At 41.0% G+C, this 451,824-nt stretch overlaps 2 protein-coding genes and 1 pseudogene across 17 annotated transcripts; 2 read left to right on the forward strand and 1 right to left on the reverse strand.

Annotated features, from left to right (window-relative positions):
• Nucleotides 1–1,759: 1,759 nt before the first annotated feature.
• On the reverse strand, nt 1,760–7,256 carry LOC131499210 (peptidyl-prolyl cis-trans isomerase A-like; annotated as a pseudogene).
• CMTR2 (cap methyltransferase 2) lies at nt 6,091–13,697 on the forward strand. Of its 5 annotated transcripts, none has more exons than XM_058708224.1 (2): nt 6,091–6,200; nt 10,154–13,697. In XM_058708224.1, the coding sequence occupies exon 2, from the start codon at nt 10,173–10,175 to the stop codon at nt 12,471–12,473; it is 2,301 nt and encodes a 766-aa protein (XP_058564207.1). In that variant the 5' UTR covers nt 6,091–6,200; nt 10,154–10,172; the 3' UTR covers nt 12,474–13,697. The 5 variants fall into 5 exon arrangements, with proteins under 5 accessions (XP_058564207.1, XP_058564206.1, XP_058564208.1 ...); XM_058708223.1 differs by lacking the exon at nt 6,091–6,200 and adding an exon at nt 6,207–6,423; XM_058708225.1 differs by lacking the exon at nt 6,091–6,200 and adding an exon at nt 6,207–6,407.
• HYDIN (HYDIN axonemal central pair apparatus protein) lies at nt 6,115–445,854 on the forward strand. 12 transcript variants are annotated; one of them, XM_058708213.1, is made up of 87 exons: nt 6,115–6,204; nt 21,839–21,958; nt 101,831–101,988; nt 103,685–103,810; nt 113,539–113,658; nt 116,988–117,122; nt 133,122–133,321; nt 149,683–149,807; nt 167,989–168,190; nt 174,804–174,987; nt 188,562–188,661; nt 207,166–207,284; nt 211,833–212,056; nt 219,161–219,228; nt 224,760–224,995; nt 227,848–227,948; nt 230,569–230,704; nt 233,533–233,697; nt 236,140–236,292; nt 265,197–265,435; nt 268,284–268,557; nt 272,931–273,074; nt 277,807–277,950; nt 283,604–283,917; nt 301,063–301,200; nt 301,907–301,988; nt 305,573–305,692; nt 305,960–306,169; nt 308,376–308,513; nt 310,073–310,250; nt 312,183–312,307; nt 320,195–320,322; nt 320,765–320,901; nt 321,153–321,280; nt 321,431–321,622; nt 321,959–322,108; nt 325,277–325,516; nt 330,061–330,229; nt 332,889–333,068; nt 333,548–333,721; nt 335,862–336,035; nt 339,857–340,068; nt 344,659–344,796; nt 346,523–346,706; nt 349,012–349,153; nt 351,573–351,735; nt 353,459–354,082; nt 356,073–356,294; nt 359,059–359,267; nt 359,488–359,670; nt 360,521–360,640; nt 363,294–363,453; nt 363,558–363,730; nt 364,355–364,553; nt 367,101–367,200; nt 375,217–375,316; nt 377,403–377,571; nt 378,035–378,273; nt 380,191–380,302; nt 385,703–385,907; nt 386,519–386,754; nt 388,674–388,825; nt 388,938–389,127; nt 392,615–392,717; nt 392,946–393,224; nt 394,985–395,127; nt 397,503–397,721; nt 400,322–400,482; nt 402,732–402,829; nt 403,611–403,818; nt 404,999–405,211; nt 405,700–405,838; nt 406,987–407,152; nt 409,905–410,052; nt 410,471–410,678; nt 411,268–411,489; nt 415,699–415,868; nt 417,644–417,842; nt 419,598–419,756; nt 421,616–421,893; nt 423,053–423,272; nt 424,903–425,115; nt 426,345–426,508; nt 427,368–427,518; nt 434,201–434,431; nt 443,495–443,719; nt 445,264–445,854. In XM_058708213.1, the coding sequence occupies exons 3-87, from the start codon at nt 101,854–101,856 to the stop codon at nt 445,744–445,746; spliced, it is 15,339 nt and encodes a 5,112-aa protein (XP_058564196.1). In that variant the 5' UTR covers nt 6,115–6,204; nt 21,839–21,958; nt 101,831–101,853; the 3' UTR covers nt 445,747–445,854. The 12 variants fall into 12 exon arrangements, 9 of the variants coding, with proteins under 9 accessions (XP_058564196.1, XP_058564199.1, XP_058564204.1 ...); XM_058708214.1 differs by lacking the exons at nt 6,115–6,204; nt 21,839–21,958 and adding exons at nt 65,264–65,290; nt 65,523–65,588; XM_058708216.1 differs by lacking the exon at nt 101,831–101,988.
• Nucleotides 445,855–451,824: the final 5,970 nt, after the last annotated feature.

Consider the following 451,824-nt stretch of genomic DNA (forward strand, 5'->3'; position numbering starts at 1 on the left):
CTGGAACACTCTGTGGCAAAGAATAGGAACACTTTAGGGGCGCCTGGGTGGCTCAGTCGGTTAAGCATCCGACTTCGGCTCAGGTCATGATCTCGTGGTCCGTGAGTTTGAGCCCTGCGTCAGGCTCTGTGCTGACAGCTCAGAGCCTGGAGCCTCTTTCAGATTCTGTGTCTCCCTCTCTCTCTGACCCTCCCCTGTTCATGCTGTCTCTCCCTGTCTCAAAAATAAAAGAAAACGTTAAAAAAAATTAAAAAACAAAAAAAAGAATAGGAACACTTTAAGATCGTGTAATGGTCAAAACCAAGCCTGAATGGTGTCCACCAAATCAGATACATGGATCAAATGACTGAACCATAAGAACATTGGCCTGGTTGCTGCCAGATCCAATGCTGTTCGCTTAAAGCTCATTCAGAGCTTCTGTTTCCTGTGTTAATGGGAAATACTTTTGCATTTTATTCAGAGCTTCTGTTTCCTGTACTAATGGGAAATACTAGATACTCTTGCATGTATTTTTTTAGTAAGAAGACGTGCCATTCCTACCTTTTATGATGTGAATCTCTGTTTATTTCTCCCACTGTTTTACTATGAAAAAAATTTCACCAGAGGAAAGCTGAAGGAATTAGTGCACAGCCATGCGTCCACCATCTAGATTCTACAGTTGTGAACATCATACTATACTCACTTCACCACCAATCCATCCCTCTGTTTACGATCCATCTTGTGTGTGGTGCACTTCAAAGTAAGATGTCAGTACACTTCTTTCTAAACACTTCAGCCTGCATGTGGGTAACTACAGTTCAATATTTGTTTATGGCTTTTTTTTTAAGGTAACATTTATGTTTAGTGAAATCCTCAAATCTTAATTATACCATTTGATAAATTTTGACAGGTACATATACCTCTTAACCTAAACCTTCTTATCAAGCTATAGAACATTTCCATCATCTCAGACAACTCCCTCTGGGATTTTGGAACCATGATTTATACACTGTCACCTCACAGAATCTGTCTGAAGATGTAATTAGAGACTCAGCAAGTTGATTGGTGATAAATGACCGCAGAAGCAGTTTAGTTTCTGTTTGCTTTGGCAGAGAAGTATAATCAGAGCAGAGGATGGGGAGCTGGTTGTTTTAATTCTTGTATGCTACTTCTATTCTCATTGTCATGCCAGTTGAGTATAAAGAATGCTCAGGAATCGGAAAGAATAACTAATTGTAGCTAGCTTCCACTCAGATAAATACATATATATGTATGTATGTATGTATTTAAAAGTTGCAGGGCTTGGTTAATTTCCTTCAGTTTTTTAAAGTTTCAGATGCCAGTTTCATCCATTTATAACATTTCATCTTTTCCAAAAATTTTTGCAAACCCTCCTGCTTTTAGGATAAAATAAATGAAACTCATCATTTATATATATATATATATATATATATATATATATATACATATATATATATATATATATATGTATGTGTGTATATATATATATATATATATATATTTTTTTTTTTAATGCTTATTTTTGAGAGAGAGAGCATGAGCTGGGGAGAGAGAGAGAGAGGGAAAGAGAGAAGCAGGGACACAGGGCTCAATCCCATGAACTGTGAAATAATGACCTGAGCCAAAATCAAGAGTGACTTAAAAGTGCTTAACTGACTGAGCAATCCAGGTGCCCTAAAACTGATCATTTTTAATAAAATCACTGGCCTCATATAAACATTTCTGGCCATGGATGTGGACAATAAAGTTGTTTTTTAAATTACTGGATGCAGGTTCTAGGAATTCTCTGCAGAACAGACTGGCCTTGGAGTTAGGCACATCTAGGTCCAAACCCTGACTCTGCTACTTGCTGACTCTATGATCTTTAGCAAATTGCTTAATCACTTTGGTCCTTGATTTCTCTGTTTATAAAAGGGGGACAATACACATATCTACTTCATGGAGTTGTTGAGAGGATTAAAGGATTAAAAAAAGGGGAAGTTTTCAGTACTTAGTGCTGAACTCAACAAATGTTAATTTATGTACTCAACAAATGTTAATTTAATTAATTAATTTTTAAAATATAATTTATTGACAAATTGGTTTCCATACAACACCCAGTGCTCATCCCAACAAGTGCCCTCCTCAATGCTCATCTAATGTTGTGATTATTTTAGTAAAGTTCAGTATGTTTTGTTGTTTGGAATATTCCTGATAATATTTATAAACCTCAGGGAACATAGTAATTGTATTTAAGAGACCATATATCCTTCATCTAGTATCTAGTCCCATAAAAGAACAATATCCACAGATCTTCATTTTTAATTAATGTTTGTTAAGAATCAGATGTAAAAAAGCAACCACCTCCCACCAATAGGTAAAATGACAAAGACTCACAACAGCAAAAGTTGGTGAGGATGTGAAGTAACCAGAATTCTTTGTTGTTGTTTAGTTTTTATTTCATAATCATAAACTTAACTCTGCAATCGAACTTGATGTAGAGGAGGATAAGAAAAATATGTGAACCATACAACTGCCCCAAGGAACACAAAGATTATGGGATATTTTGAGGAGATGAGGGTGAAGGGGTGCTCTCCTAAGCTACAGAAGGAATGAGCTGGCGGTTAAGATATGACACAAGTCAAATTTATTAGATTTGTCCACATCAGCAATGTTGATTCTCTCTTTTTTAATTATTTTTTTAACGTTTATTTATTATTGAGAGACAGAGAGACACAGAATGTGAACAGGGGAGGGGTAGAGAGAGGGGCAGACATAGAATCTGAAGTAGGCTCCAGGCTCTGAGATGTCAGCACAGAGCCTGATGCAGGGCTCGAACTCATAAACTGCAAGATCATGACCTGAGCCGAAGTCGGTTGCTTAACCAACTGAGCCACCCAGGCACCCCGGCAGTGTTGATTTTCTTGCTGGTTTTGCCATTCCTGGATCCAAGGTGTTCCACATAGCTTCCACAATACTCATGCCCTGTTTCTCCTTGCCAAAGACCACACGCTTGCTATCCAATCACTCAGATTTGGCAGTGTAGATGAAACACTGGGAACCATTTGTGTTGGGTCCAACATTTGCCAAGGACAAGATGCCAGGATCGATATGCTTCAGGATGAAATTCTCATCAAATTTCTCCCCATAGATGGACTTGCTGCCAGTGCCATTATGGTATTAAGGCACCACAATGGCACATAAATCCCAGAATAATACTGTCCAAGCAGAAAACTTTATAACCAAATCCTTTCTCCCCAGTGCTCAGAGCATGAAAGTTTTCTGCTGTCTTTGGAGCTTTGTCTGCCAACAGCTCAGTGGGGATGCAGCCCAAGGGCTCACCATTCACGGCAATGTCCAAGAACAATGTGGGTTGACCATGGCTGGACCGTGTCTGTAAGGCCCAGAATTCTTAGGTATTGTAGGTAGGGATGCAAAATCGTTCAAGCCCTCTGGGAAAATTTTTTGGAGGTTTCTTCAAAGTTACACATAGATCTGCTTCCGTGATTCTCAAAATGACATTAATGCTGAGTTGAGAAACCCTGATCTACTCTATGACCCAGCCATTCATTCCATGCCTAGGTATTCACCTAAAAGTAAAGAAAACATACACTTACAAAAATGTCTTGTACTAGAATATTCATAGCAGGTTTATTCACAATAGCCTCAATCTGGAAACAGAACTCAAATGTCCATCAATAAGAGAATAGATAACTAAATTGTGGTTTATCCATACAATGGCATACTACTTAGCAATAAAAAGGAATGAACTACAGATACATAAAACAACATGGGTGAATATTGACAGGGTTCAGAACATGCTGCCCCAAAATATGTTGATTGGCATATTAAGTATTTTAAGCTGAAGGAATTTGAGAAATGGCAGGTGTAGGAAGGACTCTCTGACCTTGCCCTGAAGCAGCTCACAAGATCCTCATGGGAGATATGCCCTCCCTATACCTGGAGGAAAGGAATATTCTTATTTCTGAAGTTGGAAGGACTCCAAGAGGAATCTGGATGAACATGCCTTGCCTAAATTTCCCCCAGTGTACTACTCTTAGCTCATACTCATTTGTCACATTTCCCCACAACTTTCCACTCCTCATCAAACTTAGTATGAAAACACTCAGTTTTAATGGTTTATTCAGATCTTCATTTCCTTGTGGAGGCTCCTGGTCACATAAAATACTAGGAAATTCACATGCTTTTCTCTTGTTAATATATCATTTGTTACAGAGCCCCAGCAGAGAACCTAGAAGGGTAGAAGGAAAACATTTTTTCTCCCCTAATTTCATACACACACACACACACACACACACACACACACACACACACACACATATATATATAACATATATAGAGTGATATATTTTGGATACAAGTCCTTTGTCATATGTATATGTTGTAAATATCTTCTCCCACTCTGTATGTTGTCTTTTCACTCCCAATGATATCTTACGGTGAATAGATATTCTTAATTTTAGTATGGTTCAGTTTATATAATTTTCCTTTATGATTAGTGCTTTTTCTGACTTGTTGTATATTTTTGTCTACTTCATGGTCACAAAGCTGTTTTCTTATGTTTTCTGCTAAAATATTTGTTTGACTTTTTAATTTTTTTAAGTTTATTTTTTATTTTGAGAGAGAGAGAGTGCGCGGGCGTGCATGGGGGAGGGGCTTGAGCCACTTGAATCGGGGAGGGAGGATCCCAAGCAGGTTCTGTGCTGTCAGTGCAGAGCCCAACATGGGACTTGATTACGTGAACCATGAGAGCATGACCTGAGCCAAAATAAAGAGTGGGCGCTTAACTGATTGAGCCACCCAGGCACCCTGAGAGTTTTTGACTTTTAAAATATAGATTGTCATCCCAAATGAAATGTATTTTTATAGTGTGAGAATCCAAATAAAATTTTTTCCATATGAATATCCAAATGTCCTAGACTTATTTTTTGAAAAGACAATTTTCTTTATTGATGGACATCCAGGAGGAATTAGAAAATAATGTGTGTGTGTGTATATATATATATTTTACATAATTTACATGAATGGTTCAAACTCTACACACAGCTCTATATTTTTATGCAATAGTGTTGCCACACATAACCTATTATTGGCTGAATGGTATCCCATTATAGGATGTATCACAGATAATTTTTTTTTAATGTTTTATTTATTTTTGAGAGACAGAGTGCAAGCGGGGGAGGGTCAGAGAGAGAAGGAGACACAGAATGGGAAGCAGGCTCCAGGCTCCAGGCTCAGCGCTGTCAGCCCCCGCAGTGGGGGGGCTCGAACTCACAACAGTGAGATTATGACCCGAGCCAAAGTTGGACGCTTAACCGACTCAGCCACCCAGGCACCCCTGTATCACAAAGAATTTAATTAATTCCCTTAAAGTCAACATTTAGAGTTTTTCTTATTGTTGATATTAAGGAGATGAATATTTTGTCCAAAGTGAGGGCTGGTTATGTTGCATGGCCATTTTAAAGTTTGCCATCTGTGAAGTTTATACCAATGTTTACCCCCATGCACAACCGGTATATAAACCGGTTTCTTCTTATTCTCACCAATAGTGGCCATTATGAATCTTTTTAATCTTTGCTAAATCAGGTGAAAATGAAACTTATTTTCATTTCCATGTCTTTCTTTTATAATAGGCTAAAAAGTTTTGTACATCCTTAGTCGCTATTTTACTGGTTTTAGATGGTCTGTTTGAATTTTTGTCTAATTTTCCTTTGAGATTGTTTTTTTCCTTTCTGGTTTATAAACATATATATGTTATAGCAGAGTATTACGTCGCAGTTGGCCTAGTTTGGCTTTTAACCTCATATTGTCTTTCGAGTCTCAGTTTTAACTCAGCCTGTGTACTAGGAACCAACTTCTGCCTAATAACTTTGGAAAACCTTCCCGACTCAGGGTCTGGGTGGACGGAGCCAGAGTGTCTCGGACGGGTTTGCCCCGCCCACATCTCCACCGAAGGGGCGGGGCCAAAGGACGCCCCGCCTCCTCGAGCGGTTTCCGTTGCCATAGACGCCTTTCCTCCTCCGGACTCGGCGAGAAAAGAAACCTATAGAGAGCCTGAGCCCGGGCACTGCTAGAGTTGCCGGCGTACGTAACGTTGACGCGTGACGCTAGCCCCACTCGGCTGTGAAGCGCGTGCGCAATCGTCTCTCAGGACTCTCGGGCCGTCGTCGGCCGGCGACGCGCGGCGGCGCGGCCTGGAGGTGGGTTCCGGGTCCTGTGTCGAGAGGGCGGGTCCGGGCTTCCTTCCTTGTCTTCGGGCGCACCACCTGCCTTCGCTGCGGCGGGGGGCGCCGTATACCCTACGAGCGACCGTTCCGGGAAGCAGCTCCGGGAGCGGAAGTGGAGGATGGTTTCCTGGAGTGGGGAGAGTGAGTGAAGCGCTGCCTCTCTAGACTCGGGGAGCCAAGGTGGGCGTAAGCGAAGGTAATCAGACCTGGCTTCCGAGCTCGGGTCTTCCTTCGACTTTCCAGAGGATGAGGCAAGGATGAGTCAGGGTCTGGGACTGAGGTTCTTCCACGTCAGGAGGGCTCGGGCCGCTTGAATATAGGTTGAGACTCAGTCCCATCAGGTGAAACGAGATCTTGGCTGCCCCTGGCCCAAAGTAAAGCGCTAGATACACTCTATTATTTTCACGGTTGCTGGGAAGAGGAGTTGCCAGAAACACTTGTAAAACTACTTTGTAAGCGTTAATTGAAGAGAGCCTGTTGATAAGATCTTGTGGGGTTTGTGTCAGGCCCACGGATTTTGCAGGTATTTTCCTTTGTGGCTTGGGGCGGGGCGGGGGGGGGGCGGGCATGACTTTCTACTCGAATATGTAAATTAAGAATGGTAATACTGACCCTCAGCAGAATTATGATGCCAGAAAGTTCTAAGCAGTGCTTAATGGAAGGGCCAGAGGAACGTATACTGGAAACTTTTTTCCTGTAGTCTGTAAACCACGTGTTTTGTTGGTTTTTTAATTTTGCTCATGCATTGAAGTGCTGAAGTTATGACTCATATTCGGAACCTAGAGGAGAGCTGTTTGTGCTAAGTATAATATACGTTTGTTTATTAGATACTCACAGAGGGTTTACTGTGTACCTTAAGCACTGTTCTAACCTCGGGGTGATACATGAGTCACCAAAACAAAAGATCCTTGCCCTGTGGAGCTTAGATTCTAGTTTGGGGAAGACAATAATAAACAATAAGCAGATTTATTGTTAGAAAAGAGTGTCACAGAAAGAAAAAAAGTACAGCAAGATCCTTACCTTTACCATTGTTAGTGCAAGATGCAATTAGGATGTCAGGGTAGGTCTCTTAGAAAAATTACACTTGATTAAATACTTGAAGGAGGTGAGGGAGTTAGCTATGCAGGTACTTTGAAGAAAGAGCATTCCAGGCAGAGGGATTGACCAGTGCAAAGGATTTGCAGGTTTCAGTGTGCCTCGTGTTTCAGTGAACAGAAAGTTTATGTGGTTGGAGCAGAATGAATTGGAGGGATAGTAGACAATCAGGTTAGAGATAGGTTGGGGCTGGAAGGCAGAAATCTTCAAGAGCATTGTAGACTACTGTAAGGACTGTGGCATTTATTTGGGAGCCAAAGGAGGCAAAGATAGAAGAGACCAGTTAGAAGGCTATGGCAGTAATCCAGCAGAGAGTTGACACTGTCTACAATCAGGAAGCTGGTATCTGGAGGTGGGTGAGAAGTGGTTGGATTCTGGGAATTTGATAGGAGGAAACAAAGTTCGGGTTATAGACCTGAAAATTCAGTATTTACATATATACATATTTTTAAGATCTATGTGTGTGTGTGTGTGTGTGTATGTGTATATATATTCAAGATATGTATTTTATATATAAATACATAAGACATAATTTTGATTTGCATACCACCGGTGTAGTCAGGAAGAACAATGGAATGTTTGAATCACTTTAGTTTTTCTCATGTGAAAGTATTATGTATTATCTTGGGTGACATTTCAGAGCTTCCTTATGCCATTAATTAATATGTGAAGTAAATGACTAAAGTCAGACTTTTTCCAAAGTAGAATATAGTTGCAATCTAAACATGGTTGTAGTTTCCAGTAAGCACAGTGTAAATTAAGATAGAATAACTTGTAATAAACTTTCATTTGCTTTCATTTAGGATTTTAGTGAATGTATCAATGCCCCATTTTTGCCTTCTTTAAGAAATTTGTCTGAATACAGCGTCTAACAGTGAAAAAAAAGCTTTGAGAAAAAGATATTGATGGACACATGTGACTGTTAGCTGTAATTTACATGTATGGTAAATAGACTGTGGCAAACAAATGACTAAGAAGATACTTGTTACTTCAAGAAGCTTACAAGCTAGTAGAATAGACAAGATTGTAAATAATTTAAACAAAATATAAAAGAACTGCCAAAAGAACAGTACAAAGTAAATGCTAATAGAATACAGTCTTCTGGATATTATTGTATTTATTGTGGCATTAGCTCATCTTTATTTCCCATTTTAATTATCAAACGTTGGCTTTTTGTGGGACAGTGGTTGTGAATTTTTTGTTTGACAAATTTAGATTCTTTTTGAATATGCTGAGAAATGTGGAACTTATGAACTAAAACACCTATTGATTAACATTGAGCTGACAAGTACTATGTAATACTCATAGCTCTCTCTGCTGGAATTTATGACTTTACCCAACACTATGCCATCAGGCCATGTATCTTCCTCTTATATCTCTTTCCTTCTCCATTGGACAAGTGTTTTTGGTTTCTTAGTGTTAGACCACAAGATGTAGGGTGACTATTTGTAATTTGTATATTCATTGCGAATATTTCTTCAATTTAAAGATCTTCTATCAAAGTGTGTTACTTTTCTTGTTTTTTTTTTTTTTTTTTTTTTAAGATTATTTATTTTGAGCGAGAGACAAAGCGTGAGTGAGGAGGGACAAAGAGAGAGGGAGAGAGAAAATCCCAAGCAGGCTCTGCCCTGTCAGTTCAGAGCCTGATGTGGGGCTCAAACTCATGAACCATGAGATCGTGACCTGAGCCAAAGTCGGATGCTTAACTGACTGAGCCACCCAGGCGCCCCAAAGTGTGTTACATGGCAAGAAAAAATATAGTCGAAGTATGGAGCTGTCTGAGCAGATGAGACAAGAATCTAGTTTAGGGACATGCCACGTTGAACTATAGTTCACTTTCAGCATTGAACTGAATAGAGACTGACCAGTCAAGTACACCAGAGTCAACAAGCAGTATGATGATGAGTGTTAGTAGGTGGATTATGAAAGTGATTTGGCACCACCAAAGTGCATGTTTTAGCAAGAGTGTGAGATCTGGATGAAGGATGTATTTGACAGTCCTTATAGGTAAATAAGTGTGTGGTGGCAGAGACATCTGGTAGCAATATTAGTACTGGGTTTAGGTGTAGAATCTTCTCCTGGAAGGAGGTGAGATTCAGAAGGAACTAAAAAACTGGAAGTCTTGGGGCACCTGTGTGGTACAGTTGGTTAAGCATTCAACTCTTGAGCTTGGCTCAGGTCATGATCTCACAGTTTGTGAGTTGGAGCCCCATATTTGGCTCTGTGCTGATGGCATGGAGCCTGCTTGGGATTCTGTCTCTCCTTCTCTGCCTCTCCTCAGCTTGTGTGCATGTTCTCTCTCTCTCTCTCTGTCTCTCAAATAAATAAAAACTTAAACAAACAAACAAAAGCTAAAAGTCGCTTGTTAAAGCTTGATCAAAGGTCGTGTTCAGGGCTGAATCTTAGTCTGAGGGTGTGTTTGGGGCCATGTGGGTAAAGGCAAACTTTGGGAGGAGCTAGATGGATTAATATGGCAATATGAGCTGCCATCACTGATGATTATTCTTCGGTATATGCTTTTTATATGCTAGCATGTTCTATCCTTATCTAAAAAAAGTGATAGCCTAAATAAGAAACAGACTCAAAGATGTAATTTTCCCAAGGCTACTTTGTAGCTCTAAGTTGCAGAGTTGGAAATTGAGCTCAGATCTGTTGGGTATGAAAGCCTTTACTTTTTCTTTATTCCAAATTGTCTCATTATGTAACAGCATGTGCTGACATTAGCTTTCCCATTTTATGCAGTTTGTCATGAGTGTGATCCGATTTGCTGTGGATGAGATTTCACTCTCTAATAAATTTGATTCATTTAATTGTGTGTTTTCTTTTTCTAGATTTTAATTTAATTTGAAAATGAGTAAGTGCAGAAAACCACCCCTGGGTTCAAGTCCTGAGACATTCAGCCCAGATGTTGTTGCTGACATTTTTGAACTCTTTGCCAAGAACTTTTCTTATGGCAAGCCACTTAATAACGAGTGGCAATTACCAGATCCCGGTGAGATTTTCACTTGTGACCACACGGAATTTAATGCATTGCTTGACTTGAAGAACTCCCTAAATGAAGTAAAAAACCTACTGAGTGACAAGAAATTGGATGAGTGGCATGAACACACTGCTTTTACTAATAAAGCTGGAAAAATAATTTCTCATGTGAAAAAATCTGTGAACGCTGAACTTTGTACTCAAGCGTGGTGTAAGTTTCATGAAATTTTGTGCAGCTTTCCACTTATTCCACAGGAAGCTTTTCAGAATGGAAAACTGAATTCCCTACACCTTTGTGAAGCTCCTGGAGCTTTTATAGCTAGTCTCAATCACTACTTAAAATCCCATCGGTTCCCCTGTGATTGGAGTTGGGTAGCTAATACTTTGAATCCATACCATGAAGCAAATGACAATCTTATGATGATTATGGATGACCGACTTATAGCAAATACCTTGCATTGGTGGTACTTTGGTCCAGATAACACCGGTGATATCATGAACTTGAAATATCTGACTGGACTTCAGAATTTCATAAGCAACATGGCTACCATTCACTTGATCACTGCAGATGGGAGTTTTGATTGCCAAGGAAACCCAGGTGAACAAGAAGCTTTAGTCTCTTCTTTGCATTACTGTGAAGTTGTCACTGCTCTGACGACTCTTGGAAATGGTGGCTCTTTTGTTCTGAAGATGTTTACTTTGTTTGAACATTGTTCCATAAACCTGATGTACCTGCTAAACTGTTCTTTTGACCAAGTCCATGTTTTCAAACCTGCTACTAGCAAGGCAGGAAACTCAGAAGTCTATGTGGTATGTCTCCGTTATAAGGGAAGAGAGGCAATCCATCCTCTGTTATCTAAGATGGTGCTGAACTTTGGGACTGAAATGACCCAGAAAGCTCTCTTTCCCCATCATGTGATTCCTGAATCTTTTCTTAAAAGGCATGAAGAATGTTGTATGTTCTTTCATAAATACCAGCTAGAGACTATTTCTGAGAACATTCGTCTGTTTCAGTGCATGGGAAAAGGGGAACAAATAAAACTGAATACTTTAAGGGACTGTGCTGTTCAATATTTTATGGAAAAGTTTCAGTTGAAGCCTCTTTCCAGAAATAATTGGCTAGTGAAAAAATCTAGTATTGGTTGTAGTACAAATACAAAACGGTTTGGGCAGAGGAACAGATATTTTAAAACCTATAATGAAAGGAAAATGCTGGAAACCCTTTCATGGAAAGATAAGGTGGCCAAAGGATACTTTAATAGTTGGGCGGAAGAACATGCTGTGTATCATTCTGGGCAGAGTTCTCTCTTAGAAGGGACAGCTTCCAGTCTTGAGTGTCACTTATGGCATATTTTAGAGGGAAAGAAACTGCCAAAGGTAAAGTGTTCTCCTTTCTGTGATGGTGAAATTTTAAAGGCTCTTAATGAAGCAATTGAAAAGTCATTAGGAGGAGCCTTGAATTTGGATTCCAAGTTCTGGCCCAAACAGCAGGATTATTGTTCTTGTCATATTTTTACTGAAGAACTGATATTTACTGAGTTGTTTAGCCTTACCAAGTGCCTTCAGGATGAGCAGGTCGTAGAACCCAGCAACCGAATAAAGTGCCTGCTTGTGGGCTTTCCAACCCTCAGTGACATCAAAACGCATATACCGTTGGAAGTTCAGTTCTTGGAACCAGCGGAACTCATGACTTGCAGCTGTTCGTTGCTTCATGATGGAGACCCAATTTACCAGCAGCTGTTTTTGGACTGCTTTCTACGTGCGTTGCAGCAGCTTCAGACAGGAGATGCTATGATTTTGCCTGTACTTTCTTGTTTTACGAGATTTATGGCTGGTTTGATTTTTGTACTCCACAATTGTTTTAGATTCATCACATTTTCTTGTCCCACTTCCTCTGAGCCCCTGAAGACCTGTGCAGTCCTGCTGTGTGTGGGTTACCAGGACCTTCCGAATCCAGTTTTCCAGTATCTGCAGAATGTGAATGACTTGTTGAGCTCTTTGCTGAATTCTGATGCACCCCAGCAGGTTTTACAGTTTGTGCCAATGGAGGTGCTCCTTAAGGGGGCACTGCTTGATTTTTTGTGGGATTTGAATGCTGCCATTGCTAAAAGGCATTTGCATGTGATTATTCAAGGAGAGAGAGAAGAAATCATCAGCAGCCTTCAGCTATGAAATTGAAACTTTCTGAGATTTAACTTTATGACTTGTTACAGTTTCCATTGTTATTGTAGTCTTTTGCTATTAATTTAAAACCTTTCATTTGAGGGAAAGGCCAACTTTTGCATCATTGAAAGTCTCATTATTTCTGGAAAACCACCAGCTAGTTCTGATCTCATATATATGCCCATAGGCATAGAGTTTTCCATGTGGTGCAGTCTATGCAGTGATGAAACTCAACCTCAGACGTGAGATGTGTGTGGGTGGATGGGGTAGACACACCCATACTTATTTAAGCAGTTTTGTTGGTCATACTTCTCTGTTTAAGATTTGCACCCATGTGCCTTCATTCAAATTAGATTTTTTCCCAACTGATTTCCTCAGTGGATAATGCTGTTAATAAATTGATAGACATCTTTGATGAAAGGAGGTGGAAACCTCAGCTGCACCGGTTTTCTTTACTCCTGACCACGTCACTTACGGATTCGGGGAACTCCTTTTGCCAGATGCTGAATATGTGCCATTCCTTGCCTTTAGGCCACTGACCCAATTTACTGGTGTGGTTGAAATGAAGCTAGTGTGCTGTTTTATAAATATTTCACTAACCACAGCCATCCAGCTAGTCCATCCAGGACAACTTCAAACCAAAGATCATGTTTAAAACAATGAAAAATCACTGTGGCTAATACACACATGTATCATGAAAAGCTTCATTTAGCAATCTTGTAGTAATTTTTAACTTCCAGGAAATAATCTGTGAACTAAAGGATTTTTTTAGATTGCAAAATAGTGTGTATGGTCTCATATTGGAGATGTATGAATGTGATGAACGTAGTGAACCCTAAAGAAAAATTTTAACACTTCCAGAATGATGATTCAACATTTCAGAATTTTTAATTTTATTTCTTTTTTCAGTATGAAAGTAGCACTTTATTAAAAGATTAACCGTAAGATGGTTATTTTATCAGTTATGTCTGATTGCTTTTAAATTACATGTATTCGACCACGTAAATGAGCTTTTCTGGCAAACTGTATTAAGCAAATCTTCATTACTTTGAAATTACACAAAGTGAAGAGTGTACTCTCACATGTGCATTTTAGATATTTGTGTTAGTTATATAAAAAGTAGATGTATTCTCTCATGTATTTGGTTGATAAATATTAATCTGAATTTTTAGAATGTTCTTTGCTATTTTGAGCTACATTATAGATTCATGAATAAAGTCATTAGCAGAGAGATTTTGTGTTCGTCTTTTTTAAAGAGAATCATGGGGGAAGTTAAAAATATAACTTGGAAACATTTTTTTTTAAGGAAGGTTTGAATGGGAGTTAATGTTCTTTCATTTCCTCTGATATGTATTCATTAAAATTTAGTTCTTAATATTGTAATATTTATGGAATTTCTACTTCGGGAAAGAAACTGAATACTTAGGGAGGAGAAGGGGGTAGATTGAGTTCTTGCCAAGGGGTGTACGGAGGCCTGGAGGGAGATTTCCAAAAGAATTGTAATTTCTTATTGGTAGGTGACTTTATGGAAACGGTTCTAGTTGTATAATGATAAAAATCTGACAGAAAATTGGTTACTAGGAGAGAATTAAAAATCACTCTGGGAAAACCATTTTGTACTTAATAGTCTTTATGCCTTGGTTGGTTTGGTCTAATATAATGGCACAGTTTATTTTTGTTTTTTTTTAACCAGTTCGTTTGAATGAAGTTGAAAGCCTAGGTCCAGGTTCTGGTATTAAAACTTTGTTTTAAGTGTCTCAAATAAGTACTGAATGCTTAGTTGTTGTTGTTGTTGTGTGTGTGTGTTTTGTTTTGTTTTTTTAAACACTAATCACTGTTGGGATGTATAGCATACTTGTGTTTATTAGAATATATTTTGGTATTTAACTTGGCTCTTGGAATCATTTGCTGTTCATCTGATTTGTTGGATTCAGATTTGCTCTATATAGGTGAGATAGGAGTTGAAGGTTCAAACTGAACTGGATGTGGCTGACAGGTACCAATGATTTAGAGGAATTTCTCTTTGAGAAAAAGGGGAGGAAAAATGCTGTCCAAAAAATGAATGACAAGAAGACAGTAAGGTGAGGGATGGTTTGTATATCAAGGTAGTTACTGTTCTTTAAAAAAAAAATTTTTTTTTTGTAGATCTAAACAGCCAGAAAATTTAAAGTTCACAAAATGTGTTTCCTAAAAGACTTAGATGAGAAAGAGGTCTTGTAAATGTAATTTCTTCAGTATTAATTTTTGTCCTCCCTAAGAAAAAAGTCAGTTTTATATTCTAGTGAGGGCTTTTATATATTATCCTAATATTACTTAAATATTTAAATGCATTGAAAATATATTTTCTGGAATAAATTAAAAATCTGAATTTGTATACTTTATTTTATTTAAAAATATTTGTATTAAAGGGGCGCCTGGGTGGCTCAGTTGGTTGGGCATCAGACTTGGGCACAGGTCATGATCTCATGGCTTGTGAGTTTGAACCCCGCTTTGAGCTCTGTGCTGACAGCTCAGAGCCTGGAGCCCGCTTCAGGTTCTTTGTGTCCCTCTCTGCCCCTCCCCTGGTCATGCTCTGTCTCTGTCTCTCTCTCAAAAATAAATAAACATTGAAAAAAATTAAAATTTGTATTCAAATTTTTTCTACTCCAAAAATCTTGGAGTGGAATGAAAGAAGCAAGTTTAAAATATTAGGGAGAGGTGAAAAAAAATGTTGATTGGTGCTTTTGTTGTTTTACTTGTTTTTTTTTATTTTTAATTTTAGCTTTTTTTTTAACGTTTTTTTTTTAATGTTTATTTATTTTTGAGACAGAGACAGAGCATGAACGGGGGAGGGGCAGAGAGAGAGGGAGACACACAATCGGAAGCAGGCTCCAGACTCTGAGCTGTCAGCACAGAGCCCGACGTGGGGCTCGAACCCACAGACCGCGAGATCATGACCTGAGCCGAAGTCGGACACTTAACCGACTGAGCCACCCAGGCACCCCTAGCTTTTTTTTTTTTTTAATGTTTTATTTATTTTTGAGGGAGCACAAGTTGGGGAGGGTCAGAGAGTGAGGGACAGAGCGGACGCTCAACCAACTGAACTACCCAGGCACCCCTTGTTGTTTTACATATTTTTGATGAGAATATACCAGATATTTAAAAATATGTAGGCCTTATTTTTCATTTGCAGTTGAGGTCATTATAATTATATTGCTGTGGTGGACAAATGAAATCAGTTAATCCCTTACATTTTCACATTTTCAGAAATGAAAATGTTTATAAACCCAACCAAAATCTTTTTTCTTTGTTTAAATACTTTTCCATATTTAAATTGATTTGAAAACAAAAGGGTAACACTGATATTTAGTGTATTTTTGCTTTCTAAGGTGAAAGTAAGAAATAGCACATTTTTATTTTTATTTTTTAAAGAATGTTTATTTATTTTGTGTGAGAGTGAGAGAGCTCAAGTAGGGGAGGGGCAGAGAGAGGGAGACAGAATCCCAAGCAGGATCTGCATTGCCAGCTCTGAGCTAGACATGTGGCTTAAATCTATGAACTGTGAGATCATGACCTGAGCTGAGTTTCAGTTTTTAAAATTGTTTTAAGCAATAAATGGTTATTTTTTATAAAAGCCATACATACTTACAAAGATTTTAAAGCATAAGAGGTTTTTTTGTTAATTTTTATGTTCTAAAAAGTAAGAACATTTATTAAACTGGTATAATTAGGCCTTATTTAAATGTCCTTAGTTATCTGTTTAATACATTTTGAACACAACTTAGACTTAATGTAAATATTAACTTCTGTTAAAATGATGACAAATTATTATACATAGATGTGCAAGGCCTGACAGAAAATTTATTTACTGAATAGTTACTATTGAAACTAGAGACTATTATTATTTGATAATAGGTCACCCCACCTTTTCCTTTCTTTTCTTTTTTTTTTTTTTTACTGGATTAAAACTCTTCAGGCTGATCTTAGCAGAACTAACCATAAAACAAACCTTTCAATATTCCCTAATGAATTTCTATTTGGATGGTAAACATTTTTTAGAGCTGGCCTAATGGCCATGTAGCAAGTAAACTAAAAGCTTGATACAACATATAGTAAGTCATGATATGTAGGTATGTTTTAGGGTATGTAATTAAAGCAATAATCCTCGACATTTATAATGAGTTCTTGCTTATTTTGCACTTCTAATCAATGCATTCTTGATATAAAGTAGCAATCTTGGAATAAAGAATTCTGCCTCCCACCCCCAATCTGTTATTTTTGTTTTCTTAGTTTTGGCCAACACAGAAGAAAAAAATAACTTATCTTTGGATAAGGACAAGTGTATACTGGAATGTTTTAGGAAGAGGTGAAGCTGCTTTATGACCACAGATATGGTGAAGATACCAGCTGTTCTTTAGTGGTGAAAATATTTGGAAATTATCTGTCACTGAGCTTAGGTTAGCATTTAATTTTACTCAAGTGAAAATTTTATTTAAAAGTCTAATCTGCTGATGGTGACTTATAGGTTGTATACTCATTTACAAGTTGCACCCATAATACTGTTGATCTTTCTGTCTTTCCAGAGTATCTTTATAGACCCACTAGGTGTAATTCTGTGTTTCTGTATGCCAGGTGCAGCAGCATCAGTGTAGGCTGTTATCAGACATTTAGTATTACGTATCATTTAATATTGCAGCCACATTGTTGATTTGTAGGTTAAATTTGTCACGATATAATTAAGGAAAACATTTGTAGAGATTGTTCTTTTCCTCTAAATTATTCCTGTACCTTCTGCTGAACATTTTATTGAAATGATTCTGTAGATCTTTGTGGGTAAACATATTTTATTTACATGTATATCTACATCTTTTTGCTATTTAAGCTTGTGCTTCATTCAACACCAAATTATTTTACTGGCTAAGACAGATGTGCTTTTACTCTCTAGGCCTTTGAGAATTTCTGTTGTTTCCAGTGAATTTCAGATTGAAAAATTAGTCTTCATACTAGACTGGCTGAGAAGATACAAAAGAAGCATAAACATATCCTAGTGAATTTTTTTTTTAATTGGAGTAAGCATCATTCCTGTAACTATTAAATAACTCAAGTCATATTAATCTCTTCCTACAGTCATTGCGCTTACTGCTTGAATCATTCAATCTGAGCATTACCCTAAACAACCTTACATTGTTCTTTCTTTTTTTCCTCCCTTCTTTCATTTTCCTGCTTGAATTATAAATTTAAGGGCAGGGTGCTATGGCATATACTTATTTTGTATTTCATATTGTCGGTATAGGTGTCTACAGAATACCAGACTACTACTTGATTTTTTAATTATAGGAAACTTTCAAACACACACAAAATTAAAATCAGGTTAACAACCCCTTCACATACCCTGAGCCAGGTTCCATAACTACCAACATTTTGCTGAACTTGAATTATCCTCCTACACTTTTTTTTTTTTTTAGTACTTTAAAACAAATTCATGAAATCTCTCTTAACAGATAAGGACTTTATCACATGTGACAAAATTAATATCACCGAATACTTAGTCCATGTTCAAAATTTTCAGGTTGTCTCAAAAATGCCTTTTACAGTTGGTTCAAATAAGGATCCAAATGAGGTTGACACATTGCATTTGCTTTGTGTGCCTCTGAAGTCTATCTGTTTAAAGTCCCTCACCCCACTCTGCAGTCCAACGTTTTCTTTTCCATGCCATGTTAACTGTCCTGTAGTTTCCACAGGCTGGATTTGGCTATTTCATCTTTTGATTTGTATCTCCAAGCCACATATTTCCTATGAATTGGTACCTAGATCTAGAGGACTGATTACTTTTGGCAAGAAAACATTCTAAGTGGTATTGTGTACTTCCTTTTTTATCACATCACAAAGGACAAAATGGCTAGTCGCCTCCCTCCTTGACATTAAGGTTAATCAGATTCAAATGTCAACCTTATTTATATGCTACTAATTTTCTATTGATCTTTCATTTAATAGTTTTAGCATTTATTGAATATTGATACTTAGCTCTATTAGAGGTTGCAAATTAGTGAATTTTTCTTTTTCTTTTTTTTATTTTTTTGAGAGAGAGAGAGAGAGAGAGAGAGAGAGAGAGGAAGCCCACAAGCCAGGAGTGGGGAGGGGTAAAGGGAGAGAAAGAGATTTAAGCAGGCTCCACCCCCAGCATGGAGCCCCACCTCACAATCCTGAGATTATGACCTGAGTCAAAAACAAGAGTAAGATAATTAGCTGACAGAGCCGCCCAGCCCCCACCATTTAGTGATTTTCTAACCACATTTCTTCAGTATTCATTGGGCTTTATAATATGTACTTGAAGTTATCCACTCTTTGTTTTTCCTGAAATAGGTTATTCAGGGAAAGTGCTTAATGTTTTTTTTTTTTTTCAATTTTTTTTTTCAACGTTTTTTATTTATTTTTGGGACAGAGAGAGACAGAGCATGAACGGGGGAGGGGCAGAGAGAGAGGGAGACACAGAATCGGAAACAGGCTCCAGGCTCCGAGCCATCAGCCCAGAGCCTGACGCGGGGCTCGAACTCACGGACCGCGAGATCGTGACCTGGCTGAAGTCGGACGCTTAACCGACTGTGCCACCCAGGCGCCCCAAAAAAGTGCTTAATGTTTTAAAACATTCTCAGTTTTCAGAACCATAAGGTGATGTTTTAGCAACCTTCAAAGGTGACCAATGGATTTTTTTTTTTTGTAGTTTTTAAACTTACTTCTGTAGTGGTTTTTTTTTTAATTTTTTTTTAACGTTTATTTATTTTTGAGACAGAGAGAGACAGAGCATGAACGGGGGAGGGGCAGAGAGAGAGGGAGACACAGAATCGGAAGCGGGCTCCAGACTCTGAGCCATCAGCCCAGAGCCCGATGCGGGGCTCGAACTCACGGACCGCGAGATCGTGACCTGGCTGAAGTCGGACGCTTAACCGACTGCGCCACCCAGGCGCCCCTACTTCGTCTTCTTTATCCATTTATCCATCACTGGACTCTTAGGCTGTTTCCATGTTTTGGCTATTGTGAGTAATGTAATGCTGCAATGAACATGGCAGTGTATACATCTTTTTTTTTTTTAATTTTTAACGTTTATTATATTATTGAGAGAGAGAGAGAGAGAGAGAGAGAGAGAGAGAGAGAGAGAGAGAGAATATGAGTGCGGGAGGGGCAGAGAAAGAGGGAGACACAGAATCTGAAGCAGGCTTCAGGCTCCGAGCTGTCAGCACAGAGCCCGACACGGGGCTTGAACTCACTGACCGTGTGATCATGACCTGAGTGGAAGTCTGACGCTCAACCGAGTGAGCCACCAGGTGCCCCTCATCATTTCAATTTAGTGTTTTCATTTCCTTCAGGTAAATACTCAAGTGGAATTGCTGAATCATATGGTAGTTCTATTTTTAGTGTTTTGAAGAACTTCCATACTGTTTCAGTGGAGTAAAACATAGAGGCTGCACCAATTTACATCCCCACTAACAGTGCACTAGTGTTCCCTTTCCACATCCTCACCAACACCTATTTCTTGTCTTTTTGATAACAGCCATCCTAACAAGTATGGAGTAATATCTCATTGTGGTTTTGATTTGCGTTTTCCCAATGATAAATGATGTTGAGCATCTTTTCATGTACCCGTTTGCCATCTTTCTGTCTTTGGAAAAATGTCTGTTCAGATCCTCTGCCCATTTTTAATCTTTTATTTAATTTTTATTTATTTTAATACATTTTTTTAAGTTTATTTATTTATTTTGAGAGAGCGTGAGCTTGAGCTGGTGAGTGGTAGCTGGTATCTGTGAGCATGAAAATCTCACTGGCAAAACTGCAGGAGGTCTGCAGGGGCTGTGCTGGCTGTTGGATTCCTCGGTAGCAAAAAGCTGCTGGGGTCCTTTGTGAAGCAGTCTGCTGGAGTCTGTAATGTGACTTGCAGTGGTGAAAGCTGGGGATGGGGTGTGTAGCATCTGCAAGGGCTGTTGAGGTCCTCAGAAGTGAAGATTTTTGTGATGCTCTGCAGAGCAGGCCACTGGGAACCACAGCTGCTCACACTTGTGTGGCTGACACTCGTAGCCCCTGCCCTTGTTCTCTGTTCCTAGCCATTTCTAGATGTCTTAGCTTTGCTGGTCTCTGGGCAGGGTGCAACTGAAGTGGGTTCTTTGTGCAGTGTTCCCAAAGGCTGGGGAAGCTTGTAGCTCACCCTTCCTTCCTTTTACCGGTGAGGGGAATTCTCTTGAGCCCTCTTGGCACGGAACAATGTCAGCCTGGGGCGATGGGTGATGCAGGCAGAATGAAACTTCTTCCTTCCCTTTTTGTATGGTTATTCTCAGGTCTTTTGCTCTATTGTGTTGCTGAAGCTCTTAAGTGGACTTTTAAACTCTCCCAGAGTTATTTTTTGTTCACAGATAGGTGTCTAATTGTTTTTTGGGGGGGGTGGGGTGGGGAATGGAGGCTCCTACTCCTCCATCTTGATGATGTTACTCTCTCATTCAGCCCTTTAAAAATGTCACTCTACTGTCTTCTAGCTTCCCTGGCTTCTAACAAGATGGCTGTTATAATTCTTATATTTATTTCTCTTTAAAAAGTTTTCCCCTTTGCCTGCCTTCAAGATTTTCTCTTTGTTTTTTTGTTTTTAGAAGTTGGATATGATATGTCTGTCTCTGGCTCAGATATTTATCTTGGTAGGTGGTTTGATCTGTAGTTTGATAAATGTCATTAATTTTGAAAATTCTTAGCCGTTATCCCTTCAAGTATTTATTCTACCCAATTCCCTGTCTTTTTTTCCTTCTGGAATTCTAATTGTATATCCATTAGGTCATTTGATGTTGTCCTATATTTCCTGGATGCTATATTCTCTTTTTATTTTTTACTCATTTCTCTCTTTCAGTTTGAATATTTCACGAATTCTTCTACTGATGAACCTGTCAGTGACCATCTTGATCTCTAATACTATGTTTTTCATTTCCTGCATTTTCATTTGATTTTTTCTTACAGTAAGCATCTCTGCTAAAATTACTCATCTGACAATGAATGTTCTCTATTTTTTCCATTGGAGGCTTTGACATATTTTTCATAGTTTTTTTATTAAAAAAATTTTTTTTAAGGTTTTGTTTTTAAGTAGTCTCTATAACCAATGTATGGCTCAAACTCACAACTCTGAAATCAAGAGTCACATGCTCCACAGACTGAGCCAGCCAGGGGCCCCCAAAGTTATTTTAAATTAAATGTTGATAGCTCTGACATCTGTGTTATATATGAGTTTGGTTCTGTTGATTGTTTCGTCTCTTGGCATTAAGAAGTTATTTCTCGTTTTTTGTTTGTTTGTTTTGTTTTTTACACCACATCACCAGTGATTGTTTGTTTGTTTGTTTGTGTTTGTTTTTGTTGTCATAGGGGAGAGAGAGAAGAACGATCCAGGCTGGGCTCCATGGCCTTCCTGCAGCAGCTGCTATTCCTCACCCTGAAGCCTGACCCTGAAGCCTGAGGGATGCTTTCGTGGACTCTTGCCATTGTTTTTTGTGAGTACGTTGGCATTCATAGAGAGAGAAGCCTGCAAGTGGTGTTAACTCCCCTTTATCTGTAGCCTTCAGGGCTCCGTATTGTGCCACCAGCCAATTCTTAGCCTCCACTATTTTGTTAACAATTCTAGATGAATTCTTCCTCCCAGTGTTCAACTGCCCCAAGTAAACAAGTGCTTGTACTCTGTCTCCCTGTAGACACTTGTCTCAACTCAGATGTGGAACTAGTTGGCATTTCCTCAACTTCAACTCTGATGGTTGCAGGAAAAGTTGTTCACTTACAGTTTGCCAACTTTTTTTTTAATTATCAGGATGGGAGGGATACTCTTTCTACCTCTTTTCCAGCTCTCTATACCCATCTAGAAACTAGAAATCAGATCTTCCTGTTTTATTCCTGATATCACTACTGGCAGGGTGACTTTTTGTCCTGGTTTACACTGGTATAAACAGCATCTCCCTTTCACTCCAGAGTTTCTTCGTTTGAATGATAAATGATCATCCTGTCCTCAAAAATATTACATGAATGAGCTTTCACCAGGAGCTTATGTTAAGTTTGGATGGATTTGTTTATCCTGGAGAAAAAATATTGATCATTTTGGTGATATTCTAAAGGATATGGGAGAAAAGGTGTTAGTGAAAGACACATCAACCAAATCCAACGTGTAGACTTTGGATCTTGTTTACACCAGAAGGATTTTTGGTAGGCAATCAGGAACGTTAGAACATGGGCTATATATTAGAAGTGTTAAGGGGGTGCCTAGGTGGCTCAGTCGGTTAAGTGTCTGACTTTGGCTCAGGTCATGATCTCGCGGTTCACGAGTTCAAGCCCGGTGCCGGGCTCTGTGCTAACAGCTCAGAGCCTAGAGTCTGCTCTGGACTTTGTGCCTGCCTCTTACTCTCTGCCTCTCCCCCGCTCATGCTCTGTCTGTCTCTCTCTCTCAAAAATAATAAAATAAACATAAAAAAAAAAGAAGTGTTAAGGACTTATGGGGCACCTAGATGGCTCAGTCGGTTAAGCATCTGACTTTGGCTCAGGGCATGATCTCACAGTTCATGGGTTCGAGCCCTGCGTCGAGCTCTGGGCTTTCAGGCCAGAGCCTCGAGCCTGCTCTTGATTCTGTTGTCTCCCTCTCTTTCTGCCCCTCCCCACTCATGCTCTTCTCTCTCTCTCTCTCTCTCAAAAATAAATAAACATTTAAAAAAGAAGAAGTATTAAAGAATTATTGTGATTTTGTTAAGTAGTATAATGATATTACAGATATATTTTTTAAAATCTTGTTTGTTAGAGATAAATTCTAATGTATTTCAGGGTAAAATGGTATGACAGTGGGAGTTTATTTTAAAATATTTAAAATAAAAAAAAAAGGGTTAAGGGGAAAGAAATGCGTTAAAGACAAAAATGAGAAAATGGTAATTACTGAAGTTAGATGATGTGTATGTGGGGATTAATTATTTTATTATCGTGTCTTTTCTTATTTTTATCAATTTCCATAATCAAAATTTTAAAAAGGTACAAGGGCGATTTCATTTAAAACTAAAAGAACAATATTCAGTTACATACCTGCCACATTTCTTTCAAATATATTCATGGAAATGATGAGGAGAGGATGGTGATTCTCTTCTCCCCTCTAAAAATCCTCCTGCTTAGCTCTGCAAGGAAATCAGAAGACTTTGTCATATCCTGTCCACAAGAAGTTGAAACGACAGGTATCCTTAAAGAAATAGGTGTAATTAATCACGGTGCTGCTTGTTTTGATGAGCATGTAAGAGTGACAAGTTAATAATAAATCTCCAGCTCATCCAGGGAAGGTGGCTAAGGAGGTGCTGTGGTTTAATTTACATCTTTGGAAGCACCGAAGATTTAATAATCTCCCTGCCTCATACATCAAACTAACACCCCTGAGACAGAAAAGCAAAACATTTTTAACTGTTAATCTGAGAAGCAATAAAATCCTGTCTCAGGTTGCAAATAAATTGAGTTTCTGGTGGTCTCAATGGCCCCCTAGTGTGTGATTTATTCAGATTCCAAAGCTATTCAGAACCCCTGGGAACTTTGGCTGCAAAACCAGGCAAACTGGGAATGTGGGGATTGCCAGTGTAATCATAAGGTCTAGACCGAGGGCAGTGACTGATTTTACCTTAGGTCTACTCAATTTATTTCACCTTCTACCTCAACTACAGGTAGATTATGGGATACAAGCATATGTGAATTTGAGATTCAGTTCTAAATGCTTGCTTTTAGCTGGAATTGTAACCATCTATATATATATTTTTAATGTTTTATTTATTTGAGAGAGAGAGAGAGGGAGAGAGACAGAGACAGAGCATGAAGGGGGGAGGGGCAGACAGAGAGGGAGACACAGAATCCGAAGCAGGCTTCAGGCTCCCAGCTGTCAGCACAGAGTCTGAAGCGGGGCTTGAACTCAGGAACCGTGAGATCATGACCTGAGCTGAAGTCAGACACTTAACCGACTGAGCCACCCAGGTGCCCCAAATTGTAACCATCTTTATGCTTATGCAGTGCTTGTTCTTAAAAGATCAAAAGCTGTTTTGAAGTTTTTACTTTCAAAGAGTAGGATTTATATTTTGTATTTTAAAATGTTTATTTCTTTATTTTGTGAGAGAGGGAGAGAGTCTGTGAGTGAGCATGAGCTGGGGAAGGACAGAGAGAGGGAGAGAGAATCCCAAGCACGCTCCATGCCTGTGCCGAGCCCGATGTAGGGCTCAACCTCACGAACCATGAGATCATGACCTGAGCCGAAATCAAGATCCAGTTGCTTTAACTGATTGAGCCACCCAGGCACCCTCAAAGTGTGGGATTTTAACCTGCTGGAGAAACTGGGATGCAGAAGGGGGAAGTAACTCTTTATGGCATGGCGAGCCATCTGCAAAATCTAAGCAGTGTTCAGATTTCCAGCTCTTTATTTCTTGAGCAGCTAAGCTATGAGGTGTATTGAATTTATTAATTTGGAAAACTGTTTCCTTATTGATATCATCTTCCTTTTTTAAAGAATGGGCCATGAGGGTCTCAGAGAAAGAGGAAGGTAGAGTTGGTGCGTTTGCTCCAATTTGTCATGAAATAATTTAGGGAATTAGATTATAAAATGTGATCTCAGCTCATCTTTTTGCTGCGTATAATTTCCACAGCATCATTTGTGATATTTAATGCACTATTATAGGAAATGGAAAAAAGAGCCTAAATTGGTGGCCTAAAAATAGCCAATTCCCCTTCTCTTCCTACCTCCCTCCAGCACCCCCGTGGCTCTAAATCACAGCTGTAAATTGGAATTGCATTTTGTCATGTCTTCCAAGGATACTGACTGACATAGAACGAGCTTCAGATTATTACTAGCACATCCATTCAACTTACCAATTAGGAAAACACATACCACCACAGATGTACCTGGGCGAACCTCCCTCTCCCTGAGGAAGGCTAGACTCTCCCTCTCAGTTCAGATTGGGCCAGATAAGAGACACCCTGGAAGAGACACTCTTTCCCCTTCAGTAATTAGCAAATATCCATGGACTACCTCAGGTCCTGGGGATGTAAAGGCCATAGGAGATTAGAGGCAAAGAGCACCATGTCAGTTCCCTATTGCTACCATTAACAAATTACCACAAACTTAGTGGTTTAAAGCAACACAGATTTATTGTCTCTCTGTTCTGAAGTTCGGAAATCTAAAATCAAGGTATTGGCAGGTCTGTGTTCCTTATTGAGGCTCTAAGGGAGAATGTGTCTTTACCTTTTCCAGCTTCTAAAGGCTGCCTGCTTTCCTTGGCTCATGGTCCCTTCCTTAAATCACTTCAACTCCTGCTTCTGTTGCCACATCTGCTGCTACTCAATATCATCTCCTGCCTCCCTCTTGTAAGGATTCTTGTGATTACATTGAGTCCATTCTGGGTGATTCAGTATAATCACCCTACCTCAAAACCCGTAATTTAATCACACCTATAAAGTCCCATTTTCCATATGCAGTAACATTCACAGGTTCCCGGAATTAGGATGTGGCGTATTTGCGGGGGCCATTATTTAGCCCAGAATTTGGCATTGGCCAGGCCTGCCACACTCAGCTTAACATGACTGTTAAGTTTCTTAACCTTTCTGAATCTCAATCTTTTTATCTGGGAAGAGGAATAAATAATGCCCGTCTCACAGGATCTGTGAAGAGTAGATGCCTGAAAACAGTACCATGTCTGACACATATTACTAGTTCAGTGAATGAGAAGTTTAATGAATTACTGTTCGTAGGTTTCAGTGATGAAAGGGCATAGCCTCACCTTTTTGATGACTTCTGAGTCTAATGGAAAGATAAACAGGTAAACAAATAATTACAAGTCAGTGTGAGGCAGTGTGAAACAGGCTATATTTGTCTCAGGCTTCAGCAATCCTGCAGGCGTGACTTCACCATTATGGGTGGTCACGTGACAATTGAGTTTTGAGGTGAAGGAAGGAAAAATACAGAAGGTCTTCTGAAGCTGTGGCTGCCATGAAATGTCAGGGTCCTGGAAGGTCGTGTGGTGTTTTTGCTTTTGTGTTTGTTTTTTGATGAGGTCATGTTTTTTTTCTTTTTTTTCCTCAAGAAAAAAACTAGTTCCAGGTCTTGAGCTAATATGGTAATTATCCTGGTTTAGGATTTATTCCTTTTTTTTTTAAATTTATTTTTTAATGTTTATTTAATTTTGAGACAGAGAGAGAGCATGAACGGGAGAGGGTCAGAGAGAGGGAGACACAGAATCTGAAACAGGCTCCAGGCTCTGAGCTGTCAGCACAGAGCCCGACGCGGGGCTTGAACTCACAGACTGTGAGATCATGACCTGAGCCGAAGTCGGCTACTTAACCGACTGAGCCACCCAGGCGCCCCAGGGTTTATTCCTTTTAACAATTTAGGGCCTTGGAGGGCTTCAGACCCTATTGTATGGTAAAAGGAGAGACAGTAGTGCAGATCTGTAAGAGAAAGCTGAAAGTCTTTCTGTTCTTTTCATTTCTGCTCTCCTCCTCTTGCTGTTGACCTTCACTCCTTCCCTCCCCCCAAGGTGAAAGAGTGCTGGTCTGATTTGAAAACTTCCAGGGTTCTAGTTGGGCCAAGTTGTCTAGAGACTCTAGAATCCCTGTGTGTGGAAATATTGGCCCTCCACGGGGTGGGGAGGGAGCTTTCATTCGGGTGTCTCTCCCATCTCTGCTGCTGGAGTGGTGAGGACCAAGGTCCACTGTTTTCCTTCTGTGTATGTCCTTTCTTTGTGTATCAGCTGGCCTGAATATGCATGCTGTCCCTACGCTGCCTGTTTTGGGTTCCTTATTCTGTCCTCTGCTTTGTTGACCCTTCAGCAGCCTGTGACACAGACTCCTCATTTGGCTTCTAGAACACTGCTTTCTTCTGTTTTCTTCTCACTTGTGTCCATTCCTTCTCAGTCATCTCTGCTGGATCTTCCTCATTTCCCTGACTTAATATTCAAATATGCTCAAGGTCAGTCCTACGACTTCTCTTTTCTGTCACTAATATCCCACCCTTATGAATGTAAACACTATCTATGTATTGATGATGCTTGCATTAATTTTCCATTGCTACTGTAACAAAGACCACAAATTTAGTGGCTTAAAACAACACTGACTTATTATATTACAGTTCTTTAGGCTAGAGGTTTGACAGTCTCTCTGGGCTAAAATAACGTATACCAGGGCCAATTTCCTTTCTGGAGGCTCTAGTGAACAATCCATTTCTTTGCTTTTGCAGCTTCTAGAAGCCTACTTTCCTTAGCTTCTGGTTTCCTTTGTCTTCAAAGCCATCAATATCTTATCTCTTTGATCTTTTTCTTTCATCACCTCTCTCTGTTTCACCGTTTAATGACCCATCTGAGTCAGTTTGGCTCAATCATATAATCCAGGATAATCACCCCCATCTCAAAGTCTGTACTCTTAATCACATCTGTGAAGATTTTTTTTTTTTTTTTTTGCCATGGTAAGGTAATATATTCATATGTTCTGAAGATTAGGCCATGGCCATTTTGGGGAGGGGAGACATTGTTCTGCCTACCACAATGCCCCAATATATGTCTCCAGCCTAGACCATTCTCCCAAACTCCAGAACCATAAGTTCAATTACCTACTCGACTTCTCCATTTGAATGTTTTATAAACATCTTAAACCTAATTTGTCCAAAACTGAGCTTCTGAACAGCTTCCACCAAACCTGCTTCTCTCAGTCTTCATCATGACATTTGATGGATCAACCTTCTAGTTGCTTAGGTCAAAACCTAAGGATGATTTTTGACTTCACAGGTGTGTTGTCTCTTTCTCACCTATTTCTAGTTCTTCAGGCAAATCCTGGTGGCTTTACCTGTTTTTTGTTTTTTTGTTTTTGGTTTTTTTTGAGAGAGAGAGAAAGCCAGGGCAAGGGAGGGAGAGAAGAGAAGAGAGGGGAGGGGAGGGGAGGGGAGGGGAGGGGAGGAGAGGGGAGGAGAGGAGAGGAGAGGAGAGGAGAGGAGAAGAGAAGAGAAGAGAAGAGAAGAGAAGAGAAGAGAAGAGAAGAGAATCCTAAGCAGGCTCTACACTCAATGTGGAGCCTGACAGAGGACTCAATCCCACAACCCTGGGATCATGACCAGAGCCCAAATCAAGAGTCAGATGTTTAACTAACTGAGCCACCCAGGTGCCCCTGGTGGCTCTACTTTTAAAGCTACCATAATGTGGCCACTTTTTACCTTCCTTCTTGCTATCTCCCTTGTCTTCGTCACCATCATCTCCCGTCTAGGTTATTACAGTAGCTTCCTAACTGGTCTCTCCATGTCTCTATGCTCGCTCCTCCTCATTCTGTACTCAACACAGCAGCCAGAGAAATGCAGTCTTGTTAAAATGCAAGTTGGATAAAGTCATTTCTCTTTCCAAAAAATCACAGATGATTTCCCACATAATGAGTAAAAGCCCAAGTCCTTAAAATGGCCTGTAGTGGTGCTCTGTCCCCTCTGACCTTCACATTACCTCCTTTCTCTCTTCTCTCTTCGCTTTGCTTATTCCTCTCCAGCCACAGTGGCTCCCTTACTATTTCATAAACATTCAAAGCACATTTGTACCTCAGGATTTTCACACAAGCTGTTTCCTCTGCCTGAAATCTCTTCCTCCAGAAAAGCACATGGCTTGTTCTCTTCAAGTGTTTACTCAAATGTCATCCTCTCAGTAGGGTCCACCCTGCAACCGTTTATTTAAAATTGTATCTCCCTCTGTATTGACCTTTCCTGCTTTGTTTTTCTCGTACTCTGTAGTTTACGTATTTATTTTGTTGTGGTTTGTTTCTTCCCACTTGAAAGTAAACTCCACAAAAGCAGGAGTTTATTGCTGTAGTGCTCACTGTTCTCCCATCAGTGCCAAGAACAGTGTTTGGCCCATAGTAGGCACTCAATAAAATTTGTTGCATGGATGTGTGAGCTCCCTCTGGCATTGGTGAGTGGTTTTTGGGTTAGCCTTTCTTACATCAGAAAAAAATAAAATTTGAATGTTAGGAGACTAGAGTGAATGATACTACATTGACAACTCTAGCTTTAGGGTAAGGTGCTTCTAGAAATTGAAGTGCTTATTACTTTTAAATGTTTCTATTAGAGAAATAAACACTTGTGAATAAAACAAGTGGACTCCCAGATCTGTCACTTATCTGTCAATATCATTGTGATATTGTGACATAATAATAAATACATATATTTGATCTGCTCTTGTACCTGGCACAGAGCTCCTAAAATTGGAATTTCCTAAGTGATAGGGGTGACAGGAACATTGATTCTCATTCATAATAAGGCCCTTTCAACCACAGCTGAGTCTATGCTAATTAAAATTAATAAAGGTACATAAGTAAGTATTCTGTCTTTCCTGTAAGAACTGTGTTCAGGAAAAGATAGCTGATGAGGGAAGGTGGTTTTTTGTTTTTTCTTTGTTTCAAGTTTTTATTTAAATTCTAGTGGGGCACCTGGGTGGCTTAGTCGGTTAAGCTTCTGACTTCGGCTCAGGTCATGATCTCATGGTTCGTGAGTTTGAGCCCTGCATCGGGATCTGTGCTGACAGCTCAGAACCTGGAGCCTGTTTCCGATCCTGTGTCTCCCTCCATCTGTGCCCCTCCTCTGCTTGCACTGTTTCTCTCTCTCTTAAAAATAAATAAATGTTAAAAAAATTTTATTTTAGATTCCAGTTAACATATAATGTAATGTTAGTTTTAGGAGTAGAATTTAATGTTTAGGGATTCACCACTTACATATAACATTTGTGCTCATCACAAGTGGCCTACTTGATGCCCATCACCCATTTAGCTCATCCCCCACCCCACCTCCCCTCAGTTTGTTCTCTATAGTTAATAATCTCTTATGGTTTGCACCCCCCTTCTTCTTTCCCCTATGTTCATTTGTTTCTTAAATTCCTCATGAGTGAAATCATTTGGTATTTGTCTTTCTCAGACTAACTTATTTCACTTAGCATAATACACTCTAGCTCCATCCATGTCTTTGCAAATGGCAAGATTTCTTTCTTTTTGATGGCTAAGTAATATTCCACCATGTATATATCCCACATCTTCTTTATCCATTCATCAGTCACTGAATACAAGGGTGGTTCAGTATTCACAAATCAATCAATGTGATATACCACATTAATAAAAGAAAGGATAAGAACCATATGATCCTCTCTATAGATAAGGTATTTTGTTAATTGTATAATTTTTTCTTATTGAAATAATCTCAAACTTACCAGGAATGTCAAGTATAGTACAATGAATTACTTTTTTCAGCCATTTGAGAGGAAGTTACCAAGCTGATGCCCCTTCATCCCTGAATACCGAATACCTGAAATACTTTGCATTTTCCATAAGTAAGGACACTCTCTTAGATAACCACACTACAGTCATCAAATTTCAGAAATTAACATAAATGCTCACTTGTATTAATAACATCCTTTGTAGCAAGAGTCCTTTTGTACCTTTGTGTCAAGTGGTATCTGATTTTTATTTGTCCCATTACTGGTGATGCTCATTTTGATTAGTTTATTCAGGTGGGGTCTATTGGACTTCTTCTTCACTGTGAAGTTACTCTTTTTCCTTTGTAATCATTAAGTATTTTTTGAGGAGGTACTTTGAAAATATGTAAATATCCTGTTCTTCATCCAACATTTATTGTATTTACTTATTTATATCAGCAAATCAATGGATTCTCATTTTATTTAATGGGTTGTAATCTGTTACTATCATTATTTATTTTGAGCCCCATCAATCTGACCTTTGTGCCTGACCCATTATTCTTTGACTACTTCCTTACTTTCTAGCACAAGAGGTCCTGAGAACATCTTATACTTTTCTTGCTCTAACCCTTGGATCAGCCATTTCCCCCTGCTTCCTTTTAGTGGAGAGTAATACTTAGAAACCAAAATCAGGTGTTATTGCTGTTGGATACCATTGCCCCCAGCCTTTCACCCTACTAGCGGATAGAGCTGGGGAGTCTGTGTGTGTGTGTGTGTGTGTGTGTGTGTGTGTGATGCAATGTGTGGACCTTGTTTGTATTTAGATTCAGATGAACTAGTTATAAAAAGACATTTTGAGACAATTGGGGAAACTTTATAGGATCTGGGAATTTAAATGATATAAAGGACTTGTTAACTTTGTTATGTGTGATAAAGACATTGTGATTATGTTAAAAAAAGATCTTTGTCTGAGTCAACTGACATACTCACAGGTGAACTCTACCTTCCTTTATGGTGGTTAAATGAGATAATAATATAGGTAGAAAGGACTATGTAAATAACTTCCTATTCCATGTACTGTGTATGTATATGTATATACTCACATATACATGTACTATATATATATATATATATATACATACATATATACGTGTACATATACACACACATATAAAATAACTTGGTAATTAAGTATCTAGAACCTCAGCCCTTTTATATACAATGTCTGGAGCTCATGTAATCCAAAAGTTCCCTGTTAAAATAAATTTGTATCACAAGCTTTGTTTATGAGACCCAGAAAGGTTTTGAGTATGTCTAGAGGAGAAGACTTATTTCCTGACCATCATTTTGGTGGTATGTATGCATCTTAAACCAAAGATAGAACATGATAATTTGAGAAATCACAACGTATTCTTGGTTTTGGTTCAGTTTTTCTCAAATTAAGAGGTTATTTAGGACCAAATATAAAGCCTGTCCTTTGTAATCTTGTCTGTGAACTGTCACTGGTATAACAGGAAGATTGATACAGACATAAGGACTTCTGCCCTTCATTGAGTAGGATAGCTGGTCTCTAACCCCTGAAATTGTTCCCTGCTGGAATGGTCATAGTTCCTAGGTGCTCTTTGACATCCTCAGCAGCTGTAACAGCAAGTGATTTAGTGCAAAATAATCCATCAATTAATCTCTTTGTTATTGGACACTTCAGACACTTGTATCTTGGTTCATACTATAAATGAAGTGGGAAGTGGCATGACTCTTGATTGTCACAGGCATCTCGCAACATCATCGTTGTCCTGCCTACACGGGCAGTGACCCACGGAGGGCTCCAGAGCCCAGAGAAGAAGCATTGGGAGGTGGTGAGGCATGTATACAACTTTCTCACCATCAGCAGTGACTCTCCCCTTCATCTTCCACTTCAGGAAACATATCAAAATGAATGAGAGGGCTAGCCTGGAACTATGAAATTAAGTAAATTATTCAGGAACTTAAATACTTGGAATCTTGGTAACAAACAGTGTCAGGATATCATGGTTCCAAGCTATAGCTCTAATGGAATAGTTTTAATAAAAAAAAGAAATGTAAAACAATGTCTACACACTTCAGCAGAATTGTCCAGAGGCCTGACTCTTGCCAAAACTGAAAAGTCCCTTGGAAGTCACCAGCTTCACACTTAATTACCACCTTCTTTGGCTGTTTCTCTTTTACTGCTTTTCTCTCCTCTTCCTGTGATTTTCCTTCTTGCTGCCAAACACACTTTCTCTTCCAGATACCATCTGTTTTCAGAATACATTTGCATTTCCTTTTTCCTTCCCCAAATGGCCCTCCTTTGGGGCCCCTCGAGAGTGAACTGTCTCCATGTTACCACATGGACTGGAGGAAAGAAAGCTGTGGCTTATAAAATTGAAATATAACCAGGAACCCGGTAGAGACATTCTTTCCGAACTTGGGTGTGTGCTCTCTGTTCCTAGGGCGCCCATCTTCTTAAAAATCTTGGAGCACAGGGATTAGTTTGGGGTATGTCTTTAAAATACCTTTTGTTTGTTATAAAACTTCAAAGAATTTCAAGGTGTAAAAAGGAGCAAGTGCATACCATTCTCTCCAACACCAGTCATATTCCTCAGGGGGACATGAACCCCTCAGCCACACACACTGACCACTGTCAGTAGTTGTAGTCTTTATGCTATGTGCATATCAAAATGTGTAATATGAACATACAGAAATTGAAAACAGAAATTGGATCATACTCTATATATTATTTGCAATTTATTATTTTACATCCATATCATGGGCATGTTTTCATATCAACACGCATAAAATTTCTCATTATATTTAACAACTGGCATTCCAAAGTATAAATGTACCATGATTTCTTTACTGATCCATATTTTTTCAGATTTCTCATTTTTAACAGTGCCTAACACATTTATCTTTATGCGTCTGCAACTGTATTTGTAGGATGATTGGAATTGCTTCATCAAAGGATATGTGCATTTTAAACATTGATAGATATTCTCCTAAATTTTATATCTAATCACTAAGAGAAGCATAGCATTTTCTCCCCTCAACTATCAGAGATTATAATGAGATGAATGATAATGATTTGTAAAGGATAAAGTATTTTACAAAGTATTTTTATTCTACTTATTTAACACAGATATGCTAGAGGGAAGTAACGATCTCCAATTCACAGATGAAAAAATGAGGGTTCATTGAGATTAAGAGATTTGCCCAAGGTAATACACTTGGAAGTGACTGAGCTGAGCCCAAGTCCCTCTTATCTAGGAGCCTGAAATTCCTGCACTTTGTCCTACACAGCTTTAGCTTTTCATGGGGTAGCACCGAAACTTCCACTGTGATGGATTGACTGAGCCTAGGTTGGGGAGAGGGAGTGTGGGGAGATTAATGGCCAGCCAACTTCATGTTAATGTGGCACACCCACGGACATACAAGACGTTTCTCTCCCTGCCATTACTCCCTTAGTAATCTCATTTGGTCACAGTTTCAAATATCATCTGTGTGTCAGTGACTCCCAAACTTTATTTCATTGTAGAACTCTCTCCTTAACATACCCTATTCCTAACTCTGGCTATTTCTTCCAAAGCCTGCTCTCCCTGCAGCCTCCACCGTCTCAGTTGTAACTACTGCACCCTTTTACTTTTTCAGGCCCGGATCCTTGATTCTTCTTTCACACCCTCATTCACAGGGGCTATTACCAAGGCTTTTGTGTGACTTTCCAACCAGGTTTCAAATTAAAATCCAGTCTCATCTTGTTCTAAACAAACCTGGATTATACTGCGTTATTCTAATTAAAAAAAAATTTTTTTTAAATCTTTATTTATTGTTGAGAGAGAGACAGAGCGTGAGTGGAAGAGGAGCAGAGAAAGAGGGAGGCACAGAATCCGAAGCAGGCTCCAGGCCCTGAACGGTCAGCACAGAGCCCAACGCAGGGCTCGAACTCACAAACCACGAGATCATGACCTGAGCTGAAGTCTGACGCTCAACTGACTGAGCCACTCAGGTGTCCCTACACTGTGTTATTTTAATCCTACTAGCATGAAAGGTGATTCTGATCTGATGCTTGGAACTTGCACTCTAATTTAAGAGACCATGGACCGAGTGAATGTTTGGAGACGAGAGGACATTCATAATATATTTGTTTCTACTGGTTTTTAAGATTAAGAAAAATAGAAAGGCTGAGTTAAATTTATTGAAAAGATAATCAATTTAATCTTAGCTGAGAGATCAGTGGGCCCAAATTTTGCAAGCCCTCAAGTCCTCCTGAGATCAGTGCTTCCTTCTAGCGTGCACATTGGTAAGGAGAAGGAAAACGGGGACAAGTGGAGTCCCAGAAGTGAGCCTCTTGCACTGCTTCTTTTTCTCTCCCTCCCAGAAGTACAGGTGCAAAATGAATATCTTCGAGTGGAAAGGCAGCTGATTTCAAGGGCTTAAACAGGAGCTGAGGCAAAGCTGTGGATCTTCCTTAATGCACAAAGGAAAGCAAGCTCTTAAGTAAACTGTGGTAAAAAACTTAAATTATTGATCAGAAGGGGGATTTAATTTGTCAGGAAGCATTTTTATTTGCTCCTAACCTACTGAGCCACCCAGGTGCCCATATCCATTGTCCTCTTGGTGGAGATTTCAGTTGTTTCCAGTTTGGGGCTTTTACAAGTAGTACTGCTTTGAAATTTCTCATACGTCATCTTTTGGTGAAACTATGGATGCAATTTCTGGGTCAAGTAGAATTTCTCAGGGGATATCAGCTTGAGCAGGCACCACCAACCAGTTTACCAAAGTGGTTGTTCCGAGTTAAATCCCTACTAGCAGTTGCTCCATATCCTCACCAACTCTTGGTGTTTTTGATGTTTTCGTTTTGGCCATTCTAATGGGCTTGTAGCATTATCACATTGTAGTTTGAATTTGTATTTCTCTGGTGACCTAATAAAGTTGAATACCTTATCATGTATACATTAAACACTGTGTCTGGTATATAGAAAGTATGCAATAAATGTTAGCCATATCATTATTATTATTCTCTGGCAACCAAAGAATAACTTTTCAAGTGGGACCACAGACAGATTTCTAGAAGCTTCGAAACAGTTTATACTCTCTTGGCCTACCTTCTGTCTCCCATGTATGCTCTTCCCCACACCTGTCTCTTCTCCGTGTTAACTTCCCTATAAATAAACTCCCTGACTGTCTCTGAGTCTGGACATGCTGAATAAGAACTGAAAGCCAGGTGCGACTTCTGACCTCCACCCCAAACAGGTTCTCACCTTTGCTCAGATGTGCCCATTCCAAGAGGAACAGAAAAGATCCTCACTGAGAGGCTCCAGGTCACCCAGAGTCTCATCCAGCTGACCTGACCTCCCTCTAGCTCTTTCGTGATAAATGGCTTTGACGACTTTCTCATTATTATGGTGTCTGGTCCAAATCAGACTTGAATCTTTAATGCTTCCCATTAGGAAAAATGCATCACTTGACTTTTAAGATGCAGACAAAATTCCCCTTGCAAAGCCAGTTTCTTGAGGGGTTTGTTAATGCATCAAGCCATGTGCCTTTGAGGAAAATTCCATGATGTCCCTAAAACAAGAAGGCAGTTAGTTTAGCCCTTCTTGCTAAACTGTAGGAGAAAAGAACAACAAAAATGTGTAATTGGGGGTTGGCCTGCATCTTATAAGATCTTGGGAAAGAGACAGAAAGAAGACAGACAGCTTAATACTTCCCAAACCAGGTCAAAAATTTTCATCCATGTTTGTGTAAAATATTTATTATGTAATGTAATAGATACAATTTTATTCTCTATGTAGCTAGGCTAAGATTTTCTCTTGATGAGACCCACCTTTGTCAAGAAATTTCTTGGTATATCCCCTGTGGAATAAAATGTGGGACCCCTACCCCTAAGGAGCTTAAGAGACAGAAATAGTCTAGAAAAGACAAGAAAATGAAACTGCTGGCCACAATAGAAGCTGCAGGGAAGAGAAAGAAAGAGGGATGCTAAGCAGGCAAAGAGATGGTTTAAGGCTGTTCAGGGGGACCCCTTAAGTTTTGGGGAGAGCTGCTTAATTCATTAAATACATAGTGCGAGGTGAATGTTTTGTGGAAACCCATGGAGGAACTGAGCTCTGTGTGCGCATCAAGCAGGGATGAAATCGGAAAAGCCTGAATACAGAAGCCACGAGAAGGGGCAGAAGGAACAACCAGCCTGGGATGAACCTGACGTGTGGTGAGGGCTCTTGACTCAGTCGAGCTTGGGGGAACCAACTTGTAACTGTTTAGGCAGAACTTTCCAAAGTTAGTGTCCCAAGGATCCCCTCAGTCGGTTAGGAGCTCAACTCTTGGTTTCTGCTCCCATCATGATCTCACGGTTCGTGAGTTTGAGCCCCATATCGAACTTGGGATTCTCTCTCTCTCTCTCTCTCTCTCTCTCTCTCTCTCTCTCTGCCCCCTCCCACCCCCACTCATGCTGTCTCTGTCTCAAAATAAGTAAATAAACTTAGAAGAGTAGAATGGATCAGTAAATCATAGAATATTCACACGTTGTACTACCGAATAGCAATGAGGATGAATAAACTCTCAACTGCATGCAGTACTGGATGAATCTCATTTATTCACTGTAACTTGATGAGGCGGGTACTTATTATTACTCTCGTTTTGCACACGAGGGAAGTGAGCACAGAGAGGATATGTTATTGCTGGATCCCACAGAACTAGGTAGTGAAGTAGTTGGGATTCAAAACCTTGGCAGTTGAGCTCCATCCTCTGATCCTTGTGTACCACTGCCGCAAGCCTCCAGCCATACCAGCAGCAGGCACTTAGTGTGTGTGCTTCTTTGGTGTAACATACCCAGAGGCACAGGGTGGACCTGGCGCAGGCTGGTCCTGCAAAAGGTGTCTACCAGCCAAGTGCGATGACCGTGTTCCAGGCTGTATACAAGTGCTCCCCCTAAAATATAATGTTTAATCCTCACAGCAGCCCTTTGTAGTGAGTACTGCTGTGCCCATTTTTACAAAAGGGGAAACAGATACGGAGAGGTAAGGTAACTGACTAAAATCTTATTATAGTATGTGACGGAGCCAGGATTCAAAGCCAAATCTGCGTGCTACGGAGTCCATGCCCTTTACCAACCCACCACGTGCCTCTCCTCAGCACCAACCAGGGCAGCGAAGCCACAGGGCGGTAGTCCGGCAGGAACTATTGCTCCTGGTTGCGGAACTTGAGTTCTTTGAGCTGTATCAATTGACAAAAGCAACGAATAAAAAATGAATATGCGACCAAACCCCTGAGGATTCGTGAGGTCAACTGGCTTTTGGGAAAAGTATCTGCCATAGTTTGTCTTCACTCACTTTCAAATGAAGAAGGAGCCTGCATCTCCACTGCCTTGACCACATCTTCGCTAATCTCTGCAGTGTTTGCAGCTCTGCCAAAGTGCGCCCAGCAGGCCGCGAGCATGGCCCCCTTCTAACAGCCAGAGCGGAGACGGCTTGTACTGGGGAGAAGGGAGACTTACTTAGCAGATGGTGGAGGTGCACATGGAATCCCGCAGTGGACTCTGAAACAGGTGAGGGCCTGTGCCCCAGGGTCCTCCAATGAGAGGACGCTCGGACGCTGGCAAACTCTAGCCACTGGCTGCTCGAGAAACAGATGCTAGGCCTTACTGCATTGCCAAGAGCAAAAGTCCTTGGGGACTCAAGGTTCTTTTGCTTGACTGTGTTGGAGGCATGAGAAGACAGGAGAGTTGAGGAATTTTTAATATTTCCTCCTGATTTTCTAGAGTATCATCCTCTCCAGTCTCAATCATTACAGTGGCTTCCTACCTGGTCTCCCTAACTTGAGTCTGTCTCCTCCTGGATTGACCTAAATTCATACCCAAAGCTCTAGCTGCCATTTCCCCAAGCATGCCATGTCACCACGGCATGTATACAAGTGCTTCCCCTAGAATATCATGTTTAATCCCCAAGCGTGGCTGTCACCATGTCATTGCAAATGCTGAATACTCCCTCTTTGCATGACAGGAGACAGCTTATCCTTGACGGCCCAGTTCAAAGCTTTCTCCCTGGTGTTGCCCTTCCTGACCACCTATCCAGAGAGAATTCATTGTTTCCTCCTCAGCACTCCCAAAATATTTTTTTTCTCTTTTTAATATAATATCCGTGCTCTAACAGTGTACTGTAATTATTTGTGATCCTATCTCTAGAGTAGACTGTGAGCTTCTTATGGGCAGGAACTATGGCACATTCATCATATCCCTGGCATCTACAGTACTTTGCTTGTCTAGGTGCTAAATGTACATTTGTTGGATGCACTCCAAAAGCACAGATGTTTGAGGTATATGATCATAGTTTCTTTGCGACTCCGATGTAGCATTGACCAAAAAAAAAAAAAAAAAAAAAAAAAAATGCTTTCCTTAGGCCAACTTTACTGTTGTTACATTGCTTTCTCATATGTGCTCCTTTTTGCCATTTGAACATTAGTACCAGAAACTATTTTTTTGTTTATTTATTTATTTTTAATTTACATCCAAGTTAGTTAGCATACAGTGCAATAATGTTTTTGGGAGTGGATTCCAGTGATTCATCCCCTATGCATAACACCCATTGCTTATCCCGACAAGTGTCTTCCTTAATGCCCCTTGCCCATTTAGCTCATCCCCTCTCCCACACCCCTCCAGCAACCCTTAGTTTGTTCTCTGTATTTAAGAGTCTCATGTTTTGTCCCTCTCCCTGTTTTTATATTATTTTTGCTTCCCTTCCCTTATGTTCATCTGTTTTGTATCTTAAATTCCACGAGTGAAGTCGTATGATATTTGTCTTTCTCTGACTAATTTTTTTTAGCGTAATAGCCTCTAGTTCCATCCACGTAGTTGCAAATGGCAAGATTTTCATTCTTTTTGATTGTCGAGTAATACTCTATTGTGTGTGTGTGTGTGTGTGTATGTGTGTGTGTGTGTGTGTGTGTGTATATATATATATATATATATATATATATATATATATATATATAAAACATCTTCTTTTTCCATTCATCTGTTGATAGACATTTGGGCTTTCTCCATGCTTTGGCTGTTGTCGATAGCTTTGCTATAAACATTGGGGTGCATGTACCCCTTCGAAACAGCACACCTGTACCCCTTGGATAAATACTTAGTAGTGCAATTGCTGGGTCGTAGGGTAGTTCTATTTTTAACTTTTTGAGGAACCTCCATACTGTTTTCCAGAGTGGCTGCACTAGTTTGCATTCCCACCAGCAGTGCATAAGAGATCTTTCTCCGCATCCTCGGCAACGTCTGTTGTTGCCTGACTTGTTAATGTTAGCCATTCTGACAGGTGTGAGGTGGTATCTTATTGTGGTTTTAATTTGTGTTTCCCTGATGATGAGTGATGTTGAGCATTTTTTCATGTGTCTATTAGCCATCTGGATGTCTTCCTTGGAAAAATGTCTATTCATGTTTTTTGCCCATTTCTTCACTAGATTATTTGTTTTTTGAGTGTTGAGTTTGATAAGTTCTTTCTAGATTTTGGATACTAACCTTTTACTGATATGTCGTTTGCAAATATCTTCTCCCATTCCGTTGGTTGCCTTTTAGTTTAGCTGATTGTTTCTTTCGCTGTGCAGAAGCTTTTTGTCTTGATGAGGTCCCAATAATTCATTTTTGCTTTTGTTTCCCTTGCCTCCACAGACATGTTGAGTAAGAAGTTGCTGTGGCTGAGGTCAAAGAAGTTCTTGCCTGCTTTCTCCTCCAGGATTTTGATGGCTTCCTGTCTTACCTTTAGGTCTTTCATCCATTTTGAAGAAACTCTATCTTTTAAGTGTAGGTAGTGAGGTGCTTTCCTCCACCTCAGCTTTCTCATTTGAGTGGGTGTTGGGATGGTGGTGGACTTATCAGTGATGTGGTCTAATATGAAACGGAGTTTTGTAGGTGGGGAACAAAAGCTTCTTTGTTTCCTGTGCCCCACCCTCTCCAGCTCCCAGGAGGGATTAGCAGGTATCAAAAGCTTTATAAGCAGTTTTTGCTGCTTAGTAAAATTAGATTTTATTTTTTTATTTTCTATTATTTTTTAATGTTTGTTTGTTTATTTATTTATTTATTTATTTATTTATTTATTTATTTAGAGAGAACATGCAAGCAGAGGAAGGGGCAGAGAGAGGGAGAGAGAGAATCCCAGGCAGGCTCCTCGCTGTCAGCACAGAGCCTGATGCAGGGCTTGAACCCAGGAACTGTGAGATCATGACCTGAGCCGAAATCAAGAGTCAGATGCTTAATTGATTGAACCACCTGGGCCCTCCCCCCCAAAAACATTGGCTTTTACTTTTTAGAACAGTTAGCTAAAGTTTATCATTTATTCAGATTTCCTTAGCTTTTACCTAATGTCTTTTTCTGTTCCAGGATGCTATCCAGGATAAGACATTACCTTTAGTTTATCGTGTTGAATTAGGTTTCTTTCTGCTGTGACAGTTTCTTAGACTTTCCTTGTTTTGGACCACCTTGACAGTTTCGACAAGTACTGGTCATGTATATTGTAGGATATCCCTCTAATGGAATTTGTCTGCTGTTTTCCTCATCATTAGACTGGAGTTACAGTTTTAGGGGAGTAAGATTACAGGTAAGGTGTCATTTTCATCACATCGTGTCCAAAAAAAAGTGTCAGTATATAATAACTCTTCCCTCTCCTCAAATTTGTGTTCCCTTCTGTATTCCCTATCTTGATTAATGGCATCATCACCCACACAGTCATGAAGGCTACAAATCGCATCTGCTCTTTCTTCTCTATCTTCCATCGAACTAGCCATCAATTAGTAAGATGCTAGTGCCCCGTGGCTTTGTATTTTTCCTCTTCTCTCATTCATGCTGCGTCTGGTTAACTCTGTGTTATTTTTCCTGTGAACTGTTACCATAGCCCCCTACCTGGTCTCTCTGTTTCCACTGCCTTACCTGTCCATGGCATCCCTCCTAATACTCAGGGTTAACTGTTGGTTTAACATCAACTCCACCTTCAGAAATCTCAGAATGGTTCCCCATCACATGCAGAATGTTTTAATTTGTTGGTGTGGAATTCAAGGCTCTTCTAGGGCTGGCTCCAAATAATCTCATATGCACTGCTAAATATTATTTCCTTTATAGTGAATGGTTCTGGGGAATTTATCTCAAAAACAAAAAAATATTTTCTAAAACTAATTTTCCCCTTCATTAGAGTGAGTGAAACGATGTGTGTATGCTGTGCATACTTCATGGGGGATACATACCTGTCCAGGCCACGACTTTTGCTGAGAGAAAGAGCTACCCTTGTCTTAAAGTCTGGTATGAATAGACAGGCCCACTTGCTGCATAGTTCGTATCAAGTTAGAAAAGATGAGAGGGAAGAAGAAGGGAAGGAGGAAATACAGTTGCCCAGGGTGTGAAGAAGAAGGGAAGGAGGAAATACAGTTGCCTGGGGTGTGTGTGTGTGCGCTCAACAAAACCTTTACTCAGTTTCCTTTTTCAGTGGCTAGAACTACAACATCTGTCTATTCTCTCACAGTTTCTGTGGGTCAGGAGTCCTGGCACAGCTTAGCTGGCTCCTCTGGCTCCGGCTTCCCACAAGCAAGGTATAGCTGCTCCGCTGGGTTTTGCAGTTCTGTCACAAACATTTTCTAAAATTCACTGGCTACACCTCAACGACTTCAAACTTCTGTAACTCAGAGACCTTTTGTTACTCTCCACGAATGGTGTTTAAATGTACATTAAATTCCTTCTTGTATCGGATAGCCAGTTGTCTATGTCACAGGTTGTGAAATGAGTTCATTGTGCTTGAGTTTATAATATGGCTGTTCAAAATTTTAATGAGCAAAGGAAATCGGCTTTCAAATTCCATCTGCCAGTTATTCATGTAAGTTCACAGTCTTCAGTATTAAAATTTAAAAGTGCACGAGGAATTTGTGAAAATCTCTTAGGTGTCAGCTGAGGAATGCGTAAGCAGTCTAGACCAGGGATCATTTTTAATGCCCAGCACTAGGCGAAGAGAAAGGCTAACAGAGGCCAGGAACTAAGAGTGGAGAGAGCAGGAACCACGGGTCCAGGAGTGCTCACAGGCAAGAATTTGGGTAAGTCATTGAATTAATTAATCAGGAAGATTAATGCTCTCTTTGCATGCTTATAAATATTGAACTGTTAGCTCGGGGCGCCTGGGTGGCGCAGTCGGTTAAGCGTCCGACTTCAGCCAGGTCACGATCTCGCGGTCCGTGAGTTCGAGCCCCGCGTCGGGCTCTGGGCTGACGGCTCGGAGCCTGGAGCCTGTTTCCGATTCTGTGTCTCCCTCTCTCTCTGCCCCTCCCCCGTTCATGCTCTGTCTCTCTCTGTCCCAAAAATAAATAAAAAACGTTGAAAAAAAAAAAAATTAAAAAAAAAAAATATTGAACTGTTAGCTCATCAAAGCTGTGTTATGGGAAAAGGCAGAGACTATACAGAAGTAGTCACAACTGATTCGCAAACTGTTTTCATTTCCCAAGCTCCTAAATAATGAAACTATTTTCTGAGAGTGGCACAAGAGCTGTTACTCTGGGATGGGGAACATGCACAGATCATCTGGTGAAAGCAGCAACTATAACCAAACCTCTGATGTTTTTATGCTCTGAGAATCCCATTTATCCGTGGTGGAGAATGCTTCCATATTACTCGATTCCTTACACGATTTCTGATAATGCTGTGTTGCCAGCAGCAGAAGTAAAGACTGTTTATTAAGGGTTTACGTGGCAGGGTGCAGACATCAAGAGACCAAGACAGTTGGTCAGAAACAGGAAGAACACATGGACAGAACCACATCATGTAATTCCACTATATCCAAGTGGATTTAGAAACACACACACACACACACACACACACACACACACTCACTCACTTACTACCCATCCATGTATATACCAGCCATGTTCCTCCACTATTTTTCCTCACTGATGCTAAGAATATTTCTTTTTTTTTTTTTAATTTTTTTTTCAACGTTTTTTATTTATTTTTGGGACAGAGAGAGACAGAGCATGAACGGGGGAGGGGCAGAGAGAGAGGGAGACACAGAATCGGAAACAGGCTCCAGGCTCCGAGCCATCAGCCCAGAGCCTGACGCGGGGCTCGAACTCACGGACCACGAGATCGTGACCTGGCTGAAGTCGGACACTTAACCGACTGTGCCACCCAGGTGCCCCAATGCTAAGAATATTTCAAAATACCCACTTTTGATGTATTGTCTATGCTGTGACTACCTTTATTAGTGCAGGCAGGGAATATTTGATTTAATAAACAATCGATGATGCTACTACTACCCTATTTTAATTTTTATTTCTCCTTTCCCCCTCTATTCCTATGGGGGGGTTATTTTTCTTAAATCCTAACATAATTTTAGATTTTCCCTTGCAGTTCATTCCCCACCAAAAGTCATTGCTCTCAAGTTTCAAAGTCATGACCATCTGTATAGGATCAGCAACTAGGACCAAATCATATCAGGGTCATCCCTGGCTGTCATTAACCCGTCTGATACATCCATCTGCTTTTCTAATGACGCCAGGGGCCTGAGGACTGTCCAAAGCCTCAGGGTTGGTCTGATGGGAAGACAAGGGCAATGGGTGCTTTTAAATTTGCTCTCTTGTTTCCTTCTAACATTCAGCCTGGACAGCTTACAGAAGACCACTAGCTCAATGCCTGCCTCTTTCTGGTCCCTTCCCATGGCATTATTATAGAGACTGTACCTTCTGTGTTTAATCTAGCTAGAAAGTAAACAACTGAAAACTTTCCTCTCTTTGTCCCTCATATCTGACACAGCTGATACAGTCCTGAATACCTAGATATCTGAGAACTAGGTGTTTAAATGAATGAGTTGATGAGTTCTTATATATTCCTCTCCATTTCTGTAACAGATATAATCATCAGAGCAAAATTTTTATATGGACTCAAACATTTCCTTCTTCTCTTTTAGGTCATCTAGGCATTTCACAGATCTTTCTTCATTTTTCCAGAAAGAGAATGTGAGATTTGTCTCCCCTCCTTCCCTCCAAAGTCAAAATAGCAGCCCACCTCCATTTTCTCTTTTATGCAAGTGCCCAGCTTTGTCACTCTCCAGTCTGTTATTATCAACCACCTAAGTTTACATTTTATGTTGGAAATTTCCATCTTTACCATGGCTTAGCCCTGATGAACACCCTGTTTACAGGGGTGTTGTAGCCCCCACAACTGGAAACCTCACTCCTCCTATCCCTCTGCTCTCTACGGCTTTGTGTTTTCACAGTGGCATCTCCACTGCCTGGCATGGAGGAAGCACTCACGAATAGCTGTGGAATATGATAATAAAGCTTCAGCCTCCCTTACTCCCACCCCCACCAGTGACTGGCCTATCTGCTCTAAGAGCAAGGACCCAATATACTGTTTGAAGAACCCATCAAAGCACATTGATGAGTGAGTCAAAATTTCAGTAGTCCTTCAATGGCCACTTCAAGTTCAACCTCCTCTGAGGCTTTCCTGACAGCCCCAGCCAGTTTTTCCCTTCTTAACCGCGCTTGCTTGTATTACTGAATCTTTTTATAGACTATTACAGTGCTACTTATTTTGTGATGTATTGTACATCGGTTTTCGTGTGTCTAAGGTGCCTCATCTCCCCTTGATTGAAGGCTTCATCCAGGTACTAATTTTTGTGGAATCTGAAGCTTCTCCACTTTTGGAAGCTCTTTAGTACAAATACAAACTAGATACAAAAGTGAATTTTTTTTTTTAGGATGAGTTGTAACACATTATAACTTTAAAAAAACTGATGAGCACCACACACATCACAAAATAAAGAGATAAGATTTTTATTCATTAGCCGCTTGCCATATTTTTATGATTTTCTTTTATACTTTTGTCTGCCTAACCTTTGATTGCCTCTTCATATAACAATGGTTTAGTAGTATCATTTTCTAGAGAAAATAGGTGTTTCAGTCTTTTATCTCGGATGGTTGATGTAATTTGGTGTTTTTGACTATTGATAGTTTCACATATATCATTGTATGCTACTTCACACCCAGACATAATCACTTTTTTTAGTACTGCTACACTGTGGACCCTACAAACATAGGGATTCTATTTTGTGAAATTTGCTTTTTTCTGTTTTTTATTTTTTTAATGTTTATTTATTTATTTATTTATTTATTTATTTAAATATGAAATTTATTGTCAAATTGGTTTCCATATAACATCAGGTGCTTATCCCAACAGGTGCCCACCTCAATGCCCATCACCCACTTTCCCCTCTCCCCCACCCCCATCAACCCTCAGTTTATTCTCAGTTTTTAAGAGTCTCTTATGGTTTGGCTCCATCCTCTCTCTTTTTTTTTTTTTTTTCCTTCCCCTCCCCCATGGTCTTCTGTTAAGTTTCTCAGGATCCACCTAAGAGTGAAAACATGTGGTATCTGTCTTTCTCTGTATGGCTTATTTCACTTAGCATCACACTCTCCAGTTCCATCCACGTTGCTACAAAGGGCCATATTTCGTTCTTTCTCATTGCCACGTAGTACTCCATTGTGTATATAAACCACAATTTCTTTATCCATTCATCAGTTGATGGACATTTAGGCTCTTTCCATAATTTGGCTATTGTTGAAAGTGCTATAAACATTGGGGTACAAGTGCCCCTATGCATCAGCACGCTTGTATCCCTTGGGTAAATTCCTGGCAGAGCTATTGCTGGGTCATAGGGTACATCTATTTTTAATTTTTTGAGGAACCTCCACACTGTTTTCCAGAGTGGCTGCACCAGTTTGCATTCCCACCAACAGTGCAAGAGGGTTGCCGTTTATCCACATCCTTGTCAGCGTCTATAGTCTCCTCATTTGTTCATTTTAGCCACTCTGACTGGTGTGAGGTGATATCTGAGTGTGGTTTTGATTTGTATTTCCCTGATGAGGAGCAACGTTGGGCATCTTTTCATGTGCCTGTTGGCCATCTGGATGTCTTTAGAGATGTCTTCTTTAGATGAATAGAAGATGTTTTCTATTCATGTTTTCTGCCCATTTCTTCACTGGGTTATTTGTTTTTCGGGTGTGGAGTTTGGTGAGCTCTTTATAGATTTTGGATACTAGCCCTTTGTCCGATAGGTCATTTGCAAATATCTTTTCCCATTTCGTTGGTTGCCTTTCAGTTTTGTTGATTGTTTCCTTGACACTGCAGCAGATTTTTATCTTCATGAGGTCCCAATAGTTCATTTTTGCTTTTAATTCCCTTGCCTTTGGGGATGTGTCAAGTAAGAAATTGCTGCGGCTGAGGTCAGAGAGGTTTTTTCCTGCTTTCTCCTCTAGGGTTTTGATGGTTTCCTGTCTCACATTCAGGTCCTTTATCCATTTTGAGTTTGTTTTTGTGAATGGTGTAAGAAAGGGGTCCAGTTTCATTCTTCTGCATGTTGCTGTCCAGTTCTCCCAGCACCATTTGTTAAAGAGACTGTCTTTTTTCCATTGGATATTCTTTCCTAGTTTGTCAAAGATTAGTTGGCCATACTTTTGTGGGTCTAATTCTGGTGTTTCTATTCTATTCTATTGGTCTATGTGTCTGTTTTTGTGCCAATACCATGCTGTCTTGATGATTACAGCTTTGTAGTAGAGGCTAGAGTCTGGGATTGTGATGCCTCCTGCTTTGGTCTTCTTCAAGATTACTTTGGCTTTTCGGGGCCTTTTGTGGTTCCATACACATTTTAGGACTGCTCGTTCTAGCTTCGAGAAGAATGCTGGTGCAATTTTGATTGGGATTGCATTGAATGTATAGATAGCTTTGGGCAGTATTGACATTTTAACAATATTTATTCTTCCAATCCACGAGCATGGAATGTTTTTCCATTTCTTTATATCTTCTTCAATTTCCTTCCTAAGCTTTCTATAGTTTTCAGCATACAGATCTTTTACATTTTTGGTTAGGTTAATTCCTAGGTATTTTATGCTTCCTGGTGCAATTGTGAATGGGATCAGTTTCTTTATTTGTCTTTCTGTTGCTTCATTATTAGTGTATAAGAATGCAGCTGATTTCTGTACATTACTTTTGTATCCTGTGACTTTGCTGAATTCATGTATCGGTTCTAGGAGACTTTTGGTGGAGTCTATCGGGTTTTCCACGTATAATATCATGTCATCTGCAAAAAGGGATAGCTTGACTTCATCTTTGCCAATTTTGATGCCTTTGATTTCCTTTTTTTGTCTGATTGCTGATGCTAGCACTTCCAACACTATGTTAAACAGCAGCAATGAGAGTGGACGTCCCTGTCGTGTTCCTGATCTCAGGGAAAAAGCTCTGTTTTTCCCCATTAGGATGATGTTAGCTGTGGGCTTTTCATAAATGGCTTTTATGATGTTTAAGTATGTTCCTTCTATCCTGACTTTCTCGAAGGTTTTTATTAAGAGAGGATGCTGAATTCTGTCAAATGTTTTTTCTGCATCGATTGACAGGATCATATGGTTCTTATCTTTTCTTTTATTAATGCGATGTATCACATTGATTGATTTGCGAATGTTGAACCAGCCCTGCATCCCAGGAATGAATCCCACTTGATCATGGTGAATAATTCTTTTTATATGCTGTTGAATTCGATTTGCTAGCATCTTATTGAGAATTTTTGCATCCATATTCATCAGGGATATTGGCCTGTAGTTCTCTTTTTTTGCTGGGTCTCTGTCTGGTTTAGGAGTCAACGTAATGCTGGTTCTTGGAATGAGTCTGTAACTTTTCCTTCCCTTCCTATTTTTTGGAACAGCTTGAGAAGGATAGGTATTATCTCTGCTTTAAATGTGTGGTAGAATTCCCCTGGGAAGCCATCTGGTCCTGGACTCTTATTTGTTGGGAGATTTTTGATAACTGGTTCAATTTCTTCGCTGGTATAGGTCTGTTTTTTCCTGTTTGAGTTTTGGAAGTGTGTGGGTGCTTAGGAATTTGTCCATTTCTTCCAGGTTGTCTAGTTTGTTGGCATATAATGTTTCATAGTATTCCCTGATAATTGCTTGTATTTCTGAGGGATTGGTTGTAGTAATTCCATTTTCATTCATGATTTTATCCATTTGGGTCATCTCCCTTTTCTTTTTGAGAAACCTGGCTAGAGGTTTATCAATTTTGTTTATTTTTTCAAAAAAACAACTCTTGGTTTCATTGATCTGCTCTACAGTTTTATTTAGATTCTATATTGTGTATTTCTGCTCTGATCTTTATTATTTCTCTCCTTCTGCTAGGTTTGGGGTGTCTTTGCTGTTCTGCTTCTATTTCCTTTAGGTGTGCCGTTAGAGTTTGTATTTGGCATTTTTCTTGTTTCTTGAGATAGGCCTGGATTGCAATGTATTTTCCTCTCAGGACTGCCTTCGCTGCATCCCAAAGCATTTGGATTGTTGTATTTTCATTTTCATTTGTTTCCATAGATTTTTAAATTTCTTCTCTAATTGCCTGGTTGACCCATCCATTCTTTAGTAGGGTGTTCTTTAACCTCCATGCTTTTGGAGGTTTTCCAGACTTTTTCCTGTGGTTGATTTCAAGCTTCATAGCATTGTGGTCCGAAAGTGTGCAAGGTATGATCTCAATTCTTGTATACTTATGAAGGGCTGTTTTGTGACCTAGTATGTGATCTATCTTGGAGAATGTTCCATGTGCACTCGAGAAGAAATTATATTCTTTTGCTTTGGGATGCAGAGTTCTAAATATATTTGTCAAGTCCATCTGATCCAATGTATCATTCAGGGCCTTTGTTTCTTTGTTGATCCTGTGTCTAGATGATCTATCCATTGTTGTAAGTGCAGTATTAAAGTCCCCTGCAATGACCACATTCTTATCAATAAGGTTGCTTATGTTTGTGATTGTTTTATATATTTGGGGGCTCCGATATTTGGTGCATAGACATTTATAATTGTTAGCTCTTCCTGATGGATAGACCTTGTAATGATTATATAATGCCCTTCTTCATCTCTTGTTACATCTTTAATTTAAAGTCTAGTTTGTCTGATATAAGTATGGTACTCTAGCTTCCTTTTGACTTCCAGTAGCATGATAGATAGTTCTCCACCCCCTCACTTTGAATCTGAAGGTGTCCTCAGGTCTAAAATGAGTCTCTTATAGACAGCAGATAGATGGGTCTCGTTTTTTTATCCTTTCTGATACCCTGTGTCTTTTGGTTGGAGCATTTAGTCCATTTACATTCAGTGTTATTATGGAAAGATATGGGTTTAGAGTCATTGTGATGTCTGTAGGTTTCATGCTTGTAGTGATGTCTCTGGTACTTTGTGGTCCTTGTAACATTTCACTCACAGAATCCCCCTTAGGATCTCTTGTAGGGCTGGTTTAGTGGTGATGAATTCCTTCAGTTTTTGTTTGTTTGGGAAGACCTTTATGTCTCCTTCTATTCTGAATGACAGACTTGCTGGGTAAAGGATTCTCGACTGCATGGTTTTTCTGTTCATCACATTGAAGATTTCCTGCCATTCCTTTCTGGTCTGCCATGTTTCAGAAGATAGGTCTGCCACTAGTCTTATCAGTCTCCTTTTATATGTTACAGTGTGTTTATCCCTAGCTGCTTTCAGAATTTTCTCTTTATCCTTGTATTTTGCCAGCTTCACAAGGATATGTCGTGCAGAAGATCGATTCAAGTTACGTCTGAAGGGAGTTCTCTGTGCCTCTTGGATTTCAATGCCTTTTTCCTTCCCAGATCAGGGAAGTCTCAGTTATGATTTGTTCAAGTACACCTTCAACCCTTTCTCTCTCTCTTCCTCTTCTGCAATTCCTACTATATGGATGTTCCGTTTGATTGCATCCCTTAGTTCTCCCTTTTTTCCCCTCATACTCCTGGATTTTTTTTTTGTCTCTCTTTTTCTCAGCTTCCTCTTTTTCCATAATTTTATCTTCTAATTCACCTAGTCTCTCCTCTGCCTCTTCATTCTGAGCTGTGGTCACCTCCATTTTATTTTACACCTCATTTATAGCATTTTTTAACTCCTCCTGACTGTTTCTTAGTCCCTTGATCTCTGTAGCAATAGATTCTCTGCTGTCCTCTATACTTTTTTCAAGCCCAGTGATTAATTTTATGACTATTATTCTAAATGCTTGTTGCGTTATATTGCTTAAATCATTTTTGATCAATTCGTTAGCTTTCGCTACTTCCTGGAGTTCGTTTTGAGGAGAGTTCTTCTGTTTCATCATTTTGGGTAGTCCCTGGGGTGGTGTGGAACTACAGGGCCCTTTCCCTGTGCTGTCTGGAGTAACTTGTGCTGGTGGGCATGGCCACAGTCTGACAGATGTCTGTCCCTAGCCCACTGCTGGGGCCACAGTCTGACTGGTGTGTACCTTATCTTCCCCTCTCCCAGGGGCAGGACTCACTGTGGAGTGTTGTGGCCCCTGTCTGGGCTACTTGCACACTGCCAGGCTTGTGGTGCTGCTTCGATGGGATTGACGTATTAGCTGGGGTGGATCCTCAAGGTGCACAGGGACAGGAGGGGCAGACTCAGCTTGCTTTGCCTTCGGTGGTCTGCTTCGGGAGGGGCCTGTGGCACCGAGAGGGAGGCAGACCCGTCGGAGGGATGGATCCACAGAAGCACAGCATTGGGTGTTTGAGTGGTGCAAGCAAGTTCGGTCCCGGGAACTGGTTCCCTTTGGGATTTTGGCTGGGCGATGGGAGAGGGAGATGGTGCTGGCCAACGCCTTTGTTCCCCACCGAGCTGAGCTCTGTCTTCCAGGGCTCAACATCTCTCCCTCCAGGTGTCCTCTCATCCTCCCCCTCTCTGAGCAGAGCTGTTGACTTTTTACATTCCAGATGTTAAGTCCTGCTGGCTGTCAGAACTCATGCAGTCAGGCCCCTCCACTTTTGTAAGCCAGACTCGGGGGGCTATTCCTTGCCAGGTGAGCTGCCCCTCCACCGCCCTGGCTCCCTCCTGCCAGTCCGTGTAGTGCACACCGCCTCTCCGCCCTTCCTGTCCTCTTCCCTGGGCCTCTCGTCTACACTTGGCTCCCGAGAGTATGTTCTGCTAGTCTTCTGATAGTCTTCTGGGTTATTTGGCAGATGTGGGTGGAATCTAAGTGATCAGCAGGGCGAGGTGAGCCCAGCGTCCTCCTACACTGCCATCTTCTCCGTGACTGAATATTTATTTATTTATTTATTTATTTATTAAAAAAAATTTTTTTTTACCATTTATTTATTTTTGAGACAGAGAGAGACAGAGCATGAACAGGGGAGGAGCAGAGAAAGAGGGAGACACAGAATCTGAAACAGGCTCCAGGCTCTGAGCTGTCCGCACAGAGCCCGACACGGGGCTCGAACTCATGGACCGTGAGATCATGACCTGAGCCGAAGTCAGACACTTAACCGACCAAGCCACCCAGGTGCCCCGATGTTTTTGAGAGAGAGAGAGGGCACGAGCAGGGAAGGGGAAGAGAGAGAGGGTGGCACAGAATTTGAAGCAGGCTCCAGGCTCTGAGCTTGTCAGTACAGAGCCCGATGTGGAGCTCGAACTCATGGACCATGAGATTATGACCTGAGCTCAAGTCGGACACTTAACCAACTCAACCATCCAGGTGCTCCTATTCTGTGAGATTTCATCAAAAAGGGGGGAAAAGTGTAGTGCATCTGTAATTGTAGACACTGCTTTATCAAGTATTTGCCTAGCAGAAGACTCTTTTGATTTTGCCTGAGTTTTGGCAAGAATGAAAGCCTCTGCCTAAAACTGTGTATGGCTGATGATTGGCAGAATTTTTCACAGATGAGGTCTGGGTCCCTCCCTTTTAAACTGTAGGTCTTCTCTACCACATGCTTTGGTTCCATATCACAGTTTCATATCATGAATCAATCCTTGATCCTGGGTCCTCACTTATACTACTGTTTAAATTATGACTCATGGCTGCCAGACACAACAAGTGTCTGGTGTCTCCTCATGACAAGTGTTTCTCTCTGGGTCTCCTCTTGACAGTTAATCACTGGCAGTGCAATCCTGTTGGCAGTTTTTGGATTTGCATTTTTAGGAAGTCCAAAACAGAATAAAGTCTGCTTTTAAATTCTCTTCCGACCCAGACATAGTCTGTATTGACTAATCATCAGGACATGAGGCAAGATATATTTCCCCCCTACAAGCAAGACAGTGGGTAATTAAACATGGTGTTGACAGTTTTTATTCCTAGGCCTTTTATAATTAGTCTTTTAATTGTTGCGCTGAGCCCGATGTTCTAGCAAGAGAGATCCAGTTCCTCAAATTGAATAAATAGAAATCACTCATAGGAAAGGGTCAGGCCTAGCAGATGGAGTGTGCACAAGACTAGACAAGGACACAGGTGACATCATCTTGATTAAGGCCCAGACTCAGGTCAGAGAGACCTAATTACTGCCACTGACTGCCTGTGGGATTTTTGAGCAAGTCACTTGTGCTTTCTGAGCCTCAGTTCCTCTTTTGTGAAAGGAAGGGAATAACCCTATGGGGTTGTGAGGATTCGTGTGTGTAGAGCACTCTGTACAGAAGCACAGTGTAAGAACTTCAGAAATGTTAGGTGTCATTTCTTCTAATGTTCCTCTCTTCTAGGTCTGTCTAGATATCTAGCTATCTGATATCTTTGGTTGTTGAAGCTTTTTTCCAGAATCCAGACTCTTCAGCTGTTTTTCAAAACCAACTTTTTTTGACAAGAGGGTTCAGACGTTAGTCATTTTCTGCCTGTAGTGTCTCAAAGCAGCATTTTGCAAATAACAATCCCTCCCATTCATTTCACAATCTACTATTTACAGGGCTCCTGGGTGGCTCGGTCAGTTAAGCATCTGACTTCAGATCAGGTCATGACCTCGCAGTTTGTGAGTTCGAGCCCCCGTTGGGCTTGTTGCTGTCAGTGCAGAGCCCACTTTGCATCCTCTGTCCCCCTCTCTCTCTGCCCACCTCCCACTCACATATGCTCTATCTCTCTCTGAAAAAATAAATAAACCTTAAAAAAAAATCTATTTACAAAGTGTTTTTCTTTTTTTTTTAATTTTTTTTTAACGTTTACTCATTTTTGAGACAGAGAGAGACAGAGCATGAATGGGGGAAGGTCAGAGAGAGAGGGAGACACAGAATCTGAAACGGGCTCCAGGCTCTGAGCTGTCAGCACAGAGCCCGACGCGGGGCTCGAACTCATGGACTGCGAGATTATGACCTGAGCCGAAGTCGGATGCCCAACCGACTGAGCCACCCAGGCGCCCCATGTGTTTTTCTATACTGTATGAGTCAGTCTTCAAAATGACCCTCTCTCTAATGGCAGTGTCACTGAGTTCACCATGCTCCACCCTTCTCTGGCCTCTCACCAGGCTGGTGCCCAGCGAGAATATCATGTTAGCGGCTCCTCCCTTTAGATGCTGGTTGCCCCTGCTTGTCATTCACATCTCACCACGGGGGTCACCTTTTCAGAGGGGCCTCTGGCTCATCCCCTCAGACATTCTCCATCATAGCATCCTATTTTATTATTTCATAGCACTTTGCACGTCTGCTATTTTACTTATTTTTTGTCCAAATTTTCATGCTAGAACATAGGCTTTGTGAAAGCAGAAATGTTTTCTTCTCTGTTTCCATAGGGTGTGTATTCTCAATAGGGGTGATATCCCAAGGGGCAAAAACTGGTTCTAGAGGGGGCAAAATAATCTCACCTTTTAATGTATAGAACACAGATTTATATACATTGCATAGACTGATATACCTTGTATACAGGATTTTAAAATTTGGGAGCCATAATTAGAACAAAAGAGTCTAAAAAGTCTCCTTAGGCGAGCAATAATGAAAGAAAAAAGGTTGAGAACACTGTTTTACAGTATAGAACACTGCTGAGCACAGAGTAGCCTCATAAATAATATTTTTTGAATGACTGAATTGCATCTTTTAGAAGCTGCAGAAACATGTTCAGAGAGGTGAAATAGCTACAGCCTTGGGGCAAAAAGTGGTACATGGGAGAACTGAATCTCCAACCTGGGTTTCCCCGGTCTTGTGCTTTTTCTTTCCAAGCCTCCTGTTAAATGCACAATATTTACTTTTTGAGTTGGCTTGAACGTATTGGACATTTCCACAAGAGGAAGCAAAATGAGCCTATAATTTGTAAGTGACAATAAATGATCTCAGACATTCTATTCAGAAGAGTCCAGCTAGTCTTCTCTGGGGGCATTACTGATGCGTTCTGTGTGGCTCATCTTTGAAATGGGAGTCAATACCCATCTCCTGCTCTTGGGAAAATAGGAGTAAAAAGACGGGCAATATTTTTTAGTGTCTTAGCAATTGCTTCACAGCATCTGTAGGCCAAAAGAAATAGCCAACAATTCCATTTATTAAGTAATCAGGTCCGGATAGCTTAATAAGCACATGCATCCTAATGAGGTACTACTGCCTGTTGATCACTGCACACTTTCTCAGGCCTAGAAACGTATCAGACACCATCGTCCTCATTTCCTGTTCCACATCGATTTCCAAGTGGTGCTTGTTTTCATCACAGCAGTTATTGAAAACCCAGCTGTGAAATGATTTGGTCATTGGAAACAGTATAATAATCTCGTGTTGAAACTGTGGACTGTCTCAAGCTTGTAGTTTCCGACAGAGATCACTGTGATTCCTGTGAAAATTTAAAACATCCAGTTGTCTGCAAATTCACTGTGGTATCCTGAGGTGCCTTGGCACAGTCTGAGAACCGTGGCACTAGACCAAGGCAAGGCCTGATGCTGGCTTGAGGTAGATTCGTGGCAGGAGAGTTGGAAAGGAGTATAGGAGTGAAAAGTTGTGTAGAAGTGAAAAATTGAAGACAGGGAAAACTGGTACAAAAATGATGAGTGAGGGGCGCCTGGCTGGTAGAGCATCCAACTCTTGATCTCAGGGTTGTGAGTTCAAGCCCCACATTGGGTGTAGAGATTACTTAAAGAAAACAAAATAAAACACAAAAATGATGAATGAACAGGATGTGGGGTGGGGGGAAAGAGGTTTAGAAAATCAAATTGGGGGCCTGGATGATTGGAGAACTCCCATGTCATAGATGGCTTTTGGGGACTCGGACTCTCATTTTCTTGGTAACAACAACCATCCTCCATACGGGAGTGGCCCAGCCCCCATCTATCCAGTATGGCTCATCTCTGGCAGGTGATTGAATTAGAGGAATATGTTGCCCTTGTGTCAGCCTAAGCCAGTCGGATTTGCTCTTCCAAGAATTTGGAATTGAAACTTAGCGTGTTCATTTCCTATGACTGCAGCAACAAACATGGCTTCAAACAACAGAAATTTATTCTTTCGCAATTCTGGAGGCCAGAAATTGAGGCATAGTCAGGCCTGCACTCATTTTGGAGGTTCTGGGGAGAATCCTTCCTTGCCTCTTCTAGATTCTGGTGGCTGGTGGTGGTCTTAGGCTTCCTTGGCCATACCACTCTAATCTCTGCTTCTTACATGTCTGTGACTCCTCCCATTCTGCCTTTTACAAGGTCAGTGGATTTAGGGGTCACCTGGGTAATTTGGAATAATCTCTCTCAAGACCCTTAACTTAATTACATGTGCAAAGACCTTTTTTTCCAAATAAGGTAACATTCATAGGGTGTGGGTATTAGGATGTGGACATACCTTTTTCAAAGCCAACATGTAACCCACCATACTTGGAGACTTAGAGATGTTTGTGCACTGAGAGGATAGGTATGTAGGGCACTGGGATGACTCTTTGGGTAGAGAATAGAGAGAGGTCTAAGGTGAAGGAAAAAAGAATGACATAGGTATATCTATGGAGAAGTAGGGGCATTTGGCTCAGGGAGTGATAGGAAGACACAGGGACCAGCCCTGCTTTTGTTCTGCTAAATTTTCCACTTCTTGATTCCTGTCCCCCAGAAAGCCCAGCTGCCCTTAGGTTCTATGATTTAGTTGAATTCTTCAATAAATTCTCCTATTTGCTTAAGTTAGTTGGAGTGGGTTTCTTTGATTTTCAACCTAGAGCCTTGAAGGCAAAATAGCAGAAGGGTAGGGAGATGGGTCTCAATTTTGGCAAAGCTTCAGTCTCCTTCAGGCTGTGATTTATGCTACCCAAACATCAACAGAAAATTTTGGCAGTGGCTACTCACAAAATGAAGCTGATTAGAATTTGTTTTTCATGTAAAACAGGAAAAATGTGGTTCATTTTCCCCACTGTCTCATATGTGAGGAATTAAAATTTTTTTTCTTACAAGACTCCCATTCTACACACACCTCAGAGCACTTGAGAGAACTGTATTTCATTTTGAGCTACCATGAAGGAGGGCATTCTGGGATTTGTCCTACATGGGCAGGATACAAAGGGACTAGAAGTCATGCCATGTGAGAAACTCTTGAAGAGACTCAAGTGGTTTAATCTGAAAAATGGAGGACTTGGAAAACCATGATGGATGGTTTTTAAACTGGAAGGACTGTCACATAAAAGAGAAATATAAGAGTCACATTCTGGGATATTTCAGGAACAAGTTTTCACAAATTTTAGCTGCTCAAAAATGGGGCCTCCTGATGCTTGATCTTAGGTTTGAGAAGATATGAGAAGTAAGCATCCTAAACAAACAAACAAACAAACAAACAAACAAAAGACAGCCCCTTGAGGACAGGGACTGCATCTTATTCACTGAGTATACTCTAAGCTCAGTGCTTAGTGGGTTCTCAGTCAAAGGTTGGTAAAGGGAAGAACAAAGAACAAGAATTTAACCAGAAACTAGGTATCTTAGTTCGTTTGGATTACTGTGACAAAAATACAATAGACTGGATGGGTTAAAGAATAGAAATTTATTTCTTACAGTTCTGGAAGCTGGGAAGTCTAATATCAAGGTGTTGGCAGATTCAGTATCTGGTGAGAGCCCACTTCCTGGTTCATAGCTGCTGTCTTTTTGCTGTAAACTTACATGGTGGACAGCCTCTAGGGAGCTCTCTGGGGTCTATTTTATAAGGGCATTAATCCCGTTCATGAGGGCTCCACCCTCCTAATCTAATCACACCCAAAGGCCCCACTTCTTAAAACCATCACATTGGGGGGTAGTGAATTCTGAATTTTGAATAATGACACCAACATTCAGTTTTGAGCACTGGGCAACTATTTGGAGGTGATGTCAGAGAGAAAACTGGATTGAAGAATGGTGACAGTATTAATAAGAGTCATAGCTTTCCTTCATCAAGCCCTTGGTTTGTGTTATTATCTTATTTAATCTTCAATGATCCTACGTGGTAGTTGCCCCTATTTTACAGATGTGGTAACTTAACTACAGAGTGGTTAAGTAGTGAACTCCACATAGAGATTAAGTTTAGAACTAGAGTCATCTTATAATAGTAAGAAAAATCATTGCTCATGTGTTGAACAACTGCTATGTTCTAAAAGTTTTATACACAGTGATCTCTAAGGCTCTTTATAATGGTGAGCCCATGATTTCTGGGTATCTGCCCCCTAAGTTCTTGACCATGACCCTCCTCTGCCTGGGTCTCATGGACCAGGATTGCTTAGGTAGGCTGGGTGGCTTGAGGCCCCCAGGGCAACTGGCCTACTTAACTAACCACTCTGAAGTCTAAAGAAGTCTCAGTCTTGACTGCTCATTAATCTAATTACCTTAGAAAGAACGGTCCTGGCCTCATCTCTTACCCAGTGCAAGTGTGAGGTTCCTTAGGGGTCATCCAGCTCTAGGATAGAGAAGTCTTCATCCTTCCTATTAACATTCTTTCTTGAAGGTAAATGTAAGTTAACCAAGATCTTCAAATTTGATCTACTTGTTAATACCATAATTAGTTTTCAGTGGGATTTCCATTTCTAGAACCATGGCTTTTATTTTGTTTTGTTTTTGTGTTTGTTTTTTCCTGTGCTGACTGCCCACCCGTCGATCTGGCACTGAGAACAAGCCAGGCTTTCATCCCTGTGCAGCAGCTGCAGATCGGCCCTGAGGGAACAGCGGCTCTCAGAAGCCCCAGAAAGGCCTCTGGGAATGGAGGGGGGTAAATGCTAGTCTTAGGTCTGGCTCTGAGGATGTGACTTTAGATCATCTATTTTTCTCCCTGTAATGATATGTGCTTCAATCCTTAACTTTATACATCTTCTACTGCTCTGTACACTTCAAGAATAACACATGTTTCTGCTTGTATTTATAGCCTGTCTCATATTTCTTCTGTAACCCTGAAGTCAGACAAGCATGACATGTGGCTGCAGTCATAAAGCAACTTAATTTTTGTCTTCTAGTTTCTCTTTAAAATGTCTCTGTGGGACAAATTGTTTCCCTGCCTGTGGCTGAACTCAGTCAGGTGCCAAGACTTTTATGGACCCTCTTGTGTGTCAAAACCCAGCCTCAGTACAGTTGTTAAAAAGTTCTGTCCAAAGTGATATTCAAAACTTTTAAAGTTGTGTCTCCTTTCCTTTTTTTTTTTTTTAAGCTTGGGCTGCTGCAAGTAGGAACCCTTTAGCTGGGGAATGAAAGCAGGGTCACCTTGTTTCCTCTTGTCTTCTACTTGGGTTCATTGCCAGCCCCTACACCTGTGCCCCTAGTTGGGCAACTGTTTTCTGGCCCCGGTGGGATTAGAGCATGAAGAGGTAGGGAAGAAAAAGACGCTAAGAAAATTGTTACTTGTGTGATACTGCCATGATTAAGATGATACTTCTGCTTGTGGGGCACTTTCAAGGGTCTTTCAGAAAGCTTACCCTCATCACTGGGCATCTATCTGTACCCTGCAGTTCTCTTAATGGGGTCAAATGCATCTCTCTTTTGCTTGGTTCTTTGCTTTTCCTTGGCCCCTAGAAACCTAACAATATCCTCAGCTTCCCTTGGCTGAAGTCTCTTTTCCCACCAGATTTTCCTCTTAGAAGGATCCAAAATGACCCTACACATCTTTCTTGAGTGGCCCACGTCTGCTCCATAGAAAATCCTCATGCATTTTTTTACCTTGAGAAATCTTGAGGGAAAGGGACAAGTTGTCCCCAACCCAACAATTCTTCCTTTGCTCTGTTGTCTGCTGACAAGTTCAGCCATCTCTTGCCCTTTAGATTCCAGGTGGGATTCAGACACAAGCACTCTGTGCCCTCTGATATGTTAAACTCATTGGTGGTCCCCGCAAAGCTGCTTTATTTTGACTGGAGGTTTAGGAGGTGGGGCTCACAGCTCAGCCCTCTTTGAAGAAATCCTTCCCAATCGTCTACTCCTGACCCTTTTATACACTCATGTGTGAAAGTCTTAAGAGTTGTCTAACCTATTTTCTTTGTAAGTTCTTGATCTAGTTCCTCTACTTGAAGTTTGCTAGCTATTTTGCTTCAGATGAAATGTCTACTTTAACATCTGTAATAAGATGTCACTTGTTTATTCAACCTGCATTAAACTCCCACTAGACCAGTGCTGTCCAATAGAAATATAATGCAAGCCAGACACATAATTTAACATTTTCTAACAGTTAGATTAAAAAACAAGAAACAAGTGAAAATAATTTTAATGATAATCTTGTTTAACCCAATATATCCAAAATGTTATTATTTCAATATGAAATCAATATTAAAAAAATTTAATGAGATATTTTACAGTCTTGTTTTGAACTAAGTCTTTGAAATCTGGAGTTTATACTTGCTGCACATTCCAATTTGGACCAGCCACATACCAAGTGCTCAGTGGCCCCAAGTATCTGCTGGCTACTGTCATAGACAGCATGGCAGTGGACTGTAAGCTTTCCAGTGAAGACCGGTATTCTTCTTGGTCATTACTATATACCACAGTGCTTGGCATATAGTTAGCACTGGATATTTGTGAAATTGAACAGAAATATAATAGAATGAAGAACTTATCAAGGGAGCTGTTCATCAGCTTTCCACAGCACATATAGTTTAAATCATCCAATTCTGCCTACATTTCATTTGCCCACATAGTTTTTAATTCATTTATTCCACCAAGCATTTACCCTTCGTAAAGGCAGAGGTGTCTTTGTCTTGTCCCCACGATCCATCACTATTCCTAGTATTGTCATATGGAGATTGATGCAGTCAGCAAATATTTATTTGGTGTCCATGCTGGGCCAATTTTTTTAGGTGCTGGGGATCCCGTGTTGAGTAATGTCTCTGTCCTTGGGGAGATCACAGACAGTAAAAAGCCACAAGGGCTATGAAGGAAAGAACTGGGGTAATGTGATAGGGTGTGACTGGGGATGGGGGAGTAAGGGAGTAGGAAGGAGAAGTTGCCAGTCCTTTGAAGAGCTAGGGGAAGGGCAATCTGATTGCATCTTCCCACAGCCCTACAAGCTGTCTCCTTTTCAGTTATATTGGCCTTTCATTTTCTCTAACATTCAAATTCATTGCTTTTAACTTCGTTTCCTGTTCCTGTGTTTCTGTCTTCCTTGCTCTTCTTTAGCTGCTGTCTTCTCACGTCTTGGCTCAAAGGCCATTTCCTCTATGTGAACTGCTCTGACCACCCTGTCTATAGGGCGTGTTACCTTAGACACTTGATGTCATATCACCACATTTTATTTATTATCATAAACTAAAATGACCTTGTTTATTCATCTGTTGTCTCTCACACCATAAGGAAAACTCTAAGAAATTAGGGACTTTGTTTTCATAATTGCTATATTCTAGTGGCTAGAAAGGTGCCTCTCTGACAAATGTATGACCCCATAATTAGTGATCAATAAATACTTATTGAGTGAATGAATGAATGAATTAATGTCAAGAGTTAGTTAAAGTCTTTGGGAGCTGTTCCAAGGCAGGGTTTGAATGAGGCCACGATCTAAAGTCTGGCAAGAACCGCACTATTTAAAAATTTTTTTTAAGTTTATTTATTTATTTTTGAGAGAGAGAGGCAGAGAGAGTGAGCAGGGGAGGGACAGAGAGAGAGGAAGAGAGAATCCCAAGCAGGCACTGCAGTGTCAGCACAGAGCCTGATATGGGGCTCGAACTCATGACCCATGGAGATCATGATCTGAGCCAAAACCAGGAGTCCCACACTTAACCAACTAAACCATGCAGGCGTCCCCCACATTACTTTTAAAAAAGATTTTAGGGGCGCCTGGGTGGCTCAGTCGGTTGAGCATCCGACTTCGGATCAGGTCATGATCTCACAGCCTGTGAGTTCGAGCCCCGCGTCGGGCTCTGTGCTGACAGCGCAGAGCCTGGAGCCTGCTTCGGATTCTGTGTCTCCCTCTCTCTCTGCCCCTCCCCTGCTCATGCTGTGTCTCTCTTTCTCTCTGTGTCAAAAATAAATGAACAGTAAAAAAAATCTATTAAAAAATAAATAAAAATAAAAAGATTTTATTTGTAAGTAATCTCTACACCCAGTGCAGGGCTGGAACCCACAATCCCAAGATCAAGAGCTGGCATGCTCTATGGACTGAGCCAGCCAGGCCCCCCAGAACCGTACTATTTTTATCTGTGGTCTCGGAGAAGAAAGATGGGGTTAATGCATATAGAAGTTATTCTTTTGGACTGTCTTGGGTTCTGGTTCTGCCTCCTTTGAAAATCTAGAGTTATGGACCATCCTACTGAGTAAATGGACATAAACTTTGCATGTAACTTAGGGGAGTTCATGGACATTTTACCTGAAGAGGTAAAATTCACCCCAAGTTAAAAATTTCTGTGGAGGGGCGCCTGGGTGGCTCGTCAGTTGAGCCTCCAACTTCGCTCAGGTCATGATCTGGCAGTTTGTGAGTTCGAGCCCCGTGTCGGGCTCTGTGCTGACAGCTCGGAGCCTGGAGCCTGCTTTGGATTCTATGCCTCCTTCTGTCTCTTCCCATCCCCCGCGTGTGCTCTGTCTCTCTTTGTCTCTCAAAAATAAATAAATAAATGTAAAAAAAAATTTAAAAAAATTTTCTGTGAAAATGAGAACTCTCACAGTAACACAGAGAGACAAATGTTTTAATGAGATACTGCATGAATTACATTTAAAGAGCTAGGACAAGTGCCTGCCGAAGGATGCCTTTAGGGAGAGGTGTCCGAAGAATTCCCGAAAATGAAATTCTTTCCTACCAAGTAGTGTGGCCTGGCAGTTGCTATGGACGCTTGCCTGCTCCAATCATGTTTCGGCTTGCTAGGCCGTGCAGCGCTCTGTCGTTGCTGTGGCAACGGATGGCAACAACTGCGGGAGGAGAGCAGGCTGCTTGGAGCTGGTACGGACGGACTCCTTGGCTGCGGCGTGAGTTGGACGCAGGGTCTTGGAGGAGGAACAGGGCACGGGAAATGACAGGCAGTTGGCGGGGGGAGGGGGGGGTGTTGTTCCAGGGTCCGAAGTCCTTGCAGTGATCATGGGGTCACAGTTCGAAGGACTTGGGGACTGGCTGGGACATCCTCTCCTCGTGTTCCGGCCCTGCATCCCAGGTGTTACTCAAGCTTTCCAGACCCCATTCCTCCTCAGCCTTCCCTCGCCCCTTCTTCTCATTCCCATTAGAATAGCCGATCCTCCCACCTGGGTGTTCACTTTGCTTCTATGTAGATGTGAGGCCTTGGGCAAATCATTTTCCATCGTTTCTCTCCCAAATGGGGTGCCACGCTCCCTCTCCCTTCCTTCCCTCCCCCTTTCCTTCTCAGGAAGACTCTGAGGATCAATTCCTGACCAATATGGTCACATATATGGTCACATTTCATAGCCGTGGTCCTGTGAAGTGATTTTAATGATTAACCTGCCTTTACAGTGGAGCACCTTTGTGCTCAGAAAGTGCCCCATGATGAGGGCTAGTTAGTAGCCGGTTGCTATGACTTAATCACCATCTCTGCTGGATACCAGGTGTGTTGTCCTCTGTGTGTGTTCGCCTGTTTACTTTGGATTTGTTTCTTCCTCCCTTCCTCTGTTGGGTCTTGTCCTTTCCATTTGACAATACTTCATATACTGTGTAATTTATGAAGATGATTCTTCCCCATTCTTCTTTACTCCTTCAAGTAACTGAGGTCCCACCTCCCGTCTAGTACTAAGGTAGGTGTACTGCAGGAAAAAAAAAGGAAAAAAAATATTGTTACTACACGATCTGTGTGCCCTTGATGAGGTTATATGGTGGAGTCACGTTTTACTGTATTAGGTTTAGAAGTGCTAAAGTCAAAGTTGGATGCAGTCAAAAATATCCCTGGACAAACTCTTAAATCACCTGGGAGCAACCCAATTCAGAAATTCAACCATTGAGGGGAGTCTGGCTGGCTCAGTTGGTGGAGCATGCGACTCTTGATCTCAGGGTTGTGAGTTTGAGCCCCATGTTGGGTGTAGAGATTACAGAAATCAAGCCATTGAAAAGCTTTCATTTTGAGAATATTTAAAATTCTGATTTATAGACTTTTCCTATCTGTCACCAAAAATTAGTAGAAGGATAAATTTATGAGTTCCATTATGTCTTTATTCTTCTAAATTTTGCTCTGGCCCTCAATTCATACTTCAGTTTCTTTCTTAACAATGTCAAGGAGGCTGGACCCATTTGAATGGCTATGTGGACATCACTCTTTGATTGTTGGGCTGGTAAATCCTTAGAATCATTCATTCATGCATCCCTTCTGTGGTCTCCCCAGTCTGTATTAGGCAGACACACTGTTCCAGAAGTGATGAAACCACCACGAGCATCTTCAGGACTATCTCACCTTACCCAATAGTCCACTGACTGGAATGGCAAAGACAACCACCCAACTATTTTAAAGGTTATTCTTGTCTTTTAATTTAGCTAAGTATAAACATAGTTGAAATTCCATCATCCCCATTGATGTAAATCTTTTGGGGTCTTATTGTAGAGATTATAGTTGTTCTTTGTAGGCATCAACACTTGGTATTTTCAATATTTGGAAAGTTTGTCTTTCTGATGTGAAAATAATGGTGACCACTCTGTTATAATTTACATTTGTCAGATTACTGGAGAGATTGAGCAGTTTATATCTGTTGACTATTGATAATTGGTCTTCTGTGGATTGCCTGTCTTTATCTTTGCCCAATTTAAATGTCACTGTCCTTTTTGTATTGATTTGTAAGATTACTGTACATATCCTGGATATTGATACCTTTTATGCCATGTTGAGATATAAATTAAATTAATGTTTTCTCCTGGTATATTCTTAGTTATTTTTTAAAGTCAGGTTTATAATATATAAATTATATACTATAAAATTCACTTCTTTTGTGAGTACAGTTCCATGATTTTTGAAAAATACTTTGAAAAATATAGTTGTGTAACCACATTAATCTATAGAATGATTCCATTAGCTCAAAAAGTTCCCTTGTACCTAGTTATAGTCAATCCCCTTTCCCTACCTCCAGCCCCTGGCAACTAATGATCTGATTTCTGTTTCTGCCTTTTCCAGAATATCATAATAGTGGAATCATAAGATACATAGCACTTTTTGTCTGGATTGTTTTATTTAATACATCGCTTTTGAGATTTATCCATGTTGTTGCATGTAACAGTAGTTCATTGTTTATTATTGCTGAGGTCTATTCAGTTGAATGGATATACCACCAGGTGATGGACTTTGGGGTTGCCTTCAGTATTTGGTGATTATGAATAAATAAAGCTGCTATAAGCGTTCACATACAGCTCTTTGTATCCACGTGTTTTGTACATATGTTATACTCCCAGGTAAATACCTGGGAGTAGGATTGCTAGGTTCTATGGTAAGTGTATGTTTAATTTTATAAGAAACTGCCAAACTATTTTCCACGTGACTGTACCATTTTGCACTTCTTCCAGGATAGTGTAAGAGTTTCATTTGCTCTACAGCCTTGCCAGCAGGTAACAATTTTGTTAATTTTAATTATTCTTGTAGATGCGTAGTGGTATCTCATTCTGTTTTTAAGAGATTCACATTTCCTTGATGACTAACATTGTTGAACTGCATGTGCTTCTTTGTTACTCTGTTTTGTTTTTGGTGAGGTTTCTGTGCATATGATTTGCCCATGTCCTGCTCGGTTGCCTTCTTATTGAGTTTTGTTTTGAAGTCACTTTTTTTCTTTTTAATTTTGAGGAAGTCCAGTTTATCACTGTTTTCTTCTATGGATTATCCTACCTAGAACTCTTTGCCTAACCCAAGGTAACACAGATTTTCTTCTGTGTTTTCTTCTGGAAGTTTTATAGATTTGGGTTTTACATTTTATTTCATTTCTGTCATTTAAAAAATTGTTTCATTTTTATCATTTTATTGTTTTGTAATTTCATTTTATTTTATTTGTATATGAGCAAACTCAGATTTATTTGGGCGAAGTCACAGCAATACTTATGTGTGAGAATGATTTTTGCAACCACAAAGTAGAGGGGAAGTTATTGTTATTAATTAGTGGCATAGTTTGATAAACTTCAAAATAGTTTTGAGAATGTTTCTCCATGTTAGCAGCAAAAACATTTAGAACATGAAAACTCTCATCAAGTTTGAAAGACACCCTCATAGCTTGTGAGTATTGAAATCAAGTTTTAACCGATAACGCTTGGGATCTGTGTAAAGTAGAGATTTTGACCTTGGATATGTGGACCTTTAGATGTTATGTTTATGTTCATTTTGGGGGAGATAGTGTTTATAGCTTTTATCCAGTTCCTAGTGGGACTCAGACCTCAAAGGTAAAAGGTCACTGGTTTAAGATGAGCACATTTCAGAGCGCAGGGGATAGTAGTACACTCGATCATGGTTGCTGTCATCGAAAGTAAAGACACAGCCGTTTCCTGCAGGCAGTCTCCTTGTCTCAAATGATGTCTTCCAAGATCTATTTCCTCATTAACACTGCAAAGGCACTTAGCATTTGGCTTCTCTTCATATAAAATGTCTTGCAAGGGGAATGAGGGCTCGAAATAAGGCAAAAAATAATTGTCAGATCATGGCTGGAAGGATTTCAGGTTGGGCAGAGAACGATAATTGAGGAATTGACAAATCACCAGATGCCTCTATTGTGTTTTAATTTGAAAAACTGTGCAGTCTTTTTATTTCTTTGAGGATTTAAAGTGCATAAGTGCTGATTTTTTAAAAGAGTCATATTTACCCCTTACGGTGGTAGGGAAGAGGAGTGGGCTTTTAAAAAATGTTCTTTGCTTGATCGAAAGACTTGTCAGAAAGCATATGATCTTGTTAAAGTAGTGGTCTTCATCTTACAATGAATACCAAAGAGTCAACTTGGTCGACTTTAAAGAAACATTAGTGTTGGGGCGCCTGGGTGGCTCAGTCAATTGAGTGTCCAACTCTTGATTTCGGCTCAGGTCATGGCCTCACAGTCTTGAGATCAAGCCCTGTGTTAGGCTCTGCACTGGGCATGGAGTCTGCTTAAGATCCTCTCTCTCCCTCTGCCCCTCCTGGCTGCTGTGCTTGCATGCTCTCTCTCTGTCAAATAAAGGACGAAAGAAAGAAAGAAAGTTTAGTGTGAAATGACTAAGAAAGAAATCTCTCGTAATATCTTGGTAGTTCATAAATCTGCATTTTATTTGGCATGTTCTTTATAGTCTATCTAAAATGTCCTGAATGTAAGGTTGCTCTAATAACATTATGATCTGACTGCGTCTGTGTCTGTTTTTATTTCTTTAAACTACTATTGTAAGCCCAAGTTAAATAACTTTCCCTAATTCTATGTTCTCTACAACTATGTTGTTGATGCTGGTTTTTATTATAAACAATCCACCCAAGTTTGCAGCAGTGGCTTTGAAAAATCCCCAATTAAAATAAATTTCAAGGTTAAGCTATTTTTATTCTTGCCTGAAAACAATTACCAATACTTGTGGCTTTTAAAATAATAGTGTTGTAAGCATATTTCAGAACCAGGAAGGCAGAAATTTGTGTTTATGAAAGCCAAAAAATTACTCTTGCAATACTTTGGAATGTCCCTATAATTAATTATAGGTGATGTCTATTATATGGAACCTCAAAGATTTTAGCGGGAGGTGGAAAAAAAGGGGCCATATATATTTCATTTCTGATATAATTCCCTTCACTTTCAGAGGGAATTAAAGTTTAATAAAAAGGAATAACAGAGGGATATAATCTAAGAATAGTAATTAATAACTTTAGCTTTACCAGAATGAGATTCCATAATAAACGGTAGGCTGTCATTTGCTAAATCATGAAATATTGCAGAGAGGGAAAAGGCAACATACTCTTTCACAATATGGCTCGTTATGTTAAAACTGTTAGTGGTAGGGGAGTTTTGTACTTGTTAAGCATTTGTGTTTTTACATCGCTGCTTGTAATTATAATTAAACAGATGGTTCCTGAAAAGAGAGTGTGTTCTTAGCAATTAAAACCATGGCAAGTAGCTTTTTTTCTTCTCCAACATACAATTAAACTGAATGGAATCACGCACGCTGTGGGTTCTTGAGAGGAAAGGTTCTGTGCAGATTCAAGTAGATTAGTATTCTGTTCCCAAGCCCTGTCATCTTGCCCCTACAACATACTGAGAGCTTTGCAGCTGCAGAGGACTTCCAAACATGGTTTTTAAGAAGTAGTTACCCCTTCTCTGCTTTCTCCCCAAATCCTCTTCTTGTCATGGGAATACTGATCGATTACATTTTTAAATGGGGTTTTTAGAACAGTCTCTAACAATCATTGGATGTATTGTATTTTACATGGCTTTCTAAATTCTGGTTTTTCAGCTAGCCCATGAAATTCCTCGAGGGCAAAGGAAAATTAGACTTTTATTTTTCCTTCTTAAGACAACTAACATTGGCAATGTTTGCTTTTGAAAATCTTTCATTTCAGAGTTTTCATCGAAAGAGTATAGAATTTACTTTGGGTTCTAGGAAAACCCAATTCTGTTTCATTTACAATTCCTATTGCAGCAAATAAACATTAGGAGAAAACATTTTTTTTCTTTTTTTTTTTTCAATATATGAAATTTATTGTCAAATTGGTTTCCATACAACACCCAGTGCTCATCCCAAAAGGTGCCCTCCTCAATACCCATCACCCACCCTCCCCTCCCTCCCACCCCCCATCAACCCTCAGTTTGTTCTCAGTTTTTAAGAGTCTCTTATGCTTTGGCTCTCTCCCACTCTAACCTCTTTTTTTTTTTTTTTTTTCCTTCCCCTCCTCCATGGGTTTCTGTTAAGTTTCTCAGGATCCACATAAGAGTGAAACCATATGGTATCTGTCTTTCTCTGTATGGCTTATTTCACTTAGCATCACACTCTCCAGTTCCATCCACGTTGCTACAAAGGGCCATATTTCGTTCTTTCTCATTGCCATGTAGTACTCCATTGTGTATATAAACCACAATTTCTTTATCCATTCATCAGTTGATGGACATTTAGGCTCTTTCCATAATTTGGCTATTGTTGAGAGTGCTGCTATAAACATTGGGGGTACAAGTGCCCCTATGCATCAGTACTCCTGTATCCCTTGGGTAAATTCCTAGCAGTGCTATTGCTGGGTCATAGGGTAGGTCTATTTTTAATTTGCTGAGGAACCTCCACACTGCTTTCCAGAGCGGCTGCACCAATTTGCATTCCCACCAACAGTGCAAGAGGGTTCCCGTTTTAGGAGATTTTTTCAACAAGGATTCAGCACCCCATGAAATATTTCACCACCTGAAATACAGCTTTGTGGCCAGTGGTCCCTCCCTTGAACCAGACTGCAGCAGTGTTAATGGGTCTCCCCCAGAGCAGGGCAGTGTGAGCCTGTGGTGCTCTGTTCACAGATGAAACCTTGGAACAAGTGTTTTGTTTGCATGAACAAAAATAGGCCCAAATATACTTTCAATGATTTTAGGTACAGGCTTTTGTGCCCACAAGTAAGCGGTTATTTGCTGGGGTAATTAACCATCTGCACCTTATTAGAAGGGTGCAGCTGGCTAATTATGCCCAGTGCCATAGGGCAGGTTACACTTCTCATCTGCATACGAAGTGGATTTGCAGCAAAGGACACTGACCTTTACAAATGAGTCCCTAAATTTAACCAGTTCAGTTTGAGGTCACCACTCATAGATCTTTGTTTTGTTTTGTTTTGTTCTGTTCAGAAGTGAAATTTATATATGGGTAATGACATTTCTATTTGTAAAGTAATTAATACAGAACCGTAGGATAGACATATTATTACGATCAGGGACAATGAGATCCCTGCTGAGTTCACATTGTTTTGCTTCCTCATGTTGGAAAAGTGGTACATTAGTATGGATGTGCACGTATTCATGAACTTGTATGAATGACAACTGGAAGTACCATGGAGACTTCAAATGGGGGTGAATTTGTGTATTAGCCATTTCAGAATCATTTTCAGCAGTCGTTGGACCTTATTCTTGTATCCATCCTATAGTTGTACGTTATTGGATGATGGATCAGTTTAAGGAAAGGGCAGACTACTGGAGAGCAGAATGTTATAATTCAGTGCAGGTTAAATCAAAATTCATGGACAGTGCTAATTGACTAAGTTTAAGGAGGTTGGCTAGGTTGAACTTCCCATATCTATTTGTCTAAAATTGTCCTTAATTTGCCCTTACTCTTGAAAGATATTTTTGCTGGTTATAGAATTAAAAGATGGCAGTTTTTTCTTTAAACACATTTGAATTCATCATTCTACCATCTTCTGGCTTCCACTGTATTGAGAAATTAGCTCTCATGAAATCATGGCTCTGTTGAAAGTAATCTTTTTTATTGGCTCTTTTAATAATTTTTCCCTTAATTTTTGGTTCCTCACCCTCTCTGAGTCTAGGTATGGATTTTTTTTTCTCCATCTGTGTAACTTGGGATTTGATGGGTTCTTTGAACCTATAGATTGGTCTTTTCCAATGTTTCAGTAGAGTTCTCAGCTATTGGTTTTCAGTTATTGCCTCTAACTCTTCTCTCTTCTTTCACTCATGACTCCACTGACATCACATCTCTGTCCTTCATGTCCCTTGACCTCATTTGTGTATTTTCTATTTCTTTGTCACTCCATGTACTGACCTGCATAATTCTTCTGATCCATTTTCTAGTTCACTCATATATTCTTCAGCTATTTAAAATATGCTTATTATCTATCCAAAAATTTCTAAATTTAATTAGTGTCTTTCTTTGCTAGATGTTCTGTTGGAATCTTTTTTGAATCCACTGTATAACTCCCCCCTACAACATTTTGTTTTTAAAAATATTCAAACCTAAAAAAAACTTGAAGTAACCGTACCTAAGTACTCTTTACTCAGAGTCATCAGTTATTGTTACCATTCTGCCACATTTGCCTTTGTTCTTTCTCTCTCTTTATCTTTTGAATCATTTGAAAGCAAATATATAACATTCTTTTACATAACCATAATGCTGTTATCACAGTCTATAAACTTAAAATTGATATAGTATTTTCTGATAGATACTCCATGTTCATATCTCCCTAGTTTTTCAATAATCTTATAGTGGTTTTTAAAAATGAAGTCCATTCCGATTCTGTGTCTCCCTCTCTCTCTGCCCCTCCCCCGTTCATGCTCTGTCTCTCTCTGTCCCAAAAATAAATAAAAAACGTTGAAAAAAAAAAATTAAAAAGAGACGGGGCGCCTGGGTGGTGCAGTCGGTTAAGCGTCCGACTTCAGCCAGGTCACGATCTCGCGGTCCGTGAGTTCGAGCCCCGCTCTGGGCTGATGGCTCGGAGCCTGGACCCTGTTTCCGATTCTGTGTCTCCCTCTCTCTCTGCCCCTCCCCTGTTCATGCTCTGTCTCTCTCTGTCCCAAAAATAAATAAAAAACGTTGAAAAAAAAAATTAAAAATGAAGTCCAGTGACTTCACAACAAGTGTCCTTCCTTCTGAATACGCAATGCCATCTAGCCCATTGTGCCACATATTAAACTAAAATACAAATAAAATAAATAAAAATAAAAATGAAGTCCAGGACCCAATCAAGGACCATATGCTACATTGCATTGTTAAGCTTTTTAGTCTCCTTTAGTGTAGATCAGTTTCCTTGACATTTGAGGGGGAGGGGACTTGTTGGGTTTTTGTTTTTCAGGACATTGACATTTTTGGAGTCCATTTGTCTTATAGAATTGTTGTAATTTTATTTTATTTTTTTAATTTTAAAATCTGTTTGTTTATTTATTTATTGAGAGAAAGCATGAGTTGGGGAGGGGCAGAGAGAGAGAGGGAGAGAGAGAATTCCAAGCACGTTCTGAGCTGTCAGCACAGAGCTGATGTGGGGTTTGAACTCACAAACCATGAGATCATGACCTGAGCTGAAATCAAGAGACAGACTTAACCCACTGAGCCACCCAGGCACCCCAGAATTGTTGTAATTAAAAAAAAATGATTCACGTGCCCTGAAGATATCTTCGGGTTTATCTGTTAGTAGTTCAAATGGTAAAAACACAGTTGTTTTATGGTCTGTATCTAATAAGTCCCCTATGTGAAGCCTTTGATGGTCTTTCTGATATCTTTAGCTTCTGCTAATTGTGTTCATGGTGTCTAGTTTTCTTGTGTGTTTGCTTATTTCTATTCCTCATTGTCCTAAAATATTATTTGTAGGGATGTTTAGTTTTTGAGGTCTGGCATTGATGGTGCTTTCCTTGACAGGAGAATGATATTTGCTTCTGCCCTGCACCTTAGAATCTGTTAATCTGGGACTGCCCTAGACCTAACTCATGATTTGAAGTTCTCTGGACAGTTTAGTAGTATGGACACGGGCTGCAATTTTGAGTCACAAGTGACCCCAACTTTGGGGATATTTTTTCCTTTATTTTTCTTTTCTTTCTTTGCTTAGCACCTTGGCAAGTTTTACTATGGCTTTTTGGGGATGGTGTTGGAGTGGCCAGTTTTAATTTTGGGTCCCAGTATAAGGTGAAAAAAGAGTTCTCATTATATTTCCCATCTTGAGCAGACTCTAATCATTGACTTCTGTTTCACTGCCCAGCAAGGCCACCAAACAAAGCCCCAGGTTTTCAAGGTTATTGAGTGCCCTGGAGCAAAAGCAGTTATGGAGGTTAGTGCTTTGCTTACTTCTCTGGTGTTTGATTGCATTTAGATTTTGGTCTGGTAATTGCTTACTATATTGATAGCCTTTTAATACTTTTAAGAAGATTGCAGTTTTTTTCACCTAAAGTTTTTAGTAGTGTTCACTTGAATGGTTGGTTCAACCAACTGTTACCTGCCATTATTGGAAATGGAAATCCTCCTTATTTTAGGAGAAAAAATTGTTTTTGTTCTTATTAGAAATGTAGGCTGGATACAGGCATTTTTCATACTATTGTAATAGAAATCGATCTGGCCAAGCTCTGTGGCACCAACACACTAAGAATTTCCTAGTCAATATTTACCAGTGTGATAACTGAGAGAAGAAAAATGGCCCTGTTTTATGCCAGACAGCTCAAGTACAGTTTTATAGTATGTAACTAATCTCTGTCATTGGTTTTCATTACTGAATTCTGTTACGACAGCCATCCAGTATGAATTAAAAGAATTACTTTTGACATTTTAATAAAAAGTAGACATATAGCATTTAACAAGTAGCTGCTAGTGAGGATGTATGAGACACTGATCCCTGTTGAAAGCACTCAGTTTGAGCAGGGTCAAGCAGCTTGCTGTTCACTTGCTTCTGGGAATTACCACATTCCCAATGACTGGTGGAGATTGATGAAAGCACCAGTGCCTTTCTTCATTGATGTTAGTTGGAGCCACAGAAGGGTCAATGAGTAAATCCGGGTTTGCCCTAATATGTATGGCTGGCTTCATGAAAGGGATTCTGAATATTTTCTGTGAAAGGAAGTCTGATTCCCAGGCATTATTTTTGTCAGAGGATTTGATTAACAAATAAGATCACTTAAAAGAATTTTTTTTGACGTTTATTTATTTTTTAGAGAGAAGGTTGGGGGAAAGGCAGAGAGAGGGAGACACAGAATCCGAAGCAGGCTCCAGGATCTGAGCTTTCAGCACAGAGCCTGACATGGGGCTCAAACTCACGAGCCCTGAGATCATGACCTGAGCTGAAGTTGGACACTTAACTGACTGAGCCATCCAGGTGCCCCAGATCACTTTTAAATAATGTTGGCAAATAACTTCACTTTGTTAGTACTTAGAAGAAATGCATGTAAAATGTACCAATTTTCCGTAAAGAATTTTGTCTATAACCCTCTATAGGGTTGTGTCTAGTTATCTTCTGGACTCAGATGACCCAGAATTTTTGGATCCATGTCAACTTCTGCAGAGATGGTGCCATGTGCTAGCTACGTTCAGATATGAACTAATTTGTGTATGGAATTACCTGTCCTGGGTTACTCAATCCAAATATCTAATGACTTTTCATGATTTCCAGATTTTTAGGCATCCTGGATGGTACATTTAATGGTACAAATGACTTAGTCTATGTGTTGTATGTAAGTGCAAAATGTATAAGCTTATTCTCTCCTATTCTAATAGAAATAAGACATTTTCAGTTTGCTTCATAAATAGCAACTTGCTCCATTACATATTAGTTATTTGCAAATCTTCGTTATAAACCCCAGGAATAAATTTTAAGTAAATGTCTGATTCCTAAAAATATAATAATTATCATCAGAGAGTGCTAGGTTTCAAGTAGTAGAAACTTAGTTCAAACTTCAATACAGCTTAATTACAATAAGGAATTTATTAGTCCATTAAGTTAGGACACCATGATGGCTGATAGGATCAAAAGATGAACCACTTGTACCAGAGCCACAAAGTTTAGGATTGCTTTCAATAGCAATACAATGAACTCACATTCATCATTCTTTCCTCCTGTCATCTATCCATCTTGCTCACGTTTCTGCTTTTATCTCCTTGGCTTTTTCTGCAAGAAAGCCTTTTCCCTGGGACGCCTGGGCAACTCAGTTGGTTAAGCGTCTGACTCCTGATTTCACCTCAGGTCACGAACTCATGGTTGTGAGATTGAGTCCTTTGGTCATGCTTCAAGCTGAGCTTGAAGCCAGCTCAGGATTCTCTCTCCCTCTCTCTGCCCCTCCCCTGCTCACTCTTTATTTCACTCTCTCAAAATAAATAAATACATATTAAAAAAAAAAGGCTTTTGCATGTGGTGGGGAAGATGGCTGCCAATAGCTTTAAATTCATTTTCAGCCCAGGAAATCCAAGGAAAAAATATTCTCTTTGTCAAGGTCCAGCTGTCATTCAAGGGGAGGATTCATGCTCACACACAAGACCAGCCAGAACATAGGATAATTGGATACTCTGATTGCCTAGGTCTCTCTACGTTTTCTGGATAGGGCATTGGGTTCTTATAGAAAGAAGGAGAATGGGAGAATGGGTGGGTGTGTGTGTGTGGGGGGGAATTATACTAGACAGCCAAAAGAAATCCTTTATAAAAGTAGATTGTTAAAAGGAGTTAAAAGCGTTGAAGAGTATTCCTAATTGAGCATGCATTCTTGAATCCAAGTAAGATACGTAGATTTGAGAAAATTATTTACTAATCCCATTATAGGCATATGAGAAGATATTTTCTCATGTTAGAAAATTTCATAATTAGAATAATTGATAGAATAATTGATTGAATAATTAGAATAATTAGAATAATTGATAGAATAATTTATTGAATAATTAGAATAATTAGAATAATTGATAGAATAATACAGCACACTAGAGGAAAGGACACTTGAATTAGGGATTGTTGTGTTAGGAAAAGAAATTTACACACCCACTATTTTCCTTTGCTTATATTTCTTCCACAAAGGAGTTGCAAAGAAATGATAGACTGCAGCTTTTTTTAAACAATTATTTTTAATTTTTGCTAAGCCAACAGGAGGGGGCCGTTACATCTGTTGTTGATATTAAAATATGAGTTGATGGTTAATTTGATTGATTGATTTGGTGGTTAAATTCAAAATAAGGAATTTTAGTTATCAATGAATGGTAATTTCAATATCTCTTTTTCATTGTAGCAAATTCATAAATAACTATGTATTTGTTTATGAATTACTGCAATGTAAACAATATGAATTGCCTAGCATTCATAAGAAGCTTATAAAATTGTTCACCTTGAGTGATGTGTGTGTGGTGTGAATTGAAGCAAATTCTTCAAATGAACATTCATCCTGTGTAATGGTTGTAGAAGTCAGAGGCATTCCGTTTGTGTGCTTCTACAAGCCAATTGGTCTGCAGGATCTGGTGCTAACAGAATCAATGGTATATAAAGTAGAAGTTATTATATTTTAATAAAGCAAACATGGATTTAAAATAGCTTGTCTGCCATGTTTATATCAGCATATTTGACAAAATTAACAAGACCATCAAGAACTGCCTTTGCAAACTTTGGTCTAAATGGTTCTCAAGCTATTCATGCCATGGTAACACATTAGAAATAATAGACTGCAATTATTTATAAGGAATTCACTTTGTCAAGAGATCGTGTCCACAGAATATAGCTCAAATGACATTTGTGTCAGAGAACATTAATTGGCTCAGATAACTTAGAAATTCCTGGATGGATCTAAGGATTTAAATGATGTCATCAGAATTCAGTCTCATGGTACAGTGTTCATGTGTGGCTTCATTCTTAACACCCTCTCTCCTCTCAGAGGGGCAAGAGGGCTGCCGACAGCTTCAAGCTCATAACCTAGTTAGCAACCTCAGTGGAAAGAAAGCATGCCTCTTTGGCAGCTGTTCCAATGTAATCAGAATTAAGCCTCATTGGCTCTGACTGGTTTGACTTTAATCACTTGCCATGTCCAGGACCAATCACTGTGGCCAGAGAGATGTGATATTGGGATAAGCCTCTTCTGGACTGGGGTATGGAGTGGGGTGATTCCTTGAGGGAAAATGATTTTGATACCGGAAGCAGGATAAATAGATACAGGGTGGTAAAAAATTATAAATATCTGACAAATGATTCCTTTTATTTTTAATTTTTTTTAATTTTTTTATTTTTTGTTAAAAATTTTTAAATATTTATTATTGAGAGACAGAGAGACACAGAGTGTGAGCAGGGGAGTCATAGAGAAAGGGGGAGACATAGAATCTGAAGTAGGCTCCAGGCTCTGAGTTGTCAGCACAGAGCCCGACACGGGGCTCGAACTCACAAACTGCGAGATCATGACCTGAGCCAAAGTCAGTAGCTTAACCAGCTGAGCCACCCAGGTGCCCCATGATTCCTTTTTTTAAAAAAAAGAAAGCATAAGTGGTTTAGTGATTTGGCTACCTATCCAATCATTCAACAAATATTTATTGACTCCATGTTAGGCATTATTTTAGGCATATATGCCAGTGATGAGGATAATGGTCAAGGTCTCTTATCTCATGGGACTTGCTCTCTGGTGAAGAAGGCAGACGTAGAAATGTAGTTACACAAATTATTTACTCCATGTGTGAAAAGTGAAATTGCTATGAGACTTCAGGAAAGGCTTTCTAGAGGCAGCGATGTTTCAACTGACCCCTATAGGATGAGACTAAGTTAGCATGGGAAACGGGGTGGGGTGGAAGAAGAGAGTTCCAGAGATTTATCTCTAAATAATCTTGTAGTTTGATCAGGGGAAACAGGGTAGCCTGAGAACCTAGACAGAAGGGACCAGAGCATACCAGTAGGGTTAATGGACTTGAAAGGAGAGGCTGGGCATTCCAGAGACAAGAACTATGCATTTTACCTTGTTATCTGAGGGTATCTGTAATAGTGTCTCATAATTCAGATCCATACATGGATCAGGACACTTTCTGAAAGAAGATCTAGCTAAAGCTCAGAGTCTCAATTTTAATATACCTTTTCAAAAAAATATATTGCTTTTTTTTTAGTTCTTCAAATGAGAAGGGGCTTGAAAATATGTCCTTGGTTGCTTGGTGGAGAAATTTAAAATGTTTACTTCTGGCCATTAAAGTTCTGCAAGTAAATTTTCATTGTTAATACACCAAGTTGACAATAATTGTATCTCAACTTGATACCTAAAATAAATCACAATGTCAAGATATCAGCTCTATAGATCTTGGATTAGGTGACATAAATGGATAATCCAGGTTAATTTCAGACATCTGAGGAGTGCTCTAACTTAACTTTTACTAGTCCTGGGCATTGTTTGTATTGTGCTTCATTTTTCGATTTTATCTTCAAATTTTAAACAATGTTCTATTTTTGCAGTGGAAAATTCAATAGACATGAAGTAGGTTTTCTCCCCTTCTACCATCTACACTCGGCAAATGAGGATGTCTGCTTTTTTTTTTTTTTAATGTTTATGTTTTTGAGAGACAGAGAGAGAGAGAGAGAGGCAGAGTGTGAGTGGGGGAGGGGCAGAGAGAGAGGGAGACACAGAATCTGAAGCAGGCTCCAGGCTCTGAGCTGTCAGCACAGAGCCTGATGCGGGGCTCGAACTCACGGACCGTGAGATCATGACCTGGGCTGAAGTTGGACGCTGAACCAACAGCCACCCAGGTGCCTCGAGGATGTCTGCTTCTGAGAAGGGTAGACTAGGTAGTGCAGGTCTGTCCTCCTGCTGAGGACATCTAGGAAACCTGGAAAGATTATAAACAGAAGCCTTCTTCAGGGCACTAGAAGGTGACAAGGTGGTGAAGAATTATCAGGCCAGCTCTAGGGGGTACAGGTACCCAGGGAAGTGAGCCTCAAACTTAGAACCCCTGAGAGCACATGCAAATTCCAAGGAAGAAGCTGAGAGACTAAGAGTTGGGACAGTCTTTGTGCACTAAGGCAACAGGGATTGGTGACTAGGGCCTGCCAAGTATAGAAGACTCCAGGTGAATTCCTGTTGGGGTTTGGACCTCAAAAGGCTGCCTCAAAGGAATAGGGATGAACTGGAAGTTGGCCCATGAAGCCCCTTGAATTGAAAAAACAAGCCATAGAGTGGGCAAAGACATCTACAAAAATATGGAACTGACAAAGTGTTTGCATCCAGAATATTTGAAGGACTTCTACAAATCAAGAAATAAAAGACCACCCAACTGAAAAAGTCAAGAGATTTGAACACTTCACACAACATTTCATAAAAGGGGACATCCAAATGGGCAGTCAACATATGTGAACCTACTCAATCTCATTAGTTATCAGGGAAATGCAAATTAATAGGACAATGAGCTATGATGATACACCATTGGTTAGCTAAAATTTAGGTTGCTAATAGCAAGTGTTAGCAAATTTGGATGGCAACCAGATCTCTCATACACTACTGGTGGGAGCATAGATAGGTACAATGACTTTGGAAAACTGTTTAGCATTATCTACCATAGTTTCAGATACTCTTACCCTACAACCCAGCACTTCCATTCCAAGATATATGGTCTGCTTGGCCTTGTGTGCAGAAAGACATTTATAAGACTGTTCATAACTGTCTTATTCATGTAACCTCAAGCTGGAAACAACTCAAATGTTAACCAGTAGTAGAATGGATTCATAAATAATAGTATACTTCAAATAGTGAACTATTAAACTTAAATGAAAAGAGATTACAGCTATATGCAATAAAATAGGTACATAGAGCAGAACAGAGGAAGCCAGACACAGAAGACTGCCTACTGTATGATTCCATTGTTTCAAATATTAGAAACTGGGCAAAACTATAGTGTTTAGGGATCCATGCTTAGGTAATAAGAGAAAATCGAGGAAGTGATTTCTACAAAAGTGAAGATAGTGATTGCTTTTAGTAGGGAGAAGGGGCTTAGTGATTGAGAAGGGATATGAGGGTCCTTCTGGGGGTGCTGACAGTGTTCTTTTTCTTTACCTGTGTGATCATAACATGGATGTTCATGTGGTAAATTAATTGAGCTGTAATGGATATAACTTTTCTGTATGTATGCAAAATTTCACAGTAAAATTTTTTAAAAGACCATATCACTTTATCTTTTATCCACCTCATTGTAACTAAAAGCAGAATTTATCACATGCTCAATCAAATTGCAACAATGCTTTTCACCTAGAGTTGTGACCAAGGCTGAATGTGGGAAGATATGCAAAATCAAAGTCAAAATCCAGTTAGATTTCTGGGTGCTTGTTACTGTATGCTAGAGGCTATAACACTCAGTTTCTTCTTCACTCTTCAAAACCAATATGATTTTTATTTTTTTTTAATTTAATTTATTTATTTTTAAAGTTTATTGATTTTGAGAGAGAGAAAGTGGGTGTGCATGCAGGCTGGGGAGGGACAGAGAGAGAGGGTGAGAGAGAGAATCCCAAGCAGGGCTTGGACTCATGAATCATGTGGGGCTTGAACTCATGAACCATGAGATCATGCCCTGAACCAAAATCTAGTCAGATGCTCAAGCCACTGAGACACCCACGCGCCTCTGATTTTATTTTTAATTAATATAGTACTTTGCAAGTAGTAGATACTCTATTAAATCGAAAGATAATTGAATTCCATATGAGAAAAGCAATTTATTGTGGAACAGTAATACTTGTAAATTCTTGGTTTAAATCATGAAAATGATGCGAATTGGGGCTCACAAATAATAAATAAGCACTTTCTGCAGCTGTAGCTCTCTCTATTCCTGTCCTTAGTGTTGAAAAAAAAAAAAAAAAAAAAAGAAAAGAAAAAAAGAAACAACAGACCCCACATAGTGTCACTTGTGCTAAGCCCATGTCAGTAAATCAAGACTTACTACCTAATCTGATTGCAGTTTCGGCCTCTCCTAGGAATGTTACCTTTACCCATTCGATCTGGAATTACCTGGTCAGCAGTAGGGAGGTAATCTCCTTGATAGATCCGATCCATCCGCTGTAGAAGGGTGACTGTTGCCTGAAATAATCCATTACTTTTTCTTTTCCCACCCCCATCTGCCTATAAAACCCTTGCATTTAGGGGCGCCTGGGTGGCGCAGTCGGTTAAGCGTCCAACTTCAGCCAGGTCACGATCTCACGGTCCGTGAGTTCGAGCCCCGCGTCAGGCTCTGGGCCGATGGCTCGGAGCCTGGAGCCTGTTTCCGATTCTGTGTCTCCCTCTCTCTCTGCCCCTCCCCCGTTCATGCTCTGTCTCTCTCTGTCCCAAAAATAAATAAAAAACGTTGAAAAAAAAATTAAAAAAAAAAAAAAAAAAAAAAAAAACCCTTGCATTTAGTAGTTTTTGGAGCTCCTTTCTTTTTACTCAATGAGATGCTGCCCTAATCATGAATAATTGAATAAAACCAGCTTGATCTTCAAGTTTACTTAGTTGAATTTTGTTTTTTAACATTACCTTCTTCCCATATGGCCCAGAGTTGGCTGTTTGACTTTACCCCTGACTGTGTCTGGCCTGGTTCTAAGTTTGAACAAGCTTCTAGCACTTGACATTTTTTTTCTCTGAGAAGCAGTTCGTTTTGTAATTTGAAGCCTAGGAAAATTAGTTCTCACCATGCATCTTGTGATATTTGGGTTTATAACACGAAGTATGTATTTGGTTTTCATCATTTCTTTACAGGGCTCCTAAAACCCTTGGAATTTCCTAAGGGAGGAGCAATAAAGGTGTCTTTTGTTATGTTAATGAGATGACTTTTGGACCCCGCCTGAGAATGGGGGGCTGGTTGCCAGAAGAACCAACCATGTGATTCGAGGGTTGGAACTTTCAGTCCCATCCACCTCTGGGGAGGGGAGACTGGAGGAGAGTGGGGCTGGAGGTTGAATCAGTGTTGTTATTCTTTTTTAATTAAAAAAAATTTTAAAATATTTATTTATTTTGAGAGAGAGAGAGTGTGAGCAGGAGAGGGGCAGAGAGAGAGGGAGAGAGAGAATCCCAAGCAGGCTCCACATTCAGTGCAGAGCCGAGAATCAGTTTTTAAAGGCTAATAGTTTGATCAATCATGCCTATGTAGTAAATCCTCCATAAATGCCCAAGAGGACAGGGTTTGGAAAGCTTCCAGGTTGGTGAACATGTAGAGATTTGGGGAGAGGGGAGCTTTGGGAGAAGGCATGGAAGTTCTGTACCCCTTCCCACATGCCTTGTCCTCTGCATCTCTTCTATCTGGCTGTTCCTAAGTTATATGCTTTTATAATAAACCGATGCTCTAGTTAAGTGAAATGTTTCTCTGAGTTCTGGGAGTCACTTTAGCAAATTAGTCAAACCTGAGGAGGGGGTGTTGGGAACCTCTGATTTATCTCTAGTTGCTCGGAAGTACAGGTAATACTCTGGGCTTGTGATGAGCATCTGGTGGTCCTGGGGGAGGGAGTCTTGTAGGAATGAACCCTTAACTTGTGGAATCTGATGCTAGCTCTGGGTTGATAATGTCAGAATTGAGTTGAATTGTAGGACAGCCAACTGGTATCCTGAGAATTGCTTGTTGGTGTGGGGAACACACCCCTCTGCCCTACCCTTCCACCTCCCACATTGCAATTGGTAACCAGAAAAAAATACATCTTCATTTTTCTTTTCTTCAACATGGGTCAAACAAGAGGATTCTTTGTGAAATTTATCTCTCTAATCTACATCAGATATAACAGGTCATACATTCTGCAGAGATAGATTGTTTTCAGGAAGTATTTCAAGGAGAAAGAGAGCAGAGGCCAATGGGAAACCTGTGACATCTAAAGTAATCCAACTTAAAAGAGATAAGACAAATAGAAAACCAGGGAGCATAGCAGCTTAAGAAACAGTAGAAACACGGAAGATGAAGTAAGATTAAAACATTGAAATTAGTCCTTTTATTCTGAGTTCCTGAAGAACCCCTCACTGAGAACAAAAGTCATGTTGCACTTGAGCATTTCCCCTAATTTTTTCTTTGGTATTTTCCTGCTAAAATGGTGTTTGGGGCTAAAGAAAAATTTATCAGTGTTCCAGAGTATAATTGCCCTGCCCTTGCTGTGGCAGTAGCAGAAATTGAAGACATGAACAAATTCATCGCTTTTCTTCTTACACCAAACTTTCTGCTAATGCTAACACTAAGAACAATTATATGCCAGGTACTATACAAAGTAAAGTACTTTATATACACTATCTTCATTTAATCCTCGTACTAAACACGGGGTCAATGTAGTAGCTGGCTTTCAAGATGGCTCCTGGTGAGCCTCCCTTCCTGGTGATCACGTCCTTGTGTGGCTTCTCCCACACTGAATGAGGATGATTGGTGTTGCATAAATGATGGTGTGTGACTTCTGGGTCACAAAGGACATTGCAGCCTCTCCCTTGGTCTCTTGGGTTGCTTGCTCTGAAGGTCATCATGCCATGAGGACACTTAAGCAGCCCTTTAGAGGGACCCATGAGGAGAGGAATTGACGTGTCCCCCCGAGAGCCAGGACCATCTTGCTAGCTGTGTGAGTGAGCCATCTTGGAAGTGCATTTTTCCAACCTTAGGTAAGCCTTCAGATAGCTACAGCCCTTGCTGCCAGCTTTGACTGCAAACTCCTAAGAGAGCCTAAGCCAGAATCACCTACACCAGCGTCTTTCAAATTCTTGAATCACAGAAACTGTGAGAAATGACAAAATGTTTTGTGTTGTTTCTAACTGCTAAGTTTTGGAGCAATTTGTTACATGGTAATAGATAACTTATTAGAGTAGGCTCACTACCGTTATCTCCGTTCTACAGATGAGAAAATAGAGGCTTTGGAAGATTAAAACCCAGGTCTGATGACTCCAAAACCTTTGGCCTTAACAAAAATAGAATACTTCTTCAGGATTTTGGTTTATTACTGCTGACAATACCTTCTGAGAGGAAAAAAATTATTTTTCAAAACTATGGGAAAACATCTTTAGTCTGTCAACCTATATATTTAGTTAAATGTGTTAGAGGCATGTGGGCTACTGCAATGCACGAATAAACATGAAAGACAGTGTTTGGCACAGAAGTTCTTTGAGATTTGTTTTCATCTTACATGTTGCTCACAGGGGAGAAAAGATTTTAACTTGTTCTGAGATTTAAACTGGGAGCCCATATGCCAATTTTTTGTCTGGCTCTCCACAAAGGAGGGACTTGGGGATGGAAGGAGAAGGCAAGAATAAAAATACAAGGCAATAAGTCTTTGAGACATTTAAGATGAAGGGAAAGCAAGAAGAGATGGACGGAAATGAGGAATGGGGGACGGTTATGATGATCATGATGGTTGTTTATGTGGCATGTACATGTCCCCACAGGGCCTGGGGGGCATTCTAATATATGTCATGAAATTCTGCTTTCCCAGACAGCAACCCCTTCGACATTTGAACAATTGTAGACTCAGCTCCCTTATGAGTCCTCAGAGGTGAGCAAAACTCAACTTCGTGCAGAAAATGAATTTTGTGCCTAAGAATATCTATCCTATGGGGCACCTGGGTGGCTCAGTCGGTTAGGCACCCAATTCTTGGTTTCAGCTCAGGTCACAATCTCATGGTTTGTCAGTCGGAGCTCCACATTGGGCTCTGCGCTGACAGTGTGGAGCCTGCTTGGGATTCTCTCTCTCCCTGTCTCTGCCCTGCTCATGCTCTCTCTCCCTCTCAAAACAAACAAACAAACAAACAAACAAACAAACAAACAAACAAACTTTATATATAAAAAAAGAATATCCTGAAACTTTTGTTGTTGTTGTTGTTAGAATCCAAGGCTGAAACTCTATCAGGCAGAGCTTTTTTGCAAACCCCAGCCTGTCTGGTTCTCCCTCCTAGGCATTAGCTGAGAATACCTTTTCTTGTCTTTTCTCTGAAAGAAGATACTGTGACTTAATCTATACTCGAGTACATTGAAACACAGAAGGAGCCCATGGTTAACATTTAAATTAAGGAAAACAAAAGAGGGAAAATAGTTTTTCTGAAAAAATATTTTAGTCTCATGAAAATTTCTCTTTTAATATGTGCTATTTAATATTAAGTTAAATTCAACAAATATTAACTGAGCCTTTTTTCTTTGCGTTTGCACATACTCCCTACAGTCAAGCTTATATTTTGGAGGTAGAAATAGCTTTGTAAGCAAATAACTGGATTACATTCAGTAATAGAGGCATATGCAAAGGACAGAGTGATTGACACTCTTTGTTTGCATTAGGGAAAGACTTACTTTTCAGGACCTTTGCGATGGGTTTTATGGGATAAATAGAAGTTTGCTAGGCAGATGTGGATCGGGAAGTGAGAAGAAAGAATGAGTTTATACAAGCATATAGAGGTATGAAATAGCCAGGCACATTTGGGGACTGTGGAAAGTCATTTATATGGATTAATTAATTAATTTTCGCACATTTATTAAATAAACATATGTATGAGGCAGTGTACTGGACACTGAGAACACAGTGATGGAAAAGACAAAGTTTCTGTTCTTGAGGAACTTATAGTCTATTGGCAGAGGGAGTTGAATAAATAACCATGATAGTGGTGAGCATGAGATCATAAAGAAGGGGTAACCTTGCAGGGTCAGAGAAGGCTTTCTGAAAAAGGTGACATCTGAGTCCAGAAAGAGGAATGGGCGTTAGCAGGGGTGGGGGTGTGGAAGGAAAGGCATTCCAGGTGGCACTATGAGTCTAGAGGTGTGTGAGCATTTGAGATTGCGAACTGTGAGTTGAGCATAAAGCACAAGATGAGCAAGTTCCTGGGATGTTTGTCATGCTAAGGTGCTTACAGAATATTCTGGACTGAAGGTTTTTAGGCTGGGAAATGATATGACTGCATTTTCTGTTTAGATTTTTTAAAAATGTTTATTTATTTTTGACAGAGAGAGAGACAGAGCATGAGCGGGGAAGGGCAGAGAGAGAGGGAGACACAGAATCCAAAGCAGGCTCCAGGCTCTGAGCTGTCAGCACAGAGCCCATGCATTTTCCCTTTAGAAAGGTCACTGTGGCTTCAGTACAGAGAATGGCTAGAAAATGGGGGTATTGTGAGGATATGATGCTGGAGTTAGGGAGGTCAGCTAAGAGGTTGTTCTGGTCACCTGGGCAAGACATGAGGGTTACAATAATAAAGGAGGGCCACTGGGATGGAAAGGAGGAGATGGATTTGTGAGATATCCAGAAGGTCGGGGCAGAATAACCTCATGATTAAGAGTGTGGTGAGGATGTGGAGAAATGGGAACCCTCTTACACTGTTGGTAAGAATGCAAACTGGTGCAGCCGCTCTGGAAAACAGTGTGGAGATTCCTCAAAAAATTAAAAATAGATGTGCCCTATGACCCAGCAGTAGCACTGCTAGGTATTTACCCAAGGGATACAGGAGTGCTGATGCATAGGGGCATTTGCACCCCAATGTTTATAGTAGCACTTTCAACAATAGCCAAATTATGGAAAGAGCCTAAATGTCCATCAACTGATGAATGGATAAAGAAATTGTGGTTTATATACACAATGGAGTACTACGTGGCAATGAGAAAGTATGAAATATGGCCTTTTGTAGCAACATGGATGGAACTGGAAAGTGTGATGCTAAGTGAAATAAGTCATACAGAGAAAGACAGATACCATATGGTTTCACTCTTATGTGGATCCTGAGAAATGTACCAGGAACCCATGGGGGAGGGGAAGGAAAAAAAAAAAAAAAGAGGTTAGAGTGGGAGAGAGCCAAACCATCAGAGACTCTTAAAAACTGAGAACAAACTGAGGGTTGATGGGGGGTGGGAGGGAGGGGAGGGTGGGTGATGGCCATTGAGGAGGGCATCTGTTGGGATGAGCACTGGGTGTTGTATGGAAACTAATTTGACAATAAATTTCATATTTAAAAAAAAAGAGTGTGGACTCTGGAACTAGAGTGAGTGGCTCTCCTCCCAGCTCTAGCCTTTACCAGTATGGAAACGGGAGCAGTTTGTATACCTTCTCTGTGCCTTTGGTTTTGTTTGTGTGTTTGTTTTCTTTGTTTTGTTTTGTTTTTCAATCTGTGATTTGGGGAAAATAATAGCACCTCCACCGACAGTTGTCGTGATTAAATCAACTGATGCATATAATGTTTGGAACACTGGTTCCTAGTATGTGTTCAATAAACAGTTATTATATGATTGATTGGAGGAGATGACACCTGAATTTTTGATGTGGGCAAATGTGTGAATGAATAGTGGTTCCATTCACAGAGGAATGCAGGAGAGAGCAGGTCTCAGGAGCATGTTGGGCTTGAGGTGGCTGAGGACACCCAGGTAGAGACCCTGTGTGCAGTGGGATCAGTGGAGTGGAGCTCAGAGGGATCTGGGTAGCGTGAATCCTCTAGAACTGCAGGAGGGCACGACATAGAGGGACACTTGGAATGGTTGCTGGGAAGACATCTGACAAGGGCAACAGGACGGCAGGTGTACGGGGGGCCCAGTGGAAGCTGGAGACTGAACGTGCAGTGACGTGCAGGCAGAGAAAGATAGATACCATATGTTTTCACTCATATGTGGGTCCTGAGAAACTCAACAGAACCAGGGGGGGAGGGGGAGGGGGAAAAAAGTTACAGAGAGGGAAGGAGGCAAACCATTAAGAGACTCTTAAATACTGAGAACAAACTGATGGTTGATGGGGGGTGGGGGAGAGGGGAAAGTGGGCGTTGGGCATTGAGGAGGGCACCTGTTGGGATGAGCACTGGGTGTTGTATGGAAACCAATTTGACAATAAATTATATTTAATAAAACCATATGCAGACCATGGATGCTGAAAACTGGACAATGCTGGTACATGGATCAAAGTAGATCTAAAACAATGGAAAAAAATATGTGCTGTTCATGAATTAAGAGACTCCATATAATAAACATGTCAGTTCTCCCTAACAAAAATGTGCAGTGACATGATCTGCGCTCCTGTACAGTTTTCTCCAACAGTCCTCCCAGCCTGGGGTAGGAGGGAAGAGCAGCTGAACTGACCCAGGGTTGGGGTTTTACTGGCTGAGACAGCAAGACCTGCAGTCAAGATGTTGACAGTACTGCTCAGAGATTGGGCCGGGGTCCGCTGTGAGATGTGGGCTGCAGAGGCAAGAGTGAAGACATGAGAAGGGTCGAGGAGGCAGGAGTTGAGGGGGACTCTCAGACTATTGGCTTGAGGAACAGATGGTGAAAACCAAGATGATGAGAAATAGAGGAAGAGAAAGAACAAGGAGTGTGCATGTGAGTGTACATGTTCACACGTGCATGTGCATGCTGGCTATACAGGGGAATGGAGGGTGGAAAAAGATATATTGGGTATTTAATTAAAATAGAATTCCAGGAGTTTGTGTTCATTTATTTTTTATTTTTATTTGTATTTTTTTAATATATGAAATTTATTGTCAAATTGGTTTCCATACAACACCCAGTGCCCATCCCAAAAGGTGCCCTCTTCAATGCCCATCACCTACCCTCCCCTCCCTCCCACCCCCCCATCAACCCTCAGTTTGTTCTCAGTTTTTAAGACTCTCTTATGCTTTGTCTCCCTCCCACTCTAACCTCCTTTTTTTTTTTTCCTTCCCCTCCCCCATGGTCTTCTGTTAAGTTTCTCAGGATCCACATAAGAGTGAAACCATATGGTACCTGTCTTTCTCTGTATGGCTTATTTCACTTAGCATCACACTCTCCAGTTCCATCCACGTTGCTACGAAAGGCCATATTTCATTCTTTCTCATTGCCACGTAGTACTCCATTGTGTATATAAACCACAATTTCTTTATCCATTCATCAGTTGATGGACATTTAGGCTCTTTCCATAATTTGGCTATTGTTGAGAGTGCTGCTATAAACATTGGGGTACAAGTGCCCCTATCCATCAGTACTCCTGTATCCCTTGGGTAAATTCCTAGCAGTGCTACTGCTGGGTCATAGGGCACATCTATTTTTAATTTTTTAAGGAATCTCCACACTGTTTTCCAGAGCGGCTGCACCAGTTTACATTCCCAACAAAAGTGCAAGAGGGTTCTCATTTCTCCACATCCTCACCAGCATCTATAGTCTCCTGATTTGTTCATTTAGGCCAGTCTGACTGGCGTGAGGTGATATCTGAGTGTGGTTTTGATTTGTATTTCCCTGATGAGGAGTGACGTTGAACATCTTTTCATGTGCCTGTTGGCCATCTGGATGTCTTCTTTAGAGAAGTGTCTATTCATGTTTTCTGCCCATTTCTTCACTGGATTATTTGTTTTTCGGGTGTGGAGTTTGGTGAGCTCTTTATAGATTTTGAATACTAGCCCTTTGTCTGCTATGTCATTTGCAAATATCTTTTCCCATTCCGTGGGTTGCCTTTTAGTTTTGTTGATTGTTTCCTTTGCTGTGCAGAGGCTTTTTATCTTCATGAGGTCCCAAGAGTTCATTTTTGCTTTTATTTATTTTTTTTTTTTAAATTTTTTTTTTCAACGTTTTTTATTTAGTTTTTGGGACAGAGAGAGACAGAGCATGAACGGGGGAGGGGCAGAGAGAGAGGGAGACACAGAATCGGAAACAGGCTCCAGGCTCCGAGCCATCAGCCCAGAGCCCGACGCGGGGCTCGAACTCACGGACCGTGAGATTGTGACCTGGCTGAAGTCGGACGCTTAACCGACTGCGCCACCCAGGCGCCCCCATTTTTGCTTTTAATTCCCTTGTCTTTGGGGATGTGTCGAGTAAGAGATTGCTACGGCTGAGGTCAGAGAGGTCTTTTCCTGCTTTCTCCTCTAGGGTTTTGATGGTTTCCTGTCTCACATTCAGGTCCTTTATCCATTTTGAGTTTGTTTTTGTGAATGGTGTAAGAAAGGGGTCTAGTTTCATTCTTCTGCATTTTGCTGTCCAGTTCTCCCAGCACCATTTGTTAAAGAGACTGTCTTTTTTCCATTGGATATTCTTTCCTAGTTTGTCAAAGATGAGTTGGCCATACTTTTGTGGGTCTAGTTCTGGGGTTTCTATTCTATTCCATTGGTGTATGTGTCTGTTTTTGTGCCAATACCATGCTGTCTTGATGATGACAGCTTTGTAGTAGAGGCTAAAGTCTGGGATTGTGATGCCTCCCACTTTGGTCTTCTTCAAAATTACTTTGGCTATTCGGGGCCTTTTGTGGTTCCATATGAATTTTAGGATTGCTTGTTCTAGCTTCGAGAAGAATGCTGGTGCAATTTTGATTGGGATTGCATTGAATGTGTAGATAGCTTTGGGTAGTATTGACATTTTAACAATATTTATTCTTCCAACCCACAAGCACGGAATGTTTTTCCATTTCTTTATATCTTCTTCAATTTCCTTCCTAAGCTTTCTATAGTTTTCAGCATACAGATCTTTTACATCTTTGGTTAGATTTATTCCTAGGTGTTTTATGCTTCTTGGTGCAATTGTGAATGGGATCAGTTATGTCATCTGCAAAAAGGGAAAGCTTGACTTCATCTTTGCCAATTTTGATGCCTTTGATTTCCTTTTGTTGTCTGATTGCTGATGCTAGAACTTCCAGCACTATGTTAAACAACAGCGGTGAGAGTGGGCATCCCTGTTGTGTTCCTGATCTCAGGGAAAAAGCTCTCAGTTTTTCCCCATTGAGGATGATGTTAGCTGTGGGCTTTTCATAAATGGCTTTTATGATCTTTAAGTATGTTCCTTCTATCCCGACTTTCTCAGGGGTTTTTATTAAGAAAGGGTGCTGGATTTTGTCAAAGGCCTTTTCTGCATCGATTGACAGGATCATATGGTTCTTATCTTTTTTTTGTTAATGTGATGTATCACGTTGATTTATTTGCGAATGTTGAACCAGCCCTGCATCCCAGGAATGAATCCCACTTGATCATGGTGAATAATTCTTTTTATATGCTGTTGAATTCGATTTGCTAGTATCTTATTGAGAATTTTTGCATCCATATTCATCAGGGATATTGGCCTGTAGTTCTCTTTTTTTACTGGGTCTCTGTCTGGTTTAGGAATCAAAGTCATACTGGCTTCATAGAATGAGTCTGGAAGTTTTCCTTCCCTTTCTATTTTCTGGAATAGCTTGAGAAGGGTAGGTATTATCTCTGCTTTAAATGTGTGGTAGAATTCCCCTGGGAAGCCATCTGGTCCTGGACTCTTATTTGTTGGGAGATTTTTGATAACCGATTCAATTTCTTCGCTGGTTATGGGTCTGTTCAAGGTTTCTATTTCCTTCTGTTTGAGTTTTGGAAGTGTGTGGGTGTTTAGGAATTTGTCCATTTCTTCCAGGTTGTCCAGTTTGTTGGCATATAATTTTTCATAGTATTCTCTGATAACTGCTTGTATTTCTGAGGGATTGGTTGTAATCATTCCATTTTCATTCATGATTTTATCTATTTAGGTCATCTCCCTTTTCTTTTTGAGAAGCCTGGCTAGAGGTTTATCAATTTTGTATATTTTTTCAAAAAACCAACTCTTGGTTTCTTTGATCTGCTCTACAGTTTTTTAGATTCTATATTGTTTATTTCTGCTCTTATCTTTATTATTTCTCTTCTTCTGCTGGGTTTGGGGTGTCTTTGCTGTTCTGCTTCTATTTCCTTTAGGTGTGGTGTTAGAATTTGTGTTTGGGATTTTTCTTGTTTCTTGAGATAGGCCTGGATTGCGATGTATTTTCCTCTCAGGACTGCCTTCGCTGCATCCCAAAGCGTTTGGATTGTTGTATTTTCATTTTCGTTTGTTTCCATATATTTTTTTAATTTCTTCTCTAATTGCCTAGTTGACCCATTCATTCTTTAGTAGGGTGTTCTTTAACCTCCATGCTTTTGGAGGTTTTCCAGACTTTTTCCTGTGGTTGATTTCAAGCTTCATAGCATTGTGGTCCAAAAAGTATGCATGGTATGATCTCAATTCTTGTATACTTATGAAGGGCTGTTTTGTGACCCAGTATGTGATCTGTCTTGGAGAATGTTCCATGTGCACTGAAGAAGAAAGTATATTCTGTTGCTTTGGGATGCAGAGTTCTAAATATATCTGTCAAGTCCATCTGATCCAATGTATCATTCAGGGCCCTTGTTTCTTAATTGACCATGTGTCTAGATCATCTATCCATTGTTGTGAGTGGGGTATTAAAGTCCCCTGCAATGACCACATTCTTATCAATAAGGTTGCTTATGTTTGTGATTAATTGTTTTATATATTTGGGGGCTCCCATATTCGGCGCATAGACATTTATAATTGTTAGTTCTTCTTGATGAATAGATCCTGTAATTATTATAATGCCCTTCTTTATCTCTTGTTACAGCCGTTAAAGTCTAGTTTGTCTGATATAAGTATGGTTACTCCAGCTTTCTTCTGACTTCCAGTAGCATGATAAATAGTTCTCCATCCCCTTACTTTCAATCTGAAAGTGTCCTCAGGTCTAAAGTGGTCTCTTGTAGACAGAAAATAGATCTGTCTTGTTTTTTTATCCATTCTGATACCCTGTGTCTTTTGGTTGGCGCATTTAGTCCATTTACATTCAGTGTTATTATGGAAAGATATGGGTTTAGAGTCATTGTGATGTCTGTAGGTTTCATGCTTATAGTGATATCTGGTACTTTGTCTCACAGGATTCCCCTTAGGATCTCTTGTAGGGCTGGTTTAGTGGTGGCGAATTCCTTCAGTCTTTGTTTGTTTGGGAAGACCTTTATCTTTCCTTGTGTTTAAATGATAGATTTGCTGGATAGAGGATTCTCAGCTGCATATTTTTTCTGTTCATCATATTGAAGATTTCCTGCCTTTCCTTTCTGGCCTGCCAGGTTTCAGTAGAGAGGTCTGTTCACTAGTCTTATCGGTTTCCCTTTATATGTTAGAGCACATTTATCCCTAGCCGCTTTTAGAATTTTCTCTTTATCCTTGTATTTTGCCAGTTTCACCATGATGTGTCGTGCCAAAGATCGATTCAAGGTACGTCTGAAGGGAGTTCTCTATGCCTCTTGGATTTCAGTGCCTTTTGCCTTCCCTAGATCAGGGAAATTCTCAGCTATTATTTCTTCAAGTACACCTTTAGCACCTTTCCCTCTCTTCCTCCTCTGGAATACCAATTATGCGTTGATTATTTCTCTTCAGTGCATCATTTAGTTCTCTAATTTTCCCCTCGTACTCCTGGATTTTTTTATCTCTCTTTTTCTCAGCTTCTTCTTTTTCCATAATTTTATCTTCTAATTCACCTATTCTCTCCTCTACCTCTTCAATCTGAGCTGTGGTCGTCTCCATTTTATTTTGCAGCTCATTAATAGCACTTTTTAGCTCCCCCTGGCTATTCCTTAGTCCCTTGATCTCTGTAGCAAGAGATTCTCTGCTGTCCTTTATACTGTTTTCAAGCCCAGCGATTAATTTTATGACTATTTTTCTAAATTCACTTTCTGTTATATTGTTTAAATCTTTTTTGATCAGTTCATTAGCTGTCGTTATTTCCTGGAGATTCTTTTGAGGGGAATTCTTCTGTTTCGTCATTTTGGATAGTTCTGGAGTGGTGCAGAACTGCAGGGCACCTCCCCTGTGCTGTCTTGAATAACTTGCGTTTGTGGGTGGGGCCACAATCAGACCTGATGTCTGCCCCCAGTCCACCGCTGGGGCCACAGTCAGACTGGTGTGTGCCTTCTCTTCCCCTCTCCTAGGGGCGGGATTCACTGTGGGGTGGCGTGACCCATCTGGGCTACTTGCACACTGCCAGGCTTGTGGTGCTGGGGATCTGGCGTATTAGCTGGGGTCGATCGGCAAGGTGAACAGGGGTGGGAGGAGCAGGCTCAGTTCACTTTTCCTTGGGAGATCCGCTTCGGGAGGGGCCCTGCGGCACCGGGAGGGAGTCAGACCCACCGGACGGATGGATCCACAGAAGCACAGCGTTGGGTGTTTGCACGGTCCAAGCAAGTTCCCTGACAGGAACTGTTTCCCTTTGTGGTTTTGGCTGGGGGATGGGTGAGGGAGATGGCACTGGTGAGCACCTTTGTTTCCTGCCAAGCTGTGCTGTCATCCAGGGCTCAACAACTCTCCCTCCCGTTGTCCTCCAGCCCTCCCGCTCTCCGAGCAGATCTGTTAACTTACAACGTTCCAGATATTAAGTCCTGCTTGCTGTCCGAACACACTCCCTCCAGCCCCTCCGCTTTTGCAACCCCGACTCAGGGGCTCTGCTTGGCTGGCGGGCTGCCCCTCCCCCCTGGCTCCCTCCCGCCAGTCTGTGTAGTGTGCACTGCCTCTCCACCCTTCCTACCCTCTTCCGTGGGCTTCTCGTCTACGCTTGTCTCCGGAGAATCCGTTCTGGTAGTCTTCTGGTGATTTTCTGGGCATTTAGGCAGGTGTGGGTGGAATCTAAGTGATCCACAGGATGCGGTGAGCCCAGCATCCTCCTATGCTGCCATCTTCCCCAAAGTTCATTTAAAAAAATAAAAATTTATTATTGGTGCAAACTGAAGATTTGGTGTATATGCCTAGTTGGTGCAGTAAATGCCCTAATAAAAGTGTTATCCAGACCTCCTTAGTTAAAAAGTTCTTTGGTTCATGGCCCCTTTTACCATATTTTTGATAAGCAGATGGTCTTTTAAAGCAGGGTGTTGGGGCATCTGGGTGGCTCAGTCAGGTAAGCATCTGACTCTTGATTTCTGCTCAGGTCATGATCTCAGAGTTGTGAGATCGAGCCCCACATTAGGTTCTGTTCTGACCGTGGAATCTGCTCAAGATTCTCTCGCTCTCCGTCTCTGTCCCTTTCATGCACTCTCTCTCTCTCTAAATAAATAAATAAACTTAAAAACATTAAAAAGCAGGGCATTAAGGTGACTGATGGATTACATGAGTCAAGGCATTCCAGGGACAGGAATGCATTTGGCCTATTTGTATGGATTCAGTTTTGTGTTAGATATTGGAGCAGCAGGTTAGCTGATTGTCATTTTTAATAACACCCCTGAATATCGACTCTGTCTAATTTACTGGTCAGTGGTTCATTAGAAATTCATAGGCATGCATTAAATACAAGGCAGTATGCATTACAGTCTCTACCTCAAGGAGTCTATGGTCTATTAAGATCAGAATAAGCACACACATAACTATAAAGTAGAAAGTTTTAGGTGTCATAAAAGAGAGAAAAAGTAAGATACTGGAAGGTCAGAGATGTTGAACAGTCACTTCAAGCTGGTAAGATCAGAAACAAATTGCTTTGATAAGGAAATGACATTTGAATCAGGAAGGGATCTGTGCAGAGGTAAAGAAAGGATGTTGCAGACAGAAGGAGCAGTGTGAGCAGATTTTTAGGGAAAAATATCTTAACCCTTGTTGTTAAGGAACTGCAGCAGCATGATCCAAATACTGCAGGCCTGAATTGTAATCATGGTATTAGTGGCCAAAACAGGAAGAAAATAAAAGAAGAAAATGGCCAAGATATTTAAAGCACTTAAGAAATCAGTTATAGAAAGAAATTAGTTTTAATAAAAAAATACCCGAGTCATCAGATTTTAACAAGGTAACTGCTTTGTGTTTTGGTTTGATAGAAATCATTGTATTTCCGTTCTGTTGAAATAGAATGGTCAATTCAAGTTACAGCATAGCTTATGAATACATCTTTCCATATCTGGGGTAAATCCTCCAGCAGAACATATTTATGCATCAAAGAATAGGCACAATTTTTAAAGGTTGCCAAAATGAAGTTAGCTGTAGGGTACAAATGCCCACCTTTATAACATCTTCATCAACAATGAGTTTTGCCTGTCTCTCTTTTTCTTAAAAAACTTTTAAAACAAATTTTATTTTGAAATAACTATAGATTCACAGGAAGTTGCAAAGGAAGCATGGAGAGGTCTCATATATCCTTGACCTCCTATTTCCCTCATGGTAACATCTTATATAACTAGAGCATAATATCACAATCAAAAATTTATCCTTGGTACAATGTGTGTGTATAGTTCCATGTCAATATATTGCATGTGTAAATATATATAACTTCCACCACAATCAAGTTACAGAAATCCCTTTATTAGGTTCAGTAATAGCACTAGAAATTGAATGCATAACTTGTAAGAAGTAAAAAACTTCCTATTAGCAAATTTTCTTATTCACTCCAACTCTATAAGCCTTAAGATTTTTGCCTATCATCTAATTTCTTCCCTGTGTCTATTTTATCACCACAGACATCCCCCCGCCACCACCATCTGTAACCTGTGGCAGCCACTAATTTGTCCTTCGTCTCTGTAATTGTGTCATTTGAGAATATCATATAAATGGAATCACACAGTATGCAACCTGTTGGGATTATCGTCTTTTTCCATTTTCTTTTTGTCCCTGAGATCCATCCAGGTTGTTATCAATCATTTGTTCTTTTTTATTGCTGCACCAAGTACCACTCTTTGTTTCATCATGCCCTGCTGAGGGACATTTAGGTGTGAAAGCTCTTATGAATAATCATGCACAGGATTTTGTACGTATTAATATTTTAATTATGAAAATTTAAAAATGTACACAAAAGTGGAGAGAATGCTATAATCTTCTATGTTTGTCAGTATTCTCCCATTCTTATTTCTTCTGTCCTTCTCCCTCACATACCCACGCACCCATACCTGCATTCCTACCCCCACACACATTTTTTCCTGGAGTATTTAAAAAATATTTTTTAATGTTTATTTATTTTTGAGAGAGAGAGAGAGAAACAGAACACAAGTGGGGAGGGACAGAGAGAGAGGGAGACACGGAATCTGAAGCGGTCTCCAGGCTCTGAGCGGACAGCACAGAGCCCGATTTGGGGCTCAAAGACACAAACTGTGAGATCATGACCTGAGCCAAAGTCACTCGCTTAACCAACTGAGCCACCCAGGCACCCCTCTTGGAGTATTTTAAAGTAAATTTCAGACATAATTCCTCTTTACCCATAAATGATACATATCTCTAACAGATAAGAATATTCTTTTAAAAAAAATCACATCCACGGTACCATTATCCTACAAAAAACCCAGTAATTATTTTATATCATCTTTTATTCACGTATTTGAATCATCATCCAAACGAGATGTACCTTTGCATTTGGTTGGTTTAAGGTTCTTCTAATTTATAACTGCCCCCCACCCACAACTCTCTGATTTTCTCTCATTTTCCTATAATATTTCCCACATTCTGCACTTAGCTTAATTGTATTCCTCCAGAATATACTTGTTCCTCCATTCCCCGTGTCTCCTACAACCTGCCTGGTAGGTCTAGAGGTGTAGATTTTTGTTAACAGTTCTGCATAGCTGGTGCTGTGTGGTACATCATGTCAGGAGGCACATAATATGTCTGGTTTTCACTCATTTGGTGTTGAGATTGATTCAGAGGGCTCAGGTGTTGTTAGCCTGATTGAGCCATTATAGAGTTCTTCAGCAACATCTTTCCTAATGGTTTTAGCATTGATGATCTTTCGTTTCATTAGGGACTGCATAATGGTCATTTTTTTTTTTCTGTTACTTCTGAGTTTATTAGCTGGAATTGTTCTATGAAGAATCATTTTCCTTCCTCAATCATTTGGTTACCTTGCAGTGCAATTTGAACAAAAAAAGTGCACAACAAATGATTGATTCTTTCCTTTTATTATTTCCAAAATGGTTTTGTGCCTTAGCAACTTCCAAAGGTGACCAATGAGTTTTTTTTTTTTTTTTTAGTATCATTTGAACTTAGATTTTTAGAGACTTATCCATTGAAGACTTTTAAAAAAAAACATATTCAAATTGTCTTATCTTTGGTGAATGGGAACTCCTTCAAATTACTCTGGGTCCTTCAGACACAACCCCAGTTGCCTTTTTTTTTTTTTTTTAATTTTTTTTTTAACGTTTTATTTATTTTTGAGACAGGGAGAGACAGAGCATGAACAGGGGAGGGTCAGAGAGAGGGAGACACAGAATCCGAAACAGGCTCCAGGCTCTGGGCTGTCAGCACAGAGCCCGACGCGGGGCTCGAACTCACGGACCGTGAGATCATGACCTGAGCCGAAGTCGGCCGCTTAACCGACTGAGCCACCCAGGCGCCCCCCCAGTTGCCTTTGATAATGTCCTTGTTCTATGGTAAAATAGAATGTTCCAAGTTCATCGTAAACATTTTATGCCTCAGACCTCAAATTACCCATGTCTCCAAGGAGCAGTGGTTCCTTTTAGTGGGGTATTTAGAGACCACAGTATGTCCTTGGACTATTATTGCTTACCGGGCCTTCATTGTTTCTGAGCTCTTTCATTATGCATGTTATTTAATTTTTTTTAAGTTTATTCATTTATTTTGAGAGAGAGAGCGAGAGAGAGAAACAGAGAGAGAGAGAAATAGAGAGAGAGAGAGAGAGAGAGAGAGAGAGAGAGAGAGAGAGAGAGAATAAAGAGAGAATCCCAAGCAGGCTCCATGCTATCAGCATTTAGCCTGATATGGGGCTTGATCCCACAAACCATGAGACCATGACCTAAGCCGAGATCAGGAGTGGGACAATTAACCAACTGAGTCATCCAGGCATCCCAGTAGTCAGGCTATTTAAAAGGAGAAAATAATCACGAACTTACAATTATTTTCAATTTAAATGTAAGATTATAGGATTTCTTAATATAAGAACTTTGGTTTTATTTTTTATGAAGCTGAAATGCTTTTGTTCTTAACAAAATTGATTTAATTACATGTTTTAAAAATATTATTACTGGGGTGCCTGGCTGGCTCAGTCAGTAGAGCATGCAACTCTTGATCTTGGGGTTGTTAGTTCAAGCCTCATTTTGGGGCTAGAGCCAAAGAAAAATATTATTACTAATATTATGACTAACACTAAGACTACAATGAAGATAGTCTAGTCAAAACACTGTATTTTAAGGTCAGTTGGAATAATTGTTTTCTCTTTGTGGTTATGACACCAACTTGATGTACAGCAAGGTTCATTCCTTTTGCTGGTTTTCAGTTTTTAAGAATTGATTTTTAAAATGTTTTTAAATGTATTTTTAACAACTTTATTGAGATTAAACTCACATACCATACAGTTTACCCTTAAGGCATATATAGAACTCAGTAGTTTTTAGTATATTCACAAATATGTGCAATCATCACCACAGTCAATTTTAGAACATTTTCATCATCTCAATAAGATATCCCATCCCTTTTAGGTATCACCCTGCCATTCCTTCATTTCTTGTAGCCCTAGGCAACTGCTAATTTACTCTTTCTCTCTAGAGATTTCCCTGTTTGGGACACTTCATGTGCATAGACTCATACAATATGTGGTCTTTTATAAACTGGCTTATTTTACTGAACATAAAGTTTCTGAGGTTCTCCCATGTCTCTCTGATCCAAGGGGGCACTTCAGCCTCACCTCTGGGCTCTGGGATTTTCACAAAGGTATCTTGAGTATGGATAGTTTCTAGTTGGTTTTTTTTATGAAGTTGGCGCCTATTGCACCATGTTGGTGACATCACTTCCAATATTACTTTGTGTTGTAATAATTATGTGCATTACAGTTAATTTTTTGTGTTTGTCTTTCTGTGTTTAGTATGTCTTCTTTGCTTTTTCTAAAATTTCTTTTGGTATTTAGGAAGGTTTACTTTTAGGTTTAGTTTTTTTGGTGTGTATAAAACCCATATAATGCCTACATTAGTAATTTATTGCTATGTAACAAATTACCCCCAACCAAAGCCATGAATATTAGTTTTCTCACAGTTTCTATGGGTCAGGAATCTAGCTGTGGCTTATTAGCTGGTGCTTCCTCCTCAGTGTCTGTCTTGCATCTCAAATCAAGCTGTTGGCTGGGCCTGTAGTCATTCCAACACAAAAATGGAGATGGCAAATCCACCTTCAAGCTCATTCACATGGTTGTTGGCAGGACTTGGAAGATCCCCTTCCAAGTTCACTCATGTCATTGCTGGCAGGCTTGGTCCCTCACCGCAAGGGCTTTTCTATAGGCTTTCTGAGTGTTCTTACAATGTGGCAGCTGATGATCTTACAGGGAGCCAGATAGTACCCAAGATGGAACCAAGTCTCTTTATGACTAATCTCAGAAAGTGACACACATTGCTTGTGCCACATTATATTTGTTAGAATACCAAAGGATAGTCTGCACTCAGGGACAGGGCATTACACAAACACATGAGTGCTTGGAAACAGGTATCATTGACTGCCATCGTACAGGCTTTCAACCATAATTCCTTAAGCTCCTTTATTTTTTAAACTTTTTTAACCTTTATTTTTTGAGAGACAGAGACAGAGTATGAGCGGGGGAGGGGCAGAGAAGGAGGGAGTCACAATTCCAAAACAGGCTCCAGGCTCTGAACTGTCAGCACAGGTCCCGATGTGAGGCTCCACCTCACAAACCACGAGATCATGACTTGAACCGAAGTGGGTCGCTCAACCCACTGAGTCACCCAGTCGCCCCCCCTAAGCTCCTTTATTCTATCTGGTTAAACAGTTTGACTCCTACCTATTACTTACACAATTGTTAATGATCTTAGTCAACTTTTGATTTTATTTCTATTTTTTACTTTTAAAATTGTATTTCTACTTTGTCAGAAAATATGTTTGAATTCTATTTTCTCCTTGTGTCTCCAACTTCATCATTAAAATTAGCTCTACAGTTAAATACATGAAATGTTCATTGTCAGTTCTTTTGCTGAGGTTCCTGGTCACTTTTTGGTTGGCTGAAGCCCATCCTCTGGTAGATTCCTAAGGAAGGGAACTTGTTTACAATTTTCCCTGAAATTTTGCATGTTCAAAACTCCTTTCCTGTAGCTTTGATAACTGAAGGAGAGCTTGGATGTATATAAACTCCTTGGCTCATACTTTTTAAAGTTTTTGGAAAATGTTGCTCCTCTCTTTTCTCATTTCATAGGTTGCAAAAGCATAGTTGAAAAATCAAGGTCCAATGACATCTAATTCTCTTGCCCTTGTAAGTTACTTTATCTTTTTGTCTGGAGGATATGAGGCCTTTTAAAAATTCTGTAAAGTCTAATAGTTCTGTTATGGTGTGAATCAGAGTTGGACCACCTGGGTGGCTCAGTCTACTGAGCGCCTGACTCTTGATTTTGGCTCAGGTCATGATCTCACTGTTTTGTGAGTTCTGTACCTGCGTGGGCTCTGTGCTGACAGCGTGGAGCCTGCTTGGGGTTCTCTGTCTTTCTCTGCCCCTCTCCCGCTCCAACTCTGTTTGTCTCTCTCAAAATAAATAAATAAGCTTAAAAAAACCCGAACAGATATGGCTCAGAGTTGACCATTCTGGGTCTGTCTTCCTGAGTAACTACCAGTCCCTTTTCATTATGTTTTATTTCTGGAAAGTTTTCTTGGATGATAGTTTTTTTTAAATTTTTTTTTTAAACGTTTATTTATTTTTGAGACAGAGAGACAGAGCATGAACAGGGGAGGGGCAGAGAGAGAGGGAGACACAGAATCTGAAACAGGCTCCAGGCTCTGAGCTGTCAGCACAGAGCCCGATGCGAGGCTTGAACTCACGGACCGTGAGATCATGACCTGAGCCGAAGTCGGACGCTTAACCGACCGAGCCACTCAGGCGCCCCTGGATGATAGTTTTAAATATTAGTTCCACTTCAGTAATTTTTCTTCTTCATGGGCACCAGTTATAGTGTGTTGGATCTTCTTTTTTTTTTTTTAATTTTTAAAAAATGTTTTATTCAATTTTGAGAGACAGAGAGATACAGAGCGCTAACAGGGGAGGGGCAGAGACAGAGGGAGACACGGAATCTGAAGCAGGCTCCAGGGTCTGAGCCATCAGCATAGAGCCCGATGCACGGCTCGAACCCACTAACTGTGAGATCATGACCTGAGCCAAAAAAGTTGGACACTTAATGGACTGAGCCATCCAGGTGCCTCAGATCTACTTTTGGACTGTCTACTATTTCAACCATTTATTCTCTGATTTTTTTTTTTCCTTTTCTAAAATTTCATGTTCATTTCCTTGGATGTTTTGCTGCTTTAGTTTAGTGTACCTTATTAAAATTTTCACTCAGATTTATTTTTCTTTATGTACCTCTTTCTTCACTTGTTTTTTCCTGGTAATGACTTCTTGTCTTGTGAGGTTTGTAATGATTTTTATGGTTTTTTATTTGACATGGTATCAAGCATTGTTAGGTGTTTTATTTATTTATTTATTCCCTTTGGCACAGGGTTGGATAAACTAGTGTGCTATATTACTGAAAGCAGAAATCCCCATGTAGTTATAAATAGGCCCCCACAGTTGCAAGTATCCTCCTACAAGGCATAAGGAAGAATTTGTGGAGGGCAGATGTCTTAGCTCTTTGATTTGGGATGTGGGGGGTGGCTGTTTAATAACTTATTTATGACTAAAAACTTCAAAAATTCTCCAGAAACTTCCTCATCCTTATCTCATCTCCTACTGGGTTTTTAGTCTCTGCCCAGCTGTGAAGGCCTGAAGCCTTATGTTTTTTTTCTGTTTGGAGGGTGTCATGAGAGAGAATTGTCAAATAAGCCTATAAAGTAGCAAGCTATGAAGTGTATTTATTGAGCAGTGTTTACTTTTTTTGTCTTGGAGGATAAAAGTACCAAAATGTAGGAACTGCTTATATTTCCACATCTTGCCTGAGCTCACTCCAGAATCACTTGGTTTGTCTAAAAGGAACCCTAGATTTTGGAACGAGGCCAACTCTGGACTAAGTACATGGAATAGATTCCTTTAGTTAAGGCATTTGTTACAAGAATTCAATGTGTTTTTGAAGATTGGTCTTTTCTAAAACTTTTGCATTTAAAAAAGCTTTAAATAAATTGTGACCCGTATTCGGGAATTAGCTGTTATTTTCTCTAAAACTTTTTTATTTTCACTCCTAGGTGAATGAAAGAAAGAACTAAAGATGGCGGGTAGAAGACTCGAGGAGTCCATGGGGGCTGTTCAGATGGGGTTAGTCAGAATGCTGAAAGGGTTCCAAAGCAAGGTTTTGCCACCCTTAAATCCAAAGTTGGTTACAAAAGAAGAAGTAAATCGAATGGTAATGTATCTGAGACTTTCTGTGTAACATACCTAATGCAGCCTCCTCAGGAGGACGACAGCTGCTACTTGGCAGTCTCAGAGATCACATGGAGAAGTGCGGACTGATGAGATCCATTTAGATAACATGGTAGCTTGGGGCAGAGCACAGGCACCACTCAGAGCCGGGAGAGTTTTTGAAACCACGTACCTCAAAGTAGAGGCTTGAATTGCTTCAGTTAATCAGTTGAAGTAAGACTATGCAATCAAATTATTATGGTTTTCCAAATGTTGGGTTGAACCCTGTGATACTGTGTAGTTCAAACCAATCAGATATCAGAATTTCATAGGGTTTAACTTAAATAATTTATTATGTGTTGATTGGCAAGAGTTGTTTCTGTTTGCATGTTTGTAGAACATAGAGTATCAAAGTAAAGACTATATGATATAAAAGAAAAATACATTTTCCCTGTCCTTTAAAATAAAAAATATTTCTGTTTTTAATGAGTTATAATAATTTGATGAGAACTGAATTATAAACTCATGCTATAGAGAATATCAACAATAATGTGTAGGGTTCGAGATGGTATTCACCATATTTAAAAAACTAGTCTCAAGTTATGTTCTGATTGAAAAAATAAAATCTATCATCAATCACTTTTGTGGTGGTTATAGTTTTGTATTTAAAGTAACTCCTGACATTTGCTTTTAAGATTTTATTATTTTTATTTAAACTGCAACACAGCTGAAATTTCCTAACATTTTAGTATTCTAATCTGGGTTCCAGTGATTTTAACCCAAGGTGAAATCAATCAACTAAATTGTATAACCTCTGAATGTTTTAAAAAGTCTTGGTATATGCTCAAGCATGATGTTGCTGTCAGTGATCATCATCCCCCCTTGCATATAAAGTAAGCCCTGGAACATTCCAGAACAACAATAAGTAGATAATGGTGGTTGGTCCTGGGTAACTAAACCTTGTTGGGTTATTTAAATGATTTTTATTTAAATAATAGGTTACATCCCCCCCCCCCCCCCATAATATTAGAAAGTGTTAAAGCATTTTGTGTTCCTGTTTGGGTGTGTGACTATGACTGGCTGCTGGTTCTGGCGATGGATGGGCTTCAAGCTCTTTTAAAACAAGGTCTAAATGCGCTCTTGTGATTTCGAAAGAGTTCAAACTCATTCCTAAGCTGTGCAGTCACACTTCCTAGATCCTCCTCATTTCACAAGATTCCTCTTTAACCTGATACAGCAGGATAGTGAAAACACCCACAGGCTTTGTTTGTTTGTTGTAACTGGAGTTGAGAAATAGAAGCATTTCAAATTCCTTAGTTCTGAAGACCAGAAGTGATTTTGGAAGCAGGGTTGTATGTTCAGATGCTCCTTCTGAACATAAATGTTAAACTCTTTAGACATGTTCCTGTGCAATTTCTTGACTCCCCTCCCTCCTCCCAGTTTCTTTTGTGTGATTTCTTAAAAATGACAAAGAAACAGCAACCACATGTCATTTCAAATTACTGTGCAAAGAGCTTAAAAGTCCACAGGTACTTCTCTTGTATTATTTAGTTAATTTAAGTATTTTATAAGGGAACTTAGTGGCATTCCAGAGTTACCCTGAAAGTTGCAAACACAAATTATTCATTACTGGCGCTCATGAAAATACTTTTTCAGTATAACCATTTATGAATCTTCAGCTGTTTTCTTTTAAATTCTAGCTGACACCCTCGGAGTTCCTGAAGGAAATGTCCCTCACCACAGAGCAGAGACTGGCTAATACACGTTTGATGTGCCGACCACAGATCATCGAACTTTTAGATATGGGGGAAACAACACATCAAAAGGTAGCTGCTTTCTGTCATAGTTACCTATGAAGCAGGTCCTGGAATAATGTGCACATTCTAGAACAACAGTAACTAATAGCTATCATTTCTGGGATAAATCCTTATTGGGTTTGTGTATTCATTCATTCATTCATTCATTCATTCATTCAGAGAGTTCAAGCGGGGGAGGGGCAGAGGGAGAGGAAGAGAGAATCCCAAGCAGGCTCCATGTCCAGCATGGAACCTGATGTGGGGCTCAATCTCATGACCCTGAGATCATGACTTGAGCTGAAATCAAGAGTCACATGCTCAACTCATTAAGCAGTCCAGGCACTCCTGTGTTATATGTTCTTTTTCTACCTCTGTTGATCTTGATATCTATGATTTGATATGGAGAGAATTACAATTAATAAGTACAAATAACTTTTGAGGAATCACATTTCTTTCCTAGCTACTTCTGGACACCGTTATTTATAGATTAGTCGTTCCAAGGATTCCAGTACCAAATCCAATTAAGTCATCTTAACACAACAACAAATCCCTTCTTACCTGAGCTGTCATCACTAGAAAGGAAGAAGGCGGAATTGTTTATTAAAGGAGACATTTGTTGTCTCTCCGGCTCACTTCCAATAGCAAATGTATCCTTTTAGTCTCTAAGGGACAGTTATTTTAACCTGTTTCTGTATTTTAATGTAAACTGTATGTTCTAGGCTTTAGGAGCATATGATTATAAGATAAGGTCTTATTCCTACTTTTAAGTTAATTTCTTGAATTATATGCTTTACTTTTTATGTACAGATTATGGTATGAACGTCCATGAGTTTAACTGCTGGAGATCAGCCTCCTCTCAAAGGCTTCCTGGGTATTCCCGAGAGATTTTTCAGAGATCTTTCCCCGGATGAATGAGTCCCCGAGACTCATTTGCTCTTGCTGCAACACCATTGCCTCCCCTGTTTGGGATCTGCACAATATCTGCTCTTCTTCTGAGCGCTGCTAGCTTTAGTTATTGTTTCTTCTCTTCTCTGCCAGCACCCTCTACCTTTGAGGGCAGCGAACAAGGCTTTTCCCAAAGCTGATTCATCATTGTTATTTTCCCATAGCGTGACTGAGACCAGACTATGAATATTTTCCTGTGTGTACTGCTTGTGTGTGTTTTAACATTGTGACCCTGCTATGAAGGATGAGGAAATTAGTATACTTTCCTATATCTCATCATTTCTCCTCTTTCTTCTTTCAAGTCAGTTGGTTATTTTTACTTTATTTTCTGGAGTTTCATTTGTTCTTAGTTGGGTGATAGTCATCCCCTACTAATACCTTCAAGAAGAGCTTATGGAAACTGTATTTCCTTGGTTTTATGTGTTTGACAATATTTGTGTCTTGCCTTTATACCGAACTTCAGATTTGCCTTCTTGGGTCACGTATATTCCTCGTAAGAGCTCTGTGGGCATTTTCCTCACCTTCTGGCTTTAATGGTAAGCAGAAGAAAGATGCATAATGGTATGTAGAGGTGTGATGACGCCGGCTTGATTTATAGAGACTTGAATCTTTTAGCACATATGCCCCAAGATTGTTTATTCTAATTTAATATCCAGTGATTTTATTAGGGTGTGACTAAACTTTTCTTGAGATACTATGTATCTTTAGTTTACTTCTAGAAAGTTTTTCTTGAGTTACCCATTATTTGTTCTTGCCATTTTTGGTTCTTTTTTTTTTTTTTTCTGCTCATTTACATTTCCTTGTTATTATATCCATCAGGGTATCCTCTGTGTCCCTTACTTTGAGTTTTGTGTATGTGTGTTTCTCTTATAATTCACCCTTATGCTTGACTAATTTGACACTTCTGGGTTCTCTCACAGCATTTGACTCAGTGTCTCTTTCTTATACCTTTTTTTTTTTTTAATTTTTTTTAACGTTTATTTATTTTTGGGACAGAGAGAGACAGAGCATGAACGGGGGAGGGGCAGAGAGAGAGGAAGACACAGAATCGGAAGCAGGCTCCAGGCTCTGAGCCATCAGCCCAGAGCCCGACGCGGGGCTCGAAATCACGGACTGCGAGATCATGACCTGAGCCGAAGTCAGACGCTCAACCGACTGAGCCACCCAGGCACCCCTCTTATACCTTTTTATTCACTTGTAGCTCAGATATGATACTCCTTTGGTTTTCTTCCAACTTCACTGGCTGTTTTTGTCTTATTTACTTACTTACTTATTTATTTATTTATTTATTTATTTATTTATTTATTTATTTTGATGGCTTTCCTCTTCCTGGTCGCTAAATGTACTTTTACGACGAGTAGTGAGCTCCCCAGTACTTGCTCCTTCAACTTCTTTCTCTTTCCAACTCATTCTTTAGGTGACTCCTTCTAGGAATAGGCTTTAAATCCTACTTTTTAAATGATTACTTTCATAATTATTTCTTCTGCTATGGCCTATCTTCTGAACTCTGAATCGCATATTCAGCCCAATGAATGATTGGCAGCTCAGACTGAAAATATCTAAGATCTCATGTTTGTGTTATGTTCCTTTCCCGAAGATGTGATCTCTTCTCTTTTGTCTCCTTCCTCTAGTATATAGTACCCCCATTTATCTTTTTCCTCAGGCCAGAAACCTACCTTGGAGTTATCTTGGATTCGTCTCTTTTTCTTGCATCTTATATGAGGTCCAATGACAAATGCTATAACAAATATATATTTTTATATATATATATTTATATATATCTGCTTTCACAAATATATATTTAATCAAACTACTTCTCACCACCTCCACCACCACCCTCCCAGTTCAAGCCACCATCCTATAGACTACTGAAGTAGTCTCCCTGTTTCCATCTCATTGCCCCATCATCAGTTCTGCACAAAGAAGAATTATTTTTTAAAAATGTGAATTAGAACATGTTACTTCCATATCTAAAACCATCCAACAGCTTCCTATTGCCCTCAGAGTTATAAGACTGTGCATCATCTAATCCTACCTACTTCTCTCATAGACCTCGTTTTCTTCCACTCTTCCTGTTTCATTGTCTTCTAGCTATGCTATATCCATCAGCTGCTCTTCGAACATTCAGAGATAATTCCCACCCCAGGGCCTTTGTACTTGCTATTCCTTCTAACTGGAATGTTATTCTCTCAGATCTTTGCATGGCTTGCTTCACATCTCTACTTGGATGACTTTTTCTCAGAGAGGCCATCCCTTGACCACCTCCTGAAGAGAGCCTACATCCTGCATTCACTCTTTCTCCTTGTCCTATTTTAGTTTACTTCATAGCATATCACTGCCTGACCTCATATTATATATTTCTTTATTTCTACTTTTTTTATCCATTTCCCCCAAGAATGTAAGCTTCCTGAGGTCAAGGACTTTGTTGGCTTTGTTCAGTACTATATGCTTAACATATGAAAAATATTGGAAACTCAATTAGTATTTATTGAGTGAACACATGAATTTTTCATCTCTTTGATTGCTTTTTTTTCTTCCCTGCGCTATTATTTGCTTGGTGCTCTCAGATTTTTTCCATTATGTTTTTTGAGTTTATAGTGAAATGGTGTGGCTAATATTTTCATTGCTTCATGGCAACTTTTCTGTTAACTATTCTTCATTTGCCATTTTCTTATTATTTTTGTTCTTGAAGTTTGTATAGATCTTGATTTATCATTATTATTATCATTACCACTCATTTTCAAAAGAAAGAAGGACATTTTTCCTGGACTTGCTATTGCAGGCAGTTACTGTTGAGGCAGGGCCTGGCAGTGTCCCAGACCAGCAGGAATCCTCCACGATTCTCCATGCAGAGTTTTATGAAAGAGGATTGTGTGTTGTGTTTATTTGGAAGAGGACTGAGAAGAAGGAAGGAAGAATGACTGAACTGTGTTAGCCTTTCCTTCTCCCCAGAGTTGTGACTTGTAGGGACCCTTCTGATTCACAGTTTTTCTCTTCTAGCCTGTCTCAGTGACAAGCTGCTTCCTATAAATATGCAGATTTATGTGTAGCCCTAATCAGCCCAGCCTTCCTTACTATTTCCTGGTGCTAGATGACATCCAGGGGATTTCTTGTTGCCCTTCCTATTATTCCAGACAAGGAGTTAGTGGTTTTGCCTATCAGAGTATGTCGTCTGCTTTGATCTGTATTGTGCCAGCCTCACCAGAGATCTGAAGTTGTGGACGTTCTCACTGGGCATCTTCTCTCAACCCTGGTTATTTGTGACAGGAGGGGTGGGGAAGGGAACTCACACTGCCAGTTACAGCCTACACGCAGTCCATCTGGGATTCTAAGTGTCGTTTATGCTGAGATCCGTTGTCTCCTTCTGCACCACAGTGCCTTTGTCATATATCCAGTGATCCATATGCAAGGATCTGTTTCTGGACTTTTCCACGCTATTGGTCAATTTATTCTAATCCACACCACGGCGTTTTAGTTGCTATATATTTGAATATCTATAAATATAACAAGATACTTTGTTCTTTAAAGGTATTTTCTCTTAGGAATTTTCAAAAGTATCTTGGCTACTTTTGGCTCTTTGCATTGCCATATACATTTTAGAATCAATTTATTAATCAGAGAAATTTTGATTGAGATTGCATTGTCTATAAATTAACTTAGGGAGAATTTATATCCTTGTGATATTAATTCTTTTAATCCATGGACATAGTGTATCTCCCGTTTCTTGAAACCTTCTATAATTTCTCTCAGTGAAGTTTGATAGTTTTCCCTATAGAGATCTTTTCATATCTGTTCTATTTTAGTCTCAGGTATTTGGGTGCAATGTTATATTTGGGTGCAATGTTATATAATGTGATTTTCTCTCACTTTAACATTTTTGTTTTATTTATTGAAAGATAACTTCTAATAGTATCTATTTGAAAATTTCCTTTTTAACTCTTGCCACTCTCATTATTAATTGTAATACTTCATCTATGGATTTATTTGGATTGTCTTTGAAAATACTTATTACCTTTGAATAATGGCAGTTTTATTTCTTTCTTTCCCATCTTGAATGTTTACAAATTAATAGATAATTTTTTACAGAAGTTTTAGGCTTATAGAAAAATTGATTGGGAAGTACAGAGAGTTCTCACATGCCCCATTTCCCTACCCTACCACACACATTTGTCCCTATTATTTATATCTTGTATTAGTGTGGTAGTTTTTTTTTGTTTTGTTTTGTTTTTGTTTTTTTGACAGATGTGTAATGACATAGATCTGTCATAACTGTATCATAGAGAATAGCTTCACTGCCCTAAAAATCATGTGTTCAAGTAGCCATCTTTCCCTCCCACCCCCTGAACCATTGATAATCACTTTTCCAGAATGTCATATATCTGAAATCATATAGTATGTATCCTTTTCTGATTGGCTTCTCTCAGCAGTATGTTTTTAAGGTTCCTTTTAATCTTAATTTTTTACATATTTCACCTGCTTCTCTGAATTTACTACTAGGTTTAATAGAATACTGAGTACAAGTTATGATCAAAGGTATCCTGTCTTGCTTCCTAAAGTAAAAGAAAAAAAACCCCAGCATGTTAACATTAAGTGTAATGTTATTATTTTCTTTGTGAGGATCTGGATACTCTCTGTCAGACTGAGGAAGTTACCTGTTTTGCTTTGTGTGCTAGGAGTTTTTTTTTTTTTTTATTGTGAATAGATACTTAATTTTATCAAATGTTTTTCTACATCTATTGAAATGATTGTAATTTCTCCTTTATTCTCGTGTCGAAAATACATTGTAAGTAAAAATTTTATTGAATTTGTGAGTGTGTATGTGGGTGTATTATGAGCACATAGCTTGATGAATTTTCACAAAGTGAGGATACTCATATCACCACCACTCAGATGAAGCAATGTAAGATATAACATTACTGGCATCCTGGAAGCTTTCTTATGTCCTTCTCTGTCATTACCTTTCCCTCTTCTTCAGAAGAACTGCTAATCACAGGTTTATTTTTTCTTTATTCAATCTCATATGAGTGGAATACCACAGTATATACTCTTTAATTTCTGGCTAATTTAACTCAATATATTAAGTTTTGAAGATTTGTGTTGTGCTTAGTAATACATGGTTCATTTTTTTTTTAATTTTTTTTTTCAACGTTTTTTTTTTTTTTTATTTATTTTTGGGACAGAGAGAGACAGAGCATGAACGGGGGAGGGGCAGAGAGAGAGGGAGACACAGAATCGGAAACAGGCTCCAGGCTCCGAGCCATCAGCCCAGAGCCTGACGCGGGGCTCGAACTCACGGACCGGACCGCGAGATCGTGACCTGGCTGAAGTCGGACGCTTAACCGACTGCGCCACCCAGGCGCCCCAATACGTGGTTCATTTTTATCGTTGTATGGTATTCCACCGTATGACTACACCACCAGTTGTTTATCCATTTTACTGTTGATGACCATTTGGCTTTTCCCACATTTTGGATCTTATAAATGATGGTTTTATATACACTCTTGTACATTTCTTTTAGTGCACACGTATGCATTTCTATTGGGCCTACACATAAAAGTGGAATTTCTAGGTGATAGGCTATGCATATGTGTCTCTTTAGTTAGTAACTGCCAGTTTTCTAAAGTGTTTGTACCATCATATTGCCATTAGCTGTGTGTGGGAATTCCAGTTGGAATTGCTAATACTTGCTAATGCTTAACATTGTCAGTTTCTTTAATTGAAATGATTCTTTTGGGAGTGTAGTGTTGTCACGGTGTGGCTTAATTTTCAGTTTCTTGATTTCTAATGAGGTTAAGCAACTTTTCATGTATATTAGCCATCTGGTTATCATCTTTTATAAATTGCATGTTTATGTGCTTTGTCCATTTCTTACTGTTTTGTATAAGTTCATATATCCTGGAGATTAGTCCTTTATCAGTTATGTGTATTACAAATAATCTTCTCCCATTCTTTGGATTTCTTTTTCATTTCTTAAGGGAATCTTTTGATGAACATGTTTCAAATTTCAATATGACTTAATTTACTGGTTTTTAAATTTATGTTTTGTATTTTCTGTGCCCCATTAAAGAACATTTTGCATTCTTCAACATCGTGAAGATATTCCTCTTGGTCTTCTTCTGAAAACATTGTTTTAACCTTTCATATTGAGAGCTTTGATACCCTTGGAATGGTGTATGATAGGGATTAAATTGATATTTTTCATATAGAATATCCAGTTAACGCAACACCGTTCATTGAAGAGAATTTCTCTTCCTCAATTCTTGTTAGTGTTACCTTTGTCATAAATCAAGTGATGATATATTTAAGGATTTGTTTCTGGGCTTTTAAATCTGGTATATTTGTTTTTATGATAAATCTTGTGCTAACATTTCACTATTTTAATTATTGATAAGTAACAGTATATGATATGTAATAATATAATAAATCTTGCTGCCTGATAAAGCAAGCCCTCCTATCTTGTTCTTCAAATGTATCTTGTCTATTCTTGGTCCCTTTGTTTTACATATAAATTTTGTAATCAGCTTTTTAATTTTCAAAAAAATTTTCTACCAGGATTTTTTTTATTGGATTGCATTGAATTTTTAGATCAGTTTGGGGAGTATTTGACATCCTTAAAATATTGTCTTTCAATTCATGAACATGGTATATTACTGTATTTACATAGGTCTTCTTTAATTCCTCTCAGTAATATCTTGTGGCTTTTCTAGTTGAAGGTTTTACACATCTTTCATTGGATTTATTTCTATGTATTTTATGTTTTGGGAGGCTATTAAATCGTATTGTTTATATATTTTATTTCCTAAATGTTCATTGTTAGTACCTAGTAATATAATTGATTTTTATTTGTTGGCCTCATACTCAGTGACCTTGATAAATAATTTATTAATTGTAACTTCTAATAATTTATCTATAAGTTGTTTTGAATTTTCTAAATAAACAATTTTTATTCTTATGACAATTTTGTTTCTCTTTAATGAGCTTCTGTTAAAACAACTTTGAATTTCTGAGTTATACCCAATTTGATCATGATGTGTTATCCTTTTTATATACCGTGAGTTTCAATTTGCTAATGTTTTGTTCCTTTAAAAAAAACTCTATCGTTTCTAAGACTAGCCTATAGTTTTCCTTTCTCCCACCATCTTTCTTAGTTATATGAAAGTTATGCTAACATCATCGAGTTGGGAGACATTAATTTTTTTTCTTTCCTTTAGGAGAGGTCCTATAATATTTGATTTGTATCTTTAAATGTTTGCTAGAATTTGCTTGTAAAGTTATTTGGGCTGGAGTTTTCTCTATGAAAATGTTTTGCTTACAGTTTTAATTTATCTAATGGTTACAGAACTGCTAAAATTTTCTTTGTTTTTGTGCTACTTTTGATAAATTTTATTTTCTTAAGATATGTACTTTTTAATGTACATTTTACCATTTATTGACATACTATCCATTTGTTATCTTTTTACGTAGTTCAGTTTCTGTTGTAATATCCCTATTTTCGTTCTTTATCTTGGCTTATTGTAACTTTTGTCTTATTTTCTTGATCATGCTCATTAGGTATTTTATCAATTTTATCAGTCTTTTTAAAGACTCAACTTTTGGCTTTGTTGATTCTGTAGTATGGTTACTTTCTATTTCATTATTTTTTGCTGTTGTTTTTGTTATGTCGCTTTTTCATTTGTTTGGTCTTTCTTTCTTTCTTTCTTTCTTTCTTTCTTTCTTTCTTTCTTTCTTTCTTTCTTATGTTTGCTATTGCTTTTCTAAATTATTGAGATGGTTGCTTACATCTTCACTTTCCTACCTATACTAAGGTGCCCCAGGGTGCAACTATAAACTCACAGGGCATCATGGGATATTCTAAAATTTTAAGGAAACATGGCAATACTCAAAACCTGTTGGGTACTACACAAGCTAATAGTTTGAGATAATTCATAATTTCAACATTAGATCAGACTGTCTTGTTAGCTTTTCAGTGCCTCCAAGCAGATATTTGTTGATACAGTTTTTCTTGTTATTTTAATAGGGGGATTGATTCAAAGTATTCACCATTGACATAAATGGAAGTTTTGGGTTGGTGTTCTAATTAGCCTATATTTTTTTAACTGAGGACAAAATCTTCTACTTTGTTTTGTATTAAACAAGTTGATGGCAGTGAGAAAGAATGAAGTCTGGCCATTTGTAGCAACATGGATGGAACTGGAGAGTATTATGCTAAGTTAATAAGTCAGGCAAAGGAAGATGGATACCATATGTTTTCACTCTTATGTGGATCCTGAGAAAGTTAACAGAAGACCAGGGCGGGGAGGGAAAGGGGGTTAAAAAGTTACAGAGAGGGAAGGAGGCAAGCCATAAGAGACCCTTAAATACTGAGAACAAACTGAGGGTTGATGGGGGGTGGGGGAGAGGGGAAAGTGGGTGATGGGCATTGAGGAGGGCACCTGTTGGGATGAGCATTCAGAGTTGTATGGAAACCATTTTGACAATAAATTATATATATATATATATATATATATATATATATATACACATATATACACACACACACGTATATTTATATATATATATAAATACATATACATGTATGTATATACACATATATATTAATTATATATATATATACATATATATACATATAATAAACAAGTTGATCACAGTAACTTTACTACTTATAACAATTATTGTTTATAGTAGTTACCCCTTTCTGAGTATTTCCTATGTTTTTAGTGTTAGTATCCATAGGTCTATATAGTATTTTCATATCTTCCCCAGTCATTTCTGCCACTGTGTGACTATATAATGGATTTATTCTTTCAATGCAGTTTTCAGGAATTGACCTGGATCAGGCATTATTCCAGCCCTTTCCATCAGAAATTGTGTTTCAGAACTATACTCCCTGTGAAGTCTATGAAGTTCCACTGGTTTTGAGAAACAATGACAAAGTGAGTATGTTTGCTGAATGTACCTCTCATGGAATATAAAAAGGGATTAAATAAAATGGAATCCTGTAGGATCTTAGATGAATTCTAAGAAAATAGTTGAAAACATGCCCTTTGACTATAAGCTTAATGAAGACAAGACTGGGTTGGTGTGTTCATACATGTTCAGGCCCAAGTCAATGCCCACCAAATGGTCAACTCCCAACATGTGCAGTAACATTTTTTGAGTAAAATATTGGTTAGGGAAATGTCATGAAGTTCTTATGTGTGACTGGTTCAAGACAATTACTCTTCATGCTTACATACTGTGTGTTAGAGCCACCGTTTCCCACAAGAAGGTATAAACTCTACTCATATGAATTGAGGTTGTTCAGCCAAATTATTTATACTTTATAAATTGTATTTAAGAAAAAAAATCTCCAAAAAAAATGGAGTTCCTGTTCCCCTTTTTCTGTCTCCTCCCTTCTACCTCAGATAGCCTTCGGATTTTGTCTATAGATAGTTTTGGACAGCTTCTCCCACTGTCTATACCTTGTCCTTTTCTGGTTGCCACTGAATCTCTTCTCAATCCATATGCCTTTTCTCCCCAAGAGATAAATTAGGGTTTACTTCAAGAAAAAAGTATTAAGTTCCTGAAGATTTCCTGGACATGTAACAATAATGGAAGAAAGAATAATGTGGGAGGTCAGCATGAAGCACAGTTAAAGTGTGAAAAGTAGTCAGATGGGGAGGAAGGCATCTGAGAGATGCTAAACTTCAGATGTGAAGGCAGGTAGGAATACCTCAGGAGTTTGAGAGTGTGGAGACAAAAAGCCTAGCTGTAAGAGAAAAGAAAAAAATAAAGACTATGCAAGAACTTGCAGTTATATTTGGCAGTAACTCATTAAAGGAATCAGTGATGCCTTTCAGAGATCAATGGGGTGATTTAGTGGCAGCAAAGTCAGACTCTGAAGAAAATGGTGTATTTAGTTCTTGGCAGCAGAAGTGTTAGCAAGAGAAGGTCAAGGGACAGAAGTTAAAATGGTAGTCAGAGAGAAGAAAGAGAATCTGAGATGCTCAGGATTAGGCCCCTAGACCTCAAGAAGAGATACTTTACATACACAGTAGGGCTCTCTCTTTTCATGTAGGACTGCCAACCAAGTCACTTTGTTACTTCCACTTCTCTTTTTCCCTTTCACCATGACTTTTTGACTCTTGCTCAGGTATTTTAAGGCTATTAAAGAGAGAGGAGCTAGCCCAAGGGTACTTTGGCCACTCCTGCTCAGCCCTAAATAAGACACGATTCCCAGCAGGCATATACGAGCAAGTAAAGCGTATAGGGCATGTGTCAGTTTTGTCTGCCAGAGGGCACTCACTTCTCATGGGTAACCCAACACCTCTTGGTTAGATGCTGCTGTGCTGTTAGACCTCATGAAAAGAGGGTCCCCCTCCAGGGAAAGTCCAGCTGCCAAAAGCAGATAGATTTCTCTAGCCTAGGAAGGCTTGTTCTTGGGCATGTGACTCTCAGGACCCTTGTACTAGGTGGCTGATAAAAGCCTGTTTCTCTACTTCCTTAGTTCACGGACTCGTAAAGAACTGCTGGGATAGAATTTCTGTGCTGTTCACTATTTATTTGCTTCCTCATTGGCATTGAATGCAAACAACGGAGACCATTTGGTCCTTATTCCTCTATCTCCCACACACACAAGATGAAAGTAAGCTGTGAGCACTCTACAAGCCACAGCGCACTGTACTTGGGATATAATTATTAGCACCCAGACTCTAGAGTCAAACTCATTTGTCTCCCAGCTGCAGACCTTGGGTAAGTCACTTCACTTCTCCGGGCCATGGGAATACTAGTAGTACCCATTTCTTTTTTTTTTTTTTTTTAATTTTTTTTAACGTTTATTTATTATTGAGAGACAGAGAGACACAGAGCATGAGCAGGGGAGGGGCCGAGAGATGGAGAGACACAGAATCCAAGCAGGCTTCAGGCTCTGGGCTGTCAGCACAGAGCCCGACGCGGGGCTCAAACCCACAAACCGCGAGATCATGACCTGAGCCGAAGTCGGACGTTCAACCGACTGAGCCACCCAGGAGCCCCTAATAGTACCCATTTTAATAGGTTGTTTGGAATATTAAATGAGGTGATGCGTGTAAAGTATTCAGCTCAGCACCCGTCACATAGGAAGCACTAAACCAATATTATCGTTATTATTCCTACGGTTGTTGGTGTTTTCCTTTCTAGTTTTTTAAATCCATAATTATGCTCTTACCAAAAGTATTCCCAGCAGCTTAAGTAGTATCATTCTGCACATTGTAAATGACACTGCACATTCCCCTTACCAGCCACTCCTGTTGGGCTCCTATCAGATTTGCACACATCTCTTCCCTGCCTCCTTACTTTCTAGTCTTAAGATCAGCCTTGAGTCTGATCTTCGGCACTTCTTCTTCCCTTGCCCATCTGGATTTCAGTTTTGAGAGATTGTGGGGGTTTTGTTCTCATTTTTCCCATGAGACTTCTCAGTCATACTTAACTGTATTCACTTTCTTTTGCTCCCTTCAAGTCTTAAAAAAAAAGTCATCCCTTTCCTTGTGTCCCTAGAACCTCTAGGTTCTCCTCACATTTATATTTGCTTTATTGCTTAGACTGTCTTTGTTAAACAGAGAAGCATACCGTGGGCGAGGCAAGTAGAGCCGAGGAGGACTTGAAGAGAATGAAACTGTCTGAAGCCACTCTGACCCTGGCCTGGGGACCCTGTGCTGCTTGCTCTTTGTTCTTGTGCACAGTGGTGTCTACTTAGGACAGCCCCCAAGAGGGAAGGTGGAGTGAGGCTGGGACTGGGCGAAGCTATCGCACTTAAGGAAAAGTGTCTTGTTCTCCTTCTGTAGAATGGGAGTCATAATGAAGCTCAGGGTTATTGAGAGGATTAAGCGGCTCATCGTGTACGGCTCATGGTGGATGGTCCATAGCAGGACAGCAGTAAATGTGATTTCTTCTCCCAGAGCAGTCCTCAAATGATGGGAAATCGAGCTGATCTCTACCATGTGGGTGGGGTTTTAGCTGACCACGAGGTTCTTCTTCAAAGATAGTCCCATTTAAATGAGAAAATGAACAAAGGCTTGCAGTAATGGTAACAGTGAATAATAATTAAAAAAAAAATAAAGCTCAGATGCACTGAATGAGTCATCTCGTCTCACATTTGAGGAGACAGAAGTTAAGCCTTGACCTAGGTCGAGTGGCTGGTAAGTAGTAGATGGAGATTTCCTGGTGGACTACAAAGCCTGTGCTTTTGCTTTTGCTTTTGCTTTTTCACGGGCAGAGTGGCCACCGTGGTGTGTTTTTCTTGCAGATTCCAAGGATGGTGAAAGTTGTTGAGGAAAGTTCACCTTACTTTAAAGTAATCAGCCCCAAAGACATTGGCCACAAAGTAGCTCCAGGAGTGCCGTCCATATTCCGAATCCTCTTCACTCCGGAGGAGAACAAGGTAAGAAAGTGGTTGTGTACTTGCCGTTAGCAGTTGGCAATTCCGAACATTCCTGGAGGCGTTGGTAGTATTGCCGTGAGTGGTATTGGTTGCGGTGTTGGTGGTTGTGTTGCTGATGGTGTTGGTGGTGTTGAGGGTGGTGGTGTTGGTGGTGGTGGTTAGAGTGGTGGTCAGGGTGGCTGAGAGGAGGGGATAGTGCACCCCTGGGGATGAGAGAAGAATCATCAACCAGAGCTGAGGGCTTACATGAGCTGTCAGCAGCCAGGGTATAAAGAAGGGTGATCCTTCTGGGTACTCTGCCAACCCCCTCCCCTACCTCAGCATATTTATATTTGAGTATCAGCCACAGGGTCACCAAAAAGGAACCAGTGTGCTCCAGATGCAGTGAGCCAAGGCAAAGCATAAAGATTATGGCTTATTGGAAGTTTAGGATCGTAGTTAGTTTCATCCCTCCTCCCTGGATTCTAACTAGTTCAGGAAAGAGACCCAAGATCCAAATATTGATCACAGTATTAGTCTCATTAATGGCAAAGAATGTGGCCAGTACCTGAGGCCTGGACAGGGCATCCTCCTCCCCAGTGACTGGCAAATAAGTGGCCCTGAAGGGCTGACACATGGATAGCTCCACCCGAGCTTGAGTGGGGCAGCTGCAGCTGAGAGCGGAGACCTGCCTGGTCTGCTTAGCCCTGTCCGCACCTAGGCCTCTAGAAAGAGCCTGAGTTCAAAAAGAGGCCTTTTCCCTGCAGTACCATTCCAGCTGTGGGGGAGCCAGTCCATCCCCAAACCCTTCTCAGTTATAGAAATTCCAGTTCCTCCTGGAAGGAAGGACCAGCTACGGGAGACTGAGACTAGAGGCTTCCTCCCCAGCCCTTTTCCAGGAGTGCAAAATTGTGGGTTGAGTTTTCTTCTCTATGGGCCAAAGTAGGGACTTGTGCAGAGGAGGAAAGGAGTTTTACCAGCAAAACCAAAGGAGTCGGGTTGAAAAACAAGACTCAAATAAGCATGACAAAATGTCAGGTTATTATATAGTGTTAATGGTGTGTGTGCTTATCTGTATTGTGCTGTTAGGGTTGGAAGCAAAACATGATAGAGACAGAAAGTACTAGCTTTGAATCCCTGCTTCTTCATCACTCATACAAGTCAGCTGCTGTTAATGCCATTACTAGTGTCCCTGCTACTATTGCTGCTCTTTCTACTTTTCTGGAGAGCAGGAGTAGAGAATATAATGTGGCCTGCCACTCATGTATCACTGTAGTGAGTGGTTAGAAATTCTATTAGAATGATGCTGCTGTTATTATTTTTTGACTTTGTGGTAATACTATTTATTTCTCAGGTTGTGCTTATTATGGACATGTAATTTTGCTTGGGGTACTATTGAAATGAATGAAAAGATAAAAGTTCCAGAAGTTGTGGTGGTGGTGGGCAGGGGCGTTGATGTTGCTGTTATTTTGTTATATGTTATCAAAGTCCTTTTTTTTTTTTCCTTGAGTGTCTGTATCTGAATACTGTCTGTGAAGAGAATGGTGTCTGGATTAAGTTTGGGTATGAAATTCCTACACTGTCATTTCAGTAGAAAGATGATTAGAAGCCTCTGTGCAGCTTGAAAAATAGAAATAGAAAGTTTGTTCTATTTGCTGAATTGGATTTCCTTATTTTTTTTCCTGTGATGGAGAAAAAATGTCTTCTGTTGGATAACTACCTGTAGGTATTATGGCTGGGAAATGGACACATGGAACTTTCTTAGGAGGTAGAATGTTCTATATTGTGATAAGTGTGTGGGGTATACGGATTAATTCATTTGTTAAAATTATACTTTTAATACTTATGCCTTCTACTATATCTAAATTTTACCTTAAAAACTATACAGTAAAATAATAACAATGGAAGGGGGAAGAAAACATTGGGTTGAGGTATAGGTGAAGCCAGAATGGCAGAGTGTTAATATTTGTTGAATCTGGGTGGTGGGTACATGGGGTTTGTTACACTCATTTGTTTTCTTTGCGTATGTTTAAAACTTTCCCTAATCAAAAGCTAAAAGTAAAGAGAAAGATTTTATTACTGCTTATGTATACAGCAAATAAATAGTTGAAATGTATCTTAGGTATGTTTGTATTTATTATATAAATATGAAATGCTAACATTCCTATTGAGGGTTATTACTTTGTTATATTTTGTGGTGGCTTACCTTAATCTGGCTTTTTTATTCCCTCTTAACCTTTCCATTTCACCAACACTGTCTGTCTGTTGGGAAACCCCTAATTTAAAAAAATTAAGTTGTTGTTTGTTTTACTGTTTCTTCTAAGGATTTGAAAGTTCTTAACAGCTACATGCATGTATGAGGAGACACAGAGTGAGAATCTTGGTGACCTATGAGAAATTTAAGTATTCAACTTTGGGTACATTAAGATTTTGTGTTGGATTTGGACTCTAAGCTATAATTTACATAATATGGTTTTCTAGAACATAGTGATTTCTCCTTTTGCTGACTGCCTTAGACTGATGGTGAGAATTTGGGGAAGCCCCTGCTGCTAGTTTTGGTCCCCCTTTCCTGCAAAGGTCCTGTTATACTTGCACCATCAGCAGGGCCCTACTCTCAGTAGTTTTTTTCAGTCGTCTGGGCATCTGCATTTGCTCACTGTTGGAAAGCCATCAGGGCCATGCACAGAATGACCAGCTAGGATTACCCATGCTGCCTTTAGTGCTGTTCCAGAATGTGGCAGAGGACTCAGATTTATTTTAGGAAAAATAGAAGTCAGTCTTTTCACTGTGTCACTTTTTCTTCAGTTGGCTAAATTGATAGCCAACGTACGTATGTATTTCTCTTCTTTATCCCCTGCTGATCTGAGCATACTCCATTCTCATTTACCCTCCTCACATCTGGAGGGTGAGATATGTAAATTGCAGCATGCCACAGTTTAATAAGCCAGTCCCCTTTCAATTGGATTTTCAGCACCCATGTATATTAGCATGTCGAAGATGATAATGTAATTTACATTTTTTCCTGTCATCTTTTAATCTGGCTTCCTGGGGATTTAACTTGTTAAGAATGCCAAGTGCCCAGATAACAGGTGCAGCAGGTTCACTTTGGCTTTCCGTATCTCTTCTTGTCACACAGACTTTTAAAAAAAAATGATAAGATATGTTATTAATTTAATAATCTTAGTGTATGTCAATGTGGTAGAAATAGAATAGTCAGTGTTATCATAACACTATAAAATTCTGGAGCCTGGCACTTTTCTTGACCTCTTAAATTTGTATCTTTACTATTAAAGGGAGAATGAAAAGTACTAGGCTTTTGTAGGAAAGCAAAACCGGGTACTTTCTTGGACTTATGAAAGCATTTGTTTACTATAGAATTGCCATATGGAAATGACTGCGGTAGTTTGAAGAGCAATTTTATTGCTCAGTTACGTTTTAAGGAAATAAATAATTTGTGGTTAAAATAGTTTTCCTGGTTTGTTACTATGAAATTTAAAAATTGTGGTCCAGGAAGACTAGAAAATGCTACTGTATTTAATGTTATCTAGGTATACAACGATGATGAACTATATTGCCAGCATTTTTAATTAAATTGTAGACACCATAAAATTTTCCACAATTAACCATTTTTTTTGGCAAAAATTATGATAGGGATTTTGTTTTCTTCCTGTCTAGAATTAGTCCTCCCTAGCCTAGTGCAATGCCTGACAAATAAGAAACTTGTGGTAAATATTTGTTGAGTAAAACACGTAAGTAAAAGTTAATCCCAAGAAAATATAAGGTTTCTTCAACTTGAGGATGGCCTACAGATGATAAAAGCAAAAGCATATAAAAAGGGCTCAAATATCTTTTTGTACCATGAATGTATTAGATTTTAGCTTTTTCTTGTTTCTCTCCACTTAATTACATATCCTCAGTGAGTCTATGTCACTACTTTTTAGCATTCTGGACTTCATAAATATCATTTTATAATAAGGCTAATGAGGATGTTGGGAATTCTCTTTATGAAGAAGTCTTGGTAGTTTAGGATCTAAATAAAAATGTTAAAAATGAGTAATATTCTCTCATTCACTCCGTGCCAGGTCTACTTCTGTGAGCCAGGATCCACTGGAGAACAAAACAAGCTTTGGCCTTCATGGAGCTTATGTTTCTCAATGAATAATGAGCAAATGTGTAATTTAATGTCAGATATTGACATAGTAGAGAATAGAGGGTGATGGGCTTCTGTTTCTTATCAGTAGGAGGATTCTGTGATGAGGTTACATTGAGCAGAGAACCAAATTAAGCTGTGCAAATACCAGAGGGAAGATATTTGTTGGGGAGAGGGAATAGCAAGCAGAAAGTCCTGTGACTGAAGCATGCTTGACAGCAGGCGCAGGGAAGTGAGGAAGGCACGTGACGAGTGGAGGAACCTGCTGGAACATGGTAGGAGATCAGGGTGCAGAGGGCAAGGTCATGAAGGGTTATAGAAACCATGTACAGTGCGATAGGAAGCCACTGTAAGCTTGCTTATGGAAGCTTGTACCCTATGTAAAACCAGAATGAGCTGTCATCATCCAAATTTTCAGGTTACCTGCACATGACCAATCTTGCTTCATCTATGCTGCTCCTGCCCAGAGGACTTTGTAGTGAGTCCCATGCATCATATTATTTTCATCTGCAAGTACTTCATTTTTTGTCTCTGAAAGATCAGGACCCTTTAAAAAGTTAACATAACTACAATACCACTATCACCCCTAAAAAAATGACAGTAGGTCCTCGATATCATCAAATATCTAGTCACTATTCATATCTCCCTCATTTAAAAAAAAATATATATATGGTGTGTATATATATATATATAGGGTGTGTGTATATATACATATATATATACATATATATACACACACACACTATATATATACATATATATACATATATATACACACACACTATATATACATATATATATACATATATATATACATATATATATGTATATATATATATATATGTATATATATATATATTTTTTTTTTTTTAACTTGGCTTACTTTAATCAGGATCCAAACAAGGTGTTGAATGCATCCCCAGCAGATGTAGAATGGTTCTCTGTCCCTTCTGTTTCCTATTAACTGGTAGTTAGATTCAGAGGCTTGATTCGATTAATATTTGACTTTGGTGGGGGGGCAAGAATTCTTAGGTGATGTGGTACTTCCTATTGTATCACATCAAAAGGCACAGAATGTCTGTTGTTATCTTTTGTTTTGTTTTTGTAACGATCCAATGAGGATGATGAGGTGCAGCTCATATAGGAAAGATAGGATAAATACTGAATCCTTTCCCTGTATCTACCCCAGTGGGTTTTGAATATGAATGACATCTCTGTCTTACATTTGGGGATTAGTCTGGTTGCTGCACAGAGGATAGACTGAAGGGAGTGTGTGGTGTAATAGCTAGTGGCCCACCCTTAACATCTGTTTTCTCTTTCTTCATTGGTAAGAGAATCCCAAATTTCGATTGGATTCACTGCTGCCTGAAATAAAAGATTGCATTTCCCCAACCTTCTTTGCAGCTATTTGTGTCTGTGTTGATCAGTGAGATGTGAGCGGGACTTCCAAGCATGTATTGACAAAAGCTGACTCAGCATGGAGGTGCTTTGTTTTGTCCTTCTGCCTTTTTTTGGCCTGTAGCCTGGCTGTGAGAAATAGCTGGCATCCTAAGAATTACTCTGCTACATGGGGTGACATTGAGGATAGATGCTGTGTGCTAGAATGGTGGTAGAGCAGCAATTTAGGAAGGGGATGTGTCGAGTAAGAGATTGCTACGGCTGAGGTCAGAGAGGTCTTTTCCTGCTTTCTCCTCTAGGGTTTTGATGGTTTCCTGTCTCACATTCAGGTCCTTTATCCATTTTGAGTTTATTTTTGTGAATGGTGTGAGAAAGTGGTCTAGTTTCAACTTTCTGCATGTTGCTGTCCAGTTCTCCCAGCACCATTTGTTAAAGAGACTGTCTTTTTTCCATTGGATGTTCTTTCCTGCTTTGTCAAAGATGAGTTGGCCATACGTTTGTGGATCTAGTTCTGGGGTTTCTATTCTATTCCATTGGTCTATGTGTCTGTTTTTGTGCCAATACCATGCTGTCTTGATGATGACAGCTTTGTAGTAGAGGCTAAAGTCTGGGATTGTGATGCCTCCTGCTTTGGTCTTCTTCTTCAAAATTACTTTGGCTATTCGGGGCCTTTTGTGGTTTGATATGAATTTTAGGATTGCTTGTTCTAGTTTCGAGAAGAATGCTGGTGCAATTTTGATCGGGATTGCATTGAATGTGTAGATAGCTTTGGGTAGTATTGACATTTTGACAATAGTTATTCTTCCAATCCATGAGCAGGGAATGTCTTTCCATTTCTTTATATCTTCTTCAATTTCCTTCATAAGCTTTCTATAGTTTTCAGCATACAGATATTTTACATCTTTGGTTAGATTTATTCCTAGGTATTTTATGGTTCTTGGTGCAATTGTGAATGGGATCAGTTTCTTTATTTGTCTTTCTGTTGCTTCGTTATTAGTGTATAAGAATGCAACTGATTTCAGTACTTTGATTTTGTATCCTGCAACTTTGCTGAATTCATGTATCAGTTCTAGCAGACTTTTGGTGGAGTCTGTCAGATTTTCCATGTATAATATCATGTCATATACAAAAAGGGAATGCTTGACTTCATCTTTGCCAATTTTGATGCCTTTGATTTCCTTTTGTTGTCTGATTGCTGATGCTAGAACTTCCAGCACTATGTTAAACAACAGCGGTGAGAGTGGACATCCCTGTCGTGTTCCTGATCTCAGGGAAAAAGCTCCCAGTTTTTCCCCATTGAGGATGATGTTAGCTGTGGGCTTTTCATAAATGGCTTTTATGATCTTTAAGTATGTTCCTTCTATCCCGACTTTCTCAAGGGTTTTTATTAAGAAAGGGTGCTGGATTTTGTCAAAGGCCTTTTCTGCATCGATTGACAGGATCATATGGTTCTTCTCTTTTTATTTCTTATTAATGTGATGTATCACGTTGATTGATTTGCGAATGTTGAACCAGCCCTGCATCCCAGGAATGAATCCCACTTGATCATGGTGAATAATTCTTTTTATATGCTGTTGAATTCGATTTGCTAGTATCTTATTGAGAATTTTTGCATCCATATTCATCAGGGATATTGGCCTGTAGTTCTCTTTTTTTACTGGGTCTCTGTCTGGTTTAGGAATCAAAGTAATACTGGCTTCATAGAATGAGTCTGGAAGTTTTCCTTCCCTTTCTATTTCTTGGAATAGCTTGAGAAGGATAGGTATTATCTCTGCTTTAAACGTCTGGTAGAACTCCCCTGGGAAGCCATCTGGTCCTGGACTCGTATTTGTTGGGAGATTTTTGATAACCAATTCAATTTCTTCACTGGTTATGGGTCTGTTCAAGCTTTCTATTTCTTCCTGATTGAGTTTTGGAAGTGTGTGGGTGTTTAGGAATTTGTCCATTTCTTCCAGGTTGTCCAATTTGGTGGCGTATAATTTTTCATGGTATTCCCTGATAATTGTTTGTATCTCTGAGGGATTGGTTGTAATCATTCCATTTTCATTCATGATTTTATCTATTTGGGTCATCTCCCTTTTCTTTTTGAGAAGCCTGGCTAGAGGTTTGTCAATTTTATTTTTTCAAAAAACCAACTCTTGGTTTTGTTGATCTGCTCTACCGTTTTTTTTAGATTCTATATTGTTTATTTCTGCTCTTATCTTTATTATTTCTCTTCTTCTGCTGGGTTTAGGCTGCCTTTGCTGTTCTGCTTCTATTCCCTTTAGGTGTGCTGTTAGATTTTGTCTTTGGGATTTTTCTTGTTTCTTGAGATAGGCCTGGATTGCAATGTATTTTCCTCTCAGGACTGCCTTCGCTGCATCCCAAAGCGTTTGGATTGTTGTATTTTCATTTTCGTTTGTTTCCATATATTTTTAAATTTCTTCTCTAATTGCCTGGTTGACCCACTCATTCGTTAGTAGGGTGTTGTTTAACCTCCATGCTTTTGGAGGTTTTCCAGACTTTTTCCTGTGGTTGATTTCAAGCTTCATAGCATTGTGGTCTGAAAGTATGCATGGTATAATTTCAATTCTTGTAAACTTATGAAGGGCTGTTTTGTGACCCAGTATATGATCTATCTTGGAGAATGTTCCATGTGCACTCGAGAAGAAAGTATATTCTGTTGCTTTGGGATGCAGAGTTCTAAATATATCTGTCAAGTCCATCTGATCCAATGTATCATTCAGGGCCCTTGTTTCTTTATTGACCATGTGTCTAGATGATCTATCCATTTCTGTAAGTGGAGTGTTAAAGTCCCCTGCAATGACCACATTCTTATCAATAAGGTTGCTTATGTTTGTGAGTAATTGTTTTATATATTTGGGGGCTCTGGTATTCGGCACATAGACATTTATAATTGTTAGCTCTTCCTGATGGATAGACCCTGTAATTATTATATAATGCCCTTCTTCATCTCTTGTAAATAGTTCTCCATCCCCTCACTCTCAATCTAAAGGTGTCCTCAGATCTAAAATGAGTCTCTTGTAGACAGCAAATAGATGGGTCTTGGTTTTTTTTATCCATTCTGATACCCTGTGTCTTTTGGTTGGCGCATTTAATCCATTTACATTCAGTGTTATTATAGAAAGATACGGGTTTAGAGTCATTGTGATGTCTTTATGTTTTATGCTTGTAGTGATGTCTCTGGTACTTTGTCTCACAGGATCCCCCTTAGGATTTCTTGTAGGGCTGGTTTAGTGCTGACAAATTCCTTCAGTTTTTGTTTGGGAAGACCTTTATCTCTCCTTCTATTCTAAATGACAGACTTGCTGGATAAAGGATTCTCGGCTGCATATTTTTTCTGTTTAGCACACTGAAGATATCGTGCCAATCCTTTCTGGCCTGCCAAGTTTCAAAAGAGAGATCAGTCACGAGTCTTATAGGTCTCCCTTTATATGTGAGGGCACGTTTATCCCTTGCTGCTTTCAGAATTTTCTCTTTATCCTTGTATTTTGCCAGTTTCACTATGATATGTCGTGCAGAAGATCGATTCAAGTTACGTCTGAAGGGAGTTCTCTGTGCCTCTTGGATTTCAATGCCTTTTTCCTTCCCCAGTTCAGGGAAGTTCTCAGCTATAATTTCCTCAAGTACCCCTTCAGCACCTTTCCCTCTCTCTTCCTCTCTGGGATACCAATTATGCGTATATTATTTCTTTTTAGTGTATCACTTAGTTCTCTAATTTTCCCCTCATACTCCTGGATTTTTTTATCTCTCTTTCTCTCAGCTTCCTCTTTTTCCATAACTTTATCCTCTAATTCACCTATAATCTCCTCTGCCTCTTCAATCCGAGCCGTCGTGGTTTCCATTTTGTTTTGCATTTCGTTTAAAGTGCTTTTCAGCTCCTCGTGACTGTTCCTTAGTCCCTTGATCTCTGTAGCAAGAGATTCTCTGCTGTCCTCTATACTGTTTTCAACCCCAGTGATTAATTTTTTGACTATTATTCTAAATTCACTTTCTGTTATATTATTTAAATCCTTTTTGATCAGTTCATTAGCTGTTGTTATTTCCTGGAGATTCTTCTGAGGGGAATTCTTCCATTTGGTCATTTTGGATAATCCCTGGAGTGGTGAGGACCCGCAGGGCACTTCCCCCGTGCTGTGGTGTATAATTGGAGTTGGTGGGCGGGGCCGCAGTCCGACCTGATGTCTGCCCCCAGCCCACCGCTGGGGCCACAGTCAGACTGGTGTGTGCTTTCTCTTCCCCTCTCCTAGGGGCGGGATTCACCATGGGGTGGCGTGGCCCGTCTGGGCTACTTGCACACTGCCAGGCTTGTGGTGCTGGGGATATGGCGTATTAGCTGGGGTGGGTAGGCAAGGTGCACGGGGGCAGGAGGGGCAGGCTTAGCTCGCTTCTCCTTAGGTGATCCACTTCAGGAGGGCCCCCTCTTCCGTGGGCCTCTCGTCTGCGCTTGGCTCCAGAGACTCCGTTCTGCTAATCCTCTGGCAGTTTTCTGGGTTCTTTAGGCAGGTGTAGGTGGAATCTAAGTGATCAGCAGGACGCGCGGTGAGCCCAGCGTCCTCCTACGCCGCCATCTTCCCTCTCTCCTCCTCATTCTCTTTGAATAGATGGGGAAATATAGCTACCGCCAGGAAGCTGAGACCCAGCTAAGTCAAATGAAGAGTCACAGTTGTAGAGGATAAGGCCCGTGGTGCCTGACCAGTCTCATTTTTAAACTTATTAGAACTTCAGAGCTGAATCTTCTCTTTTGAAGGATGAGTTTCCGATTGAGAAGATACTTTAACCCTCTGGGGAATTGATAGCATTTTCTGGGGACACCAAGTATTAAATTCACTGAGTCCTAGTCAAATCTAGTTGTAGTTTTACTCTGTGTGAGACATTCTCCCATGAAGTTTAGGAGTGGAGAAAAGGCAAAAAAAAAAAGAGGGTTGTGAGGGTTTAACCACATTGGCCATGCTTGCCTTTGCCTCGAGGGTCATTTGCTGCAGGAGAGGACACCATTTTCCTTTGCTGGAGACTTTAAAGGACAGAATTATTGCCATGCTTACTCTCTATCATGGAGCCAATATAAAATCAAGATTCATTTTTTTTCTGCTTCTCAGAAAGTTAGATCTTCTATTTTCATATTCTGTTGCTGGTTTTTTAAAGTTTGTGGGCTAGGCAGGTTGGAAGGAAGGCAAATGGACAAAATGTAGACTGGATGTTTCACCTGGAGAGCATTGTTATAAAAGATAACATTTTAGGAGAGAAAGTGATTCATAGCCATGTCTCTCACAGTAGAGGAGAAAAGCTTGGAATAAATATTTTGGCTCTGAACGGTGACCTGATTGCTCTGAATCTAAATGCAGTGGAAGGGAGTATATAAACTAAAGTGATTGCTTAGCTTGAAGGCTGACAGAGTCTCCCCGGGCATTACATCTGAATTAATTTTCAGTCAGTAGAACAGTATATAATTGTATTTTACATAATCTAATATAGTCATATTAAATATAGAACTTCAGAGATTAGAAGACATTTTTATGGAGTTGTTTAAAGAATTCCTTCATATTCTTTTATGAGTATGTGAATTGATTATGATAAAAACATGTCATTCAGATCAAACTTTAAATCTTCCTCATTTGGAAATTTGAAATGTTTGAAAATATCTCTGTGAATATTTCAATTAGCCTTCTAAACTACTTTAAGCTGTCTTCAATTCCTCATAGAACAAGGCAGAGAACGTGTAAATACAGAATAAAATAAGACAAATTACTTTGGGATCACATCTCATTCTGGATTCAGTAGCATCTTTTTTCTTTCTCTCAAATCCTCAGTTAATAGGAAGTTTCCACATGTGCCAGAAGCTTTCCGGTTCCTAATTCCCAACAAAAACTTTGCTTGCTGGGTTTGATCCACTAAGAAAAAATGAACACAGTACTTATCTCTTTAGGATTCTGATGTAATCAGAGTAGATTATTTCGTTGGTGAATTCTGTGGGGTTTTCTGGGATCAAGTGTGCTTAATGTAATTTGTACTCCCTTATGTCTGAATAGCATAATTTTTGAGCCTGGGATTAACCGTCTACAAACCGGAATCAGTTGAAGAGCTGAGTCCAACAACTCAATTTTAATACATTTCATGAATACTTCCCATTAATTTTTATTACTTGTTCCTACCTTAAGACCTTTACATTTGCAATTCCTCTTTCTGGGAACAATCCATTCCTAGATCTCACTTGACTGGCTCCTTTTGCTGTTCAGGTCTCCACCCAAAGATCACCTCCTCAGGAAATCCTCCTTGGTTGTTCTCACCTAAAGCAGCCCCTTCCAACATTATCACTTTACCATGTTTTATTTTCTTCAAAGCTCTTGTTGCTTTCTGAAATTATCTTGTATTATTGTTATTATTATCATTAGGGTTATCATTATTATTATCTTCACAATAAGAGGAAACACAAGTTGAGTTTTTCCCATATGCCTTATACAATCATTATATTTAATACAACGTGTTTTTTTTTTAAATTTTTTTTTCCAACGTTTTTTATTTATTTTTGGGACAGAGAGAGACAGAGCATGAACGGGGGAGGGGCAGAGAGAGAGGGAGACACAGAATCGGAAACAGGCTCCAGGCTCCGAGCCATCAGCCCAGAGCCTGACGCGGGGCTCGAACTCACGGACCGCGAGATCGTGACCTGGCTGAAGTCGGACGCTTAACCGACTGCGCCACCCAGGCGCCCCAATACAACGTTTTAATGACAGCTAGCATTTAAGGAGTGCTTGCTACTCACCAAATGCTAGATGGAGCATTTACCACCCTCGGCTAGTTCACTGTCCTGTTTGCCCAGACTGTTGCAGGGGCTTCCTAACTGGCCTCGGTTTTCGCAGAAAACTCTTGGAGTTTTCTGCCCACATAGCAGTTAGTGATCTTTCTAAAACATAAATCAGGTCCATCATGATCAGCTTTCAGCATCAGATGCTTTTGGCCTTTTTTGGGTCCCAACTGGCTTACAACGTCTGGCGCGATCTGGCCCCTACAACCGCGCTGCCAGGTCTCTAACCTCTCCTGACCTCTGGCCACTGGCTCCAAGTAACACTTTGCCCAGAGTGCCATCCATCCGCGCATGGTTCAGGTTTCAATTCGCTCAGATCTCTGCTGAAATGTCACTGCTCATAGAGGCCCTTCCCAAGTGTGCCATGTGAAAAAGCAAGTGAACACTCTCCATCACCTTCTGATGCTTCATTTTTCACCACTCACTACTGCCCAACATTGCATTACTCATTTCCGTGCACTCAGCAAATATTTTTTGAATGTTTACTGTGTCCTAGGCCCTGTCTAGGCACTGGATATATGAAATCAATACAATAGCCAGAGTCCCTGTTGACGTTGGAGATTCTAGGGACAGGCATATACTAGACTCAACAAATAGGTAAAATATATGCTATGTTGGATGCTTTGGGGCAACTAAAGCAGGAGGAAAGGCTGGGGAGTGATGCATAGAAGGGGGAGGAGTAAGTTTCAAATAGGACTGTCAGGGAGGCCTCAGTGAGCCTTGCAAAGTCCTGAAGGAGGTGAGGGAGTGAGCTATATGAGTAACTAGAGGAAAGCGTGTTCTACACAGAAAGAACATTGGGTTTGAAGGCTCTGGAGGAAGAGCAGTTCTAGCATGTTCAAGGAGCAGCAAGGATGCCCATTGTGGAGCAGAGTGAGCAATCGGGGGAGAGGCTCTGGCCAGAGAAGTGATATGAGCACCAGGCTGTAGCATTCACAGGCCTCATCCTGGGACACTGAGCAGAGGAACAACCTAAGCCAGACCCCTGGGGCCCTTGTGTGGAAAACAGATTGTGAGGGAACAAGAGCTGAAGTAGATAGAGTCCATTTGCCCAGGAAAGATAGGAATGGCGAGGGCCAGGTGGCAGGGCAGAGATGAGAAGTGATCATGGTCTGGATGTGTTTGAAAGGTCAGTTCTACAGAATTTACTGAGAAATTGAGAAATAGAATAATCAAGAATGCCTCATTCCAGGGTTTCCAATCCAGGCCCCTGGAACAATGGAGATACCAGTACTGAGACAGGGATGCAGTGAGGAAACAGGCCATGAGCAGGACCTCAGATGGCATCGTGGAGGCTTTGTGGGTATGAGAAAAAGGCTTCCCCTCTGGGCAGATGTAGTTGGAGCCAGCAGAGTGGGCTGGATTTCGGCCCCAATCCTCCTCGATGGGGCGTTTGTGCCAGTGGCATTAATCTGCTTAAGTTTGTGACGTACATCTAGTGAGATGCTGACTGGGCAGCTGGGTGAGAGTCTGGAGTTCAGGGAGACAGAGAGACTGCAGGTGCACAGGGCTCTGTCACACAAGCATTCCTGCCTCTTTTATCTTTATATTTCTTTTTATATGTATTACATTGTATATTAGATATGCTTTATTAACTTTCCACGATCTCCATTGTTATGTAAGCTTGAAGTGATCCGTGTCTGTGTTTCCTGCTTCATTTGCAAACCGAGCTCCGTACCTGGTCCCTGAACACTTAATAAACATGGTTGAATAGATAAACTAATCGGGGAGACCACTGCTTTATATTCGTCCTGTGGGTTACGTGAGATGGAGTGCACCCCCAGGTTTATACGTCAATCTATATGTCAGACATCCCCATTCCCACTCTATACTGAAAGCCCAAAGTGAGTTTTTCTAAAACCTCCACCTTCTATTACCATTTACTACATGATTACTGAAAGGAAATTTAAATTCGATGTGGACTTGACATTTACCAATGTTGCCTTGCTGCTAAATGATGGGAAAACTTAAAATGAAAAAAAAAAAGCCTGGTTTAGATAACAAATTCCTCTCATAGCAACTTTTGAGCTTCTGGTCTATTCTTGGGACTGTTAATACTTTCCTTTTATATTTAGTTTTGTTTGTTGGTGAACATTCCATTTTTACTTTTTCTTTGGTACATTGAGGATGAGAGTTTTATTTTCCTATCTTATGAAATGTCGTGAAGGGGCAATTTAATTCAGCATTTCTGTTGCATTTAAATCCAAGACTGGGGAAGATATATGCCTTGGACCTCAGCATTTTTATTTAGAATTGTCAGTGATGGCCTTGCATGACAGATGAGGTTTATTTTATTTAAAAAAATTTTTTTAATGTTTTAATTTATTTTTGAGACACAGACAGACAGAGCATGAGCAGGGGAGGGGCAGAGAGAGAGGGAGACACAGAATCTGAAACAGGCTCCAGGCTCCGAGCTGTCAGCACAGAGCCTGACATGGGGCTTGAACAGATGAGGTTTAAATTGGGCTATGTATCAGTTAGTTATTGTATATAGTAACAGACCACGCCGAACCCATTGGTTTCAAATAATAAATATTATTGCTCACGAGACTCTGGTTCAGCTGGTCTTGACTGGGCCCACCCATGTGTTGGGTAGGCAATTTTGCTCATTTGGGTTGGGCTCTCTCACATATCTGGGGCTATAGGCTGGTCTGGCATGGCTTACATGTCTGGGACATCCGGGCTCTCATCCTGCAATAAGCTGGATGGTGTTTATTCACATGGCAGTGACAGGGTTCCAAGAGCAAGACTGGAAATACCCAAGGCTTCTTGAGGTCTCAACTTGGAACTAGCACAGCATCATTTCTGCCACATTCCATTGGTCAAAGCATGGGATGGAGAAATAGACTGGCTGCACTCATGATGGAGAAGCTGCAAAGTCATGTTGCAGATTATGGGCTTAGAGAGACCATAAATTGGAGCCATTAATATAATGGCTTGAAGGATAAATAGGTCTAGAAGGAGGATGTGAGGAACTGGTGTGAACTTCCTCTGATCTAAAGAAAAATGTGCTTCGGGGCCTGGGTGGCTCATCCTTGTTAAGCATCTGACTTTGGCCCAGGTCATTATCTCATGTTTTGTAAATTCAAGTTCCACATGAGGTGAGCTTGAGCCCTGCTTGGGGTGATCACGAGGCCCTCTTGGGGTGAACATGAGCCCCTTTGGTTAAACATGAGCCCCACTTCAGGTGAGCCCGGTTCTCTCCCTCCCCCCCTTTCCTCCCTCTCCCTCCCTCCCTGTCTCTCTCTTCCTCTCTCTCTCTCTCCCCCCTCTGTTCCTCCTGGGATTCTCTCTCTCTCTCTCTCTCTCTCATTCTCTCTCTGCCACTTGCTCACTTGTACCCTCAATCTTTCTCAAGGAAGAAAGAAAGAAAGAAAGAAAGAAAGAAAGAAAGAAAGAAAACTTGACCCTTGACTGGTTTCCATCTCACCTCCTAAACACATGAAGCATAAACTTCTCCTGACTTGTAAATGTTGACACTTGAACTGTTCCCTTTCTCTCAGAAAAGAGTATCTCATTGAAAGTACATCTATAATTGTCTTGAGAAGCTTTCACAGAGTATATTAAGTTGTTTTGCAAGATAGCTGGCATATGGCCATATTTCTTGCACAGTTATCTTGATCATGTTGGCATTTCCACAAATAATGATTGTACCCTTCTGTCTTAGGATTATGCCCATATGTTGACCTGCATAACTGAAAGAGAAAAGTTTATTGTACCCATCAAAGCAAGAGGTGCACGAGCCATCCTAGATTTTCCTGACAAGCTGAATTTTTCCACTTGCCCTGTCAAATACAGCACTCAGAAGATTCTGCTGGTACGAAACATTGGCAACAAAGATGCTGTGTTTCGCATCAAAACTCATAGGTATGCATTCCTTCAGTTCTTGGTTTTGATTGATTATAGCTAAATCGAGTCATTGCAAGTAATTTGCTGGAATAGCATTCAGGGTAGAATTGCTTGTTACAGTCTCTGGCTGGAAGGCAGAGAGACCGTACTGAGGTGGGCCAAACTTCCTCTTCAGCCAGAGAGGAAACTGAAATTCACGTTTACCTTTGAGTGACCTCGGGTTTAGGTAAAGATGTTTTTCTGAAATGTTGATAAAAGTCTTTCTATTTAGCACAGAGAAATCTATTAATAAATATTTGCGTTTTGACAGGGAATTTTTTTAACTGGCTGTATATCAGTTTTCTGTTGCTAATGTAGCAAGTTATCACAAACTTACTGGATTAAAGCATCAAATTTATTATTTGGTATTTCAGTAGACCAGAAACCTCACTGGGTCAAAATTCAAGTGTGGGTGGGCCTGTGTTCTTTTCTAGAGGCTTTAAGGAGAATCTGTTTCTTTGCCCTTTCCAGATTCTGGGGGCCACCCACATTCCTTGTTTCATGTGCCACATTCCTTGGCTGAAAAAAAAAAAGGGAAAAAGTGTAGTAGCTGCTTCATAGGGTTGTTGTGAGGAATAAATGAATCGATAAATGTAACCTGTTCACACACAGAGGGTGCCTGGCTGGCTCAGTCCATAGAGCAAGTGACTCTTGATCTCAGGGTCATGAGTTCAAGCCCCACATTGTGTACAGAGTTTACTTTAAAAATAAATAAATAGGGGCGCCTGGGTGGCTCAGTCAGTTGAGCGTCTGACTTTGGCTCAGGTCATGATCTCATGGTTCGTGAGTTCAAGCCCTGTGTCGGGCTCTGTGCTGACAGCTCAGGGCCGGGAGCCTGCTTTGAATTCTGTGTCTCCCTCTCTCTCTGCTCCTTCCCTGCTCACACTCTGTCTCTCTCTCAAAAATAAATAAAGATTAAAAAAAATTTTTTTAATAAATAAACAAACAGACTGTTGGTACATAGAAAGTGCTATCTAGGGGCGCCTGGGTGGCTCAGTCGGTTGAGCGTCTGACTTCAGCTCAGGTCACGATCTCACAGTTCATGAGTTCAAGCCCCGTGTCGGGCTCTGGGCTGATGGCTCAGAGCCTGGAGCCTGCTTCCGATTCTGTGTCTCCCTCTCTCTCTGCCCCTCCCCCGTTCATGCTGTGTCTCTCTCTGTCTCAAAAATAAATAAACATTAAAAAAAAAATTAAAAAAAAAAGTGCTATCTAACTAGTGGGTGTTGTTGTTGTTGTTGTTGTTGTTGTTGTTGTTTTTCTTCAGATGAACTATTGCCAGTGTATACAATACAATGTTACATGACAAAGGGGGATTTGGGCTGCAGATATAATTAAGGCTGCTAATCAGCTGACCTCAAAATGGGGGAAATTATCTTGGATTATCTGGGTGGGCCCGTGTGTCCTTTAAAATAGAAGAGGGAGGCAGAAGAGTTCACAGAGATGAAAGTTAAATAGAACTCCACCTGAATTGACCTTGAGGATGAGAAGACTGAGGCATAGTTGTACAACTATACAGGTTGTACAGCTTTGCTCAAGAGCACATAGATAGTAAGGGAAGGAGAGGAATTTATTCTGGTTATTTATGGAGTAGCTATAGTGTGGTAGACACCAAAACGATGACACAGCCCTTGCTCTTGAGGAGCTCCCTTACTAGACGGGTAAGAACGATTGTCATGGGGCATATGCATGGTGTTAAATCAGTGGGGCCATAACAAGAATGACCAGCTTGGGAAGACAGGAAGCAGAGGGTCAAGTTCTTTTCTATGAATTTGTAAGAAGTAATGTGTGTATTGGTCTGGATTGTGAACTCATTTTCAGAAAGGTATTATCTATGGAATCCTTTGCAAGTTAAGGGCATGTCTCTCCAGAAAGGATTAGCATTTGCTTCTGCTTAGTTCCTAAAGGTTAGACTGTGTAGATTTCTCTTCTGGTAATTTGTTGGCTTAGAGGTTCCTGGACTGATAATGTATAGTCAAACCTCAAACCTGCATAAGACACATGTCCAGAGTTATGAATTCTCTAGAGAAACTTTGTTTCCTTCACTTAAATCAAGACAGACATTTTTCCTTGTGCTAATGGGAGAATGTTTTAGTCCTTTAAGTTTCCCCAGTGTATGTGGGGATTTTCTTACCCGTCCCCTGACTTAACAGTCTCAAGGTTTTGTCTCCTGCTCTAGCAGGGTTATTAAAACCTAGGCTTCGGGAGGAGTTAAGATGGAAGAGAAGTAGGCAGACGGTGGGCTGTCCTTGTCCCTCAAACACAGCTCTATTGAGGTCACATCATTTGGAATATTCAGGAAATCAATCTGTGGACTGGCAGAAGGCTCTCTGTGGTTGCAGGGAGACAGTGTGACAGGTGCGGGGTGTGTGGAAATGAATTGGAGAAGAGAAAAACGGCAGTACCGCAAAGAGGGAGGGAACCTATCCACAGAGAGACAAAAGTGAGAAAGAGAGGAGTTGAGAGAGTGCGGCATCAAGTTCATACAAGAGGAAAACCTCTCCGGATCACGTACTGCGGAGAGAGAAGTACTGCGTGTCACAGGTTTTTTGTTTTGTTTTGTTTTTTTCAAACAGCATTTGGAGCTCAAACTCAGGTTTTGGAAGTATACGACTTTGGAGCAGAGCTGTGGTGTGCACTCCTGGGGAGAGGGAGGGAGCTGGCTTGAGAGTGCATAGCATGGTGTGGGGATCTCCAGGGTACACTGGGAAAGAACATTCTCCTTCGTGGAGTACTTTTGGAAAAGGGTATATTGCCTGTCCAAGGACAAAAGACCATGTAGGTGCCAGTAAAAGGCCTTTCATTGGCAGGGGACAGGGCATATGACCTTTTTGCTGCTTTTAGCAGTGCTGCATCATAGAGTCCTTGCACCATGCAGGCGTGGGGCTGTTTTTCAGCAACAGAGGACTTAAGACACAGCGTGAAGAGCCTCTACTCGAGAGGCAGTTCGCGCAGTGCCAAGTCCTTTAACACTTTGGGTTTTGAATCCCAGGTGTGCACCAAAGAAAAAATGCAGGAAAGCTGTGGCACAGGGCTCACTATTCTAGGAGGGAATGCTTGAACAGCGGGGGGGTGTGAGATCCCCTGTCTGGGAATGAGAGATTGGGGTGGTGCCATTTTTCCCTCAACACTAACACAGTGGGACTTGAGGGAGCAGCACAGCGACCTCCAGTGGAGGTGGGACCCCCTTACATCAAACCTGCCCCTCTGTACCTGGCAACTGCTTATTTACTGGAGCAAGGTTGACTCTGAGCCTACAACGGGCATTTCCTCCAGAAGTCCAGCACAGCCAGCACCCCGCATGCACCAAGTGTACTGAAAATCAAGTGCTTCAAAACAACCCCTGCAGTTCTGGTGGAAATAGAACCAGACTTACCTTTTTCCTCCACTTCTTTTTCTTTCTTTTTTTCTTTTGGAATCAGGCTCATAGCTTCTTCTTATTTTTTTGTTTGTTTTTCCTTTCCTTTTCTCTTTTTATGACTCAGTCTTCTTTTTTCTTTTTCTTTCTTTCTTCTTCTTTGAAATCAGACTTATAGTTTTTTGATTCTCTGGTGTTGTTGTTGTTGTTCCCTTTCCTTCTCTCTCTCTCTCTCTCTTTTTTTTTTGGATCTGGCGTTCCCCTCTTTTTGCCAGGCTTACTTTAGCAAACAAATCAAAGAACACCTAAAGATCCAAACACTCTCCACTGCAAGCAGGGAAGAGCTCTGCAGAAGACTGACCAGTGGGATAGAGCAGCCAAAATAGTGCACGCAGCATACACCAGAAACACTTCTGGAAGTTCCAGGCCCTGGACAGAGCATGACCCCTTTTTAATATAGCATTACTCTCAGTTGCAGGAAACATAACATGCTGTTGAAACACACAAAAGACAGAAACTTAGCCAAAATGATAAGATGGAGGAATTCTCCCCAAAAGAAAGGTCAAGAAGAAATCACAGCCAGGGACTTGCTCAAAACAGATATAAGCAACATATCTGAACAAGAATTTAGAACAAGAGTCATAAGACTACTATCTGGACTTGAAAAAAGCATAGAAGACACTGGAGAAACCCTTACTGCAGAGATCAAAGCTGGAAAAACTAGTCAGACTGAAATTTTAAAAATGCTATAACTGAGATGCAAAACTGAATGAATATAGTCACAATGAATTGAAGAAGCAGAGGAGAGAATAGGTGATATAAAAGATAAAATTATGGGAAAAAATAAAGCTGAAAGTAAGAGGGAAAGGAAAGTATTATATCATGAAGGAAGACTTAGAGAACTTAGTGATTCCATAAAACAAGACAATATCTGTACCATAGGAGTCCCAGAAGAAGAGTGGGAAAGGGGGACAGAAGGTTTATGTGAAAAAATTATAGCTGAGAACTTCACTAATCTGGGGAAGGAAATAGGCATTCAAATTCAAGAGGCATAGAAAACTCTTCTGGAAATCAACAAAAATAGGTAACACCATGACATATCATAGTGAAACTTTCAAAATACAAAGATAGAGAGAATTCTGAAAGCAGCTATGGACCAAAGGTCCTTAACCTACATAAGGTTAGCAGCAGACCTGTCCACAGAAACTTGGCAGACCAGAAGGGAGTGGCAGGAGATATTCAATGTGCTGAATGGGAAAAATATGCAGCCAAGCATTCTTTATCCAGCAAGGCTATCATTCAAAATAGAAGGAGAGATAAAAAGTTCCCCAGACAGGGGCGCCTGGTTGACTTGGTCAGTTAAGCGTCCAACTTTGGCTCAGGTCATGATCTCACGGTCTGAGAGTTTGAGCCCTGCGTCGGGCTCTGTGCTGACAGCTCAGAGCCTGGAGCCTGTTTTAGATTCTGTGTCTCCCTCTCTCTCTGCCCTTCCCCTGTTCATGCTCTGTCTCTCTCTGTCTCAAAAATAAATAAACGTTAAAAAAAATTAAAAAAAAAAAGTTCCCCAGACAAACAAAAACTAAAGGACTTCATGACTACTAAATCAACCTTGCAAGGAATTTTAAGGGGGATTCTCTGAGTGGAGGAAAAAAAAGAAGAGCAAAGACTACAAAGGATCAGAGAACATCACAGAAACACCAAGTATACACGTAACACAGTGGCACTAAATTCATATCTTTCAATAATCACTGTGAATGTAAATGGAGTAAATGATCCAGTCAAAAGACATGGAGTACCAGAATGAACAAAAAAAAAAAAGAAAGAAAGAAAGAAAAAAGAAAACAAGATTCATCTATATGTTGCCTACAAGAGACTCATTTTAGATCTAAAGACACCTGCAGATTGAAAGTGAGGGGAGGGAGAAACATCTATGATGCTAATGGATGTCAAAAGAAAGCTGGAGTAGCCTTACTTATGTCAGACAAACTGGATTTTAAACCAAAGACTGTAGCAAGAGATGAAGAAGGGCATTTTATCATAATTAAGGGATCTATCCATCAAGAAGATCTAATAGTTGTAAATATTTGTGCCCCCAACTTGAAAACACCCAAGTATATACATTAATAACAAACAAAGAAATTCATTGATAATGATACCATTATCAATGGTATCAATTTAATATCCCACTTACAGTAATGGACAGATCATCTAAGCAGAAAATCAACAAGGAAACAATGGCTTTGAATGACACACTAGACCAGATGGACTTAACAGATATTTTCAGAACGTTTTATCCTAAAGCAGCAGACTACACATTCTTCTCGAGTGCACATGGAACATTCTCCAGAATAGATCACATACTGGGTCACAAATCAGCCCTCAACAGGTACAAAAAGATTGAGATCATACCATGCATGTTTTCAGATCACAAGGCTATGAAACTTGAAATCAATCACAAGAAAAAAATTGGAAAGCCCTCAAATATGTGAAGGTTAAAGAACATCGTACTAAAGAATGAATAAGTTAACCAGGAAATTAAAGAAGAATTAAAAAAATAATGGAAGGGAATGAAAATGAAAACATGACAATCCAAACCCTTTGAGATGCAGCAAAGGCAGTCCTAAGGGGGAAGTATATTGTAATTCAGGCCTATGTCAAGAAGCAATCTAACCTTACACCTAAAGGAGCTAGAAATGGAACAGCAAGTAAAGCCTAAAGCCACCAGAAGAAAGGAAATAATAAAGATTGGAGCATAAATAAATGACATAGGAACAACAACAACAAAACCCCCAGTAGAACAGATCAATGAAACTAAGAGCTGGTTCTTTGAAAGAATAAACAAAATTGATAAACTCCTAGCCAGACTTATCAAAAAGAAAAGAGAAAGGATCCAAATAGAGGAAATCATGAATGAAAGAGGAGAGATCACAACCAACACCAGAGAAATACAAACAATTCTAAGAGAAACAGGAAAAATTATATGCCAACAAACTGGGAAATCTGGAAGAAATTAACAAATTCTGACTCACACTACCAAAAGTGAAAAAGAAGAAATAGAAATTTGAGCAGACCCATAACCAGCAGAGATTGAATTAGTTATCAAAAATCTCCCAAAAAAACAAGAGTCCTGGGCCAGATAGCTTCCCAGGAGAATTCTACCAGACATTTAACACAGAGTTAATACCTCTTCTTCTCAGACTGTTCCAAAAAATAGAAATGGAAGGAAAGCTTCATTCTATGAAGCCAGAATTACTTTGATTCCAAAACCAGATAAAGATCCCCCTAAAAAGGAGAATTACAGGCCAATATCCTTGATGAAACTGGTTGCAAAAATTCTCAGCAAGATACTAGCAAATCAAATTCAACAGTACATTAAAAGAATTATTCACCATGATCAAGTGGGATTTATTCCTGGGCTACAGGGCTGGTTCAATACTTGCAAATCAATCAGTAAAAGATATACCATATTAATGAAAGAGAGGGTAAGAACCACATGATCCTGTCAATAGATGCAGAAAAAGCATTTGACAATATATAGCATCGTTTTTTGAAAGAAAGTAGGTACCCTCAAAAAGGAAGATAAAGGCCATATATGAAAGGCTCACAGCTAATATCATCCTCAGTGGGGAAAAACTGAGAACTTTCCTCCTAACATCAGGGACGCAAGAGAGATGTCTACTCTCACCATTGTTGTTCAAGATAGTACCGGAAGTCCTAGCCTCAGGAGTCAGACAACAAAAAGAAATAAAAGGCATCCACATTAGCAAGGAAAAAGTCAAAATTTCACTCTTCACAGACAGCATGGGCTCTACATGGAAAACCTGAAAGACTCCACGAAAAAAATGCTATAACTGATAGGTGAACGCAGCAAAGTCACAGAATATAAAATTAATGTACAGAAATTGGCTGCATTTCTATACACCAATAATGAAGCAACAGAAAGAGAAATCAAGGAATCAATCCTGTTTACAAGTACACCCCAAACCATAAAATACCTAGGAATAAGCCTAACCAAAGAGGTAAAAGATCTATATCCTGAAAACTATAGAAAGCTTATGAAAGAAATTGAAGAAGACAGAAATGGAAAACCATTCAATATCCATGGATTGGAAGAACAAATATTGTTAAAATGTCCATACTATGCAAAGCAATCTGCACATTCAGTGAAATCCCTATCAAAATAACACCAGCATTCTTCACAGAGTTAGAACTAACAATTCTAAAATTTGTATGGAACCAGTAAAGACCCCGAATAGCCAAAGAACTCCTGAAAAAGAGAAACAAAGCTGGAGGCATCACAATTCTGGACTTCAAGCTGTATTACAAAGCTGTAATCATCAAGACAGTATGGTACTGGCACAAAAACAGACACATAGGTTAATAGAACAGAATAGAGAACTCAGAAATGGACACACAAATGTATGGCCAACTAATCTTTGACAAAGCAGGCAAGGATATCCAATGGAAAAAAGACAGTTTCTTCATCAAATGGTGTTGGGAAAACTGGACAGCAACATGCGGAAGAATGAACCTGGAACACTTACTTACACCATACACAAAAATAAATTCAAAATGGATGGAAGACCTAAATGTAAGATGGGAACCATCAAAATCCTAGAAGAAAAAAATGGGCAACAACCTCTTTGACCTTGGTCATAGCACCTTCTTACTAGACATGCCTATGGAGGCAAGGGAAACAAAAGCAAAAATGAACATTGGGACCTCATCAAGATAAAAAACTTCTGCACGGTGAAGGAAACAATCAGCAAAACTAAAAGGCAACCAATGAAATGGAAGAAGATATTTGTAATAGACATATTGGATAAAGAGTTAGTAGTCAAAATCTATAAAGAACTTATCAAAATCAATACCCAAAAACCAAATAATCCAGTGACTAAATGGGCAGAAGACATGAATAGACAGTCTTCCAAAGAAGATACCCAGGTGGCCGACAGACACACGGAAAGATGCTTACTATCACTCATTATCAGGCAAATGCAAATTGAAACCACAATGAGATACTACCTCACACCCTTCAGAATGGCTAAAATTAACAACTCAGGCAACAACAAATATTGGTGAGGATGCGGAGTAAGGGGAACTCTTTTGCACTGTTGGTGGGAATGCAAACTGGTGCAACATCTCTGGAGAACAGTATGAAGTTACCTGAAAAAATAAAAAACAGAACTACCCTACAACCCAGTAATCGAAATACTAGGTATTTATCCAAAGGATACAAAAATGATTCGAAGGAGCACATGCACCTCAATGTTTATAGCAGTGCTATCAACAATACCCAAATTATGGAGAGAGCCCAAATGTCCATCGACTGATGAATGGATAAAGAAAATGTGGTGTGTGTGTTTGTGTGTGTGTGTGTACACACACACAATGGAATATTACTGGGCATTCAGAGAGAATGAAATCTTGCCATTTGCAACAACATGGATGGAACTGGAGTGTATTATGCTAAGTGAAATAAATCAGTCAGAAAAAGGTAAATATTTGATTTCACTCATATGTGGAATTTAAGAAATGAAACAAATGAAAATAGGGTAAGGGAAGGAAAAATAAGATAAAAACAGACAGGGAGACAAACCCATAAGAGACTCTTAAATATAGAGAACAAACTGCGGGTTGCTGGAGGGGGGTGGCTGTGGGATGGGCTAAAATGGGTGATGGGCATTAAGGAGGGCATTTATTGGGGTTAAGCATTGGATGTTATATGTAAGTGATGAATCACTAAATTTCCTGAAACCAATACTACACTATATGTTAACTAAGTTGAATTTAAATAAAACAAACAAACTAAAATGACCAGGGCTTTAAGGTTATTGAGAATCCAGGTCAGACCTAGTATTAGCTCAGTGACTAACTGCTCTGGTTCTTAGCTTCCTCTTTGCTTTTAAATAGGTTATATTTTATCCAGTCTTTCTAGGTATTTTCTGGTGGAAGAGCTTTCAGGTTACCTGTTCTGCCATATTGTAGGTGGTAGGGCTGCCATAATGTGGGTGGAAGGCACATCCCTTGGGAGGGGAATTGTGTTTATTGTTCACAGGAGCATCCCAGGAGCATCACTATCTCTGAACAGTTTTATGTAGGTCTAAGTTTATGTCTGGTATCCTATTTCTCCTGGTTGAAAAACTACTTTTAATATTTCTTGTAGCACAGCTCTATTGGAAATTCTGTTTCGTCTATTTGAAAGAAAGTATTTTGCCTTCATTTTTGAAATGTATTTTCTCTACAGTTTAGAATTCTGGGCTGACAGTTCTGCATAATTTTTTCAGGAGTTTAAAGATGTCATTTCATTGTCTTTTGGCTTACATTTTTCTTAAGAGAACCCTGCCATAACTCTTATCTTTGTTCCTCTGTACATAACTATGTCTTTTTTCTTGGGCTGCCTTTAAGATTTTGTGTTTATATTTGATTTTTAGCAATTTGAATAAGATATGTCTAGATGTGGGTTTTGTTTTTGTAGTTGGTCTTGTTGTTTTAAGGATTTTGTTTTGCTTTTGTTTAGTTTTGGTTTCCATCCTGCATGAGGTTCCAAGGTTCCTAGATCTTTCATTATTTTTGGAAAATCTCAGCCATTATCTCTTCAAACATTTTTTCTGTTCCATTCTTTCTTGCTGTTTCTTCTGCCTGGCGGGAAGTTCTGTCTGCCACAGGTATAACGGTCTGTACCTTTCCCATCTCCCCTGAGGGCGGGTGGATTGTCCATCTTTAGATTTCAGGCTACTTGTTTGCTCTGCAACATCTCCTTTCTGATTGGTTCGAGAAAAGTTGTGATTTTATTGTTTAGCTGGCTTTTCTTCATTGTTGGGGTGGGCAACCTCTTTCTAGCTTTCTGCATCCCAGGTAGAAGCAAGACCCATTGAGCTAATTTATAAATCAACCAGCAAAGGCAAAGGCAAAGGCAAAGGCAAAGTTCTTTTGAAGATTAGTGTCTTTTGACATTGTCCATAAGTGCCTATAGAGCCTTTGCCATCTTGTGAGATTCACAGAGTTCGACTGAAGGAGAAAGAAGCAGTTTAACTGGCTCACCATGAGTTAGAAAGCATGAACCTTTTTTTATTTAAAAGGACCTTCCACAACCACGTTCCATAATACACATTAAAAACTTCCTGTTACACTGGTATTTTTCCTGTGAAAAATAAAATCCACTTAAGGTGGAAAACCAGGTGCAGGCAGCATATCTTCCTGGAATGTTTGACTGAATCCTAAAAACTACACATAAATGGAACTTATTATATATCATAGCCATACAAAAGTGAAGCAAAATCACTGCATGGATTTCATAGTGTGAAGCTGCATGACAAGATCTAAAACTTTTCTATCCATAGAACTATGAATGCCAATCATCTTCTCCTAATATAGAAATACTTGCAAGGTAAAATGGTAAGTCCACTCAAGGACTAGCTAGTAATCATAACGACATCAGAAACTCTAGTCCAACATTCCCATTTTACAGATGATGGAAATAAGGCCTGATAAGGGAAATGGCTTATCCAAGTTCCCCCAGCAAATTAATAGCAAAAAGCCTAGATCAGAACTAACATGGGCCAGTTCTGGGCTTACTTACCCTCAGATCCATTCCTTGCCCTTCCCAGGCTCTATTCAGTATCTCTGGGCTGTTAGCCTTCCTAGCTGCCTAGGCCAGCTGGATTCCTGTTGGGTTTGACCACTGAGGGGCAAGGGGGAGGGCACTAGAAGGAGATTGCAGGGTAGCAAACAGCCAGGGCATTTCTCCTCCTCCCTCTCAGACTTCAGCAGAGTCCCCAGCAGTGAACCATCTCCTCTCTGGTTCTAATTGTCAGCAGAGCAGCCTGCCGTGGTTTCAACTTCTGCCAGGTCCCCAGGATCTGATAACACTTCCTCCTCTTCTTGTGTCTCCAACCCAGGAGTGGAAATAGCTAACTGCTATTACTAACCCCTGAGGAATCTCACCATCTTAAGTTGGGCTTCTCATCTCTCTCATCAATCTCTCAAATTCCCTGTTTGCAAATATTTTTGCTTTTCTGCTTAGATATAGTATCTATTCATGATACAGTAATTTCATGTTCTTTCCACAAAATTGTATTTTCCAACCATGCTGTCAATTTTGTGAGCTACCCCAAATCCTTCCAATAAATCCCTTTTCTGTTTAAGTTAGCCAGAGTTGGTTTCTTTTGTTTTCAACTGAGAACCTTGCTGCCTACAATGAGAAAGGATGTAATTGAACTTGTGGTCACATTGCATTGAATCAGAATCTTGGGGAGATGCCCTGACAAACATTCCTTCTCAAAAAAGGACAGGTGGTTTTGTTGCCCCCACAGGGGTGAGGACCACTCTTTTCAGTTAGTATGATTGCCAATAGACATGGGAGGGCAATGGATATACTGTGAGACTTTGCAGTGAAAAAACCTAGGGTCTCCTGTTTGGTCCCGTTTAGAGTCAATACACAGTTAGAAACAGTATCTCATGGGAAATTCTTTAAAAAACAGATCATATTCTTTTTATTGAAATAATGATTTAATTAATGACTAAGTTTATAAATGGTTGGGTTCATATAAATTTTAAAAATAAAACTTTATTTGCCTGTCTCTTGCCCTCATTAGAATATGAGCTTCTCAAATGCAAAGGTTGTATCTAACTCTTTTCATTTGTATTTTCCTAGCATCAAATATAGTGCCTAGAAGAAATAAGTGCTCAATAAATGTTTATAGGATGCCTATCCAGCAGTATATCACAAAGGCAAAGCTACAGCTATAAACCTGTACAATGATTTAAAGTAAAAAAAAAAAAATGCTCCCAGAACTATAAAATAGGCATAATGGTTTTTATATGAATAAAAGGAGTTGCGATGTACTGTAAAATATACAGAGAACATAAACAATTACTTTTCAACTTTATTACAGATTTGATGTGCAAGTCTAGTAGGTACCAGAATAATTTTGACTCTTAAAGTAAGCTTAATTTTGGAAGGTGCAATAGAAAAGTTTAGGAAGCAATCTCAAAATCTAAAACCTCAGGTTAGGAATCAGCTAATAAGAAAGATTGTCTGAAGAAAACATACTAATATTATATTCCATATTTAATGTAACAGAGCCAATCTTGACCTTTTGCTAAAATATTGAATCTAAATTGAACTAAAATACTAGTTTTCAAGAGCAGTTTATAGGGAATTGAACGAAAACTCAAAATCTTTGTTATGTCTCCTGATTTTTCATGAACTCGGGTTCTGTCCCTAATCAAGCACTCAGTATTAATGAGAATATTATATCAAAACCAAACATTTTGGTAGACAGAGCCAGCCTTATGCCCTTGAGAGACAATGCCTTTTACCTCTTAGTTAAGAGCATTTTCTGATACTTGATATTTTCTAGCCAGTTCAGCCTGTCTGCCTGTGGTAAAAATGAAGTACGAAATCGAATTATAGACAATGTTTAAGCACCAGAACTTAACACACTCTACCCAATTAACATCTGATTTATTGAGAAAGCTTAGGCTAAGTAACATTAGTGATCCCAGGTGATTTTTTAACTGCTGAAGAAATTTAATGTAATATAAACCTCACAGTGAGCACAACAGGAAAGTATCTGTTACCTTTGTATAGAATTTGGATTTCTGGAGGTCTTAGAGAGGGGTCTCCTTGTCCATAGAAAATTAGCTTGGGTTTTGCAACTGAGATAATGCTATCCAATTGATTTCAAAACTGTGCCTTTTGCCACCAAGAAATGTTTGAAAAGAAAATGAAAGCACCATGTAGGAAGAAAAATATTAGAAACTAGGGAAGCAAAGAGAGAAGAAAATATCACAACATTGTTCCCAAAGTCAGGAAACTGGGCCCAGTTGTCAATTCTTAAGATTCTTACTGATGCCATAAGGAAGGAAAAAACTTTTAAGACTGTGAGATTTATTTTGGATGACTTACCTTCATCTCAGGTAGCAGGGATTCTTGAGATACTGAAAGGCTGTTCCTTTTTGTTCCACCAAGATGTTATAAAGATTATTTAATGATTACAGAAATTTTTATTTCACTCTGAAAGTTGGTTATAATTCAATCTACAACCTCTTCTGAGAGACTTCTGTGAGTACAGAACTGTGTGGGGGATGAGAGACACAAAGATAAGCCTAACTAGGTGGTTTCCATGTTCAGGGATGGTTTGGGTAGGCAGGAAGAACTTGAACTTGAAGGCAACTCCACCACTACTTGGTTGGGCAACTTTGGGCCAGTTGCCTGCCCTTTTGGAGCATCTATTTTCTCATGTCTAAAATGCAATAATAATACCTACTTACTTCAGGTTTTTTCCAGGATTACAAGGTTTGGCATATGTAAGGTGCCCAGTGTAGTGCCCAGTATGGAGTCCATGCTCATGGAAGTTTATTTGCTTTCCCTTTCCTGTCATCTCAAGAGTCTGTAGCTATTGACAGGGTCAGGCATGAAAACTAACTGTCGTACAAGCTGAACTGAAGTAAGAAGTGAAAAGAAAGTCACAGCTCTGAGAGGAAAGAGACTTTGTTAACAAGACAGAGAATCAGGGAAGAGTCTATCTAAGAGGTGGCTTTGAGTCTGAGCAATTTTAAGTGGCTTTGGGAGAAGTATGACCTGTGGAAAATGGTAAGTACTCTTGTGTGACCTTAGTGGTCTGTGTAGAGGGCACAGTCTAGTTGGAAGAGGGAGGTGGTGCAGTGCTAGGTGAGGTTCAAGTGTAGAGAGCAGAGCCCTCTCACCCTGTCCCTCCCCATTCTGACTTGGAATGTGACAGATGTTTGGGACATTCGGACAGATGTATGTGTTTAATAAGAATGCAAAATGTAGTTGGGAGCAGATTGCATGGGACCTCAAATGCCTAGGACTTTGAACTTGATTACATAGATTATGAGGACCACTGAAGGTGTTTGAACAAAGATGAATGTGTTACTACCTGTGTATGTTTCTTACAGTATCCCTAGAGCAGTGTGAAGGATTGAGAGGAGAATAATAAGACCTTGAACTCATCTAAACAGCCAAGATCATCCTCAGGCCATCTCCCATCTAGAGGCTGCCAGTGAGAGAGATAACATAAATAATAATAAACACTTGTTTAGCACTTCCTATGTGCCAGGCATTGTTTTAAGCTCTTCACCTGTCCCAGCTCCTTTAGTCCTCCCTACAGCCCTATGAAGTAGGTGCTGTCATCACCCCCATAGAGACAAAATGTTCAGTGACTTGCTGTAATGTAAGGTCATGGCAGAGCTGGATTTTGAACTTCTTAGGTGGCTTCATGCTAAGGACCACTACTGCATAGAGCCTCGACAGAAATGCCCGGAGTTTGCTGGAGGATTGGTACTGTAGGTGTGGGAAAATCACATAGGCATGGGAAGATAAAGAAGTGAAAGTAGAGGGAGATCCAAGTCGAGAGCCCCAGAGGAAATAAACAGTTGCCCGTGGTAGGAAGCACTGAACATCTTGCAATGATGATCACAGGTACCACCACGTGCTACCCTAGCCACAGCTATCTCCTCACCGAAGAAAGTTCAGGTTTTCTGACATTAAATTCATTATCTAAGGAAAGATTTAAGGGATGAAACTAAAAAATGGTTGTGATGGAAGTAAATAATCAGAAGCAGCTTAGCCTGCCAGATACATTGTACAACGCGTTACTTTGAAAAACTAGCAATTTAGAGAAGTGAAATGGACCATGAAAATAATTAAATGGGCTGGGTTTTTTTATTGAAAAGGAAGAATGCTGTAAGTTATTTAAGGTACTTCATGGTCAGATCCAGCTTCTCTCTTAACACTTCCAGGGAAATTAGATGAAACTATTTCCTGTTCCCAAATCTACCCTATCACTCCATAATGTCTACATGCCCAAATTCTATTTTCCACACAGGACTTGTCCCGAGTTTGCCTTTTTAAAAAAAAAAAAATTTTTTTTTTAATGTTTATTTATTTTTGACACAGAGAGACAGAACATGAATGGGGGTGGGCAGGGGAGGGGGGTGGGAAGAGAGAGAGGGAGACACAGAATCTGAAGCAGGCTCCAGGCTCTGAGCTTCAGCACAGAGCCTGACCTGGGGCTCGAACTCATGAACCATGACATCATGACCTGAGCTGAAGTCGGACGCGTAACCGACTGAGCCACCCAGGCACCCCCCAGTTTGCCTTTCTAAATGTTCTCCACCCTTCTCCAGCTTGCTGTCACCCAGAGGGCTGACCTGTATGGCTTAGGTCAGCAGACTCCCAAGGCTTTGGCTTCTAGTTCGGTTCAGCCAGTAGGAGTCCCAGCAGGTGATGAGACAGGAGGATGTGAGGTCAGGACAGTTTCTCCCCTAGTGTCTTCTCTGTGAGGCCACCTGGGCTGTCTGTCTTGACTGAAGCTCTTTGCTCCTCATAAGGCAGCATTCTCAAGTAGGACTCTTGTGGGCTTCAAAACCACCGCTGCTCCTTGGCTCTTTGGGCCTAGAGGTCATAAAGGCTTTACTGTTTATAGCCCTGGGGGATTGTATCATCTTTTGTAGTTCCTGTATATCCCTAAGCCCCTTTTCAATAGACCCCTTGTTAAACTGCCCTCAAATTATCTTCCTGTGATTGTGTGATCTTTTGGGACTCTGATATGTTTTTCCATTATGAAAACTTCACTGAACTGTCACAAAACTTGATTTCTATCCTTTTGAACGTACTTTTCTGTTGCAGCTTACAGTATTTGCATACACGTTTTAAGTCTGACCACTGGAATCACTCAATGAATGCTAAAAGAATGGCTGAAAGGCAAGGACACAAACAAGAATATTATGATACCATTTAAATTTCTCTTAGACTTGTTGATCTGTTACTGCTATTTTAACCTTAAAACCAAAATCTTTCACATTAGGGGGTAAAGTATACTGTCCTTCTGATTCATTCAGTTGGGGCGGGGGGTCTGAGCTGTCTACAGAACTACAAGTCCTGTCTGTATCTTCTCCTCCTCCTCTCACACATGTCAGGATGTGTTCTGATGGTGCGTCTTCATGTGTGCTGCAGGCCTTTCTCCGTAGAGCCACCTGTTGGAACTCTTAATGTGGGAGAGTCCATGCAACTGGAAGTGGACTTTGAGCCACAGACTGTGGGCAATCACAGCAAAAGACTTATTGTGCATTATGACACAGGTATGTGTTATTCTTTGTCCAAAGTTCTACATGTTAAGAAAGGTCAAGTGGAAAATATGGTGAAGCAAAGTAGCAGGTGGTTATTTTGGCTGCATTAGAGTAAGCTAAGAGCCACAAGGTGAAGAACCGAAGAATGAATGTCTCCAACAGAAATAATGTTGATCCAGATAGATGTCCCACCTGACTGGTTTCTCCGGTGCTTGAAAGCCTGAGAAATACAGAGCTCTGGAAGGAAAGTATACCCTGCATTCACACAGATAGTTTAAGGTTATTTATGTGTACATGGAACTTGAAGGTAAATTAATACCATGTTTTCCATTTGATTTATTACTGCATTTGTCTAACATCATAAAAATGTGAACTCCAATTCAGAATGTTCTTGTGTGTACCCACTAGTCTATGTAAGGCCCAGCTGCTTTAATGCTTGGAATGTGCAAGTATCTTACTTAATGCCTTACTTAAATGTAGTACTGTGTCTACTGCCACTAGCATTTTTTGAAGGCCACAGTCTGTATAATCATGAAAATTATACAATTGTTTTTGCTAATATTTAATTTATGGTTGTGTGGACTGCATGTACGTTATGCAAGTCCCCAAAGTTGGTTTTCAAATTAATATTTTACCATTGCCATTTATTATTTCATGATTTTTCTCATTTTCCTCTCACTTCTTCTTTAACCATTCATGTTTATTGACCCAGATTGTCTGCATCAGAAGGCCACTGTAGGCAGAAAACACAAGGGCACAGCCAGGGAAAGAGTAACAAATGACATGTAGTTCACAGTTCAGACTTTCTCGCTTTGTGGATGCATATCTGAGCAGGACGTTCGAGTCCTTGCCTATGGACCTGTGGTTAAGCGGTCCAAGTTCCACATTGCCTGGCATGACAGCGACACATACCCAGTGGTACCATCCATGTATCTTATCTTTTAGTGTAGGACAGAATTCCCTGGCTGCTCTCAAGACAAACCTGATCTGAACCAGCTTAAGCAAAAAGGGGGAAGCTTTGGCCCATGTAATACAAGAGAGGAGGGTAAAAAGCACAGTTTATAACACAGCAGGGACATCCATTTTTCCGAAGTAGTTGTGTCATTTTACACTCCCACCAACAAAGTGTGTGACTTCCAATTGCTTCACGTCCTTGCCAATAAAGTGTTGTCTTTTTTTCCCTCCTGCTACCACATAGTGTTGTCTTGATCATTTTAGACATGCAAGTAGTGTCAAGCTAGGTCCTCTAGTGGTTTTAATTTTCATCTGATTAATGATGTTGAGTACCTTTTCCTGTGCTTTCTGGCCATTCATATATCTTTTTTAATGAAGTGTCTGTTGAAGTCTTGCTCATTTTTTATTGAGTTGTTTTTCTTTTATTATTAATTTGTAAGAGTACTTTATAACTTGATATTCTCAGTACTAACCATTTGTCAGATATATGTGCCGTTAATGTATTCTTCCAGTCCATAGCTTGCCTTTTCATTCCCTTCATGTTTCTTGATCAGCAGAAATTTTTAACTTTGATAAAGTCAGCATTCCCAATGATATTCCTTTAAGATGAATGCTTTTTGCCTTCTTGCTAAGAAATGATTATCTTCTCCAAGATCACAAACATAGTCTCCTATGTTTACTTTTAGAGGGTAATAGTTGTAGCTTCAATGTTTAGGTTGATGGGTGATCTTTGAATTCATATATGTATATGTGTGAGGTAGGGGCTGTGTTTAATTTTTGTTCCCCATACAGATTATTGGCTCTTCTCCCTTCTATTATCTTGTTCTGGAATTCCAATTAGTTACTCTATTGTTCTGTTTCTATTACTACTTTACTATTTATTCCTTTTAACCTTTATTTTATGTTTTCCATCTCTTTGACTCTGTAACACTTCTCTGGATACTTTCTTCTCCATTCACTAATTCCCTCTTCCATGAAGTCTCATCTGCTGAGGTTTTTTTGTTTTTTTGGGTTTTTTTTTTTAATGTTTATTTGTTTTTGAGAGAGAGAGAGAGAGCAAGCAAGCAGGAGGAGGGCAGAGGGAGAGAGGGAGAGGGAGACACAGAATCTGAAGTAGGCTCCAGTCTTTGAGCTGTCAGCATAGAGCCTGACGCAGGGCTCAAACCCATGAACTGTGAGATCATGCCTGAGCCGGAGTTGGACGCTTAACCGACTGAGCCGCCCAGGCACCCCTCATCTGCTGAATTTTAATTTTTCCATTCTTGCATGTATTTTGCTTTCTGAAATTTTATTTGGTTCTTGATTAAATCTGTTCTTAAATCTGATTGCTCTCTACTCTTTCATTTTTCAAGTTTCCCTTTTATTTCTTAAATATGTTAAACATCGTTATTTTCGTTCTGCATCTCATCACTTAAATATATTATATCTGCTTATTTATTTATTTAGTTTCTGTTTATTGTTTATGATGGTTTTCAACCACAGTATCTATAGGGGAGGAAAAACATATTTTTCCTCCACCCTTCTAGGCTTTTGGGTGGGGCCCTGTAACAAAGACAGATCAAGAAGAGAAAAGCATACACTTATTTAATATAAGTTTTCCTTTGATGCAGGCAGGCTGAGTCTGGGGACCCAGAGGGGTCCTGCAGGAGCAGCCAGGAGGGTCCTCGGCTTCATGTAGGATGGAAATCAAACATGAGCCCACAGGAAATAAGAGCAGAATTTATTGAAGATATAGAGAGCTCAGATACAGACACAGCATTCGACAAACTCAGAAAGGGAAGGAGGGGGTCTTGTCTTTGTTCGGATTCTGGTATACATGTCCCCTCTGGCATCCAGGAACTGGTTAGAAGACCAAGGCCCAGGTGTTATTCTTGGAGCCAGGGAACCTTGGCATCAGGATGTATAGAGCCTTGGTCTGGAATGCACATATGCTGGCTTCCTCAGGTCCTTCTCACCTGGCCCTTCCTTAGATATCATCTATTCTAGAGGAATCATGAACTCCTTGTCCCTTACCAGGAGGGCATTCTGAGGCATGTGTAAAGTGGGCTGGGGTTGCATGTCCTGGCAAGAACAGAAAGCAGGAAGAAGAACAAAAGCTGATTTTTATGGGATCCTTCCATTTCCCCATCTCACCTTGGCATGGGAGCTTTCAGAAAGAAATGAAGACCTTGAAGAAGTAGTTAAACCTGGGTATTTTTTTGCTAGGTTTGATGAAGAGTAGAGTTGTGGAAAAATGTGTTAGGACCAAAACGGGTATGAGCTAAGTGTAGTAAACTTGGGAAAACAACTTCCTCTCAATGTCCGTCTGTCTCCAGACAAGTCTGCTCCTTTCATCCAAGTACAGGAGGGTACTTCTCACATGTGGGTCTTACGGCCTGCTTCAGTGGAAGATCAGAAAATCCTTTCTTATCTGCCGTTTCTCGGATTCCTTCCACTTGAAATAGGATGCCAAGGTGTGCCATATTTTGGGACAGTGTGTGCTGAACCCCATCATACCTCCTGCCCTTTTGTGTTTTGTAAATTCTGGATTTAGCATCCCCACTTCAGTCAGGCCCTCGACTTTATCTGCCATCATATGCACACAATGCAGTAAAGGAGAGGCTCAAGGGTTAACAGAAGCCATTACCACAAAAGACAGCCTTGGTACTACATTATTTCCTACAATTCTTCACCTCACTTTGATGTTCTTATTACCCTATAGGGTTAGGGATCCATTTTAAAGTAGTTTAAAAAGTATTTTGTTGAGAAGTTTGGTTATTTCAAACCTCAGTTTAATTTGCTGGTAAAATTGACTCTAATTTATGTCTTTTTTCACATCGTTCAGCATTATTTATTTCCTACTATTCTGTAATCCTCTCCATATATCATATTATAAACACGGTTTATCCCTTCATGTATTTACGTTTTCTCTAGTTTTTCTCAACAGTTTTCTGGGTAGAAGTCTCAAACACTGTGGTTAGAGTTATTCCTATACATTCAATATTTTGTATGTTTGTGTAAGTGATTTTTTAATTACATTTTTATTGAGGTATAATTTAGGCACAATAAGATGCACAGATGTTCACTGTACAGTTTGATGAGTTTTTTCACGTGTAAATACCTGTGTAACCACCACTCCCTGTGAGACAGAATATCCACGGCTTCCGAGAGTGCCTCATGCCCTCTCCAATCAGTCTCTCATCCCCATCCTAGACATTTGGGGTCCTGTCACTCCATATTAGTATTGCTTGTTCTTGGACTTCAAATAAATGTGCTCACATAGCACATCCTCTTTTGTGTCTGGTTTCTTTCACTCAACATAATGTCTTTGACATTTATGCATGTTGTGGCGTGTATCAGAAATTCCCTATTTGCTCCTGAGAAGCATTCCACTGTACAGTTATACATAGTTCATTCATTTTCCTGTTAGTGTAACTTTAGACCGTTTGAAGTTTGGGGCGATTATGAACAAAGCTTTAATAACAATTCTTGTACGAGTTGTATGTGTGCGTATGTTTTTACTTTGCTCAGGTCAGTGTTTAGGAGTGGAGCTGCTGGGTCCTAGAGTAGGTATACGCTTAACTGCTTAACTTTCTGCGAAACTTCCAAGCAGTTTCCTAAAGTGGTTGAAACATTTTCCATACCGCAACCCGCCCCCCCCCCCAACACTGGCAGTGGATGAGGGCTCCAGTTACTCCACATTCTCATCAACTCTTCGTCATTGTCAGTCTTTTATTTTTAGTCATCCTACTGGGTATGAAGTTATCACCAGCCAAATGTCAGCAAAAGCCTATGTATTTCATTTTTAATTGGCATTTCTGTATATGACTAATAATGTCGAGTGCCTTTTCATGTGCTTTGGACCTTTTTATGTTTCCTGTTCTCATGTGTATTCAGATTTTTTTGCCTATTCTTTATGGGGTTGTTTGTCCTTTTGCTTTTGACTTGTAGTTTTTAAAAATATATTCTCAATATAAGTCTTTCAGAAATAATTATTGTGAATATCTCCTCACAGTGGATTATTTTTCTAATTTTCTTAATGGTGTTTTTTCATTAGCAAAATAATTTAATTTTTATGAAGTACACTTTATCATTTTTTCCTCTTATAGATAGTATGGTATTTTTCTTCTAATTTTATTTTCTTAATTTTGGAGGGTATATCAAAAAAGGAGTTCACTTTTGTATATCGGTCTTTTATGTCTTCTCACCCTGATAAATTAACTTCCTGACTCAGTTTATCCGTAGATGATTTTAGATTTTGTATATATACAATCAGGTCATCTGAAAATAATGATAATTTTATTCTTTTTCAATCCTTAAACCTTTTCTTTCTTTTTCTTTCTTGCAGAGCTAGGCCTTTACCACAGCGTTCAATAGTAATGATGATGGCAAACATCCTTCTCTTATTCTCAGTCTCAGAGGGGAAATACTCAGTGTTTCATCATTTAGTATGATGCTTTTGGTGGGCACTTTATCAGATTAAGAAAATTCCTTTCTATCTCTAGGTTTCTAAGACCTTTAATTTTGAACAGGAATTGACTTTTATCCATTACTTCTGTATTTTTTGAGATGATCATATATGATTTCACCTTTTCATGTAATGGCTTTGTCTTTAATCTGAAAAAACAAATTGGTCTCATAAAACAAGTAGGGAATTATACTACTTTTTTTATTCTCTGGAAGGGTTTTGTTGTCATTTCTAATATTCATGTTATTTTTTCTTTAAGTGATTGAAAAATTCATTTTTTAAGCTATCTGGGCCTGGAGACTTTTTTTGTATGAAGGTTGTAAGTTATTCAGTTATTCAACTTATTTAGTACACTTAGATTTACTCAGATGTCTCTTTTTTTTTTTTCTTGTATAATTTTTGGTAAACTTTTTCAAGGAATCTTTGCATTTAATCTAAAAATTTTAATTTGTTGACATAAAGTTTATCATAATAACCCCAAACTTTGTAATGTCTGTAGGATCTATAGTGATGTCTCCTCTTTCATTACCGGTATTGGTAATTTCTGCCTTTTATCCCCTTTCTTTCTTTCTTTCTTTCTTTCTTTCTTTCTTTCTTTCTTTCTTTTTCTTTCTTCTTTCATGAATTTCAACAAAAGCCTTTGTGTTGTTAGTGTTGCTACTGGATGAAAGTGAAAAGTATGAGTGTTAATAAATTCAGTCACTGATACATTTCTTCCACCTGGATCTCTGTATCTTTGTGAGTATCATTTTTGTTAATGTCAAACCCTAAAATTAAGTATTGGAAAAAATGTGGCCTTAGAATCATGTTTTGATACCATATCACAAGAATGAAGTGTAGTCTATCTTTTGTTGGTAAACACATCAAATAAGTTATCTTTAAGATATTATTCATGTTTAACTCATCTTTTTAAATATTTTGGGTCATATTTTTTTAAATGTGTATTTATTTTTGAGAGAGAGAGTGCAAGCAGGGGAGGGGCAGAGAAAGAGGGAGACACAGAATCTGAAGCAGACTCCAGGCTCTGAGCTGTCAGCGCAAAGCCCGATGTGGGGCTTGAACTCATGAACTGTGAGATCATAACCTGAGCCGAAGTCGGACACTAAACTGACTCAGCCACCCAACTGCCCCTGAGTCATATTTTTTATACATTTCTCATATGTGTACTCTAGTATATTATGTATAGTATATATATAATTTATAAACAAATAAGTACACATGGTAGGAGTATAATGTCAAAAAATTTTATTTGGTTGGGTTTTGAGGCTAACAGCTTAGAGTGCTCATAGATCAATAGAATCAAAGCTTGAGAGAAGATCTAACTAATAATCAAATCCAGTTCTTAGATTTTACAAATGAAAAACTGAAGCTTTAAGAAATTAAGTGGCTTGCCCAATGTTGCATATGGAGCCAGAAGCCCTATTAGAACCCAGGCTCAAACTCTAACCTCCTGTGCGGTGATTTCTCCACCAGAGTGGGTCATCTCTCTAATCTGTTGTATCACTCCCTGTGCATTTTTTACTCCCTTAATCCATTGACTTTGAAATGCAGCTGCTTTCTCTCAGTGGCCCTCAATCTGGATTTTACTTTTAGGTAAGTATTTGGATTGGCACCCATACTTACATTTGTAGTCCTGTGCTAAAGGAAATGAATATCTGTGTACTAAAATTTAATCACTGTGGCAAAGTTTATTTCCACACTGTGAGGTTTGTTGTAGACTTTGGTTCACAAATGAAGGCATTTTCTAAAGATTACGGATAGAAGTAGGTAAACTATCTTGTAGCATTTTTCTTTACATGAAATGAACAGCTAATAAGAATATGCTTTCATCATTATTGTGGGTTATCAATGACCAGAACCTATAACCTTTCATTAGTGAAAAACAGTAATGACTGCCTAAACACAATTAATTAATCATGGAGCTTTTCCAAGCAGCTATCATCATTGCCTTCTCTTTTCACTAAATAAGCATCTGATTGAACTTTCTGCAGCTGTTTAAGTATGAATTGATTTGAGGAGGGACATTTAGCATGGATTTTTTTCACACTTCCCCAAACAATATTCCAGAAGGAGGAGCATTGATAATCCTCAGTGGGAAGTACTCAATCACATTTCTCACAGTTGTGTTTATGCCCTTCAGTTGCTTGCCCTCCATTCTTGATTAAACAGCTAGGAGATTTTGCTTTTTTAGCAATCAGAGTTTGAACCAGTGCTCTAGCCATTAACAAGGTTGAGTGTAAATTTCACCGCAATCTAATATTTTACTTATCAGCGATACCTGACCCAGAACTCTTCCCTCCTTTCTTATGCATATGCTCTTCTGTGGTAAAACCAAGTTGTTTAGGGAATTTATTTTAGCCCAGAAATGATTTAGTTACCTTTTTATTATGGTCTAAAACAGAGGAGCTAAAGTAACTTCATACCTTTTATAAACTAATTCCTCCTGAAGAGATTAAGAACACAGTTACTCAAGGGGTGCCTGGCTGGCCCAGTTGGTGGAGTGTGCGACTCTTGATCTCAAGATTGTGAGTTCAAGCCCCATGTTGGGTGTAGAGATTACTTAAAAATAAAATCTTCAAAAAAATAAAACAACAACTACTCAAGACTACATTTTTAACAAAATAAAACAGAAACAGAAACAAAAAAACAGAACAGTTGAGTAAACTAGTTCTATCATTTCAATAAAACTGAGAAGTGAAAATATTATTTGATTAATAAAAGACAAGCAAATGGTAATTGCTTAAATTTTGCACTTTGAACTGGATGTTGAGAAACTTTATATAATCTAAGGGTTCATGGAGATATTAGTATTCAGACAGGCTTTAAGAAAAAAGACATTCTTATTAAACCTTTGGTTACTTGAATGAACCCCCGAAGTAGGACCATAGCACTGTTTTTTATTCAATCCCTGGTGAGGTTGCTGTCACCTTAAAGGTGACATTAACCACTGGCATAATCAGGAAATAGAGCTGATGCACTTACTCAGCATTTTAAAAGTATTATGTCTCTTACTGAAGAGGAGCTATTTCAATTCAGATGTCAGAAGTTGGCAAAAAGGCTCCTTTCCCCAAAGGCATGATAATGTATTATTATTGAAGATACAAGTAATCATAATATTAGTACTTCACAGGACAGCTTTACAGTCATTCTATATTTTACTCTAATAAACCACAAAGAAGTTCTTTTTTTTTTCTCCTAAAGGTCAATAAAGGAATACCAAAATACAACATAGTAAGTAATTGAGTGCAATATGTTATCTTACAGTTGAAACTACTAAGTAATATGTATCTGAGCATACCTATGCAGGCTTGGCTGCATAAGCTTTGTTTCAATTGTGTGGTTATTATAGTTAATTGTAAGTGTGTGCTGTTATAATTAGAAAACCTAGCAGAACATAGTTATTACAAAAGAGTAAATATTGTAACGTGGTTTCAGAAGCAATGGAAACATTCCTTGACCTAGTTTTCTTTTCTTCATTTCTTATTCCATAGCTGAGGATAAGGAATAGCAGAAGTTTGGACACACTGATGGTTAGAGATTGTTAGGAAGGTGGAATGAGGTTTCTGTAAATTACATAGCAAGTGAAGACTCAAGTCATTAGGTGTTTGTATTTAAAGGGACATTAGGGGACTTTTCTTAACTCCATTTATTTTATTAAAAAAACTTTTAATTGATGTATAGTTGACATACAACATAGTAGTTTCGGGTGTACAACATGGTGACTGGACATTTATATACATTACAAATTGTTTGCCATGGTAAGTATAGTTGCCATCTGTCACCATACAAAATTACTGCAGTATTACTGACTGTATTCCCTATTCTCTACTTTTCATCCCTGTGATAATTTTATAACTGAAAATTTGTACCTCTTAATACCCTTCATTTACTTCATCTTGCCCCCCCACTTCCCTCCCCTCTGGCAGCCACCATATTGTTCTTTGTGTTTATTTAACTCCCTTTATTTTAATGATGAGTAAACTAAGGCCCAGAGACATTAAATGACCGTATACCCACAATGGAATACTACGTGGCAATGAGAAAGAATGAAATATGGCCTTTTGTAGCAACGTGGATGGAACTGGAGAGTATGATGCTAAGTGAAATAAGCCATACAGAGAAAGACAGATACCATATGGTTTCACTCTTATGTGGATCCTGAGAAACTTAACAGAAACCCATGGGGGAGGGGAAGGAAAAAAAAAAGAGGTTAGAGTGGGAGAGAGCCAAAGCATAAGAGACTGTTAAAAACTGAGAACAAACTGAGGGTTGATGGGGGGTGGGCGGGAGGGGAGGGTGGGTGATGGGTATTGAGGAGGGCACCTTTTGGGATGAGCACTGGGTGTTGTATGGAAACCAATTTGACAATAAATTTCATATATTAAAAAATAAATAAATAAATAAAAATAAATAAATGACCGTATACCTAAGTAAAGCTGGAACTTGAACCCAGGTCTTTGGCACCCTCTGAGGCCAGCATACTTTCTCAGTCGTACACTACCTTCCATATAGATGGGGAATACTGCCTTTGCATTGCCGCGATGTGCTGGGTAAGCTCAGTCAAGTCTAGTAAGTTGTTTCCTGAGCCCTTCAGAGAATGAGCACTTCTGATGAAGTTTGATTTAGCAATTCACTTGCATGGTGAATTTGACCCTGCTGTGATGAAGAGATGAGAAACACCCTTTCCATCAACCTGCTAGTTGCTAGAGAATTTATGGCTCCACTCATACATTTTATTTATTACCCTCTGTTGTCTGAAAGTACTGAAACCACAGTATGAAATGTATTGTGTATATAACTGGCTTCATATTTTTTTTTGTAAAATTAATTTTGTTCTTTTTTTTTTGTTCTTTTTTGTTTGTTTGATAGTAGCAAAATGTAATGGCAAGATGTAATGAGACTTCCACAAAACATATTTTTACTAGGACATAATAAATGACCGTGGTTAACCTCATCTACAATGATTACAACGTTCAACCCCAGAAACTAAAAAGGAAGCAAAGTGGGAACAGGCCTTCCAAGGAGACACAAAAATTCCAATGCTGGCAACAGCAACCTTATCCATTCTCACAGGCATAATATTCCTTTCATCCTATCTGTTTTCTCAGTAGCTTGGGATTGGGAACACTTTCTAAGGTTGTAGAAATAAGACAGGAGTTACTGCTTCCTTTACTTTGTGGATCTGATGATTTGGGGAAGATAGATTGAAAAAAAAATCAATATTAGATGGTTTTCAAAAAGAGTATAATGGCTCTTGCTATATTTCTGGAAAACAGTTTTGCAGTGAGCAACTCAAATTGATGACATTAGTCCCTCTGACCCTAGATTTGTATGAAATAAGTAAGCCCTTGGATCTTTTCCCTTGATGAGATTTTAAGCAATGAAATAACTTCAAATAACTACAGAAGCACAGAAATAACATAACCAACAGCCATTATATTTAACACAACTCAACATTTTGCTATACACATTTCTTTCAGATATTTTATGGAAAACTAAACTGATAATAGATTTGAAGTTCTCTCATTATTCTTTCCTGATCTAATTCCCATGGCTTGGTCCTCAGAGGAACTGTATTGGGTACATTTTAATGCTATTTTTACGTATTTATCCATAAACAATGTATCTATTGTCTTGAGTAGTTTTAAACTTCACATAAGTGATATCATACTGTATATACCATTTCCCAACTTGACTTTTTCATTCAACCTTATGTTTTAAATATCTAAACACATAGATACAAATAGCTGTGATTCATTTTAACACCATGAACATGCTATAATCTACCTATTCTCCTACTGAATATTAATATGTTCTTCCCAGTTTTTTGCTATTACAAACAGTGCCACAGTGAGTATCTCTGTATATGTCTTGTGCAGCTGGATGAGATTGTCTTTAGGAAGTGCAATTGCAGAGTTATACAGCAAGTATGTCTTGAGCTTTATTGGAAACTAAGTTGGTTAGTCAGGTGGTTGTACCAATTTGTATTTTCATCAGCATTATATGGAAATTCTTGTTTTTTCCACACCACTGCCAATAGAGTACCAAGCAGCATTTCAAACTGTTTGAATTTTGTTAATCTAATTGTTACAAAATAGTATTTTAGTGTATATTTCTCTCATTACTATTGCTATCTGACAGCTTTACATGTTTCCTGAAAGCCCTATAATGCTTCCTTACATTAAAGTTTTGGATGAGTAATGTATTCATGTGTTCAAAAATCAAAAGTTTATATTGAAAGGTGTCATTTCTACTTTACCTCATTCATCCCACACAGCTCTAATTTTATTCCAGTGTTTTTATGCAAATAGATGCAAACATGAATGCATATTCTTAATTTCCCTCCTTACATAAAAACAGCACACTATGAATTGTTCTAAACCTTACTTTTTTTCACTTAATCATATACCCTGGAGATCTTTCCATATCACCTTTTTTAATTTTATTTTTTATTTTTTAAAATTTACTTCCAAATTAGCATATAGCGCAACAATGATTTCAGGAATAGATTCCTTAGCGCCCCTTACCCATTTAGCCCATCCCCCCTTACACACCCCCTCCAGTAACCCTCTGTTTGTTCTCTACATTTATGAGTCTCTTCTGTTTTGTCCCCCTCCCTGTTTTTATATTAATTTTGTTTCCCTTCCCTTATGTTCATCTGTTTTGTCTCTTAAAGTCCTCATATGAGTGAAGTCATATGATATGTCTTTCTCTAATTTCACTTAGCGTAATACCCTCCAGTTCCATCCACGTAGTTGCAAATGGCAGGATTTCATTCTTTTTGATTGCCGAGTAACACTCCATTATATATATATATATATATATATATATATATATATATATATATATACCACATCTTTATCCATTCATCCATCGATGGACATTTGGGCTCTTTCCATACTTTGGCTATTGTTGATAGTGCTGCTATAAACATGGGGGTGCATGTGTCCCTTCGAAACAGCACACCTGTATCCCGTGGATAAATGCCTAGTAGTGCAATTGCTGGGTCATAGGATAGTTCTATTTTTAGTTTTTTAAGGAATCTCCATATTGCTTTCCAGAGTGGCTGCACCAGCTTGCATTCCCAGTGGTACAAATATTTTAACCACTTTTTTTTTGTTTTTACTTAAAATTTTTGCACCATGAAAAATTTCTTTTTTCATTTTTATGTAATAAAATTTCTTAATATGTTTTAGAGGAATCTAGATTTTGAGACATGGTTAGAAAACTTCCCCCTGTAAAGTTACAAATACTGTGTATTGTTGTACTTTTATGGTTTCATGTTGAACACTTAAATATTTTATTCATTTGACATCTATTCTTTTGTTAGACATAGGATATGTTTTCTTCCTATGGTTACCAAGTTGTCCCAAAAGCACTTTTTTTTTTTTTTACAAAAAGTTTATTGTTACACCAATGATTTGAGATGCTGACTTTGTAATATAATATACTCCAACATGTATTTGGGCCTATTTTAACTTTTAATTCTATTCCATTGATCTGTTTCTTAATGCCATTTTAATTAGACTTTATACTATGTTTTAATTCTCTCAGTTCCTATATTATTGAATTTTTAAAATAAAAAATATGGTTTGAATTTTGTCAAATTCTTTTTCAGCATCAATGGAGAACATTATATAATTTTTCTCCTTAGATCTATTCTGAATTAATAGATTTCCTAATAGTGAGCCATCTTTTCATTCCTGAAATAAACTCCACTTGGTTGTGAAGTATCTTTTAATGTGTTGATGAATTATGATTTTTAATTTTTTCTTTAGGATTTTACATTGATATTCAGAAGTGTAATCAGTTTATGTGTTGGCCTATTTTAATACCAATGTTATACTGAAAATACAATGTTGGAAATGAAAAACTAATTGTATTAGCTTAATAGTAGAATGTACATAGCAGAAGACAGCGCTAGTATACCTGAAAATATCTAAACTGAAGCACAGAGAGAAACAAAAAAGAATGGGAAAAAAAATAGAGCAGAAAGCAAAAGCCATGCAGGACACAGTCAAAAGGTCAACATGCATATAATTGGAGTTTTAGAAATAGAGGAGAGAGTGGGGTAAAAAAATATTTTAAGAGATAATGGCTGAGAATTTTCCCAAAATGCTGAATGATATTAATTCATGGTTCACAAAGCTTAGCAACCACTTGTTAGTACAAACACTACTGAAAACTAAAGCAAAGAGGATGTCATAAAAGGAGTCAGAAGAAAAAAAGACACATTACCTTAAAGGGCATACTAATAATACTGATGACAAACTTTTCAGCTGAAATTATGAAGCCAGAAGATAGTAACATGGTATTATTCAAGTGCTGAAAGAAAAATAATGCTGATTTATAATCCTTTACTTTTTGACAAAATCGTTAAAAATAAAGACAAAACAAAGATATTTATAGACAAAAAAAAGAATGAAAAACTATAACTTTTTGGTTGGCATTGTTTTTTACTTCATCACATTGAAGAAGCCATTCCATTTTTGTTTGTTTTTTTGTTTCCATTGTTTCAGTTGAAAAGTTAGCTGTATTTCTAACCGTGCATCCTTTTGAAGATAATTTGTCTCTTTTGAAGATATATCTATCTTTTCCTCTGGCTGTTTTTAGGATTTTCTCTTTGTCTTTGGTTTTCTTTAGTTTTCTTTTACTACAATATATTCATGTATTAATTTCTCTTAATTTATTCTACCTGACATTTGTTGGGCTTTTTGAATTGTAAAGTGATACATTTAATCAATCCTAGAAAACTCATAACCATCATCTCTTGAAATACTGTCTTTGCTTTATTATATATTTCTTCTCCAAGTTTCTAATTAAACACTTTTATACATTTTCACTCCATCTACCTAGTCTTTTACTCATTCATTGTTCATTTTTCATATATTTTTACTTCTTCATTGCCTTTTGTATTTTCGGAACCACATTCCATTTAACTAATTTTTCATAAAATTATTAAAATTATCTTATTAATCTTATTTTTAGAGATTTAAAATTTTAGGTGATTTTATTTTATTTTATTTCTATAAGAGCCTAGAGTATGACTCTTTTTCACATTTTCTTTTGTCTTCTGTACCTTCTTTTTTTTTTTGGATTTTTTTTTCAATATATGAAATTTATTGTCAAATTGGTTTCCATACAACACCCAGTGCTCATCCCAAAAGGTGCCCTCCTTAATACCCATCACCCACCCTCCCCGCCCTCCCACCCCCCATCAACCCTCAGTTTGTTCTGTTTTTAAGAGTCCCTTATGCTTTGGCTCTCTCCCACTCTAACCTCTTTTTTTTTTTTTCCTTCCCCTCTCCCATGGGTTTCTGTTAAGTTTCTCAGGATCCACATAAGATCTTTTTCACATTTTCTAGATCTTTGTTTGATTTCCCACTCCTTTTGTATAACTACAAGTTCATCTTTTGTTTCTTTATTATTTATTTATTTATTTTATTATATGAAATTTATTGTCAAATTAGTTCCCATACAACACCCAGTGCTCATCCCAAAAGATGCCCTCTTCAATGTCCATCACCTACCCTCCCTTCCCTCCCACCCCCCATCAACCCTCAGTTTGTTCTTAGTATCTTTTGTTTCTTTAAGTGTAGTTGGTTTTCAGTCTATGTGATGATTCTAGTATATAATTCTTTGTTAATCTGTTTCTGTTTTTCTTATATCTGCTCATTCAAATAAATGGAGTTTTGTCCTGGTTATATTGGGCTGTGTACTTAAAAAATGTTGAAAATTTTGAAATCTCTGTACCTTTTGGATATACAGGTACTTTCCTCTAAAGAGAAATGAGTTGCTTATGCTAGGCTTCTGAGGGTGAAACCAGTCCATGATCGCCACATCCAAGGACTGAAGTTCCCTGCAAGATACAGACAATTCCAGTGTAATATTTAACTCTGTTAACTTTCTCTATATGTGTTCATATATGTTCTTCCATGCATGCTCATTGATCTTTTTGGTCCTATTTTTCCTAAAATTTTGGCCTGGTAGTTTAGTATCATTGCTGGGGGAAAAAAAATCACATATGTCTCATTTTAAATAGTACAATGAGCCAGACTTGTTTATGGCCTCCTTTGTTTAAGAAAGGAGCTACTTTTTTTTAATATCAAATTTATTGTCAAATTGGTTTCCATACCAGTGCTCATCCCAAAGGTGCCCTCCTCAAAGGAGCTACTTTTAAAGGGAAGGTGGATGGGGCGCCTGGGTGGCTCAGTCAGTTAAGCTTCCAACTTTGGCTCAGGTCAGATCTCATGGTCTGTGAGTTCAAGCCCCTCCTCCGGCTGTGTGCTGACAGCTCAGAGCCTGGAGCCTGCTTCACATTCTGTGTCTCCCTCTCTCTCTGACCCTCCCCCGTTCATGCTCTGTCTCTCTCTGTCTCAAAAATAAATAAATGTTAAAAAAAATTTTTTTAAAGGGAAGGTGGAAGTTGAAATAAGAATGTAATTGCAAAATAAATAAACTTATTTTTAAAAGTCATAAGGAAAAGAGGGCGCGGTGGCACGTCGGGAGGCTGAGGCAGGAGGATCGCTTGAGCCCAGGAGTTCTGGGCTGTAGCTCGCTACCCGGATCGGGTGTCCGCACTAAGTTCGGCATCAATATGGCGACCTCCTGGGAGCGGGGGACCACCAGGTTGCCTAAGGAGGGGTGAACTGGCCCAGGTCAGAAAAGCCATAAAGAAAAGAATTAAATTAGACTACATAAAGACTCAGAAAAAAAGACTTAGGAAAAAGTCATAAAGAAATTCAAATGTCTAAAAGAGGAAAAAAGTGCAACATGTATGACAAAAAGCTAATTTTTTTTAATGTTTATTTTTGAGAGAGAGACAGAGTGTGAGCAGGGGAGGAGCAGAGAGAGAGGGAAGCACAGAATCCAAAGGAGGCTCTAGGCTCTGAGCTGTCAGCACAGAGCCCAACACAGGGCTCAAACCCACGAACTGTGAGATCATGACATGAGCCAAAGTTGGACGCTTAACCAACTGAGCCACGGAGGCGTCCCAAAAACTATTTTCTTAATATCAAAAAGATCTCGCAAATTGATAACCAAAAGGTAAACTTCTCAAAAGGAAAACCACCAAGGCTAAAATAGGCTTCTCACAGAAAAAAACTACACACACACACACACACACACACACACACATATCGAATTAATAGATGAAAAGATGTTCAACATCACCCATAATTAAGACTATGCAAATTAAAACAACGAGTTTTTCCACCTACCAGATTGTTAAATTTAGCTAATCAGAAAGTTTAAAAGTTGACAAGAATTCTTTCTTTCCTTCTTTCATTCATTCATTCATTCATTCATTTTTGAGAGAGAGAGAGTGCATGAGGGAAGGGGCAGAGAGAGAGGGGGACAGGGGATCTGAAGCAGCTCTGTGCTGACAAAAGTGATCCTGATGTGGGTCTTGAACTCACAAACTGTGAGATCATGACCTGAGCTGAAGTCAGATGTTTAACCAACTGAGCCCCCCAGTGTCCCTATTTTGTTTTCTTTCTATGTAACTACTATGTAATTATGTAATCCAGATAGAGTGTGTGTGTGTGTGTGTGTGTGTGTGTGTGTGTGTGTGTTTCATTTTTGTTTTCTTTTCATTGCTGCTGTTTAAAGAAGTGGTTCCTTTCAAGTAGTCAGCTTTTTACTAATGTAGTCAGTTATTCTTTCTTTCTGATCTCCTTTGATTGGACTTAGATCCTTGCATGATGTTCAGCTCTTCCCAGATATTACTTGGTATAGTTACTTTAAGAATCATGGGCACCTGAGTGGCTCAGTTGGTTAAAGATCTGACTTTGGCTCAGGTCATGATCTTGTGGCTCATGAGTTTGAGCCTCACATTGAGCTCTGTGCTGATAGCTTGAAGCCTGGAGTCGGCTTCACATTCTGTGTCTCCCTCTCTCTCTGCCCCTTCCCTGCTCGTACTCGTTCTCTCTCTCTCTCAGCCATAAACATTAAAAAAAAAAAAGAATCAGAATTCTGGGGAGCCTGGGTGGCTCAGTCAGTTGAGCCTCTGACTTCAGCTCAGGCCATGATCTCATGGTTAAGAGTTCGAGCTTTCCTTTGGGCCCTGTGTTCTCAGTGCAGAGCCTGCTTTGGATCCTCTGTGTCCCTCTCTGCCACTCTCCAACTTGTGCTTTCCCTCTCTCTCAAAAATAAATAAACATTAAAAAAAAAAGAAGGGTTCTGGGTGGCCAGGTGGCCCTAGGTAGCTGATTCAGTTAAGCACTGGACTCTTGTTTTCAGCTTAGGTCATAATCTCATCGTTCATGAGTTCAAGCCCCACATCGGACTCTGTGCTGACAGTGTGGAGCCAGCTTGGCCTTCTCTCTCTCCTTCCCTCTCTCTCTGCCCCTCCCAATCTCTTTCTCTCTCTTGAAATAAATAAATAAACTTAAAAAAAAGCAGTTTCTTATTTAAAAAAGGAATCAGATTTCCAATTCATGTTTTGAATAAAAATGAGGCATGTGGTTATAATTCTAAAACTCAAGTACCCTCGTGGTCAGGCTGTAGAATTTAGAAATGTTACAAAGAAGAAAAGGTCTTGTCATACCCACCATAGAAATTCATATTTTATGTGGTTTTTACAGTGACCAAATAAGATAGTCTGATTCTCTATAACTACACAATACATAATATTTAAGTTTTCTGATCATGTCTGGTTTCTGGATTGATGGAGGAGAAAAAAGAATAAAATGTCTAGTGCTTGTCCTATCACTTTATCTTGGGGAAAAAATTGCCTAGTAGCATCATTCTAGAATAAATCTCAAAGTGTGTTTATACTTTGTTAATTTCTAGGTGAAAAAATATTTCTATCTCTTTATGGAGCTGCTATAGACATGAATATAAGGCTGGACAGGAATTCCTTGATCATTGAGAAAACCTACATATCTCTGGCCAGTCAGCGAACTGTAACTATTCACAACCGCAGTAACATCATTGCCCATTTCCAGTGGAAGATATTTGCTACCCAGGAAGAGGAAGACAGAGAAAAGTATAGGTTTGTAAGAAAAACACCTATATGCTATAATTTGGGGGACCTCAAAGCTCAGTTATTATGAAAAATCAGTGACTTTTGTGGTAAGTTTTTAACCACCTCAAACAAGGTCAGCTTTTTATAGCTTGGTTCCAGTGTATGATGCTCCTTTTTTCATTTAAAGAAAAGAATTTAAAAACTTGAATTTCACTTAAAGAATTTCATTTAAAGAGCTATGTGGGACACAGTATTGCCCATCCTCAGTTCATCTTAACCTGGCTTTAATTTATTAGTAGCTAAACTCCTGGATTTTAAAGACCAAATAAATCAGGGGCAGCTGGGTATCTCAGTAGGTTAAGCATCCAACTCTTGGCTATGGCTCAGGTCAGGATCTCACAGTTATGTGGATTTGATCCCAGACAGTTGGGCTCTGTGCTCACAGCGTGGAGCCTTCTTGGAATTCTTTCTCCCTCTTTCTTTGTCTCTCTCAAAATAAATAAACAAACTTTAAAAGAAAAATGAAGACCGAATATATCATTTTTTCACTGTTCTTTCAAAACTAACCTACAGGTCTGTATTTTGTCTCATAGCCCTAATCAGATTGGTCAGATTTCATAGTTTCTAAAAATAACCTCTTTTGGATTGGGATCAATGTGAAATTTTTTTTCGGTGAAAAAATATTTCCAGAAAACAAAGAATTAGGAAAAAGAAAGGCTTAGATATAATGACTTTTATATTCTCAGTTTTAGTAGCATTGCTCGATCCCTGCTAACCATATAATTTAATAATGATTCCTTGTTGGTATCTTTAATCTTCTACTTTTTAAAATGATACTTCAGGCAGTGGAGAAAATTAATGAAATGGAAAACCAAACCTCATCACTGTTCAATTTTGAGTATTTCTTTTTACCAAGTCTGTCCTTGCCTCTTTTAAAGTCCAATTTCATTTTTATCTCCTTCCACCCTCCCTGAATTAGCACTTTTGCTGCTTTCATTGGAATTTATTTCAGCCTTTTTTATTTGCCTCTCCATTTTCATTAAAGATTAGCCCTGGGAAGCTTCAAAGCTTTGTTTAAAACCAAGTTAGTATGTGATAAAAGTAAAAGTCTTGGGTCCATGGAAACCAGGCAGAAATCCCCCAGTGTGCTGTCCCTAATTGAATCAGAAGGAGCTGTGACAATGGCAGGACACAGTGGACCAGAAGCTTTACCATTCAGACAATGAGCTTTAATCACTGGATTACCACTGTGCCATCTTTAAAAAGTGAGAAAAGAAAAGGCTTTCCTGCTTAAAAACTTCAGTTTGCCTCATACCATAGAAATGCCAGTAGTTCAAAAGGCAAGAGAAAATTGCTCATCCACTGCTTCATTTGTCCTGATTCCTTCGTTCACGAGTGTACCAACAATGAGAATGATCCAAGCATGTTTAAAGATAAAATAGGAGGGGCGCCTGGGTGGCGCAGTCGGTTAAGCGTCCGACTTCAGCCAGGTCACGATCTCACGGTCTGTGAGTTCGAGCCCCGCGTCAGGCTCTGGGCTGATGGCTCAGAGCCTGGAGCCTGTTTCCGATTCTGTGTCTCCCTCTCTCTCTGTCCCTCCCCCGTTCATGCTCTGTCTCTCTCTGTCCCAAAAAAAAATAAAATAAACGTTGAAAAAAAAAATTTAAAAAAAAAATAAATAAAATAAAAAAATAAAATAGGAGAGCAGGTACAAACACAGAGATGCCAGTAAACCATGTTTCAATATCCTGCTTGTCCTGTGGGCATAATCTTTTTGGGAGGATGGGTGCACACTATCAGAAGGAAAGCCAGCTTCAGCTTCAACTATGTGTGTTTGACTATATGTATAAGACATGACTGATGCCATGCCAATGTCCAAAAAGTGTTTAAGGAAGTTAATTTAAATAGTTGAACTTAAGAAAAAAAAATCAAACCAGTTATTATCAGAGATGCCAGGGATAGAGAATATAATTTCAACTATACATGGATGGACATTTCTTTCTTTTTTCCCCTCTACTTTACCTCCCCTGATACTCATGCCCCTATTTCTTTCATATTATTCTGAGGCTTATTTTTCCTTTTCTCTTGTGTTGTCTTTCTTTTATTATCTCTCTTGGTCTATTATTTCCTATAGTATTTTTTTTGTAACAAAGGAATAATATGGAATAGTATTTCCATAACCATGATTGGAAGCCTCCTTTCATCATCTAAGACTATGCCCCTCCATTAAATAACGAACTTGAAAAGTGGTTTCAAATGCCTAAATAAGAATACTTCCATTTTCACTTTGGGAGTCATGGCAGCCCAACTCATGTTTCTCCAAACTGGATTGGTTGATCTAAGTGAAGAGTTTATTGAGTATGCTTCTCCTTACCTTCTCCCTCCCCCCTCTCCTAGGGCCAGATGGCTAGGGCAAGAGGTAAAATAGAGAGGATACAGAGCCATTTATGGCCAATTGCTTATTTGACCAGAGTGTCTTTTCTGTTTTATGCCTGTCTTGTGCCTTGATATATCCCCAAATCTGCCACAACTTTCATTTTTTAATGTATTTTTAAAAATCAAAGTTCATGTTGTTAGTTATCAATTTTTGTTCTGGACATAACTAGCCATGGAATGCTCATCCTCTTGAAAAGCAAGGCAAACACCATTAGTTTGGTCCTCAACTTGGAACAGAGAGGATCTATTCTAAATGGGCTCATGCATATACTTTGAGAGACTACAGTTTCCTTTTGTAGCTCCCCAAGGACCTAAGATTTAATACGTCAGTGTAGATTTCTAGGTGAGACTCAAGAATCTGCCCGCTGCTCTCTAGTTATAATATGGCTTAAAGCTGGTCCTAAGGCATTCATCTTACAGGGGCTGAAAGTTGCTCACTGTTAGGTTGAGAATGCTAATTGCTTTAATGGATACCCTCAAGACCATTCTAGCCATTGCGGTTTCTGTCCTCCAGCATCTTAGTGATGTGGCCTGAGTCAAGACTTGGAGATCTTGAATTTCAGCCTTAATCAGGAGTAGGAAACCCTATTCCTTTCTGGCTGTTTATTATTTCCATTCTAAGAAGGATGACTTCCTCTTTACCTACCAAAACCTCGTGACACGTGTCCATATTTGAGGACCTTGGGCTAATCCTAGGCTCTAGACTCTGACAATGAAGATGTCACTCCCCCTAGGAAGAAGTTCTGGGATTTGTTTCGTTTTTCTTTTTTTTTTTTTAACCTTCAGAATCAGATATGTGGAACTTTAAGAAGTTTTCCTTTGGGTCTTCATGTTTGTTGATGTTTTTTCTGGGACTTGCAGAGAAATTAATCTCTTCAGAAATGGAGGATTCATTCCTCTCTCCTTGCCTCCTCCTCCTTGTCCTGAGAGATTATAAAACATCCTAAAAGATTCTTTTATACTCATTATAATCACAGTTTATTCTTAATTTTTTTTCAACGTTTTTTATTTATTTTTGGGACAGAGAGAGACAGAGCATGAACGGGGGAGGGGCAGAGAGAGAGAGGGAGACACAGAATCGGAAACAGGCTCCAGGCTCCGAGCCATCAGCCCAGAGCCTGACGCGGGGCTCGAACTCACAGACCGCGAGATCGTGACCTGGCTGAAGTCGGACGCTTAACCGACTGCGCCACCCAGGCGCCCCAATAATCACAGTTTATTCTATTCAGAGACTTGGCATGGGCTTTTGAGGATTTTTGCTCCCCATTTCTCCATGATGGTCATGGCCATTGTTTTAATAGCATTTGGCTATAATTCTAGATTTGTTCTATACAAGAACTTCAAGAATCCTCGATGGAACCCCCACAAAGTTGTCAGCATGGATTTTTTTCCACACCATTCAGGTGTAGGAAGTGATGTGTTTCTCTAGATAGATCAGTTTTAATTGGACTTTGAACCTGCCCTGTGGCTAGTAATAAATTTAATCTTACTTGTATTTGAGGGGCCCTTCTCTTCTGTAGGGTTGTACAAGAATCTGAAGACTTGAATGGTACTTGATAAACAGGAAGGGAGATCTCTAGTCTTCAGTTTATAATACTCATCACAGAGTTGCCTGGTGTCCAGGGTCACACTGTACATTTGAAGTTGGATGGCTTCATATTTTCCATGCCAAGTGTGTGGATATGGGAGTATTTCTCTCTTGAAGCCCAAGGCTCTTAGTTTTTAATCTCCTCAGCACCCAGTTACTATCTTTTGAGGGTGCTGCAAAGGAGCAGGGTCTGTAGCACCTCAACATGAGGGAACATTACTGGTTCAATGCAGCTGTACCTGAGACACATTTCTTCCCCATTCACTATAGTCTATAGGCTGGACTGTACTTGACGCCTGAAGGTGGCTAGCTCTCTGATAAGAGGTTTCCTCACTGTAAAACAGAACCCCCTCTGAATGTAGGATACCATGAATACCAGCAGGACAAGATGGCCAGACAATAGACTGAGGTATAGAGAATCACTTGTTGGAGTCAACCTAGCTCAAGATGTTGCATGTTCCCTTCTTAGACTCTCAGCCATGGCTCCAGTTCTCTAATCAGAGGACACAGAGGGAAACATACAGTATATCATGACCCCCTTCGCATTATGTGGTTGTTAGTGATTCATGAATGCCAACAGTGTGGGAGAAGAGCTTTTGGGAATTTTTGTTTTGTTCTGTTTTGTTTTCTGTTGTAAGGTTTGAGGTAATCATTCTCATCAGTTCATGCAGAATTTTCATCCTCGATCCGTACAAGACATTTCATCCCCACACTGCACTCCCAATAACCCAATAACCTAAAGAAATGTAATGTTTATGATTCCCATTATTTTTTTAACCAGTCCTTCAGTCTCTCACATCAAATTTACCCACATCTGTTGGTAGTGTGGCTAGCACTTTGATGAACATCTTTCTGGCTATGTCGTTGTTTTTATCCATGATTGTTTCTTCAGGGTGTATCCTAAAGGTAGGTATCAAAAATTCCACTCACAGGAGTAAGTGGTTTCCCTTCTCTCTGTGGACTGAGGTCTCTTTAATTTGTCTCAGCAGTGTACAAGGTCTGCTGCTCTGGTTACCTTGGACGCTGCTTTCAAGCTAGCAGTGAAAAGGAAGCCCGTGCATCCTCTGATGCTTTCTTCCTCGGGACCAGAACACATTGAACCCATTTCTTTGACTTCTTTATGTTCTGTGACCAAAGGACCCTGAATGCTAAAGTTATAAAAAACAGCTATTTGACATTGCTAAACATAACGGTTTGCATGAAGTCATTTAGAAAATAGTTGGGGCTGGGACAGGGATTTGGTGACTCAGGGTTCTTACTGAGCACTCACTTAACTAAATAAGTTGTCTCTCACCATTGATAATACCAGTAAAATGCTGGAAAATAGTCATACATCCTGGGAGGAGATAGAATTCAGTCTTCTAAGTGCAGGTGAAGTAACAGATACTAGGAGTACTGTGAGCACAGCTCTGGTGAGAGTAGTGAGGAGAGGGTTGGGAAAGGCTGCTTTTCTGACTTACCACAATGGATGTTAAGAGCTAGAAGGAGAGAAAAGAGGAGCTCACTTTAGGTGTGGTTTGAGCATTTTAAAAGCTTTACAGCTTGGTAATTGCCTATGCTTGACCCAGGGAGAAAACTTGTATTTATTGAGTACCTTCTGTGTCCTAGGAACTGCAGCAGGTCCTTATTCAGGTTGAATCGTCAACACATCTTTATGATGGAGGAGCTCCTATTATTTCTGTTTTTTAGGTGAAGGCACTGAGGCTTCAATAACCCCCAAAGTCATAGAGCTAGTAAATGGTAGTAGCATCAGTAACCAAGACTGGTCCTTGCTGGTTCCAGATTCTTTTCTCTAGGGGACTAACAGCTGAGAAAGAATCAGAGCTAAGCGGGGGCTCCTGGGTGGCTCAGGTCATGACTTCATGGTTTTGTTAGTTCAAGCCCCGTGTCAGGCTCTGCACTGGCATCATGGAGTCTACTTGGGATTCTCTCTTTTCCTCTCCCCCACTCACGCTGTTTCTGTCTCTGTCAAAATAAATAAGTAAACTTAAAAAAAAAAAATCTAAGCAAGTTTAAAAAGAAACAAAATTGTTTTTCAAGTGTAAGAGGTAGGGTAAATGTTAAATATTTAAAAAACAGCCTGGGAGGGGTGCATGAGTGGTGCAGTTGGTTAAGCGTCGGACTTTTGATCTTGGCTGAGGTCATGATCTCACAGTTTGTGAGTTCAAGCCCTGCATCGGGCTCTGTGCTAATGGTGCGAGGCCTGCTTGGGATTCTGTCTCTCCCTCTCTCTGCCTCTCCCACTCTTGTGCTCTGTCTCTCTCAAAATAAATAAATAAGCTTAAAAAAAAAAGAAGCCTGAGAAACATAATTACCTGAAAGAAAATATTTGTCTAAATATACATAAGGACTCAGGAGTAAGTAAATGGGCATGAGTGGAACAGGAAACCTGGGAGGGCTTGTCAAATGAAGTGACTAACCGATGAGCAAACTGATGCTCTTAAGAGGTTAAAGTCCAAAGTCACCCAGCTGGTATGTTACAGACTTAGGGCAAGGAGGGACTACCTCAGGGTGATGGGCAAGACCATTTCCAGCAGGATGGACTGGAGGGGAGGCCTTTACAATGTTCTTCATGGGAGTATCAAAATGAATCTCATGTTTCCTCTATTTTTTTAGGGTCTGTGATGATCTGAGCAAAGAGGAAAAGAATGAGACTGATGAGTTTCTTGAAGAGTGCGTTATTGATCCTTCGCTCCGAGAACGTCTTTCCATTTTGTCCCACACCTTTGAGAATCGGAGGAAGCTGGTTCAGGAAGACAGCATGCTCTTCTTGAGTAACATTTTCACTGTTGAGCCACTGGTGAGCACATAAATAAAATCTGACTGTACAGGAGACATAAATGGGGGTACAGAGTTTATTTTGATAAAATACACACTCTAGAATTGATATAGTGAGTTCTGAGACCATGAAGATTTCAGTTGAAAGCTTCATGTCATTATGAGACAATGAATAAAGGCTAACAGTAAGAATGCTCACGGGTCACATTTATAGGTCATACTTTCTATGCACCAATCACTGTGTTAAACATCTCGTATGTGTTACTCAGTTTATCTCTTTTGTATATATATTATCTTACTACAATCTTATAATCAGTTCTGCATTCTACAGATGAGGAAATTAAGACTTAGAAAAATTCGACAACTTGCTCAAAGCCAAATAGTGTTTGTATTTAGAAATTTATCCCTGATCAGCATAACTCTGGGTTTCTCAACATTTGGGGCTAGATAGTTCTTTGTCTTGTACATTGTAGGATGTTTCATAGCATCCCTGACATTCACCCACCAGATGCTAATTGTGACAGCCCAAACTGTCTCCGGCCATTGTCAAATGTCTTCCTGGTAGGCAAAATCATTTGGGTTGAGCACTGCTTTGTCCTTAATTCACTCGATAAATACTTAACTAACTGTATGTTCTGTCCTAGGCACTGTGTGTGTGTATAAGGCATGAATGAGCAAAACAGACATAGTCCTCAATCTCACTGGTGAGGGCTGGGCCAGACTTAGAACGGGGTCATTTTCCACAGACCCAACTCCTAACCACATTCTCTACTGCTTCAAAATGAAAGTAGCTCGAATCTTCTGTATTCACTATGTACTAGGCACTGTGCATGACTTTACACTTAGCAAGCAGAGTGATGTGAGGATAAAGACAACAATAGACATTGAGAAAGCCCAAAGCTAATTGGAGCTGCTGGATTATTACTACTCCAACCAGCTGGAAAGAAGACATGGGCACATGGACACATTAGAATACAAAATCACTTATGGGAAATGCCACTGACTTGTGGAGACCTGTTTTCCTTATATCTGTGCTTCCAAATTATTATTAAAGGATAGAAGATAGAAAAGGGATTCCACAGCTAAATAAGTTTCAGTAACAGGGCATTCAATATTGTTTGGAAGATTTCTTTGCTGTAAGATTTCTAAGTCTTTTTTTTTTAACGTTTATTTATTTTTGAGAAAGAGAGAGATAGAGCATGAACAGAGGAGGGGCAGAGAGAGAGGGAGACACAGAATCGAAAGCAGGCTCCAGGCTCTGAGCCATCAGCCCAGAGCCCAATGCGGGGCTCGAACTCACGACCGCGAGATCGACCTGAACTGAAGTCGGACGCTTAGCCGACTGAGCCACCCAGGCGCCCCTCTAAGTCTTTAATATGATAATTTGCACTGTAACTCTCCAAGAGAGAGTCTTCTCCTTGGAGACATGCTTTGGGACTGTTGTTTTGCAGGACCTGCTGCATGAATCTCTGATGAAGACAGTCAGTACACTAGTTCAGAGGTTGAAGCCAAATTAGAGAAGGTTTCATGGGAGCAGAGCCTTGAACGGGGTCTTACAGGACAGGACTTTTGAAAAACAAAATGGGGGATGTGTATGGCTTGGATAATTCAAGTCTCCGTGAATGGATTAGTTTGCTTAAAGTGAAGAGTTCATGTGGGATGATAAGGTTGGTGATATGGCTTGAGACTAAACCTTCTCTCACCTCAGAACACTGGGCTCATCTGAGCAAAGGGATCTTCATATATGATGTGCTAGACCAGCAAGAGGGTAAAACAAGATGAACATAAAGTCTTAGAAGAACAGGACTGGTCTCTATGATGATAGGTCAAGCCTGAAGATATTAAAGAGATCAGGAAGGCATTATAAGTTCAAGTAAGCATGGGCTGAGCTGAGCTGAGCAGAGGCAGGGAAGAGCAATCAGTCATGGTAATCTTAGACATACCAGTAAGGTCCAGAGTACAGACAGTTCAAGATTCTTCCCAGCTTAGGGGCGCCTGGGTGGCGCAGTCGGTTAAGCGTCCGACTTCAGCCAGGTCACGATCTCGCGGTCCGTGAGTTCGAGCCCCGCGTCAGGCTCTGGGCTGGTGGCTCGGAGCCTGGAGCCTGTTTCCGATTCTGTGTCTCCCTCTCTCTCTGCCCCTCCCCCGTTCATGCTCTGTCTCTCTCTGTCCCAAAAATAATTAAAAAACATTGAAAAAAAAAAAAAAAAAAAAAAAAAAAAAAAAAAGATTCTTCCCAGCTTATACTGGAGATCTAGGCTGATGACTGCTCTCCTGTTGTCATAGCTTTTTGGGAATGAATGGCTCTGGGATGGCAAACATTGGTGGTCAGGAGGAGGTGGGAGGTCCACAGGTGAGTTTTGTACATTTTCAATTCAGAAAGTAGAAAGAGTAGGGATACCTCAGATTTCCTTCTCTTCACACGTTCTTCTATAACCTGAAGCTTCTTAGGGAGATTGTGGAGATACATGTGTGTTAAAATATGACATTTAATGATTGCTTTTAACTTTAAATAGGAACTGAATTGGGCATTATTATCACAAGGCATCTTTTCACCATTAAGAAAAAAAATTTTTAAATAATGATATGCAGAAATGTTACCTTTTAAATAAATGAGACTAGTTTTGTTTATATCATGTGAAAAAAATTACTAGAAATGGGAAGAGAATAATATTCACTTAGTGGTGTTTATGGCATCTGTAATGATTTTGTTCTTTCTGTACACTATTCACTTTTCTTCTCATGATAGCATTAATTAGCTGGTTCTTGAAATTTTTTGCAAAATGAAAATGAAGGCATGAGACTTTCCTAGTGTCTTCCTAAAGTTATTCTGGTTAAAAAAGCAGAATTCATTGTCAGTAGTAGTGAATATTTTATTGATGTTAAATATCCTTTTTCCCCCTCCTTCTAGATCCTGATTGCTTTGTAGAAATCCAGTTCTTGGAAATGTAATATAATCTTACCTTGTAGATTAATTTAAAGGTATTTGTTAGGGAAATTTTTGCCATTTAATTAGCTTCTTGACCCATCTGAGAGCTGTGCGTGTTTTCTGCTGTTGAGACTTTGGTTTTTTGATACAAGTAAATACATGCTACAGGAGTTTGGGATGAGAGAGTTGGGAAATGATTTATTGAAGAGATGAGACCTGACCTGAATTTTGGAAGAAGCATAAGATTTAAGTAAGTGGAAAGGAAGAAGTAGAATATTTCCAGTTGGAGAAATTGTGAAAATAAAGTATTAAATAATGATGAATGGAGCAGTTTTGCCAAAGCAGGCAGTCATTGGAAGGATGGGAAGGAGAATAAAGGAAGTCTGGGCTGCCTGGCCAACCTGTTGAACTGTAGCCTACAGGCTATTGCTTCCCACAGTGTGTTTCTGCCATCACTGGATTTGAGGAGTGGTAATGTGTGTTCCTTGCAAAAAGGAAGTTCTTTGGTCATATATGTTTGAGAGATACTAGTTCAAGAGAAAATAATTCTCCAAGGGGTAGAGTGCAAGTGGTATTTTCCCATAAGTACAGACCTCTTCTCCCATACAGTGTGCTGAGCATATCTGAGATTCATTGTGGGGTTTGGAGCAGAAGTATGATGTGTACCAAGTGTTTTAGAAATGTTATCATGGTAGCCACATATGGTTCGAATTGGAGTGTGGTGTAGGTCAGGCAGGGGAAATGTCCTAGTGCAGGAAGTACCAGGGAGACTGAACATCTCTGCAGGCAAGTTCAGGGTGATGTGTGGAGGTCATGTTGACCTAGATGATTGGCCTGCTGATGGTCAGAAAGCAAAGGAAATGGCAGGTGTGAGAGATGTTCAAAAGAAAGACATTAAAGTGCTTTTGATTGGTTGTTGAGATTGGGACATGGTGAGGAATCATGTGTCTCCTCAGATCTTAAGTAGAGTGGCTGGGACAAGTATGATGTCCTTGATGGAAATTAGCAGATCAGGAGTGCTGGGTTTAATGCCTGGCTTTGCCAATAGCAATTGTGACCTTAAACCAGCCATTTGAACTCTCTGGGCTTTGGTTGCCTTGTACACAAAATAAGGATTTTGAGGTAGGACACTTAGATCTTTTTTGACTCAAGTTTTGATTCTCCAATTTGGAACAAACTCTGAGCTCCTTAAGGTCAAGGAGTGCCTTATCCTTATCTGTGCCCCAGGTCTACCACAGTACCAATAGAAGGAGGGAGGGAGGAAGGGAGGAAAGGAGGGAGGGAGGGAGGGAGGGAGGGAGGGAGGGAGGGAGGAAGGAAGGAAGGAAGGAAGGAAGGAAGGAAGGAAGGAAGGAAGGAAGAAGGGAGGGAGGAATGGAAATCAGTGGGTGGTGATGAGTTTGGTTCTGAATATGGTGAATTTGAGATGACAGTAGATATCCAAGAAATTTTGGAAATGCAGTACTAAATTTGTAAGAGAGGAATTGGAAGTAGAAGCAAGATTTGTGAGTATTATATAGAGACCTTCACTGAAGGCATGTAAAGAAGATGGAAATTCTAAGAACAGAGCAAACTAGGAAAATTGCACAGGGCCCAAGACAGCCCCCCAGTTGCTCACCTTTAGGGACCCTGAAAAAAGAGGAGAGGCTGTAAATTCACAGAGAAGGATGGCTAAGAGGAGAACCAGCTAGCTGAGAGCTCATCAACATATCTTACATGTCTTTCTCCCCCTTTCTGGTGGGTTCATCACTATTTTCTCCTGAAGTTCTCTTCTGAATCTTGCTTGTGTATTAGATCAGCTATGCCAAATGGCCACTATTTAATTTCTGACAGTTGAGTTATGCATCAGTGATTAGTTTTTTATTAGGGTGTGATTCCTTTTAATTAGTTTTTTTATATGAGCTGAATTTACAGTAGAAGCAGGGGGGATTAAAATCAAGCAGTGTCATCTACTGATCTAACAGTCAATCTCTAATGGATACCCTGTCCAAAAAATAAAAATAAAAGGCTGGTGCAGTAGCTTAGAGACCACCTTGCTTTCTGATGGGCTCTTCAGCCTCTGTGTCCATTGAGGAAGGACATTGTCTTCAAATGAGGTAAACTTAAAAAGGAAAATCACCTGTTACCTTAGGGTCTGAAAAGAAATAAATGATAGGCTTATTTTCTCAGACATATGTCTAAATATCTTGGTTCTTCAAATGCACCACCTAAAACCAAGGTTAGTTTAGCCCTTACTGTGTTCTGTGAATATTGAATATTTTTATGGGAATTCTGTTCCTATTCTAGCGGCTCTTTCAGTTTAAGGCAAGTAGATTTAAAATCCAGATCAGTCACTGTCCCTAAAATGCCCCGAGGTGGTGATGAGTTTGAATTTAATAAAATTTTATTAATTTGATCATGTGAGAAGTACTTTAATTCAATGCTGACCCAAACTCTAGAACTGCAAATTCTTACTCTTTTCTACCACCTGTTCACCACTTGGCCATTGGTTAGTTCCTTTGTCTTGACTCACTTTCTTCTCAATATGTTCATTGTATAACATTGCCATAGAGTCTGTTGTTCAAACTTTGAGTTATGCTGGAGTGTCTTGGGTACTGATATGGTCTCAGAATGCAGAGATGGGAGTTTGTCTTTGGAGAAACCCCAAAGGTGTTCACTGGTAGAGAAAGGGAGTAGATAAGGACGCCGAGTGACTACAGGGAGAAGTCAGTTCAGGACAGATATAGGACATAGAAGTCTGGAAGGATTTTTGTTTTTAGCTTTACTTGGTAATTTATTAATATTCTAGTGGTAGCCATGATTGTTGTTCTAGTCATCAGTGCATGTAGTGTATTACTACTATTTATATCAAGTCCTCATGTGAATTCTTTTGATAATGTCTTGGAGTATTGGCCTAAAAATTTCCATTTATGTCTTCCTTGGGGAAGGTACTGCATTTGGTAGAATACTGATTGTTTCTCAGGCTATCTGCTTCTGTATCGTTTTTTCCCCCTTTTGGAAAAAAAATTGCAAAATTGAGTCTATTATGCATGTTTTGTGCCTTCCAGAAAAGCAAGTGAAATTGACTACTTTCAGAAATATAATATTCTATTTTACTAGATGGAATCTGGCTATACAGAATTTTGACAGTCTCATTATGTTATATCCGCTGCTTAGGTCTCTTGGGTACTTGAGTGAGAGAGATTCAAAGATGAAAACCACAATTCTGAGAACTGTGAGGCAGAAGAATATCACACGGCAAAAAGAGAATTAAGCTTTAAATTTCCATGGGTGTCTGGGAATCCTCTGAGAAATCACAGCACACATGTGCTGCCCTTATCTCTGGACTCTGGTCCCACTGGCCTAGGTCACACTTTTAAAAGATGCAGCAAATTTTTGAATATTGAACGCTTGATATTTTCTCCAAAAGGAAGGCCTGACAATTTAAAGGTATTTGCCCAAACTGGTCCTCACTGATTGCCTGACATTGGTGAGCCAGGAAAACATTTTTACTTCTGGTAGCAAATGTCTTTTCCATTAAAGAAAACTTCATCCAGGAGCACCTGTGTGGCTCAAGTCAGTTAAGTGTCTGACTTCGGTTCAGGTCATGATCTCATGGTTCCCTGAGTTTGAGCCCCACATCAGACTGTCTGCTGTCAGCGCAGAGCCCTCTTCAGATCTGCTCACTCCCTTTCTCTGCCCTTCCCCCACTCATACTCTCACTCTCTCTCAAAAATAAATAAACATTAAGAAAATTAAAAATTAAAAAACTTCATCCAGTGTCCTGAGGGAAGCTTTAGCTTAATTTAACTAAGCCTCAAAAAGGAAGGGAAACTTGATAATTTCTTTATTACCAGGTAAGTAATAGTAAACCATGCTTTGTCGTCACCTAAGCCTACAGAAAACATGTGGTTCAGCAATTCAGACTGAAAGCACAGCTCAAATTTAGTTTGCTTTATTTTTCCCAAATCGGCATAGCATGTAGGCTCAGCAGAACCAGGTTGGGTGGAAGCCCAGATGGCTACCAAAGAGGAAAGATCTAGATCTAGCTTTTTGCTGCAAACCCCTTCCACTTGTACCATTAGTCATGAGTCACATTGCAAACATGTGGGAGCTGACTCCTCAGAAACGGACACCAGAAAGGAGAAGGGAGGACAGGAATCTGCTGAGAGCAAAGTGTCCTTGACAAGTCACAGCTCTTCTGTCAGTATGGTTTTCCATCCTTCAGTCTCCTTTTATTATTGTTCGTCCTCTCAGATCTTTGTGCTCAGGCAAACCTTTTCCGCCTGGTACATCCACTATTGTATTGGAGAGCCATAGTAGGTGGAGGGAGACCTGGGGGAGTCTTTAGAAACAGGAAAGTTTCCCATGGCTCATTAAATAAAAGTTAACACCCTTCTGTGTTAAAAGAGACAAGAATCTGTTCTCTCTAGAGAAGGGCATGAACATCGCACACAACTATCTCATCTCCTCCAAAACTTCAGTGGAATTTTCACTGCAGACGGGTTGGAGTATCTCATTGAAAACAGGACACATCTTCAGTGAAGCTTGCTCTGACAATGGTCAGATCTTAGTTCCCTCTCTTAAAATTTTTTCTGGTCATTATTTTGAGAATCAAAACTTTATGAAAAGCACAGCGTCTTGCCTCAGGAATTACAATGGAGTACAAGTATGTCCTTGCCTGTCACATGCCGACTCGATCTTTTCTCTCAGTGATAATTAGGATAGTTTGCCTTCAGTATATTAGCTTCCATTTTTGTTTCTTATTTCTCTTGGAGACAACTTCTACTTGTCCCGAGTGATGATAAAGAGAGCTATGATATTTCTCATTGATCTGGAAGATTCTAGAAGAGCAATTGTAGGTGGTGAAACAGAGTATAGCGTCCTATCAGTGCTTCTGTTTTTAATTGATTGATAGAAACCTGATTAAGAAGGTATTTTTATTTCCCATGAGAAGTTAAAAATTTTTTCCTTAAATATGACAACACAGCTGAAAATATTTATTGATGTAGTCGGGAACTTTTCCATTTTGCTGGAACACGATGGGATTCACCACATGTTATACAGATGTTCTTGAAGACGTTGTTCACTGTACTTGTTCTGAGCTGACTGTACCCTGACCCAAATAGGATAGCTTTATAATGATATACCAATGCATTTCTCTAGAGCTGCGACATATTACTGTTGACTATGTCATCCAAAAAATCTCCTGAGACACCTTCCAAAGTAACTGAACATATGAGCATATAGGCTCTCCTACCATGTTTGCCAGATGGGAGCACCAGGTCATGCTGGCCTCATCTCAGCCCAATGTTATCAGTTGTAGTGGTTTTAGATTTCTTCTGGCATTTTTTTTTTTTACGATGTGAGGAAGGTGAGGCGTGACCTTTTGTTATAATTGCGGGCGGTGGTGGGGTGGGGGTTCAGGAAATTAAAGAAATTAAAGAAAAATATATTATAAAATCCCAGCTCTACTGCTGGTGTGGTCTTGGATGAGATACTTCTGTTTGCCTTGGTTGTCTCATCTTTAAAATGGGGATAATACTACACAAGGTTGTAAAGTTTGAGGCAGATAATGTATATCAGCACTTAACACAGTGCCGGGAACATGAACTCTTGGTTAATGGTTGCCAATATTATGATTTAGTTAGATTCAATTCAATCTCATTAGATTAGGGAGTAAGATTGGAAAGTATAACATCTGAATAGCAAACATTTGGCTCACTCTCCTAAATTTAAGTTGGGGATCAAAGTGCAACTATTTTATATGACAAGGTAGGCATTGAGCCATATTGTAAACTACTTTCCAGATAAACCAAGTGAATTAAACATATATATGTAGCTCTGTTCTTGCATTTGGGCTCTAATTTTGCAAAACTTTCCATAATCTTTCATTGGAAGGGAGGGAGGGAGGGAGGAAAGAAGGAAGGAAGGAGGAAGAAGGAGGAAGGAGATGGGTGATAGGTGGGAAGGAAGGTGATTTTTATTTTAAAATTATTTTTTTAAGTTTATTTATTTTGAGAGCGGGGGAAGGGCAGAGAGGGAGAGAGGGAGAGAGAGAGAGAATCCCAAGCAGGCTTCATGCTACCAGCACAGAATCTGATGTAGGGCTCGAACTCATGAACTGTGAGATCCTGACCTGAGCCGAAATCAAGAGTCATACACTTAAGACACTGAGCTACCCAGGCACCCAGGAAGGTGATTTTTAAAACATTTTGTTTTTGGGGGCACCTGGGTGGCTCATTCAGTTAAGCATTGGACTTTGGCTTAGGTCATGATCCCTTAGTTTGTGAGTTTGAGCCTCATGTTGGGCTCTGTGCTGACAGCTCATAGAGAACCTAGATTCTGTGTCTCCCTCTCTCTCTGACCCTCCCCCCCTCGCCCTCTGTCTCTCTCAAAATTAAATAAATGTTAAACATTTTAGAAAAAATATTTTGTTTTTTATTTAAGGGTTCTTAAAGGATATTTTTAAAATAGCCCCTTTAGTCATTGTCAATGTAGGTTTTTTAAGAAGATAACTTTAAAAGGACAACTTTATCATGATGGTGTCAATCACCTGTTATGAACTAGTGGCAGTGTGTTCATAGACAGCTTTCCAAAAGTCTCAAAACTATCTGGCAAGTCGGTTGGTTGTTCTTGTTCCAGAAGGAAGCATGACATCCCGTTTCTAGAAATATTTAATATTTGAGTAAAAGCTGCAGTATGAGAGTTAGCTTTGGACCTGAAAATTCAAAGCTGATTCCTTCTAGTAGGCTGCTTGATTGAGAAATGAAATGCAGTTGTGGATCTGAGGAAAAAACAAATATTAAGATCAAGAAGGAAGATAATTGCAACATAACTGAAGGCCATTTTGACAATTATTTTCAACAAACAAAATAAGAGTCACTTACGGGTCACATTCTATATACTCAGTCTCTCATTTGGAGTAGAAGAATAGATGATGGTAGAAGATGGGTCATACACACACACCGCCCCCCCCAAAACACACATGGAAGAAAGCAGAACAGCAGGGGTTCTGTGTGGTGAGGTTGGTTTCAGAGGACTGGGAAGAAAGGATATTGATGGCAGAGCCAACAGGGAGAATTCTGAGTGTTTTGGTTTTCAGAAAGAGATTTTAAAATGGAGCAATAATGAAGGAAAAATTCTTTTCAGAGACTTAAATGACACGGAAATTTAATTTCAGAAGAGTTGAGAAGTAATGTGAAATGTTTCAGAGCTATGTAAGTAAAAGTGGGGTCAGTTTAGGCTGATTGCCTGTTTCTGAGGTTTGTTTTCTCTGATTTGCTAGAAGGTGCTATAAAGAGTTTTTGCTGTAAAGAAATAGAAGTTGGAGCAGCAGTGGCTCAGTCAGTTAAATGACCACCTCTTGATTTCAACTCAGGTCGTGATCTCATGGTTTGTGTGTTCAAGTCCCCGTGCCCGGCTCCATGGTGGTAGTGCATAGACTACTTGGAAGTCTCTCTCTCTCTCTCTCTCTCTCTCTCTCTCTCTCTCTCTCTCTCTCTCTCTCTGCTCCACCCCTCCTCAAAATAAATAAATAAAACATTTTTTAAAATGTGAAAAAAAGGAAAAAAAGAAATAGAAGTTACTTAACTTTTAAATCCCAAGTGAAAAATAAGTGTCCTTCTACAAGTTCCTAACTCCTTCAAATGACCTGATATTGAAAGCATCCCTCTGTGAGAGGAAATGGAATGACCACATTTCTCTTTTTATAGATACACATAGTCCTCTCAATGTACATTAACTCCTATAAGCCCAGGAGACGGTTTTCTTCCTTCCTCCCTCGTTCCCTCCTTTCTCTCTCTCTCTCTCTCTCTCTCACCCCCTCTCTCCCTCTTTCCCTCTCTCTCTTTCTTTTCTTTTCTTTTTCTATTATTTCTGAGAGAGCATGCATGCAAGAGTGAGAGAGGAACAGAGGGAGAAGGAGGGATCGACAATATTAAGCAGGCTCCATGCTCAGTGTGGAGCCCAACAGGGGACTCAGTCTCACGATTGTGAGATCATGACCTGAGCCAAAATCAAGAGTCAGATGCTTAACTGACAGAGCCACCCAGGTACCCCCAGGAGAGGGTTTTAGAATAGGATTTGTGCTTGAATTTTCTCCCAGGGCTCAGTAAAAGCTGCAAGTGACTAGCAGGTGTTGCTGGCACAGTAAAACCACCGCAGCCCAGGATAAGGAGGCACTGAGCCCATGGTCCCATTCACTCAGACTGAACCCTGTGGACTCAGATTCCCTCACACTTGTCTTTCCTCACTATACATAATGGCTTATCAGCCTCCAGGAGCCTCCAGATCAGAGGATCCTCTTATGGATCACATCCAAACACCAATGCTCCCTTCTCTGGGGGAGACTCTGGTCACCTCCAGAGTGTGTCTTCCCACTGTTTTCCAACCCACCAGTTCTGCTAATCAGACTTTTGTGGTGATGCGGTGTCCAAGAATGCTTCTAGGATAGAACTTAAGTGTGTTTCCATCTTGTGTGCACATGGATCCTGGATTCTCTTGCTGGGATAATGCTTTTGAAAGTCGTCTGGTGCACCCCAAACACTAAGAGGCTTGAATTTTCTCACATGTACTGAGCTTATCTGATTTCCAGGGTATCCTTCTTGGGACCACATCTTACTGTCCTGGTGAGACTTTTCTAGCATAGGTTTTCTTAGGATCCAAAGTAGCTCCTTTGGTCAGTCAGTTTGGATAGGAACAGGTTAGTCGTGTCCATTCTGCACCCGCAAACAGAGCAGCATCTAAACCCATCAGAAGAATACATTTGTCTACTGGTTAGGAGGAAGTCTGGATCTTCAGTTCTAAGATGAAATGTGCACCATTGGGCCTGTGAATGGACGAGCCACCTCTTGTGCCTGACCACTTTGTCTGTTCTAGCTGAGAGTGTTCCTAACTCTCCATATCATTGGAGCTCCAAGTCATAAGGGACCAGCATTTGCCATTTATCAGAAGGGAACAAATACTGGTTTCAAAGTTTGGAAAAGTGAAATGCCTCAATAAGTGAAAGCACTTAGGGCTTCCCTATCCCCACTTGATCCTAGAGGTCCCTTTCAGCTCTAAATTTGTATGACTTTTGTCCAGTTGAGAATATGGCAGATATAGGCTGCAAAGATGAATAGGCATCGGCTGATAACTATACAGTCGTGGATACAGCCGATTGAATAAATATGTTGAGGACTATGAGCCACTTGTGGGTTAGGTGCTGGGAATAAAACGGTCCCTGCAGTCATGGGGCCTTCATTCTAGTGGGCTGATCTCGGATGTGAGAGCTTGCAGGATCCATGCAACACTCACAGCCCTCACCACTGCTTCTGTGCCCTTCAACATTGTGAAGTCAGGATACTGCCTGGGAAGTTCACTGATCAGTCTGTTGCCTTCATGAACAAACCCGAGTTGGCTCTAGTTTTCTGTTTCCACCCTCTTGTTCGATGTCTGCTTTGTAAACCATTTTGTTCCTTGCTTGATTCTTTACTCTACCACTATGTACATTTCCAGCCAGCCTGTAGTGAATACAATATGCATTGGGGATTGTCTGAAACAGAGCCAAGTTGTCTTTTTTTTAGTTTTCTCTTTAGCTAGTGGGGTCATTTATAACTTTCCTGATGTGATTATCACTTTTTCCCTACTTGGTCCTATTTACAAAAACCATAGAAAAATACACACCATCCCCCCCTAATTTTTGAAAAATACTTTTATCTTATTCTTTCCAGGTGGCATAAAGGTAACATCACTTATATTAAGCAGTTATTTATTGAGCTCTAACTGTGTACCAAGTGTGGGGCAAAGCATTTGACCTGCATGACCTTGTCAGACTTTGGGTGGGAAACCCTTTGAAGCAGGTGCTACTGGCATCTCCTTTTACAGTCCTGACAATTTAATGAAGAGGCCCCAGGTTACATGGTTATTACAAAAATCTTTTTCAATGAATACCTCAAGGAGATTCTCCTATGTGGCATGTTGTATTACAATTTCAAAACTTGGTTTCTTTATTACTACTTTCGAGTGGTTTGCATTAAAACAAGAAATATCACACTGGATTAGAACCAGCGTTTGATCTGGGCATTGTTTTGCTTTGGACCATTGCTATGTTTTCACAAGTTAAGAGTATGTCCTTGTGCTGTCACCTTAAAAGTTAGGAACGTGGCCCCTCCATCAAGTAAGTTACTCATCTGGACCATATAGATAGATAGATATGATATACAGATCAGATAGATAGATAGATAGATAGATAGATAGACAGACATACAGGCAGATATGGTGCAGCACCTATCACATCTATCATAAAATATTTGTAAGCATACTTATGACCCCTTTAAGATGTGAGTTCCTTGTAGTCTCAGACCTCACCTTTCTTCATCCCTGAAGCCCAGTGTCGGGCATCTGTTGGCATACAACAAGTGTCCATTGGATACGCAAATACTGAAAATGTTCTAAACATCCTAGTTTCCTGTAGTAATTATATATTCATGAACTCACTGAAATTATCTTTGAAGCTTGCTTCCAACTGGTACCACCTCTTAACGAGTAGAATAAATTTACTGTCTGTTGGGTAAAATAGTGCTTTCTTTTATCTGTTGTAAAAATATTGCCTTCAAATTTTCTGAGGTTATAACACAATAGCAACATTTAAAAGCAGTGTCTTCCCTTTATCACATTGTTTTTTAATGATTCTTTTATGGTTTCAGGAAGGTGATGTCTGGCCTAACTCATCAGCTGAAATCACTGTGTACTTTAATCCCCTGGAAGCCAAGCTCTATCAGCAGACAGTTTACTGTGACATTTCAGGTAAAGACTTTCTTTGTGTGGTAAACTCAGGTTACCAAGTGCCCAGAGCATCAAGAGGGGTGCATGCATGTGTGTGCGTGTGTGTTTGTGTGCAGACTACAGGAAGTACATGATATCAACAGGGGAATAATAGAGTCAAGCTATGCGCTTTTCATTTTTTCTCGAACAGATCAAACTTTGAAGTACATTACAATTATAGTGTAGTCACGGGGATAGGAAACCACGGGGCTGGGTTTGCTCTTGATTTTTAGAACAATAAAGAATATTACTTGACACAAAGCCTCAACATTTGATTCTTGTTCTTTTTATAGTCTTTGGCTTTTGAATTTTTTACTTTTTGAGTTTTTAATCAAAATAATGCAGCCAGGGAGGATGGGAAGACAGCCTGGCAGTGGCCAGAAGCTGCAAGGGGGATGTACAAATAGAGTGGTAACCTGACAGCTTCAGAAGATTGGATACAGGTAGAGGAATTAAACACAAAAGTAAATATATTGATGATAACAAAAGCCAGTATTTTTCACTCTTGGAGGAGGCAGATAGACAGATATGTATATGTGGAAAGGAGAAAGGCTAAGATGAGGCTTTGGTATTGGAATGGAATTGGAGTTCCTTCCCTATGAACTCATGGTTGTTGATATGCACAGAGGCAGTAATAAATAGATGTATAAATGTGTGTATACGTTTATGTACATAGAGCTGCATCTTTCCTAACTGTGTCTCTTAAGAGATCCTGGCAGCTTTAAGACCCTAATTGCAGTGAGCACACTGAGTACCCAAAGTTTGGTTTCTGAATCCTGCCCTCTGCTATGAGGGCCTTTTATCAGGACTGAGGCAGAGAAAGAAGATGAGCTGGGAACATTCCTTTCCTGCTGGAAACTAAGGAAATGCTCAAAGAATGACAGGGTTATATCAAAGTGATACAGAAGCCAGCAAAGGGACTTCCACTGACCAAATTTGAAACAAGTTAAGAATCAAAATAAATAATGATAGCTAATAGATTACAACACATTGATTAAATAGGAATCTCTGAATCCACTAAATAAAAATTGACCATTTAGCACTTCGGGTAATAATGAATTCAGGTAAAAAGCATTCTGAAGATTTAATGGATCTTAAAATAATGGGTGAAAGCAGGGTATAGAACAAGATTTTATGTAGTCTCAAAATATCCTACCTCAGAATGCTTATTAATTATAAAGTGGAGAAATCTAACTTTACAATGAAGAAAACTGGGAGATGTTATCTTAGTTAATACTAACAGTAGTAATCCAGCAAATCAACCTCACGGACTGCTCACTAGGATACAATGAAAACAAACATCTCTTCACTAATATTAGCGTCAAAATATCTAACACGGTCTAATTATGGGGAAACATTAGATTAACCCAAATTGAAGAAAAAACCAAAATTAACAGCTTGTAATCTTCAAAAATATCAAGCTCATGAAAGTCAAGAAAAGACTGAACTGTTCCAGATTGAGTGAGACTCAAGAGACATGACATCTGGATGACTGGATCCTTTGCTTTCGAGCAGATTATTGGGTAAAGGATGTATGGAGGCTCTTCGTACTACTCTGGAAGGTGTTCTATATTTTAAAAATGCCTCAGAATTCTCTTTTAAAATACTGATGCCGATAAATAAGTAAAACAGGTAGATAATAAGATGATAAAGCTAAAGAGTAGTCTCCAGTGTTACTTTCAAGATGAAGCGCTTTTGGCTGTTTCTTGTGGTGGTAATTTTCCTTACTAATTCTATGCTTATGTTGCTGTTTTGTTGATTTGCCAGCTTCTCACATTACCTTTTGAGACTCCTGCTCTGAAAGATAAGGATTTAGTTCCCTTATGATCTTATTGTTCCCTTGCTCGCCTTACTGAGTTATAATATACATGCAGTTGGGGCGCCTGGGTGGCTCAGGCCGTTAAGTGTCCAGCTTTTGATTTTGGCTCAGATCATGATCTCACAGTTCATGGGTTCAAGTCCTACATTTGTTTCTGCGCTGACAACATGGAGCCTACTTGGGATTCTCTCTCTCCCTCTCTCTGCCCCTCCCCTGCTCTCTCTCTCTCTCTCTCTCTCAAAATAAATGAATATACCCTTTTTTTTTAAAGCGTGTTCCTTTTAAAAAATAATAATTTACATGCAGTGTATTTCACCGGTTTTTGGTGTACAGTTCGGCAAGCCTTGACAAACCCCAATAGAATAACTGCCACCAAAATAAAGATACAGAATATTTCCATCACACCACGAAGTTCCTTCCTGCCATGTCACAGGCCATCCCATTCCTCCACCTCAGCCCCTGGCAACCCAATTATTTTTATTTTATTTTTCGAGTTTTATTTGTAGCTTTAAATAATATACTTAAAACTGTATTTTTTGTTCCATCAATTCTGCGGTCTCTCTTTGACACATACAGGTGTTGGGACCCCTGATCTGCTCACCACCATTCCATCCTCTCAAATTTTCTTGTTAATTTTTTTAAATATTTATTTATTTCTGAGACAGAGAGAGACAGAGCATGAGTGGGGGAGGAGCAGAGAGAGAAGGAGACACAGAATCCGAAGCAGGCTCCAGGCTCTTAGTTGTCAGCACAGAGCCCGACGCGGGGCTCGAACTCACAAACCATGAGATCGTGACCTGGGCCGAAGTCGGTCGCTCAATCAACTGAGCCACCCAGGTGCCCCACCCTCTCAAATTCTATGAGTTGTTCTACTTTTGTATTAAAATGATTGGTAACCATATTTAAATCCTCTAGTTCGTCTACATAAATTCTGTACACTGAAGGACCAAGTTTATTCTGGGATTAAACTTTTTTAATCCTCTGATGGTTGGATGTTCTGACCTCTATTGGTGAATGTTAATCAGCAAAGAATTCCCCTAAGGTGTGTAGCAATTAGTTTCTCTCTCTTCACCGTCCACGAGGTCTCACAATTATGCCTCACGTTAGCTTACTTCATCATTGAATTGACTCTTTTGTGCAGCTTTTGCCGCACCCCCCCCCCCCCGCCGATGTTTCTCATTCTTCATTTCTTCCATCCTATCTAATTTTAGAATACATGCTCTTCTTTTCCTTGAAGACATTTTTCTCAGAGCCCACAAGCTTCTCATTCCAAGTCAGATCAGCCACCTCCTGCATAGTTATTACCAAGGAATTTTTTAAATTCCATGTGTGTTCCATTGTATCTTTTTACTCTCACTTTGCTCAAGTAGCTTCCACAGAAAGGGTATATAGAAGGGAAACTTTGATCCCTGCATACCTGATAATTTCTCATTATGCCTCCACACTCTCCTGATAGTTTAGCTGACACTTCTAGGTTAAAATTTTTTGTCTTCAGAATGTTGAAGACATTGTGCCACCTTTATGGTAAAGGTCCGGAAGTCTGAAGTCACCTAGTTCTCATTCCTTGCTAGGTGGCCTGTTATTTCTCTCTCAATATTTTCTAGGGTTTTCTTTTTGTACTTGAGGTCTGAAATGTCATGAAGCCATATCCAAGGGTGAGGTTTCTAACTCATCCTCCTCAGCTTTCTATGGGCCATTTGAGTCTGATTACTCATGTGTTACTTCAGCTCTTGGAAATTGTATTATTTTTTACATATTTTCCTCTGTCATATTTCATTTTATTCTTCTGGAGATCTTAACAGTCTAATGTTAGATGTATAGGATTGATCATCTGTTGTCAAAGAACCAGATTTTAATCAAACATGAGCAGTGAATGACAGTAAATGCCATTCAATGCTCTTAAATAAGGATGTGAAGAGAAGTATTTATTTGTCAGAAAATTCCAAGGTGGCAAGTGTCAGGCAGTCACAGAGTTCCTTCCAGTGCCTTCTGATCTGTGGTTGTTCATTTGTATATAAAAATGAGAAAGTGGGTTTAATTTTCAGGGTAATTAGTGCTATTTACTTCTGCTGTTTAATGTTTAGGTCTCCTGGGATTTACAGCTGTGGCGGTTATTTTAATAACAAAATATTAAATGTCTAGAGAGAGAGAGTAATAAGAATGCACAATCGCTAGCAACTTCAAGGCAAAAATCCCACTGTTCTGCTCTGCCTAGCATGTTGTCAGTGCATGTCTACACAGCCACTTTTCTCTGTATATAAAGAGGTCAAGCAGTCTAAGAACAGTATAGAAGGATGGGCTGCCTAAGCCAAGATTGTGCTGCCCTCCCCCTCCCCCCAGTTATATATGTCCCTTCCTGATGACGTTTTCCCCCATTCTCCCTGGAAGTAACCATCACTTTGACTTGTATGATCATGATTTGTTTTGTTTGTTTTCACTTACATGCTTGTTTAAAAAATTTATATATTGAAATGACACTCTATTATGCTGTTAGCACCAGGAAGATAAAGTCACTCGATAAATATTGATTCCATAAATGAGCAAATAAATGAAAAAAATGAATGAGTGAATGAATCCTGGTTTGATCTGGTCGTTGCCTTGCTCATGAATGCAGGATTCTCAAGATTGCCCCAGAATGGATGCAGAATGGACCAGGGGCTTCAGGATCGACATAAATCCATTTCTACACTTCATACCAGCATCATTTACCCCAGACTTCTAAATGGGTCTGGAGGAAATGCTGGTACATCAGTGTTCAGACAGAGGCTGGAAATGCTCCAGTGGCCCCCATGCCACAGGTGGTAGATCCTCCCTCCCCTCTATGACTCGCGGAGTGTCGTGCTTGGCCACGTTCCAGGGGGTTGGCTGCTCTCCAGGAGGTTCCCAAACATTACATAACTAGCTGTGTTCGTCTATTGTTTTGTTTGCAGTTGTGAATTCTGCCACAGAATTCACATCCTGGATAAACTGAATAGTGTAATTTTCCATCTGCATGACATTCTTCTTTATTCTGATAGTGGTTTATTAAAAGACATGATTGCCAGAGAAGGGTTTTGTTTACCTTGTAATTCCATATTATCTTCCTTGTAAATTCCATGTAATTCACTGTGTCTTTTCAAGGACTGGTGATGATTCCTTAGTATTATCTTCAAAGAATTGGTAAAACTTCCTGGTTTTAGGTCACTAAAAAATGCTTTTTAGGCAGATAGAAAAGCCCCTTCCCTTGTTTCATTTTGCTTTGCTTTTGCATTTAAAAAATACTTTGAGCCTATAGAAGAAAATACGTATGGATATGCTTCCCTTTCATGCCTTTTTACATAAATTATAGCATACTATACACAATGGTTTTGACACTGCTTATTAAGTATTTCTTGCAGATTATTCCATGAACACTAAATAAAAAGTGTCATTCTTTTTCATGGTCCCATAGGAATCCTTAGTATTTACATACTATCATTTAATTTTTAACCTTTTGTCACTAAGAAACAAGACATACAGGGGCGCCTGGGTGGCTCAGTCCGTTGAGCATCCGACTTTGGCTCAGGTCATGATCTCCTGGTCTGTGAGTTCAAGCCCTGCATCGGGCTCTGTGCTGACAGCTCAGAGCCTGGAGCCTGCTTCTGATTCTGTGTGTCCCTCTCTCTCTGCCCCTCCCCCGCTCACCCTCTGTCTCAGAAATAAATAAACACTAAAAAAATTTTTTTAAAAAAGAAACAAGACATAACATTCACAAATGTGCATAAAATATACTGTGGTAGGCAGAGTAACAGCCTCCCAAAGATGTCCATCTCCAAACCTGTGAATATGTTACTGTGGTTGTGTTACATTGCCTGACAAAGGGAAATTAGGGCAGAAAATGGAGTTTCAGTTACTAATGAGCTGACCTTAACATAGGGAGATTAACCTGGATTATGCGAGTGGCTCAGTAGATAATCATAAGTGTCCTTTAACTTCAAAGAGGGAGGCAAAAGTATCAGTCTCAGTGTCAGAGTGATGTGATAAGAGAATGACTCAACCAGCCGTTTCTGGCTTTGAAGATAAATGGCCAAGAGATGTGGACAGCCTCTAGAAGCTGGAAAAGGCGAGAAAATAGATTTCTCCCCAGAGTCTCCAGAAGGAAATTCAGCTCTGCCAACACCTTGATTTTAGTCCAGTGAAACCCATCTTGCATCTTAGACTTCTGACCTCTATAATTTTTAAGATAATAAACCTGTACACTAAGGCATTTAGTTTGTGATGACCTGTTTTAGCAGCAACAGGGAACTAATACACATGCATATATATTATAAGACAAATATCACATACATGCTACTAAGATAATATTTCCAGTCCTGAGAAGCCCCCTGTGTGTCCCTTCCCAGGCACACTTCCCTCACCCCAACCTCCCCTTGAGATCGTCAGCATTCTATCCTTCATGGTCATTATTTCATTGCCTTCATTTGTAGTTTTTACCCCAATGTGTGTGCACATAAACAATGCAAGTTGGTACTGTCTGTTTTTGAAACGTACATAATTGGCATCAGTCTGCATGTCTGTCTCATCCATGTTGTTGCTCATAGCCCCAGTCCTATTTTGTTTTCATTGTTGTGTAGTATTCCATCCTGTAAATATATGTTCAGAAACAGGAAGTAGCAGGGAAGGCCAGTGTCATTTGTCTTGAGGAGGCCTCTTGAGATGCATGAAATTTAACCCACATCTCCACCTACAACTTTTTTTTCTTTTGAAAGCTTTTATATCTAGGCACCATGAGTACAAAGATGTACAAAACCAGAGCTCCTGCCCTCAGAAAGCATTAGAAATGAGTGGAGGAAAGTAACCAGCAATTACATTGCAATGCTATCCAGTGAATGAATGCATTAATAGATGAGGGTACAGGGCACACACAGCTCAGTCTCAGTTTCTAGGGAAGGCTCCTCAGGGAAAGTGACCCTTCTGGAGTATTTGTTAGTCAAATAAAAAAAGGATGTGTGTGGGTGGGGGGAGGTGCTGGGCATGTCAGGGAGGGAAACACTTTGTGAAAATACATGGCAAGAGAATGAAATGGCAAAGAATTGCAAATTCTTGGCATATGGCTGCCAAAAAGACAGAGAGACTGGGAGGAGAGAAGGGGCAGGAAATGGAGTTGGATGCTGCAGGAGTAGTTAGCTCAGGGATAGCTGCTCTTGACTGCCAGACTAAGAACCTTGGAATTCCTCCTGGCTGCTGTGGGAAATCACAGAAGGGCCCTAAGCAAGGGAGTGAGTGACCTGCTTAAATCTGAATATAGGAAATACAACATTACTGAAATCTTTTCAGTTCATCTGAAACTGAAATGTTTTTCTTCACTTAAATTTTCAGATTTTCTTAGAAGTAGTTAAACTGGATGTTAGATATTGATAAAGACTTGCTGATGGTCTGATCTGTGGCTTGAAACTGACTTTTTATCTATCTTGACTTTCCAATGTAATGTGGAAAATCCTATCTAATCATGAAGAGATGACCTTTAAAAAAAAAAAAAACTCAACGGGAAACCACACATATTTGGTTTGGATCACCATATGGGAGCTTCAAAGTAAGCAACACTTTCTGATTTAAACTGTGAAATATATTGCTAGATAACATTGTTAGTGGGTGCTTCAGAGTCAGATGTGAAAAAGCAGCATGATGGAAACGATGCCAGATGTACCTACTTCCGTTAAGGACCCAATTAAAATGTAACTACTGTGTCCATTTTCCTTCTGTCCATCATAAGAAAGAAACATCTGAATTTTTAGCACAATTTAGAGCTTTTGACCTTTATCTCAGCTGAACTATAGAATGGACACTTAGGAGAGAGAAAGCTTAATCACCCCAATCACTGAAAACATTTTTGAGTTTTCAGAATAATAAATAATGCTCTACATATTTGTAGGTTTTCTTCTTCACAACTCATCAGACTGCAACCTCATAATAATATAGGGTTTCTTAGTCCTATGAATGAGAAATTATTTTCTTGATCAACTACCTTATTTACTTTAAGTTGTATGTTCAATTATCAAATATTTCATTTTTTTAATTTTTTAATTTTTTTATTTTTGGGACAGAGAGAGACAGAGCATGAACGGGGGAAGGGCAGAGAGAGAGGGAGACACAGAATCGGAAACAGGCTCCAGGCTCCGAGCCATCAGCCCAGAGCCTGACGCGGGGCTCGAACTCACGGACCGGACTGCGAGATCGTGACCTGGCTGAAGTCGGACGCTTAACCGACTGCGCCACCCAGGCACCCCAATTATCAAATATTTCAAACATACAGAATATAGGGAAAATATATATGTATCCATACCCAGATTTAGGAAAACTCAAACATATGGAAAGGTATGTTGATAGTTTTGGTCAGGAATATCAACATTATAAATTGGTCAGTTCTCCTTGTAAATATAACATGATCTCAGTGGTAATATCAAGGTTTTTTTTTTAATTAGGTTTATTCCAAAGTTCTTATGGAGGAAATAAATGAACTAGAACTGCTTAGAAAGTTCAGAAAAACAAGAATAATATGAGAGGACTAACCCCACCACATGTTAAAACATATTTAAAAGCTACAATAAGTACCATTGTATGGTTCTGGAACTTGAAGAGAATGTAGCTATTGAGTCAATATTAATCCTTTTCATCCTTACCAGTTATCATCATCATCAAGAGCAGCGGCATGCCTTCAACCCCTAAACCCACCCTTCCCCCAAATCCACATTTCCCAATGTCCCGGATATGTGAGCAAAGTAAAAACCCTAATTACGTAAGCCACTTTGTCCATTTTATCTTTTGTGCATAACAAACCACCCTAAAGGTTTAGTGGCTTAAAACAACTGGCAGCCATTTATTCTGCTCACAGATCTGCAGACTGGTCCCGATTCAGCAAGGACAGCTCCACTTTGCTCTCCCTGGAGACAGCTGGACAGGCCTGAAGGTCAAAGCTGGTATCATTTTATAGCTCTTCCACCTACATGTCTGGCAGTTAATCCTAGCTGTTGACAGGGACCTCGCCAGGTTCTGTCTGCTGGAACCCTCATCCATGGTCTCTCCATGAGGCTGCTTGCTTCCTCCAAATATGGACAAGGGACCATATGGTTACTGTGGGAAATCTCCTGCAGCTTAACTGTCCTTTCTTTCAGTTGCCTATCTTTGTATCAGAATGACAGAAGAATTACTCCATCCTTTGTTTTTCTACAGCTTCCCTGTGGTGAATTTGCCTTTGTTTAGCCTACTTGGGTACTAAACCTGCATCTTCAGTCTAAGACTCTCTCATCAGTTCTGGAATTCCTTAGCACTTATCTCTTCAGTGTTGTTTTCATCTCATTATCTCAGTTTTCTCCTTCTGGAATTTTTTTTAGATATATGTCTTTCCTATGGACTCACCATACCTTCTGACTTCTTTACATTTTTTATTTCTTTGTTTCTCTTTGACATATTCTGGGTATTTTTCTAAGATCTTTCTTTCAGTTGATTAGTTGTTTAGCTACTTCTACTCTTTGGTATTTATCTACTCCGTTTTTAATTTCATAAACTTGGTTTCTATTTCTGTGTTTACTTCTTGAGAGATTTTAAGATGAGAGGTTAGAGTTCCTTTAAGAGTTTTCTATTATCTCAAACTCTTGGCGTACTAATTTGCATGTTTGTGGTAAACACTGACTTTCCTCCTACTGGATTGTTTCTTGAGATGGTTTGAAATGTTTGCATTGTGAGCCCATCTTTAGCACGTGCTGTGGACTGAATATTTGTGTTCTCCCAAAATTCATATGTTGAAACCTATTAGCATACTTAATATTCAACCTTGTTGAAACAAGGTTCATGTTTCTTCGGGTAACATCCCTAGAGAATCTGCATAGAATTACTCTGGCTGATCATTAAAAATGTAGATTCTTGGGTTTCATCTATGTTTTATTGAATCAAAATCTGTGGAGATTGTGTTAGAGAATATCTGTTTTAAATGAAGGCTGAAAAGTAAGTGTGTAGTAGGGTTGCAGGATACAAGATCTATATAGAGAGAATCAGTTGTATTTCTATACAGTGAACAATGGGAAATTGAAATTTAAAAAAACACTGTCACTTAAAATAGCATTAAGAAATCCTAAATACTTAGAGATAAATTTGACAAGAGATGTGTAAGACCTGTACATTGAAAACTATAAAACATTGCTGGGAGAAATTAAAGACCCAAATAAAGGGAAAACTATACCTTGTTAACAAGTGGATAATTAATATTAGTAAGATGTCATTTCTTCCTCAAGTTTGTTGATAGACTCAATGCAATCCAAATAGAAATTCTAGTTGCTTGTGTGTGTGTGTGTGTGTGTGTGTGTGTGTGCGTGCGCGCGCACGCACGCACATGCGTGCATGTGGGTGTATAGAAATTGACGGGCTGATTCTAAAATTCATATGGAAATGCAAAGAACCTAGAATAGCCAAAATAACTCTGGAAAAGAACAAAATTGGAAGGCTACCACTACCTTATTTCGACAGTTTTTAAGCTACAATAATAAAGATCATCTAGGATCATCTCCCCATCTCAGAATTCTTAATCACTCACTTACTTTGCCATATAAGGTAATATTCACTCTTTTACTATATAAGGTGATATTTACAGGAATTAGGACATGGGACCACCTTTGAGGGCCATTATTCAATCTACCACAGATGCCATGTGGATGTCCAGCTGTTTTGGCTCTGTGCATTCCAGTCCATCTTCCCTTCTGTCATAAATTCACATATATGTGTACATTTATTCTGAGTTTTTTGTTGTTTCCTTAATCATTTTGTACCTTCTGCCCCAATACCACATTAACTTAATTATAATAGCTTTATAATAGACCTTAATATATCAAAGAGCAAATTAGCCCTATTTATTCTTTTGAAGAATGTCTTGGTTGCTATTGGCCCCTTGATTTTACATTTAAATTGTATAATCAATCTGTACATTCTACCCGATGGCATTTTGCTTAGCAGAGTGTTGAAATTAAAGATCAGTTGGAAGAAAATTGACAATTTTATGATATTGAGTCTTCCTTCTCAAGGACATAGCCTACTTCTCCATTTAATTAGATCTTTGTTAATATCTTTCAATAAACTTTTATGATTTGCCCCTTGAAGATCTTAAATATATATTGTTACATTTATTTCTAGGTACTTTATATTTTTGTTGCTATTGTAAATAGTGTCTTGGAAATTAATTTTTCTGGTTGTTGCTATATGGAGAAATGCACTTTACTTTTGAATATTGATTTGGTAGCCATCAATATTACTGTATCTTACTAATTAAAAAATTATTCACAGAGTCTTTAGGATTTTCCAGGTGGATAGTCCTAAAATACGTGAATAATGACAGTTTGTTCTATTTATACTTTTCCTCCTCTTTTTTCTTGTCTTACTGCACAGGAATGGAGTTCAAGTATAATATTGGACGTCTAAGATAGATGGCAAGTTTTTGCAAGCCCCTGGTTATATTTTCTGGATCACATCTAAATGCAATGTGATCCTGTTGCATTCAGGCCTTCAAGGCTATTAGAGCGGGTTCTGTAGTGCATTTCCCTGCTTCTTGTGTGAAATCAGGACGCTGTAATCAGAGATAGGAAACTCCCCTGTTTTACATATGTATGTATGTATGTATGTATGTATGTATTTAATTTTATTTTTAATTTTATTTTTTAACTTACATCCAAATTAGTTAGCATATAGTGCAACAGTGATTTCAGGAATAGATTTCTTAATGCCTCTTACCCATTTAGCCCATCCCCCCTCCCACATCCCCTCCAGTAACCCTCTGTTTGTTCTCCATGTTTAAGAGTCTCTTATGGGGGCGCCTGGGTGGCGCAGTCGGTTAAGCGTCCGACTTCAGCCAGGTCACGATCTCGCGGTCCGTGAGTTCGAGCCCCGCGTCAGGCTCTGGGCTGATGGCTCGGAGCCTGGAGCCTGTTTCCGATTCTGTGTCTCCCTCGAGCCCCGCTTCAAGCTCTGGGCTGATGGCTCAGAGCCTGGAGCCTGTTTCCCATTCTGTGTCTCCCTCTCTCTCTGCCCCTCCCCCGTTCATGCTCTGTCTCTCTCTGTCCCAAAAAAATAAATTAAAAACGTTGAAAAAAAAAATTAAAAAAAAAGAGTCTCTTATGTTTTGTCCCCCCCCCCGTTATTTTATTTTTGCTTCCCTTCCCTTATGTTCATCTGTTCTGTGTCTTAAAGTCCTCATATGATATTTGTCTTTCTCTAATTTTGCCTAGCATAGTACCCTCTAGTTCCATCCATGTAGTTGCAAATGGCAAGATTTCATTCTTTTTGATTGCCAGATAATACTCTATTGTGTATATATACCACATCTTCTTTATCCATCCATCCATCGATGGACATTTGGGCTCTTTCCATACTTTGGCTATTGTTGATAGTCCTGCTATAAACATTGGGGTGCATGTGTCCCTTTGAAACAGCACACCTGTATCCCTTGGATAAATACCTAGTAGTGCAATTGCTGGGCCACAGGGTAGTTCTATTTTTAGTTTTTTGAGGAAACTTCATACTGTTTTCCAGAGTGGCTGCAGCAGTTTGCACTCCCACCAGTAGTGCAAGAGAGATCCTCTTTCTCCTCATCCTTGCCAACATCTCTTGTTGCCTGAGTTGTTAACGTTAGCCATTCTGACAGGTGTGAGGTGGTATCTCATCGTGGTTTTGATTTGTATTTCCCTGATGATGAGTGATGTTGAGCATTTTTTCATGTGTCAGTTGGCCATCTGGATGTCTTCTTTCCAGAAGTGTCTATTCATGTCTTTTGCCCATTTCTTCACTGGATTATTTGTTTTTTTGGATGTTGAGTTTGATAAGTTCTTTATAGATGTTGGATACTAACCCTTTATCTGATATGTCTTTTGCAAATATCTTCTCCCATTCTGTCAGTTGCCTTTTAGTTTTGCTGATTGTTTCCTTCGCTGTGCAGAAGCTTTTTATTTTGATGAGGTCCCAATAGTTCATTTTTGCTTTTGTTTCCCTTGCCTCTGGAGATGTGTTGAGTAAGAAGTTGCTGCAGCCAACATCAGAGAGGTTTTTGCCTGCTTTCTGCTTGAGGATTTTGATGGCTTCCTGTCTTACATTGAGATCTTTCATCCATCTTGAGTTTATTTTTGTGTATGGTGTAAGAAAGTGGTCCAGGTTCATTCTTCTGCATGTCGCTGTCCAGTTTTCCCAGCACCACTTGCTGAAGAGACTATCTTTATTCCATTGGATATTCTTTCCCGCTTTGTCAAAGATTAGTTGGCCATACATTTGTGGGTCCATTTCTGGGTCCATTTCTCTATTCTGTTCCATTGATTTGAGTGTTCTTGTGCCAGTACCATACTGTCTTGATAATTACAGCTTTGTAGTATAGCTTGAAGTCTGGGATTGTGATGCCTCCTGCTTTGGTTTTCTGTTTCAAGATCACTTTGGCTATTCGGGGTCTTTTCTGGTTCCATACAAATTTTAGGATTATTTGTTCTAGCTCTGTGAAGGATGCTGGTGTTATTTGGATGGGATTGCATTGAATATGTAGATTGCTTTGGGTAGTATTGACATTTTAACAATATTCGTTTTTCCTATCCGGGTGCATGGAATATTTTTCCACTTTTTTGTGTCTTCTTCAATTTCTTTCATAAGCTTTCTACAGTTTTCAGTGTATAGATTTTTCACCTCTTTGGTTAGATTTATTCCTGGGTATTTTATGTTGTTTGGTGCAATTGTAAATGGGATCTATTCCTTGATTTCTCTTTCTGTTGCTTCATTGTTGGTGTATAGGAATGCAACCGATTTCTGTGCATTGATTTTATATCCTGTGACTTTCCTGAATTCATGAATCAGTTCTAGCAGTTTTTTGGTGGAATCTTTTGGGTTTTCCATATAGAGTATTGTGTCATCTGGAAATTACCCTGTTTAAAAAAAAAATTGGGGGGCAACTGAGTTGCTCAGTCGGTTAAGCGTCTGATTTTGGCTCAGGTCATGATCTTGCAGTTCATGGGTTTGAGCCCTGAATCAGGCTCTGTGCTAACAGCTCAGAGTCTGCTTTGGAGTCTGTCTCCCCTTCTCTCACTGCCCCTCCCCTGCTTGCACTCTCTCTCTCTCAAAAGTAAATGAACATTAAAAAAACGATTTTAGGGGCGCCTGGGTGGCTCAGTCGGTTAAGCATCCGACTTCGGCTCAGGTCATTATCTCGTGGTTCGTGAGTTCGAGCCCGCCTCGGGCTCTGTGCTGACAGCTCGGAGCCTGGAGTCTGCTTCGGATTCTGTGTCTCCCTCTCTTTCTGTCCCTCCCTTGCTCATACTTTGTCTCTCTCTGCCTCAAAAATAAATAAAACATTAACAAAAATTTAAAAATAAAATAAAATAAACATTTTAATACTTCAGTCTTCTAGCAAGGAATCTGTCCTAGAGCTTACTAGTTCCTTCACATTTGTCCCTCTTGCTGTCTTTTGCCAAGACAAGAAAAATCCCTGCTTCATAAATCTTACAGAAAAGTAGCATTTGTAATGTGACCTTAAAATGTAGACTAACTCTGGCAAAAGTACTGCTGGTTATCACTTGTACTCCTATCCTAGGTGAAGGAAATGGCTAGCTACACATAAAACAATCTCCGTTGAAGTAATTAATAATTCCCAAAGAAACATTAGCTCACTGCTTTATTACAACACATCTCCTTTTTTTTAAAAAAGTTATTATTAAGGAAGGCAGTCAATGTAACAGATGGGGAAAGCTTTAAGCCTGACAGTTATAAATAGTCTTGCTGTTTATTCCACAATATATTTGCAATTCTCCTTCTTTGCCGTTCTGAAAGTTGGATCTCTGTCAAAATACTTTTCTCTTGACCAAGCAGTAAAAGTCATTGCCAGTAGATTAGAACTCTGAAATAATGGAGTGAGTTGATGAGGTTCTCTGAAAGTTTTACTTATATTCTACAGTATTGTTAACACAAACACCTGATCTTCAGAGTGATCTCTTTTCCAGGGATCAGATGGATTGGGGGAACCCTTTGAATGGATCACTTGTCCCAAATATTGCTGATTGCTCTTGTTTCTTATGATCAAAGTGTTCAATGACCACTGTGTTGCCAAGCACTAGAGGGGGCATAGAGACAAATACCCCTGTCTTTGAAGGGACAGTCATGGAGAGAAAGCCTTAAAGATACAGAAGCTAAGTAGCAACAAAAGGCTGGAACATAAATTTCCATAAGGCATTATAATGATAATAATAATAATAAATTATAAATATGGCTTGATTGTTCAAAGCACAGTCACTATAATACTAAAGATTATATCTAACAGAGCATCAAAAGTATTTTTCAATGTTCAAAATGTTACAGAGCAAATCTTTTATTTTTGCTTAAAGAGTTTGAAATGTAAATGGTATACATTTAAGGAAAACCTATCAAATTATCAAAGATTTTCAAAAGTGTGATATCCCCACTATCAGGGAGGGTAGGCAGAGACAGACCTTTAAATACTGTTGTTTGTGTGCAAATTCCTACAACCATTCTGGAGGGCAACATGCCCATAGCTATCAAAATGTCAAATGTGCATCCCTTCGTTCTGGCAATTCTATTTCCAATAACAGTGGGCTAGGCAATTTGGATTCTCTGTCTCTGTCTCTCTGTCCCTCTCTAAAACACAACTAGAAGAGCAAGGCAAAATATTTTCAAGGACTTTTTATAGTCAAAAGAGAGCTACCAAGACAGTAGAGAATTACAGGGCCAAGATCCAAGAGAAGAGGAAAGCCAAGACAGTCAGACTTTGGACACCACTTTATCCTTAGAGACATCACCTTTTTGGTAGATACTACAGACAAGCTGAAAAGTTAAGTACAGTTAGGGAAGAAACATGGGAGGTCATGGGATGCCCAAGGAGTAAGGGCCCTCATAACTCCCCAGACTTTATAATGGGACCCAGTGAAGTGGGGACTGGAAATGGATCAGCCCTCCCAAAGGTTGAAGCTCAGCTTTGACTGCTTTTTCAATTATCAATTTGATTACAACAGTTCTTCGCTGAGGTTCTAGGAAGTAATCTCTAATGTTCTAAGGCATCAATTAAATATGAGGAATTAACTTCTCTTTTATAATTAGCATAGTACTAGCTATATGCCCTTCTTGGGAGAATTGAGAAGATAGTCACTCATATGACTTGGTACAGAGCTTAATTCTCTCACAGAATCTTAGTGGAGAGTGGTAAGATTGGGTAATGCTAATACTCCTTAGTCACCAGCCAGAAGCAAGAGGAAGTTACTATCTTCTCAGGGCTTCAGATGACCACTTCAGGTTTTATGTACACTGACCAGCACTCAGTCAAAAATAATCAAACATATAAGGAGACAACACAGTCTGATAGAACACCCAGATAAACAATATAAACTTCATAGAGAGCCAGAAAACATAATTATTTGATAGATTTTTTTAATGTTAAACATTTTTTTTAATATTCTCAAAAGATTGAGCAGAGGCCTGGAAACTATAAAAAATCTAATGGGAAGTCTGGAACTGAAAAGTTACATTAACAAATTAAGAACTCAGTAGAATTGAATAGCCTGTTACATGCAGCCAGAGATAGATTTTATAAACTGAAAAATAAATCTAAAGAAAATATCCATACTGAGGCATATAGAGATAAATATAGAAAAGAGCATCAGAGTCAAATAGAATGTGGTAAAAATTTATCTGTGTGGATGGAAAGAAATGATAAAATGGAGCATAGGCAATATTTGAAGACATAATGATTGAAAATTTAAAAACTGATGCATGGCACTCATCCAGAGATTCACAAATTGCTATAAACCTTAGGAATAATACATGAAAATGTCACCTGGGAACATCATGGTATAACTGGTAGAAACCAAAAACAAAAAGAGAATCTTTTTAAAAATTTTTAAAAATGTTTTTTTTTTATTTTTTTTTAACGTTTATTTATTTTTGAGACAGAGAAAGACAGAGCATGAACGGGGGAGGAGCAGAGAGAGAGGGAGACACAGAATCGGAAGCAGGCTCCAGGCTCTGAGCCATCAGCCCAGAGCCCGACGTGGGGCTCGAACTCACGGACCGTGAGATCGTGACCTGAGCTGAAGTCGGACGCCCAACCGACTGAGCCACCAAGGCACCCCTTAAAAATGTTTTTTATTAATTTTTAAGACAGAGACAGAGCTCCAGCAGGAGAGGGGCAGAGAGAGAGGGAGACACAGAATCTGAGCAGGCTCCAGGCTCTGAGCTGTCAGCACAGAGCCCGACGCAGGGCTCGAACCCATGAACCGTGAGATCATTACCTGGGCTGAAGTCAGATGCTTAACCAAATAAGCCACTCAGGTATCCCCCAAAAGAAAATCTTAATGCAGTCAGAGGAAAAGACATTTACCTCAAATGAGCGGTAAGACAGTAAGCTGACTTTTCAACAGGAGCTGTAGGAGATAAGAAACAATAGAAAATCTTTGAAGTGCCTAAAGAAATTATTCATAATGTGTTCAAGGATATTAATTACATTGTAATTTGTTGAATGAAAACCTGGAAACGATTTAAATATCCAACAAGAGGGACTGGTTAAAAATATTTAACTCATCTTCAAGTGATGGTATGTAAAGATGTTGCAGATATTGGGGCACCTGAGTGGCTCATTCGGTTAAGCTTCCAACGTCAGCTCAGGTCATGATCTTGTGGTATGTGAGTTCAAGCCCCGCATCAGGCTCTTTGCTGACAAGCTCGGGAGTCTGGAGCCTGCTTTGGATTCGGTGTCTCCCTCTCTCTCTACCCCTGCTCCTCTCACACTCTGTCTGTTTCTCTCTCAAAAATAAATAAACATTTAAAAAAAATTATTAAAAAATGTTGTAGATGTATTGTTAAGTGAAAAAAGCAGTTACAAAGTAATAACAGCATATGCTTTCATTTCCATTAAACTTAATATAGTATTTACTATTTAAATATGACCATGTAGCACTTTAGTATTTAAACATGATTGAGTATGGAAGGGTAGGCACCAAAATGCTAATAGTAGTTATCTTTGGGTAGTAGAATTATGTGAGAATTTCTACTTTCTTTATAATATTTTTATAATGATCATATATTATCAGATAAAGGTATATCCATTTTAAAAAAGGAAACAAAGCCAGTCAATACCCTAAAGGTTGTGCTCTCTGTTCACCCGCCCTGGGTCCACTGTGGGTGTGCAGTCGTGGATATTGTGAGTGGATCCCATTACCCCTACTGAAAGAAACTCTATGGTAAGACTCTTAGACACAGATCCTTTAATACCATTATCTTCCTAACTGTAGGGAAAATCATTGAGAATGATGTCCTGTGGAGGCCCATGGTGACTCTCGTTTTATAAGAAGCATCTATCAGTGGTCACTCTTCTCTGATTTAGAAAAATTACATTGTTTTAAAAATAAGGAACAAGAATACCATTGAGACTGGGTTAAAATTTTTAAAAAATTTTCTGCTAAAATATCCGCCTTAATTACAATGTAAGCTGCTCTCTAAAGATAAGAAACTACCAGTATTCGTGTTTCCTAAAGATAAGCAAAATCTTCAGCATTGGTTAAATTGCAGTTCCCTGGGTCCAGCACAGGGATTTGATACAGAACTCTTGATTGCTTACATTGGCACCACGTCATGTGTAGTTTGGGGGTAATGAAGCATCCTTCAGGGTAATAAAGTCTGACTTGTTTTTATAGGCCGAGAGATCCGTCTGCCCCTCCGAATCAAAGGCGAAGGAATGGGGCCAAAGATTCACTTCAATCTTGAACTGCTGGACATTGGAAAAGTTTTCGTTGGATCTGTACATTGTTATGAGGTAAGCACGAGAATTGTTCATTGAGACTCAGATAGTACTTGGCTTTTTTGGTTTATTTTATTTTGTGTGTGTGTTTATCGATACAAAACGTGTACAATCACATCCATTTGCCGTTACTCATGCTCAGACTCCAGAATGATCTGGCTCTTCCTTCCTTTCCTAGCAAGCCTCCTTGAGGATTTCCCCTCTAGCTTTCCTGAAGGCAACAAAACCATAATTTAATTGGTTTTATTTATCCTCCTCATCTTGTGGATTGCAATCTTATCCCCATCTGATTAATGCTTGTTCTCCGACAACATAAATGCTATAGACCAGAGGACAGAAAAACTTCCAAATTTTCCAGAATGTCCTAATGAGGATAGGCATTTTCACACTTCAGAGTTTTCTCTGAATGCACTGGTCTTTAATACATGATTAAAAACCAGTCATTGTGCTTTCTGGAACTTTCTGTTTGAAATTCTGTGCTTTGTCTTTCCAATTAAATAGAAAATGATCCTTTTACAGGATATACTCATGGGTTCTTCATGGGATCAAAGTCACTTCAGTGTCTCCTCACCACTAACTTTGTATCTAGGGTATTTTTTTGCACTATATCAAATTGTGACCACTGAAACTTTATTTTACAATGATTCCTAAACTTTAAATGTTTGTATTTCTATAAAAGTAATACAAGCAGTTATTTAATGAGTGACAAATAGGTGTCAGGTTCCATGCTCTATTGTGTATGCTTGTCTATCTGTATGTATTTAGTTTCTAATCCTTAGAAACTACTTTATAAAGGAAAAATAAGAGGCAGAGAGTGGTTAATACCATCAACAACATCGTCTTTCAAATATGTTGAGCACAGTACCAGTGCTTTTATATTCATTAGTTCATTTGGTCCTCCCTAAACCCTGTGCAGCATTGCAGTGACTCTTCCCATTTCACAGCCGAGGAACCTGGAGCCTGGAGCAGTTTTACTAGTTAAGATAATGGTAGATACTGTAACAAACAAATATGAAGATCTGTACTATCTCGGACATGATAGAAGTCTATTTTGTTGCTTACGTAAAGTCTCAGGGTTACTTATCAGCAGATGGCTGTCCGTCAGCAGAGCATCGGGACCCCGGCTCCTTCCGTCTCATAGCTCTGCCACCCCTAACGTGTAGCCCGCACGGCCGCAACCCCACATTTGTCATGCGGGCAGAAGGGGAAAGAGCATGGAGAGACGTGCACGAAAGATCTTTTATAGGAGTTGGTCCTATAGGTGGCACGCATCGCGCTCATTCACATCCCATAGCTGCAAGATTGGCTGGGAAATGCAGTCTAGTTGTGAGCACAGGAGGAAGAGGGAGTGGGGTCAGTGAATAGCAAACCTGACCCTGCCACATCTGTTAAGTAACTTGGCAAGGTCATACAGCTGGTAAATGTTAGTGAGCACTGGGTTACTGGGGCTCTGTAGCCTGGAAAGGGAAGGTTTTGTGCTGCCCTTCACCACGGAGCAAATCCAACCTACAGCCAACTCAGATCTCAGCCCAGCCCAGCCTTGGCGTGGGAGGCAAATGCCCGGTTGCTACTGAGAGCTTCCTACTGTATTGTTCATCCCCACATTCATTAGAGTAACCGTGGCCTAAATAGGAGATGCGCAAGGTAAACAGAGACATTAGTGTCATCTGAGATGGAATATACATAAGAACACAAGTTAAATGAAAAAACCAGTCACATGACTGCCATGAAATGAAAAATGGCACAGCTACTATGTTGCATTGTCTTTTGCATTTTGAAAAAAGGGTCACTTCGGGAGGAAAAAATGTGCGATACTTATTAAATTGATATTGTGTCCATAATTTATCCAGTGTGAATTTCCCTTACATCCTAAGTATTGTGTCTTATGGATGCCACAATAGAAAAAGACCTTTAGTTCTGATACAAAATGGATAAGGTTTCCCTGAGTGTAATAATAATTTCTAACAAATTTAACCGAAGTGTATTTGAGGCCACCACCTTCCCACCATCCCAGATTTGAAATAGTAAAGTACATTGCAGCCAGCTAAGTAAGTGTTATATGAGGTGCTGCATCAGAGTGGACAATTTTGAGGGCTGTGCAATGGCAGAGAAGGACATGGTGAGTTGCTTCTTATGGGAATATTTTGCACTCTCTGCGTATTTAGTGCTGATGCCTCATTGCATCTCTCTTTCAATTTATTACATTACCTACTTGAGACAAATTTGAATAACTAGCTATTGCCCTTAATCATTGCTGAGCTTAGCAAATACATAAAAAGTAAACCATAGCCCCAAGAGTGTTCACTATTCCCCAGTGTAATTAGAAGGAAAACTAGGTGAAGCTCTATTATAAATTTTCTCCTCGCCAAGGAATTGGACTGCAAGGGTAAGGTCATCAAAAAGTCTCAGGGTTTTGTCCCAAATGACTTGCTGGATTCTGCAGACACATGAAGGTGCTCTTTTGTCAGGGGGAGAAGAATGACATGTATGGTCTTGAAAATGGAGGAGGTTGTGCCTTCTACAAAATCTGAGTAAAGTATTGCTGTTACCCGAAAAATAAAAAGGCAATCTGTGCATTTCCTCAGAGAGGAAAACAATTGCCTTTGAATTGAATTCCCTTTGAATTACCTCAAACACCTTTGAGTTGCCTTTAAGTTATCACTAACGTGTGTCAGTTGCTTCTTAAGCACAGGTAAATTTTAAACCCATTCTGCATAGCGCTGGGAATACAGGTAGCAACCACTGTCATTTATAAGCACTATTCTAAGAGTTACAAAAATTAATTTCATCTTCAAAGCACTCTGAGAAGTTAGCAGTTCTTACCCTTTACAGATGGAGACACTGGGGGACACAGAGGCAAAACACGTTTTCTAAGGTCACAGAGCTAGGAAGTCAGTGGTAAAGCTGGGATTTGAGCCCAGGCTATTTGGCTTCTGAGTCCCTGGCCATAATCACTTTCTACATGGTCTCTTTAGAAAGAATGAAGGGTGAAGCATGAATTCTATGACCAGGGAACTTAAAACAGAGTGAGGGAGAATGGGAAATGAATGTAAAAAGATGAATAAAATATCAAGCAACAATTAGTTATATATCTCTTTTGGTCCATCATCCATCTTCTCTTGGAAGAAGTGGTGATTTTCCTTTCCAAAGGCCCCTGACTCTGTTCTATATATACTCTTGATTCCCTCTTCTTTGCTTCTCAGGAGGTAACCTAAGCTGGTGGACACACCACACCCACCCAGACCCCATTCCCTTGGTTACCTAGCTCTATTCTCTTATTACAACAAACATATGGGCCCAGCACTGAGTATGCATTATGTCATTTAATATAAATATACTGGGTCTCCTCTACCATACTTCCCACAGCTTTGTCTCCCCCACTCTCCCTCCTCACCACTCATCCTCTCAAAATCGGAATCTCGAATTGTCAACCACTATTTCTTCCACACCCACGCACTCCCTAAACGTCTGGACTCTGGATTCTGCTGTCACACTCCGTTGGAGTTACTTTCTTCTTCAAGGGCAGGGCTGGCCTCTAATGAAAAATAAAAAATCTGTAACATTTTCTCAGAGTGTATTCCCCATGAACTCTGTCCACAGTTAACCCCTTCTGGAAATTCTCCTCCTTCTTCTAGGTTCCTGACATTCCCCTCATGCCTTTCTGAACATTTCTTCATGATCTCCTATGCTCTTTTTTCTCTAATACTTGGAGTGTAGGTTGAAGGTAGTACACAGAGAGAGAGAACGTGCTGTCCACCAATTCAGGTGTAAGCACTGGCAAGGAATAGAGAGCTGCGTGGCTACAGCACAAGCTCACTGGACAGACACCAGTGGGGATGGGAGTGGGAGCGATGGACCGAGTCAGGTGTGGAGGACTCTGAATGCCAGGCAAGAACTTTTCATACACACACATCTAGTGTGCAAGCTAATATGGACAATGGCACTAGTGTATAGGAATAAAACTTGTCTATAGTAAAACACTTGCTTACATTAAGCATCCCCAAACGGTAGAGTTTGAGATGAAGGTATCCCAGTAGAATGCAATCTAATAGCACAATAAAGAGGATCCTTGTCGTCTGGAATCCACAGTGATGTCGCGTTCATATTCTCCAGGCTACACTATAGATGTAGGCTTAGGTAGCTCTTGCGCCTCTATTCTGACTGCTTATTTTTCAGTATGCCGCTCATTCTCAGCTTTCTCATGCATAGAAGAGAAATACCTGCCTTCCCTCAGTTACCTTATAGAATATCAGAAAGAGGTATTTTAAGGTTCTTTTTCAGTAGATATAATTACAATCAGTATTTATAACACGGCTATAATACATGTGACTAACTCTGTTTTAAAGAGGATACTAAAAGCACAAAATGACTTCTGGATCAGGATTCCTACCTTCAGACCTTCAAGGCAGAAGACTATTCATTTCTCCCCTGGAGTTTTTCTCTGGCTTTACTTCCTGTAACTGTCTATGTGTTGGTATTAAACAGTACAGCCACATGCTTCTATGAAAATAAATATGATGTCCATGCTGTATCTTTGCAATTCTTGGCTTTTTATTGATATAGGCAATACTCTCCAACAAAGGCAGCATTGATGCTCTCTTCAACGTGGGCCCTCCAACTTCGGCTTTGGGGGCCTGCTTTGTTTTCAGCCCCAAGGAAGGCATCATCGAACCAAGTGGAGTCCAGGCGGTCCAGATCTCTTTCAGTTCTTCCATTCTGGGGCACTTTGAAGAAGAGTTCCTGGTCAATGTCAATGGGTCCCCTGAGCCTGTGAAACTGACCATTAGGTAAGATATATCTATAACTAACGTGGAAGCTAACCGAAGCTTTTATCTACTGCTTTCGTAAACTTCAAAACCAGATTGTGTCTTGGATGTCCATAACTGTCTTTGTTGATGGGAATACATTAAAATAATGGAGTGTTTTACAATTCCGTGAGTGTTTACCTACTGAACACATGTAACTTATTATTGTCATATGGATACAGATGCTGTTCGGGGATCTAGTTTGTCTAGAAGCTATAACTTTATAACATAAGCACTTAAACCTAGTTATGCTCTCTGTTTTAGGACATTTAGGGAAAATAAATCATTACAGTAACACCTGGATAAAATCATATTCTTGACTAGGCTTTCGCTATTATCACAGTTTCTCTAAACTTTCATCTTTCATATTTATTTTAAGGAAATTCTTTAAATGCTCTTACCTATGATACCTTTGGGTATTGTAAAAGAATCTACTTATAGCATCAGTCAGCCACGGCTAGAAATGTGCAGCTTTTCTGCTAGAAGTCCTTTGATGGCTTTTCCAGCTGTTTGTGATAATTGCAAGTCATTAATAGCAGAGTTTGTCCTCAGGTTTTAAAAAGAAGTTCTATCTGACCAACCCATTGGGCAGATCCACAACTTTTGTTCCTGGTGCTTAGAAAGATCCTATCTTCAGAACACATTGCAGATCCCGTCTGGATTTTCACAGCAACAGGTTGTTAATTACCATGGCAGTCTCTCTTATTATGGTTATTGCTTGCAGGCCCTCCTTCCCTCTATAGCTAAGATCTCCCTTGGCGTCTGAGGATAACATAGAAAAGAGACACAGACACATATGGCCTGAAGGATCCTAAGAAAATTTATTGGTCTCAAGATAGCTACTGGAAATTCAGATTCTTAAGATCAGCTTAAAAGTTATTACCACTTCTTTCAATTCTTCCACCTAAGCATCCCTGTTATGGGGTGAATTATGTCCTCCCGAATTCATATATATTGATATCCTAATACCCAGTACTTAAGAATGTGACTGCACTTGGAGATAGGACTTTTAAAGAAGTAATTAAGGTAAGATGAGGTCGTATGGGTGGGTCCTAATACAGTGTGACTGGTGTCTTTATAAGAACAAGCACACCGAGAGGAAGAGACCATGTAAACACATGGAAGATGGCCATCTACAACCTGACAAGGGAGTCCCTCAGAAGAAACTAACCCTGCTAACACGTTGATCTTGGACTTCCAGCCTATAGAGCTATGAGGAAATAAATTTCTGTTGTTTAAGCCACTCCATCCGTGGTATTTTATTATGGCAGCCCTAGCAAACTAATACAACCTCTCACAAATAAGGAGAGTGAATGTATGTGTTTCAAGGGTTCTGCAGGGTGGCTGAAACAGCCTGCCATAATCAGAAACTTTACTGAAGTCTTAAGGTATATCTAGAACATTCAGAAGTCATTTATGTTTTCTTCTGTAACACACCTGTGTTTGTGACAAAAGAGAAGAAAAATCACTGTTGCTTTCCAAATATTTGAATAACATTGACTCTTCAAGAAGATGCACCAGAAAATGAGGACGACAGGAGTACCTTTTTATATCACATGAACTCCAGTTCATCTCCCACTTCAATAACAATTCACATCTCATGACAAGCAATGGAGGGGGTGATCTGGAGAAGCAGGAAGAGCAAACTTGCGAATGCAACCTTCGTCTCCCTTTCAGAGATTTTCTGATCCTTGAGAGTCCTCACTAAATTCCAGCAGATCAGCTCTTCAAAGCTCTATTTGAATAAGGTTTTCTGACTTCATGGCTTCAAGAGGTATCACTCAGAATCATGAGTACCTTCCACAATATCCAGCATCATTGATGGGCCTCCATCCCAAATGGGGAAGACAAAACCTTAAAGCTTTGCTCTTATAAACATTTAGGATCAAAATGATCACCCTATCTCAGGGTAAAAGAGTATAGGATATTAAAGGACCATAATTTTACTCTTCATATAGGGGAAAGGAAAATACTGGCCAAGACAGTTTGAACAAGAAAGCCCAACCCCATTTCATCTGGCCACTCCCTAATTAAGTACAGCCTAATAATAATGCATTTACACACACACACACACACACACACACACACACACACTGCTACTCTATTAGGAATAAATGTGTATTTTGGATATTCACTTAATAAACTTATTGAGCACCTTCCACATGCAAGGTTATATACTAGGGACAGTGACTGGCAAATTTGAGTTTGTTAGACATTCCTGTGTCCTAAGACCTACTGTCTTTTTTTTTTTAATTAATTAATTTTTTGAGAGAGAGAGATAGAGTGCAAGCAGTGGAGGGGCAGAGAGAGATGGAGCACAGAATTCGAAGCAAGCTCCAGGCTCTGAGCTGTCAGCACAGAGCCTGATGCGGGGCTCAAACTCACGGACCGCAAGATCACGACCTGAGCCGAAGTTGGACGCTTAACCGACTGAGCCACCCCAGGCACCCCTAAGTCCTACTGTCTTAACCTGTGACTCTGTGAATTATTTTTCCAAATTCAAGATGTAATTGCCCATTCTCTAAAATATTCCCTAAACTAACTAAAAAATGTTGTGATTGTTAAAAAATGTAGTGAAAGAAGTGACATTAATTAAAAACTAAAGGGCTACACTAAGAAAATATCCATTTAACATAAAGGGAGGCAATAATGGAGGAATAGAGGGATAAAAAAGGCACAAAGACATAAAAAACAAATAGTAAAGTGGAAGACATGAATCCTACTTTATCAGTAATTACATCAAGTATAAATATATTTAACACTTTAATTAAAAGGCAGAGATTCGTAGAATGGATTTTTTTAAACCCACAAAACACAATCCAATTATATGCTGTCTACAAGAGACACATTTTAAATCCAAAAATATGAATAAGTTGAAACTAAAAGGATAGAAAAAGATACACTATGCAAACAGTAACCAAAAGAACCAAAAGAACAGACTTTAAAACAAAAATTGTTATTTGAGACAAAGAGGGACATTTTATAATAGTGAAAGTGTCAAGCCATCAAGGAAATACAACAATTAGAAACATAGGCACCTAACAGCAGAGCCCCCAAAAATGTGAAGAATAGACTGACAGAAGCAAAGGGAGAAATGGGAATATGGTGATTGCTCAGGGTTGGGGGTGTGGGACAGAGCATGATAGCTAAAGGCCATGGTGTTTCTTTTCAAAATGATGAAAATGTTCTAGAATTGACTGTGGTGATGGGTGCACATATCTGTGAATATACAAAAGCCATTGATTTATACACTTTAAGGGGATGAATTATATGGCACGTGAATTACATTTCAAAGACGCTGTGATTGTTAATTTCAGGAGTCTATAATATTGGATGATGGTTAGTTCCTTCATTACGTAGGTGAATTTTTAAAATCTCTGATCTCTTCTCCTGAAGATCCCAACTAGTAGTACACATCACTAGCAATGCCTGAATAGGTTAGGGTGCACTGGGGTTTTCCACTGTGAATAATAGGATTTAGGAATCTCCCAGGAACCTACTCACAAGCAAACTTGGACTAGTTAATACTTCAACTGCTCTGGGGAGGATAAGTCTCTCATTTTATCCTCTGGACATTACATTCACCCAAACTGCTATACCAGTCTCTTATTTTGGATGTTATTCCTGTTTTTTTTTTTTTTTTTTTTTTCAAAGGGAAGGAAGATATGACTGGGGAAAGAATGTTTGCGTGCATCCAAAAATGAATCACAAATTTCTAAGAGAAATATTTTTTTTAATTTAAAATTTGTGTTTTTTTGGGTATAACTGACACACAATGTTAACATTATTTCAGGTGAACAACATAGTTCGACAGGATTATACATTATGTTGTGGTCACCACAAGTGCAGCTACCATCAGTCACCATCAACACTATCACAGTACCATTGACTGTACCTTTTATTCCCATGACTTACTCATTCTATAACTGGAAGCATGTATCTCCTATTCTTCTTCACCCATTTTGCCCAGCCCCTAACCCCGCCCCACCCCCCGCCCTCTGGCAGACGTCACTTTGTTCTAAGAGAAATATCCTTATCTAAATCACATTTGTTCAAAAGTGTTCTTGCGCTTCAAACCATGAATAATCGTTTTTGAAAACCCGGTAAATATCTGGTATCCCAAATATATGTCTAATGTATAATTATAATATACTTCCAGCTCCACACATTAATATTGACTTTACTTATGACTTCTCCAGAAATACTTTCTTAGCCCTTGTGGCCTAAGAAATCTCTGTAAAGTTAATATGATGGATTATGGACTTTTGTTTCTTATTATTTTATTGTCAGGTACTCTTCTTTCCTCAATACCACATAATTTTGGCTAGTCTGCCTTGAAAGGTCAGAACAGTTATCATACTTTTGCTTTTTCTATTTACTCCTCTAAGTACATGACACAGTACTGTAACTGGTTGGATTAACAACACTGTGAAGTTAATGTGACTTAAAAAAAATTACCCGTGAGTAGTTTTGTTGCCTCCAATCTTTACATATGTAATTTCATAAAGTGTTAACCATAACATAGATATATTTTGTATTCAACTTGTTTCACCTAACATATCATAATACTTCAGTCTTCCTATCTCTTGTCTTTAAAATTACAGTTGATCCTGAACAACACAGGCTTGAACTACACGTGTCCTTTTACATGTGAATAATTTTTGATAAATACAGTGTAGTAAAACTTGTATTTTTTTCTTCCTTCTGATTAAAAAAATTTTTTTAATGTTTATTTATTTTTGAAAGAGAGACAGACAGTGAGTAGGGGAGGGGCAGAGAGAGAGGGAGACACAGAATCCGAAACAGACTCCAGGCTCTGAGCTGTCAGTACAGGGCCTGACATGGGGCTTGAACTCACAAACTGTGAGATTGTGACCTGAGCCGAAGTCGGGCGCTTAACCGACTAAGCCACCCAGGTGCTCCTCTTACTTCTGAGTTTCTTAATAACATTTTCTTTCCTGTAGCTTACTTTATTATAGGAATACAGTATATAATACATATATAAAATATGTTTTAATTGTCTCTTCATGTTATCAATAAGGCTTCTGGTCAAGAATAGGCTATTAGTAGTTAAGTTTGGGAGATATATCAGAAGCTACACATGGATTTTCAACTGCACAGGGGGTCAGCACCCCTAACCTCTGCATCATTCAAGGGTCAGCAGTATAATTTTAACAGACCACTGCATTGATGGAGGGTACAAATTTGCAGAGACTATTTGAATATTCAGAATCCCTTGTAGAATGAATGCAGCCATATCCAATTCCAGTTGGTATTTGGCCACAGTTCCCTTAGTTATATGAACAGATGTGATTTAATTTCAGTTCTTTCTACATCTGCACCTGTTAAACAACTGCTTTGTACAATTTTGTGAGCTTCTTTCTTACTTTCTTTAGCATTTGTGCATTTCCATCCCTTTGATCTCTTTGTTACTTGGCCTCACGAAACCTCTTTTACAAGTCAAGCATCTATCCTCTAGGCCTGTTTGACTTTAGTCTCAACTGGATCCTAATTCTTTGCCAAGTACCAGCCACTCCTTTTGAAACTACTTTGGATCATTCGCATGAAATAGAATAGCTGGTCCCGAGAAAGGCTTTTAGGATTGAAATTTGCTTTTAGAATTGAGTCTTTGATGGGATGGCTCCTCCCAGACTTGCAACAGCCCCTGCCCACATTAGGTCAGACATACAGCAGCCCAAAATACCACCAGGGCACGGACGCATTCAGCACAGTATGGCACACCCACTTCACAAACATTGAGCTGGGTGAATTAGGATGTTCCTGATTAACGCATTTTCTGGTATCTGTAGGTCTATAATTTTTTAAAGCTTGGCACATAGATGGGGATTATCTCAGTTCTTACCTAGATTCTAGGGATATGGATCATGGTAAAAATCAAGAATAAGCTAATACATATTTATTAGTCTTCTGTTACTCCTACATTAAACTTTGTAGCTTAAAACAATACAAATTTATTATTTTATAGCTCTATTCTTTTGAAGTCCAACTTAGGTCTTATTGGGCTAAAATCAAGGTCTTGACTGGACTGTGTTGCTTCCTGGAGGCTCCAGGAGAGAATCCATTTCCTAGCCGTTTCCAGCTTCTTGAAGCTGCCCACAGTGTTCTGCTCAGGGTCCCCTTCCTCTTTCTTCATAGCCAGCAATAGCTGGTTTAGTCCTTCTCACATTGCATTACTCCAGCCTCCTCTTTGCATCCTTTTGTATTTTTAAAGACACTTTGATTACATGGGGCCCACCAGGATAATCTAGGAAAGTCTCCCTATTTTAAGATCTGTTAATTAGGAACCTTAATTTCTTCTGCAACCTTAATTCCCCTTTATCATGTAATCTAACATATCCACACATTCTGAGGAGAAGCACATCGACATCATTGGGGACCATTATGCTATTTACTGCAGCTGAAGTCAACTAGAAACTGTAGAATCTCTCTACTATTTACTTTAAGCTAGAGAATCACTCCAAGATCCTGAGGCCTTGCACTGAGAGAGAAATGAACCAACATTTACAGCAAAGGTCCTTCAAGGTCACCTATACCAGATTGCAGTCTTTTCTTTTATACAGGAGGAAAAGAAACTGGGGGCTATGGGGGTAATGTGACTGGCCAAGATCACAACTAGTTGGTGGTAGGAATTGGAAAAACAGTTTTATAAAAGTTGGGACCAGGAATATTGGTGCCATTGATAGTTTTTAATGCTTATTATTTTAATGCTATAATTTTTGTTTCTTGTCTAAGAATAACTTTTCGTGATATGTATCTTATCCATATTAATATTCTGTGTCATTGGTTTGGTGATGTGTCTGCCCTGCCTCATTCATTGGTGGGCATTTGGTGATAAATTAATCACAGCATCATTTGCTAAAACCCAGTGGTTTGAATCTTGAAAAAGAATTCTAAGAACCACTGCGATAAGACCATCAGCTTGTGGTTTCTTTAAGTGCTAGATTCTGTACTTGACTTAATGCCAGTTTATGGCTTTAATGTTTACTGTCTTCCTAGTTCCTGACTGTTACACTGAATTCACTGGATTCTCTATCCACTCCCCCCAACTTGTATTCCTACTTGCAGAGGCTGTGTCATTGGACCTACCTTCCACTTTAATGTTCCTGCTCTGCACTTTGGCGATGTTTCCTTTGGTGAGTAATTTTTCCATATTAAATTAGAAATTGAGTGGAATTGCCTCTCTCTCTCTACATGGAAGGAGGAAAGTTTACACAAAAGCTCTCTTACCAATTTTTTACGAGTAATAGCAAGAAAGTCTAGAATTGTTCTCTTCTTCCTCTGCAGCAGTGACATTTCAGTGCCATTTCCTAGTTTATCTGTGAAAGTTATAACTATGTCCTGGGCACTAATAGCTGTCAGGCCATGGTTGTCCTTGCTCGTTCAGCAGTGGAACAATAGAAAGCCTTAAACTTCACACTGCTATCTGAATGTTCTGAACACTCCATTTTATATGCAGTTTCTGATTTGCCAGTATGTCTACACAACAGCCTCTTCACAGAGATGCTCTCAAGTTTCAAGTGAATTCAGTGGTGGTTTGACTCTGGTGTCCTATCACTCCAAGCTGAAGACTTCTATATTTTTCTGTTGTCTTCTTGCTCAGTTACTTCCCTGAGTCATTTCCTCCTGTCTCCACCTTTCCAAAGAGTAATAGTGGTAACAGCAGTGGTGGCATTAGCAGTAAAAGTTTCCATTTATTGGTTCTTTCTTATATTCTAATCTTTGCTAAGTGAATCACATTCAGTACTGCATTTAACCCTTTAAATCCTTTGGGGAGATACTATTTAAGATTCCCCTTTCGGAGCTGGAAGAACTGATCATTCGAACAGTTAAATAACTTCCCATGGTCATATAGCAGTGACAGAATGAATATTTTACTTGAGCTCTCTCTAAATCATACACTGTCAACAGGGATGATTTTGCCCCCAAAGGGTCAAAAATTGTTTGCTTGGGGTTGAAGAGTGTAGATCTAACCTACATTTGTGGTCCTCCAAAGTTCAACCCTACCCAATAGAATCTTCTTCCTTAGTATTTAATTTTTCTCATTAGGGAGAAATTAATCTAATTTAAATTATATTTAATTAATTGATTTCACTGAAAATTAATTAATCACAGTGGTTCTTTTTAGGAGGTGATAATAATTTAGGAAAGACTGAGAAACCTTAGCCTGAATCCATAGTCCATAATCCTTTCCATTTTTCTCAGTTGCCTCCCATTTTGACTTTCAGTTCTTTTGCTTCAAGTAGGGCCATCTACTTGGGGAAAATTTTTTCTTTACAAAAAATATCCTTTCTTTGCAAAAAGCTGATTAATAACGTTTTTATCCATTGCTTTAACATTTAACATTTCCTAAATACAGGAAAATCCATACCAATGGAGTTGAATGTCTGTTTGTTACCATAGAATATGAGAATGGCTAGAGGAATTTTTAGAAATTTGTAGCGCATGTTTGAGTTATCGAGTTTTCTAATTTTTTTTTTCAACGTTTTTTATTTATTTTTGGGACAGAGAGAGACAGAGCATGAACGGGGGAGGGGCAGAGAGAGAGGGAGACACAGAATCGGAAACAGGCTCCAGGCTCCGAGCCATCAGCCCAGAGCCTGACGCGGGGCTCGAACTCACGGACCGCGAGATCGTGACCTGGCTGAAGTCGGAGGCTTAACCGACTGCGCCACCCAGGCGCCCCGAGTTATAGAGTTTTCGAAGGAAAGTAAAAGTGACCTACAATTTGAAAATTGTCTGTTGGCCAACTGAGAGAGGCATACTCTCTCAAGGGAAACCGTGACTGATATGCAGTGAGAGGTGAATTACCCAAAGACCTATGCACTTACCCTCCAACCAGCTCAACTGAGTTCACAGAGAGTTCTGGGCAACTGATGCATGACAGCAACATACCCTCACAGGCATTTAAATATGAGCTCCAACACAGAACATTTGGAAGATATGCCCTGTATCATATTGCCCTGGAGGGAGAAAAAATAATCCAAATAAAAACCTCAAATCAGTCACTCCAAGAAATATCATACTGATTCATTATCTAGAATCTGCCCTATTGAAAGGTTAATGTAAATAGTGTACCAACGATAAGCCAATTTTTGAGCCCTGAGAATATCTGGAACACTTTTATCTAGAATCCAAACATTTAAAAGCATCAAGGCTAATGGTATATTTCAGTGAAATATGGCAAACAGGAGGTGTTCAAATGCTGTATTTGATATTGGCAAGCTCTGGGTAACACAGTAGATAAAACCATTTATGCATGCTCCAAAGCTAGGTAGGTTTTTTTCCCATTATCATCTTCCATTTGGTCCTCTCTTATCCCTAAGTATATAGGAAAAGCCATTATTGGGTAATTTATTCATTGTTTCCTTGAGCTATAGAGAAAATAATCAACAGTTGTTTCTCATAGTTGGTCTAGCTAGAAGTTTTGGTAACTAGCTTAGATGAAAATTACAAAAAGTTTATTTTTCTTTTGTTGTACAACATCTTACTGAACCATTTGGCAATAACGCAGCTAGATAAGAGTGGGAAGACACTACAGAGCCATGACCCAATAGTCCCCAGGTCTGAGACGTAAAAACTTATCCCACTTAAGTCCACCTTAAAAATTCAAGTTACATTTCTTTTAGTTTAGATATGGATTCCTTAATCTTCCCTGTGGTGTGGCAGGAAATATTAATGAAAAACATACCTTTTTGCTTGCCAATAGGAAATCTAGGGCTATTTCATTTTCAAAACCACTTGGGTCAGTCAATGCAGGCTACTTTGCTGTGCTTCTGGATTCTGCAATGTATCAGCCAAAGTTAGGAACCATTTTGTGATACAGTTTTAGAATTATTTGATGATAATATTGTTAAGTCCTAAAGTTGGTACTAGAGTTCTTTCATGACTCCTACCCAAAGTGTCATTATTTATTTCTCCAGGAAGATAGGCCTCCTGTCACAAAGAAACATGGTACATTGAAGAGTTATTTATTGGCAACTTCCTAATTATTACCTCACATGTGCAAATATGGCTTTGATGAGGCAGACAAAAGTAAGCATGTGATTGGCTCAGGAATGAAAGACCAGTAGGTCTTTCGATAGTTTGATAGTTCGAAATGCAAGAGAAATTAATGGTTACAGGAATAAGCCAGGAATTGAAGGAATTTTTTTAGTTATTTCAGAATGACAGACATATTGTTAAAGTTGGTGATATTGTCCCCATCTTGGCAAAAAGGCATGTTCTTGAAGAGGTGTCTGTTATAGGTTAGTGTTGGAGACATAGCCTTTATTTGCTTAGAGATGCAGATCTAGATTAGGCATCAGGACCTATTGGGATTGATGGTGTTAGATTACTATAAATACCCTAAAGTAGACGACAGGTAATAGTACTGTTGTTTGGTATCTGAAATGTTTAAAGTATGGCTATAAATATTTTGATGGTAGGATTGGATGTTGGATGACATTTCGAATAATTAGGTTGATGGAAGCTAGAAGGGTGAAAGAGTCAGATTCTAGAATATAGGTGGTGATGATCTCTGAAAGAGCAGTGAAGCTTTGATAAGTCCTCAGATTCATCAAAGAATACAATGGACCAGGTAACAACTGAGATGCCAGATTATAGACCAAAAGGGCAGAGTGTAAGTATTTGCAAACTCACTGTTTTTCGAGAGGTACAGGAATATGTGGAATGAGAATAGGGAGTTTGGAAGACTCCAGGCATTCAGTGGACCTGACCATTGGATAATTTGGCCGGAGAAGTTAGGGTTTAAGGGCCATAAACATTTTTAAAAAATCACGATAGTTGTCTTCCATGGCCCAGGTACGAACAGGCAGTATTTCACTCAAGAAGAAATATTTAAATTGATTTTAGGATGTTGTAAAGTCGGGGCCCAGGGACAATTAATTGTAATTATCCCTTACAACCTTTTTTTTTAAGTTTATTTTTATTTATTTTGAGAGAGAGATAGAGAACATGCAGGGGAAGGGCAGAGAGAGAGGGAGACAGAATCCCAAGCAGAAGCCTCACTGTCAGCTCAGAGCCTGATGCAGGGCTCGATCTCATGAACCATGAGATCAGACCCGAGCCAAAGTCGAGAGGTGGACGCTTAACTGACTGAGCCACCCACGTTCCCCTGTCCCTTACAATCTTAATTATAATGATTATAGAAAGATCTGAGAAAGGTTAGCAGAAGAGATCATTGAAAGCATGAGGGAAGCCTAAACCCAATAGTATTAGGATTTGGTGCAAGCAGAAAGCTAGGAGTAACACTTGTATTATTAATGACCCTTCAGTCTTTAACAAAATAATACCACTTTCTTTAGGCTTTTTAGCAAGCGATATGGGGTTTACAGGTCATTGTACAAGGAATTGTTCTAGTTAGGAGGTTATAGTTGGCTTTATTCTCAAAAAACCTTCTAGCTTCAGGGAAATAGTCTGAGCAATGGTTTGGAAGGACCCATCTGAATCTTTATACAAACCACTTCCAGCGTACCCTATACATTAGAAGAGTGCTGATCCTATAAATGGTCAAGTAAAAATAAACAAGGGTGAGGGATCTACAGTTTCAATAGTCTTTGCTGGGAAAGTTCTGGAAAGCTGAATGCAGCAATACATGATTATTAAATGGACTTTCTAGCAGCTCCTCTGGAATTTCCAAGAAAGTCCTTCAGGTGCATTTAAGCAGGCAGTTCTTTTTCCATAAGAGATCTCTTCCAAGTAGATTGGCAGGTAATATCACAAAGGAGACATAAATGCATTTCCTCCAACAGTCCTAATGTGTAGACAAAGGCTCAGAAATGGGGAGACAAATAGATCAGTCCAAAATATCCCCTGCAGTAATGTAGTAACTAGCAGAGACCAATTGTGTTTTACTGCATTAGGGCTCCAGGTAGAAAGAATAGTGTTTGGATCCCATAGAAATATGCAGATAGAGTGGCCACCTCGGGAACCCAAAATCAGAGCTCAGTTTATTGCCTGCCAGGCAAGGAGGATCCACATCTCTTAGAAAAGGAACAGGTGTCTCACTGAACTGAACGTAGGAAGGCTGGATTTAACGTGAAAAAGTAGCTTTGTCTAAGGGAGGTAAAAGCCAGTGTGTTAGTCTCTGGCTGGCTCAAAAGCAGATTGTAAAGTCTCTCTCAGGAGACGCTATTATTTGATTTTGTGTCATCAACCCTGGGAGCATGAGCCTCAGACAGGTCCAGGAGGAGTTATATAATATCTTGGCGGGCTCTGGGTCACACAGCAGGGAAAACCACACAGGCTTCTCCTTTCACACGTTGGCAGATAAAAAGAGCAAACGTGATTCAATTTTTTAAAAAAATCTGTATTCTGTGTAAAAATTAAATGCAAAGCATACTTCTGGAGAACTACTCACCAAACAGATAATAATAGATGCTGCTTCTTGAGAGGGACCTGGATGAACATCAAGTGATTGGTTTTATGTCTATAGTTGCTACATAGTACGCATATATAAGTATTCACTGACTGACTGACTGAATGAATGAAATGCATTCATTGATGGTACAATTGAGGACAATATCAGGGAGAGGTGGAGTTAAGCAAGTGGTGATGAATTGCACAGGCAGTTCACTTAAGTGGTTTGGCAATAGTAGCAGAGGTTGAAGTTTCAAGGGAGGCTATAGTGGGGCTTTGATATCTCACCTTACATTTTGTTTTCCAGGTTTCCCTCATACCTTGATATGTTCCCTCAATAATACCTCCTTAGTCCCCATGACCTTCAAACTGCGCGTCCCTGGAGATGGCGATGGCCAGAAAAGCATTTCAAGATGTGAGCAGTATTCAGACAACAAAAGACCGCTTTGGAACAAGGACGAAAGACCCATAACGAAACCAAAAGAATTCACCATCACTCCCAGCAGTGGCACCATTCGCCCCCAAGGATTTGCTGCTATCAGGGTAAAGTGCACAGCCTCCCAGCACATACTCCCAGGCAGCCACGCTCTCAGATAGTTGCTAGGATCACAGCTAGGATTTGCTTTATACATCCGTTGTCAGCGGGAGGGAGTGCCTCTAATTCACGTGGAAAAGTGGGCCTATAAGGACATAAACCACAGAGGCACAAGAAACCAGATACACATATATTGGGCACAAGAACTGACACTGCTCCCGTGAATTTCCACCAATCCAGAGGCATTGCCTTCACCAAAACGTGGATTCTCGAGAAATCCAGTGAAACCCCTGCTCTGCATAGATAGAACACTCATCAATACAGATGTAAAAAGATTTAAGAACTCACTGATAATTAGGTGCTCCTTTCCTTCAGAATCTAATTGTTTATACCAATCAATGTCCGTATTTGTGCCACAGATGATACCCAGTTTATTCAGATTTTTAATACAAATCTGGGCTTCGTGGTGAACGTAGATGTGATATCCCTAACAGTGCTTTATATTTAGGCCCACAGTGTGATGCTCTGGGCATGGCCTAGCAGAGCCACCAGCAGAATTATTTCACAGCTCACTGAGAAGGATTTTACTGTCTTCCTTCACCTACTTTTGCTCTTCCAAACAGTTAGGTCTAGCATTACTGAAGGCTGCTAAGTTGAAATGATTTTTATCTTTTCTGGGAAAGAAAAAAGAGAAGACTTCCATGGCGAAGGTGGCAATTTTCTCTTTATTTTTTTTTATAATTTTTTTTCAACGTTTTTAAATTTATTTTTGGGACAGAGAGAGACAGAGCACGAACGGGGGAGGGGCAGAGAGAGAGGGAGACACAGAATCGGAAACAGGCTCCAGGCTCCGAGCCATCAGCCCAGAGCCTGACGCGAGGCTCGAACTCACGGACCGCGAGATCGTGACCTGGCTGAAGTCGGACGCTTAACCAACTGCGCCACCCAGGCGCCCCGGCAATTTTCTCTTTAGTCATGACCTTTGAATATTTAATTCAGGTATGGTTTTAGGCCCCGCATTTGCTTTAAATGTTTCATAATATCTCACCGTGAAGCCGCTCATCCTAAATCTTTTCTGGGAGTCTTTGGCTCTCCCAAGGGCATCTCCATGGGCCCAATGAGGTTTATATCACATATCATTGTCACTTCTCAGGTTCCCAGTCTTAGTCCATTTGGGCTGCTCTTACAAATACTTGAGGGGCACCTGGGTGGCACCATGGGTTAAGTGTCTGACTCTTGATCTCAGTTCGGGTCTTGATCTCAGGGTTGTGAGTTCAAGCCCCGCATTGGGCTCCATGCTGGGCGTGGAGGCTACTTAACAAAAAATGTTAGAAAAAAACCCCAAATACTTGAGACTGGGTGGTTTATAGACAACAGAAATTTATTTCTCACGGTTTGGAGGCTGGAAGTCTAAAATCAGGGTGACACATGGTAGAGTTCTGGTGAGGGGCGGCCTGCTGACTTATGTCCTCACCTGCGGAGAGGAGCTGTGGGGTCTTTCTCTTTAGGGTCCTCATCCTGTTCATGAGAGCTCCACCCTCATGACCTAATCACCCCCAGTGGCCCCACCTCCTAATTCCCACCACACTGGGGGTTAGGATTTCAACATATGAATTTGGGGGGTGGGACACAACCTTTCAGATCATGGCAGTTGCTCACTGTGGCTTTCCCAGGAAGAAGCGCTGTTGCAAAGAATTTATTTTTTACTTCATGCTCAGCCTACACATCACCCACCTTTCCTTTTTTCCCTCTCACGCATCGCACAGGAAGGTTTGCGAAGACGTAGCACCTGCCTAGCAGCCTTCTGTGAGAGCCACTTGCTCTGCCTTCTAACCAGAGCTCAGAGACAGGAACAGGGGTTAGAGTCACTCCAGGAGCCTCTGCATGCCAGGCCAACTGCTTCTCTCCACATCTGACAAATTTTCTTTCCAAATCAGTGGCTCCACCTTCACTTTATTTTCCCTTCAGATTTGGAAAAGCTTTCCCCAAGCTTCAATGTTCACTCCTGAACTACATCAACCATGTCTGTGTGGACTCAAATTTGCATCCAGTGATTCCCTTTGCAACCAAAAAAAAAATTCTTTAATTAGTCCTTCATACATAATTTATGTACAGAAAAGCTTTAACCTATGCTAGAAGCTGTTCTCTAGACTTAAAATTATCTCTTCCACTACAAATCATTTTTAAGCAATTAAAAACGGTGACAGGACCTCAACAGCTAAATGTAATATTTCACAATAATAAATAAAAATCAGAGGATAGAATATACTGGGCACATACTGTCCTTGAATAGACCTGTCTTTGGAGCTTCCCATTTTCTGTTCTAATAATGAATATGGTGGACAGTGGGGAGACAAGATTTTGATTAAAAAAAAAAGTCTAGTTGATTTCTTAGGCCCTTTTCTGGAACTGACATGGTTTCATGTTCATTTATTTTGCTGTAAGAGAAACTTAGCTGTAGTGTTTTATTGGTGTGTTGAATTTTTGTAATTTCTATAGCCAGGAGGCATAGAGAACAATTTAAATTGAGTAATGAAAGTTTGCTTGTTATGGCTTATCTTTCAGGGTCATTTTTTTCCCCTTATGCAGGTATATGACTTCTTTGATACAGTCTTCTCAGAAATGAGCAAACCTATTGTACTAAAAGCCATTTGGTTTCTAACCTCGCCTTTGAAAAAACTCAGCATGCCCTGACCCCAAAATGTAACTTGTTCAGCTGAAAATGTAAAACGCCAAACACCCCATGAAAAGTACTCAGAAGCCGTCCTCATCAGTGCTGTCCTCCCCTGGCTCCTTTCTCCGCTGCACAGAGGGAGGGCCGGCCTTGTGGAAGAGCGGCTTTTCACCTTTATCTTTCCAGGTGACCTTATGCTCCAACACCGTGCAGAAATATGAGCTGGCCCTGGTGGTGGACGTGGAGGGCATCGGGGAAGAAGTGCTGGCACTCCTAATCACAGCCAGGTATCACACTCACCTGCTTTCTCTCCATAGCCAGGTATCACACTCACCTGCTTTCTCTCCTCCTGCGTCTCCCCTGAGCCACCAGCCAGCAATGGCTGCCTCTCACGGAGGCAGCATGCCTGCAACCAGTTCTCACTGCATTTGTTCTGCTTTCCTGGGAAAGCAAATCTGATATGGAATCTGATATTCAAATGATAAAGCTTTAAAACAGCAAGCACACACCTCTGGTGCAGATAAGAAAAGGGGTGTGTGTGTGTGTGTGTGTGCACACGCGTTTTGCCGCGTTAAGAATAATAGTGCTCCCTAATGGTCTGACTTTCCGTGTATGTAACTGAAAGGGTTCTACCAGGAAGAGGTGAACAGTTGCTGTTTTTCTTTACATTTTTTTTAGTGTTTCTTTTATTTTTGAGAGAGAGAGGCATAGCGTGAGCAGGGGAGGAGCAGAGAGAGAGAGGGAGACAGAATCCGAAGCAGGCTCCAGGCTCTGAGCTGTCAGCACAGAGCCCGATGTGTGGCTTGACCTGAGATCATGACCTGAGCCGAAGTTGGACACTTGAAGGACTGAGCCACCCAGGCACCCCATAAGTTGCTGTTTTTGTAATTTTTATCTCTAAATATAGTACTCCAGGGTTATGCCCAGAAAGAGTGGTGCTCACAGGCCTGCAGTGGAAGGTCCATTTAGCAAGACAGTTGTGCACTAGGACACTTACTATGACTTCAATGCAGGCTGCAAGCAGGCCTCCCGAATGAGGCTAACAACATAAACTCCTCAGAACTGTACCCACCTTCTCTCCATTTTAATAGAGGCAGCAGTGGACTCTCAAGTCAGGTTAAGATCCTGGCTCTGCCATTTGTTGATTGTGTCTCCTTGACCAAGTTGGGGTCTTCCTAAGAGTGGAGTGTGATGCTAATGATGACAGTGATCCTGATTAAATAAATAAAATCGTGGACCACACTCTTGCCAAAGCAAACAGGTATTCAGGTCTGGGGCTTTAGAGGGTTTGTATGAAAATGCCATCTAAATGAAATTGAGAAAATTACTTAATAAAAGCCTGATAACATATCCATCCCTAGAGTTTAGGTCTCATGAATTTCAGATGTATCAGAAAGAACTTGAAGGTCAAGGCCTTGCCATGGTCTACTTAGTCCTTCCAAAGACCTAACTAATTGTTTTGTGTGTTTAAAAACAGAAAAAGCTCTTTCATCTGGTCCTTTCTATACCCAGGTTTAGCTTTTTTGTCTAGGCTTGCATTTCTTTTCTGGGTGGGTTGATTCTGATACTTTCCCCTTTTCAGCCCCCTTTCCCTGCAGCTGTCAATGGGAAACCCTGAGTTAAAGAAAACAACAACAACAGAGTCCTAAGAGGCTATGAGTTTCCTACCATGTGTACTCTGTGACCCAAGTGAAATACTCTAAGTCCTATCAGCCACAGTGTTTCAGGTAGTGAAGGGTTAGCTTTATGCAAGTCATCGGGTCAACTGACAGCTTCCATTCTAGCTAAAAATGAACACTCATCCCGTGCTAAACCTCAAATTTTGGGTTAACAAGACTCACTTTCATGTCATTATTTTTGGTGTAATCGGTAGGAACTGCTTGAAGACCCTCAACAAAAGAATTGCTTTCAGAACTTGCAGAGAGCCAGCCGTGACAGCTCGCGGTGCCCTCTACCACAGGTTAATCATCTCTGACTGAGCTCTCGCTCAGTGCATTAGGCACTGTGCTGTGCTCTTCTCTCACGTTAGCTCCTGTATTTCCCACAACACTCTGAGTTAATTATGCTAATGTCAATCCCTAGAATTGCCTTCATTTTACCTAGGAGCAAAATGCAACTCCGGTAGGGAAAGCAACTTGCTCAAGGTTGTATTTGTTAAGGTCACTCTTTGAGCCTGGCTCTGATTCAGACACCACTGCTCCTCACCACAACACTATATTGTGACAGTGCAGCGAGGCAGGGAAGACTTTGAGATGTAGACACAAAATGAAACACAGATAACCTCATGATAGACCAACTGCACACACAGGGCTTCAACTCCTCCTCCCCTGCACCCCACTCTGCCTCCCCTCCCCTACCACACCCACCTTCACGTTGAGCACCACTGTCACGGTGCCATTTCTGGGTTGAGCAGCTGCCCAAGCCTGATCCAAGACAGCTGTTCTGCCTAGGAATTAGAATTATTACCATAATTTAGATGGTGCAAACTGTAGCTCGTCCTCGGGGGACTCTGACTGGTCCAGAGTGTCACAGCTAGTTAGGACCCCATGCTGGTAGCATTGGCCCTATTTGCCTTGGAAACAGTTCCACTACCCTAAGGAACTTACACTGTGGGAGCCCCTTGGTAAAAGAAAGCCAAATATGAAAAACAATGGAAATGTTAGTCATTACTCATGGAAGACCGCTGTTTAAGGAGTCTTGCTTCTAGCCCTTTTTTGATTAAACAGTGGTGACTGGGAGCTAAGGGATAGGAATGACAGGAGAGAAGATTTAAAAATGATTAATGTAGTTATTAGAGAAAAACCATGTGACAGTGACAAATGTGTTTAACTTGGGACTCTGCATTCTCCATCTGTAAACAAGCTCTCTATCCTTTTGAATTCTTTAATGGGTCTTTCCTTTGAGCAGGTGTATTGTACCTACCCTCCACATGGTGAACACAGAGGTGGACTTTGGGCACTGCTTCCTGAAGTACCCCTATGAGAAAACAGTCCAGCTTGTCAATCACGATGACCTCCCAGGATGCTATGAGGTTCTACCTCAGGTGACTTACTTTATCCTTTTTCAGTGTTGATTTTTCTTCAGTTGGATTCCCTCAATGAGAAAGAGAAATCCTTCTAAAGAGCCATATTCCTGAACACATGACCTTCTGTAATTCTGATTTTGAACCCTGGGATAAAACGGGCATGGGGTCATAAAGCCACAGCTGGATTGCCACCTGCATGATCGAGCAGCTGCAGGTGTAAACAGTTCTTAATTTCCCAGGGAAATTGCCTTTGATAAAGAAAGGCAAGGGTCAATTAAGCCAACATGCAGAAGTTTCACCTACAAATAATTGCCTATGAATTAATCAGTCGTGGGAAATGAGGCAGAGCTAAGAGTTTTCATTTATGGCTATGGCTGTGACTTTAACAGCATCGCTAAAGTACAGTAATGCAGTATTTATAAATGGACTTGTTGAACTAGAAGGCTAGAGACACTACAAAAAGAAAAAATGAAGTTGCCTTCTAATGTTTTATGAATGGATCTGTCCACATGCCACTACACCCAGCTAGGTGGGGCACTGAGCAATGAAGCACATATGGGTTCAAGAGTCAGAAAGATCTGCATAGACTAAAGTAATGGAAGGTCACTAATAGGATGCAATTTACCAAGAATGCATTTGGGTTTAAAACTCTATTGTTCTGTAAGGACAGTACTCTAATAAAAATTCATGCCAAAAAAAAATCCCAAAAACAAGTCAGATGGGGGTTTTATTTGACTACAGTTTCAAAATGTGTTCAAAGACCAGTATGGAGGCCGCGGAACCAAGGTGGGTTAGGCTGTATAAGAGAAACACTGTGATCAGCTAAAGGAAGGAGATAGCTACTGCTCAAGGCAGTGCCAGGTTTTGTCTTCAGATATTCACACTGTATTTTTTTAGTGGAAACATGAGAAAAAAAATCACATGTGAAGTAACCAGAATGGCAATCAACATCATCTGGAAATCCAAGTTATATGAGGAGCATAGTGTTTAATTGGGAACAGGAAAGCCTTAACTAGGATGAAGTAGCCACCCTTCCCTTCAAAGGGCTATTATGTATAAGAGGAAATTAGAACTATTGTATGGGCTTCTCTGAGACAAAACCAGAAACCAAGGGTTGGGTTGATGGGAGACAGCATTTCTAACTTTTAGACGATCAACAATGGAACAGGCTAGCCTTGAGTATTGTATGATCATCTCAAGATCTTAGAGCACAGTTTACTTACATCTGGGGTAATGAGGAAGCTTTTTCTGCACAGGCGGGCTTGGAAACGGGTGAGGCACTTGCCATGAGCACAGAATTTGATTGGCGGGGGGAGCCAAAAAACTCAGGGATCAAGATAAATCATATTTTCATGTCACATTTTAAGAAATCAAAATTAATGCAAAATAGTTCATAAAAAAATCAAGATAATAGATAAAGGCAGAATCAGCTGATTTTCCCTTTTGCTTCAGGCTCCAGTAAGGCTGGGCAGAGCACTGCTACATAGGCAAGATGCATTAGATTAGGCCATGTTAGGCCAGCCCAGGTGTACGAAGACCATGGGGGTGCCTGGACAGGTGAAATCTGTATGTTCTTTCTCCAACAGCTAAGGTTTCCCAGAATTACCCAAACTTACTTGGTCATGAGATTTTTTTTTTAAGATTTTTTTTTAATGTTTATTTATTTATTTTTGAGAGAGAGAGAGCCACACACGTGAGCGGGGGAGGGACAGAGAGGAAGAATCCCAAGCAGGCTTCTGGCTGCTAACATAGAGACTGACATGGGGCTTGATCTCACAGACCATGAGATTGTGCCTGGAGCTGAAATCAAGAGTCAGATGCTCAACCGACTGAGTCACCCAAGCACCCCCATCTAGCTAAGGTTTTATTTGTTGCTGTTGTTCCATAAAAGCGAGTAATATAGGGGTGCCTGGGTGGCTCAGTGGGTTAAGCATCTGACTTCAGTTCACATCAGGATCTCACAATCCGTGAGTTTGAGCCCCACATCAGGGTCTGTGCTGACAGCTCAGAGCCTGGAGCCTGCTTCGGATTCTGTGCCTCCCTCTCTCTCTGCCCCTCCCCTGCTCATGCTCTGTGTCTCTCTGTCTCAAAAATAAAATAATAAAATAAAATAAAAACATTAAAAAAAAAGCTAGTAATATGCTGCAGAGCAAGGTTCTAAAGGACATACATTGGTAAACACTGGATAACATTCATTCATTCACCTACCTATTTTGCCATTTAAAAAACATGTAGTGAGCATATGTGTTGGGCCAGCAATCGCGCCAGCAGAGGCCCAGGTCATGCCCTAGGAAGTTGACAGCCCATGGAACAGATGGACACAGATAGTACATGCTACGGAGAAGGACTGTAGGATGCCCCCTAGGGACAGAGGAAACACCCTTACACTAGAGCACAAAGGATACCTGTGGGTATTCAGGATAAATGTGCAGGTCCATTGAAGGGAGAGGGCATTCCAGAGTGTTGGAAGTAGGAAGCAGTATCATGTGTTCAGGAAAATCCAGTGGTCCCTGTTGACAAAGCGTAAAGGGACCAGGTGGTGGAGGACGTGGAAGGCCAGGTGAAGGAATTTGGCCATGGGAAGCTGTTCCCATGAACTAATTCACACTGTGGATAATTTCTGCATCTTGCTGGGTTGTGCACTTTGGATTGGGGCCTTCTGCACACCCTGCTTCCCTTTAGCAGAATTGAGGTGCTGATCCCCATTTACTTGCCTGAATGATGACATCCTCCTAAAGAACCTGCATGGACTTGGGGCAACACCTGTTTCAAAATAATCTAATATGCTATTTATTTTGTGCCTTGCCAGGGGCTTGCTTATCCTTCCAGCTTGTCTCTCCCACCAGGTACATGAAGACATGCCGGCTGTGTTACTCTCCAGTCCTACCCCCTGTGGAGTCATCCCCCCCCACAGCACCATTCACATACCTCTGGCCCTGGAGACCCAGGTCACTGGGGAATATAGGTCCATAGTTTACATCTCAACCTTTGGGAGCCCGGACCCCCCTATGGTGAGAGCCAGTTTTCAGACTTGCGTTTAAAATTGCTGTATATCTTGCATATTCCATATCTGCATATCCTCTGCTTTCTCGCAATTCTAGAATTGTACATTTTCACTCTGCAGTGGCAAAGTACTAGTGTTGTGTTACTTCGGGAACTTATCTTCAGATCCGTTGAGAAGTAGTGCTGTTTTATAGCATTTGTTCTTTTTAATTTCTTATTCATTCTATTTTATTTATTTTTTAATTTTTAATTTTTCTACAATTTACTTTTTATGTGTTCAATTAAATAGTTTTTTTTATTTAAAAAAGTTTTATTTTATTTAACATTTTTTTCATTAAAAAATTTTAATTCCAATATAGTTAACATATAGTGTCATATGAGTTTCAGGTGTACAATACAGTGATGCAACAAATCTATATATTACTCCATGCTCATCATAAGTGCACTCTTAATCCCTTCACCTATTTCACCATTTCTCCCCTCACCCCCCACCTCTCCTCTGGTAACCGTCTGTTTTTTCTCCATAGTTAAGAGTCTGTTTTTTGGTTTGTCTCTTTTTTTTCCCTTTGTTTTTTTTTATTTCTTAAATCCACATATGAATGAAATTGTATAGTATTTGTCTTTGACTGACTGACTTATTTTGTTTAGTATTATACTCTCTAGATCCATCCATGTTGTCACAAATGGCAAGATTGCATTCCTTTTTATGGCTATGTATGGTATTCCATTTATGGTGTTTTATATATATATATAAATATATATATAAATATATATATATTAAATATAAATATAAATATATATATATAGCTCAAAATATATATATAAATTTTATATATATATATATAAAATATATATATATAAATCCATATATATATATAAAATATATATATATAAATCCATATATATATATATATGGAAATTTCTTGTCTACAGCAATAGATCTATCCATGTTGTCACATATGGTAAGATTTCATTCTTTTTTATGGCTGAATAATACCTTGTGTGTGTGTGTATATATATATATATATATACACACATGCACACACACACATATATATGGTATTACATATACATATATATATATATATGTTTATGGAATTTTCTTGTCAATAGCAGTTGTTCTTAAACTCCTATCAGGAGTTCCTCACACACACAGACATGCCTGGCCCCTTTCCAGTCCTATTAAATCAGAATCTCTGAGGGGAGAGCAGATCTGTGTGTTTAACATCCTCCTCAGTTGTTCCTGGTACAAAGCTGACTATCACTCGCTTGCTGCATGTGGACTCTGAGAGTGGTTTCAGTCACTGCTCACTGGATCTTTCCTGTATATTGACTGGACTCATAGCTCAAATTAACCTACTGAAGCTTTGAGAACTGACCTCTCTCCAAGTGTGGGAAGAAGGAGACACGGAAAGCTGTCTGCTGCCTGGGCTGAATCAAAGGGTGAATCTTGAATCTTTTTTTTTTTTTTTTAATTTTTTTTAATGTTTTTTATTTATTTTTGGGACAGAGAGAGACAGAGCATGAACGGGGGAGGGGCAGAGAGAGAGGGAGACACAGAATCGGAAACAGGCTCCAGGCTCCGAGCCATCAGCCCAGAGCCTGACGCGGGGCTCGAACTCACGGACCGCGAGATTGTGACCTGGCTGAAGTCGGACGCTTAACCGACTGCGCCACCCAGGCGCCCGTGAATCTTGAATCTTGAAGGAGGTTCCCCAACAGGCAATGAATCCTTAGACATTCTGAATGCTTAGAGAGGAGAATATATTCTGCTTTTATCTCTAACACGTAAGATGCCATAGATAAGCCACCTGACTTAGAAAGCAACATCACAGAGTCAGCCCAACCCAAAAGGTGCCACCGGTCCAGCCACCTTCCCTGCACAGATGCAGCCCATGAAAAGGTTGCTTGTGAGCAGGTAGCACTTCATGAAAGAAAAAAGTCCCCCTTCCTCAGGCAGACACAATGCCTGGATGAAGGCATAGGGCTGGGGGGAATAGAGCAAGTCCCCAACCTCCACTGCTGTGTGCAATGGGCAGTCCTGTTGTGCCACTAGTAAGCAATAGAATGGGGGCTCCATCCAGCCACTTTTGACTCTGAAGTGTCAGTCATTAAGCCCACTCTGAGTGTTCTCGAGGCTGGAGTGCTGGCTGGCATGTAGAGGACCATTATTCTCATTTCCCTGCAATGCACAACTTGGGCTGACCAGGGAAGCCAATCATCCTTCTTGGGGAGGAATTCCAGGCTGGATTCACGGGTCTGACCAGCATGGCCATCTCTGGGTCACTCTGACCACAGACTACAGGGATAAAGAACGACAGATCTCATAAGCACCCTTTTGTGCCCCTGCTCTTTATAAAAGAGATGGCCAGAATCTTCTGTTTCAAGTGATCTTTGAAGGCCAGCTGTTTTCAGCTGTCCTCATGTTCTTTCTCTTGTGTGGAACACAGGTATGTCACTTAAAGAGCATTGGAGAAGGCCCAGTTATCTATGTACATCCCACTCAAGTTGATTTTGGCAATATCTATGTCCTGAAAGACTCCTCAAGGATTCTCAACCTATCTAACCAGTCCTTCATCCCCGCGTTATTTCAGGCACGCATGGTGAGTAAGTAGATGGCTGGGCCACCATATGATGAAATTACAGCTTTGCCTCTATCTTATTGGCAGTGGTCCTATTTTTGCAAAATGACTTTGAAAGAAATGGATCAGCAGGAGTAGAGATGTATATGGTTCAAATGCATTAAATTATGTCATTTTCATCCCCAATTGCTCTTTATTATAATCCTTTTGTTGACTAAGAAACACAATATGTATATAGTTTGGTAATCAATATATCTACTCTAGTTTTGGGAAGAGGCTTCAAAGATCTTCTCACTGAACTGTACCTAAGCCTAGCCTTTCACCTCCAGAAAACACCTTTTAAATGTCTCTGTAACTGAAAATGCCTTTTTATCTTGAATTTGAACACTTTTGGCCACAAATATGTTAGTATGCTTATTCTCTCTTCCTTTTAAAAAGCAGTATTTTGACATAGCTTATAAGGATGTTTGAAATACAGCAAGATAATATTCGCCGAAAGTAGAAATTAAAGAAAACAGCAAAACAAAGATAAATACAAAAATAGATATATAATAGTCCTAGAAATGAGTCTGTCTTGTGTCTCTGCATTTTATAATGATATTTAGATCTGCTAGTCTCCTATAAGCTCATTTTTTAACAGAGATAATACCAATTTTTGCAGAATGAGGGATTTCTAGTCAGCAATTGAAAATATGTTTGGTTTTAGAAGATTTTTTGATTTAAATATAAATTTTTAAATAGCACATCCCTTCTCCTACCCCCAAATTATTGACATTTGAATGAACACTAACACTTGGTTTCAGCATGTGTCAGATAGTTCTGAAAAATCAATGATTAATTTTCTCAAAGTCACTATTAGAAGGAACAGGATCACAGTTTTCTGCTGACATGTGGCAGCTCCTCAGAGTCATTGGTCCCAATTAGCATTCATTTATCATCATCATTATTCCTTTTTATTATCATTTGTCATTACTCCTCATAAAGGCAGCCGTTTCCTGTGCAGTCACTGCTCTTTTTAGCCTGAGGTTCGGACACAACTCCACACTTGTCCCAGTGCCTTATGGATCTTGTGTGGAGAATAATGTTTAATGATACTTTAAAAACCTACAGAAAAGACCTCTTTGCTAGCTTTTATCCAGTGAGTTAGTTGATGTGCTTGCTGGAAAACATGGGGTGTTGCCCAGAAAGTGCTGCTCTCTGTGTAGTTGTGTACATGCAGGGTTCACAGCGGAGAGACAGAGAGGCAGCCGAGTTGTCAAGGACAATGAGAGGTGGCTCAGGAGGGTGCTGGCAGATTACAGAAGCTGAAAAAGGACAGAGACGACAAGAATGCTTAGGTACCAGTGGAGCAACCACCGACCTGCTCATTTTCAGATAACTCCAGATTTCACTTTTTATGTTACCCTTAGATACATTTTAAGAACCAAAAAAGCACCTCAAGGTTCTGTTGTTTTTTACTAATATACTTTACATATTGAATGACCCAGCTGGTTGTTAAAATGAGACTCTTTCTTTTCCACGAAGGCTTCATGATTCCATCTTTTGATTCTTTAATATCATCTTAAAACAGCAAGCTCCAGTTCCAAGGAGCCAAACGTGTGATATTAGTGGTCTGCTATAGAATGTGTTTTTCCTGCAATCCTTTTCTGGAAAACTGGTGTTTATTGAGTTGGTTGTCCATGCAGCATAGAGGTACTTCAACTGTAATTCTCATGGGTGAAGATTAAACTCCTTTCATATTTCAGCTGGAGTTTTGAGGGATATCCTAGTCAATAAACACTATATGTGTTAATATTATAGGAATTGAATGACACTAACTTGAAAGTTAACTACAGTGGGAAGAAATTTCAACTTGATATACAGTACTGAAACTGCAAATTCATTCTCACAGAAATTCCCAGGCATTAGGAAAAGTTTCAATTAATAGTTGTTTTTTCTCCATCTAAGCCTAGAGCTCAGTACCCAGGTTAGCGGTGGTCACATATTTGTTGCATTTAATTTCTCACTCAGAAAAAAGCAGAGCAACGGCACATTCTTCATTTCTTCTGTTATTACTATGAATTCAGGTCCGAAAGTTCTCTTTTCCCGCTGGATGCCCTGACAGGAGGGGTCATCATCTCCCCTCTTTTGGCTGTCATTGAATGGTGAATGTCAGCTCTCACCACATGCTGTACCCACTTAACCTCAGCCTTGAGCCTTTGTCACATTCAGCCTTGTGCGTGGCCTGCACATCTTGGCAACCCCTGTGATTAGCTTCTCCCTGGGCAAGAAGCATGCTTGTTATCAGCTGGAGGGTCAGGGGATGGGAAGCTGGAAGCCCACCTTCACCGTTCTGTTGGGAAGATAAACGACACTTAGATTGATCTTGAATTTCTCAGAAATAAATGCTGGGGGCACCTCAGTCGGTCAAGCATCTGGCTCTTGACTTCTTGACTTCGGCTCAGTTCGTGATCTCACACTTTGTGAGATCAAGCCCTGCTTCGGGCTCTGCGCTAACAGAATGGAGCCTGCTTGAGATTCTTTCTCCCTCTCTCTCTGCCCCTTCCCCACTCTCTTGCCCTCTCTCTTGTTCTCTCTCTCTCAAAATACATAAATAAATAAATAAATAAACATTTAACAAAAAAAGAGAAAGAAATGCTGTACCAAAAAAATGATTAAAAAGCCTGAAATTTCTTAGTATAATATGGAGTGAAGACAGTGAAGATTTTATTTTTTCTGTTTCAGTAAAGTATAAAAAAACAAAACAAAAAAGTTGATCAGTAAAAGCAGACTGTTCTGTGACCTGGAGCAGTAAGTCTCCTTTGCTTTGGAATGCCGGAAATACCAGACTCCCCTAAAGGTTCCCCGTGGCTGATTTATTTGGATTTAAGCTGAAGGTCTCAAAACAACAGAGTAAGTCACCTCCAGTTTGGAGGGTTAAAAAACATCAGAATGTGAGAGCAGAGCAGAGGAAGGCTGTTTGGGCAAGAGTGTATGGGCTCGGCTCATACACACAGCGCTCCTTGGGTGACAGCACAAAAGAGGGCAAGAATATGATAGGACCTCAGCCCTGGGCTAGAAGATAGAGAGTCCTTCTTTGCATGGGTGCCCCTTGCTAGACAGAGAAAGCGCATTGCTCAGCACTACTTATCTGGAAACATTTGGAACCCGTTCAACCTAGGGGAACTGTTAACTTGAGAACTTGCATACAGATGTTAGTGACACCTTGGGATTCAGCTGGTGCTAAAGCATTTTGCGGGGGCCCTCTGCCTCTGTGATCTGTGGGAGAGACCATTTTAGTTAGACCTTTAGAGTTTCTAGGATCCAGGAAACAAGAATTCTGATGCCTGAGTCAAGCATGGTTCCTTTTAAACATTTATTTTGTTGGTCACTTGCCAGAGCCATTCACGGTGATACAGCATCCCGGGAATCTTTGGGCTTTCACAACTCCTTCAGACCCTAAGCCATTGGGGGTATTCCCTTGTTTAAGTAGGGATGCCCTTTCTATATTTCCTTGTTTGTATGCTCCTTGTTTGTCTCCTGCAAATGACAAGGGTCTCCGCTTTGACGGAGACTGCTGCCTAGCAGCAGGCTTGGACATATGATGATGATGGTATGATGGAATTAATTATAACTAATGTTTATTTTGTTCTATTTGCCACTTCATGTTCAGTATTTCACTTATCATAACTCTCTGAGAGAAATATGTTATAGGGCCCGTTTTAAGGAGGTAGAAACAGAGGCACAGACAGGTTAAATAAATTGGCATAAAAAACATCTAAGTGGCAAAATATTCATTTCACATATGTAAATGTGTGTAGAAGTTCTTCACTACCATAGCTCTTAGAAGAGTTTAAATACAAAATTATGACCTATTTTAGCAAAATAAATAGACAAACTCAGAAGGAGATTGGCAGGCATTTCATATCCAGTGAGACTGTTGGTGTTGGACCCTGTCCATTTTAGGACATAGTGGAATTGTAGCCATTCTGGAGAGCTTGTTTGTTTATTTGTTTGTTTGTTTGCTTGTTTGTTTGTTTTGAGAGAGATAGAGTGAGGGAGCATGTACAAGCTGGGGAGAAGGGCAGAGGGAGAGAGAGAGAGAGAGAGAGAGAGAGAGAGAGAGCGCATCTCAAGCAGGCTCCACACTCAGCACAGAGCCCGACACAGGGTTCAATCCCACGACCCTGGGATCATGACTTGAAATGAAATCAAGAGTCAGCTGCTCAACCAACTGAGCCACCCAGGTATCCCTGGGGATCTTATTTTTAACTTGTGACAACTGGTTTGTTAAAATCTATAGATATACCTTATATACTACACCATCCTGAAATACCTGAAGGTCATAATGGATCTAGAATTTCGTCCTCCTTTGGGGAACTTAATGTAGTAGGGAATTAGTGCTAGAGAGATTTCTAATGGACAGACTAATTGTCCAAGGCCTTTTGATAGATGATTATTAAGATATCACACCCCAGGGGCGCCTGGGTGACTCAGTCGGTTGAGCATCCAACTCTTGTATTCAGCTCAAGTCATGATCTCGTGGTTCATGAGATTGAGCCCCACATTGGGTTCCGTGCTTTCAGTGCAGAGCCTACTTGGGATCTCTCTCTCCCTCTCCCTCTGGTTCTCTCTCAAAATAAATAAATAAACTTAAAAAAAGATACCATATCCCATAATATGTGTGTGAAGACAAGAGAGAATGAGCTTTTTCTCAGCTTTTAAATAGCTTTTTGTTGTATTCCATTTATCTACCCCCGATTCAATATCCCTGGTGTCTTAAATGGTGGAGCTTAATGATAACAGTAATAGCTAACATTATTATGTACCAAGTACTGTTCTAAGTTTTTCATGTGTATTATTTTATATAATCTCAAGGACTTGACTGCATGGGTATGAGGCACAGGGATGATGAATAAGTTGTCCAAATTTGCATGACTATAAAATGAACACTAGAGCTATACTGCTATAATTAGTCTGGATATCTATTAGGGTTCCTTTTATGTCCTTTAGTAAAGGCTTATTCATCCTTTGTCATCTCTTCTGAGCTTCTTCCTGTGAATGGTACCTTCTAATTAGATGTTAACCATGTATAGGAACTCTGTTGAATTATGTGTATCCGTCTATATCAGTCTTCAATCTTGCTACACATCTGTTAATTAGTTCTAATTGTTGGTAAACCCTCATGTGCAGACTTCCTGTCCGGTCCTTACACCTTGCTTCTTATTCTTTACTTATCACATTAGATAGGATCCTCAACGTAATATTGAAAAGTAAAGTAAGTTAGAGTAAGCATCTCTGTCTTATCCCTGACTTTAATGAATAAGCTTCAAATGTTTCACTTTAAGCTAATATCTTCCACGGATTTTTGATAAATACCTATGTCACATTCAGGAAGTTCCCATCTATCCCTCTTCTCATATCATGAACATGTACTAAAACTTAATGTGTTTCCTGTGTCCATTCAAATGATATGATTTTCTTCTTCTGTTAGTACAGTGAATTAAGTTAATAGGCTTTCTGGTTGTAAATCACCTTTACATTCTTGGGATGACTCTAATCAGTTATAATGTTATTTGAGTACACTACTGATAAGATTGCTATCATATTATTTAGATTTTTGCATCTTTTTGTTAACAATTTTTTTTTACATTGCGTTTTTCTGGTTTTGGTATCAAGAATATTGTATTCTTACACTATGAGTTAGCTTTTCCTCTTTTGAATCTTTGAAAAGATCTTTACATAATCTATATAAAGAAGTAGTAAAGAAATTTTAACTAGCATGCAAGAAATAGTAAAGAAATTTCAACTAATGATTTATTTTCTATAATGGTTATTTAGATTTTAATTTTTCTAGAAATTTTTCATTTTATCTAAATTTGCAAATGTATTGGCATAAAATTATTCCAATGTTTTTATGATTTAAAAATGTCCATGTACTAATTTCTGCTCTTAGTTTTACCATTTTTTTCTACATTCCTTACGATTATTTTGTTCTTCTTCAAGTACCTTAAACTGGAATGTTTAACAATATTTTAAATCTTAGTTTAATCATGTATTTAAAGTTTATAAATATTTATGTAACACTTTAGCTCCATAGCAATCATCTTTATTTGCAACACTTTTTTATAAATATTTGGTAAACTTTACTGTGATTTTATTTTTAATATGTGAGTTATATATGGTTGTATATTTTTAATTTTTTACATTTCCATTTTGTATGGAAATTTAATAGATAACTTTAAACTGTAATGAAATTGAAACACATGGTTTGTGTGACACATAGTCTTTGAATTTGTGCTTTGGGATACAGTGCTATGGTTGGTTTTGATAAATATTTCATATGATCTTAAAAAAGAGTATAGCCTCTCTAGTGATTGAGTGTGACAGACTAATCATCTATCTGTGTGTTTGTATTAGATCAAGCTTATTGAGTGTATTGTTTAAATCTTTTACAGCCTTACTAATTATCTGTATGATATAACAGTTTCCTATAGATTTTATCAAAGTCTTCCACTTTTCCGTTTCTCCTTGTACTTACATCAATTTTTTCTCCATGTATTTCAAGGCTATGTTAGTAGGTGCATATAAATTCATGACTTTTATTTCTCCTTGGCATATTATTCCTTTTTTTATAATATATTGTCCATCTTAATTCCTGTATATACTTTCTGACTTAAATTATGTTTTACCTGATAGTTAGCATTTGCCTGGTATATCTTTCTATTCCTTTATTTTCATATTTGTGTGTGTGTGTGTGTGTGTGTGTGTGTAATTTGTTTTGTATGTTAACCAAATCTCTTTTAAATAGCATGTGACTACATTTTTAAAAATCTGATGATAGACTCAGTCTTTTAATTGACAAGTATCTTGGTTTCATATTATTGCTGTAATATATTTATTATAGTTCTGGAAGACATTAGTCTAAATGTTTTGATAAAAGACTGTGTACTTTGTTAAGATTCTGGAGGAGAATCTGATTCCTTGCCTTTTATAGCTTCTGGAGACCACCTGCATTCCTTGGCTTGTGGCCTCTTCCTCCATCTTCAAAGCCACCAGTGTACCATCTTTTCTACTCCCTGACATCTGCTTCCATCCCTATATCTCTCTCTGACTCTGACCCTCTTGCCTCTTTCATATAAGAATATTTCATATGAGGATATTTCAAAATCGTTAATCACATCTAAAAGTCCCTTTTGTCATGTGAGGCAACATATTCATAGATATCAGAGGTTAGGACATGGACATCTTTGAAGGCCCATTATTCAACTTACCATACCAAGATTTTTAAAAATTTATTGTGATTGTTGATGTATATGAACTTACTTCTACCCTATCATTTCCTATATACTATGCTGTTTTTTCCTTCTTTATTTCTTTTTTTGCTTTGTATTGGATTGATGAATTTTCTCCAAGCCCTCCTCCAACCTCTACTACCTCTCATACATTTTTCCTATATTCGTTTGAAAGCTATAGAACTTATTTATTTTACTTAAGTAGCTCTCCTCACATTGTTAAGAAATAAATCATATCTTTTTCTAACACTAATGAAAGAATTTAGTAACTTTGTCCTCCTCAAGAATAAGACGAGGACCCCATCACACATTTATTATCTCTTGATCTTTCCCCACTTCCGTAATGTTTTTATTATTGTGTAGAATTTTGGATCTTCTCATCTTTACCACAAAGTTGTTGGTTTTAGTCAGTTGGTAGTTTTCTACTCACTAGTTACCGAAATAGTTTGGTGATTTTTCTTTATTCTTTTTTTCCCCTTGTATCTCTCTGCTTCCTACTTGGTTTATATTTCTTCTTGCTAAATTATATCCTTCTCGGTTCTGTGCTAGAGGTCTCATTGTTTATGTATGTTTGACTATATCTTGATTTCACCTTCACTCTTGCATGATAGTTTAGCTGAGTATGAAATTCTATTTTACAAGTTTTTATTTCTTTGAAGATTGATCTCTGGCACCAGTAAAATTCCATTGCTAGCCTGATTATTGTTAGTTGCTGATAAAATTTCATTGTTAGTATAATTATTACTCCTTTTTAGGTAATTTGTTTTTCTCACAAGGTGCTTTTAAGACTGTGTTCTTATCCTTCATTTTCTTAGATTTCTCTTTAATGCATCAAAAGATTTGACCCTTCTAAATACTGGAAAGTTTTTGTCATTATCTCCTCAAATATTTCTTGTTTTCCAATCCTTCTATTTCTCCTACTTTGAGAAGCACACACACACACACACACACACACACACGCGCGCGCGCGCGCGTTCCACCACAATTCTACATGTCTATTTTTATTTTTCATCCATATCTTTCATCTCTTTATCTCTGTGCTGCCTCCTATGCTCCAGTTTACAAATTCTGTCTTTGATTTTGGCAAATGTAAAGTTTATCTCGTTTAATTTTTAGTTTAATTTGAATATATTTTTCAATTCCAAGATTTATAATTGATTATTCATAACCACTATTCTTGATTAATATCTGTTTTTGTTTCATAATACTTGTTTTATATATATTATCCTACTCTGCATATCTTTGAGGATCTCAGAAACATTTTCTAATCAATTTCAATTAGTTCTATTGATTGCTCAAGAATGAATTCAATAGCTGATTGTTTCCAAATGTCCTTCTTAGCATTTAGAATTTTAATGATAGATTAATCTGGTGTGAAGTATATTTTTTCTAATTGTCAGTAGTCTTACCTCCCTGTCTAACATTTTATATTTGCCTTCACCTGGACAAATATCACTAGTCCAGAATCAGGTGTTGAGCCTTTTTTTTCCTGTGGGGATATTGGAAAAATCACAGATTCAGTCATTACACTTGACAGTGGCTTACATAGGGCCTGTCTGTATGACAGCTTTTACTTCACCACCACCACTGGCACACGTCTGTGTGTAGACTATTACCTTGGGAAGATCACAGTTTTGTTTGGCATCCTTTCAAATGCAGGGAAGCTCTTTTGGCTGGGAACCCTGGAACCCTTACTTCCTGAAGGATCTTTTTGGTTTTCAGTTTTACTCCTCAAGCTTTCACTGATTTCAGGACCTACAGCCCAGGATGTCTGTGGCTTCAGGACCTTCTTATTGCTTCTGTTACACACAATGTTAATTTTGTGTTTGAGTATAACTGTGCCTGGTTCTTCCTTGTTTCAAAATATTATTTCTTTTTTTTCTGTGTGTTAGAGTGAAAGGCATGCTTTAAAGCTTGATCTCACTGATTTATAGTCCATCCTCTTAACTAATTTTTATAGTGCTTTATAAACTATCAGTGAGTACTTACAAAAGAGTGGTGAAATGTGTCTTCACTTGACATAAGAGAGCAGAATTCTTATATCTTTGTCCTAGCTATGAAAAATCTATAAAATAAACTCACAAGAATAGGTAAATAAGAGAATAACATTCTAGTTTATCATGGTGGGCATCTTTTCTTTAAAACATAAATGTCACAGCCATTCCAAAATGGATTCTGCTTTTCCTGAACCATTGCAAGAGACTCATTCAGTGATGAGAGGATACCAGTGACGATAATATCAAGAGGCTTACAGAAGCAAAGGTTTGTGCTTGACAGAGAGCTGTGAGCCTCTTACCCCAACTCTTACTTGAGACTTCTTTTATTTTGGCAAAGCTAAATGCAAAACCCAGAAGATGGATTTCAGTAGGTCATATTGATTATAAACCACACTGAGAAAAAGAAAGCTGTAGATGAATGTTAGGTAACATGATGGGTCAGCACCTTCCCTGAATTTAGAAATACAGCTCTACTGATTGAATATAATTAGTTTAAGTGTAAGCTAAACCAGAATGGAAGGAGGAGTTTTTGTTCCCTTGTCATTAAAGGGCTATCTAGAAAATAAAAGAAAAATATATTAGTTTCTTGCATGCTTTGCAAGACTTTCCATCTTCATTTTGCCTGTCCCAGCTATTAATTAGCTTTAGCAAATTGTTTTTTCTAATTAATTATTATTCAGTCTTACAGTTAATACTTGTCACCACAGAGGGAGATTAAGGTAAACTTCCTTTATATGGATCAGATGTGGTTTTTTTCCAAATTCCACCTTCTCTCCTCCATAAAAATTTATAACTACTTCCCCATTACCAGCATCATCATCTAGCCAATTGTTATGCACTAAATGTTTGTGTCCCTCCAAAATTCATATATTGAAATCATCCCCCCCAATATGATGATATAAGGAGATGAGGGGTTTGGGAGGTAATTAGGTCATGAAGGTAGAGTCCTCATAAATGTGATTGGCATCCTTATAAAAGAGACCCCAGAGAGCTCTCACCTTTTCTGTCATGTGAGGATACAATGAGAAAAATGGCCATCTGCAACCTGGAGGAGGGCTCTCACCAAAACCTGACCATATTGACACTCTGATCTCAGACTTCTACCCTCTAGAACTATGAGAAATAAATTTCTGTTGTTTATAAACCACCCAGTCTTTGGTATTCTTTAGAAAAACCTTAACTAACTAAGATACCAACCAATGCCACTATTTAGGGATGGCTATCATTGTCGTTATCAACTGAAGAATCTATTCTGATTGTGCACTGACAGTAGACAGTCATATTCAATAATAGGCTAGTATAAAATGAAATAAACACTTTTATACAATTAACAAAGATAAGAAGATATGCATTAAGTAGTATGGTGTAAAGGTTTATTAATAGTATGAAATCCCCAACACACGTATGTTGAAATTATAAGATGTTTATCAGAGAGAAAATCATAACTTTTTACTACTCTCATTTCATCTTCCTTGTCGCAAGCACAAGGACAGAGACTGGAGGGGCATATATGACATGGTGGAGCTCTCCATAGGATGGCACTTGGGGTATGTCTTTTTTAATGTCATTCGTGATGAAATTGTTTATGCAGCATTAAGTCTCATACTTTAGAAGAGAAAATTCCCCTCTGGGTTGTTAGAACATTTAATCGGGATGTATTTGAGAGGTAAGGGAAGTATTATCTGAGAGCAGGCATGGTCATGTGTCACACACAGTTGTCTTACATGTGGTATTCACTCAACAAAGAGTTGCTTAGTATATGAGTGTTGAAGTAGTATTCTGTACTATCAAGAGTAAGGATGTTGGGAATCAGACAGATCTGGAATGAAGTCCTAACTCTACACACATGAACTCTGGGAAAATTATTTAACCTTTCTAAGACTTTGGTTCCTTGCCTTTAAATGGAACTAAAAATGGCATCTAGAAGATTAAACATGTTAATATATAGAGAGAGTGCTTGGCAAAAAATAAGCATTTGGCATTCAATAAATGCTAGCTTTGACTATTAATGTTGAGAGACAAAAACATATAGGTGAAATGACTTGTGGTAAGACTTAAATCTTTATGACACTATATCTTAAGATCTTTTATATATTTTTCCTTAGATAAAAAAGAAAAAAACAAATAAGGTACACTCAGAGAGGACCTAAGGATTCAAACTAACTGATCCATATAGTACAGAGCTCTATGAAATGGTAGCTCTGATGCCGCCTTTTTCCTCACTCTTCGCTTGGTTCTCTAAATTTTTGACATGAAGCCACCTTGTAAAGTAGAAAATATTTGTATTAATGAATAAATATATGTTCTTCCACATCAAAGAAAAGGTTTATTAGAAAATAAGTTTCTATTTAGAAATGTCAACTTCAGTACTTTTCTGATTCTCTATATCCTTGGAGCTTATTTATTCATTTAATTGTATAGATGCTCCCTGGAACCTGTGTAAATCATGTCTACATGCTCAGGAGCTGTCTTCTTTCCTTTTACTTAACTATCTTCATGCCTTGTGTTTGATCTGACACCTTTCACTGAGTTTTGAGAAGGCAATGACTTTCAGAAAGAACATTAAAGTCCTTGTTCAAAGATATATCCTAGTAGCCTGAAAAGATTCTTGGTACATATTACTTAAAAGCAATGTAAATTACGTATACCTTCTTTCCTCATGCAACCAAACTTAGCTGGCCTTAAAATTCGTATAGACTTTTTCCCCCACAAACAGGGAAATCAAGAGGTAGGGCTATTATTTGACCCCTAGTAAGTCTCAGCAGATCAGTGACCAAGCGCTTCCTATTCAATCTATTATGCCAAACTACTTCCCTCTAAGAATGAGGAGAAAATCTTAGCAAAACATAAAAAATTGTGAGTTTAAGGGAATTAGAGAGCAGCAAAACCAGTGGCAAACAAAAAGAAACAAGAAACAAAAAGATATATGCTCAGCATTTGGTACTATTTTTTCCTATGTAGTTTCAGCAGAGGTTGAAAAACTGAAAAGAAGGGCACCTGGATGGCTCAGTTAGTAGAGTGTACAACTCTTGATCTTGGGGTTGTGAGTTTGAGTCCCATGTTGGGTGTAGAGATTACTTAAAAACGAAATCTTAAAAAAAAAAAAAGAAAACTGAAAAGAACATTCATAAAAGTCACTGGCCTATGAAAATAAAAATTGAAATCAGGACTGGCTAAAGAGATAAAAATTGGAGCACATACTTGGTAAAACTCTCAGCCTTTCGGGTAGGACTCTGAAAAACTACACCCTGGGAACAAAGGTAAAGTAGTACAGATCCTCATTTTAAAACATTTTAATCTTTAACTGGATAAAGGACATCTAGAAATGCTAGTTCTCCCCACATCTTTCCTAGAGGCAAATATATATTACTCTCATCAAAGAAAGAAAACATTATTTTAAGATTCAAAGTATTTTGTGTATCTATGGTTTTTGTGTACAGTATCCAACAGTTAATTTTAAAATAACCAGGCATACAAGGAGATAAGACTACTGAATAGAAAACTACAATATACTTAATGCGCTCCGGGAACTAAAAGACAAAATTTAAAACTTTGGTAGAGATATGCAAAGTATAAAAGAGAACGAATAGAAATGAAGACCTAAAAAATACAATTGAAATTAGGGACTCTATAAATTGGTTTAATGGCCTATTAGATATAGATGAAGAGAGAATTGTGGAAGTGGAAGACAGGTCAGAAGAAACTACCCAAAATTCAATGCAGAGAGATAAAAGGATGAAAAATGTAGAAGAGTTGGTCAAACAAACAAATACACACAAGGAGTATAGTTATTGGAGTACCAGAAGGAGAGAAGAGAATGGAGCAGAAGATATAATGGCCAGGACATAAAACCAGATTTAAAAAGCATTATAAACAGAAAGCAAGATAAATATAAAGAAAACCACATCTAAACACAATATAGTAAGATTACTTAAGACCAAAGAGTAGATATTAAAGGTAGCCAGAAACAAAGACAGTTTATCTTAAAAGGAATATTAGTAAACTGGCTGCTGACTTCTCAGGCATTGCTGAGAGCAGGATGCCAGTGTGAAAATAAGAGGACTACAAGAAAGTCTTAATACTAAAAGGTAGCACTCCAATCCCCTTCTCCCTCAATCCCCAGAACATGGGCAGAAGATTGGAATATTCTCAGGGCAATTTCACCAGCCACAAGGAAAGGCAGAAATAAACTGATAGTTGGGCTCTAAAATATCTGGGGCCCTTAGCTGACTGCTTCCCAAGCACATAACAGTTTTAGTGCTTCACTCTTAAATGTAAGTACTTAACTTTAAGCTGCACCAAGAAAGCCTGTAATGCAGAAGCAAGAAACTAGAAAACATAAAATTGAGAACTTGGAGGAAACAAAGGCATTACAGTGAGAAGAATCTCAGGAAAATAAAAGATGACTATGACTTTGTGCCCATGAACAAAAACAGGATGTTAGTTTAAAAAAAAAAGAGCAACAAAAGTGTGCTCATAAAAGTTAAAAATACAATCACGTAAATTAAAATTTTGATAAAAGAATCAAAAATAAAATTGAGAAGCTATCAGAGAGTAGAACAACATGAGAAAAAGCTAGAAATGAGGGGAGAAAGATTAGAAAATTAGATAATGTGTTCAGCAGTTCAAAGATGCAAATAAGCAGTTCTAGAAAGAACAAATGAAAAAATGGAGGGCAGGATATTATACAGGAAATAATTCAAAGAATATATCCAGAACTAACAGAGAGGGATTTATGGAAAAGTGTCATCAAATACGCTGCATAATTGATGAAAATAGGCCCATGTGAAGACACATCATTAAATTCCAGATGGAAAAAATTAGTGGTCAAAAAACAAATCAGGAATCAGAGTGGCATCAAATTTCTAGAGAGCAACACTGGGAGAGAAAAAAAAAAGACTTTGAAGGAAAATAAATCTTATTCTTGAATTCATCATCCAGCCCAAAGACTAATCAAGCACAGGGATAGAGTGATGACATTTTAGAGATACAAGATCTCAAAAAATTTACCCCCCATGAATCCTTTCTTGGGAAGGTACTGAAGAATGTTCCCCACCAAAGTGAGGGAAACGAGATCCAGGATACAAGGGCTCAGACACAGGAGAGAAGCTCAAGGAATGCACAGGATGCTGCGTGACCTTCTTAGGAAGCCAGCTGTACTGCAGGCCCAGAGAGCAGCCAGTCCAGAAGGAAATTGCAGAACAGATGGGTCAGGAGAGATTTGTCTCTAAGAAAATGGAACTGATAGAAAATCTGATGTTTCTGAACCTATTGATAGGATATTTACTCCTTTGATTGAGAGTTTGGGGGCGAGTCCATGATAGATACCTTTAAAAAACAAGCAAATTCAAGGCAATAATTCCTTAGAAAATAAAAGTTGTACAAGAAAGAAATTGCAATCATAGTATGCTTTCATGGCTCAGCCGTGAATAGTATTTGCATTCCCATACTGGTATAGATTCTCACTAGAAAATAGGTTTTAACTATATTGGGAGGATGGGGAGAAGAAAGTAAAGGAGAGAAAGAAAGGGACGGGAAAGAGGGAGAGAAGAGAGCTGTCATTGTCTCCTATAGAGAGGAGTAAATTGATAATGCTCAAACTGAAAAATTAAGAAGTAGCAGTAGATGAGAGGAAGGCAAACATCAAAAGAAAAATGCAAATAGAATTGACAGTGGTTGCTTCCACTTAATGGACAACCGTGGAACTAATGGGGAAGGGTGGGAGAGTGGGTTCAAGGGACTACTGCTTTTCATATGTTTTTTTTTTTAGAACCATTTGACTTTGCAAATTATTTGTAGGTATACATTTCATAAAAATAGCACTTACAAATTTAAGTCATACTGCAGGACAGTATTGTAGTATGCTACCATTTGTGTAAGAAAAAGTAGTACATGTGCAAATGTGCTTTTTTTTAAGTCATGAAGTATGTCTGGAAAGATATGCAGAAAACCAGTAACATTGGCTGCCTCTTGGGATGGCAGCTAGTGGCCATGAACAGACAGGAAAGAAAGAGACTCTTTTCCCTTATACTCATCTGAATTTTATACTGTGTACATGTATTATTTATTTACAAAGAAAAACTTCTTAGAAAGAAAGGAACTGGGAATGAAATGGAAGCAAGAGAGAAAACAAAGTTAAAATTAAATGGACTCTAAAGAGAGTGATCATATCCTTTTAGGATGAGTTCTTTATTCAGTAAGTATTAGTGTGTGTCTTCTTGTTATTCAATTGACTTTATCCTTATAGAACAAATGGAGGAAGAAAAAAATCACTCATAGTGCCACCATGCATATAACCACTGTTAAACTTTTGATGTATATCTTCTGAAACGTTACTGTGTATGTGCGTTTGTGCATTCTTACCCCCTCCCTTGTGATAATACTATTTAACTACCAGCTATTTTTATTCAACAATGTAGTGTAGTCGCTTTTGATGTGAATTATTAAGAAATATCCATGTTCAGATCATTTTCAGTGACTGATTTTATTGCATCACTTGGCTCTACCACAGTTGATTTAATTAATCCCCTATTGGTAGTTTTCAGTTTTTCACCACTGTAAACAATGCTCATGTCCTAATTGCTGATCACATTCCTGTTTCCTTAGAGTAGACTTCTAATAATGCATTTCCTGGGTCATATGGCATGAACACAACTAAAAATCTTGATATAACATGAAATTATCTCCCAGAAAATGTATACCAGTTTATGGCCCATCCCCAACAGAGTTGAAGAATGTCACCCTCTCCCAGACCCTTGCCAGAAGTTTATTTGTTCTTGCCAAATCTGACAGATGAAAAAAATGTTGTATTGTTAGTGTTTCTTTGGCTTACAGGTAAGGCTGAACATTTTTCACGTATTTATTGACCAAAAAATATTTTTTGAACACCCTTCCCCTCCCTCGTACTGTGCTAACTGTATCTAGAGGCATAAAAGCATATAGAATGGTCTCTTTCTTCGAAGAGTTTACAATCTCAAAACACAGAAATGAATCCACAACCTATACAGTACTACAATGCCCTGTGCTATGATATGTAACCACAGGGGAGGAAGTGATTAATTCCAATATAAAATTTTAAATGTTCATAGGTAAAACATTTGAGTAGAGACTTGAAGGATAAGGAGGAGGAAGTCAGGGAAATGGAGTGTACATTTCCAGAGAGTAGCCTAGTTAAGTGCAACGTTGAGTACAATACACTTGGGAAGGGTGAGTGAGCTGGTGTGGCCGAAGCCAAGGGTGCATGTTGGAAATTGACAGTGCCTAGGAAGTAAGCCTGGAGAAGTGCGTTGGGGCCCTTTCCTGAAGAATTTGGAATAGATTCTCCAGACCAAAGCCTCCTGTCTGATATACCAGTCTTGATTGCAGGCCGCCATGTTTCAAACAGAAAAAGTGACAAATATCCACCATGAGCCCTGAAAATTATACGTAACGTTTAGGAAGAAGTGTGTGTGTGTGTGTGTCTGTGTGTGTGTGTGTGTGTGTGTGTGTGTGTGTGTGTGTGTGTGCGCATGCGCACGCGCGTGTATGAGAATTCCATAGCATTCTCAAAGGGATAAAGAATTCAACATCACTGGTCCAGACTTTGGAGAGCCCTCCGGTATCTTCAGCAGGAGAGGAACAGGATCAGCCCTGTGAAAAAGAACCATGTCAATAATATGTATTGGGGAGGGCACATGCAGGAAGGAGAACTGGAAGTGAACTTTTGATAGGTAACATTAATAATACCCACCATTTATTGAGAATTTACTCTGTGGTAGACAAAGTGCTAAATGCTTGGCACCCCTTTTATTTCATCTTCAAGCAGCACATTTAAAAGATGAGGAGACTGAAACCTAGATTTTAATCCTGGATCACCTGGCTACCAATGGCAGAGTCCACAGTTGACCATCAGGTCATGTGACTTCAAAGCCCACTCTTTTAAACATTACCCTCTACTGCCTCTTTTGTAAAGCTCTGGCATCATTTCTTTTATACTTCCTCCCCTAATTTCCAGTTAATTGTCTTAACTAGCAAAGTGACTCACTTCAGGGAAGAGAATCAAATGACTGGAGATACCATTTAGCAGTCGAAAAGGAGAAAGGCCTTGGTGACTGTTCATTGTTCTTGTTCCACAAAGAACTGATCGTCCGCTGAGATAATAGTATTAATCCAAAGAAACCCCTAGCTCTGCACACTGGTTCCTGTTGTTATTTGTGTCTCCTCATTCCATGGAAGGAAATTCTTGCAGATTTCAACTGGCAAACAAATCATTCTGAAGAACGTGCACAATTTTCTTCAAGCTTCATGGTCATTAGCACTGTGGAACAGGAGGTCTGCCTAAGTATATTCACTCTCATTTATTATTGAAATGACATGTGCAAACAATAGCATGCATTTCTATCTTTCATGGCAAATATTAAATACACCATAAGGAAACTTACAAAAGCTCCAGCTGTATTACCTTGGGAGCTGAGTGCTGCCTAAGAAGTGCACTGGTGCCCTATTGTCAAATAAAAAGCAAATGTTATCTTTGGACATGTGAAACCTCAGGGCATGACACTAATCACCAGAGGGCATGAGATTCTGAATTGCAAAAGATTACCATCTCTCCATCTCTCATGGTTGTATGCACTTGCTTGTGCTAACCTTCTGTATGCATTGTTCATGGGCTACTGTAATGACTCTGGCTTTTTACCCCCCAGTTCACAGAAAAACAAACAGAGGCAGCTGTTGCTAAAGTTTTGCTGGAAGGCTTAGGAAAGCTCATTTTTATCATCTTTTGAACAAATATGTGAAACCCCGTATTAGTTTTCTATTGCTGTGTAACAAATTACCACAAACTTAGTGGCTTAACACAGACAGATTTATTATCTCAGTTTCTTTTTTTTCTCTTCAATATATGAAGTTTACTGTCAAATTGGTTTCCATACAACACCCAGTGCTCATCCCAAAAGGTGCCCTCCTCAATGCCCATCACCCACCCTTCCCTCTCTCCCACCCCCATCAACCCTCAGTTTGTTCTCAGTTTTTAAGAGTCTCTTATGCTTTGGCTGTCTTCCACTCTAACCTCTTTTTTTTCCCCTTCCCCTCCCCCATGGGTTTCTGTTAAGTTTCTCAGGATCCACATAAGAGTAAAACCATATGGTATCTGTCTTTCTCTGTATGGCTTATTTCACTTAGCATCACACTCTCCAGTTCCATCCATGTTGCTAAAAGGGCCATATTTCATTCTTTCTCATTGCCACATAGTATTCCATTGTGTATATAAACCACAATTTTTTTTATCCATTCATCAGTTGATGGACATTTAGGCTCTTTCCATAATTTGGCTATTGTTGAGAGTGCTGCTATAAACATTGGGGTACAAGTGCCCCTATGCATCAGTACTCCTGTATCCCTTGGGTAAATTCCTAGCAGTGCTATTGCTGGGTCATAGGGTAGGTCTATTTTTAATTTTTTGAGGAACCTCCACACTGCTTTCCAGAGTGGCTGCACCAATTTGCATTCCCACCAACAGTGCAAGAGGGTTCCCATTTCTCCACATCCTCGCCAGCATCTATAGTCTCCTGATTTGTTCATTTTGGCCACTCTGACTGGCGTGAGGTGATATATGGTGTGGTTTTGATTTGTATCTCCCTGATGAGGAGCGACATTGAGCATCTTTTCATGTGCCTGTTGGCCATCTGGATGTCTTCTTTAGGGAAGTGTCTATTCATGTTTTCTGCCCATTTCTTCACTGGGTTATTTGTTTTTCGGGTGTGGAGTTTGGTGAGCTCTTTATAGATTTTGGATACTAGCCCTTTGTCCAATATGTCATTTGCAAATATCTTTTCCCATTCCGTGGGTTACCTTTTAGTTTTGTTGGTTGTTTCCTTTGCTCTGCAGAAGCTTTTTATCTTCATGAGGTCCCAATAGTTCATTTTTGCTTTTAATTCCCTTGCCTTTGGGGATGTAACAAGTAAGAAATTGCTACGGCTGAGGTCAGAGAGGTCTTTCCTGCTTTCTCCTCTAGGGTTTTGATGGTTTCCTGTCTCACATTCAGGTCCTTTATCCATTTTGAGTTTATTTTTGTGAATGGTGTGAGAAAGTGGTCTAGTTTCAATCTTCTGCATGCTGCTGTCCAGTTCTCCCAGCACCATTTGTTAAAGAGACTGTCTTTTTTCCATTGGATATTCTTTCCTGGTTTGTCAAAGATTAGTTGGCCATACGTTTGTGGGTTTCTATTCTATTCCATTGGTGTATGTGTCTGTTTTTGTGTCAATACCATGCTGTCTTGATGATTACAGCTTTATAGTAGAGGCTAAAGTCTGGGATTGTGATGCCTCCTGCTTTGGTCTTCTTCTTCAAAATTACCTTGGCTATTCGGGGCCTTTTGTGGTTCCATATGAATTTTAAGATTGCTTGTTCTAGTTTCGAGAAGAATGCTGGTGCAATTTTGATTGGGATTGCATTGAATGTGTAGATAGCTTTGGGTAGTATTGACATTTTGACAATATTTATTCTTCCAATCCATGAGCAGGGAATGTTTTTCCATTTTTTTATATCTTCTTCAATTTCCTTCCTAAGCTTTCTATAGTTTTCAGCATACAGATCTTTTACATCTTTGGTTAGATTTATTCCTAGGTATTTTATGCTTCTTGGTGCAATTGTGAATGGGATCAGTTTCTTTATTTGTCTTTCTGTGGCTTCATTATTAGTGTATAAGAATGCAACTGAGGGGCGCCTGGGTGGCGCAGTCGGTTAAGCGTCCGACTTCAGCCAGGTCACGATCTCGCGGTCCGTGAGTTCGAGCCCCGCGTCAGGCTCTGGGCTGATGGCTCGGAGCCTGGAGCCTGTTTCCGATTCTGTGTCTCCCTCTCTCTCTGCCCCTCCCCCATTCATACTCTGTCTCTCTCTGTCCCAAAAATAAATTAAAAAAAAAAAAGCGTTGAAAAAAAAAATTAAAAAAAAAAAAAAGAATGCAACTGATTTCTCTACATTGATTTTGTATCCTGCAACTTTGCTAAATTCATGTATCAGTTCTAGCAGACTTTTGGTGGAGTCTATCGGACTTTCCATGTATAATATCATGTCATCTGCAAAAAGGGAAAGCTTGACTTCATCTTTGCCAATTTTGATGCCTTTGATTTCCTTTTGTTGTCTGATTGCTGATGCTAGCACTTCCAACACTATGTTAAACAGCAGCGGTGAGAGTGGACATCCCTGTCGTGTTCCTGATCTCAAGGAAAAAGCTCTCAGTTTTTCCCCATTGAGGATGATGTTAGCTGTGGGCTTTTCGTAAATGGCTTTTATGATCTTTAAGTATGTTCCTTCTATCCCAACTTTCTCGAGGGATTTTATTAAGAAAGGTTGCTGAATTTTCTCAAATGCTTTTTCTGCATCGATTGACAGGATCATATGGTTCTTATCATTTCTTTTATTAATGTGATGTATCACATTGATTGATTTGTGAATGTTCAACCAGCCCTGCAGCCCAGGAATGAATTCCACTTGATCATGGTGAATAATTCTTTTTATATGCTTTTGAATTCGATTTGCTAGTATCTTATTGAGAATTTTTGCATCCATATTCATCAGGGATATTGGCCTGTAGTTCTCTTTTTTTACTGGGTCTCTGTCTGGTTTAGGAATCAAAGTAATACTGGCTTCATAAAATGAGTCTGGAAGTTTTCCTTCCCTTTCTATTTTTTGGAATAGCTTGAGAAGGATAGATATTATCTCTGCCTTAAACGTCTGGTAGAACTCCCCTGGGAAGCCATCTGGTCCTGGACTCTTATTTTTTGGGAGATTTTTAATGACTGATTCAATTTCTTCGCTGGTTATGGGTCTGTTCAAGCTTTCTATTTCCTCCTGATTGAGTTTTGGAAGCGTGTGGGTGTTTAGGAATTTGTCCATTTCTTCCAGGTTGTCCAGTTTGTTGGCATATAATTTTTCATAGTATTCCCTGATAATTGCTTGTATCTCTGAGGGATTGGTTGTAATCATTCCATTTTCATTCATGATTTTATCTATTTGGGTCATCTCCCTTTTCCTTTTGAGAAGCCTGGCTAGAGGTTTATCAATTTTGTTTATTTTTTCAAAAAAACAACTCTTGGTTTCATTGATCTGCTCTACAGGTTTTTTTTTAGATTCTATATTGTTTATTTCTGCTCTGATCTTTATTATTTCTCTTCTTCTGCTGGATTTAGGCTGTCTTTGCTGTTCTGCTTCTATTTCCTTTAGGTGTGCTGTTACAGTTTGTATTTGGGATTTTTCTTGTTTCTTGAGATAGGCCTGGATTGCAATGTATTTTCCTCTCAGGACTGCCTTCGCTGCCTTCCCAAAGCATTTAGATTGTCATATTTTCATTTTCATTTGTTTCTATATATTTTTTAATTTCTTCTCTAATTGCCTGGTTGACCCATTCAATCTTTAGTAGGGTGTTCTTTAACCTCCATGCTTTTGGAGGTTTTCCAGACTTTTTCCTGTGGTTGATCTCAAGCTTCATAGCATTGTGGTCTGAAAGTATGCATGGTATGATTTCAATTCTTGTATACTTATGAAGGGCTGTTTTGTGACCCAGTATGTGATCTATCATGTTGAATGTTCCATGTGCACTTGAGAAGAAAGTATATTCTGTTGCTTTGGGATGCAGAGTTCTAAATACATCTGTCAAGTCCATCTGATCCAATGTATCATTCAGGGCCCTTGTTTCTTTATTGACCGTGTGTCTAGATGATCTATCCATTTCTGTAAGTGGAGTGTTAAAGTCCCCTGCAATGACCACATTCTTATCAATAAGGTTGCTTATGTTTGTGAGTAATTGTTTTATATATTTGGGGGCTCCTGTATTCGGCGCATAGACATTTATAATTATTAGCGCTTCCTGATGGATAGACCCTGTGATTATTATATAATGCCCTTCTTCATCTCTTGTTACAGCCTTTAATTGAAAGTCTAGTTTGTCTGATAGAAGTATGGCTACTCCAGCTCTCTTTTGACTTCCAGTGGCATGATAAATAGTTCTCCATCCCCTCACTCTCAATCTGAAGGTGTCTTCAGGTCTAAAATGAGTCTCTTGTAGACAGCAAATAGATGGGTCTTGTTTTTTTATCCATTCTGATACGCTGTGTCTTTTGGTTGGTGCATTTAGTCCATTTACATTCAGTGTTATTATAGAAAGATACAGGTTTAGAGTCATTGTGATGTCCGTAGGTTTCATGCTTGTATCGATGTCTCTGGCACTTTGTCTCACAGGATCCCCCTTAGGATCTCTTGTAGGGCTGGTTTAGTGGTGACGAATTCCTTCAGTTTTTGTTTGTTTGGGAAGACCTTTATCTCTCCTTCTATTCTAAATGACAGACTTGCTGGATAAAGGATTCTCGGCTGCATATTTTTTTCTGTTCATCACATTGAAGATTTCCTGCCATTCCTTTCTGTCCTGCCAAGTTTCAGTAGAGAGATTGGTCACAAGTCTTATAGGTCTCCCTTTTTATGTTAGAGTACGTTTATCTCTAGCTGCTTTCAGAATTTTCTCTTTATCCTTGTATTTTGCCAGTTTCACTATGATATGTTGTGCAGAAGATCGATTCAAGTTACATCTGAAGGGAGTTCTCTGTGCCTCTTGGATTTCAATGCCTTTTTCCTTCCCCTGATCCGGGAAGTTCTCAACTATTATTTCTTCAAGTACACCTTCAGCACCTTTCCCTCTCTCTTCCTCCTCTGGAATACCAATTATGCCTATATTATTTCTCTTTAGTGCATCACTTATTTCTCTAATTTTCCCCTCATACTCCTGGATTTTTTTATCTCTCTTTTTCTCAGCTTCTTCTTTTTCCATAATTTTATCTTCTAGTTCACCTATTCTGTCCTCTGCCTCTTCAATCCGAGCCATAGTTGTCTCCAATTTATTTTGCAACTCATTGATAGCATTTTTTAGTTCCTCCTGTCTGTTTCTTAGTCCCTTGATCTCTGTAGCAAGAGATTCTCTGCTGTCCTTTATACTGTTTTCAAGCCCAGCGATTAATTTTATGACTATTATTCTAAATTCACTTTCTGTTATATTGTTTAAATCATTTTTGATCAGTTCATTAGCTGTTGTTATTTCCTGGACGTTCTTCTGAGGGGAATTCTTCTGTTTCGTCATTTTGGATAGTCCCTGGAGTGGTGCAGGACTGTGGGGCACTTCCCCTGTGCTGTCTTGAATAACTTGGTTTGGTGGGTGGGGCCGCATTCAGACCCGATATCTGCCCCCAGCCCACCGCTGGGGCCACAGTCAGACTGGTGTGTGCCTTCTCTTCCCCTCTCCTAGGGGCAGGAGTCACTGTGGGTGGCATGGCCCATCTGGGCTACTTGCACACTGCCAGGCTTGTGGTGCTGGGAATCTGGCGTATTAGCTTGGGTGGATTGGTAAGGTGCACAGGGGCAGGAGGGCCAGGCTCAGCTCACTTTTCCTTCGGAGTCCCACTTCGGGAGGGGCCCTGCGGCACCGGGAGGGAGTCAGACCCGCCGGAGGGATGGATCTGCAGAAGCACAGCGTTGGGTGTTTGTGTGGTGCAAGCAAGTTCCCTGGCAGGAACTGGTTGCCTTTGGGATTTTGGCTGGGGGATGGGCGAGGGAGATGGCGCTGGCGAGCACCTTTGCTCCCCGCCAAGCTGAGCTCAGTCGTCCGGGGCTCAACAACTCTCCCTCCCATTGTCCTCCAGCCCTCCCGTTCTCCGAGCAGAGCTGTTAGCTTATAACCTTCCAGATGTCAAGTCCCGCTTGGTGTCGGAACACACTCCGTCAGGCCCCTCCGCTTTTACAAGCCAGATTCAGGGGCTCTGCTTGGCCGGTGGGCCGCCCCTCCGCCCCGGCTCCCTCCCGCCAGTCGGTGGAGCGCGCACCGCCTCTCTGCCCTTCCTACCCTCTTACGTGGGCCTCTCGTCTGGGCTTGGCTCCGGAGACTCCATTCTGCTAGTCTTCTGGCGGTTTTCTGGGTTATTTAGGCAGGTGTAGGTGGAATCTAAGTGATCCGCAGGACGCGCGGTGAGCCCAGCGTCCTCCTACGCCGCCATCTTCCCAGGATCCCCTTTTATCTCAGTTTCAATAGGTCAGAAGTCTGGCAATGAGTTGGCTGGATCCTCTCGTTAGGCTCTCAAAACACTAAAGTCAAGGCAGTGGTAGAACTGCATTCTCTTCAGGAGGCTTGACTAAGGAAAGGTTCACTTCTAGGCCCCCTCAGGTTGTCGGCAGAATTTATTTCCTTGCAGTGAGAGACTGAGGCCCCCCGTTTTTTCTTGCTAGCTGCCCGCTAGGGTCTGCACTCAGCTGCTGTTGAAACACCCACAGCCCCCTGCCATGTGGTCCCTTCCATAGCCCCTCTCACACTTGAAGTCTTTTGACTAGGAAGAGCCCAATCACTTCTAAAATCTCATCGGATCCACCAACGATATTCTCCCCACCTTAAAGTCAATGGATGTAGGATCTTGACTTCATCTGCAAAATCCCTTCACAGCAGCACATAGATTATTGTTTGATTAAATAACTGGGAAAGATAACTATACATCAGGAGATAAACATCTTGGGGGCCACTTGCAGTTCTGCCTGCCACAAACCCTTACAAGCTCCTTCTCTTCGGGCAAGAGTATTGTATGTTATATGCTTTCTTAGCATCCATCTTTGTTTTCTCAGTTCTATAATCCATATATTTAGCAAATACTATGGAGCCCATAATTATGTGTCATGTGGAGCATTTCATATTTTGGTAAAATGATGACAGTAGCTAGGACTTTCTATTTGTCAGACACTATTCTGAGTTTTACTCACATTACCTCATTTAAATATTACCACGGTGCTATGCAGAAGGTGCAGTTGGTGTCCCAGGCTACAGATGAGAAAACTGAGGCCAGCCATGGTTAAGTGACACGCCCAAGACCCGACAGTCAGAACCCATTGGAGCTGGGACTTAAACCCACATCGCTTTTCCTTCAGAGCCCTCCCTCCTAACCTATTTCCATCAGTAGTTGTCTTACTATATTGTAGTTTTGAAAGATTATGGAATGTTCTCCATAGCTATGCTGATTATCATTCATCCACTCCTTTTCTGTCAAATTTGTCACCTAATAACAGAAAATGTCACATATGCCAAGTTCTTCCTAGTAGCAAAGGACATCCCCCAAAAGTCAAATAGCAAAGAGACACAGGGGTGTTAGAGCAACTAGTTTAAAGGTTGACTTTGGGTGAGGACAGTCCAGTACCTTAGCAGTTGGTGTTTTAGTGTTCCTTGTTCGTGGATTCTATGATATACTTTGCTGCCTGGTTTTATGCCAAACATTGATTAATAACCTTCATCAAAAAGAAAACTCACCAATTCAGCCCTGGAGAGCAACTTTGTGTCTTCTTTCCAGAGCAGCCAACCTGTGTCAGCAGGAATCAGAATAGAAATGGTACCCATCCATTGAAAACTAATGTCCCCTGACCTGAAATACCACTTATACTGGTGACACCCTATCTTCATTGTGAACAGAGGACTGACCTATGCTACTGGCTAGGGGAGGAAAATAAATGGTTATAAGGGGAAAGATGACATTGACAGAACCCTCTTCTGAAAGACATTTGCTTTTTTTTTAATATGAAATTTATTGTCAAATTGGTTTCCATACAACACTCAGTGCTCATTCCAGAAGGTGCCCTCCTCAATACCCATCACCCACCCTCCCCTCCCTCCCACCCCCCATCAACCCTCAGTTTGTTCTCAGTTTTTAAGAGTCTCTTATGCTTTGACTCTCTCCCTCTCTAATCTTTTTTTTTTTTTTGAAAGAAGGAGAAAAATGGCACCAATTTATGTTTTAATTGTAAGCTGGGTCTCATAAATGAGTAAAACTATGTAGAGTGCTCCAAGGCCACTGATTTGGGAACAAGGGCCAACAGCTGAGATCATCTGGCCTAGAACTTCCTTATTTTCTCTTCTTGCTGCCCTTCTATTTGTCCTAACAACAGGTAGATAGGAACTCCAGGTCTGCAATCCCCATAGGAGTTGAAGTGCCAAGTTATGTGCCCACTTCTGTGTTCTGATGGTGTAAATTCTTCGCCTTCCAAAATCTGGGATCCAGGGAAGTTGGGGGAAGACTTAAGGATCTGGTAGTAGACAACCATCAGGGCGGCTTTAACAGCAAGTAGCTAGCAGTTCACCACAACCGTTCCCTTTTACTCTTAGATTCAGAGCCAGATGACATTTCTCAGCCTTTTTTGAAGCTAAGGTGGCTGCCTGAGTTGTGTACAGTGGAAGTAGCAGAAGTGATGTGTGACACTTCCAGGGTTGGTACATAAAATCTCAGCATGTGACTCTCCCTCCTCTTTCTTCTCTTCTTGGTCAGCTGGATGTCATTATCTAGGGTGGCTGAGATGCTTCAAGTTAAGCATGTTACAATAAAAGGTTTTCAATATCCTCTGCTCTGAAGAAGCATCTTGTTCTTTAGGTGTCTGCCCCTGAAGTGCCTTTACCCCAGCCTCTTCTGACTCACATTTTTGTTGTTTACATGGGAAAGCAAGAACATAATAGGTGTGTTTAAAAGTGACTTGCACACAGCTGAAGAAAGAATTAGTGAACTGGAAGATAGCTCAGAACAAATACAAAATGAAACACAAAGAGCAAAAGAATGGAAAATGCAGATGGGAGTCTGCAGAGACAGAGAGGACGTATCAGAAAAAGTCACATACATTCAAGGAAAAGAGAAAGAAAATGAGGCAGAAACAATATTTAAACAGATAATAGCTGAGAAGTTTTCAGAAATAAGAGATATCAAACCCCAGATTCTAGAAAAGTAGCAAATTCCAAGAAGGATATGCAAATAAACTAACTACATACCATACGGAGAACCTACCCTACACACAATTAAACATAAAGAGAAAATCTTAAAAGCAGCCTGAAAAAACAGATAAATTACCATCAAGGAAGCACAATTTATATTTTTAGATTAAATAAGCATTAGTCATTTTTTTATGACTTGACACCTTGACCAAAATCTTAACTTTGGAGCCTGATTGTACTATATGAGATTTTCTTCTAAAGGTGGGATGCAGGATTTGAAGGGCTGTTAAGTAAAGAGGGAGCTTCAATTTATTCTATTTATCTCCAAGGGAGTGGACCAAATACCAATGTTGTGGAAGGTACAAAAAAGTATATCTCCACTTTACATAAGAGATATGTAACAATTTGAGGTATTAAAATCTGGGGTAAGTTACCTTAGATGAGAATTGAGTTTTCTAACATCAAAGGCAGATACATTAATTCATTTGTCATATATTTATTAAGCATCTACTATGTTCCAGGCATAGTTGCAGGTGCTGGGGATATATCAGTGAACACAAACAAGAACAAAAAACATAAACATCCCTTCTATGGAGAGCATATATCCTAGAACAAGGAGACAAAGAAACATGACAAATAAGTTAATTGTGCACTAAGTTAGAAGATGATAAGTGCTAAAAAAGAAACAGAACAGGGTAAAGGGGATCAGGAGGACTGAGGGAAAGTTTGAAATTAAAAATGTGATGTGCAGGGTAGGCTTTGTTGAGAGATATCGTTTGGCCAAAGAAAGACTTTAGGGAGTAAAGAATGAGCTATGAGGGTCTACATGGTTAAAGGAAACAGATTAGTGGGCATCACTTCCAACTCTAGAATTTAGCCCTGTCATATATTTCAAAATAAGTTTGGAATTTTAGCAAACGAAATTCCATTGATTATTATGAAATAATATAAATCAAGATGACTTCCTACATTGTGTTTATTAATGAAAGCTGTTTATCCTCACTATAACATCATAGACACTTTGCACTTGAAAAACATTTGCTTTAAAAATTATAAGTTCCAGGGGTGCCTGGGTGGCTCAGTCGGTTAAGCCGCCGACTTCGGCTCAGGTCACGATCTCACAGTCTGTGAGTTCGAGCCCCGCGTCGCGCTCTGGGCTGATGGCTCGGAGCCTGGAGCCTGCTTCTGATTCTGTGTCTCCCTCTCTCTCTGACCCTCTCCCGTTCATGCTCTGTCTCTGTCTCAAAAATAAATAAAACGTTAAAAAAAAATTAAAAAAAAAAAAAAATAAATAAATAAATAAATAAATAAATAAAAATTACAAGTTCCAGGGGCGCCTGGGTGGCTTGGTCGGTTAAGCGTCCGACTTCGGCTCAGGTCATGATCTCACGGTCCGTGAGTTCGAGCCCCGCGTCGGGCTCTGTGCTGACCACTCAGAGCCTGGAGCCTGTTTCAGATTCTGTGTCTCCCTCTCTCTCTGCCCCTCCCCTGTTCATGCTCTGTCTCTCTCTGTCTCAAAAATAAATAAATGTTAAAAAAAAAATTAAAAATTACAAGTTCCAGGAAGGATGTTGTACCTTCTGCTGGTATCTCAGAATTTGGAGATTAGAGCAGATAATTAGCATAAGCTTGTTAGAGAACTGGACTGTCATCTTGAGAAAGAGATGTAAAGAATCTTCACAGAGCATTCAAAAGTAGAATTGTAGGTTTGCTCTTCAAAATCACATTGCGTTTTGAAAAAAAGAAAAGCCAACAAACACCCAGCTGCTTTGATTCAAAAAAATAATGTTTGTCTCTGATGTTCAGTTCTGCAGTGCCAGTCATTTGAACTATAGAGGGCTTTGACATGTGCAGAATGAAAAGCCAAGAATATCTTCACTGTTAACTTGTACTCTTGTGTTGCAGGCACACAAAAAATCCCTTTGGACAATTGAACCCAATGAAGGCATGGTTCCCCCGGAAACTGATTTTCAGCTGACGCTGACAGCCAACCTGAATGACATACTGACATTCAAAGACACAGTTATTTTGAGCATAGAAAATAGCAACACCTACCGGATTCCTGTCCAGGCTTCAGGAGTTGGTTCCACCATTGTTTCAGATAAGCCCTTTGCTCCAGAGCTCAATTTGGGAGCACATTTCAGGTAGGGAAATACCCTGGACTGATTCTTCCAGATACTACGTCTGTTTCATAAACTGAGCATCACCTCTACTTTGAAAAATTACTTTCAGTAAATAGAACTAATGTCTTCAGCCCCCCTCCCTTTTCCCATCTTCACTTTACCCCCTCCAAATGGGTACATCAGCCACAAGAAGACCTTTCCTAGGCACAGTGTAGTTGCATTTTCCCAGCTGTGTCCCTCTACACCAGAGAAGACATTTATAGAAGTGCATTTTTCTTGCAAATATACAATGGCTTCTTCGTGACAAATTTAGTATCTCGATCATGATTCCTCCTCTTTAATTCCATCTGACACATTGCTAATTCCTCTCCATGACTGTGGAAAATACAGATAGAACTTGGTGGTGACCTAAGTACAGTATAAGTAGGAAGGCTGAAAATTTATTGCAAATGTATATTATCTGGTGTTGCAGAGCCAGTCATTTTGTTTTGTTTTGTTTTATGTCCTCTGCTCATCTCCCCACCAAAGCACCAACAAATGAGATGCTTGCAGTTGGCTCCTCCTGAAAAGCTAGAGAATCTCAATATTTAAATAAAAGGTGGTACAGTATAGATGTCTCTGAGCAGAACAGCCTAAATGTGTGTCTCTGAAAGTGTATGAGGTTTGAATGCTAACAGTGGAGGAGACATTTGGGGGGTTATTCATGGCTCCTCATCGGAGTCACATGGCTGCCACTCATTGATTCTTGGGGCCAGTTGAATCTGGCCTGTCTGTTGCAGTACTGTGAGCAGGTCTCAGAGGGGGGCTCCTGCCTTGTGGTGTAACAGGTCGTGAAACCAAGATGGACACTGTGCTGAGAGAGGATGTACCTGACAAAAACCAGTTGGGAGCCCTCCCCAAAAGCCCATCCACACCTCCTTTCCTCTGCTCCATCTACAACACATGACACTTGATTGAAAATACATTAACCAGTAGGAATTAAGTAACAGGCAAGTCAGATAGTTGAATTGCACATGTTTTCAGACAAACATCCAATTACAGTTTGGGTGTCAACTGGATATAAAAATACTCCTCTCCACCCATCTGTTGGCCATAAGCTAGGGCGTTTTTTCATTGCATACCATGCTTCTATTTCCAAATTTCTTTGTTAAGTGCACTCAAATATAATTATAGAAAACAATGTACTGCAAGCCAGATTTAATTACATGTTCTCCTTAGTCTACAAATAGTGTCAAATAGCCCCAAAGGATATTCTGACACTCGCCTAGAAATGGAGGGTTAGCTAATAGTTTCCTGTGAATGTAGAAGCAAACTGCAGCTTTTAGCTGCCAAGTTTTCCTCTGGCTAAGCTCTATAGTTATTCTTTTTGCCATAAAATCATGATGCCAGCAATCTCCAGAAGAATGATCAAAAGCAGGGGTGGGCAAACTGCAGCCCACTGCCTTTTTCTATAAATAAAGTTTTATAGGAATACAGCCATGCCCATTCCTATACATACATTCTCTATGGCTTCTTTCACACTACTGGAGAGTTGAGTTGTTGTGACAGACCATGTGGCCCAAGAAGTCTTATGTATTTATTATTCATCCCTTTATAGAAAAAGTTTGCCAAACTTTTGATCATAAGGGTCTGAAGAAATACCCATATGCCACCTTTTCTGACTACATATTTTTGGGCAACTCCCTTAAATTTTCAGAGCTTCTATTTCTTTATCTATAAAATGAGAACAAACATACTTATTATTACCGTATTGCTGTGACAGCTGAAATATGTACTGTGTACAAGTGACAGATACACTGCCTACAGTTTATATTATTTATATTATATATCGTATATTATTTACACATATAATTTATATGTTTATATTATTTATTATTATATTTATTATTTCCCCAAAGCCTGGACTTAGCCATGAAGTCAAACTACTCCAATAAGCATGCTCTGTAAATACCTATTTAGATAGAAATGGTTACGCCTGACAATCGGCAAATATTCCTTATTATTTATTTATTATTTATGCTTCAGCTTACTTATTAGCATATGATAGTATTTCTAATGAGGAACAGAGGGGATGAAATCTCAAAGCCTAATAAGATTTTAAAAATAAAAAACAGTGCCAAGGTGAGTCTTCTCCCTGAAAAAAAAATAATTTAAATAAACTTATAAATCAGTTTTGTTTTAATTCCAAACAAAATCATGTTTGAAGCAAGTCCAAGATCTCAGAAATCCCAGTGTCTTGCAAAGAGCCAGACAATCAAGAGGTTCTTAATAAATGTTCATGGAATAGATGAATGAATGAACAAATGACTTGATGAATGAAATAGCATTTTTAAAGCACTCCTCTGAGAAAAATGACCAATCCAGGTGATGTTCTGGTCCATGGTACAGTCCCCTTGAGCTTTGAGCCAAGTCCCCTTGGCTTCTCTTCCAAGTTCCCTTCAACGTGAGCTCATCACAAGAGATTTCATTCAGTCAGTAGAAATATACTCAATACAATTTGAAATATATTTCTCCTCCAGTAGGTATTTTACTTTCCTTTCACTCTTTAGAACCGTTTATCATAAATTAGAGTGATTTTTGCATATACTGTGTCTGTGTTTATATACCACTTCCCTGGTGGTGGAAACTCAGGGACCAAACCCAGGTACTGGACTCCAGTCTGTGGACTCCATAAGTAGATACTACCTCGTTCCCTTACTGTGGCAGCTCCTCATAGCATCATGATGTAGCATTCCTAAATTTTTAAAAATAAAGTGTATTTCATTACTTACCTTTTAAATACTTTTCAGAGGAGAAAAATCCCAAGGGTGTGGAGCTGAACAGAACACCCCAAGTTGAGCCCTCTCAATTCCTGCCTCCTCTTTTCCAGCCTGGACACCTATTATTACCGCTTCAAGTTGACCAACAAGGGACGTCGGGTCCAACAGTTGTTCTGGATGAACGAAGATTTCCATCCACAGAACAAGCTGAGCAAGAAGGGCCTGGCTAAGAAGGGACTTGCTAAGAACCAGCCCCGACCCCGGCACTTCCAGGAGCCCGGCGCCCCACAGAACCCCGTGTTTCAGATCCACCCAGTCAGAATGGAGCTGTACCCAGACCAGACGATCGATGTGATACTTGAAGGCTATTCTGCTACTCCCAGGGTAAGAGGACAGCACTCTTAGAAGCCGTTTTTCTCCTAAATAAATCTTTGCTGTATTTCTAAGGAGAGTCCCTTAACATTTATCTGAAGAAAGGATGCAGTTTTCTCAAGGTTTTCACACAGCACTGAGTTACCATGGCAGCACCTATTGCTTCCAAGATTCGGCTCTGCTCAGTTTTTTGTTTGTTTCTACAGCTACCATGATCCCAACCCTAAAATACCATTTAAAGTAGGTTCTCATCCCCAGGGTCAGAGGGACATCCAGCATTCACCCAAAGCTAAACCTCCTCTTAACACATAGCAATATTAATTTCCTATTTATTCAAAAAGGATGTTTTTAGAGACACTCAGCTGCCTCTGCTCTCCAGGTATTGGGACATCCTTGGCCCCTTTCCTCTCAACCTGACACAACAGCTTCCTATTTATAACCATCATCTTGTTATGTATCAACTAAAAAGCTGAGTTACCTTCAGCAACGTGCTTGTCCTGCTCATATTTATATTATCAACATTCTGCTTTAAACATTTAAGCAGCTCCAAAACATGTGCCTATTTATTCCTATTCCCTCATGGAAATTGGAAACCATCAGAAGCACAAAAGAAACTTCCCAAATCACTTATGAGCCTCTTCTACCTCACTAGTGCAGACTTTATGGATGAGAAATGATCATCCTTGAGCTCCTGCTGGGGTCACTGAATTAGGAGATAGTACTGGATTTTCCCTCATGAGATAGGAAACAATGGAAACTTGTCTCCCAGTAGACAAGATGGGAAAGCTCGCCCACAGCTTAGGTCCTCTAGGGTGGCAGGTTCACTTGACTTCATTTGCATTGATTCTTCACAGCACACGTTCAGGTAAAACCCATCCTCGGTGCAAAAACAAAAAGGTCATTTCCCATCATGGGAGTGCATCATATGCTCTTTCTTTCTGTCATTTGGGGATTCAGCCAACTTTTACTGAGTGTATACCACAGGACAAACACTGATGCAAAGATGGATAGAATGCAGCCTCTCAACTCAAGACACTGACAGGCTGTCCCAGGAGCACATTTACAATGTTGTTACCAGGAGCTGATCATATTTTTAAAGGCATTAAATCTGAGAAGCTGGGATTCTAAGTTCAGTTTAAGATTTGCTAAATGCTTCCCTGAATGTTCTTCTATGTGGTAGTACACAACTGAGAAGAGACTTGAATTCATTAACATCCAAAACCTGAATACTCTTCAGTGTAAGCTATTCTGGTATAATGTCACTCTAGGTCCTTTCTACTTTCTAAAAATCTGGGCCTTTTGGATCCAAAGAAGTATTGGTTTCTATAGCACGATTTTTATTTTTTTTTAAGGCTTTTAATAGCTTGTTTGTTTATTTGTTTGTTTATTTTAATAATGATTTCAGGAATAAGATTTAGTGATTCATCACTTACATATAACACCCAGTGCTCATCCCAACAAGTGTCCCCTTAATACCCATCATCCATTTAACCCTTCCCCCCACCTAACACCCTGCCAGCAACCTTCAGTTTGTTCTCTGTATTTAAGAGTCTCTTATGGTTTGTCTCCCTCTCTGTTTTTATATTACTTTTGCTTTCCTTTCCTTGTGTTCATTTGTTTTGTATCTTAAATTCCACATATGAGTGAAATCAGATGATAGTTGTTTTTGTCTGACTGACTTATTTCGCTTAGCATGATATAATCTAGTTGCATCCATGTTGTTGCAAATGGCAAGATTTCATTCTTTTTGATCGCCAAGTAGTATTCCATTGTATGTATGTATACGCCACATCTTTACCCATTTCTCAGCTGATGGACATTTGGGCTCTTTCCATACTTTGGCCATCGTCAATAGGGCTGCTATAAACATTGGGGTGCATGCACCCCTTTGAATCAGCACTCCTGCATCCTTTGGATAAATACCTAGTAATGCAACTTCTGAGTTGTAGGGTAGTTCTATTTTTAATTTTTTGAGGAACCTCCATACTGTTTTCCAGAGTAGATGCACCAACTTGCATTCCCACCAGCAGTGCAAAAGGGTTCCTCTTTCTCCACATGCTCACCAGCATCTGTTGTTGCCTGAGTTGTTAACATTAGCCATTCTAACAGGTGTCAGGTGGTATCTCATTGTGATTTTTATTTGTGTTTCCCTGATGATGAGTGATGTGAGCATTTTTTCATGTGTCTGTTAGCCATCTGCTTGTCTTCTTTTGAAAAGTGTCTATTCATGTCTTTTGCCCATTTCTTCACTGGATTATTTGTTTTCTGAGTGTTGAGTTTGATAAGTTCTTCATAGATTTTGGATGCTAACCCTTTATCTAATATGTCATTTGCAAATATCTTCTCCCATTCTGTCAGTTGCCTTTTAGTTTTACTGATTCTTTCCTTCACTGTGCAGAAGCTTTTTATTTTGATGAGGTTCCAATCATTCATTTTTGCTTTTGTTTCCTTTGCCTCCAGAGACATATCAAGTACGAAGTTGCTGCAGCCAAGGTCATAGAGGTTGTTGCCTGTTTTCTCCTCTAGGATTTTGATGGCTTCCTGTCTTACATTTAGGTCTTTCATTCATTTTGAATTTATTTTTGAGTATGGTGTAAGAAAGTGGTCCAGGTTCATTTTTCTGCATGTCACTGCCCAGTTTTCCCAACACCATTTGCTGAAGAGAATTTTTTCCATTGGATATTCTTTCCTGCATTGTCAAAGATTAGTTGCCATATGTTTGTGGGTCAGTTTCTGGGTTCTCTATTCTATTCCATTGGTTTATGTGTCTGTTTTGTAATACAGCTTAAAATCCAGAATGGTGATGCCTCCAACTTTGCTTTTCTTTTTCAGGATTGCTTTAGCTATTCGGGGTCTTTTCTGGTCTATACAAATGTTAGGATTGTTTGTTCTAGCTCTGCAAAGAATGCTGGTGTTATTTTGATAGTGATTGCATTGAATATGTAAATTGCTTTGGGTAATATCGACATTTTAACAATATTTGTTTTTCCAATCCATGAGCATGGAATGTTTTTCCATTTGTGTGTGTGTGTCTTCTTCAACTTCTCTCATAAGCTTTCTATAGTTTTCATTGTATAGATTTTTTACCTCTTTGGTTAGGTTTATTCCTAGGTATTCCATCGTTTTTGGTGCACTTGTAAAAGGGATCGATTCCTTGATTTCTCTTTCTGCTGTTTCATTATTGGTGTATAGAAATGCAACTGATTTCAGTACGTTTATTTTATATCCTGTGACTGTTGAATTCATGGATTAGTTCTAGCAATTTTTTGGTGGAGTCTTTTGGGTTTTCCACACAGAGTATCATGTCATCTGGGAAGAGTGTAAGTTTGACTTCTTCCTTTCCAATTTGGATGCCTTTTCTTTGTGTTGTCTGATTGCTGAGCCTAGGACTTCCAATACTATATTGAACAACAGTGGTGAGAGTGGACATTCTTGTCATATTCCTGACCTTAGAGGGAAAGCTCTCAGTTTTTCCCCATTGAGGGTGATATTAGTGGTAGGTCTTTCATATGTGGCTTTTATGATCTTGAGGTATGATTCTTCTATCCCTATTTTCATGAGGGTTTTTATCAAGAAGGGATGCTGTATATTGTCAAACACTTTCTCTGCATCTATTGAGAGGATCATGTGGTTCTTATCCTTTCTTTTATTACTGTGATGTATCACATTGATTGATTTGCTGGTGTTTCATTGAGGATTTTTGCATCCATGTTCAACAGGGATACTGGCCTGTAACTCTTTTTAGTGGGTGTTTTTGTCTAGTTTTGGAATCAGGGTAATGCTGGCCTCAGAGAATGAGTTTGGAAGTATTTATTCCATTTCTTTTTTTGGAACAGCTTCAAAATAATAGGTGTTAACTCTTATTTAAATGTTTGGTAGAATTCCCCTGGAAAGCCATCCGGCCTTGGACTCCTTTTGTTGGGAGAATCTACAGCATGATTTTTAAACATTCAAGCATGAAAGGCAAAATTTTTCTAGCCATAGTTCCTGCCTAGCTTGATAAGAAATCATGTATCTACCCGAACCATAAGCCCAGTAAGGATTTTACCTGCTTTGTCTGCCTTGTCTGTTTTGTATGTTCAGTCAGTCCCTAGCAGTTCTGATGCATGATACATTTTCCTGTAATATATATGTATATGTAGGTTGAACTGAATGTAAATTGATTGTGTCCTTGGGAGCAGTCAGAAACAAACACATCCAGGACATATTCAACCAATCAGACTTTAATTGTGTGACAGAGAGCAATCCCTGAAATGCACTATTTGGAAAAACGTGCTCTTTCCTGGTGTCACCAGGCAGGTAGTTGAGAATCAGCTTGTTGATTTTGAGAATTAAGTTTTCTGAGCTATGGATATTCCACAAGTGCTGATGTGTCTCGTCTACAGATAGTCAAAGAAAAGCTGGTGTGCCATGCCATCATCGGGGCACAGAAGGGGAAGAGCTTGCTGATGACTGTGAATATCATCTGTGAGTTTATAGCGCCACTTATCCAGCTCTCCACCAAACAGCTCATATACCGACTGGAGAAGGTCAGTGCTGCCTGGGGCGGGTGCATTAAGTAGGGGTCAGCACGTTCACACTTTCATTTTGGAAGCTAAATTAATGGGAAGCCTGTTATACCCACACCCAGTGAATGTTTTCTAAGCTTCAGAGACCAATACACATTTAACTAAAACTTCTGAATCTAAACCTACATTCCTTTGAAATGTGAATTGTTATGGAAATTCTACTTGCCTCGTTCCTGATATATAAGACAAAGTAAATGAAGGCGTATTCCAGTGCACTGAAAATGCATTTTAGTTGATCCTTTTATTCTAACTAGGTGAAATAAACATCTCAGTATAGAAAAGGTTAGAGTAGAATTATTGATAATTATAATAATCAGTAAGAAAAGCTGCCATTTACTGATTGGTAGGCACTGGCATCAGGCCATGTTCCTCAACTACATTTTCCCAGTTGTTTCCTCACAACAATCTATCCAGTGGGTTCTATTATCATTCCGTCATACGTGTAAGGGAACGGAGATGCAAGTTAAGCTGTTATGCGGTCACCTAACACTGCTTGAGAATAATCAACCTAAACTCTTTGATTCGTACTCTTTAATTTATATGGCTATGAATGCCCATGACTTTATATAACTATTAAGGACAAGCACTAAATGGAGGAGGCATAGGACAGGGGAAATGAAGAATGGCTGCTGCTCAGGGCAGGGGGGTCAGGATGGCAAAGAGGTGGAAGGAGACATCACAGCAGGACTGGACGTACTCCTCGGCAGACTTCCATCCTAGAATTATGTACCATTCAAAATAGATAGGTAGAGAACGCCCCTTCTGAGTTGAGGACTGCATTGGTGCTGGAAATCTGGTGAACCAGCCTGACATCGTCAAAGCTAAGAGACTGGTCAGGGTTATAGACCATAAACAAATTATTACAATTTAGTTGTTTAAGATTCAATTCTAAACAGTGTTATGAAGATAAGGTATAAGGCGCTACGAGAACATGCCTTGGAGACATGGGCATATTTGTACGTGTGGTCCTAGATGGCTCTGTCAGCAAGTGCCTAGACTTGAGACTTGAAGGAGAAATAGAAGTTAGTATAGTGATGAGGGGCGAGCAGAGAATCAATAGGCAGAGGGAACTGCACATGTGAAGGGCCCAAGTTAGGAAAGAGCTTGGTGAATATATACAACTGAAAGGCCACTTTAGAGAACGTGCCCAGAATGACATGAGGTCCATCTAGAGAAATGGGCAGAGGCCAGAGGAATTTGACATGGCTGGGAGGTAAGTTCTGGAGTTTGGGTTTTGTTCTGGGTGACCATTGGAGGGCTTTAGGGACGGAGGGGAGTGACATGGTCAGATTTATTCAATGAAACAGTCATGCTGGCTGCTGATTGGAGTATTTATCAAGGCCTACCATGTCCTAGGCACTGTGTTGAGTGCTAGGGATATAGCAGTGAGACTAGACCCACCCAGATGAACCTCATGCCAACTGGGAAAACTGGGTATTAAGTAAGCCATTGTTCCATAGTGTGGGATGTACATAATCCAAGCTAAGTCCTGACATGGTGTCGTATAAATGGGCTATGTCTGGCAGCGCCTAACTGATCATGGGGCAATCAACCAGGATTCCTTTCACTACTTGGAGGCTTGCAGGAGAATGTTCAAGATCATTTATTCTGTTAGTGGATTTCATTATATTTTGTTAATATTAAATAAATATCTATTGAGCACCCACCATGGATAAAGTGCTCTGTTAGGATATGAGTAAGGGAGCTTATAATCAAGTAAGGGAGGTGAGATGTACAAGTTCACTTCAAACCAACAGATAATTTTCAGCACTTACATTATATTAGGCCGCCAAGACAAGGCAAAACCCTGGCTTAATGGACTAGTGCAGAAAGCAGACACTGAAGAAGTAGAATAAGGGTTTCAGCTACAGGATGATAAACCAGCTGAAACAAGCTCCATGAGACATACAACAAGAAAATACTACAGGAGTTTCTGCCAGAGTTACTAAGTTTTCATTACTGTTTTAAATTCTTCCTTTTTTAAGTAATCAGGAAAGATATTTATTGGCAACAGCTGCACCAAATTTGGCGGCATCATATTTCCTCTAAATTCCGCTATTCAGAGAAAATTCAGTAAGTATTTATTGAATAGCTATTCCTTGCAAGACATTACAGTGTATGTTAAATATGCAGCCCGGTTTCTTATTAGATATTTTTTTCTAAGCCTATAAACACCCATAAAAATGTGTGTATAGTGTTCCTTCTTTTTTATATCCTTAAGCATTGGGTTGGTTTTTTTTTTAACATATTCGTGTTTACATCTCTGAGCAAATATTTTATATATGGCAGCAACTTATCGAATTAAAAAACAAATTGTCAGAACTCCGTGTTTGTTTTTGCCCTTCTCTCCTTCCCCCCCCCAAATATTATAATTGTGAAATCTGTCCAACTAGTATATTTTTCATTGTTTATTTCCTGCTCATATTTAAGCCACACCAGGGACAATGAAGAAATGCAACTTTTTTAAACCAGTATGCACAAGAGGCCTGTTGGTGTTGGTGTTCAGATTTAATTACATAACACCAAATTGTCTGTCCTGTCTCATTTTGGGCTCAAGGCAGCATATATGAATTAGTACATTAGACTATAATGATACCAGCCCTGCCTATGGGAAGAATTTTTCTATAACCATTTCCTCAGATTTGATCTACTTTATAACTGTGATGCCATTCCTAAGGCACACAGATGAAATCACATCTCTGGGGAATTGAAAAGGTCAACTGAAAGTAGCAGCCAGTTTGCTTCATGAAGTCCACCAGCAAAACCTGTCTCTTGATATTTGGGGAGACAAACAACCCAGAGAGAAGGGGTCATTTTAAAATAGAACGGCTCTGTGTGCATCGACTCCTCTTCATCTCTAACCTCTAAATGGCCTCTTGCCAAAACCAACCGACTATGGCTTCTTCACTTCAATGCTTCCTGCAGTGACACAGCGGCCTGGGGGAAGGTCACTGAGTGGACAGCTTTGTATGGCCCAAAAGTGCTGCTTCATCCTTCTCACAAAATGTAGTATATCATCATCTGCAAATACAAGGTGAATTCAGTGCCTGTATTGCCATGTTAGAGGGAGGGAAACAATGCCTGGCATGTCATGGTAAGTGCCAGACTGAGCCCCTCAGAGAACTCTGGGAGTGCGTAGGGATCTAGAACAGTGCAGCCGAGGCAGGATGCTTGAGCTAACTGTTATGGACTGAATGTTTATGTCTTCCCCAAATTCACATGTTGAAGTCCTAATCCCCAGTGTGATGATGTTGGAGGTAAGGCCTTCGGGAGGATGATTAGGTCATGAAGGTAGAGACCTCAAGAATGGGGTTAGGGCGACTGGGTGACTCAGTCAGTTAAGCGTCCACCTGCGGCTCAGGTCATGATCTCATGGTTCATGAGTTCGAGCCCCGCATCGGGCTCGGTGCTGACAGCTTGGAGCCTGGAGACTGCTTTGGATTGTGTCTCCCTCTCTCGCTGCCCCTCCCCTGCTTGTGCTCTGTCTCTGTCTCTCAAAAATAAATAAACATTAAAAAAAAATTTTAAAAGAATGGGATTAGTGCCCTGAAAAATAGAGACAAGAGAGATCATCTCCTTCTCAGCCATGCAAGGACATAGTGAGAAGATAGCCATCTAAAGCCAGACACCGGATCTGCTGGCACCTTGATCTTGGACTTCCCAACCTCCAGAACTCTGAAACATCTGTTATTGAAGCCACCCAGTCTATGATATTTGTTATAGCAGCCCAAGCCAACAAAGACACAATGGGCACTGGTTACCTGAGCACCTCAGAGCCAGGGGAGCCAGGAACCACAGGAGAAGGAAGATTGTGTTGAACAAAGAAGCAGAGACAGAGTCAGACCAAAATATAGAATCAGAATGATTTAACTGAAATTGGGACAGCAAATCAAAACCATGAGGCCTGGGGAAAACAGGCCAGAGTTGTGGAAGAGCCAGGGAATGATTGGAGGGAGTCTATTGTTGGAAGCCACAGATTGAGGCTTCTGTTGCCTCCTGCTGTTATTAAAAGACCCCCTTTCCAAAGCACACAAGAAATGATGTGGACTCCAACATTAGAATGAGAAAAATTCAGTCTGACCAGAAATTTTCAGGTTAAGATCCACTGCTGATGCTTTCTTCAGTTGAAGAATGAAATTTGATGTATCTAAGAAAGTGGAAAGATGCTTCTACATCAACGATCCCAGTGTTATTGGGAAAAATTTACAGAAATAGTTATGAGCATTTTGTCAATATAACAATATATTACAAATGTATATATTTTTGCAAATTGGATATTTTGAGCATAGAAAAAAATAAGGAAAATAATGTTTTGTTCATTATAATGATGCATGGGTTCTTCCATTTGTATCACTAATTATTAGACTTTGTTTTATGACACTGGAAACTTCTATACTAATAGTACTCTCCAGAGGCATGGCATGTATAGGTGTTTTTAACCTGGCCACAAGAGAGTAAGAAATCTAATCTTTGTTTTCTGGCTTATGTAGGATCACTTTTCAATAGTCCACCATAAATTGCGAATGAATTATCTAAGTCTGTACAAGGATAGGGGGAAGACAGTGAAAGAGAGACAGAGAGCAAGGAGGGGTGGGGAATGCTAATTCTGTTGTTAACACTGATGATGAGACTTTGGTTGCTAAAGGCTTACATGTTTATCATAACTTGGTTTCTTCTTTTTCCCTTTTTGCAGAAACCAAACACTGTCCTGGAACCTGATTACCAGCCGTTGGTCATGAAGAACATTTCCACCCTGCCCGTGAATGTGTTGCTCTCCACAAGCAGACCCTTCTGTATCTGCGAGACTGATAAATCTCCACTGCCATTAACTCCCGAGGTAAGTTGACAGAGTGCTGTCTTAACAAGCTCCTAGGAGAGTTGTGTGTGTGACAAAGGAAGAGAATAATGTCAGCATGCTACCTAATTTCAGTCCAGACAGGTAGGAAGAATTTAAGAAACAAAGAGGAAAGAATAAAGAAGATTTATATGTCATAAATTCCAATATCACTCAACTATTTTTTAATTTTGTTAAATATTTATATGTGAGAGAGAGAGAGAGAGAGAGAGGGAACGAGCGAGGAAGGGGCAGAGAGAGAAGGAGACACAGAATCTGAAGCAGGCTCCAGGCTCTGAGCTGTCAGCACAGAGCCCAGTAGGGGGCTTAAACTCATAAGTGGTGAGATCATGACCTGAGCCGAAATCAGACGCTTAACTGAATGAGCCACCCAGTCGCCCCTCCACTATGATTTTTTTTTAATGTTTATTTATTTATTTATTTATTTATTTATTTATTTATTTATTTTTGAGAGAGAGAAAGGGAAAGAGATCATGGGGGAGAGGGAGAGGCTGAGAGAAAGGGAGACAGAGAATCCCAAGCAGGCTCCATTGCTGTCAGTGCAGAGCCCAGTGTGGGGCTCAAATTCATGAACCTTGAGATCATGACCTGAGCTGAAATCAAGAGTCAGACTCTTAACCAACTGGTCCACCCAGGTGTCCCTCACCCAACTGTTATTAATGGTGTAAGAACTTTGGCTCATTATGATAACCCTTCATTCTTGCCCATTGTAATCTTTAGAAAACAGTGACTTCCCACTAATGATAATAGAAACCTATTAATTCTACTTTTCTAAAGCAAAGTTCCATACTCTAGGCAACAAGGAAATGGCTCAAACCCAGTCCCTAAACCAGAGAGCCCATCTCCAGATACTAAGAAATCTGAACTGGGCTGGGGGAGGAGGCTGTGAGCTATTGAGCCTCCCCAGTCTGACACAGGATGCAGTGTTCTCTAAACACCCCTACAAGATCACCCTTGTGCAGGGCGCCTGGGTGGCTCAGTTGAGTGTCCAACTCTTAATTTCAGTTCAGGTCATGATCTCACGGTTCATGGGATAGAGCCCTATGCTGTTAGCATTCTCTCTTTTCTTAGGATTCTCTCTTTCCCACTTCCTGTCTCCCTCTCTGCTCCTCTCTTAGTTGCACTCTCTCTTTCTCTCTCAAAATAAACAAATAAACTTTAAAAAAAAAAAAAAAAGATCACCCCTGCGATCCTCTGCGGAACATGCGGACATTGGTGGGAACGGCAGGGCCGTGCGGCCAGTGGCACTGCAGAGCTGTAGAGGAGGAGTGAGGGAGAAACCAGATCCATACACCACTGTGTTCAGCCTCCCAATCTGGGGAGACGGCTAACGAAGAAGAGGTAAAAAGGAGGAAGGGAGGGCAGGCAGCAATCCTGAGATCTCAGAAGAGGGAGCCCATGGCTGAAGGAGATTTGCCGTGAGCCTCGCTCAGGGAGATGGATCTTGGAGGGAGATGGGGGGACAGAGGTGCTTAGTGAGAGGGTTGCAGACAATACCTGACTGGTGGCTGTAAACTGCACTACCACCCTCCCTTCCCCACCAATTACTTAGTGGGTTTCCTTCAAGCCTGAGCTGGGAAAACACCAGCTAAGATCTTTGAATAGAGAAATAAAAGGGAGAGGTAGAAGAAAAACCTACTGCTAGGGAGCCTATACAAGGAAGGAGACCGAAAGTATAAATGTAGTTTTCTGCAGCCTCAGAGAAATGGTAGATGGTATGACCTGTCTTTAAAAAGAGCTTAAAGATGAGAGTCAAGTGTTCAAAGTGGAGATGAAGGGTAAGCTCACAGGGCAGAGGAGAACAAATGGATGATAAAGTGAAAATTCAGATACGAGCAGCTTTCTCCATCTGGGTGGTAGATTAGACACACTCTCTTGTCCCTCCTGAAATCTTAAGATAGAAATGTTCAGAAGGAAAGAAGCCCGGAACAGTAAAATAAAGAAGGAAGAAGATGGTTATAAGCAGATAATGGGAGATTTAAACAAATTCTAGAAGACAGAATGAGGATGGAGTGGGTTGACCAAAAGGGCACGGGCACAAAAACCAGCATTCTAGAAAATTCTCCTGTGAGACCGCAGAGACATGAGAGTCGTTCAAGCTGAGTAGCATGGGCTCGGAGGCAACAAGTGTGAGGAGAACACTGAAAATAGAGGGATTCCATGTGTACTAGACAGCTGTCCCACCTGACCCCACACACGAAAAACATGGGCAGCTGGCTTTTATCCCCAGATATAAAGATAAGTGCTCTTCCCAGAGAAATGGATCAAAGTGCCAGGGGAACTTCAGTGTTTCTAGTGTGATTTTAGCCCTCCAGGATAATAACTGGTGTCTGGGGTATGTCCACCAACCGATCGCCCCTTCTCTGCCCAAGGAAGCTGTTCTGTAGACCAGTCCTACTACACAAATTGATGGTGGTCTCTGGACTGTTAGGATCCCTGGTTGGGTCAGGAACTATTGCTTCCTGTAATAATTCTGATAGCACAGTTGGGCCTTTCATATTATTTGCATGTGTAACTTTAATAACAGCATACATATAGTTTAAAAAATAAAGAGCTTTGGGGCACCTGGGTGGCTCAGTCGGTTGAGTGTCTGACATCGGCTTAGGTCATGATCTCACAGTTTGTGAGTTCAAGTCTTGCACTGGGCTCAGAGCCTAGTGCCTACTTCAGATTCTGTCTCCCTCTCTCTCTGCCCCTCCCCCGCTCACTCTCTCTCTCTCTCTCTCTCTCTCCTCAAAAATAAATAAATATTTAAAAATAAATAAAGAGCTTTTACAAATCAATAGGAAAACACCAATAGAAAAATAGGCAAAGGAAATGAATAGAGTTCACAGAAAGAAAAATAAAATGGCTCTTAAATATATGAAAATGTATTCAACTTTAATCACATTAGAAGAGATGCAAATTAATTTTCCTATCAGATTGGCAAAGAGCAAAAATTCGATAGTGCTCTGTGTTGGAGGGGCATGTAGAAATAGGCACCCCCACAGTGTTGGGGAAGTATACATTGGAAGGCAATATGGCTACAGCTATCAAAATTTCAAATGTCCATACCCTTTGACCCAGTTATTCTTCTGCTATAGTTATATCTGCTATACCCTTCAGATATAGACACAATATTCAACATATAGACAAGGGTATTCATTGTAACAGTGATTATAAGAGCAAAAGATTGGGAGCCAATATCCATCAGTAGGAGATTGGTTAAATCAATGATGGCAGAATTATATGATGGAATAAAATGCAGCTCCACATGCACTGAGTGATCTCCCAGTGAAAAAAGCAAATTGCAGAACAAGAGTGCACAGTGTACTATCATGTGTATACAAAAATTTTAAATACATATATGAATGTGATTTTTTTTTATCCATACATTATCTCCACAAGGATAAACAATACACTTGTAACCCTGGTGCCTCAGGGGCAGGGAACTATTTGGCTTGGATAAGAGGCTTAGATTTTTAAAAGCAAAGCCATACCTTGTCTTGGGACAAAATGTTATGGAATATCCAACAGTGAGTCATATCTTGATGAAATTACTGGTCTTATTGGTAATCCAAAAATTCTATGGCCTCTATGCAGAAAAGAAGGGACCGAGCCATCAAGGGAAGAGTTTAGACTAACTTCGACTTCTCCACCGTAATACTTAGTGCCAGATGACAATGCAGCAATGGCTACAGAGTTTTGAGAGAGAGAGTCACCCAGGGCTAGGAAGGCTAAGCAGTGTTGCTGAAATTCACAGAGCTGGTAAATGACAGAGGCTGGATTTTGACCCAAGAAGTCTGGCTCGAGTTTATGATTTTAGGATTATTATCTCTTATGTAAGAATATTTTTTCAAGTGTTTTTTTTTTTTGAGAAAAAAAATCAAACATTTAAAAAATAAGTTAGTTTAATTTCATTTTTGTAAAAATGTTATTTATCCACCCATTATGTCTGGACTCTTGCTTACAAAATGTTAACTCTGAGAAATATATGGTGAAATCTTGGATGAGTTTTTAATTTCTCCTCCTTGTGCTTTTATATATAATGTGAATTTTTGTGGATGTGTATCATTTCTACAAAACAACAAAGGGGGGAAATGTTTAACTCAATCTTCAAAGATATTTAAATACCAGGCATTGCAATACCATGTGTTACCGTCTGCAAGAATAGGTTCTAAATTCTGCCGAGCCACCTGTACAAGCACAGGCCACACTTTCAGATGGGATTAGCTGCCTGAGGAGTCATTGCCCTCTCTCTGATTCTTGAATCAGGTGATTGGCTTTATCAACAGAAACCATCTAATCATGTCACTGAAGTGCACAGTTAAATACCTGAACCTGATAACTCAGCAGAGGGAAGTACTCTCTGAAAGACTCATCCCTGTGTGCGTGCCTCCCAACTGCCTCAGGGCACTTTCTGCAAAACCAGGAGGTGGCTTTCCTGTGGATTAACTGTGGGAATTGAGCAATTCCTAAAAAAGCTAACTCATAGCCAGGCTTTCTATGGTAAGGTATTCCAGTGGCCTTGACATCAAGAAACACACGGGGATTTGAATCAAAGAGAGAAAAGAATAAACATAATCTACTGAATAAACTGTGTCAAGCTTCCGGGAGTGTCATTTTAAGTTGAATAGAAGACAGCAGAAAGTAAATAACACTGTGCTTAAGAGTTAGAATTGCAGGCATTAGAAAAGAAATTAAATTGCCTAATCCATCCTTTTCTGGGTCACCCTCTACAGAGCCCCTCCCCTAGGGCTTTAGAAAGCCTTTTAAAAGTTTCTTAAGCCACGAATGTTTCCCACTTGTTTAGGAAGAGCATTTTACAATCTAATTTATATTCAGTTAAGAATATTTTATAAGTTATTCATTGCAGACTTTCCCTTTTGCAACTCGCAATCCTTATAACCTCACAACTATTATTAAAATCTCTTCCTTCAGAACAAACTGAGGGTTGATGGGGGTTGGGGAGAGGGGAGAGTGGGTGATGGGCATTGAGGAGGGCACTTGTTGGGATGAGCACTGGGTGCTGTATAAAAGCCAATTTGACAATAAATTAAAAAAAAAAGTAAGTGAAAACATATACTCTAAAGAAACCTGTTTCAGTGTTGTAATAATTAAGAATTCTAGTCTATCAGTAAATATATGGAAATATTATTTGCATTTCCTAGTTATAATTTAGATATGTGTCTAATCAAATAAAGAAATTTTCAAGTTAATTTTTAAGATTAAATTTAAATCTAATCATGCAATGGTATCTTGATTCCTCAACAAATGAAAAAAATAATAATAAAATAAAATAAAATCTCTTCCTTCAAATGATTCCCATCCAGATTTTCCTTGCTTTCATGTTCAACTAATAAAAGATGTGTGTGCATATATGTATATAAAATATCCATAGTTATTGATATAGTGTAGATATCCATATGGATTTAGATATACCAGCTATTTAATTATGTTTCAGTGTGAATACATAATTATGGACAAAAGAAATGTGGCTGTGTATGTATTTCATACTAATCTAATTGTACTGATATGTGCATCTGTATGTGTGTATTTCCATAAATATATATAAATAACTTTGGTTTTCCTGTTCCACGGAGCAGGTTGAAAATGCATCGTATAGGTTGGTAATTGCCAATTGTCTTATTTGTAGCCTATCAAACTGGAGATTGATGGAGAAAAAAACTTGCTGGTCAAATTTGACCCTTCCTATAGAAATGACTTGAACAATTGGGTAGCAGAAGAAATTCTAGCAATCAAGTATGTAGAGCACCCTCAAGTAGACAGCCTGAGACTGCGTGGAGAAGTGAACTACCCCAACCTCAGCTTTGAGACCATGGAGCTGGATTTTGGCTGCATCCTGAATGATACAGAGGTGATCCGATATATAACAATCACCAATTGCAGCTCCTTGGTTGTGAAGTTCCGCTGGTTCTTCCTGGTAGACAACGAGGAAAATCAGATAAGGTACCCCAGCCTGTCTGCCCCTCATAGTTCTTTTCTGCGGTTCCCATTTCTCTCCTTTGGGCTTTGTACTTGGTTTCCCGGATTCTGTGCACTGGTCTTTCATGGTGTTCAGTTCTGGCAACTAATTATTGGCAGAAAGAACAAAGGGTCTCCAATCGTGGTTCATCCTAGATTTTCAAACAGGAAGAGCAGCTAAAACATCTTTGAAAGCCCCAATTACCACCAGATTAGCAAAGCAGTATCCGTAAGCCTGCTTTAATTTTGAATCTAGTGGTTGGATCATTAGAAATGTGTCACTAAAAAAATGAAGTCTTAAGCATTTCAAACCCAAAGCATGGATTGAATATGATGATACATTGAGTAAATGCTGCACAGAGCTCCACATTCTGCCTGTCTTGGTGGGTTTCATTCTTTTTTTTTTTTTTAACTTTTTTTTTTTTTTTTTTTAACATTTACTCATTTTTCAGAGACAGAGAAAGAGTGTGAGTGGTGGAGGGGCAGAGAGAGAAGGAGACACAGAATCCAAAGCAGGCTCCAGGCTCCGAGCTGTTAGCACAGAGCCTAACGCAGGGCTCGAACTCATGAACCATGAGATCATGACCTGACGTTGGGCACTTAACGGACTGAGCCACCCAGGCGCCCCTTGGTGGGTTTCATTCTAAACGATACATATATATACAGATGTATACATATGTACAAAATAGTGGGAGGTGGTGAATGCAGAAAGAGGAAAGCTGTGTTCACAATATTTGGATTTAGAAGTGTCTCTGTTCATTTAGAAGCTAAATCCAAACTTAATTTGGAGAACACTCCTTAAAAAACATATAAACAGGCTGTTTTAGTCAAGCCTTAGTAACATTTTCATCTGAGTCTGAAGTCTTGTTCACAAGCAGGACATTCAGGCTCCTCTGTGTCTCCTTACTGGATATTTGGACAGCTTTGGGTTCAGTACCTGAATGCCGAGCTGCCACTCTGCATAGGGAAGCCTCATGTTGTTTCCTTGGGTTGTCGGTACCTCCCATATGCAACCTTCATCTTGTATATGACAGCCAGCTTTTCCCTTCCCTGGCTTGTTTCCACAGTAACAGCGGCTTGCTCTAGATGTCTTCCGTAGACATCTCATGATGACCCAGCATGGCACTGGAGGCAGGCCTGGGCCTGAATGACAGAGCCTGCTCGTTAGGTGCCGAGTACTGTTTAGGTTTGGGGTAAAATCAGCCAACCTGACCTAATGAGCTTCGAATACCAGATTCTCTGAAGTTATTCTGATGTAACATAGCTACATGGGTTTATTCTACCGAGGCACAAGGGACATGTTTTCATTTTTGAGAGGCCATTTCCATAATTAAAATAATGGCATTTTGAAAATGGACTTAGCCAGGACTGGAGAATGGATGTACTTAATTTTTCATTGTGTTAAGCATTTATTTAACCATTTTTTCCCCTCTCTTCAGTATCTTCCTGTATCTTGATATTGAACTTTTGCTTATAATTCATTTGTTCACTCATTCATTCCAAGAGTCATTCAGAAAGCATCCAGTAAGTGACTCTATGCACCAGACGACGTACGAGGCATCGGGGATATAACAGTGAATGAGACGTTGTCCCTGGCCTGAGGCTATTGGGGAATCACAGGGAACATGGGTTAATGCCAGGCTCTGAGGAAGGACAGAGGTAGGGACGAGAGCTCAGAAGAATCCAAGAAGGCTGCGCTGAGCAGCACAGTTAAATGTCTCAGATGGGGCAACAGGGAAACATTCTAAGTAACAGGAACAGCATGTTTATATCAGTTAGGATTCGTGGATTCTATTCCATTGCAAGTGACAGAAAACATGACCCTCAACAAAAATGAAAAGGAAAAGACATTCACTGGGTCCTACAACTCATAAGTCCAGATTCACTCTGGCTTCTGGCCCAGCTTAAAGCTCCATCTCTTAGCTTTGCTTTCATGTGTTAAAGCCAAGTTTTTGGGTCAGCTTTTCTCCCATGGTTCCCACATGGCTGCCAGCTCTCCTGGGGCCACGTCCTCACAGATCTGAGCTCCGGGAAAGGAACATTAGCCTTTGTACATGAAGTGTCTTAAGATTCACTGTGATCAGACCAGCTCAGTCACATTTCCTGCCCCCTCCCCAAGTCAGTCACTCAATGGAGGGTGAAGCACTGATCAGCATTAGCCTGGCCACATGCCCCACGCCAAGGGCTGCCGTGGTGACCTCAGCGCCCCATGGACTGAATGGGGTGGGAGGGGGCAGATCTCCAAACAAAAACTGACATATGAGAGAATGAATGCTGGAGAGGCAAATGACACGCATCTACCAGTGTCCACAGAGGCCCCATCAGCGTGGCCACAGCACAGGCTTCACTGCCGAGGGAGAAGCCAGGGAGAATTCTTGGATGCAGGTTGACAGTCATGTGTGAGAGGCCTGGTGCTGGGATAAGGAGTTTAGACTCTTGGAAACAGCAGGAAGATTTGTAATCAAGAGGCAAAAAAGTCTGCCTTTTTTTTTTTTTTTTCCAGGAAGATAACTCTTAGCCTCATTCAACATGGCTACCCAATCCCTCCTTCCGAAACCCTTGCCTTTCTTCCTTTGAATACCACTGTATTCTCCTGCTTTCCTGCTTATCCCCTCAACCTTTCCCTCCTTCTCAGCCCTGGGACAGCAGCAGGTGCACTGAGTGTGTGTAGGTTGCAGGGCTCCATCCTGGACCCCTGCTCTCCGTGCAGTGGCAGTTAGTGCCGGCACCTGAGGCTTCCAACCGTCTCCGCCTAGACCCTCTGCTGAGTCCCGAGGGCATCTCCTTCTTCATCTCTTGGATGTTTCCCCTGTGACTTGTGTCCAACGTGCCCCATGCCAAACTCAGGCTCTCCACCTGCCCCCTCCCTGCCTTTCCTCCAGGGCCCCCCACCCCTGTGAATGACATCACTGTCCCGAGAGGAATCCAGATTCCTTCCTCTCCGTGACCTCACCCATCAAAGCCATCACCAAGTTCTACCTATTCTGCCTTCTAACCCCCTCATTCCCATTCCGTGATGATTATCCTAGTTCAGGTCACCATCCTCTCTTGCCTGGACCATTTTGATGTCCCTAACTGGACTCTATCATCCAGCCAGTGGCCAAGTGATGAACATGTCACTGCTCTGGTTTTCAGCCTTCAACAGCACCCATGCTTCTTAGGATGAAGTACAGAATACTTACTGTGTTCAACAAGGCTCAGCATGGGCTTTCCCTGTGTTCCTCCCCAGTTTCTTCTCACTTCACTCTGCCCTCACCACACTGGCCCCTTTCCTGTCCAGGCCCATTCCTATCTGAGCACACAGTCTCTGCTGGAAGCTCCTTCCATGCCTCACTTCACCAGCCCCTGCTCCCTTGTCAAGTCTCAGCTCTAGGTTCTTCCCTGGGAAGCCCTCTTGAGACCCTTGCCTACATGACCTCCCCTGGCATAGGCCCTGGTAGCCCATCTCCTTCGTGACACATCATACTTGTCATTATGGCTCAGTGTCCAATTTCCTAGCTGGCTCTTAAACCCTTGAGGCCAGGGAGCACATCTGTCCTGTTACCTCTGGATCCCAGAGCCCATAGCACAGAGTAGGTCCTCAAAGGATGTTTTCTAATTTGTAACTGCTCCCTGCTGGGTATTTGTGGTGAGGGAGAATCATTTCATAACTGATTAAAGATTCTTTTCTGTCAGCTTCTTGGCACCTGTGAAATGGAAAGGTTCAAGATATAAATGTCACCTTGGATAGCAAAAAAAAAGACCAAAAAACACTCCACTTGCCCTTCAGATGGGCTTTCTCTGCAGACCCTCAGGAAAACATAAGACATTCAGTGGCTAAAGGTCACTTTTATCAGATATACCAACACTAACCTTTCTTTTCCAATTAGAATTCTCCTAAGCCTTACCATTAGTAAAAGAAACAAAGGATAAAAGAGGCTTTTCTTTTTCTTCTATTAGGGCAGCATGTGAGGACACCCAGACACTTTCAATATCCCTGCCTGTCACAACACACACATCAGCCATGTGAACACACACGTGCATACACACGTGTGTGTGTGCGTGACTTTGCAGGCAATTCTGACTGGGCCATCTAAAGCATCTCTCTTGTTTGAGCTTATTTTTTTTCCAAGTTGGCCCTCATGTCACATATAAGAACAAAGAAAGAAGTAAAATGGACAAGTATGCTAAAAAAGCACTCCCTAAGAGGAAAGCCAGTCATTGTCTCAGAAGCCAGCTCATCCATGGGAGTTCAGATGCGTGATTGGGTTCGAGACTGACTTTGGTAGATGACAGTCTAGGCTGTACACATGACATGAGGAAGCCACCAGCACTACCGGAATGTGCCCTTTCTTGGGTCTTTCTTTTCGACATGACTGCTCAGCTGGTCGAGAATGTGATGCTTCATGACATCTGTGTGAAAGGGGCACACAGGGCAGCCCGCACCTGAAGCGGCCCTTACCCTCTAAGAGGCCAGAGGGTGAGCCTGGTGGATACTAGTCCAGCCGGTATCTCTGCCCAGGCTCAGGGCCGCAAAGCTGAGGCGATGCTGGGACTTACAGCACGTGGCCAAGTGGTCTCCAAGGACAGCTTTGCCTTTTTGTTTCCAAATCTTATTATAGATAAATTGAATACAGGGGCCTAAGGGAGCCCAGCCCTGCAACAAAGGAGCATGTGTTGATCTCACATTGATTTTTCTGTGATGAGTGTCAGTTGTCCCACATTGTGATTGGAAGAAGAGGGTGGAAGGACTGGAGGGAAGGTAGAGGAAGCCTCATTTCTGGATGCTTCCATTTGTCTCTTCATCATTCTTTAATTTCTTTTGCCTCAAAAATGGAACTTTTTTTTTTTTCAGCAGTCAAAGGCTTTATGTGGGAACTAAGTTCTCGGGTGAGGTTCCGTGACTCAGGGAGAGAGAGAGAGAGGAGTCAGGGAAGTCGCCCCCAGGTGTGGTGCGGTGGGGTTTTTAAGCAGCAGCGGTCGGAACTTTTTTTTAATGTTTATTTATTTTTGAGAGGGGTGGGAAGGGGCAGAGAGAGAGGGATCTGAAGCGGGCTCTGTGCTGACCCAAGCCCAGCACACTTGGGGCTCGAGCTCACCAACCGCGAGATCATGACCTAAGCCTAAGTCAGACGCTCAACCGACTGAGCCACCAGGCTCATTGGAACTTTTTTTTTTTCTAAGACATGATATGTTAGTGGTAGTTGAGGTCCTGGGCTGTGGTGTTGGACATGGCTGGTTAGAATCCGGGCTCTGTCCTCCTGGCCACAGGATCCTGTGCTCTGGTTTATGAATAAATGCAGATAACATGGACACCTAAAAGAGCTGTCATGAGGATTAAATGAGATGTGTCTATAAAGTGCATGTCGCTGAGATAAAAAGGAAAATATGAAACTAGTGACTGTTTTTGGGTTTTCAGAGGGTTCCTTTGTCTCCGGCATTCCCTCATACCAAGTGCTGCTAAGTGAAACACTCCCTGGGACGCTAAAGTCTTGGCGCTATAGGTCCCTCAGACACCAGGTGAAGGTGCTTTCTGACAAGAGGTAGAAAATCCTTTCCTACGCCAGGCTGCATCCACCAAGGCTGAAGCTGGATGGCTGGGCACACCTCCTTGTCCTCCCCGCCCCTCCTCCCTACAGCCAGGTTCTTCAGTTTTCTTTAGAAAGGAAACCAGCTTTATTGATTGCATGGAGGCAGGCCCTGGGTATCCTTGCATCCAGCTGTCCCAAGCTGCTCAGTGTGCTGGCCAAGAGCCTGGCAGCCTGACCAAGAGGACTCTGAGGCAGCCTCCCGCTCAGCTGCCTGCCCCATGTGACCTTGGACTCCCCTACCTGCAGAGCTCTCGGTATGGTCCCTGTCATGTAATACATGCTCAGCGAATGCCAGGCTCTTACAGACATTCCTTTATGGAGAAAACTGAGAAGCCTAATGTTAATGTTCATTAATTAAATGTTAATACCAGGCCATGTCGGAGAAGAAGCATCCCAGGGGTGGCTCTGAGACATTTTCTCCCGAAATTGGTCTGAAGCCTGAAGTCTGAGGGTGGCAGGTGCTTCTCGCTGGCCTAAGCGTTGGTCCCTTCTGTAAATCTCCCTCTCTGTTCCCCACTGGCCCCGCAGGCCTCAGGAGGCTTTAAGTTCCTGCACTCACACATTTTTTTCTTTTTGCACCTCCCAGAGGAGTTTGGATAAGAGATAAAACCAAGCAAGCATGGAACCCTGGCACTAGAGGAAACGCAACTCTGGTGACAGAGAACAAGGCCCAGAGTGGGAACAGAAGCAGTGGGCACAAATGGCCTTGGGCACAATGGCGAGTCAGGCTCTAAGCCCCTCCAGGTCCCTGTCTTCCTTAACTCTCTCCTGTGTGTGTCTGAGCTAAAATGACGATTTCACAACCCAAACAATGAATCCAGTGGGAATGAGGGCCATCCCCCTCCCCCGTATTAGGTTTCTTATTACGTGACAAATCACCGTAAACTGGGTGGCTTAAAACAACGAGAATTTATTCTCTTCCAGTTCTGGAGGTCCAGAGTTTGAATCCACTTCCCTGGGCCTAAGTCAAGTGTGGACAAGGCCACACGCTCCCTCTACTCCCTCCAGAGGCTCTAGGGAAAATATAGGAAAGTCCCCATTCTTGCCTTTCTCAGCTTCTGGAGCTGCATTCCTGGCATGCCTTGGCTCCTGGCCCCTTCCTCCTTCCTCAAAGCCCACAGCATAGTGTCCTCCCATCTCTCTCTCCACTGAGATGGCCACATCCCCCTCTCCATTCTCTGCAGTAGTATCACTCTCTGCCGCCTTCTTGTAAGGACACTTGTGATCATATCATGGGTCTCACCCAGATGCAAAGCCCCCATCGCAAGACCTTAACTTACTCACATCTGCAAAGCCCCTTTGCTGTATAAGGAAACGTTCCCAGGCTGTGGGGCTTCAAACAGGGACATGTGGAGGATGCCCATCAGTCAACCAACCAGATGCCCTGACTCTGCCAGCACCACGTTCTCATGCTCTCTTCACTCTCTGCCAGGCCAGATTGGCTTTTTTAAAAGGTAAAATGGATTTTCAATACTGATGACTTTATAATACCATAAGGAAGTTTTGGTTTTAGTTTATAGCAAACATGACTCAAACTAACATATAAAAAAATAGAACGCACTGGCTCATGTAACAGAAAGTGTCTAGGTGTGGGTTTCAGGCACAGCTCGACCCAAGGTCAGGCAGTGTCACCTGTGCGTCGTATCTCCCCCACTGTCTCTTCGCTCTGTCCTCTGCTGTGTCGGCTCCATTCTCAGGCAGGTTCTGCACACACTGTTGCAAGATGACTTAGAAGCTCCAGCAGCTCCAGCTTTCATATGCCAGGTTCAAGTCCGGAGGAAAAAGGTAGAGGTTTTTCTCTGAATAAGCCCTGGCAAATGTTTGGCTACAGCTCACTGGCTCTGGTTGGTTCCCGTGTCCGTTCCTCCACTAAGGCCTGGGGAACCCAGTGCTGCCCCTGGACTAGGCTGAAAGTTAGAGATAGACTAATTGCCAGAGGGAAATGTAAGGCACCTGAGCAGAGAAAGGGAGCCTGGATCCCCGGTAGCACAGAGCAAAGATGCCCAGCACAATGGTAAGAACAGTGTGTTTCTATTACAAATCCCAAGCCAAAGACATGAGGATCTAATTATGAAATAGGCACCAGCTGCTTGGAAAGCTGTTTGAGAGACCTTACCAGTGCCCCAGGGACATGATAAGCTGATAGGACCCTCAGACATTGGAAAACAACTCATGATGAGACCTTTGCACCTATTCCCAGCACCGCCACCCTGTCACCATGGAGCGCAGGGCACCAGCTTCATGGGCACCTTCACATTTTCTCGTTCTGCAGCATTGATTTTTCACATGAAATATAACGTCCGCATCTTTGAAACGTTAGGATTAGACCACCAATACGGTGAACAAATCCACATCTTTACTATGAGAAAAACCGCTTTCAACAGCTTCCCAGAGCAAAATATGTCTGAAGTAGGAATTACCTCCTGTAGACAATGGTGTAAGGCCATATCTCCAATAAAGAGATAATATTAGGAGCATGAGAGAAAGATTCTGTAATTTTGACCATAAAAATAACCATAATTGTGTGCTTATCATGTGCCAGGCACAATTCTAACCCCATTATGTCTCTTAGCTCATGTCCTACAACAATCCTGTTAAGTATTAACATCTCCCCTTGAAACTGAGTCCACGCAACGGATCCAACCTGCCACGTGTGCGCTGACAGCAAAGCCCCTGCCTTAACCACTACCTTCTGCTGACATATGAAAGCGCACTTTTCTCTATATTTTATTACTGTATATCCATCTTTCATTTAAATGAGCCTTTTTTGAATACTCCATCCAAACATTGTGCTAGGTACTGTGGATACTGCAGAGATAAATGAGACCCTTCCCTGTCCCTACAAATTGATAAACCACTGGTGATGGCAGGTGGTCGTGGTCGTGGTTTAGTATTTGTGCAATTCATTCTTGCATGCTCTCATCCCCACTCACCATCCAAGACTCTGAAGGGACCTATGTGGGAAAACACGTGTGCTGAGAAGTGGAGAGGCATCTTGTGGGGCCCAGCCACCTCCCGGGGCTTCAGAAGCGAGGGCGCCAAACTCAGCTGGTTCTTCCTTCTCGTACTTCACAGTTTGCAACCAGAGAATCATTGCAGAACCTCACTTTAAAACCTTTTGCTTAGAATTTTTAACTGTTTGAAGGATACCATTTTGGCCTTTAAGAATCAGGTTGGCCCAAGCAAGAAGTAACAACAGAGCTTGACAGCAGTCAAGTTGGAGTGGCTGTTGGGTTTGCTTCTGGAGAAAGAATGGAAAGGAGAAACTGACGAGTGAGATCCCGAAAATGAGCTAAATGTATAAAGGTGCTGTCCCAAGGCCTGTGGTAACCTGAGAACTGCTGTGGTCGGTAGCCAGGTGGGAGGTATTTTAGAGGAGGACCGAATGGGACTTGCTGAGGGGCTGCATATGAGGGGGAAGAGAAGGGTATATCAAGGTCGGTGCCTGAATTTTCAGTTCAAGGAACTAGATAAGTGATAGTGCTGGTGGGTGAGAAGAGAAACAGTCCAGATTTGCTGGTAGAAGGAGAAAGAGGGTCTGGGTCTAGACAAGATTACAATAAAGCTCCGTGAATATTTGCCTTCCCGCCCTCCCTCCCCGGCCATAAAGCAAGAATCAATGTAGAAAATTAATTGGGCTCCTTCAGCACAACCTGGTGAGTAGCAGGTGCTGCGTGACACCAGGTCAACAACAGAAATAGTTTCCAGTAAACAGGACCTGAGGGATGGATTTTTTTTGAGTAACAGATTTGTGAATCTCTGTCATAGAAACTTAGCTCCTTACAATGCATTACGGCTGGCCCTTAGCCGCCTCTGTTCATTTAAGAACTTCTGGCAGGACTAGGGGATGGCAAACAGGAAGATGGAAATCTGAGTTCTTCTTGGTCCATTGACAACATGTAAGAAGTTTGGTGGATATGCGGTTTTGTCTTCCTCAGTCTACTCTTTTCACTTTGCAGATGAGGTGCTGGGGATATCAGGATAATGTGCTTTCTCATGTCAGCATTCTGTGATTCTAGGAGGACCAAGAAGGGGACTTTGAAGAGTAGGCAAAATTAGAGGACTCAGCAAGGAAGGCCGAGAAAGAAGAAAGTGGCCTCCTAAACCAAGAAAAGGGAATTTGTTTTTAAATGGCAGGGAAACAGTTCCACTTCCAGGAATAGGATGAGCTAAATTTATATATATATATAAATATATATATTTTTTAATATCGAGGTTATGAATATATATATATATATATTTTAATTTCGAGGTTATGAATGAGCTAACAGAAATTCCTACAGGTAAAGTTCCAAGGAACATTGAATGTTCATGTTAGTTTCCTATAATGTACTAGTTTGCTACTTTACCTCAGACTGGGAGGCTTAAACAACAGAAATTTTTTTTTTTTTTTTAAGTTCTGGAAGCTACAATCCTGAGATCAAAGGGTTGAAAGGGTTAGTTCCTTCTGTGGAGTATGAGGGAAGAATCTGTTCTAGGCCTTCTTCTTGGCTTGGAGATGACTGTCTTCTCCTTGTGGCTTTTCTTTGTACATGTCTGTGGCCAAATTTCCAAATTTTATAATAATAAAATGCATGTCGCATCACATCCATTATAAATACCACATTCTTAGTAAATTTGAAGCCCTTTGTGAAAGAGAACACTGTGAGGTCGGCCTCTAGCTGACCTGCTTATACTCCGTGCTGATGCCTCTAGAAGCCTCCGGGGCCTCCCTCATCAGGCTTTCCACAGCCCATCCATCTAGAGTCTTCTCTCCTGCTATGATGCGCCAGCTAATTTACCTGACCAGGGGGTCAGATTAGCCTCGGGGAATGATGGGAGGACTATGGCCATCTCTCAAGTCTAGGCTTCCAGAAACAAGTTCCTGCTTTTGTAGTGGACCTGAAAGAGATCATGGCCAATCCTTCGAAGGAGACCTTTGAAGAGGGTGGGCCTTTTGCTCTTTTCATATTTAATTTAAAGGTGATCACCTTTAAGGATCACCATTAAGGATCATATTGTCTCCTTCTGTTTGCAATGGGTCAGTACAATTTCATGAGATACCGTGTCTGTTATCCCATAGAAAAATGAACTGAGCTGTTTTTTCATTTCAATTTTGAGTGTTATGAAACTTTTCATCCTGCTTTTATGTTGTTACAGAAGAACTCTGGCTACCTTATTAGAGATTCATTCTTTTTAAGGCATCTTCCCAGTGCCTCCACTACCAGTGGAGGGCATCAGCCACGTTGATATTCAGTGTGAGCTAAGCTGGCTTCTAAAGAAATCAGTGGAAAGCATCAGTGCATATTTGAACCTAACCTGAGTTAGGGTTATGTCTGCTTGGTTCATTTAGTGATCTGATTCTTAAAAAGAGTCTATTTGATTTATCTGCGTTTTCATATTAATTAAAATCCCCCAAAGCTAGCTACATCTACTGAAGACCAGACATTAAAAGAAATTAACTTGAAAAAACCATCCTGTTTTGAAAGTATTTCTAAAGGACTTTGAAACTGATTGATTATAAGGGAGATTTCAGAGCCTATCTACCTGTTCAGCCTTTCGAAGAGTATGTAGCAGTGGGGACACCTTCTGGAGCTTTTATGGAAGTGGCCATTTCTCACAGAAAAGAGCAAGGAGATTCTGGACACATTCCTCCACTACGCACCTTGCAGCAAAACTCTTTGTGGGAAGTCACTTCGAGGCAAGGTCAACTGTGTCTTGCTTCTCCTTACCTTGATTACAATTGGGATGGATCCCTCATCGTCCAAAGGAAGGTTCTAGACAATACATTGTATGTTCTTTATTGTATGTTGTGGGTTCCAGTTACTTTTAAAATGAAAAAGCCTGCGAGTCACTGCCATGGGCACAGCACGGCAGAAGTAACCAAGGAGAAGCCCCTACTGATGAGGTAGAGTGTCCAGCAAAGCTGTTAAGATAGTGTTAGCTCTGGATCCAGGCTAACTGATCTCAGCCACTTACTTGCTTTCTGAGCTTCAGTTTTGTCACCTGAAGACTGAGGACCATCACAATACCTGCCTCGTTAAGCTGCCGTGAACATTTAGCTAGGCAGTCCTTATTAAGTGTTTAATATGGTACCTGGTAGAGAGGAAGTGCTGAGTAGTGTTGGCTGCAGTTACTTAATTAGGACATGTTTTAGTCTGTTTGGACTGCTGTAACCAAATAGCAGAGATTGGCCGGCTTACAAGCAGCACACATCCATCTCTCACACTTCCGGAGGCTGAGAAGTCCCAGATGATGGCACAGACAGACTTGGTGTCTGGTGAGAACTGCTTCGTGTTTCACAGATGGTGTGTTTTGCTGTGTGCTCACAGGTGGAAAGACCCAGCTAGTTGTCTGGGCTGTCCTTTAGAAGGTCACTAATCCCAGTCATGGGGGCTCAGCCCTCATGACCTGATCACCTCTCAAAGGTCCCTCCTCCTAATACCATCACCTTATGGGTTAGGATCCCAACATATGAAATCTGAAGGGACACAAACATTTGGACCGTAGCAGGGCTCTTGTTTTACCACTACTTTCCCTACCTTCTTGCCACCACCTTTTTAATCAATGGTTCTCAGCCTTGAAAGCACATTAGAATCATGTTGGAAGCTTTTAAATATCTTGATTCCAAGTAAATCAGAATCTCTGCAGCTGGGGCTCAGGCATCAGTTCTTAGAGTTCCATAGGTGATTCCAATGGACAGCTGCAGGGGAACCACTATTCTAGAAGCTCCAATTGCAAATTCTTTCGATAAAAATATGATTTCACCCCCTGAGTTCTGAGTAACTTGAGTTTCAGCTTCTCAGTTATGTTCCACCAACTTTTCCCTTAGCACAGGTGACAGGTTCGAATCCTTCTGGGACATAATAAAGTCACAGGGCTAAGCCAAGCTGTCTTTCATTATGGGTATGTGTCTGCGGTTTGCTTCCCTTTCTCCTGTGGCAGAACTGGAACGATCTGGCAGGGAATGCACTGAGCCAGCCCCCATCTGTCATTTGCTTCCCAGTGTGGGAGGTTCAGCAAGTGTAAGACCACACAGCCAGGCAATAGATAAGGAAAGGTGCCTGGGACTTTGTGCCCAAAGGGGCTTGCCTACTTTTAAGTTGAGGTAAAGCAATGATTATAATCTGCTCCATTTAGAAATAGAAAACAGGGGCTGATCTAATCTGGAGCAGGTTTGTGAGGAGTGGAGTAAGAGGAAGGGAGTGAGGGAGGCAGGGAGGGAATTCATCTGAAGTCCAACAAGGAAAGTGTTTGCCACCAGCCCCAGCACAAGAGCAGCTCACCTGCACTGGACATTTACCATGACCTAGGCTCCCTGCTGGGTCTTTTCCATGTATTAAGCCTCAATCAGATGAGGAGGGCTCTATCACTAACACAATACCCAGGTCACATAGTGTGTGAATGGGGAAGCCAGAGTTCAAACCCAGGCCGTCTGACCCCTTGGCCTTGAACCGAACCATTGTGCACTCTGCAGGTCTTGCTGTTGGAGCATTTGTATCCTGAATCGTACCCACTCCTGTGTCTCTGACTCTGATCCACTGGCCTCTGAGTCCTTGAAGCAAGATTTGGCTTTCTTATCTTTGGAATCATAGAATGCTGCAGTGGTCTCCCTAGAAACAGAGCCTGAGATGGTGATTCTTGGGCAGGTGATTTATTGAGATGGAGTTCTCGGTGGGGGGGAAACTGGAAGAGAGTAAGAAAAATGAGATAGGGCAAGGGGGGAAACGAGGAGATCTGTCTGAGCCCATGGGGAGCTCTAGAGTATTAATTGCCTGAGAGTTTGTCCCGCTCAGAGTCCTCACCCTCATCTAGCCATCCTGGCTTGCTGTTCACACACTATGGGAGGGAGGGCACCACCTCCTGGGGAGCTCAGGGCAGGGGAGGCAACTGACAAGGAGCCAGCTGGAGAAAGATGCAACCAACACCCACAGCAGCCAGTGAGGGGTGCGTCATCCTGGTGAAGGAGATCTAAACAGTGTGTGCCAACAGCAACTGCTACGGTCGATAATTTAAACATATAAAACAGCGTAAGAGCCAAACAAAACACACCTTTTTCCCCCAGCCAGTGGTGGTTTTCACCCTTTGTATGGACACTCCCGGATTCCAGGTCCAACAAATCATTGATTTAGAAGTCATTGTATGTCTACTGTGAGGCTGTCCTCACCCCCAGAGACCTCACGGCAGCAGGTGGCCAGCATACACCATTCCATCTCCAAATATCATCTGAACCAAGCACAAAATCTTAACCGAAACACAAGCATGTTGGGGGGCGGCGGTGGGTTATTATGATGCAGCCCTACTTCCAGGGAAGGGAGAACAGCAAATAAGCCTGGTGGACTTTTTAAATTTGCAACACAAAAAAAAGTGTATTGATCCTAACTCACCCAGGAGTGGAAAATAAAACATGAAGAGGGGAGTTGCTGAGCCCAAACCAGTGTGGCTGATGGACGGTGTGTGGCATTCATGTGATCTGTCACAGCTAAAGGCAGGGTTTCTCTCCTGGGTCCTCCAGCGATTCTGATATGGGTAGCTCTGGAACCGGAGCAGTATTGCTTTTCCTTATTTGCTACCTACTCTCTTTTAAAAATAACTGATTCTAATCCTGTTTGGGTCAGCATAATGGGAAAGCCATCATCTGTTCCTGAGGCTAAAATGAAATCTGATCGAAAAATAAAACTGCCAACATTCTATTTCAATTGTTTGGAACAGGTTTTTTTTTTTTTTTTAATGATAAATTAAAGCTTTCATTATGACAGAGGTTTCACTGTCCCCTGTGGCTGAGTCTGTTAGCAGTGGGGCTGCCTTCCCAGTATCCTTTGTTTCCAGAGACCTCTCACTTCCACTTGTCCAGGTATCATTATCACCTGAGGTGTTGTTTTTCCTCAGGTCTACAGACACACTGCCACTTTGAATTTTTCCTTTACAGATATTCCCATATGCTTTTTTTTTTTTCTGTTGAGCACAACATCCCAGGGGTGTGCAAATGTTGGATGAGAGAGTGCTATTGTGTGGGGCAACTCTGGCAGAGTCTCCCCAGGCATCTCTGCTGACCTGGGGTGATTTAATGAGTGCCTTGAATCATCCTCTGCTGATCCACACTGTCCCTAGCTGGTGCGGCTGAGTGATAGCCTCATATTAATTATCAGCTCCAGTCCTTAGCCAAATTGTTGCCATTGCTACCCACCATGGGTCTGAAAGCTGGCTGCATATTGGAATCACCTGGTAAGGCTGTGAAAAACCTAATTCCTGGGCCTTCTCTGAGTCCTGCCAAATCAGAATTTACCCAAGAATGGGGTTCAGGAACTTTTATTTTAATGTGCTTCCCAGCACCCAGCCCAACCTGGGTCCTCAGCCCAGAATGATGTGGTTTCATTCTAAGGTAATGTCATCTGGAGACATCTGTCCTGGAATAAGCCAAATGGAGGCTGATGCAAGAAACTGACTCTTAAAAGCTGAGAACAAACTGAGGGTTGATGGGGGGTGGGAGGGAGGGGAGGGCGGGTGATGGTCATTGAGGAGGGCACCTGTTGGGATGAGCACCGGGTGTTGTATGGAAACCAATTTGACAATAAATTTCACATTAAAAAAAAAAAAGAAAGTGAAAAGAGCTTTTGCACTCTTCTCCCGAGATCTTAGGGAATGGGATCCGCGGGGGGTGGAGGTGGAGGTGCGGTGTAAACTCTGACTGCCCCGTGGTTGTTTTTTCTTTCTTTCTTTTTTTTTTTTGTAATGCAAGTGCGTGACTTAAGTTTTGCTTGCCGAGTCATCCGTGTCAAAGAGGCACTTTGCCAGCCATACAACTAGATAAGGAGCCGGACCACCTGGCGCACTGAGATTCCTTCGATGTAGAAATCTTGGTTGATTTCAATAACTGACCATTTGGGCCACTTGTCTCTTCTCTTCCCTGCACTTGAAATTCCTACTCTTATGTTTTAAGTTCACCAGTACAGAGTGAGCCTAAGAAATCCTAGCTCTCCACCCTCCACCCCAATAAAAGCAACACCTAGGCCCACACTGTCTTTCTATCCACGATGTCCCTGTGTGGCCCCAGGTGTGCTGTGTAGTTTTCAGTTCCTGTAACTAATAACCTTTTATTTTCTCAAAGTTTCCTGATGGTTGCTGCTGAAGGGCATCTTCCAATCATAATAAGAACTACAAGGGCTGGTCCCACCACAACACTGGTTATTGATAGGCTGAGAGTAGCACAAAACACACAAAATAGTCCAGTTACCTGTGTGCTGTTTACCTGTTCTCACGCAACCATCCATGCGTGCATCCATCTATCCATCTGTCCATTCAGTCAGACACATATTGAGCTCATGCTCTGTGTAGAAGACCCTCAGCAACGAGGGCTATGAAGAAGGAACCTCTTGGTCCCGCCCTCCAAGTGCTCACAGTTCTATAGTGAGGTGTCAGCCCAGTGTTTTCCCAAGGGGAAATTGAACTGCTCTCTCTTCTTAAAAAGAGCAGTCAGGGCTCAGCTCAGAGCCCTCACCAGGTGAGAAAATAATAATGTTGATTTTTCTAAACATGGTGGATAAAACTGGGTTTTAATTTATAGCAATGATACATGATTTTCCCTTAAAATAAGCCTATTAGTCAACGTCATGCTTGAATGGTTCAAACTTAAAATTTAAAAGACTGAATACCGAGTGTGCATGAGGTTGTGGGCCTTCTTGAGCTCTCACCTTCACTGTGAAGATAGTGTTAAATGGAGTAAAACCACTTTGGAAGACTGTGTGGCAGTATCCTATAATTTTAAACATACATGTACCATATAACCAAGCGGTTCTTTTCCCAGGAATTGGCTCAGGAGGAATGAAAACATACATCTAAGTAAAAACTTGTACACAAATATTCTTAGCAACCGTATTCATAATATTAAAAGCTGGAAACAGCCGCATTGCCCACCAACAAGATGGATAAACACATTAGTCATCCATACTATGGAATACTGCTCAGTTATTAAAAAAAGAAAAGATCAGACTACTTAGTGCTCCTTGAAATAACATAAATGAATCTAAAAACATTATGCTGAGCAAAAGAAGTTAGACTCAAGAGTACATATTTATGATTCCATTTGTAAGAAACCGTGGACATATCTAATCCATGGTAACATAAGGCAAAGGAATGTTTGTCTGGTACCCTAGTCCTGGCTCTGCTTTCTGTTTGGTTACCTGAACCCAGGATCCCTGGTCATTCATTCACGCATTCATAACCATGCCTGAGTACCTACTGCAGGCCAGGCACTGTATTAGATGCCATATTAGGTACAGGTCCTCAGGGAGCTCATGGTCTAGCAGGGACAGGAAAAATAAGTGTGAAGTGGAAGCCCAGGGGCTGTAGGCACTCAGAGGAGAGTCACTGGACCCAGACTGGGAGACAGTGGTGAGGAAACTTTTTAGGAGAAAGTGAAACCTAAGATTTGAACAAGGTAAGTCTAAGGGGTGGTGTAGGGCAGGTCCTTCTAGCCCCGCCTGTCTAGGATTTATTTGGAGCTTAGCCATAGAAACTGAGAGCCCACTGAGCACCGATTTGCAAAAGCTGATGTGTGCCTCCATCCACCCTGCTTTTGTAGGTTTGTGCCACAGCCAAGGAAGCCCACCAGTGCCCCCCTGTCCCAGGTGGAATCCATCCCAGTGACCTCAGCTTCTGCCAGCTCTCCAGCAATGCCAGTAACAGAGTCCCCTGAGATGGAGCTAAATGGTTTTGTTAAGTAAGTGCAAATGCAAGGCTAGAATGGATTTTTTAAAATAACATTTTTTTTCTCTACCCTGACTTACATTCTCAAGCACATCCCTTATTTATTCATCCAGCAGCTCACTGGTCAACAGTTTAGTGAGTGACTTCTGTGTGTGAGGCCCTGGACTGTGCAGGTGGAATAGAGTTGAAAAGCATCTCTACTTTCAGGAGGTCATAGCCTCCTGACTCCTGGAGGACTAAGCCCTTCCTATCACATAACCTTCTCCATCTGTCCAGAGTCAGCAGCCAGGGTCAGGTCAAGGGTAGCAAGCAGAAAAGGATATGGCAGTTGGCCAAACAGTGTATCCTCACGATAAAGTGCTCCAGTAAATAATAAACCTTAACATTGAGCACTGGAGACACAGAAAATTGTCTGAAGCATTGCTAGAGCTTCCCAGAACTTTTTGTAATTTGGACATGGGCTTGGTAAGCCAGGAAAGAAGGGTTGGAGTCTGTGGAAAATTGACTAGCCTGATGCCCTATACTCCATGTTTGGGGACAGGGAGTAACAGAGCACTGACCAGCTGACCTCGTGAAAAAAGCATGCTTTGAGTGAGAACCCCACTTATCCTTTGGGGTACAGTAGAGGGAGAGAGGAAGATGAAGTGATGATGTAGCTGAAGGCTGTGTCAGGATGGTTGCCAAATGAGTGATTCTCCACATTTTGTTCAACTCCCCAGGACTATCCTCATGGATGAAGATGTCAGGCCTGAAGAAGGACAATACAAAAAAGCACAAGCGCCCATCATGATCATCTCCGATGTACGGTTTTCTCTCCATGGGATGGGTTAGCAAGCCGAGGGTCCTTCCTGTAAAACAAAAACAGAGCCAGGAGCAGTGACAAGTGCAAGGCTGGGGATTGGGTGGGATGAGGCTGTGGAACTTTATCCACATCACTTCCCAACCAAACACCCATAGAGCTAACACCCCAGTGAGAGCCAGACATCTCAGCACATAGATTTTTCTCTATAATGAAGAAGCCAGTTACCTCTAAACCTTGGCATTCTTCCCAGCCCCCAGATAGAGGCTACAAAAGGAGAAAGATTTCTCTCCGTAATTCCATAGTAAAAACAAAGGGGAAATCAAGGGAGTTTAAAAATTCATACCCTTAAATTCTTCTTCTAGAAGGATGGCCTAAGGAAATCATTGGAGATAAAAAAATTTATGTACAAAGATGTTTGTCACAACACTTTAGAAATAGAATAAAAATTGGAAAAATAGGGGCGCCTGGGTGGCTCAGTCGGTTAGGCGTCCGACTTCGGCTCAGGTCGTGATCTCGCAGTCCGTGAGTTCGAGCCCCACGTCAGGCTCTGTGCTGACAGCTCAGAGCCTGGAGCCTGTTTCCGATTCTGTGTCTCCCTCTCTCTCTGACCCTCCCCCGTTCATGCTGTCTCTCCCTGTCTCAAAAATAAATAAACGTTAAAAAAATTAAAAAAAAAAAAAATTGGAAAAATAAATTACTGCATATCCATGACCATATACAGTCTTTTAAAATACAGTTTGACTCAGTAGTGGCAGAGCAGGGGGTAAGCAAGCATTTTTATATTTTGTAGGTAGGGTTATGAATTCACATCGCCTCTGTGGCATATAATTTGGGGAGTATATCAGAATTTAATGCACATTTCCACTGCTAGGATACTATTCTCCAGATCTGCCTTTACATGTGCATAGACATGGAACTCTCCTTGGACACTGCAGCTTTGTTGGTAAAAGCAAGAAAAATTGGAAACAACTTGACTCCACCAATAGGAGACTGACTTGTGTTTGCACAAGGCAATACTATAAAATCTTTTCTTAAAAAATGAGGAAGTTCTCTAACACTGACTTAAAGCAATCTCTGGTATATTAAGTAAAAAAAAATGTTCTATATTTTTAATTTTATTTTAATCCAGTATAGCTAATATGCAGTATTATATTAGTTTTGGCTCTACAATATAGTGGTTCAACAAGTCTGAATATTACTTAGGGCTCATCACAGTAAGTGCACTCTTAATCCCTACGCCCTGTTTCACCCATATCCCCACCCACCTCTCCCCTGGTAACCATGTTTGTCCTCTGTACTTAAGAGTCTGGTTTTGGTTTGTCTCTTCTTTTAATTTGTTCATTTGCTTTGTTTCTTAAATTCCACGTATGAGTGAGATCATATGGTGTTTGTCATCCTCTGACTGACTTATCTCACTTAGCATTATACTCTCTAGGTCCATTCATGTTGTTGCAAATGGCAAGATTTCATTCTTTTTTATGGCTGAATATTCTATTGTATGTATATACCACCTCTTCTTTACCCATTCATCTATCAGTGGACACTTGGGCTGCTTCCATAATTTGGCTATTGTAAATAATGCTGCAATAAAAATATGAGGTGCGTATATCCTTTCAAATTAGTGTTTTCATATTGTTTGGGTAAACACCCAGTAGTGAAATCACTAGATTATATGGTATTCTATTTTTAATTTTTTGAGGAACCTCCACACTGTCTTCCACAGTGTCTGCACAATTTTGCATTCCCAACAACAGTGTATGAAGGTTCCTTTTTCTCCACATCCTCGCCAACACTTGTGGCTGATTCTGTTTTTTATTTTAGCCATTCTGACAGGTGTGAGGGGATACCTCATTGTGGTTTTGATCTGCATAATTGGTGTTGAGCATCTTTTTGTGTATCTGTTGGCTACATGTTCTATTTTTTAAAAGTATTTTAGATAATGCTTGTGAAGAATATTTATGGAAATGTAGCACTCCTATAACAGATCAGAATACAAGTACATACCCTTATATAAACACATTGTACACACACATACATATGTGTGTGTGTGTGTGTGTGTGTGTGTGTAGTATAAGTAATTTATTTGTATTTCTCTCTTTGAAGTTTTCTATATTTTCCAATTTTTTTTAGAATATATGTATGTATATAAAATACCTTTAAATGTTAATTTTCTTTTTCTATTTTCAAAGAGGTTTGTCATAGAAGAGTCAAGAATACAGAAAACTGAAAGCAAAAATCCTTACAATGCCACCATTTATGAAAAAGAGCCACTGAGGGGTGCCTGGGTGGCTCAGTTGGTAAAGTGTCTGACTTCAGCTCAGGTCATGATCTCACAGTTCATGAGTTTGAGCCCCGTGTTGGACTCTGTACTGACAGCTCAGAGCCTGGAACCTGCTTTGGATTCTGTGTCTCCCTCTCTCTCTGACCCTCCCCCACTTGTGCTCGCTTGCTCTCTCTCTCTCTCTCAAAAATTAATAAACATTAAAAAATTTTTTTAATTAAAAAAAATAAGAAAAAGAGCCACTGAAATTTTAGCAAACAACCTCCCAGTAACTCTATTTGCATACACAAATCTCTGAATGAATTTACACACGCTTGTACCTTTAGGTGTGATACATGGGCATATGTCATTTTACATAAATGGAACTGCTTTTTCACTCAGTAATATGTTGCGCATATGATTCCTGATCCCTAAATATACATATACTGCATCATCCTCCATGGACAGAGGACCCACACACACTCCATTTATTTATTTATTTAAGTTTATGTATTTATTTTGATAGAGACAGAGACAGAGACAGAGTGCGTGGGGGAGGGGCAGAGAGAGAAAGGGAGAGAGAGAAAATCCCAAGCAGGCTCCGCACCACCAGCATGGAGCCCAACGCAGGGCTTGAACTCACAAAACCACGAGACTATGACCTGAGCCGAAACCAAGAGTCAGACACTTAATCAACTAAGCCACCCAGGCGCTCCCCACACATACTCCATTTAAAATAATCCCCTATTGTTAAGTTTCTCAGGATCCACATAAGAGTGAAAACATGTGGATCCTGAGAAATTTAACAGAAGACCATGGGGGAGAGGAAGAAAAAAAAAAGGTTAGGGAGGGAGCCAAAACATAAGAGACTCTTAAAAACTGAGAACAAACTGAAGGTTGATGGGGGGGTGGGAGGGTGGGGAGGGTGGGTGATGGGTATTGAGGAAGGCACCTGTTGGGATGAGCACTGGGTGTTGTATGGAAACCAATTTGACAACAAATTTCATATTAAAAATAAATAAATAAATAACCTTTAAAATATAAAAAATAAAACTTTAACAAAAAGATAAAGTAAAATAAAATAATCCCCTATTGATAGGCATTTAGTTTGCTTCCAAAGTTTTGCTACTGTAAGTAATGCTGCAGGAAACATCCTTGTACATATATTTTGGGCATTTGTCCAGTTCTCTCCATAAGAAAAAAAATGTACTATTTTTTAAGGTATAGACAACATACATCAGTTTTCTGTCACTGGTGGGGAGGAGCACATTGATGAACCGTTGTGAATGCTTACTAGCTTTTCCTCATGCCTCTGATTTCTAGGGATTAAGTTTTAACTCTGCTGAAACTGAAAGAATAAACCCAAACCAGAGCCAGGTGGAGTTTCAGGAACCCCCATGGAGCTTTGAACGGGAAGAAATGCTTCCCATTGGGGTAGAAGAAGTAAGTAAGACCTCATGGGCCCTAAAGTCAGATGATACTAACTCTTCTCACTGAGCACCTGCCCCAAGTTAGAAATCTAAATCCTGCCGGGCCAGTCTTCCCCCGGCATTACCATGAGGTATGTCCAGGGTTCTGGGCTAGGCACCTTTCATGGAGTCAAACAAGTTAAAGTCAGGAATTAATCTGTAAGCTGACTGGAGTTTAACCTACCCTCTGTAGGCCCTTCATCCTGATTGATGCTCTCCTACAGAATGACTTTCTCTGCAGGTGTTTGATATCCTGCCCCTATATGGAGTGCTGAAGCCGCATAGTAGCCACCAGATATCGTTCACCTTCTACGGACACTGTGACATCATTGCACAGGCTAAAGCCCTGTGTGAAGTAGAAGGAGGGCCCACCTATGAGATCATGCTGAGAGGAGAGGCATCCCTGGTCAACTACTCCTTTGACACCAAGGATATTAACTATGGATTACAGGTATTGCCGACCACAGGGAGATTTCCTGGTTTTGCCTTAAACATCGCACATAGTCCTGTGCGCTAACCTGTCCTAGAGCCCCAGATCATCACTGTCTCAGCACTACCCCTAACCTTGATCCCTGATCCGCTTCCCTAACCCTAATCATCCCACTGCCAACTGTTTGCCAGACTTCTTCACTTGCTTTTCTGTCTCCTGAAATTCAGCATGTTAGACACTAAAACTTGCATCTTCCATCTCAATCCAGAAGCCCATACCAACCTCTCCGTTTCTTCAATAGCGCTACCACCTTCTCTGTCCCTTGAGTTTACAGTCTCCAAGCATTTTCCACTACACGCTTCCCTTTGCCTCCCCATATCCTGCAAGCATCCAGGTTAGCGAATTCATCAAGCGGGATCCCTCTGTGTTGATTTTCCCTTCCCATGGCCACTGCAGTTGTCACACCACAGGGGTTCATCAAGCCATTACTAAGATATTACAGCAATTCTTCTGAAACCATAATGTGCATACAAATCACCTGAGAATCTTGTTCCAGTGCAGATTCTGATTCAGTAGGTCCTGGGTGGAGCCTCAGAATCTGCGTTTCTCCCAAGCTCCCAGGTGATGCCAAGGACTCCACGGAAGCAAGGGGTTACACCGCATTCAGGGCTTTGGCCACTAACCCATCTAAACAGCATTGCCGCATAGATTTTCCCCAAATTGCATTTTCATCCTATCAACCCTCAACAATTAGCCCCAGCAGCATTTAGGAAGCAACTTCGTATTGAGAAAAGAGCATGGTTTTGCTGTCAGAAACACTGGGATGGTATCCCAGTTTTACTTCCTACTGACTATGTAGCATATCACCTGACATCTCCAAGCCTCAGTACCCCTCATCTATCAGCTAGGAATGGGGTAGCAGTACCTAGCTCACCAGGTGCTTGTGGTTATTAAAGTGCCGGGTCAATACTGTGCATGGGTCAGAGAAGGCCTCCAATCATGAGTCCCTTTCTCTGTCATCCATTGGATCAGAACCAAGCTCCTCCACCTGGGTGAGGGGATCCTAAGCCCCTCTATTAACTTAACTGATGTCCCTTACACATTAAATTTGGTTTCTCTTAGTTTCTCACTGTAGGCCATTCATCCATTTGTGGCCAAACTGGTTTACCCACTGACCCTAATACATCCCAGTGCTTCTTGCCTCAATACTTCCTTTTATATAATCCCTCTCATCCTCCACTCTGCCAACCCCAAATCTACACATACTGTAAGATTCAGTTCGGTTCTATCCTTTAGTTATCTTTTTCTTACCTTGCATTCTCTTGGCATTTAAATATATTCTTTGCCATAATATAATGCACATTCTAATTTTTGATTTGGAATAATTATTGATTCTATGTCTGTACATCTTCTTTTCCCAATTAGATTTTGTGTTATGTACTCAGAACCGTATCTCTACCAGATTTTAATTGAAGTCAGACTGCCGTTGTATAGCTACTGCATGGATAATTATCGAATTGTGTGTGTGCATGTGTGTTTATAGGTTAAAAATTGTGCCTAAAAGCAAATTCACCCAACACCTTTTGAGACTTTGTCCACTGAGTTGACCAAATACAATTCCCTTTCATTCCTTATCTCCAGGGTCTTCTGTTTTGGGTCAGCTCAGAGTGTATTCTTTGAAGCAGCCAGTCCTTGCCCTATCTTATCCTAAGAACCCCTGAAGTGGCCTTATTTTGTGGTTATTGGGCCTGCTGTTCAGCTGCTGAATTGTGTCAGTAAAATCTCAGGAAAAAGAACATGTCTTGCCTACTGCTCCCATGTCTCTCCATATGAATGCAAAAATTTTAATTCTAGACTCAAATCTTATCCAAAAAATAAACAAATAAACTTTGGCATAGGAAAGCTTAATTTTGAGATCCTCTGTCATGAGTTCTTTGTGGTGAAGAAACTGAGGTGCAGAGAGTTAGAACACCCCACACACGGCTCTACTAACTTAAACTAGTTGCTAGAAGAGCTAACAAAGAGCCAGGTTTCTGGCGTCCAGTGCTCCTCCAGCACCAGAGGGCACATTTTGATGCTACTGAAATGTGGATTGGATTGGCCAGTGTCTACACCAGGAAAGGTGAAATCTGTGTGTGTGAAGTGTATTTGTCCACCCGCCTTTCCCAGGATGATAGCAGCATCCCAAAGGGTAGCTGATAGCTGTCACTCTTCTTCTCCTCTCAAGCTGTTTGACCACGTCACAGAGAATGAAATCACGCTGAAGAACACTGGGAAAGTTGGCTTTGAGTTCAAGGTTCTGACTGACCCCCTGTCTTCGCCAGACAACCTTCTGCCTGGAGTGCCCCTAATCATGCCCATCTCAGTAAGTGGCCATGTGACAGTGGTAGGAGGGACCCAAGTTCAAACCTGCAAGCTATAGCCCTATGGCACATGATATTACACTAAACATTCATTGTCAGGATTATGGGTGTGATTTTTTTAACTAAAGATAGTTATCATAAACCTAATAATAATAATAATAATAAATCCAAGCACTTTACTCATTTATTAATCAAGTATTAATTGAATCCTGCATTAGCCAGGCACCATACAAGGTACCAGGGGCTCCAGTGTGAACAAGACAATATAGCCCCATGGATTTTTTTTCACAATTATAAGAATGGTTTATGGGGCGCCTGGGTGGCTCGGTTGGTTAAGCGTCCGACTTCGGCTCAGGTCATGATCTCATGGTCCGTGAGTTCGAGCCCTGCGTCGGGCTCTGTGCTGACTGCTCAGAGCCTGGAGCCTGTTTCAGATTCTGTGTCTCCCTCTCTCTCTGCCCCTCCCCTGTTCACGCTCTGTCTCTCTCTGTCTCAAAAATAAACGTTAAAAAAATTAAAAAAAAAAAAAAAAGAATGGTTTATTTCCACTTCTGTCATCACACTTCCCTTCTAAGTCCTTGAAGCCAAGGGCCTCTTCTCCACTTGCTTTTATTGATCCCTTTTTAAAATACAGTTTTATTACACATGTATGTATCCTTAAACAAAGTGCTTTTAGTTTATTAATTTATGAAAACTTTTAAGCACCTACCATGACCAGGCATTTTTCTAGCACTGAGGATAGCATAGCATAGTAAACAAAACAAATATACTTGATCCCAAAACTTGGAAAGTTTCTTTTATGGGATTTTATTTTATCTTGAGTTTTATGAAAATGGCATCAGTAATGTAATTTTGTGCATTTTGCTTTTTTCATCCAGTATCGTGTTTCTAAGAATAGTGCACATTGTCACATGTAGCTATAGTTCATTTATTTTCATTATCAAATAATATCCCTTCTATAACTATATTGAAAGCAATTTTTCTTTTTCCTGTCAAAGCATTTGGGATTTTTTCTCGCTAAAATTTGCTGTTAGAAACAATCCTGCTACAAATATTCTTGTACCTGCCTCCTGATGTACAAATGGAAGCATTTTTCTTAGGGAATTTTCCTAGGAGTGAAATTTCTGGGTCATGGACTATGCAGATATTCAATTTGATAAGAGTGCTAAAACGTTTTTCACAGTGTTTTTTCCCCATTGGTATTCCCAACAGATGTAAACATACTCTCACTGAAATTTAGTAAATTTTGTTAATATGTGTTTTAAAAATTTTTTATTATAATCCTAGTTTCATTTCCCTGGTCACTTATGAGGATTAGTACCTTTTACTGCATTTATTTGCCATTCATATTTCCTCTTTTATGAAATACCTGTTCACATACCCTACCTATTTTTTATTGGTTACTTGTCATTTTCTCATAGCTTCATAAGATGAATCTTGGGTGAGGGGTGTGAATAGAAAATGATCAGCATAAGAGGCCAGTGGGACTATCTAGTCCATTAAATCTCCAGAAGCAGGAGTCCATTGTAAATATTAACATTCCGGTCTTTCTGCTATGTAGGGTTTTATCAGTGCACATAAAGAGCAGGTATTGAAGGTTTACTACTTACCTGGAGTACCTGAGATCTTTCAAAGGAGTTTCCAGATACAGATTGCCCACCTGGACCCAGAAAACATCACTCTGCGTGGTGAGGGAATCTTTCCCCGAATCAGCCTCGATCTCCCCAGGAAACTTCAAGGTAATACTACCTACTATAGTATTTTTCCACTGGGGAACAAAAGGTACATTTTAGCTTTGCTTATTTGAAGGCTGATTGGTACTCACATGATTTGTTTGGTACTCACTAAGTTCCTGTGTCATTCCTCATTTCTTAAAAAACAAAAAACCAAAAAAACAAATTCGAGTTGAAATTGATTTGGTGACCTGTATTTAATGAGACAGGATGTGGTCCATAGAAGTCCCAAATTAAGACCCCTGGCCAATTTTGCCATCACTGAATTACATATAGAGAGATCAGAAAGTTGCACTTCCAGAGGCCTTTTCCTCCGGCACACATTTCTTCCAGCTATAATCTCTCCCTGAATTGTCCCTACCATGGCACACTCACAGATGACCGCTGAGAGGCAAAGGCTGATCTTACTCCAAGGAGTAGCATTTGCAAAATATAAACTGTACACAAAGGCAACCAAGGTTCAGACCCCTTCCTTATTTTGGCATTACACAGTTTGGGGGCTAATTCAGACTTTAATTAGTTGTCTGCGCACATGCTTAGCCAAGGTTTTTCTGGTAATATCTGGTCCCTGGAGCCATCCCTCTGTATCAGAAGACTTCTATCTTGGCAAATCCCCAAGCTCAGCTGAGCAGCTCTCTTGGCCATGGACTCTCTGGCTCTTTCTTCCTGACATGGGATATAGAACAGAGGGTTAAGACAAAGGTCTCACTCTTCTTTGTAACTCCTTTGAGCTCCTTGAAATCTGCGTTCCACAGACAGCTTCAGACTAAGCCTTCACACTGAGCCTTTCCTCCACCCCTGATCCCCAAAGTCACTGGCTCACCTACTGATGATAATTATTTACATCCTAATTGCTCCCTGAAACTACAACACAAATATTAGTGAATCTAACACCATGTTACACTCTACCATCTAGGGTTCCAACCAGCCAGAAGTTAGTCCAGCTCTCAAAGTCTTTGCCACTTGGTTGAAAACCAGGGGCCCTGCTGGCAGTAAATATGTTTGGCCAGCAGAGGGCTTTCGAAGAATTGAGATCTGAATACTGTTAGTTCTGAATACTATCCGTTGGGTCTCCTGTGCTCCCGTTCATCACAAGTACAGTGCTTCCTATGGCTCCATAGTAGGCACTTTATTTCTCTGCCTACCTCGTCCCTCTAGCATTCGAATTTGCACTGGCTTACTGGTGAACATGAGTGTCTGAAATCTTTCCCCTCATTGCCTGCATCCCTGATTTGGGGGACTGGAGCTTGTTTAGTTACAGTTAGAGTTGCAGATATAGTCCTTTGCTTACTGAGATTTAACAAAAATGAGAAGTCACTTAAAGGATGACCGGCCGTGTGGGCATGTCCAGCACAGAGGGGGCTCCCAGGTCATGCAGCATTCAGTACTAGAGCCAGGAAAGCATCGAGGAAGCCGCGATCTGGTTGATCACCCAATGCGTGACTTAGGATGTTGCTGCCATCAAGTTCTTGTGAACCAGCTGTTAGCTCCCTAAAGCATAATCTCATTAAACTCAGTGGGGTCTCTGCTACAAATTGAACTCAGTCACAAACTATGTCACCCTCTGAGGCAGAGAAAACATGACAGGTAAAGCACCAAAAAGTTCACTTCCCTTCTGACTTTATGGACCCTGAGCTGACAGTCTGTGTTTTAGGCATGATTCATATATTTTTTTTTTTTAACATTTTTTATTTATTTTTGGGACAGAGAGAGACAGAGCATGAACGGGGGAGGGGCAGAGAGAGAGGGAGACACAGAATCGGAAACAGGCTCCAGGCTCCGAGCCATCAGCCCAGAGCCTGACGCGGGGCTCGAACTCACGGACCGCGAGATCGTGACCTGGCTGAAGTCGGACGCTTAACCGACTGCGCCACCCAGGCGCCCCATGATTCATATATTTTTAACCATCCTGATTTCTTTCTCCTTCCAATCCCACAGGAAATGAAAAGTATGAAACCTTCTTGAATCAGGCCAGAAAAAACCTAGAAAAAGAGTACAACAACTATGAGACACTTGACCACTTAGAGATAACTGAGGAATTGTCCGAGGATGAATCTTCTGAGGTAAGATTAGCTTCACCCTGCACAGAATGAATGTGGGAGGAGAATGGTAGGTACAAAGACCCAGGGGCAGGAAGGTCATGGTCTCTCTGAGGAACAGAAAGGAGAAGAAGCTATAGCTAGAGCAAAGAAGGGGGAGAGGTAAGGAGCCCCCTAATGAACCTATCAAAGGGTTTTGAGCTTTATTCTGAGGGCAACAGCAAGTTAGTGAAGTGTTTCAAGTGGGGCCTGGGGTAATCAGAATTGCATCTTTAAAAAATCTCTCTGGCTGCCTTGTGAAGCCCTGAGAAGCTCTCAGGGGTGTGGGTTGTGGTCTGTGTGTGTGTGTGTGTGTGTGTGTGTGTGTGTAATAAGGATAGATGTGCTGAGATGTGCTCAGTTTTTAAAAGCTGATGGAGTAACTCTAGATGAGAGATGGCGGTGTTGTCAACAAGAGTGATAACACAGGAGGTGGAAAGAATCGAGTAGTTTCAAGAAATACTCCGGAGTTGGAATGGTCAGTGATTAGGGATTGGTTGGATGTGGGGGTGGGGCAGAGGTGACCCCTACCTCAAGTGTCTTGCTTGACGGACAAAGTAAGGAGGAGGAGAAGTGAGATGGGAAACTCAGGAGGAAGAGCAAGTTTGAGGGGAGAGGAGGAAGGGATCTGAGTTCCGATGGTTTGTTATTACATCTGAGATTTCTGAGCATCATCCAAGTGAGGTTCCCATGGGGAGCTGGCCCCATGGGCTAGAGAGCTGAGGAGAGAGGCTGGAGAAAGTGCTGTGAGTCACCAGATGGCCATTGTGATCACAGGGAATGGTGAGATTCCCTGGGAAGTGTCCCGAGTGAGCAGGGTAGATTCAGAATAGAACCCTCTGGTCGCCAACAGCTAAGTGGGGGAGGGGGCAGCCAAAGAGGTTCAGCATGGTGCCTCCAAGGTGGAAGCCAAGCCAACAGTTGGTCTCTTGAGGCAGAGCAGCCCAGCTTGTAAATAAAGTCGGCCCTCCCCCAGTGGGAAGTGAAAGCAAAATCCCAAAATCCTCCTTCACCCCTCCCTGATATTCTTCTCTTAATAGTCCATTCTTGACCATAAAGCCTGCTTTCTCCCTGTGCTCATCTTTATTTTATTTTATTTTACTTTATTTTATTTTATTTTTTTAATATATGAAATTTATTGTCAAATTGGTTTCCATACAACACCCAGTGCTCATCCCAAAAGATGCCCTCTACAATACCCATCACCCACCCTCCCCTCCCTCCCACCCCCCCCATCAACCCTCAGTTTGTTCTCAGGTTTTAAGAGTCTCTTATGCTTTGGCTCTCTCCCACTATAACCTCTTTTTTTTTCCTTCCCCTCCCCCATGGGCTTCTGTTAAGTTTCTCAGGATCCACATAAGAGTGAAAACATATGGTATCTTTCTCTGTATGGCTTATTTCACTTGGCATAACACTCTCCAGTTCCATCCATGTTGCTACAAAGGGCCATATTTCATTCTTTCTCATTGCCACGTTGTACTCCATTGTGTATATAAACCACAATTCCTTTATCCATTCATCAGTTGATGGACATTTAGGCTCTTTCCATAATTTGGCTATTGTTGAGAGTGCTGCTATAAACATTGGGGTACAAGTGCCCCTATGCATCAGTACTCCTGTATCCCTTGGGTAAATTCCTAGCAGTGCTATTGCTGGGTCATAGGGTAGGTCTATTTTTAATTTTTTGAGGAACCTCCACACTGTTTTCCAGAGCGGCTGTACCAGTTTGCATTCCCACCAACAGTGCAAGAGGGTTCCCATTTCTCCACATCCCCACCAGCATCTATAGTCTCCTGATTTGTTCATTTTAGCCACTCTGACTGGCGTGAGGTGATATCTGAGTGTGGTTTTGATTTGTATTTCCCTGATGAGGAGCGATGTTGAGCATCTTTTCATGTGCCTGTTGGCCATCCGGATGTCTTCTTTAGAGAAGTGTCTATTCATGTTTTCTGCCCATTTCTTCACGGGATTATTTGGTTTTTGGGTGTGGAGTTTGGTGAGCTCTTTATAGATTTTGGATACTAGCCCTTTGTCCGATATGTCATTTGCAAGTATCTTTTCCCATTCCGTGGGTTGCCTTTTAGTTTTGTTGATTGTTTCCTTGGCTGTGCAGAAGCTTTTTATCTTCATGAGGTCCCAATAGTTCATTTTGCTTTTAATTCCCTTGCCTTTGGAGATGTGTCAAGTAAGAAATAGCTGCAGCTGAGGTCAGAGAGGTTTCTCCCTGCTTTCTCCTCTAGGGTTTTGATGGTTTCCTGTCTCACATTCAGGTCCTTTATCCATTTTGAGTTTGTTTTTGTGAATGATATAAGAAAGTGGTCTAGTTTCTTCCTTCTGCCTGTGGCTGTCCAGATCTCCCAGCACCATTTGTTAAAGAGACTGTCTTTTTTCCATTGGATATTCTTTCCTGGTTTATCAAAGATTAGTTGGCCATACTTTTGTGGGTCTAATTCTGTGGTTTCTATTCTATTCCATTGGTCTATGTGTCTGTTTTTGTGCCAATACCATGCTGTCTTGATGATTACAACTTTGTAGTAGAGGCTAAAGTCTGGGATTGTGATGCCTCCCGCTTTGATCTTCTTCAAAATTACCTTGGCTATTCGGGGCCTTTTGTGGTTCCATACAAATTTTAGGATTGCTCGTTCTAGCTTTGAGAAGAATGCTGGTGCAATTTTGATTGGGATTGCATTGAATGTGTAGATAGCTTTGGGTAGTATTGACATTTTGACAATATTTATTCTTCAAATCCATGAGCACGGAATGTTTTTCTATTTCTTTATATCTTCTTCAATTTCCTTCCTAAGCTTTCTATAGTTTTCAGCATACAGATCTTTTACATCTTTGGTTAGGTTTATTCCTAGGTATTTTATGCTTCTTGGTGCATTTGTGAATGGGATCAGTTTCTTTATTTGTCTTTCTGTGGCTTCATTATTAGTGTATAAGAATGCAACTGATTTCTGTACATTAATTTTGTATTCTGTGACTTTGCTGAATTCATGTACCAGTTCTAGCAGACTTTTGATGGAGTCTATCAGATTTTCCATGTGTAATATCATGTCATCTGCAAAAAGTGGAAGCTTAACTTCATCTTTGCCAATTTTGATGCTTTGATTTCCTTTTGTTGTCTGATTGCTGATGCTAGCACTTCCAACACTATGTTAAACAGCAGCGGTGAGAGTGGACATCCCTGTCTTGTTCCTGATCTCAGGGAAAGAGCTCTCAGTTTTTCCCCATTGAGGATGATGTTAGCTGTGGGCTTTTCATAAATAGCTTTTATGATGTTTAAGTATGTTCCTTCTATCCCGTTTTTCTCAAGGGTTTTTATTAAGAAAGTATGCTGAATTCTGTCAGATGCTTTTTCTGCATCGATTGACAGGATCATACCGTTTTTATCTTTTCTTTTATTAATGTGATGTATTACATTGATTGATTTGTGAATGTTGAACCAGCCCTGCAGCCCAGGAATGAATCCCACTTGATCATGGTGAATAATTCTCTTTATATGCTGTTGAATTCTATTTGCTAGTATCTTACCGAGAATTTTTGCATCCATATTCATCAGGGATATTGGCCTGTAGTTCTCTTTTTTTACTGAGTCTCTTTCTGGTTTAGGAATCAAAGTAATACTGGTTTCATAGAATGAGTCTGGAAGTTTTCCTTCCCTTTCTATTTTCTGGAATAGCTTGGGAAGGATAGGTATTATCTCTGCTTTAAATGTCTGGTAGAATTCCCCTGGGAAGCCATCTGGTCCTGGACTCTTATTTGTTGGGAGATTTTTCTTTTTTTTTTTTTTTTTTTTTTAATTTTTTTTTAACGTTTATTTATTTTTGAGACAGAGAGAGACAGAGCATGAACGGGGGAGGGTCAGAGACAGGGAGACACAGAATCTGAAACAGGCTCCAGGCTCTGAGCTGTCAGCACAGAGCCCGACGCGGGGCTCGAACTCACCGACCGTGAGATCATGACCTGAGCTGAAGTCGGCCGCTTAACCGACTGAGCCACCCAGGTGCCCCTGTTGGGAGATTTTTGATGACTGATTCAATTTCTTCGCTGGTTATGGGTCTGTTCAAGCTTTCTATTTCTTCCTGATTGAGTTTTGGAAGTGTGTGGGTGTTTAGGAATTTGTCCATTTCTTCCAGGTTGTCCAGTTTGTTGGCATATAATTTTTCATAGTATTCCCTGATAATTGCTTGTATTTCTGAGGGATTGATTGTAATCATTCCATTTTCATTCATGATTTTATCTATTTGGGTCATCTCCCTTTTCTTTTTGAGAAGCCTGGCTAGAGGTTTATCAATTTTGTATATTTTTTCAAAAAATCAACTCTTGGTTTCATTGATATGCTCTACAGTTTTTTTAGATTCTATATTTATTTCTGCTCTGATCTTTATTATTTCTCTTCTTCTGCTGGGTTTGGGGTATCTTTGCTGTTCTGCTTCTATTTCTTTTAGGTGTGCTGTCAGATTTTGTATTTGGGGTTTTTCTTGTTTCTTGAGATAGGCCTGGATTGCAATGTATTTTCCTCTCAGGACTGCTTTCGCTGCATCCCAAAGCATTTGGATTGTTGTATTTTCATTTTCATTTATTTCCATATATTTCTTAATTTCTTCTCTAATTGCCTGGTTGACCCATTCATTCTTTACTAGGGTGTTCTTTAACCTCCATGCTTTTGGAGGTTTTCCAGACTTTTTCCTGTGGTTGATCTCAAGCTTCATAGCATTGTGGTCTGAAAGTATGCATGGTATGATCTCAATTCTTGTAAACTTATGAAGGGCTGTTTTGTGACCCAGTATGTGATCTATCATGTTGAATGTTCCATGTGCACTTGAGAAGAAAGTATATTCTGTTGCTTTGGGATGCAGAGTTCTAAATACATCTGTCAAGTCCATCTGATCCAATGTATCATTCAGGGCCCTTGTTTCTTTATTGACCATGTGTCTAGATGATCTATCCATTGTTGTAAGTGGGGTATTAAAGTCCCCTGCAATGACCACATTCTTATCAATAAGGTTGCTTATGTTTGTGATTAATTGTTTTATATATTTGGGGGCTCCTGTATTCGGTGCATAGACATTTATAATTGTTAGGTCTTCCTGATGGATAGACCCTGTGATTATTATATACTGCCCTTCTTCATCTCTTGTTACAGCCTTTAATTTAAAGTCTAGTTTGTCTGATATAAGTATGGCTACTCCAGCTTCCTTTTAACTTCCAGTAGCATGATAGATAGTTCTCCATCCCCTCACTTTCAATCTGAAGGTGTCCTCAGCTCTAAAAGGAGTCTCTTGTAGACAGAAAATAGATGGGTCTCATTTTTTTGTCCATTCTGACTCCCTATGTCTTTTGGTTGGAGCATTTAGTCCATTTACATTCAGTGTTATTATAGAAAGATATGGGTTTAGAGTCATTGTGATGTCTGTAGGTTTCATGCTTGTAGCGATGTCTCTGGTACTTTGTCTCACAGGATCCCCCTTGGGATCTCTTGCAGGGCTGGTTTAGTGGTGATGAATTCCTTTGGTTTTTTGTTTGTTTGGGAAGACCTTAACTCTCCTTATATTCTGAATGACAGACTTGCTGGATAAAGGATTCTCGGCTGCATATTTTTTTTTCTGTTCATCACATTGAAGATTTCCTGCCATTCCTTTCTGGCCTGCCAAGTTTCAGTAGATAGATCCATCACTAGTCATATCGGTCTCCCTTTTTATGTTAGAGCATGTTTATCCCTAGCTGCTTTCAGAATTTTCTCTTTATCTTTGTGTTTTGCCAGTGTCACTATGATATGTCATGCCGAAGATCGATTCAAGTTACGTCTGAAGGGAGTTCTCTGTGCCTCTTGGATTTCAATGCCTTTTTCTTTCCCCAGATCAGTGAAGTTCTCAGCTATTATTTCTTCAAGTACACCTTCAGCACCTTTCCCTCTCTCTTCCTCTTCTGGAATCCCAATTATGCATATATTATTGCATTTAATTGTGTCACTCAGTTATCTAATTCTCCCCTCATACTCCTGGATTTTTTTATCTCTCTTTTTCTCAGCTTCCTCTTTTTCCATTTTTTTATCTTCTAATTCACCTATTCTCTCCTCTGCCTCTTCAATCTGAGTTGTGGTTGCCTCCATTTTATTTTGAAGCTCGTTTATAGCATTTTTAGCTCCTCCTGACTGTTTGTTAGTCCCTTGATCTCTGTAGTAATAGATTCTCTGCTGTCCTCTATACTTTTTTCAAGCCCAGCGATTAATTTTATGACTATCATTTTAAATTCATTTTTTGTTACATTGCTTAAATCATTTTTGGTCAGTTCGTTAGCTGTCGCTACTTCCTGGAGTTTCTTTTGAGGAGAATTCTTCCATTTCGTCATTTTGTATAGTCCCTGGAGTGGCACGGAACTGCAGGGCTCTTCCCCTGTGCTGTCTGGAATAACTTGCATTGGTGGGCGGGGCCGCAGTCAGACTGGTGTGTACCTTATCTTCCCCTCTCCCAGGGGCAGGACTCACTGTGGAGTGGTGTGGCCCCTGTCTGGGCTACTTGCACACTGCTAGGCTTGTGGTGCTGCTTTGATGGGATCTGGCGTGTTAGCCGGGGTGGATCCACAGATGCACAGGGGCAGGAGGGGCAGGCTCAGCTTGCTTTGCCTTTGGTGGTCCACTTCGGGAGGGGCCCTGTGGCACCAGGAGGGAGGCAGACCTGTCAGAGGGATGGATCCACAGAAGCACAGAGTTGGGTGTTTGCACAGTACAAGCAAGTTCCATGAGGGGAACTGGCTCCCTTTGGGATTTTGGCTGGGGGATGGGCGAGGGAGATGGCACTGGCGAGCACCTTTGTTCCCTGCCAAGCGAGCTCTGTCCTCTGGGGCTCAACAACTCTCCCTCCTGTTGTCCTCTAGCCCTCCCACTCTCGGAGCAGAGCTGTTGACTTATAACATTCCAGATGTTAAGTCCCACTGGCTGTCAGAACACACTCCATCTGGCCCCTCTGCTTTTGCAAGCCAGATTCAGGGGCTCTGTCTTGCCTGGTGGGCTGGCTGCCCCTCCACCGCCCCGGTCCCTCCCGCCAGTCCGTGTAGTGCGCACCACCTCTCTACCCTTACTACCCTCTTCCCTGGGCCTCTTGTCTATGCTTGGCTCCGCAGAGTCCATTCCGCTAGTCTTCTGGTGGTTTTCTGGGTTATTTAGGCAGATGTGGGTGGAATCTAAGTGGTCAGCAGGACGATGTGAGCCCAGCATCCACCTGTGCTGCCATCTTCCTCTGTTGAATCTGTACTTTTGTTATTTCAAGAATATTCTGTAAATGGAATTATACAATATGTAACCTTTTGAGACTGGCTTTTTAAAAAAACTTGTTTAATGTTTTTATTTATTTTTAAGACAGAGACAGAGCATGAGCAGGGGAGGAGCAGAAAGAGAGGGAGACACAGAATCTGAAGCAGACTCTAGGCTCTGAGCTGTTAGCACAGAGCCCGATACGGGACTCGAGCTCACGGACTGTGAGGTCATGACCTGAGCCCGAGTCAGATGCCTAACCGACGGAGCTACCCAGGCGCCCTAAGACTGGCTTTTTTTTCAATGAGCATAATGCCCTTGAAATCCATCGATATCAATAGTTCATTCCTTTTCATCGTTCATTAGTATTCCATGATATAGATGTACTAGTTTCTTTACCCCACCCAACACCCCTGTGAATATTTTAATACCACAACTATACTGTATATCTGTTTATGTACTGTGGCCTTTTGGAATGCCATAAATCATTGTAATATCTAAAATTTTTTCATTCTCCCCTCCATGAAGCAATTTTTTCCCTCTTAGAGGTGATTTGACCCCATTGCAAACGCATATTCTAGAAGAATTTGCTGACTTGGTTTTTTCTCTTGCTCCAGTTAAGTGCTCAGCTCCAGATGGAAGTAGAGCGACTTATAGTCCAAGGCTATTCCATAGAACATCAGAAAACAATTATCCCTGATTCCACAGATGACTTCAGCTACCGGAGTCGTCACAGACTAGCCAAGTGAGTGTCCTTCCACGGTAGGCTTGTTTCAGAGGATAGCAGAGCAAACAGTGTTGCCCACTGGAATGCTGCCTGAATCAATTAATGGTTGATCATGTAGAAATGAAATCTACTTGCGTCCTATATCTGTTATCTTCTAGCATCCAGCCAACCAAGCAAGTCTCTGCCTCTGAAAGGCGGAAACCTCTGGCTTTGTTTAATGGATAGGCCTGGCTTCAGGTTCATGAGGGCCCACACTGAATGTGTTTTGGGAATGGCTGAAACGGCAGTGTGAACTTTGGGGGAGGGGGGAGTAATCTTGCTTCTATAGCCTCCTGTCTGGAGGGTGGTTGTTCTGTCCTCCAGTTCTGAGGTCAGAACTGTGCACAGGAGATAGAAGAGAATAGCATAGTCACTCTTTTGGAAAAGTGACTGGTAAAGAGAGCCTTGTTAACTGTTTCAGAGTCCAGCTGCCAGAGTATATCCTGGACTTTGGCTACATCATCCTTGGTGACATCCGAACACACATCATCAAGATCACCAACACCAGTCACTTCCCAGTGTCCTTCCATGCAGAAAAGCGCATCCTTCATGACACGGGTAACCAGACTGGGGAGACCCTTTCTTCTTGCACTTTGTCATTTCTAACAGGGTGCCCACGTGTACTGATCTTCTGGAGTAGTGTTCATGCTTCTTCTGGGATCAGCTGAAAGAATTCTTGGGCCGTTAATTGATTCTTTGAATGGTCATGGGTATTAATTGATACTTTGACCCCAGAAGGGCTCTATCTCCTGCAGCTCTTGTTTGCCATTTCTCTTTCCCACAAAGAAATTTTGTTTATCTGGGTCCAGGTTTCAGTACTGAGTTAGATCGTGTAAAGAATCTGCCTTACTGTGAAACGGAAACATTCGAAGTGAAATTTGACCCACAAGGGGCCAGTCTCTCAGTTGGAAACAAAGAGGTCGTTCTACCCATCAAGGTAAGATGCACTGCTGGGCCCAGCTGACCCTCCCCAGCTACGAGCTCTGCTTGCCAGTTACCCCTAGGATGAATCAATTGCTATTTGAGAGCCGTGATTCTTCCCCCAACCCCATGCCACGTGGTAACAGCAATTTTATGCCCATTCTAGGTGGTTGGAGGGCCAACGGTTCACATCTGTCTCCAAGCCAAGGTGACCATTCCTGCGATGACACTGTCTTGTGAAAAGGTGCAGTTTGCCACAATTCAGTGTGGACAGTGCCTCGTGGAGACTATTCAGTTTTCCAATCATCTCCAAGTCCCTTGCGAATGGTTTTTCCTGAGCCATAAGCCAGTTAGCAAGGTAAATGGGTTGTAACCCACTGGTCCCCTTTTTCCCATCTCCATTTAATCCAGATATGGAATTCTGGGCCTTCACTTTCATTATTTCACTCTTCTTCCCAAGACGTGCAGTGACAACCATGGCTTCCTAAATACATTCCAGGCCCTTAGCCCAGCGTTCAAGGACTTACCAGGCCGTGCCGTCTGGTAGATGTGTCAGTCATCTTTGTAGTCCTGGTATCTACACCTTCCCTGACACCTGGAAGGGACTCAGTAAATGTAGGCTGGGTGAGTGGAGGATAGAATAAATTTGCTTTCCATAGAAGACGATCTAATTGTCTAATTATCTGTTAACCAGCTGGAGAAACACATGCCAAAGTACTTAAGACGGAAACTACGTGCTGAATTAAAGCCAAAGACACGAATCTTTGAGATCCAGCCCACTTCTGGGGTCTTGGATCCTGATGAGAGGTCCAACGTGCAAGTGAAATTCATGCCTAAAGAAGAGGTAAGCTTTGAAGAAATGTGGTTTCATTCGGAGTCTCTGGGTCTCTTTGAGCTTTACTCAAAGGCCACACTTGATTAGGCAGGACTCTAGGGAATTTTTGAGTGACCTTTGCCTCGCTATTGTGATAAAGACATCAAGTGCTTGTTTCATGTTGGAGCTGTGTGGCCTGGTAGTTAAGAACACCAGTTCCAGAATCAGATCTGTCTAGCACATTGACTTTTATCAGCAGACCTGGGTTAGTGGCCTTCTGCTTCTGTACTGAGAGATTTCATGGCTTTGAGTAAATTCCTTAGCCTCTCTAAACCTCAATTTGCTTATAGATAGAATGGAAAATAACAATATCCCATGCAAAAATCCTTATTGCAATTTTAAAATCCACTAAGCTCCAGAAACTGGGGAGGTGGGGGAGGGGGGTATTTCATAAGTTTCAGGCCCAAACTCATTTGGTAGAAAAGCCTAATCTGCACTGACAGGAGACTACTTAACCTTTATTTATTCCACTTAGTTTGCAGAGTCAAACATTGTAACTGCGGAAATACTAGTGTTTGATTATCGGGGACCTGATTCGGGCCCTGCTGAGGACATTATGTAACATGGGGTCTATGCACAGCATTTACCTTTTTAAAAATCTGAATTTGAAATCATCTGGCCCCTAGGGTTTCAACTAAGACATTATCAACCTGCAATAGCTACTTCCTAGGGTCATTTTGAAGATTATATGAATTAATGTGAATAAAATACACAGCATACTTCTCTCTATGTAGTGTCTCAATAACTATTTGCTGTTACCATCAGTAGTTGGGATACTTCCTGGTAGACATACCACCCGGGCCTCACAAACTTTTTTTGTGTGTGTGTGAATGCCATTAACACAAAGCTACTCCAAGCAAAGCACACAGTAAAAATAAAGTCCGGGGCGCCAGGGTGGCTCAGTTGGTTAAGTGACTTCGGCTCAGGTCATGATCTCACAGTTCGTGAGTTTGAGCCAGTGTCAGGCTCTGTGCTGACAGCTCGGAGCCTGGAGCCTGTTTCGGATTCTGTGTCTCCGTTGCTCTCTGCCCCTCCCTTGCTCACTCTCTGTCTCTCAAAAATAAATAAACTTTAAAAAATTAAAAAAAAATAATAAAAATTAAAATAAAATAAAATAAAATAAAATAAAATCCTAGAGCCAGAGAGGGTCTCAAGAGATTGCACTGTAAAGACTTGTGCTCAAAGCCTAAGGCCTCGGGGAGATGTCTTTCTCTACTTTAGTCTTTTAAAAGAAAAAAACCCATGTGGGTTTTACAGAATACCTACAGTTAACTCCCATTTTCCTGGTAATGGAAATGCTTTGAAGAAATTTTTAAGAGTCTGTAGTGAGAAAGAAGAAAAGCAAATGACTTCATATGTGATTCTTTTTTAAAAAGCCCGTTTCTTGAATTATCAGAATCTCCCAACCCTTTCGACAGAAAAGAGAATTAATATGTTTGTCATTCTTAGAGAGTCTGAAGGGGTGTTACTGTCAGGGTTGTCAAGATTTTGGATAGTTTATTAAATGAGAGACATATCAGTAAATAAATTAAAAAAAAAAAAAAGAAAGGTTTGTTCAGGTGGTTCCATATATGTTGAGTTGGAATTGGTCAAAGTTAATAGAATATCTCCACCAATTTAGAGGGGAATTTGTTGGCTGTATACAATTAATTGGTTAGCTTTGCAACACATACAATCCACATCTATGTTTCCTTCAGCATCAGCAGCACAAGAGAAATCACTGATGTTATAATATATGTGCAGAACACTGTGTTAGGAAACAAGGAAATGAATGAAATGTTTATTTTTATGGAAATATTTCCATAAAAAGCAATTAAAATATAGAAGTTTGGGTCAGAAGGTGCTAAGCCCATAACTGTTAGTTAGTCGATAATTCATTCTCTTACTGTCTCCGTCAATTGATATTTTATGGGTGTGTATATATGTCCATACGCATTCCATCCATCTGATTTTCTCCCTTGAGCTAAGATAGTTAAGAGCTCTTCAAATCATGAAGCCACTCATGGCCTCCAAACCCAAGCCATGAACCCACCTGTATCAGAATGACCTGGGCATCTGGTTAAAAATGCAGAATTCCCAGCCTTACCCTGCCCCTGTCAAGTTGGGATATTTAAGGTTGGGGCCTGTGATTCCACATTTTTAGTAGGTCCCCCAGTAAAAACCAGATTAGAATAGTTGATATCACTATTAACTGGTATTCAGATTGTAATTATATCTGATAAACTGAATGCCCCAGCTGATTACTCCTGACCCACTGCTTAACTGTATTTTCAAATAACTTCTGTATATTAATTCAGATGTTCCAAGAAACATACTTGGAGACAAGGATTCAAGTGCAAACAGATTATTTGGAAAGTGTAGGAAACACTGATGGAGAAGTAGAAGGTGATCAGGGAAAGGCAGGCAGCTAATAAGGCATGTGAATGAGCTAGCTACCTTGGAGACTGGAACATAATCCTACTGGGAAACTCTGTGGAAATAGACAAAATGCATATTTCGGAATTATCTCTTCCCAGAAGCAAGGGACCTGGGGTATTTATGTGGTAGTTCCTGAGTCAATGTTTGAGAATTGCTCCTGGAAGGGATTAATCCCCAGCACTTCTGCTCCACCCTTCCCTGCCCATAGGCAGCAGGGCCCATGAAATGAGAGCCCAGGGGTGCAGACAGTGGCCCATCTGAACACACTGGAGGGTCTGAAGGATCTGAGTGCGGCATTCAGAGGGCCTTTTACGAGTGATGATGCACTTTGTACAGTGCCTAGCATGCTAGAAACCTAGTATTAATGCAGTAATATAAATTACTCTCATGTAATTTTACATGAAAAGTTTTCTCTTTTTTTTTTTTTTTAACATTTATTTACTTTTGAGAAACAGAGTGTGAGCAGGGGAGGGGCAGAGAGAGAAGGAGACACAGAATCCGAAGCAGGCTCCAGGCTCTGAGCAAGCTGTCAACACAGAGCCTGACACAGGGCTTGAACCCACGAACCATGACCTGAGCCAAAGTCAGACGCTTAACAGACTGAGCCACCCAGGTGCCCCAAAAGTTTTCTCTCAATTTTGTCCCCACAGTGGCTTTCAGGTTTACAGAGCATATAACACAAAAAGTTAAGATGCTTGTTTTGTTTTTTATGATTTCCAGAAATTCTACAGCCAAACCCTGGTTTTCCAGATTGCCCAGAGTCCTCAAAAGCTTACACTGCTGGTAGAGGGGCAGGGTCTTGAGCCACGGTTGGAATTTAGTCCCTCTTTTCTGGAGCTGGGGCCACTGCTGCCTTATGCACCTGGAGACGAGGCTGAGGTGGTGGTAAAGAATCCCTGCAACTTTCCCATTGAGTTTTACTCCTTAGAATTTGACCAACAGTATCTCCTAGAAGAGAAGGTGAGCAGAGGCCAAAACCAAATTTCCTTTTCCTATCCCTGCTGGGTCCTACCATGTACCTGTGCTCTTCCCTCTGCATGGACAACTAACTTCCTCCTAACCTTTGCCTCTTCTTCACTTTAAGCCCTTCCTTGTCAATTTAAAGTCCACTTTGTAGCCTTTTCTGACCCTTGCTCTGAGCAGAATTTATTACTTCTTTGTGATCTCATTACACATTTTAAACAACTAATTGAAAAACTAATGTGTGCTAAAACTTTAATAGTAAAGAATGTATGCCGCTGTCATATTTGAAGTGAGTTTCTTGTAGACAGCATGTAATTGAATCTTTAAAAACAAAAATACACTCTGGCAGTCTCCATCCTTAATTAGTGTATTTAGACCATTTACATTTAATATAATTATGTTAGGGCTTGAATCTGCCACTTTTTTTTTTTCTGTTTGTTCAGGGCTACATATTTTCCAATTGTTCCTCCATGTACTTGTTTTAAACTTTTTTCTCACAGCAAAATTGAGAGGAAGTTACAGATATTTCCCATATGCCCCTTTCCCCACACACATACATACCTTCCTCCATTATCAACATCCCCTACTAGAGTGGTACATTTGTTACAATTGATGAACCTACATTGATACTTCATAATCACCCAAAATTCACAGTTTACATTGGGGATCACTCTTGGTGTTGTACATTCCTTGGATTTGGACAAATGTATAATGACATGTATCCAGCATTATAGTATCATATAGAGTATTTTCACTGCCCTAAAAATCCTCTCTGCTCTGCCTATTCATCCCTCCCCACCCCCCACCTCCTGGCAACCACTGATCTTTTTACTATCTCCATAGTTTGGTCTTTTCCGGAGTGTCATATAGTTGCAATCATACAGTACACCTTTTCCAACTGGCTTCTTTAATTTAGTAATATGCACTTAAGTTCCCTCCATGGCTTGATAGCTCATTTCTTTTTAGTACTAAATAATATTCCGTTGTCTGGACATAACAGGTTATTTACCCATTCACCTACTGAGGGACATCTTGGTTGTTTCCATATCTGGACAGTTATAGATAAAGCTGCCATAAACATCCACGTGCAGATTTTGTGTGGACATACATTTTTATCTCCTTTGGATAAGTACCAAGTAGCACAACTGCCAGACCGTATGGTAAGAGTACATTTAGTTTTATAAGAACTGCCAGACTGTCTTCCGAAGTGGTCGTACCATTTTGCACTCCCACCAGCAATAAGTGAAAGTTCCTGTTGCTCCTCATTCTCATCAGCATCGGATGTTGTCAGTGTTTTGGACTTTGGCCATTCTAATAAGTCTGTAGTGGTATCTCATTTCAATTTGCATTTCCCTGATGACATACAATGTGGAGCATCTATTCATATACTGATTTGCCATCTGTATATCTTCTTCAGTGAGGTGTCTGTTAAGGTCCTTGGCTCATTTTTTAATTGGGTGATTTGTTTTCTCATTGTTAAGTTTTAAGAGTTCTTTAAATATTTTGAATAACACAAGTTTATCAGATGCATCTTTTGCAAATATTTTCTCCCAGTCTGTAACTTGTCTTTTCACTCACTTGACATTGTCTTTTGCAGAGCAGAGGTTTTTAAATTTAAGGAAGTCCACCCTCTCAATTATTATTTTCATGGACCATGCCTTTGGTGTTGTATCTAAAATGTGATCACCACACCCTAGGTCACTCTTATATCACCTTCTAAGAGTTTTATAATTGTATGGTTTTCGTTTAGGCCTATGATCCACTTTAAGCTTTGTGAAAGATATTGGGTCTATCTAGATTTGGGTATTTTGTATGTGGGTGTCTGGGTCCAGCATTGTTAGTTGGAAAGTGTCTTTGTTCATTGTATTGCATTTGCTCCTTTGTCAAAGGTCAGTTGACTATATTTATTTGGGTCTACTTATGGGCTCTCTATTCTGTTCCACGTCATCTCTCCAGGTCCCTTTTTACTATCTCCATCCTGTTCTGCTACCTTGAGGCTGAGCTGTATGAACTGCTTAGTACCCCACTTTCTAGAAACTGCCTCTTAGTTCCCTACTGTGAGAAATTATGAAATGAGCCACTAATCTCTTTTTCTCTCTTCTCACCATCCTCTAATTTAAAATGATATTCTTGGGGCGCCTGGGTGGCTCAGTCGGTTAGGCGTCCGACTTCAGCTCAGGTCACGATCTCGCAATCTCATGGTCCCTGAGTTCGAGCCCCACGTGAGGCTCTGGGCTGATGGCTCAGAGCCTGGAGCCTTCTTCCGATTCTGTGTCTCCCTCTCTCTCTGCTCCTCCCCCATTCATGCTCTGTCTCTCTCTCTGTCTCAAAAATAAATAAACATTAAAAAAAATTTTTTTAAAAAGATATTCTTTTAAATTAATGCCTGCTGGGTAATCATCTCATGTACACTCCCTCCATGTTTTGCTTTTTGTGGTGTATCTGTCATGTCAGAGCTTATAATATTATGATGTCAGAACCTAATTTCTATCACTTAGTTTTAGTTCTATATTTAAATACATTCAATGTTCAACACCAGTCCTTGTGATGAAGCTTCTTCAGTAACCACTCTATTGTCTGAAGCTCATTCTCTAGTGGATTCCTCAGGTAGGGATCATGGGAACACTATTCCCTGAGTACACATACGTTCATGACTATTTATCTGTGGCTTTTATGCTTGAAGGTAAGTTTGGTTGGATACCATATCCTTGGCTCACATTTTCTGCACTTGAATATCTTAAATGCATTGCTCCATTGTTTTCTCCTAAGGTTTTGCTGTTCATGAAGTCTGATGCTTTTTTGCTTATTAATTAGTTATCTATTGCTGCAAAACAAATTACCCCCAAGCTTAGCAACTTAAAACAATAAGTGTTTGTTATCTCATGTTGTCTGTGGGTCAGGAATTTGGGAATGGCTTAGCTAAGGTGGTTCTGCTTCCTCTGGACCCTCCCCCAACTCAGCCTTTAAATCTTCTGTCTTCTTTACATGTAATATTTATGCTCTACCCAATTTAGATTCTGCATCTCGAAGTTTTTCTCAGAAGGGGAATTTGTCTCTCTGGAAAGGAATCTTTTCATTAGGTATTCATGAAACGCTCAATGGCTTATGTTGGCACTGCATCCTCTGTTGTGGGCCAGGTTCAATGCAAAGCAGAGTCTAAGACTCCGAGATGTGTATGCAGATTTGGTAGGGAGCCGTCTCAGGAGCAACACCAGTGAAGAATAAGGCAAGCAGTGCCGGGCAGAGAGATGAGCTGTGATGAGATTACAGCAGAGACCTCAGCAGACCCCACAGGAAGCTCTACCGCTGGGCTGTCTCTTTAGAATTGCCCCAGTTGAAGCAAGTTGTCCAGGCCCTTGTATGTCTCCATCACCCAGTCTTTGGAATATTCCTTCCTTTCACCCACTGACCTGCCATGCCGCCTCTCTCCTGAATCAAACTCCATGTATGAGTGGGTTTCTTCCAAGCTCTCTTCTCTACATCATGTCATTGGCCAGTTTGTCTATCCCAACATCAGTCCCACACTGTCTGTTACTCCAGCTTCAACAGTCTTAATATCTAGTAGGGCGATCCTCTCTTTTTCTTTTTCATTAATGTTTTAACTATTCTTTTTCCCTTTTTTACCATGTTTTATATTCAAGTATAATTAACATATAGGATTATTAGTTTCAGTTGTTTTAACTATTCTTAGCTCTTTGTTCATCCATATAAATTTTAGAATGAGCTTCTTAACAGTGGTTTTCACACAACCAAAAATAGTGATCCTGGAGAAAGGTTACTCAACAAAACAGATTTTTCACATAAATTAGGCCATACAGGAAGTGATTGCTCTCTAGAACCTTGTTGCACTAGTTTTATAAATATACATACACACTAGGGTTACCAGATTTTGTAGAAAGAAAAACAAATTACGTAGTTAAGTTTGAATTTCAGATAAAAAACATATGACTTATTTTATGTGGACATTTTTGTACTAAAAAATTATTCACTGTTTATCTAAAATTCAGATTAAACTGGGCATCCCGTATTTTATCTGATAACCCTAATACATATTCCTTCCCTACCCCCATACCCCAACACATACTCATGCACACACATACTTAATACCATTTTATCTGTTTCTCCCTGAATCCTCTGTGAGACAACCACATTCCTCCCTTGTATAACATTTCTAACTACATTATTTTTCAAGAACGTGTAGCTCAAAGTGGATAATGGAGTTCTGTACTTTTGTCAAGGGAAAAAAGGAAAGAAAGAAAGAAAGAACAAAAGAAAGAAAGAAAAAAGAAAAACAGTATATGATATTTGTAAAATAAGAGGAAAATTCTCTTCCACATCTGAAATGCCTGGGCTCAAATGGGGCAAAAATCAAGATCTTGTATCCCCAGCTTCAGGGCCCGGCCTTACTTTCTAGACCTCTCCAAAGGCCCCTTGTACAGGAAGGAGCAGGGGTTTTACCTGGTGGGTAAGCAGACCCTCCGAGGACTGTCAGGAGAAAGCTTCTAGCACACCCAGCAGCAGTTCCTGTCGTCCTCTTGCAGATCTTGCGAATGCTGAAGGGCTACGATTCCTACAACACCCTGCTGCTGCCTCCCCGTGTTCCGGGGGAAAAGCTACCCCCAGAGGTTTATGAGTACTTTAAGGAGATGAAGCGGTCCAAAGAGGAACAGATGAAGGCGAAGTTTCTGGAGAGTCTGGCCCAGGAAAACGGTGAGAGCTCAGGGCCGAGAGCCCGGCTTCAGCCACCGCGCTGGCGCCCTGGAAGGGTCCCTGCTGGGAGGCCGGCCACTTACCGAGCAGCTGCCACATGCTGGGCACATGCTGGTGCCTCACATATTTCATCTGTAACGTCACAAAATGGGCCTGTTCTCCCCACAGTATGAATGCAGAGACAGGGATACGCTCTGCTCCCACTAGAGTCTAGTGGGGAGTTCAGGCTTAAAAACAGCTAATAGAGGGATAGAAGAACACTTAGGCTTTACACACTTACCTGAGAGACTAAAGCACTGAGACACCAGGTCCACAGTGTGAAAGGGCAGAGTCAGGATTCAAGCCCAGATCTCTCTGACTCTGGCATCCACGACGGTAACCACTGTACTCCATGGCTTCTGTGTGTGCTTGAATATGTCACACAGGGTACAACTTGGTGTCCTAAGAGAGGTCAGGAGTGGGGGTTCCCCCAAGGATGAGGTTGGCCCTCCATGGTCTTTAAGCCAAACCCCAATCATAAAACTGGACTGTGCTCTCATAATGTGCCCCTTTCTGGCCCAGCGCCCCTGTATTACCCCACCATCCATCCGTGGGCTCCCTTTTGTGCACCTGAGCGTCAGGGGTCCTTGCTGACCTGTAGCACCGTGCAGTTTGTCGTGGTGCATGCTTCTCCTTCCTGTTTATCATGCCCTCATCTTGGAAATGTGCCGTCCCTGTTCTTCTGTGTAATAGTCATCACATGTGTAATTGTTTTCTTCATACCTGTCTCCCCCCCCAATAAGAAGCCCCCATAAAGGCAGTGAACATGCATTCCCCACTTGTAACCCCAAAGCATGGAACTGCACCTGATACGTCACGGTGCCCAATAACATGTGCTATAACAGTGAATGAATGAATGGAATGGAGTCCATTTTCTCCTGACCTTGGGCTCGTCTTGTCTCTCAAGGGAGCCAGTCAGAGAATACTAGTTTGTCCTAAAAGGAGAAGATGAGAGAAGAAGACCACCTTTGCCCTCAATCTCCTGGTCAGTGTCATTGAGCACTATTAGTTTACCAGAACTGCCATCGCAAAGACCACAGACTTGGTGGCTTAACCAACAGAAATTTATTTTCTCATAGTTCAGGAGGCTCAAAGCCTAAGATCCAGGTGTCAGCTGGGTCATTGTCTGCAGAACCTCCTTCCTTGGCTTGTAGCTGCCTGTCTTCCCCTGGTGTTCACATGGTCTTCTGTCTGTGTCTGTCCTAGTCTCTTCTTAAAGAACACCAGTTATACTGGAGTGTGGGTGGAATAGGGCATCCATATAACCCCTTTTTAACTTTATTACATAGCCACTTTCTGAGGTACTGGGGAGTAGGATTTCAACCTAAGAATCTTAGGGTAACTAGTTAAGCCTATAACAAGCACCCACAGTGTTCCACGAACGGAGCTGAAGCACTGTAAACAGATCAGTGAAACAGGCCCTGTCTTTGAGAGCCCACACCCAGGAAGGTGGTGGGAGGGGAGACACTGGAACTCAGAACCACTGGGACAGAAAGCTGGGGGTGCTGCCATGTGTAAAGGGCATCACAAAATCAGAGAAGGACCCTGTTGTTCTCGTCCCCGTCCTTACACAGTACAGTTGTGGGTTCGTTTTTTCATTTGGCCCATTGGAAGTTGGCCGAGAACAGGGACCCACGGGTTCAGAGGGAGCCAGGAAGGTGCATACTCGGCTTTTCCCCAGGGCTTCCCTGAGCCTGTGCTCCCTCTGCTCATGTGCAGACCATCCTCCCTGCTTCCCGCACCACGGCCAGGGAAGCCAGTCACTGGAGACCTCCGACCTCTCTGCCTCAGATCCAACCTCTAAACAAAGACAGTGTCAACCCCCGTCAACAGGCCCGGTAAAGGGGGTCATTTTGTACAGTCACAGCCCAACACCCCCACTGAGATTGTGAGGAGGGTTCTAGGCAGACAAATTGGTAGGTGTACTTGGCAATGGCATAGACAAATGTTCATGACAGATTTAGGGGGAAAACAGGCTACTAATTGGTATATACAACATGATCCCAAGTTCAGCTTTGAAAAATTTAAAATTAAAGATCTGAGAGGCCACAGCTCTGTGGGCCTGGTATCATAAAGTCCAGCTGCAACTCCTCGGTCACTGTTTCTTGTTCTATCTACATCTCTTTTGCAGATGAATTGTATAATTCTTGCTCTTCTGAATTTTCTAAATTTTCTGGAGAAAATATATAATTTTAGTCTTTTTAATGTTAAGATGTAGAAACACTCTGGGCAGAGAAATTTTTTTTAAGTTTACTTATTTTGAGAGAGAGAGAGAGAGAACTAACGGGAGAGGGGCCGAGAGAGAGGGAGACAGAGGATCTGAAGCAGGCTCTGTGCTGACAGCAGAGAGCCCAGCACAGGACTGGAACGCACGAACCACGAGATCATGACCTGAACCTAAGTCAGATGCTTAAGTGACTGAGCCACCCAGGTGCCCCTGGGCAGAGAACCTTCTTAACAGCCAACTGACTGCAGATCTTGTTTCTTGGCTTTGGCTAGTCCAGGGTGATGGTAACCAGGTCAGTGATTCTCCACTTTGTCTCTTTCTTTTTCCATACCTGTCTCCCTTGTCCCCCTCCCAACACTTCCCCCATGTTTTTGTTCTTTGTTTCTCGGGCAGAAGAGGAAGATATGCCCTCATCAGAACAAGGCACCTCTGGCAGTACAAAGAGGACCTCACTGAGCCAAGGGATCTCTGTCACATCCAACCCTGAAGAACGGCACATTCCCACGGTCGAGTCCAAGACCTACCCAGATGAAGAGGAGGATGAGGAAAGCCTGGAAAAAATAATGTTTCAAAGTAACCAAACATTTAAATGTTTTGTACCAGTTCTCTCTAAGAGAAGTGGGAAGACTGTCCAGTGCCTTTTTACTTTTCTCCCTAAAATGCACCCTTGAGCCTTTATCACTACCGTGTATTAATTCTGTAGTAGGAATATGCCATCACTTAGTCAGCCATTCCCCTTAATGTTGCACATTCAGCTAGTTTCCAGTATTATTTTTTCAGCAGGAGATATTCCCCCAGAAATGGAATTAACAGTCAATAAGGGTGTCTGTATTTTCACTTCCAGTAGCTGTCGACAAATTATCAGCTATAAAGGGCACTTCCCATCTGCTGCAGGGGGGAGTGGGAACTGTGACAACATGTGCAGCAGATAATTTGCCACTGTGCCATAGCAGTGTTCAAGAAGAAAAAGTGGTTCTCCTTTCCATCAGACTGTATGAATTCTGGGCGTGCCCATGGGCATGCACTTGTACACATATATTTTTAATTTGCAGCTGACAAGATACAGAGTGTTGACAGCCACTCGACAGAAGAGGTTGGAGAAGTAGAGAACAACCCAGTGAGCAAGGCGATCGCGCGCCACCTGGGCATTGATATTTCTGCAGAAGGCCACATGGCCAAGAACAGGAAGGGCATCGCCATTATCATCCACGGGACACCCTTGTCGGGTATGCCGCAGCTCCCAAGGGTTGTCACTTTAAGGGTTATGGTGAAGTTCGCACATGTAATTTTCGAGATAACAAAAGACTTTTTTTTTTTGATTTGTATACCATGGGACTATCCCCAAACTATTAAATTGCCAATCTCAGAGAAACAGTGTTAGAGAAAGAGCAGGGACACCTTATTTTTAATTAATATATCCCTGAGTTGTTTGAGCTTATATTCTTCCAATAATTTTAAAATAATATTAGGGAAAAATCCAAGACATTAAATTCTTTAGAAAGAGGAGGGGAAAAATAAAAATAAATGATAAAACAAGAGGAGAGGGGGAAATAAGCACAAGCTCCTTGAGCTAGAAATATTACTTCTATAAGCTTACCTTAAGAATCTGTTTAGTGATGTGGACAAAGATTAACTGCATGAACATTCACTGCAGCGCTGCTCAGCATCATAAAAACTTGGGAGCGATTGAAGCAGTCAGTATAGAAGACTGGTTAATTAAGCTTTAGTGCATCCACATAGTAAGTTATTTTGCCTCTATAAACAGTGTTTTGTACACCCCATAGCAGCATTACTCACAATAGCCAAGAGGTAGAAACAGCCCAACTGTCCACTGACAGATAAACGGAAAAACAAAATACGGTACAATGGGATATTATTCAGCCTCAAAAAAGAAGGAAACTCTGACTCATGCTACAATATAGTTGAACACTGAAGATATTATACTAAGTGAAATCATCACGAAAGGATAATTGCTGTATGATTCTACTTATATGAAGTGCTTGCAGTGGTCGAATTCATAGAAACAGAAAGAAGAGTGGTAGTTTCCAGGGACTGGGAAGGAGAAGAATGGGAGCTTGTTGTTTAATGGGTACAGAGTTTCCATTTGAGAAGATGAAAAAGTGCTGGAGGCCTGTGGTGGTGATGATCACACAATAGTATGAATGTACTTATGCAACTTAAAATATGGTTAAAATGGTAAGTTATGTACGGATATCACCACAATTTCTTTAGGTGCCATAGAAATGTACTAAATGAATAGAAAGACGTTCATGGTACATCCTTTTAAGTAAGAAAAATGTCATACTTAGGATTTGTAATCTGGATTAATTTCCTATTGGTACCATAACAAATAACTACACATTTAGTAAGTTGAAACAATGCAAATTTACTTTCCTTCTGAAGGTCAGAAGTCTAAAATGTGTCAAAAGAGCTGCATTCCTTCTGGAGGCTTCTAGGAGAGGACCCATTTCCTTTCCCTTTGTAGCTTCTAGAAATGTTGCCTGCATTCCTTGGCTTGTGGCCCCTTCTTCCATCCTCAAAACCAGTATCATAGTATCTTCCAGTCTCTCTTCCTTTTCATCATAATCACCTGTTCTGACTCTGACCCTCTTGCTTTTCTCCTATAAGGGCCCTTGGGATTATGTTGGGCCCACCCAGATAATCCAGGATAATTTCCCATATGAGGATCCTTAACTTAATCAAAGGTGCTAACCCCCTTTACCGCATAAGGTAACATATTCACAGGTTTCAGACATTTGGATGTGGATGTCTTTGGCTGGGGTGGGGGGGGCATTGTTCAGCCTACCACATAACCCATTTCTTTATAAGAAATATAAGTAAGGTAGTTATATATACATACTTAGCAGCCATATGCTAACTGTAATATCTCTGGGTGAGCAAATTATGGATCTTCTTTTTCCTTCCCTCCTGTTTGTTCTTTGAATTTTCTGCTTTCTTTTTAACAAGCAGATATTTTGAAATGAGAAAAGAAAGATCAACACAAGTTATTCTTTAAACCAAAAAAGTCTTCCCATTAGAATCAGAGACAGTAGAGCTACACGACTTTTAAAGGTCATCTGATAGAATTACCATCTAGACTGAGGAGAAAATCCAGAGAGCAAACGTGTTGCCATCACACGGTGCACAACACATGGGTGGCAGAATGAGGACAAGAATCCGTGGTCCTGACTTGTGGTTCCGGCCTCCTTTCTCTTTTCTGCTGCCATCTGTGGCCGCACAAGAGACATAGAGGCAAAGCGCTTGGAGAGATTACTCTACAGGGGCCTCCATTCTAGAAACTTCTTCTGTCTAGAGACACTAAGCAACTGAGAGCCAGGAAATTCAACCTCCTGACCTTTTTTTCAGGGAAATCAGCCACCGCAGTCAGCATGGCCAGGTACTACAATGCAGCCTGCTTGAACATCGACTCCATCGTGCTTGAAGCGATCTCTGATGGCAGCAACATCCCGGGGATCCGGGCCCGTGAGCTCTGTATCAGAGCTGCCATAGAGCAGTCCATGAAGGAAGGAGAAGAGTCTGGTAAGAGGCTTTTCCCCTGACTTTCTGTGGTCAAGTGGCCGGCAGCCTGCTGCTAATACCCATCTTCTCTGTGTCCCCCGCTGAGCTTTTCTCCCCCAGCCTGGTTGAAAGCTGACTTACAACATACTGCCAACTTATAGCCCAGGGAAGAGTTGTCTTCACTGAGTATCTGTGGCTCTCCCCACTGCCCAGACAGGCACCCATTTGGTGCTACGGGGAACAGGACCAAGAATAAGAGGCAGCCCACACTTTTGGGGGTGACTTGTGGAAGGGGAACAGACATGGACTTGTTCAGAGCAGAGGGAAATAATGTAACAGGAATACTGACTTCTGTGAAAGGGCAACTTTGAGATGGCTGGGGTCCAACCAGCTTGATCTGGGGAAGTTTTCATGCAAATGAGCTTTAAAGGACAGGCAAAGAAGAAGTCAAGCACATTCCGGCCCAAGAAAGCAAGGAAGCTGACAGTAAATTAGAGGTGGGAAGGCAGGCTCAGGCCCATCTTGGTTGACCTTGATGCCAAGATTAGGAATTCGGGTTTTATTTTGAAGGAACAGAGGAGTCGGGCGATTATCACCCTCTGGGAGAAATGGTCAGAAAGCCACACTAGGAAAGCAGCTCTTGTAATGTCTTGTAAAGGAAGCACTGGAGATGCCGACAGTGAACAGGTTTGGGCCAGCCGACCCCCTAGCACCTGCATGGCAGGAAATTGAAAGATGGGGAGGCATTCCAGATGGTCACCTAGAATTTCCAGTCATGGAAACCAGGAAGAGAGTGATGTCATTTACCAAGATAGGAAATGTGGGAAAAGGAGAAAGTGTGTTGGAGAAGAAAATTAATTAAGGTTTTAAACACCATAGTAGTGAGGCCTGGTGTGGCCTGCCTACCAGAGGTAGAGAATTCTGGCTCCATCAGGTTGTCTATGGACCGACAGGGCAGGAGATGGCTGCTCAATTGGGAAAATACATTGAAGTAGAGTGATTGCTCTGAGAGGAACCATTTTTAATAAATATTCATTCATAACAGCATAACATCATTTCTGATAGTGCACCATGCTTGCTGGTTGATTGATAAAAGTGGCTGGGGCTTTTAGACATGCCCCTTCCAGACCTCTGCATAGAATGCTTAGGGAAATAGAAGATTCTTTGCTGAAAAGGTCAGAAAAGTAGCTTTTGAGTAGTGAAAGAGAGGAAAAATAATTTTCTCTCTATCCTGAGTTCTTGGCGGAGACTGCTATAATAAAAGATTAACAAGGAAAAAAAATAAGTTTATTAACATGTGTCCTTCTTGTGTACATGGAAGATACTCAGGAGGAAATGAGGTGACTTAGAATTCTGAATTAAATACCATCTTCACAGGGAGAGAAGAGGAGGGAGGTAGTCCTCTTAGGGGAGAGCAAATGAGTCTTAGGGAAGATGAATGGACCCACAGAACAATGGATGAGGGTACGGTAGTTAATGACAAGCATGTCTCCTCTCCTGTGATGAGTCAGTCCACTCTGCTGGATGGAACTCCCAGGGTGGGGATTTGTGACAGTTGAGTTCCCTTTGGACACTTGTCTTTAGACAGACAAGAGAAGGTCAGAGAAGTCTTCTCCCCACATTTGCTGTTTTTCAAGTGCCCACAGTTCAAAAGCAAGCAGCGTATTTTGAGGTGACATATCCTGAACTCTAATAGTCATATTTTGGGATGGCGTAATCAGCTACCGTCAGTGGGAACCCCAAGCTACATCATAATTCTGGTTCTCTTAGATTTTGTTTCCTTTTCTGTCAATTAAACTACATTTCACAGAGGTCTTTGGAGCTGTGTTGGTGTCCCATAAGAAACTGTGGATTTGGTCTTCCTACCTGAGGAGGTCATGTCAAGCTAAAGACATAACAGGGGGAGTCTTCCTCAAGAAAGTAAGAGGTGCACCTGCTGGAAGAAAGAAAATCAGCCCAGAAAGTTCCAGAAAGAGGAGAGGGATGGAGAGGGCAGGACAGGACATTGGGGAACACTTATATTTTAAGAGGAGTGTAGGTAGAGGAGAAGCCAGGGAGGCCGAGAAGGCAGAGTGAGTGTCAGAGGGGTGGGCAGTCAGGAGAGCAGGATGCAGAGAAGTCAAGGAAACAGAGCTGCAGGTGGGAGGGGCAAGAAAGGTTTGCACACCTCTCCAGTGCCCTGGCTGGGTCTGGGCACCTTGGCCTTGTCTGTCTCATAGGCCTTATCACTGGTTCATATACCATTTACTTGACTTCCTTATGCTACTGTCTCCCTACCCCACCAGAATGTTAGCTGGGAGCAGGGATGTGTGTTCGTTCTCTTCTCTGATGCATTCCCAGCCCCTGGGTTGGTACCTGGCACAGAGTAGACACAGAGTAAATACTTCCAAAAATGTGTCAAATCAATGAATGAATGTAGTCATAGATTGCTGGAAGTACAGATAGAATGAGCCCTGAGAGAGGGCCACTGTGGGTCACAGTTCAGAGGTCATTGGGCGCTTTGGAGAAAGCCCTTTCAATGGAGGGGTTAAACCCAAACCTACACTTGCTGTTCACTGCGGGGTCCACAGGCTGTCCTGAAGCAGAAGTGGTAAATCTAACCCTGTGTGTCCCTGTGCCATGCAGTACCCACCAGCCACCTGAAACATGGGTGTCCAAATTGAAATGTGCTGCTTGGGGGTGGCGGTTCAGGCAGGGGGTAGGGGGTGGCACGTGGGAGTTGAAGATGTAGTAGGAGAAAAAGACTGTAAAATAACAAGGTAGAAATGTATTGATATAATCACATTTGGGGTAGATTGGGTTAAACATACCATGGAAATCGACTTGTACTTTTCTAATGTGGCTACTAGAAAATCTAAATTGGATACACATTATACGTCTATTGGACAGATGTGGCCCACACTACTGTTTTAGAAGCTGGGCAGTGAGGAAAAAAGGAGGTGAAATGATGATGTCTTGAAAGAAGTGAGAGATGAAATGAAAACCCTTATTAGTATTATATCAGGAAGAGCTGGCTTTGTAAGATATGGCTGGATGACGCCGCTGGCAGGGGAGGTTGACAGACATGGGGACAGCACAGAAGAGACCCTACAGCCATCAGTGGAGGCGGGAGCGGCCGTGGAGGCATAGGACTCATGGCGAAGTGAGTGGGCACAGGTGGCAAGAGGCTGGAGCCATCACAATCAGGTGGAGCCTGGAGGCACCGGGGGTAACAGGACCTGGATGAACGAGGGACGAACCAACAGAATGTTGGTACAGCTGTTCCACTGGTGGCCTCAATGCCCTTTGACCCCTGCCACCCCCAGGTGCAGTATGGTGTCCTTGTACCTATAACCAGCTCTCAGGGGAGGGGCAGAGGGACAAAAGATAGTGACAGCTCTCAAGGGAGTTCTGAGGGCTTATTTGCTGAAATGGCCAACAAGGAATAAGGAGTCTTAGCAATTCTTCCTGAGCTGGAAAACGTGGAGGCTGCCTAGCGCACAACCGCACTGCCCCATCTGAGGTGTCAGCTTTCCAAGGCAGGGCTACAGTGGACCAGCAGTTTCAGAAATGCTTGCCCTCGGGGCTGGAAGAGGAAGTGGGGCAGACTAACATGGGACCCACTGGGCAGATGGGCAGCGAAGAGCCCTGGACTCCAGTCCAGCCTCTCCACTCGCCTGTCCTCATCCAGCCTCGGCGTGTGTAGCCTCTTCTTCCAGCGCCTCCCAGCCAGCTGCAGACGGAGACGGCTGTGTGCTCCTCAAGAGAATCACACCAACCCCGCTAGGAGTTGTGCCATCCCCACTATTATTTCCTGATCATCCTGAGGTGACTTTTAATATAAACCCACTCTCTCTGTGTAGCCCAGGAGGCTGCTTCAGGCCAAACTGCTGTGGGACAGACACATCTGAGCAGTGAGACCCTGGGCAAGTTTACCTCAGAATCTACCCTGTCCCCTGAAATGAAATCGGCGAAGACCATGCGTGGGAGCATGATTATTGCCAAAAGCAAGGCGGAGAGCCATGGCTCTGGGTCTCAGAAGCAGCACCACCAACATGCGTCCGAAACGCCACAGGTACAAACCAGGGCTCCCCAGAAGAGGGGTGGGATCCCTCCTCCTGCCCTTTCTCCTCAGAACCCCTCAGCCATGTCAGCATCATGCCATTGCTGTGGGGGCCCTCACCAGGTTCATGGTGCAGGTCCTGCAAGGAGAGGTCATCTGGCAGGCGTTCAGCAAGTGACTTTAATGTTATAGGCACTGGGTTGAATGCTAACAAAATAAAGATAAAGCAAAATCGCTGCACTTAAGCTGCCCTAAGAGTCTGATGAAGGAGATAACCACACATTCAAATATTTGCAATAAAATGAGATTGGTGACAAAAGAGCTTTGTAAAAGGAATTGGCTTGAACCGCATGAAATTGCCAACATTCAACCATTGGAACAGCAATTTCATATGGCTCAGTCTAATACTAAAGGAATGCTAAGGATGAAACCGTTCATATGAATTGTGGGAGGGCTGCACAGGAGTCATGGAAGGTCATAAAGTAGTCAGGAAGTTTGCGCCTCAGCCAAGGGACTTTGCGAACAATCTTGGCAGAATAGCAGGTGCTGTGGCCAGACAGTGGATGGCACCGTGGAGAGGTAGGTGATGAGTTGTCGGGGGGAAAGTGGAGTCAAGTGAGTGTAGGCTTCCAAGATGTTTCAAGGAACAAGAAAAGAGACTAGTTGTTAGAGGAGCAAATTTAGGGTTAAGAGAGTTGTTTCTCTGAAAGGAGGTGGAGGCACAAGCAGGTCTATAAGGAGAAGACCTCCTGGAGGAGTGTAAGGTGACAATCCACCCAAGAGGGAATGAGATTCCTGGAGGAGACAGGGAGGAAAGGACTAAGCACAGTCAAAAGGGACGGGGGCCAGCTCCTTCTGGAGTCAGTAAAGGTGAAAGCAGATACAGCTGCGTGTGGGGAAGGCAAGTGGAGAGCGGAGGTCGGAGAAGGTCTTTGCTGAGTGGCTCTAAGACGTGTGCAGGATGCAAAGTCTTTGCAGGAAGCATTGAGGAGGTTAGTGTTGCACAGCATGCTTGAGGAGAGTGGCGAAGCACTGATGTGTCCACCGGGAGGAATAGAACCAGAAATGGATGGTGGACAAAAGAAAAGACAGTTTAGAATGCCGATTCTCCAGCCAAGACAGGAAGGCATAACTTCGCTGTTTCAAGATTTCCCTAAGCAGTCTTTCAGAGGTAGAGAGAGAAGTCATCATTGCAAGGGCACGAGTGTGCTCAGAACAAGGGGCAAGGGAGTTGAGAGTAGTATATGGGAAGTGCAGTATATGGAGAGAAGGAATTAAGAGGAGGGCAGCAGAATGAAACAGGATTCGAGGAAGAGTCTGTGGGTCTTGTTACCATCCAAGAGTGCAGTAGGGAGAGTGGGAGAGGTGGGCGCTTCAGAGGAGGCTGTTGAAGAAAACAGAGTGGAGGTGAAGGCCCTTGCAGGAGAGGACCCACATGTTGGATGGCGCAGGTGGATGGAATGGAAGCCAAGGTCTCCTCACGAGAGGAGGTATGCAGGTTGGATGGGACACTCTGGGGGGCTGAATTTGTGCCAAATAATGCCTCTCATCTTCGTTTCAGTCCCTCCTTCTTCTAACATCTTGAAAATTGGAACCGTCGACTCAGTTTCTTTTGCAGCATCATTTAACCCTCTTTCACAAGACCAAATATGGTATTCATGGATGAACTAAAACTCATATTTGTATTAAACAGGGTGTCATGGGGAATCATTTTCTTTGATTGGGTTCCATCCATCTGGACAGTGAAGCAAGGCTTTTTAGAATATATCAAAGGCAGCAGAAAACACTAAATCTGATCCCAATCCCCTTGCAATAAATAGGGAACTCAGAGCCTGTTCAAGATCACCCCTGCCCACATGGCTGCTCACACTGCTCCAGTGTGACAGGACTAATGCTTTGGACAACAGTCACTCTGTTGGCATGCTCCACCCACAAATGGCTTTTCAGTTTTCTAAAGCTCTCCTAAAGCATGAACTCTCCAATGACTTAAAGTTTATTTATGTTGCAAGTGGAAAGCAATGTATAATATGTCACATAATAAAGATATGACTGTAATATAAGGTCATTTGTTTATACATCACTGTGTTCTGGGAGAGCACTCACTGGAAATTCTTATCTTTTGAATGACATTTAATACAACACTCTCATTTCTCAGTCCCATGCCCACCTCACCTCCTCACTGCCATGGTCATGTTCAAGAACTTGTTCATCGTTACCCATAAATTCCAAGACCTCTAGACCACACATCCTACATCCTGACTATCATCTTCTAACCTTCCAGATGACTTCTGTGAGAAGTAACTGGTCCCATCCAAAACTCCAGTCCACATCTTCACTGCCTACCACCCCCTTCACTCCCCGTCTTACTCAGTTTGTTATCTGTGTCTGTCACTTTAGGCATTCTCTTGCCGCCTTGCCCTTCATCATACTCTCCAAGCAAAACTTCAGCCGATTCTCCACCTCCTCCATGCAGAGTGGCTGAACACAGCTGGAGACAATCTTCATCTCTCCTGAGTGGTCTTTATTTAAAAATTAAGACCACAAATCTCAAGCGGACCTTTGGTCTGCCCTAGTAAATTTGCCATCCATCTCTTCAAGATAACTATTTTATTGTGGTCGTCACTCTCCAAACCCCTAAGACCGTTTCCTCTTCCTCATTCCCAGCTGATGATCTCTCTTCCGACCCATGGAGGGAGCAGCAACAATGAGAAGACCATCACCATATTCTCCCACCACCAGACCAACGAGCCAGGCTGCATCCTCCCTGCCACGGAGTCACTGCCCCTGCTCTCATCCTAGGCCCTGCACATGTGCACTGGACCCCACCCCTTCTCACTCAAGAGCCGAATTCCTGCAGTCATCCCCTTTCCCTCCCATTTGTTTTTTGCCCCATAGATCCTTCTCATCAGCATCTATGCATGCTTTATTACCTCCCATCTTTAAAAACACTGTCCCGACATCACAGATCCCCCTCCAGCTCTTACCTCGTCCCTCAACTCCTCTTCAAGGCTGTTCCCCCCAAGAATGGCTGCATGCCTCCCTCCTCATCCTCAACCCCCATTCTCTCTTTCACCTATTCCAGTGAGGCCTTTGTCCTTACCACCCCACGGATCACTCTTCTCAGGGTCGCTGGCATTCATCTTGCCAGATCCAGTGGCCTGTGTTCTGTCATCCACCTCACGTGACCTCATAGCAGCTAAGTCCTCTTCCTGGACGTGCTTCTGGCCAGCACACCACCACGCTCTTCTCCTTCCCCTTTGCCTCATTCGGGACTCCCCCTACTCCTGCAGCTTCTCCACATCCTCCAGATCCATAGGCTTTTGGAATAGGCTAGGACTGAGTCATCTGCTCTTTTCTTTTCGTTATCTACCTTTTCTCTATAGGTGATCTCATCCAGTTTATTAAGTACTTAAATATTTTCAGGATGCGTGTGCCCCTCACATTTCTGTCTCCAACCCCAATTTCTTGCCCAGCTGAGGTTCACGCACACAAACTCACATTCATTATCTCTGTTGAATGGCTTAAACACATCTCAAAATGTATGTGTCTGAAAAGTGACTCTTGCCCCTCACCCAAAACAGAACAAGGCAAAAAATTGTTCTTCCTTCAGTTTTTTTTCTTTCTTAATGACTTTGCCATTTTCCCATATGCTCAGACTAAAACCCAAGGGATCATTCTTGGTGCCCCTCTTTCTTTCACATCCTATCCCAAGTCCTAGTGGGATGGAATGTTAGAGAAAGTATCAGCCATTTCTCACCACTTCCACCATGGCATCCTTCATCTCCTGCCTTGACCATGGAGATGTCTAACTAGTCTTCCCGCCTCCGCTCTTTTCACCTCATGCCGCAGGCACAGTGGCCTTTCATAAATAAAACTCAGATCATTTTCTGCCTAATACATGCCAACCACTTCCCATAACACTTGGAATAAAATCCAAATTCCTTACTGGGGTCTGCAAGCCCTGACTATGCCTTAGACTTGAATTAAGCCCGACCCTCTTCCCCATTGCTCACTCAGTACAGTTACACTGGGCTCCCACGTGCTCCCCAGAGCCCATCAAGCATGCTCGTGTGCAAGGAGCTTGCTGTTCCCTCACAGAAAGACTCTTCTCTCAGGATCGTGTCTCATTCTTTCATATTGTTGTCCAACCCTGTCACCGTTCTCTATGTCCTTACCTCATTCTTTTCTCCCTAGCACTTGTCACTATCTCAGACTATGTGACTGATTTGGATATTCACCTGCTCCATTTCTGTCTCCTCTATTTGAAATAAGGACCACACAGGCAGCAACATTGCCAGCGTTGTTTGTTGTTGTATCCCTAGTGCTAGAGGGACCCCTTGTACCTAAGAGGTGCCCAATATTTGTTGAATGAATGAACAAATGTGTACATATACAAAGCACCTTTCACAGTGTTCCCACTTGAAGCTTAGGCAATTCTTTAAGGAAAACCTTTCATTTTACAAAGCAATCTCCATTTTACAGATGAGGAAATGAGGCCCAGAGAGATTATACGATTTCCACGAGGTCATATGGCTTGTAAGTATGAGAGCTGCTGGGACACCAAGCTGGATTCTAACTCCTGATCCTTCTCCCGCTCGACAGATTTCCTCCAGCCCTCTCCCTTCGGGGCCCACACAGCGCCGGCTCAGTGTCAGCCCCAGTATCGGAGGTGAGACCGGGCTCGTGAGCTGTGTGCTCCCTGAGGACCTATTCACCCAGATCCTGGCTGATCGCATACAGGTACGTCCGTGCCCACATGCCCAGAGCTGCACGGCTCACACTCCATCCCTGCGCTGGGACCTGAGATTCCGATCCACGGCCCACCCATGGCGGTTCAGAACCCAGGGGTCTTGGAGAGGAAAGATGGGCTTCTTCACCCCCAACAGTCATTTGCTCTTGTCCTTTTGACAGCTCTTGTTAGGCAACTGGCCCTGGCGCAGTCTGCTGCCTGAAGTCACTCACCTTAAAGGACCATTGAGCATGTTACATATTAAAAAAAAAAAAAATCAGATTCATGATACAGCCCTACAGTGGTATATTAAAAATCATAACATGGAGCCATGGAAAGTTAGAACTTGGAACCATATTAATTCCTGTAAAAATCTGTTTTCAATGTATTAAGTGAGAAAAGCAGGTTATGAAATAGTAGGTACAGCACAATTGCATTTCTATAAGAATATGTCTAAATGTATGTCATACAAACAGTAAAAACTCTGAAAGTGTATTAACTGTGGTTATCTTTGGATAGCAGGATAATGGATTTTTAGTTCTGTTCATACATTTCTGAATTATTTTACAATGACACATTGCTTTTCAAGTCAAAAAACACAATAACCGTTTCCAGTTAAAAAAATTGTTTTCATAAGCATTGTACAGTTAAAGAAAAGAAAACAAGATCAGCAGGATTTGGGAGGACACCCCTAAGCCTGTTTGCTGCTTATGGTTTGCAGAGAGCTAAACGGCTCACCAGGTCCTGGAGTTGTCCATTGGCTTTGGCTTTTTCAAAGTAGGCCACGATATTAGTTGCACATTTCAATAGAACAAAATGCGACCTGAGGCTCCCAGAAGAGGAGGTGTCATCACAGGAAATTACTCAGGTTAAGGTTTGATGGCTACTGTGTTCACAGTGCTGTCACTCTCAGCTGACCCGAGCAAGGTGGGCTGGTAAGTGTGCTGGTGTTTCGTGTACCCAGGTTAAATCACTGGTAAAGCCCAAAGTAAGCCAGCAGAGCAGTGCTGCTCGAAGTACTGGTCTTTGATGAAACATGGAGTTTGCGTGGCTTCCTCCATCGACAGTCTTGCTACAAAAAAACAAAACAAAACAAAAAAAAACCCAGCAGCTGAAATAAATAGTGTTTTTCGTGATGTCGTTGATTTACATTCTGGCACACGATTCTGGTCTCATCAAACACTGGTAGTGATCAGCTCCTGGCCAAGGGTGGCCAGTCTGTGTACCACCCTTTGAGTAACACTGATGTACAACAGAGGCTGCTCCTCAGTGGTTAGTATTACCAAGATCGTTACACGCCAAGGCAGTAACGCCACTGAAAGATCTGAATGGCCCACCTGCTACTGGTGCCCTTGCTGTTACTCTGTGAGGGGGGATACCTTGCCTTTCCCTCCTCTCTGCCTGTTCCTCATGGACCTGCCCAAACCCTCACTTTCACGTTTAGTTTGCGTTCCTTATTTCTGTAGAGATAGGAGAAATCTTTTATTCTATAAATACGTATGATAAAGCTCTTGCATGACTGATAAAATATTTGTATTTTTCTCTCATATTTTATAACAGCATGTTGAATGTAGCAGGTGGAAGGGTAGTTTAACGGCATTTACATGGGGGCCCAGTAGGTCAGCAGAGACCAATGCAGCCCCCAGTAAAACCACCCACGAAAGAACAAGCAACTTTCTCCATAGAGAACCCGGTAACTGTGGCCTTAGTTACTGTCTTTTCTCACTCTGGTTTCAGCTGAGTGACTGCTTCCGCGGAGTGGTGTTTGATAGCGTTGAGACCCTCTTCGCTCGGAACGCGGCTGTGGCTCTCCTCTGCCTGCTGAAGGCCATCGGCAACCGGGAGCACATCTACGTAATCAACATGGCCCAGGATTACACAGTCATGAAGGCCCAAGAGAAAGCCAAAAAGGAGCAAGAAGGTAAAGCCCCGTACTCTTCTGGGCTGCCCTTCCCAAGCCCTAACAGCCCTTCCAACAGAGCCTTACACTTTTTGAAATGCTTCTCCACCACGTTGAGCCATTGTGCAGATCTATTACATCTGATTAACCTATTACATCTGCCATGTCATCGGTGCTCACCTCCGCCCTGTAAGGTGACCAGAAGTTCTTATTTCTACTTTGCACCTGAGGGAACTGAGGTGCGGCTGACCTGTCAGGAGACTACAGGACAGGGAATGGACCCAGCCAGCTCTTCTTGTAACAGACATGTTTCCCTTCCCCCTAATATCACACTGCATCCCTTCTCATCTTCCCTGTAATCACAACCAACCCATGGGGGACACATCACAAGTCCCATCCTGACTCAGGTGACTGATTAGCTTGTTGGTTTTGTTTAAGGGGACTGTACATTTCCTGCAAACACTGGAAGTGCTCATAAACTTGACAAAACAGTTTCTACATCTTAGCCTCCTGTCTCCCATGCACTGCAGCCAACATTCTGTACACTTGAAATGTCTCTAAATGGCACTGTGGGTTATTTAATCCTTACAGTAACCCTGTGGGGATCATTGTCCCCCTTTTACAGACAAGGAAAAGGAGGCTCAGAGACATCAACAGTGTAAGATCACACAGCAAATTAGTAAGGTCTTTATAACTCTGAAACCTTGCTTTTTCCTGTCATTACAACAGTAGCTTGAAAAAAATTTCAGTGATTGAAAATTAAACACACACACACACACACACACACACACACACACATTCAGAGTAATGTTAGCTTGAGTTCCCAATTTAGTCATAAGCAGACCTAGCAAATTTTGGTCCCCAAGGGAGGAGGTGACACTTTCCTTGGGAGGCAGTCTCCTGCTCTGGCCTCAGCTCAGTGACATCACTGCCCTTCCTTACTTGGTCTTACCTCTCTTCTGGAAAAATCCAAGCAAATCATAGTGCTTTTTCATTAAGGAAATAATTACAAACTTGAGCTCTCTTAGTTCTTAAACAGAACTTAAAGACTGCTTCCTTACATTCTCATCCAGAGAAAAATTAGGAAGAAAGTCCCTAGCAGTGTTCCAGCCTCCGACTTCCTGCTTTTCCAGAAAGTTTATGTCCCCATTACCATCAACTTGAAATAAAGTATCTCTTTTCATTTTTTCATTTACTTGTGGATTGAGGTTTTTCACCATTGCATTATGGGCTCCTCTCCCTGAAATCTTCTGCATTTGAAAAAAGTCCCAAGGCAGCATCCAGTAACAATATTATTATATTCAAATCTAATTTTTATTGAACATTTATGAATTTGCCAGGCACAGGCCTAGATGCTTTAGAGGGTTGCCTATATGATCCCCATGGCAGCCTATGGAGGAAGAAACCTGATTCTTATCTGTTCCTAGCCCTTGGTAAGTGTCAGAGAAGGATCTTCAAATACACATCTCCGAGCCCAAAGCACAGGCCTACAACAAGTGGAAGTTGTAGAAAAGAATCTGACAGCCTTTGTGCGGGGCATGACCATGCTTCTGGACCTGGAATCTGTAGGGTATGGAAAATGGTTTCCCTTGGTCTGCAAATGGTTCTGTCACCCTGAGCACTCTGGCGGCATATGTTTGTAGTGTATGAAGTCCGTGGGTGCTATATTACTTCCCTATCACTGCGGTAGCAAATTACAGACTGGATGCCTCCAAACAACACAGACTTGCTGTCTTACATTTCTGGAAGTCAGAAGTCCTTAAAGCGGGGTGTCCACAGGGCTCTGTTTCATTGAAGGCTCCAGGGAGAGAATCCATTTCCTTACCTTCTCAAGCTTCTAGAGGCCACTTGCATTTCTCAGCTCATGGTCCCTACTTCACAGCATTCTGACCTCTGCTTCCATTGCCACATCTCCTTCTCTGACCCTGACCCTCCTGCACCCCTCTTATAAGGACCTTTGTGATTATACTGGGCCCACTCGGATAATCCGGGACAGTCTCCCAGTGCAAAGTCCTTAACTTAATCACATCTGCAAAATCCTTTCCCCCACACCAGGTAGCGTATTCACAGTTCTGGGGATTAGAACATGGACATCTTTGGAACTACTATTCAGTCTAGCACAGATGGAAACCAGTTTTGGAACTGTGTGAGTGAAGGAAGGCCCGCCAGAGATCAAGAATGTCCCCACAGCACCAGAGCCACCCTTGCCCTGGCATAGACCCTCCATAGCAAGTGTGGGCTGGGAGCTGAGCCACTGAGGGCCCTGCAGCCAAGGCTGGTGAGTGAGTCACTTTCCCTCACTTTCCTCTCTCTGTTCCCTCCACAGAGAGCAAACGCAGGGAGGCACTTCAGAAAGAGAAGGAGCGTCTCCAAAATATGGATGAGGAAGAATATGATGCCATGACAGAGGAGGAGAAAATCATGTTCAATCGAGAGGTTCGGCAGGCCCTCCGGGAAAGGAAGAAGAGGTCAGAATCAAGGGGTAGTCAGGCTGGAAGTGGTTCCCCCCAGGAGTAACACACAGCCCATCCTGGAGACTGGGATCACCTTCCGGGGGAGCAGCATGACCAAGGGAGACACAGGAGGGTCACCTTCTGGGGAGCAGCGTGACCAAGGGAGACACAGGAGGATCACCTTCCGGGGGAGCAGTGTGGCCAAGGGAGACAGGAAGATAACCTGCTAAGAGCAGGAAAACACCTTGACCATCAAGGGGACTGGTGGCTGCAGCCTTTCAGGGTTTCTTTCATTGTCCTCCCCGTCCTTCTCTCTGGAGGACATCTGACACTAGAGGGAAGGTTGTATGATATAATGGCAGGGGACTTCTGGCCCCTCTATTCTCCAAGAGCTCCCACAAGCTTCTCCTGACAACTGCCCCCTAGGTGTGGCTCATCAGCCTCTGTGCTCAGGTGTCCACAGCTGGTGACTGAGGGGCCACTCTCTTGACATGAGCTTAATGGTTGCTCCCCAGAACTCAGTCATTTCTCCTTCCCCAGCCATCATCTTGGCCTTTTGTGGTGTTATCTGTGCCCTGAGTTCTGACTGCCTCTCCCACTTGATCCTCGGCCTGGACAGTTCACCAGAGACCCTGGGCAGTGTCTCAGCCACTTTCTGTGCCCATCACTGGGAACCACACAGGAAAGACTGAATCCCCTCCACACCACATGGGCCCCAGGAGACTCAAGCTATCTCAGATAGCAGTAGGATATATGTCCTTTCTGCCCTCAGACCTTCAAACATGCTGGGAGAGGAGGGTATATTGCTTACCCTCCATAGAATTCCACACATTGGCAAAGCCAAGATACTTGCCCTACTGTAGGGGGACATAGTCTCCTTCCATCTCCAGACTCCTCCAACTGACCCCAAAAGAGCTTTTTTGCCCTCTCTGCCCCCATAGTATGCCCTCATTTCTTCATCTGCATGGTCCCTTGTAAAAATGCCCAGGGGGCGCTGCCTGGTGGCTGGGTCTCAGTTAAACATCTGACTTCAGCCCAGGTCATGATCTCACAGCTCATGAGTTTGAGCCCTGCATCAGGTTCTGTGCTGTCAGCACAAAGCCAGCTTCGGATCCTCTCTCCCCCTCTCTCTCTGCCCCTCCCCCCCTTTCTCGCGCGCGCACGCTCTCTCCCTCTCTCAAAAATAAACATTTAAATAAACAAACAAACAAACAAACAAACAAACCCAGTCCTCCAGAGGTATAAAAATACTAGCTTTGGGATTCCAAAGGAATCTCTTTTCTTTCTCATCCAAGTCATTACTTTCAGGAATTTATTTCATAGTGGACTTGGAAAATATAAATCTGATCCTCAAAGCTCAGCAATGACTTGTTTGTGTGAGACACACACACACACACACACACACACACACACACACACACACCTAGTAATGATGAGTTGGCTACAGTGGATGATAGAGAATCACAGCAACCAGGAGCAACCAGGGATTCCTAGAAATGAAAACAGATGGGTTTTGTACTTTCAGAAATGCAGTCCCCTCCACTCTTGTTTATATTTGGTGTCCCAGCCTTGGTGCCCCTTCTGTCACTGGCAACAGGGCAGGCCCAGCTGAATCCATAGCAGGAAGGGATAGAGAAAAGAAAGGAATGTGGCTTTCAGATCCACCACCATGGCTCCAAGCTAGCCATTAGGGACTGCTATTTAAAACACCATTTCTTGAGACACCTGAGTGGCTCAGTCAGTTAAGCATCAAACTTCGACTCAAGTCATAATCTCATGGCTCATGAGTTCAATCCCTGCTTCAGGCTCTGTACTGACAGCTCAGAGCCTAGAGCCTGCTTCGGATCCCGTATCTCCCTCTCTCTCTGCCCCTCCCTCACTCACACTCTGTCTCTCTGTCTCTCAAAAGTGAATAAACGTTAAAAAATAAATAAATAAAACACTGTTTCTGTTCTAATGTTGTCTGAACATTAGATGTAAAAAGTATAGGAAGCTGAGCCACATCTGAACTGATATCAGAAAAATCTTTGCAACTTACTTTTTGAAAACTGCTAACATCAAGCTATTTTCAGCCCTTGCCTTGCTCTCCTATGAAAGAAGATTGATATACAGATTGAGAGTTCCTCTTAGTTGAGTTTGAGGTGATCAGTTTTGCTGAATGACTTTTCAGAGACCCTACTTTCTTTCTTTCCTTTCTTCCCTTCTTCCCTCCCTCCCTGTCTTCCTTCCTTCCTTCCTTCCTTCCTTCCTTCCTTCCTTCCTTCCTTCCTTCCTTCCTATTTACCCACATTATTTACCCACATTTCTTTGCCTGCATTTCATTCTTCTTATGCCCAAGAAAGCTCTGCCCATGTCCCTCCACTGGACACTCCCAGTTAGGGGGAGTGGACAGGAGAGGCTCTAAACTCTGTTGTCTCTGCTTGGTTTGATGAAGGGAGCTGGAGAGGCTGGCAAGAGAGATGCATGAAAAGAAGTTACAGCAGGAGCTTGAGCGGCAAAAGGAAGAAGATGAGCTAAAACGGAAGGTCAAAAGGCCAAAGCAAGGACCAGTAAAGGAGGAACCTCCCACAAAGAAATCTCAAACAGCAAACCGGCAGGTAGCAACCCTCTCTTGCTCCTTAGCAAGAAGCAGAACAGAGAGAGCATACATTGTAACCGGTCCATCAATCCAGTACATTTCCCTTCCACAAAATTGACCTGATACTGTTTGGATTTTGCAGTGGAGCAGAAGGTAGGAGGGAAGGGGCCAACATTTGTCACGGGCTGATTGTGTGCCAGGATCCCTGGCTGCCCTTTATGTAATTCTGTCATTTTGGCCTCCCTCCCACCCTGTGAGGTTCAGAGCCATGAACCCTGCCTGGGGTTGAAAGAGACAAAGTCGTGGGTACCGGACCTCCCCCAGTTACGTCTGACCACAGTCATTGCACTTTCCACTGTACCCCGCCCTCCCCGTAAGTCCCCTGGATGGTGCTGAATGGGCTGGTATTCACAGTTTGCCTCAGTAAGCCACAAAGTCAGTAGAGCCCCGGTGTTCAACCAATAGCTTATCTTGACAATGGTCAAGGAAGGCACTGCAACATAAGCTTGTCCTTGCAGACAACTAGTGATAGTTTACCAGCCTGCCAAGCTTAGCAGTCACATCTCTGGGGCCACGACCCAGGAAGGCAGAACAGCCAACACAGCACCAAGGGTGGCTCTCACAGCCCGGGAGGGTGGCTAGCCAGCTGGTGGGCACAGTGACTATTTCAGCACTGGATGCTCTGAGGGTGAAGCTAAAGCCAGACAAGCCAGACTCCCAGACAAGATGCAGACTGGTCCCAGTAGATGAGCAAGGCACAGTGACCACATCTGAGCAGACACAAGGGCAGAGGAATTAGGCTTCAGTGGCCACAATCAGGTAGAGCTCAGGAAGGAGCAAGGTCTGAGCGTGCAGAAACGGCCCAGGCTTGGGAGCAGAACCAAGCACAAGAAGCAAGAAGGCCTGGACTCTCCACTGTACCTGGCCTCCAGCTGCTCTGTGCTGGGCTCCTGCAACCTTCCAAGGGCAAGCCCTCCCTGCCCCTCTCTGGCCGCTCCTTCCACACAGAGTCCTCTGCCTGATATCTGTTGTCCGGACAGAACTTTCAGTGTCTTGGCAGTGACTCTACTGACAGTGGAGAAAGACACAGTAGTAGCCAAGCCCCTCCCCTCCATACTCAACTAGGTGAGTGACCCCTCCAGGGGACAGCTCTACCCAGCACTGACCTCCTAGCTGCGTTGGAGATGAGACAGAGGAGTGGTACGGTGAGGCGCTGAGGCAAGGGGGAAGCCAACCCAGCGAGCCTGCCTCAGAGCCCAGCTTTATGGAGGAGGCGCACTTTCAGCGGGAAAGGGGGTTCTGGGCTGCTCTGCAGTCAGTGAACATTCGGCTAGACTTCATGTCATCAAAGAATGAACAAAAACCTCTGGGGCCTCCCCAAGGATTCCATCCAGAGGGGAAGAAAATCAGAGCCCACAAAGCAAGTTTAAAAAGGCAGGAGAAAAAGAATGAAGTTGGTTTCTCTAGGCCAGGTTAATTAAATAAATAGGTATTTTTTAAAAGCCAGGGCACAGCCAAATTCTTAAACTCCTGTTTGTTCCCCACGAAGGACCGTGGAGAGGATATTTTAACAAGGACCCCCCAAGATGACACAGACAGAGGCATAGCCCCTGGGTCTATAAGAGGCACCTGGGGCTCTGTGAGGCCTTCTTTCAAAACACAATATCCTCTTGCTCTCATTTATGCCGTTGTTCTCCAGTAAAGAAATGTTTTAAGCATGTTTTATGTGTTTTGCCTCCTAGATTCTTACTTTTTCCAAACTAGATGTCAAGATGGATTCAGTAGAAAGGAAAGTATCCATCAGGGAGCAGTTAACCGAGAAGGAGGAACTGACAAAGAAGAGAAGGAACCAACTGGCAGACCCTCACATGGTTGGGTCTCCCCTTGTCCAGGAGCCAGAGGACAGTGAGGGGGACCTCCGGAAGGATGCTGACAAGCACCTGGCCCACAAGTTTAAGACCTATGAGCTGACTCTCAAGGATGTTCAGAACATCCTCATGTACTGGGACCGGAAGCAAGGCATTCTGCTGCATCACATGGGCACCGAGGACATACCCCACGAGGCTGATGACCAGCGCCAGGTTCCTTCGGGTGGGCGCCGAGGCCGCAAGGACCGGGAGAGGGAGCGTGCAGAGAAGGAGAGAGCCGAGAAGGAGCGCCAGGAGCGGGAGAAGGCTGAGAGGGAGCGTCTGGAGAAGCTCCGGGCTCTGGAGGAGCGGAGCGACGGAGGAGAGGCTGATGGGGAGGAGGACCACGAGGGGAAGAAGGATCTAGGCGTGCCATTAATAAACATCCAGACACCTGACATGGAAGGCTTGAACTGGAAGCAGGCCCTGGACAGTGACAGGCTTCCCAAAGGGGATCAGGTACAGACTCTTTTCCAGGATGCAGATGTAATGAATGGGGTAGCAGGTACTGTAGTAATTACCATTAAGGTGTTTCTTTCTGTATCCCCTTAATTCCATTAATCTCTGATTAATCCCTTGGATATAAGACAACAATGGCTAAAAGGACCTATTTCTAGGTGAAAATCCATAGAAAGCTCCACAGATCTAAATTACTCTATCTGACCTCATAAAAAACTGTCTATAGGGTTGATTTTTAATATCGATAATACTGGTGTTACAGGCTGGCAAGGTAGGTACGCTGTAGGGTGAAGCAAGAGGCTCAACTACTTTAAAATCTTGTTCCCACAAGTTCTTATAGTGACAGAAATCATACTGTTTATCAGATAGCCTTTTGGCCCTAGAAAATATTGCATATCCAGAAGCCTCTTGGGTAATGGTTTGAAGGAGACGGTTACTATAGGCTTTTGTCTGAGGAAGAACTTCTGTAAAGCACCAGAAAGCAAATAGTTTAGGCTGCGGGTCATCTAGTCTCTGTCACAACCACCACCAACATATAAATCAATGATTTTGTTCCAATACAACTTCATTTACAAAAGCAGGTAGCAGGCCAGACTTGACCAGGGGGACGCAGTTTGCTGATCTCTGGTTTCGTCTATAAGAAATTAGACACAACCTTAACAAGGAGAGAACAGAGCCTGGGAGGAAAGTATGGCAGGTAAGGGCTAATGGGAGGACACGGGTAATTCTGCAAGGGGGCACATTAGGGTGTGGTTTGGCCCCACAGCAGCAGGCCAGGCGGGCCAAAGGGCAGAAGACCGTTGGAGGACACAACACCACTCGTTTTACAGTTCCGCCTCCACTCAGCCTTAGATAAGGCATCATGGCCATTTCTGCCCTAGAATTGTGTTTTTGGAGAAAAGGACATCTTCTCATCTTGCTTTGTGCTCCAGTACTACAGCCAAGATGATCTGCTTGCCTTTTTGTTTTCTCTCCACACTCCAAGCCACAGGTTAGATTGTTGGTTATAAAGTTCTTTAACCCTGGCTCTATTAATTCAACAGTTGGTACAAACTGTTCATTCCTTTCCCTCGCAGACATTCAAACCCTGGGAGTTAACGCTAGCTAAGCATTAGGTCTTTAGCCACCTGCCCTGCAGGTTAGAAACCCAGGATTCCATGAAGACTGTTGCCTGCTTGGCCTAATAGCCCATTTGGTCCACAGAACGGGTGCTCTGGTGGGCTGTAACACCATTGTGATGGTGACAAATCTAGAGATAGCATGCTTATTCTGAGGGGCTCCATGCTGAGAAGGAAGTTGCTGCTAAATTTTAAAGGCATCTGCTCTGGAAGATGCTCCTTCGGTATATATGAGAGCAGAAGGGGAGAATGCTGTAGGAATGAATGTTCTCTTTGGTTTCTTTTTGACTTCTCTCTTCCTTCCCATCATTTACCCCATTCCCAGAACCTTGGCTTTTTTTTTTTCTTTGCCATATTTGACCTGCTCTGACCCTATCTTTCAGCATTAGAAGGAAAGAACATTTAAAGGTGAAAGAACAATTAACACGGGATCTGAAAACAGATGGAACAACTCTGTACTATAGACACCAGAGCCTTAAGAGCTAGTCTCTAAAACATAGTTTTGAGTGCCTACTATGTGCTGGGCCCTGTGCTATAGTGTCCTGGTTCTTGTCCCAGTGGAGTTTATGTAACATCCAGTTGCAGAGACAGACACGGTAGGGTGACAAGGGCCATGATGAGAGAGGTACAGGGAGCGTGCAGCCACAGCAAGTGCCCCAGCCTGGTCTAGGGGTTTGGGGATCTAGAAAAACCTACAGAGCTGTGCCATAGGTCTTTCACACCCCTCCCCTGACACATGCGCATAGCAGGGGCATCTCCCAAGAATGGTGAGGAAGAGACAGGAGGGTCTGAACCACCCTGTGCTCGCTCGGGGAGGAGCTGGGGGAACACTACCCTGTGCATAGGAAATTAACCATGGGCTTTCCCTTTAGATCCTGGACATCTTGGGTCTGGGTTCCTCTGGCCCACCCATCCCACCTCCGGCCTTATTCTCAATCATCTCCCACCCCCTGAAGCGGCTGCCTCCGGCCACAACAGAAACCCTGAAGCATTTTGTGTTTGTGATCCCACCACCTGAAGAGCTCTCCCTCCAGGAGGAGAAGAGAGAAGGGGAAGCAGAAGCAGAGCTTTCAAGCACTGTGAGCTCTGCAAAGGTAAGGAGCAAGGCAGCTGCTTGCCCTCCTGACCTTGGCGGGAATTCAGATGGGCAGACAGAGGCCACTTTCCACATGGTCAAAAATTGAGTACAGCGTTGGCTGTCATGCTCGCTGATGTGTTTGCCTTTGACTCATCAGGGATCCTGCCTGGGGACCCGGCATGAGCCTCTCTCAAAATGGCTCATTCTCATCTTCCACCCTTTCCAGCCCTCGTGGGATGGTCTAGGGAACTTGTTGAATTGCTCTGAAGCTTATGTGTGAGAAACAATTAAGCAAGACCAGCTCTTTTAGAAAAAAGATATTAGAATGTATTGGGAAGCTAAGGTAGTTCACACAGGGCATGAGAATGCAAGAATCAACAGACACGAATTAAGGGAAGACACAGCACTAGAAAAAGGACAGATTACCAAAGAATTTATCAAGGGAAGATTAGATATTTTGGTAAACTCACTTTTTATCTCTTTATTGACACAAGGTGGTAAAATTAATTCCAGCTGGGTTAAAAATATAAGCAATCTGAGGGCACCTCAGCTCATTTGGTTGAGCATCCGACCCTTGATTTCAGCTCAGGTCATTATCTCGCTGTGAGTTTGAACCTAGCATCGAGCTTCATGCTGACAGCATGGAGCCTGCTTGGGATTTTCTCTCTTTCTTTCTCTCTCTCTGCCCCTCCCCTACTCTCCCTCTCTGTCTCTCAAAATAAATCAATGAGCCTTTAAAAAATTCAAAATATAAGCAATCCAAATGAAATCATATAAAAGTAAAAAGAAAATAGACATGTAATTAATAGAATAAATCACAAAGGAAAAATAGATTTGACCAATAATATGCAGAAGGTATATATAATTAAGAACTATAGATGGGCTTTTTATTCCTAGAGGAGTGTGGTGGCCCCAAATTTGAATCTCTCCACACAGCCTCCTACAAAACGTACACCCCAGCAAGAATAATAAAATCACCTGGGGGTGCCTGGCGGGGTGGGGGGTGCTCAGTCAGTTGAGCATCCGACTTCCACCCAGGTCATGATCTCATGGTTCATGAGATTAAGCCCCACATCAGGCTCTGTGCTGACAGCTCAGAGCCTGGAGCCTGCTTCAGATTCTGTGTCTCCCTCTCTCTCTGCCCCTTCCCAGCTCATGCTCTGTCTCTCTCTCAAAAAAAAAAAAAAAAAAAAAAATAAGTAAATAACATTTTAATAAATAAATAAAATCACTTATAGGCTCTGCCTAAGGCTCAGTTAGGTGAAGAGACTGCCTCAAACTGCTATTTACAAGTAAGAAACTGTCGTCTGAGGGACACCTGGATGGCTCAGTCAGTTGAGCATCTGACTTCAGGTCATAATCTCGCAGTTCGTGAGTTCAAGCCCCATATCTGGCTTGCTGCTGTCGGTGAGGAGCCAGCTTTGGATCCTCTGTCCCTGTCTCTCTGCCCCTTCCTCTCCCTCTCTCTCTCTCTCTCTCCCTCTCTCTCTCTCTCTCTCTCTCTCTTTCTCTTTCTCTCAAAAATAAACATTTAGAAAAAAAAGAAATCATCATCTGAGATCAGCAGCATGCATAGGCAGGCCTTTCTAGAACAGAATCCAAATAAAAAAGATTAAAAAATTGCCAACATCAGAGGTGACTATGACACCAAACTCTTTCCTTAAAATGAGCCACAAACAGAAAAAGATTAAGCATTCTTTAACTTACCATTTTAGGAGGAACTCTAGTTCATCCCCAATTAGCAGAAGAAAGTTCTTCATTCTGGAAGAATGGCAACTAAAACTATAAAAAGAAGAGTAGAATTAGAAAAACACAGGGCGCCTAGGGGGCTCAGTCGGTTAAGCGTCCAACTTCGGCTCAGGTCATGATCTCATGGATCATGAGTTTGAGGCCCGCATTGAGCTCTCTGCTGTCAACGCAGAGCCTACTTCTGACCCTCCGTTCCCCGCCTCCCTCGGCTCCTCCCCAGCTCTTGCACACATGCTCTCTTTCTCTCTCTCAAAAATAAACTTTTTTTAAAAAAGAAAGAAAAACACTATTCTGTTATCCCCAGAAAAGTATTAATTGAGGAGCACCAACTTATACAAAACAAAAAGCAGTACTTTGTTGGGGAACAAGATGCGCACCGCGAGCCCAGAGCATCATCCCACAGGTGACCAGCCAGCCGCAAAGGGAAAAGCCCACTTTGCCGTGGCCACGTCTGGCGGGCACCACTCCAGCCACGTGAACACACTGCGTCTGTAATCATGGGTCGACATGGCATTTTGTCCCTCATTGTGATGGAGTGTGATATATACCGCAAATCAAATCAAGCTTTGAAGCCTAATTTTTGTCTTACAAAAAATACAGGGAATAAAGGAGTAAGTGAAATGACCCTCTAAGAATAGTCAGAAAATTTCAGAGTTTGGAATATTCTATCAGAACACGGATCTGGTCTGTCCCAAAATCAATGTGATTGGGAGGAGATGAGGGGTGTAGAGTAAAAGGTACTAAGAAAACACAACAAAATGCATATGGGAGCATATCCCCTGCAGCTTCAAGCTTTCTCTAGGCTTTGGCCTCCTCCTCGGGGAATGGGATGCCAAGAAAAGCTCTGGACTCCTCTCCAGCCTACTCCTCTTCTCTGCTAGGATAGTTGGCTGGGCCCTCCCCTGCTCTAGGCAGCCACCAGCATCCTGGACCTCCAGCGCGGCCATCCCAGACAGCAGGCATGTCGTAGTTGTCTCTGTTCATGTGTATGCAGATGAGTATTTAAGACCTCGTGCTTGTTCTTAATCAAGGCGCAGGAGGAGCAGACCACCTCCTCCAAGGGGAGCAGACAGAAACTGAAAGAAAAGGCAGATCAGGTCCGAGACACTCAGAAAGACAAACGTCGCATGGCCTTCAGCAGGAAGGTCTTTTCTGGGGCAGCATCTGGAGCCATTGCCCCCCTGTCAGACACGGAGCAGAACAGCTTCTCTGGGCAGTTGTCTCAGGAGAAGTTTACCAGGTGGGCCTCTGGACCACCCGGGGGTGGGGGTGGTTTTGAAGCCCAAATAGAGGGTGTGGCTGACACAGAGCCCGAGGGGAGAAGGGCCGTCCTGCCTGCGGGACCCTCTGCGTGATTGTGCCCAACCCTGGCAGGTGGGGACACCTCCCAGGCAGCTGTCCTGCCTGCTCCTGCCCCAGAGGAAGCCTTCTCTCTTTAAAAGCCCCATGGTCGTTGGCAGGCTGAACCACTTCCGGTGGATTGTGCCAGCCAACGGTGAGGTGACCTTACGAATACACTTCTCTTCTGATGACCTCGGGAACTTCGACCAGACATTTAACTTTGAGATCCTTGGGACTCACCGCCAGTACCAGCTTTACTGCCGAGGCGTGTGCAGTTACCCGTACATCTGCCAAGACCCAAAGTAAGTCCGTTGTACTTTGAAAGAGAGAGTTGACAGAAACACTTTCGTTTTCCCACGTGGCACTTTGAGCAAGGTAGCTCTCCCTACCAATGTGGGCCCGGGGTTTGCCAGCTGTACTGGACATCAGTGTTTTAGACACAAAGCCGCAGGAATGTCATATGCCATGAAACTGAGCTATGGAGCACGTCAGTAGATGTCAGGCCGGCAAAATGTCCCCCTCTGGTGAGTTAGTTGGCTTATTTAACTACTGAGCTAATTTAAGCAGATTCGGTATGTACCATCGGACTTTTTCTCCTGTAATATCACTAAATGTGTGAAAGTCCACAAGCGGACTTTTATTCTGAGCTACCAAACACCACTGTGCCCCTTATGCACAACATAAAGTCACCTGGCTGAGCAAGCTAGTGACACAACCCCTCTAGGGGAAGAGGCCTTTTATAGCTTGTCCACCAGAAAGACGTTTTTTGCAATTCTCACCAGGAGGCCACACTGGACAAGGAACTCAGAAGCTAGCTAATGTCCAGAACTAGTTTTCCATAGGGGTTGTTTTTGTAGCCGGGCACCCTAGAACAGGAAATCTAGCTCAGCTCTATCATCAGCCCCTCATTATTGAAGACTCCACTGGGAATCTTTTTTCTCAAGTTCAAACCATTCTATCATCCCAGGGGTGGTGGGAGGGAGGGAACAGGAACAAAGGCTCAACTCAGGTCCTCAAATTAAGAATCATTCTGTCTCCAGACACCTGAACCCTTTGCTGAACAGGGAATATCGGGTTCATGTAAACATCAAGTGGAGGCATCGAACTTCCACTCAGAAAGCCTCTCTTCCTCTCTTCTTCCTCTGTGTTCAGAGTGGTATTTCCTGAGCGGAAGACAGACATGAAGACAAATGAGGTCATCTTTAAGAAGTATATTATGAACATGGAGAAGTTTTGCTTCGGGCCACTGCTTTGTGGAAAATCAAGGGATAAGTAAGTGTTCCATTATTTCAAAACAGATTTCAGACTCCAAGTTGGACTCATGAATAATAGTGCAAAGCAGGATTGCCATGTGGATGTAGTTTTTATAAGGCTGCCCCAGTTAGCCCTGAGCCACAAATCAGGAGAACTGGGTTCTTGTGTCCCGAGTTCCTACTAAGCACCCAGATGAATGCGGACACTATCTTCTCAGATGGAAAATCCCGGAGGAGGACCAGTTTTGTTGGAGAAAGGGTAGGATCAAGAGTTCACTTTGCGATATGTTGTTTGAGATGCTTAGGAAGTATAGCTAGTAGCCACAGAAAGCAAGGAATAAGCTCTGTGGTTTTTGTTCTCAGAGGATATCCATGGGACTCAACAACATGGAGACCATAGGGGCCTTAGCAAGGGTCCTTTTAGGGATTTCTGAGGATGAAACCCAAGCAAAGTGAGTTGAGGAGTCAGTGGCTGGTAAAAGGAAGGAGATGGAGTGTGAAGATAGTTTTTTGGAAAGCTTGACTGTGAAGAAAGAGAGGCAGTCAAGGATGAGAGGGAGACATGGAGTCCAGGGAACACTGCTCATACACTGTTGTTCTTATGATGTTGGGATGCCAAGAGGACACAGGGAGGAAGAGGTCAGAGTTTTGAGAGGAAGTAAGGGCCATCAGTGGTACAGCTCCCTGAGACTACACAATGGGATACAGAGAGGCTGTTCTTGCCAGGAAGAGAGGCCACCACCTCCTACTAGGAGAGAGGAAGGCAGATGGCTTCAGGTGCAGATTTGGTCGAAACAGTGAGAAGGTTCCCATGCAACCGTCTATTTTCTCCGTGACACATTTTCAAGGTCATCCCTAACAGGGAGGGAAGTGGAGGGAAGATAAAATTGTTGAGAAAATGTACAGCAGATTAAAGAGTCTTTGTGGAAAGCTGGGGAGGTAGAATATGAGAGAAACAGATTAAAGTTGTCAGGCAAAATTGGGTGCCCCAGGTGAGGGTGATGGCCATACATTTCTAGTGAGACCAGTTTGTTCGGTCACATACAAACTTCCCATTGTGTCGGCAGGGAGGTTAAGACCAAAACTGGACCCAGTTCTAGCCACGTCTTAATTCCGTCTAGCATTGACTGTGATAAGTAGAGAATGTTTGTGTTCTCACTGACTTGGTGCAACTAACGAGCCCTCTTTGTTCTCCAGTCCCTTAATACCCGGAGTTTATTTCCTAAGAGGCTGGACCAGAAAGCCCAGATGAGGAGGGTTGGCTGACAACGGAGTGGATCTTCAAGGCCCAATAGAAGGGTTTCAGAGAGAGATGGAGGGGGATCAGGTTGATGGACATGATGTACAAAGCAGCCAAGGTCAGAAGTCAGGGAAATTATGGCCATTCAGAGAGGCATGTGTTCTGGCAGCGGTGGAACCAACCAGAATTTGGGGCCAGACAGCACTGGTCCAGAAGGAGAGGATTACAGTGGCCCAGAAACAAGGCCCAGTACAATCGGTTATTATTTATTTATTTTCTTAAATCTTGCTGAGCCTCAATGTTCTCATCTGCAAAATGGGAAAATAATAGCACCCACCCACAGATTTGTGAAATTGAACTGGATAATACACATGAGACTTAGCACAGTGCTGGATGGTGGCGGTGACCAGTTAGATATGAAGGTCACCCCCGCTTTGGTGTTGACACTGAGAAAATTCTGTCTCTATGACCCTGACTTGGTCTCTGCCATTTGCTCTCCTTCCTTCCTTTATCACTGTCTATCCAAAAAGCTTTTCAGACTGTTTCTGAGCAGCAGTGAAGAGTATGGTGACTCTGTTTTCCTGACCTGTGCTCTGACCTCTGATGATGAGCATCTTCATTGGCATGCCTTGTACCTTCTGTGATTCCTTTTCTGTTCAGTGCCATTAATTGAGCAGCTTCTAATGCCAACAGTTCTCAACTCTGTGGAGAGTCATGAAGGAACAGAAATAGCCTTATACGAACCACACCAAATGAATGCACGTCACAACAGTAACATCTTGTACAGGTCTAGGAGAAGGAGGTAAAGGAGGTCATCTCTAAGACAGATGTGAAATAATAAGTTACTCAAAGGTTCATGCCTCCTGGGAAGATAAGCCCTGGGAAGGATAGAGCTGCCTGGTTCTGTTAGAATTCTTTGCCGTGATAGCTGCCACTGCATTTAATAGTCATAGAAATCCTAACAAATATTATCTTCCCCTCTTAGAGATGAGGAGACCAAGGCTTGCAGGGAGAGGGGTCAGGTCATAGCCACGAGTCTCCACAAGTGCACAGCTTGTGTTCTTAGCTGCCACGCTACTGCCTCAGTGAACCATACTACCCTTTGTACACCCCACAATCTCCTTTTCCACCTGAACTCTCAGTCAGTGCTCACATCCACATCCCTAATTCTTTTTTTTTAATGTTTATTTATTTTGAGAGAGAGAGAGAGAGAGAGAGAGAAACCAAGTAGGGGAGCGGCAGAGAGAGAGGGAGACAGAATCATAAGCAGGATCTGTGCTTTCAGCATGCATGAGCTTGAACTCATGAACTGTGAGATGGTGACCTGAGCCAAAATCAAGGGTCGGACTCTTAACCGACTTAGCCACCCAGGCGCCCCCTCCCCCACCCCCCCCCCCACCCCGCCACATCTCTAATTCTTGTTCATTTACAGGTACAAGTCATCCTTGTTCCCAGGCAACATGGAAACATTGACAATCCTGAACAATTCGCCAATGGTTGCAGAGGTGTTCTTCTGCTTTCAGAATGATGTCAAAGCAAACACCTACTTCCTGGAGCCCATCAACATGATTCTGAAACCCAATGAGAAGCAGGTACAGTCACCTGGAAACAAGTCCACCAGGGCAAGTCTTTCTTGGGAAATTTGACACCTTGGTGTTCTCGGCATAAATGTATTTTGTTTTGACTCTTCCTTTAGATGCTGAACATATGGGCCTACCCTACTGCAGTTGGTGTCTTTGACGACTGCATTGTCTGCTGCATCAAGGAGAACCCAGAGCCAGCGGTCTTCAAATTAAGCTGCCAAGGGGTCCGCCCAGAACTAGAGCTGGAACCCAGGCAATTGCATTTTGATCGGCTCTTGCTGCACAGGTCAGAATTCTGGATGATACGAGGACTGCAATGGAATTTAAAGAACATTTAGTTCTAGGGCAACCAACTCATCCCGATTTTCTCAGGACTTTTCTAGTTTTAGCACTGAAAGTCTGCATCCTGGGAAACTTCTAGTCCTGTGCAAGCCAAAATGGTTAATAATCCTATTCAGTTCACAAATTAACTTGACTTCAGTGGGGTTCAGGAAGCACCCCCATTCCCAATATCAATTGCCAAAGTGTGTGCATATTTGCAGTTTTCTCAGAAGAAGGTCTCACTTTTTTCCAGGTTCTCTAAGCAGTCCATTACCCTAAAAGGTTAGGAATCCTTGGTCTAGAAATTGGAGCATAAAGAGAGAATACTAGACCAAAACTGGAACTTAACATATTCATTCACTGGCTTCATATTATTCTAAATAGAATGTTTACTTCTGGGGCTACTAGAAGAGAATATTGTTATGATATGTATCCTGCATTCCTTGATTGTTAACACCAGGTCCCATTGCCTGATAAACACTGGTTAGTGAACTAAGCAATGATTGAAATAACCAGAAGTGCTTTTTCTGACCTGCCATAATAAATCAGAATCATTTGAAACTGACAAAATTTCTCTTGGTCCCTGCAGAAAAGAATCCAAGGTAGTTCTTCTCCGCAATGTCACACCCCTGCCCGTGGCCTGGCGGGTCACCAGCCTGGAGCACCTGGGCGATGACTTCACTGTGTCCACCATGCAGGGGACCATCCCCCCCAAGGCTGAGTACAGCCTTCAGGTGCACTTCCTGCCCTCCAAGCCTGTCAACATCAAGAGGGTGATCCGGTTGGAGGTGAGGCTTCACATATCTTCAGACTTGGTCATCAAATGTGTACATATTGGGTTCCCTGATAGACACACATACACATACCCACACACAACCACAGCCAGGTTTCCCTCTTACATGCTCCCAACTGATCCCCATTTGACAATCATCAACCCACGGTGTCTCATTCTGCACACAGTTGTAAGCTCCATCAAGGCAGTCTCACTCGTGGCTGATTTCCTGGTGCCAAGAACAGAGCACTCACTCAATGCAGAGTGAGTGACTGACTGATGGTGTTACTATCCCTTTGTAAGCATGAGATTCCTGATTTCACACTCCCAAACCCAGTCACTGCTTAGATCCCTGTCTCCATAAACATCATCTTTCGCCCAGGTGCTCCCAACAGACACCTAGGAACCATCTTTGATTCCCTCCTTTCCATGACAGCCTGTGTCTGGCCCCGTCCTCCTCCAAGTCTTGCTAGTTCTGTCTCCCAGGATACCTCCCACCTGCCCGCTCCTCTGCCCTCACTGCTGCTTCCACCGTCGCCCAGGCTGTCTATAGCATCTCTCGCCTGGACTTTGGCAGAGGCCCATTCCCCATCTGGGTCAGTCAGGTCAGGCCCCTCTCCTTCCAGCAGCACTCTGCTGGCTCTAGCTGTAGTGAGGTTAGAGCTCAGGGTCCCCTGCTTCTCAGTCCCTGCCTGCCTCAGTATCCAACCTCGCTCTCACTCATAGGCTCCATCATGTGGTCTCTTGGCTTTTTCCTGCCTCAGGCCTTTGGCCTTGCAGCAACCCTGCCAAGAATGTCACCCCCAGGCTCCGTGAGGTCCGCTAAACAGCACTGCTCCAACTGGGCTCCCCTAGTCACCGCATCAAGGTAATCTCCTGTTATGTGCGATCACTCGCCCTGTCTTCTATCCTTCAGAGCATCTCCCCCTTTGAGATATCCTGTTTCTTTCTCTACTTTCTTATGTGAACTCCATCAGGGCAAGATCTTGCCTGACTTGCTCATCATCTGTATTCATTTCCAAGGGCTGACGTAAACAAATGCCCACAAACTAAGTGGCTTAAAACAACACACATCTATTCTCTCACAGTTCTGGAAGCCAGAAGTCTGAAATCAAGGAGTCTGCAGGGTCATACTCCCTCTGAAGACTCTGGGGGAAGAATCCTTCCTTGCTTCGTCCAGCTTCTGGTGGCTCCAGGTGTTCCTGGGCTTGTGGCTGCATCTCTCTCTAACTCTGCCTCCGTCTTCACATGGCCTTTTCTATCTGCATTTCCTCTTCTTCTGTCTCTTATAAGGACATTTGTCATTAGGTATAGGGCCCACCCAGATAATCCAGGAAGATCTCACCTCAGGATCTTTAACTCAATTACATCTGCAAAGACTTTTTCCAAATAAAGTCACCTTCCTGGGTTCCAGGGGTTAATACATGGCCACCATTCATTCCACTACCCCATCATGCCCCCAGTGTCTAGCACAGGCCTTACGGAGAAGGTACTCAGTAGAATCTGTAAAATGAACTAACGAATGAATGAATGCCACTGACTTTTGATGCTTGAATCAATTCCGCAACAATCAAGGATAATCAAGGGATTATCCAAGCTTCTCTTTGAATACTTGTAAGAACAGAAAACTTACCAATACTCAAAGCAGCCTGATTTTCCTTGGAACAGGTCTGACTATTAATTCTTCCTTGGGTTGAGTTCATATTTCCAACTGTAATTTACATGAGTTAATCCTGTTGCTACTTTGGGGTCCACTCACTGGATCTAATCTCTATTATCACATACCTATGACAGTCCTTAAGATAGCTGAACACAGATACTGATAGATTCATTTAATCAACAATTATAGTGTATGAATATCAGACGATGAAAGTCGGCATTTTTTAAGTTTATTTTTTTATTTTGAGAGAGAGAGAAAGAGAGAGAGAGAGAGCACAGGCAGGGGAGGGGCAGAGAGAAGGAGAGAGAATCTCAAACAGGCTCTGCACCATCAGTATACAACCCAATATGGGGCTCGAACTCATGAACCATGAGATACAATGATCTGAGCTGAGATCAAGAGTCAGACGCTTAACTGGCTGCATCACCCAGGTCAATGTTTTAAACACCAGTCTTGGGGCTCTGTGCTGGGCATGGAGCCTGCTTAAGATTCTCTCTCTCCCTGTCCCTCTGCCCTTCTCCCCTGTTCTCTCTCTCTCTCTCTCTCAAATAAATAAATAAATAAATATTCCAAAGAGCACTTTTCTGCAGTGTATACTCACAACCCCAACTTCAATAATGTAGTGGCAATCATGCAAATATTTAAAACCCATAAGTGGACAAGATGAAAAATACAGGTCCTTTTTCACATTCTTATATTTATTGTCTACACTGGTACTTCCCAGAGGATGTTATGAGTATACTAATCATACCAAATGCTCGCTGAAGTCCAAAGCTAAATACATCTTATAAATATTCTACACCATGCCTCCTTCTCCATCATTCCCACTGCATGGTACATAGTTCAAGCTCCAAGCATCCTGTGGATCTTGCTTTTACTCAAGAATTTCTCTTACCCCAACAGGTTTTAGATGCAGACAATCTTGTTGGTGTTGTTCAGATTGAAAACATCATGGTCTTCGCAGAGTCTTACGATGTTGCCTTGGACATCACCTTTCCCAAAGGTCTGTTGACCCCTTCAAGGAATGGGTGTTTGGAAGTCACATCTTTCAGTGCAGTATATTTCTTGTTTGTTTTTTTTTTTAATTTAAATTTTAGTTAACCAATATACAGTGTACAATATTGGTTTCAGGAGTAGAATTCAGTAATTTATCACTTACATACACATACAATGCACAGTGCTCATCCCGACAAATGCTCTCCTTAGTACCCATCATCCATCTAGCCCATCCCCCACTCACTTCCCTCCATCAACTCTTGGTTTGTTCTCTATCATTAACATTCTCTTGTGGGTTGTTTCCCTCTCTTCTCTTCCCACCCCCTTCCCATATATTCATCTGTTTTGTTTCTAAAATTCCACATGAGTGAAATCATATGGTATTTGTCTTTCTCTGATAGTACAGTATGTTTCTTTTTATTTTCAAATTAAGTATTTTTTTAAGTATAATTTATTGTCAAGTTGGCTAACATACAGTGTATACAGTGTACTCTTGATTTTGGGGGCAGTTTCCCGTGATTCATCGCTTAGTATATTTCTTTTTTTTTTTTTTTTTTTTTTCTTTTTTTTTTTTTTTTTTTTTTTTTTTTTTTATATTTTTTTTTTTTTAATTAATTTATTTTTTTTTTTAATATATGAAATTTACTGTCAAATTGGTTTCCATACAACACCCAGTGCTCATCCCAAAAGGTGCCCTCCTCAATACCCATCACCCACCCTGCCCTCCCTCCCACCCCCCATCAACCCTCAGTTTGTTCTCAGTTTTTAACAGTCTCTTATGCTTTGGCTCTCTCCCACTCTAACCTCTTTTTTTTTTTTTTTTTTCCCTTCCCCTCCCCCATGGGTTTCTGTTACGTTTCTCAGGATCCACATAAGAGTGAAACCATATGGTATCTGTCTTTCTCTGTATGGCTTATTTCACTTAGCATCACACTCTCCAGTTCCATCCATGTTGCTACAAAAGGCCATATTTCATTTTTTCTCATTGCCACGTAATATTCCATTGTGTATATAAACCACAATTTCTTTATCCATTCATCAGTTGATGGACATTTAGGCTCTTTCCATAATTTGGCTATTGTTGAGAGTGCTGCTATAAACATTGGGGTACAAGTGCCCCTATGCATCAGTACTCCTGTATCCCTTGGATAAATTCCTAGCAGTGCTATTGCTGGGTCATAGGGTAGGTCTATTTTTAATTTTCTGAGGAACCTCCACACTGCTTTCCAGAGCGGCTGCACCAATTTGCATTCCCACCAACAGTGCAAGAGGGTTCCCATTTCTCCACATCCTCTCCAGCATCTATAGTCTCCTGATTTGTTCATTTTGGCCACTCTGACTGGCGTGAGGTGGTATCTGAGTGTGGTTTTGATTTGTATTTCCCTGATGAGGAGCGACGTTGAACATCTTTTCATGTGCCTGTTGGCCATCCGGATGTCTTCTTTAGAGAAGTGTCTATTCATGTTTTCTGCCCATTTCTTCACTGGGTTATTTGTTTTTCGGGTGTGGAGTTTGATGAGCTCTTTATAGATTTTGGATACTAGCCCTTTGTCCGATGTGTCATTTGCAAATATCTTTTCCCATTCCGTTGGTTGCCTTTTAGTTTTGTTGGTTGTTTCCTTTGCTGTGCAGAAGCTTTTTATCTTCATAAGGTCCCAGTAATTCACTTTTGCTTTTAATTCCCTTGCCTTTGGGGATGTGCCGAGTAAGAGATTGCTACGGCTGAGGTCAGAGAGGTCTTTTCCTGCTTTCTCCTCTAAGGTTTTGATGGTTTCCTGTCTCACATTCAGGTCCTTTATCCATTTTGAGTTTATTTTTGTGAATGGTGTGAGAAAGTGGTCTAGTTTCAACCTTCTGCATGTTGCTGTCCAGTTCTCCCAGCACCATTTGTTAAAGAGACTGTCTTTTTTCCATTGGATGTTCTTTCCTGCTTTGTCAAAAATGAGTTGGCCATACGTTTGTGGGTCTAGTTCTGGGGTTTCTATTCGATTCCATTGGTCTATGTGTCTGTTTTTATGCCAATACCATGCTGTCTTGATGATGACAGCTTTGTAGTAGAGGCTAAAGTCTGGGATTGTGATGCCTCCTGCTTTGGTCTTCTTCTTCAAAATTACTTTGGCTATTCGGGGCCTTTTGTGGTTCCATATGAATTTTAGGATGGCTTGTTCTAGTTTCAAGAAGAATGCTGGTGCAATTTTGATTGGGATTGCATTGAATGTGTAGATAGCTTTGGGTAGTATTGACATTTTGACAATATTTATTCTTCCAATCCATGAGCAGGGAATGTCTTTCCATTTCTTTATATCTTCTTCAATTACCTGCATAAGCTTTCTATAGTTTTCAGCATACAGATCTTTTACATCTTTGGTTAGATTTATTCCTAGGTATTTTATGCTTCTTGGTGCAATTGTGAATGGGATTAGTTTCTTTATTTGTCTTTCTGTGGCTTCATTGTTAGTGTATAAGAATGCAACTGATTTCTGTACATTGATTTTGTATCCTGCAACTTTGCTGAATTCATGTATCAGTTCTAGCAGACTTTTGGTGGAGTCTATCGGATTTTCCATGTATAATATCATGTCATCTGCAAAAAGCGAAAGCTTGACTTCATCTTTGCCAATTTGGATGCCTTTGATTTCTTTTTGTTGTCTGATTGCTGATGCTAGAACTTCCAGCACTATATTAAACAACAGCGGTGAGAGTGGGCATCCCTGTCGTGTTCCTGATCTCAGGGAAAAAGCTCTCAGTTTTTCCCCATTGAGGATGATGTTAGCTGTGGGCTTTTCATAAATGGCTTTTATGATCTTTAAGTATGTTCCTTCTATCCCGACTTTCTCAAGGGTTTTTATTAAGAAAGGGTGCTGGATTTTGTCAAAGGCCTTTTCTGCATCGATTGACAGGATCATATGGTTCTTCTCTTTTTTTTTGTTAATGTGATGTATCACGTTGATCGATTTGCGAATGTTGAACCAGCCCTGCATCCCAGGAATGAATCCCACTTGATCATGGTGAATAATTCTTTTTATATGCTGTTGAATTCGATTTGCTAGTATCTTATTGAGAATTTTTGCATCCATATTCATCAGGGATATTGGCCTGTAGTTCTCTTTTTTTACTGGGTCTCTGTCTGGTTTAGGAATCAAAGTAATACTGGCTTCATAGAATGAGTCTGGAAGTTTTCCTTCCCTTTCTATTTCTTGGAATAGCTTGAGAAGGATAGGTATTATCTCTGCTTTAAACGTCTGGTAGAACTCCCCTGGGAAGCCATCTGGTCCTGGACTCTTATTTGTTGGGAGATTTTTGATAACCGATTCAATTTCTTCGCTGGTTATGGGTCTGTTCAAGCTTTCTATTTCCTCCTGATTGAGTTTTGGAAGAGTGTGGGTGTTTAGGAATTTGTCCATTTCTTCAAGGTTGTCCAATTTGTTGGCATATAATTTTTCATAGTATTCCCTGATAATTGTTTGTATCTCTGAGGGATTGGTTGTAATATTTCCATTTTCATTCATGATTTTATCTATTTGGGTCATCTCCCTTTTCTTTTTGAGAAGCCTGGCTAGAGGTTTGTCAATTTTGTTTATTTTTTCAAAAAACCAACTCTTGGTTTCGTTGATCTGCTCTACAGTTTTTTTAGATTCTATATTATTTATTTCTGCTCTGATCTTTATGATTTCTCTTCTTCTGCTGGGTTTAGGCTGCCTTTGCTGTTCTGCTTCTATTTCCTTTAGGTGTGCTGTTAGATTTTGTATTTGGGATTTTTCTTGTTTCTTGAGATAGGCCTGGATTGCAATGTATTTTCCTCTCAGGACTGCCTTCGCTGCATCCCAAAGCGTTTGGATTGTTGTATTTTCATTTTCGTTTGTTTCCATATATTTTTTAATTTCTTCTCTAATTGCCTGGTTGACCCACTCATTCGTTAGTAGGGTGTTCTTTAACCTCCATGCTTTTGGAGGTTTTCCAGACTTTTTCCTGTGGTTGATTTCAAGCTTCATAGCATTGTGGTCTGAAAGTATGCATGGTATAATTTCAATTCTTGTAAACTTATGAAGGGCTGTTTTGTGACCCAGTATATGATCTATCTTGGAGAATGTTCCATGTGCACTCGAGAAGAAAGTATATTCTGTTGCTTTGGGATGCAGAGTTCTAAATATATCTGTCAAGTCCATCTGATCCAATGTATCATTCAGGGCCCTTGTTTCTTTATTGACTGTGTGTCTAGATGATCTATCCATTTCTGTAAGTGGGGTGTTAAAGTCCCCTGCAATGACCACATTCTTATCAATAAGGTTGCTTATGTTTATGAGTAACTGTTTTATATATCTGGGGGCTCCGGTATTTGGCGCATAGACATTTATAATTGTTAGCTCTTCCTGATGGATAGACCCTGTAATTATTATATAATGCCCTTCTTCATCTCTTGTTACAGCCTTTAATTTAAAGTCTAGTTTGTCTGATATAAGTATGGCTACTCCAGCTTTCTTTTGGCTTCCAGTAGCATGATAAATAGTTCTCCATCCCCTCACTCTCAATCTAAAGGTGTCCTCAGATCTCAAATGAGTCTCTTGTAGACAGCAAATAGATGGGTCTTGTTTTTTTATCCATTCTGATACCCTATGTCTTTTGGTTGGTGCATTTAATCCATTTACATTCAGTGTTATTATAGAAAGATACGGGTTTAGAGTCATTGTGATGTCTGTATGTTTTATGCTTGTAGTGATGTCTCTGGTACTTTGTCTCACAGGATCCCCCTTAGGATCTCTTGTAGGGCTGGTTTCGTGGTGACAAATTCCTTCAGTTTTTGTTTGTTTGGGAAGACCTTTATCTCTCCTTCTATTCTAAATGACAGACTTGCTGGATAAAGGATTCTCGGCTGCATATTTTTTCTGTTTAGCACACTGAAGATATCGTGCCAAGCCTTTCTGGCCTGCCAAGTTTCAAAGGAGAGATCAGTCACGAGTCTTATAGGTCTCCCTTTATATGTGAGGGCACGTTTATCCCTTGCTGCTTTCAGAATTTTCTCTTTATCCTTGTATTTTGCCAGTTTCACTATGATATGTCGTGCAGAAGATCGATTCAAGTTACGTCTGAAGGGAGTTCTCTGTGCCTCTTGGATTTCAATGCCTTTTTCCTTCCCCAGTTCAGGGAAGTTCTCAGCTATAATTTCTTCAAGTACCCCTTCAGCACCTTTCCCTCTCTCTTCCTCCTCTGGGATACCAATTATGCGTATATTATTTCTTTTTAGTGTATCACTTAGTTCTCTAATTTTCCCCTCATACTCCTGGATTTTTTTATCTCTCTTTCTTTCAGCTTCCTCTTTTTCCATAACTTTATCTTCTAGTTCACCTATTCTCTCCTCTGCCTCTTCAATCCGAGCCGTCGTGGTTTCCATTTTGTTTTGCATTTCGTTTAAAGCGTTTTTCAGCTCCTCGTGACTGTGCCTTAGTCCCTTGATCTCTGTAGCAAGAGATTCTCTGCTGTCCTGTATACTGTTTTCAAGCCCAGCGATTAATTTTATGACTATTATTCTAAATTCACTTTCTGTTATATTATTTAAATCCTTTTTGATCAGTTCATTAGCTGTTGTTATTTCCTGGAGATTCTTCTGAGGGGAATTCTTCCGTTTGGTCATTTTGGATAGTCCCTGGAGTGGTGAGGACCTGCAGGGCACTTCCCCCGTGCTGTGGTGTATAACTGGAGTTGGTGGGCGGGGCCGCAGTCCGACCTGATATCTGCCCCCAGCCCACCGCTGGGGCCACAGTCAGACTGGTGTGTGCCTTCTCTTCCCCTCTCCTAGGGGCGGGATTCACTGTGGGGTGGTGTGGCCCGTCTGGTCTACTTGCACACTGCCAGGCTTGTGGTGCTGGGGAGCTGGCGTATTAGCTGGGGTGGTTAGGCAAGGTGCACGGGGGCGGGAGGGGCAGGCTTAGCTCGCTTCTCCTTAGGTGATCCACTTCAGGAGGCGCCCTGTGGCAGCGGGAGGGAGTCAGATCCACTGCCGGAGGTTTGGCTCCGCAGAAGCACAGAGTTGGGTGTTTGCGCGGAGCGAGCAAGTTCCCTGGCAGGAACTGGTTCTCTTTGGGATTTTGGCTGGGGGATGGGCGGGGGAGATGGTGCTGGCGAGCGCCTTTGTTCCCCGCCAAGCTGAGCTCTGCCGTCCGGGGGCTCAGCAGCTCTCCCTCCCTTTGTCCTCCAGCCTTCCCGCTTTCTGAGCAGAGCTGTTAACTTATGACCTCCCAGACGCTAAGTCGCGCTTGCTGTCGGAACACAGTCCGTCCGGCCCCTCCGCTTTTGCCAGCCCGACTCGGGGGCTCTGCTTGGCCGGCGAGCCGCCCCTCCGCCCCGGCTCCCTCCCGCCAGTCCGTGGAGCGCGCACCGCCTCGCCGCCCTTCCTACCCTCTTCCGTGGGCCTCTCGTCTGCGCTTGGCTCCGGAGACTCCGTTCTGCTAATCCTCTGGCGGTTTTCTGGGTTCTTTAGGCAGGTATAGGTGGAATCTAAGTGATCAGCAGGACGCGCGGTGAGCCCAGCGTCCTCCTACGCCGCCATCTTCCGGAACTCCTCCGCTTAGTATATTTCTTATGTAGAGGAAGACTAGTGGATGTTGGGGAGGGGGTGGAATTTCAGTCAATTGTAATGCAAATCCCCGAATAATGTTAGCAACATTACTACGAATCTTAATTTCTCTAATGGGAGATGACGAGGGGTGGCCATTAGTAGAAAGTTTGCAGAGCTTTTTTCTGAACAGTCATCTTAGAGTAAGTGCCTGTCTTCTTCCAACCTGTGTTAACCTAAATTAAAACCTAACCTAAATTAAAAATTTCAACAGTTTTCTATCACTGCTGTAACAAATTACCAGAAACATTGTGGCTTAAAACGACACAAATTTATCAGCTTACAGTGCTGTGGTTCTGAAGTCCAAAGCGGATCTACCTGGGCTAACATCAAGGTGTTGGCAGAGCTGCACTCATTTCTGGAAGCTCTGAGGGAGAATCCATTTCCTTGCCTTTTCCAGCTTCTAGGAGCTGCCTGCATCCCTTAGGGCATGGTCCTTTTCCTCCATCTTCAGAGCCAGCAACGTTGGGCCAGGTCCTTCTCATGGCACCATCTCTCTAGTTCTCCCACTTCTGTCTCCTTTAAGGGTCCTTGTGATTACATTGGGCCCACCCAGAGAATCCAGGACAACCTTTCTATTTTTTAAAGTCAGATGATTAGCAACCTTAATTCCATCCATAATTCTCCTTTGACATGTAAATTAGCATATTCACAGATTCCGGGGATTAGGACATGGACACCTTCCGGGGGCACAGGGCATCATTCTGCCCATTCTACTGCCCTAACACCCGGGTTAGATCCCTCCCTTTTAGCATGCAGTTCTCCATTATTTCTCCCTTTTCTGACTGGTCTCCTTCTCAGCAGGATGCGTAGAACACAAGAGCCACATGCGCACCCACATGTCATTAGTCTTATGTACAAAGATATTTATTGCGGCATTATTTGTAATAATGGAAGATTGAAAATAACCTAAATGTCTATTAAGAATGGAATATTATTATTATAGAAATAATATTTTAAGTTATAGAACAGACTATCATGGTATACATATAACCATCAAGATCACATTTATGAGGTTTTCAATTATGTGGAGACATGCTTATGATCAATGCTAAGTAAAACAATACAAATTTATATGTAATATTCTAAGTATGTATATTATACACTTGATGCAAAAAAAAATTTTTAATAGCAGAAGTTTTAGCTAGTGGAAAGCATGAAAGGAAGGACAGTGGTCCTAAGATGGAAACCAGGGGGAGCCACCCAACTTGAACTGGGCTCAAGAGCAGTGTCTATTGTTTATTGGCTGAGACTCAATTACTCGAGGTATTTTTAGCCACAGTGTTTTCAGAAAACAAATCCTCTGAACTTGTCACCATGAATTTTCCACGTGAACTTCAATAGGGAGTTCCCCTGCTTCTCACCCCTGTGCCATCCACTCATCCTCCCCACCCTGGCCCTTGACTTCTGCAGGAGCTGAAGGAGGCCTCGATTTCGGGATTGTGAAGGTCATGGAAGAGGTGAAGCAGCCCCTGCAGCTGAAGAACCGTGGGAAATATGAGATCATGTTCAGGTAACCTGAAAACCATTGGTCACATGGTCATCCCCATCCACTCACGGTCTGGGAGATACAAAAAAAACCTTGACTAGGGAAATCATAAAAACCATCTCTGCTTTGAGCCTCACTCGGGCTTCAAACGAATGGGATTTCAGCTCCTGATAGCAGAGGCTCTCAACTCTGTGGCTTTACAGGGGTCCTTCAGGGTCCTCTGAATGCACCCAGAGCCACAGGGGTCCAGGGGTGGGAGGGAGACTCAGAGGGAGACGTTGGGTGAAGGTGAGGGGAGGTCCTGGGGGTGGAGGGAGAGACTGGGGATAGGGACCTCAGCTGGCTCCTATCTGTCTCATAAGGCAGCATTCCATCTAAGACAGCATGTGAAGAAAGGGATTTTTCCAATTTTCTTTTTTAATTTTAAGAACCACTGTGTTCTGGAATCCAAATGGTGGCCTGGTGGAATAGAGCTCCAGCTTGTGCTCTTTCTTGAGGAAGCAAAACTAATATAAGAACAGAGAGGGAGAAAAACCATAAGAGATTCTTAAATACAAAGAACTGAGGGTGGCTAGAGCAGGGTTGGGGGATGGGCTAAATGAGCAAGAGGCATTAAGGAGGACACTTGGGATGAGCACTGGGTGTTATACATAGGTAATGAATCACTAAATTCTGTTCCTGAAATCATTATGACACTAACTTGGATTCAAATTTTTAGAAATAAATAAATAAATAATTTTAAAAATGAAACACAAGGGGCACCTTGGTGGCTTCACCGGTTAAGCCTCAGACTGTAACTCAGGTTATGATCTCATGTGTTCATGGGTTTGAGCCCCCCATCGGGCTCTGTGCTGACAGCACAGAGCCTGGAGCCTGCTTCAGATTCTGCGTGTGTCTCTTTTCTGTCCCTGACTGCTTGCACTCTGTCTCTCTCTCAAAAATAAAAAAAATAAATAAAAAAATAAAAAAAAGAAACACTGAATCTGAGATTTCTCAGAGAGGAAAGGGTGGTACTGGGTTGGGGAAGGGAGAAGGTCACTCAGGCAGAGGGTCACACAAACCTTGGGGGCAGTGCCAGCACCTGTGGCCAGTCTACAATCTATTCTCTGGACAATTATCCTGCCCCCTAGAAAAACTGCAGTTGATAAAGGGACTTCCCCGTCACGGACTTAGAAGGAATCCAGTGTATTCATGATAGTTTCATTTCAGCTGACAGAACAGTGATGTGAGAGAGGTCCTGCCTCAGGGCTACCATTACTAGACTCATAAATTGAAATGCAAATATAGATAAAAGCTAAAAGAAAGCCACTGTCCCCTTGGAATTAGCGCTGAATGGAGTCTTGCCTGTTGGTGAGTTTTGTTGTAGGTTATCATTGGGGCGTTAGCTCTGCTCTTTGAGGTTACGTGGAACGGTCACCTTCAGGATGGAACAGGTGATCAAAATTCACCGGAAGGCTGTGCGGAGAAGGGAGGAAACTCAGGTACCAGGTGTGCAGCAGTAGAGCCACCAGGCCTCCTGGAGCATGGGGTGATGTTGAGGTCCCCATGACAACTCCAGGTGTCCTGCCTCAGCTTAAGTTCCTTGCTTCTGCTCCAGTCCCTCTGCCATTCTCATGAGCCAGCTGCTCTCTGTGGCTTCGCACCTCACCCCCATTGGGCCATTGCCTCCCTTTCCAAGTGTCCCTGTTAAATGGCTTCTACCCCTGCTTTCTCTCCTTCCTTAGATCCCCTGGCTTCTGCATCACTGTTCCCTCTGTATGTGCTGCATACAGTCACAGAGAGGGGAGGAAGAGCGACAGAGAGACAGAGAGATGAATTCATTTAGTTGATCCTTATCTAGCATCAAGCGTCTCTGTTGGGCAAAGATATTCTGCAAAGGCACCTCTTGACCTCAGGCTACAGATGGCTGTCTTTGCCTCATGCACCAATCTCTGGCCTCATCTATCCTGGCTGTGGAGGGGTGGTCAGAACATACAGAGCACAGTGGGCACTTCTAGACACCATGCTTAAGCAGAGCCAGGGACATGGCAGGCACTCAACAGTCTATCTCCTCTCTAGTATCATGGGTTCCCCATAATGACTTAAACTGACCTTTATTCTTATCTTTCAGCTTTTCTGTGGACTCCTTAGGGATTTTGGCAACCAATGTAAATTCCATGATCTCAGTCCTACCCAAAAAGGGCTCACTGACCACAATGGAAAAGCCCACAAATGTCCAGGTGTCATTTCGTGCAAAAAAGGAAGTGAAGATTGAGCACCAGCCGATTCTGCGCTGTCAGGTACAACAGCTCAAAGGGAGGATTCACTCGGTGGCAGGACTGTGGGACTCATTTTGGAAAGAAGAGTACGTGATCTAATACATGCTCTAGGGATTGGTCCCTAGCTAGCAGGCAAGAGTAGGTCAGGTGGGAGGTGTGCAAAGTCATCAGGAATCTAGAGTGCCAGACAGGAAATGTAGCCCCTGATCTTTGAGGAGCACCAAAGGAGCTGAGTTCAGTCATCAAATGCAAAACAAGAGCAGGGAAGTGAAGGAGTAGGTAAAGTCGGTCCCTGTTGGTCCATGGCTGGTACGTAGTAAGTGTAATATTAGTTTTCGCTAACATTGTTGTTGCAATAATAAAAAGAGAATGAAAAAAAAGAATGAGATTGGCTTTCAATGATGAAAGTAGAGAATGGAGTAGGTAGTCTTGGGAATTCTGGAGCATAATGGCTAACATCTTCCCACTTCTTCCTCCCTTCTAGATTATTGAGCCCAACATCACAGAAGGGGGTGAAATCATTGCCAGCATCCCAATTAAGTTTTCTGTGAATGCAGTGTTCTCCAAATACAACATCAGCCCCTCCTCCATCATCAACTTTGGAGCTTTGATCTGTGGCACTCGGAGAAGCACCACCTTCACCATAGAAAATCAAGGTGTTACTGACTTCAGATACGCCCTTTATAGGCTGATGGGGGAGAGCCCCATTCATCAAAAGAAAATGTAAGATGAGTATTCACTTAACTCATGCCATTCCCTGGTTAATTAGTACACTATATTTTACAAAGAGCTTTCATATATTTCATCTAAATTCACCCAATCCCCGGGGCGCCTGGGTGGCTCAGTCCGTTAAGCATCTGACTTCTGCTCAGGTCACGATCGCATGGTTTGTAGGTCTCTGTGCTGACAGCTCAGAACCAGGAGCCTGCTTCAGATTCTGTGTCTCCCTCCCTTTCTGCCCCTCCCCCACCCACACTCTGTCTCCCTCAAAAATAAATAAAACATTAAATTCACCCAATCCCCTTTTGTGGAGCTGAGGTCACTAAGATTTAGAAATGGCTCATCCAAGATTATGCAAGAAATCACCAGTAGATCTCAGTTCTAAACCCACATCTCAGATTCCAGATTCATATGCTTTCTAACTGCTGTCAGATCTAAGGTAAATTTAATTGAACAGATGTGAAGTCTTCTCCTTGGGGTTGTGTCTGTTGTCCTCGTGCTTCTCGTGTGTGCTACAAGACTCCCAGTAAGTCAGTGTCCTCTTTATTGTAAGATGTCGGGGGACTATTATAACCGCAAGCTAAATCAAAATACATCATAGCTGTGCTTCATGTGGGGGATGGCAAAAGGTACCCTGGAAATGTAGACTAGAGACGCGTGCTGCGGCATTCAGTCTCCTGGGACTGTTTTCACCTTCTCCACATGAAGACCCGGTATAACAAGAGCTAACTTAATAGCTGTTCCAACGGCAAAAGTCTGTATTCTTCAAAAGGCAGCTCTTAACCAATTCACTAAAACAATTTACCTTTCTGAGTGCTTTTGTCTTTTATTTGATGATCATCTTTTTTTGGCAAATTAAGCATAGTTTTACCAATTTTTGAGGCTTTGTCCTGACTAATTAATTGACCCCCTAATTAATTGTCAGACTTTGTCCTGACTAATTAATTGACCCCCTAATTAATTAATTTAAAATTGACTTTACAAGTAATTGTTTTAAATCAGACATCCACTGTTTGTAATTGTTTTGTATTTTGTAGATATGTTTTTCCATTTTGGCTAAGCTTGAATATATTAAGAAATTTGGGGTTAAGCTATTTAAACTTTCTTTCTTCCAAATTTAATTTCAGCTTAATTTTTTTATCATTTATCTTACAATAATTCAATACCTTTGACAGATATTATGATGTAATTGTATTTTTCTTTAAATTGTTTTTTATTTAAATTCAAGTTAGTTAACATACAGTGTTTTTAATTTTAATTGTTTTTCATTTAAGTGTGTACAAATTTAACGCAAAACACTCAAAGGGGGTTGAACTTTTGTTGTTTTGGCCGTTATGCAAGTGAATGGTCAAATTATATAAAGCTCTCAAAAGTCTAAGATTGTACCTCAAATACATTTGACATTGTAGGTTAACTGGCATCTAGACAAGCTAATTAATGGGTAAACTAGCTTCAAATGAAGTGAACAGCAGCCAGAATCCTGTATTTGAGCTATTGCATAAATTCAGTTTAAAAGCACCATGACTACAAATACGAAGAAAAGGGACAGAATTTAAGTCTATTTGACATTTCTTTTTTTTTTAAGTAAGATCAAGTAAAAGATTTTTCCACAAATGATTTTCTGTAAATAATTTTCACACACTGCTTCCCAGTGAAGTCAAGTAAACATTTAAAAATTATTATTTTCTTGCAGTAATGTTCATGTCCTTGTGAATCATAGTTAATAAGTATAATTACTATATAGTTTTCTTATAGTTATTCAGTGAGGTTGGTTAATGATAAATAGGCTGACCCCCCCCCCCCAGATGCTCCCTTGGCTGCCTCCTTAATTCTTAGGACAAGGGACCTTACAATTAGCAGACAAGTAGTACTGAATGTCACCATCCCAACCTGAGGGTGTACTCCTGCTTCTTTAATCAGAACCAGCCATGTTAGACATGCAAGATCGCGGGAAAGCTTCTACAAGACTGGCCCTTCCAAAGCAGCCAAGCTCTCTGATACTGTTCAGAAAGAAATAAACATCACAAACCAGGTGAGCACCCTTTTCCTTGTCACAGAAGCCCTGTAAGCCTGCCTCCCAACTAGTTTTCTCCTGACTAGTTCTTGCAACAAATACCCCCCTAGGCTAGAGGGATTTGAATGAACCCATGGTGGCAGGAATTCTAGTTATATTGAAATATTACTTTCATTTTACGGCAAGGTGTTGACTTTTAATTTGGATATCCTCTCTTGTTTTAAAACCCTCATTGGCTCCTTATTGCCTTAAAATTAAGTTTCAGCTTTTCATGTATATTTTAATCAAGAATCATTTGTTAATAAAAAAAACAGAAACCCATGTGGACAGACTTAAATAAACGCAGATTTTAAGACTTCTCTAATAAGATGAAATAAACATACTTTTCTTTATTCTGCCCAACTAAGTACAACTAAAAACCGTGCACATTGTATACAAAACTAACATAGGAGACCAAAAGGTGAGGAGAAAAAATCAGACTACCTAGGATCCTTGGGACCTAACAAGCATCACAATGGTGAGTTCCCTGAGTTTTCTTTTTACTTCATATATCTAAAACTGGGTGCAAAAGGAGCCAGCAACCCAGAAACATCAACAGACACAAACCAAAAAAAGCTCCAACAAAAGCCTGCTCCCACTAGCCAAAGGGCCAGGAAAAGAGCAGCCCAGCAAGACAGAAAACTTTCATAAGAACTTTTCTATTGCAGAAGCACCTGGGTGGCTTAGTTGGTTAAGCATCCGACTCTTGATCTCAGCTCAGGTCTTGATCTCAGAGTCATGAGTTCAAGCCCTGTGTTGGGCCCCATGCTGGTCATGAAGCCTAATTAAAAAAAATAAAAAGACCTATTATAGTCAAACAACAGAAAAATCTGTGGCCATATCTGACCCCTGCTAGCAAAATCCAGTGGGGAGCCTAGAATTATACCTTATTCAGGCTGTCATAAGATGTCCCAAACCTCTTCCAGAGTTGTGTTTGAGAATGTCCAGTGGGGAGGTAGAGTTTTCATTACCCCCTACCACCTCCACCTTTTATTGTAAAGACACCACTTAGGGAGCCTTGTTCCACCCCAACCCAGTGGTAATGATACATCCCTCCCTGCCCCACAATGGACCTCCCTACCCGAAAGCATCAGCAGAACAGTAGCAAGGTACTCCTACCCCTCTCCACCAAGGAGGTATCTGTCTACGACCAGTGGGAAATGGGAATTGCCACCCCTCTCTGGCAGTTATGAGAAGTCTGAGTCAGAGATCTGTACCCCCACCCCCACCCGGCAGTAATGAGCCAGTGCCCCACTTCCCCTGAAAGAGGGGTGTCAGAGAATGCCAGCTCAAACAGAAGATTTAAGTAAGATCCAGAGTCTCATATAGCCAAAATTCCCCAGGTTTCAACTGAAAATCACTCATCATATCAAAAACTAGGAAGATTGGGGCGCCTGGGTGGCGCAGTCGGTTAAGCGTCCGACTTCAGCCAGGTCACGATCTCGCGGTCCGTGAGTTCGAGCCCCGCGTCAGGCTCTGGGCTGATGGCTCGGAGCCTGGAGCCTGTTTCCGATTCTGTGTCTCCCTCTCTCTCTCTCTGCCCCTCCCTCATTCATGCTCTGTCTCTCTCTGTCCCAAAAATAAATAAAAAACGTTGAAAAAAAATTTAATTAAAAAAAAAAAAACTAGGAAGATCTCAAACTAATAGATGCCAACACTGAAATGACTGTTAAAATTATCTGACAAAGGTGTTAAAGCAGCCAACATAAAAATGCTTCAAAGAGCAACTCTAAACATGCTTGGAACAAATGAAAACACGGTTAAGTCTTAGCAAAGGAAGAGAAGACATAAGGAACCTAATGGAAACTTTGGAACTGAAAAAATAACCAGAAGTTAAAACTCAGTTGGTGGGTTCAACAATAGAATGGAGGGGACAGAGGAAAGACCCAGTGAACTTGAAGACATAACAATAGAAATTCTTTGTATTATATCTCTTTGCTATTGCTCTCAAAACAAACTACTTCAAACTTAGTGGTTTAAGACAATGCAAATTTTACCTTACACTATCTGTATACTTCAGAAGCTTGACACAGGACTCACTGGGCTAACATCAAGGTGTTTGCAAAGGTGTATTCTTTTCTGGAGATTTTGGAAGAGAATCCATTTCCTCACCTTTTCCAGCTTCTAGAGGGCACCTGCCTTTCTTGGTTAATAACTTTCTCCCTCCATCTTCAAAACTAGCCATAATGGATCAAGTCTTTCTCACATCACATGATTCCAGCCTCTTCCATAGTCACATCCCCTTCTAACTCTGTTAGACCTACTTCTTCCATATCTCAGGGCCCTTGTGATTACATTGGTCCCAAGGTAATACAGGATACTCTCCCCATCTCAAGGTTCTTAATCATCAACAGAGTTTTCCCCCATGTAAGGTAATATATATACAGGTTCCAGGGATTAGGATGTGGACATCTTTGAGAGGCCATTTTTCTGCCCAGTCTAAACAAGAGAGAAAATAAACTCTGTTTTGAGTCTTTTGAAAGCCTATTTGAGTCTAATGAATAAAAAAAATGAACAGACCCTGAGGGACTTGTGGAATTATAACAAAAAATCTAATATCCTTTTCATCAGAATTCCAGAAGGAGATAAGAAGTAGGGTTGGGATGAAAAGGTACTCAAAGATATGATGACTGAAACTTCCCAAATTTAGCAGAAGATGTAAGCCTGTAGATTCAAGTATCTGGGAAAATCCCAAATAGGACAAACCTAAATAAATCCATACCAACACACATCATAGTCAAACTTCTAAAAACTAAAGACAAAAAAATCTGGAAAGCAGGGACTCCTGGCTGGCTCAGTTGATAGAGCATGCAACTCTTGATCTTGGGGTTGTGAGTTTGAGCTCCACGTTGGGTGTAGAGATTACTTAAAAATAAGTTTTCTTTTTTTTTTTTAATCTTGAAAGCAGTGAAAGAGGAATGACACCTTACATATAGGGGGAAACTATTTAAATGACAGCAGATTTTCTTATCAAAAATCATAGGGGCCAGAAGAAAGTGGCAAAACATTTTGCAAGCACAGGAAGCAAATAATTGTGAAGCCAGAATCTTATATCCAGCAAACATATGCCTCAGAAATGAATGGAAAATTAAAGCTTTCTCAAATGAAGGAAAAGTAAAATAATTTGTTTTTAGCAGGTCTCTCCTAAAAGAATGACTGGAGGAATTTCTTTAAACACAAAATAAATAATAAATGAAAGAATTATGGAACATCAAGAAGGAAGTAAAAATATGGCAGGCGATTATGTGTGTAAATTCAATATACTTCCCTATCGTCTTGAGTTTTCTAAATAATGTTTATCAATTAAAACAAAATTTATAACACTGTCTAATATGGTTCTAAATGGATGTAGAGGAAATATTTTAGACACTTATAAAGGAAGGAGGGTGAATAAGCAGTTGACCAGCAACATGGTAAATTCTATAATTGAGGTGTGTATGGAGGGTGAAGCTCCAGAAAGATGAATAAATAAAGTTCTACTGTTCCTGGTAGGTGTTAAAAGTCACTGAAGGCTTCATAGAGGAGAAAGACTTACTCATGTAGGATGGTGTTTAGCTGCAAGTAACAGAAAATCCAACATTAGTGGTCTAAATAGAATATGTTTAGGTAAGGTAGACAGTTGCTTGTGTTGTTAGAGGCTCTTTGGTGTTTGAAATTCTCTTGACTTTTCTTCATGGTTCCAAGATGGCTGCTGCAGCTCCAGCCACCACTTGTGCATTGAAGGCAAAAATAAGAAAAAGTAGGTATTCTGTACTAGGTGGACACTGGTAATTATTGATTACATTTGGATTGAATTTTCTACATGCTGGTTTTCATGTCTTCTCAAGTATTTTCCTCTTCAACAGAAGCCTTTTATTTAATTAACATACATAATATTTTTTCTACATATGTTTCTATAACTCTCATCCCTTCTAATATATATGTATATGTTTGGGATTGTTTTTTGTCTTTTGGGTTTTTTTGTTTGTTTTGCCTTCTTCTCCTACTGTATCTCCTTTGCCTTTAGTGAGAGGCCTCCCTCCACGACCCTACCTTTCAGTTCCAATGATCTTGTCCTCTCTCCCACCTTTGCAACTCGCTCTCGAGGTCACACCCTGAATCTCATACCAAAAGAAACTGAGATGCTTCTGAACTCTTGACTTCTAAGATTCCTTTCTCTGACCACCACTTCCCTTTCTTACATCTAACTCACATCCATCCATTTCAGCTCTTCTGTGCCCTCACTCTGACCTTGATCCTTTGTGACAACACTCAACCGTATTCTTACTATCCAAAGCTTCTTCTTCTCACCAATTTATATTCCCACTATAGTGCACAATACTAATTTTGATAATGGCCATTCTAACAGGCGTGAGGTGATATCTCATTGTGATTTTTTTTTGCATTTCCCTGATGATAGATGATCAACTTTGTTGATATGATTACATTAAGAACCTTGAAATGGGGAGATTATCCTGTTTTATCCTTAGCCCTATGTGATCACAAGGGGTTGGGAGTGGTGGAGGAAATGGGGAGATGTTGGTCAAAGGGTGCAAACTTCCAGTTTATAAGATGTGTAAGTTCTGGGAATCTAATATGTACTTGGTGACTCTAGTTAACAGTAATGTATTATACATGTGGAAGTTGCTAAGAGACTAGATCTTAAACATTCTCCTCACACACAAAAAAAATGGCAATTATGTGAGCTGATGGATGCATTAACTAACATTGTGGTAATCATTTTGCAGTATATATCAGTATCAAATCATCTCATTGTACACCTTAAACTTATACAATGTTATATGTCATTTACATCTCAACAAAGCTGGGTAGGGGGGAGAACCAGAGGAGTGCGTGGTAATATCCCATTTTTTGAGCACTAATTCTGTGCCAGATGCTATGTTAAGTACTTCACGCACATTTTTTTTTCATTGATGCCGCCAATGATTCAAGGTAGGGGCTTTAGCCCCACTTCATGGATAAACTGAGACTCAGAGAAGTCACTTGTCCAAGGTCAAATAGTTAGATTATAGCAGGGGTGGGATTCAAACTCATGACTGTCTGACTCAAAAGTTTACATCCTTAGCCAGTGGCTCTGTCTATACCCCTCTGCCAGCAGATTCCGCTCTGGGTAAGAGTTGTGCAATGTGGAATACGTCTGTTCCCTTAGGCTCCCACTCAGTCATGATTGGTCAGAAGGAATGTGCACAGAAAGAAGCACTGAGAGAACCCATCCCTGAAGATTCCCCAGGCCTTCCCTGCCTCCAGAAGAAAGCTAGGGTTCAGAGAAAGCCTGTGGGGAGAGAACCAACTGGTCCCTCTTGACACCGTCTCACAATGCTGGTAGAAGGGCTCAGACTCTGTCACCCCACCCCTCTCACCCCTCAACCTTTCCTGCAGGCTCGCTTCACCCACGGCATGTTCACCATCTACCCTGGGTTCGGCTCCATCCCTTCCGGAGGAACCCAGGTTATCACTGTCGATTGCGTGGCTGACCCTGTGGGAAGATGTGAGGAATTCATAGCTATCGATATATCTGACCGAGACCCAAGAGATCAGCCTGGCGGCATTCCTTACAGCCTGTTGGCAGAAGCCTGTCTACCAGGTACTGGGCACTCAGATTGGATAGCACCCCATTTATAAGGCATGCACAGAAGGTGTGCAGCTTTAAACTCCTAGTCTTCCTGAGTTTGGTCCAGGATTCTCATATGAATAGTATTATCTGGGAATCGTGGTGTAATGAGATATGGCACAGGACCCAGGAACACCGAATCCCACTCATGGCCTGGCCATTCCCCATGGGCAACATACACACAGAGAACAATGTTCAGTGACTGTGCATATTATCACTTTAACTCAGCAAGATTCGGGTAAAGCACAGAGAGAACTCCTCTTGTTTTGCTGTAGACTCCCTGCAGCCTCACACCAACATAGGCCAAATGCCCCTTTCTTTCCTAAGTCCACCCCGGATCCTAGAACTAACCTCTCCTTACTACTGGGAGGAAAATATGGTTGGGGTCTGATAACCAGCAAGAGCAATACAAAAAAAGAAGAGAAGATAGAATTTGTGCCATCACTCCCACCCTCTTGTGTGAATTCCCCTACCTCTCCTCTTATGATTGTCCTCCATCGGAATCAAATCTTCAAATTAGCAACTACAGAAAGCAGGAACCAGGCTATCAGGGCTTGTCTCTCATTCTTCCCTCCACTCCCCAGCCTTCGTGACTGACAACAGTGCCTTGATATTTGAGGAGCACAAGATTTGTAACAGCGCTAGCCTGCTCAATGTCCTACAGACCATAGAGAGTGGGGGGCTGTTTGTGGAGGATGAGAACAAGTTCATTTTCTGCAACGTCCTGGTGGGTCATCAGGCCAAGGCTCGGTTCAAGATCAGCAATGTGGGAAAGATCGCCTGTGATGTGAACATTGTAGTTAAGCCCATCTCCAACAAGGTAAGCAGCCCCAAATGGCCCTGGCCCACTGAAGCTGGCAGGAAGCTATGGAAAGAGCTCTTGGAAACCCTACTCTAGAGCCTCTAGACATGAGTGGGGATTATCTGGCTCTCAGGCCCTGCTGGAAATCATATGAGGTAACTGGGCAGTTTCCCCTAAGCCAAGACCCATACATTTCTCTCAGCGGATGTCTCCTCTGGGTTTTAAAATGGTGCATACCAATGAGTAACTCTCTCATCCATCAAACAGCCACCTATACCTATAATAGATCAAGCATTGTGGGGAGAGCCAAAGATGAGTGCCAGCTCAGGGAGGCTGCCTTGGGTTGCACATTTGTCTGGTAAGGAGGATTAGGGGGATGTCAGGGTGTAAGGGTAAGGTGAAGTGATGAACAATTGTTAACCCCTGCTGCATTCTAGGCACTGTGTTAAATTATTTACATTTATTGCCTCATTTCATCCTCGCAGAAAGTTTGTATAACCAGACTTTGTATTATTATACTCATTTTATAGTTAGAAAAATGAAGCCTAGGGATACAGGGCTGGGTTTAGAGCCAAGCTTCATCCACATATAAGGTAAATAATAAATGCCTATCTCAGGACCTGTAGATTTGAAACTCCTTTCCTCTCTGAGTTAGACCATACTGAGGTCCTTTTTCCTCACAATAGAGCAGCAAATTAAGGATACAAAGAGAGAGGCTTAGTCAATAGACGATCAGATGTGCTGCAAATACTGTCTGGTCTCACCTCAGCTCCTTTAGTTCTCTGCCCAAAGGTGTAATTTTGGCCCAGGTGGTCCTTGTGCCCCAGAGCTGGCATTGTTCACATGGGTGATGGTGGCGGGGAGATAACTCAAGGGTTGGCCTAGTCTAGAGCTGACAAGAGTGTGTGCTGTCTCAGGAGACTGTCACCACAGAGGGTTAGGGTTTGAAAGCTATCTCATCCCTTTTATGACTTCTCTCAGGCCCTGATGATATCCAGTCATTACTCTCTGACCTTTTTTTGGACACGAAGGGACAGCTTTCTTTCTATTCCACACTAAAAACATAAAAAGTGAGCAAGCCTTATTTCTAAATGATAGGTTTTTAACAGGGGATTTGCATACATATTCTCCTCTTCCCTAATTTGCATAATATCACTTGAAAAGAGCAAAGAAGCCTTCGTACCCTCAGCTTAAAAATAAGAGGAAATAGTTTTGAATCCCATTTGCCATCATTAAGAATGCAAAAATCCTTTTGAGGCCTTGCCAAGGGTCCCTACAGTCTTCCCAAAACACAGCCACAAGATGCAGACAGATCAAGTGCTGTGGGAGGTTGTTCTAGCCAAAGCTCTTTGAGTTGCAAGGAGCAGAAACCAACCCAGGATGGCCCAAACAAGCAAGGTTTGCTTCAATAAATCAGAGACCTCAGACAAAGGTCAGAGCACACCATGTAGCCAGAGCTCTATGGAACTGGAATTGTCACCTGTAATGCAACTTTTAGAAGACCAGCAGAAGCTCTATCTTTCAATGGCCATGTGCCACTCACTCATGGTGTCTCCATTGTTCTATTCTCTAGTCTGGCTTCCAATTCAGCTCCACATCAGCAACCACCAATGACCTTTGGGCATCTTAACTTGTTTGAGAGAGAGGGAAAGAAAAAGGTGGCAGGGGAGGGGGGGCACTATCTGAGATATGGTTTAATTCACCTGTTTGAGTCAAATATCATAGGTCTAGCCAAGTCCAGCTAGTTATTGCTCAGGAGTGGTCCCAGAGTATCTAGGCTGTTCCTTCCAGGGGCATGACTATGTATGAAATGGATGGAGCATGTCTACCACAGAGTTTAGATGAGGAAGATTTTACAGCAAGGGCAGTAGAGATAAGAAGTAAGTCTTATTTGATGCAAAGTAGCTAACACACTGATCCCTGCTCCCCCTCCCCAGCTCATTGCCCGAATCGTTGACATTTTTGATGTGGAACCCAATAAGATGTGTGTTGCCAGCCGCTCACATGCCTTTGCCACGGTGACCTTTACCCCGCAGACCATGCAGACCTACCAGTGTATCTTCGAGGCTACCTTGGATGGCTTGCCTAGGTACCAGCTCCCCAGCTCCCTCTCTTACAGCAGGGCTGCAGGCCACACCCTCTGTGGAATGTCCTTCCTGGCATGCCAGGCTGACAGGCCTCCATCTTGCTGTTCCCTGCAGCAATCTGACCAAGAACCGAAGCCTTGTGTTTGATATCGTCGGGGAAGGGAACCTCCCGCGGGTGACGGTAGTGCGACCAGTTCTCTACAACCAAAATGGAAACCCCTTGCTCCTCTTTAAGAGGCTTCTGCTTGGTCAGTCAGAGAAGCTGCCTCTCATCCTCAAGAACAATGGCACCATCCCTGCCCAGGTACCATTGGAGGTGAAGTATGGGATGGAAAGGGAAAAGAATGATTCAGAAGAAAGACTTCTGATGTTGAGGACTCTGCCATCCCTAATCTATGAGGACTTCTTTGATGTTCCTCATATGTTAGCCTGTGTAAGATGGGACATGCAGAGCCCAGTCAGCTGTGGTGTCTGCCCTCCAGGAGTGTAGGAAAGCAGATTAGATAGCACACTCATAGTTACCGTGTGAAGCAGTGTGCAGTGATATACCCTAAGCTGAGTAGGAGGATTATGGTGTTCTTGGTATCTTCCTTACTCTTCACTTTTTTTCTGTAATGAACATTGCATTTTTAATAAGGAAGAAACTAAAGAAACCTCATTAGGGGTGAGAGTTTCAACATCTGAAGGGACTTTGGTTCAGCAATTAAATTTATGTTTCTATTTTACAAACAAAAAGTGATAAACTGTGTAAGTGTCATCCAAAGAACCATAAGACTTTCAAAAATGATCTTCTCCCATCTAGGGGAATCAAGGAAAATTTCACTATCAAATGACATGCAAGCTGGGCATTACAGGATAACTAGGTTTCAGGAAGGGGTATGACAGTGAGTGCATCCCAGCTGGAGAAAGAAGACTGGAAAGACAAAGGAACAGAAGGGGAAAAAAAGTGTCATATATAAACAGGAACTAGTCAGCCCCCAGCTTCTTGAGAACACAGGGGATAGTAGACAAACAGTGGAACATAAAAATAGAAGGATGGAGTAGGGACAACTTCTGGGAGGCTTTGGATTCCCTCTATACTTTAAACCCTACAAGATGTTATGACTAATATTGTTGGGTTTTGTTGTTTATACAGTTAAGGCTTATTTAGATTTATCCACATAGTTATCTTTTTTATTGCTGTTCACTCCTACATATGCAACCTTCCATCTGAAATCCTTTGCTACCTGATGAAGAAATACCCCCGCAGGTCTGCTGGTGTGGTGAATTCTCTCACTTTGTGTTGAGAAATCTCCATTTCTTCTTCATTTTTTGAAGATTTTTTTTTTAGCATTTATTCATTTTTTGAGAGGCAGAGAAAGACAGTATGAGTGGGGAAAGGACAGAGAGAGAGGAAGACACAGAATCCAAAGCAGGCTCCAGGCTCTGAGCTGTCAGCATAGAGCCTGATGCAGTGCTTGAACTCATGAACAGTGAGATCATGACCTGAGCCAAAGTCGAACGCTTAACTGGCTGAGCCACCCAGGCGCCCCCATTTCTTCTTCATTTTTAATGTGATCTTTACTTTCCATCCATTTTTCTCTGCACTCCCTTCTCCATAATTTCTTGGGATAATTTCTTTAACTTTCCCTTTAGCTATGTCTAATTCACTAGTAAACCTTCCACTAAGTTCTTAAGTTATTATATCTTTCAGTTCTAGAATTTCTATTTAGGCTGCTTTTCAAATATGCATAATCAGTTCTTAAGACTTCTAGTTTTGTGCTGAAATTGGCAGACTCAGCTTTATTTCTTGAACATAGTGATCACAACCATTTTGCCATCTGTACCTGATAATTCCAAAATCTGAAGTCCCTGTGGGTCTGTTTCTGATGTCTGTTATTCCTGCTCATTTTTGCCCATGTTGTCCTTTCCCCTCGTGTGCCTGGTTATCTTCAATCATGTGTTGAGTATTATACTTGAAAAGTTATTTAGACCTAATAAGACTAAGGTTGCTGTTATTTTTCTTCAAAGACAATTTTCATTTGCTTCTGCCAGGTACGTTGGGACCCTAGAAACTGGACATCATCTAAAGCTGGTTTTAGGGCTTGAGATTTTCTGGATTGTGTATATGACTCAGAGCAGGATTGTTGCCATTGGGAGGCCTGGTTTATATCCAGCCTATCTTTGGTGCTATCGGGCAGTCCTTTGGAGTTGCAATCTACTGCAAAGAAAACACCCCGCCTCTCACAAGACTTTTGCCCTCTTAGTACCAACAGGCCATCAAAAGCACAGCTCATTCTCCCACATACCTCTTCCTGACTGAGTCCAGGTCAAAAACAGTCCATAAATTTAGGCTGTCCTGTCTGGATTCCCATGCTCTCCCAGATCTTGGTGTGGTTATTCCTCATTATCTTCTCAGCTCTGTGATGCTTTAAAAAATTTATTGTTCTTGATGTTGTTGTCTTATTTGTTGTTGTTTTGAGTCCACATTACCTAGTTTACCATCACCCTGCGTTGTTTCCGTTATTGTGGCTTTATAAAATGTTCTAGCATCTAGGTCAATAAATTCCTGCTCACCCAGTCTCCATTTTTCTAAGTTTTATTAACAAATTTTACAAATCTAGTCTCTGAGATGCACTTTATTTTTTTTTTAATTTTTTCAACGTTTTTTATTTATTTTTGGGACAGAGAGAGACAGAGCATGAATGGGGGAGGGGCAGAGAGAGAGGGAGACACAGAATCGGAAACAGGCTCCAGGCTCCGAGCCATCAGCCCAGAGCCTGACGCGGGGCTCGAACTCACGGACCGCGAGATCGTGACCTGGCTGAAGTCGGACGCTTAACCGACTGCGCCACCCAGGCGCCCCTCTGAGATGCACTTTAGACATCATTTTATAATATTCCTCAAAAAATCCATTTGGGAATCCTATGAATTATTCAGGAAGAATTTCTACTTATAGAGTATTTAGGCTCTTTGCCAAGAACAACATTTAGAATTCCCATCCATTTACCTAGATCTTTTTTATGTCAATTCTTTCCCATATAACTCCTCCATATAGTTTCTTACTAAGATTACATCTACACATAAAATTATTTTTTTACCTTAGAAGCTTCCTATGTAGTGTCACTATTTCTTTCTTCTTTTTGCCTCATTTCTTATATTGTTCAATTGTGTTTATGATGGTACCAGCATTACTATCTTCTAAAACTGTATACTGGTTTCTTATACCCCAAATCAGATATATGTCTTTATCTTTAGCAGATACATGGCTTTAGCAGGTATACTGCTTCCACTGGTCTAGAAAACATCTGTTTTCTCCAAGTAAATCAGAAACCCACTTTGGTTTTCTTCTTATCTTGGTAGGCTGCTCAATATGACACTATCAGGTAACTAATGCATTAGTTCCTGGGAGATACTGATTTTTAGGAACTCACATTCATGTAAGCCTTCACAGAATGACAAGTATTCATTTCCATTTTATTAGTCTAGTATATATTTTACAGCCGCCTCTGTCAATAGCAGAGGCCTCGGCAACCCCATTTTGATACTACTTAGCTGGGTAATCTGGAAAGTCACCTATCTTCTCTGGACCTCCAGTTCCTTACTTGGACAATAAGGGCTGAACTAAACTTTCATTTTTCCTCCCCAGGTCTAATACTTATTTTATCTCCCTTTTAATAAGAAACTCAAAAACATGACCACTGGGCACAATGACTAGTGTGCCTTCCCAAACAGTACAGTATCTCAATCCAGACTCAAAACCCATGAGCAGCCTGTAAGCTTACCACTCAACCTTGTTTTCCTTCTGCCAGCTGCATGTTGACCTGAGGGACCAACTAGGAGTCTTCTCTCTGAAAGGGTGGCCCACCACCTCCTACATCTACATCACAGAGGAAAACAAACCACATGCAAAAGGTAGGTAGGGGGAGTATAGCTTCTAGAGGGCAATGGGTCTCAGAAGCTGTTTTGTTAGGAAACTGATGAGGATCTAGCCAGAGTAGGAGGCCCAGTCTCCTCATAAATAGCCTCTGCAGGTAAGGCTCATTCCCACACTAGAGCTGCCCTCTCTTGAGTCAGGATCTTTATGGTTACATCTTCCTTTAAACTGGTTCTAAATTTCATGTCTCTCTCTCATCTTGGCAGCAAAGAAAGCTCACACGGCCTCCCTGGTGGTTCTTCCTGGAGACACAGCTGGATTTGATGTCATTTTCCAGTCCCAAAGTGTTGGGAGAATGACAGGCATCATCCACTTGTCAGTGATCAACAATCAGTATGAGGAGACGAACATCCACATGGTGGGAGAGGGTTATGAGGATGACATCACCTTGGGCAACATCCATGGGCTGCTGGTTTCCAGCAGCCATGAAGCCCCAGAGATCTCGGAGGTCATCGAGGAAAATACTATGGAAGACTTGATAACAGGTGAGAAAAACAGCCATGAGCTATTAACAACTGTTGGCTCAGGTTATTTTATTTTATTTTTGTTTTAATTTTTTAAATTGTTTTATTTATTTTTGAGCATGAGGGTGTGAACAGGGGAGAGACAGAGAGAAAGGGGAACAGAAGATCTGAAGCGGGCTCTGTGCTGACAGCCGCAAACCCAATGCAAGGCTCAAACACACAAACTGTGAGGTCATGACCCAAGCCAAACTGAGCCACCCAGTCACCATGGCTTAAATAACAGGCCAGCCAGCTTCCTGGGGATTTAGGAAAGCATCTTCTCCTTGTTACTGTATGTTCCTTCATTCCTGGCTCAGACAATGCCTTCAGTCACGTGTTCCCTCGAGGAATATTTACTGAGCATCAGCATGCATGTACCAGGCACTGTGCTGAGTCCTGCAGTTCCAAAGAGTAGTACAAGAGTCTCAGGGACTTATAGTTTTAGCTAATTCCAGTTTAGCTGAAAAGTGAAATTCAAAATTCAAATTCCAGATTAGCTATGTGAGCACATATCTCTCTGTAGTTGTCCCTGTTCATATCTCTCAGCTGGCTCCTATTGGCGTGGTCTGCTTCATGGGACCCATGTATCCCAGATATTCCAAGAGAAGTCATGGGCTTGTTTCATTAAAGAAGGTGTAGATTTGTGCCACGTCTAGAACATCATTCTCAGTAGCCTCACTACTCAGTGTGCTTTCTGAGAACCAACAGCATCAGCAGCACCTGGGAGCTTGTTAGAAGCAGACACCACCCCAGCATTTCAGGCCTACTGAAGCAGAATCTGCATTATAGCGAGATCCCTAGGTGACTTCTGTATACACTGTATACACTAAAGCTCAGACATGCTTCCCCACTGTCTGTCAAGCACTGCAGCTTCTTTTGGCTGACTATATTCTTTGGGGTAGGAGAAAATTTATTTCATCATTATTATCAAAATGCATTTGTTAGGCAACCTAATTGTGTGGCTAGTTGGTATGAAGTGAGTTATAAACACATGCTCATAGTTTTTCTAGGAGCTTGATTATAATCCTGGAATGTAGCATTGGACAGTCTCTACAACATGGCTTAAAATCAGTACTCCTCTTTATGTGGTGTTCCACCCCTCTGTGTGGCTACGAGGTGACATCTCTCTTGTCAGGGGTCAAGCAGGAGCCAGCAGCGAACCCTAGCTCAGAAATCAGATTTCATAATTATGATAGGGTTACCACATTTAGAAAATCAGAATATAGGAGTCCCTCTTAAATTTTAATTTCAGATAAACGAGTAATTTTTTTATTTGTGTGTCTGAAAATATTGTATGGGACATAGCGATACTAAAAATTACTCATCATTTATCTATGGTTCAAGTTTAACAAGGGCTTTTATATTATATCCTATTTTAACCCTTAATAGTATTGTTTCAGCAAATAAATGGAGTTGGGGACCTATATTTTCTCTTGAAGGTGAGAGCCAAGGTGGGTGGGTGGGTGGGTGGATGATGGATGGATGGATGGATGGATGGATGGACGGACAGGTGGACAGACGGACAGGTAGATGGACTAATAGATTTCCCAAGGAGGGAAAGTTTATGCTATGTGACTCCAACTTTTCCAGGATAATCATCTGCGGTGGGGGGGAGGGGGGGGGGCGGGGGGGGTGGAGATGCATGAGGGTAAAGCACCATGTCTTTCAAGTGTTGCCTCCTCAGGAAAGCGAGCCGCGGGGAGGCTAGGGAAGACTCACAGACCTTCTGTTTCTGTCCATAGCTGCTCTGGTGGACCACATCCAGTTTGGGGACTGCCACATCGGAAACAGCTATAACGTGAGCTTCACAGTGACTAATCACAGCCAAGCGAATGTCATACGGTTTGAATGGCCCCTTTTAGCTACAGTTTGCTTTTCCCCACAGGTAAGTGAAAGCCAACTGCTGTTTTCTGGACTCCCTTAGGTGTGAGCCAAACCCAATTTGACTGTCAGTCTATATTCATGAACGTGTGGGATGAGATGGATGGCTCTCAAGCTGAGAAACAGCCCAGGAACCATCCATTACTCAGACCAGGTACCAGAGGACACAGTCCGTGTCCCCTCTGGTCTAAGAACAGAGAACGAGGTCTGATGAGACTGTCGCTAGGCTGAAGTTGAGGAATTCCATGCAAGTCTCTATGGATGAAATAGGTCCCAGAGTGGATAGGGATAGGGGCTAGGGTCTTCCTATCACAGATTGTGGACCTGTGTCTCCGAAGGTATATGTTCGTTAGAGCATTAGGCCTGCCAAAGTGACTCACTGAAAGCTAAGATGGGGGTAGTGGGTTCTGTGGACAACTGAGACATAGCACATTTGCAAATTATATCTTTCTGTTTCTCACTCAGCATACTAAAATCTAGTTAACTTTATTTTACCTGGAATCCCTTTCAGCATCTCACAGCACACATTTTATGAATTGCTGGCCAAGGCTCAACGTCACACAAGGCCTAAGACAATGTGGTAGCAGATCCTAGCCTCTGGCTACCTGATGCTTTTCATAGACAGTTTGCTGCTGAGTTCCCAGGACAATTCATATACCCAGATATATCCACTGCCTTCTGCCCAGTTTCAGTCACCAAGGCTATTCAAGCATAGATCTCTAGGGGGATAGAGCAAGGAAAGTTGGGGACCCTATTTTGTCACCTTTAAGTCTTTGAGTGCCATCAGGAAGTTTTGCTTCCTAGAGGGATGTAAAGTGTCAGTTAAAGTAGACAGATAAGCTTCAGACAGTCCATTTATATACACCCACCCCCCCACACACACACACATGCATATACCCCTCACCACACACACACACACACACACACACACACACACACATACACACACACACACATTTGTGGCCTGGGGAGTACTAAGTTTTCTTCACCCTTCACTTTCCAGAGGAAGTAGAGATATTTTTATCTGTCAGAAACATGATAGGACTATTATATATATATATATATATATATATATATATATATATACACACATGTGTGTGTTTGTATATGATAAATCATAAATTATTTTATGCCTTAAACCAAACTGGATTTCCCATTTATCTGGTATACTTCAGGGAATCTCAGCCTTCTGGTTTTAGGACTTCTTTACCTTATTAAACATTATTAAGGAACCCCAAAAAGCTGTTTTTTATGTGACTTATGTCTATTGACATTTACCACATTAGAAATTAAAACTGAGAGGGGGCGCCTGGGTTGCTCAGTCCATCGAGCGTCTGACTTCGGCTCGGGTCATGATTTCTTGGTTCGTAAGTTCGAGCCTCGCATCGGGCTCTGTGCTGACAGCTCAGAGCCTGGAGCCTGCTTCGGATTCTGTGTCTACCTCTCTCTCTCTGCCCCTCTCTTGCTCATGCTCTGTCTCTCTCAAAAATGAATAAACTTAAAAAAAAATTTTTTAAGAAATTAAAACTGAGAATATCTAAAAACATGTATTTATTCATTTTTAAATAATAAACCCTTTAATGTTAATATAAATATCATATTTTAATGAAAATAGCTATATTTTTCTAAATAAAAAATGAGTAAGAAGAGTGGCATTATTCTGCAGTTTTATAAATGTCTTTAATATCTGGCTTAATAGAAGATAGCTAGATTCTACTATTTGCTTCTCCATTTGATCTGTTTCAATATCATATGTCATGTAATCTCTATAAAGCTCCATTGTGTACTCATGAGAAAATAAGAATAAAAAAGTCAAATAGCATCTTAGTATTATGATGGATGAAAATAGATCTGACCTTGTGAACTCCTGAAAGGGTCTTAGGGATCCCAAGGGTCACCAGACCACATTCTGAGAACTGCTAATGTACTGTGTACATTGGTCTCTAATTCATATAGGTCATATTGATGAAGAAGCACAGGTAGTTAAGAGTGTGGTACCTGGAGCCATATTTTCTGGGTCTGAATCCAGCTCTTCCAATATTCATGGTATGGCCACAAGCCAGTTACAAGTTTCCTTGCTTGTAAAATAGGAGTAATAGCTGTACATCTCACAGTGTTGTTGAATGGATTAGAACTGTGTAAAGGTTTAGAACAGTGCCTGAGGCAAGGAACAGTTTAATAAATATTAGCTGCTTTTACTATCATATTTCTGTCTAAGAATCTCTTGTAGATATTTAAGACAATCTACACATACAGGTGTGAATGATGCATTTTTTGCCAAGATTTTTGGCTCTACCCCTTCTCTGGAACGTCACCATCAGGTATAAAAAGTCCTCAAGCTCAGATTCCCAAAAATACTAATATCGGGCTCTTCCGCAGATCGGCCACCTTCACCCTGGGTGTGCTAAGGACATAGTAGTGACCATGAAGTCCGAAGTGCCCATCAATCTGAAGAAGATGGGGGTCAAGTGCAAGCTCTCCAGGATCACGTTTCAGCTCCCTGCAGACCAGGTCCCTGATTGGGATGACCGCATGCGCACAGTCAAGTGGGTGGATGTGCTCAGAAACACACCCGGTTCTTTCGCTGCAAAACGAAAGGTGAGTGGGAACATCAGGTACAAATCTGACCAGGCCTGCCATGGCTGGTGGTGCCTGCTGCTCTCCGGTTCAGTGTCTCATCATTTCCTTCCTTCATGGAACAAAAAAAAAAAGAAAAGTTTGTTTCCCATTCTATGTGACCTTGATTTGACCTTGATTTCAGAAGTAACAAACTGAACTGGCAAGCATGCCACCTGCCAGCCATGCAGCCCACACATCTTGACCCAAACCGCTTTAGTTTAAGTCTGGATGCCTCATGGAGCAAGTTCTCTCACCATCAACAGCATCAGGGTTAGACTTTCAGCTATTCCCTTTTTCTGTCTGTGTCCAGAATTTGATTAGTGATAATCTTTGGTTCATGACAGAATCTCATCTTTGGTCCATGCGTGTTCCTCTTTCAACTAGTCTTTGGCTGGTTTCTTTTAATAATGTAATAAACAGAGATGAACTCACACTCAGTGTAGGAAGTAGAACATGAATTACCTGTGTGCTTCTCACCCATTCCATCCCCCTGCCTCCCTCTTAGACATAATCACGATCCTGAATCTTGTTTACTCATTCCCTTGATTTTTAGTTTTTCTTTCTTTTTCAACCTATACATTCTATTTTTTAAATATCATTTATTGTCAGATTGGCTTCCATACAACACCCAGTGCTCATTCTAAAAGGCATACCGTTTTGTTGTAGTTTCTAACTTTTAGTTTTTAAAAAACGGTTACTGCCTGTGATCCATATTGTTTCATGTGGCTATAGTGTACCCATTTCACTGCTATATAAAATTCCATTATTACTTATCATCCATTCTTCTTTTGAAAATTATTTGGTGTTTTCCATTGTGTACAGTGTTGCTGTGAACATTATTATTCATGTCAAATGGTATTCAATTGCAAAAGTTTATATTCCTAGAAGTGGAATTGCTGAGTCATAAGATATGTGAATTTCAGCTTTCCAAGATAATGCCTGTGTTTTCCAAAGTCACTGTACCTATGCACACTCCTATTGGCAGAGGTATCTTACTGATCCACATTCTCTACACAACTTGGCGTTGCCAGACTTCTTGATTTTTTTCACTTAAATGAATGGGAAATGGTCTAATTTGGGATCTACTTTGCATTTCCCTAACCACTGGTAAAGATGAATATGAATGACTTCATGGCCTTACTAGTCATCTCTTATATGCCTTTTGCCTAGTTTTCAATTATGATGCCTGTTCTTTGTATGAGTTACTTTATTTTTGATAAAGTTTACTATTCCTTCCTATTATTTGACTCCAAATGTCTTCACCAAATTTATAGCTTATCTTTTCACTTTCTTTGATGTATCTTTTGATGAACAAAAAATATTCTTATTTTTAATATAGCGAAATTTATTAATCTCATCTTTTACATATTTTGTGTGTGTGTGTGTCTTCTTTTTAAAACTCTTCTCTACCAGGGAAGAAAAATATTCTTTTTTTTTTTTTTTTTAGGTTTAAGAATTTTGCTTTTTGTATTTAAGGTCTTGGCCCACCTGGATTTTATGTATGGTGTGAGGCAAGGATCCAATTTAATGGTTTTCCATGACCTGGCCAAATCCCTTTTTTGTTTAGCCCTTCTGTTTCCTAGTGATCTGCCATGACTCCCTTATCATCTAAGATTCATATATGCCTGGTATGTTTCTTGTCTCAGTATTCTACTTCATTGTCAATTTGTCTATCCCTATGCCAGTTTTACCTTGCCTTAATTTCCATAGCTTCATAATCAGTCTTGATATTTCCAAGGGAAGTCCCTCTCCCATACTGTTTTGTTCTGAAGTATTTTCATTATTCTTGGTCCTTTATTTTTCTATCTAATTTTGGAATCCACTTACCAAGCTCTGTGGAAACCCTGATTGAAACTTTGTTGGAATTGGATTGTATCTGTAAGTCTGTTTAGGAAGGATTAACAATTTTACAATATTAATTCGTCCTTTCTATTAGTGAGTTTTATCTGTATATTTATTTAGGTCTTTTTTAACTTTTTTTTTTTTTACTACCATTTAGTTTCTTTAATATTATTAGGACTTCTCAGGTTTTTTATTTTTTCTTGAGTCAATTTTATTAAGTTATTTTTCTATGAATTTGCCCTTCAACTAAGTTTTCATATGTATTTTCATAAAGTTATTTATAATGTTTTCCTATCATCTGTTTAAATCTATAGGATCAGTGGTAGTGTCCTCCTTTTAATTTTTGATATCAGTTATTTTTATTTACTCATTTTTTTCTTGATCAATCGCCCTGAAGACTTTTTAAGTCATTCCACATAAACATCATTTGGCTTTATCAGTCCTCTCTGTTCTCAATTTATTTTCTATTTCATTAATATCTGTCCCTAATTTTATTATTTCCTTTCCTCTACCTTCTTTATAGTCCATCTAACCCCCAAACTAATATCTCTCTAGTCCTGATGCTCTTAGTAATTTGTTTCCTTTCCCATATAGGAGTCATTTTAGGTTTACCTTAATCATTTATTCTGGAACTGGAATCATTTATTCTGTAAGTTGGTGTTAATGTGCATGGGTAAAATACTGTTACCGCCTACCCCTTTATTCTTGTGAGTCAGCTAGCTCTGCCTTTGTTCCAGGTGACAGAGACGGATCCTGAGCCTGTTCACTCAGTAGTAGAAGAAAACTACCGAGAACTGCATCTTCAGATCAGTGCCAATGTGAATTTTGCTTCATATCAATGCGAAACAAGCAATGTGCATTTTAAAGAAACACTGGTTTACCAGACCCGAGTGTTTGAGTGAGTCTTTGAAAGCCCCCCAGCACTCACAGAGAAGTTCTTTCTTTTCATCATTTGCCTATTCCTTCATCAAATACTTATTCAATGTTTATGACAGCATATACCAGGCATCATAGCTATGTAGCATGCACCAGAGGAACTCTAGGGATGCAGTGAAACATTCAGATCCACAGAGCTATTAAAGTTCACACCTGAAATCAAGATATAGGCCAGGAAACACAGTCCACCAGGAGGGCAGCATCCGGCCACCAGCTTCAGTAGGGATGGTCCTTGAAGCAGTCCACACCACCACCCAGTAACCATTCTTTTCTCCCCAACTCCAGGTGACAATATCCACACTAGTGGGAATGGGTTCATCTTAGCTCAGAAGCCCCACAACCAACAGAAGCCAATACTCCTCATAAGCACCCCGTAGGTATAGCTTCCATGATCCTTATAAAAGACATGCCCAATTACAAGAGTCACCACACTCACAGAACCCCAAAGCTATGGCTTCCCTCCAGGGAATCATAATTCCCTCCAGACCAGATGCAATTTACCCATTAAGGGTCATGTTAACTCTAAACAAGGTTGCCTAATAATACAGCTGATATTGCTCCTTTATCAGGTTTCCAGGGAAACAGCTAGAAAATTTATTCAAAGTCAAAATTGTCCTTAGAAGGAAAAGGGTTATGTTAACTCACATACAAGAATATAAGGATGTCATGGGTCCCCCTGTTAAAGAGCTCATGGGGGGAATGGGTGAAAATAGGTGGTTGCAGTATAGTGTCCTGTGTATGCTGTGAGAGTACCTGAAGCAGATGGAATATCAGGGAATACTTCCCAGATGAAGCAGTGCCCATTCTACAGGATGATTAGGAGATAGCCAGGTGAAGAAGTGAGAAAAAGGGGCCTTCTAGACAGAGAAAGCAGCATATGCAAAGACAGAGAAAGACCATTCTTTGAGAATTACGAGCACAAAAATGTAAACCACTGACATTTCAATTTTGTAAAAATTGTAATTAACTTGTTCAACTCAGTTTGCATTTGTTACACTTTAAGTTTTCAAATTATCGTAGAACCAAAAGAAATAAGGGAGGAAGTGGTATCTTCTGTTGATAGCCATTTCACTTAAAGCTGGGGTTGGCAAACTATGGCCCGAGGACCAAATCCAACCAGCTGCCTATTGTTGTAAATAAAGTTTCTTTTGACCCACAGCCACATAAATTCATTTATGTGTTGTCTATGGCTGCTTTGGTACTACAACAGCAGAGTGAGTAGTTACTACAAACACCGATGGTATGCAAAGCCAAAAAACATATGCTGTGTTGCCCTTTGCAACAACAACAACAAAAAAGTTTGCCAACTCCAGTCTGAACTAAGAACTTTTTTATCAAGAGTATTCTGTACCACCAAGATTTCTCCACTTTATAAATATTGTCTTTAGGATAGTGGCCAGTGCTCATACTTTTACACAATAAACATAAGCCCCTGAGGTCAAAGCACTTGACTTTGGGCATACCGGCACAGTCTACCTGGACCAAATAATGGAGATCTGATCCTTACACCCTCCCCTAGACCTACACCCCCCTCCAAACTCAACTCCAACTACTTCACTAAAACTAGTAAGACATTTGTGTTTTCTTCTCTAACACAATCATTTTCCTGTATCAAGGCCTCATCCTTCTGCTGTGATTGTGATCAAGTTTAAAAATGATTCCAGAAAAAGCTTCTATTTCCTGGTTCTTGTCTTATATGCAGGGAAACTTGAGGCAAGAAAAGTCTCTACTCATTCAGAATTTGAGACAAGTCTCAGTCAATGAAGGAATCTCAGGCAGGGGTCAAATGGCTTCCAACCACAGGGACATTGTTTCCAGTGGGAGATGTTTCAGTAAGGGAGGGACTGGAATTTGCACCTAAAGAAAGTACTGTCATGGAAAACACATTTTGATTCCTCTCTCATGGGAATTTTTCAGAATTACAGCAAACTCATGCTGAGAGCTCATTGCATAGGGTGCTGGTACTGTGCCAGATGATTTAAAGTGCTAAACATTTGAATATTTTTACTTTTAATAGTAAATAGTGTTTTAGAAGGAGATATAACTAGCACAGCAAATGCATGATGTCAGACAGAATGCTTAAAACTTGCCTTTTGAAGAAATGTTTAAGAAACACAGTGACAACTTAAAGTAACAGTATAGATGATGTGTAGACAGGAAAAAAATCATCGACAGCACATTTCTCAAATCCATTCTCTGATCTATCTGCAGGCTTGAACTGACTAATTCAGGAAATGTGCAGCTGGAATTCAATTGGGTCTCAGAAGAGACTGCAAAGGCTGTCAGCTTTGCAATGCCAGATAACCAAGGTAAACACAATGATAGGAAAACTCCAGGGCTTGAACCGAGTCCCCAGGTAGTAGGAGAGCCTTGTTCATGGAGAAATGAGCACTGGTCCAACAGCTCCCTCAGTAGCCAAGGATAAGCAGAGCAAATGTTTCATGGTGTCTGCAGAGCCAAACGGGCCTGAGAAACTCAAGAGCTGACCTCTGTCCTCCTGGAGCCTAGAGCCTGGCCCTCCATTAGGCCAGCACCCCAGTCACTGACCCCTAGGAATCTTGTCTTTTAGGCCTTAACCTCTTGGGAGATTACAGACCCTTGCAGAAACTGATGAAAACTATGAACTTTTTTCCTGGAAAATACACACCCATACCAAATGTGATATATATGAAGCGCTTGGAAAAAGACTCAACACTTGGTGGACAAAAATTCATTGCTGTTGTTGCAGTTTTGGAGATTCGCAGACCTTTCAAATGGGCCCCCAGATTGTGAACCCCTACTTTCAGACAATGATTCTCCAAAAAATTATATTCACAGCCCGTTATTCTTGAGGCAGGAGACCCACAGACCTCTCTTTGGCCCACCCCCTGAGCCAAAAGGAAACAACTTTGAAAAATTGATAGAATTAATAGAAGTGTTTTTCATGAGTCTCCTGTGAGAGATATGAGCCAATCCCTTACCCTTAGTGCCCAAAGCTAAGTATTTCTTGTGGAAGAGGTGAGCCCACAGAGGGACCTGTGAGTGGGCTGCCTTCCACCTGCCCTCCCACTGCAAATAGAGAATATCATTGGCTCTCTGTTTTGCCCCCAGGTTCTTCTCAAAAAGACCAAATTAGCCAGGGCACGCTGCACACGGTCAGTACTCTGGACAGCGCCACGGACCACTGGAATGAAGTTCCCCCCACGCCCTTCTCTGTGGAGCCTGCCTCAGGCATTGTGCCTGTGGGCAAAACTCAGAAGCTCAAAGTGAAATTCTCCCCGCTGGAAGTTGGAGACTTCGAGAGCAATCTCTTCTGCCAGTAAGAAGATGTGCTCTCCAGAGCAAAACTCCACATCTCCTACCCTCTCTTCTGTCCCAGCACCACCACCATTCTTTCCAGCCCTGGGCCCCTCCATAGCTCCCTGATTGTCACACTTCCCATTGGGAAGATTCAGAAAGGCCAGGATTTAGAAGATAAGGAGAATTTTTTCTTTTGTATTACTCACCAACACTCTCTAGACTCTTCCTCCTGCCTATTACGCCCTTCCCAGCCACACACAGGATTCCACTGAGCAACAGAATGGCTGACAGACAGGTAGGTTCCAGTCCTTGGGCAAATATGAACTTAGGAAAACTTTCTTACACCTTTTCTGAGACTTGGTCTCCTCATATGTAAAATGGAAATAACAATACCCACCTTGTACAGTCATCATGAACATTAAGTGAGTTAAATCAAGTGAAGACTTAGAACAGTACCTGGCACATAATAAGCACAATAAACATTACATAGCCATGGTGGTGGACCTGATACATAGGTGAGAAATAGAAGGGGCCCAGACCCAATTCAAGAAATCCAATCCAATAACATTTAGCAAGTCCATGATGTGTTAACCGCTCCCATGAAAGATCCATACAGAACACTTACCTTACAGAGGAATTGTGTAAAACATGGTATGGGGTGGCAAAGACCTATGTGAGCCATAAAAGCCTTGTGGAGCCCCTGCAATTACACTGCAGGGACCCGTCCCACACCTGGGCCTAAGCTTGGTGCTGGGACTAGAGGTCTACTTACATCCAGTTCACTTTCTCCAGGGAGCTCAGGATACTCGTTTAGAATTTCTGTGTCAGTTTTCATACCCCACTAGATGCCTGTGAGAGGCCCCAGAGGGCAAGACTCTGTGCTCATTTTATAGCAGGGAAAATTTCTCACCACTGCTGGACGGAATAACTTGGGGCCATACTTAGATACAGAGAAAGAACCAGAATTCATCCTCCTCATACTCAGCCCATTCATGCATTCATCCACTCAACAGTTCATGAATGAACACCTACTATGTATCATGCGCTATTCAAGGCATTTATATTATGTTGTTGACCAGGATAGACCCAGTCTCTGCTTTCATGGAGCTCACGTTCTGGTGGATATAATATTCATTTCCAACCAACTAAGGAAGTGGTGATTCATCTAAAAATAAATAAGAATAATCTTATCCTTACAGGATTCCCAACCTGCCACCTGGAGAGCAAGGCCCAGTCCTATCAGCAAAAGGGCGGAGCCTTTTGCCCTTCTGCCATTTTGACCTAAAATACTCAGACTACATCAGTGGTCATCGGCGCAACCCAGATCTCCGAGGACCTTCTGGTGTGGCTCTAGATTCAAACACCCGGGTGATTGAGTTCACCAGCGTGGGCATAGGAGGGAAGAATATCCGGTAAGTTGCTTATGGTTTGCATTGGTTCTTATCAGTGAGTTCTTCTAAAGAACTTAGAGGAAGAATTCAGAGAAGTCAGTGAGGCTAATTCCTAGAAGCAGGTTTGAAATATTGGGGTTGGACTTTAGAGAAGTCCATAGTAAGGAAGTCTATAGTAAGGAAGCTGAATTTTGTCTCCTTAGTTTTGACACTGGGGAAATATGGGAGACATAAAAATGTAATCCCTGACCCCCACCTTAACCACAGAGGGTCGGTCATTGGGACAGAAGGGCCCTGGATGTCATTATTCCAAAGTCCAGAACTCTAGCCATAGTTTGCCCCTCCCCCCCGCCAAATGAAGTGCAGTTTTCATTTCTGTGGTAATAGAGTATGCAGACAAGTCCTGATTCCTAGATAGGGGGACTGTGCTAGGGAAGGTCCTAAGAAAGTTTCTCTAATTCTTCAACCCCCATTTCACTCTCTGCTGTCAATTCTTCCCCCTCGGCCAGGACTTTTACAATCCTGAACCCAACGAATAGCACCTACTCCTTCTCTTGGATCTCTGAAGAAACTGAAAGTCTCCAGAACCCTCCAGCCTTCACATGCCTTACAGAGAAGGGCTTCATCTACCCTGAAAAGAAAGCGGAGGTGTGTGTGTGTGTGTGTGTGTGTGTGTGTGTGTGTATGTGAGAGAGAGAGAGACAGAGAGAGACAGAGAGAGAGAGAGAGAGAGAGAGAGAGAGAGAGAGAGAGAATCAGGACCACTTGACTCAGGGCATTGATCATCTTCTCCCCTTCTGCATAGCAAGTGTGCTGTAGACCATAGAGTGAGGGAGGACAGCCTAAGGGTGCATCAATCAACAAATATTTCTTGAGTGGCATATACTTTAGGCAATCCTCATGAACTAGACAGAACTGAGCTCTCTTGGGTGGCTGTAGAGAAGTGAAAAGGTCTAGTATTTGCAGTTTTAAAAAACTGAAATTATTAAGCAGGAAAGAGGAGCTGGATACTAATACCTGCAGACTGTAGGACTCATAGATTACTCTCTGAAGACTTATTTTTTCCCGAGGGACTGACAGCAGTAAAAGGATACAGATGTATTTTTACTTGGTCGGGCCAAAGGGTAAAACAGAAAAGTGAGTCATGTCCCACAGTGTAGTCCTCGTGTTTACACAGTGGTACAGGGTACAGAGTCATACCTAAAAAAATGTGATCTCACTGGCCAAAACAGATCTATGGGCCTGTATCCTGTAAGTTCTGCAGAGAATCTTGGAGGCAGAAATAAATTCATGAAACAGAAATCATGCATTCAAACGCTTTCAGGGAGGTCACACAAATGAATGGAGCAAGCCAAGGGGACAATGATAGGGACTGCTGAGCACCAGCACCAGCTGGCGATAGTGCTTCTCTGTCAGATGACCACCACACAGACAAGTTGCCAGTGTTGCCAGTTCTCCCAAACTTTTTGCGAAAAGCCAAAATTCCATATTTCTATTGAAATCTCTCTATTTTTACATGTCAAACAAAGACATGGTGTGAAATATGGCAGCACAGCCATCAGAGGCTCTGATCGGGCTGGACCTCCTTAGGAGGACCTGTGGCAGGGCAAAAAGACATTGATATTGCTGGAACAGCCAAAATCACATGCCTTCACAGTAGAAAGGTAGACAGTAGAAAGGTGGAGATGACCTGGTAATGCCAACCATTGTAACCCCAGCACCAGTAAGCCTCCAATGGCATGTGGAGTATGCAAACAGAAATGTCTTTACCACTCTTTTCCAAATGGTCTTCTTAGATTGTCTTCCAGTTCACGCCTTTCCATCTGGACATCACAGAAGCCTTCTGGACTTTCTTAATCCCTGAACACAACATCACAGTCCCTTTCCTTCTGGTAGGCAAAGCCACCGACCCTCTCATCAATCTGGACAAGTCACATCTCAACTTCAGTTGTCTCCTCATTGGTAAGGCTGCCCTGTTGGTTTATGTTTAGACTTGGCATGACCTCTCAGGGGAAGGGGTAGGACTGACCCCACAATGAGCTCTGGGAGCAGACTTGGGTGGGGAACTTTTTCTGGTACCTTCCAGAAGCATGTCAGAGGTCTTCTATCACTATTCACAAAGCCGTAAATTATTTGTCTTTCAATCTGATTTCCATCAGGTATCTTCTAAACCCACACGTTAATAACCTAAGGAAATTTAGGAGACTTGCTACAAATCACACTTGTTAGATTCCTTGAAGGCCTGGACTGCCTATGTTCATTTCCAGAGGCTCATGTTATCCCCATCTTACTTGTATGTGCCTCAGAGCATGGGCTGTATTTGTATGCCTCTCAGTATGAGTCACAGTGGTCATATTTCTCTGCCATCCTTTCATGCATTCATTCAGCTCAACAAAATATTACTAAGCCCCTTGTGTGACCCAGGCACTCTCTTGTGAGCTGAGAATGCCATGGATAAAGCCACAGTCCCCACCCTCATGGTGGTTACATTCTAGTAATAGGAAGTAGACTACCAAAAAAGAAAAGATACAGCATGTCTATGTTAATAAGTATTGTAAAGAAAAATAAAGCAGGATATGGAGGACAAAGAATGCCAGTAGGCAATGGGGAAGTAACATTTGATCAGAGACCTGAAGGAAATAAAGGAAGTGATTGCCAGGTCCCTTATCACATGGATGTGGGGTGTGTGTGTGTGTGTGTGTGTGTGTGTGTAAAATATAACTAAAGCCAGAATATATTTTAGTAACTCATTAGATTTTTATATTTAGACAAGTAATATTCTTGTAATAAGTCAATCATTCTGTTATATAAGGAAATTTTTAATGTCTCTCCATCCATCCTTTCCATCAAAGGAAACCACATTAACAGTTTTTTTATGTAATACTTCCATACATTTCTTATACTGATAAATATAAGTAGGTGGGAGGAGTATGGTGTTTTGGAAGGTTTTGAACAAATAAGTGGGCAAGTTAGCATAAGAATAATAACAGCAGTCTTAACTATATAGAAGACACACTGATGTTCACCAGAGGGGAGGAGGGTAGAGGGATGGTGATGAAAGTGGGGATTAAGGAGTGCACTTGTGATGGGCACCAGGTGATGTATGGAAGAATCACCATATTGTACACGACTCTAATATAACACTGTATGTTAAAGAACTGGAATTAAAATAAAAAATAATAGAATAGAATAAACAAATAAGTACAGCAAGACAAACAGAATTTGATCTAGGAATGTAACAGTGGTGCATTTTAGTGTGATTATATCAACAGATTAAAGAACAACCATGTAATGAATGATATGAATGTACACTAAAAAGTGATTGCTAAAATTCATCAGACATTCTCAACAGAAATTTTAACAGTAAGATAGGAATAGAGGGAAAAACTTAAATAAAGAAGACTAACCAAAATTAAGAAGCAAATATTATCTTGTAATAAACTACTAAAACTGCTGCAGTTAAAATCAGGAATTAGGAAAAGATGCTTGTTATTATTGAATACTTTCTTAGTGGTTTAGCAAATACAATAAAACAAGAAAATTCAGTAATTGGCATAAGCATTAGGGGAAAAGAGACAAAACTATCTCATTTGCTGTTGCTGGTGACCTCATACATAGAAAACCTCAAGAGGCTCAAGAGAAAAGCAAAACAAACCACTAGAATCAACAAGATAATTTAGTAAGTGACTGGATGCAAGACAATTATGTAAAAATCAATAGTTTCTCTTTCTTTTAGCAATAAGCACCTAGAAACAGAAACAAAAAAAAATCCATTCAATATTGACAAAACCTATATAATATCTAAGGATAAATGTAACAAGAAAAGCATAGGATCTATATGAATAAAACTATAAAATCTTATTAAAATGCTCCCAAAACAAGATTTGAACATTTACCAGTTCTCTCAAAATTAAATGCAAATGCAATCACATTCCAAGCAGAGTCCCAACTGGTATTGCCAGATAAAATACAGGATGCACAGTCAATTTTGAATTTCAGATAACAATGAGTAAGTTTTTTTTATGTCAGGATAAGTATGTCCCATGCAATATTTGGGACATACTTATACTAAAAAAATATATGTATACTTACTAAATCTGGCAACCTCAATCCCAAAAGGATTGGGGGTGGGGGGATATTGGATAAAATGATTCTAAAGTTTATGTGGAAAAAAACAAATGTTGTACAATAGTCAAGGAAAGTAAGAAAAGGCAAGATAGTGACAGAAGATGTATTAGGGCCCTGTCAGGACCCTCGTGACACTCCTGAGCTCTGATGCAAAAGAGTTCAATGCAGGGACTATTTACAAAGATTGGGACTGAGTTAAGGGGCCTACTAGGGACTAGGGACGGCGAGGCCCTCATTGACAAAACTAGGAAGGCATTGGGTGCAAAGGAACAAGGAGAGAAAATAGTATCATCAGAATCACCTAGGACAGCTGTGACCAAGGCAGAGGAGCCACCTAGCAGCAGCAGGCAATTGATAGAGTAAAGTTCTAGAAGGAAGAAGTGGAATCCTCCTGGGTAGGAAGGTCACTTGTAGAACAGAAGGAAGGAAGAGAGGTGGTCAAAGACTGAAGAGCTTGGGAAAAGAGAGAAAAGAAGTTGAAGGATTTCTTCTAAGGAGGTTTCCTCTTGCCTGAGGAGCAGTATCTGCCCAGATACTTTAGGAGCAGGTATGAGGTCTTCACTGAGGGCTGATGTTTCCTCCTCAGGCAGAGAAGCCAGGGAGACCGTGCATATCATCAACAAGGAGGAGCAGGGGTTCCATTTTGCCTTCCAAGACAACTCCCGATATTCTGAAGGTTTCAGCAACAACCTGGTCATATGTCCCATGGAAGGTTGGATCCCACCACTGTCCAGGTAAAGAAAAGGTTCCCCAGGACTACACCCTCCCAAGGTAGTAGGGGTTCCAGGCCTGCCAGGAGGATAAGTTTTCCTCAGAGTGCTGCTGCATGTCGAGATTAATGTTAACAATCCCATCTCTGTCCTACTATTTCTCATTGTTCATTTTCCTGATAAATTGTAAAGCCCTGAGAACTTTAAGCCCTTTTTCTCAATATTTTCTCTCATGCTTATATTCTTTTCCTTGATATCTACTATATTTGTGAACTCATAAGGCAGTGCCCTACCGTGTCTGGCAAACCTTCAAAACTCATCATAATTTGAGGTGGTGATACTCTTTCCTCATAGTGTGTGCCAATCCACTGGGCTCATATTCTTTAGCAGGTTTTAGCAGGTTGGCCTAGTCAGCTAATCTGCTGTCTTCTTCCCCAACCAGGTTCCCAATTGATATTTTCTTCACACCAAAGCAGGAAGGAGATGTGAACTTTAATTTGATCTGCAATGTGAAAAAGAAAGCCCACCCTCTGACCTTAAATGTCAAGGCTGAGGGCTACACTATGAATGCAGAGGTCAAATGCAAGGACAGGACTGGCTTGATTACTCCCCTGACTCCCAACCAGACTACCATTATCAACTTCTATGAGGTAAGAGTGTGAGAGAGCACTGATATGTCTCTCTCTCTCTCTCTCTCTCTCTCTCTCTCTCTCTCTCTCTCGCTGTTTCTATCTGTGTGTGTGTGTGTGTGTGTGTGTGTGTGTGTGTGTGTGTCCACCCAAACTGGGAATGGCAGTATAAGTGAATGTTAGCTGAATCTCACTGTTTCAAATGCCAGACAGACCAGGAGAACAGAAACATGCCAGGAGCAGCTCCATCCTCCAAATATATATAGTCTTAATGTGAAAACATTTCTTGTTTTATTTTTCAGGGGTAGAGAGATGGTAGGGAAGGAAACAATTCTTGTATTAAACATATAGGAAGGATGTTTGATTACCGAGGGAGGTCTAAGAATTAAATTGCTATCGTACTTTTCAGGTATGAGAGGCCCCCAACACTTCATAGCTCTGGCTGGAATACTTGACCATATTAAGCTAAGGATACTCAACTCACTAACATCGTCTGCCATCCCTATTTCCCAAAGGATATTTTCCCCCAACGTGTTATGTATCCTGACCTGAAAGAATAGAACCATGGTTTGCATTTATTCCATATACTACTCTGTTCTCTGTCTCTCAGGTGGAGTTGAATGAATGTGTTCAGTGTGAACTCAGCTTTATCAACACTGGAAAGTTCAGCTTCAGCTTCCAGGCAGAGCTATCTGGCCCCAAAGCCCTGCTGCAGTACTTGGACTTTTCACCCATTGATGGCAGTGTGGATGTGGGGCAGAGTGTGCATGCCACCTTGTCTTTCCAACCACTTAAGAAGTGTGTCTTGAAGGGCCTGGAACTCAGAATCAAGGTGAGACCATTTAATATTGCCAGACACTGAAAGCACTCACAGCACTCTGTCTTGAAGGATTAATTCTCCTGTGTGCTCCTTGTCTTCTCCACTCTGCCAGAAGCTCCTGGAGAGTGGTTGTGTTGGAGATAGTCCCATAATCTCTAGTATAAAGGCCTCATTCACAGTTGAGGTGCCTGGTGAGTGGCAGTTGAAAAGCGGTTCACCATCCATGCACTAGAATACCATGCAGCCATTAAAATAAATAAGGGAGACAGATGGGAGATGGAAAGGAAGCAAGAGAGACAAAATGTGTATAACATTTTCCAAGATAAGCTATTGAATGAAAAACCAAGGAATTGTGATGTCCACAGTAATGGCTGTGTCCTATGGTGTTCTTCCACAGTGATGAGAACACTGGCAAAAAAAAAAAAAAAAAAAAAACCCAAACAGCAAAATCAACTTTTTTAGAACTCTCAAAATCAACCAAAGGCTTGCAACAATCCTAGGAGCATTTATTCAAGAAAAATAGCTGTACTGTGTATATATGCCACATTTTCTTTAGTTATTCATCCATCGAAGGACAATTAGGTGTTTCCACATCTTGACTACTATGAATAGTGCTACACCGAACATGAACATTAACAAGTGTTAATATCTCTTCAAAATTCTGATTTAAATTCTTTTGGATAGCACAACCAAACAAAGACACCACAAGAAAACTACAGGCCAATATCCCAAATGAACATAGGTGTAAAAATCCTCAATAAAATACCAGTAAACCAAATCCAACAATACACTGAAAGGATCATACACTACGATCAAGTGGGACTTATCCCTCAGAGCAAGGGTGGTTCAACATACAAAAATCAATTAATGTTATATCCAAAATTAACAGAATAAAAGATAAAAGTCACATGAGCATCTCAATAGAAGTGGCAAAAAGCATTTGACAAAATTCATGACCAAAAACTCTCAACAAACTAGGATTAGAAGGAAAGTACCCCGACATAATAAAGGCCATATATGAAAAGCTCACAGCTACCATCATATTCATCAGTGAAAAGCTAAAAGCTCTTCCTCTAAGATCAGGAACAAGGCAAGGATGTCTACTCTCACCACTTCTATTCAACAGAGTACTGGAAGTCCTAGGCAGAGCAATTAGGTAAGGAAAAGAAAGAAGATGTATCCAAATCAGAAAGGAAAAAATAAAGTCCCTGTGTGCAGACAACTTGATCTTCTATGTAGAAAACCCAAAAGATTCCATTAAAAAATCTCTTAGAATTAATAAAATAATGCAGTAAAGTTGCAGGATACAAAGTCAACAAACAAAAATCAGTTGCTTTTCTGTACACTGACAAGAAACTGTCTGAAAAGAAAATTAGTGGGAATGCAAGCTGGTGCAGCCACTCTGGAAAACAGTATGGAGGTTCCTCAAAAAACTAAAAATAGAAATACCCTACGACCCAGCAGTTGCACTACTAGGCATTTATCCACAGAATACAGGTGTGCTATTTCGAAGTGACACATGCACCCCATGTTTATAGCAGCACTATCGACAATAGCCAAAGTATGGGAAGAGCCCAAATGTCCATCGATGGATGAATGGATAAAGAAAATGTGGTGTGTATATATATGTGTATATATATATATATACATATATATATACACACACACATGTATATACATATATATGCATATATATACATATATATGCATATATATGCATATACACACACACACACACACACACACACACACACACACACACACACTGGAGTATTACTTGGCAATCAGAAAGAATGAAATCTTGCCATTTGCAACTATGTGGATGGAACTGGAGGGTATTATGATAAGTGAAATTAGTCAGAGAAAAACAAAAATCATGACTTCACTCATATGAGGACTTTAAGAGACAAAACAGATGAACATAAGGGAAGGTAAACAAAAATAATATAAAAACAGGGAGGGGGACAAAACAGAAGAGACTCATAAATATGGAGAACAAACTGAGGGTTACTGGAGGGGTTGTGGGAGGGGGGTGGGCTAAATGGGTAAGGGGCATTAAGGAATCCACTCCTGAAATCATTGTTGCACTATATGCTAACTAATTTGGATGTAAATTTTAAAAAATAAAAAAATAAAAATACATAAAATTAGGAAAACAACTTCATTTATAATACCATGGAAAAGGATTAAATTGTCAGGAATAAACTTAACTAAGGTGGTGAAAGACTTGTATACTGAAAACTATAAAACACTGATGAAAGAAATTAAAGACACCAACAAATGAAAAATATCCTGTGTTCATTGATGGGAAGCGTTAATATTATTAAAATGTCCATACTGCCCAAAGCCGCCTATAGATTTAATGCAATCCCTATCAAAATCCCAATGGCATTTTTTTTTTTTTAACAAAACAGAAAAACAATTCTACAACTCATACGAAACCACAAAAGACCACAAATAGCCAAATCAGTCCTGAGAAAGAAGAACAAGGCTAGGGACATCACACTTCCTGATTTCAAACTATATTACAAAGCTACCAAAATCAAAATAGTACAGTACCAGCATCGAGACACACACATAGACCAATGGAACAGAACAGAGCCCAGAAATAAATGCACACACACATAGCCAACAGATCTTTGACAAGGGTGCCAAGTATACACAATGGAAAAGGAGAATGTCTTCAACAAATGGTGCTGGGAAAACTGGATATTCAGATGCAAAAGAATGAAATTGAACCCTTCTACACCATGGCGAAAAATCAGCTGAAAATGGGTTAAAGACTCAAATGTAAGACCTGAAACCATAGAACTCCTAGAAGAAAACATCGGGGGGAAGTTCATAACAACAGTTTGTCGGTGACTTCATGGATATGACACTAAATGCACAGGCAACAAAAAACAAAATAGACAAGTGGAAGTACCTCAAAATCAAAAGCTTCTGCACAGCAAAAGCAACAGTCAACAGAGTTAAAAGACATTGTCTTTTTATTCATATCCTTAAGAAGAAGGCAACTGACAGTTAACCAGGAGGTACAGCAATTGGAATGAAGGTCGGTTTCTAGCCATTCCATAATTTAGATGGACATTAAGTCATAGCACAGTCTAAAAAAGTTTTTTTTTTTTTCAATTAGAAAAAAGCAAAGCTGTAAAACTCTGAGCCTGGAACTCGGGGGCAGGCTTGTAGCCATCTTCCCTGAGAAGTGCCATCCCTTTTCAGAACTGTCTTTTTCAGAACATTTGTGTCTTACGGCAAAAAGAAACATCACACATCATAGTACCTTCCTGCTCTACTTGGCATAAAAGTTTAAGGTGGTCAATTTTACTCCTTTTCAGGGAATCAGTCACCAAATGCAAAGACTTTAAAAGCCTAAGCCTTAAATAAGAAACTGTTTTTCAATTTATAAAGTCATTTAGGAAATCTTGTACCAATGACTATTATGTTTATTCTAATGATGTTTAGAATGAGTAGTGGATATTTTGTTTTAAATTAATTATCAACTTAAGAAATTTCATATTATAAAGTTTTTGAAGAGCAGAGTAAGTTCCTGTCCCCTCAGGCATGTGTATCATCGTATGGAGAATTCAGAGGTGACCCATATTCTAACTTTCCACCCTTTCACCCTGACATATGGGCCTTTGACCTCATTCTTGTCCTTTCCTGGTCACAAGGAACCCACCTGCAACCCCATGTCTGCATTCAGAATGGAAATACGAGGCAAGAGCCCAAAGGCAAACACAAACAAGTAAACAGACAAATTTTCCCAGCAAGACTTTGCCTCTGTATTCAAAATAGGACATCCTCTTGTCTTCTTCTGTTTACATCCTGATGACCAGAACTGTGTCCGATGACCACCCTTGGGGGCAAGGAAGGATAGGACCTCGGGTATTTTCACCTAGGCCCCCTGGCAACTACTCAGAGTCCTGTTAATGAGGAAGCCTTGGGAAGCAGGTGCGGGGTGGTAACTGGCAGTCCCTGCCACTCCGCTCCGCTTTCAGGCTGACTCACTGCTGTAGGAGGCAGCGTGAGGCTGGCCTGCAGACTGTCCCATTTTGCTTTGCAGGCCAACAGACTTCTAACCTATGAATCAGAACCCCTACAGATGGTGTCTTGGGACCCATTTTTTTTTAAGCACTGACCACTCTCCTCCTTCACCCGAGGACCTGAGGAGTCCTTTGCTACACCTCTCTAATCACCCTCCACCTGCATTTCCGCCTGCAGGTCAGCCACGGCCCAAAGTTTACATGCAACATCTTGGGCTGTGCTGTGAGCCCAGCCGTTCATTTCTCCTTCACCCGCTACAACTTTGGGACCTGCTTCATCTACCAAGCTGGCATGCCCCCATACAAACAAATGCTGGTTGTCACCAACAAGGAAGAAACACCCATGAGGTAAGCAGACTTTCCAGAGCTTCCAGATGATTCTGTACCTCCTTGTGGGTTCTACAGCCTCCACACAGGTGAAGTCCTGCCAAAATAGAAAAAAGAAAGATTATGGGAAAAGTCAAACCCAGGTGGGCATGAATCCCGCATCTGCTTTCCCTACCACTAATACTGACACTTGGGTAGCCAGGAGCTGCTCCGCTGAAAATCTTGAAGTGAGGAGGGCAATGCCAGATGTAATGAAGGTGGAAACCGAGGCTTGGAGAATTAAAAAGTGACTTCCTCAGGCCATTACTTTGCAATAAATGACAGATATATACTGAGCCTAAGTCTTTTGATTAAAATCCGGCCTCTCTGCACCATCCCTATGTAGAATGTTCCAGTCCAGGTTTCTGGGCCTTATCCCAGACCTATCAAAACGGAATTTCCAGAGACCTGTGTTTCCTCAAAGCTCTTTCCTAAAGGAAGGAGCTGTTACACATCTGTGCTATCCAATATGGCAACCTGTAAGTACATAAAATATGCCTGGTGCGACTAAGGGACTGAATGTTTCATTTTTTAAGTTTCAATTCATTTGAATTTCAATTGCCACATGTGTCTAGTGGCTACCATATTGGAAAGCACAGGCCTAAGTTCAAATCCCAACTCTTCCCTAGCTGTGTGACCTGGGGCACATGGTCTAACCTCTCCTTTCCTGGGATGGGGGATAATAATAGCTCCTCCCCTACAAGGCTATTAGGAGGGTTAAATTAGTTCCTCTAGAGAGAGTACTTAGAATAGTGCCTGGACCATAGCAAATGCTCGGTTATGGTTATCCGCTGCTACTGCTACTGTTGCAGTGATGATAACTATTATCCTGAATGGTGAGTTACAAGAGTGTCATGTGATTTTAAATGCTAATTAAAAATCTTCCCTGCATGATTTAATTCAAGCTGAGTCCTGTGTGAAGGCATTAAGTTCTTTTTATTGGCCTAGCTGGACTCCTTCTCTAAATACCTGGAAGACAGACAAGAAAGTATTGTAATGGAGAGCCCTAGGGCCTTCCTACGCACAGGTTGACCAGAGTAGACATGATCTTTGAAGATCCCATGTGGTTGAGCAATTAGTGACAATAAGAATGGCTCACCTTTATGGACTGTCTCCTCTGTGCCCTGTGTAGTGACTGGCTTAGTCACTCTATTTCATTTAATGCTCAAAACAACCTTATGAGGTTGTTAATGCTCCAAACAACCCAGTTCTACAGATAAGGAAACAGAGGCCCAAATGAGCTAAGTAACTCTTCTAAGTTCTCACGGCTAGTTAGGGATAGAGTCTGGATCCAAACTCCTGTGTCTGAATTGGGAACACATACTCCTCTCCTCTGTGCTTCACCACCCAGTGACTTTAGGAAACACTTCCTTATAAGAGGGTACAAAGCCATGAGTGGCCTTTTCAAGAAAGAGGATAAATAGAGTGAAAAGAACCTTGAGCGAAGGACCATGAGACTTTGTGTTTGAGGCCAGGTTCTGCCAGAATCTCAGGGTGTGATTTGGGGTAAGTAACTTGATTATGCCCAGGAAAGTATGGGCTGGATCACTGCTGAGGTCCCTTCTTCCATAGCTCCAGTGCAACAGGGCAGGAAAGCAGCTCACAGAGACAAGGGGACAGAATCAGTCTTTCTGGGTGTCTTAAATGTGTTTTTTGACCTCCAGCACAGGCTGGTACTGGAGACCCTCTTACTTGGTAGACAAAATGGAAATACGTGGGCCTTCTAACTTACACACCTTCCTCCTGATTTTCTCTAGCTTAGACTGTCTATACACCAATACTGCATACCTCGAGGTGAACTTCCGTGTTGATGTGATAAAGCCAGGAAAGACACTGGAGATTCCAATCACCTTTTATCCTCGAGAAAGTATCAATTATCGAGAACTCATCCCCTTTGAAATCAATGGGCTCTCACAACAAGTAATTGAAATCAAAGGGAAAGGCACCGAGATGAAGGTATGAAACTGTTGGGGAGATCCTCAGCCATGGCAGCCATGCCTTTTTGCCCTCCCAGCCACCTTTGCCCCTCCCACTCTTCCCTCTCCACCTGTCCTGCCCCCAAGCTGCATTGTCAGAGGCCAGCCAGTCCCACCCAAGGATGACCTGTCAAATCTGACTCGAGTGAACCATAGACCGTATTCAATACCAAACTTTACTATATCATAGGGTACAAGTAATCACAGGCATTGGAGAAACATCTTTTTCTTGGAAAAGTTTGAGACTGTCAGATGCACAATCCCAAACATGTCCTTCTCTCACATTAGGGCATGTTTTGTTTCCACGTTTAATAGACAAGATCTGTTTTGAATAGCAATTCGTTTTAGATATACACACAGACATACATTTCAATTGTGGAACATCTTTCTTTAATGCCACATTGATTGATATTCTTGAGCCAGGCGCAGATCCCAGGATTATATTTGATTGAGGGCATTTCTTCTAAGTAGGTGCTCCTAATGAAAGTCCTGCTGCTAATCCCTTTCTCCCCACTGTCTGGTAAACATGTAAGGTGTCTGTTTGGTTGGTATATTTGCATTTTAATAGGAGATTTTAGAAGACTAAAGGCCTTCCAAGATGCTCAGGAATGCATGGGACATTTCAGCAACTGAGAAGGTGGGAGGGGTGTGTTCCTGGCAGCCTTCCCATCAAGCTAGAGGAATGACAAGACATTGCCACCTGGTGTTGTCTGTACCCAAGCCAGAGATGGGGTCTCTTCTGATATCACTGATCCGTTCACTTGTTCCTTCTGTCACTCACTAATTTTGCACCCATTTTGTGCTAGGTACTTTGGGGGAAATCTGGAGGGGACTTAAATGTGTTCTCTGACCTCCAGAAGCACAGGCTGCTGTTGGAGACTCTCACCTTTTTAGACACCATAGAAACATGCGGGCTGCATATAAAGAAAGTTGAGGGGCAGGGGGTGTGCCGTTTAGTGACTGCCTGAGTGGCTGCTGCTCGTTGTGTGTCCATGCCATCCTGAGGGCGAGGCCCAGCCTGACCTTGATCTATCCAGGCCAACATTTTGATCAGTGCCTTAGATGTGGACTTGGAAGCGTGTCTACTCTTCCACCTCTGCCTCCACCATTTTGTCTGTGTGGCCCTCATCTTTCCCTGTCCAGCCTACCCCACAGATCAGCAAGCCAGAGCAATCACAAAACACACGTTTGATTGGGTCACTCCATGCTTCGCTGGCCTCCCACTTCTCCCAGCACAATCCCTGACCGCCTCCAAACTGTCTTCTCAATGTGCCCCTCTCTCCCAGCCACAGGCTTTCCTGGGCCACTCCTCTGACTCAGGGCCTTGCCACAGGCTGTTGCCTCCCCCCCCGCCCCGGGTGGCCTCCAACCCCATGCCCACCCTGACTCAAACAGACTAGATGTCACCCTTCCTTTAGCTCCTAGGGTAGACCTGCCTTCCCCAGGGAGGTGGCCCCAGAACCCCCAGCCAGCTCAGCCCCTGCAATATGTTCTCACAGGACCCTGAGCTTTTCCATCATGTCTCCTCATCCAGTTGTGATTATGTAGTTGCGTAGTAAGCTGCTTAGTGGCTATTGTATGCACGTGTTTACCAGGTGAGTGAACGCCCATCCCATATGAAGAAGGCAGGACACTGACAGGAACCACCATTGCCTCACCAGGATAGGTGTATGATAATAGTTTTTTTCAAGGAACTGATGAACCCTCCCTCTCTCCTCTCTTTCTGGTTCCACAGATTTTAGTCCTAGATCCGGTCAATAGGATTGTAAAGTTGGGAGCTGTCCTGCCAGGACAGGTTGTGAAAAAAACGGTTTCCGTCATGAACAACAGCCATGCCCCACTCACTTTTAGCCAGACAGTCCTGTTCTCGATTCCAGAACTCCAGGAACCCCAGGTTGGTGCCCAGGGCTCCCAGTGGGCTTCTTATGCTTCCCAGTGACATGGGTGACTAGATGACTGTGCTAGCAACACAAACAGCTCACACTTCTCGGGCATCTACCATGCACCAGGGCATTCTAAGAGCTTCCCCCGTGCTACCTCTGAGCATCTTCACAAAAACGGTATAGGGCTAGTACTGTTATTATTCTCATTTTACAGATAAGGACACCAAGGCTTAGAGAGGCTGCATACCTCGAAAGGGCAACAGAAGGAAAGAGAAAGGGATGGGATTTGGTAGATCTGGATTCTAATGAGTGTATATATCCTCATCGTTGGAAGCTTGAAAAATATGGAAAGACATAAAAACATTTTTGCCATAATCTCACACCCAGAAATAATCACTTGCAGACGACCACCTTCTTGCTGTATACCCACCTGGCAGAGAGACCGCAAGATCAAGCTTCTGGTGTCTCTTCTTGCAAAGGCACCAGTCCCATTATGAGGATCCCACTCTCGTGACCTTATCTACCCCTAATTACCCCTAAAGGCCTCAGCTCCAAATGCCACTCACATATGAATTGTCAGTCGGTGGAGTGGGGGACACAATTCAATCTGTAGCAAGGTGAACACAATGTTGACTGGTCTGATGGAGTTCACAGTCTTTGGGGGTCACTGACACGGAAACAACTCCAGGTCAGCCTAGAAACTGCAGAGGCAGGGTGTGAATTGGGAGGGGATGCTCAGAGGACAACAGGGGGCTGTGGGAGGCCTCATAGGGTGGGAGGTCTGTACTGGGTTTGTGGGATGGAAAGGTGTCTCCAGGCAGACAGGTCGGGGAGAGGTGTGCTGGCAGGCAGAGCTACGTGTGCTTGAGTTGGGGTCTGTGCTTTTAGAAAGCTAGGTGCGATTGGGTAGGCAGGGGTGCTCTGGACCATCCAGGGATTGCCAAATACAGAGAAACGGGCTGGGGAAGCTAGCCAGAGCAAGAGAGCCAGTGGCACCTGATCCCTGGGCCCATGGTGCTGGCCAAAGACAGAGGGCAGACTTGCTTCCGCTTCCTCCTTCATCCAAATCAAAATCCTCAGTGCCGCCGGGTCAGGGCCCCTGACCGTTGAGCTGAGCCACCTTTGCCTCTTGAGGTGACGCGTTACCTGTACTGGCACCAACACCGTGGTGTTTGGAGAGTTCACGGAGACTGCTGTCCCTGCGTGGTTTCCAGCCCACTGCTGCCACAGTCCACCTGCTGGTGACCACACAGCACCCTGCACCCCAGGAAACATGAGCCCGGAAGGAGCTTCGGCTTCCTGAAAGCTGATTTTGGTTGATTTCTACCAGGACAAAGGAGGCAGGGGGAGGGAAAACCATACGAATTTAAACAAGAGTTCTCAAGCTTTAGAAGACACGGGTCACTCAGGGCACTTTTGAAGATGTGAGCTCCAAGCTCTCCCAAAATTCAGTTGGAATGGGGCAGGGCCTGTGAATCTGCATTTTAAAGAACACAGTGGGAAGTGTGGTACAGGGAACCCAGGGAGCACTCCTTGGAAAAACACAGGAGTGCTAAGTGTTTTCTATTTCCTCTTATCTTACTATGTCCTGCACCAGAGAGGAGGGGTCATTTGCAAGGAGCTGGAGAGAAAAATTAACATTTATCGAATGGCTATTACATGCCACACATTTATATAGGTGATCTGAATCTTCACCATAGACTAAGCCACAGAAAGTTTAAGTAACTTAGCAAAGATGACACAGCCGTCAGGAGAGAGCAGAGTGGGATTTGACCCCTGGGCTATTGCAGCCCTAACAGCAAGACCCAGAAATAGAAGCCTCAGATGGCCCCTGCCCTCAGCTGCTGAGTCTCATTGCTGTTTTGCCCAGGTCATCACCTTAATACCATCCTACAACATCACTCTGAAGCCCAAAGAGGTCTGTAAGCTGGAAGTCATCTTTGCCCCGAAGAAACGCATCCCTCCCTTCTCTGAGGAGGTGTTCATGGAATGCATGGGGCTTCTGCGTCCTCTCTTCCTCCTTAGCGGCTGTTGCCAGGCCCTGGAGATCTCCCTGGACCAGGAGCATCTCCCCTTCGGGCCAGTCGTGTATCAGACACAAGCCACGCGTCGCATCCTTATGTTGAACACGGGTGATGTGGGTGCAAGGTAGGAGAGTGGCATCCCCATCCAGGGCCGAACACAGCTCTCTTGACTCTGGATTTGCCCTGGATTCAGACTGGATATTTGTTTTACAAGTGTAGCCACTTTTTCTTTCTTTCCCCTCCCTTTCACAGCCCCTCCCCTCCCTCAAGATGGGACGTGGCCCTGCTAGGGTGACTGCGGCTGCCAGGATTACAAAAATTAATGCAATAGAGAAGATTAGTTCGGTGCATGTTATACACCCTTTACATGGTTCCTTTTGCTTATTACCAAAACAATTCTATGGTTGATCCGTTTTACAGACGAGACGACTGAGACTACTTTTCCAAAATCGTGCATCCAGCTAGAACTTACACTGTGCAAGTGCAGTGCTAAGCATTCTTATGTATAAGCTCCCATTTAATTACCCCAGACCCCTGAGAGGTAGTACTATATTGTCTTCATTTCACAGATGAAGGTGAGGCTCAAGGAGGTCAGGTGATTTACCTGAGGTCACATGGCTAAGAGGTGAGAAAGACGGGATTAGAACACAAGTATACCTCTGACTGCTCTCCTCTCCAGGCTCTTCCCTCTGGCTAGCAGGTGCCTGGCCCAGTCACGACTCGGGCATGCCACCATAACTGTGCAGACACCCCTCACCCAGACCTCAGTGTGGACAGTGCCCCGAGGGTGTGGCTGGAAGCACAGAGGGATGGCCCACAGAGGGATGACTAAGAGTGCCCCCAAGAACAGGTGGATCTCTCACCTGAAGGCATTGCCTCTGCCCTCCTGGATCTGACCTGAGAGGCAATGCAGGGGGTGCTTATAGCCATGGCCTTGGGAGGGTTCCAGTCCTAGCCCCGGCACTTCCTGGCTGTGTGATCTTGGATACACATGTGTTAGCGTGTTCATGTGCATGTTCCTCGACGAGTCACTTGCAGAATATAAGATAAGATGCGGCCACTTCCCACCCTGCTCAGGTCTGAGAGGCAGCCAAGCTGTCTTACCCAGAAGTGACCTAGCTCTTGACTCCATCCGCCTTTGCTGTGCCCACATCCCAGGGAGTATTCAAAGGGGTGAACCTCTCAGCTAAAAGCCTAGGCAAAGTCCCTTGATCTCAGCAGCATTAAGCACACCCCAGGATACTAGTAAACTGTCTTTCTTGTCTCCTTTTGTCTTGGAAAAGGTTTAAATGGGATGTCAAAAAATTTGAGCCCCATTTTTCCATCAGCCCAGAAGAAGGCTACATCACTGCAGGAATGGAGGTCTCTTTTGAAGTGACCTACCATCCCACTGAGGTGGGCAAGGAGAGTCTCTATAAAAACTTGCTCTGCTTCATCCATGGAGGCAATCCTCTGAAACTCACCCTATCTGGAGTCTGCGTGGGACCACCTTCAGTAAGAGAGGTCAGTAGCTGCTGCCCACAGAAGGGCCAATGGCAAGAGTGGGCCCAGCAGGCACCACAATTGAATTCAGCTGGACCTTCTAGAAACAAGTGACTCTGTTCAAACAGTCCTCTGTGCCAATGTCAAACATTCAGACCTGCTCCCTCCCACCACAGGGCCTTTGCATATCCTCTTCCCCACTGCTGTAATATTCATTTCCCCTCTTCATTTAGTTAATTCCTATTCATTCTTCAGCTGTCAACTCAAGCATTACATTCTCAAGGAAGGTTGCCCTGACATATATGGCTAGATCAAATTTTGTTACGAGCACTGTAAGTAAAGGGTAAACACTTTCCCCTTCTCTCTCATAAAAAAAAAAAAAAAAGTTGGGAGTCAGGTTGTGGGCTTGAGTTAACCTTCTGCTAGCCTTGTCCCTAGAAACCTAACAGTAGACTCCATTCCACTTACGGTAAAAAATCACTTATGGTAAAAATGACACCTGATCTCCATCTCTATAATTTTGTTATTTCAAGAATCTTATGTAAATGGAATCACCCAGTGTGCTATGAACATGTATGTACAAATCTTGGCAAGAAAATATGCTTCCATTTTCTTGGGTAAATACCCAGATGGCTGGGGCACAAAGCAGGCATATATTTACTTTTTAAAGAACCTACTAAACTCTTTTCCAAAGTGGTTGTGTTTCTACCAACAATGTCTGATATTTCCACTTGCATCTCATTTTGCCCACACTTGTTACCACCTGTTGTTTTAATTTTAGCCATTCTAATAAATATAAGGTGGTATCTCATTGTGGCTTTTAATTTGTGGTTCCCTAATGACTGATGACATTGAGAATCTTTTCAGGTATTTGTTTGCCATCCATATATCATCTTTGTTGAAGTATCCGTTTGAATTCTCTGTCCATGTTTAATTGGGATGTTTGTTTTCTTATTATTGAGTTTTGAGAGCTCTTCATATATTCAGGGCACAAATTTTACATTTAGATCTTAATCTGTTTAGAGTTAATTTTTGTATGTAGCATAAGCTATGGATCAAAATTCATTTTATTTTATCATTTGTATGTGGATATTCAGTTGTTCTAGCACCATTTGTTGAAGATTATCCTTTCTCCACTGAAATGCCTCTGCACCTTGGTCAAAACTCATTTAACCACATATGTGCAGGTGTCTATTGCTGAATGCTGTCCTTGTCCACTGATCTATTTGACTCTTTTTACCAACAGTGCCACACCGTCCACACTGCTGAATTCAGTGGTCAGTTCTCAACTGTTGACCTGTTGATAGTATTTGATACCTTGAACAAGTCCCTTGAAGGAAGATGCTTCAAACACTTCACATGGTCCCTAGGATGCCACCCTCTCCTGGGTTTCCTCCTACCTTATTAGATGCTCCTTCTCATCTCCTCTTCTGATTTTTTTTAACACTGGAGTGTGTCAGTCAGGAATTGATTCTTAAATTTCTTCTTTTATCTAAAAACACTTAACTTCTTGATAATCTCATCCAGTTTATTGGCCTTTAAAAAAAAAAAACATTGCTATACTCCCACATATGGATGCCAGCCTAAACCTTTCCTTGAATTCCTCATTTGTAAATTTCACTACCTACTTCAGATGTCTGTTTTCTTCCAGGTGGTAAATTTCACCTGCCAGGTACGCTCCAAGCACACGCAGACCATCATGCTTTCAAACCGCACCAACCAGACCTGGAACCTGCACCCCATCTTTGAGGGTGAGCACTGGGAGGGGCCAGAGTTCATCACCCTGGAGCCCCATCAGCAAAACAAGCCCTATGAGATTACCTACAGACCCCGCACCATGAACTTGGAGAACCGCAAACATCAGGTAGGCTGAGGCTCCCCCCCACCGCCCCCATTGATTTTCCTGTGGGGTTGGAGGGAGGAGTCATGCAAGAGGGGTGAGGAGAATCCCATGAATCATGTTGGAACAATGGGGAATAATGCAGATTATGGAGTCCAAAACTTCCCTTGTTGCCTGTATTTTTTCATGTACAGGGGATTTTCTTGGAACAAGGGGCTCAGTTCTGAACGGACTCCTGGACTAAGCATCAAGTAATTAATATTTAGCTTAATTGTACAAATAGCATCATCGCCACTGTAACAAAATTTTAAAAAGAAAAGAAGCCATAATCTTCCACCCTGAAGAAAGAGAATTTTTTCTTCTAAGCTGTATTTTTTTTAAGTTTATTTATTTATTTTGAAAGAGAGAGAGTAGGGGAGGGGCAGAGAGAGAGACAGAATTGCAAGCAGCCTCCACCCTGTCAGTGCAGAGCTGGACGTGGGGCTCAATCTCACGAACCATGAGAGCATGAGCTGAGCCAAAATCAAAAGTTGGACACTTAACCAACTAAGCCACTCAGGTGCCTCTAAGCTTTACTTTCTTTTTAAGTAATCTCTACACCCAGGGTACGGTTGAACTCACAACCCCGCAATCAAGAATCAGATGCTCTACCGACTGAATCAGCCAGTCACCCCAAGAACTGTTTTCTCCTATCTTTACTACCAGTCCTTATTCAGATACAGTCATAGTTGCCATCATAGAATACCTAATTTTGCACTCAGTTTATTTTTACTTTACATTAGATCATGAACATTTTTCTGTTTAACTAGTCTTTGTGATGTAATCATGTTTAATGATTGCCTAATATTTCATGGAATGAAAGTTCCATAATTTATGTAATACTCCTCAGTTGTTGAATATTAAAGTTATTACTACCAGATTTTCATCATTATTATAAATGGTTCTAATGCGTGTGTGTGTGTGTGTGTGTGTGTGTGTAGCTTTTTCCTCCGAAGGGATTTTTAAGTTTGCTGGGGAAAGGTGACCCAGCTAGCTCTATCGATAGAGCATGAGACTCTTAAGTTACCTGGGGTAGAGTTCCTGGTTCAAATACATATGAACATTTTTATGACTCTTAAAACATACTACCAAGCTTATTTCAAGAGTTATGCTTATGCAAGGGCCTCTATTAATCCTGTGTCACTACCACATCTAAGAGGTACCTAATAAAGGACCTTCTGTGCCATTTTGACCACGTTTCTTCTTCTCCTTAGGGCACCCTCTTCTTCCCCCTCCCAGATGGGACTGGCTGGCTGTATATGCTGCATGGGACTTCTGAGCTCCCCAAAGCTGTGGCCAGTATCTACCGTGAAGTACCATGTAAGACACCCTATGTTGAACTCCTGCCAATAACCAACTGGCTTAATAAGCCCCAGAGGTGAGAGAGTGGGATTAGGGGTTGGGATGGAGGAGATGGAGGGAGGACTTCTACTGTCTAGCCTGACCCTTCCCATGGTCAGGGCCTCTAGAGACATTGAGGGGCTAAAAGAATCAGAGGCAAAGTTCCCTGATGTAACCAAGCATTGTCTGAACTCTAAGCTTCCAGACAGTCCCTGCTATCTATGAATAACTGATAACTTAAGTCTCCTAGAACAGTGCCTGACGTAAAATAAGTACTCAAATAAATGTTAGATGTTATTATTATTATCAAAATGATAATCATGATGGTTATTCTTGAGTTCTCTGTCTTATCACCTAAGCCACTGGCCAGAGAAGGATGTCCCTTGGATCTTATTTGCAGTGGCAGTAGAGTAGAATACAAGGGCTAGAGGAATTGACAACCAGCCTGGTCCCCTTCTTTTACAGAGAAGGAGCCAAAGCCTGGGAGAAGAAGCTTACTTACTGAAGGCCACCAGTTAGCATAGTGGATAAGGGCTCAGACCTAAGTTTGAATCCTAGTTGTACCAATAACTAGTCATGTGACCTGAACATGTTTCCTTCTCTTGGCCTCTATTTCCTCATTAGTAAAATGGGGGTGATAATTATATGTGTCTCCTACAGACACTGTGAGGATTAAATGCCTCTAACACATTTGGAGCACTGACTCAGTAGCTGGCACATCACAGGTGTCGTCAATAAATGGTAGTTATTGTTATTGTTAGAGACAAAGGACCAGAACCCTGGACCCACGTGCTTATCATAAAATCAAGAGTAGAGATAGCACCTTTCCTTCTTTTCCTTGGGCAAATGGTTTCATTTTCTCTATCCTCTCTTCATGTGTCCCTGTGCTCCCCCAGATTCCGGGTCATCGTGGAAATGGTGAAACCAGAGAGGCCAGATCTAAGCGTCACCTTAAAAGGCCTTGATTACATTGATGTACTATCTGGCTCCAAGAAAGATTACAGGCTGAACTTCTTTTCCCACAAGGAGGGACTCTACAGTGCAAAGGTATTCACGTGTTAAAGACATTTCCCTGGAACTCTGGAGGTTTGCCCCAAGGTTAATAATCCTGGTGTTAGGGAGTGAAGATGTCCTCCCACAGCCAGCCCATCCTTATCCTGCTGGGCTAACCAGTTAGAGACCTGACAAAGCTTTTAGGATTCCCAGCCTCTTGAAGATGAAGCCAGATGGCAGGGCCATCCATCCATCATGTAGACCCACAACAAGCCTTCAAGGCAACAGAATCATGAAAATCCTTAAGCAGTAACACTGGGCCAGCAGTGTGGTGGCACTGGGCCACCAGACCACAATAATAAGAAAAGGCCCCCTTTCCTGAGTGATTATAGTGGCCAGCATTGTATTGAACATTTAGTACATATAGCTAGTAATGTCAGAGCCAGGATTCAACTCAGAGCCATTTGCTCCAAGACACCACAGGGTCGTTCACACATGAGCTGTTTCTCCTCATTCATTCATTAGCTCAGCAAGTACCTATAAGCATATATGCCACACTCTAAACTAAGTGCTGGCAACACAGCAATGATCAAAAATAGACGCAGTCCCTGTTTTCATCAAATGCACTGTCCAGTGAAAGGAGAAGGGCATTAACCAAATAATGGTACTATGAATGTATAATTACAAAATGAGATACATGCTTTGAAGAAAAGGAGTGTATATGGGTCAGTAGCTCACAGGAGAGATTAGGGCTGAAGATAACATACGGAAATTACTCATTTACAGATAGTATCAGAAGCTATGATGAAGGAAGGAATCAGCTAGGGAGATTTTAAAGTGAAAAAAGAAAGAACCTAGGAACCCATCTCCTACCTCCAGAAGAGATATTGGCAAAACTCACACAGTGGGATGTCATCCCCTCTCCTAAAATCACTGAGGTAGACTGCTCCACTCAGATCGCATTCACAGACTAACAGAGAACCTTAGAATCAAAGTATCATAAAACATCTGAAGAAAAAAAAAAAAAAAGCCACCGTAAGTAGAAGCACCAGCTCAACAAAGGGGAACCCCTAAGATAAAAGAGTCATTAAAGCAAACAGAATATTTTTAGTGAACATTATTAATACCCTCAAAGGAATAAAGGAAGATAATCATACCCATGAAAAACGACAGGCTATTGTGGAAGACAATCAGAGACCCTAAAAATTAAAAAATTGAATACTTCTAATGGAAAACCTTAGAGGAAGGCTGAATAGTATAATGAACTCTGAGGAAGAGATTACTAGTAAGTTAGAAGATAGAGCTGATTTAGCACATGAGCACAAAGAAATGGCAAGAGTGGAAGGAAACAATAAGTGCTGAAGAGGGTGTGGAGAAGTTGGATCCCTCATACATTGCTGGTGGGAGTGCAAATGGCGCAGCTGCTGTGGAAAACAGTCTGGCATTCCTTAGATGGTTAAACATGGAGTTACCGTGTGACTCAGCAATTTCACTCCTAGGTATATACTCAGGATAAATGAAAATATATGTCCATACAAGAACCTGTACATAAATGTTCATAGCAGCATTATTCATAAGAACCAAAAAGAGAACGAAACAAAACAAACCAAATGTCATCAACCCAAATGGACAAATATAATGGAATATTATTTGGCAATAAAGAGAAATGGAAATGAAGTGCTAATACACGCAACACATCAATGAACCTTGAAGGAATTATGATAGCTAAACAAAGCCGTCACAACTGGCCGCATATTGTATGATTTCATTTATATGAAATGTCCAGAATAGGCGGATCTATAGAAAGAGAAAGTAAATTAGTGGCAATGGGTTAGGAGGAAATGGGGAATGATTGGTAATGGGTGCAGGGTTTCTTTTTGGGGTGATAAAAATCACCCCAAATGTTCTAAAATTGATTGTGGTGATATTTGCACCACTTTGTGAATGTACTAAAACCCACTAAATTATACACTTTAATTGGGTGAATTATATGGTATGTGAATTGCATGTCAATAAAGCTGTTTCAAAAAAAGAAAGGAAGTATGACACAGAAAATATACATCAAAAAGTTCTAATATCTATCTACTAAGAGCTCCCAAAACAGGAAAGCAAGATAATAGAAGGAAGAAAATACTCTTCAAAATAATTGAAGAAAAACTTCCAGGGGCATCAGGGTGGCTCAGTCGGTTAAGCGTCCGACTTTGGCTCAGGTCATGATCTCGTGCTTCATGAGTTCTAGACCCTCATTGGACTCTGTGCTGACAGCTCAGAGCCTGGAGCCTGCTTTGGATTCTGTGTCTCCTTCTCTCTCTGCCCCTCCCTAGCTCTCTCTCTCTGCCTCAAAAATAAATAAACATTAAAAAAAAATTTCCAGAACTGTTTGAGAAAGACTGAGTCTTCTAATTGAAGGGACCCACCAACTTTCCAAATAGGGTGAATGAAAAAAGACTCATATCTAAATAGGTGAGACCCAAATTGTAGAAAACTGGGATAAAAAAGAAAATCCTAAATGATTCTAAAGAAAGTAAAAGGAAATAATCACAATAACATCAGGTTTCTCATGGCAACACTGAATACAAGAAGCAATGGAGTAAGCTGTTCATACGATTTAGAGTGTTTTCAATCTAGAACCTTTTCCAAACAAAACTATTACAAGGGCAAAATAAAGATATTTTTAAACTTGCAAGGACTCAAAATAACCTACCCATATATATAATCCCTGTTTGAAAGAAGCACCACAAAATAATAAGCTTTTAAATTAGCAAAATTTTAAAAATAAGTAAATGAATTCAAGAAGAAAACAAAAGGTTATAATGAACAAAGACTCAAAATTCTATTGATAGGTAATTTCAAATAATTGCTGAAAAGCAATCTGAAGTGAATATTTCATATGACCTCAATATAGGAAATAGCAAGGGGAGAAATAAAATAATGCAAGGAATTTTTTTTCTCATTTAGTGGGAAGAAAATGGGGAAATGAAAGATACTTGTTTCTTCATCAAGAAAGGTAGGGCACAAATAGAGATGGCCGTAAACTGTAGCTGTAAAGAGAAAAATATACGTAAATATATGTTTTAAAGTGTTAACTAAAAATAACAGGGAACTCAGATCCCAGATCTCTTTACAATAATAAGTATTAAGGGCTCCTGGATGGCTCAGTCACTTAGGCATCCGACTTTGGCTCAGGTCATGATTTCGCAATCTGTGAGTTCGAGCCCCACATTGGGCTCTGTGCTGACAGCCTGGAACCTGCTTTGGATTCTATGTCTCCCTCTCTCTCTGCACCTCCCCCCAAAAAAGTAAGTAAACATTTAAAAAATAATGATAAGTATTCTAATTAACAATACAAAAGCTTTTTTTTAAAAAGTCAAAAGCGCTTCTGACGACGATGGAGTAACTACTACTGCCACCATAAACAACCATAAAACTGAACAAAATATCTGAGGCAACCCTTTCAGGCATTGGACAACAGTAGCACAATACCACAATCCCTCAAAGAGAAGAAAAGCTAATGAGATGAATCTCCACAATTATCCTGGCTCTCTGCCAAGGGACAATTTCTTGACTGCAATGCAGTGAGCTAGAATCTAAGCAAAGCACAACAGCCCCAGTGATCTGACGATACAGAAATTAAAATTTGGTGCAGTTGAAATAGCTGGTCTCTAAAAGGTAGGAGTGGGGCAATGCATTGAGTGGCAGGATGTCAGGGGGAAGGGAGACAAAAGTGTGTGTGGGAATTCCCTTCAAAGTCTTTGGCTGACAGTTGTACTGCACATGCACAAGGTGAGACTACATGAGATTTATCAGAGAGCAGCTTCTAAAAGAGATTGATAAAGGAACAAAGATACGTTGATCGGTGCCCAGGGAACATTGGAGGTTTGGCTCAGCCAGAGTGGAGAGATTACATTAACATCTCATTAACATCCTAGGAACCCAGTTGAAATACCAGAAAGGCCCAAAGAAAGGACCATGCCCTTATAATAAGTCCCTTTAGGCCCTTAGAAAGCCTAAAACTAAGCCACAACAAGATCTGTAGGAAAGACAAAATTTGGAGACTGAATCCTACCGAGTTGGAAGGTCTCAAAAAACACCTTGAGCTTTCTATAGGTCTGCTCTAACAAAGCATAAAACCAAACCTACACAAGCTTATCAGTCAATAATTGAACTGCCTCCTAGAATAAAATCAACACTCTCACATGGAAGGTAACAGAATCCAGAATCTCTACAATGATTATCAACAATGTCCAGTACATAAACAAAAATTACTAGACTTGTAAGGAAGGAGAGGAATGTAACCAATAGTCAAGAAAAATACAGGCAATGAAAACGGACTCCAAAATGGGCCAGATATTGCATTTAGCAGACAAAGACTTCAAAGCAGCTTTTATAAACATGATCAGAAATAAAAGAAAATATTTCAAATAATTAGACAGATAAGGAATCTCAGCAAAGAAATGGAAACTATATTTTAAAAAAAGGAGCTGAACAGACATTTGAGAATAGAAAACTACAATAAACTGAAATGAAAATTTCACTGGATGTGCTTAACAGCAGATTGGAGATGTGAAGATTCAGTGGACTTGAAACAAATCAATAGAACATTTCTAATCTGAATGATAAAGAGAAAAAAGTTTGAATGAAAAGAACCAGAGCTTCAGGAACCTGTGGGAAAGTATAAAATTTTTTAATTCATAAGTAATGTGAGTCCTAGAAGAGAAGAAAGTGACTATGGAGCAGAAAACTATTTGAAAAAAAATTGCTGAAATTTCTCTGATTTGATTAAAAAACATTACAGATCCAAGAAACTTGGCAAACCTCAAGCAGGAGAAATACAAAGAAAACCATGAGATACAAGAAAACCATGTCTGTGTACATCATAGTAAAACTGCTGAAAACCAAAGAGAAAGAGAAAAGCTTAAGACAACCAGATACAAAAGATCTAAAATAGGGGAAAACAATAAAAAGACTTCTGACTTCTCTTCAGTTATAATGGAAGCCATCTGCAAAATGCTAAGTTCTATCAACCTAGAATCTTTATTCACTGAAAACATCCTTTAAAATGGAGATATTTTCAGAGAAAACATGAGAGAATTCACTGCCAGCAGACTTGCATTAGAAAACAACACATTGATAGGTATTCTTTGGCCTGAAGAAAAATTATACCAGTTAGCAATTTGGGTCTAATGGAAGGAAAGAGAGCCCTAAAAATCTAAAAATGGTAAATAAGTACACACACACACACACACACACACACACACACACACACACACAGCTTCTAAGAACTTTCTAAAAACGACAACTGACAGTTTATAGCAAATATGATAACACTGTTAGGTGGGTGTTCTTATGTGTGTAGAAGTAAAAGATATGACAACAAAAGCACAGAAGATAGAGTGGTTAGGTCAATAAAATTATACTTTAGTAAGGTTAGCGCATTTGCCAAATTGGAAGTGTGCATAAGGAGCATGAAGGGTCAGTTATAAAGTGGGAAGTGATAAAATACTACTCAAAATAAATTTCACAAGTTAAAAATTCATATTGTCAGCTGTAGAACAACCACTAAAAATCTATAATTAAAAAATATAGCTAAGAAGCCAGTAGAGGAAATAAAATACATTACAAAAGATTGCATGTCGAGCCAAAAGGAAACAGGAAAGGAATAACAGAGAAACAAAATAAGTAAGTAAATAAGTAAATAAATAAATAAGACAAATGGAAAATAACCAACAAGAAGGCAGACTTCAACCTAAACATAGAAAGAATTATTTTAGGGCACCTGGGTGGTTTGGTTAGTTGAGCATCCAACTTCGACCCAGGCATGATCTCACAGTTTGAGTTCCAGCCCTGCATCGGGCTTGCTGCTGTCAGCACAGAGCCTGCTAAGGATCCTCTCTTTCTCTCTCTCTCTGCCCCTCCCCTGTTCACACTATCTCAAAAATAAATAAACATTAAAAAAAGAATTATTTTAAATGTAAAAGACTGAACACTCCTATTAAAAGACAGGGTGCCAGAAGCACTCTAAAGCTAAAGACAGGAAGAAGTTGAAAGTAAAATCAGATCCGTAAAGAACTATTACCATATACTAGTAATAATATAAACAACTCAAAGTATTAAAAAGGGCAAAAGACTCCAATAGACTCTATCTCACAGAAGTAATGTGTGAATGACCAATAAGCACATGAGAAGATGCCCAACATCATCAGTCACCTGGGAAACAAGCAGAAAAAGGTGAGCAGCTTACCATATCAACTGCAGAGGTGAGGAGACAATGTACTGCAGTCACAAGTGTGGGCTCTGGAGTCAGATCAACTTGGTTCAAATCCTGGCTCTGACACTTCTCTCTACATGTGACCTTGGCAAGATAACTTAACCTTGCTAAACTTCAGTTTCTTTGGCTTTAAAAAACAAAAACAAACAGTGAGGGGAATAATAATGTTGCCTACAAATTGTTTAACTAAGTACTTCTAGTGCCTGGCACACAGTAATCATTCACTAAATGTTAGATGCCGTCATTATTACTATTAGTATTATTGTCTATTCCAGCAGCAATGGGCATAGGAAGGAGAAAGGGTGGCTGGTAGGGATTCAGACAGGGTGGGAGTGCCCGTGTCAGCCTGGCACCCATGCTGTATGTACCCAGGCAATGCTAAGAGAGAGAAGGAACTCAAGACAGCTGAAGACCCTCCACTAACCCCTCTCCTCTGCTTTCTTCCTCCCCCTCTCCCCGCGAACCCAGGTGATCTTCCGAAACGAGGTGACCAATGAGTTTTTATACTACATGGTGGGTTTCAGGGTCATCCCTTCAGGCGTCATCAAAACCATTGAGATGGTGAGCCCCGTCCGACAGAGCACATCAGCCTCCATCAAGGTGGAGAACCCTCTGCCCTATACAGTGACCTTCTCCATGGAATGCAGGGTCCCTGACATCAGCCTGCCCTCCCAGTTTGTGGTGCCTGCCAACTCTGAGGTATGACCCTGGCTACCAGGGGCTCCCTGATATCTGTGATAGAGGCATCCCTGAAGCTGGGCCAGCCCCAGGAGTGGGAAGACAGGGGCCGGTGCATCAATCACACTCCTGATCTGTCCTCTCCCCTTCTGCCCTTTGGTTCAGACATGTAAAAGGGACTTACTAATCATGAACACTTGCCTCTGTTATACACTTGTTTGCTTTGTTCAAACTGAAAACATTTTTGTTTTTTGCTAATTATAAAGGTAACGTAGTATATACGTGGTGAAGAGGGAAGCAAGGGACATAGTAGTGTATCGAGTGAACAGCAGGCGCTCTCGTTTATATGTTTGCTTGTGCACAGACCCGCTTCAGGAAAGACACATAACCTGTGACTGCTGAGAAGACGTGCCCTGGAATTCTGGGCTGCTGTGGAGATGAACTTTCTTTTGACTCTTTTTGGTGTATGACTCCAAATTCTCACTGTCTAGATCCCATCCAAATCCCTTCTGTTTCTCCAGCTCGAGCCCACCTGCTTATTCCCTGCATCCACCCTAGCTCTGCTTTCCCCTTCAGAACCCCAAACCTGGTGTGTTCTTCAGAGACCTTCCATGCCCTTTATTTTATTTTTATATTTTTCATCATGAATTATAAAATCTACACAGAAAACTAGGAGATATATATATATATATATATATATATATATATATATGTGTGTGTGTGTGTGTATATATATATATGTGTGTGTGTGTGTACATATGTATGTATATATGTATATATATGTACTAAAACAGGTTCACTTAAATAACTATGAAAGAACTATCTGTATAACCAGTACCCAGGCCAGGAAATAAAAAGTTGCCACCACCCCCAGAAACCTCTGTCCCCACTCACAGTATCATCCCTCACCCCTAAAAGTTCCCACTATCCTTATTTTGTAATCATTTCTTGCCTTTAAGCCATATGGTTTGGGTTTGTCTGTTTTCAAACTTTATACAAAAGAAATCCTACTAATTGCATTCTTCAGTGTTTTATGCCTTGCTCAGTATTGTATATTCTGACGATCATCACATTGATGCATGCAGCTGAGGTCCATCCATCCTCATCACTGTAGAATATTCCATCATACGACTATACCACAATTTAGATAACCATTCTACTGAGGCCAGACATCTGTGTTGGCTTCAGTGTTTGGCTATCACGAAATATGCTGCCCTGGACCTCACCGTGCAAGTGCCTTCCCGATGTACACGGTGTGTTTCTCCCCAGTGTACACCCAGGAGTAGAATCACTGGGTCACAGGGTGTGCTTGCCTTTAATTGCCAGTCAGGAGAGAATCTCCAGTGAGCAATGAGAGCTCACCAACTTTTGGCATTGTCAGATTTTTAAAGGTTTACCAATCCAATAAACTAATAGCTCCTCATGGTCTTAATTTACCTTTTTACAAACAGATAGGCTTTAGTCGGATAACAGTTTGTGTTGGAGATTTGCCTCTGTGGTCATGAGCGAGAATGGACCAGCTTTCCTTTCTTGTATTCTTTGTCCAACTTGAGTTCCCATTCCGCCAGCGATAGAAAAAGAATCGGGGATTTGCCTGCTTCCTCAACTCTGTGAAAGAGTCTATAAAAGATTGAAATTATGTCTTCCTTGAACCACAGATGAAGCCAATGAGCCCTGGGGTTTTCTTTGTGAGAAGATTGTCTGCTACTGATTTGATTCCTTTCATGAGTTATCACACTACTCAGATTTTCTGTTTCTTCTTGAATCAGTAACGATAGCATGTCTGTTTCATCCATATATTCACAAAATTGGCATAACATTGTTAATATCCTCTTACTACTTTCTTATGTGATGTTCCTTTTTCATCTCTAATATTGGTTGTAGCTTCTATTTCTTGATTGGTCTTTCTAGAGGTTTCTCAGTATATCTTATATTCAAGAAGGCATTTTTTGATTTTGTTCGTACTCTTTATTGTATGTTTGTTTTCAGTTGCTTGATTTCTGACTTTTTTTTTTTTAACGTTTATTTATTCTTGAGACAGAGAGAGACAGAGCATGAACGGGGAGGGTCAGAGAGAGGGAGACACAGAATCCAAAACAGGCTCCAGGCTCTGAGCTGTCCGCACAGAGCCTGACACAGGGCTCGAACTCACGGACCGCGAGATCATGACCTGAGCCGAAGTCGGCCGCCCAACCGACTGAGCCACCCAGGCGCCCCTTCTGACCTTTTTATTATTTCCTTCTTTCTGCTTCTTTTGGGTTACTGGTGCTTTACCTAACTTCTAAGATGGATGCTTAGTGCATTAACTTCTAGTTTTCTTTATTTTCCAATATGCACATTTAAGATTATAAGTTGCCCTCTAAGTGCTGCTTTAGCTGCAGTGTACAAAGTTTTACATGTAGTATATTTTGTCATTAAGTTCAAAAATGTCCTTTCATTATTATTAATACTTCTTTTTTGACTCATGGGTTATTATAAGTATTTCTCAATTTCCAAACATGTGGATTGTTCTATATGTTATTTTTTAAATTATTTTGTGGTCAGGGAATATATTCCATATTTCAGTGCTCTAGAATTTGTTTAGATCTGCTCTACGGCCCACTATATGATCTTTTCCTTAATCTTCCATTTATTTTTAAAAAGCGTGTGTTTGCCATTTTGATATTCATTCTCTGTACCCTAGCTGATATTTTGGTCTGCTTGTTTGGTCAGATTTAAGAGAGTGTGTTAAAGTCACCACTCTGACAGGGATTTGTCTGTTTGTCCTTGTAGTTCTGTTGTGTTTTTGCTTTATATACTTTGAAGCTATATTACTAATTACATTAAAATCATAATATGCTTCTGGTGATGTTACATTAAGACTTGGTAGTCTCTTACATTTCTGTTCTTCAAGAGTATCTTGGCTATTCTTGGCCCTTTGCATTGTCATATAAATCAGCTTGTCATGTTCTTCCAAAAATATTAAATTAACTATTAGGATTTTGATTGGGTTATTTTAAGAATGTATTAGTTACCTGTTGACCCATAACAAATTACCCTAAAAATCAGCAGCTTAAACCCACAAACATTTATTATATACACAGTTTCTGAGGATCAGGAATCCACGAGCAGCAGCTTAGCTGTGTAGTCAGGGTCTTTCATGAGGATGTAGTCAGTTGTCAGCAGGACTCCAGTCATCTCTAGGTTTGACTGGGGCTGGATAATCTGCTTCTAAACTCACTCATGGAGTTGTTGGAAAGGCCTTAGTTCCTTGCTGGCTACTGGCTGGAGGCTTCAGTTCCTCACCACATACACCTCTCCCTCCAGCTGCTTTCAACATGACAGCTCACTTCCTAAAAGTGAGTGATCTGAGGGAAGCTGAGAGAGCAAGGGAGAGAGAGCACGCACAAGACAGAAACCACAGTCTTTTCCACTTCATCTCAGAAGTGATATGCCATCTCTCTGCCATGTACTAGTGGTCACACAGACCAGCCCTGGCACAATATGGGAGAGGATGACACAAGAGTGTAATAGCAGGAGGGTGGGGATCACCGGAGGCCATCTTGAAGCATATTTGTCACAGAGAGAATTCCAGTCTTTACACAATTGAGATTTCTAACTCATGAGCAGATCTCCATTTATTTAACTCTTCTTATTTAATTTCTCTCAATGATATTTTTTTTGTTTTCTATGTAAAAGACTTACTCATATTTTGTTAGATTTATGTCTAGGTTTTATATATTTTGGTGCTATTGTAAATGGTATTTTTTAAAATTTTGTTTTCTATTGGTTGTAGTATGTAACAATATAACTGATTTTTATATATTGACTTTGCCCCCTTTTTTGTCTTTTTAAGTTTTTTATTTTAATCCCAGTTAGTTAACATACAGTGTTATATTAGTTTCAGGTGTACAATACAGTGATTCAACGATTCCATACATCACCCGGTGCTCATCACAACTGCACTCCTTAATCCCCATTACATTTCCCTCATCGCCCCACTGCCTTCCTCTCTGGTAAACATCACTTTGTTCTCTATACTTTTTTTTAAATTTTATTTTTTATTTTTTAAAATTTACATCCAAATTAGTCAGCATATAGTGCAACAATGATTTCAGGAGTATATTTCTTAGTGCCCCTTACCCATTTAGCCCATTCCCCCCTCCCACAACCCCTCCAGCAACCTTCAGTTTGTTCTCCATATTTAAGAGTCCCTTATGTTTTGTCCCCCTCCCTGTTTTTATATTATTTTTCTTTCCCTTCCCTTATGTTCATCTGTTTTGTCTCTTAAAGTCCTCATATGAATGAAGTCATATGATTTTTGTCTTTCTCTGACTGGCTAGTTTCACTTAGCATAATACCCTCTACTTCTATCCACGCAGTTGCAAATGGCAAGATTTCATTCTTTTTGATTGCCGAATATTACTCCATTGTGTGTGTGTGTGTGTGTGTATATATATATATATATATATATATACACACACCACATCTTCTTTATCCATTCATCCATTGATGGACATTTGGGTTCTTTCCATACTTTGGCTATTGTTGATAGTGCTGCTATAAACATGGGGGTGCATGTGTCCCTTCGAAACAGCACACCTGTATTCCGTGGATAAATGCCTAGTAGTGCAATTGCTGGGTCGTAGAGTAGTTCTATTTTTAGTTTTTTGAGGAACCTCCATACTGTTTTCCAGAGTGGCTGCACCAGCTTGCATTCCCACCAACAGAGCAAAAGAGATCCTCTCTCTCTGCATCCTCACCAACATCTGTTGTTGCCTGACTTGTTAATGTTAGCCATTCTGACAGGTGTAAGGTGGTATCTCATCGTGGTTTTGATTTGTATTTCCCTGATGATGAGTGATGTTGAGCATTTTTTCATGTGTCGGTTGGCCATCTGGATGTCTTCTTTCCAGAAGTGTCTATTCATGTCTTTTACCCATTTCTTGACTGGTTGCTTGTTTTTTGGGTGTTGAGTTTGATAAGTTCTTGATAGGTTTTGGATGCTAACCCTTTATCTGATATGGCATTTGCAAATATCTTCTCCTATTCCGAAGGTTGCCTTTTAGTTTTGCTGATTGTTTCCTTCACTGTGCAGAAGCTTTTTATTTGGATGAGGTCCCAGTAGTTCATTTTTGCTTTTGTTCCCCTTGCCTCCAGAGACGTGTTGAGTAAGAAGTTGCTGCAGCCAAGATCAGAGAGGTTTTTGCCTGCTTTCTCCTCTAGGATTTTGATGGCTTCCTGTCTTACATTGAGGTCTTTCATCCATTTTGAGTTTATTTTTCTGTATGGTGTAAGAAAGTGGTCCAGGTTCATTCTTCTGCATGTCACTGTCCAGTTTTCCCAGCACCAGTTGCTGAAGAGACTGTCTTTTTTCCATTGGATATTCTTTCCTGCTTTGTCACAGATTTGTTGGCCACATATTTGTGGGTCCGTTTCTGGGTTCTCTATTCTGTTCCATTGATCTGAGTGTCTGTTCTTGTGCCAGTACCATACTGTCTTGATGATTACAGCTTTGTAGTATAGCTTGAAGTCCGGGATAATGATGCCTCCTGCTTTGGTTTTCTTTTTCAAGATTTCTTTAGGGGCGCCTGGGTGGCGCAGTCGGTTAAGCGTCCGACTTCAGCCAGGTCACGATCTCGCAGTCCGTGAGTTCGAGCCCCGCGTCAGGCTCTGGGCTGATGGCTCGGAGCCTGGAGCCTGTTTCCGATTCTGTGTCTCCCTCTCTCTCTGCCCCTCCCCCGTTCATGCTCTGTCTCTCTCTGTCCCAAAAATAAATAAAAAACGTTGAAAAAAAAAATTTTTAAAAAAAGATTTCTTTGGTTATTCGGGGTCTTTTCTGGTTCCATACAAATTTTGGGACTGTTAGTTCTAGCTCTGTGAAGAATACTGGTGTTACTTTGATAGGGATTGCATTGAATATGTATATTGCTTTGGGTAGTATTGACATTTTAACAATATTTGTTCTTCCTATCCAGGAGCATGGAATCTTTTTCCTTTTGTGTGTGTGTGTCTTCTGCAATTTCTTTCATAAGCTTTCTATAGTTTTCAGCATATAGATTTTTCACCTCTTTGGTTAGATTTATTCCTAGGTATTTTATGGTTTTTGGTGCAACTGTAAATGGGATCGATTTCTCTTTCTCTCACTTCATTGTTGGTGTATAGGAATGCAACTGATTTCTGGGCATTGATTTTATATTCTGCAACTTTGCTGAATTCATGAATCAATTCTAGCATTTTTTTGATGGAATCTTTAGAGTTTTCCATATAGATTATCATGTCATCTGCAAAGAGTGAAAGTATGACCTCCTCCTGGCTGATTTGGATGCCTTTTATTTCTTGGTGTTGTCTGACTGCAGAGGCTAAGACTTCTAATACTATGTTGAATAACAGTGGCGAGAGTGGACATCCCTGTCTTGTTCCTGACCTTAGGGGGAAAGGTCTCAGTTTTTCCCCATTGAGGATGATATTAGCATTAGCTCGTTCATAGATGGCTTTTATGATCTCAAGGTGTGCTCCTTCTATCCCTACTTTCTTGAGGGTTTTTATCAAGAAAGGATGCTGTATTTTGTCAAATGCTTTCTCTGCATCTATTGAGAGGATCATATGGTTCTTGTCCTTTCTTTTATTGATGTGATGAATCATGTTAATTGTTTTGCAGATATTGAACCAGCCCTGCATCCCAGGTATAAATCCCACTTGGTCGTGGTGAATAATTTTTTTAATGTATTGTTGGATCTGGTTGGCTAACATCTTGTTGAGGATTTTTGCATCCATGATCATCAGGGAAATTGGTCTATAGTTGTTCTCTATAATTAAGAATCTGTTTCTTGGTTTGTCTTTTTTCCCCCTTATCTTGTTTATTTTGTTTCTTAAATTCCACATATGTGTGAAATCCTATGGTATATGTCTTTCTCTGACTGACTTATTTTGCTTAGTGTCATACTCTCTAGATCCAACCATGTCATTTGAAATGACAAGGTTTCATTCTTTTTTATGGCTCAAAATATTTCACTGTGTGTATGTGTGTGTATATATATATACACACATACACACACACATCACATCACATCACATCACATCACATCACATCACATCTTCTTGATCCACTCATCGATCAATGGATACTTAGGCTGTTTCCATAATTTGGCTGTTGTACATAATGCTGCTACAAACATAGGGGTGCATGTATCCTTTTGAATTAGCATTTATGTATTTTTGGGTGAATACCCAGTAATGTGATTGCTGGATCATAGGGTAGTTCTATTTTTAACTTTTTGTATATTGACTTTTTACCCAACCATCTTATATAATTCACTTATCAATAATAATTTCAGTTATAGATTCTTGAATTTTCTACATGTATAATCATTCATCTGTAAGTAATTACAATTTTGTTTCTTCCATTATAAACTTCTTCCTGTAATTTCCTTTTCATGCCTTAATAGGGCTATCTAGGACCTGCAGAACAAGAAAGGTAGTAGAAAGATTCCTTGTTCCTAATCTTGAAGGGCAAGCTTTCAAAGTTTCACCATTTATTATGTTTGTTTAGGTTTCTTATAGATACCCTTTATCAGATTAAGGATGTCCCCTTCTATTCCTAGTTTGCTAAGAGTTTTTTTTAACACTATGAATGGATGTTGAGTTTTATCCAATGCTTTCACTGCATCTATCGAGATGTCCATATCATTGTCCTCCTTTTAATGTACCAATGTGGCAACTGATTGGTTTTTCTAATGTTAAACCAACTTTTCATTCATGGAAGAAACCCAACTTTGTCATGTAACATTTTCTTCTTTATATATTGCTGGATTCAATTGGATAACATTTTTATGAGGCAAGTTGTATATATGTTCAGGGGAGAAACTGGTCTCCAATTTTCTTTTCTCCTGTTAGCCTTGTTAGATTTTGGTATCAAAATCTTATAAGTGAGACAGGTTCCCTCTTTTTCTCTTCTCTGGAAGAATTTGTGGGATACCAGACTGTCGAATAGAACTTACAAGTAAATCATTATGATCCTGGAATTTTGTTAAGGGAAAACTTTTTCACTATTGATTACATTTCTTTAATGGTTATGGGACTATGTAAGTTTTCATCTACTGAGCTTGTTTTTGTAAGTTATATTTTTTGTACATTTGTCCATTTTCATCTAAATTTTTAAGTCGTGGCAAAATCATCTAAATTTGTACACTATATTCTTTCCTGTTAACCATCTACAACAACTTTGATGATATCCTCCTTTTATTCTATTTTTCAATAAGAAGAACTAGTTCTTTTTAAAAAGAAACAATACCTACTCATGATAAAAACAAAATTTTAACTATACAAAAGTATATGGAACAGAAAATGAAAGTCCTCAAGTCCCGTTTTCCTCACCTCAAGATAACTACTGGTAACAATTCGATATATATCCTTGCTGTCTCTTTTCTATACCTGCATAGACATATTCTTCTTCACAAAAATGAGCTTATGCTTTGCATAATTTATGGAACCTCCTTCCTTTCACTTTCAATATCATCAACACCTTTCATGTCAGTGCTTATAGCACGGCCCCTTCCTTTTCAATGGCTACCTAGTATTCCACTGACAAGGATAAACTATCACTTATTTAGCTGATTTCTTACTGCTAACTCGTTTTAATTATTTCCCTTATTTTGTTATTATAAGCAATACTCTTTGGTTCTTGTTTTGTTTTGCCATGGGCGAAAATAGAAGAAGGAGAAAACCTTCCCCAAATGAAGGTAGGACCCAGGAAGTTGTTCTGAGCTTGGCTGTGAGCAAAGAAGGAGCTGCTGATCTTCAGCCCTCCTTCTGGAAACACTCACCCCCATTGCCATAAGTGTGCTTCTTAAGAGAGGAACCAGTATCTCTTAGATTCAAGGAGATTCCAGATATATAAATACTTCTGGGGTATTTCTAGGTAAAGTTAGAAGGGGTACAGGGGAGGGAAAAGACCAGTTTGGACAGAGATTCCCCAGGCTCAAGATCAGTGTGAGCAATTTCTTGTGAAGCACCATTTCTGGCACCAACCTACTCTGAGGTCACTGGGTAGCAAGGGATGGGTCAGACTCTCAGCATCATAGGAGCCTCTGTCTTCTCTTCCAGGGCACATTCTCATTTGAATTCCAGCCCCTGAGAGCCGGAGAAACCTTTGGGAGACTAACACTGCACAACAATGATTTGGGTTACTACCTGTATGAGCTCAATTTGAAGGCCCTGCCAGCACTGCCTGAAAAGCCCATCCACTTCCAGACGGTTCTTGGCAGCGGTCAGAGCATCTTTGCCAAGTTTACCAATTACACCCGGCAGAAGACAGAATACTACTGCAGGGTGAGCAGCCACTGTCCCACCCTCTGCCCTCCCCTTGCTGGGAGTCTAAGCTTAAAAATAATAAGAGGAGGACACAGGGGGTGCAGAAATGTGAAACGCACAGGGAGTCAGGCGCTTCATCTAGCCTGGAAACTCCCAGGTATAAACAAACAGTATCAGGCCTGGGTTCTTCCTTATAGAGTCTATCTTAACAAGTTAAGGTGGGGGTGAGGAGAGTTTTGCTTCCCACAGCATGTGCACTGGTCACTAAAGGGAACAGTAGAGCTCAGTGGTCATGAGTAGAGGCTGTGAAATCGAGACTTGGATTTGAACCCTGGCTTCACCACTTACTCTTTGTATGAATAATTTACTCTAACCTTTTCTCTAAATGGTAATAATACCCCAACCTCACACGATTGCTATGGGGCTTTTAAAGGGTGCATATAAAACCACTTTCATAGAGCTTGGCTCACAATAAATGCTGCATATATGTTACCTATTATATCAATTGGAATACAGGTTTAGCTCCTGAAACAGAAGCCCCAAATAACAACAAAGTAAAAGCTATTCCTCTCTCAAATAACGGGGTGAGCATAAGCAGTTTGGGCTGGAACGGTAGCTCCGTGACATCAGGCATCCAGACTCTTTCTGCCCTGATGCTCTCCCCTCTGTAGAGAGTTGCTTGGAGCCACAGGGACCAGGAGAGCTTACCAGGATGTTGCATTCCAGCCAGCTACAAAGGGGAAAGGCAGGAGCTATATATATCCTTTCCACTCACATTCCCTTGAACAAAACTGCATAAGACCACGCCTAGCAACAAGGGAAGCTAGGAGTGTAGCCTTTGCACTGGGTGCCCATGTGCCAGTTAGCATCAGCAGGTCCATGGCTATAGTCAAGAGGCATAGGCTCTTTATCAATCATACCAGTCGGGAGAAGCTAGGTTACGCTGCAGTAACAAACAGCCCCAACATCTCAGTGGCTTAAAACAACAAAAGGTGCGTCCCTTATTTGTGCTATCCATCTAGTGAGGGTCAGCAGGGAAGTGTTCATCACAGCCATTTGGGGATCCAGGCTAAACGGCAACCACCAACTCAGATGTTTCCGGTCATAGTGCCAGAGGAGTGAAGAGGACTTGTACTGGCAATTGAATGCCCTAGTGTGGAAGTAACACCTTTCACTTCTGCTCACAACTAATTGTCCAGAACTAGTCCCCTCCCATCCATGAGGAGCCAGACTGTTCAGTCTTTCATGTGTGTGGGAGAAAAGAAGAGCCAGATGGGGGAGTAGCAGCAGTAAATGCCACACCAGCATCATCCAGCTTTGTGTCTCTGGGCAAGTTATTTAACATCTCTTAGCCTTGATTTCTTTGTAGTAAAATAAGGATAATAATTAGTATTACCTACTCTTCAAGGGAGTTATAAGGGCACAACATTTTATGACCTGCCTGGCCTCACACAAAGGTAGGTTTCTTGACGTCTGAGAGTGGAGGGGCGGGGGAAGGGCCCGAGCTGCTGGTGTGCTCTTCGGGATCCCGTGTGAACCAACTGTGTGTGTTCCTCTTTCAGACTGACTGTCAGGACTTCCACACGGAAAAGATCATTAATGCAGCCCCAGGGGCCCAGGGAGGAACCGAAGTCAGTGTGGAAGTCTATTTTGAGCCCAGTCACCTGGGTGAGACCAAGGGCATCCTGATGCTGTCGTCGATTGCAGGCGGGGAGTATATCATCCCCCTCTTCGGAATGGCTCTGCCCCCCAAGCCCCAGGGTCCCTTCCTGATCCGGGCCGGGTACAACATAATCATCCCCTTCAAGAACGTTTTCTATCATGCGGTCACCTTCTCCATCATTGTGGAGAACCCAGCCTTCTCTGTTCGTGCTGTAGACTCCATGCGACCCAAGAAGATCAACAATATCACAGTCTCTTTTGACGGAAATCCATCTGGCAGCAAAACACCTATCACCACCAAGCTGATTGTGTCTTGTCCTCCCAGTGAAGGCAGCGAAACAGGCATTAAGTGGGTTTATTACCTGAAGGGGATCACCCCTTAGTGGTAACTAAGGTCAGTTGCATCAGTGAAAAGTCATTTCCTCAGCCTAGTATCTATGTATTATTCTATCCTGGTGAAGCACAGAGAAAATAAAATTCTACAGATAGTGTTTTATCTCCTCATTCAATTACAGGGGTACTTATTTCCATATTATATTCATTCTAAATATATATATATATATGAAGTATATATATTCCACACTAAACATGGTAATTACAAACAACAGGGCTATACTGTATTTTGCAAGGGCAAGTCTCTGAGTTTAGTTTCTAAGCATATTCCCAAAGCTCAAGAAGTAATCCCCATTTTTAATACGATGGCACAGATATGACATTCATGACCTCCTTTCACATAGCACTTAGCAGTGCATGACACTGGGGCACAACAGTTCCTTTTTTTTTTTTTTTATAAATTTTTTTTCTTTTTTTTACGTTTATTTTTGAGACAGAGAGACAGAGCATGAACGGGGGAGGGGCAGACAGAGAGGGAGACACAGAATCGGAAGCAGGCTCCAGGCTCTGAGCCATCAGCCCAGAGCCCAACGCGGGGCTTGAACTCACGGTCTGTGAGATCATGACCTGAGCTGAAGTCGGACGCTTAACCGACTGAGCCACCCAGGCGCCCCCACAGTTCCTTTTTAAAATCCATAATGGCCTAAAGAGCCCTTAGATATGATTCTGTTTTGATATGATCCTGTTTTGATATGATCTTTTATTCTGCTTTCACATAGAAGCCAAATGAATCACCATTTTCAAAATGATAACAGATAACACTTGCACCATCACTGCAGGGGACAGGGGCTGGGTACGCTCCCTCTGTCCCTGAATCCTGGATCCATTTATACAAGAAAGTTCTTGCTGAGGGCCAGGTCCTGGAGAACGCTGAGACTCCAGCTCTCCACTCCCATCCCCAGCTCTGTGCATAGCTGTCAGCCTGTAGCACAGTGATTCTCTACCCATCCGCAAATCAGAATCAGCCAGTTCTTGTCCAGAACCCCCCCACCCCAAATTCCGATGTAATTAGCCCGGGGAGGGATGTGGGCATCATTTTCTTTTTCAGGCTTGTACAGCAGAGTGGAGAACCAGTGCCGCAGATCATACGCCCACCTGGCCATTAGTGCAGCAGCTGAATCATGAATCTACTTCCAGGGGAGGAAGGCATCCCAATTTGATATGTTTAAACTGCAGCCGTTTTGTGTGCACATAAAGGCTGAGCTAAGTCAGTGCCTTTCTTAAGAGGGAGAGCGCTAGGGAGGAGTGAGACATCTGTCTTAGCCCAGGCTATGGCCCTGGTCCCGCAATGTGTATTAATGGGACCACTTACCTGTTGGCGCCACCTGATGAAATAAAGATGATTACAGACTGGCCCTGGAGTGGTTCTGTTTCTGCACACGTGCCTGACGGGCCCCACCCCCACCCCGCCGCCTCCAGCTCCTCCCCACTTGGCATCCCCTACAGCCAGCCTGCAAGAGAGGGAGAAGGCATGAAAGGAGATGGCCCTTTGGGAATGAATGCTTCAACGAAGGGGTTGTGGAAAATGGTCCGTGGAGCAGCAGCAGCAGCAGCATTACCTAAGAATTCATTAAAAATGCCTTTTCTCATGGCACACCCATACCTGTAGAGTCAGAAACTCCAGGGGTGTGGCCCAGCAACCTGCGGTTTCACAAGCCCTTATTGCTTTTAGAGGTGTTGTTTTGTTTTGTTTTGTTTTTTAACGGAGGATGACTCTTCTAATCCTTTTGTACCTCCCCACAACCCTCAGCCCAGGATACCCTGCACACAGCCAGCATATTTACAGGACCACACGTAATAGTTCATGTGTGTAACCGCCAAAGATGCTGCTAACGGGCATAAAGACAAAAATTAGATGGCAGATTCTCCAGTTGGTTAAATGAGCAAAGAATGCACTAAGCAGTCATCTGAGAGGATGCGGAGATCAATGAGCACGTGCTATGACTAGCAAACACCCAGAGTCTGATTAAACCAGTGCTTTTCAAATTTTAGTATCAAAATCACCTAGAGGGCTTGCTAACCCACAGGCTGTCTGGCCCCACCCCCAAGAAGGTCTGATTTAGGAGTCTGCGCGGGCTCGAGAATTTGCACTTCTGCCAGGTTCCCAGTGAGGCTGTTGCTGCCGGTCCGAGCACACTGCCCAGCACAGCTGTGAAGCCTCAGCTGCCTTGCATCAGCGCTGCGTGGGAACACGCTAGGACTACGGGAGCTCAGGCTGCCCCAGACCAGCTGGATCAGAATCTGCATTTTAAGGCATCTCCAGGGGGATGGTATACACACTGCAGCTGAGAGAGGCTGCCTTAAAGGCAACTATGGAAGCTGAGCCTTTGTGGAATCCACAGCCCTGGTCCTCTCCATTAGGGCCCTAGAAATGAGTCACCAACTCTGCTGATGACGTAGCTGATGAAACCTGCCCTCCCCAAAATGCCCATTCTCCCACCCACTCACCAGATGCAGAGCTGGGGGTTAGGGAACAATTGGCCCCACCACCACCTTCTTCAACTTGCTGAACAGTTTGAAACCTAGTATGATAGATAGTTTTAGACAGAAGAAGAGATAAAGGAAGCTGTGTGAAAGCTACAAAACCAGCGGTTGGAGCTCGGTGAGACTCACCGTGGGGACTCCTCCAACTCTGAAGGTCAGCATTTTAATGTGTTCTGTTGAGCTGGAGGACTCTCAGCCTCCACCCCAGACACTGGCTGCTACAGAAACTGGCCACTTCCCAAGTGTCACCACCAGCAAAATGGTGCTAGGTGGACGAGGGCAATTCCCCCTACCTCAACCCTGCCCCAGCTCTCCCCAAGCCACTGCGTCTAGAGCCCACAGCCTCATAGGCCTGGAGTGAGGAGGCAGGCCCTGCCAGCTCAGACCCTGCCCTGGCATGAACCCCCTTCTGGCATGACTTCAGATGTCCATCTCTTCCCTTGAGGTTGTTCTCATGCTTCCTTGGCCTCGGAAAGGCAATAACAAAATTGTTTCATTTGGCAAATTTGGAATGGCAAAGTAGCTCAACAGAGGGCTAGAGGAGAAACTTGGTGAAAATGAGCATTTTGACATAAGCTAGTGGAAATTACCTTTGAAAGGATACATTCTCAGCAAAGCAGACCAGGAGACATTTCATTGTGTGCTGCTAAGGTGCACACACAATTCCAGGGGGATTTTTTTTAAGTTTATTTATTTTGAGAGAGAGAACGTGAGCAGGGAAGGGGCAGAGAGAGAGAGAGAGAGAGAGAATCCCAAGCAGGCTCTGCACTGACAATGCCCAACCCATGAACCGTGAGATCATGACCTGAGCTGAAATCAAGAGTTGGATGCTTAACCGACTGAGCCACACAGGGACCTCTCCAGGGAGCATTTGCACAGAATACGATGTGAAACGGGGTCCCTAACGTTTATCAACACAGAGGCCCTGGTGAGTGTGGCACCCTGTCTAACCACTTCTTTGAAGAAGACTTGCTTTCGGTCAGGGGTGACAATATTGTGATGTCATGAGGGATTGCCAGGTACCAAGTATGGGATTCACCCTCAACATGTTACCCTGGAACTCCAGAAAAATTACATTGCTGTTAGAGAAACTACTTTGCACAATTCCAATATTTGGGTACAATTTCTCACAGTGCCCACTAGCATCCACTTGCTACGATGTCCGTAGCCTATGTTATAACAACCAGGCATCGTGTGGCTACAGATGAGTTACAACTGTGAACTGTGTGTGCAACCAGGTGTATCAATTATCCACTAGTGTAGAAAGAGTCTGACTGTAGCAGGCCTAGCCAGGGCTGGGCACCAGGGTCAGAGAAGTAAGCATGCGGAGACAGCCATGGTGGCCTTGGGCTTCATTCTCAACACTGCTGCCAGCCCAGTAATGCATACGTAACCTTAACTAGTTGGCATTTTCCAAGATAGCAGAGAAAAGAAACCACCTTTTTTTCTCCAGAGATTTCTGAACTAAAGGTAGGACAAAGCATTGGCTTGGGCCTTGAGTAAAAAACTGGTTGCTTAGCAACCTAGTCCAGAACATGATTTCAGGTGAAAAGAGTTCCTTCTAGTAAAAACATTACTGTTACAATTATTAAAAACTGTATCTCATTATGACTCTTGGGAAATTCAGTTCACTTTTAAGAAAAAGCCAAACCAAACAGCAAAAGAAACAGATGAAATACTATATTAGATATGGATCCAGTGGAAATGAATACACACTGGAGAAATAGATCCAAATAATCCCCTTGATTTAATTTTCTTTCATTGACTTGCATCAACCATCATCAAAATCCTAAAGACATAAACTTCGCAAAGACATTTGGAAATGTCCTTACCAGTGCTATTTGGTATCAAGGTAAGAGGAGGGAACTATTAAGCAAAACATTTTCTCTGGAGAGGAAATCTCAATTTGGGGCAGTTTCAAATTGGTGGTTCACCCCCTTCATTCACTGGATTGTGTCAGCAAAGGTTTTAAAAGTTGTGAAAACCCCACCAATACAGGAAAACACTTTATTCACAGATTTTTCTACACTTGATCTTAGCCAAAAGGCCGAGAAGCGATATTCACAGATTTTTTCTAGACAAAATTCCTCCATGACTTACTGAGTTTTGGGTTAGCTTTTGTATTTATTTTCTATGGCTGCGTAACAAATTACCACAAATCTAGCAGCTTAAAACAACACAAGTTTCTTATTTCACAGTGTCCATGGATCGGAAGTCCAGAATGAACTGACCTGGGTTCTTGGCTCAGGGTCTCACAGCCTGAAATCAGAGCTGCATCTTTGTCTGGAAGCTCAACTAAGAAAAGATCCACTTCCAAGCTCCCTTGGTGTGTTGACAAAATTCATTCCCTTACAGCCCTATGATTGATGTCCCTATTTTCTTGGCAGCCGACAACCCTCTGGAGACCACTCTTGGCAACTAGAGACCATTCTAAGGTCTTTACCATGTAGGCCATCATAGTAACTGTTTTTACTGTGTACTCTTCAAGGCCATCAGGAGAATCTCTCTGCCACTTCAAATGTCTTCTGACTACTTTTAAAGGCTCATCTGATTAGGTTGGACCCACACAAGATAATCCCCCTTTTTATTACCTCAAAGTCAACTGATTAGTGACCTTAACTACATCTACAAGATCCCTTCTGCTATATAACATAATTATTGGAGTGACAGCGCACTGTATTTACAAGTCTTGTTCACGCTCAAAGGGAGGGGATTATACAGGGTACGTACCCAGAGGGGTGGGAATCTTGGGAACCATACTGGAATTCTGCCTACTATATCCCCTCACTTGTGTCCTATAGATTCCTGTCTATGGATTGAGGATAAGACTCTATTTTCAACTTTGTTATCAGATTTACCTGCACACTCTACACTCATTAGAAAAAGTAATGTCATGTGTTTATGTTCATATTTAATACTCTTTGGACTCCACTGTGGTCTAGCCCTTGTCCTAAAATCCCTGTCCACTATGGGAGCTTACAACAAGGAACTCGGTCTGATGCATCTCCCTGTTAGCCACAATACCTGCATAAAATGCTTTAACATTTTTTACCACATAACTTCAACTTTTGTTCCACATTTAGCGTGACACTCAAAGCACTTGGAAGGGCTGCTTTACAGTGGATCTATCTGGAGACCTGCACTCAGCAAATTTGGGGCTTCTGCTGCCTATAACCTAGCTGTCTAAGAATCTAAGCATGGTAAACACTCTTCCGAGTCCCAGATGGTAGGGTGAAGGTCACTGTTGGTGCCTGAGATTCTAGATAGTAGGTAGTACTGTTTTTCATTGAGAATTTATTTTAATATGTTTTAGAAACATATAAAAACTATTCACACCATGATCTTAGCACATAAGCAAGACTAAAGTCGGAATTAAAGATTTTTGAAAGTTGATCGGAGAAAATTATTTTCTTAATAATAGCACAAGTGTCTAGAATATGGCGAAAATCATGACGGTATGACTCCAATTTGGGAAACATTGCCATATGCGAAACTGGTGAGTAAGTAGTAAATGAACTACTGGATTCGGTAAGTATTTATTAAGTTACGCTAAGTGAGTCAGGTTCCATGAGCCCCTTCGTGCT

This window comes from Neofelis nebulosa, chromosome 17, assembly GCF_028018385.1.
Source record: "Neofelis nebulosa isolate mNeoNeb1 chromosome 17, mNeoNeb1.pri, whole genome shotgun sequence".
Lineage (NCBI taxonomy): Eukaryota > Metazoa > Chordata > Mammalia > Carnivora > Felidae > Neofelis > Neofelis nebulosa.

Coding starts and splice junctions, on each gene's coding strand:
- CMTR2 (XM_058708224.1), top strand. CDS start 10,173: ATGAGTAAGTGCAGAAAACCACCCCTGGGTTCAAGTCCTGAGACATTC.
- HYDIN (XM_058708213.1), top strand. CDS start 101,854: ATGGCGGGTAGAAGACTCGAGGAGTCCATGGGGGCTGTTCAGATGGGG. Junction 227,949..230,568: donor GCACTCCTAATCACAGCCAG/GTATCACACTCA, acceptor TCCTTTGAGCAG/GTGTATTGTACCTACCCTCC. Junction 443,720..445,263: donor AGACAGAATACTACTGCAGG/GTGAGCAGCCAC, acceptor TTCCTCTTTCAG/ACTGACTGTCAGGACTTCCA.